This window comes from Stegostoma tigrinum, chromosome 8 (assembly GCF_030684315.1).
Source record: "Stegostoma tigrinum isolate sSteTig4 chromosome 8, sSteTig4.hap1, whole genome shotgun sequence".
Lineage (NCBI taxonomy): Eukaryota > Metazoa > Chordata > Chondrichthyes > Orectolobiformes > Stegostomatidae > Stegostoma > Stegostoma tigrinum.
Genome location: NC_081361.1, coordinates 70,350,789 through 70,927,504, shown reverse-complemented (window position 1 = coordinate 70,927,504; position 576,716 = coordinate 70,350,789). Strand labels below are relative to the sequence as shown.

General features: G+C 42.3%; 1 protein-coding gene across 3 annotated transcripts; it reads right to left on the bottom strand.

The window, feature by feature from the left end:
* Window positions 1-48,289: 48,289 nt before the first annotated feature.
* klf17 (Kruppel like factor 17) lies at window positions 48,290-52,115 on the bottom strand. 3 transcript variants are annotated; one of them, XM_048540042.2, is made up of 3 exons: window positions 51,817-52,115; window positions 49,913-50,948; window positions 48,290-49,426 (listed from the first exon to the last, which is right to left on the bottom strand). In XM_048540042.2, exons 1-3 carry the CDS (start codon window positions 51,901-51,903, stop codon window positions 49,251-49,253), a joined length of 1,299 nt encoding a protein of 432 aa, XP_048395999.1. In that variant the 5' UTR covers window positions 51,904-52,115; the 3' UTR covers window positions 48,290-49,250. The 3 variants fall into 3 exon arrangements, with proteins under 3 accessions (XP_048395999.1, XP_048396002.1, XP_048396000.1); XM_048540045.2 differs by lacking the exon at window positions 51,817-52,115 and adding an exon at window positions 51,184-51,757 and having other exon boundaries at window positions 49,913-50,945; XM_048540043.1 differs by having other exon boundaries at window positions 48,292-49,426; window positions 49,913-50,945; window positions 51,817-52,111.
* Window positions 52,116-576,716: the final 524,601 nt, after the last annotated feature.

Genomic DNA, 576,716 nt, shown 5'->3' with positions numbered 1-576,716 from the left:
AGGTAAGCTGTGTGGCCTGTGGAACCATATAAAAGAGGACATGTCGGCCATACCACCTATGTGTCATAAGCATTTCATATTTGTGGATGCTGTACCAAAATGTTGACGCTGGAGAGAAACACTTGAGTGACAACGTTTTGCCAGGGTGAGAAGAAAGCATCAGCATTGGGCATGTTGGTTTATTGTGAGATATTCAGGCAGTGGCGAGCTAGATGAGCTAGAAATGGGCCAGCTTTGGATGAGACAGGCAACGTGGGGAGGAATAGGTACTTAGCAAGGCAACACAGTGTAATGCTGAAGGAACACTGCAGGTCAGGCAGCAGAGGAACAGAAAAATCAATGTTTTGGGTTTACACCCTCCAAGTTTAGGATGGTAGTGAAATAATGCGTTATGCCTCACAGAGAGAAATCCTCCTTTAAACCAAATGAAGTTGATACTTAACCAAGAAAAAGTACTTTCTAAGTCTTGCTCTGATTATCTTTCTTCAACTCAGAGATGTAGGATTGAATTATTACTGCATGGAAAGAACCTTTTCTTGCTTCTCTCATGCCCTTCTATATAATTCCCTCAAGAGGTCTTTGGTTGCCTTGATGATCTGATGGCCTTTTGGATACTCATATAATTTAATGCTTCCTTAGTTATAAGCACTTCTCTTTTTCTTTGTATCTTTCTGTTATTAATTGAAATGTTTAAGAGCCTCTCTGATGAAGGGTCTAGGCCCGAAACATCAGCGTTTGTGCTCCTGAGATGCTGCTTGGCCTGCTGTGTTCATCCAGCTCCACACTTTGTTATCTTAGATTCTCCAGCATCTGCAGTTCCCTTTATCTCTGGGACATTGTTGTATTCAGTTTCTTATGCCCATCAGGGTTTGCAGCTGGATTGTGAAAGCAGAATCATTGTCCACCTTACACAAAACTAGTACTGATGAAGGTTAAGCAAGTGATCCCCATGCTGAGAGTCCACCTTTCTTGAGCTGGGGAGTGGCCAGCACATTCCTGAGGGCCATAAGACCATAAGGCCATAAGACATAGGAGTGGAAGTAAGGCCATTCGGCCCATCAAGTGCACTCCGCCATTTAAATCATGGCTGAGGTGTGGGACCCAAAATTGGACACAGTATTCTAAATGGGGCCTAACTAGAGCTTTATAAAGCCTCAGAAGCACATCGCTGCTTTTATATTCCAACCCTCTTGAGATAAACAACAAGATTACATTGAAGCGTAGCACAGTTGGATGGATATAAGTGGGCCACATGAAGTGTCCACAGAGGAGCAAATTAACAAATTTAAAGCTTGCCTCTAGCTCCCTCATGGATGAGATTGCTTGTAGAGACACTGGCACTTGCTGACACCATATTACTTGAAGGATCAATGGGGACAATCCTATCAGAGCTGTTAGTGAACAGGCCTCCAGATTTTCATATTCTCTGTCTACTTCTCAGTTTATTATGTTTTCAGAACCAAAAGCAAAAATTACAAAATTTTGTCATTACTTTCCCTCTTTTTGGTGCACACCCAACCCTTCTATTTTCAAAGTTAACATAAGTTTAGCAGTTTACTAATATGAGTTTTTTTTGGATAATGAATTTAAACTTGGTCTTCCGGCATTTTTCTTGTAGTCACAATTGTAATGATGAAAATGATTAGCTGACTGAGTGGATCAGATGCTTCCTGGAAATGTAGATACACATCAAAGACTTAGATTACATGTTAAATGTTCAGTTGGGTTGATCTTTGTACTTTGTATGCGTAGAGTGAGCAATGGGCAGGGCTCACTGAAGTCAGTGATTGGTCTGCTCAATTTTCTTGTTGGGCCACACAGCCAGGTGAGCTGACATAAGCTGCTGAATGTTTGCGAAAGCGAGAAGTGACAGGGTCTATTTTCATGTAGAGACAGCCACTGCCTCAAAAAAGAAATACAATTTTCAAAGGTGGTCAGTGGAGAGCTCATTGTTGAAAGAGTACGTAGCATGATGTCATCCAGAATAATCTGACATACTGAAAATGCTTTTAAGATGCTCATAGAGCAAGTGAGAAATAGGCAGGAGGTCCTTTTTCCTTCTGGTGGATGATAGGTGCACTTTATAGTGCCAATAGCAGTAGAGAAAGATGGATGAGTAATTCAAATCAGCTGCACTGCTCCAAGCTCCTGGCTGTGATGCAAGAAGAAATTTAAGGACCATGGACCCAGCAAGGTCAAGGTATGATAATAAAATGTGAGGCTGGATGAACACAGCAGGCCCAGCAGCATCCCAGGAGCACAAAAGCTGATGTTTTGGGCCTAGACCCTTCATCTGATGGGCCTCTTGCCCATCCAGCTTTCATCCAGTGTTCATCCAGCTTCACATTTTATTATCTTGGATTCTCCAGCATCTGCAGTTCCCATTATCAAAGGTCAAGGTATGATTTTACTTCACATCTCTTTAGAATCATACAGCACAGGAACAGGCCCTTCAGACCTCAATATCAATGTAGAGCCTTGAAACATATGTAAATCCCCACATTAACAATATCTGGCTTCCTTTCTCCAATCATAGTCAATCAAATCACCTCATTACACCACGTTTTTCTCGTACTAAGACATTCATCACCTTCTTCTATTGTACAACACAATGATTCTATAACTCTGGTCATATCTGCTGCGGCACCTTCCTCTCCATGGAATGGATGCAAGACTAAGCTACTTCGGACATCTAACATCATTTCACTTCTACCCTGCTAACAGGAGAGTTTCAGGTCTGGCTGAAGAGACAAATCAAGAACAATGATAAAAGTCCCAACCTATTTAGCCACTCCTCATATCTTAAATTGCCTATTCTAATTCTCTTTTGAATCCTCTCCAGCTTAAAAATATATCACTCCTGTCTTTACTTAACTACCTGATGCAGATTTTATCATGGAATAGGATCATGCCACGTAAGGTAAATAAAAACCAAAAGAACTGCGGATCCTGTAAATCAGGAACTAAAACAAAGTTGCTGGAAAAGCTCAGCAGGTCTGGCAGCATCTGTGGAGGAGATAGGGTTCCCCTTATCCTCACCTACCATCCCACCAGCATCCATATCCAGAAGATCATCAGACGCCATTTCCAAAACCTCCAGCAAGATGCCACCACCAGACACATATTTCCCTCCCCTCCCTTGTCCGCCTTCCGCAGGGACCATTTTCTCTGGGACACTCTGGTCCACACTTCCTTCACCAGCAACACCTACCCACAGCCCTACATCGCCTTTCACTGTCACTGGCGAAGGTGCAAGCCCTGCCCATTTACCTCCTAAGTCCCCAGTATCCAATGACCCAAACATACCTTCCAGGTGAAGCAACACTTCACCTGCACTTCTAAGAATCCAGTCTACTGCATTTGCTGCTCACAGTATGGTCTCCTCTACATTGGGGAAACGAAGCGTAGACTTGGTGACCACTTCGCAGAACACCTATGTCCTGCTCGCCAAAAAGACCCTGAACTACTGTTGCCTGCCACTTCAATGTACCAACTTGTTCTCTGACCAACATCTCTGTCTCTAGCATGCTATGGTGTTCCAGTGAAGCCCAATGCAAGCTGGAGGAACAACACCTCATTTTCCACTTGAGGACCCTATAGCCCTCCGCACACAATATTGAGTTCAATAATTTTAGGGCCTAAACTCTCCCATGTCCCTGCCCCCCCATCCCACACACCAGGCCTTGTTACCACATAGCCTGCCACTTCACACCCATTATTGTTAGTCACTAACAGTCCCCATTAACAATTATTCACCCTCCCAGCCTGATCGTTAGCAACTCCTTTATCTATCCAACTGTCTCTCTCTCTCGTTGGGCTCTATCCTATCGTTTACACACTACCACACGCACCTCCCTATTTTCTATATATAAACTGATGTTTTCCCAGCCACCATCAGTTCTGAGGAAGGGTCACTGGATCCGAAACATTAACTCTGTTTTCTTCTCCACAGATGCTGCCAGACTTGTTGAGCTTTTCCAGTAACTTTGTTTTTATGCTATATAAGGTGTTTGATCAAGCAGTAAGTTTGATTTCAATTTTCAGGTGTCATTATCACATCCAGGCCCCACCTCCCACCTTTAATAGCAGAGATCGCTGCTTGCTCATGCATCAGAGTGAAAATCTAATTAGTTGGATGTCACTGCCAGGGATCAATGATTGTCCTGAGCAGCCATGTAAATGGGGCAGGACATTGGCATGTTCAATCAGAGAGGTGAGGCACTCATGTTATTACTAGCCCACAAGGAAACATAAAAGGATTTACCTTTCTGAGGATGTAGCCTTAAGTCCCATTTGTTGCTGTGTTAATACAGCTTAAACAACAAGATCTTACTATACCATTATAAAAGAAAAAGAAAGGGAATTTAAGAACATTATGGAGTCGGAAATCCATGCGGAATCCACTTTGCATTTTCAGGAATTTTCTCTTCGCCTTTGAATGAGCCGTCTGTCCACCCTTTAAAAACCCAGCGATGAGGATCGGATGAAGTAGAGGTGGGGAGTCCCCTTAGGCACTCCTCTGTCTGAGTGAACCCCACCTCCTTTCCCCACGTCTCACTTCCCTTACTTGCCAGAGAGCCAATGCTCAGATGCCTGTCAACCAATCCTCCTCACTGGAAAACTGCCTCCCGCCATGTGCAGATTGCTGGCTAAGAAGAAACAGGACGTGTGGTCCAAAATTGAGTGTGCCTTGCCTAGCTCTAAACTGCAAATAAAAGTCAAATATAGCTACATATTTGTCACATTTATTTCTTTTACACTAGTATCACTCATGGCCATCTTGATTCGTTCAACAACATTTCATTGTTATTCGTTTCAACTAAGTTGTTACACTGTGTAAAGTGATCAAATAAGCAGCTAGAATAATTGTGTGGGACTAAATCCATGTATGGCAGTTCAACATCACTGTTATTCTTATGATACTGAATTCTTTATATGAACAAATCTGTTCAATTGGAAAGCCATTATTTTGCCTGATTGAAGATAATTTCATAGATCCAGCACCTACCTTAATTATTTCATCATAACTCAGAAATAACACTCTTGCCTTTGAGTCACGAGGTTTTGAGTTCTGATGCCATTCCAGCCTGCACTCTCAAAAGTAAATTTTAAATTTAAATTATGTTTTAAAATGAGCTCCTCTCAGATGGTTAAAAGATTTCACTGTAATTTTTCAAAGAAGAGCAAGGGAGTTCTCCTGATTATGTCTCAACTCACTTCACTAAAACAGATTATCTGATGATTATCGCAATGCTGATTGTGGAATCTTGCTTTGTGCGAATTGACTGCTGTTCTCTGATATTACAACAATAATTACACTTGATAGTTGACATGGCTGTAACTTGAGATGGGCTAAGATTTCTAAAGGTGTTATGTTAACTTTATCTGTGATAAACTACTTTCAGAAAAAAGATATTTGCATTTGATGAATAAAAATTGAGACCATGATAGCACAGAGTTGCAATATATTACAACATGAACAGTCAAAAATATATTTTATGGATCAATCCTTCCATTACAGAGTTTGATGTTTCAGGACATACGGTAGGATTTGATATTTAAAACCACCCACTCTGTCAAAAAAAGATAATGTCTAAAAACAGTTAGTTTCATTAAAGTAGTACTTCATGGTATATCCCAGGTTGGTACTCCGACTAGAAGTGTAGCATTTAGGCTAGTTCCCATTTCACTTTTCCTGGTTGCCTGTACTGTTATTCAATCATACTGAACTTTATAAAATTGAAAAATTTGATATGCTACATATCAGCCTAATATGTAGCCCCCTCATTAAAGTCATTGATGTAGGTTCTAAACAGCCGAGAGCCCAGTACTGATGCTTCCAACAACCATGAGAGATACTGCCTGCCAATCCAAAAATGGCCTATTTATTTCTCCTCTTTTTCTTTTTAACTAATAATCAATTCACACTAATTTATTACCCATAATTTCATGAGATTTAATTTTGAGTAATAATTTTGTAGAGCATCTCCTTTGATATTCTTTGAAAATTTAAGTGCCTTGTATTCCCTGGCTCCTTTTTATCTACGCCTAGTTACAATTGCAAAAACAAAATTTCAAAAACAATTCTCCTTTCATAAATCAGTATTGTCTTTGCTTAATAATTTTTTCTTTTCTACATGCTCTCCCACCACATCCCTGGTAATTGGTTTAATTTTCCCTAAGGTTGATCCAAGATCAATGGGCCTACGGCCCTTCATTTCCCTATCCAAACTTTTTTGAATTGTGAGGTTGTCTTTGAGACCTTCTGGTTCATGAGGATAGTTCTAAAAGCTAGGGAGTTCTACATGTGTAGTTGTTTCTTTTAAAGCACTAGATGTAGACTATCAGTTCCAGAGCATTTGTTGCTTATTAGTTCTATTAACTTATCCATTAGTGATTTTTCCTAGTGGTTTTGCATTTCTCTGTCTCAACAAAATGTTGATTCTTCATACTTTATGAACTTTTTTTGTGTTTTTCACTGGGAGGACAGAAAGAAAGTGTCTAGCTAATGCCCATGCTATTCCATTCACTTTACAAGCTATGGAAACTTTTACAAGCTCATTTTACCAGGTTAATTTTATATTCTATTTCTTTATTAACTTCTTAGTCATCATATGCCAAATTCTGAAATCCTCACAATTCTTTTGCTTCCTATACCTTTTGAAAATATTTTAAGCTTGTTCTTTTAATTTCATATTATCTTCAATTTCTCTTGTTTGCCCTTGATGGACTGCTTTTCCTAATGTCTTTGGTTCAACACAGGGATGCATATATTTGTTGCAAGTTATTATAACGTGTGTCATTTTTTACCTAGAATAGAATCCTTACAGTGTGGAAACAGGCCCTTCGGCCCAGCAAGTCTACACTGAACCTCAGAGCACCCACCCAAACCCATCCCCCTTTAACCCACCAAATCTACAATTCCCTGGACACTATGGGCAATTTAAACATGGTCAATCCACCTACCTGCACACCTTTGGACTGTGGGAAGAAATCAGAGTACCTGAAGGAAACCCGCGCAGATGTGGGGAGAATGTGCAAACTCCACACAGATGGTTGCCCAAGGCTGGAATTGAACCCAGGTCCCTGGTGCTATGAGGTAGCAGTACTAACCACTGAGCCACCGTGCCACCCTACTATTGGGGAATGGATATTGACCTAGTAGTATTATTGCTGGACTGTTAATCTGGAGACCTAGGTAAAGTTGTGGGGACCTGCATTCAAGTCTCACCAAAGTAGATGGTAGAAATTGAATCCAATGAAACATGTGGAGTTAATACAAATTGATTGTCAGGGGAAAAACCCATCTGGTTCACAAATGTCCTTTAGGGAAGGAAACTGCCACCTATGCCTGACCTACATTTGATTTGATGTAGTAAAATGAATTTTAAAAAATTCAATATCTGGATTTGAATTTATCTTCCATAGCTCACTCCTTATACCTACATAGTTACTGTTCATCAGATTAAAGAATCTACTTTCAGATATATTTAAATTACTTTCAAACTGAATGTAAAATGTCATCATGTTATGATGATTCTTCACCCGAAGCTCCTTTACTGCAAGATTATAAATTAAGCCTTTCTCATCGCACAGTATCTAAATTAGCTTGTTCCTTATTTGTCCTCTCACCTTACTGAACAAAATAGTTGTCAGATGTACATCCCATTAATTTGTTCATCATGCTACCACTGCAAAAGTAAAATACTGCTGTTGTTAGAAACCAGAAATAAAAGCAAAAAATGCTCGATGTAAGCAGTTCTGACAGAATCTGTGGGCTGACGATTATTGGTGCAAATTTGGTTTTCCCAGTTTTGTGAATTTTAAAGTCCTTCATGATAACTGCACGACATTTGTTGCATGCACCTCTAATTATTTGATTTATACCATGTTTGCCAATGCAATTATTATTGGGAGGCCTACAAACTATGCCCATTAATGTTTTCTGTCCTTGCTGTTTTTTAAACCACTCCAAATGATTTGACTTCTTTGATGTTAATAAGCTAAAATGTTTTCCCTCCATGTATTGATCTCACTCTTTATTATCAGGGATACCCCTACCATACCATTCTATACTGTCCATTTCTTCTGGAAATAAAACACTCAGGAATATCTTGGTCCAGACATAATTAATTTGTAACCATACCTCTGTAATAGTTATTAGCTCAAACCCATTCATTTGTGCTATCAATTCATAAATTTTATTGTGAGTTCTTTGTGCATGTAAATATAATGCCATTAGCTTTGGCTTTTCCTGTTTTTCTCATATATCATTTTAGTTACTGACGTCCTTTTATCATTTTCATGCCCAGTCTTCCTTTCTGTTTGTTTTTACCCAAATTCCCACTCTGCTCCACAACCATCTTGTTTACTGCTTTTGAAATTACACTTTTCTGATTCCTCCCCTGTACACCAGCCCCGGACACTCATAAAACTTAAAGACCTGCCTACCTGCCTACCAGCCTTATTTTCAATTCACCTGGATACTGCTCCTAGTCCACCTTAACTGGAGTCAATCCCATTGGAACAGTGATGCTAGTCTCCTATAGATCAAAATCTCTGTCTTTTATGTCATTCTTCCGTCCACACCTTTAACCTTCTAATCTGCGTGTCCCTTTGTCAACTACATGTCATTCATGTCACAATCTGGAGATTATACCATTTAGGTTCTGCTTTTTAACTTTGATCCTCGTTATTTAAACTTCCCAAACATCTATTTTCATTATCACCAAAATGAGTGACTACTTCCTTGATCAAATACCTAGGTTTTTAATGGAAAAGACATGGTAGTTAAGATAAACTATTTCCACTAGTTGGGGTTTCTAAACAATGGGGCATAGTCTGAAAATTGGGGTTAGACTGTTCAGGAGAGATGGTAGGAAACATTTCTATACATAGAGGGTAGTAAATATTTGGAACTTTCTTCCATAAATGGCAGTGGATGCAGGATCAGCTGTTAATTTTGTTAAGCAAAAGTATTAACAAATATGGGCCAAAAGCAAGTATATGGAGTTAAGGCACAGATCAGCCATGATAATGAAGCATGGAAAATCTGGAGCGGTTGGATGGCCTATTCCCGTTCCCATGTTCCTTTAATTTGGTCAGTGGCAGTGTTCATTTGCTTATTTGTTTGTAGTGTTTGCCCTCATCCAGACACACTGCAAGAAGCTTGTAACTGGTAGGGATTTTTCTCATACTCCATCTGGAATCTCACTAACTTTCTGATTTGTGGTCACATCCTCCTTGAACACTAAACAAGCATACACCATATCCTAACTTAAAATGTGTGACTACCTGCTGGATCAAAATGCTCAGGTTATGCTTCTTTTACCTGACTTGGACCCTAGTTCAGCAACTCTCAGATGAAACTCTTTGAGAGTCAGGCATTTCCTGCAGCTTTGGTTCTCTGGGAACACTCTCCAAAAATTGCTACATGCTGTAGTTCAACTATTGCAAAAGATTATGTTTTATTTATTTAGTTAATTAATCTATGCCTTTCAAAACGTTAACTTATAGTGCTCGTTCATTTGCTTTACTACTTAATCCAGTCTAAAAATTGTAAGTGGCTTACATTGCCTCTAACTCTTACTAATTACTTTTAGCATAGCCACAACAGAAGTTCAAAGAAAAACAGCACTCCCTTTACCTACACACCCCCCTCCCCCCACTGCAACAAATTTTCATGTGGCCCAGATTCTCAACATTAACATTCTGTGACGTGGTCCGCAGTACAAACCACTGTATCAACTTCTGTGCATCAATTGGATCATCCCTTAATCTTCCACAAACAAGGGAATACAAGTTTAATCATTGCAACTATCTTTCATAATTTACTTGTTTTAGCATCAGTTATCATTGTAATCAAAATGTATATTTGCAAATGTCAGGAATTTTTATCAGAATGGAAGGAAAATTTGTCATAATCTTACCAGACTATAGGGTTGCTCTTTCATTAGCATCCTGAGACTAATTAATGTATACGCCCTGTCGTTAAAATGTGAGTAGCTGGCCATCCTGCAGCAGCTCCCACAGTTGCTGACCATCATCAATGTGGATGGAATTCAAGAGGCTGGCAGCGAACCAAATGCCACAGCTAGATTCCTGATGGAAATGGTTAAGGTTGCCAAGCTGCATGATGTCTTCAGTGCCTCTACAGGCAGAGTGCAGTATTGATACATCTGGTCGCAGCCAGGCAGATCTATCCACTCAAGGAGAGATTTCCTGTGTGCATCCCACACATTCTTGGTCAGAACCAACCAACATCAAGCTGGTATTCTTCTCTGACCACTGCCTCCTGCTGGTCGACTGTCACCTACAGGACGATCAGTGAGTCAGCGAGGGAAGCTGAACATGAAACTATTGATCCCAGAAAACATTCAGGATCTCAAGAGGGATGACACAGGCTCAAGAACTGTGAAATCCTCTTTGAGTCCCCAGTGGACTGGTGAGAAAGAGTCAAAGGGGGCATCAAGAAGTTCTTTATCCTCAAAGATGTTGAGAAGGTGGGAGAGAGATGGGGCAGACTGTCCAAACTCCAAAAAAGTATGCAGAACCTACTCCTGCTGCGGAAGATGGGGATCGCTGTCACAAAAGATCTCAAAGAGGTGAAGAACCAGCAAGCTTCATTCTTTGCTTCAGAGGCCTCCAAGGTAATCTCTTGGTCCAGAGTGTGCACCATGGAGGAGGATGAGATGTGGTCATGTATCTTCTTCCAGAAGACATGCAGGGAGTGTTCTGTGCTCATCAATCTGAAGAAAGAAGATGGCTCAGTAATGACATCCTGAGGATCAGCAAATCCTTTTATGCCCATTTTTATGGCCAGAAGTTTGCAATCAGTGCATTGTCCCAGTCGTTCCTGTCCTCTATAATGGAGGTCTTAGACAACAGCATGCGGCAGAGGGTGGACCAATCAATATCTCTGGATGAACTGACCAAGGCCCTCAAGTCCTTAGAAAAGAATAAAACTCCCAGAAGTGACACCTTACCAGTCTGGTTGTATTCTGCTCTGTGGGACTTGATCTGCCAGGACCTGCTGGAGGTGTACAACAATATGTTCTGGGAGGTATCATGTGCTAAATCATGAGGAAAGGCATCCTCACCCTCATCGACAACAGGAAGGTGGAGAGGGACAAAATTAGGAATTGGCAACTAGTTTCACCGCTTTATGCCGATTACAAAGTCCTGGCTAAGGTCATCGCCAGTCAGGTCAGGTCTGTTCTGGGATTTGTGAGCAGGCCTGACAAACAGTACAGGATGAGCACTGATACCCTTGCACAGCTTGCAGAAACGATCATCAACATGAAAGACAGTGGGGTGGACACCTGCCTCATCAGCCTAGACCAGGGGAAAGTCTTTGACGCAATATTGCATACCTGCAGGTGGGATGGGCTTTGGGAAGAGAATTCACAATTGGATCTGACTGCTCCACAGCAACCTCGTTAGTGCAGTGTAAAGCAATGAGTGGGAATAGGAAGGCTTCACGATCAGATCTGAAGTCAGGCAGGGCTGCCCACTCTCTCCTGCCTTGTTTATATGTTGCATAAAGCCTTTTGTTGAGTCCATCAGGAAGGATGTGAGCCTGAGAGGGGTAACTATTCCAGGCAGAGGAGCCCTGCAGGTCAAAGCCTCCCCATGCATGGATGAGGCCAACACTTTCTGCTCGCATCTGCTGTCGTTGTGCAGACACTCTGCAACCAGTTTGAACTGGGCCCGGGAGCCGGGTAAATCATGGCTCGAGTGAGGTTATGTTCTTTGCAAACCAGACTGATCAATCATTTGTCCCCTTCATTGCCAGGACAGACTACCTGAAGATGCTGGGAATATGGTTTGGAGAGGCTGGGGCATGTGCGCAAACTTGGAAGGAGCATATTGCCAAGGTGAAGCAGAAACTGGGCTTTTGGGAGCACAGCCCCTTCTCCATTGCAGGTAAAAACTTGTTCATCGGGTGTGAGACACTCACTCTGTTGTTGTACATGATGCAGGTGTGGCCCATTCCCCAAAACTGTGCCATTGCAGACACCCGAGACATCTTTCACTTCATCTGGAAGTCTAACATGGACCCTGTCCACAGGGAGACAATGCACAAAACCCTGGAAAAGGGGGAGAAGAATGTACCCAATGCCACCCTCATCATAATGGCCACCTTTTTGTGCGGCTGCATCAAGCTACTCGTGGACCCTTGGTACACAAACACCAAGTGTCACTATATACTGAGGTTCTACCTGTCCCCCGGTGTTGCAAAGGATTGAACTATCCTAGTTGCTGGAGAATGCTCCGAATAGTCGAACAATTCCATATCACCTGTCCTCCGTGGGGAAATTTGCAAAGAGAAACACCTTTGAACACAAGTCCATCAGGAAATGATCGGAGCATAGAGTCCTTGCGACCCTGTGGGAAAATCAGAGGGTAGATCCTGTCAGGTGGTTCCCTGAGCAGGCTGTCAAAGCCATTTGGCAGGATGCCCCATCATCAGAACTTTCTAACAAGCACCAAGACATCTCTTGACTGGTGGTGAGAAGGGCACTATCTGTCGGATCCTTCAGGCACGCCCAGACTCTGTGCCACCACATGCTGCCCTCGAAACAGCTGCAAGGAGGTCAAGACTGTTACATATCTCCTTCGGGAATGTGCCTTTGTAAGGGAAGACTGGAAGAGGATGCACTGGTTTTTGCTGAGGTTTGTTTTGAGCAGCTCTGTGACATAGGACTCTGCGCTCTACAGTCTGTATCCCAGGGATGCACACCAAGACAAACATCGAGTGCACCTGGAGGACCATCAATTCAACGAAAGATGCTCTTTGGCCTGCCCGAAGCTTGTTGGTCTTCCAGAGCAAGGAGACGACCTTGAATGAGGGTTGCCGACTGGCACATTCCAAGATTCAGGACTACGTGCTGAGGGGCACACTAAAGCTTGGGGCAACTGCCGCCAAGGTGCAGTTGCGAAAGATCACTCTCTGAGGTCTTTCTGCTGAAGTTAAATGGGGGCCTGTTCAGTTACCAAATCCTTCAGATTCCTCAAATATACATGACTATCGTCTTGCAGAAGTGAGAAATGCCTTTTGGTTTGTTTTGGTGGGTAGAGTCAAACTCCAATGCTTGTTTCAACAACAACAACAACAAAAACAGTAATGTTGCTGGAAAAGCTCAGCAGGTCCGGCAGCATCTGTGAAGGAAAAAACAGAGTTAACGTTTCAGGTCTGGTGACCCTTCCTCAGAACGCAAGGTATTCTCAGATGCTGCTTGATTGCTGAGCTTTTCCAGCAACTTTGTTTTTGTTTCTGACTTACAGCATCTGCAGTTCTTTCAGTTTTTATCCAATATTTAGTTTTTACTCCACATGCCGCTGCTTTAGTGACTATATATGTAGATAGAGATATTTTCATGAATAAAGTATACTTTTGAAATAGAGAGAAATGATGGGTGGTGGTTTAATCTGAGGGTCACCATGCCTCAGGCAAGGGAAAAGGTTGAGAAAGAGAATTCTTCATGGTAACATCAGCTGACGCAGGAATTAAAGTCATGCTGTTGTCGTCAGTCTGCATTGTAAAGCAAACATCTAAACTACAGACCCCCTTTCAAAACGATACATAGTCTTGGCTCAGTATCACAAACTTGGATTGGTTTCCTTCTAATCCTAAATCCATGTCATTATGTATAAAACTAAAGCTTGAAACCCCCACTTAACTACTCTTAGTTGAATTATTTACCAGGAGTCACCGAGTTAGATGAAACTCATTAAGTCATCTGTAATGACTCCTCTGGTCATAAACAGGATAAAAGTCTTTTCCATTCCCAACAGTGTTCCCAACAAAGAACTGGATTAATGTTTTAAACAAGTGGAACTGTTGCTGTAAAAGATGTAGAGTTTCAGTGCTCCTTTGTTTACTGATGGATTGCTTTACTTGTAGGAACCCAAATCTGGCAGCATTTTCCTTTCCCTTTTTGCATCAGAGTGGACACAGGGAGACTGCTCTTTCAATGGCATAGAGACAAAATTCAGTGAAGTTACAAGCATTTAATATGTTCATACTATATTCCTGTTAAACCTTTACATTCATGTGAACCTTATCTCAACTGAAAACAGCACGCATTGGAATGGTATATTCTCACTGAAGATTCTGGTACAGGCATTCACTGATCAAAATTTCTACCCCACTGTGGCCTTGTGTAAAAATTACCCATTAACTACACTCATTTCCACTTTGTAACAACCATGTGTATTGTTCAAAAAAAAAATCCCAGGGTCGGTCAAAGGTCTATGCTGAGTTACAGATAAGGCAACAATGGGTGTGATACAGTTGGCCTCAGCGTTCTCTGATCAAAGTGGAGGGAGGGACTGGGTGGGAACCATAGCCAAATTCCCATTTGTTGAAAAGGATTGACTTTGGTCTTAATATATTGACATTTACTAAGATTCATTGACCAGTCAAAATATGAAGGGGGTGAAATTGGTGTTCAGTGATAACAGCGGTTGGATTTTCTGGCCATCCTGAGGCCAGGACTGAAAACCCCAGAGCAAGTTGCCTACTCAGACAGGAATGCTTCTAATCCACCTCTGGGCCATTTGGGGAGAGGGGAGCAGGGCTGTCAGGCTATCTGCCCCCACACAGCAGCAAGACAATTAAACTTAATTAGACACCAAATAATGGGGGCCCAGTGGTATTTTTTAAGGCATTTTCAAATCAACCAGCTCAGAGATGGAGGCACACATTATGGGAGTAAGTGAGACTTGAACCCAGGCCTTCTGGAGGAGAGATAGCAACACTACTATTGTGTCACAAGAACCCCAGAGTTATTTTGTAATCAGCCTCCAGCTCCATATATCAGCAGAGACCAGTTTGAGTGTCTAGAGGCAGCCTCGAGCTAAGACACACTGGAGAGTTAATACCCCAGGCAGGCCAGTCCAAGTGGCCCTCTCTACTGTCCTGGTGCAAATCCAACTCCAGAACATGCTGTAAAGTGGTTCAAATCCATCTCCTACTGCCCCTACATTAGTGATCTGGCTGCTATAATTATTCTAATTAAAGTGGCAAAAAAGTTGGAGGTAGAGTGCCTCCAAAGTGAAGGATCTTCAGTTGGAGATAATGATAGTTCAGATACAGCATGTTCTTGTTAGAGTAAACGACAAGCATGGCGGGAGTCAGTAACACCGGATGACTCGCGATATTGAGGCTCTGAGCAGGAAAAAGAAGGAGGCATACGTTAGGAATAAGCAGCTGGGATGAAGTGAATCCCTTGAGGATTATAAAGGGGGTGTAGGAGTACACTTCAGAGGGAGACCAGGAAGGTAAGGAGAGATGAGATAGCTTTGGCAAATACCGTTAAAGAGATTCTACAAGCATATTGAAGGCAAAAGAGTAACTAGGGACAGAAGAGGGTCCCTTAAAGATCAGTGAGGTCATCTAGTTGCAGAGCCACAGGAGATGGGTGAGATCCTAAATGAATATTTCTTTTCAGTATTTACAGTGAAGAAAGACATAGAAGCTAGAGAATGCTGGGAAATAAATAGTGATGTCCTGAAGAGTACACATTACAGAAGTGGAAGTGCTAGAAGTCTTACAAACACAGAAAGGTAGATAAACCTCTACGATCTGATGAAGTGTATCCAAGGACATTGTGGAAAGCTAGGGAAGAAATTGTAGGGCCCATGATGGAGATATTTGTATCATCAACAGCTGTGGAGAAGTACTGGAAGACTGGAGGGTAGCTAATGTGACATTATTTAAGAAAGCATGCCAGGGAACAAGCGCCAATTAGCCTAACATCAGTGATAATGGGAACTGCGGATGCTGGAGAATCCAAGATAACAAAGTGTGAAGCTGGATGAACACAGCAGGCCAAGCAGCATCTCAGGAGCATGACATCAGTGGTGGATAAGCTGTTGGAGGAGATTCTGAGAGACAGGATCCAAATGTAATTGGAAATGTAATTGGGGACCAGATGTAGGGTGTCAAAGTTTGCAGATGACACTAAGATGAGTGGCAGAGCAAAGTGTGCAGAGGACTGTGAAACTTTGCAGAGAAAGATAGATACATTGAGTGAATGGGCAAAGGCCTGGCAGATGGAATACAATGTAAATAAATGTGAAATCATTCATTTTGGCAGGAGTAATAGTAAAAGGGATTATTACTTGAATGGTTAAAAAGTTGCAGCATGCTGCTATGCAGAGGGACCTGGGTGTTCTTGTCCATGAATCACAGAAGGTTGGTCTGCAGGTACAACAAGTAATTAGGAAGGTAAATGGAACTTTGTCCTTCATTGCTAAAGGGATTGAGTTTAAATGCAGACAGGTTATGTTGCAACTGTACAAGGCACTGGTGAGACCACACCTGGAATACTGTATGCAGTTTTGAGCTCCTTACTTGAGGAAAGATGTACTGGCACTGGAGGGGGTGCAGGGGAGGTTCACCAGGTTGATTCCAGAGTTAAGGGTGTTGGTTTATGAGGAGAGACTGAGTAGATTGGGATTATATTCATTGGAATTCAGAAGTTTGTGGGGGGATCTTATAGATACATATAAAATTATGAAGGGAATAGATAAGATTGAAGTAGAGAGGATGTTCCCACTGGCAGGTGAAGCTAGGACAAGAGGACATAGCCTCAGGATTAGGGGGAGCAGATTTAGGACTGAAATGAGAAGGAACTTCTTCACTCAGAGGGTTGTTAATCTATGGAATTCCTTGCCCAGTGAAGTAGTTGATGCTACTTCTGTAAACTTTTTTAATGCTAAGGTAGATAGCTAAGGATACTGTGAGAACGTGGGTAAGTGGATCTGAGTCAATGAAAAGATCAGCCATGATCTTATTGAATGGTGGAGCAGGCTCGAAGGGCCGAAGAGCCTACTCCTGCTCCTAGTTCTTATGTTCTTATGAAAGGCAAGGACTCATTAGGAAGAGTCAGCATGGCTTTGCACATGGGAAATCATGAAGCACAAATTTGATTGAGTTTTTTGAAGAGGTGACCAAGAAGATAGATGAGGGCACAGCTGTCAATATGGGCTTTAGCAAAGCCTTCAGCAAGATACTGCATGGTAGACTGGTTAGTAAGGTTAGATCAAGTGGGATCCAGGGAGAACTAGCTAACTGGATGCAAAATTGACTGGGTAGAGACAAAAGATGGTGGTGGAGGGTTGTTTTTCAGACTGGAGACCTGGGACCAGCGGTGTGCTTCAAGGATTGGTGCTGGGTCCACTGTTGTTTGTCATTTATATAAATGAGTTGAATGAGAATGTAGGAAGCATGGTTAGTATGTTTGCAGATGACACAAAAATTGGTGATAAAGTAGACAGTACAGAAGGTTACCTAAGAGATCCTGATCAAATGAGCCAGTGGACTGAGGAGTGGCAGATGGAGGTTAATGCAGATAAATGCGAGGTGTTGCACTTTGGTAAGGCAAGTCAGAGCAGGACACAGTTAACAGTAGGGGCCTGGGGAGTGTTGTTGAACAGACAGACCTTGGGGGTTCAGGTGTATTATTCCTTGAAACTGGCATCAAAGTTAGACAGGATGGTAAAGAAAGCATTTGGCACAATTATCTTCATTGATCAGAGCATTGAGTACAGGGGTTGGGGCGTTATGATACGATGATACAAGACACTGGTAAGGCCACATTTGGAGTACAGTGTACAATTCTGGATGATCTGCTATAGGATGGATGCTATTAACTGGAAATGATGTGAAAAAGATTTACAAAGATGTTCCAGACACAGGAAAGTTTGAGTTATAAGGAGAGGCTGGGCAGGCAGGACTTTTATCCCTGAAACACAGAATGCTGAGAGTTAACTTTTCGAAGTGAATAAAATCAAGAGGGCCACAGATAAGGCAAATAGCCATGGTGTTTTCCCCAGGAAAGGGGAGTTCAAAACTAGACAGCTTAATGTTAAGGAGAGAAGAGAAAGATTTAGAAGTGACCTGAAGGGCATCTTTTTCACACAGAGTGTGGTGCATGTATGGAATGAGCTGCCGGAGGAAGTGGTGGATGCTGGTAGATTTACAACATTTAAAAGACGTTTCGACAGGTAGATGAATAGGAAAAGTTCAGAGGGATATGTGGCCAAATGCAGCCAAATGGGACAGCTCAGTTTAAGAAACCTATTTGGCATGACGGGTTAGGCTAAAGGATCTATTTGCATGTTATATGACTCTATGATTGTGCTCCTCTTAAACTGGGCGGACTTGAATCGAACAACCAAGTCTGGGAGAGGACATATCCACATGCCAATGAGGGCAGCACCGCCATTAAATTCCCAGTGACTGACAGTTTCCCTCAGGAGCAGGTTCTTAATGCAGAAACGTGTTTCCCTGGTCCAAAGGGAAAATCTTGCCCGTGTAACCGAGAATGGTCAGTTCATTTTAAACTGTGCCCAATTCTTTGACTTACATGGCAGTTATAATGTAGGATAATAAAGTGTGAAGCTGGATGAACACAGCAGGCCAAGCAGCATCTCAGGAGCACAAAAGCTGACGTTTCGGGCCTAGACCCTTCATCAGAGAGGGGGATGGGGTGGGGGCTCTGGAATAAATAGGGAGAGAGGGGGAAGCGGACCGAAGATGGAGAGAAGAGAAGATAGGTGGAGAGGAGAGTATAGGTGGGGAAGTAGGGAGGGGATAAGTCAGTCCAGGGAAGATGGACAGGTCAAGGAGGTGGGATGAGGTTAGTAGGTAGGAAATGAAGGTGCGGCTTGGGGTGGGAGGAAGGGATGGGTGAGAGGAAGAACAGGTTAGGGAGGCAGAGACAGGCTAGACTGGTTTTGGGATGCAGTGGGGGGAGGGGAAGAGCTGGGCTGGTTGTGTGGTGCGGTGGGGGGAGGGGACGAACTGGGCTGGTTTTGGGATGCGGTGGGGGAAGGGGAGATTTTGAAACTGGTGAAGTCAACATTGATACCATTGGGCTGCAGGGTTCCCAAGCGGAATATGAGTTGCTGTTCCTGCAACCTTCGGGTGGCATCATTGTGGCACTGCAGGAGGCCCATGATGGACATGTCATCTGAGGAATGGGAAGGGCAACCAAAATGGTTTGCGACTGGGAGGTGCAGTTGTTTATTGCAAACCGAGCGGAGGTGTTCTGCAAAGCGGTCCCCAAGCCTCCGCTTGGTTTCCTCAATGTAGAGGAAGCCACATCGGGTACAATGGATACAGTCTACCACATTGGCAGATGTGCAGGTGAACCTCTGCTTGATATGGAAAGTCATCTTGGGGCCTGGGATGGGGGTGAGGGAGGAGGTGTGGGGGCAAGTGTAGCACTTCCTGCAGTTGCCGGGGAAGGTGCCGGGTGTGGTGGGGTTGGAGGGCAGTGTGGAGCGAACAAGGGAGACACGGCGAGAGTGGTCTCTCCGGAAGGCAGACAAGGGTGGGGATGGAAAAATGTCTTGGGTGGTGGGGTCGGATTGTAGATGGCGGAAGTGTCGGAGGATGATGCGTTGTATCTGGAGGGTGGTAGGGTGGTGTGTGAGAACCAGGGGGATCCTCTTGGGGTGGTTGTGGCGGGGGCGGGGTGTGAGGGATGTGTTGCGGGAAATGCGGGAGACGCGGTCAAGGGCGTTCTTGACCACTGTGGGGGGAAAGTTGTGGTCCTTGAAGAACTTGGACATCTGGGATGTGCGGGAGTGGAATGCCTCATCGTGGGAGCAGATGCGGCGGAGGCGGAGGAATTGGGAATAGGGGATGGAATTTTTGCAGGAGGGTGGGTGGGAGGAGGTGTATTCTAGGTGGCTGTGGGAGTCGGTGGGCTTGAAATGGACATCAGTTACAAGCTGGTTGCCTGAGATGGAGATAATGGGAACTGCAGATGCTGGAGAATTCCAAGATAATAAAATGTGAGGCTAGATGAACACAGCAGGCCAAGCAGCATCTCAGGAGTGCTCCTGAGATGCTGCTTGGCCTGCTGTGTTCATCCAGCCTCACATTTTATTATCTTGCCTGAGATGGAGACTGAGAGGTCCAGGAAGGTGAGGGATGTGTTGGAGATGGCCCAGGTGAACTTGAGGTTGGGGTGGAAGGTGTTGGTGAAGTGGATGAACTGTTATAATGTAGCGCTGGTTCACTATAGTCCATTCTGTGTTCACATTGAAGGTAATGGCATTCTGTGAAACTGCATTCACTGCCTTGTGACTAGATTTACCTTCCACTGTGAATCATCACCGTCAGGACTTGACAGAGAGAAAGGAATAGAAATGTATGTCCAACTGGGTTAAATGTTAACAGTAGGTCTCGTCAGAATGTGGACTTATGAATTACTATAAGAAACCTCATTTCAAATTGCTACAATCACATTTCCAGCAACATGAGGTGGGTTTACATTTTGGCTCCCTTAAGGGATACAACATAGCTTATAAAAATCCTCATACTGCACATTTTTGATTACCGTGACAGGTATTAAAATAACAAAGGAAGAGTTATTTATATGTAAGCTCCACTTTGATGTGCAAATCATCAAGACCATGTAACAGTCGTTGCTGCTTGGCCTGCTGTGTTCATCCAGCCTCACATTTTATTATCTTGCATCAGCGTCTCCTGATTGTGTTGCGCCACATTCTGGTGAAACACTGCAATAACAGCCTTTCAAAGCCATTCCAATTCAAGAGATTTCGTTCCCAGGATTGGTTCCTGTATCGCCTTTGCTAGACATTTGCCTTTCACTTACAGGTTTCGAACTTTGTTCAAGCTGTAAGTGTTCAATGCAAAATGAGTCTGGGCAATTTCAACCACAGCCAATACATGGAAAGATTCTATCTAATTTGACATGACATTTGTCAATCTTCGTCACTGGAGCTCTCCACCATGATTAGGTCACAGTATGCTTCTGTTGATCCTGGCTGCCTCATATGGAAAGTGCTCTATTTCCCAGAACTAACATCTTGATGAACACTAGACTTCATGCAGGGGGCCAATTAACTCAGATGACTGCACATTTAACATGTCGATCAGAACTGTGCCAACAGTGCAGGATTTACTCCTGGCTCTGGATGAGGTAGGCAGACAGCCTGCTTCCTGACTAATGTGTAGTTAAAAGAAAATGCCATGGCTTAAAGGAAAAATTGCCAAAGACCAGCCTTCAGACAAAGAACTGAAGGTGAAATGTCACAAACTTTTAAAAAAAAGTCTAAGAGAAGGCTGCAGTCCATGAAAAAAGGCAGCTACATTGCTGTGTAAAATAAACCACATTGGTTCAGTATTAAATAGCATCTGTAGCTTACCTATTTTCACAGCCTGGTAAAGGGTCTCACTTGAAATGTCAGTGTTTATTTCCCTTTCTGACGTGGAGCAACTTGCCTGCCAAAGACAATATATTCAAAAGAGCCTGGTTTTCCCAGCAGAGGAATGATTCGATTTATTTATTGTCACATGTGTCTTGTTACAAAATACAGTGAAAGGTGTTGTATAGACTGTGGCACCAAGTTAAAACTTGGAATAGTAAACCAAAACATAGAATATAAAGGCAGAAAAATGAAGAAACGTACAGTCCTGTTTGCTAACGGCTCTGTCATGGGCCATGGACCACGGGCCTAGTGGCCAGACCTGAGTCACTTTGCTGTGCCACTGCTGCTGGAATGAAGGTTGCCACTCTACAGTGCCATCTTGCATCCACCGATACCATTGTCACTATGAGTCCTTGATAGACCTCACCAATGCAGATGCTACCAATGATGCCAGGTACGGAAGCAACCTAAACTGAGCTCTATGGCTGCCATGAGGCCACTTTGGGCCAACCTCGCCAATATAGCCGCTGCTGATTCCACTAGGTCTTGTACTGGGCCCAAGCTCGCCTCCTTCGCTGCCTCCATGAATTTGCGCCAGACGCACACGCTGCCAGAAACACAAACTTACCGATGCAGCAGCAACCATGATTCAGCGCTAGGTCTGCCTCATCGATGCCCAATCCACTGGAAACCCAAATGAACCCAGTGGATTGATCATGAAGGAATGAAGTTTGCCATGGGACTAAAGACAATGGGTTCACCCTTTACCATACACAGAATGGGGGGAAATTGCAGCTTATCCATGACTAGATGTCAGACTATAAGGCAGAATATGGAGGCAATGGTGGGGTTGAGAGGTGTAATCATGAGACATTGCTGGGTGCCATAATTGTACACGTGGAACTTGATGTCAGTGGATAACTTGTGGATGAGGATTAAAAGGAGCCCTAAAATAGATCATTGTGGTACTCTGGAGATAATAATGTCAGGACAGCAGGAGGAGTCAATGAATTGACTATGATTGGAAATAGAAAATTTAGAATTTAACACATTGCCATCCTCTATATGGATTTCAACAAGGCGTTCGATAAGGTTCGCCACGGTAGGCTATTGTAAAAATGCGGAGGAATGGAATTGTGGGAGATATAGCAGTTTGGATTGGAAATTGGCTTGCTGAAAGAAGACAGAGGGTGGTAGTTGATTGGAAATGTTCATCCTGGAGACCAGTTACTAGTGGTGTACCGCAAGGGTCGGTGTTGGGTCCGCTGCTGTTTGTCATTTTTATAAATGACCTGGATGAGGGCGTAGAAGGATGGCTTAGTAAATTTGCAGACGACACTAAGGTCGGTGGAGTTGTGGATTGTGACGAAGGATGCTGTAGGTTGCAGAGAGACATAGATAAGCTGCAGAGCTGGGCTGAGAGGTGGCAAATGGAGTTTAATGCGGACAAGCGTGAGGTGATGCACTTTGGTAGGAGTAACCGGAAGGCAAAGTACTGGGCTAATGGTAAGATTCTTGGTAGTGTAGATGAGCAGAGAGATCTCGGTGTCCATGTACACAGATCCTTGAAAGTTGCCACCCAGGTTGACAGAGCTGTTAAGAAGGCATACAGTGTTTTAGCTTTTATTAATAGAGGGATCGAGTTCCGGAACCAAGAGGTTATGGTGAAGCTGTACAAAACTCTGGTGCGGCCGCACTTGGAGTATTGCATACAGTTCTGGTCACCACATTATAAGAAGGATGTGGAAGCTTTGGAAAGGGTGCAGAGGAGATTTACTAGGATGTTGCCTGGTATGGAGGGAAGGTCTTACGAGGAAAGGCTGAGGGACTTGAGGGTGTTTTCATTAGAGAGAAGAAGGTTGAGAGGTGACTTAATTGAAACATATAAAATAATCAGAGGGTTAGATATGGTGGATAGGGAGAGCCTTTTTCCTAGGATGGTGACGGCGAGCACGAGGGGGCATAGCTTTAAATTGAGGGGTGAAAGATATAGGACAGATGTCAGAGGTAGTTTCTTTACTCAGATAGTAGTAAGGGAATGGAACGCTTTGTCTGCAACGGTAGTAGATTTGCCAACTTTAGGTACATTTAAGTCATCATTGGATAAGCATATGGACGTACATGGAATAGTGTAGGTTAGATGGGCTTGAGATCGGTATGACAGGTCAGCACAACATCGAGGGCCGAAGGGCCTGTACTGTGCTGTAATGTTCTATGTTCTATGTTCTATGAAGGCCAAAGGCCTGATTGTGAGAAAACTACTCCTCTCTGCCCCTCTCTGCTAACCTTATTTGTCAGTTTTGACATGTGTCTAGAGAAATGGAGCTGTGCTGAGGATGACTGCTCATCAGTATTGGTTTCAGGCAAACCAGACCTTTTTAAAGTGGTATCTACATGCTCAATACTGTCACAATGCCTGCCGCTACAACAACCCTGAACTGAGCATTGCCAATGTATGCAGATACTGTTTGTTACATTTTGACAAGTGAAGCCAAGCAGGCTAATTTGGTCCTTTGTTGAATCATTTTATGACATACCACTGAAATTGTTACCACTTTAACTAGAATGCTGTTTCACAACTACTCAGTATCACAGGTAATGAAATGTGAGGCTGGATGAACACAGCAGGCCCAGCAGCATCTCAGGAGCACAAAAGCTGACGTTTCGGGCCTAGACCCTTCATCAGAGAGGGGGATGGGGTGAGGGTTCTGGAAGAAATATGGAGAGAGGGGGAGGCGGACCGAAGATGGAGAGAAAAGAAGATAGGTGGAGAGGAGAGTATAGGTGGGGAGGTAGGGAGGGAATAGGTCAGTCCAGGGAAGACGGACAGGCCAAGGAGGCGGGATGAGGTTAGTAGGTAGGAAATGGAGGAGTGGCTTGGGGTGGGAGGAAGGGATGGGTGAGAGGAAGAACAGGTTAGGGAGGCAGAGACAGGCTGGACTGGTTTTGGGATGCAGTGGGTGGGGGGGAAGAGCTGGGCTGGTTGTGTGCTGCAGTCGGGGGAGGGGACATACTGGGCTGATGTTGGCATGCGGTGGGGGAAGGGGAGATTTTGAAGCTGGTGAAGTCCATATTGATACCATTGGGCTGCAGGGTTCCCAAGCGGAATATGAGTTGCTGTTCCTGCAACCTTCGGGTGGCATCATTGTGGCACTGCAGGAGGCCCATGATGGACATGTTATCTAAAGAATGGGAAGGGGAGTGGAAATGGTTTGCGACTGGGAAGTGCAGTTGTTTATTGCGAACCGAGCGGAGGTGTTCTGCAAAGCGGTCCCCAAGCCTCCGCTTGGTTTCCCCAATGTACAGGAAGCCACACCGGTTACAGTGGATGCAGTATACCACATTGTCAGATGTGCAGGTGAACTTCTGCTTAATGTGGAAAGTCATCTTGGGTCCTGGGATAGGGGTGAGGGAGGAGGTGTGGGGGCAAGTGTAGCATTTCCTGTGGTTGCAGGGGAAGTTGCTGGGTGTGGTGGGGTTGGAGGGCAGTGTGGAGCGAACAAGGGAGTCACGGAGAGAGTGGTCTCTCCGGAAAGCAGACAGGGGTGGGGATGGAAAAATGTCTTGGGTGGTGGGGTCGGATTGTAGATGGCGGAAGTGTCGGAGGATGATGCGTTGTATCCGGAGGTTGGTGGGGTGGTGTGTGAGAACGAGGGGGATCCTCTTTGGGTGGTTGTGGCGGGGGCGGGGTGTGAGGGATGTGTTGCGGGAAATGCGGGAGACGCGGTCAAGGGCATTCTCGACCACTCTGGGGGGAAAGTTGCGGCCCTTGAAGAACTTGGACATCTGGGATGTGCGGGAGTGGAATGCCTCATCGTGGGAGCAGATGCGGCGGAGGCGGAGGAATTGGGAATAGGAGATGGAATTTTTGCAGGAGGGTGGGTGGGAGGAGGTGTATTCTAGGTAGCTGTGGGAGTTGGTGGGCTTGAAATGGACATCAGTTACAAGCTGGTTGCCTGAGATGGAGACTGAGAAGTCCAGGAAAGTGAGGGATGTGCTGGAGATGGCCCTGGTGAACTGAAGGTTGGGGTGGAAGGTGTTGGTGAAGTGGATGAACTGTTCGAGCTCCTCTGGGGAGCAAGAGGCGGCGCCGATACAGTCATCAATGTAACGGAGGAAGAGGTGTGGTTTGGGGCCTGTGTAGGTGCGGAAGAGGGACTGTTCCATTTCATTATCTTGGATTCTCCAGCATCTGCAGTTCCCATTGTCACTACTCAGTATCACAGTTGATCAAGCCCTAATCACACGATAAGTGATAACAACAGTTATGAGATAGTGCAGATGCATATTGTAGATTTTACATTGGATATTTTATTGCTACCTATGTTGGAAATGATTTGAATTTTATATGGTTGTTTGGGGATGGTGTGGAAGTAGTGATTTTGAACTTAAAGCCCATTGCAGACCATGTCTATGTTTTCCTTCCATGCTTACACCTCCGACTATTACTTTCATGATATGCATTGCATTTAGAACACATTAAAAGTACTAGAAATAACACGAACATGATATGATGGCACATCCAACATCATAGCTGCTAAAAATTCCATATAAGACGCGTTCCTAACCTCAATGATGTCACCTTAGAGAAACACTCAAAGAGAATAGAAATGTGGAGGGAGATTCATTTATGAGTCATTCTTTTAAAGCACATCCCAAAAAGCTGATTATATCATTGCATTTACAAAGGCTGGGGTACTTACTCAAGGAAATAATACAGAAAGCAATTTAAAAAAAATCAAATAATGTTTATCAAAACCCGTGAAAGATTTTTGTTACCTTTATCCATTGAGTGACTATGCTAGTTATTTCCCTTCCAGTCTGTCAATGTAAAAGGCTACAGTTTGGAGACAGAATTGCTCTTGCATGAGGAGACAGTGGTGTAATGGAATCAGAGATAATGGAAACTGCAGATGCTGGAGAATTCCAAGATAATAAAATGTGAGGCTGGATGAACACAGCAGGCCAAGCAGCATCTCAGGAGCACAAAAGCTGACGTTTCGGGCCTAGACCCTTCATCAGAGAGGGGGATGGGGAGAGGGAACTGGAATAAATAGGGAGAGAGGGGGAGGCGGACCGAAGATGGAGAGTAAAGAAGATAGGTGGAGAGAGTGTAGGTGGGGAGGTAGGGAGGGGATAGGTCAGTCCAGGGAAGACGGACAGGTCAAGGAGGTGGGATGAGGTTAGTAGGTAGCTGGGGGTGCGGCTTGGGGTGGGAGGAAGGGATGGGTGAGAGGAACAACCGGTTAGGGAGGCAGAGACAGGTTGGACTGGTTTTGGGATGCAGTGGGTGGGGGGGAAGAGCTGGGCTGGTTGTGTGGTGCAGTCGGGGGAGGGGACGAACTGGGCTGGTTTAGGGATGCAGTAGGGGAAGGGGAGATTTTGAAACTGGTGAAGTCCACATTGATACCATATGGCTGCAGGGTTCCCAGGCGGAATATGAGTTGCTGTTCCTGCAACCTTCGGGTGGCATCATTGTGGCACTGCAGGAGGCCCATGATGGACATGTCATCTAGAGAATGGGAAGGGGAGTGGAAATGGTTTGCGACTGGGAGGTGCAGTTGTTTGTTGCGAACCGAGCGGAGGTGTTCTGCAAAGCCGTCCCCAAGCCTCCGCTTGGTTTCCCCAATGTAGAGGAAGCCGCACCGGGTACAGTGGATGCAGTATACCACATTGGCAGATGTGCAGGTGAACCTCTGCTTAATGTGGAATGTCATCTTGGGGCCTGGGATAGGGGTGAGGGAGGAGGTGTGGGGACAGGTGTAGCATTTCCTGTGGTTGCAGGGGAAGGTGCCGGGTGTGGTGGGGTTGGAGGGCAGTGTGGAGCGAACAAGGGAGTCACGGAGAGAGTGGTCTCTCCGGAAAGCAGACAGGGGAGGGGATGGAAAAATGTCTTGGGTGGTGGGGTTGGATTGTAGATGGCGGAAGTGTCGGAGGATCACCCCGCCCACGGCCGATGACCTAATCGCTCCGCCCACAACCTCCACAGCCAGCAACCCCAGAGGAGACAGCCACACTGAGCCCTGCCGCATCTTCACCATCCCCCCAGACCTCCCACTGACTGAGGACGAACGGTCAGTCCTTAGCAAGGGGCTCACCTTTGTCCCCCTACAACCACACATCAACGAATACCAGTCATGGTTGGATATAGAGCAGTTTTTCCGCCGTCTTCGCCTCCATGCCTACTTCTTCAACCGGGAACCCAACCCTCCTTCCACTGACCCCTTCACCCGCTTCCAACACAAGTCCTCCTCCTGGACACCACCGCCAGGCCTCCTACCCTTCCTCGACCTCTTCATCTCCAACTGCCGTCGAGACATTAACCGCCTCAACCTCTCCACCCCTCTCACCCACTCCAACCTCTCCCCCGCAGAACGGGCAGCCCTCCGCTCCCTCCGGTCCAACCCCAACCTCACCATCAAACCCGCAGACAAGGGTGGCGCAGTGGTAGTATGGCGCACTGACCTCTACATCGCCGAGGCCAGACGCCAACTCTCCGACACCACCTCCTACCGCCTCCTCGATCATGACCCCACACCCGAGCACCAAACCATCATCTCCAACACCATTCACGACCTCATCACCACAGGGGACCTCCCACCCACAGCCTCCAACCTCATTGTTCCCCAACCCCGCACGGCCCGTTTCTATCTCCTTCCCAAAATCCACAAACCTGCCTGCCCTGGTCGACCCATCGTCTCAGCCTGCTCCTGCCCCACCGAACTCATCTCCACCTGTCTGGACTCCTTTTTCTCCCCTTTGGTCCAGGAACTCCCCACCTACGTCCGTGACACCACCCACGCCCTCCACCTCCTCCAGGACTTCCAATTCCCTGGCCCCCAACACCTCATATTCACCATGGACGTCCAGTCCCTGTACACCTGCATTCCGCATGGAGATGGCCTCAAGGCCCTCCGCTTCTTCCTATCCCGCAGGCCCGACCAGTCCCCCTCCACCGACACTCTCATCCGCCTAGCTGAACTCGTCCTCACACTCAACAACTTCTCTTTTGACTCCTCCCACTTCCTACAGACTAAGGGGGTGGCCATGGGCACCCGCATGGGCCCCAGCTATGCCTGCCTCTTTGTAGGTTACGTGGAACAGTCCCTCTTCCGCACCTACACAGGCCCCAAACCCCACCTCTTCCTCCGGTACATTGATGACTGTATCGGCGCCGCCTCTTGCTCCCCAGAGGAGCTCGAACAGTTCATCCACTTCACCAACACCTTCCACCCCAACCTTCAGTTCACCTGGGCCATCTCCAGCACATCCCTCACCTTCCTAGACCTCTCAGTCTCCATCTCAGGCAACCAGCTTGTAACTGATGTCCATTTCAAGCCCACCGACTCCCACAGCTACCTAGAATACACCTCCTCCCACCCACCCTCCTGCAAAAATTCCATCCCCTATTCCCAATTCCTCCACCTCTGCCGCATCTGCTCCCACGATAAGACATTCCACTCCCGCACATCCCAGATGTCCAAGTTCTTTAAGGGCCGCAACTTTCCCCCCACAGTGATCGAGAACACCCTTGACCGCGTCTCCCGTATTTCCCGCAACACATCCCTCACACCCCGCCCCCGCCACAACCGCCCCAAGAGGATCCCCCTCGTTCTCACACACTACCCTACCAACCTCCGGATACAACGCATTATCCTCCGACACTTCCGCCATTTACAATCCGACCCCACCACCCAAGACATTTTTCCATCCCCTGTCAGCTTTCCGGAGAGACCACTCTCTCCGTGACTCCCTTGTTCGCTCCACACTGCCCTCCAACCCCACCACACCCGGCACCTTCCCCTGCAACGGCAGGAAATGCTACACCTGTCCCCACACCTCCTCCCTCACCCCCATCCCAGGCCCCAAGATGACATTCCACATTAAGCAGAGGTTCACCTGCACATCTGCCAATGTGGTATACTGCATCCACTGTACCCGGTGCGGCTTCCTCTACATTGGGGAAACCAAGCGGAGGCTTGGGGACCGCTTTGCAGAACACCTCCGCTCAGTTCGCAACAAACAACTGCACCTCCCAGTCGCAAACCATTTCCACTCCCCCTCCCATTCTCTAGATGACATGTCCATCATGGGCCTCCTGCAGTGCCACAATGATGCCACCCGAAGGTTGCAGGAGCAGCAACTCATATTCCGCCTGGGAACCCTGCAGCCATATGGTATCAATGTGGACTTCACCAGTTTCAAAATCTCCCCTTCCCCTACTGCATCCCTAAACCAGCCCAGTTCGTCCCCTCCCCCGACTGCACCACACAACCAGCCCAGCTCTTCCCCCCCACCCACCGCATCCCAAAACCAGTCCAACCTGTCTCTGCCTCCCTAACCGGTTGTTCCTCTCACCCATCCCTTCCTCCCACCCCAAGCCGCACCCCCAGCTACCTACTAACCTCACCCCACCTCCTTGACCTGTCCGTCTTCCCTGGACCGACCTATCCCCTCCCTACCTCCCCACCTACACTCTCTCCACCTATCTTCTTTACTCTCCATCTTCGGTCCGCCTCCCCCTCTCTCCCTATTTATTCCAGTTCCCTCTCCCCATCCCCCTCTCTGATGAAGGGTCTAGGCCCGAAACGTCAGCTTTTGTGCTCCTGAGATGCTGCTTGGCCTGCTGTGTTCATCCAGCCTCACAATTTATTATCGTGGTGTAATGGTAATGTCATTAAACTTGTCATCCAAAGATTATGACCAGCAGCCCGCCAGCTGATGGAATTTAAGTTGAATTAATAATTTAGTGATTGAAAACTGGTCTCAGTAAAGGTACCGATGACAATTAACGTTTGTCATAATAATATACAATAATATAATAATCAATGATTAAAAACCAAAAGAACTGTGGATGCTGTAAATCAGGAACAAAAACAAAGTTGCTGGAAAAGCTCAGCAGGTCTGGCAGCATCTGTGGAGGCGAAAACAGAGTTAACATTTCGGGTCCGGTGACTCTTCCTTCGAACTCCTAAATAATGATTGTCATTTCTCAAGAAGGGTCCTGGCCTGAAATGTCAACTTTCCTGCTCCTCCGATGCTGCCTGGCCTACTGTGTTCCTCCAGCTCCACACTGTGTTATCTCTGATTCCAGCATCATCAGTTCCTGCTATCTCCGTCATAATAATCCATCTGATCTGCTAATGTCCTTTCGGAAGGATGTGTTCATAAGGAGAAATATCTGTCGTCCTTGCCTGGCCTTGCCCACATGTAAGTGCAGGTTGGCAATGATGTCGTTCGTTCTGAATTGCCATCTGACAAGGCCTGGCAAGCCATTTGGTTGAAGGGCCATTTGGGATGGGCAACAAATGCTAGTCTCACATCCCATGTTAATGTGATTTTGAAGCAGATGGAGATACAAGGGAGAGAATGAGGGAAAGGAAAACAGTCACAGGAGAAAAGGAGAAAGAAGAGAGAATCATTTTCTATGCACCATACCACACTGCCCGTTAAGAAATATAATGTGACACATAACTAGCTGTGGCATACTATGTTTGGAATGAAAAAGAATGAGATGAACAAGGCAGGACTTTTATGTCACTCATTGTATCAGATGGAATCACAAGGGAAGGTACTAACAAAATATACGGCAAATGGGGCTCAGAAATTATGTACTTCATAATTATTGTTTTTTTCACTTGTAATGCAATACAGTTGTAGATCCAAGGAGGAGATGTAAATGAAGCCATAATTAATGTGGCCTTTTTGAAGTGAAATATAGGCACAGACTTTGAACAATTATGTTGTCAAATGAAAGGAAAACAGAATTACAGTTGAAAAGACAAAATTTCTTTTTTGAACAAATCTCAACCTTCTAGAACTTCATAGAAATTGTTTTAAGACCAAGCATCTGTGAAGGGTCCCGTTACAGTTTTAAAGAAGCACAAAGGTTGGAATAATATGTTGAAACTGGGTGGGTGGGGGAATGAAGAAAACCTTTGAAGACTGATATTTTGTTGGTAAATTATTCAATAATAACTCCAAATAAGTTCAAGAACTCCAAAGCGTGACCAGATCAAACTAAAGCAGCCAACAACATTATACTAGTAACATCAGGGGTACAGTCTCCCTTTGATGGAAATGAGTACTGAAAAGGCCAGCAGAAATAAAATAAAAACTCTCTGGTCTTATCTGTCGATAGTGTAACATCTGCTCAAAAATAACTTGGATAAGTATCTGCTTTATTTTTCCTTAAAAAATGTAACTGTAAATATATTTAACCAAATAGTTAATGGGACTCATACAAATGAGAATAAAGTATTTATCATTTCTCACAATTTGGCTGAAAATCATGAGTTGTTCCTTAATTTTCACTAATTCAAATAATCCAGCTTTGTTTGTGTGAGTGAAAGAAACTACACGCACAAACTAAAGAAACACTTTTGACCATGCCCAGTTGGTGGGTCATTAAAATTGGCCAGGAAACTACCTGCCAACTGCCATCATGCAGTTTTCAAAGTCAAACTGCTTGTTTGAGGTGGCAAAGTCACCCAAACGAAACGGGGGTACCTTCTTTGGAGATGAGACTAATGCGTCAGATCAAAAACACAACAACCAAAAGAGAATAATGCATCTTTGATTTTATTGAAACAGCATGCCATAACATTAACATCAACATCACATTTTGTTATTGTATTCATCCAGATATGGCCCACAGCAGGACTCTCAGACAATACGTGATAATATACTTTAAGTTAGCTTTTGGCCAAATCTGACAAACAAAAACAACCTCCTGCAGATTTCCAGTACCATCATCAATGTTCCATCACAACAGGCAGCATGATGGCATGCTGGTTAGCACTGTTGCCTTACAGTACCAGGGACCCAGGTTTTGATTCCAGCCTTGGGTGACTGCCTGTGCAGACTTTGCAAGTTCTCCCTGTGTTTGCATGGGTTTCTGCTGAGTGTAGTTTGGTAGATTGGCTGTGTTAAATTATCCTGTAGTGTTCGAGGATGTGTAGGCTAGTTAGATTAACCATGGCAAAAATGCAGGGTGTTTGCATGTGGGCCTGGGTGGGATGCGCTTCAGAGGGTCAGTGCAGGCTTGTTGGACCAAATGGCCTCCTTCTGAAATGGAGGGATTCAAATACCATATTGAGAATTTCCATTCCACAATCATACAAATAAATACATGGGTAGGGGGTTTGTTAGCTCAGTTGTCTGGATGGCTGATGTCACCAGTACAGGTTCAATACTACTGAGGTCACCATGAAGGCGACCCTCAGGCTAAACCACTGCCAGTTGTCTCTCTCTCTAATAAAAGAGTGCCCTCTTGTGATTTCGCTCAACCTTAAAACTACGTATATAACCCACATAAACCCATACAAAGGAACCTGTCCTCTGCAGGGAAAAAGGTCTGGACCTTCTTTGAATAAAAGAGACAAGCAGGAGACAATTTCCCTTGTCCTTTTTCCACAGTAACCCCTCAATCAGTCAGAATTGATTTGCCAACCCTTTTCTCTTGCTCTATAAATTGCTGTTCAGTAGTTTTACACTTCTGCCCTGATGAGGGCTTCAACATGTTCAGCAATGCTCAAATTCTGTACGTTGAGCAACTGTTCCAAACTTTGTTTCAACTGCTCTTTCTTCGAAATGGCTTGAACACCATCACCACAAAGATGGCAAGTGACTCTAAGTCTGCTACCACCTGCACAGGGGATGGATAGTACATTGACACTTGCCAATGTCATCTACATGCAAAGAACAAATTATACGACAGTAGAAAATGTTGTCACTGTGTAAGATTTCTAATTTAACACTAATTTGTTTGCATTTGCTTGTAATCTTCATTGTGCCCATCAGAAACTGGATTGCAATTTCTGCAACGAAAACAGAAATTTCTGGAGAAACTCAGCAGGTCAGGAGGCATCTGTGAGAAGAAAGCAGAGTTAATGTTTCGAGTCCGGTGAGTCTTCATCAGAATTTCTGAAATGTGGTTTATGTATCATTCATACAGCCAGGAAACAGAGGAGCATTTTAATTCCACATGTTTGAAATATATTGCAATTCTATTCTTTTTCATTCACAGGATACAGACGATACTTGTTGTCCAAAGCTAATTACCATTAAAAGGTTGTGTGAGCTCCATTCTTGTAGTGCTGCAGTCCACCTGGTAAAGCTGCTGTTAGCGAGACAGTTCTAAGATCTAACAGTGAAGGAAAAGTGATATTATTCTAAGTTAGGATGGTGTCTTGCTTGCTGGGAAACTTGTATGTGATGACCAATTAATCTGCTGCTCTTGTCTTTCTAGGTAGTAGATGTTAGTGAGTTTGGAAGATGCTGTTGAAGGAGCCTTGGTGAGTTGCTCCATTGTATCCTATAGAGGTACACACTACTGGTAGTGAACTTCGGTTGGTGGAGAGAGTGCTGACTAACTGGACTGCTTTGTTCTTGGGTTGTCAGGAAGGTATAGTGTGTTAAATCATTGTAACATACATCAGTTCTTCAATAACATTTAGCCAGAAGCTTCCTTAGTTTATCACAATATCCCCCAGTTCTTGTTCGTTCTGGACAAAAGACTTGGCTAAGTTACTGAGGCAATTATTAGGAACTGCTGTGGCTGAATGGAGTTGGCGAGAACCTCTCATTTTTCAGCCTCGTCAGTCAGTGATAATTGTTGTTATATTGTGCCTAGAGAATAAGAAATGACTAGCAGTGAGTTACAGTGCAATATTTTAGTTGCATGGCTCTTATGAACATCAACAGAACTCTAAGACTAAATTATTGCCTTATCTTGTTGCCAGCTACCAGCCAAATGCATAATTCATTCTTTTTAAAGTTGCTTATTTTAGTGATGGTTACTTAACAGGCACACATAATCTGATAAAGGCTGGATGACCTATATCAAAGAGTAGTAAAGACGATGGAGATTTATGACTTGAATACGTATAGAATCACATGCTTTAAACTAAAACATTACAAATTCTTTATTTATGATAATATATGACCAGCCAATAATCAATGGAATATATATTCTAAATCAACCACAGTACTTGTACCTTTAACGTATCATAAAGCTTTGGATTTTACATCATGCTCACAAAATGTTCCTTTTTGTCACAATTATAATCCACACATTTACGTCAGGATTTGTCAATGAATATTGTTTTGTTGTAATGACAAAATTGCTTTTGAGAACCTTAACATTTCCAACCTGTTGTGACACATTTGGAATTGCTCGCCCATAGATGGCGCTGTGTAGGCACTTGTCCAAAGTTGCTGTTTGAATTACTTTCATGTTGCTCTTTTTTAGGAAAGTATTTTCAATAAACCTTTTTAGACATCATTTAGATATTGATCTTTTCCACTGTTTCAGTTTTGGGATTGCCTTTCTCATTTTGCACTGATCCAGTCTCTCTGACTTTTCTCCCAGGTCAGCCACTTCAGTTCCACCCCTGCGACTTTTTCCTCTTTCTCTTTGCCAACTCTCATGGGCAACTGTAATCCACACATTATAAGTTATAACTCTTCTCATTTCACTTTGCAGTCCAGGCTGTTCAATCTTTCTACTAAGAGCTTCAAAAATCTTCTTTGTACTTTTTTTCTGCTAATTCAATGTCTTCACACAACATGGAGACCAGAACTTCATGCTGCGCAAAAAGCTGGTCTAAGTATGGATTTAAATCAATTTTGCTTGACTTTGCAACTGTTGTCTTTTGTGCCCCTTTGGGAATGAACCCCAGTGCCTTGTTTGCCTGACAGAAGATTGGAATTGGAAAAGAAAACTTAATATATGGCTCAGATTTCTCAGCCAGAAGCAGCTTTGACCAGTGGCCATTGGACCAAATACAGGGATTGTAATAACTTCAGGGTACTTTGAGTGTGAATACTAATATGGGTGAGTGAAGTACACAGATGCCGCTAGAACTGCTTAGGAAATGTTTAGTGGGATTTGGGCTAAATGCAGTTAAATGGGACTATCCAATTTAGGAAGCCTGGTTGGCATGGATGAGTTAGGCCAGAGATCTGTTTCTTTGTGTGACTCTGACTGTAACTACTCTTAGGCAGTCTGGAGAACTGCATTCATTTAAAATTTCAGACAATGTGTTCTTATTCTGTTGGTGTGCATTGTTGGTGCTGATTCAAATTCTGTCCTGGTTCTCGCCTCCTTTTCTTCCTGCACTGAACTTATTTGCTGAAATTTTTGGAAGTGTGAATTGACCTGTTGTCATAGTGAGGGTCTGCAGAACAAAGTGGATGGAGGTAATCTTTGCAATTTCATTGACTCCTAATTCATTCAACATTGGAACCCTCATTGCAATATTCCTATACTATGCTCTTGGAAAGTTTGGAGGGAATTATGAGCTTTATTGTCCTTTGCTTTTTACCTTGATGTGGGGCTTCTGTACTGCTCTTGTTGATTGTTTGTCAGCTGTGCAGTTTTTCTGCTTCTTCAAAGAAATCTTCAAAAGAGCGCTTTTATGAGAAATTAAATGCAGCATCAAAATTTCTGCAGTTAGTCAGTCGGAGAGATCTAAGAACATTTGGACATTGATGGAATTAATTTTTTGTGATTTACGTATGCCAATAGAATTGTTACTTGCCAATCAAAAACAACTTGATGCCCTAATTGATAAACTGTACTCTGTGAAACCCAGCGGCTGGGTGGCGGCAAGAGGGTTGCTTTTAGAACATGCACCAGATGAGTTCTGAAGTGAAATAACAATAGAACATGCGTTCAAAGTTCAATAACTGAGACGGAACATAACTTTCAGAATAGCTGACAGTTCAGAGAGCTGACACAGGCATGACAGGTTCCTTTAGATCTCCAATAGTTCTGTGATTCTGTTCAATTGTCAATAATACCTCTCTTTAAATGATTGGTAATTGATTGATAACTAGGATATGAATGAATAACAAGCAAACATCCCAGTATGCACTCAATAATTCAAGGGCTACATTGCAAAAGTAGGGGATTCTACAAGGGAGGGATTAACATACATACATGTATTTGTCTAGTCACTAATAGAGGTCTACAGCATGGAAACAGACCCTTTGGCTCAACTTGTCCATGCCACCCAGTAATAAGGCACTGTACCACAGAGGTGCTGCCACAGAAGATGCTAAACAAATTCAACAGAAGCAAAATTATTGTCTAGTACATGGAGACATCATTTACCTGCACTTGTGCAGATGGGCACTGTGACAAACATTACTGAACAGAATCAGTCATACTACATAAATATAATGAAACGTGTATTAGTATAAAATTAATACATTATATAACAGAAATGACTAACATTACATCCACCAGATAAAATACATAACTATAAATTGCACTTGAATCCTCTATAAAAAGAGCAGCCAGGAATGATAACAAAATGATATTCTCATATTAGAGTTCAGACTAAGCCAAATCATAAGAAGAAAGGCAAAATTGTATAACCACCAATTATTACAGTCACTCTAGAATATTTGCTGTCTATTAAATAATACATTATAATGTATTCAATAAAGTTCACAAAGTTGCATTTCTTTGCATAAATATTTTCTGTGCTGGTTGATCCAGCAGGAGTATATAAGTGCCTGATGCAAATTGTGGCATTGATGTTTGACAACCTCCAAGGGTACAGCAAGTAGATGAACTCCGTTACTTCTGTTCTGAAGGTGGTCACTGGACCCGAACTGATTTCTCTCCACAGATGCTACCAGACCTGCTGACTTTTTCCAGCAACTTCTGATTTGGTTTCTAATTTCCAGTATCTGCAGTTCTTTATTTTTTTCAATTACACTGATGTCAGTGCTAGTGTTAGAATTCTGTTACTGGTGAATTCTTGCCTTCTGTAATTCCCCTTGTTTCCAGCAGTTCATGCATTGAAAGTCCTGTTTCTGAAGGATGGAATTCTGAACATTCTGTCAAAACATCTGATCTGTACTTCAGGAACGTAGCCTTAAGGAGGTGCCCTTGCACTGTATTCAAAACAAAGTGTTAAGTACTGCTACCTGGTGACAGATGTATAATATATTTTCAAGCGTTGCATCTTCTATGAATGAGCTCACAAATCCATATCTAGACTAGAATATTTAACGTTAGATGGTGAGCTATGACAAATTTACGTGATAGAAGTAAATTGTCACTATTTAACAAAAAAACACACTTTTTGAAATTGACCTAGTTTGTTTTCACAATGTAATTAGAGAATAGATTATTAAATTTGCTTAAGTTATTAATTTACAGAAGAAAAAAAATGATTCTTTTCCTCCATGCAACCAACGTTATACTCCATTTGAAAGCACTTAATAGTGTTACAGAGTTGCATAAATTAACATGCTACAAGCAAGCCTGCACTGCAGTTTTCCTTCCGATTCTGATTAGGCATGTTTCAGCATCTAGATTCAGAAAAAAACACATAAAGGCAACTTGATGAAAGGATGACACACTAAATTAAAAATTCTTTTTAAAAAATCAGGACATTTATAAAATGAATATTTCTGGGAGCTGTTTAAAAATTAAAAACAGTCCAATTAGAAATCCAGAGCCCCAGTATAATGTTCTAGGGGGTGTGAATTTGAATCCCATCATGGATTCAGATTGCAATGTGACAGCTAACGGAATTTAAACTCAATTAATAAATCTGGAATTTAAAAAAGAGATAGTTTCAATGAAACCATTGTTGATTGATGTAAGGCACCATCTCAATCACAAATGCACTCTAGGGAAGAAAATCCACCATTCTTACCTGGACTGGCCTAAAAATGACTCCAGACCCACAGCAATGTGGTTGACTCTTACACAGCTTAACATGCCACTTAGATGTATCAATGATGGGTGGACAACTTGACATCAACGCTAAGTGGTGGAAATGACAGCAGCAGCCCAGTCTTCCTTACAAAGTCCTTCAGGTAGTTTAGGGATAGTGCCAAAATTGGGAAAGCTATCCCACAGGCTAATCAAGCAACAGCCTGACAGTGAGTTATACCTTACAGACACCGCCATTGCCAGACTTTCCAGTCATGGCCTACTGCAACACAGGCCTGCCAGAGGTGGCAGCAAATGGTCTGCAGTTACGGCTGAATTGTCCTGGAAGTCCTCAACATTGACTTTGGGTCCCAAGTCAAACATAGAGAAGGAAACTGAAATATCTCCACAGAAGTTGGTATCTCGTCACCGAGTCACCCTTTTTGTTTCTTCTGCGTCGTACTTGACATTGGTCTGGCTTCTTAGAACCAGCTCTCCGAGTGAACAGACCCAGCCCATTTCTGAAGAAGGATCCCGACCCAAAACACCACCTTTCCTGCTCCTCTGATGCTGCCTGGCCTGCTGTGTTCCTCCAGCTCCCCACTGTGTTATCTCTGAAATGCCTGGGTGTTTTTTTGCTTCAAATACCTTGTGTAGATTTAACTTTAAAGGTAAAACAAGTTTTATTTAAATCTTTCCAAACATGTTCAAGGATATTCTCATCATTTAGATGCAGACAATAAAAAAGCTGGATAACGACTTGCTCTATGTTATTGGGCTGTAGATCATCTTTTGCTCCAAGGACTGCTTTTTTGTTTCAGAAATAACTGCTCAGAGGCCCAAATCCCGTCACCAGACGTTTTTGCATCCACAGTCTGGGACTGTCAGCCATGACCTGAGTGATGTTCACTAAGATTAAAACCAGAATGGATGCCTCCAGTAGCAGTACCACTGTTGGTGTATCTGCCAATGGGACGTGGCTCAAGGCATTTACATTTGCTGTTTGACCTCCCAAATGGTGGTCCAACTCATAACTGTTATCCACCGTTGAATTCAACCTGAAGCTATGGGCAGCATGGTCCTGTTCTCTTTAAAGGACTTGCGGTCTGTTACTGTTACAAATTTATGTCAGTAAAGGTATTCCAAAATGACTGCCAGACATTCCTTCTCTATCTGAGCATCAGCCAAAGTCTAGGAAGCATATACTATTGGACATTCCTCTCCATCAGGCTACCTTCGAGTCAGCACTAACCTGATACCGTATGGGGAGGCATTGAATGTGAGCACTGTATCTAACTTGGGCTCATAGTGTGCCAACTCCTTAGATGATGATAATTGCTTCTTCACTTCCCCAAAGGCTATGCCTTCCTACAAGACTACTTTCAAGGCTGACCCTTATTCAATTGTAGGTGTAAGGATGTCAGGATGGAGGCTAAGTTATGTATGAACTTTCCATAATAGTTCATCAATCCAAAAAATGGCCGAAGCCCCAGGACAGACTTTGATCACCATTGATCACCCTCCCCTTATCCTCCAATGGTTGTAACTCGGTTTTGTTCACTCTGTAGACAAGTAGATCACTGAGGTACCTGTTGGACATGGTTTCCCTTCTAAGGCCTTGGAGAAACATGTAAGGACTGTGGTCAAGTGCACTGAATGCTCCTTATTGGTCTTCACTGTTATTAGCACATCATCTAGATAATGGCAACCTGGGTAGACCTTGTAAGAGGTTGTCCATCATCTTTTGAAAAAGGGTACAGGCTGATGATACTGCAAATGGACATCTAATATATTGAGTTACAATTACTTATAGGTATTAATTGTAACATACTTCTGGAAATCCTCATCTAACTGCAATTACAGGTATGCATGGTTCCTATCCAACTTTGTGAAGGAAAGAAATGGTTTACCATTTGGTTAAAATACCCATAAAAGTGAACCGACCTTTCGGGTTTTGCAGTTGGAAGGCCCAGCGCTGCTCATTTCACAAACCGGACTGGTTTGATGATTCTTTCACTTTTCACTCTCCTGATTCCTGCCTCTCCTTTTGTCCGTAAGGCAAATGGCACTAGGCAGACCTTGCAGAATTGTAGAATTGTTTTCTGCTCAACATGCAATTTGGCCTTGTCTCCTTTGGCAGTCCCTAGACCTTCCGTGTATTTAATTAGGTGTTCACTCAGGCAGCCGTTTTCCAATCGGAAAACATTAAGCCAATCAAGGTAAATCTTTCTCAATCGACGCCACGTCATCAGGCTTAGGCCCGAACCTTTTACTGCAGTCAGTGGTAACTGAACCAGCTGCTTCTCATAAGAGACTGGAACTAAAATTGTACCCTAATCTGTAATGGTTCCCTGGTACAGGCTCACAGTGTAACGTAGAACTCACGCAAATTTAAGAGTTGGTGTCAAGTGCAAATTTTGTTAAGGGCTGGGTCTGTGACCACTGAAATGGCTGCGTAGGTATCAACCTCCATTAGAACTGGATGACCATTTAACCATATGTTTATTTTGATTGGTTCTGATTTGGATATTGCGAAGCAATTTTAACTGTTCCAAGACAGATGTACGAGGATTTTCCAGGGTGTGCACTCTCCTGGATACCAGCCTGAGAGTTCTCTTACTCAACTCAGGCCCAGTGCGACTGTGTTTTTATCTTGGGTCTGCTTACCAGTAGCAACTACGAGGACTTGCCAGCCCGAATTCTGAAGAAAATGTTAGCCGTTTAGCTGAGACTTGGTATTGTTTTGGGGTTTTGCTGTGGGCTGACCTAGAGTTCCTCCGTTCAGAATACAGTGTGAGTCAGGCTGTGCAATTACCTTCACTCAGTTGGTATCCCTGAAGCTCAGTTGGCCTGGCAAGGGCATCCACTTTCATCAGCATACCCTGTAGCTCCCATGCTCCACATTTTCTAATGAAAAAGCTGGTTGTAGTACCTCTCAGCATCTTGATCAGGGTTAAACCAAAGTCACATGCTTCTGCCAGTCACTTTACCCTTGCCAAAAATCTCTCACCACTGAAATAACTCCACAGAGGCCAGCCACCAAGTCACCTTTTATTTACATGTGGAAAGTCCCTGACACCAGTCCAACTCCCTCAGAGCCAGATCTCAGAGTGAACAGAACCTCTGATGCTCTGGGTTTATTTCTGTCAGCCAGGACAGTAGGTTTAACGTATGATGAATGGCTAAGGATCCTGGGATTGTACTCATTAGAGTTTAGAAGGTTGAGGGGAGATCTAATAGAAACTGACAAGATAATGTATGGTTTTGAAGGGGTGTACGGTAGGAAGTTGTTTTCGTTAGGCAGGGAGACTAGGACACGTGGGCACAGCCTTAAAATTAGAGGGGGTAAATTTAAAGCTGAAATGAGACGACATTTCTTCAGCCAGAGAGTGGTGGGCTTGTGAATTCATTGCCACAGAGTGCAGTGGAGGCCGGGATGTTGGATGCCTTCAAGGCAGAGATCGACAAATTCTTGATCTCAGAAGGAATCAAGGACTACGGGGAGAGTGCAGGGAAGTGGTGTTGAAATGCCCATCAGCCATGATTTAAATGGCAGAGTGGACTTGATGGGCCAAATGGCCTTACTTCCACTCCTATGTCTTATGGTCTTCTGGACTCCCTGATTGGACCAGTTTAACAATGCCAATCATGAAACTCTTATTCTGTGAGGTCCACCTGGCTGACTTCATTACAATGACTACAGCTCCCTACCCCACCTCCACCCCCCTCCCTCCTGCCCCCTGCCCAAACTGAGTCTGGGGACATAGACAGGTTCTATTTTTGTAGCTCTTCCAGAATTAAGAGCTCGTCTTGGTAATGGTGACCATGAAACTATCATTGATTGTTGCAAAAGCCCCTGTGATTCACAAATGAACTTTAAGGAATGAAATCTGCCATTTTTACCCAGTCTGGCCTACATGTGGCTCCACATCCACAGCAACATAGTTGAGTCTTAACTACCCTCTGAAACGGTCCTAGCAAGCCACTCATTTTAAATCCCAATAGTGATGGGAAATGAATGCTGGCCTTGGCAGAAATGCCCATGTGACATCAAAGAATGATGAAAAAATGAACTGCCATCAAGCTGGGGGATCAGTCCTGGTACAATGAAGAGTGCAGGAGGTCATGCCAGGAGTGCCATCAGACATACTTAAAAATGAAATGTCAACCCGGTGAAGCTACAACACAGGACTACTGCATGCTAAACTGAGGAAGCAGTATATCACAGAGAGTGTTTCCGCACAGGTCATCCAGTTATAAATACTGGTGGACAATTAAACAACTAACGGAAGGAGGAGGCTCCACTGCTATCACCATCTTCAATGATGGAGGAGCCCAGTACATCACTGCAAAAATCAAGGTTGAAGTATCTGCGACTGTCTTCAACCAGAAGTACTAAGTGACTTTTTTCTCCCTTCCTGAGATCCTCAGCATCACTAATGCTACTCTTCAGCAAATTGGATTCACTCCAAGTGATATCATGCAACAACAGAAAGCATTGAATGCTGCAATGCAGACTCTGGCAATATTCCAGCAATTACACTGAAGTGTGAGCTCGAGAACTTGCTTCACCCCTAACCAAGCTGTTTCAGTACAGTTCTAATACAGTCATCCACCTAGCAATATAGAAAATTGCTGTATACTCTGTACCCAAAAAATGGAAGTCAAATCCAATCCAGCCAAAAGTATACCTAACAGTGTCCTTTTAATGATCTGCAAAGTGAAGGAAAGGAGAGTTGTCAGTGCTATGAAGTGACTTATAATGGGCAATAACTTGCTCACTGGTGCTCAGATTGGACTCTGCCAGAGCCAACCAGCTCCTGACCTCAATTATAGCTTGGTCCACATCTGGACAAAACAGTTGAAATCCTGAGTGAGTTGAGAGTGTTTGCCCTTGACATCAAGGCTCCATTTGACCAAGTTTGGCACTGAGGAACTCTAGAGTCTCTCAAGAATCAGGAGGAAAGCATTCCACAAGTTGAAGTCATGCCTCGTTGAAAGGAAAATTGTTGTGGTTGTTGGAAATCAGTAATTTAAACTTATGGACATTACTGCAGGAGTTCCTCCGGGTAGTGTCTCAAGCTTAGTTACCTTCGGCTGCCCCACCTACGATCTCCTAGAACATAGAACAGTACAGCACAGAACAGGCCCTTCAGCCCACAATGTTGTGCCGACCATTGATCCTCATGTATGCACCCTCAAATTTCTGTGACCATATACATGTCCAGCAGTCTCTTAAATGACCCCAATGACCTTGCTTCCACAACTGCTGCTGGCAACGCATTCCATGCTCTCACAACTCTCTCCTCTCCATCATAAAGACAAAAGTAGAAAATTCACTGATGATTGCACAATGCTCAACATAATTCATGACTATTCAGACATTAACTTTAAAGTTTTTGCAAAGATCTGTAGCTCGGGTTGTGGGTGAGGTTGTTGACTTGCTTGCTGAGCTGGCTTGTTCTCGTACAGACGTTTCATCACCATGCTGGGTGACATCTGGATGTTTGTCTGTTTATTGGTGCACTCAGGCAAGCATCCCCTTTTTAGTTATACCCGGGTGGGGAAAGGCTAACATTCTTGGTTTAAACTTTGGATGCATACCTCAATAAACCAGCAAAGTGTCACATTCACATCAAATGGAATATTTGGATTATTAGTAGAGAGTAAACTACAAAGAGTGGAAATATGAGTATATTCCGTTTCACATTTTGTGTGCTTTCGTTATCAAATCATGGGATAGCACCAACTATCATCAGTTTGTTTAAAAAATGTGATTAATCTAAGATGATTTGTTATAATAGGATGAAACTAAAAGTGAAATGCCAAATCTAAACAAATGTTCTGAGGAAGGGTCACTGGAACTAAAACGTCACTCTGATTTTTTCTTCACAGATGCTGACAGACCTGCTGATCTTTAACAGCAATCTGTTTTTCTTCCTGATTTAGAGCATCTGCAGTTCTTCCAGTTTTTATTCATTATTTAACTCACTGCCATGTCTCTTCTAGGCATACCCAGCGTGAAGAAGTTCTGCTCCTCTCTCTGACAGGCTTTCTGCTCCAATCTTTCTGCTTGTCCACCATTTCTGAGGAGATTCACCAGGCATGAAAGATTGACGTATATGGTTGTGATGTATGGTAGATTGGGTTAATCTATATCTTAACTCAATTTATATGCCATAGTTGCTTATCCCTTCATGTCATTGCCATGCAAAAATCTAACATCTCCATTCTGAAATTTTCAACCAATCTATCCTCAACAGCTTTTTTGGAGACAATATTGCAGATTTCCATAACCTCACTATGTGAAGATTGAAGAAGCTGTTGAATGAATTGCCGACACTCACATTTGGGCGAAGTATTTGGAGAAAACCTGCACCAGTGGAACTATGCTCCAGCAAGGGACCATCATCAAGAGCGAAGGCAATTAGAAATAATTAGTGAAGGCAAATTGGAAAGGAAGTAAACATATATGAACATTTTGAAAAAAAACTTAAGAGAGTGACTTAAGATAAAACTAAGCACACTCACACAATAGAGATAACAAGGTGTAGAGCTGGAGGAACAGAGCAGGCCAAGCAACATCTTAGGAGCAGGAAAGCCGTCGTTTTGGTCCTAGACCCTTCATCATATTGGACTATTTTTAATGATCACATTAGTGTCAAATTTCATTTTACTCCTGTCCAATTGACACAAATCATTAGAGTTTGCTTATGTCATTAAATATGGAAAACCAGAAATTGCTATTTTTGATTGTGCATTCCTCCGCAAAGTGCCCTGTTGAAATCCCTGCAACCAAAATTAAAAACAAGGGGAAATCACAAACTAATGTAAACTTACCCCCATATCCTATTAATGTTGCTGAATAAACCTTGAAAATATTACTCTTCACTGAGGTAATAACTGAATGTTTAACAGCGTACTAAATTCATAACCATAACTAAGCAGATAAATTGACCTTAAAGTTTAAATTTGTGAAATTCTTACATTTTGATATATGATTTTAAAAAAATTCTGATATTTTAATTTTCACCTAAGTGCAGTCTATATATTGCTGTGTAAAATGTTAATTACAAGTGAAAATTGTACTGCATTTTACTTTCTTTTGTCTGCAATGCTACTTTAATGTATTTGCTGCTTAGCCTGCTTGACAACATCACTGAAAACAAAAATGCTGGAAATCTCAATGGGCCAGGCAGCATCTGTGGGGAGAGAGAGCAAGCTAATGTTTTGAGTCTAGATGACTCTCTATCAGAGCTGGCAATATCACTGTTTCTGTAAGCCTGGAGATCCTTTAACTTGGTGCCAGATTCAAAGCAACATTAATGAGGAGGAAATCCATGCCATAAAGCTTGATGGACCTTTGTGGCACCTTCCTCCAAAGTACACTCCTGACAGCAAAATCTGTTTTGGTGAAGTTCTGTAACAAATACCTATAGAAATGATTGTGGCACTGGAAGAGTTATTGGGAAATTGTATGTTTAAATACTTATTGAAAATTATTTATATTGTGAATGATGTAAATGATAGAATACACTTTTACTTTACTGTGGTTAGAAATTATACTATAAAATTGTACTTCGGTCACCTATTATTGTTGAGTTTGCTATTTACTATGTCCTTGATTGTCTGTCGCATACATCTTGTATAAATTATCTCAAACTTGCATGTTTTTTACAACAAAACTTGTTATAAATTAAAAATATAATAGGTCACAATTCTTCATTTATTTGCATCTAATCCTATACGCAAAATGGGCACACATGAATAAAACAAAGAACTGCAGATGCTAGAAATCTGAAACAAAATCAGGAGGTGCTGGAGAAACTCAGCACATCTGGCAGCAGTTGTCATCTGTTGTCAAAGTGTGGGGCTGGACGAACACAGCAATCCAAGCAGCATCTTTGGAGCACAAAAGCTGACGTTTCAGGCCTAGACCTTTTCTGAGGATGGGTCTAGGCCCGAAACATCAGCTTTTGTGCTCCTAAGATGCTGCTTGGCCTGCTGTGTTCATCCAGCCCCACATTTTGTTATCTTGGATTCTCCAGCATCTGCAGTTCCCATTATCTCTGCAATCTGTTATCAGACCTGTTATGATAAAGGGTCATTGAACTCGAAATGTTACTCTACTTCTCTCTCTATGGTCCTGTCAGACCTGCTGAGTTTCTACAGCATCCTCTGTGTTTGTTTCATGAGCACACTTGAAACCAGTACCAGGTGCACCAAGTAACAGAGCTGTTCAAACCCTGATCCTCATTCTGATGAACAGAAATTGAACTGTCACTTGTAAACGGTGGTTTCTAAAATGGGTCTTAAAGTTATATAGTTCTTTTTTTCCTCTATTTAATCCTTAAATGTATCATTTTTACATTCAAACCATTTTAAATACAAGTCGATGTATTCTCTTTTAATTAATTATTAATTTAAAAATTGGTTTGATGTGTACATTCATTACCTATTGATAGCAATAATACTCAATTATAATCAGCAATGAACTATATGGCAGTGTTAGTGGAGCTCCCTCAGTTACTGCGCTGCGGTCGGTTATATTCGTACCCTGTGAGTCGATATTCATAACCTTCTGACAAAAGAGGTGAGAAACAAAAAAAAATTCGCCACAGGAGTTGGAATAGGTCACTCAGCCCCTCAAGTCTGTTCAGCCAATATTGATCAGATCATGGCTTGATCTGTAGCTTAACTCCATCTACTTGCCTTTGACTATTCCTTCGTACCGTAATCTAATGAAAACAAATCTGCTTCAGATTTAAAATAACAAAGTGTAGAGCTGGATGAACACAGCAGGCCAAGCAGCATCTCAGGAGCCTGCTGTGTTCATCTAGCTCCACACTTTGTTATCTCGGATTCTCCAGCATCTGCAGTTCCCATTATCTCTGATTTAAAATATCTGCCTTTGACCCGTATTCCTTCCTACCGTAGCTTAACGAAAACAAAATCTGCTTCAGATTTAAAAATAACTGATCCAGCATCCAAATGACCCTGAATTGAGCAAAATGTGATTATTTTTAGCCTTATGGCCTTTTGTGCCCATTGCAGACATTCGCACTGTGATTCATGGAAAACTGCATGTGGACGCCGAGGAATATTATGTTGGAAAAACTTTCAGTGTGCCTTGCAGCCGTTAATTTCATTTCTTTCGCTCAAGTAACGATCTGCTAACAAAATCACGAAAGCGGAAGCCTTGTTTTTTTTTGTTTGTTAATGGTTTCTTATTTCTGAAGGGAAGAAACGTGAATTTATTACTTTCTTTAGGAGAATATCTCTGTAGCTAGGACAGCAGTTTTGTTCTTTCGGCACCCCAGCACTCTCAAAACTTATCAACAATCCCATTCTCGCTGAAACCTTTAAATAGCAGTATGGTTAGTCCAGGACAGATTTATTAAATACCACACAATGTTTCGCAGGATATCTGAATTATACTGTCAGTTTAAAGGCATTTAATCATTGAATTATTTGTAGACGGTGTTGTCTAACTGTTGAACTTCACCCGAGCTAAATCTGCCCACAAGCAGATACTACACGTGAGATTATTTCCGCCAGAAGTCAAAGATATTCACACCATCAATCTGCACTGCATTCAATGGGAGGAATTTTCAGCCGAAAGACATTGGTGCGTTCACTCGCTGTCTCGCCATATTTCTTTATTCATTACAGGTATACATCTGCTTTTGTGAGCAAGGTTTATTGGAAATCTGTTCAGGCCCGTTGCACTCAAGGTCAGAGGCGCATCAATTTTATTCCTCCACAAACCTCAAACAGGATATTGAGACCTAACTCCCTGTCTAGCCTCTTCTGAGAAACAATTACCGCTGAAGCGAAAACCAAAAACGGATTTGGAACAGCATTACGGCCCTAGCAAAAGGGTGTCATTTCTAACTTAAAGCATTTCTGTCTGCCTCTTACACCTCCTAACGAACCAATTAAACTAATCCGATTAAAGGCTGGGAAGGAATGCATGTAAATCACCTCTCAGTAGCATATTTGAAATCGGCGATATTATGACAGTATTATTCTCTCAAAATATTGAGCGCCCAACCGTTTTGATTTCCACTGATAATGGTCAATTTGGGACAAGCAGTGCGGCTAGGAGTCACTGAAATTCGCAGTGGTCAGAAATTTTTGGTGGTTTGACAGAGACAGTTAATTCAATTCATAAGCGTGGGCTTAATTTTGTCTTCTGTTCGAAATGTGTCCAAAAACAGTCCACATCCTTTAATATCTTGGGAGCTAGCGGTGGCAGGAGTCGTTTGTGTTGCTATCAAGCTGGAATAAAATGCAAGAGATTGTAAATGAACCCCAGAAAGATCGAACCTTTGTGAAACTTGCTTCCTTCATCAAAACAACTTATTACTTATGCGAAAAACAAAACGCATAACAAATGTGTTTTACACTTTATTCATTATATATATATATATATATATAAAATCAAAACACGAATACAATGAATGCATTGGAGGTTTTGGGTGATGGTGTCTTAAACACTGCCATTAGATCACCGAAAACCTTCCATCAATAAAACAGCAGTTAGTTCCAGTGTTTTAGATAATTCGGTGTCAACAATAGAACCCCGATTATAAAAGGAAACAAAACTAATATTGCACTTCTGAACACTTCTTTCAACACCATCTGCATAGAACATGTTCTCTTCAGTTTATGTCGAGACAATGAAGTGAGTTACTTTTTGAGAACTTTTTTTCTGACTATATTTACAATAGAACATTTTTCAAGTATATCTTTTTTTTAAAAAAAGAGCTGCTGCGTTCTTTGTACAATGCAAACTAAACAAACACAAATAAGATAGGAAGAAAAAAAAGAGATTAACAACTTCATCCAAGGCAGTACCTGGTCTGTTTTGTTATGAAAACCTTCGTGCCAGTTAAAACCAACGCCCTCCACTTCCAAATAAACTGGTGTGTTTTCATTTAGCTTGTCTCCTGTTAAGTGAGCGTTCCTAAAGCAAATATGCTCTTGTACAAGCGATTTTTAACATAACAGGTTGGATTTTAAGTATAACTTTATTTTATGTAGTTCTTCTTGCGAATTCAGCTTTAACCAAAACAATATATGCTATATATACATTTAATGTACAACCGGGTCCGGCCCTGTTTCTTCAGAATAAAGGCTCCCCCACCCAATTCCCCTCCAGCTGAGTTTCTCGTCTTCAGTTGTAATACTTTTTTCTTCTCTGGAAGACATAGCAGGGTGAGTTTCTCTCGCTTTAAATACTGAGTAATAATTTAGTGCTTTTTTTCTTTTAAAACGTTCCTTTATATACATAAATTAGTCATTACCCAGTATGAAAAAAACTGTAAATAATTTGATCCGTATAAATATTGCGTCCGAGTTCGGTCCTCGCGGTTTACATGTGGCGCTTCATGTGTAAGGCGAGGTGGTCAGACCTGGAGAACGCCCTCTCACAGAGATGGCACTGGAAGGGTCGGTGACCGGTGTGTTTGCGATAATGGCGAGTTAATTCGTCGGATCGGGCGAATTTCCAGCCACAACCTTCCCAGTTGCAATGATAAGGCTTTTCACCTGGAAACACAGAGAGGGGGTGGGGAATAAAGCGAGGAAGTTAGTTGCGTGGGGGGAGAACAGCTTCAAAACGCCGACCGCATGTTTATTTTTTCAAAGACGTATGTACATGGTCTGCCAAGTTTCAGTTCAATTCCTTCGTCAGGTAATGTGTCACATTTTGTCTCCGCCCAGTCAATACAATTCCCCACCCTATTTCTTTACCACAGCACAACACATTTGTTTGTTTCTTGTTTCCAGCATTTGCGGACCTTTATTACTTTTGTTTCGCCCTTGTTCGATAGCATTTTCTATTAGAGAGGACAACCCTCTTGGTCTGATAACATTCCACTGTGCATGCATGACTTAAGTACTTTTTAAAATAAAAAGTTATCTCAAAAAAAAAGCCTGATTTTGGTTTGTTCCAGCAGTTACATTGCCACTAAGCCGTGATCTTTCTAGGAGGCCGGATTGGGCAGGGGTGGATGCAGTTACAAAGCTGCTTACCTGTGTGAGTCCTCATGTGTGCCTTCAGATGGGAGCTCTTGGTGTACATTTTGCCGCAGCCGGGAAACTCGCAGTTGTGGGTGGCCGTTCGTTTCCTGGCCCAGGAACGGCGGCCTCTCTTGGGTTTGCTGTCATCGGGGGCCCCCACGGCGGGGAAGAAGTCGAGGAGAGGGGACGACGGGGGAGTCAGCATCCTCCCGTGTATGCCCGGGTGTCCCTTCAGAGGGTCTCGGTAGACATTGAACTGTCCGTGGAAGTGGCTCTGGCTGTGTTGGCCATAGTGGGGCTGCGGGTAGGCGAGCTGGTAATGCTGGGCTACTGAGAGGTGCGGGCGGCGATGCAGGTCCGGCGCTGCCTGGCAGTCCTTGCTGGGCATCATTTGGCCCGATACCACCCGCTGATGCCCGAAGGCGTGGCGGCTCATTGGCTGGTGGCGTGTCGCAGTCAGGCTGGGTTTCTGCTCCATCATTGGACCCATGCATTCCGAGGGAGAGGCGGCCAACATACAGGACTGGCCGGACTGAGATTCCCTCTTGATTTTCGGTGTCATATGCTGAACATGATCCATTGGCATGGCCCTGGGGAGAGAGTGTCCCATGCTGGGCGATCTCAGCTCCGTGTACTCCGTGCTCTCCATGGCAGCTTTGATGCTGAAGTCCTGGCCGAGCTCACAGGCACCAGGGAAGCTGCTGGGCAGGTCCGGGGTGAGTAACTCGGCCACTAAGCTTTGGTTAGGGCTGCCCGCAAAGTTCTGACTGCCGTAGTTAGCGGATGGAGGGTACGGCCCGTCGCTGTCATACACAGTGCTGCAGCTTTCCGGGGTCTCCGGGAGAGGGTATGTGGAATGGTGACCCCCTGCGCTCCTGGCCTCCGAACCCATCGTATTGGACAGAATAAAGTCCAAGTCCACGAACTTTCCCAGCTCGTCGTCTTCCTTTTTGACAGAAGGGGCTTCGAGCGAGTTAAAGGCAGCGCTGTTGACTGGTCTTATCTGGTAGCCACACTTGGAGACGGAGTCGTCAACCTTCCACCTCTGCTGGAAGCAAAGCGAGAGCAGAGTGAGTGGATTAGTGAGGTGTTTAAAAACACACACACACACACATAAAACGCACGGCTGTGTTGTAAGGGTGCCCCTCTCCCAACCAATGTGGAGTCATTTGATGCAGCAGCTTACCAAAACCCGCCCAACCAGTTTGCACTTCTTCAAAGTGCCGTTTTTATTTGTACAGTCAATTGACAGGAGTTGGAGATACATGACTGTCAGAGCTCACCTGATTCATCCTCCTCCTCCCACTTGATCAACGACATTCCTTATGTTAATTCCCTTCAACACACGGATATATCCAGCAGAGATTGAGGACGAAAATGGTTCGTTCACGTTTAAATTCATTACTGACTTTGTTTTTAGCTTTCTGAAATCCTACTCCATATCAGTCACCCTCAAAGTTTCGTTTTTAAACGTGGATTTCAGAACTTGCTTTCCAACATCTCATTACTGACAGTGGGAGATGCTAACAACATACAAGAGCTGCGTGTGAGTCTAAAATTAAAGCTCTAGAGATTACAACGCATTTAGAAGTTACAGACAGGTTCACACTGCTTTGATCGTGAAAGATCTCCCACTAATGATGTATAAAACTGTCCACAGCAGTGATATTTAACTTAGCTGTAACTTTATTGCAACACGGCTGTGCATGAACTACCAGTTGGTATAAATTGACGGGTTGGCAGCTTGTTAGCGATTAAAGCAGCCCCATTTTAGCACGGCATGTAACTAACGCGACCGGCGGAATAAACACAGTTTCAGAAACGAGATGCAGCTAAAATAAAGCTAAGACGCACCAGAGGAACGTAAAACTATCTTTACACAGAGACAAATAAGGCGTCAGATTTGTATCACTTACATTGATGATCTCCGTTTGTTTTTGCACCAATGCTTCATGACTGGCAAAAGTAGCAAATGAAGGAAGCATGGTGTCTGCCAGGGCCATTGCTACCTCCTTGACTGAAGAATACCTTCACAACAAGGAGGCAAGTAGAAGATAACCAGATTCTGGTTTTTAGTTCCAGCGGGTAAAGCTGCTTCAGCTTGTGGAATGTGTGAAAAGAAGGTTCTGTCTCGAATAATCAGTTCACAACTGTTTGCCTAACTGTGGGAGTGGGACTTGTTAAAACTCAATCCTCCATCTGATTGGCCGTGAAGTTGATCAATATTAATAAGGGTGATGAAGAGCGTATCAGGAACTATCCAACCCCCAGCGGCCAGCTCCAATTAAAAAAAGGCCTCTGCCATCCAATTGGAGGAATTCTGTTTCATGAATATGCAGCCCCTGATATAGTGGGTGGGGCAGGAGATTCGCGATTGGCTGCTCATTCCCCGCAGCCTGCCATTGGTGCAGGAAGAGTTTAGGCTTTTTGTTTTGAGAAACCTATAACTTTGTCCAATGGTGTCGCTAATGTCACAGAAAGAGAAGGCAAGCAGTGGCGCACGAACGTGATCTAAATTTAGTGTTGGTATAAAAGGGGCTTTGGGGGAACGGAGAGTGAGTCCACCCAGAAGTGCTGCTGGCTTGACGAGGGTCGTTGTAATCGCTGGAACACTCCACCACCGCCAAATGCAAGCTACATGCACCATTCAGGCAGCTTCGCTTTGTAGTTTGCAGCTGAAGTTCCGAGAACTTTTCCTGACATACCTTTCGAATACATTGACATTTACATCATCACACACAGATTTCAGAAACCATGTATCTTGCTATAAACGCCAGTGCATTTAGTTATGTAACATTAGCTTTGCGATTCAAGCTTTTGTTTTTGGTATATTTTAATTCCTCTCCCCGCCAGCCAGGCGCAGACAGTCAAATGAGTGGCATTGTATAACTTTCTAAAAACAATGCTGTACCTGAAACATCTGTATTCGCGTTGGAACAGGTCATATGCAATTTACCAAACCAAGTCTTTAGCTTCTGAGGAAGCCGGAGCCGAAACGTTAACTCCGACTTCTCTTCACAGATGATTCCAGACTTGCCGAGCTTTTCCAGCAACTTCTGTTTTTGTTTCTTTAGCTTTTACGGTCGGCCTGATTTCAATTGAGTCAGAAAGGTGTTGCCCTGCTGTGGAACGCATTCCCCTACGGATTCACACGCACGCACCTGTAACATTCTCGCCTACACATTCACACACACACTCACCTGTAACACATTCCCTTAAACACACACGCTCACCTGTAACATTCTCCCCTACACACACTCACCTATAACATTCTCCTCTACACATTCACACACACACTCACCAATAACATTCTCCTCTACACATTCACACACACACTCACCTATAACATTCTCCCCTACACATTCACACACACTCACCTATAACATTCTCCTGTACGCATTCACACACACCCTCACCTGGAACACTTTCCCTACACATTCACACACACCTGTAACACATTCCCCTCCACATTCACACACACGCCTGTAACATGAAGGCAGCACAGTTTGCTTTTCGACAGTGTTAACAGTCTTCTCATCATCACGCTCATCCCGGTTACGTGGTAAATATTTAAGAAGTTTTCTAAGGCCAATTATGTTTTTGCCTTCAATACCCCTGAATCGAGTGCGTTTCGTTATTAGATACTGAAAACTTGAGGTGGAAGCGGACCAGTCAAGTGGTTTCTGATTTTATGGCCGGCTTTATGTTTAATTATATCGAACGAACAACACACACCAATTTGTTGCATTAAATAACACATTTTGTTTCCTTGTGCTGTCGGCGTAACAAGGAAATGCATTTATATATCTTGCGTTATTATAATCAATCAAAATAATAATTTATAGCAACGATTTCATCAAATTCATTTTGGGGAATGCCTTGGGACAATTTGAAGTTATACTTATTATTCTCAGGATCCTCAAGATAGAGAAAAACGGAGCGAGGCTGGAGACGCGCTCAAGTTGAACTTCCGGGAAGAACGATAATGTCTCTTTGGCATTTATTTTTATGTAATTACTATGCAAACGGATGGACATAATGCACAATATCAGAACACACTGAGATCAAGAAGCAAAAGGAAACAAACAATATCCACTGTAGGTGTATAAGTCCTTCTCAGTTGACAACAGTGCAACATAGGAGGGTGCGTGACAATCTGCTAGTGACAGCTTGCATCCGACCACAGAACAATGCTTCACAAAGTTCGCAGGCTGCACTCACGTGCTGAAGAAGTCAAATGCATTCGCAAGGCAGTCTTAGAAACAGATGCAATGTTTGGACTTTCCGCAGCCTTCTCCTTTATTGTGGGTTAAGTCTCACCGTAAGGAATACAAAGGTCTTAACGGCTTCAATTAAAACTGGTTGCGCCCAGTTCCCACCGTAATTTTTAAAGCACCCTAATAATTAGGTTTCAAAATTTTAACATCTTCCCTTCTCGCCAATCCACTTGCTTTAAACAGAAATGTTTTCAGAAGAAGCCCATGAATTGTTGCAATAAAAAAGTTTCTTCTGCGGTGAAAAGAATGCTCCAAATCGATTAGCAACAAATGTGTTTGGTTTACATGTGTTGGTAACAACTAGTGCAAAGCATTTCAGCACTCGGTGCCGTTTGCGCTTGCTGGGTTTTGAGGTGCCACCTATTTCATTGTGTGAGCAATTAGGTGTTATCTAAAGCTTTCCTTCCACATCTCTTCCCATACTGCAATTTGTAGCAAGCCTAACAATCTGTAATGACATACTTAGTGCGGAATCTATTCTTTTTAATGACTTCCAATTTCATTTCAAGGCAAATAAGATGATCCGTGCGTTAGAAAAAAACAAATAACATTACTTTTATTTAATATGTTGAGAAGTTTTCGCCTGAGCTAATCTCGAAACAAAGTTCAGGTTGCACCTTGCTTACAAAATGGAAACCGTGGAAAACCTTGAAGAGGGGGAAACAGACATAAGGCATTAAGATGTTCATTTCAAATAGAAATCGTGAATCTTTTAATGACATCTCCCTGGCCCTCTGTATTTGAAAAATTAACATTTTCGTTCACAGTGTGAGAAAATCTTTTAGCGCAACTTAATACCAGACAGGCTTGTGGCAAAACAAGTAAACGTAAATTATATGGTGCACATTAAAGCAGTTCGGTGTATATATCATTTTAAGGGAAGCAATTCTATCTCTAACATTTGAAACAGTCATTAAAGATTCTGTAGGCCATTAGATCAGCAACTCACATATTGATCATTCAAATAAATCATGTAGAACATGAACCAGGACAATTTTTCCAACAACTGTCAGATTTGGTACAGTAATTAATCTTTAATCGTGACATAACAAAGGCAATTGAGACTTACGACATTGCAGAAACGGGACCAGACTCCTTAGTTGTACAGAACACCTGAACAAAGGCACACACAGAATCACAAACAGCACAGACCCCAACTCTTAGAAAACACACGGAGAACACGAGCATACAAACACACACACACACTTCAAACAAACATACACAGAAACATGTATCCAACGAACGCACACAAAATACAGAAATGCACAAACTCCAATTTACGTACTTTCAACAAACATACATAAGTAAACACATACCTCAACAAAAAAATACAAAGACACATACGCATTCAGCCCCCAATGGATGTGTACACATAGACAAATAAAAACACTTCCTCCAACAAGTGCAAGTATGCAGAAACACGCACAGAGAAACACGTGCATACCAAATACACAGAAAAACACACGCAATCCCTAAACACAAAATATACCGGCAAAAAACACAGACCCCAAACACACACCTGAACAACACAGAACCCGCAACACTCACACACATAAACATACATAACCGCCCAAAGAACACGCACTCAGATATACACGAGCACCAAAACCAACACAACTCCCAACCAACAGACACAACCCCCAAAGAACACAAACTGAAAGAGACTCAACTTCTTACACATTACACACATATCGGACACCAATGCACATGCACAGAAACACACATAACTCGCAAACACGAACATAAACACGCGCTGGAACTAACACGCACACACACACAACTCCCAAAAAACGTATATAACCAGCAACAAACATCGTTAATAGGTGTGAAATAGGAAAAGCACAGCAGGTCAGACAGCATCCATGGAGCAGGAAAGTCAATGTTTCGGCCTGAAACCCTTCGACAGGTTTCACCCGAAATGTTGACTTTACCGCTACTCGGATGCTGTCTGACCGGCTGAGCTGTTCCGGCTTCACATCTATTGACTCTGGCTTCCAGCATCTGCAGTCATCACTACGCCCAACAAATTAGACAGATACCAAAACGATACACACACTTCCCATACACAAGCACAGTATACAAAGTAACACACACAACCCCAACAAACACACACAAACTCAGAACACCTCCCCTCAACACACATAGGCCTAACACACACACCAAATCACAGTAAAACACACAGGCAAACACTTACACACTGACCCACCAACGTGCGCGGAAAAAAAACATACACGCAGACTCTGCCCAGAAGTCAACGTTTGCTCACACAAACAATTGCACTAGACCACTGGTTGATGGAGTGGGGGAAGAAACGACATTGTAGGCTGCTTTTTTCAGTTTGGGAATGGTAGTAGTTATTGGTATTGGAAAGTGGGACTAGCAGAATGTTGTGGGGTGCGGATTGTTGGCTAAACTGGTGTTCGCATTGGCGCCCGTTTATTGTACATATGATAAGCCGAGTAACTGCAAATATTAGACCAATTTGAAATTCTACCTTTGGTCCTTGAAGCAACCGAACGTCAATCCGTTATAAAGGTGTTTTTCTAATGTGATTGTTGTTATTGTTATTACTTAATATATTATTCAATCTGATTTGCTCCAGGGATAAGTTCAGTCCTGTTGATATGGAGAAATCGAAAATACAAAGTAGTGACTCTTAACCTTGAGTTAATTTCTCCTTATCTAGCATTTGACAATTCCCCAAGTGGACTCAAAGAATCTTATCAGGGCAAGAGTTGAAGATTACAGCTCGCTGTTTGTTAGCATGAAAAAAACTCCGTGAATTATATGGGAAATTCCATTGCAAAGCTAAAATGAATGCTTTTTTTTCAAATTAAACTTGACAGGATTGTGGTAATTCAAATTCCCTGCGAAACCTCGAATATATTTATTTTAGAAAACAGAAACATTTCTTGTCAACTTTCAGATATATCAAACTTAATTTAGTATCATAACTTTCACCCATGTTAAGGTAACTAGAATGGTCGAAGTTTTATGCTCATACGCTGATGTCGTTTGGATGTGGAATTGTGAATAGGAGAGCAGGACAATATTACTCAACTAGGCCCATATGTGTATTGACCAAAAGCCGTTTTAGTGCGGATTGTACAGTAAATCTGTAAAACGTGACGAATTTAAAAGTATATTAAAACGCTATTTTTGAATAAACTTTTAAGGAGACTGTAATCATGCGCACCACTTATCCTCAGCCGCACATACTTAAATCCACGAAACCTCAAGGCAATGTACACATTTAATATATTAGCGAGAATGTGTCATCGTCCTCAGTGTGGTCAGCACCGACAGGACAGCTTACTATTTGATGCTCATTTCAATCATTTTAGTTGTTGTTTGAATAACTAATAGATCCCATTTACAAGAGCAAAAACGAAGTCTCGGTTATGGGAAAGCAAATATCACTGGTTTAAAATACAGATGAAGTGTTCAGTTCTATACTAAGCTTCATGGAGAATTGCAGGCATTAGATTATTGTGCACATTTTATAAATTTACAACAATTCACAACCAATGCCTTTTATTTTTGGTTGGAGATTGCGGAGAAAAAGAAAAACGCATTCGTTTTTGTGAACGTGTGAGAAGCAGTTTCGAGAGCCGAATCCAAAGCTCTGTTGTGGTCGGAGTTCCTCGCGTTCTCTTCTCCTTATATACCCCTGTTATTTTTAACCTAACTACGCAAATCATAATCAGAATGTGGCATTGTTTTCTTCGGGACCAGAAGGAAATGGGAATGTTGCGAGTTTCCTGATGGAGTTTAGGCTCCGGCGTGTGACAGAGACAGTGACAGAATGAGGGAAACTGGCTTAAATCCAGCTTTCAACTTTCACTAGTAAAAAAAACCGAACCACCGAGCGATAGGGCCAGCATGCTTCTGTTAACGCTATTTGAAATGGAATGGCAACAGCAAGATCATTTTTAATTATCTATTCATAAAACGCCATTAAACGGGACCTGAAAACATTAAAAGATTCGGGGATGTTGAGGCGCTCATTTATAGAGACGGCATTCCTTTTGTAACAAAATTAACCATTTTGAACAGAAATTGTAGGAGTCAATCTAGGCATTTTCGAGGCAGCACTTGCATGTTCTCGACCATTGAACGAGATCAAACATTTTTAAATTGTACTTTGGGACCCTCGGTTTAAAAAGCTGTTGGTCGACCCTTCTGGCCATAGAACTCGACTGTTTTGGCTGACTTTACCGATATCCAATCTGGTGGTGTTAGTTTTGGATAAGTGGTCTTATCTCATCAGGAGATCCATCTGATCCTATCTCTTCTTGGCATGTGAATTCCGGTGTAAGTACTTCTGTGCTTCTGGTAAATGCTGTAGCTGAGCAAAATAATCTCAAGACTATCAGCTTTGGCTTTGCCTTTAGACGAAGTGCCGCTGATTTCACATTCCTTTTTAATATTGACCTTTGTCATCAATGGAGAATGCTCTCCCCAATCACATGAAAAGTTAGTCCAGATATCAGCACTTTCAAAAAGAAAATTTATTCTTATATTTTTGGAAGAACATGATGTAACATGGAGCAAAGGAGGTTGTCCAAAGGAATGTCATCCTTTCAATGCACTTTTTGTGGATCACAGCCTGGTTGGGCACTCTATTAATAGCAATGACTCTGTGCATCATTACAATGGCCAATCAATGCACCATCACGGTGAATTGGTCATCTACAAGATGCCAACAGAGTCTTGGTTCTCTGCACCAGACCAACAATGTTAGTAAAGAGGAGTCATATTGCACTTGAAACAGTAACTCTGTTTCTCTCCCCACAGTGGCTTCCAGATATTTTGAGTTTCTATAGCACCTCGTGTATTTATTTTAGTTAAGAGGAGCATTGGAATAGTCAATTCTGCAGGTAGCAAACATACAGATGAGGTTTTCAGTAGAACATGGGCTGAGGCAGTGACAGAGACAGGCGACATGCAAAGGTGGAAAGAAAAGATCCTAGCTGTCATTGAGGTAAGTAATGTCTACTGGTGTTAACATGTGGTTGGATATATATCTGCCACAGTATTCCTTTCAGTGGTCATTCTACAGGGCAAAATGGTGTAAAGTGTTATAGGAAAACCATTAGGTAGTTTAAAAGAACAGGTTCTTCTCTTAAATAAGTTATTATATATTACATGATGACATCAGGTACAGACTACATTAATAAGATAGACATTGTTACTAAGTCTATTGGGTGACTTATGAGAGAAGGTCAGCTCCTTTCAATATCTTAAGATGTTCTGCCTTTCCCTATCCAGTTCTTATGACATCTTCAGATTTGGTGGAGTTTATTTCAGACTTCAATATTAATTCAATCAGAGTCATAACTTTATACAATACTGGTAATGGAGAAGATATGGCATCAGAAGTTCATCTCAGGTCAAAAAAGGTCCTAAGCTTGTGATTTATTTGGTGTAACATCAGACTGATACTTAGGTGGGTTAGGGAACAATATGTATGACAGGAACTGAAGGCAATAGATATAGATTTTCAAATAGTTAATTAGAGTCATAGAGTCATTGAGATATACAGCATGAAAACAGACCCTTCCATCCAATACATCCATACTGACCAGATATTCTAAATAAATTTAGTCCCATTTGCCAACATTTGGCCCATATCTCTCTGAACCCTTCCTATTCATATACCCATCCAGATGCCTTTTAAATGTTGTAATCATACCAGCCTCTAGCAATTCCTCTGGCAGTTCATTCCATACCTGCACCACCCTCTACATGAAAAAGGTGCTACCTAGGCCCCTTTTATATCTTTTCCCTCTCACCTTAAATTTATGACCTCTTGTTTTGGACTCTCCAACCTTGGGGAAAATATCTTGTCTATTTAACCTATCCATGCCCTTCATGATTTTATAAACCCCTATAAGGTCCCCCCCAGTCTCCGACGTGCCGGGGAAAATAGCCCCAGTCTATTCAGCCTTTCTCTACAGCTCAAACTCTCCAACACTGGTAACATCCTTTTAAACGTTTTTTGAACACTTTCAAGTTTCACAAAATCCTTCCTATTGCAAGGAGACCAGAATTGCATGCAGTATTGGAAGAAGATTCTGCTTGTTCAATACCAGATGGTGGTTAAACACCAGGACAAGCCATCTAGTAGAATGAGGTAGTGGTGGTGGGGAGATGGGTGTTGTTAATGAAATGTGACATGGAATTTTCAGATACTGACATTAATGGGCATGTGTTGATGTGCAGTGGGCCAAGTGTAGATCTTTGGGCTGGACATCAATTCCAGAAGTTAAAGTATGGAAGTGGGAAGAGAAAGCCATTGCAGAAGATTCTTTAGCAACAACTGGATGAATGAGAATGAGACCAGGCGAGGGCAGTTCCTCCCAGCTGGATGATGGAGGAGAGGCTTTGGCTGCATATGACATGTCAAACGCTGCACAGAGGTCGAGAAGGAATTGTGAGCAAAGAAACAATACAAAACCAATATTGGTCCTTTGAGGCAGTGGAATGCAGAAAGTTCTCATGATTTTTGTTTCAGCTATGATACAGATATTTGCTAAATTAACCGAATGAGACACTAATCATTCTTTATTCAATGCAATGTCATTTAAATTGCAATGAAAGAATGAAAATAACACATCGCTTCTTTTCTTGTTGTTCCCAAGTAACTAACATTTAATGAAGAGGAAGTTATACGGCAATGGGAATAGTAATTAGTGAAATGTTTGTTTGTGAGGCAGACGCACACAGAACAACAGTCAGGCTATCACCTCCATCAGTCTCCTGCCTTCCAAACACATTAAAGCAGCTCTATAGTTTAGTTAGACTGATAACAACAAAGAGTTGGTAAATCATGCTAAAACATCTTAGGATTTCGTATGATGTGGTAAAACTTTAAAACATTTTTTGTAAACAGAAAAAAATGACTACAAGTATTATTTACAAGAAAATATTACAAGGCATCCTAACAGCAGCATAAAAACATGGAAGAATTCGATCTGAATCTTCGATTTGTTGTTGAATAAACAGTAAATGTATAATTACGCTGATATTAAATTATAGATTCAACTCGATTACATGGAACCGGTGCCTAGGGATTTCAATTGATTCTTTCCCTCTGTAGTTTAGCCTGAACATTGTGTACTATTTGTTTATTTATTTATGCATGTACTGACTTCACAAACGTTGTATCTGTCTTCTCCCTTCCCACAAGCATAGTTTGTTCATCAGTTTGCCTTTGGGCCAGGGTACATTTTAATGCCTCAAGAAGCAGAAATCTTTGCAGTTGTTGCTTTTATGGTGTTTTGGTTTTTTAGATACTGATTCTTTTGCACCAAGACTTACCCATGCCCTTTCCCTCTTCCATTTATCAAATGTCTTTACTAGGAATGGAGAAGGAATGGAGTTTTATAGGTAAAATTATATCTTGTGTCAAGAGAAATTTGGCATGATTATAACACAAGAAGGAGGTCTTGTGTTACAGTGGCAGTGTGCTCTGGGCCAGTAGCTCCAGATTGAGTCACATGCCAGGACTTGTTAACCATGAAAATTATGACAAGTGGCTAGAAAGCCGCTCAAATTGTTTGGGATTGATACTTTTTCCTCACGGCTTGGCAGAAAAAGCTCCTTATCTCTTCCCCCTCCAAACCAGGTTATTTTAGTAATTATTTAGAATTTGTTACTAATCATCATCCGACTGGAAGGAGTTTGCTGCCTCTTTACGGTGTCAAAAATTTCCATAACTTTGAACATCTGTAACGAATTTTCCTTAACCTTCCCTCTCTATTCCTTTTTCTCTATTTTCTCCATGTAACTGAAGCATTGCATTCCACACATCTTTATGGTGAGTTTCCTCTTCCCTTTTCAAAGACTATGATGACCATCCTAAAGGGGAATCTCCAGAACTGCTCTAATTGAGGCCTGATCAGTGACTGATAAAGATTGTCCAACTTTCTCACTACAACACTATGCCAATATTTATAAAGCCAAATATCTCATTCTCTTTATGAGATATAAAGAGAACCCATTTATCAAACAGTTTCTGCCACCTTCAAGGTCAAAAAATCCCTATTCTTGCACCTCCTTTGAAACTTCACCTCATTTTCTTACCAAAATGCATCACTTCACATCTCTCTGCAATTTAGTTTCAACTGTCATGTTTCTATCTGCTTTATGATCTTAACCATGCCCTTATGAAGTCTCCTATGGATCTTTTTATTGTTTACTGCAATTCCATGTTTTATGTCATCTTCAAATTTTGAAATTTTGCTCTTAATCCTGAACCAAGAGAAATAATATGTATCAAATGGAATAGCAGACTTAATACTAAACCCTTGTGGTATGCTTTTGTCCAATCTAAAACAGAACTGTTCACTACTATCTCTACCTCTTGTCTTTTAGCAACTTGCATATCTGTGTTGCCACTACCCTTTCATCCCAATGTTTGAAAAATTATTATTTTTCTTCTAGCAGTCAAGTTTAATCTTTGCACGACTGGTACAATTTGTTTATGTATGTATTTTATTGATAATAAATGAAAAGCTGAAAGGACAAGATGCAAACATACTACAAATGTCTATTTCTGCTTAATGTTACATCAGAAACACATTTTAAAAACTGATCTTCAATTCCTGGAAACTGTTTATTGGTAAACGACTTATCTCTTATAGTGAGATAGAACACACCCAGGCAGTCAACTAACACTGTAGAAATTTAACTGGAGTTTTCAACTCCAAGAGTTAAAAAAAACTAAATAATACATTACGCTCAAGATGAAAATGAAGGGGCCAATAAAGATCAAATTTAGCAATGCAGTGAAGGAGTTTCCTCCTGGCTAAATTCTTAAAAAGTTATAAGCAACAAATTTAGGTGTCATCTCATGAAGGAGCAGAAGTGAATTTCAGCATGTGATGGTTTGACACCGAAGTCACAGATTGCAGTTTCAAGTATAAATGCAAACCTGCAATTTTCTGTAAGACAAGATCAATGGACACCCTAAGTTTCACCACTGTGGACCATAATCCTTCTAGAGGCAAACTGACTCTCAATTTGCTGGGAAAGTAAGAGTGTGTTTAATGTGCACAACCTTGTGGTGGATATAATTTAAAACAAAACCCATTTGTGACAAGATAAAGATGTACCATGAGTTATGAATCTCCACAACTGCTGGAATATTTGTGATTCTATGCTGTTTGCCTCATAGAAATGTCAGATTGCGATCCACCTCCTAGGTATATGTCAAGGAATTACCGTATTTGTACTGTACCACAAAATCAATGTGTTGCAGAGCAACATTCACTCTGAACAACACCAACTTACATTAAAATAGCACTTTTGATGGAACCATGGAATCATCGAAAATAGGTGCAGGAGTAAGTCATTCGGCCCTTTAAGCCTACACCACCATTCAATATGATAATGTCTGATCATGAAATTTCAGTATCTTGTGCCCGCTTTCTCTCCATAACCACTCCTTTAGCCACAAGGGCCACATCCTGCTCCCTCTTGAATATATCAAATGAACAGGCCCCAACAGCTTCCTGTGGGAGAGAATTCTACAGGTTCACAACTCTCTGAGTGAAGAAATTCTTCCTCATCTCAGTCCTGAATGGCTTACCCCTTATTCTTAGACTGTAATCCCTAGTTCTGCGCCTCCCCAGCAGTGGGAACATTCTTCCTGCTTCTGGCCTGTCCAGTCTCATCAAGATTTTGTATGTTTCAATGACAGCCCCTCTCATTCTTCTAAATTTCAGGAAGAACAAGCCCAGTTGATCTGATCTTTCTTCATATGTCAGTCAAATGATACAGTAAATCATGTCACAACAGTATATATGGATTACTATCAAGCAAAATATATACCTTGCCTTCAAGGTGATATTTGGAAAGAGAACTGAAAGCAATTTAAGAGATAGTGGGTACAGCCGACGCTGGAGAATCTGAGATAACAAGGTGTAGAGCTAGATGAACACAGTAGGCCAACCAACATTAGAGGAGCAGGAAAGCTAACATTTTGAGTTCTACCCTTTTTTTGGAGAAGCTTCCAGACCCAAAACGTCAGATTTCCTGCTCCGCTGATGCTGCTTGGCCTGCTGTGTTCATCCAGTGCTACACCTTGTTATCTCTGAAAGCAATTTAAGGAGTGTTGTAAAGGAGGAAAGAGTTGGAGAGAGACAGAGTGGTATAGGGAGGGAATTTCAGAATTTAGCGTATCCTACTGCATTCAAGATAATCTCCTCCGGAAACTGATTGTGTATTATCTTTTAAATAGTTACCAATATGGCTCTATCACTATCTTGTCTTCCCACATAACTGTAAGAGTCATGGCTGCACTATTAGCCATATGCATTTGTGGAAATACAAAATATGTATTTACTGTAATACAAGCTGTATTGCCTGTGCCAATGGTAAAAAACTGAAAATTAATGTCAAAAAACTATCTGCCAGAAGGTGTTTCATGAAACACAAATTTAAAGATGTAGTTTTTAATAGCACATTGACTGGTGAATGTCTTGATTTTAGATGGGGATAGAGTAGGCAAAAAGTCTTGATTGTATCAGAAGAGCATCCAGAGATTTGTGGTAATCATTACTAGAAAAGTCATCAAGGATACCTGAAAGACAAAGAATTGCAGAAAACATACATATAAATTAAATGAAAAGACAAATCTGAATTTAAAGTAGCATACCCACAAATGAAAAAGTGGCATGAAGAAAATAAATTATTGTTTAGTCTGTAAAATTTTCCACTTTTCCAAATGTGAAGGAATCATTTTTGTTATCAATGTAAGGTAGCGAGATCAGAAGCAACAGGAAAAAATAGGAAATAATAGTAAAAAAAAACATTCACCAGTGATTCACGATTCACTCCATTGTGGATTCTATCCAACCCATTTAATTTCCTAAGGAAGAGTTTTACAAAGTTCATCCCTGTCCTCTAAGGAGAAATCAGGCTGAGTCCAGATATCTATCAAACCTATATCCTGTGTTACACACCCTAGAACAGGTGTCTTCCCTGACATGACATTTTCCATAGTCCCAACAGCCATCCTAACATGTTCCATACATCATTCAAAATTAGCATGTCTTAATAATCTTTATGAGCACTGTATCTACTATTTTAAAAAGTTAGTCATTAATAAGAAACAGCAATGTTCAGAAAGTCTGTATTATTAACAGCAGAATATTTTTCTATGCACAATATTATGCATAACAATATCAGAAACATGTTCCCCAAGTTTGTTACTTGTAACGCAAATTCTTGATCAGAATTAGTAATATATTATGTGCAGGAAATTTTTGATTCTTTAACATCTGCAGCTGCTCAACTTTAAAAATTTGTAGTTGGTTTACAATCCATTGTTAGCTATTTAAAATAATTTTGCTTCAATTGATGTTTCATTTGTATATGTTTCCTTTATGTAGTAGTCAGCACCATTTGAAAGGAGGGGAAGTATTGGGTCAGTGGCTAAGAGGGATTGTATATCAGCTCAAGCGGACAAGAGCCAGAAGCAAGACCATTGTGGCAGTTATTTGGGCAGGATTCTCTTTGTGGCCATACAATCTTGAGGGAAAAAGGCTTAAGAAAGCATCAACCACAGTTGACTGATTGTAGTATTTTATTGCTCCACTATAACCTTGCAATATGGTCGAGAAGGGTATTCAGTCAAATATTCTAGATGCTTGCAGGGTGAGGAGTACCAGGTATCTTTGTTGTTACACTTTCAGTTAAGATTACAGTACCAATTTGTTTGTGGACTATCTCTGATGTGGGAGGTGGTGACATAATGGTAATACTGCACGACTAGTAATCCAGATCCAGTTTTGAGGAAGTGTCACTGGATCTGAAATGTTAACTGTGACTTCTCTCCACAGATGCTGCCAGACCTGCTGAACATTTCCAGCTACTTCTGTTTTTGCTAATCATCCAGATACCACAGGTCAATGTTTCGGGGATAGGAGTTCAAATCTCAGAGGGTGAAATTGAATGCAATTACAAAATTTGGAATAAAAAGCTCACCTTCAAGCATAAGCCCGACTGATAACCTTAAATTGGATTTTGCCATAATTTTGAGAATGACAGATTATTTAACAAATGTTGTCCAACAGTAGAATCACATCGACTGTTGTGCACTGGGTTCTGAGTTTTCCAAGCAAAAGCTGATTGAACACAATGGGTGTGCTGCCCTTTGCAAGTGGTCAAGGGACGTGCTGTTTGATATGCTCCACCAGTTGTTAAGACATACTTTATTTGGCATCACACTGGCACTGAACCTTACATCACATTAATCATTTGTGTGGACAGTAAAATGTCTTTTTGGCTTGAATGACTGCATCCTGTTAGTGGAGAAAACCTCACAGGGTTTTACTGTACAATAGCAGCTTGAGACTGCTGTTCAAGTGTTTGGCTGCTGTTCAAATTTTTGAGACATCTTCCTTGTAGAGGATTATCTGAGGCGGACTGGGCATCGTTCAGGGCCAAAAATGGTGGCCGTAAGCCCTTTCATGAGAATTATTGATTGATTGACTGATCCATTTACTGTCACATGTATTAAAATACAGTAAAAACTTTGTTTACAAGCAGTACAGGCAGATCATAGTAAGCAGAGGATGTACAGATCAAAAAGACTTAGGAGCATACAGGTTAACATTGCAAGAGCATGGACTAGGCAAGAGCAATGCTAACAAGATCAGCATTATTTGAAGCTAAAGAGTCCATTCATCAGTCTGAGAACAGCCAGGAAGAAGCTGTTGTTGAGCCTGCTTGTGTGTGTATCTTCTGTATCTTCTGCCTGACAGAAAAGGTTGTAGGAGATCATTACTAGGGTGTGATGGGTCTTTGATAATGTTGGCAGCCTTTCCGCTGCAGCGAACCATACAAGCAGAGTCCCTGGATGGAAGGTTGGTGTCTGTAATGGTCTGGACTATGCAAGCTGCCTTCTGTAGTTTCTTACAGTCCTGGGCAGAACAATTGCCATACCAGGCTGTTACGCACCCAGACAGTATGATTTCTGTAGAAATTGGTGAGGGACCTTACGGACATGCTAAATTTCCTGAGCAACCTGAGGAAGAAGAGGCATTGTTGTGCCTTCTTGACTGTCACATCTATGTGGGAAGTCGTTATCTTGTGACAATTTGGTCAGGATAACTGTTATCACACAAGATAGATTTGATATGTCTAACCCCATCATTAAGGATACAAGGTCAGTAGATAAGTAAGGCCTGTTCACAAGGCTGCCAATAATATTGACCTTACAGCTGATGGAATTATAGAAATTTCAATACACATATTGACAAGTGAACGTTGGCTTTTGGTAGTTAGTAGAAGAGAACATAACAGCAGATTTCTCAACTAAAACATCGAGGAAAAAGAGCTCATTTGATCATGCCATTTCAATGGTAAATCTCAGCGTAGTGGTTAAGATGCAGTGTATACGTCTAACTGTGCAAAGAAATTCTTTGATACAGCTGCAGTTTCAGAAAACACAAAGGCATCATCTGAGTGTCAGAAGCTTGAAATTGGTAGGAGATAAGTGGTCATTTCCTTGAAGACATGTGCTTCATTATATTCAGTAAGAGCTGGTCCGAGATGAGATCCCATGGAAATTCCATCTATTTGGGCATATCTGTGTGTGTCCTAATCTTTGCATATTTCCAATAGGTAGATGACGTATTTGTGGTATTTTAATTTGTAGCTACATCAATGAGCATAACATTGAAGTGAAACAATCAAACTCAATCCTTCTCCTTGATGTATTACTTGAGAAATCTACCAATCTATAGAAAACCTACCATCACTGCTCCTCCCACCCACCCTTCTGCAAAAATTCCATCCCCTATTCCCAACTCCCTCATCTTCTTCTGCATCTGCTCCCAGGATGAGGCATTCCACTCCTGTACATCCAGATGTCCTCGTTTTTCAAGGACCGCAACTTTCCCCCGCAGTGGTCGAGAATGTCCTCGACCATGTCTTCCGCATCTCCCACAACTCATTCCTCGCATCCCGCCCCTGCAATAACAACCAAAAGAGAATCCCCCTAGTCCTAACATACCACCCCACCAACCTCCGGATACAACACATCACCCTCCAACACTTCCGCCATCTTCAATCTGACCCTACCACTAAAGACATTTTCCCATCCCACACCCTTGTCTGCCTTCCAGAGAGACCACTCTCTCCGTGTCTCCCTTGTCTGCTCCACACTCTCTCCAACCCCACGACACCTGGCGCTTTCCCCTGCAAACGCAGGAAGAGCTACACTTGCCCCCACACCTCCTCCCTCACCCACATCCCAGGCCCAAGATGACTTTCCATATCAAGCAGATGATCACCTGCACATCCGCCAATGTGGTATACTGCATCCGCTGCACCCGGTGTGGCTTCCTCTACATTACGGAAACAAAACGAAGGTTTGGGGACTGCTTTGCAGAACACCTTCACTCGGTTCACAATAAACAGCTGCACCTCCCAGATGCGAACCATTTCAACGCCCCCTCCCATTCCTTAGACGACATGTCCATCCTGGGCCTCTTGCAGTGCCATAATGATGCCACCTGAATGATGCCACCCATAGATTGCAGGAGCAGCATCTCATATTCCGCTTGGGAATCCTGCAGCCCAATGGTATCAATGTGGATTTCACCAGCTTCAAAATCTCCCCTCCCCCCACTGCATCCCAAAACCAGCCCAGCTCATCCCCCACTCCCTAACCTGTTCTTCCTCTCACCTATCTCCTCCTCCCACCTCAAGCCGCACCTCCATTTCCTACCTACTAACCTCATCCTGCCCCCCTTGACCTTCTATCCTCCTTGGATTGACCTATCCCCTCCCTACCTCCCCACCCGCACTCTCCTCTCCACCAATCTTCTCCTCTATTCATCTTCGGTCCACCTCTCCCTCTCTCCTTATCTTTTTCAGAATCCTCTCCCCATGTCCCTTTTCTGCTGAAGGGTCTAGAAACATCAGCTTTTGTGCTCCTGAGATGCTGATTGGCCTGCTGTGTTCATCCAGCCCTACACTTTGTCATCACTGCTCGCTTTATGTGCTGAGATGCCTTCACTTGCATAGGTTGCAAAGTCAGGGTTGTTGGCAACCTCATGAACAGAGCCCTTGCCATTTGATCATTGTGTTAACTTCATGAGAGTTAGGGCATATCAAAACAATCCTATGTGATAATGGCCACTCTGATCAAATTACTACTCAGTGTATACTGTGCGAATACTTGAAAGGGCCTATCTACCCCTTTTTGCCCCTGAATCTTGTCTAATCTACCTCAGATTACTTGGAAGGGAAAGTTTGAACAAGAGGTTCAACCTTTGTCTCATGCTGCTACATTGCATTAAACTCATAAGTGGTTTATTCCACTAACAGGTCACAAGTGGTTTACTCTACTAACAGGATGCTGCCTTCAAACTTAAAGGAGATTTTGTTTATCATACACATGTATATTATGATATAGGAATTCCAGTGCCCGTGTGAAGATGCCTATGTAGCCACATGCTCCAATACCTGGCAGGCCAAATCGAACAACATTCATAATGGAAGAAAATATTCATGATCCTCAATTAGCTCATGCTTATGAGCCTTAGAATAGTGTTAGATGTGGTTCTACAGTTGGACAGCATCTATGAAGTAATCACGATAATCCTAAGAATTGCACAGAAAACCATTTCCAGATGACTAGCCGTGCTCACAGTATGATGCATTTGGACAGACTGCAAACCATTATTTGTGTGTGTGTGTGTGTGTGTGTGTGTGTACACACACACAAAATCCTGTTTATGTAGCCAAAAGAATTTTCTCTTGCATTGCACTTTTCTCAATTAGAGAAAAAAGAGCAACAGAGACAGTCAATATCTGCTGCATTACCTTGGCAACATTCTGACCAGTCAGGGCCTATTTGCCTCGTCTGGGAACTAAGATTGACAGTTAACTGACCCTGTTGTATTTACATGCCAGTAATGGTCCAACCAAGCAACATTCTTTTCTCACCCTATATAAATTAGACTCTTTTTTCAAGTCCAGTTCTTTCACCCTTGTCCTCATGAGTGCAAGGTGAAAGGTTTTGACCTCCTGCCTTCTTTTAGTAATATTTAAGTTCTATACTACCAAATAATTATTTAACTAATTACTTTTTGGAAACATCAGAAACTTTCATAGTTAGTATAAAACATAGAATCTGAGAGAAAGAAAGAACTTGAAATTTCATTTCAGAGTAAATAGTTCAGTTTCTGCTGTTGTCCATTTAATACTGGAAATCTTCAGAAGCATCCCCAGTGCAAATTTCTTGGAGATGACCTGCTTAGATCTCCCAACTTTTCCTCCATGCTGCATAAAAGTTCACTTTTGACTTTGTAGGTATCAGGATCAACAGTTGTAGCATTCTCTTTCCCAGATCAGATTTGACAGCATCTCAAGCAACTTGCCAATTTTAAATAGCTACAAAAAGAACTCAAATTGTACTTTATGTAATTAAATATATCAAACAGATCTCACCACATACCAAAAGAGGAAATGTACATTTTTGTTTATGGAATTATAAACACAGCTCATGTATCCAAATCTTCACAATAGAAAAAAAATCAGATTTTTTTGATCAAAGGAACCATCTGTTAATTAAATCAATGAACCAATCTGATCTGAGATCAAAGGTCTCTTTGAACATTAAGGTCAAACAATATGGACTTTGTTTCAGACACTATTATCCAATGGGGATGCTTCATGCTCTGTTTCTTTGGTTTGTGAGTTTGATGAAAACTTGAGATTTTGTAAAATGGTGTATTGTTGTGAACTTAAAGTAAATTTTTCAAAAAACAATCTAATGAGCAGAATCATCCCCATTCAAACTAAGATGTCTACATATCTTATAACTAGAACAACTGTCATTTAGTGGTCAAGAGGTACATAATTCAAAATGCTCGTATGGTCCAACTAATTAAATATTAAACACACAGTATAAACTGGAAATAATTCCATTAGAGTTTAGCATTTAGCTGCAACAGAAGGGAATTGTAACTTTGGAGCTTTTCACACTCTTAAAAGTGGCATGGTCAAACATAATTTAGCTTCATGTAATAAATTGATTGTCATTACAGTTAATTTTTCTACCTTTGGCTAGAATTCAGGCTGTGTCAAAGGGCTTGTCTTCGGTCTAATCTGATTTCATTTTGTTAAGGGTAAAATCTTCACAATTATTAGAGAAGTGACAAGCAAAATGAGCCTCAACATATATGCACTTGTCATTTTCTGTAAGTTGCAGCTAGTATCTGACTCTTAACTGCTGAGTACACATACTCTGCTCTTGTTTTAATAACAGGTGTGGTTGTAATGAAAGTGCCAAAGCTAACAGTCATATTCAGGAAAAGCCTGGAGTTCAGGGATGGACTTAGAGAAACTTCTAAATAATGTCTAATTGTAAGAGACTTGAACAAATGTGTAATAGTATTGTGATTACACACAGATTAAGGGATGGGCCAAGGTCAATTACAGACGCCTATGAAGACCAGAGTTAGTGTTAAACCAGGAGGTATGTAAGCTCTAAAATCACTCTCACACGTTTAAGCCAAAACTAATTTTGCCCAGCTCCCAGTACAGTCTCTAATTAATCCCCTTACTGGATATAACTTGTATTAATGATTACAATATTTGAATATTGTGTTTTAATGGGCTCAATGCTGTTGAATTGTGTTTTGCTAAAAACTTGACAACAGTGATACTGAATGAGGTAAAGAAATGGATACAAGTTAGATTAATAGCTCTGTGTTGTGCCGTATTCGGGATTTAGAAAGATCTATGCATAAAGTACCAAAAATATAGTAAATCTTGTGAAGGTGCATCTGTTTTTCTAGAGATTTTGAAACAATGTAATGGAGTTTGGTTTTGGATTCTCACAAAATTCACTGGATTCTGGGGCAGTTCCAGTAGATTGGAAAACAGCCAATATGATGCCACTGTTCAAAAAAGGAAGGAGACAAAAGATGGGGAATTATAAGCTGATTATCTTAAATTCTGTAGTGGGGAAAATGCTTGAATCCATCGTGAAGAAAGAAATAGCAAGACATCTAGATAGAAATTGTCCTATTGGGTGGGCACAGCATGGGCTCATGAAAAGCAGGCCATGCTTGAATAATTTGCTGGAATTCTACTAAGGCATTATCAGAGCAGTGGACAATGGGGATCCATTAGATGTGGTGTATTGGAATTTCCAAAAGGCAGGTGACAAGATGCTGCACAAAAGGCTGCTGCATAAGATACAGTTGCATGATGGCAATGTTTTAGCATGGATTGAGGATTGGTTAACTAACTGGAAGCAAAGAGTGGGGATAAATGAGTTCTTTTTCTGGTTGGCAGACAGTGACTGGTGGGTGTGCCTCAGGGATCAGTGCTGGGACTGAAATTGTTTACAATTTATATAGATGATTTGGAGTTGGGGACCACGTGTAGTGTGTCAAAGCCCATGGATAACACCAAGATCAGTGGTAGAGCAAAGTGTGCAGAGGACTCTGGAAGTTTACAGAGGGTTGCAGATAGGTTAAATGAGTGGGCGAAGGCCTGGCAGATGGAATTCAGTGCTGATAAATGTGAAGTCATCCATTTTTGTAGGAATAACAGCAATAGGGACTAATACTTGAACAGTAAAACATTGCAGGATGTCACTGTGCAGACCTGTGATCTGGGTGTCCTTGCGCATGAATTGCAGAAGGTTGGTTTGCAGGTACAACAGGTAATTAAGAGAGCAAATGGAATTTTGTCCTTCAATGCTAGAGGGATTGAGTTTAGAAGCAAGGAGACTATGTTGTATAGGGTACTGAGGGCATACCTGGAGTACTGCGTGCAGTTTTGTTCTTACTTGAGAAAGCATGTACTGGCACTGGCGGGGATGCAGAGGAGATTCACTAGGTTGGTTCAAGAGTTAAGAAGGTTGACTTATGAGGAGAGACTGAGGAGACTGGGATTATATTCATTGGAATTTAGAAGAATGGGTGGGGGGTCTTATATAAAACTTATAAAATTATGAAGGCAATAGATAAGATAGAAGCAGGGAGGCTGTTTTCACTGGTGGGTGAAACTAGAACAAGAGGGGAAAGCCTCAAAATTAGGGGGAGCAGATTTAGGACAGAATTGAGCAGTAACTTCTTTACCAAAGAGTTGTGAATCTGTGGAATTCCCTGCCCAGTGAAGTAGATGAGGCTTCCCCATTGAATGTTTTTAAAGCTAAGATAGGTATTTTTTTGAATAGTAGAGGAAGGGTGGGTAAGTGGAACCGAGATCATGAAAAGATCAGCCATGATCTTAGTGAATGGTGGAGCAGCCTTGAAAGGCCAGATGTTTTTTCATTTATTTGTTAATGGGATGAGGATGACACTGTCTAGGCAACACTTATTGCCCACCCTGAAGTTAAGAGTCAACGTTGCTGTGGGCCTGGAGTCACATGTAGGCCAGGCCAGGTACGTATGGCAGTTACCTTCCTTAAAGGACGCTAGTGAACTGGATGGGCCTTTCCCCAACAATTGGCAATGGATTCATGGTCATCATTAGATTCTTAATTCCAGATATTTTGCTGAATTCAGATTCTACCATCTGCCATGAGACAATGGGAACTGCAGATGCTGGAGAATTGGTGATACCAAAGTGTGGAGCTGGATGAACACTGTAGGCCAAGCAGCATCTGAGGAGCACAAAAGCTGATGTTTCGGGCCTAGACCCTTCATCAGAAAAGGGGGAGGGGGACAGGGTTCTGAAATAAATAGGGAGAGAGGGGGATCAAAGGTGGATAGAGGAGAAGATAGGTGGAGAGGAGACAGACAAGTTAAAGGGGCGGAGATGGAGCCTGTAGAGGTGAGTATAGGTAGGGAACGGATAGGTCTGTCTGTGGAGGACAGACAAGTCAAGCGGGCAGGATGAGGTTAGGAGGTAGGAAATGGAGGTGCGGCTTGAGGTGGGAGGAGGGGATAGTTGAGAGGAAGAACAGGTTAGGGAGGGGGGGATGAGCTGGGCTGGTTTTGGGATGCAGTGGGGGGAGGGGAGATTTTGAAGCTTGTGAAATCCACATTGATACCATTGGGTTGCAGGGTTCCCAAGCGGAATATGAGTTGCTGTTCCTGCAACCTTCAGGTGGTATCATTGTGGCACTACAGGAGGCCCAGGATGGACATTCCCTATTCCCAATTCCATCGTCTCCGCCGCATCTGCTCCCAGCATGACGCATCCCGTACATCCCAGACGTCCTCGTTCTTCAAGGACCGCAACTTCCCCCCTGCAGTGGTGGAGAATGCCCTCGGCCGTGTCTCCTGCATTTTCCATAACTCATCCCTCACACCCTGTCCCTGCAATAGCCACCAAAAGAGAATCCCCCTAGTCCTCACATACCACCCCACCAACGTCCGGATACAATGCATCATCCACTGACACGTCTGCCATCTACAATCCGACCCCACCACCAAAGACATTTTTCCATCCCACACCCTTGTCTGCCTTCTGGAAAGACCACTCTCTCCGGGACTCCCTTGTCCACTCCACACTCCCATCCAACCCCACCACACCCGGCACTTTCCCCTGCAACTGCAGGAAGTGCTACGTTTGCCCCCACACCTCCTCCCTCACCCACATCCTAGGCCTCAAGATGGCTTTCCACATCAAGCAGATGTTCACCTGCACATCTGCCAATGTGGTATATTGCATGCACTGTAACCGGTGTGGCTTCCTCTACGTTGGGGAAACCAAGCGGAGGCTGCGGAGCCGCTTTGCAGACCACCCACGCTTGGTTCCCAACAAACAACTGCACCTCCCAGTCGCAAACCATTTCAACTCCCCTTCCCATTCCTTAGACGACATGTCCGTGCTGGGCCTCCTGCAGTGTCATAATGATGCCACCTGAAGGTTTCAGGAACAGCAACTCATATTCCGCTTGGGAACCCTGCAGCCCAATGGCATCAATGTGGATTTCACAAGCTTCAAAATCTCCCCTCCCCCCACTGCATCCCAAAATTAGCCCAGGTCATCCCCCCCTCCCTAACCTGTTCTTCCTCTCAACTATCCCCTCCTCCCACCTCAAGCCGCACCTCCATTTCCTACCTTCTAACCTCATCCTGTCCCCTTGACCTGTCTGTCCTCCCTGGACTGACCTATCCCCTCCCTACCTATACTCACCTCTACAGGCTCCATCCCTGCCCCTTTAACTTGTCTGTCTCCTCTCCACCTATCTTCTCTTCTATCCACCTTCGATCCATCTCCCCTCTCTCCCTATTTATTTCAGAACCCTGTCCCCATCCCCCTTTTCTGATGCTCCTAAGATGCTGCTTGGCCTGCTGTGTTCATCCAGCTCCACACTTTGTTACTCCCATCTGCCATGGCAGGATTTGAACCTCGGTCCCCAGAATGTTATCTGGGTCCCTGGTTTAACAGTCCAGCAATAATACCACTAAGCCATTTCCTCCCCACCAGACGGCCTACTCCTGTTCCTGGTTCTTATACTCTAAAAGTCATACTGCAATTGGCCCATCAACTTGTTCGAGGATGATTAATACATCACATAGGATACTTTTATGATATACTGCAGCACCTGCTGGAGTATCAATCAAGAACATTCCCTTCTGCACATTGGAATCAATGGAAATTTGTCCCAGTTTGGGCATGTGCAAGGAATATTGAATATTAATATTAAACCCAAACCAAGAGCAAGATACAGGCTGAACCAACATCAATTCATGCTGAAGCGTGTCCTTAGTGTTTATGCCGTTAAATAAAAGTCTGGGGCAGCATGCTATTTGTCACTACTCCACCTTCTCAAGTACTGTTTTCTGCCCTAAGTTGGACTTGTTGGTCAGTTCAAAATGGGAGCCGGCTCATTTCTTACCATCTCACAGGTATCTGTAGAAGTCTCAACGTAAAGAACTCTCTTTTTGTGCAGATGCTGTTCTTTTCTCGGTGTAAGCATTGGATTCAGAAGTATTTTTTCCTGTTTGACAATTTCTGGCAACTAGGAAAACAAATAGTTCTCCTACAACTTTTAGTGTTCCTGTCCATAATTGAAGGTGCAGGTATTTTTGTTGTAAGGATGAAAGATATAGTTGAAAGTGGCAGATGCTTGGAGCATTTGGATTATTGTTTGTGATTCTAACTGTTGCAAGGAAATATGAACTCAGAAATACAGTCATTCTAGAAGACTAGGAAGATTGCACCTCAATTGGCCACCACATTTAGTCCTCCAACTCGTGGTACATTTTAGCACAGTTTAAGATCAAGTATTGAGTACAAAACGCAGACAGAAGTAAGGGAAATCAAAGGACTACTTGAATGTGAAATATTCCTCCACACTAAATAAGGTGTTTGTATTTTAATTCTGTCAGACTATATTGTTTGGAGAGAAAGGAAGCTTTGCAGCTGCAGGTGTGGAATAAATGTGGAATTTGTGAACCCTCCACTCTGTGGAATATTAAAGATTCAAGGATATTCAAAAAGATTTAAGCATATTGAAGAATGGCGTGCCCATTCACTAGAAGTAGTTCTCAATCAGGTCTTCGGGCTAGTCACCCTGTTTGAACAGATTGTCTTCAGTATCTTTGGATCTGATTTGTCAGGAGGTGCTGCTCCTCATGTAGACTACCAGGAGCCACTTTCATCTCAGAAAAATTGCTGGAATATGTGTAGAGAGAACTCAGAGTTAATGTTTCAGGTTGAGTGATCCTTTCTCAGGACCCTACTGAGGTTTTCCAGCAATTTCTGTTTTTGTTTCTGATTTGTAGGCTCTGCAGTTCTTTAAGATTTTACTTAGCCATTTTCATCTATCTAATTTACAAAATGAAATACCTGCTTGCCATTTTAAAATGTAAATGTCATACTACAAAAGTGATGGCTGTTGAAAAAAAGGAAGTCAACATAAATCAATACTGAAAATAAAAGCGAAGAACTGTGAATACTGAGGTTTAGAAAAAAAATTCAGAAAATGCTGGAGAAGCTCAGCAGGTCTGCCAGCATGTGTGGAGAGAGAACACAATTATTGTTTTGAGTTTGAAGAATTCTGTTTCTCTCTCGACAGATGCTGCCACACTGGCTGAGTCTCTCCAGCACTTCCTGTTTTAATTTCTAAACTAGCAATGATCTGCCTTTGTGAAGCAGCATTGCACTGAATATTCAAACACTCAGCTTTTATAGGAGCATTAATTGGCTGGAGGCAGGATTTCTGCCCCATACTACAAGCTAGAGCACACAGAACCAGGTAGGCATGGGGAAGGGAGATTAGGAATCTTGCGAGAGGTGGTGGTGATCACGATGGCAATGCCATGCCAGGAAGGAACATCTGAATTGGAAAAGGAGCGAGTCATGAATGGTGCACTCATCACCTTCCCTCTGAGGCTTGAGCAGGATGATCGGGGGATTTTCAACCTCACCCACCGACCTGAATTGCACTCATTAGCTGAAATTCTTTTTCCAGGAAGACATGGCCTCTTAATGACCTGAATTGAGTTGAAGGCTGAACACATTTGGGTTTTAAGTAAATTCTGTGCCAGGTGGAGCGTAGCACCCTTTTCCTCCTCCTAATACTGCTGCCCCAGAGGTCTGACAGGATTGGAATGAACAGTTAGAGTTTTCTCTGAAATATGCTTTGGGCCCTGGTGGACTTTCCCATACTTATTTTTGTTATTGTGCATGACTCAGAGACACTAAGAAAGGGTTGGAATCAAAGTAATTGACATATTAAATCAAAGGTTCTGATTTCATTCAACAATTAGTTTAAAAAGTATGATCTTCCCTTTTTTAAGATAGTTTCCATACTTTCTGTTTCCTACCTTTGACATGAACTCTGTTTTCCTTTGTCTTCAGACCCTTATTCTTTGTTTTTGTGAAGCAGGGTCTCGACCCAAAACGTTAACTTTCCTGGTTCTCTGATGCTGCCTGGCCTGCTGTGTTCCTCTAGCTCCACGCTGTGTGATCTCTATTCTTCTCTTTGCTGTTCCAGTGTTGACTAATTTGCATCTAGTTAGAGGTCCGCACATTTTTAGTCTGCACAGTTCAAACTGGGGGACTATTGCTACAAGTTTGGGAAACAACAAAAGAGCCTATTGTGTTTCTACAATCTTATTTCTAGAATAGTGTTTTTGGTTGAGATTTTTAAGTTGTTAGTTCTAAATTTGAATGTTGTTTTGAAGTTTCAGTGGTTATTTATAATGCACCACAGGAAAATAGCTGTGGTTTGCTGTTTTCCTGCTCTGAGGAGCATCAGGACCCGATTTTCTTTGTGAGTACTGAAATTCCTACAGACTGCTGAATTCTGTTTGAGGAGTCGAGATAACAAAGTGTGGAGCTGGATGAACACAGCAGGCCAAGCAGCATCTCAGGAGCACAAAAGCTGACGTTTCGGGCCTAGACCCTTCATCAGAAAAGGGTGATGGGGAGAGGGTTCTGGAATAAATAGGGAGAGAGGGGGAGGCGGATCGAAGATGGATGGAGGAGAAGATAGGTGGAGAGGAGAGTATAGGTGGGGAGGTAGGGAGGGGATAGGTCAGTCTGGGGAGGATGGACAGGTCAAGGGGGCTGGATGAGGTTAGTAGGTAGGAAATGGAGGTGCGGCTTGTTTATTGCGAACCGAGCATAGGTGTTCTGCAAAGCGGTCCCCAAGCCTCTGCTTGGTTTCCCCAATGAACTACACCGCTTTGCAGAACTACATTGGGGAAACCAAGTGGAGGCTTGGGGACCGCTTTGCAGATCACCTCCGCTCGATTCGCAATAAACAACTGTACCTCCCAGTCGCAAATTATTTGAACTCCCCCTCCCATTCCTTAGATGACATGTCCATTCTGGGCCTCCTGCAGTGCCATAATGATGCCACCATAGGTTGCAGGAACAGTAACTCATATTCTGCTTGGGAACCCTGCAGCCCAGTGGTATCAATGTGGATTTCACAAGCTTCAAAATCTCCCTCATCCCACTGCATCCCAAAACCAGCCCAGCTTGTCTCCGCCTCCCTAACCTGTTCTTCCTCTCACCTATCGCCTCTTCCCAACTCAAGCCACACCTCCATTTCCTACCTCCTAACCTCATCCTGCCCCCTTGACCTGTCTAACCTCCCCGGACTATCCCCTCCCTACCTCCCCACCTATACTCTCCTCTCCACTTACCTTCTCCTCTATCCATCTTCACTCTGCCTCCCCCTCTCTCCCTATTTATTTCAGCACTGTCTCCCCATCCACCTTTTCTGATGAAGGGACTCGGCCCGGAACGTCAGTTTTGTGCTCCTAAGATGCTGCTTTGGCCTGCTGTGTTCATCCAGCTCCACACTTTGTTATCTCGGATTCTCCAGCATCTGCAGTTCCCATTATCTCTGTTTGAGGAGTTCTCACTGTCACCTTCCAACATCCTGGAAATTGCAAGAGCGCAATGGGAAAGTCCTGCAAACACCTAGTGTGGCTGGGCTAAGTGCCTGGGCAGGTGAGAGGCAGGGCTATAAATTCCAGCCATGTGAGGCTCTTCAAGGGCTGGCAGCACTACACATAGACCCAGTCACTGCAAAGGACACACACATGCCACCTGAACCCTAGTGACGCTTATGCGTTGGCTCATGGTGTTAAACACCTCCCAAACCCAAACATTGCTGCCCATTTCATGCAAATCCAATAAGTTTGAAAACTGAAACCAGTGATAATATACAATGTCTGTGCACATGGATGAATGGTGCCTAGTTTCCCGAGGTTCCTTTGTTACAGTGTGGCCCATTTAATTGCTCAGACAGCAGATATGGCACTCAAATCTGCAAGGCACAAAAGTGAGAAGGTGTCATGACCAAAGGTTATCAGTTTTGTGCAATGAATAACATTGACAGTTGGGTTAATATAAGAGCTACATTACAATGAAGAATGCCACTCACCTGGCTAGTAGAGTATTGATACATTGGCATCCCCATGGGACTAAACCTGATCTTCTTCTGTGAGATTCTCTTTTTGTGGTGTATGAGGAGCATAATGTCATGTACTCCACCATTTGCCCTTATTGCCCTGTTCTAGGCTGTTCTCTACTGAAATGAGTGCAAGAATGTTATTGAGTGAGAGGAAGATAGACAGACATCAGTCAGTGCTGTTGCAGACAGGGTAAAAGTGGTGAGGTAGCCTGAGCAAGTGAGTTGGCATACAAGGTTAGTAGTGGGTCAGTAAATTTGCAGATGACACTAAGGTCGGTGGAGTTGTGGATAGTGACTAAGGATGCTGTAGGTTACAGAGAGACAGAGAAAAGCTGCAGAGCTGGGCTGAGAGGTGGCAACTGGAGTTTAATGCAGACTAATGTGAGGTGATGCACTTTGGTACGAGTAACCGGAATGCAAAATACTGGGCTAATGGTAAGATTCTTGGTAGTGTAGATGGGCAGAGAGATCTTGGTGTCCATGTACACAGATCCTTGAAAGTTGCCACCCAGGTTGACAGGGTTGTTAAGAAGCCATACAGTGTTTTAGCTTTTATCAATAGAGGGATCGAGTTCAGGAACCATGAGGTTATGCTGCAGCTGTACAAAACTCTGGTGCGGCTGCACTTGGAGTATTGCGTACAGTTCTGGTCACCGCATTATAAGAAGGATGTGGAAGCTTTGGAAAGGGTGCAGAGGAGATTTACTAGGATGTTGCCTGGTATGGAGGGAAGGTCTTACGGGGAAAGGCTGAGGGACTTGAGGCTGTTTTCATCAGAGAGAAGAAGGTTGAGAGGTGACTTAATTGAGACATATAAAATAATCAGAGGGTTAGATATGGTGGATAGGGAGAGCCTTTTTCCTAGGATGGTGACGGCGAGCATGAGGGGACATAGCTTTAAATTGAGGGGTGAAAGATATAGGACAGATGTCAGAGGTAGTTTCTTTACTCAGAGAGTAGTAAGGGTGTGGAACGCTTTGCCTTCAACGGTAGTAGATTCGCCAACTTTAAGTACATTTAAGTCGTCATTGGACAAGCATATGGACATACATGGAATAGTGTAGGTTAGATGGGCTTCAGATTGGTATGACAGGTCGGCGCAACATCGAGGGCCGAAGGGCCTGTACTGTGCTGTAATGTTCTAAGTCCTATGTTCTATGCTCTATGTTCTATGTAGTGTAGGAGGTTGCTGGAGGGAGAGGAGTGTTGAAAATATGCAACAGAGAATTTGGTAGAGGATTAGCCTTGATGGATGGTGGTACAATAGCAGGGACACAGTGAGTGTGAGGTAGAAGAGAGAAGATGGTGGCTGTCACCCTGACAGAGTGGAGAAAGACATTGACCTTCTTTTAGCATTGTTGTGCATTTCTCTTTACTGTAGAAACCGCACTGACCCTGCTGTCAATCATGGACCAGGCAGGCAACATGTTATGGCATGACCCATCCTTGTCAGCCCTGACAGAAGAGGAAGTCCTTCCTCAGCACTTCTCCAATGACTGGGACATCCAGGTCCTGGCTTGTAAAGTAGGGTGCCAATTTTCCCTTGTGGGCAATGTGCAGGGTAAAGGTGATGAACAGTGTTCAATGAGTGCAGGTCCAACAACATTCAAGGAGCTTGACATCATCTTGGACAACGCAGCTCATTTGATTGGCATGACGTCTACAACCATTCACTCCCTCCACCACTGATGCTCAGTCGCAATAGTGTATACTATCTAGAAGATGTTCTGCAGAAATTCATCCAGGATTCATACATAACACCTTCCAAACAAACAACCACTTCATCTAGAAGGGCAAGGGTAGCAGATACATGGGAATACCACCAACTACAAGACTCCTAAGGCCCGAAACGTCAGCTTTTGTGCTCCTGAGATGCTGCTTGGCCTGCTGTGTTCATCCAGCTTCACACTTTGTTATCTTGGATTCTCCAGCATCTGCAGTTCCCATTATCTCTAAGAAACTCACCATCCTGGCTTGGAAATACACCATCGTTCATTCATTGTCGGTGGGTCAAAAGCCTGATTCCCTACCAAATAACATTGTGGGCCAATCCACAGTAGTTTTACTGCAGCAGTTCGAGAAGGCAGCTCACCATCACCTTCTCATGGGCAACTCGGGATGGGCAATAAATGTCGGCCAGCCAGCAATACTGTAAGAGAATAGACTGCTGGTGATTGATTGGGAGTGCAATAATGTTTTAAAGATGGTGCTGGCAAAGGATATAGGTCTATTCTAGGATATCTGGTGAGTGGTAGATTTGAGTTTGCATTGGACAAGAGGTACTACATTGGGGGAGATGGTGCATTTTGTTAATGTGGCACATTTGGGATGATATATTGAAAAATCTCAGTAGGCCTCACAGAGAGAAACACTTCATGAAACTCAATGAAGTTGACACCATAAGATTCAGCCCTAAGAGTCCATAAAATATTTCGATAGTTTAAATGAATGGGCAAAATTTGGGAAATGGTATATAACCTAGAAATATGTGAACTTATCTACTTTAGACATAGACAGAGACATAGAACAATACAGCGCACAACAGGCCCTTCCACCCTCGATGTTGCGCCGACCTGCGAACTAATCTAAGCCCCTCCCCCTACACTATCCCATCATCATCCATATGCTTATCCAAGGACTGTTTAAATGCCCCTAATGTGGCTGAGTTAACTACATTGGCAGGTAGGGCATTCCACGCCCTTACCACTCTCTGAGTAAAGAACCTGCCTCTGACATCTGTCTTAAATCTATCACCCCTCAATTTGTAGCTCTGTCCCCTTGTACAAGCTGAAGTCATCATCCTCGGAAAAAGACTCTCATTGTCCACCCTATCTAATCCTCTGATCATCTTGAATGCCTCTATTAAATCCCCTCTTAGTCTCCTTCTCTCCAATGAGAACAGACCCAAGTCCCTTAGGCTTTCTTCACAAGGCCTGCACTTCAGACCAGGCAACATCCTGGTAAATCTCCTCTGCACCTTTTCCAATGCTTCCACATCCTTCCTGCAATGCGGCGACCAGAACTGCACGCAATATTCCAAATGAGGCCGCACTAGCGTTTTGTACAGTTGCAGCATGACATCACGGCTCCGGAACTCAATCCCTCTACCAATAAAACCTAACACACTGTAAGCCTTTTTAACAGGACTATTCACCTGGGTGGCAACTTTCAGGGATCTATGTACACGGACACCAAGATCCCTCTGCACATCCACACTACCAAGAATCTTTCCATTGACCCAGTATTCTGCCTTCCTATTATTCTTCCCAAAGTGAATCACCTCGCATTCATCCGTATTAAACTCCATTTGCGACCTTTCAGCCCAATTCTGCAGTTTATCCAAGTCTCCCTGCAAGCTGCAACATTCTTTCACACTGTCCACCACTCCACCAACTTTAGTGTCATCTGCAAACTTACTAACCCATCCACCTAATACAAACAGCAGTGGTCCCAAAACAGATCCTTGAGGCACACCACTAGTAACCAGACTCCAGGCTGAATATTTTCCATCAACCACCACTCGTTGCCTTCTTACAGAAAGACAGTTTCTAATCTAAACTGCTAAATCTCCCTCAATCCCGTGCCTCTGTATTTTCTCTAAAAAGTCTACCACGTGGAACCTTATCAAAGGCTTTACTGATGTCCATACTTTATCAAGAAGAATTTAAAGAATCCTCAATAAAAAGGACAGAGCTTGCAGAACTTGGTGGCAGAGGGACCTCGGGGGCTCTCTTGATACGAATAACTAAAAATAATTATGTGGGCACTGCAAGGCACTGGAGCTGTACTGAACTTTGGTTAGGCCACAGCAGGTGTGCTGTGTGCAGTTCTGCTTGCCACACTACAGGAAGAAAGTGTTAGCGCTGGAGTGGGTGTGGAGCAGATTGACCAGGACGTTGGCTGCGATTGAGCATTTTAGCTTTGGAGAGAGGCTGGATAAACTCGATTTGTTTTCTTTGGAGCAGAGAAGATAAAGGGGAGGACCTGACTGACGTGTTATAGAAACAGTTCAGAAAATGTTTATTTCATTCATTTCTGAAATGAAGAGATGATATTATGAAGAATGGTTGAATGGGTTGGGTCCTGACCCATTGGAGTTTAGAAGAATGAGAGATGATAATATTGAAAGATGTACTGTCCTGTGAGGAATTGATAGGGTGTATATTGGAAGGATGTTTCCTGATTTAGGGGAGTGTTGTACGAGTGGACACAGTTTATGAGGAAAAAAAATTCTCTCTTTTAGGACAGCGAATGAGGACAACATTTTTCTTGCAAAGGTTTGTCAGTCTGTGGAATTCTCTTCCTTAGAAAACAGCAGATGCTGGGTCATTGCATTTATTCAAGTCTGTGTTCGATAGATTTTTGATAGACGAGGGAGTCAGGGTGAGACTAGAACCGAGACCACATCTAAATCAGCCAGGTCTCATGGAGTTGCAAAACAGACTCAAAGGACCAATTGACCTAATCCTGCTCTTAAATCCTATGCTTCTGAAACGAATGTCAATGGTAATCAATGATGAACTCGCCACTAGCTGGAGCCATATCTCGCACAAATGCAGATGCACGTGGTTGTTGGAGGCAATGGTCTCAGCTGACATCATCACAGGCTTTTCTTGGGGCAGTGTCCGAGGTCAGCTCACCTTTATGAATGCTTTATGAATGACCTTCCCTCCAACATACAATCAGAAGAGGAGATGTTCACTGAATTCAAAGTGAGCTAACAGATAAATCTTTCCACCGGACAAAATACCAAAAGAACTGTGGATGCTGGAATCTGGTGCAGAAACAGAAGTTGCTGGAAAATCTCAGCAGACCTGGCAGCTTCTATGGATAGAAAACAGAGTTAACATTTTGGGCCTTGTGACTGTTCTTCAGAACTGAGTTCTGTTTTTGTTTCAGATGAATCCTACTCCCTCCTTTATGGTAGGAAAGGATAATTGCATGGTAAAATAACAGAATTGAACAACACAATCTCAACCTGCTACATTTGCAGTTGTTATCATTTTCAATGTGGTAGACTCTGTGTCGTTGGCATATTCCACCTCAAAAAGGCTGCATAGCTTATTGTAGCGTTTCGGTTATGTTCTTAGAATGTAACCGGGGACCTGATTTAAATTTATCAATTAGCTGTTGGGCTCAGGAAATTCAGCAGCCAATAGGAAGTGGAAGAAGCTGGATCCATCAGCTAGATTCTGTTTAAAGCACTGTTTGTGACTTGTCAAGCAAATAATAACCCTGCAATTTCTCCCTGTTACATTTCAAGTAGACCCAGGAGCTGACGTGTTAAACAGCAGAAGGAACTTCGAAAAAAAAATATTCTGCAGGCAATAAGATTAGAATAAAATTTTCTCATCTGAAACTGCCAATGCTATCATCATGACACCACATGATTGGACTCTTAAAGTGACAGTCCACCTTGCTTGCCAAATTCACAACAATCTTAGCCCAACTTCCCTCTTGATTGCTGTTTAAACCTTCAACTTCCATCCTATGATCTTGGTCTTTTCCAGTCCACTTGCTGGCTTGAGCCCTCCCCACCCACTAACCTCCCTACCAACAGCGGCCTCCCCATAGATCAACCCCCAATCTTTCCTATTGATAAAACTATCTTTTCACCTGACAACGATTAGGAGGCCGGAATATTAATTCTGGCAAGGCCTGCACTTTCATGAGATTTCCAGTTCGCTTCTCACCATCCAACATTTTTTCCACTTCTCCAAATATATTGGGATGAGCATTGATACTCACTATTTTTCTCAAACTATTGCAAAAATTTCAGCAATGAAAATAACCTTAACTGTTAAAATGTGGTATTGATGCATGGCCCACTGATTCTAAAAGATTTATCAGTTGTGAGCCTGTGACAATTTGGATGAAAAAAGTGCATCCATATTGTGAAACTAATGTGGTTTTATCACATTCTACTCTGCTGCATTTGGGTTGTTGTAACCTTTCAGCTTATACTTATAAGAAAGTACTTTTTGGGAAGGGTCAAAACAAATGTGTCTTGCACTATGTTACAATCCAGTGCAACCTTCTCATAGCAGACGTGTGGATAAAACATTTGTGGGTCTCTTACCCAACTCTGGAGCAGGTGCAACTTTATTCAGGCCTTCTAGTCCAGAGGTAGGGACACTACTACTGTTCCACAAGTGTCACATTCACTACTCAGTCTTATCTTTCTGTTTTTCGCTTTTCCTCGGTTTTTATTACACTCACTCTTACAGCTACTTCCACACATCAGCCCCAACTGTTTCCTTTTACATCTACCCAATCATTAATTAATCAATTAATTCACTTCACCATCTTACCATCTTGCGTTATTAGCAATTTGAAGGCTCTTCTTGTAAATCTGACACCAGCCCTGAATCACTCAAACACATAGGAATGGCTACCAAGTGTGGTCATAGAGTCAAACAGCACGTAAGAGGCCCTTCGGCCCATCAAATCCGTGCCAATCTATCTGCACTAATTCTAATTCCTGGCACTTTGGCCCATAGACTTGAAGCTTATGACATTACAAATGCTCATCCACATACCTTTTAAAGGTTGTGAGGTTTCTCAATTCAACTACTTCCCAGGCAATGCATTTCAAATTCTCACGGCCCAATGGGTGAAAAAAAATCCTCGAGTCCCCCTGCCTTTCACCTTTAAATTATGCTTGCTATTGATCCTTTAACTAAAGGGAATAGCTGCACTTGTCCACCTTATCCATGCCCCTTGTAAGCTTATACACCTCAATCAGATCATAGCTCAGACTTTTCTGATTTAAAGAAAACAACCCGAGCTCATCCAACCTCTCTTCATAACTAAATTGTTCCATCTGGGCAACATCCTGGTGAAGTAGTATCAGAGATAATGGGAACTGCAGATGCTGGAGAATTCCAAGATAATAAAATGTGAGGCTGGATGAACACAGCAGGCCAAGCAGCATCTCAGGAGCACAAAAGCTGACGTTTCGCGCCTAGACCCTTCATCAGAGAGGGGGATGGGGAGAGGGAACTGGAATAGTTGTTTGTTGCGAACTAAGCGGAGGTATTCTGCAAAGCGGTCTCCAAGCCTCCGCTTGGTTTCCCCAATGTAGAGAAAGCCACACCGGGTACAGTGGATGCAGTATAGCACATTGGCAGATGTGCAGGTGAACCTCTGCTTAATGTGGGATGTCATCATGGGGCCTGGGATAGGGGTGAGGGAAGAGGTGTGGGGGCAAGTGTAGCATTTCCTGCGGTTGCAGGGGAAGGTGCCGGGTGTGGTGGGGTTGGAGGGCAGTTTGGAGCGAACAAGGGATTCACGGAGAGAGTGGTCTCTCCGGAAAGCAGACAGGGGTGGGGATAGAAAAATGCACCTCCCAGTCGCAAACCATTTCCACTCCCCCTCCCATTCTTTAGATGACATGTCCATCATGGGCCTCCTGCAGTGCCACAATGATGCCACCCGAAGGTTGCAGGAACAGCAACTCATATTCCGCCTGGGAACCCTGCAGCCTAATGGCATCAATGTGGACTTCTTCAGTTTCAAAATCTCCCCTTCCCCAACTGCATCCCTAAACCAGCCCAGTTCGTCCCCTCCCCCCACTGCACCACTCAACCAGCCCAGCTCTTCCCCCCCACCCACTGCATCCCAAAACCAGTCCAACCTGTCTCTGCCTCCCTAACCGGTTCTTCCTCTCACCCATCCCTTCCTCCCACCCCAAGCCGCACCCCCAACTACCTACTAACCTCATCCCACCTCCTTGACCTGTCCGACTTCCCTGGACTGACCTATCCCCTCCCTACCTCCCCACCTATACTCTCTCCACCTATCTTCTTTACTCTCCATCTTCGGTCCACCTCCCCCTCTCTCCCTATTTATTCGAGTTCCCTCTCCCCATCCCCCTCTCTGATGAAGGGTCTAGGCCCAAAACGTCAGCTTTTGTGCTCCTGAGATGCTGCTTGGCCTGCTGTGTTCATCCAGCCTCACGTTTTATTATCCTGGTGAAGTACTTGTTTTACACCCTGCCACTGTCCTCTTGGTCCCAACTGGGCCAACTCTTTCCCTGAATATTTTCTTCCTCTTAATATAATGGTATATTTATAGTTATGGTTAGGCAGCTGTTTACAAGGTTCAATAGAAAAACATGGGCAGATTCTTTCATACAGCTTCTACTTAACATATAACCATTGTCAGCTGAAACCTACTGTCCTGATAGCTGGAGTTGCATGCAAAATGTGGCATAGAATCTGAATCAGGGAATAACATTTAAAAAAAACTTATCAGATATAGTACAAATACAAAGGGAAATACAAACAGAGGAAAACAGTTTTAAACATTTGGAGAAAAATGTATAAAACCACGCTCACTGTTCAATGGAAAACCTGGCCCTGGAGAGGATGCACCACCTATGCCAGGGACATCAACATCAAACCACACGGGAGGTCATTATTATTATTACCCTCAGATTCTGATCTAATAATTATATATTTTTATGGAAAAGTGCAAAATCTGTTTCCACCGGAGCAATCTATTAACTTGGCAAAGTCAGCATATGAAAGTTGTTTGTTTCTATATATAGTGTACTTTCCATTGATTGCGCCACTGCATCAGGAACACACCTTTTATATATATCGTGGTTTTAAAAATATGATTGAAGTTGAATACATAGGAGTGAAATAGCAATATTTATTTGCATTCAAGTTATTTTTCATGGGACCTTTTGCTGCCACTTAAGAAATTCATTATCGATCATATGCTCTTTCTGGGAGATTTGTCAAACAGAGAGCCTGGGTTGCACCAGAGATTAAAAAATAGCCAGAATGTTCCTTCATTAGGATGTTGGTCTGTTTGGTTTGTGAGCATAAATGTAGCATTCACTGAGACGTCATAAAACATTCCACAGCCACAAATAGGTATCATATTGGGAGTTGAATTGCTACCAGGCATTTCTCTACATGTAGTGTCCAATATCCTTGTGTAAATTTGTTGGTAGATTCACCTTCAGTATATCAGAATTTTGCACAAATATGTTAATAAATACCCTGAATATTACACTTAATGCAGTTTTCACCCTCCTTTTCTAATGTCTTCTTTCATCAGAACATAAGAACTAGGAGCAGGAGTAGGCCATCCGACCCCTCAAACCTGCCCCGCCATTCAATAAGATCATGACTGATGTTTATGAGACTCAGCTCCACTTACCCACTCACACACCATGACCCTTAATTCCTATACTGTTCAAAAATTTATCTAGCCTTTCCTTAAATACATGCAACAAGGTGGCTTCAACCACTTCGCTGGGCAGGGAATTCCACAGGCTCACAACACTTTGGGTGAAGAAGTTCCTCCTGACCTCAGTCATACATCTGCTTCCCTTTATTTTGAGGCTCTGCTCCTTAGTCCTAGTTTCACCTGCTAGTGCAAACAACCTGCCAGCCTCCACCTTATCTATTCCCTTCATAATCTTATATGTTTCTATAAGATCTCCCCTCATTCTTCTGAATTCCAATGAGTATAATCCCAGCCTACTCAGTCTCTCCTCATAATCCACCCCTCTCAACTCTGGAATAAAATGAGTGAATCTCCTCTGCACCCCATCCAATGCGAGTATATCCCTTCTCAAGTAAGGAGGCCAAAACTGCACTCAGTACTCCAGGTGTGACCTCACCAGGACCCTATACAGCTGCAGCATAGCCTCCCGGTTTTTAAACTCCATCCCTCTAACAATGGCAGACAAAATTCCGTTTGCCTTTTTAATTACCTGCTGCACCTGCAATCCCACCTTCAGCGATTCATGCACAAGGACACAGCAGTGTGCTGCAATTTTTTACCATTTAAAACATAGTCCGTTTTGCTGTTATTCCTACCAAAATGGATGACCTCACACTTATCAACATTGTACTCCATCTGCCAGACCTTTGCCCACTAACTGAGACTGTTTATATCCCTTTGCCTGCTTTCATTGTGTTCTACAACCATTGCTCTACCACTCACCTTAGTGCCATCTGCAAATTTTGACACACCACACTTAGTCCCCAACTCCAAATCATCTATGTAAATTGTAAACAATTGAGGTTCCAACAATGATCCCAGAGGCACACCACTAGCCACTGATCACCAACCAGAAAAACACCCATTTACCCCTATTCTTTGCTTTCCTCTGGTCAACCAATCCTCTATCCATGCCAACACATTACCTATAATACCGCATCTGAGTTAATGGGAAGTGTAGATGCTGGAGAATCTGAGATAACAGATCATGAAATAAACAACTGCACCTCCCAGTCGCGAGCCATTTCAACTCCCACTCCCATTCCTTAGACAACATGTCAATCCTGGGCCTTCTGCAGTGCCATAATGATGCCACCCGAAGGTTGCAGGAACAGCAACTCATATTCTGCTTGGGAACCCTGCAGCCCAATGGTATCACTGTGGATTTCAACAAGCTTCAAAATCTCCCCTCCCCCCACTGCATCCCAAAACCAGCCCAGCTCGTCCCCGCCTCCCTAACCTGTTTTTCTTCTTACCTTTCCTCTCGTCCCACCTCAAACCGCACCTCCATTTCTTACCTACTAACCTCATCCCGCCCCCCCTTGACCTGTCCATCCTCCCTGGACTGGCCTATCCCCTTCCCACCTCCCCACCCATACTCTCCTCTCCACCTATCTTCTCCTCTATCCACTTTTGATCTGCCTGCACGATATTACAGGTAACTTGTTACCTGTAATACCGTGCAACTTTATCTTATGTAGCAGCCTTTGGTGTAGCACCTTGTCAAATGCCTTCTGGAAATCCAGATACACCACATCCACAGGTTCCCCACTGTCCACCATGCAAGTAATGTCCTCAAAGAATTCCACCAAATTAGTTAAACATGCCCTACCCTTCATGAACCCATTTCCTTGGCTTATCGTCATCCATTGATTAGATGATGTCTTTGTCAAGTACTTTAGGATTTTTTAAAATGTTAAAAGTGTATCATAAATCAAATTTGTTATGTCTATAGAAGGGATTAGGCTACCAACTGTCCCAGGTGAGAATGTAGCCATGTGAGTAAGGTAGCCTGTGTCATCGGCAAGTCTTCAGTGAATTAGCATTGGGAATTTTGTTTCATTGAGTTTTTGATGGGAGTTTTTCCAGGCAAAAGCAGGTTGGTAGGAATGAGTGGGAGGAGTTAAATCCCTAAAAATGATGTTTAGGGTGGGAATCTGACATCATTTCATCCACTCAGGGTGTTGAAAGCAAATGGTGAACCTTCATCCAGCTGTCAAGTAATGTATTTAAATACAATAATAAACAATTAAGTTATGTTTATTATATTTAAATTTACATTTAACATCTAAACTATGTGTAACTCACCATTGTCAACAAGATCAGTACAGACCAGAGAGTGCTATGTAACAGAAAGGCTGGTAAGCCTTTGATGATTAAAGTTAAGGAGCTACAGCCATGATCAGGTAACAGGGTGCTGCTCATGGCACTCCTTCTCAAAGTGCTTGATATAGAATTGTTAACTTACCTTGTATTTGGCTCACCTTCTGCTGCAATTTCTTGCTGTTTGCCTACAGTGTGGCATGGAAACAGCTTCTGCAACTCTACTTTGCACCCGTGATAAAGAATAAAGGGAATAGCAACACAAGAACTGACAGCACTAGTGATAATGGGAACTGCAGATGCTGGAGTATCCAAGATTACAAAGTGTGGAGCTGGATGAACACAGCAGGCCAAGCAGCATCTCAGGAGCACAAAAGCTGACGTTTCGGGCCTAGACCCTTCATCAGAGAGCCAGCACTGACAGCACTAGTTGGCTTATCCTCAAGGACATGCCACTCTCCGCAGGTCACAGGTGATGGATATAGATGCCCAACCCCCAAAACTGGATCTATAGATAGAGGATCAACTCTGGTGAAAAGTATAGCCACTGCCTCAGTTTTATAGCAGCTTATTGTTGACATCTGAAGCATCCTGGGACAGGAGTCCCTGCCAGCAGACCACCTGGGTTTGTATGGTACAATCTGTTGAGGTGGCTTCTGGTGGAGGTCTGCTCCATCCTTCCTTCTAACCTTCTCTGTAACCATTTACGCTCCATTCTGCACGGTGAGAAAACTGTGACTATTAATAATAGCTTCCGTTGGGTGACAGTAAGAGCCTTAGTGAAGAAGACTGTTAAGACATATGTGCAACAAAGCAATAAGATGAGAGTGAATGGAATATTGGCTGTTCAAATGAGTTGGTAAAGTGCTTGAAGAGAGATGGGGTCTCTGGTACTGTAAGACAGCAGCGCTAACCACTGAGCCACCATGCCACCCCAGAAGTTATGAACTGCACTCAAGCCAGGCAGGAGCTGAACCTACAATCTCCTGATCTGTATACAGACCTGCTATTGATTTTACCACTGGCCCTGTGATGCTGAGAACAAAACACCAGGGGGATTGTAAATTATGCCTGTGAAGAACGGGGACCTGTGTATTAACTTATATGACTTCCGATGCACTGACAAACTTCACTGGTTAAAATATGCATTGGGATTCCTGCATTTCCATGAGCTATAAGATTGACTTCATCAGAAATCTATAAATTCAAGCCATTTGTTCATTGTGCAAGCTTGATGCAGAAATACGGCACAACGAAGTCTTTCTGCAGTGTAATGGCAGCCCTAAACACATAATTTCTTCTTGTTTTATATTTTGCAAAGTCATGACTGAATTTAAGTTTTTCATGTTTGGTCCTGGAAGGTTAAAGTATATTGAAGGTTTGAGCAACTGGTGACACTAGCTGTTTCACACTCCGACTATGACATGGCAAGAAAAGTGGAATTTTCCACTAACAGGATGCTGCTGTCAAGCCAAACAGATGTTCTGCCTGTGGATCAGTGCTTTGAGTATAAGAGTTGGGATGTCATGTTGCAGCTGTACAGGACAGTGGTTAGGCCACTTTTAGAATTCTGCATTCAATTCTGGTCTGCCTGCGGTAGGAAAGATGTTAAACTTGAAGAGGTTCAGAAAAGATTGATACTGGGATTGGTGAGTTTGAGCTATAGGGAGGGGCTGAATAGGCTGGGGCTATTTTTCCTGGGGCATCAGAGGCTGAGGGGTGACCTTATAGATGTTTATAAAATCATGAGGGTATAGATAGGGTGAATAATTAGGTCTTTTCCCAGAGGTGGAGAGTCCAAAATTAGAGGACATAGGTTTAAGGTGAGAGGTGAAAGATTTAAAAGGGATCTGAGGGGCAGCATTTTCAAACAGAGGGTGTTGTGTGCATGGGATGAACTGTCAGAGGAATTGATAGAGGCTGGTATAATTACAACATTGAAAAGCCATCTGGATGGGCATATGAGTAGGATGTGTTAAGAGGGATATGGGCTAAATGCTGGCAAATGGGACCAGATTACTTGGGATAGCTTGTTAGCATGGACCAGTTGGACCGAAGGTGTGCTTTTGTACTATAACTCTCTACGATTCCATGACACAAATGAGAAATGTGGTACATGATTTTCAACACAGTGTGATGTCAGGTATGTAGGCTGTACACCCAAAAGACTAATGGATCATATCCCTTTGGCTGTTTGCAACAAGCAAGACAATGTGACAATACCCAACTATCCCATGCTTGCAAAACTCGACAGTGTCCAGCATAACTTGCGATTCTGCAACTGGACAAAATCTGCTGGCTGAATTAAATGACAACCTATTGAGTACTGTCAACTTGGCTAGCAGAGTCGTGTACTTGGATGTGCTGGAAAGTCCATATATTAGCACAAAGTACATATATACACACTGCATCTGTTTCAACTCATCAAAACAGGTGACAGCCATTCTCTGTTTCATATCTTAGGCCAATGCCTTGACTAATCAGAATTTACTTGCTCATTTATGACTTAAACAAAGCTTGGCAGTTTACAGTCAGAAATTGTTGACTAATATTCTTTATGGCAACATGTTTACTGACTGGTGCCCGCTTGCTTAACAATCAATGCGCTGCTCTCATATTGTATAAATGTTGGTTTTCCTTTACATTGACATCCTTACGAATTGTCTTGATAGGTGCAAGATGGAAAGCTTTCATGAAGTGTGTTCTTTCTCAAAAATATTCAAAAGGCACTTCATTACCTGTCAAATGCTTTAGATGTCCTGGGATTTTGAATGATGCTATATGAAAGCAAACCTTTATTGTTTAATTTTAAGTTCAACAGCCTCTTTTTCAGATGCTGTCTCATTATCAGTGCATCATATTAAATATGCCAGATCACATTTTTCTGACATGCAGGTACTACTTTTTACTGGGCTAACTTATCAGTTGCAACTTTAAGGAATAATGTATCTGCCTGTCGATGTGAACCACTATGTCCGCAGCTAGCAGTTTGATACCTACATCTGTGCAATCATCGAACTTTGGACATTCAGAAGCCTGCCACATTGGACAAACATAACAGCCTTTCGATATAATCTTCCAAATTCTTAATTAATGGATGTCGACATGAAAGTTTGTATCTGGTCATCCAGGGATAAATTTCCCTCTTTGCTGCTCCTAGGGATTTGACAATTCTCAGGTGTAAACAGATGAAAGGTTGAGAACCAGTGACATCAGGTCCTAGAGATAATGGGAATTGCAGATGCTGGAGAATTCCAAGATAATAAAATGTGAGGTTGGATGAACACAGCAGGCCAAGCAGCATCTCAGGAGCACAAAAGCTGACGTTTCGGGCCTAGACCCTTCTTCAGAGAGGTCTAGGCCCGAAACGTCAGCTTTTGTGCTCCTGAGATGCTGCTTGGCCTGCTGTGTTCATCCAGCCTCACATTTTATTATCTTGACATCAGGTCCTACCCTGCCCCATTTCTTCTTTGAATTTCAAGTCATGCAAAACCCAGCTGCCGGTGATCTCTCTGGTACAAGCTCGTTCCCACCTATCATCCTGGCCTATGGTAATCAACACTGTCAGCTGGACTCTCAATGCTTCTTTGTGATGTTTAAATCCCTCCATGACTTTTCACATCCCAAGCTCTGCAACGTGATCCAAAGTTACAAACCTCCCCACATTTTATCCACTCGTTTGTGCACCACATTCTCCTTTTGCTCCACCATGAGTGGCATTCGCTTCAGATATTTACGTCTCAATTTCTGAAATTCACATAAACTGATTCTGCCTGTCCACCTTCCTGTTTTCTTTTAAGAACTGTTTTCAAGGCCACCTACATAGCCAAGAATTTTGGACAGTCGTCAGTGTCCATTCTCTATTTTTTGTCATGCCTCAGGTTATTTTTCATTCTATTGTTTCTATATTAATGCAAAGTCATTGCTGTTACTTTACAACAGAGTATTCTTTTATCGTATCAACTGATACAGAGAATTCAAAAGGTGTGATGTGAGAAGAATGATGATAATTAAAATTAATTGGAAACTGGGTTATTCTTATTTCTAGGTGATTTCCTCACATTTGTAGAATTTTGAGTAAACAATTAAAGAGGCAGAAATATATTATTGAAGGGTTCGGTCACCCTTCAATAATGTCTGGAATGTACATTATTCATAGAAACAATTGCTGTTTTCAAGAGAAACGGCTATTCATGTTCAAACAGAGTTTAAACTGTACATAATCCATCAAGGTACACACACAATATCTAAGGTTAGGGTGCTTGCTATGGTGAGATACAAATGATCACCCAACTGTCATTTTAAACTCGATCCCCATTCAAAGCCTCATGCTATTCAAACTAAATTCTTGTTTGATGGAGCTGGAATGCAAAATGAAATGCACAAAATTCTATATCCAAAAATTTTTGAGTGATTCGCCAGATATCCCACTATAATTTCAGCAGGAAGCCCCAGTGGAATGGTATATATTGATGACGAAGGTTTATATCATTTCTCTGGGACTCTGCTGATCTCCCCTGAAATAATAACTGGTTGTTGGTTAATTTTGTTATGGCATTTCTGCAGGGAGCACATACACATGGTAACTCATTAGTCAGACAACTCAATCATCGCCTGCTTTCAAAATCAATGACTCACACAAAGTATGGGGTGTAACATGTAATGTTATTGAATGTACTCAATGACCCACCACTCCACAACTGCATACACTGCATGTGAACATTTTATTTAATTGGAAGAACTGCATTCAAGCGCAGTGTGTGAAATAGAACTTTGTTGCATTCATGGAAATAAGAAAACTTACAATTTCAAGTCCCAGTTTTGTAAATCAAATACCCACATGAGTAAAAGAAACTTCATGATGTGAATTCCTGATTTACAGATGGAGTTATCCTCAAAAGCTGCAATAATTTGCCTGCCATACAATATGGTCAGATTTGAAAGATCACATAGTTTGGCACAGTTCTTTCAGTTAAACTGAATAGTTTTTAATAAGGCAAGCTGTAAGTTTCAAGTCATAGATCTTACCTTCTCGTGTAGCCAGTTGGCAAAAGCCACTGATAAGACTATACATTGCTGACAGCCAAGTATGAGAAATTGTTGAGGATTCAAGAAGACCATTGCTAAGGGCCCTGTATTTCTTAGTGGTCTGAAGCTTACCTCCGGTTTGAAACGGGCTGGGAGTGCAATGCAATGAAAGAAAACACCAAGGCATGTATTTTCATGGTTGCAAACTTGACCACTGCATGTATTCTGGATTCCATCTCCACTCTACATCGGTGACACAACATTGTTTTAAAACACAAAGGACCTATCTGGCCCACTGGAAAATTTGCTGAGTATTGGGAGACTGTTTCTGTTTCAGATCTCATTCCTAATGTTTTCAGTGGTGATAGAACTCTTCAGACCTGTGTGGAGATCTTTCTGTCTTTGCTGGAATGTGAGGTAGTGAGATGAGAGATGTTTAAGTGTAACACCAACAAATTAGATTTATTCTTGTAAGCATGCAAGCCTGCAAATTGATGTGAGATATGGGATGGCCTCAGTACTCCTCTTCCAATCCCTGGACACAAGGTTTCTTTAAAGTGCCCTCTCCAACTTAATCCTTCTCTGAGGAGGAATTGCAAATGCACGTCTTTGTCTCTCTCTCCAGACCTCATTGCATAGAATCATAGAATCCCTACAGTGTGGAAACAGGTCCTTTGGCCCAACGAGTCCACACCAACCCTCAGAGCATCCTACCCAGACCCTTCCCTCATAACCCACCTAATCTACACATCCTTGAACACTATGGGCAATTCAGCATGGCCAATTCACCATTGGACATTGGGAGGAAACCGGAGCACCTGGAGAAAACCCATGCAGATACAGGGAGAACAAACAAACTCCACACAGTCACCTGAGGGTAGAATCAAACATGGGTCCCTAGCACTGTGAGGCAGTAGTGCTAACCACTGAGCCACCACGCCACCCCTTTTTTATACAAGGAGCAAATCCTCTTCTGCTCTCAACTGCAGCCAGCAGGATTCGAACCTACACAGGGACACCCCAATGGATTTCAAGTCCGTCGCCTAAAACACTCAGCCACACAACATGTAATACACAACCACAAAATGGGACACCTTAGCTGGTTTGTACTGGAGGAGATCACTGATGAAGCCCAGACAATGTAAGTGCATCTTCCAGATTTTAATGGTCCACACAATTGATGTTTATATTAGTAGTTCGCTCTAATAAAACAAAAATTCTCTACATGCGTTTGGGTTCAGGATGGGTCCCAGAGGCCACATGCTCGGATGATAACTTTTATTCCCCAGAAGCAGCAATGGAGATACTGTGGACATTAAGGGAGTTCTAACATTGGCGGACAAGAACTAATACTAGGATATAGAACGGCATCATAGTCTACCCATTTTCCAAGGCACTAAAGCGATCAGAGAAGATTACTTCCCCTTATCTATGTCAGGACAAATGCATCATTTCCTAAGAATTATATAATGTTATACTGTTCAAAATAATCTTGTTTGATTCAACGTCTTTTTCAATAAAGTAACAGAAAGTGCCCATTCTATGTGCTATATTTTGGTTAATTTTTCTGTGTATAAAGTATTTGTATCCAAGCATGTACCACCATGCCTCACAGGGTAATTTTGCAGTGTATAATTTCATGTGGGTTTTAGATTGTGCAGTGTAATGCAATAGTGAATTTGACAGAGTCCTTGGGCTGGATATCAACATACAGTGATGAGCGACATAGGAAATGATTGTTACCTTTGGTTTAAGCTGGCAGCCGTTAAGGATGACATTTGTTTATGAAAAATTGTAAGGCCGATATGTGAATAGGAAGCTTTGTTTTATCATATTGACTCAAAATTGAACAGGACTGTGCTTGATTTTACTCACAGTGCACAATCGCAAAAAGAGAATACACACATTGTAATAAATTTATTTTTCAAAATACTCTTTAATGTTACCATGTGATCAACTAACTATGGCAAGCAATAAGCATCAAGTACATTGCCAACACATGGTATCTAGAAAATGTTCGCTTATATGCTCAAGTGAAAGTAGCTGTTGACACACATTTTCTCCCACACTACTGTTTGCAATGTAAGTTCCCTCTCAACTTTATTGCAAAAGAAAGCACCAATTAACTTCACATAAGTGAATTCACTTATAGGAACGTGCTCACCTATTCTTGATTTCTAAGGGAGATGTGAACAGGATGAAATCAAAGGCCTCCCACCAACCTGTTACGAACACCTTTTGCATTTTGGGCTCAAAAGTTCTTTTATTCACTTTGGTTCACAGGATGACACTAAATTATTGTTACTTAAAACATGGCAGTATCTTCCTATGTAAAATTCTGTTTCAAGTGGTGTCTTAAATGGGACGAGGTTAATTTAGTCTCTTTGATTGGGATGGTCAAGTTGGATGGAAAGGTCTGTTTCCATGCTGTACCGCTCCATGACTCCCTAATCTCCCCTGCATTGGCAAGCACCATTGCAGATAAATCCACTGTGGGTTGCATTCCGTTCCAATAAGCAAGGAGGAATATTTGCTGATAAGCTCAATACAGATGGATTTACAGGAAATTCACACTGCTGACTGGGAAGCCATCTGCTTCAGTTGTAAAATATAAAGGCATTTTTTATTCAAAGTCAGAAATCACCTGACACCAGGTTATAGTCCAACAGATTTATTTGAAAACACAATTTTTCGGAGCATCTGTCCTTCTTTAGGTATTCGTGAGAGAGATGGAATCAGACAAAGAATTTATAAGTAAAAGATCAAAGTTTTACACCATTGATGAAGAGGCACTAAACAAATCTAAGGTGCTGTTAAATCCCTAATCAGTTGGAAGGTTTTAATTGATTAATATGTATATGTAAATCCCCAAAACTTTTCTACTCATGGACCAGAGAGAACTGAAGGTTTTTTCACTGTAAAGAAGAGGTGACATTTTAGGTCAGACAATGCATGTTAGGTGTGAGACCTGATTTAGAATCCGTTAGTGTTTTAGTGTGGAGTCAGACTAGTTTTATTTCTAAAGTAGGAATATATAAAACACCATATTGACTGACTGTCTATAAATTGTGTGCTTTTTGAACCATGTAAAATTTGCAAATATAAGTGTGTGTATGTGTGTGTGTGTCTGTGTGTGTGTGTGTGTGTGTGTGTGTGTGTGTGTGTGTGTGTGTGTGTGAGAGAAAGAGAGTGAGTGGGATGTGAGAGTGTGTGTGTGCATGTGTGTGAGGGTTTTATTCATTCCTTGGACTTCAGAATCACTGGATTAAATCAGCATTTATCACCCATCCCTAATTGCTTAGAGAGCAGGTTAAGTCAACCACACTGCTGTCGATCCAGGATCACATTGACCAGACCAGGTAAGGATGACATTAGTGAAGCAGACAGTTTATCTAAAAATGGTCATCAATAAATCCTTAATTCCAGATTTTTAAAAAATTAAATTCAAATTATTCCGTCTGCTATGACAGGATTTGAACCTATACGTCCAGAACATTACCTGGTTCACTGGATTTAAAGTTGAGCAATAACACCAGTAGGCTATCACTTCCACATCATTTACTTACCAGTGTATTTTGGTAACTCAATAGCAAAATTTCAAAGACTCACTTGTGGGTAGCACCAAGCAACAGAAACAGTTTACTGGCAGTCAAGCAGGGAATTCATAAGCAATGCATCTTGATGGACCGCCTAAATCTTAGTGTAAGATTCCAAATCTTAACTTAAGATTTTGAGAAATATGAGGTTCTTTTGCAGAGTACCTTGGAATACGACATGTTACTGGAACGTACACATATTTGTGGCATGGTACCACGAATTCTCCTCCTCCACAATACTAAATAGCTATGTTTATTGCAATGCTCATAACTTCTCTCAAGGGAACACTGTGCTCTGGAGTTTGTGCAATTTGTATGATCTCAGTGAAACCAACATAAAGACTTGAAAAATTTTAAGTACAGGTTACGAAAACTGTAAATTGAGTTCTGCAAATTTTCATTCTGTTTTTAAAAACACCGCACTATAAACTGCCCCAACACACAAAACCAGCTGCTCCCTAGATTGGAATAATATGCCCAGCAAATTTCCATCAATTGAGACCATTTGTGAGAGTCTAAACATGTTCATCATATGACCCTGTTATTTTGGGTGTAAAGGTTTTTAATGTAAAATCATTCCATTTACAAAGGAAGTTAGCAGTATAGAACAATGAAACTTGTGAATTGCTCATCCTAATTTTGTTTTAAATTTCTTTAGTTATTTGAAATCATGATGCTTAGGAAGAAAGGAACATCAGTGTAGAAGTTGTCCATCTCATCCTTGAGCATATTAGACCATTCTAGATCAAGATTGATCCGTTACCTCAATACCATATCTCTGCACTATACCCATATCCCTTGATGCCATTAGTAGCTAAAAACCTACCAATCTCTGTGGGCAGCACAGTGGTTATCACTGCTGCAACATAGTGCCAGGGACCTGGGTTTGATTCCATCCTCAGGTGACTGTGGATGTGGAGTTTGCATGTTCTCCCTGTGTCAGGGTGTGTTTCGTCTGGGTGCCCAGGCTTCCTCCCACTGTCCAAAGGTGTGCAGGCTATGTGGATTGGCTGTGCTAAATCGTCTGTAGCATTCAGGGATGTGTAGAGTAGGTGGGTTATAAGGGGGTAGGTCTGGTTGGGATGCTCTGAGGGTTGGTGTGGACTTGTTGGGCCACTGGTTTGAGTTTCCTTAATGACTGAGCTGTCACATCCCTCTGAGGTGCTTCATTTCATACGTTCCTCTTCATCTCTCTTGAAGAAGGGTAATACCTGAAATGTTGACTAGTCTTTTCCTCCAGGTGCTGCCTGGTTTTCTGTGTTCTTCCAGCCGCCTGTTTGTCTATCCTCTTCATCTCAGTCCTTATTCTGAAATTCTAGATCAAGTGGGAAACGTTTCCACAAAAACTCTGTCCATCCCTTTACCCCTTTGAGTCTTTCTCCTTGCATTTTCTTTTCATCGCCTCATAATTCACATTCCCTTGATGTTCTGCATCAGCTACAAATTTAGAAATATGACAACTGTCCAAATTATATGGACAGCACTGATCCTTCCAGTTACTCCCAACAACGGACTCCACCTGCCTGCTGGTGACAACTAGACCATCTCAGAATGAAAACCAAAAGAACTGCTGATGCTGTAAATCAGGAGCAAAAACAAAGTTGCTGGAAAAGCTCATCAGGCCTGGCAGCATCTGTGAAGCAGAAAACAGAGTTAACGTTTCAAGTTCGATGACCCTTCCTCAGAATTCTTGCTCTTTCCTTTCAGACTATTAGCCATTTTCAAGACATGCTAGATCCCGTGTTCTTTACTGTTATTTAATAATCTCTGGTATGGGACTTTATCAAAAACTTTCTGAAAATCCTAATGCACCCATTCACTGCTCCATCCTTACTGACGTGGAAAGTAACTTCAAAAAAATTCTGCCATGTTTGTCAAACATGATTTTTCCATCGTAAATCTGTGTTGACACTGTCTACTTCAGAATTTATTTCTAAATATCCACTATACTCATCATTTAAAATAGTTTCTAATATTTTCCTACTCCTGACATCAAGGTGTATAGTTCCTTGTTTTCTCTCTCCCTCCTTCAGTTAACATTTCAAGTTCGATGACCCTACCTCAGAATTCTTGCTCTTTCCTTTCAGACTATTAGCCATTTTCAAGACATGCTAGATCCCTTGTTCTTTACTGTTATTTAATAATCTCTGGTATGGGACTTTATCAAAAACTTTCTGAAAATCCTAATGCACCCATTCATTGCTCCATCCTTACTGACGTGGAAAGTAACTTCAAAAAAATTCTGCCATGTTTGTCAAACATGATTTTTCCATCGTAAATCTGGGTTGACACTGTCTACTTCAGATTTTATTTCTAAATATCCACTATACTCATCATTTAAAATAGTTTCTAATATTTTCCTACTCCTGACATCAGGGTGTATAGTTCCTTGTTTTCTCTCTCCCTCCTTCACAGCAGTCCAGCTGCTGTGGGTTGACCCACAAAGCCATTAGGGATAGAATTTCAGGATTTTGGTCCAGTGAGAGTGAAGGAACGGTGATATATTTCCAAGTTAGGATGGTGAGTGGCTTGGAGGGGAACTTGCGGATGGTGGTGTTCCCATATATCTGCTGACCTTGTCCTTCTCGCTGGAAATGTTCATGAGTTGGAAGGTGCTGTCTGAGGATCTTTGATGAATTTCTGAAGTGCATCTTGTAGACAGTACACACTGCTGCTACTGAGCATCAGTGGTGGATGGAGTGGATGCTTGTGGATGTGGTGTCAATCAAGAAAGATGTCAAGCTTTTTAGGTGTTGTTGGAGTTGCACCTCTCCAGGCAAGTGGGGTGTATTTCATCACAGTGCTGATTTGTACCTTCTAGGTGATGGACAGGCTTTGGGGAGTCAGGATGTGAATTACTTGCTACAGTCTTCTTAGACTCTTGCCCGCTCTTGTGGCTGCTGTGATTATGTGGTTAGTCCAGTCGAGTTTCTGGTCAATGGTAACCCTCAGAATGTTGATAGTGGGAGATTCAGTGATGGTAAGAACATTGACAGTCAAGGGGTAGTGGTTAGATTGTCTCTTATTGGAGATATTCATAGCCTGGCATTTGGGCGGTACAAATTTTCTTGTCTCTTGTCAGCCCAAGCCTAGATATTGTCTAGATCTTGTTGCATTTGAACATGGACAGCTTTAGTCTCAATCTGTCAAATGTCCCAATCTGCCGACAATGCTACAGAATGAATAGAACTTTGAAAGATGATTGCCAATCCATCCATTATCTCCATAGCCATCTCATTCCACACTCTTGGGTGAAGGGTACTTGGATGCTGGGGGTTTGTCAACCTTCAATCCCATTAATTGATCCGGTACTACTTTTTTTGACTAATTCAGCACTAACTTCTTTCACTTCCACATTCTCATTTGATCTTTGGATCTTAATTATTTTGGGAAGGCATCTTGTTTCCTCCTCTGAGAAGACAGGCACAAATAAAAATTTAGCTGCTGTGCCATTGCCTTATTTCCTTACCTTCTGACTGACTTTGACGATTAGTTGGTATGTTCCTTGCAATTTTTTGTCTATAATCTGTTCATGGTCAATCAATTTCTTAGAGCATCTTGTTGAAACCTAAAAACCTTCCAAATGTTAAGTTTACAAATTTTTTGAAAACTTTTTAAGCCATCTCCTTTGATCTAACACCATCTTTAACTTACCTGTTGTCACAATTCTCTTGCTTTTCTTGTTGGGGAGTTTTGCTTTAAGAAATTTTTTTTGGAAACCAAGCATTAAGTCGTTCAATATGTGTAATTGCTATTCTGCTGACGGATGTATTTTGCATTTATACAATTCACCTACTGCCAACTTCTACTTCATACCTTCATAATTGCTATTGTTAAAATTTAATATCTTAGTTTCAGGTTGAACTAGATTTTTTTGTCAAACATGGAAACTTCTGTCATTCTTGTATTTAGATGTGGTCCAAATGCTGGCAAATAGGTGTAGGTCAGATGGGGACACTTGGTTGGCGCGGATGAATTGGATCAAAGGGTCTGTTTCTCATATGACACTATGGCTGGGTGACTATTAAGGTCCAGTTGCAACAAAATTATTAACTAATGATTTCTCATTGCGTCATACTAGTTCTACAATATGTGAACATTCTCATTAAAAATGCCTCTTTTTGATGACATAGCTGCATTAATGAAATGAGACAAGTAATACTCTTCAATACCACAATACTTATTTTCACTGCAAGGGAAGAAGGCAGGTTATTTTGGTTTGCTGCCCAATTGTGATGGGTTATGCAAGGTTTTAACTTTGATTATGTGGATAGGTGAGAAAGGAATCTTCAAACCTTACGTTCAAAAAAGAAAGTCACCATTGCAATGGCGATATGCATCCAGATTTAGCAATTCCACCCACAGTGAAACCTCTACCCCAAGAGACATGATTTACGTGACAAAGATGCATGCCTGACACACTTGACGGATGAAGTACATAAAAAAACTACAAAATATTTCTCAGCTTTCATTTGTCCAACATCGGCAGAACAGAGTAATCGTTACCACCATCAAGCTCAACAATATGCCTTTAAGATCAAGGGGCCAGCGAAAGAGAACACAGTGGCTTTTATATATCAGCAAAAACCTATGAATGTTAACCAAGGTCTATTCATGCCAAGTTCTTTCAAATTTGCCTAGAGCACAAATATTACGTATAGTTTTATTCCTTTAAGAGCTGCGTTGCTTTAAGAGCTTAATGCATTAAGGAACCAAGGATCAGCATAAAGCCACATGACGAACTGCCACGTGTAATCCAGCAGAAGTATGCATCATGGAAGAAACCAACAAAATTATCTGTAATGGAGATCTATAATCTGTAATGTCTGAACCTTTATAACAATTTGAACTAAACTGAATCCATGCTACTACTTCTGTGTTGCTCATCAATAAGACAAGAAAAACAACAGTATACAGATTCCAATGACTTTCAACATATCTAGGTTGTTTGCACATGTGTCTTCATTGGCTTTGTGTCCCTAAACATAGGAAGACAATATCTAATGCATAAAAATGCATCAGAGGTCACATTATTCCTTTGTCTTTGCATGTCATGAGAAAAACAACACATGAAATTAATTAGGGAGAGATCCATATATTTAGGGGAGGGTTTGTCCATTAATTAGCTCCTGCCAATGATGTTACATTCAAGCTGATGATCTTTGACATCAACAACTGGTTACAAGTGCACAAACCAAGCAGCCATTTGTTGCTAGTCAAATTTCAGTCTACCCACACTCCCTGGAGCCATATCGTTTTATTACACCTCCCCTACTGTTTGCAAAAGAACAGTGTGAACACACACTCACAATGAGTTCCAGTAACTTGTTTACAAAAGTGCAGCAACTGGTTCCCCAATCTTTGGTTTAAAAAAGCTTATTTTCTCATGTTAGTCCACAACCAAAAATAAAAAGATATCAACTTTATGGCATTCACAGGACAAGATTATACAGGATCTAAGCCACTTTTGCAAGACACTAACTGGAAAATGAAGGTTACACATGGGATGGAATACTCCACTCCTTGGACTAGTGATGGCAACGGCAAGAAAAGTAGGATAACACAGAGAGAATGAAAGAAAAAAAAACAGACTCTCCATATCGAAAAAGGTTTTCCTGATCTTCCCATTTCTGTCTCATTCAATCCCTAACTCACCCTATTTATACATCACAGAAAAATCTCTTCTCTTCCACCAAGGAATGAGATGGTACAACTACTAACAGGTAATTCACTGTGGGCACTCGGTCACTGCAGCTTGACAAATGGTTGTCCAGGCCATCATGCAATTATTGCTCTGAACTATGTCCCTAGTTCATGGCCACTATGCTCCTCTAACCTTCAACCACACAAGGCAGCATTGGCAAACCATTATATCATCAAGCCTATCTCAGGCCACCTTGAACACCATACCTGTCCTTCAGTTCTAAAATTTAGAGGTCAGTGATTCCTATACCTTGCATACTGCAGCCAGGTCACTTTTCACACAGGGACAGGCACACATCACTTCAATTTTTACAGGATGCTTTTGCGTTGAAGTCAAGATATGCATCTTATGGCTGTTAGCTTGTTTCCTAGCACTCACTCTCTTTAGCACTTACTTGGCAGTTGCCACTCTCTGCCATAAGACCGTAAGATCATAAGACATAGGAGTGGAAGTAAGGCCATTCGGCCCATCAAGTCCACTCCGCCATTTAAACCATGGCTGATGGTCATTTCAACACCACTTCCCTGCACTCTCCCAATAGCCCTTGATTCCTTTTGAGATCAAGAATTTGTCGATCTCTGCCTTGAAGGCACCCAACGTCCCGGCCTCCACTGCACTCCGCAGCAATGAATTCACAAGCCCACCACTCTCTGGCTGAAGAAATGTCGTCTCATTTCACTTTTAAATTTACTCCCTCTACTTTTAAGGCTGTGCCCACGGGTCCTAGTCTCCCGACCTAAAGGAAACAACTTCCTAGTGTCCACCCCTTCTAAACCATACATTATCTTGTAAGTTTCTATTAGATCTCCCCTAAACCTTCTAAACTCTAATGAGTACAATCCCAGGATCCTCAGCCGTTCCTTACACGCTAAATCTACCATTCCAGGGATCATCCGTGTGAATCTCTGCTGGACACGCTCCAGGGCTAGTATGTCCTTCCTGAGGTGTGGGGCCCAAAATTGGAGATAGTATTCTAAATGGGGCCTAACTAGAGCCTTATAAAGCCTCAGAAGCACATCGCTGCTTTTATATTCCAACCCTCTTGAGATAAACGACAACATTACATTTGCTTTCTGAATTACGGACTCTACCTGCAAGTTAGCCTTTAGAGAATCCTGGACCAACACTCCCAGATCCCTTTGCACTTCTGATTTGCAAATTTTCTCATCGTTTAGAAAATAGTCCATGCCTGTATTCTTTTTTCCAAAGTGCAAAACCTCACATGTACTCACATTGAATTTCATCAGCCATTTCCTGGACCACTCTTCTAAACTGTCTAAATCTTTCTGCAGCCTCCCCACCTCCTCAGTATGGCCTACCTGTCCACCTATCTTCGTTTCATTGGCAAACTTCACCAGAATTCCCCCAATCCCTTTATCCAGATCATTAATATATAAGGTGAACAGCTGTGGCCCCAACACTGAACCCTGCGCGACACCACTCATCACCGGTTGCCATTCCGAAAAAGAGCCTTTTATCCCAACTCTCTGCCTTCTGTCAGACAGCCAATCCTCAATCCAAGTCAGTAGCTCACCTCGAACACCATGGGCCCTCACCTTGCTCAGCAGCCTCCCGTGAAGCACTGTATCAAAGGCCTTTTGGAAGTCTAGATAGATAACATCTACTAGGTTTCCCTGGTCTAACATACTTGTTACCTCTTCAAAGAATTCTGACAGGTTTGTCAGGCACGACCCGCCCTTACTAAAGCCATGCTGACTTGTTTTAATCTGACCCTGCGCTTCCAGGAATTTAGAAATCTCATCCTTGACAATGGATTCTAGAATTTTACCAACTACCGAGGTTAGGCTAATCAGCCTATAATTTTCCATCTTTTGCCTTGATCCTTTCTTAAACAAGGGAGCTACAACAGCAATTTTCCAATCATCTGTGACTTTCCCTGACTCCAGTGACTTTTGAAAGATCACGACCAAAGCCTCCGCTATTTCCTCAGCCACCTCCCTCAGAACTCTAGGATGTAGCCTATCGTGGCCAGGAGATTTATGAATTTTTAGACCCTTTAGCTTTTCTAGCACTTTCTCTTTTGTAATGCCTACCATACTCAACTCTGCCCCCTGGCTCTCCTTAATTGTTGGCATACTACTCATGTCTTCCACTGTGAAAACTGACGCAATGTACTTATGAAGTTCTTCAGCTATTTCCTTATCTCCCATCACTAGCCTTCCAGCATCAATTTGGAGCGGCCCAATGTCTACTTTTGTCTCTCGTTTGTTTCTTATGTATTGAAAGAAGCTTTTACTATCATTTCTAATATTACTAGCTAGCCTACCTTCATAGTTGATCCTCTCCTTCCTTATTGCTCTCTTTGTTATCCTCTGTCTGTGTTTGTAGCTTTCCCAATCTTCTGATTTCCCAGCGCTCTTGGCCACTTTATAGGCTGTCTCTTTTTCTTTGATATATTTCCTGACTTCTTTTGTCAGCCATGGCTGTCTAATCCCACCTCAGATAATCTTTCTTTTCTTTGGGATGAACCTCTGTACTGTGTCCTCAATTACAGCCAGAAACTCCTGCCATTGTTGCTCTACTGTCTTCCCCGCTAGGCTCTGCTTCCAGTCGATTTTCGTCAATTCCTCTCTCATGCCCCTGTAATTACCTTTATTTAACTGTAACACCATTATATCCGATTTTGCCTTCTCTCTTTCAAACTGCAGACTGAACTGTACCATATTATGATTGGTGTCTCCTAAGTGTTCCCTTACTTTAAGGTCTTTTATAAAATCAGGCTCATTACATAGCACTAAGTCCAGAGTAGCCTGGTCCCTTGTGGGCTCCATCACAAGCTGTTCCAAAAAGCCATCCTGCAAACATTCCATGAATTCCCTTCCTTTGGATCCACCGGCAACATTATTCACCCAATCCACCTGCATATTGAAGTCCCCCATGATCACCGTGACCTTGCCTTTCTGACATGCTCTATCTATTTCCAGGCACATCTTGCGCCCCTGGTCCTGATCACTGTTAGGAGGTCTGTACATAACTCCCATTATAGTTTTTTTGCCTTTGTGGTTCCTCAACACCACCCACACAGACTCCACATCTTCTGAACCTATGTCATTTAGGGTTGTAGATTTAATTCCATTCTTAACTAACAAGGCAACCCCACCCCCTCTGCCCACCTCCCTGTCTTTTCGATAAGTTGTAAATCCTTGGATGTTTAACTGCCAGTCCTGAGCTCCCTGCAACCATGTCTCTGTGATGCCTACCACATCATAATCATTCAAGATGATTTGTGCTGTTAATTTATCTACTTTGTTGCGAATACTACAAGCATTTAGATAAAATGTCTTAACGCTAGCTTTCTTATCATTATTAGAGAGGTTGGAAATCCCAAGATGTCTTAAGCTATCCTTCCTTTTTGCTGTATTCCTAGTCTGCCTTGAGCTTAAATCCACCTGTACACATGCTATCCTGTTGCTTATCTTTCCATTTAACTCCTTACTCCCTGTCTCTTTCACTTTCCCTTTTCCCCCGACTCACTAGTTTAAAGTCCTACTGACCACCCTATTTATCCTTTTCGCTAGAACACTGGTTCCAGATCAGTTCAGGTGGTGACCGTCCCAACAGTAAGATCCCCCCCGGTTCCAAAACTGATGCTAATGCCCCATGAAATGGAATCCTTCTTTCTCACACCAATCCCTTAGCCACGTGTTTACTTCCCTAACTTTCTTATCCCTCTGCCAACTGGCACGTGGGTCAGGCAGTAATCCGGAGATTATGACCCTTGAGGACCTGTACTTCAATTTCTTTCCTAGTGCTTGATAATCCCTGAACAGGTCCTCTACCCTAGCTTTGCTGATGTTGTTAGTCCCAATGTGGACCACATCAACTAGTTCCTCCCCCTCCCGCTCCAATATCCTTTCAAGCCAGTTGGAGGAGTCCTGCACCCTGGCACCGGGCAGGCAACACACCATGCGGGACTCCCAAACCGGCTTGCAAAGGATACTATCTGTCCCTCTAATTATAGAATCCCCTATAACAACCACCTGTCTTTTTGCTCCCCCCTCTTGAATGACCTTCTGTGCCATGGTGCCGTGGTCAGCTGGCTCATCCTGTCCACAGTCCTTTTCCTCAACCGTATAGGGAGCAAGAATCTCATACCTGTAGCTCAAGGTCAAGGGCTGAGGCTCCTGCCCTCCTGAACTCAGAATCCCCCTACCCGCCTCACTTACAGTCACACCTTGTCCCTGAACACTTTCTGAATTTGAGTTATTTAATCTACCGGGTGTGACTGCCTCCTGAAACAAAGTGTCCAGGTAACTCTGCCCCTCCCGGATGTGCCGCAGAGTTTGAAGCTCAGATTCCAGGTCATTTACTCTGATCCGGAGTTCTTTCAAGCCTACTTGACACTTCATTCTTAATACATGCTCACTGACTTCAGCACTGACTTACTGGCTGCCAGCCTCCATGCACCCAGCAAAGTTTTTTTTTAGTGCACGAAAGTTTTCAATTACTGGCTGCCAATGTCTGTGGCTCACATCACTTTTTAGCGCAGTGAGAAGCAAGCAGTTTGTGTTGCTGGGGAGACACTATTTGCCATAAACCATTGCCTCTAACCAGTGACTGCCAAAACAAGTATTTAAACTATATATGACATGCATCTTCAGCAAAGAACGTGGAAGGAAGGAGATTGGAGAAATAAAGGTCTTGGGAAGGAAAATTAAGATCTCATCGAAGCCTATGGACTGGTACTACTGGACAGTGATTCCCCATAATTTCCTCTCTTCCACCCATAACACCTATTTTATGTTTGTCTGGCAGTTTGTGTGTTCAGGGATTTTAAAGAGGTTAGAGTCTCATCTAACGGAACAACGTATTACTAGTCTATGGGTTTGTTTACTTGTAACAATAACTTATTTATTTATAATAAACTGTAGTTCTTGTTCACTTCAGGAAATTGATCAGTGTCTTCCAATAACTTGAGGGACTCTGTGCACTTTGAGTGAGTTATTAACTCTTGTGGTGATGCCAGGAGCAAAGGTTCAAAAGCAGAAATTGCTGGAAAAGCTTAGCAGGTCTGGCGGCATCTGTGAAGAAAAAAAATCAGAGTTAACGCTTCAGGTCCAGCGACCCTTTCTCAAAACTGATGATAGCGAGAAAGATATCAGTTTATATGCAGAAAATAGGGAGGGGTTTGGTGTTGGGAGTAAACAATGGGATAAAGGATAGAGCCCAAAGAGAGAGAAGAATGATTGGATAGACAAAGGAGTTGATTACGCTCTGACTAGGAAGGTGAATAGCTGTTAATCGGGACTGTTAGTGACTAGCAATGTGTAGTATGCATTTGAAGCTTATGTGATAACAAGGCCTGGTGTGTGGGGTAGGGGTTAGGACATGGGAGAGTTTAGATCCTAAAATTATTGAGCTCGATATTGAGTCCGGAGGGTTGCAGGGTCCCAAGTGGAAATGAGGTGTTGTTCTTCCAGCTTATGTTGAGCTTCACTGGAACACTACAGCAAGCCAGAGACAGAGAATTTGGCCAGCGAGCAGGATAGTGTGTTAAAGTGGCAGAGAACTGGAAGCTCAGGGTCTTTTTTACAAGCAGAACATAGATGATCTTCTGAGTGGTCACCCAGTGTACGCTTTGTTTCCCCATTATAGAGGAGACCACATTGTGAGCAGCAAATGCAGGAGACAAGATTCTGGAAAGTGCAGGTGCAGTTTTGCTTCACCTGGAACGTATGTTTAGGTCCTTGGATGTAGGGAGGGAGAAAATAAATGGTTGCCGGTTACAGGAGAAAGTGCCGTGGGGTTATGGGGAGGTGTTGGGAGTGATGGAAGTGTGGACCAGAGTGTCCCAGAGGGAACAGTCCCTGCGGAAGGTGGACAAAGGAGGGGAGGGGAATATGTGTCTGGTGGTGGCACCTTGCTGGAGGTGGTGGAAATGGTGTCTGATGATTTTCTGGATGTGAATGTTGGTGGGAAGGTAGGTAAGGACTAGGGGAACTTTATTGCTGTTACAGATGGGAATAGGAGGGTGAGGCCAGAAGTGCGGGAGATGGGTTGGACCTGGTTGATGTCCCTGTTGACAATGATGCAGGGGAATCCTTGGTTGAGGAAGAAGGTGGACATGTCAGTTGCTCCCTGGTCAAAGTTGGCCTCATCTGAACATATATGACGGAGACAGAGGAACTGAGAGAATAGGATGGAGTCTTTGCAGGAAGTGGGGTGTAAGGATGTAGCTGTGGGAGTCAGTGGGTTTGGAGTGGATATTAGTGGCTGGTCTATCCCCAGAAATTAATACAGTGATGTTGAGGAAGGGGAGTGAGAAGTCAGAGATAGACCAGGTAGAAGTGAGGCAGGGTGAAATTTGGAAGCGAAATGATTAACTTTTCCAATTCCAGATGAGAGGGAAGCAGCACTGATGATATCATCGATATTTTAGAGAAAGTGCTGTGGATCAAGTCTGGAATAGGACTGGAACAAGGAATGTCCCACCTATCCCGCAAAGGGACAGGCATAACTGCTGCCCATGCTGGTACCCATGGGCACCCCTGTGGCCTGAAGAAAATGAAAGGAGTTAAAAGAGAAGTTGTCGAGAGTGAGGATGAGCTCGGCCAAGTCGAGGAGGACGGTAGTGGGAGGGAATGGCTCAGGCCTTTGCTCCTGGAAGAAGCAGAGAGCCCTGAGAGTCTCCTGGTGGGAATTGTAAATCCCACGTAAATGGATTGTAGATAATAAAGTGTGAAGCTGGATGAACACAGCAGGCCAAGCAGCATCTCAGGAGCACAAAAGCTGACGTTTCGGGCCTGGACCCTTCATCAGAGAGGGGGATGGGGTGAGGGTTCTGGAATAAATAGGGAGAGAGGGGGAGGCGGACCGAAGATGGAGAGAAAAGAAGATAGGTGGAGAGGAGCATATAGCTGGGGAGATAGGGAGGGGATAGGTCAGTCCAGGGAAGACGGACAGGTCAAGGAGGTGGGATGAGGTTAGTAGGTAGGAGATGGAGGTGCGGCTTGGGGTGGGAGGAAGGGATGGGTGAGAGGAAGAACAGGTTAGGGAGGCAGAGACAGGCTGGGCGGGTTTTGGGATGCAGTGGGTGGAGGGGAAGAGCTGGGCTGGTTGTGTAGTCCAGTGGGGGGAGGGGACGAACTGGGCTGGTTTTGCGATGCAGTGGGGGAAGGGGAGATTTTGAAGCTGGTGAAGTCCACATTGATACCATTGGGTTGCAGGCTTCCCAAGCGGAATATGAGTTGCTGTTCCTGCAACCTTCGGGTGGCATCATTGTGGCACTGCAGGAGGCCCATGATGGACATGTCATCTAAAGAATGGGAGGGGGAGTTGAAATGGTTCGCGACTGGGAGGTGCAGTTGTTTATCGCGAACCGAGCGGAGGTGTTCTGCAAAGCGGTCCCCAAGCCTGCGCTTGGTTTCCCCAATGTAGAGGAGGCCACACCAGGTACAATGGATACAGTATACCACATTGGCAGATGTGCAGGTGAACCTCTGCTTAATATGGAAAGTCATCTTGGGGCCTGGGATAGGGGTGAACGAGGAGGTGTGGGGGCAAGTGTAGCACTTCCTGTGGTTGCAGGAGGAGGTGCCGGGTGTGGTGGGGTTGGAGGGCATTGTGGAGTGAACAAGGGAGTCACGGAGAGAGTGGTCTCTCCAGAAAGCAGACAAGGGTGGGGATGGAAAAATGTCTTGGGTGGTGGGGTCGGATTGTAGATGGCGGAAGTGTCGAAGGGTGATGCGTGTATCCGGAGGTGGTGGGGTGGTATGTGAGAATGAGGGGGATCCTCTTTGGGCGGTTGTGGCGGGGGCAGGGTGTGAGGGATGTGTTGTTGGAAATGCGGGAGACGCGGTCAGAAGTACTTGTTCATCTGAGATGTGTGGGAGTAGAATGCCTCATCGTGGGAGCAGATGCGGCAGAGGCGGAGGAATTGGGAATAGGGGATGGAATTTTTGCAGGAGGGTGGGTGGGAGGAGGTGTATTCTAGGTAGCTGTGGGAGTCGGTGGGCTTGAAATGGACATCAGTTACAAGCTGGTTGCCTGAGATGGAGACTGAGAGGTCCAGGAAGGTGAGGGATGTGTTGGAGATGGCCCAGGTGAACTGAAGGTTGGGGTGGAAGGTGTTCGTGAAGTGGTGAATGGATTGTAGATGTGCTTGAGAATCAATGCACTTTGCCAAGTGGGTAACAACAATTGTGTGAAATACAGGATGTTAGCTCAACTACTGCGATGGAATGGTGATTTATGTGCACGTTAGCATTGTGTGCCTGACATGGAGGGGAATTTGGAGATGTTACAGTCCATTCAATATTGCTGCTCTTGTCCTTTGCAGTGAGATATTTGGCATATTTGGCACGCCAAATGCAACATTGAAGTATAAGTGACTAACAGCTGAGATTTAAGAGTGCGCTATTGAGAATAACAATAAGCTAATGAAGGGATGAAGCCAATCAGGTTTAATTAATCAGTGATTTAAAGTGATTAAAATATCCCTTTAAAGACTTTCTGCTCTTCCTTGAACGATGAGCTTCTCAAATGCAAGGATTTTAATATACTGTTTTTGCAAACAAACCACACAACCATTATTATTTGTCATTGGGATTGCTAGCAACTTTGGTTTCAGAGTACGTTTTTGATTAATCAATATAACTCATTGGGTTTAATATTGCTTCCACTTCATTATCAATTGCTTTATTTCATCTTCATATTCTTTTGTGCAATCATGCTTTATTTTCTTTACATTTGTGTAGTTGAAGTGCAAGCTCACCTTTAACAATTGGGAGGGGAGCTCATGGTGATTAGAATTAGAATTAGATTTGCTCGGTTTATTGTCACATATACTCAAGCACAGGGATATAACAGTACTGTGAAAAATGTGAGCTTGATTATGCATTCTTAAAAAAAAATTGCCTTTTTATGTAGGCAATTATAAACATCACATTTCCTACGGGAATGCAACGTGATCAACTCAAAATGTTTGTCTTGTTTTAGTGATCAAAAGTGTACCTTTGTAGTTCTTTTGCTTTTTTAAAAATAGAAAATTAGATGTGCGTAGTAAAATAAGCTCAAGTTGTGATGTACACTTTCACATTGTTAGCGTTGGTTCAAAGATCAGAATTCAAATCACAAAAGCTGGAAACTACATTTACAAAACAGAATGAAGCTGGCAAATTTGCTTAAAGACAAACAAACCAAAGTTTGACCTTTTATCTTTGATTGCAATTGCTCAGTTATGCAAAACAAATCATATCTATGTGATTAAAAGCTTTAAATTTGGCCATGATCCCATCACGCAGCAAGTGTCCATGGGACAAAAAATTAATTCTTTTGGCTGGAGTTAGGAATGGCTTAATATCCCTTGATTAAAAATAAACTAAAATCGTAATGTGTTAAACGGTATATAAAAACCAATTAATCTAAACTCACCTTGACAAAAAAATTAGAACTCTGATGCCACTCTGCCAGTGGATGTGTGGCACCATGAGACCTAAATTGGTGGATGTACCATGCTGGTTTGAAGAGATTAACGTATGGGACATTCTGAATAGCAGCTTTAATTGTGATGATGCTAGTTTTCACATGATAGAGAAACTTGAGAAAAGAACCAGCAAGGCTTTGACAGAGTAGGACATACTTCTGTAAAGCTGTACATATATGTACTCAATATGTAGTAAGTTGTTATTGTTTAAGAATATATATGGACATATGAACTAGGGGTAGAGGTAAGCCTTTCAAGCCTTTTCCACCATTCAATAAGATCATGGCTGGTTCAGTTGTGTGTCAAAATACACATCTCATCTAGATCCCAACACTTTGAATCCCACAGCAAACAAAAATCTACCTACTTTCACCTTGCAAATATTCACTTGCATTGCCTACATTGTTTTCTGAGACAGAAAGTTTCAAAATCATCCAGCCCTCTGTGAGAAGAAAGTTCTCATCATCTCTCCTAAAAGGCTAGTCCCTAATTTGAAAACAATGTCCCTAATCAAAAGATGAAACATCCTTTCCACATCCACCTTGAAATGCCGATATTAGAAACTCCAATCAAATCACCCTCACTCTTTCAAAATAAGCCTAGTCTGTCCAATCTTTCCTCACAAGGTAATTTGCTCAATCCAGGTATCAATCTGGGTAAACCTGCTCTAACCCACATTTAGATCTTTTGTTAAATAAGGAAGCCAAAACATGTTCATAGTATTCAGGTGTGATCTCATCGATGCCCTGTTTAACTAAAACATAATCCCTTTACTTCTATGCTCAATTTCTCTCTTAGTAAGGAATCGCTTTCAATTGACCTTCTTGATTACTTCTTATACCTGCATAGTATTATTTAGATCTAGATCTTCTCGAATCCTCTCATCCTTGGAACTCTGCATTCATTCTACAATTTTAAGAGTACTTTGCTTTTTCATATGAAAGTGAAGAAATTCACATTTCCTCACTGCACTTTCCAGATTTATGCCCACTCACTGACCTATCCATTTTGGCTTTCATCCTTATTATATTATCTTCACAGCATAGATTCCTACCTATCTTTTTCAGCTGCAAATTTAGATATCATGCCTTTGGTTCCCTCATTTAAATCATTCAGATACATTGTAGAAAAATGGAGAGAACTGGCCCCTGCAGAGCTGCACTCAATCCTGCCAGTCTTAAAAATATCCGTTTGTGCATATTTCCTATTTTCTGCAGCCAGCCAATCTTCTATCCATACTGATACTTTACCCCTACACCATGAGCTCCCACGTAGCACAAAAAATATTCCTGTAGCATACTGTCAAATGCCATTTAGAAATCAAAGTACAGTACATCAGTGGGTTCTCCTTTATCCACATACATGTGACTCTTTCAAATAATTCCAAACATTGGTTAAAAGCCATTTCTCTTTCACAAAACCATGTTGACTCTTTATCTCAAGTGTTTTTAAGTGCTTAGTTAAAACCTCTTTAATGATCTGTTTCACAATTTTTCTGCCATAGACATCAAACTAAAATTGGCTTGTAGTTTCCCGTTTATTAGCTCCCTGTCTTCTTGAGAGGAGGAGTTACACTTGTTGTATTCCAGTATTATGAAACCCTTCCAGAATCTGATGAATCTCAGAAAATGAACACACAGCCTACTGAAGGTTTCTGTGAACATATCTATAATTTCACATTTTCTGTATTATATTCCATCTGCACCCTCTTCCACTCCTTTTGCCTGCCTGTCTATATCGCTTACAGTCTCCTTCGCACAGCTTATGTTCTCACACGGCTTTGTATTGTCAGCAAACCTGAATATGTTACAGACAGTTCCATCATCTAAGTCATTGATTTTGTTGTGAATAGTTAAGGCCCAAGTACTGATTCCTGCAACATTATATTAGTTAAACTCTGCTATCGCAAAAGTGACCTGTCTATTTTTCTTCATGATTCTTTGCCTGTTAACAAATTCATAACCCATGCTAATATATTACACTCAATGCCATGAGCCTAAGTCTTTGGAATTTTTGAAGATCTTTTTGAAAATTTGAAAAACAACCTTTGGAGAAAGCCAAATTTACTACACCTATTGATACCCCACGTATTCTGCTCTTTGCATTCTCAAAAACACCAATTTGTGAAACATAACAACCTTTTCAAAAAATTGTGTTGACTGTGTTGCATCATTTAGTTACTTTGCAGCATGTGTGTTAGATTTTTCTTAATAATAGTTTCCAGCATTTTTCCAACCACTAACATCAATCTACCTGATGTATATTGTTTCTGAATACCTAGCTCATTCATTTCTTGAATAGTGGGATCATATTCATTACCTTTTAATCCAGGGACTGATTGAGGATCTAGGAAATTTTGTAAGATTAATCCAAGGCATCCATTATTTCTCTAGTCACCACTTTTAAAATCTGAATGAGTATACCATCAGGTTCAGGAGATTTATTTGTTTTACTAATGTTATTTTTGCAGTACATTTTCTTTACGTATATAATTACTTTGGTTTCCTACATTTCAGATTTTGTTCTTTCAGTTTTCTACAGTGAAGAAAAGCATGGAATATTTGTTTAACATCTTTGTCAATTCCTTACTACCCTTTCTTATTCAATGTTTGCTCTTCTTTGTCCTTGTTTTCAGAGCAGTTTTTATTTCTCAAAGAATTGTATATTAATTAAAGAGTGTGAATTATTTGTTACAATTGACATTGGAATTCAGTCCAGCGTGAACTGGGTGCTGGGATTGCAAATAATCTGCTTTAACCTGGAACATCGGCCTGGGAAGGATCAATACTCAAAGGATCAATGGCATTTTGTAGCCATTGATAGGTTCATTACAAAATGCACACTTGTTTCAATCAGATATTGCTGGGTCTATCCAATGCTGTACACATATTCATTTTCCACAGACATCCAGCAACTTTCAGAAACATACCCAATTGCTACAGTGGATTGAATAAGAGATTTTCTGCACTCCTTAAGGAACAGCATCTCGACACAAACATATCCAAACCTCCTTTGCCGCGCTCCACGAGTATTTGCTTGGTAATAAAAGATTCACAATCTTATTTCAGGATTCTATCGTTGACTCTACAGAAGACAGTGATGGGGATACATTGCTCCAGTGATGATTGTGCCACGTGCTAGTGAGGCGAGGAATAGGGAGAGAGAGGAGTTGAACACGTGGCTACAGGGATGGTGCAGGAAGGGGGGTTTTGGATTCTTGGATAATTGGGGCTCTTTCTGGGGTAGGTGGGACCTCTACAAGCAAGATGATCTTCACCTGAACCAGAGGGGTACCGATATCCTGGGGGGGAAATTTGCTAAGGCTATTCGGGTAGGCTTAAACTAATTCAGCAGGGGGATGGGCACCAAAATTGTAGTTCGACTATAGAAAAGGTTGAGAATAGGGTGGTCCGAAATAAAGTTTCAGGGAAGCAAGATGGCACCGGCAAGCAAGAAGTTGGTTTGAAGTGTGTCTACCTCAATGCCAGGAGCGTCCGGAATAAGGTGGGTGAACTTGCAGCATGGGTTAGTACCTGGGACTTCGATGTTGTGGCCATTTCGGAGACATGGATAGAGCAGGGACAGGAATGGTTGTTGCAGGTTCCGGGATTTAGGTGTTTCAGTAAGAACAGAGAGGATGGTAAAAGGGGCGGAGGTGTGGCATTATTGGTCAAGGACAGTATTACAGTTGCAGAAAGGATGTTTGGGGGCTCATCAACTGAGGTAGTATGGGCTGAGGTTAGAGACAGGAAAGGAGAGGTCACCCTGTTGGGAGTTTTCTATAGGCCTCCGAATACTTCCAGAGATGTAGAGGAAAGGATAGCAAAGATGATTCTCGATAGGAGTGAGAGAGACAGGGTAGTTGTCATGGGGGACTTCAACTTTCCAAATATTGACTGGGAACACTATAGTTCGAGTACTATAGATGTGTCAGTTTTCGTCCAGTGTGTGCAGGAGGGCTTCCTGACACAGTATGTAGATAGGCCAACAAGGGGCGAAGCCACATTAGATTTGGTACTGGATAATGAGCCTGGCCAGGTGTTAGATTTGGAAGTAGGTGAGCACTTGAGTGATGGCGATCACAATTCTGTTATGTTTACTTTAGTGTTGGATAGGGATAGGTGTATACCACTGGGCAAGAGTTATAGCTAAGGGAAAGGCAATTACGATGAGATTAGGCAAGATTTAGGGAGATAGGATGGGGAAGGAAACTGCTGGGGATGGGCACATTAGAAATGTGGAGCTTATTCAAGGAAAAGCTCCTGTGTGTCCTAGATAAGTATGTACCTGTCAGGCAGGGAGGAAGCTGTAGAGAGCGGGAGCCGTAGTTTACGAAGGAGGTGGAATCTCTGGTCAAGAGGAAGAAGAAGGCTTATGTTAGGACGAGATGTGAAGGCTCAGTTAGTGCACTTGACGGCTACGTGGTAGCCAGGAAAGACCTAAAGAGAGAGCTCAGAAGAGCCAGGAGGAGACATGAGAAGTTGTTGGATCAGGGTAAAACCTAAGGCTTTCTATAGGTATTTAAGGAATAATAGAATGACGAAAGAAAGATTAGGCCCAATCAAGGATAGTAGTGGTAAGTTGTGTGTGGAGTCAGATGAGATAGGGGAAGCGCTAAATGAATATTTTTCAACAGTATTCGCTCTAGAAAACGACAATATTGTCGAGGAGAATACTGAGATACAGGCTCCTAGGCTAGGTGGGATTGAGGTTCACAAGGAAGAGGTATTAGAAATCCTTCAGAGGGTGAAGTAGATAAGTCCCCTGGGCTGGATGGGATTTATCTTAGGATCCTCTGGGAAGCCAGGGAGGAGATTGCCGAGCCTTTGGCATTGATCTTTAACTCGTCATTGTCTACAGGAATAGTGCCAGATGACTGGAGGGTAGCAAATGTGGTTCCCCTGTTCAAGAAGGGGAGTAGAGACAACCCTGGTAATTATAGACCAGTGAGCCTCACCTCAGTTGTTGGTAAAGTGTTGGAAAAGGTTATAAAGGATAGGATTTATAATCATCTAGAAAAGGATAAATTGATCAGGGATAGTCAGCACGGTTTTGTGAAGGGAAGGTCGTGCCTCACAAACCTTATTGAGTTCTTTGAGAAGGTGATCAAACAGGTAGATGAGAGTAAACCGGTTGATGTGGTGTATATGGATTTCAGCAAGGTGTTCGATAAGGTTCCCCACAATAGGCTATTGTACAAAATGCGGAGGAATGGAATTGTGAGAGATACAGCAGTTTGGATTGGAAATTGGCTTGCTGAAAGAAGACAGAGGGTGGTAGTTGATGGGAAATGTTCATCCTGGAGACCAGTTACTAGTGGTGTACCTCAAGGGTCGGTGTTGGGTCCACTGCTGTTTGTCATTTTTATAACTGACCTGGATGAGGGCGTAGAAGGATGGGTTAGTAAATTTGCAGACGACACTAAGGTCGGTGGAGTTGTGGAAAGTGACGAAGGATGCTGTAGGTTGCAGAGAGACATAGATAAGCTGCAGAGCTGGGCTGAGAGGTGGCAAATGGAGTTTAATGCAGACAAGTGTGAGGTGATGCACTTTGGTAGGAGTAACCAAAAGGCAAAGTACTGGGCTAATGGTAAGATTCTTGGTAGTGTAGATGAGCAGAGAGATCTCGGTGTCCATGTACACAGATCCTTGAAAGTTGCCACCCAGGTTGACAGGGCTGTTAAGAAGGTATACAGTGTTTTAGCTTTTATTAATAGAGGAATCAGGTTCCGGAACCAAGAGGTTATGGTGAAGCTGTACAAAACTCTGGTGTGGCCGCACTTGGAGTATTGCATACAGCTCTGGTCACTGCATTATAAGAAGGATGTGGAAGCTTTGGAAAGGGTGCAGAGGAGATTTACTAGGATGTTGCCTGGTCTGGAGGGAAGGTTTTACGAGGAAGGGCTGAGGGACTTGAGGCTGTTTTCATCAGAGAGAAGAAGGTTGAGAGGTGACTTAATTGAGACATATAAAATAATCAGAGGGTTAGATAGGGTGGACAGGGAGAGCATTTTTCCTAGGATGGTGACGGCGAGCATGAGGGGGCATAGCTTTATATTGAGGGGTGAAAGATATAGGACAGATGTCAGAGGTAGTTTCTTTACTCAGAGAGAAGTAAGGGAATGGAACGCTTTGCCTGCAACGGTAGTAGATTCGCCAATTTTAGGTACGTTTAAATCGTCATTGGACAAGCATATGGACGTACATGGAATAGTGTAGGTTAGATGGGCTTGAGATCGGTATGACAGGTCGGCACAACATCAAGGGCCGAAGGGCCTGTACTGTGCTGTAATGTTCTATGTTCTATTACCCAGTAATTCATAGTGTTTCTTTAATGGAATATAAAAATAATTTCAGGTGACAAATGTACAAAATCAAAACAGAACGAAAAAGAATACATATTTGGCAGATATTAAAGCCATAAATTATTCTGTGTTTGAGTATATTAGATTATCTAACTATTAATCACATGTAGTGTGTGTTACTAGTCATGAATTAATGCCAATAGTTCAATGATGCCAAAAAAATGGTGTTGCATTCAATTTTTTTCCCTGAACTTGCTATCTTCCACATTGGAAAAAAAGATTATTGGGGGGGATATAGAACCAGGAAATAGAAAGGCAATATTTTAGAACCCTCATGACACTGTGTCACCAGAGTGGGGATACATGCATGTACACACTGTAAAGTTTTGACCAGTTTGTGGTCCATTGGAATATATCAAATTTGTCATGATGTGGAGGTGCCTGTGTTGCACTCGGGTGGACAAGGTCAGAAATCACACTACGCCAGGCTACAGCCCAACAGGTTTATGTGAAAGTACAAGCTTTCAGAGTCTCATTTCCTCTTCACATATTAGTGACAGAAGCAGTATCAAAGAATTTATAAGTGAAAGTTCAAAGAGTCATTGATGAGGACATACTAGACAAGCTAAGATGCTGTTAAATCTTTAATCGGGTTGAAGGTTTTAATTGAGTAATACGTATATGTAAGTCTCTGAATTCTTTCAAAGTCACTGACCTGAGAGAACCAAAGATTTTATCAGCGTAAACAAGTGGTGACAATTTAGGGCAACAATGCATGTTAGGTGTGAGGCCTTGTTTAGAATCTTCAGAGACAGGAAGAAAAGCTGATGCTGGAGACATGGATAGCACAGTGTGGAGCTGAAGGAACACAGCAGGCCACGCAGCATCACAGGAGCAGAAAAGTTGATGTTTTGGGCCGGGACCCTTCCTCCTGCTCCTCTGATGCTGCCTGGCCTGCTGGGCTCCTCCAGGTCCGCACTATTTTATCTCTTGTTTAGAATCTTTTTGTGTTTTGGTTTGGAGTCTGAATGATTTTGTTTCTAAAGTAGGAATTTATAAAATGCCACATTGGCTGTCTGTCTACATGTTGTATTCTTTTTGAACAAAATAGAATGTATCTGCAATACAAATTCACCCCACAGATTCATGTGTGTGTGTGTGTGTGCGTGTGTGTGTGTGTGTGTGTGTGTGTGTGCGTGTGTGTGTGTGTGTGTGTGTGTGTGTGTGTGTTTGTGAGAGAGAGAGAGAGAGAGTGGGAAAGAGAAAGTGTGGGTGTGTGAGAGAGGAGAAAGAGAGAGAGAGTGACTTCAGAGGAATTTGGGGATTTACAAATACATATTACTCAATTAAAACCTTCTAAATGATTAAAGATTTAACAGCATCTTAGGTTTGTCTAGTACATCTTCATCAGTAAGTGTGAGCCTTTGATCTTTTCCTTATAAATCCTGTGTCTGATACTTCCTCTCTCACTGACACCTGAAGAAGGACTGAGGCTCCGAAAGCTCGTGTTTTCAAAGAAACCTGTTGGATCATAACATGGTGTTGAGCAATTTCTGTCTATGCCAAGTTGGAACAAATTACTCTTATGTCCACAGGTTATAATCAACCAACACTTAAAAAGGGACAAGCGGGATAAGGAAAAATAAAAATAAATAAAATGACATGACTGAAGCAAACGTCAGCACTGTTAAACTTGGATATAAGTTTTACGCAGGAAATGTAGGACACACTGCCAATTTGAAGGAGCAGCATGTTCACTTCATTTTTAGCACTAATTTAATTCCAAATGAAATATTCCATTTTCTAAATATTAAAGAAGGAATTTCTACTGGTTGAGTCATTTGGATATTAAGCCCTGATTCAGCATGCCCTTCCTTCCTCCACCTAGTCTTCAGGCATCCAGAGCAAGAAACATAATTCTGCGTCTCATGTGAGATCACGACAGGACAGTGGGATAGAGAATGTTCTGTATAAATGGGGCATGTATTGCCTGTTCAGACCAGTGCACATGCAAATTGACAGCTTTGGAGCTCTACTCTTCCATACATTCGCTTCCGCCTCCACGCCTACTTCTCTAACTATGAGCCTCCACGTCACCGCCTCCCTAACCTGTTCTTCCTCTCACCTATCCCCTCCTCCCACCTCAAGCTGCACCTCCATTTCCTACCTACTAACCTCATCCCACCCCCTTGACCTGTCCATCCGCCCTGGACTGACCTAACCCCTCCCTATCTCCCCATCTATACTCTCCTCTCCACCGATCTTCTCCTCTATCCATCTTCAGTCCGCCACCCCTCTCTCCCTATTTATTTCAGAATCCTCTCCCCATCCCCCTTTTCTGATGAAGGGTCTAGGCCCAAAACGTCAGCTTTTGTGCTCCTAAGATGCTGCTTGGCCAGCTGTGTTCATCCAGCTCCACACTTTGTTATCTCGGATTTTCCAGCATCTGCAGTTCCCATTATCTCTGATCATTGTTAGCGTAAGCTTGGATTTCTCTAGAATTGTTTTCCTTTTGTGTTTCATGTTCCTGGAAACTGAAACCATAAGGAGCATTGGTATTGTACTTTGCCTTGGGGTTCTGTGTTGACGCAGCAATTTTATGTATTTAACACAGAGTTTGATGTGGATGAGAATGTGGTAGAGAACTAAGTACACAGCTGACTTATAGGAATATTTAGCCCCAAGTGCGAGTTTTGCTAATTTCATGGAGGGGCTCTTTCTTTCCTTCTCCAGCAAATTTTCTTGCACAATATTATATTCCTCACCTTATAAGCAATGCCTCTTGTCAGCAGCAATATTGCTCACCACTGCCAGGATCTTCAAAGTTTCACACTACCAATATCATGTTTGAAGTCCAATTGTGCATGAGTTCAAATGCTGCAAGTCAGGAATTACCTTTCATTGTTCTAATGTAGGAAGAATTACCCAGAGATGACCACAGAGGTGATTTGCCAGCCTGATTTGCTGACAAGTACTTGGAAGTCCTGATTGACAGAATGTTGAACAACAGGGGAGTCCTCTTTTCTCAGGGTTATCTGAGGAGAGCATAGCACAAATTCCCTACCAGCATGGTCTGATATTGCCAGTTTTATCAGTGCAGTGCCCAATATCCAAAAGAATATTAGCAACACTGCAAGAAGGTTAATAATCTTCTGTACTCTGTAAAGAGGACTAACACCGTCTTTTCTCTGCTACCTCACACTCACTCCAATTATGCCATTGCACACATCTTCCACCAAGACTTCTGGTCAACCACTCTCACTAATATATGTAACATCTTCCCTCAATATCTGTCACCCAGTCTATTCTCCTAGACTACTATCGCTGCAAGACCTATGTGCTGCCTACTCACTCCCTTGGGAAACGTCAACACATTTTTCCCACTTATACTAGCACTAACAGATGCACCACCAAATTCCATTGCTCAATCCCTCCTTTTCTTTCATTCCAGAAGAAAACAGCGTACATTAAGGCAGAAAGAGTCAAGATGGTTGGTGGGATGTTTACCATTTAGCTCCTCACCATCTAGGATTCTAGGAACCTGACCCTGACTTCCCTGAGCAGCTGAATGACAGTATTCAAGCCCCTGGGCTGAAACCAGAGACACCTCTTGATGTACTGTGTCAAGATTGTCTAACTGTAAAGATATATTGGTGGACTTCAACAAGGACCACACTCCTTGGATTTTGAGACGTGGCTGTTTGCTTTCTGCATGGAGTGTGTTTGCTGTGAAAGCTGCTGGAACATAGTTCAGGTGCGAGGTTAGCCAGCAATGTGTTACACAGTAAAATATCCACCCCCTGAGCTAATAACCACTGACCAGCATGACAAGCTGCCTGTTTAATGTCTGTGCTGAACAAAAAGGCAAACAGCTGTATTGTGAGCCATTAAATTGTAGTTGAGGCGTCAAAATACACAAATGTAAGGCATGTAAGGGATGCCATGAGCACCTAATGGGTACTAAGTGATTGAGTGTTAAGAGAGTGAGTGATAAGTCCTAAAATGCATGCTGGGCCAGTCTGTGAACTGGGTGCCCAAAGAGCCAGACTATGTTCTTGGATCCAAGGAGGACTGATCTAGTGATTGCAATGATTTCAGCCAGGTCGACCTCATAGAAGATAATAAAATGTGAGGCTGGATGAACACAGCAGTCCCAGCAGCATCTCAGGAGCACAAAAGCTGATGTTTCAGGCCTAGACCCTTCATCAGAGAGGGCGATGGGGTGAGGGTTCTAGAATAAATAGGGAGAGAGGGGGAGGCGGACTGAAGATGGAGAGAAAAGAAGATAGGTGGAGAGGAGCGTATAGATGGGGAGGTAGGGAGGGGATAGGTCAGTCCAGTTAAGACGGACAGGTCAAGGAGGTGGGATGAGGTTAGTAGGTAGGAGATGGAGATGCAGCTTGGGGTGGGAGGAAGGGATGGGTGAGAGGAAGAACAGATTAGGGAGGCAGAGACAGGTTGGACTGGTTTTGTGATACAGTGGGTGGAGGGGACGAACTGGGGTGGTTTTGGGATGCGGTGGGGGAAGGAGAGATTTTGAAGCTGGTGAAGCCCACATTGATACCATTGGGCTGCAGGGTTCCCAGGCGAAATATGAGTTGCTGTTCCTGCAACCTTCGGGTGGCATCATTGTGGCACTGCAGGAGGCCCATGATGGACATGTCATCTAAAGAATGGGAGGGGGAGTGGAAATGGTTTGCGACTGGGAGGTGTAGTTGATTATTGCGAACTGAGCGGAGGTGTTCTGCAAAGCGGTTCCCAAGCCTCCGCTTGGTTTCCCCAATGTAGAGGCAGCCACACCGTGTACAATGGATGCAGTATACCACATTGGCAGATGTGCAGGTGAACCTCTGCTTAATATGGAAAGTCATCGTGGGGCCTGGGATAGGGGTGAGGGAGGAGGTGTGGTGGCAAGTGTAGCACTTCCTGCGGTTGCAGGGGAAGGTGCCGGATGTGGTGGGGTTGGAGGGCAGTGTGGAGTGAACAAGGGAGTCATGGAGAGAGTGGTCTCTCCGGAAAGCAGACAAGGGTGGGGATGGAAAAAAGTCTTGGGTGGTGGGGTCGGATTGTAGATGGCGGAAGTGTCGGAGGATGATGTGTTGTATCTGGAGGTTGTTGGGGTGGTGTGTGAGAACGAGGGGGATCCTCTTTGGGCGGTTGTGGCGGGGGCAGGGTGTGAGGGATGTGTTGCGGGAAATGCGGGAGACGCGGTCAAGGGCGTTCTCGACCACTGTGGGGAGAAAGTTGCGGTCTTTGAAGTACTTGTTCATCTGAGATGTGCGGGAGTAGAATGCCTCATCGTGGGAGCAGATGCAGTAGAGGTGGAGGAATTGGGAATAGGGGATGGAATTTTTGCAGGAGGGTGGGTGGGAGGAGGTGTATTCTAGGTAGCTGTGGGAATCGGTGGGCTTGAAATGGACATCAGTTACAAGCTGGTTGCCTGAGATGGAGACTGAGAGGTCCAGGAAGGTGAGGGATGTGCTGGAGATGGCCCAGGTGAACTGAAGGTTGGGTTGGAAGGTGTTGGTGAAGTGGATGAACTGTTCGAGCTCCTCTGGCGAGCAAGAGGCGGTGCCGATACAGTCATCAATGTAATGGAGGAAGAGGTGGGGTTTGGGGCCTGTGTAGGTGCGGAAGAGGGACTGTTCCACCTAACCTACAGAGGCAGGCATAGCTGGGGCCCATGCAGGTGCCCATGGCCACCCCCTTTGTCTGTAGGAAGTGGGAGGAATCAAAAGAGAAGTTGTTGAGGGTGAGGACGAGTTCGGCTAAGCGGATGAGGGTGTTGGTGGAGGGTGACTGGTCGGGCCTGGGGGACAAGAAGAAGCGGAGGGCCTTGAGGTCATCTGCATGTGGAATACAGGTGTATAATCGCACATCCCAGATGTCCAAGTATATCAAGGACTGCAACATTCCCCCCACAGTGGTCGAGAATGCCCTTGACCGCGTCTCCCGCATTTCCCGCAACACATCCCTCACACCCCGCCCCTGCCCCAACCACCCAAAGAGGACCCCCTCATTCTCATACACCACCCCACCAACCTCTGGATACACCGCATCATCCTCCGACACTTCCGCCATCTACAATCCGACCCCACCACCCAAGACATTTTTCCATCCCCACCCTTGTCTGCTTTCCGGAGAGACCACTCTCTCCGTGACTCCCTTGTTCACTCCACACTGCCCTCCAACCCCACCACACCCGGCACCTTCCCCTGCAACCGCAGGAAATGCTACACTTGCCCCCACACCTCTTCCCTCACCCCTATCCCAGGCCCCACGATGACTTTCCATATTAAGCAGAGGTTCACCTGCACATCTGCCAATGTGGTATACTGCATCCATTGTACCTGGTGTGGCTTCCTCTACATTGGGGAAACCAAGCGGAGGCTTGGGGACCGCTTTGCAGAACACCTCCGCTCGGTTCGCAATAAACAACTACACCTCCCAGTCGCAAACCATTTCCACTCCCCCTCCCATTCTTTAGATGACATGTCCGTCATGGGCCTCCTGCAGTGCCACAATGATGCCACCCGAAGGTTGCAGGAACAGCAACTCATATTCCGCCTGGGAACCCTGCAGCCCAATGGTATCAATGTGGACTTCACCAGCTTCAAAATCTCTCCTTCCCCCCCGCATCCCAAAACCAGCCCAGTTCATCCCCTCCCCCACTGCACCACACAACCAGCCCAGCTCTTCCCCTCCACCCACTGCATCCCAAAACCAGTCCAACCCGTCTCTGCCTCCCTAACCTGTTCTTCCTCTCACCCTTCCCTTCCTCCCACCACAAGCCGCACCTCCATCTCCTACCTACTAACCTCATCCCACCTCCTTGACCTGTCTGTCTTCCCTGGACTGACCTATCCCCTCCCTACCTCCCCACCTATACTCTCCTCTCCACCTATCTTCTCTTCTCTCCATCTTCGGTCCGCCTCCCCCTCTCTCCCTGTTTATTCCAGAACCCTCACCCCATCCCCATCTCTGATGAAGGGTCTAGGCCCGAAATGTCAGCTTTTGTGCTCCTGAGATGCTGCTGGGCCTGCTGTGTTCATCCAGCCTCACATTTTATTATCTTGGATTCTCCGGCATCTGCAGTTCCCATTATCACTCGAACTCATAGAATATGAGTTTCCTGATTGACGCTGTTAATCTGGTCCAATCAAGGAGCCCTGGTTGACAGATGAGGAAAGGGGTATCAGACATCCAATCATTCTGAGAGCTAGCTCTGAGGTAGCTGGATCAGTGTTCAGTAAATTGCACATGTAAGTAAAGGGTGACTTGGTGAAGGGAAGCCAGCTTCTGTGGAGTTATTTCAATTGAGATTATATAAACATTGGAGGATACATGTAAACATATAAACAAAGAAACATTGGAGGATCCCTATAAACACTGCAACTCTAACAACATTTTTGAAGAAGCTTGACTCCCTCCACCACTGGTGCAGTAGATTGAAGTTTGGCCATATCGCAGAAGGATCGGAGCTGGGATTGATGGGCAGACTAAGGGACTGTCATTCCTTTCCTACTATCATGGCTTTCTGTCAATGGTAGGGAAATTGCAGCCAGAGGTCCAAGGCAGTGTTTGTTGAGGGGAGAGAGTAGTCTTCTCCACACTTCGAGGATTACTGGCAAATGTTGACAGCTTTTCTACAGGTTCGGCTAGATTGGATAAAGTGGATCGCCTAATCTGGCACTCTGTGGTTCTGGTGATAATGGCTATCTGTATGTTCATAAATTGCTTTCTCCATTCTGTGGGTACTCACCTTATTGGCCTGTGATCCCTGGCACTCCTCTGCTTACATCGGCAGAGCAGTGGCTGTCTGAGCTGAGTACAGTCCTAGCAGCTAGGATTCCCTCCTGTGGCACTACTGGCACTGAAGAACTACTGGAGCTTTAATTATCAGGTAGTTCTTGGAGGTAGACTCTCATTAAGGTATATAAATCATGTCAAAAGTTCCTGGCTGCAAGGCGGACCTGAAATCCAACTGGTGCATCCTGGATAGTTAAAGTTTGCCCTTTCTTAGAGTATTACTGGGGCCATCACCATTGTTGCCTGTGCTTTGGACACTTCAACCATTTTAGGTCCAAAAAGCTCTTTGCCCAAGTGCTCTTGTTGGTGAGGAGGACAAAGGGACACAATTTTGATTTGTGGTTCAACTCAATTTTATTAACAAAATATTCCTCAAAAACACCATGTGAGCATTTCCCAAAATCCAACAATGTTTACTTTTGATCTAGTTTTATCCATCAGAAGATATTACTACAATGATCCACATGTTCGAGCTGGGTCATTGTAATCACCTTCCTCTCTGACATAGGGCTGACTCTCTTCCACAAAGGTGGGTCTCACAGGTCAGGGCAGATCTCCTCTTTAACTCCAGGTCAATGGGGCGCCACTGCTGGGCCAAGTCAAGTCTTTGCTGTGAGCCTCCAGAATTTTCTGTGACCTTTGGCTAGTGGGGTCAATGAATTGCGCTCAAGTCATCCAATGGAGTCACACCAGAATCCTTCAGTGTCGCTATGCCGCAAGGTGTAGAGTATGCATACTCAGGCAGTCAAGGTACCAGAACGTCTTATCAACACAACCTTCCGGGTAGTTGTATCTGGTTACCCTTGAACATTTGTGACTTCTTTGACCTTGGTTTTCATTATTCTCTGCGCCTGAGACTGCTAGCTGTTGTTTAATTTAGATTGACCAATTTTCCTTCAGGCCCAGTTTCTCCAGTTGTGGGTCAATTTAGAATGTACAACTTTGGACCTGTGTTCACTCAACTACCCCACGCTGGAAACTTCCAGCATTCTATATCTACATTATGTACCATCTACTACATGCTCCATAGCACATTTCCAGAAGTTCCCACGCATGACCTCTACCATCTAGAGCGGCAGCAGCATAGACACTTTGGAATGCTAGTGAGCTCCCCTCCAAACCTGTTACTGTACCGATTTGGAAATATATTGCCTTTCCTTCATCATCATTCGCTCCGTAATATTGGAATTTTCTACCTAACAATATTGAGAGCGTACCTTTACAACACAGACTGCAGTGGTTTGACGACAAGGTGGTTTACCACTACAATCTGGATGGCAATTAAGGATGGGCATTAGTCATTGGCTTCCCAGTGATACCCACTTCTCATAAAGGAGTGTTTCATCAATTTTTATTAATGTATCACGGCTATATGGTAGTGAACTCTGGTTTTAAATCTTCCAACTTTAGTACATTTTGACTGAATTACATGTAAGACATTGCTTGCTAAAACTCAAAGCAACTGTTATGGAATTTGCCAACATTGCGTCTTTCATACACATTGATGAAAACGAAAGAGAAAGCTTACTATAATTTGCAATTCAAGCTGTTATAAATGTGTAATGTATTTATTCAGCAAGGAAGTGGAATTTGTATGCAAATTTGCTTTCATTCTAGGCAAACACATTCTATTTAATTTGCAAATATTCTCCTATAAAATAGATGGCAGAGCGCATGTAACTTTTAGAAATCATACAATACCATGTTGACAGTGATTCATTTCCTGTTTTCACCAGCATCAGTACCTCCAAAAGCAAAAAAAAATTGTCGCCCAATAATTTGCCCGTCTGAGATAATGACTTAAAGGAGTTTTACATTCTGTTGGGTTTTGAGTTACAGCAATGTTGTCTATTTATGAGGCTCTCCTGTATTGCTTTATTGAAAAGGACCAGTTAGAGGCTGCTTTTTAAGTTAGAGGTAGATAGATTCTTGATAAGCAAAGGATGAAAAGTTATTGAAAATAGGAAGGATTATGAGTAATTATATCAGCCTCGTTCTCAGTAAAAGGTGGAGCAGGCTCAAGCGGCCAAAGGACCCACTTACAGTCCTACTTCATATATTGAAATGGCAGATGTAATTGATAAATATTTTGTTTCTATCTTCACTATATGGGATAAAAGAAGTCCGAGCCATAGCTGTAAATAAGAACAATGAAGGAAAAGAGCAAATGGGTAAAATTATAATTATAAAACTTATAGCAATTATTGCTCTTTTATTCAAGAAGGAATGAAAGCAGAAAATAGAAAACTGTAGACTAAGCAAGGGAGCCATACCTATATATCAGAGCTGGGGTTGTATTCTTTAGAGTACAGGAAGTTGAAGGGTAGGGTGTATTGAAGTGCACAAAGGTCTGATGGGCATTGGCAGAGTAGGTAAGGATAAACAGTTCAACCTAGCAGAGATGTCAATTGCTAGTGGTATCACTTTAAGTTAAGAAGTAGGAATTATGGAGAGGACTTGAGGAGATTTTTTTTCAGCCAGAGGTTTGCGGATATCAGGAACTCACTCCCTGAAAGAATGCCAGATATTTTAGATATGTAAGAATTGTGATCAGTTGAAATTGTATTTGCCCAATTTTTTGGGGTCCGCTTTAGACGGTGGCCACATGTGCTGTGGATAAACAGGGGCCCATTAATGGAATGTATTTGGATTTCCAGAAAGCATTAGATAAGGTTCCATACAAGAAAGGATAATATGAATTAGGAGCTCATGAATTATGAAGGAAGGGTACTGGCATGCATAGTAAGTTGTCTGGCTGGTAGAAAACAAATTATGCAAAATGGCTCTCTTTCAAATTGATAGGATACAGTAAGCAAGGTCCCATTGAGCTTTTTGCATGGCTGTTAATATTTTACATTTTAAGTCAATGGTTTAGATGTGTTCATCAAAGGCATGTATACTAAATATGCAGATGACACAAAGATAGGTTGGAAAGTATGCTATGAAGATGACATAACAAGGAAGCAGGCCAATATAGATAGGTTAAGTGAATGACAGATGGAGTATATAGTGAGAACATGTGAAGTTATTTACTTATGCAGAAAGAAAGAAACAGCGAGATATTACTTAAATGGAGAACAATTGTGGAATTCCAAAGTGCAAAGGGATCTAGCTGTTCTCATGCATCGAAAATGTTAGTACAAAGGTACAACATGTAATCAGGAAGGGTAATGGATGCTAGTCTTCATTGTGAGAAGAACTGGACAGATGCATGAAGATGCTGATCTTTAGTTTATTCAGGGCATCGATGAGGCCACACCTTGAATACGGCGTACAGTTTTGGTGTCTTCATTTATAGAAGGATGTAAACACATTGGAGGCAGCTCAGAGGTTTGATTGATTGCTTGGTACCCAGGTTGATATGTGAATGAGCAGATTGTCTTATGATGAAAGGTTGTACTGGCAAGACTTGGAGTTCAGTAGAGTGACAGGTGATATATTGGAGTTTTTAATATCATGAATGGTCTTTGTAGGGTGGGTGTGGAAGGGATTTTTACTCTTGTGGGCAAGTTCAGATCTAGGGAACGCTCCTAAAATTAGATGTCACCTTCTTAGGACAGAAATGAGGGGAAATATTTTGTCTTCAGGGCTGTGTGACCTTGGAACTCTCTGCCACAGAAGTTTTGTTGTTGGTGGTGGAATCATTGACCATTTTAAGGCAGAGGCAAATACATACTTGTTGGTCAGGAGATTCAAGAGTTAACAGGAGTGGATAGTAGTTCTGGAATTCAGAACATAGACAAATCAACCATGATCTTCTTCAGTGGTGGAGCAGACTTCAAAGGCCAAATGGTCTACTTCTGGATCTATTTCATACATTCATACTTCTTAAGGTGACATTTACAAAAGAACTTCCGTAAAGTCAATTTTAAAACAAATTTTAATTTTAGATGTACAGAATTAAGATGATTTTATTTGGCTATTGAGTCTTAAATGGAAGACTAGCTTCTAATAGGGAAATAATTATCATCTTAACAGCATTTAAAACAAAACTACTGCAGCCACAATCATAAACCTATTTCTTGACAAAGCAGAAAACCAGAATTTTTGGAGAAATTCAACTAGTCTGACAGCATCTGTGGTGAGAAAACAGAACTAACATTTTCTGAAGAAGGGTCCAGACCCGAAACATCAGCTTTTCTGCTCCTCTGATGCTGCCTGGCCTGCTGCGTTCAGCCAGCTCTACACCTTGTTATCTAACATTTCAAGTATTGTGATTCTTCTTCAGAACCTTGAAATAAAGGCCTTATCCGCCACCATGGTATGACCATACCTGAATTAAGCAGGATAATGTTTACAGTGCATAATAAAATAGCATAAAGTGCTCCGTAATGATTAGCCTTTCATTATTACAATCATTTTCTTGGCTTAATATCTTTTAGACATTTTTTTATTTTCATGCAATCCAGAGTTTGTGAGTGGCAAATGAGATATTAAGGAACCAAAGGATATAAACTTTGGCCTCTTTGGTTGAAAGGCCAGCTGATTAATGACTTTTTGAAAATAGTAATTGTTACTCAGGCAAACACAACATCCAAATCACATACTACTAAATGCTGCTAAGAAAAATGAACTGGATGGTTGCACAAAACAGACTTGCTGTGGTCCCTTGGAGAAGTCACATAACCAAATTTACTAAGTGACACCCAAAAAAGGAAATTACCAGAAGAGCAAATTACCAGCAAAATGTTAGCTTTTGTAACCGATGTAAATTAAACATGACTTAACAAGCAAATTGCACTTCAAAGAAAATTTAAATTTCACTTTAAGTAGTTAATTAACAAAAATGTATCTTACACAGTCACAAACACTCACCAAAGCACTATAGCACTATGGAGCTACATACAATACATGCTATCTTTTATTCAAGCAGGGTATGTTAACAACATTTTTCACCTCTATGCTTAAGGTTATCATCATCAAAGCCCACTTCTATGAATCCTTGACAGTTGAGTCAAGGAAGTCCTGGAATGGAGCTTTCCAGTATACTTCTTAAACTGATCAGCCAATTACATTTTGGTTCATGATTGGTTTCTTCTGGGAAGATACCCAGCTACTTACTGTCTCTGAGCTGTTTACACGGTTTTCCATGTTTCAGGCTTTTTTTTCGCCGAGCTCACACATGCCTTTGAAACCTCAAGTCTCCCTTTTTGCCAAACGGAATATTGGACATTTTTCTGACAGAAAATTGTTACCTGTCAGCATAATTATTCACCTTCTTTCCCTGGCTCTCCCATCCTCTTTACCGTAATAGCTTCATTTTCTGTCTTCTGTGTCTCATAACATGGGCTTTTTGTTTTAAATTCCTTCCTGTTGCTTTCAGGTCGTGGGCCACCGGCTCACTTGGACCAATATCGTTAATTATTCAATAAAATTAATGATTATGCACTAAAATAGATATTGGGATGTGTGACCCCGGACTGGGAGTTGAAAACACAATGTGTGATACAGATGAATTGTAAGCTTCCAAGTCACCCAAACCACCTCAAGGCCTGCACACAATCCCCATGCCCATCATACATTTTATGCCTGCCTTTGTCCTGTGTCTATCATGATGGCTCTTTCAATCCCCATGCGAACTTAATACCAACTCACGACAACCCATGCCTCCCTCTATTCTTTGCTCATGTACCCACCATGCCAACTCTCCAAATATTGATCATAAACAGACTTCAGAATCCACACAGAAAAGAGATAAAATCAAGTTCTATAAAACAAAGCTCTACACATCTATTGAAGACTTCACTATATTGAAAAGAATATTATCTTTCATAAAAAAAATGCATTTACACTTCTTCAACTACATAATACCCTAGAAGAGTAATCAGTTGATTTAAGTATACTATCCTTTACAGCAAGCATTGAATTCATAGTCATATTTGGAACAGTCTATAGCCATTAACTGAGTAGAGGTGTTGGCCTAGTAGTACTATCAATAGACTGTTAACCCAGAGTCTCTTGTAATGATTTGGGGTTCCAGGTTCAAATCATATCCCTGACAGATGGTGGAATTTGGATTTGATTGAAAATCTGGAATTAAGAGTCTAAGGATGACCATGAAACTGGTGTTGGAGATATGTTGAGAGACATAACCAGTAACATGGTGAGTTAAAGGGGGAGATCATGTTGCATTTAAAATATATAAAAAGTTATTGCTATTGGAGGACAAAGAGTGAGGATCCTTACTTAAAAGGCCAGATAAGGAAGATTTGGTTTTGAAGTGAGATCTGTTTGACAATATAGCATTGCACAATACAGAACAATTGAAGCAAAGAGTAAAACCTTATTTAAGAAGAAATGGGATAAGTGCTTATAAAAGGGAAATACAAAAGGACTTTTGGAAATTGGGTTTGTGGAGAGGGTGTCAGTGCCAGCACTGTTAATTGAATCTGATCCATTGTGAAAAATTGACCTTGAGTGAAGTTGATGTGCCCTCAGAGAAGTAACTAATGCTGATGCTTACTGTCTTTTGAGAAATCTCTCGTTGAGTTCAGGCCAGTGAATATTAGCTGGTTTTGATGTACAAGTTCAAGTTCAGATAAGCTGTGACAGTGTTGTCACTGTTGCACTAATCCCAAACCCAAACTAAACCCCAAGGATAAGGGGAAAAAATAGTATGTATTAGAAGTGTCAACAATTAAGAGTATGACAGCACCTTGTGCAGTGGAAGAAAAATCTGATGGTGGTTACAGGTTGAATATCAGAGGGCCATTGTATTACAAACAAAAACAGAAGTTGCTGGAAAAGCTCAGCAGGTCTGGCAGTATCTGTGAAGACAAATCAGAGTTAATGTTTCAGATCTGCTGACCCTATTTAAAGCAAACTATCAATATTATCAACTATTCCCAGTTACATAAAGACAATCAGTGGTTAAACATGTTACTGTCAGCTTTGGATCAGCTGTAAGACTTACTTTTTTGTGTCTGGAGGTTCTTTACTCAAGTTCCACTCCCGAGATCTGTGCATAAAATGTAGGCTAACATTTCAGTGCAGTACTGATGGAGTGCTGTAGTGTAAAGTTGGTGCCTTTCAGATGAACTATTGGATTGAAGCCACATCCACTCTCTCAGATAAAAGATCCTGTGTTACTTATATTTGGAGCAAAGCAGATGAATGCTCCTTGGTATCTCAGCCAATGTTTATCCGTCATTGAACATCACTAAAACAAATTACCTGATCATGATCAAAGTGTTGTTTATTGAGGCTTTGGTGTCTGCAAATTGGCTACCATGCATCCCATATTACAACAGTGACCACACTTCAAAAGTGCTGGCTGTGAAATTTTCAGGTATCTTTTGAGGCAGTCCTTCATTAAATACTGTAAGATGATCCAGAGCGTTATCAGTATTACTATTAATTATCAGGATAATTTCAGTGAGTTAATTAAGTTACTGGTGAAATTAAAATTCTTTTTCATGTCTCATCACCATCACCCGCACCCTGCAAATGCCTCCTCACATTTGATTTTCTTTGTGTCTAACAGCTGTCGGTCTTAAAACTTTTGCAAAACCACAAATTAAAGGCACTGAACTTGAGGGACCCCAGCCAATTTAAAGTAAATGTGAGACCATTTGCAAATGGATCATGGCCAGCACTCATGTGATTAAACTTCTAGAAATATCAAAGTTGGCAATTTGCTTCACTCAAATCCTAACAGTCAACCCCAAGTGCCAGGAAGTATCCTCTTGTCTTCACTCACTGAAAATACCATTGTGGCTTCCTGCACAGTCTGTTCATTTAAAATTATATTTGAGATCTGATGATAGTTTTGGGACATTGCGTGGTAATATTGCACAGCATCATTCTTAGGCTATAATGCCTCAGCCTTTCTATTAACAGAAGTAATAGATTCTAATTTCAGATTAGATTCTCTGTTCAGTATTTATGCATAAATTTACATCTGATCTGGATAATGCAAAACAGCTTGGAGAAATTTGTGTATACAACCCTCTTGGTGGTATTGATACTTCTAACCAAGATAAAAAGGATAATAACTACAATTGCAACATGTCTTTTGCTAGTCAGATGTGCTATTTATTAAATTGGTAAAGCTTACCACAATTGTCACAATGATGGTTAGGAGCATAAGTTCAAAATTTAATCCATCGTCTGAACAACAGCATATTTTTAGTTTGCTTTACTGTTTCCTGAGTTACCAGTTCCCAGCAAATCCACACATGAAACATGTGATTCAGGATGAAAATACAGAACTTACAAGGCAGTAGTGAAATAAGATGTCGGTATAATTGGCAATGAGGTAGTGTCGAATGTTAGAGATTGTCAGGACTGGTATTACAGTATAAATATCCTGATTAACAAAGTATGAGTTTCAGTGTCTTTGGTTGTTAGGTTTGAGTCTTGGGTTGCTAGATCTATTCAGAGTCAATTGCTTTTAACACAGTGATAATGCCACACAATATGATCAAGGATATCCCCATGTGAAGATGAGACTTCATCTCCATAAGGACTGTGTGGTGTAACCCCTTACTTCTTACTTTTATGTGGAGATTCTATTGTGGTAAGCAAATTGATGAAGATGTGGTCAAGTCTGCTTTTCCCTCTTGTTGATAGATAATAAAATGTGAGGCTGGATGAACACAGCAGGCCCAGCAGCATCTCAGGAGCACAAAAGCTGACATTTCAGGCCTAGACCCTTCATCAGAGAGGGGGATGGGGTGAGGGTTCTGGAATAAATAGGGAGAGAGGGGGAGGCAGGCCGAAGATGGAGAGAAAAGAAGATAGGTGGAGAGGAAAGTATGGTTGGAGAGGTAGGGAGGGGATAGATCAGTCCAGGGAAGATGGACAGGTCAAGGAGGTGGGATGAGGCTTGGAGTGGGAGGAAGGGATGGGTGAGAGGAAGAACAGGTTAGGGAGGCAGAGACAGGCTGGACTGGTTTTGGGATGCAGTGGGTGGAGGGGAAGAGCTGGGCTGGTTGTGTAGTGCAGTGGGGGGAGGGGACAAACTGGGCGGGTTTTGGGATGCGGTGGGGGAAGGGGAGATTTTGAAACTGGTGAAGTCCACATTGATACCATTGGGATGCAGGGTTCCTGAGCGGAATATGAGTTGCTGTTCCTGCAAGCTTCGGGTGGCATCATTGTGGCACTGCAGGAGGCCCATGATGGACATGTCATCTAAAGAATGGGGGGGGGAGTTGAAATGGTTCGCGACTGGGAGGTGCAGTTGTTTATTGCAAACCGAGCGAAGGTGTTCTGCAAAACGGTCCCCAAACCTCCGCTTGGTTTCCCCAATGTAGAGGAAGTCACACCGTGTACAATGGATACAGTATACCACATTGGCAGATGTGCAGGTGAACCTCTGCTTAATATGGAAAGTCATCTTGGGGCCTGGGATAGGGGTGAGGGAGGAGGTGTGGGGGCAGGTGTAGCATTTCCTGCGGTTGCGGGGGAAGGTGCCGGGTGTGCAAGTCATTCTTTAGATGACATGTCCATCATGGGCCTCCTGCAGTGCCACAATGATGCCACCCAAAGGTTGCAGGAACAGCAACTCATATTCAACTTGGGAACCCTGCAGCCCAATGGTATCAATGTGGACTTCACCAGCTTCAAAGTCTCCCCTTCCCCCACCGCATCCCAAAACCAGCCCAGTTCGTCCCCTCCCCCCACTGCACCACACAACCAGCCCAGCTCTTCCCCTCCACCCACTGCATCCCAAAACCAGTCCAGCCTGTCTCTGCCTCCCTAACCTGTTCTTCCTCTCACCCATCCCTTCCTCCCACCCCAAGCTGCACCTCCATCTCCTACCTACTAACCTCATCCCACCTCCTTGACCTTTCCGTCTTCCCTGGACTGACCTATCCCATCCCTACCTCCCCACCTATACTCTCCTCTCCACCTATCTTCTTCTCTCTCCATCTTCAGTCCGCCTCCCCCTCTCTCCCTATTTATTCCAGAACCCTCACCCCATCCCCCTCTCTAATGAAGGGTCTAGGCCTGAAACGTCAGCTTTTGTACTCCTGAGATGCTGCTGGGCCTGCTGTGTTCATCCAGCCTCACATTTTATTAACTTGGATTCTCCAGCATCTGCAGTTCCCATTATCACTGATACAATTTTCCTCTTGTTGGTTCCCTCAACACCTGTCACAGACCCAGACTAGCCATTATGTGCTGTAGGACTTGACCAGCTCAGTCGGTAGTAGTGTTGCTGAATTGCTTATTGTGATGGACAATAACGTCACACACTGAGTATAGTCTGCACCCTTGTCACTCTCAGTGGTTCCTCCTAATTGTGTTGGAAGAAGAGTACTACTTTTTGTTCAGCTGAGGCAGAGACACCATGTGGAAATCACCAGGAGGTTTCCTTGTCCATGCTGGACATGATGTCATGAGACTTCGTGGGGTCCAGAGTCAAATTTGAAGACTCCAATGGCAATTCTCTTCTGACAGTATATTACGGTTCCAACACTTCTGATGGGGCCTACTCAGGAGCAGTGATGTCTGGGACATTGTGTGTAAGGTATGGTTCTATGAGTATATCAGGCTGTTGTTTGACTAATTTGTGACACAGCTCTTGTAGTCTTGGTACTAGCCCTCAGATTTTGCTAAGGAGGAATTTGAAAGTTTGACAGGGGCTGAGTTTGTCATTCTTGTTTCTGCTATCTCAGTTGATGTCTGATCATCCATCCAGTTTCCTTCCTTTTTAGGGGCTTTTTAGCATCTGATACAACTGAGTGGCTTGCTACCCATTTCAGAAAATAGTTAAGAGTAACCGCATTGCTAATGATCTGGAGACATATATAGACAAACCAGTTAAGGAAGCAGATTTACTTCCCTAAAGATTGGTTTCCACAAGCAATCTGCAATGGTTTCATTGTCACCATTAGAATTCTAATTTCAAATTTTAATGGATTGAAATTCCACAGTCTGCTGTGGTGGAGTACAAAATCAGGTCCCAAGAATATTATCTGGATTTCTGGATTACTAATACAGTGACAATATAACTATTCCAGTGCCTCCCATCATGTACATTTGCTGTAAATTGTTTTAAGTTTCAAAATGTAATCTATTGCTTATTTGTCATTATATATGTTAAAGTAGTTTTACCAATTTATCATCGCAGGGAAGAGTAATAATCCTTAAAAGTATTTAAAAGATTTTCATGCAACTGAAATGGAATTTGACAAGTTATTCTCCCCAATAGAAGTGGTTGGTGTTAATGGGTGAGCAAATCAGTAGACATCTTTGGAACACCTCTGAACTTCTAACACTGTTTCAGCGAAGTTCAGAGAAAAAAGACATGAGTTAAATGAAATGATAGCTATTTTCTTTCCATTGCCCTCCTGAAAATCATTTGTTGCATCAAGTATAGGAAGATACTTTGAAGAAAGCAACATCTTAAGTTAAACACAGTGTAAAAGACATATTTGACTCATGTTTGTGATCACTGCACGATATAGCTCGGACAAATCCATGCAACCCTACTGGTAGTGAAGTGTTACAACCAGACATATTTAATTATGTACAAGTACCAATTGACAAAGATCAGAAAATAGAATATTGTGGATGCTGAAAATTTGAAATAAAAACAGAAACCTGGATTCTCACCATGACAGCAAGTCTCTGCAAAATGGTGAAAATTGCAGATGAGCCTGGGAAACACAAGCCCATCCTTGAACACTCCTCATTTCCAAAGAGGCAGAATTTTGATTGGATCAGGATTTGAGCATGTGCAATTTACAGGGCATCAGGCCAATTAAAACATCAGCTGCCTCAATGGAAGTGGCAGTTTGGTAGTTCAGGTGAGTGGACCGTGAAATGTGTAGAATAAACTTGGTCAAAGTGGGTATGACCTCTGTTCATTTCTTTGAATAGCTAGAGTGCTCCTTCGGAAAATTAAGGTATCAAATTAGATCTGCATTTGGAAACCTTCGGCAGAGTTAACATGTCCTTTAGAGGGAGTCAGGTGCCCTTTGGAATAGTTAAAAATAGGCAAAACTGTGTGTAAAATGTGCATAAATATATCTCTGACAAACTCATTGGGACTGTCAATAGACCTGTCAAAATAAATCATCAAAATTATCAAAAGCACTGTCAAGAAATTGTCAAGACATTTAGAAATCTTGTTCTTTAAATCTTTGAAAAAATTGTTTGTAGTGTTCAAAAGAAGATTGATGGCTAATTCACTGTACTTGTTGTAATTAATGCTAAGGGGTTTCCATTACTTGATAACTTGATGCTATGGTATGACTACTTTCACAACCATCCATTATCATTGTATCACACCTGCCATTTCAGTTTGACAGCCAGAAGTGGTTACAGACTCTTTGAAGTGGGACTATGTGTTCCAACAATCATGCACTTCAACAAAATGTTTGTGTTATAACTTTTTATTCAGTTGAAATTATGTAAATATAGCAAATGTGCATTAATTAATGGATTCAAATTCGACATTTGGTGTGGTGGAATCCAAAGCCAGGCCCCAAGAACCTTATCCAGATAATAAAGTGTAGAGCTGGATGAAAACAGTGGGCCAAGCACATTGGAGGAGCAGGAAAGCTGACATTTTGTGCCTAGACCTAAGTGTTTAGGCCTGAAATGTTGGTTTTCCTGCTCTTCCAATGCTGCTTGGCCTGCTGTATTCATCCAGCTCTACATTTTGTTATCTCAGATTCTCCAGCATCTGCAGTTCCTACTATCACTGAAACATTAACTGGATTTCTGGATTACTTATCCAGCAACAGTATGATTACTCCAGTCTGTCTCTTCATTTATGCTTGCTGCAAATTGTGTACATTTTAAAATGTAATCCATTGCTTGCTTACCTTTATACATTTTCCACACAATGGAGTTTACAACGGATTCTTAAATATTTATTTTATCTCATCTCTGCCATGTGTTGAATAGCTTGGATTTATACTTTCTGGAGTTCAGAAGAATAAAGGTGGGGGGGTGAGGTGGGAACTTGATTGCGGTAAATGAAGTGCTAAAGAGAATTGACAAGGTAGACATTGAACAGATGTTCCCTCTCATGGGGCAGTCTTGAACAAGAGGTCATGGATATAGAGTGAGAGGAGGATGGTTTGAGGTTCGAATTGAAGAGAAACTACTTTGCTCGGAGGTTTGTGAGTCTGTGGAACTCACTGCTCCAGAGTGCAGTGGAGGCAGAATCAATCAACAGATTTAAGAAAGAAATAGATATGTTTCTGATGAAAATGGGATAAAAGGTTATGGGGAGCAGCCAGGAAAGTGGAGTTGAGGCTGGGATAAGATCATCCATGATGATGTTAAAGGGTGGATCGAGTTTGAAGGGCTGAATTGCCTATTCCCACTCCTAATCCTCATGTTCCATTGGGCCTGTCCATTGTGAAAAACAGGTGAGTTGTCACAGTAGGTGTACAGACAAAGGGAGATGAGTTGAGTGCATGGTTTGCGTGATTTGGAACAAAGTTGACATCAGAGCTCTAAAGGGTCAGGGGTTTGGCTTGAGGTGCATCAATTGATATGGGAGGGTATGGATGAGATGAGGGACCAAAGGGATGTATATGGTGCCAAATATTAGCATAGCGGCATGAGGAGTTATTTTGGTACTTGACAAAGGACATAGGAGCCATGGGGGCAGGTAGGGAATGAGAAGGCATGAGTTAGTATAAATGGAATATACAGAATGCATAAGGAGTTGGTGAGGGATGGAGGGCTGTTTCACATATTTAATCTTTGTTTTCAAACTTCATCCAGTGGGCTGGAGTCTGGTGCAGGCTTTTCACGTCTACATCTGACATCCGGAACTAAGAAGTGTGTCAAAATCTCAACACTGAGAACACAGAAGCAGCATTTGAAGTAATAAACAGAAAGTATATGTTTCCTCCTGTATATGCAAAATTTGCAATTGGTGAATTGTAACTATGGAGCAATAATTATGGGTGACTTTAATCATCATATTAAGTGGAACAATCAAATTGGAAAGGGTAGTTATGACAACAAACTCATAGAATGCATTAGGGATAAGTTCCTAGAGTAATAATGTTATGGAGCCAACCAGGGAGCAGATTATCCTGGATTTGGTAATGGGTAATGATCAGTTTTAATAAGTGGCCTTAGATTAAAAGATCCTGCAGGAAGTAGTGATCTTAACATGACAGAATTTAATATTTCAAGAGTGAGAAACTGGGGTTGTGAACCACAATGTTCAAATTATGTAAAAGGGAATTACAATGAAATGAGGTTAGAGTTTGCTAAATTGAACTGGGCAGGTAGATTAGTCAGAATGACAGTAATCCAGCAGTGGCAGACATTTAAGGAGATTACAGCCTAGTAAGGAGGAAAGATTCTAAGAAAAGGGTAAATCAACCATGGCTAACAAAGGAAGTTAAGTGGTGTGTCAGAGATAATGGGAACTGCAGATGCTGGAGAATCCAAGATAATAAAGTGTGAAGCTAGATGAACACAGCAGGCCCAGCAGCATCTCAGGAGCACAAAAGCTGATGAAGGGTCTAGGCTCGAAACGTCAGCTTTTGTGCTCCTGAGATGCTGCTTGGCCTGCTGTGTTCATCTAGCTTCACACTTTATTATCTAAGTTAAGGGGTGTATTAATTTGAAAGAAAAAAAATCTAATGAGGAAAAAGTCAGAGACAGCTCCAGAGTGTGGAAAAAATTGAGAATCCAACACATAAGGAATGAAAAGATGTGAAAGACAGAGAAAATAAACCACAAGGGCAAACTAAGGAGGAATATAAAAACTAACATTAAAAGCGTCTTGAAATGTTTAATAAAGAAAGAGAGAGGTAAAAGTGAAGTTAGGCCCCGTACAAAATTAATCTAGGAAGACAGTTATGGGGAACAAGGAAATGGTGGAGGAATTAAACAGGTATTTTGCACCTTTATGGTGGAGGATACTTAAAACACCCCATTGATACTAAAGAATATGGGGGAGGAATTTAGGACCATCATCATCACTTAAAGCATAATATAAATAAATTAATGGGGCTAAAGACAGAGAAGTCCCCTGGCCCTGATGGCTTATATCCTACGATCCTAAAAGAGAAGGCTAAAAAGATAGTGGATACATTGTTTGTAATATTCCAAACATCCTTGAATTTTGTAGAAGTACTAGAGGATTGGAAAACTGCTAATGTGACACCCTTATTCAAGAAGGGGGGAGGCAAAATATGGGCTAGGCCAATTTGTCTAAGATCTATTGCTGGAAAAGTATTGCAATCAATTATTTAGGAAGTAATAGCAGAACATTTGGAAAATGATAATCTAATCGAGCAGAGTCAGCATGACCTCACAAAAGGGAGATCATGCCTGACTAATTTATTCAAGTTTTTCAAGGAAGTCTCAAACAGGCTGGATAGAGGGTAACCATTAAATGTGTTGCATTTGACTTCCAGGAGGCATTCAACAAGATACCTCACAAAAGATTATATCCTAAGACAGAAGCCCTTGGTGTTAGAGGTAGTAAATTGGTGTCGATAGAGAATTTGCTAATGGGCAGGAAACAGCGAGGTGGGAAAAGGCGTTATCTTTCAGGCCGGTGACCTGTGACCAGTGGGGTACCACATAGGTCAGTGCTGGGACTGCAACTGCTTGCCATATATATTAATGACATGGAGGAATGCAGCAAATGTACTGTAAGCAAAACATGCAGACAACACAAAAATAGGTTGAAAGGCAGGTTGCGAGAGGGATGTAAACATTTTACAGACAGGTGTTGATAAGCTAAGTAAGTTGACAAAAAGTGGCAAATGGAGTATAATGTGGGAAAATATGAAGCTGTTAATTTTGGAAGGGAGAACAAAAGAACATATTATTATTTAAATAAAGAAAAACTGCAGAAAGCTGCAACACAAAGGAATAGGGCACTTGTGCACAAAACACAGAGACCTAATACACAAGTGAAGCAGATAATCATGAGGGCCAATGCAACGTTGGCCCTTATTTCATGGGGTTTGGAGTATATAAATACGGAAGTCTTCCTGTAAGTGTACAAGGTTCCGGGGGAGACCACATGCGGACTATTGTGAACAATTTTAGTCTCCTAATTTAAGGAACAATATTGTTCCATCAGAGGCAGCTCAAAGAAGGTTCATGAGGATGATACCTGATATGGATGGATTGTCTATTGAACAAAGGTTAAACTGGTTGGGACTCCGCTCACTGGAGTTCAGAAGAATGAGAGGAGACCTAATTGAAACATGCAGAATTCTTAAGGGACTTAGCAGGGTAGATGTTGACCGGATTTTTCCCCTCATGAGAAGTGTAGAATGAGACGGCATAGTCTGAGGCTTAAAGGAGCACCATTTTCAGACTGAGATAAAGTGGAATTTGTTCTCTAAGAGGGCTGTGAGACTTTGGGACTCCATGCTACGGAGCTATGGAGGCAGATTCCTTGTGTATATTTAAGCCTGAGATAGTTGATTCTTGATCAGTACAGGAATCAAGGGGTACGGGGAAAACACAGGAAGGTAGACATGAATGTTACTCCTGTTCCTATTTCTCTTATGTAGCACAGTCTGTGATTTTGATCATAATGATGGAATATACAAATATTACTTTATTGTTTGAGTCGATTGATGTTTTGCTGTTGCGTCACACATATCGGTATATATATTAAGCCATATCCAAAATCAGGGAACTAATTACAGTTTCAGTGATATCATCCATCAACAGTGCAGTCTGAATCTGGTGGTGCAGTTGCTATTAAGGAGTTTTCCACCTTACAAAAGAAAGAATTGCAGCAATTTTTTCTGAAGAAGGGTCTCGACCTGAAACGTCAGCCTTCCTGCTCCTCTGATGCTGCTTGGCCTTTTGTGTTCATGCAGCTTCACACCGTTTTATCTCAGATTCTCCAGCATCGGCAGTTCCTACTATCTCTGCAGCAAGCCATCAGTTTTGTATATGTTGTGAAGAAGGGAACCTACGCAGACACAGGAAGAATGTGCAAACTCCACACAGATAGTCACCCTTAAAGTGGAATTAAACCCAGGTCTTGACTGCTGTGAGACAGCCACTGAACTAACGAGAGACAATAGGAACGGCAGATGCTGGAGAATCCGAGATAACAAGGTGTGGAGCTGGATGAACTAATGAGTTGTTTTGAAGTGAGAAATAATCTCAACGATGACCACTGGGCTAGAGATCTTGCTTCGCTTTAGCAATCCACAACACCACAGTTTGATTGTAATTTGGAGCACGAAGTACTGTAGATATCAGAATCAAACTATTTTCTGGAGGAGACCCTGTTCCGTCAAAGAGTTATAATAAGCAGTTTGATGTATACAAAAAATGCATTGAGAGCTGTGTGGGTGGAGAATGTTGACTGGTTATTGACAGTCTTCTGGAATGAACAGCGGGGAAAGTGGTTGAAAGTCTTCAGAAATAAGACTGCATAACAGTCAGTCATTAAATAATAATTACTGGAAGGAACGTGCTTAATTGCGGTTTTGATACACAGTGGACTGTTTTGACATGAGCTGATATTTGACTGATAACCTATGTGCCAATCATCCCACATTTTTAATTCAATAACCTGTAGGGTACATGACAGGTGAGATAAATACATAATTTATCAATGGTAAACTAAAGCAATATTTGAGTTTTCTAGGTTTTAGATATAAATCATCAGCCATTTAAAAATCAGATCAAACACTAGTTAAACTTGTATCCAAATATTTATATAATATACGAACCACTTGTATACTTTTAAAAGAATAATACTTTTAGCTAACCCAAAATGCGAAACTTATGAAAAGACTGAAACTGGAGGATGGCACATCATTCTGTTATTGTTTTCGTAACATTTTATTGTTTTCTTAACATGACTACTTCAGTAATAGAGATAGTAGGAACTGCGGATGCTGGAGAATCTGAGATAACAACATGTAGAACTGGATGAACGCAGCAGGCCAAGCAGCACCAGAGGAGCAGGGAAGCTGACATTTCGGGTCGAGACCCTTCTTCAGAAAAAGCATAACTACTTTTACAAATACAGTGAATTAGTCAGCAATCTTCTTTTGAACACTACAAACAACTTTTTCATAGATTTGAATAATTTTCTGAGGAAGGGTCTCGACCTGAAACGTCAGCTTTCCTGCTCCTAAGATGTTGCTTGGCCTGCTGTGTTCATCCAGCTTCACACCTTGTTATCCTCTATAAGTGAGATTTCATGGATGAACAAACCAAGTCTGGTAATTTACGCTTGTAATTGCGACCAATTGTCAGAGAACTACACACTTGTCATAAACTCTGGCATTTACTTCCAACCCAGCATTACTTTATTTGCCTCTCCACCTGTGCCAATAGCCCATTCAGGCAGGCATTTGCAGAATTCGCTGTTTGCAGAAAACGCCCAGAGGAACAGGATTGAAAGGTTAGAATGCTACCTCAGGAAACCAGTAGGGAAATAGTTAATTAACCAAATATTTTGTTCATCATGTGAAGCATCTGATGATTCATGCCTGAAGAGTTATGTGGTCTGAGTAACAACACGATAGCATCTGTATTAGTTGATAACTGCAGGTTTACACATGCAGAAAATTGCCATGAATAAGCAGTACAATTATGATCTCAGAAGATTTTATTATTGACATGGTTCCTAAAAATTATTCAAATAACTGAAACTTTGATCTCCCCTCCTTATCCAAGTCAACAGACCACTGCAGTGTCATGTCCCATGATCACATTTGAAATGATTATCCAAGCTGATTTTCCCAGAGAATCCAAGGTAGGAGAGGAGACTGTGAGGCCTGGCTGGTCTGTCGAGTGCTAAGTAAACGGGGACAGACAGCAGGCTGAGAGAAGGGGAAATAGGGTGAGAGAGTTTAAGAAGGGAAAAGAGCAAGAAAGTAAAAATAGGGAAAAGCAAATTAAACTCTGTGTCCTGAATCCAAAAGTCTTCTCACTTTTGGAAAGGGGCAACTTTCTGATCTCTAGCTTTTAAAAGAGAACAACACTCATTGCAAACAAATTTTGAGAAGTCATCGACACGAAGAGGAATTAATAGAGGAGAGCTTCCCAAAGTGGGGATTGGGAGTCCAAATGCAGTTATTATTTGGAAGCTTGGGTCATGAGCAATGTCCAGCAAAGAACTCTGACACAACAACTAAGGCTCCAGCCTTTCCAGGTCCAATAGGCTTCTCTTCTCACTGTTACCAGCCATTGGGTTCCCACTTTCCACACCACCGCCTTACATATATACTCCTCCCCTGCTTTTACTGCCTGGTTATAGCAATTTTCAAATCTTGAATGAGTTCACAGTGGGTAAAACTTTGGGAATCTCTGTAATTGAATATTGCAGGCTGAACGTGTGCAGAATGTCATAGAAGTTAGAAGAAGGAGTAGACTATATTCAAGCCAGGTCTGTCATTCAATAGAATCATGGCTGATACTGTATCAATGCCATATTTCTGCTGTTGCCTTATACCTCTCGAGGCCCTTAATGTATAGGAATTTATTTATCTCCTTCTTGAATACATTCAGTAACATGGCCTTGACAACCTTCTCTGGCAAAGTATTCCGTTGGTTGAATCTTTTCCTCATCTCAGTCATAAAAGGCCTATCCTGTATCCTGAGGCTGTTTCCACAAACAGGAAAAACATCCTTTTCCATTCTAATCGGATTTTATGCATTGCAATCAGATTACTTCTCATTTTTGAAATTCTAGTGAATACTGGCCCAGTTGACCCAGCATCGTCTCATAGGACAGCACTGCCATCCCCACCATCAGCATAGTGAACCTCTGCTGCACCGTCTACGGCAAGTAAATCTTTCCAGTTTAGGGAGACTACATGCAATATTTGAGGAGTGATTTCATCAAGGTCCCGTAAAACTGCAGTAAAATATTCCTACTTCTGACCTCAAATCCTCTTGCAATAGAGGACAATATGCCATTTGCCTTCCTAATTGTTTGCTGCACTTGCCTGTCTACTTTCATTGACTGGTGTACAAGAACACCCAGACCTCTTTGTACATCCATGTTTTCCAATATATTGTCATTTAAAAAAAATCTTGTCATAACTCACAATCCTGCCCAATTTTGTGACTTCAGTAAACTTGGCAATGTTGTATTTGGTTTCCCCATTCAGGTCATTTACACATATATCATGAATACCTGGAGCCAAGTACTGATTCTCCCAATAATCCACTAGTTAATGCCTGCCACTCAGAAAAAAAGCCCCATTTATTCCCAATCCCTGTTTCCTCTCTGTCAACTAATTCTTGATCCATGTTAATACATTTTTCCATATCCCACATGCATTAACTTTGCCCGCTAACCTCTTACTTGGGACCTCCACGAAAGTCTTCTGAAAATCCAATTACACCACATCCGCTATTTCAAAATGTCTTTGATTTCTACTCTTAGTTGGGAATGCTGAATTGCAGAATCACTATTTGCTTCCTTGCTTCTCATACATGCCCATTTTTGTACGCTTTGGAAGCTGAAAGGGATTCAGGGAAAAGCAGGCAAGAATTATTTTTTCAGTATTCATTCATAGGATGTGGGCATCCCTGCATGATCAACTTTTATTGCCCATCCCTAATTAACCACATTGCTGTGGATCTGGAGTCGCATGTAGGCCAAGAAAGGACAGTAGATTTCTTCTCCTAAAGGATATCAGTGAGGAAAATAGATTTTTAACAACAATTGACGATGTTTGCATAGTTGTCATCAGACTTTTAATTCTAATTTTATGGAAATTTCACCATCTGCCATGTGAGATTCAAACCCATGCCCCAGAATATTATCCTGGGACTCTAGTTCAGTGAGATTACTATTACACCACTGACTCCCCTATTGTGACTATTGATATTAACAAATAAACATTAATTTGTTCACACATCATTCTCTTGTCTGCCATTTTAATAGAGGCACTATAACTTAAAATCAATAGATCACTCCTGTAATAAAACAAGAACACTGTGAACATGTTAAGTGTGTATAAAATAATAACAGCCATTTATAGACTGTTGTGTGAATAAGGTGGTGTCATTGTTGTAAATAGGAAATATCTGATCAAGAACTAAAATAGAGTTTGAAGGAAAACTGAACTAAAGGAAGAAAATGTGACTGGGAATTATATACAACAACATGCAAGATTTTACTGTCACATTTGTGGCAATTTTCTAAATGAACACATCATTTTATGACTGAACTAAGTATACAAAATATTTTCCCATCATTGGCCTCGGCCTTTACAAGATGATTCATCAGGTTAAATATTAAGCAGAGGTGTATTTGGGATAGAAGAGGTTGAAGGGAGGGAGGACAGCATAATTTAAATCATTCAGGGCAGTCTTCTTTCTAAAACAAGTACATGTGATGTTGTGACCAAGAGCAGGAACAAATATGAGATTAGATATTCGAGAACTTTGAAGTTCAAAGAAAGTGTTTGTGACATCAGTTAGGCTGTGAGTTTGGCTTCTAATGGAGGATTGCCTTTCTGCTCCTCCTGGCCAACAAGGGATTCCTCAGGAAAAAAAATTTAAAGCACACTTTTATCCCTTCTCCTTGACTCTAACCACGGTTCTGGTATCATGGCTACCTCACAGAGGACTTGGGGAATTCGGAAATTAAAATTTTATCACAGTATCAATAAAATCATCGGGCTGTGGCCTTCCACTGTAAAGTAGGACCTTACCAGCCAGGTCACCTGACTTAAGAGAAGTAAAAATGGTGATGGGGAAGCAATGCATGGGAAATACAGCCCATACCTATTTCCATCATTTCAATCCCCACTCTAATTCCACCAGGTGGGGAGAATGTTAAAAGTATACTATCATCTTGCTGTTATATTTTGCAAATGGAGCACGTTGTTGGTGGTTTGTTGCATGACACTGTTTAATTATGGCATAATTAATAGAGCTGACTCATTAAAATGATTAATGCTTTCCAAACAGAACTCAAATCTCCACTCCACCCTGTTCCTAAACTGTAAAAACATAGAATAAAACAGTCTGTCAATCCAAAAGAACAAATAGAGACGGCGTCAACCAATAAAATTAAATCACTATTTTCTTTCCATATTTCTACCAAAGATATTCTGTAAGTGACTGCTATAAAATGAACAAGAACAGGAGACAGTTAAGCTCTGATTATGAGATAGCAAGAACTGCAGATGCTGGAGAGGTAACACAGTATGAAACTGGAGAAACAATGTAGACCAGCCAGCCTCAGAGGAGCAGGAAAGTTAACCTTTCAGATCAGGACCCTTCTTCAAAAATAGGGAGGGGGTAGGGAGCTGCGAAACAAATCGAGGGAGAGGTGGGGCTGGGGAAGGACGTTGGGATTGTGATAGGTGAGCGTAGTTAGGGAGTGGTGGGGATTGGTCAGTGGGATACCCACCACTGCCTAACTGTACTCACCTATCACCATCCCACCTGCCTTCCCCAGCCCCACCCCTCCTCCCTCTACTTATTTCCCAGCTCCCTTCCCCCTCCTCTGATGCTGCCTGGCCTGCTGTGATCCTCCATCTTCATACTGTTATCTCTAAGCTCTGATTATCCCTAATTCCCTATGAGGATGTTAGCCTGATTCCTCTGGGAAAACATTTGAGCAAACTCAGATTGAGAATGCTCTGTGTGGGGATTTGCAGAGAAAAATGTCACTGCAGTATAGAAATGTAGCTCATCAATTGTTAATTCTCCTTTGGCAGGTTTTTAAAGTGACAGAAAATGGCATGTTAAACATTGGTAAATACATGAACGTTGATTGTTTCCACATATTACTCGGTATGACATTGCTTTAAAATTGAGGTTGTAAAATATACTTTTATGTACTTCAAGCAATTGAAATCTTTACAATAATGCATAACATTTTTTGTTGATTCAGCAATTAAATCTTCCGAAAGAGTCAAAATCAAGTGTGCAATACTTCATGAATTTGCTCACAGAGGGAGAATTACCACACTAATTTATTCAAATTACTGTTTGATCCAATGAACGCAAATAAATAGTTTATAACACTGTCAAAAACAGTACAGAAAATCAAACACATCTTAGCAGATGCCAATATCGAAAACATTATGCAGAAGTTAAGCCTGCACATAGCATAAACTATTTCAATCACACAGCTGTAAGCTCCTTGTTGCCTGTTAGTATCAGAAATTGGTGGGTGAGTTTCCTACTACTTTTAATTTGTTTATGGGATGCTGACATTGCTGGCTCAGCCAGCATGTATTGCTTAACCCCAATTGCCCAGTTGTCAGTCAATCATAGTGTGTGCCTAGAGTCACATGTATGCCAGATATCCTTGCCTAAAGATTTTTTATAACAATCAACAGTGGCTACACAGTTGATATTAAATAAGCTTTTAAATTCCAGATTTTTATAATTAAATTCATTCAGTTCACAGTCTGCCGTGGTGGGATATGAACCTATCTCCCCAGAATATCAGCCTGAGGTTTATGGGTTGTCAATTTAGCAACACAACCACTACACCACTGCTTACCTAGGTATTAAGCAAGTTAGGCATTGGACAGAACAACTTTATAAGTGGTTCCTATGCTCAGGACCAATGTATCAGTACTTTTAATCAGCATTTTAAATTTTTCCAGTATGTGTCTTAGTCTGCTGTGGAGCAGCCAAATCAAGTATGATGGGCAGTACACTTATGGAATGGAATGAGAAATGTGCTCATCCACAGTCACATTATATACTTAGATGTCCATTTAGTATCTGTATGTTGGTTCCAATGGCTATTTAGTTCAGTGTCTTCAAATAATGTCATCCAGCATAGTACGTGTGTCTGGACAGAGTGCCCATTAGCTCAATGGTATCTTGACTTAGAAGTATTGCATTCTGTCCCCATGCTGAATCTCTGAATTCTGTATTAATGAACTTGCATCAACTGAGTTGAGTTGTAGAGGATTAGCAAGGCTCTTTAGGTTTGATTTTAGCACTATTCATTATTGAATGAGAAGAAGGTATTCCAAAGATAGAAATCATGAGGAAGAAAATAAGAAACCACCCCAGCTACTGTTCAGTAATATCCCAAGAATCTCATGTTTAAGACTTGAGTCCACTCAAATACAATTGTTAAATTAGGGCCAAAACAAGTTGATGTCTCCTTTTAATTCTCTTCTTGAACTTAAATATAATTATTTTCTTATGCACTAATAAATTGACAGATTACTTAGGGATAAATCTTTTGTGTCGATGTCATAAAGACGCTCTTAAAAGCTAGAATGCATGCTAGACAGCGGAGGACCTCTTGCCAAGACAATATCAAATTACTCAATTAATACAGCTATCCTCTTTGACATGATAAATATCAGCACGTCTTAGAAGTATATGCAGCTTACTTCATGCTTGAGCTGCACATTCTAATCTGGGACTCCATAAAAACAGCAGTAGAAGTTAGAGATAGACATCTTGGTGCCCAGTAGTCAGTTGTGTTTCATTCCATTGGATTATATGGGCCCATGCAACTAGGGCCTCTGTGTGCTCCCATCGACTGTGCTTATTAATAATGCAAGTAAAAATCATATTTCATCACATCTTCAATGAAACAATCCTATTTCATCTCATGTGCAATTTTTCCAGTGGTACACAAGCCCTCTACTATATCAAAGGCTCTTCCAAGGGAATGAGGAAGCTGCATGGTGGGAAAACATTGAGTGAAGCATCCGTATTTACTTTTTGATTAAGAGGAAGAAGAGGCAAAAAGGAGCCATCTCTAGAGTCAGACTTATCACTTAGGAAGTCAAGCTGCCATGCTGAGCTACTGAGTTCAGTGAGAGAGAGGGGATAAGGGGCATCATGTGGAGGCGTTGAACTTGTATGTAAACATGAAGATACCAGTTCTGCACATAGGAAACTCATATTTGTGCTTGTATGGGGACTTGGGAGCCACCAACTCCGAGGTGAGCTGGGATGAGTGAGGAGCAACAGCTTGTACAGCAGCCCAAAGAAAACCCTGGTTCAGAGGGATATGGAGCTGCTGTACAAAGGCAAGAGGGGCCAGAAAGTAATACGTGGGGAATTAAATATACCACAAAAAGATCCATTTCTTGAGCCTGTCACAGCAACTGTGTCACTGAGGCAAAAAACAGAAATGACAAGGCATAGAGCTGGATGAACACAGCAGGCCAAGCAGCATCAGAGGAGCAGGAAAGCTGACATTTCGGGCCTAGACCCTTCTTCAGAAAAAAGTCCAGCATCTGCGGTTCCGACTATCTCCAAAAAACATAAATTACTGGAAAAGCTCAGGAGGCCTGACAGCATCCGTGGAGAGAAATCAGAGTTAACGTTTCAGGTTCAGTGATCCCTCTTCAGAACTGTGTTGCTGAGGACTGTGTCACTGAGGACTGTGCTCGCCTGGGAGGCCTGGGGAGGACATTTCTTTCCTGCAGACATCAAGCTGACATTTTCACATCGGTCATTTGCTAAACTTGAAATGAGTTATTTCTCTGTGAATATCAGACCCCATACTGTTGCATAGAGATGTGGCCATTCAGGCACAGGAGGACCATGGGGTTAGCTCAATGGCAGGATTCCCTAAAGTATAGGGTGTGAGCAATTGCACCCATGTGGTCATCATAGCTCTGTTGTCTCAGACTGGATGATTCACGAACAGGAAGAGTTTTAACTGATTCAGCTTGCAGCTGCTGTGTGACTATCACAAACAGATCCTTCATGCGTGTGCAAGATATCCTTGCAGCTGTCATCATTCTCTCCTATGGAGACAGGAGCCCTTCATCCTGCCACTCAGCTTCTCTGAATGGATCATGGCAGACATATGGAAACTTGGCTCCTCACCCCAGTGTGAAACTCCACAACTGATGCACAGGTCACCTGAGCAAAAACTGTCAACTCCCTGCCCAACAGTACTGGGAGAGTACTTTCACTAGAGGAACTACAAAAATAGCTTAACGTCACCTCCTCAAAGAAAATTTAGAGACTGTCAATAAATGACAGGCTTACCTGTGATTCCTATACCTGTAAGAATGAGTTTAAAAAAGTAATCTGCTTCCCAAATTGTACAAGACTTACAGTAAGAATGTAAACATTAAGCAGATGGCTCCATTTATCAGCAGTTTGTATTACTCATAGATACATCTGCATTGTCTATTATTGAGAAGGCTGTAGGGATTTCTACACTACCCAGATTTGATGGGTCAGTTTTTCTCCTGCTCTTTCACTTTAATGCATACTTTAAATATTTGTCTTTTGAGAAGTTAGTCCATGAAATTCTACTCCATTGCTGCTGAAGACTGAAACCCTAAAAATGTTAGCTGGAATTCTTCTGGCTACTTCCAGCACAGCATATCTTGTTAGTAAGGGTGTTAATGTCAGCAGACATGCTACGCACACTGGAAAAAAATAGGATTGAGGATTATAGCATCAATGTTTTGCACACTTGTTTGTTAATGGGATGTGAGCATTGTTGGCTGGCCAGGCTTTATTGACATCCTTAATAGCACAGAGACCTATTAAGAGTCAACTTCATTGCTGTGGGTCTGAAGTCACATGTAGGCCAGACAAGATAAGATGGAAAATCTGCTTCTGTAAAGGTCATTAGTGAATCAGACAGGTTTTTACAACCATTAACAATGATTGCATTGTCACTATCTGACAAGCTTTTTATTCAAATCTCATCATCTGCCATGTGAGATTCCAACCCATGTTCATGGAGCATTAGCCTAGAGTTATGGATTATTATATAGAAGACAAAATACTACGGATGCTGGAAATTTAAAACAAGCACAGAGAATGTTGAAGGAAGTCAGCAGGTCTGGCAGTATCTGTGAAATGAGAAACAGAATTAATGTTTTCAAGAAGACAGTCACACTTGACTCAAAACACTAATGTTGTTTCTTTCTCTGTAGATGCTGCTTACCTGCTGAGTTTCTTCAGAAGTCTCTGCATTTCGTCTGGATTAATAGTGCAATGTCATTATTACCACAGCCTCTGCATCCCCCGTGGGTGGAAATACTGTATCAAGTGCCAGTGGAGGAGTTTAGAAAAGTTTTTGGACTCAAAAGGAAGTGGTGCTGGGTTTTAATAAGGTGTTTCCTCTCTCTTTTATGGGTTTTAACTTTACGGTCTTTTTTTTGCTTTCAGATACCACTGATTCTGCCATTCAAAGGACATAGCAAGAGCTGCAAATGCTGGAGTCAGAGTCAATACAGTACGGACCTGGAGGAACACAGCAGCTAAGGCAGCATCATAGGAGCAGGAAAGTCAATGTTTTGGGTTTATGCCCTTCCTCAGGACTGGGGAGGAGAAGGGAGCTCGGAAATAAATGGAGGAGTGGGACTGGGGAAGGTAGGTGGGATGGTGATAGGTGGAAGCAGGTAGGGGGTATTGGAGATTGGTCAGTGGGAAGAGTGGGGTGGTGAGAGGTGAGAAAGGAGATGGAGAAGTTGTGTCAGGTCAAAGAGGCGGTGACGAGAGGGAGGGTTGGACATGGGACGAGGCCAGAGGTGGGGAGATTTTAAAACTGGTGAATTCCATGTTGACACCATCGGGCTGTAGGATCCCGAGGTGGAATATGAAGTGTTATTCCTCCAGTTTGTGCGCGGTATCATTGTGATGTTGGAGGAGGCCCAGGATGGACATGTCACCCAGGGAGTGGGAGGGGGAGTTAAAATGTTTGGCAACTGGAAGGTGTCATTAGTCATATTGTAGAGAGCGCTGATGCTCCGTGAATTGGTCACTGACTCTGCGCTTGGTCTCACAGATGGAGAGGAGGCCACATCAGTAGCAATGGATACGGTAGACCAGGTTGAAGGACGTACATGTGACCCCCTGTTGGGTTTGGGAAATTTGCTTTGGTCTTTGAATGAAGATGAGGGGGTAGGTGTCGGGGCAGGTGTAGCACAGGTAGCAGGGAAAGGTGTCAGGCGTGATGGGGCAGGTGGGGAGTGTGGAGCAGACGAGGGAGTCGTGGAGTGAGTGGTCCTTACGAAAGTGAGATGGGGTAGGGAGGGAAATGCCTCTTTGGTGGTGGGGTCTGATTGTAGGTATAGGATGTGGTGGAGGATGATGTGCTGGATGCAGATTTTGGTGGAGTGGTACGTGAGGACCAGGAGAATGCTGTCTTTGTTTTTGCTAGGAGGTAGGGGGTTTGAGGGCAGAAGTGCAGGAAATGCAAGAGATGCAGTTGAGGGCATTATGAATCAATGGAGAGAGGAAAGTTGCAGTCTTTGAAGCAGGAGGATGTATGGGATGTCTGGGATTGGAACACTCCAGCTTGGAAGCAGATGTGGTGGAGGCGGAGGAACTGGGAGTAGGGGATCACATTCTTGCAGGAGGATGGGTGAGAGGATGTGTAGTCCAGGTAGCTATAGGAGTCAATGAGTTTGAAATAGAAGTCGGCGCTGAGACGGTTACCAGAGATGGAGATAGAGGTAGTCCGGGAGAATTTAAGGTTGGTGTGAAAGGTGTCAGTAAAGTTGATGAACTGTTCAAGTTCTTCATGGAAGCACGAGGCAGTACCAATATAGTCATCAATGTAGCAGAGGAAGAGGTGAGGGATGGTGCCAATGTAACAGCGGAAGAGGAACTGTTCCAAGTATCCTACGAAGAGATAGACATAGCTTGATCCATGCAGGTGCTCATAGCTACCCTTTAGTTTGTATGAAGTGGGAGGAGTTAAAGGAAACATTGTTGAGAGTAAGGACAAATTCTGTTAGGCAGATGAGGGTGTTGATGGAGGGTGGCTGCCAGGGCCTGCGGGAGAGGAAAAGGCGGAGAACTGGGTATCCATGGTACGATGTGTTGGGGGCTGGGGAATATAAAGTCTTGGAGGAGGTAGAGGGTGTGAATACTGTCCCGAACGTAGGTGGGGAGTTCCTGGACTGGGAGAATAAAATGGAATGCAGGTAAGCGGAAAGGAGTTCAGTGGTGCAGGATTAGGCAGAGACAATGGGTCAGCCAGGGCAATCAGGTTTGTGGATTTCGGGAATAAGATAGAAACGGGCAATGTGGGATTGGGAAACAATGAGATTGGAGGATGTGGGTGAGAGGTCTCCTGAGGAGATGTGGTCATTGATGGTCTGGGAGATAATGGTTTGGAGATCAGGGGTGCAGTCATCATTGAGGAGATGGTAGGAGGAGGTGTCGGAGATTTGGCACCTAGCCTCCAAAATGTAGAGGTCAGTATGCAATACCACCACCATGCTCCCCCCCCCAACTTTATCAGCAAGTTTGATAGTGAGGGCTTGTCGTTGGAGCAGAGGGAGTGGAGAGCTGTGCATTCCTTTGGGGACATACTTTTTTGTTTCTTTACTTGCCACACTCCCCTTCCATTTGGCTTTGCATCACTAGTCCTTTTGTCATGTAGTTTCTTCTGTCTTCCATCCTATCGTGGCCATTCCTTTTGTTCTTCTTCCCATCCTCCCCACTTTCGCCACCTTAAAATCTATTAGATTGCTGACTTAAACCAGGCCTGGTGAAAAATTGCCAACCTGCTTCTCTTTTTAAAAGATGCTGCCAGATCTGTGAGTTTTTTTTCAGTATTTTTTGTTTTCAATACTGTGCATCAGACTTGTAACTCTCTTCTGCCACTCAACCATGTTTGGACAGCGCACCTACAATATTTGCAGCTACTAGGAATATAATGGAGCAGCTGTTGACATCCTGGAGTAATGTTTCCATTTCCTGGAGCAGTGTGGAAATCCTCCAGGACTTGTTGGAATGTGTCTCTATGTTCTTTTGGTCACTGCATCTTCCAAAACCCTGTTCTCTTGAATGGGCAAGCCCTACCTTTGTGAGGTAGACGGGAGAACGAGGATGCGTGCTTTGTGGCTGCCAGGCCCTTTGTGGAAACATGGCACCGTTCCTACTTCTCTGCTCCATCACCCAGGCTTCCAGCAGCTGTTTTCTTTTTTTTGCGTCCTTTGTTTTCTGATTTACATGAAAGACTTCCTTAGTCCATTGGAGCTGTTTTCTTTTTATTTGCTCACGGGATGAGGGCATTGCTGGCTAGGCCAGCTCTTTTTGCCCACCCCTAATTGCCCAGAGGGCTGCTTAGAGTCAACCACATTGCTGTGGATCTGAAGTCACATGTAGGCCAGACCAGCTAAGGATGGTAGTTATGTTTCTGTTTCCTTCCCTAAAGGACATGAGTGAACAAGATGTAGTTTTTCCGAAGATCAACAACAGTATTATGGTCATCAATTGCAAGTTGCTTTTTTGGAGTTGCACAGCAAGCTAGTTTGCAGGTGTTGTAATCCAACTTTTGTTGAATACGTTCAGAAAGCGTGAAAAGACAAATTGCACGCTTCCATTGTAATCTATTCACCTGTTGAAAGGTGGAGAATTATTGTAGCCCTGTCCCAATTGGAATGACAAAGTATCTCAACGTCAAACAAAACAAAGCTGTGTAGGGATTGTCATTTATAGGGTTGAATTAAAGACTTGCAGTATGGGTGCAGTTGCTAATCAGATTTGTTTTGCTAAACTAAAAATGAAAGTAACAATTTTCATTTAAAATTGTTAGAGAGTCAAAGGATCTTCCTGATTTCTGTCAAATAATTAAAACTTGCAGCTGGTATTAATTTAGTTTGTCAATGCCTAAAGTGGTTCAAACCAAGGTTCACTTCGAGCCAAAGTGGAAATTCTAATGAAATAGTAAGAACTGCTGATGCTGGGATCAGAGATAACACAGGGTGGATCTGGAGGAACACAGCAGGCCAGGCAGCCTCAGAGGAGCAGGAAAGCTGACGTTTAGGGTCAGGAGATAATGGGAACTAGGATGCTGCTTGGCCTGCTGTTTTCATCCAGCTCCACACTTTGTTTTGGGTCAAGACACTTCTTCAGAAATGGGGGAGGGGAAGGGGGCTCTGAAATAAATTGTTGATTGGGGGGACTGGTGATAGCAGGTAGAAAGTTGAGTGGATAGGTGGGACAGGTCAAGGAGGCGGGGATGAAGTTAGTAAAGGTGAGTGTAGCTAGGGGTGATGGGCGTTGGTCAGTGAGGTTGGAGGAGTGGAAAGGTGCGAGAGAAGACGAACAGATCAATAAGGCAGGGATGAGGGGGTGCTGGTCTTGGGATGAGTTCGGGGGTGGAGAGATTTTGAAGCTAGAGCCAGCATTTATTACCCATCTCTAATTGCCAACAGGGCAGTTAAGAGTCAGCTACATTGCTGGGAGACAACAAGGTGAAGAGCTGGATGAACACAGCAGGCCAACCGGCATCAGAGGAGCAGGAAAGCTGATGAAAGCTTGGGGCTTGAGGTGGGAAGAGGGGATAGGTAGGAGGAAGGACAGGTTAGGGAGGCCGGTACAAGCTGGGCTGGTTTTGGGATACAGTGGGGGGTTGGCAGATTTTGAAGCTTGTGAAGTCCACATTGATACCATTGGGCTGAAGGGTTCCCAAGCGAAATATGAGGTGCTGTTCCTGCAACCTTGAGGTGGCATCGTTGTGACACTGCAGGAGGCCCAGGATAGACATGCCATTCAAGGAGTGGGAGGGAGAGTTGAAATGGTTCATGACTGGGAGGTGCAGTTGTTTGGTGCAAACTGAGTGTAGGTGTTCCGCAAGTGTGAGGGGGAGTTGAAATGGTTCGCGACTGGGAGGTGGGGGCGGGAATTGAAATGGTTCACTCCCCCCACCTCAAGACTCATCCCCGTCTCCTACCTACAAACCTCATCCAGCCTCCTTGACCTGTCCGTCCTCCCTGGTCCAACCTATCCCCTCCCTAACACCCCACCTACACTCACCTTTACTGGCTCCAACCTGCCTCCTTGCCCTGTTTGTCTCCTCTGCACCCATCTCTCCCTTTATCCATCGTCTATCCGCCTCCCACTTTCTACCTATTTATTTCAGAATCCACTTGCCCTCCCCCATTTCTGAAGAAGGGCCTAGACTCGAAACGTCAGCTTTCCTGCTTCTCTGATGCTGCTTGGCCTGCTGTGTTCATCCAGCTCTACACTTTGTTGTCTCAGATTCTCCAGCATCGACAGTTCCTACTATCTCTCCACATTGCTGGGAGTCTGGACTCACATGCATTTGGATTTTCTTTCTTAAAGAACATTAGTGAACCATTTGGGTTCTTCCAATAATCAATAATTGTTTCTATATTACCACTAGACTCTCAATTCCAGATTTTTACCGATTTCAAATTCCACCATCTGCCACAGTGGGATTCAAACCTGGGTCACTGGATTAATAGTCTGGTGACAATATCACTCAGCCATCACCTTCCTAATGCTTTTCAACCTTTTGTTCAGTTTATTTTGAAAACATAGAATAGATCTGAAGTTCAGAAAAAGATATGCTGGTAGTACTTTACTGTTAAATTAAATTCTAGTCCACAATAACTTTAATTTCAAATTCTCAACCTAACGCTTGGGAACCCTGCAGCCCAATGGTATCAATGTGGACTTCACAAGCTTCAAAATCTTCCCTTCCCCCACTGCATCACACAACCAGCCCAGCTCGTCCCCTTCCCCCACCGCATCCCAAAACCAGCCCAGCCTGTCTCTGCCTCCCTAACCTGTTCTTCCTCTCACCTATCCCCTCCTCCCACCTCAAGCCGCACCTCCATTCCCTATCTACTAACCTCATCCCATCTCCTTGACCTGTCCGTCTTCCCTGGACTGACCTATCCCCTCCCTACCTCCCCAACTATACTCTCCTCTCCACCTATCTTCTTTTCTCTCCATCTCCGGTCCGCCTCCCCCTCTCTCCCTATTTATTCCAGAACCCTCTCCCCATCCCCCTCTCTGATGAAGGGTCTAGGCCCGAAACGTCAGCTTTTGTGCTCCTGAGATGCTGCTTGGCCTGCTGTGTTCATCCAGCTCCACACTCGGTCAGCTTGGTGCCCTCATAACTATAATTGCACCACCTGCAAAGAATTTCTCCAGTACAGCCTCATGGGATACCCTTACTCTTTGATGCATTACTGAATGCCACATCTTTTCTAAACATCACTGCCTCACTTCCTCCCCCTTTTTTTTCAAGACCCTTTGATAAAATCAGACCCATGAATTTTGTACGTTGTACGAGTTTAAATGCAAAAGGAGTCGTGATCAAAAGAGTTAAATGCAAAAAAAGAGCAGGTCAGAATCCTCTCAAAGCAGACACTTGAGAAACTGGAGTTTCGACTTTTGTAAATGTCACCTGAATTATGCAAAGGGCAATGTAGTCTACAGATATCAGCTCCACGAGAACTAATCTCTCACTGCAGCGCCATGATATGTAGAGAATAGGACACAGCTTATTTTTATATGCATTAGCAAGAAAAGTAATGCTTAACTCATCCAAGAACTACAGGCACAAAACAATAGTTATTTTACTTATTGGCCAATACTTCATTACCATCTTAATATTCATGTAAAGAGACCTCATAACATTATAGAAGAAGGACAGCGGACACCATATGGGATTTAAAGGAATCACAGGTCAATATTTGTCAACTAAACAAGATGACCTCTTGTCCTGAATTGGGCCTGCAGTGATAACTCAGTAAAGGAATAAGTAAAGGGCAAGAAATCATATGTGATCAGCTCATAATGAACTACTTAGCTACTTTAAAGGTGTATGACCACTTAAAGATAAATGGGAAAATTATTCTTCAGAATATTTAAAGGCTATATGGGGCATTAAGAAATCAATGATGTAGATACAGAACAAAAAGGGAAGCTGAGGGCAAATAATGAAAATATTACTGCATGGGAAGCATTGGTGGTAATGAAACTATTACACTCACCTCACGTTTGCTTTCACAGCCTGTAGTCATGGGAGCTGTCTTTAACTTTTTCCTCCCCTACATTACGGATAGTTTGACAGGGCATTATGTTGTCTTAAAAGAGACTGTTATTTGTGTATCATGCTGTGCATATATAACACTGAGACTCTGCCTGACAGCTAGCCCAATCTGGGTCTATAAGCTCACAAGCACAGATACCTGTTAGTTGCTACAACATCAGTTTCATCACTTGGACTGTGCTTTACTGCTTTAAAGAACCCAGAAAGTTATTGTCCCAGATTATTGGGCCATTATCAATGAAAGGACGTGGTGAGCTGCGATTGTAAACATTGGTGCTGAAGAGACCTAGCATGTTTGAATAGCCAGCAAACAAATGAATCTACAAGTAGAATACATGTCAATATTATTAAATTAACATAAGCCTGACTACATGAGACAAACCTCAAAGTCTTTGTTTTAGTGTCAGAGAGTGTTGAAATCACAACTTGTTGGAAGGAGACAAATCTATTGATAACAAGCAAGGGAAAAGCAAAGGTGCATTGTGACATGTTCTTAAAGTGTCTAAGTTTTAATTAGGATACAGCAGATAGCCTAACAGAATTTAAAATGTTTAAGCTGCACTCAGCACCAAGATTTCTAGATTTGGGTGTACCTGATGAAAGAAAGTAAACCATTAAGATCTGGTTAGCCATTGTGAGTGAATGTCTATAAAATCTTAAAATGTCAGCCTTGATAGCCAAAGAGCTAAAATATCCTGAGAAGATATGGACTACATTAAAATATTAATTCAGGGTCGGAATAAACATTTGCACTCATAGAATAGAATGTATGTCATGGAAACTGAAGTCTACTAACTCCATAGACCACTTTCTGAGCAGATGCAGAGCTAGGATTTTCAGCTGGGCTGCTAGCAATTAAAATTGTTGCTTTGGTGGTCATATCCACCCCATGGATAAATCCAGGAAGGTTTGCTAGATCAGCTGAAGATTTATAGTGTCAAAGACTTACTGAATGATGGCGTAAGACAAAACAATCCACGCGAGTTGATGAATCTCACAGGTTCTAATACAACCTGGATGGTTGACACAACCACTAAAACACCCAAATATGTGAAAGGTACAGTTTTCCACATGAAGCAAGGCAATGGCCAGCTTTCATTCAATCTTGCAAGGCATCTAGCAATAAAAGGCCATTGGCAGGGCTACTGTATTCGAACAAAGACTAGCGCACCTACAAAAAAACCATGTGCCAACCTAAACAGACTGCTCAAAGGCCACAATAGAGACAATGTGAATCCTGGAGATGAGTCCCAGAGGTGAGTCTGGTCTGCAGGCCAATGCATGGAGGCTGCGAGGCCTGGTGTTCTGAAGCCTGGTAGGCACAGAATCAGTGAAAAGGACCGTAATTTGAGTACTTTTTAAAGATACTTTTATTCTTATTCTGGACTTTGAGTAAGTCAAGTACTTTTTATAGCTTTGTATTCCAATGCTAATCCTTTTTGTTAAGTCTTTCAATTACGTAACAAACACTTAAAGTATCTGTGCCTGGGTATCCAGTACCTAAGATGGCACCAAAGTAGCAACATTATAAACTTTTCATTGCACTCATTTAAGTGCATGTTACAATAAAGGTTATCCTATTCTAAATATGCTATTTCACTAGAGGTCTGTATATGAAACAATCAAAGATGCTGCTTGGCCTGCTGTGTTCATCCAGCTGTACACCTTGTTATCTCGGTGTACCCAATAAGGCAGAATTGTAACATTCTCATTCTCATGGAAAACAACAATGTAATCACACTTTCCGAAGTGTGTTAAAAAAGTTCAAATTAACTGTCCCCAGAAAGCTGGTGAAATCTATTGTTGCCTAAGATTGATATAAGAGCAAATGCCAATTTCCTACCTTTGCAAAGCTGAAAAACAAAATTACCCCATGGAAATGGGAAAGCATGACAAAAACTACAAAAGGTAAAATTTTCAAAATATAGCAGTTCATCAGCTCCATGTGGAGTATCAATTTTTCAAGTGCAATAAATTTGCCTGGATGTCACAGATGTTCGGCATCATGTTCTGCTGGTGCAGCAATGAATGTAGGCCAGCATGCCATGACCCTGCATTAGTTGCAATTCATAGAATCAGTCAAACATCAGAGACATGGCAGAAGCTGCAGCAGACTAATCAAGAAACTCTTGTAGAATTGAACATAAATGAAGAAAGGAACACATTACTTACTTATGAAATAGTGGAGCTAATATCACATCTCTGCTGTGGAAGTAAAAATGGAAATTCAGAGAAAACAGCTGAACTGCAGACTCAAGCTAAATTCAAAATTGAGAATGCCACCTGACATGATAATATCTTTAGAGTATATCTTCACTCAGCTCACAAAAATGACAGAAGAGATAAAAGAGCGGGAAAAAAAGGAAGCCAGGTCAACTAAAAGCCCTGTAACAATAATTTGATGAAGATATTGCTGGTTTACAGAAAAATCTGGATCAACTCATACACAAAGCTGATTAGGCTTAGCAGGAACAGCTACGGAAACATGGACTTGAGCTCAAAACAATGTTGGAGAAAGTAGCAGACCTACAAAAATAGGTCAAAATGCACCGTAAACACACTAAGAAGACGCAAATTACTCATGAGGCAATCATTTCAGAAATAAATGCCAAATATGATGCTCTTTAGAAAACAGTCAAACAGGACATAGGGGAATCCATTGAAGTAGCAAATGGAAGAGGTCCAGGCTACCAAGAAAACAAAAAGAAAAATTTGAAGGGGCTGCACAATTATTAAAGCAGGTGATGTGGAGAAAATATTTTGGGCTAAGAGTAGATTAAACTTTGATAGAATTATAGGAATCCAGGTAGTAAAGCCAGAAGCTTTAATATGAGCTGAAAGCTCTTTAACAATAAACCAATGGATGCCGAGAAAATTTGAACCACTTGAAACAGCTTGAGGAACCAGATTGTTTACTTGTTAACGTGGAACAAATGTTGTTTATAGTGTATCATGAAAAGCGAGTACTTTAACAGCAACTGCAGTCCAGGAAAACAAAACCTGACAACACAAATGGGAAGGATAGATAATACCATGAGACTGTGACAAATTGATGGCTCCTTAGATGAAGTCACCATCAAGAAATCTGGATGCATCAGCAAATTACCAACATGTTATACAAAATCAAAGGCGTAGTTGTCGTTATAAATAGTTTAAATTTCTTTTGGAAAGAAGAGAATGTTGTCTGTGTACCTTTAAGAAAAGTTACTTTTCAGGGGTCCAAATGCTGTTAAATACATGTTGTGTAATTCTGCCTGACAGTTACTTTGTTCTGTGTCTGCAAACTATATAGGCCACAGAAGTTCAGTTGCATGCTGCGATGTCTGCTACATAATTTATAATATGTTTTACTGTCTTAAATAAATTAACCCACAGAGTTAATCAATCCCAGAGGAACAATTGATCATTAAGCCATTAGCATGAACATGATGGAGATACTCTCCTTTGTTACAACATAGCACCTTCCACACAAACTTCACCCATCAGCCGAATCCTACAATCTCTTCATAAGTGCCAAAAGAAAACATTGACCTCAGCTTCAAATGCATTCATTGCCTGAATATGCAATCATGGGCCAGAGATTTCAAAAGATTCACAACCTTTTGTGTGAAGAAATCTTTCTTCATTTCAGTCCAAAATAATCAAACTTTATCTGAAACAATGGCTCTTGGTTCTTGGCTCTCTATTTCTCTGCGTTAATTCTAAATAAATAAAACATGTTTTACATTGCAGTTAGGTCACTGCTGTTTTGCCAAAACTCCTGAGAATGTATGAATATTCCACTCGATCTGATCTAATCAAAGAAACAATGTAGCAACGAAATCTGAATTTGCTGGAAAAAAACTTGGCAGGTCTGGCCACACCTGTGGAGAGAAACCAGAGTTAACATTTTAGATCTATTGGCCCTTCTTCAAAATTGATATTTTGCTGGGAAAATGCTGAAGGTGGTTTCGGAGGAGAGTGTGGAATAAATGATTGGTGGAGAAGCAGCTCAGAGAGAGACAGTGAGAGAGAACAGCAGTTGGATAGACAGAGGAATGGGTAAAGGTTAGCCTGGGAGAATCAATAGCTGCTAAAGGGGACCATTACTGGCTGACAATAGTTGTTTGTGGTACCAGCCCATGTGAAGATGAGGTCCAGGGTGTTTCAGTAAGGACATGGGAGAAGGTGTTCAGGTCCTAAAATTATTAAACTTGATATTGAATCCAGAAGGCTGTAGGTTCCCCAAGCAGAAAATGAGATGTTGTTCTTCCAGCTTTACTGGAGCACTACAGCAAGCCTGAGTTGGAGGTATTGGTCAAGGAACACAGTGGAGGCAACTGGAAGCTCAGGGCCTTCTATCCTGACAGAATGTAGGTGTTCGGCAAAGCGATCACTTAATTTTGTCCTTCATCTCCCCAGTGTAGAAGAGACCACATTGTGAGCAGTAAATACAGTAGACTGGGTTGAGTGAAGTGTAGGTAAATCGCTGCTTTACCTGAAAGATGTGTCAGAGGCCTTCGACAGTGAGAAGGGAGGAAGTAAATGAGCAGATGTTACATCTTCTATGATTGCAAGGGTAAATGTCATGGGAATGTGAGGAGATGATGGGAGTGGAGGAGGAGTGGATCAAAGTGTCCCAGAGGGAACAGTCCCTGTAAAAGTCTGACAAGGTCAAAAATCGCACGATACCAGGTTACAGTCCCACAGGTTTATTTGAAAACGCGAACTTTCATGGCTCAGCTGCTTCCTCAGGCGTACTGTGTGACAGAAAGGTTATAAGACAGAATTTATCAGCAGAAGGGTAACAACCCTAAAACTGGCCACATTTTGTTGAATCTTTAATCAGTTAGGAAGCAGGCTACTGATTAAAATGAAAAATCCATATTCCTTTCAAGTCATTGTCCTGAGATAATTAAAGGTCTAATCAATGCATACAAAAGATGATATCTCAGGCCAGACAATACATCTTAGCTTTGAGGTCTTGCTTATAAACTGCCTACATTTTAAAATTGGTTCAGGCTTTTATGTAGCAAATACCTTGGGTGAAATAATTTGTGTGTGTGTGTGTGTGTGTGTGTGTGTGTGTGTGTGTGTGTGTGTGTGTGTGTGTGTGTGTGTGTGTGTGTGTGTGAGAGAGAGAGAGAGAGAGACTATATGTATATGGCAGTATATAGTGTGGTGGGATCACCTGTAGTGTGACATGAATCCAAGATCATGATTGAGGCCAACATCATGGGTATGGAACTTGGCTCTCAGCCTCTGCTCCACAATTTTGTGTTGTTGTATATCTTAAAGTCCACCTTGGAGGACTCTTACCTGAAGATCGGAGTCTGAATGTCCTTGACCCCTGAAGTGCTCCTCACCCCCAGGAGAGAAAACTCCTGTCTGGGGATCATTGCTTGGTGTCCATTCATCCGTTGTCTGCATGATCTTGCTGATATACCATGCCTCGGGGCATCTTTGTCTGCATTGAAAGAAGTAGACAACACTGGCCGAGTCACATGAGTATCTGCCATGTACATGTTGGGTGGTGTTCACAGGAGTGAAAGTAGTACCCATGCCAATGATCTGACATGTCTTGCAGAGGTTGCCTTGGTAGGGCTGTGTCCTGAAGGCTGGCGAAAGATAGCCCATTTAAGGTTTGGCAGTTGTTTGAAGGTGAGAAATAGAGGTGTAAGGAAGATCGTGGTGATGTACTCATCATCATTGATAATATATTGAAGGCTGCAAAGAACATGGTTTAATTTCTCTGCTCTGGAGAAGGGGTGCCCCATTGGCCGTATCTCGTGTCGTTTTCTGAGGAGGTCATTACGGATTTTCTCTGTGGCACAACGGAATTGGCAATTGATGAGTTGAGAAACATGTCCTGCTCTAATGAGGGCACCCTTCAATACCTTCAGGTGTCCGTCGCGATCTCCCCCACCTGAATAGATCCTGTGTATGCGTGGGGCTTGTCTATAGGGGATGGCTTTTTTAATGCGTTTAGGGTGAAAGCTTGAGAAGTGCAGCATCATGAGATTGCCTGTGAGCTTGCGGTAGAGTGAGGTACTGAGGTTTCCGTCCTTGATGGAGATGCATGTGTCCAAGAATGAGACTGATTCTAAAGAGTATTCCATGTTAAGTCTGATGGTGATGTTGATATTACTATGTAGCTGTTTTAGTAACTCCTCGTCATGACACCAAAGGAGGGAATAGTCGTCAGTGTATTTGGTGCATAGTTATGGTTGGAGGTCCTGTGTAGCAAAGAAGTCTTGTTTGAACTTGTGCATGAAAATGTTGGCATATTGAGGTGCAAATTTGGCCCACATGGCTGTTCAATGTGTCTGAGTTAAGAGCCGATTGTCGAAGGTATAGACGTTGTGGTCAAGGATGAAGCAATGAGTTGCAGGACAGCATCTGGAAATGGGTGCTACTGAGTGCTGATGAAGTTGCAGCAATGCTGTTGTCATGGGGGATGCTGTTGTAGAGTGCCAAAATGTCCATTGTGATGAGGAGTGTTTCTGTTTCTACTGGTCCATGGGTGTTGAGTTTCTGTAGGAACTCTGTGGCGTCACGACAGAAGCTGGGGGTTCTTTGTGCAATGGGTTTCAAGATGCGCTTGACATAGCCAGAGAGGTTCTCACACAGGGTCCCATTGCCTGATGCAATGGGATGTCCAGGTGTGTTGGCTTTGTGAACCTCCGGAAGGTAGTGGAAGTCCCATATGTGAGAAGTACATGGGATGAGAGTGTGTAGGGTACTTGGAAGGGCTGGATCAAAAGTTTTGATCAGTCTGTTGAGTTCATGTGTGCTCCCTGTCAGATCGGCAGGTAGTTGTCTGTGGTGTTCTTGGTTGTTCAGTTGTTGGTACACTGGACGTGATGGAAATGTCTGCAAATGATCCTTTGGGTGTCAGTGCTCATGGAATGGTAAATGAGGACCAGTGGGACAACATCCCTCTTATTGGAGGGAAGAGAGGGGATTTGGACCAAAGTGTGGGAGTTGGGTTGGACATGGGCCGACAGTCTTGTCAACCACGGCGATGGGGCATTCTTGGTTGAGGAAGAAGGTGGATATTTTGGAAGCCCCTCCCTTATTAAAACTGGCATTGTCAGAAAGATGTGACAGAAGCTAAGCAACTGGGTGAATGGACTGGTGGCTTTACATGAAGCAGAGTTAGAGATTGTAAAGTTAGGGTAACTGTGGGAGTTGGTGAGCTTGTAGTGGATATTGGTGGTCAGCCTATCCCAAAAAAATGGAAACAGAGATGTTGGGGAAGGAAAGGAAAGAGTTGGAGATGGATCAGGGGAAGATGAGAAATAGGAGGCAAAATTGATATTCTTTTCCAATTCTGGATGAGAGAGTGAAGTGACACCAATGAGGATATTGATTTACTGGAGGAAGAGTTATGGGGAGGGGCCTGAGCAGGACTTGGGCAAGCAATATTTCACATATCCCAAAAAGAGACAGGTATAACAGGGGCCAGGGAATCCAAGATAACAAAATTTGGGGCTGGATGAACACAGTAGGCCAAGCGGCATCTTAGGAGCATAAAAGCTGACGTTTCAGGCCTAGACCCTTCATCAGCAAAGCTTTCCTGATGAAGGGTCTTGGCCCGAAACGTCTGCTTTTGTGCTCCTATGGTATAACTGGGGCCCCTGGGTGTCAAAGTTGTGGCCAAGAACATTCTCTGACTTTGCAGTTCTTTGTTTTTTTTAAATCAATGTAGCAAAATTCTGTTGCATCCCTTCTAAAGTACAGAGAGCAAAATATCATGTACATTTCAACATGGTCTCATAAAAGCTCTATATATTTGAAGCCAGACTTTGTTATTGTTGTACTCCAACACACTTTCATAAAAGGCTGTACCGTCTGCCTTCCTAATTACTTGCAATGCAAAAAGGTTGCACAAAGGAAAGATATAAATACCTTGTTAAATGATCTGCTGCATTTCCTATCTTGATGTTCAAATTTTCTGCTACTAAACTGTTTCCCTTTAGTTAACAGCTGTTCTTTAAGAATTAATCGGCCCTGCGCAGAAATGAGAGAAATATCACTTACAAAAATGAACATCAAAACAATTGGTCTGAGACAATGGGAACTGCAGATGCTGGAGAATCCAAGATAACTAAATGTGGAGCTGGATGAACACAGCAGGCCAAGCAGCATCTTACGAGCACAAAAGCTGACGTTTCAGTCCTAGAGATAATGGGAACTGCAGATGCTGGAGAATTCCAAGATAATAAAATGTGAGGCTAGATGAACACAGCAGGCCAAGCAGCATCTTACGAGCACAAAAGCTGACGTTTCAGTCCTAGAGATAATGGGAACTGCAGATGCTGGAGAATTCCAAGATAATAAAATGTGAGGCTGGATGAACACAGCAGGCCAAGCAGCATCTCAGGAGCACAAAAGCTGACGTTTCGGGCCTAGACCCTTCATCAGAGAGGGGGATGGGGAGAGGGAACTGGAATAAATAGGGAGAGAGGGGGAGGCGGACCGAAGATGGAGAGTAAAGAAGGTAGGTGGAGAGAGTGTAGGTGGGGAGGTAGGGAGGGGATAGGTCAGTCCAGGGAAGACGGACAGGTCAAGGAGGTGGGATGAGGTTAGTAGGTAGATGGGGGTGTGGCTTGGGGTGGGAGGAAGGGATGGGTGAGAGGAAGAACCGGTTAGGGAGGCAGAGGCAGGTTGGACTGGTTTTGGGATGCAGTGGGTGGGGGGGAAGAGCTGGGCTGGTTGTGTGGTGCAGTGGGGGGAGGGGGTGAACTGGGCTGGTTTAGGGATGCAGTAGGGGAAGGGGAGATTTTGAAACTGGTGAAGTCCACATTGATACCATTAGGCTGCAGGGTTCCCAGACGGAATATGAGTTGCTGTTCCTGCAACCTTCGGGTGGCATCATTGTGGCACTGCAGGAGGCCCATGATGGACATGTCATCTAGAGAATGGGAGGGGGAGTGGAAATGGTTTGCGACTGGGAGTTGCAGTTGTTTGTTGCGAACTGAGCGGAGGTGTTCTGCAAAGCGGTCCCCAAGCCTCCGCTTGGTTTCCCCAATGTAGGGGAAGCCGCACCGGGTACAGTGGATGCAGTATACCACATTGGCAGATGTGCAGGTGAACCTCTGCTTAATGTGGAATGTCATCTTGGGGCCTGGGATAGGGGTGAGGGAGGAGGTGTGGGGGCAAGTGTAGCATTTCCTGCGGTTGCAGGGGAAGGTGCCGGGTGTGGTGGGGTTGGAGGGCAGTGTGGAGCGAACAAGGGAGTCACGGAGAGAGTGGTCTCTCCGGAAAGCAGACAGGGGTGGGGATGGAAAAATGTCTTTGGTGGTGGGGTCGGATTGTAGATGGCGGAAGTGTCGGAGGATGATGCGTTGTATCCGGAGGTTGGTAGGGTGGTCTCTGATGAAGGGTCTAGGCCCGAAACGTCAGCTTTTGTGCTCCTAAGATGCTGCTTGGCCTGCTGTGTTCATCCAGCTCCACACTTTGTTATCAAATCAACTGGACTGCATTTATGTCAAAGCAGGGGATATTTGAATAAAAGTATTTCTATGTGATATTATGGCAATATAAATTATGCTGGAATTATGTCAGACAAGGCAAGTCCAAAGAGCAGCAGAATGTAGATGCACAAAATAATGCTTAAAATTGAATAAGTAGAATCATAAATGTTCAGACTATTATCCAGAAGGAGCCATGTCTCCTGAGACCTTACACACGCGCACTATGCACTTCTTAAATTCACCCACGTGATTTTACAGGAATAAGTGTAGGCACATTACAATGGGTTCAGCACTGAAATGGGTTTGGATGTGAAAGGTGGGGAGGCAACAGAAAGAGTGATTGCTATGAGAGGGGAAAGGATAGGAGAGGAGAGTAGCAAAATGGGGAAGTGTGGAGGAGAGGGGGCACTGTGAAGTCTCTGGGGGCAGAGCAGAGCATTGAGCTCTCTCACAATCCCCATCAGTGCCCCCCTCTGCACCCCCTCAATCATTACCCTCCCTCCACCCTCAGGCTTCCACCCCACTCTCACCATCCTCACTCCCCTGCTCCTTGCTGCTGAATTTCATTTCAATAGCAGACTTATTTTCTGTGCATATACTGTTATTTTGTATATGACGTCATTGGGATGCTACATAGTGACATAGCGAGTCTGGAGTTTTGTGCATGGTCTACTGATGGCTGATCCCAGCTAATGGCAATACTGGAGAGCTCAAATTAGTAGGATCATGTATGTCAATAACCTTCCTTTGCCAAATTATTGATTACACTAATATATGTAAATAATTAATTTATAGAATTGCAGATAGCTGTATGTTTTTCAGGATAAAATCGCTTTGTGAAAAATAAACATCGCTTGCTATCACCCTTCATTTTCAAGGAAAAAGTTTCTGAAAGTTGATTTACATCACACACTGGGCTTGGGTACTCTTTTCAATTTCCTCTGTTCTTATTACACAAGTATATCTTTGGAGGAAGTTTTGTGGACGCCTGATTATATGAAAAAGCACAGTGGTAGAACTCCTGAGGAGGTTTATCCTTTATACTTTAATGCCACTGCCACATAACTCATGGCTTCTGCACACCAAAGTAGAATGAGAACTGCGTTTTTGACGCTGCCTACAGCTTGTCCAGGAAAGGTAATTTTAAAACTGAAAGAAAAGTTATAAGATGTGTGATAATGAAGCGTGGGGCTGGATGAACACAGCAGGCCAAGCAGCATCTTAGGAGCACAAAAGCTGACATTTCGGGCCAATACCCTTCATCAGAAAAGGGGGATCGGGAGAGGATTCTGAAATAGAGAGGGAGAGAGGGGGAGGCAGTCTGAGGACGGATAGAGGAGAAGATAAGTGGAGAGGAGATTTGCATCACAAACTGGGCTTGGGTACTCTTTTCAATTTCCTCTGTTCTTATTACACAAGTATATCTTTGGAGGAAGTTTTGTGGACGCCTGATTATATGAAAAAGCACAGTGGTAGAACTCCTGAGGAGGTTTATCCTTTATACTTTAATGCCACTGCCACATAACTCATGGCTTCTGCACACCAAAGTAGAATGAGAACTGCGTTTTTGACGCTGCCTACAGCTTGTCCAGGAAAGGTAATTTTAAAACTGAAAGAAAAGTTATAAGATGTGTGATAATGAAGCGTGGGGCTGGATGAACACAGCAGGCCAAGCAGCATCTTAGGAGCACAAAAGCTGACATTTCGGGCCAATACCCTTCATCAGAAAAGGGGGATCGGGAGAGGATTCTGAAATAGAGAGGGAGAGAGGGGGAGGCAGTCTGAGGACGGATAGAGGAGAAGATAAGTGGAGAGGAGAGTATAGATGGGGAGGTAGGGAGGGGATAGGTCAGTCCAGGGAGGATGGACAGGTCAAGGGAGCGGGATGAGGTTAGTAGGTAGGAAACGGAGGTGCGGCTTGAGGTGGGAGGAGGGTATAGGTGAGAGGAAGAACAGGGCTGGTTTTGGGATGCAGTGGGGGGAGGGGAGATTTTGAAGCTGGTGAAATCCACATTGATACCATTAGGCTGCAGGGTTCCCAAGTGGAATATGAGTTGCTCTTCTGGATGTGAGTTTGCTCGCTGAGCTGGAAGGTTAGTTTTCAGACGTTTTGTCACAATTCTAGGTAACATCATCAGTGAGCCTCCGACGAAGCGCTGGTGTTATGTCCCGCTTTCTATTTATCTGGTTAGGTTTTCCTGCAACCTCGTATCACACCACACCCAAGCCTCCGACTCTCCCTCAACCTCTTCATCTCCAACTGCCGTCGAGACATTAACCGCCTCAACCTCTCCACCCGTCCCACCCACTCCAACCTCTCCCTGGCAGCCCTCCGTGCCCTCTGCTCCAAACCCAACCTCACCATCAAACCCGCAGACAAGGGAGGCGCAGTTGTAGTATGGCACACTGACCTTTACATTGCTGAGGCCAGACGCCAACTCTCCGACACCTCCTCCTACTGCCCCCTTGATCATGACCCCACCCCGAGCACCAAACCATCATCTTCCAAACCATCCACAACCTCATCACCTCAGGTGACTCCCCACCCACAGCCTCCAACCTCATTGTTCCCCAAACCTGCACCACCCACTTCTATCTCCTTCCCAAAATCCACAAACCCGCCTGCCCGGTCGACCTATTATCTCTGCCTGCTCCTGCCTCACCGAACTCATCTCCACCTATCTGGGCTCCATTTTCTCCCCTTTGGTCCAGGAACTCCCCACCTACGTCCGTGACACCACCCACACCCTCCAACTCCTCCAGAACTTCCAATTCCCTGGCCCCTAACACCTCATTTTCACCATGGACGTCCAGTCCCTATACACCTGTATTCCCCATGCAGATGGCCTTAAGGCCCTCTACTCCTTCCTATCCTGCAGACCTGACCAGTCCCCCTCCACCTACACCCTCAACCGCCTAGCCGAACTCATCCTGACCCTCAACAACTTCTCTTTTGATTCCTCCCACTTCCTACAGACCAAGGGGGTGGCCATGGGTACCTGCATGGGCCCAAGCTATGCCTGCCACTTTGTAGGTTATGTGGAACAGTCTCTCTTTCACAACTACACTGGCCCAAAACCCCACTTCTTCCTCCGTTACATTGATGACTGTATCGCGCCGCCTCATGCTCCCAAGAGGAGCTCAAACAGTTCATCCAATTCATCAACACCTCCCAACTCAACCTCAAGTTCACCTGGACTATCTCCAACATATCCCTTACCTTCCTGGACCTTTCTATCTCTATCTCAGGCAACCACCTACAAACCGATGTCCGTTTCAAGCCCACCAACTCCCACAGCTACCTGGACCTTCTCCCACCCACTTTCCCGCAAAAATTCCATCCCCTATTCCCAATTCCTTCGCCACCACCGCATCTGCTCCCAGGATGAGGCATTCCACTCCCGCACACCCCAGATGTCCTGGTTCTTCAAGGGCCACAACATCCACCTCCGGAGTGGTCGAGAATGCCCTCGACCGTGTCTCCTGCATGTCCTGCACCTCATCTCTCACACCCAGCCCTCGCAATAACCGCCAAAATCCCTCTAGTCCTCACATACCACCCCACCAACCTCCAGATACAACACATCATCCTCCAACACTTTCACCATCTGCAATCCGACCCCATTGCTAAAGACATTTTTCCCACCACACCCTTGTCTGCCTTCCGGAGAGACCACTCTCTCTGCGACTCCCATGTCCGCTCCACACTCCTCTCCAACCCCACCACACCCAGCGCTTTCCCCTGCAACTGCAGGAAGTGCTACACCTGCCCCCACACCTCCTCCCTCACCCCCATCCCAGGCCCCAAGATGACTTTCCACATCAAGCAGATGTTCACCTGCACATACTGACAATGTGGTATACTGCATCCACTGCACATGGTGTGGCTTCCTCTAGATTGGGGAAACCAAGCGGAGTCTTGGGACCACTTTACAAAACACCTATGCTCGGTTCACAGTAAACAACTGCACCTCCCAGTCGTGAACCATTTCAACGCCCCCTCCCATTCCTTAGACGACATGTCCATCATGGGCCTCCTGCAGTGCCATAATGATGCCACCCGTAGGTTGCAGGAGCATCATCTCATATTCCGCTTGGGAATCCTGCAGCCCAATTGTATCAATGTGGATTTCACCAGCTTCAAAATCTCCCCTCACCCCACTGCATCCCTAAACCAGCCCAACTCGTCCCCGCCTGCCTAACCTGTTCTTCCTCTCACCTATCCCCCCGCCCACCTCAAGCCGCACCTCCATTTCCTACCTACTAACTTCATTCCGCCCCCTTGACCTGTCCATCCTCCCTGGACTGACCTATCCCCTCCCTATCTCCCCACCTATACTCTGCTCTTTACCTATCTTCTCCTCTATCCATATTCGGTCCGCCTCCCCCTCTCTTCATATTTAATTCAGAACCCTCTCCCCATCCCCCATTTCTGATGAAGGGTCTAGGCTCGAAACGTCAGCTTTTGTGCTCCTGAGATGCTGCTTAGCCTGTTGTGTCCATCCAGCCCCACACTTTGTTATCTCGGATTCTCCAGCATCTGCAGTTCCCATTATCTTTGATTATAAGATGTGTGAACAGCTCTGAAAACATCGCACTCTGCTAAACAATCCTAAAGCTCAAGCTGCATGGAAACACTGAGAGAATAATGTATACTGTAGTTGAATCCAAGTAAGACTATATTTCTCTGGGTTAATATTTGAAACAACAAACTTTTCTGTTTCTTTGATGACAAATGCATAGAATCACACAAATGTTGGAAGCATTATCAAGGGTTGCAGACCTGCCATCCCAGTGAGTCAGGGAGTGTCCAGGGATAATGGGAACTGCAGATGCTGGGGAATCCAAGATAATAAAATGTGAGGCTGGATGAACACAGCAGGCCAAGCAGCATCTCAGGAGCCCCCCACTGCATCACAAAACCAGCCCAGCTCACCCCCTTCCCCCCACTGCATCCCAAAACCAGCCCAGCCTGTCTCTGCCTCCCTAACCTGTTCTTCCTCACACCCATTCCTTCCTCCCACCCCAAGCCTCACCTCCATTTCCTACCTACTAACCTCAACCCGCCTCCTTGACCTGTCCGTCTTCCCTGGACTGACGTATCCCCTCCCTACTTCCCCACCTATACTCTCCTCTCCACCTATCTTCTTTTCTCTCCATCTTCGGTCCGCCTCCCCCTCTCTCCCTATTTATTCCAGAAGCCTCACCCCATCCCCCTCTCTGATGAAGGGTCCAGGGTGTGTCCAGGGCTGTGTTTTGAATTACTAACTAGCAGTTTATATCTAAACTGGCAGTATGGTTTGAAAGGATCCTGTTTGGCCTGACATAACAATCAGTTTGTAGCATTAAAAAAACTCCTTACAGTTGTGCAAATATGCCTAGCAAGTAAATACATGTTGTACAAGCATTTTCTTGAAAGTATATCTTCTTTTGACGAGCATATTTGACTTTTCGATGGCTCAGTGGTCAACACTGCTGCCTCACAGTGCCAGGGACCTGTGTTCAATTGCGGCTTCAGACAACTGCCTCCCCGTGTCTGTCTGGGTTTCCTCCCACAGTCCAAAGATGTGCAGCTTAGGTCGAATGGCCATGCTAAATTGCCCATCGTGTTCGGGAATGTGTAAATCGGGTGGATTAGCCATGGGAAGTGATGGTTACAGGAACGGAGTCAGAGGATGAGTTTGTGGGATGCTGTTCGGAAAGCCAGTATAGGCTTGATGGGCCGAACTTCTAGTTTCCACACTGGAGGCATTCTATGATGAATACCTGTGTATTAAATTTGCATACTGTACTTAAGAGTTTTAAAGATGACTGAGAACAATGCTTTTAGAACTGAATTTCAAGTATATTAGAGCCCTAGAGTCATAGAGTTTATAGTATGGAAACAGAGCCTTTGGTCTAACTTGTCCATGGTGACCAGATATCCTTGACAAATCTAGTCTCATTTGCCAGCACCTGGCCCATATCCCTCTGAACCCTTCCTATTCATAAATTCATTTAGATGCCTTTTAAATTTTGCAATTGTACCAGCCTCCACCACTTCCACTGGCAGCTCATTCCATGTATGCACCATCACCCTCTACATGACAAAGTTGCCCCGTAGGTCCCTTTTAAATCTTTCCTTTCTCACTTTAAACCTTAGCCCTCTAGCTTTGGACTCCCTATTCTGGGAAATAGACCTTGACTAGCCACCCTATATATGTTCCTCATGATTTTATGAATCTCCCTGCTTCCAATGCTCCAGAGAAAATGGCCCCTGTCCATTTAGCCCACCTCTATAGTTCAAGCCTGGCAACATCTTGTAAATCTATTCTAAACTTTTTCAAGTTTCAGAACAGCTTTTCTATAGTAGGGAGATCAGAATTGAGTGCAGTATTCCAAAAGCGGCCTTACCAATGTCTTGCACAGCTGCAACATGGCTTTCCAACTGCTGTAGTCAATGCACTGACCAATGAAGGCAAGTCCACCAAATGTCTTCTTCTCTATCCTGTCTGTCTGTGACTCCATATAAGTCTGATTTACTTTTACCAAAGTGCAACATCTTACTTCTAACTAAATTAAACTCCATCTGCCGCTCCTCAGCCCATCGGCCCGTCTGATCAAGGTTGCATTGTACTCTGAGATAGCCTTCTTCACTGTCGACTACACCACCAATTTTGGTGTCCTCTGCAAACTTACTATTTCTCCTATATTCACATCCAAATCATTTATATAAATGACAAAAAGCAGTGAACCTTGCGACACAGGCCTCCATTCTGAAAAAAACCCTCCACCACCAACCTCTGTCTCCTACATTCAAGCCAGTTTTATAACCAAAAGCTAGTTTTCTCTGGATTGCATGTGATCTAAACTTGCTAACCAGTATACCATGCAGAACTTTGTCGAGCACCTTGCAGAAGTCCTAATAGACAACAGCCACCGTTTTACCTTCATCAATCTTCTTTGTCACTTCTTCAAAAACCTCAATTGAGTTATTGAGACATGATTTCCCATGCCCAAAGCCATAATGACTATCCCTAACCTGTCCTTTCCTTTCCAAATATAAATCTCTTAGAATCCTCTCCAAAAATGTACCCACCAGTAACATTAGACACACTAGCCTATTGTTCCCTAGCTTTTCCTTAGCATCTTTCTTAAATAATGGCACAACCTGAACTACCCTGCAGTCTTCCAATCCCTCACCTGTGATTACAGATGATACAAACGCCTCAGGAAGGGTCCCAGCAATCAGTTCCCTATCTTTTGACAAAGTTCTGGGATAACCTGATGAGGTCCTATTTATACATTTTAAGATTATGGACACTTTTCAAAATATTGTTATTTATTTCTGCAGGTTCTTTTGCTTCCATATCCTTCTCCAAAGCACATACTGATGTGAAATACTTGTCTCGCATCTCACCCAGGTCCTGTGGTTCCACACATAGATGGCCGAATTGATCTTTGATGGGCACTATTCTCTCTCTAGTTACTCTTTTGCCCTTAATGTATTTTTCTGAGGAACCCGTAAACGCTTTGTTGAGAATATTCCCTAAAAAATAATCTGCATTGCTAACACAAGTGACAGTCTTTTGAACATCTAATATGGGTCTCCTCATAATTTACGTTTCACCTTGAACAGCAATATGCATAGAGAAAAACTTTCAATTTTGTACAGCTCAAACAATTCTTAAGGTTATTGATTTGAGATTACAGCTTTAGGATATGACAATATTCGGACCAGGACTGGGCCATTCAGCCCCTGCGTCTGCTCTGCCATTCAATGGCAGATCTAAAACATACTTTAGTTTCTTTTGTTCATCGGCGTATATCTCTTGCTCAAAGAAAGATCTGTTATAATTTAATACAGTACATAATTCTGTCAATTCGAAAAGCCTGAAAATATGCACCTTAACAAGCAGGAGAAGGAAACTTCAATTTCAAGGAAAATAGGCATTGGCATTTAGGAAAATCAGATCACAACACTTTGTTCCTCCTTCCAACTTACGAGCAGGAACTGGAAAGGGAGGACCCTCCACAGAAAAAAGCGCATTGCTGGTCTGAGGCAATGGAAGAATTCAGTGCACAACCTAAATGAGTACACCACTACCGTCATTGAATTCATTCGCAAATTTGTAGAAGACTTTGTGTGCTAAAGAAGTCAATCCACGAGTTCCCCAACTGGGAACCTTGGATGAACTGGGAAATTCACTGCTTACTGAGGACCAGGCATGCAACATTCAAGTTGGATGGCCCAGACCTATACAGAAAATCCAGATATGAACTCCGCAAAGCCATCAGAGATGCCAAGAGGCAAAATCAGACCAAGTTAGAGGCCCAAACTAGCCACACAGACGCCTGTTACTGGTGGCAAGGCCTACACAAAATAGTGGGATACAAAATGAAGCAGAGCAAGACAGCAGACAAATGCACATCCCTCCCGGATACGCTCAATGCTTTCTATGCTCGGTTTGAGCAGAATACCAGTGGCACAGTGTCACCTGCCCCAACAGCCCTGGATGCACCCATTCCCTCTGTCACCACTGCAGACATCAGATCAGTCTTCTTGAGATAGCAGAGGTATTCGCTGAAATCTTCAGTCTCTTCTTGCTATAATTCTAACTGCCCACCTGCTTCAAGAAGCCCATCATCGTCCCAGTACCAAAGAAAACACATGCCTTAATGATGACCACCCAGTGGTTCTGACCTCAATAATCATGAAATGGTTCGAGAGGCAGGTCATGGCCCACATCAACTCTAGCCTCCTAGCCAGCTTGAACCCTTCCAATTTGCCTATCAGTGAAAGAGGTCCACAGTGGACCCATTTCTCTCGCCCTACTCTGATTCCTGGAACATCTGGATAACACGGACGCCTAAGTCAGGCTTCTACTCATTGACAACAGATCCATAATCCCTATAGACTAATCTCAAAACTCTGAGACCTAGGTCGTGGCGCCGTCCTCTATAACTGGATCCTCAGCTTCCTGACACACAGGCCACAATCAATGAAGACAGATGACAGCACCTCCTCCTGATATTCCTCAACACTGGCATTCTGCAAGAATGTGTTCACAGCCCCTTATTGTACTCCCTGTACACTGATGACTGAATAGCCAAATTCTGTATGAATGCCATCTACAAGTTTGTTGATGACCTCACCATGGTAGGATGGATATCAATCAGTGATGAGTTAGAACGCAGGAAGGTAACAGAGTGTTTGGTGTTGTGGTGCAGTGATAACAACCTCTACCTCAATGTAGGCGAAAGAAAAGAACTGATCATTGACTTCAGGAAGAAAGGAGACGGACACACCCCTATCTACATTAACGGAGTTAAGGTGGAGAGGGTCGAGAGCATCAAGTTCCTCGGAGTGATGATAACGAACAATCTGCCCTGGAATTCCCACATAGATATGACAGTCAAGAAGGCACAACAATGCCTCTTCTTCCTCAGGTGGCACAGGAAATTTGGCATGTCCATAAGTTTCCTCACTAACTTCTACAGATGTACCATTGAAAGCGTTGCATCTGCGGAAAGGCTGCCCACAAAATCAGAAACCCCTCCCACCCCAGTAATGCTCTCTGCCAACCTCTAATTTGTGTTACGGGTGTGTTATGGGGGATAGGTTTGGGGGGGATGCTGCAAGGGTCTGTGTAGACTTGTCGGGCCAAAGAACCTGTTCCAGGCTGTAGGGATTCTATGTGAATGTGAATGTCAGGCAGAAGGTACAGAAACTTGGACGCATGCACCAACAGGCTCAAGAACGGCTTCTTGCCTGCTGTCATTAGATTGCTCAATGGACCTCTCTAACTTCAAATAATGTTGATCTTGATAATGTTGATCTTGCTTTGTGCACCTCTTGCACAGGTATAATGTTGTATACCTCGTTCTGTACCCTATGGTCTGTATGTCCTTGTTTGCTACGATTTGCCTGTACTGCTCACAAAACGAAGTTTTTCACAGCACTGAGGTACATGTGACTACAATAAATCAAATCAAAGTGAAAAACATCACTAAGTTGCTATATTCTGTCAGACGCAAGCTCAGAGGAATACACTAGGCAAGAAAACACAAAATAACTTTGCCGCTACGAGTCCTTCAATATAAACAGCAAGCATTATTCATTCCTGAAAATTTTTTGACAACTCAGGCAGGTATGAACACTGGACATTTTTTAGCATGAACCCTACATTCAACAAACTCATCATCTAGTGGCTTAAGTGCAGGAACAGATATGCTTCATTAAACATCTTGTATCAATCTCCTAACAATCCAGAGAATTATGAATTGACCTATGCTAACTAAATAAAGTAAATGTTCAAATATTCAAGGGAAGCCTGACCACCTTCTGATTGTTGGTTATAGCAAATTCTTTCAGCTTTCACTTTACAAGTGAATCAGACCATCACAAAGCCATTTAGATCTGTATGGAACCTCAGGTAATTAGCAGCTGATGGGTTAAGTGCCTTCACATCACCTTATTTAGTACTAATGGCTTAGCACCATACAAGCTCATACTAAAGCACACAGTTGTCAGTTTATTTGCAAGATATAATTTGTTTGTTTAAAACTAGAAACAGTGAACGGGTTTTTCCAAGCTTGCCAGAGCAATTAGCTCTCATATTGGTGGAAGGTAAAGTTAAAGGGCCCCTGCTGCTCCTGCAGGTATTTATTGTAACACACTGAATTTAAAAAGACAATACAGAAGTCACAATGATAAGCTTATTTTGCTTATTTTTATAATGATACTTCCACAGTGTAAACTCATGCCTGCTAACATTACTTGTTTGCATTGGGCCTCAGGTTATTGAGTAATGATATTAATCTTTGCCATATTAATTTGCATACTTATTATTCAGGATAATTTCATTGGCAATTGTTTATTTCGCTGCAGCCGGTCTATTTTGACCTTTTGAAAACATTCTTTTGTAGCCTGGCAGTTTTGTGGTTATAGTTTGGCTTTCCCAAAGGGCAGTGCTGGTTTCAAATCCTAGGGTTGCCTGTCATACACATGAAAGCATTTCGGCCAAATGAATGTTTTTGGTTGGTAGACAAAGCAACTTAGCTTGCTTCCTTTTCTTTTCCTCCACAGATGCTGCCAGACCTGCTGATCTTTTGCAGCAACTTTGTTTTTGATCCTGATTTACAGCGTCTGCAGTTTTTTTGATTTTTATTTAACTTGCTTGCGTGCATGGAAGGTGACAACTTTTAAACACTGAAAAATACTTTCAATAAAACCAATGCAGAATAATTCTGGTAACAATTCTCCAGGTAGCAGTGGACATTTTACATCATGCTCTCCAACTCTTTCTGCATGTGTACTTTAGACAATGAAGAGTTGATATTTGTTAAAAGTTATTAATTTTCATGGAAGGAATGGTATCTCCGCAACCTCCTTATGGTTTTATGCAAATGAGAATGTCATTACTAGCGTCACGCTGCAAGTATTTTTGCTTCAATTGTTTGTTATCTGTCTGCTTCATCTCTGTAGAAGATTTATGACAAAGACTGACTTCACCTGCTTTCCATCAGCTGAAAGAATTAACGTGTGAACATGACTTTTGAGATATACCACATTTAAGTGCGAAACACAGTGACAAATCAGCAGCAGTGTGAGAAATTACCAGCAGCCCTGAACGCTTTGCTCAGAGGACAAAAGCACTCCTTGTACTTCATTCCTCAGAGGAAAAAAAATGTTTTTGAGCTTACTTCCTTAAAGGATAAGGTGCAAAAGATGAGTTTCTCCAGATTTTCTTTACATAGATGGTGACAATGTAGAGAGAACAATTTAGCTACACAGGCCCCAAACCCCACCTCTTCCTCCGGTACATTGATGAATGTATCGGCGCTGCCTCTTGCTCCCCAGAGGAGCTCGAACAGTTCATCCACTTCACCAACACCTTCCACCCCAACCTTCAGTTCACCTGGGCCATCTCCAGCACATCCCTCACCTTCCTGGACCTCTCAGTCTCCATCTCAGGCAACCAGCTTGTAACTGATGTCCATTTCAAGCCCACCGACTCCCACAGCTACCTAGAATACACCTCCTCCCGCCCACCCTCCTGCAAAATTTCCATCCCCTATTCCCAATTCCTCCGCCTCTGCCGCATCTGCTCCCACGATAAGACATTCCACTCCCGCACATCCCAGATGTCCAAGTTCTTTAAGGACCGCAACTTTCCCCCCACGGTGATCGAGAACGCCCTTGACCGCGTCTCCCGTATTTCCCGCGACACATCCCTCACACCCCGCCCCCGCCACAACCGCCCCAAGAGGATCCCCCTCGTTCTCACACACCACCCTACCAACCTCCGGATACAACGCATTATCCTCCGACACTTCCGCCATTTACAATCCGACCCCACCACCCAAGACATTTTTCCATCCCCTCCCCTGTCTGCTTTCCGGAGAGACCACTCTCTCCGTGACTCCCTTGTTCGCTCCACACTGCCCTCCAACCCCACCACACCCGGCACCTTCCCCTGCAACCGCAGGAAATGCTACACTTGTCCCCACACCTCCTCCCTCACCCCCATCCCAGGCCCCAAGATGACATTCCACATTAAGCAGAGGTTCACCTGCACATCTGCCAATGTGGTATACTGCATCCACTGTACCTGGTGCGGCTTCCTCTACATTGGGGAAACCAAGCGGAGGCTTGGGGACCGCTTTGCAGAACACCTCCGCTCAGTTCGCAACAAACAACTGCACCACCCAGTCGCAAACCATTTCCACTCCCCCTCCCATTCTCTTGATGACATGTCCATCATGGGCCTCCTGTACTGCCACAATGATGCCACCCGAAGGTTGCAGGAACAGCAACTCATATTCCGCCTGGGAACCCTGCAGCCATATGGTATCAATGTGGACTTCACCAGTTTCAAAATCTCCCCTTCCCCTACTGCATCCCTAAACCAGCCCAGTTCACCCCCTCCCCCCACTGCACCACACAACCAGCCCAGCTCTTCCCCCCCACCCACTGCATCCCAAAACCAGTCCAACCTGTCTCTGCCTCCCTAACCGGTTCTTCCTCTCACCCATCCCTTCCTCCCACCCCAAGCCGCACCCCCATCTACCTACTAACCTCATCCCACCTCCTTGACCTGTCCGTCTTCCCTGGACTGACCTATCCCCTCCCTACCTCCCCACCTACACTCTCTCCACCTATCTTCTTTACTCTCCATCTTCGGTCCGCCTCCCCCTCTCTCCCTATTTATTCCAGTTCCCTCCCCCCATCCCCCTCTCTGATGAAGGGTCTAGGCCCGAAACGTCAGCTTTTGTGCTCCTGAGATGCTGCTTGGCCTGCTGTGTTCATCCAGCCTCACATTTTATTATCTTGGAATCTCCAGCATCTGCAGTTCCCATTATCTCTGATACTATTTTAACCTCACTGCGAAGCCTCTTCCAGGGATGCCTAACCTGAAGAAGTTACCCTCCTCCCTCCGGACCAACCTCAGGGAATCTCTCTCCCATTGCAACTCTCTTGTAATCTCTTCGGCCTTGAAACTGCTCGACCATGTCCTGAAGCAAACCAGGTACCACAGCCACATCACCTTCCTCAGCACCTGCCTACGGAACCAGATCATCCCCAAGGGACTACAGTCCACATTTCAGCCTTCCCAATTTGGCCCCAACCGTGACCACCTCTACACCCAGAACATTCAGACCCTTCAGAAGCGGTTCTCCCTGCGAGTCCTGAAACAGACACTCGCAGCCATGCGCCGGCACCTCAAGGCACGGCAATCCAGCCTGCCCCAGCTCAGAGCCTCCCTCTCCCAGACCTGCAAAGGACCCCTGCTGTTTTTTATCCTCCGCAGGATCCACAGACTGAACACTCAGTTCCACTCAGCTTTACTGGACACCAAAAATCATAAGTACAACAAACTCACTGGCCCCTGCCACCCACAAGAGGATTCCTGCGCCTCCCAAATCCCGACTCTGTCCCTGTCCCTGCCCCTCCCCCACCATGCACCCGCCGCCATTGACCATGAGGACATGGCCGGAGACCCCACCGATGACGTCACATCCGCCTCCGCCGGCCACAGTACTTCTGGAACCGCTGCTGTAGTCTCCACCTCCACGTCCAGGTACTACAGCCCACACACCACCCTCACCTCAGCTGCTGCCGCCCACCCCGATCCTCCCACCGCCGATGCAACCCCGCCCACGGTCGACGCCGACGGAACCCCGCCCACGGCCGACGCCGACGGAACCCCGCCCACGGCCAGCGAAACCCCGCCCACGGCCGACGCCGACAGAACCCCGCCCACGGCCGACGGAACCCCGCCCACGGCCGACGACCTCATCGCTCCGCCCACAACCTCCACAGCCTGCAACCCCAGAGGAGACAGCCACACTGAGCCCTGCCGCATCTTCACCATCCCCCCAGACCTCCCACTGACTGAGGACGAACGGTCAGTCCTTAGCAAGGGGCTCACCTTTGTCCCCCTACAACCACACATCAACGAATACCAGTCACGGTCGGACATAGAGCAGTTTTTCCGCCGTCTTCGCCTCCATGGCTACTTCTTCAACCGGGAACCCAACCCTCCTTCCACTGACCCCTTCACCCGCTTCCAACACAAGTCCTCCTCCTGGACACCACCCCCAGGCCTCCTACCCTCCCTCGACCTCTTCATCTCCAACTGCCGTCGAGACATTAACCGCCTCAACCTCTCCACCCCTCTCACCCACTCCAACCTTTCCCCCGCAGAACGGGCAGCCCTCCGCTCCCTCCGCTCCAACCCCAACCTCACCATCAAACCCGCAGACAAGGGTGGCGCAGTGGTAGTATGGCGCACTGACCTCTACATCGCCGAGGCCAGACGCCAACTCTCCGACACCACCTCCTACCGCCTCCTCGATCATGACCCCACACCCGAGCACCAAACCATCATCTCCAACACCATTCACGACCTCATCACCTCAGGGGAACTCCCCCCACAGCCTCCAACCTCATTGTTCCCCAACCCCGCACGGCCCGTTTCTATCTCCTTCCCAAAATCCACAAACCTGCCTGCCCTGGTCAACCCATCGTCTCAGCCTGCTCCTGCCCCACCGAACTCATCTCCACCTATCTGGACTCCATTTTCTCCCCTTTGGTCCAGGAACTCCCCACCTACGTCCGTGACACCACCCACGCCCTCCACCTCCTCCAGGACTTCCAATTCCCTGGCCCCCAACACCTCATATTCACCATGGACGTCCAGTCCCTGTACACCTGCATTCCGCATGGAGATGGCCTCAAGGCCCTCCGCTTCTTCCTGTCCCGCAGGCCCGACCAGGCCCCCTCCACCGACACTCTCATCCGCCTAGCTGAACTCGTCCTCACACTCAACAACTTCTCTTTTGACTCCTCCCACTTCCTACAGACTAAGGGGGTGGCCATGGGCACCCGCATGGGCCCCAGCTATGCCTGCCTCTTTGTAGGTTACGTGGAACAGTCCCTCTTCTGCACCTACACAGGGCCCAAACCCCACCTCTTCCTCCGGTACATTGATGACTGTATCGGCGCCGCCTCTTGCTCCCCAGAGGAGCTCGAACAGTTCATCCACTTCACCAACACTTTCCACCCCAACCTTCAGTTCACCTGGGCCATCTCCAGCACATCCCTCACCTTCCTGGATCTCTCAGTCTCCATCTCAGGCAACCAGCTTGTAACTGATGTCCATTTCAAGCCCACCGACTCCCACAGCTACCTAGAATACACCTCCTCCCACCCACCCTCCTGCAAAAATTCCATCCCCTATTCCCAATTCCTCCGCCTCCACCGCATCTGCTCCCACGATAAGACATTCCACTCCTGCACATCCCAGATGTCCAAGTTCTTTAAGGACCGCAACTTTCCCCCCACGGTGATCGAGAACGCCCTTGACCGCGTCTCCCGCATTTCCCGCGACACATCCCTCACATCCCGCCCCCGCCACAACCGCCCCAAGAGGATCCCCCTCGTTCTCACACACCACCCTACCAACCTCCGGATACAACGCATTATCCTCCGACACTTCCGCCATTTACAATCTGACCCCACCACCCAGGACATTTTTCCATCCCCTCCCCTGTCTGCTTTCCGGAGAGACCACTCTCTCCGTGACTACCTTGTTCGCTCCACACTGCCCTCCAACCCCACCACACCCGGCACCTTCCCCTGCAACTGCAGGAAATGCTACACTTGTCCCCACACCTCCTCCCTCACCCCCATCCCAGGCCCCAAGATGACATTCCACATTAAGCAGAGGTTCACCTGCACATCTGCCAATGTGGTATACTGCATCCACTGTACCCGGTGCGGCTTCCTCTACATTGGGGAAACCAAGCGGAGGCTTGGGGGCCGCTTTGCAGAACACCTCCGCTCAGTTCGCAACAAACAACTGCACCTCCCAGTCGCAAACCATTTCCACTCCCCCTCCCATTCTCTTGATGACATGTCCATCATGGGCCTCCTGCACTGCCACAATGATGCCACCCGAAGGTTGCAGGAACAGCAACTCATATTCCGCCTGGGAACCCTGCAGCCATATGGTATCAATGTGGACTTCACCAGTTTCAAAATCTCCCCTTCCCCTACTGCATCCCTAAACCAGCCCAGTTCACCCCCTCCCCCCACTGCACCACACAACCAGCCCAGCTCTTCCCCCCCACCCACTGCATCCCAAAACCAGTCCAACCTGTCTCTGCCTCCCTAACCGGTTCTTCCTCTCACCCATCCCTTCCTCCCACCCCAAGCCGCACCCCCATCTACCTACTAACCTCATCCCACCTCCTTGACCTGTCCGTCTTCCCTGGACTGACCTATCCCCTCCCTACCTCCCCGCCTACACTCTCTCCACCTATCTTCTTTACTCTCCATCTTCGGTCCGCCTCCCCCTCTCTCCCTATTTATTCCAGTTCCCTCCCCCCATCCCCCTCTCTGATGAAGGATCTAGGCCCGAAACGTCAGCTTTTGTGCTCCTGAGATGCTGCTTGGCCTGCTGTGTTCATCCAGCCTCACATTTTATTATCTTGGAATCTCCAGCATCTGCAGTTCCCATTATCTCAGAACAATTTAGCTTGTTGTTTTGGGCCTAGACCCTTCTTCAGAATTTCTGAAGAAGGGTTTAGGCCCAAAACATCAGCCTTCCTGCCCCTCTGATGCTGCTTGGCCTGCTGTGTTCATCCAGCTCTACACTTTGTTATCTCAGATTCTCCAGCATCTGCAGTTCCCACTATCTCCAGAATAATTTAGCCATCCCTTTCCTATTTAGCAGTGACACAACATGGATTTCTCTTGTAGGATCATATGCTGTGTACTTGGTTGGCTCAGAAGCAAAGGAAAATATTTAACTCAGTTCCAATTTTATTTTGTATAGGTTTACTCATGTTTTATCTCTCTTGAGGACAGCAACTGTTCATTTTGTATTCACAACTCCTCTAAGCATATCTTTTGTTCCTTGTCCCTCTTCCACTTTCTTTGGTCTTGCATGACCAACTCTTTGATCTTTTAATCTTTTTTGCCTGTCACAATATTTATACCTATTCTTCATTGCCCCCCACTCTAGCTAAAACCTATTTCATTCACCCAGTCTTGATGAACGGCCACCAGTCTGAAATGCTAAATCTACATCTCTTTCCACAAATACCTGCCTGACCTACTGGGAATTTTCTGTATTTCCTTGTCACATTACATAAATTGGCATATATTGCTTGTTTATCCCCTGAATCAACATGTTCAGAAATAATATTAGAAACCTTTGGAGTGGATGGCTTGAACCCAGGGCCTTATGGCTCAGTGGTAAGGACAATACCACTATATCATACCACTTTTTTTTCACTCATCCAGCATTTGTGGCCAAAATGTCATGATTGACTGGCAACCACACTTTTGACATCAGCTGTAGATGTACTAAGGATATCCTGCTGAGATTTTCTCACTCATGATGAAGTATCAGCCAAACACCCATTCAATGTCAAGGCCCTCCATTGTCTTTCCCCTCCTAATGCCACTAATCTCTTCTGAACTCACACCCCTCTGAACATAGATCAGAGAACATAAAACATAGAACATTACAGCGCAATACAGACCCTTCGGCCGTCGATGTTGCGCCGACATTGAAACTAATCTGAAGCCCATCTAACCTACACTATTCCATTATCATACATATGTTTATCCAATGACCATTTAAATGCCCTTAAATTTGGCGAGTCTGCTACTTTTGCAGGCAGGGCATTCCACGCCCTTACTACTCTCTGAGTGAAGAACCTACCTCTGACTTCTGTCCTATATCTATCATCCCTCAGTTTAAAGCTATGTCCCCTCATGCTAGCCATCATCATCCGAGGAAAAAGGCTCTCACAGTCCACCCTACCTAATCCTCTGATCATCTTGTATGTCTCTGTTAAGTTGCCTCTTAACCTTCTTCACTCTCTCACAAAAACAGCCTCAAGTCCCTCAGCCTTTCCATACCAGACAACTTCTTGGTAAATCTCCTCTGCACTCTTTCCAATGCTTCCACATCCTTCCTACAATGCGGCGACCAGAGCTGTACGCAATACTCCAAGTGCGGCCACACAGTTTTGTACAGCTGCAACATGACTTCATGGCTCTGAAACTCAATCCTTCTACCAATAAAACCTAACACACCGTATGCCTTCTTAACAACCCCATCAACCGAGGTGGAAACTTTCAGGGATCTATGCACATGGACAATGAGATCCCTCTGCTTGTCCACACTACCAAGAATCTTACCATTAGCTCAGTACTCTATATTCCTGTTACTCCTTCCAAAGTGAGTCACCCCACACTTTTCCACATAAAACTCTATTTGCCACCTCTCAGCCCAGCTCTGCAGCTTAATTATGTCCTTCTGTAACCTGCAACATTCTTCTGCACTATCCACAACTCCACCGACTTTAGTGTCATCTGCAAATTTACTAACCCATCCTTCTAAGCCCTCATCCAGGTCATTTATAAAAATAACAAACAGCAGTGGCCCCAAAACAGATCCTTATGATACACCACTCATAACTGAACTCCAGGATAAACATTTTCCATCAATCACCATTTTCTGTCTTCTTGCAGCTTGCCAATTTCTGATTCAAACCGCTAAATCACGTTCAATCCCATGCCTCTGTATTTTCTGCAATAGCCTACCGTGGGGAACCTTATCAAATGCTTCACTGAAATCCATATACACCACATCAACCACTTTACCCTCATCCACATGTTTGGTCAACTTCTCAAAGAATTCAATAAGGTTTGTGAGGCACGAGCTACCCTTCAAAAACCATGTGGACTATCCCTGATCAAATTATTCCTTTCGAGATGATTACAAATCCTATCTCTTATAATCCTCTCCAACACTTTACCCACAACTGAAGTAAGGCTCACTGGTCTATAATTACCAGGGTTGTCTCTATTCCCCTTCTTGAACAAGGGGACAACACTTGTTATTCTCCAGTCTTCTGGCACTATTCCTGCAGACAACGATGACATAAAGATCAAAGCCAAAGGCTCTGCAATCTCCTTCCTAGCTTCCCTGAGAATCCTAGGATAAATCCCATCTGGTGCAGGGGAGTTATCTATTTTCACACTTTACAGAATTGCTAACACCTCCTCCTTATGTACCTCAATCCCATCTCGTCTCATAGCCTGTATCTCAGTATTCTCCTCGACAACATTTTCTTTTTCCTGTGTGAATACTGATGAAAAATATTCATTTAGTGCCTCTCCTATCGCTTCAGACTCCACGCACAACTTCCCACTACTGTCCTTGACTGGCCCTAATCTTATTCTAGTCATTCTTTTATTCCTGACATACCGATAGAAAGCTTTAGGGTTTTCCTTGATCCTACCTGTCTCATGTCCCCTCCTGACTCTTCTTAGTTCTCTCTTTAGGTCCTTCCTGGCTAACTTGTGACTTTCAAGCACCCTAACTCAGCCTTCACCCCTCATATTTACATAAGTATCCTTCTTCCTCTTGACAAGAGATTCTACTTCTTTAGTAAACCATGGTTCCCTTGCTTGACCACTTACTCCCTACCTGACAGGTACATACTTATCAAGGACACGCAGTAGCTGTTCCTTGAACAAGCTCCACATCTCAATTGTGCCCAGCCCCTGCAGTTTCCTTCCCCATCCTGTGCATTCTAAATCTTGCCTCATCGCCTTATAATTGCTTTTCCCCCAGCTATAACTCTTGCCCAGCAGTAAATACCTATCCCTTTCCATCGCTAAAGTAAATGTAACTGAACTTTGGTCACTATCACGAAGTATTCATCTACCACCAATTCTAACATCTGGCCTGGTTCATTACCCAGTACCAAATCCAATGTGGCTTCGCCTCTTGTTGGCCTATCTACATCCTGTGTCAGGAAGCCCTCCTGCACAAAATGGACAAAAACTGACTCATCTAAAGTCCTCGAACTTCAGCTTTTCCGGTCAATATTTGGAACGTTAAAGTCCCCCATAACAACTACCCTGTTACTTTCACTCCTATCCAGAATCATCTTTGCAATCCTTTCCTCGACATCTCTGGACCTTTTCAGAGGTCTATAGAAAACTCCCAACAGAGTGACCTCTCATCTCCTGTTTCTAACCTCAGCCTATACTACCTCAGTAGACGAGTCCTCATCAAATGTCCTTTCTGCCACCATAATACTGTCCTTGACTAACAATGCCACACCTCCCCCTCTGTTACCATCTTCCCTGATCTTACTAAAACATCTAACCCCCAGAACCTGAGACAACCATTCCTGTCCCTGCTCTATCCATGTCTCTGAAATGGCCACAATATCAAAGTCCCAGGTACCAACCCATCCTGCAAGTTCACCCTCCTGGTGTTGAAGTAGACACACTTTAAACCAACTTCCTGCCTGCCGGTACACCCCTGCGACCTTGAAACCTTATTCATGACCTCACTACTCTCAACCTCCTGTACACTGGACCTACAATTCAAGTGCCCATTCCCCTGCTGAATTAGTGTAAACCCTCCAGAAGAGCATTAGCAAATTTCGCCCCCAGGATATTTGTACCCCTCTGGTTCAGATGTAGACCACCCCATTTGTAGAGGTCCCACCTACCCCAGAATAAGCCCCAAATATCCAGATATCTGAATCCCTCCCTCCTGCACCATCCCTGTAGCCACATGTTCAACTGCTCTCTCTGAGGTTTCTGCAGTCTAACATCTCTGACTTTAGGCAGCCAAACCTTCACTGCCCTAGCGCCCTAAGATCCGGAAATCACTAGGTAGACCTCATCATTTCGCTAACTCTCTCAACTCTGAGATGCTTCTCAAAATCTCCCACTTTGATCAAGCTTTTGGCAACCAGCCATAATATTTCCTTTGGTAACTCAGTGCCAAATTTGTTTAAGAATGTTTTTGTGAAATATCTCGGTAAGGAGATCCAAGCTAAAGATGCCATAAAAATGTAAATACTGGTTAAAACTAGTAAAATACAAAGGAACAAATATAATCAAAGCATCTAAAATATGGATTTGTTTGGCTTACCTTGAGTGGAATGTCCTTTAAAAACAATTGCAAAAAGTAAAATTTGTGGGTTTTAATCTCCCATTTGTTGGCAACATGGCGGCTTACACAATTGTCTGGGAATGGCCTTTCAATTGGCCATCTCCATTACTAGAAGGCTGGCAGCCCCACTCCAGAAATGGGCACTGCCATTGCAAGATGGGGACTGAGGGCACTACCATCTTGAGGTACTTTCTGAAGAGGCTATCACATGTTTAAATTAAAACACACACTCAATTAGCTGATGTGACACACCCACAGAAGCTGAGCAAGTAGTTTCTGCTTTTAAAGATGCACCTCCAACATTATCAACTGGAGGCAGGTTTGCATTGAGCGACTGACCCAGATTTCCTTTTTGCTTTTCCCCCTTGACCCACCTTTAAACCCCATGTCTGCGGATCTAGAATTATTCCACTCATTGCTTTAAATAAAATGATGGCCAGTCCAATAATACTAATACCTGTTGGTTAATATTGCTCTTAAAATTCTGAGCCTATTCAGGGATCCATCCCAAACTGAAATGATAGAATGTCTTCATTTGTCTAAAGAAGACTGTATAGAGAAAAAGAATGATCAAGACCAGGATATGTACAATAGATGTGAGAATATTATCAACAGTACTTTTAATACAAGTAAGTGCTGCACAAAACTTCAGCACAGAACATAAATGCTACCAATAGGGACAGTTTTTTTCAAATATATAAAGGGTAAAAGAAAGGCAATAGTGGATATTAAGCTGCTGGAAAATGGCACTGGAGAAGTAGTAATGGGGAACGAAGAAATAGCTGAGGAACTGAACAAGTACTTTACGTCAGTCTTTATATGGATAACATGCGTAACATCCCGACAATTCAAGACAGTCAAGGGACAGGGGTGAGTATGGTGGCCATCACCAAGGAGAAGGTGCTAGAAAGACTGAAAAATCTGATAGCGGATAAATCACCAGGACCAGATGGACTACACCTTGGAGTCCTGAAGGAGATAGCTGAAGAGATAGTGTAGGCATTGGTGGTGATCTTTCAGGAATCGCTGGAGGTCAGAGAAGGTCCAAGAGGGTTGGAAAATCACTAACGTAATACTTTGGTTTGGCAAATGGTGGGAAATTATAGGACGATTACCCTAACCTCAGTCATTGGTAAGATTATAGAGTCTATTATGAAGAATGAGATTTCTGAATACTTGGAAGTGCATGTTAAAATGGCAGAGTCAGCATAGTTTCATGAAGGGAAGTCATGCCTGATAAATCTGTTAGAATTCTTTGAGGAGATAATGAGTAGTTTAGACCATAGAAAACCAATGGATGTTATCTACTTAGACTTCCAGAAGGCCTTTGACAAGGTGATGTACAGGAGGCTGCCGAGTAAAATCAGAGCCCATGGTGTTAGAGGCAAGGTACTAGCATGGACAGAGATTGGCTGTCTGGCAGAAAGCAGAGAGTGGGGATAAAATGGTCCTTCTCAGGATGGCAGCCAGTGACTAGTTGTGTTCTATAACAGTCAGTGTTGGGACCACAAAGTTTTCATTGTATACATTAATGATATAGATGAAGGAACTGAGGGCATTCTAGCCAAGTTTGCAGATGATACAAACATAGGTGGAGTGACAGGTATTGAGGAGGCAGAGAGGCTGCCAGAGACATTTCGACAGTTTAGGAGAGCAGACAAAAAAAAGTGGCAGATGGAGTACAATATGGAAAAGCGTGAGGTCATGCACTTTGGTAGGAAGAATAGAGGCATAGACTATTTTCTAAATGGGGAGAAAATTCAGAAATCTGTCGTGCAAAGGGACTTGGGAGTCCTAGCCCAGGATTCTCTTAAGGTAAACTTGCAGTTTGAGTCGATTATTAGGAAGGCAAATATAATGTTGGCATTTATTTCAAGAAGACTAAAATAGAAAAGCAGGGATGTGCTTCTGGGGCTTTAAATAGCCCTGATCAGGCCACATTTGGAGTATTATGTGCAGTTTTGGGCCCCATATCTCAGGAAGGATGTATTGGCCCTGGAGCAGGCCCAGAGGAGATTCACGAGAATGATTCCAACAATGAAAGCCTTAACGTATGGGCAACATTTGAGGATTCTGGGTCTATACTCAGTGGAACTTACAAGGATGGGGGTGGTGGATTTAATTGAAACTTACAGAATACTGAATCGCCTGAACAGAGTGGAAGTTGGGAAGATGTTTCCATTGGTAGGAAGGCAAAGCTTTAGAGTAAAGTGAAGACTCTTTAGAATGGAGATAAGGAGAAAATTCTTCAGGCAAAGAGTGGTGAATCTATGGAATTCACTGCCACAGAAGGCTATGGAGGCCAGGTCATTGAGTATATTTAAGTCTGAGATAGGTTCTTGATTGTCAAGAAGATCAAAGGCTATGGGGAGAAAGCAGGAGAAAGGGGCTGAGGAACTTATCAGCCATGATTGAATGGAACAGCCTAATTTCTGCTCCTATGTCTGATCATCTTATGGTCTAATTCCCACACAAAATATCTCACCACAAGAGCAAAATGCACAATTGCTTGCAAACTGGTTACTGAATCAGCTATTGATGACTTCAACATTTTTAAATATTAATCTGTGGACTAGAAGAGATGTCTAAACGATCCTTCCAGCAGCATCTTTTACATCTGTTGGAGAGAACATTCTTGCTTTCAGATCTGCTGCTCGAAAGCATCACTTAATGTTGGTAACAGTGGCTCTGGCCTCATCCTCACATCATTTATGTGACTACTGTATTTGCAGCAATGGGGTAGTTTCACTCTGCTCAGAACTGTTAAAACTATAAGAAAATCACGGAAATGGAAAATAAATATTTCCAATTGTAAATCAACAGGCTACTACTTGAAGTAAATACAGAGTGGAGCTGGAGGAACACAACAGGACAGGCAGTATTAGAGGAACAGGAAAGTTGACGTTCCAGGTTGGGACTCTTCTTCAGGACTAATACTTGAACAAGAGTTCAACTGAATCAAACAGGATGAAAGGAAAATACTGGGGTACTTGAATTCTGAAGCAAAATGGAGCTCTGGAAAAACTTAGCTGATCTGACAGCATCTGTGGAAGGAGAAACCAAGTTCACATTTCAAGTGACTTTTCTTCAGAACTGAAATATGTTGCTTTTATAATTTTGAAGGAGATGGAGAAGGAACAAAAGGGCAGGTGGTATAGAGATGCAATGCAAAAGACTATCAAAAATGTTGTTAATACTATAGAACGGAACAAAAACATGTAAAAGGGTGCAAGGGACAAGCAGGAGTCTCCTAAAATGTTTGTAAGTTTAGGGCCCATCACTACCACTGTCAAAAGATGTACTATGTACACTGTCAAAAGATCTGTACTAAAGCCTAAGGATTTATTTAAACTGTTCTCAGGTTTTACTCAGTAAAATAAGGAGGTATCTTGGATTATTAAGTTCTTCTGGGAGACCTTTCTGCAAACTACCATTAATTAAAAGCATTAATTAATTCAGACATGAGCCTGCATGTATTTGTTTGTAGATACATGGTGTTTAATCGTGTACACTAATGCAGGTTCTCCTTTCTCATGTTGGACGAAGCAAAGCAGTAAGAGTTCAGGATAGTAGGTGGGAAACCGTTCTGAAAAGCAATAAGAGAAAGAATTATCGATGTCTTTCAGGGTGCATGCAATATTAAGAATAACAGTATGTGGATAATGATATTATCATCAAAAAAGAAATAGTAGGAACTGCCAATACTGGAGAATCTGAGATAACAAGATATCGAGCTGAATGAACACAGCAGGCCAAGCAGCATCAGAGAAAAACTGTTAAGGTGAGAGAGGTTATTGCTCAGTTTCATATAAATCCTTGCTACAAAATCAAAATAGGACAGATCCTGAAAACCTAAAGGACAGAAAATTTGGAAACACTCAATAGATCAAGCAGCAGCATTGAAGAAAGAAGAATTATATTTTCTATACAATGAAATATGGAAGAAATAGTAGTCTTTGTTATGATATAAAGTCGTTGAATTCAATGTTAAAAACAGCAGCCGCTGGTAATGTTCCGATACTATCACTTCTGAGCATGTTATATCCTTAAATATTAAGTGCCCAGTTCTCATGACTTTTAAGGGTTGCTTCCGTTATTGCTGCTGTTTCATATTTCCATACTGTGATTTGTGCTTGTAGCTCACCAGCCTGATTTTTGCCTGTAATGCTACGTAATCAACTCCTGTTCGCTACTTTTCTCATCTGTTACTGCTTAACACTTTGACTTTATGCACTTTGTTTGCTTTACTATTTCCATATGCTGGTGTCTGTGCCTCTGATAACTTAGTTTAAACTCTCCTCATCAACATGATTGAACCTTCTTTTAAGGGCATTGGTCCCAGTTAAGGTGCAGTCCTTTCCATTTGATTAGGTACGCCCTGCTCTTCAATTGGCCTTAAGTACAAAGATTCTCAAACCATCTCAATTACCAAGAATCTCAAGCCTTCTACATACACCATGAGTCAAGCTAGGTATAAGCATCCTTATGTGGGCCCTTGTGGTGCAATGTTAGTATCCCAACCTCTGAGCCAGGGCACCCAGGTTGAAGTTCCACATTCACCAGAGGTGTGTAATAATATCTCTGGACAGATTGATTAGAAAATCTCCATATCTTCATCCTATCTTCTGGCTAGTGCATGGCACTGGGAGAAATCCAGAAATTGTTATATTCAAAGATAATGGGAACTGCAGATGCTGGAGAATTCCAAGATAATAAAATGTGAGGCTGCAAGAACACAGCAGGCCAAGCAGCATCTCAGGAGCACAAAAGCTGACGTTTCGGGCCTAGACCCTTCATCAGAGCGTTATATTCAAAGTTGTTTTTCTTTTAAACTACATTAATATTACAATGTTTCCTTTCAGAATATTCTGCGGCCTTTACATGATGTCTTTTTGCAACTAGGGAGGCATTTCACCAAGCAGGACTCATGGTAGCAGTTACAGAAATACCTGTCAGTCCCCTTGACTTTAGAATCACCTATAACAATTGCTTTTCTACTGTTTTTGATGTTCTTCCTGTGCAGTGCTATGTCTAATGGTCCCATATTCTGGAATGTATTACTTCAGGGTAACACTGCTGTCAGCTGTCTCCAACACTGGATACATCTTTGAGAATGGCATGCACCCTGAAAGACATCAATGATTCTTTCTCTTATTGCTTTTCAGGAGGGTTTTCCACCTACTACTTGAACTCTCACTAATAACAAGGCAACTAACTCCTAGAACATACCATTGGAGAGTTATTCATTCTCTCTGCTGCTGTACTATGACTCCAGCTGTACCTTGAGCTCAGGAATCCTGAAATTGAATTGGATCGTTTGGAAATACATTTGGGACACAGGATTCCCAAGAGACATGACATGTCCTGAAGTTCTCATATGGTGCAGCAATTGAAGCAAGGTTCCAAATTCTCATTCATAAAGTAAAAAAAAAATCATGTGGTACCTTTAAAAACTAGTTATTAGTTTGTTTTAATGTATCAATTTGTGTTTATAAGGTCCAGGCTTGTTTTATGATAACAAGGTGTAGAGCTGGATGAACACAACAGGCCAAGCAGCATCAGAGGAGCAGGAAGGCTGATGTTTCAGCCTAGACCCTTCTTCAGAAAAGGTCTAGGCCAAAGCATCAGCCTTCCTGCTCCTCTGATGCTGCTCGGCCTGTTGTGTACATCCATCTCTACACCTTGTTATCTCAGATTCTCCAGCATCTACAGTTCCTACTATCTCTTGTTTTATGGTAATATCATTATCCACATACTCTGATGATAAATGAAATTCATGATTTCCCACCTCTAAGTTTGAAAAGCTGCCCTAGTTTGGAATGACTTAAGAGAAAAATATTCACCAACCACTTACTTAGTTTGTGAGGCCAAACATTTGATTCCCTTTTGAATGCTGTAGCTTCACCGTTTCAGATTGCCACTGCTGTGTGAACCTGCTCTTAACACTGCCACCACTCTGTTACACTAGCATCTTCCTGCTCTTAACATTGTCACCATCTCTGTTTTCATGTTCTTCGCACTTCCACTACTTAGTGATCATTCTCTTTACACCGTCACTGTCCCATGTTCCCATTCTTCATACTGCCACCCCTTTTTGTTTTCACTCTATACATCACTGCAGTTATGTTGTCCTCCTCTTTATACGTCACTGATCTGTGTTCTTGCTCTTTACTCTGTCATCACCCAGTGTTAGTTCTCTTTACTTAGACCCCTCTGCCAGACATATGAGGCTTGTATTATTATTCTCTTGTCCTGCCGTTTAGCACAGACCCAAAGGCAGGAAGCTTGCCCAGCTATGAACATGCCTCAATCTGGTTAAGGGGGATAGTCTTCACTCAGGGGATCCTGCACGTTGGCCTCCACTACCCATCCTGGCCCTGTTTGGGTTGGTCAGGGACAGGTTGGTTTGCTCAAAAGGGGTAAGGAGCCAAGAGACAGGTAGCATGCCACCTTCTTACTGCCCTTTTGCAGGCGGTTTTGCTTCTGGAATGAGAGATAGGTAGGTATTATAGAAGTGGAATGTACGTGGTACATCTTATTAATGCTGCTACAGGTGGGGAAATATCCCGAGCAAGGCCGTATGTGGCGCAGAGGGCATTTGGGTTTAGTAGTGGTGCAGTAGGTTGGAGGTGATGACAGCGAGTGGGGAAGGTGACCTTAGATATTTATAAAATCATGAGGGGCATGGATATGGTGAATAGCCAAGGTCTTTTCCCCCAGGATAGGGAAGTCCAAAAGTTGAGGACATAGGTTTAAGGTGAGGGGGAAAGATTTAAAAGGGACCGAGGGGCAATTTTTTTCATGCAAAGGCTGGTGTGTGTATGGGAATGTGCTGCCAGAGGACATGGTGGAGGCTGCTACAATTATAACATTTAAGAGTCATCTGGATGGGTATATGAATAGGAAGGGTTTAGAGGGATATGAGCGAAATGCAATTTTTTTCATGCAGATGCTGGTGTGTGTACGGGAATGTGCTGCCAGAGGATATGGTGAAGGCTGCTACAATTATAACATTTAAGAGTCATCTGGATGGGTATATGAATAGGAAGGGTTTAGAGGGATATGAACGAAATGCTGGAAAATGGGACTAAACCTGTTAGAAGGAAAGATGTGGATGCTTTGGAGAGGGTTCAGAGGAGGTTTACCAGGATGCTGCCTGGACTGGAGGGCTTATCTTATGAAGAGAGGTTGACTGAGCTCGGTCTCTTTTCATTGGAGAAAAGGAGGAGGAGAGGGGACCTAATTGAGGTATACAAGATAATGAGAGGCATAGATAGAGTCGATAGCCAGAGACTATTTCCCAGGGCAGAAATGGCTAGCACGAGGGGTCATAGTTTTAAGCTGGTTGGTGGAAAGTATAGAGGGGATGTCAGAGGCAGGTTCTTTACGCAGAGAGTTGTGAGAGCATGGAATGCGTTGCCAGCAGCAGTTGTGGAAGCAAGGTCATTGGGGTCATTTAAGAGACTGCTGGACATGCATATGGTCACAGAAATTTGAGGGTGCATCCATGAGGATCAATGGTCGGCACAACATTGTGGGCTGAAGGGCCTGTTCTGTGCTGTACTGTTCTATGTTCTATGTTCTAGAAGTATCTGATCAGCATGGATGAGTTGGACTCAAGGGTCTGCATCTGTATGGTGTAACTCTATGACTCGATGTTGCAGACTTTCGGGAGAATGGTGGGGGCATGACGCTTGGTGAGAGGTGACTGTTGTTGCAGAGAGAGACTGAGTGTAAGTATCAGAGGGAAACTGGTGGCACTGACTCTGATGGAGTGATAAAAAACATTGACCTGCTTATAGTGCTGGATCTTCCTTCAGATGGTTGAGACTGGTCCAACATGGGGTGGCAACCTCAGAGCAGCTGACACTTGGCCTGGTGTTGTGGCCTTCACTGATGGTCCTGGAGGAAGAGGTGGTACGGTGGCTCAGTGGTTAGCACTGCAGTCTCACAGCACCAGGGACCCGGGTTCGATTCCAGCATCGGGCTGGAATCTGTTTGTGTGGAGTTTGCACATTCTCCCCGTGTCTGCGTGTGTTTCCTCAGGTGCTCCGGTTTCCTCCCACAGTCCAAAGATGTGCAGTCTAGGTGGATTGGCCATGCTAAATTCCCCGTAGTGTTCAGGGGTGTGTGGGTTACAGGGGGATGGGTCTGGGTGGGATGCTTGGAAGGGCGGTGTGGACTTGTTGGGACGAAGGGCCTGTTTCCACACTGTAGGGAATCTAATCTAATCTAGTCTAATCACGCATTGGCACCACCCCATCCATCAGGAGCTCTACTGACTTGGCCACAAACTAGGGCACGGATAGCCCCCTTTTGCCGAATTTGAGTGAAGTGTTGGGGACTGAGTGGGACAGCTGCAGATTGACAGTGCTTGTCCAGGCCTACGACAGCCTTTTAAGTACAGCACTAGCTCCAGGAGCTGGTCAATTTCGGGACTTCTGAGTAGCAACAAAAACAAAGTTGCTAGAAAAGCTCAGCAGTCTGGTAGCATCTGTGAAGAAAAAGTCAGAGTTAACATTTCAGGTCTGGTAACTCTTCCTCTTTCAGTTCTGAGACCCGAAATGTTAACTCTGACTTTTTCTTTACAGATGCTGCCAGACCTGCTGAGCTTTTCCAGCAACTTTGCTTTTGTTCCTGATTTATGGCATCTGCAGTTCTTTTGGTTTTTTTTCTGAGCAACATGTTGTTCTGCAAATGGTGTATGGTTAGGTGGGATGTAAATCAGGCGTGACAGTTATCACAGAGATTGAAATGGCAATTAATGTGGTGAGTTTGGTCAGATAGAAGAAAACTTGCTAGGCGAGGATCACTCCTCATGTACTTGGCCATATCTAGGATTAGTTGGGACATCATGGCTGTCAAAGGGGAAAACACATCGAAGGAAATACTTGTAGGGCTACAGGAAAGGTTGGGGAAGGGGAACTAATGGAGTTGATCTTAAGACAGCCATCTCACACTCATGATTGGCTGAATTGCTCCTTCTTTGCTACAACTATTCCTTGCTTTTATTACAGCAAACATTTATCTCCATTTTTATTAAACTGCTAAAAATGCTGCTATTTTATTCCTAACTTGAGCAATTCCCACTCATTCAAGAGCCTGTTTAAACAATGTTACAATTTTAAAATGATCATTCTTGTTCTTAAATTCCCCCAATATCTGACCTCTCTCCATCTCTGTAATCTCCTCCAATCCTCCAGCACTGTAAGTTATCTAAGCACCAATATTTCTCTCTAACCCACTTTTAGTTGCAGCTTTCATGGTGGATGTGCCTTCAGATGGCCTGAACATTAGATTCTTGAAATCTCTCCCTAAAGCATTCAGCTTTTCCATCTAATTTTCCTGCTTTTAGACTCTTCTCCAACACTACCTCTTTGACAAAATTTTTAGTCGTCCGTCTTAATATCTCTGTACACGGCTTAGTGCCATATTTTGTTTTTCATGCTGCTATGAAGCATTTAAACCATAAGATAGAAACAGAAATGGGCCATTCTGCAGGTTGAATCCATTCCACCATTCAACATCTTCCTCAGCTCCACTTTCCTGTCCTCTCCTCATAACCCCTGATTTCCTTATTGACTAAAAATCTGCCTAACTCAGCCTTGAACATATTTAATAACCCAACCTCAACTGACCTCTGTGGTAAAGAATTTCATAGATTCAAAACCTACAGAAGAAATTCTTTTTGAGTATAGAAGTTGGGATGTTACATTGAAGCTGTACATGACATTGGTGAGGCCTCTTCTGGGGTACTGTGTCCAGTTGTGTTCCATTGGTGAGGAATTTATATTATTAAGCTGATGAGGGTTCAGATGAAGTTTACCAGGAGGTTGCTGGGAATGGAGGATTTGAGTTATAAGGATAGGCTGGATAGGCTTGGGATTTTTTCACTGGAGTGTAGGGGGTAGAGGGGTGACCTAATAGAAGTTATAAAATCATAACAGATATAGATTAGGTGGATGGCAGGGGTCTTTTCCTTAGGGTGAGAGGAAATTTTTTTTACATAGAGAATGTTTCTTGTGTGGAATGATCTTCCAGAGAAAGTGGTGGATGTGGGTACAGTTACACTGCCTAAAAGATAATTAGGTAAGAACAAGAATAAGAAAAGTTTGGAGGGATATGGGCCAAGTGCAGGCAGGTGGGACTAACTTAGTTTGGGATTATTATTGATGTGGACTGGTTGGACCGAAGAGTTTGTTTCCGTGCTGTATGACTCGATAAGAAATTCCTCCTCATCTCTTTCTTAATCACATGACCCTTATTCTGACATTAAGCCCTCTGGTCCTGCACACTCTCACAAAGGGAAACAACGTTTCTGCACCTATCTTTCTAAGGGTCTTGTATGCTTCAATAAGGTCATTCTTTCATATTCCAACAAATACAGGCCCAATTTACTCAATGTCTCCTCAGAAGACAATGTTTCCATACCTGGTGTTTGGGGCATTTCATTACGACCAAGGTTATTATATAAATGCAAGTTGTTGAAATCAGAGATAATTGAAATCATTCAAGATGAGGTAACTATTTGTGGATCAAGAGCAAACCTTACCTGCAAACAATTAATAATACTTAAAAAAAGTGGGAATTCTCCATAAAATGAATTGTAAAACTCTCAGCTCTAAAAATTATTTAATGTGAGATGTTTTAACCTTTACCACTTGCCAAAAATCAGCATTAAAATTGGCTGTGATTGCTTTCTTATTCTGGAACTGCCAAGAGCTAACTTGTTCCAAATTCATTCTACTCCACTGAGCAGATGGTGTGACTGTGCATTAAATGATGGGGTCATTGTTTACTCAGGCACATTGACTCCCGAGTGAGAGGAGAATGCCACAGTCAGTATCTGTGTACTCCCTTTGTGAATTCAGAAGGAGCATTTCTCTGGGCACCAGAAGGAGGGTCTAGGCACTCCCTTCTGCAAAACCATTCTGGTAGCTAGTTTTAACAATTAGCTGATTCACAGCTGCTAAAACCTGTCAACTAAAATGGGCAGAATGTTTCTCAAGTCAATCCAGTCAAGTTTAACCACTTCTACTCTCCAAATTTCACAGATGTTTTCAATTATATTTCCTGTAAAACCACACAGGCCAGTTTAGTTTCCATGGCACAACAATAACCTTGAAATGGAACTCTTCTTTTAGCATTAAGAGCTGAGATCCACAGCCAGTCATATTAACTAGATTTTCATCCCATGGATAAAGGTCTTAGCTGCAAGAAAGCTGATCTTCCTTTTAAATGTGTTGCAGTGATAGTGAACCTGGTCGTTTCACCTTTTGTCTCCCTGGGAAAAGTTCTCCTCAGATAATCAGCTGATAGAACTTCACCATTTGTTCCTTTATAATAAGAGATCTTTTCTCTGAAATGATTCAATCTGCAAATAAAAACATTAAGCATCATTTTCAGTTTAATAAATGTCGACACAGAATGCAGTAACAGTGATCAATTTTATGAATCAATTATTTAGTGTATAGGTCAGGGACTGCTATAGTTTCAGTCTTTCATTACAGCAAAAGACATTAAAACTATTAAAACCACTCACCATGTTGATACCAGATATCGCAAATAATATTTTATGAAAGGGATATGATATGCCAGAGTTATTTTCACAGAATGTTAAAAGGAGACTTCTTTTTAAAAATGTGCGGTTTTAATAGGTCGATTTAAGGAATGGCGATTTCCACAGGTTAATGAGTGATGTGTTAAGATGGTCAATTTAAAATTGTCATTGAAAGGGCGAAAAGAGAGATCTGAATTTTTTTTATGCAGAAAACTTTGAGAATAGAATATATAGTCACAGGGAATAGCTAGGATGGAGGCTATTATGCGTTAAGTGAATGTTGGCTAAATGTTTCAAACACACAAGATACAGGGCTTTGTGAAGGAAATGAATCAGTGAGTTGTTTTAATATTATAAACATTGACATTGGAGATCGTGTAGTCTGTTTCTTTGCTGACAACTACGATGATTCTCTTCTAGATGGATCTAAAGTCTTCTCTTTGACTATAGGGTACATGTTTCAATTCTGAAATTTTGAAGCTATTATTTTTTTCTCATAGGCCAACACAGCTAAACCTTAACATTGTATGTTTCAAAAGTTGTGTATTTTGTTTTTATATTTTGCCTTTCAATTGTGCATACCTAAGAGACCAATAATTATTCCACATGCAGTAACCTGCCAAGGGAATTAAAACAATTGTAACAAGATAAATATTGTCAGGAAATGGAACATCTCATCAGAAAGAGTAATGGATGCAGGATCCAACATGGCTTTAAAAAGTCTTTACAAAACAAGCATGGCTGTCTGCAATTTGCACACCTTCACAAGGAAAGGTTCAGTAAGCACAATGTTGCGAAATACATTGAGCAAACAAATGAAATTTATTTTTGATAAAAGATATTTTAACAAGTCCAAGAAAAATGTCAAGGAAACAACACCAGGAACTCCTATTTGTATTAATGGACCTAACCAGAAAATGTGACTCAGGAAATCATGTGGCTCCGTGGATTGTAATCCTAAGATTTGGATGTCAAAAGAATTTCCTTACAATCCTTCAATTGCTTCAAGATGACATGATTGCAAAAGTCTTGAGTGGAAGCTCTGACAAATGTATGTTCAAAGTCTGGGTTGTTGTCAGGCAAGGCCATGTGACAGCTCTCATGCAATTTACAGTCTACGTGACAATAGCTGTGTAGTGATTGTAATGAGGTCAACCAGGTGAACATCATAAAATATGTGTTCCTTGACTCGGGCTATTAACCGGATCTAATCAGGAGCCCTGGTAGACAGATATAAATAGGAGGGCCAGATGTTCTGTTCACTCTGACAGCTGGCTCTGAGGAAGCTTCCTCAATGTCAAGGACTCTCCACATGTAAATGAAGGATAACTTGGTGATGGGATACTGGCCTCTTGGGGTTATTTCAGCTGATCACTTCAAAAATCAAATGCCCACTGTTATCAATGTTAAATATCACCTAGATAGAAACCTCTTTAAACCCTAGTTGTCGCCATTAACATATGGAATTCACAGTTTGTTTATTGACCACAATGTCATTGCCCACTTTACAACGGATTCAGTTTAAGTGTTAGTGATGACAACTGCTGTGTATTTTGTTGGCTTGAGAAGACCTTTAATGTCAAACACCCACTGTTGTAGAAGGCTGAGTGGTACGGCTGATCCAATGTTAGATTTCCTCATCAATGTTGGCCTTTTGAGACAGGTAGCTGATAAGCCATGAGACATGCTCCACAGGTTCAGAATGTCATTGCCCACTTTACAACGGATTCATATTGCACCCTTGATCTCTTCAATTCTGTGTAATAGAAGCTTGGCTTTGAATATTTTCAAAACAAAATTCATATATCAACTGAGATAACAAGGTGTAGACCTGGATGAACATAGCAGGCCAAGCAACATCAGAGGAGCAGGAAGGCTGACGTTTCGGGCATAGACACTTCTTCAGAAATCTTTCTGCTCCTCTGATGCTGCTACGCCTGCTGTGCCCATCCAGCACCACACCTTGTTATCTCGGATTCTCCAGCACCTGAAGTTCGTACCACCCCTTCAAATATCAACTCACATCTGGTCAGCCAAACGTTGTACCTTCCACAAATGTTGAAGGAGACACTCTGCAACCTGTGGAGCATGTCTCATGGCTTATCAACTACCTGTCTCAAAAGGCCAACATTGATGAGGAAATCTAACATTGGATCAGCCGTACCACTCAGTCTTCTACAACAGTGAGTGTTTGACATTAAAGATCTTCTCAAGCCAACAAAATACACAGCAGTTGTCATCACTAACACTTAAACTGCAGGAGACTGGACCATGTATTAGTAACACAAAAAGGTACTAGAATAATTCCAACAGTAAGCCTCTGCAAAATCTAGATTTGAGTGGACAACATCAAAAAAAATGCCAGTGGAACACAGCGGGACAGGCAGCATCAGTGGAGCAGAAAAGTTGACGTTTTGGTTTGGGACTCTCTAAGAAAATGCTACTATTCTTTTTGAAGCCATATCTATGAGCATTCTGCAAAACCCTTACAAACTCAACTGAGACTGAATGCTTAGAGATAGCAAGAACTGCAGATGCTGGAGTCAGAGATAACAGTATGGAGCTGGACGAACACAGCAGGTCAGGCAGCATCAGAGGAGCAGGGAAGTCAACGTTTTGAGTTGGGACCCTATATCTGAAGACCTAAAAAGAAGCTATGAGTGGTGGCAATCAATGAAATTGGTGAATTTATATAATACAATTATACATAATTATAATTTATAAATTTATGAATTTATGCATTGAAACCAGATGTTCACTCAAATTCTACTGGAATGTTCATCCTGCAGACTTCTGACTGACAGCTTTTGGCTCTGTCTGGAGATGGACAATGGCTTGTATGGCCACAGAGTCAGGATGAATATTCAATTTTCTTCTCCTTCATTGTCCCAAATAGCAAGTGACATCCCTTAGTTTGAGCATGATGTTGTCGGGCTCACACTATTTCTTGAACAGTAACACCACCTCCTCTATTTCTGGGAGAATCTATGACAACTTGGAACGTCTAGATAAATGTGGAGGGTGGGAATTTGGTTAAAGAAGTGGCTTTAAAAAAAACCTTGTAAGACATTTCCACCAGCAAGGAGCAAAAGTGGAATAGTTAGGTTCCAGAAATGTTGAGGCAAAATCTTAGTTTGCTTACTTCCTGGTGCAATGGCAAGATGATCTTTATATTTAGAATTCATTGCTCTACAACTTGACCGTCAGATGGTATTTACCAGAGCAAAACAATTGTCATCTCATCTTTTTGACTCTTTGCGCAGTTAGGAAGGAAAGGTGGAAACTGATGTCCATTTCTGTCAGAGGAATGATATCTAACTAAAGGAATCATAGGCATGTGTCAAAAAGCTCACCAGCAATTGGGTTTTTCAGGCTGAAGTACCTCAGGAATTGGGAGGAGACCTGAGAAGCCTGTTCCTTGTTTCCCTCACTCTTCCCTGGAGATGCTGTTGCAGGATCTGATGGGCTGTACTGAAATGATGTCTACCATGGGTGGGAGGAATAGGATGGCCCTTCCATTCAAGAAAACAGAGATGGAAGTAGCTGAGAAAGTCAGTGGAAGGAATGTGATCATTCAAGCTTGGACAGTATGGAAGCATAAGAGGGTGCAATGGTTAAGTGACATAACGCATGTTTTTTGAAGCCCTACATTCTGATTTGCCTCTTGTTGACCTGTACAGCAAACTTCAGGTCAATGTACCTTTTTAGCTATGTTCATTCCTCCATCTGTCAGCATCTCTGGTCCGCATTTTACAGCTAATACTCACATTTATCTCCAGTCTGACACCATCTCAAAAACAGTTCTCACAGTCATCATCTATAATGGTGTCCACCATGCTGTCCACACAAGGCATTACAAACTTATTGCTTTGCTGCTTTTTCTCCTTGGAGGAGGAGAAGGAAGTTCGCAACTCGACCAGACAGCCCGGTGCAATGGGTGGGGGACTTGCTGTCATGCACCTTGTTGGCTACTAGTTATACATACCCACCTGCTCCACTGGTAAGGAGGTCTTTGTCTTGTTCCAGAATGCTGAAAATGTTAGCATTGACTCCCTGAGAGAGTCTGGGCGTTCTGACACATTGATGCTCAGAAAATTCAAAAGCGCTCATCATCAGCCTGTAAACTATTATGGGAGTTTTGCCTTCTTTCAGCTGGATCATAGCACCCATTCTATCTGACTTGAAGGAAATATTACTAAGGAGGAGGTTGTTGATGCAGTTCCTGTTATTAGAGCAGTTGGCATTAGTGTGGCCTTTGTTTCTGACAGCAGTGCGAGGTGGAGCATCCATGTCACAGTGAAAGCTAACAGCAGAAGAAGATAAGGTCTGCATTGAACAGATCCAGATCACAAATCAACTGTGTAATATAATGTCAATTTCTGGTTTTGGTTTGGAAAGAGATGTGTTTAACAACTATTACTAAGGAGAAGGTGCTGGGGAAGCTATAACGTCTGAATGTGGATAAATCAGCTAGACCAGATTTCTTTAGGGGATAGCTGAAGAGATTGTAGAGACATTGGTAGTGATCTTTCAGGAGTCACTGGTCACTCTCAGGGAGAGTGCCAGGCAACTTGAAAATAGTTAATGTAACACCCCTGCTTTAAGAAGGGACGAAGGCAGAAAACAGGAAATTATAGGTAAGTGCTTGGTAAGATTCTATAATCCATTATTAAGGATGAGATTGCGGAGTATTTGAAACGCATGGTTAAATAGGGTTGAACAGCACAGCCTGAATAAGGGAAGGGCATGTCTGGCACATCTGCGAGAATGTTTTGAGGAGGTAATGAGCAAGTTAGACAAAGGACAGCCAATGGATGTGATCTATTTGGATTTCCAAAAGGCTTTTGATAAGGTATTACCCAGGATGATTCTATATAAGAGTTCACTGGGGCAAGGGGCAGACATTGATAGAGGATTGGCTGACTGGCAGGGGCAGAGAGTGGAGATAAAGGAGTCTTTTTCAGGATTGCGGTGGTACCTAATGGAGTTCCAAAAGGTTCCGCATTGGGAACACAACTATTCACATTATACATTACCCTCAGTTCCTTCACAAGATTGTTAATGTTGCGAAGTTTGCAGATGACACAAAGATAGGCAGAGGGACAGGTAGATTTGAGGGAGGGAGGAGGCTGCAGAAGAACTTGGATAGGCTAGGATAGTGGGCACAGAAGTGGTAGTGGTGATTGAATGCAATATGGGAAAGTGGTGAGATTATACTTTGACAGGGAGAATAGAGGTATAGATTATTTCTAAATGCAGAATACTTCCGAATTCTGAAGCACATAGGGGACTTGGGAGTCCTAGTGCAGGTTCTCTTAAGGCTAACATGCAGGTTCAGTTCACAGTTAAGAATGTAAATACAATGTGGAGGCTTAGGTAGATAGGATAGTGAGGAAGGCATTTGGTATGCTTGTCTTTATTGGTCAGTGCATTGAGTATAACAGTTGGGAGGTCATGTTGCAGCTGTACAGGACACTAGTTTGGCCACTTTGGAGTATTGCATGCAATTCTGGTCTTCCACTAGTTGGAAGGATATTGTTAAACTTGAAAGAGTTCAGAAAAGATTTACAAGGATGTTGCCAGGGTTGGAGGGTTTGAGCTGTAGGGAAAGGCTGAATAGGCTAGGGATAGCTTCCCTGGAGCATTGTAAGCTGTGGGGTGATGTTATAGAGGTTTATAAAATCATGTGGGACACGGATGGGGTAAGTAGACAAGGTCTTTTCCCTTTGTGGGGGGGGGGAGGAGTGTCCAAAACTAGAGGACATAGGTTTAAGGAGAAGGGGGAAAAGTAGCAACATTTTCATGCAGAGGGTGGTGCGTGTATGGAATGAGCTGCCAGAGGAAATGGTGGAGGATGGTACAGTTACACAATTTAAAAGGCATCTGGATGGGGATATGAATAGGCAGAGTTTAGAGGGATATGGGCCATATGTTAGCCAATGGGAATAGATTTATATGGAGTATCTGGTTGGCATGGATGTGTTAATTTGAGAGATATTCCACATTTAGAAATAGTCTATACCCCTATTCCCCCTATCAGAGTCTGTTTCCGTGCTGTAAATCTCTCTGACTCTCATGTTAGCATTCATTTCAAGGCTCCGGTCAGTCTACATTTGGAATATTGTGAGCAGATTTAGGCCCCGTATCTAATGAAGAATATATTGGCTTTGGAGACGATCCAAAGGAAGTTTAGAAGAATGATCCTGGGGATGAAGATCTTTTTATATAAGGAGAGGTTGAGAACTCTAGCTTTGTACTTGATGGATTTTAGAAGATTGATGGAGGGTAGGATTTGATTGACATTTATGGAACACTGAAAGGCCTGAATATAGCAGACATGTTGAATATGTTTCCATTAGTAGGGGAGACTGGGATCCGAGGGTGTAGCCTGAGAGTGAAGGGATGATTGTTTGGAACTGAGAGGAGGAGAAATTTCTTCAGCTAGAGGGTAGTGAATCTGTGGAAATCAATGCTGCAGAATGCTTTGGAGGCTATGTTATTGAGTGTATTTCAGGCTGAGATGGATAGATTCTTGCTTTCAAGAGAGATGCCATCTCTTTGAAAATTTTGGGGCAGCACGGTGGCTCAGTGGTTAGCTCTGCAACCTCACAGCACCAGAGACCCGGGTTCAATCCCACTGTCGGGTGACTGGCTGTCTGTGTGGAGTTTGCACATTCTCCCTGTGTCTGCGTGGGTTTCCTCTGGGGGCTCCAGTTTCCTCCCACAGTCCAAAACTGTGCAGCTTAGGTGGATTGGCCAAGCTAAATTGCCCGTAGTGTCCAGGGGTGTGTAGATTAGGTGGGTTATAGGGGGATGGGTCTGGGTGGCATGCTTCAAGGGTCAGTGTGGGCTTTTTGGGCTGAAGGGCCTGTTCCCACACTGTAGGGATTCTATGATCTTATAATTTTATGGTCTTTAGGAAACATAAGAGAGTCTACATTACTTGAACTGTATCCAAATTGAATTTCCTTTTTCAAGTATAATAAGTGCTCAATAATCTTATTTGATCTCCTGTAATGACAATTATTTGCAGCTTCCCCATTAATAAAGAATCCATACAAAACCATATGGTCTCAGAGGCACACTTCCAATTGCAGCAGTGACATACTGTGACCTGTGACTTAATAGCCATAACACATGGCTTCCAACACAATAAGAAAGACATTATCAAAGATTCTCCTTACCTGATCATAGCACGCACAGTGCATGATTCATGATTTACATCCATGATTTACATGAAAATATCTTTCTAATCCAAAAGAATTTTACGCAGCTTTTTGTTTGCCTTCCAAAGCAAGACAGAAGAATAAAGGAGAAAGGCATACTGTATTCTATGGGAGAGTATACAATGATTAAGGGGCAACATTAGTTGTCGGAGCTTTGTCTTTCTTGAATACTAGTGCCTTTTCAGCAAAAGGTGAGTAGTATGATCCCAAACTATCATGATCTGAAGGTATTATGGGATACTGAGGTTTTTAGTTGCGAAAAGCAGTGAGAGAGAAAGAGGGCGGTAATCCATAAATAACCTTTCACAAAGGAGCTTCCGAGCTGGAGTCTGTTTTTAATACACTTTAATGAAGCCCACAGACAATGCAAGTCATTCACCCTCAGGCTGCTAGTGCCTTTTAAACTCTCAGAGCTTTAAATGGCTATTTTATCCGCTGGCGAACAATAACAACCAGGACAGCATGTCTCTTTGAACACTAGATGTTATAAAGCTTCCCCTAGACCCAGACAATAGTAAGTCTGCAATTTAAAAAGTGGCTCACCAACTACTGTGGATTTACTTGAGAATACGTGCTTCAGATTTGTCAAAATAAATCATTACAATGGAAAAAACTTATCTAAATAAAATAATTCAGCTAACAAATTCATAAAATAACTCAATACTTAACACTAGGATGGTGGTTAGGAGTATGTAAGTACAAGAATCCTTCATTATTATTGCCTTGCAAGAATTTTGAGGGGTATGCTGCAGAATGTATTTAGAACGATAATGATATTTTGTACGAGCAAGTGCCTGTAGCAATGGATTGAGGATGTGGCACCATTTACTATGTGGGTCAGTACGTGCCAACAGAGACATGTGATTGAAATTGAGTGAGAGGTAAGGTCATGGATTTGGAAATAGGGCTCTGTCCTGTGCTTCGATGACCCATGTGGGAATTCATCACCACTTAGATTGTGTGGAACTTCTTAATTGAGGAAATTTACCAAACTTGAACTGGCAGTGGCAAAGTCAGAGGGTACCATGAAACATGGCTTCCAAAGAATTGATTCTATTGAGGTTATGTTGATCCCCATGCCGGTACATCAAGGACATTTTATTCAATAGTGTGAGTGGTTTAAAATAGTCATGGCTTCATTGAAATAGCCTTTTTGTCAGACTTTGAGCTATTACAATTTAACTATAATTAGACAGTAGAGAGGTAGCACCTTTTGCACGATATGATAAGATTAACATATAATTTTGGAAGAACTAATAGTGACATCATCATCAGAATGTTTAATGTCGTGCCTGATCTTACTGAAACCACAGCCATGAAGTTACGTCAATTGTTAATTTGCTCGGTTTCCAACAACTGTGGCTGGGCACCACTTTTATATGTTTAATTAATGTATATTGGGAAAAAAAATCCACTTGCTATCAATTGCTATTATGTGCTCTGATATGAAATTATGAGTTCTATAGTAATGTGAGTAATTGTTTGGGTAGTATGGCAAAATGGGCCATGTAGCTTAATCTCTATTTGAATGGTAAACTATATGAATCTAGTGAGCACATGTTAACATTGTTCCCAATTACATTTGGCATATGGAGTATAATTGCCGAAAATATAAGCTTGTCCACTTTGGTGGGAAAAGTAGAAAAGCAGATTTTTTTTAAACAGAAAGATTCAGCAAAATACTATAGAGATAAAGTGTGATATAATAAAGTCTCCCATTTAAAATGGAAAATGGGAGGAATTTCTTCTCAGAGGGTTTTGATTTATCTAATGAGTAATGGACACTGAATCATTGAATATATTTAAAGCTGAGTTAGAGTTTTGATTGACATGGAGTTAAGTGTTAAGGTATATGCAGTTCAGGCCACAGTCATATTGGCCATGATCTGATTGAAAGGCCAAACAGCTCACTCCTAGTCCTATCTATATTTTATCTCCTTATGTGATGTTGTATGAGGGCTTCTGTTCTCAGTATTGATTTGAGAGGATTTACTCTCCTTTAGCAACTACAGGTAATTCTGTGGAAGGCTGCAGTCTTGAGCTCTGCCATGGAGATGTGCAATAGATGAACATTTTAGAAAGTGGTGCTCTATTACCTTCTGTCAGATTAAGTCACCTTAGTTTTATCGGGCCATAGAGCTGTTCTCTCATTGGAGAGAGATGCTTGGTGGTGCTTTTACTAGAGGGTCACTATACCTCAGGTGAGCAGAGAGGTTGAGAAAGTAAGACCTTTATGGGGACCTTAGCTGGTGTGGAAATTGAACTTATGCTGTTGGCATTATTCTGCTTTGCAATCCAGCCAAAAATCAGCTGCCACTTGTTCATCCAAACACTTTAGCAGTGGTGGGATGTGAACCCATGTCAGTGCTCCTAAGATGCTTCTTGGCCTGCTGTGTTCATTCAGCTCCACACGTTGTTATCTCTTCAAATAAACTGAAGTTTTAATCCAGCACCTTAGACCACTGGGCCACACTACCTAAGAAGTCATAAATCAATTTGGCAGAAATTACTCATGAAACTAAATGGGCAGAATCAATAGGCAGATTTGACACGGTGAAGAAGAGCAAGCTTGGTTGGCTAATAGAGACAGTAGGAACTGCAGATGCTGGAGAATCTGAGGTAACAAGGTGTAGAGCTGGATGAACACAGCAGGCCAAGCAGCATCAGAGGAGCAGGAAAGCTGACGTTTCGGGTCTAGGCCCTTCTTCAGAAATGGGGGAGGGGAAGAGGATTCTGAAATAAATGGGGAGAGACGGGGAGGTGGATAGAAGATGGATAGAGGAGAAGATAGGTGGAGAGGAGACAGATAGGTCAAAGAAGTGGGGAAAGTGGCCAGTAAAGGTGAGTGTAGGTGGGGAGTTAGGGAGGGGATAGGTCAGTCCAGGGAGGATGGACAGGTCAAGGGAGTGGGATGAGGTTGGTAGGTAGGAGATGGGCTTGGGCCTTGAGGTGGGAGGAGAAGATAGGTGGGAGGAAGGAGAGGTTAGGGAGGCAGGGTCAAGCTGGGCTGGTTTTGGGATGTGGTGGGGGGAGGGGAGATTTTGAAGCTGGTGAAGTTTGCGGAACACCTACGCTCAGTTTGCACTAAACAACTGCACCTCTCAGTCACGAACCATTTCAACTCCCCCTCCCACTCCTTACATGACATGTCCATCCTGGGCCTCCTACAGTGCCGCAACGATGCCACCTCAAGGTTGCAGGAACAGCATCTCATATTTCACTTGGGAACCCTGCAGCCCAATGGTATCAATGTGTACTTCACAAGCTTCAAAATCTCCCCTCCCCCTACTGCATCACAAAACCAGCCCAGCTTGTTCCCACCTCCCTAAACTGTCCTTCCTCCCACCTATCCCCTCCTCCTACCTTAAGCCCCACCCCCATCTCCTACTTACTAGCCTCATCCCACCCCCTTGACCTGTTAGTCCTCCCTGGACTGACCTATCCTCTCCCTAACTCCCCACTTCCACTCACCCTTACTGGCTCCACCCCTGCCTCCTTGACCTGTCTGTCTTCTCTCCACCTATCTTCTACTTTATCCATCATGTATCCACCTCTCGCTCATTCCCTATTTATTTCAGAACACCCTTCCCCTCCTCCATTTCTGCAGAAGGGTCTAAGCCCGAAACATCAGCTTTCCTGCTCCTCTGATGCTGCTTGGCCTGCTGTATTCATCTAGCTCTACACCTTGTTATCTCGGTTGGCTAATAGCCTTGTCTCTTCCTAAGCTTTTATGACTTAGAAACTTGGTAGCTATAATATACCAGCTATCATTTGAATATCTGAACACTTTTCCTTGCTGTTTTTCAATCTGCTGGCAAATATTTACTTTTATTTTTGCTTTTAAAGGATGAATCAGTACCAGACACACTAACCACAACAATCCTCTAAACAAATTAACTGAGGCGATTATTTTTTGTAAAAACTTGGATAATAATGGTCTGTTTTGTACAGCAACTGTGAGTCAGTCAAATATTGGCAGGGGCTCTTTCACGTGTGTTTATCCAACAACCCCAATTTGTTACAAAAACAGAAATTGCTGAAAAACCTCAGATGGTCATAATTTGTTTACTGTTACAGCCATCTAGAAAAAGTGTCGTAGATCTTGATCTCTACGAGATCATTGCTACTTTTATTTTCAGCACCGGGAAGTCTGAGATCCACACAACAATTTACATTTACATAGCATCGTTATTCTGAAACGCATCCCAAATATTACCTCGAGATTTAACGAAACACAAATGGATGCTGAGAAGATGTTTCAGGAGGTGTCACAAAAATGTTGGTTTAAAAGGAGCTGGAGACACAAAAGGATTGAAGGAGGAAGTTCCGGAGTTTGAGGCTGATACAATTGAAGGCACTCATGGTGGGCTATAGGAAAGATGGAACCCATGAAGCCAAAATCAGAAGATCAAAACTTAGAGTTGGGGGTTACTGCAGGATTCAATGATGCTAAGAGGTCGGAAGGACCAAGGCAATAGAAGGTTGAATACGGTCTGATGAGAATTTTAATTTGAAGGTACTGAGGGACTAGGTGTCAATGAGGACATGACTTGGGAATAGAAATTAGGTACCAACATTTTGGATGAACTGAAGTGTACGGTATGTCAAATATGGGAAGTTTGTGAAAAGGACATGAGAATAGTCAAGAAGCTAGCTGGGCAACAAAAGCAGAGATGATCAGAGAGATCAGCTTCAAAATCTCCCCTTCCCCCACTGCATCCCAAAACCAGCCCAGTTCGTCCCCTCCCCCGACTGCACCACACAACCAGCCCAGCTCTTCCCCTCCACCCACTGCATCCCAAAACCAGTCCAGCCTGTCTCTGCCTCCCTAACCTGTTCTTCCTCTCACCCATCCCTTCCTCCCACCCCAAGCCGCACCTCCATCTCCTAACTACTAACCTCATCCCACCTCCTTGACCTGTCCATCTTCCCTGGACTGACATATCCCCTCCCTACCTCCCCACCTATACTCTCCTCTCCACCTATCTTCTTTTCTCTCCATCTTCGGTCCGCCTCCCCCTCTCTCCCTATTTATTCCAGAACCCTCTCCCCATCCCTTCTCTGAATGAAGGGTCTAGGCCTGAAACGTCAGCTTTTGTGCCCCTGAGATGCTGCCGGGTCTGCTGTGTTCATCCAGCCTCACATTTTATTATCATCGATGATCATCATGTGTTCACTGGCTATTAACAATGTGTGAGTGCGGCATCCATATATGGGAGGCCCAAATTCATCCCCCATTGAGTGCTACCTCATAATATCAGATCTTTAACCTCCCTTACAATTGTGTAATCCTAGCAAAAGTTAAAAAAGGAGAACATGTATAATGCAATTCATGACCTCAGGACATCACAAAGTAGTTAATTGTATTTGAAGTACAAGCACTTTTGTAATGTAGGAAAAACAGCAGTCAATTTGTGCACAAAAAGCTTCCAATGAGATAACATTCACATAACCTGAGATTTTTTTGGTAATGTTGCAGCGTAAGAACTTTGTAGAACATTGGGAGAACTCTGTTCCTCATGTAGGGCAATGGGATCTTTTATCATTATCTGAGAAAGCAGACAGGCTCAGACTCTCTGTGCCTCCCACTAGAATGCAGTTGGATGCTCCTTGTCTTATGCTGATAAGACTTGCCTGGCGTGAGCTGTTTCTTGTGCTTAGTTTTTTTCTGGAGACTAGGAGAGGTCATTCCAATTGAACTCATAACAATCTTCAATCTGCATAAATGTTATTGGTGCTTCAATGAGGCTGAAGTCTCTTGTTTTCATTTGTGATACATGCCATTTGAACAGATGGCCAATAAACAGTGAGCAAGAAAGTAAAGCACAAACCACAATCAAAAGGTACTCAAATGCTGCAGTTTATCTTCCCACCTTTACCAACACACAAAAATGTGCATTGCAAAAATGAGTATTGAGATAATATACCCAATGGCAATGTCCATTTGTCAAATTTTATTTACCCATCAAAATTTGTTAGTGGTCACATTTGGATTTGGAGTTAGCCACATAAGTCATGAGGCTAGTCGCAAACATGTTGGGCAATGCTATTCTACTTCTAGGAGGTGGATCGGCATTGCAGGTATGATTTGGTTACCTGAAACCACATTGCATCTCACCCAAAACTCTCCTATGTTCTCAATATTTATTTAATTTTAGCATCCTTTATACACTTTGTATTTCTGAACTGGGCTCAATCATCTTCAAATTTTCCAGATATAGCCTTCATCTCTTTTGAATAAAAGGAGCTCATTTTTTTCCCCATTTTAACACAACCCCACTTTTATAAGTATGTCAAAAAGCCACACGATACATCTGCTATTTTCTTCGGCTCTCAGTGTAACATTGTCTGCTTCTGCTTTAAATCCATGTACATTGCACCTAACGATCTGCAAAGATCTGATTGGGGTTTACTCCTGATTTCTAGAGTCAAAGAGGTTTATAACCTTTGACCTATTAGGTATGCCCCCGTCAAAAATAACTACTTAACTATCCTAATCCCTTAATCCTGCCCTTGGCCCATAATCTTTTATGCCTTGGCATTGCAAGTCTACTGCTTAAATGTTACGAGGCAAGGAGCAAATCCACTCGTCTCGTTGATTTTCCTTTTTGGACATCAGTTTAATAGTTCATGGGGCTGGGACTAGATTTTTAATCTTCTAACATTTCCTGAGTGACTATCAGTGTAACAGAAGTGGAACGCTCCAAATTTCCCATGTAACTAAATGCCTGGACTAACACACTACAGGGATGGAAGAACACAGCAGGCCAGGCAGCACCGGAGGAGCAGGAAAGTTGACGCTTCAGATTGGGACCCTTCTTCAGAAATAGGGAGGGGGAAGGGAGCTCAGAAATAGAGAGAGGAGTGGTGGGACTAGGGAAGGTATGTAGGATGCGAGTGCAGGTAGGGAGTGGTGGTGATAGGTCAGGGGAATGGGAGGGGTGGATCGGCGGGAGAGAAGATGGACAGGTTGTGTCAGGTCAAGGACAATGCGTGAGAGGGAGGGTTGGACATTGGATGAGGCTGGAGGTTGGGGAGATTTTGAAACTGTTGAATTCCATCATGGTATAGGCTCCCAAGGAAGAATATGTGGTGCTGCTCCTCCAGTTTGCGGGTGATGTCATTGGGAAACTGGAGAAGGCCCAGGGTGGACATGGCACCCAGGGAGTGGGAGTGGTGGTTAAAATGGTTGACGACCAGAAGGTGCTGTCACTTGTTGCGTACAGAGAGTAGATGCCGTATGTGACGGTCTCCAAGTCTACGTTTGGGCTCACCAACGTAGAGCAGGCCACATCGGGAGCTATGGATACTGTAGACCAAGTTGACAGATGCGCAGGTAAATCCCTGACTGATATGGAAGATTTGTTGTTTGCCTTGAATGGAGATGAGGCCGAGGTGTAGGGGCAAGTGTAGCACTTCCTGCAATTGAAGGGAAAGGAGCCAGGAGTAGTGGGGTTAGTGGGGAGTGTGGAGCCGATGAGGAAGTCACAGAGAGAGCGGTCCCTCGGAAATGCAGATAGGGTGGGAAGGAAATAAATCTTTGTGGGGTCGGATTTGTAGGTGTGGGAAGTGGTGGAGAATGATATGCTGGATGCAGAGGTTGGTGGGGTGATATGTGAGGATAAGGGGGATTCTATCTTTATTTTTGTTGGAGGGAGGCAATGTGAAGGCAGAAGTGAAGGAAATACAAGAGATGTGGTTGAGGGTATTTTCAATCACCTGAGGGCTGATGTATTGGCCCTTGAAATAGGAGGACAACTGGGATGTGTGGGAGTGGTGATTGAAAATGCCCTGTAACGCAGCCTCTGGTGATTGAAAATACTCTTAACCATATCTCTTGCATTTCCTGCACTTCTGCCTTCCCATCGCCTCTCCCCAACAAAAATAAAGACAGAATCCCCCTTGTCCTCACATCACCCCACCAACCTCCACATCCAATGTATCATTCTCTGCCACTTCCTCCACCCACAGTCCGCCCCCACAATCAGAGATATTTCCCTTCCCACCTCTACCTGCCTTTCGCAGGAACCATCCTCTCTGCAACCTTTCCCTGATACTGCAGGAAGTGCTACACCTGCCCCTACACCTCCCCCCTTCATCTCTATTCAAGGCACAAAACAAACCTTCCATATCAGACAGATGTTCACCTGCACATCTGTTAATGTGGTCTATTGTATTTGCTGTTCTCAATGTGGCCTCCTCTACATTGGTGAGACCAAGTGTAGCCTTGGAGACCGTTTTGTAGAGCATCTGCAGTCTGCACACAACAAATGACTACCCCTTCTAATCACCAACCATTTCAACTCCCCCTCCCACTCCCTGGGTGACATGTCCATCCTGGGCCTCCTCCAGTGTCACAATGACACCACTTGCAAACTGAAGGGGCAGCACTACATATTCCACCTTGGGAGCCTACAGCCTGATGGCCTAAATACGCAATTCACTAGTTTTAAGGTCTTCCCACCGTCTCCCCAGCCTCTTCCCATGTCCAACCCTCCCCTCTGATCCCTGCCTCCTTGACTTGACACAATCTGTCCAGCTTCTCTCCCACCTATCCATCTCTCCCATCCCACTGATCTATCCCCAACACTCCCTACCTGCACTTACCTATCACCATCCCACCTACCTTCCCCAGCCCCATCCCTTCCTCTGTCTATTTATGTCTGAGCTCCATTTTCCCTCCCCTCTTTCTGAAGAAGAGCCCCTATCTGCAACATCAATTTTCTTGCTCCTCTGATGCTGCCTGGCCTGCTGTGTTCTTCCAGTACCATACTGTGTTACCTCTGGCTCCAGCATCTGCAGTTCTTGCTATCTCTAAATGCCTGGAGCCTGTGTGCAGTTTTGGCCATAAAGGGTTGTGGGGACATGTGTGTAAAAGGCAGCAAAGTATTCAATCAGCTACCTAATGGCAAAGGAGGCTTCGCAAGCTGAATGGCCCACTTTTGTTCCTATGTTCCCATACTTTCTTTGGAGCCTGCTATGTTGGGGATTCTGCTGGGACCCAACGTGCAACTCCCATTTATGCTGCAGAAAAGACTATCTGGCCATTTGGAAAATCCTGCCCTATGAGTCTGTCTGTGCAGAGGAAGAAACAAGAATATTCCCTAAAACAATTAAGATCCAAGGATCCAGGAGAATGTGGAATTGAAAGATTTGCGAAAAAGCAGCATTGGAAAAATTAGTGAGGCATAATGTTGACAGAACGCTTGAAACCAATGACCTTCACCCGACAGCATTCAAAGAGGTGGCTACAGTGATAGCCTTACTGATTAATATCGTGTTGAGGTAGATGATCAGACATTATGTAGAATGGTGAAGCAGGCTCAAGAGGCGGAAATGGCCTAGTCCTTTTCCTAGGTTCCCAGAATAGCCATTAACATTCCAAATCACTGGAATTATCTTAACGTGTTTTCATTTTTGGCTTTTGTGATGTTCACAAACCTGATTATGTATAGGGGACATCACCTGGCGAGAATTAGTTCCTGTAATTAAAAACTGAAAGAACCGCGGATGCTGCAAATCAGGAACAAAAACAAAGTTGCTGTAAAAGCTCAGCAGGTCTGGCAGCATCTGTGAAGTTCTTGGAGTTCTGAGGAAGCATCACTGGACTCGAATCATTAATTCCTGTAAGCTCTGTTGAGTACAAATGTCTTCTGCCTTGATTCCTTCATGAGCAATTGATTTCTTTGTACAAGGGGAAGCAGTGGTATTATCACTAGACTACTAATTCAGAGACCCAGATAATCTGATGAAGGGCCTAGGCCCAAAACATCAGCTTCCCTGCTCCTAAGATGCTGCTTGGCCTGCTATGTTCATCCAGCTCCACACTTTGTTATCTCGGATTCTCCAGCATCTGCAGTTCCCATTATCTCTAACATTCTGGGGACCTGGGTTTGAATCCCACCATGGCAAACAGTGGAATTTGAATTCAATAAAATTTCTGGAATTAAGAATCTAATGATAACCATAAATCCATTGTCAATTGTCAGGGGAAAAACCCATCTGGTTCACTAATGTTCTTTTAGGGAAGGAAACAGCCATCCTTACCTGGTTTGGCCTCCAGGCTCACAGCAATGTGGTTGACTCTCAATTGCCCTCTGGGCAATTAGGGGTGGGTAATAAATGCTGCCTGGCCAGTGACACCCTCATCCCGTAAATGAATAAAGAAAAAAAAAACAAACACTTGTAGAGCTGAAGCTTTCCCCACCAACTGAAACACAAGAGTTCTCAGTCATTGGCAGTCTATCTTCCTGTTGTTAAATGTTTCCAGAATGAGGATGAAGGCAGACTGGGCCATTGTCCAGCCTGGGCTGGAGCAAGGCAGGCAAGTGGACTTATCTTGAAAGAGGGAACAACTTAAAAGGATATCACCTAAAAAGGGATATATGTGAAAGGGGGATTAACAGAAAATATGAAACAGAAAGGTTGGCTGGTTGGAAAGGAAAGCCAGAGAATCATTTGCAATGTAAAGAATGTGGCTATCAGATACATTAGAAGGATTAGCAAAGTAGCGGGAGCAAACTGGGATGCAGAAGAGTGAGGGATAGCAATAGAGGCAAAGGGGACAATAAAGGATGAGAGCTAATATTAAGGGTGGAAACCTGTGATGTGGAGGTAGAGAGAAAAGAGGACTAAATAGGGTTTTGGGATGTAGGCATGAGGCTAGCTATAGGTCAGTTACCCATTCCAATAACAAAATGGGAAATTGTGGGGTTCTTGGTAGTGTGAAGTTTCTACCAAACATTTGTCCCAAACATTAGGGCAGTAGTTGTGCTGCTGACAGACCTACTTTGGATAAAAACAAAGGTATGGTTAGGTGAGAAATGTCAAACTGCTTTTGAAAATATGAAGACCATTTTAACAAGTGAATATGCACTTGCAGCTCCAAATTTTAACCAAAACTTACAGTAGACATTTGCCGTCAGTGACCTAGGGAAGGGCTATCCTCCTTCAGGAATAGAGGGACCAACTGGGTATTTTTATAAAAACAAAACTATCCAAACATCTGAGATGGTACTCCGAAGTATAGAGGAAATCCTTAGGTTATTCCTAGCTCTCAAACACTTTGAGACGAATGTCTGGATGGGTGCGGAGAGAACACCAGCAATATGCTGGCAACCTGTTAATTGCCTGAAAGTCAGAAGTGATTGCAGGTGCTCTGTCCAGAGCTTAAAGAAGCCTATTAAACTGAAAAGATGACACTGACTAACGCTAGGAAAATGAATGTAATGTTTGAGCGTGTTAATTGTGCCTATATATAACAATTATTTGCTCTTTGTAATGAGAAAAACACACCCCCTGGGGGAAAATGTCATGATGATGGATACGATTCCTAAGTTTCTTACAGACATATTAAACCTTTAATTCCAACATGCAATTTTGAAAGAGGACTGTGACAGCCAGAAGATGCCTTCAGATGTAAATTCAGTGATTGTTTGGTGGATTGCTGTGTCGACCACTGGAACATCATATGTATATGGAATCAGTGAAATACCAATAGAAAAACTAAAATGGAATCGATAACCCTGTCAAGCAGAAACTACCTCTTGCACGTATTTGTATTTACCCTTTGAGGAATGTGCATGTAATGAATTTAAAACCTGACTCCAACCCTGGTCTATCTGTATCAGTGGTCTGATATAACAGTGTTTGGAGCAGTGTGTTGTAATGGTTGCATCTTGGAAACAACCATTAATCATCCCTGTGCTACAGGTGAACAAAAGGAAAGATTATTTCTGCACTGGGAGAAAGTTCTCCACAAGGAAAGTGATCCTTTCGTATTACCTGTTTGCGACAACTGTAGGGGCTGATGAGTAAAGACAGAAAGGCAGTTTACCCCCCTTCACATGGGAGCTCTAATTTGGAATAGCACATCTGGAACTGTAATGAATTGGAGACCTTTATCTGCAGACTGCTCATAACACATTTAATGGTGTTTTGAGCTTCCTAAATATCATCAGACCAAAGTATGAGATCAGATGATGACACCATGAGTAGAGCTATAATTCTGAATTAAGAAGAATCATTAAGGTTTGACAATATTGAAAGTAAATAACCATCACTCTTTTAGGATTACTGTTACTCCAGTAAGGTAACTTTGAAGTGACCTTGTCAAGTTATTGATCATAGAAGCAATACAAAATATTCTTTTCAACATTATTTGCAGCACAATGTTCCCACTTTCCTGAGAAAATCAGCTCTGAAGCAATTGAACCAAACTGTCCCAGGTATCTAGTCTGCTTGAAAATGCCCCAAAACCATGATCATGCCCTTCTAATTGTAGTGAAGAATCCATTATTTGTCTGAATTTTAAAAGTTTACTGCTGATAATTAAAGGCTGGTGATTTACTTTAAAACAGGACAATTATCTCTGGCAATCATTCGCTGGGTTGAAGCCCCTGGCTTGGTTCAGGGATTATCAAATTAAACACATCAAGAGGTGGGTTGGTTGGGAGAAATCACAAATCATTTGTGCCTGCAATGATTACAGAATCCAGGTTTTAGCTGTTTGGAGATTTACAAAGGCTGTAGCATTCACAGAATCTGATTTGAACACCAGGTTAAACAGGCAAAAATGGTGATTTAGGTGACAACATAACACTGTGATGGTGCCAGCTATGTTCACATTGCTACAAAAGAAAACATGTCAGTGCTATATATCATTCATAGACACTGGTATCTCTCTCTAAGCTTGTATTTAACAGGCTGACATGGTGGCTCAGTGGTTAGCACTGCTGCCTCACAGTGCCAGGCACCTGGATTTGATTCCACCCTGGGGTGACCGTCTGTCTGGAGTTTACGCACTCTTCCCATGTCTCCGAGGGTTTCCTTTGGGAGCTCCGGTTTCCTCCCACAGTCCAAAGATGTGTGGGTTAGGTGGATTGGCCATGCTAAATTGTCTATAGTGTTCAGGGATGTGTAGATTAGGTGGGTGATGCAGAATGGGTCTGGGGTGGAGTTGTTGGACCAAAGGGCCTGTTTCCACACTATAGGGATTCGATGATAACTCTTCATTCATGTTGGATGTTTTGTTTTTGTCGGCAGCTGGCTGTCTGTGTTACTTTGAGGGCTTGCAACACAAATGAAAACAAGGCTTTTGGATAGCCTGCCTTCGAATCTGAGGACCGAGCCAATCCTTGCAGAGTAAATTATAGTCAAAGTTGCTGGAGATTCCTAAGGAGGGAGATCTGCTTTCACTCTGAGCTTTCTGTCCTTGGCTTGCTATAGTGTTCCAGTGAAGCACAATGCAAACTTGAGCCATGGTACCTCGTCTTTTGACTCAACACTCTACAGCCTTCTGGACTCAGCATTAATTTCAACAATATTAAATCATAACTCACACTTCCATTTTGCCTTATTTCTTTTACTCATTCACTTTGCATTCAAATGACTGCTTTCCAGCCATTCATATCACATCTGGACCCCTCTTTTTGTGTCTTTACCCATTATCACAGCATCTTTTGTCAGTTAACCTCTTCTGCCCAATTCCTTTTCACAGACCTTCTGTTTGATTCTTCCCCGAATTTCAGTACCTAGTACCTTCTGATCTGCCCTCAGTTCTGATGAAGAATCATTATTTAAGGTTCTTGCAAAGCATCATTACCACACATTGTTATTATGTTAACCCTTTCTGTCCACAGATGCCATCTGACCTGTTGACTACTTTCTGTTTTTCTTCCCAATTTCCAGCAATTTGGTTTTCCCCTCGGGAGGGGTCCAAAAATATTTTGGTTATGACATGCATTTTCACGATTTCTATGGCATAACATTTATCAGTAAATTAAAAATGGCACAAGTGTGTGTCAAACAAAAAAAGCCTGTGTTCAGAAAGATGTGCCAGCCTCAATATAACCCAATCAGCTGGAATTAATTGGTAGTCTAACTGGTGCTAATTGTTTGAGTGGTCTCCACCCAGCACCATCTCACCCAATTAAATTGCTCTTCTCTGTAACCTGACCTCAGAGAAGGACATTAAATTCCATCATGATGATCATTCAGAATGCTGGTCTAAAATATGTGTATCTGAACTGGTTGATAGTGCCTGCAAGTCCTGTGATGATACTTTCTAAAAAGTGAGTGACCTGTACTGAGGAATCTTCATCTTTCTCCTGCAGGATGTTTGCTGAGCACGTGGGAGCTGGAAGACATGATAAGAAGCTGCCAAATCATCATTGTGCAAATGATCCTCTTACACTGGTTTCTGTTATCAAGTCAACATGACTGAATGGTGTATGCCATGTTACCATGTATGGTTGAAGATTCCCATCTTTCCAGTTTGGCATCACTAGTGGAGACACTTATCAGCACTTAGCCTCCTTCTCTACAGCTGTCAATATGCAGATAGCTGGAAGGAAAGCAGAGACCGTTAGGCTGGAGTTCCTCACCAGGATTGAGCTGGCAGCTTTTTCACGGGCTCGGAGACCACTTCAACATCTGTATAATGCCATTGCTGTATCAAAATGATCCATACGTAATGGCCTAATTGGATTGCCAACATCTGTGGAGCAGGCAGTGAACCTGATACCCAGCTCAGCCTTGCAGAAGATCCCATGCATAAGCAGGTGGCACTAATGAAGTTCCCTGAAACTTTCCCAGTCATCCCACCTCCAATCCTGTGAGTGAAAGTACAAAGAGATAATAGGAACTGCAGATGCTGGAGAATCCAAGATAACAAAGTGAGGAGCTGGATGAACACAGAAGGCCAAGCAGCATCTTTCCTGCTTTCTTTCCTGCTCCTAAAGATGCTGCTTGGCCTGCTATGTTCATCCAGCTCCACACCTTGTTATCTGAGAGAAATTACAAAAGTGTGTTCCGAGGATGGATGTACAATATTTGTGAGGGTCACTTTTAGGGATGGATATGACATTGCATTAAGATGATATTGAGTGTCAGTTGCATATGACGGACAAATAGGGACGTGACTAGGTGCCTAGACAGGAAGATGGATACAATGCAAAGTAAACTGGCATGAGGAATGATGTGTAGAATAGGCTTTGGAAGATATATGAGGAATGGAGTTAGTTACACGTCAGGATATACTTGAATATTGCTTGCCACTCACCTTTCCAGATCTGAGTCAATTGTGTGAAATTACTCAATTCATTTTCATTATCTCTATTCGAAGGCAATGATAAGCAACAACATTCCATAAACTGGCTTGACTGCTTTACTACACATTATTACTGACTGCAGTCTATGGTTTTTCTTATAGCTTTGCCAATTCATTTTTCTTTAATCACACCACTAAATATAATTTATTTCCTAAATCATTTCCGTAAAGAAAACGGTTATCAAAAATTTAAACTTGCCAACAACATTCCCTCTTTGTGTGGAAATCGATTAACAAAGAGATAAGAACAACTAACTTTCTCTCAAAAGCGAGAGCATAGTTTAACAAGACTTGGCTCTTAAATTGGATTTTCCACAGTGTTGGGTAGCTGGTGAGCTCTTGGGATAATGGGACCTTGAGATAATACTTTAGTAGGATGTAGGGACAATGGGTTGAGGGATGGTGGGAAGGAAGTTTGATGGAAAGGTGGACTGCTTAGCCTTATTTTTAAGTCATTAGAAGTTAGGCTTGAGGAATTAATATTGGGAAATGAAGAAATGTCAGAGGCCTGAACACACATTTGTATCCTCTTCCACAGGAGAAAACACTAAAAGCATCCTCCTGAGATAGCAAGGTGTAGAGCTGGATGAACACAGCAGGCCAAGCAGCATCAGAGGAGCAGGAAAGCTGACATTTCGGGTCTAGACTCTTCTTCAGAATGAATAGAATCCTCCTTTCTTGAATTAGAGGTGTTACCTTTGGAGGTTTACAACATGCTGCCACCTTTCAAACATATAGGACATTCTGAAAGATTACAAAGCGAAGCATCCATTAGCACTGCAGCCACTTTCTTTAAGACTCTGGATGTCAGGCCATCAGGCTCAGGGCACTTGTTAATAATTCAGTACATTGAAATTCGATTTGATTGCAACAAAGGCCATACAAAAGAGTACGATTTACCTGTTTTTGATATCTTGCCTTTATTACATGTCCCGTTAATCCTCTCAACACTTTGACCTCTAGTGATTGTAACTGCTCAAAATTCTTCTCTCCCCTATACCTTGGCCCTGATTTTCTATTATTGTTCTTCTAAAAGAGAAAAAGACCAGTCAACGTAACATCTGTTGGAGACAAAAAAACTGCAAATGCTGGAAATCTAAGGTAGACAAACAGGAGGCTGGGAGAACACTGCAAGCCAGGCAGCATCTGGAGGAAAGGAGCAGTCAACATTTCAGATATCACCCTTCTTCAGGGCTCAAAGGGTAATAGGTCTGAAGAAAGGTAATATGCAAAACGTTGACTGCTGCGTTCCTCCGGATGCTGCCTGGCCTGCTGTGTTCTTCCAGCCTCCTGTTTGTCTGCCTAATATCACTGGGAAAAGTCCTACTAAATATTATTAAAGAAACAATAGTAGGACATTTAGAAAATCACAAGAAAACAGACACAGTCAACATAGTTTTGTGAAAGGGAAATAGTGTTTGGCAAATTTTGAGAATTTAGCAAATAGGGTGGATTAAAGGGAACCAAAAGGTGCAGCATATTTGGATTTCCATATAAAAAAATTCAATTACACATCAGAACAAGAAAAAATAGGTTGCTGCATAAGGTAAGACCTTATGGTGTTAGAAGTGATATTAGTTTGGATAGAGGATTGGCTAACTAACAGGAAACAGGAAGTTGGGATAAATGTTTCAGAGATGGTAGAAACTGCAGATACTGGAGAATCTGAGATAACAAGGTGTAGAGCTGGATGAGCACAGCAGGCCAAGCAGCATCAGAGGAGCAGGAAAGTTGATGTTTCGCGTCTAGACCCTTCTTCAGAAATGAAGGGTTTTCTGAAGAAGCGTGTAAGCCGAAAACATCAACCTTCCTGCTCCTCTGATGCTGCTTGGCCTGCTGTGCTCATCCAGCTCTACACCTTGTTATCTCACGTTGGGATAAATGTGTCATTTTCATGTTAGCAAACTCTAGGTAGAGTGCCACAGGAATCAATGCATAGCTCTCAGTTATTTACGATCTAGATTATTGATTTGGATGTAAGGTATAGCTGCACTCTAGGCAAATCTCTAGTTAGACCCCATTTAGAATACTGTGTCCAATTTTGGGCCCCACACCTCAGGAAGGGCATACTGGCACTGGAGCAGGTCCAGCGGAGATTCACACGGATGATTCCTGGAATTGGAGGCCTAACATACGATGAATGGCTGAGGATCCTTCGATTGTATTCATTAGAGTTTAGAAGGTTGAGGGGAGATCTAATAGAAACTTACAAGATAATGCATGTATTAGAAAGGGTAGACACTGGGAGGTTGTTTCTGTTAGGCAGGGAGACTAGGACCCGTGGGCACAGCCTTAGAATTAGATGGGCTAAATTTAGAATGGAAATGAGGAGACATTTCTTCAGCCAGAGAATGGTGAGCCTGTGGAATTCATTGCCACTGAGCGCAGTGGAGGCCGGGATGTTAAATGTCTTCAAGGCAGAGACTGATAATTTCTTGATCTCGCAAGGAGTTAAGGGCTATGGGGAGAGTGAGGGTAAGTGGAGTTGAAATGCCCATCAGCCATGATTAAATGGCGGAGTGGACTCATTGGGCCGAATGGCCTTACTTTCACTCCTATGTCTTATGGTCTTAATTTTGCTGATGATACAAAAATAGATAGGAATGCAAGTTGTTTGGAGGATCTAACAAGTCTGCAAACAGACGCAGGTAGATTAATGTGCAAAAAAACAATTGGCAAAAGGAAAATGGTTGGGAAGACGTGAATTTGTCAGTTTTGCCAAGATTATTGTAAATGCAGAGTAATTTTCAAATGAAAAGAGACTGCAGAATGCTGTAGTACAGAGGTTTCTGGATATCTTTGTACTTGAATCACAAAGGTGAGCAGGCAGGAACAGGTTCTCCAGAAAAACCAGGACTGTGGCATTGAGATAGATGATCAGCCATGACCATAGTGACTGGCAGTGCAGACATACTCTTGCTCCTAGTTTCTATGTTTATGTTTCAATGTTCACAGCAAGTAAATAAGGCAAATAAAATATTAATCAATGATTGCAAGGTGATGGAGTATATCAGTAGAAATGTCTTGCTAAAGTTAAACAGGAAATTGCTGACACTGCACGCAGGCTTTTGTGTGCAAGTCTGATCTCCTCACGTGGGGAAAGCTATACTTGTATTGGAAGCAATTCAAAGATGATTAGCAGGTCTGATTTCTGGGATGAAGGGGTTGTTTTAGGAGGAAAGGTTGAACAGAGTGGTCCTATACTCATTGCAAGATAATGAACTGTGAAGCTGGATGAACACAACAGGCCCAGCAGCATCAGCAGTTTGGAAGGATGAGAGGTGATCTTATTGAAATGTTTTAAATTAGGAAGGGAATTGACGAGCTGATGCTGGGAGGATGTTTCACCTAGTCAAATAATCTAAGATTCATGGGGCATAATTTCAAATTAAGGGGTCTCCTATATGGGATGAGGAGAAACTTCTTCTTCTCTCAGATGTTTTTAGTGTTTAGAATTATTTTCCCCACAGTAGACAGACGTGGCTCGATCTTTGAATATATTCAAGTCTGAGTTAAAGAGCTTTCTGTTCCACAAGCAAGTTAGGGCCTATGAGGGATAAGCAAAGAAGGGAAGTTAAGGCCATAGCAGATCAGCCATGATCACACTGATTGGTGGAGCAGGTTCAAGGGCCCGAATAGCCTCCTCCTGCTTCTATTTATTATCTTCTTATATCACAGTTTAACTGCCAACAACTGGCCCCCTAATCATAGTCTACTGGCGATCACAGTAAATTCCACTGTCCCATTTTGGGCCATTAGTAAGTTCAAAAGTAAGAAAGAAAGAGATTTAAAGTTATTATATTGAGCCAATATAAAAAAAAACAAAATACTGTGGAAGCTGAAGCAAAATCAAATAATTTCCGAGCTTTTGTGTGATGCCGCCTTTGTTGCAGTTGTCTGCAGCTTCAATGAGTTATCATGGCAATATAATATATAAAATTGCACCATATGATTCTTTAATTATACTGTGATTAAATTAACAATAATGAGTTTTTCTTCCCCAAACAGCTTACTGAGTTTATCTATGAATGAGAGGCTCTACATTGCAGAAGTGGAGAAGTGTGGCCCTTTCATTGGGATTTACCTCTCCTGTGCCAAAGATAACAGTGTTTACATTTTACTTTGAAACTGCTTGTGAAAATAAAATTGAGCAAACAATAGAACAAACTCTATGTCTTATAGTCACGAATAGACAGTTCACAAACAGATAACTGACTCCACATGAGGAAAGCAGGCTGTGAAGAAAGGAAGAATAATGGTTCCTGAAATAGAGCAAAGCAAAAGGTTAATGATTAGTTAAGAGTCCTACAGTGCAGCTCTTAACGTTATCTGATAATTGAACATTTCTATTAACTGAATAAAAATGCCTTTCTCCTCAGAAATTGAATTATTTTCTAACAATCCCTGCTGCTTTCACTGCTGTTAGTTGAATAGTTATAGCTTCCAATGAACTAAATTTTCTTGCTCAGATCACACAAAGCACTCTGGTCATTAACTGTTCATGTGACATAGAGATCTATGCATGTTCCTCTGAGGTTCTGACCAGGTAAGCGCTGGAACTGTGTGATGTAAGTTATGAAACAAAACCTGCTTATGCTTTTGGAGCGTCTGAGGAATAGGGTTAGGTAATGTGAATTGGCACTCACGGATAAATATGTTAGGATTTAGAATAGCAAATTTAGTGAATAACCTCAATGTAGTGCTTCTATTCTGAGATATTTGTAATGAGCTAGGTAACATTGTTTGATCTGTCTTTTCTGTAAATTCCAAAGAAGTAGTGTGAACATATGAAATAAACAAAAACAGAAGTTGGTGGAAAGGCTCAGCAGGTCTGTTTGCATCTGTGAAGAAAAATCAAAGTTAACATTTCAAGTCTGGTGACCCTTCCTCAGAACTGACCAGCTGAACTTTTCCAGCAGCTTCTATTTTTGTTTCTGATTTACAGCATCTGCAGTTCTTTCTTTTTTTTTAAAGTTTGTTACTGACCTGAGGCTGAAATTTTGGTCAAAGTTGGAACTATGTGAATCAATATTCAAGAATGTTCAAAGATGAGGCCTCCTGTTGATTTCTCATTAGTGTAGCAGGCCAGCTGTTCAATGTGCATCTAGCCATTAGTACCTTGTAATGGTATGCATATGTTTACCAGAACATGTTCTTTCATGCAGCAGGTTGTTCAGTTCGAGCATCCTCTAGTTGTTAGGTTATGATAGGGTCCTGCTTGTGTCTCTAAGTTTCTGCACTTGTGTCAGTGTTTGTGCCAATGCCTGTGTTTGTGACAGAGGTCCTATGTTTAAAGCAGCTTGAGCTTGTGAGAATACTTACTAATGACAGTGTTTGTAGTGGTGCCAGTATTTGTGCCACTTCTGGCTCCAGTGCCAGCCACAGTCCTGGTGTTATGTCAATAATGAGCACATGGGGTTGATTTGTGCAGGTAATCAAAACACTCGTGCTGGAACTAATCTATAATAATACAAACTTTGTTCAATGGTACTCTTTGAATGTCTGAAATAGTCTTCATAATTTATTGTTATTTTAAATATGGTTCTATCTGTATTTCTATTGCAATCCTGTTTACACTTGTCAAGTTTTCTTCAAAACAACATTTAAAATTTCTTGCATTTCTAAATAATAACTGGCCTTTCTAAATATGCTATATTGTCCCCCAGCACAAATTATGTAGAATGGGTGAAATGGCTTTTTGCTGCAAAAATAATTTTTGTCTTCAAAAATCAGATATCAGATGGAAAAAAATTTGCTGCATTTGTTCTTCTTTAGTCATCTCACATGTCCATTTCTATTAATTTTCAAATTTGCACATTTTTTACATAAGTTAGGAAATTCAGTTGAATGGCCAAATGTGACAGGTTTGTGCATGGCCAACTAACAAACTGGTAGTGATGAGAAAATTGCATGCAAAATGCTGCTGTAAGTGGCTCTGCAGCTTACCACATTTTGAAGTTATAGACGTGCCCACCAAATGCCATAGGAAAATATCAATTGCTATTGATCGTACGAAGTATTAACCGTTAAGATAACCAAATGGATAGAAGTGCGATGGAGTTAACATGATCTTTTGTCATTTCATTTCAAGTGGTGTGACAAAGCTCCTGCATAAAAGTTGAAAATAAAGCTGGATCTCACAATCTACTGTAGGTGAACAGATCTTATTAACTAATGATGAGTCACTTTCTGTAATGTCAAAGAAAAAGAAGCCTCAGTTTCAGGGAAGAAAAAAATCATCAAAAGCTACGAGTGTATTAAATGGAATAGAAAAAATGAATTGTGTAGAAGATATTATGTTAGTAACTCTGTAAAAACTCTGCCTAACTATATAAAATCCTAAACTTGTGTATCTATCTGATTTTTGTTCAAATTTGTTTTTTTTTCCCTTCCCATGTTTTCATACCACAAATAGGCAAGTGATTAAGGTCATGCACTGGGAGCAGCTTCTAAACTGCACTGAGATCAGTGTTTGTGCACACATCTTCAGTAAAACCTGTTCTAAATGAAAACTTCTACAAGTTGAGTTTGCTTAGTATTTGTTATCACTGTGTTTCTCCTAAGTCGCTTTGAAAATATAAGTAGAAAATTCTGCTATCTTTTAGGACCCCAGTCAATGTCAGTAAATTGTTAAGCTCACTAGTATCCTTAATCAGACCATTCTGATGGATGATTATGCCTGAAGCATTAATCTGTCTTTTTTGTTTGCCGATAATGACCAGGTTTGCTGTTTATTTCTGGCATTTACAGACTTCTTTCCTGGTTGGCTTCCAAATTATTCAATGTAGTTTAGAATTGGTAGCAGAATTTGTAGCCATTCAAGTAGACTCCCATAATTCACACGATATATGTGATAGGATCCCAACTGACTTTCAAAAAGAGCATCATTGCCTGAAACAGGTTAAATCGTCAGCCGCTCAGTGCAATCCAAGTCAAAATGAACCATAGAATCCCTATAGTGTGGAAGCAGGCCTTTCGGCACATCAACCCTCCAACCAGCCTCCCATCCACCTACCCTATCCCTGCATTTCCACCTAGCCTGCACCCTGTTGCCAATTTAGCATGGCCAAACCACCCAGCCTACACCATCTTTGGACTGTGGGAGGAAACCCACACTGACACAGAGAGAATGTGCAAACTCCACACTGACAGTCATCTGAGGCTGGAAGTGAACCCAGGTCCCTGGCATTGTAAGGCAGCACTCCTATCCACTGAGCTACCATGCTGCCCTGGTTATGATTTCTTTGGGAAAAAAGAGCTCTAAGTACTGCACCATCATTTTAACATTATTTTCAACCTGGTTACACAGGTAAAGATAGAACCATATCCCATGGAGTCTTGAATTGCAGCAGTAGCATTGCTATCTCTGGGTCAGAAGGTCTGGATTCAAGCCCCATCTTCGTTGGATGTGTGTTATAACATGTTAATTTAAAATAACTGCTGCACATCTCTGCTTCGTAAATCTACCTGATATGTAAATTCAACCTGATACATTTTGCATACCACCATCTTACTATGTATAATTCTATTTTTATAAAAGTGAGAGACAAATAGGTAAATCATAATTTTGGTTAATCATGCTTTTCATAGAAAAATGGACATTTGCTGAATGTGAATTGGCTCAGTTGGTAAACAACTGAGAACAGCATGTGATTTAAACAGCATATGATATATTGTATAATGAATTTTGATATGCAATGACTAGAAATTAGAGGGCCTGATAATGAATTGTGCAGGAACTCAGAATCATGAGCAATAACAAAGGGCATCCATTAGTAACATTGCTTGTTGGAAAGGGCAGAATTCTAGCCATTGGAAAAAGATTGTGCTCTGCTGTGTCAAAGAAGCCTGGAGATTTCTGGGATATCATAGCAATTCTACTCAATTTACCTCTTTTTACAGGTGACATGAATTCTTTGAGACCCTTGCAATTAACATCCCTGAATAAACATATTGCCAGAAGTATTCAGTTCCAAAAAAGACGGATTAGCCTCAGTTAAATATTTTGTGTGTATAAAACTAAAACAGAAATTGCTCGAAAATCTCAGCTGTTGCAGCAGCATCTGTGAAGAGAAATCAGAGTTAATGTTTCAGATGCCAAATGTCCAGTGACCCAGAACTGGACCCAAAACATTAACTCAGATTTCTCTCCACAGATGCTGCCAGACATATTGAAATTTTCTAGCAATTTCTGTTTTGGTTTCTGATTTCCAGCATCTGTAGTTCTCTTGGTTTTTAAAATATTTTATGGATCTCTTAGGAATGGGAAAGAAAATAGCCATTTAGTTTTTTTTAGCCTGACAAGGTCTTCTGGAGTGCAGGTCAGTCATATTCACAAGTAATTAGAGCTTGCGCTGCACATGTGCTTTTATATGTGTGTACTGCCTACCTTAGCTCTGCAAAATTCTCCATGTTCCTACAGTTTGGAAAAACTGTTCCTGCATTTTGTGCTGTGAGCATAACTTCTTGATATGCTTGCAATGGAGTGCTTGAATTTCCATTCTCTTTCTTTTAGAAAAGTAGTATTTTCCTTTTGGCCTTACTGGGTCTAATATCACACACTAGCAGTTGCTGAGATAGAATAATAGAATAGATCTAGCGCAGAGGAGGCTATTCAGCACATCCATGACAGTTCTCTACCAGGATAACCATTGTCACCCAACTTTAAACATTTGCCTATAGTTTCTTTCCATTTACTTTGTTTGGACCCCTCACATTTTTTTTAGGATTTTTGACAAGTTATATTGTTCTTTGCAATGCCTCCATTATTAACCTGTTGCCGCATTAATTATGGAAAACTCAACGGTGCTGCTCCTGTGACTGAGTTTTTATGATATGATTGGGGAAGAATGAATTAAGGTTGCATTCTTCCATTTATACATGGTATTTTAGATATTGTTATAGTACAGGTACTTTTTTTTAATTAACACAGAGAAGACCATAAAAAACTCATACGCGTAGCAGTTTGTAAAATGTCACGTGACTGTAATGGAGATGGCACCATACAAGGGAGGAGCTAATTTCAATTACCTGTGTAATGAATACAACCCTGTATTAAAAACAAGATATTTTATGAGCATATCCCATTCTTCAAAGTAAAAATGTTGTTCGCCCTGATTTTTTTTTGGGCCATGTTTATGTTAGCCTGTCATATATAATTGCAGACAACAATAGATCCTTTTCCATTTTAAGTATCATCTTTATGATATAGGTGTGTCACAGTTTAGGTGAAATAAAGCAGATGAGTATATGTGCCATGAACAACATGACATATAATCTAGTCATTCAACCTTTTAACTAGTGCCAAATACATGTTGGAATCAAGATCAACCAACAATGATTTTTAAATGTTGATTGGATCAAGATAACTATTTTTTAAACAAAATTTGTAAAATATTGAAAATATCAATCAGCAATTTAAAAGAGAAAAGTCAGATTAACTGGAAAGCCTTTGTCTGTATAAAGTGAATTATTCTTAAAATATAAATTATCTTTATAAATCTTTCTTTTTTGTGATAGTGCTATGGCCAAGATAGAATGGAGACCAAAGACTTAAAATGCACAGTCAATATGTCAAATTGTTCCTAATGATATATTTAGTGTTTGTAAATGGTCTTATTTTTAAGCTAAACTTAATTCCACATATTATCTTTGAGGCTAAGATGACCCTAGTAAGTGTTAAAGCATTTGAAAAGGTTGATCTCAACCTACAGGCAAATCTCTTAAAGTGGTGACATTTGTAAATTGAGGGAATTATCATATTTTGAAAAGATGTAAAAATAAAGACCTGGAGATAGAAGTCAGCTACAGCTACAAAACTGGGTACGCCTCACATTTAAAATAATCAACACGGTGTGCAAGACCATAAAATAATTTTAAATATTACTTCTTTCTGGATTACCTCTTCGTAGGCTGGAAGGAAACTAATGGTGGCTGGCAAGTACATGCAGGCAAATCTTTGATTAAAAGTGATCTGTAGATTCTTTCCAAATAGTTTCTAGAGTCACTACCTTGTATCAACATGAAGTTCTCTCCTTGTTTTCTTCAACTAATATGTGTCGGTTGTTTGTCAGTTCTCAAAGGTTGTCTTTTACATAGCTAAACATTCATTTCTAAAAGTAAGATCAATCTAAGTTATCTTAGAAGTATGTGGGTGGCTTTAAACTTGTCAAAATTATTGTTTACTGAATGGTGAAAATAATCAAAATGATGTTGAAGACATACTGGCTCATTAGTAGTGACAATCAATGTATTGCTACTTTCAAGGTGCCTATTCCATTGATGAGAAAATGCTTGTCTGCCTCAGTTCAAAGGTTCCTTTTCCAATGGACAGCCTCTGATGTATGTAAGATCCAAATGATCATTTTGGGATAGAACTGATTGGATTATGTACAGTGCATACTCCGAATTGTTTTATTAGTAGATTAATTTGATGCAGTTCTCGAGATATGTTTAAATTACATTTTAAAATATTAAATTATCCTTGGGCTCCTCAAAAATAATTTGGAATGCTGTTGCATCAGGTTCCCCTTCCTAGCGAAGTAGGGAAGGCCTGCCTGCTCATAACGGAGCCATGTCTATGCTTACAGAAGAGAAAGAGGGGAAACTGTATGGGTCAAGAGTTATTATTTTCACAGTGTACTGGTAAATCTTCTGGGGTAAGGCATGCTACAGAGGTTGCTGCAGAGTTTTAATTTTTGATTACTTGCTTCTTACTTGAAAAACAGTTGGTAAATGGCATCATATGGGTGGTGGACACTGTAATGTGGGGGTCTAAAAGGGTTAGTACTAAGGAGTGCCTGGGCATTATCCATTATGATGATGTTATGTAGACCTGGTAGTGGACTAGCTTAGGATCTTGAAGCAGTAAGATCTAACAACCAGATCTTACTCAGTTTCTGCAACAATATCTATCACATCAAAATGTAATAAAAACATCTGGTTTAAGGCAAGAACATTTGCGACTGGTAAATGCTTTTACTATGGATCTATATCCTAAATTAAGATAGTGGCAGCAAACTTACCCAATGATAAACGATAGTGCAGATAGCCACATACAAGTTGGTGATCTGTGGGATTGCTCATACAACATGGTGAGCAGCATTGTGGATTCTATATGCTGGCAAATTGGATATCTGAACATTTCAGCTTTAAGCATCCTGTTTATGCAGTCAACAGCAGCATGACTTGAATAAATAAGAACCCTACAGAAGAAAACTCATTCGGAAACAATAAGAACTGCTGGTTCTAGAGTCAGAGAAGACTGAAATCTGAAGAAGGGTTCCAACCCAAAACATCAACTTTCCTGCTCCTCTGGTACTGTGTTTCTCCAGCTCCACACTGTGTTACCTACAGGAGAAAACCTTGTGGCAAGATGCTTAAGGGTCAAATCTACAATCAGTGCTAAGAGCACCTGACAAGAGGTATGCTAAAGTTTGCACCTGGTACCCTGGGAGTTGCCATGATGCCTATATTTGTGAATCATATTCTTGTTGCAAGGCACCAGATGCCTTACAAAGCTGGCTATTGGGAACAAGGACTAGCCTCTGTGAGCATGGTTGATGATCTGTCACATAGCTGCTTGACTGAGACAGTGTGCAGATACTAAGCAGCCCATTCCTTGACTAGGATGATAGTAAGAGAACTATGGGCCTGCTGAAGGTGTGGTTCTGGATGAAATCAAACAGGGATTGCCTCACAATACATGATTCTGGGCAGAGTGTGCCTCATAATCAACAAAACGGAATTAGGCAATGAGGGTGTGTGATGGATAATCATGAAATGGAAGAACAGGAACAGTGATCCAAGGAGGGAGATGAGAATATTGAGTAGGAGAAACATCATTATCTTCTATAAAGCAGAGCACTGCAGCTATGCGCATTACAAGTCAGACAGGACTTAAATGACAGCTGCTTCTGGAACATGAAAACTTAAGGCAGTGATCATAAATTGACTGTAAAAATATTCAATGCTCAACATGCAAGGAATTTGCTTCTGTTCCGAGAGGCAATGTAGCTTCTGTTTGTTTGATTTTTGTCCACTTTTCATAGTGGTGAGTAGAGATAAATGTTTGAAACTATTTGAAGAGCTTCCCTACACAGAATGGTTCCATATTAAACAATAATAAGATGCTAGAATACTGTGGATATTGGGAGAAAACTGGCATGTCTCAGAGAGAGTTGGAAGGTAAGATGTGGCTAAGGGCAGGTAAGCTATGTGCCTGGGTACTTAAAAGCAATTGTGGTTGGAATAAACTGCTGTATGTGCAAGGAAGTGTCAGTTATGCCACCTGTGTGCTATGAGAGACATTAGCTTGTGGCTGCTGTTTGACAGCGAAGGGCAACTGTGGTCTGTGAACGGTTGAGTAGATGCACAGATGGGGTTCAAAGATAGCACCGGTGCCAGGAATCCCGGAAAGAACATAGGCCTACAGTGAGTGGGAGGGGACCATTAACTCCCTACACATTGCTTAGAATCAATGTATTCTACAGTGATAGTAGAATGTGAAGAAACCTCCACCAGTAGTCAATCCTTCATTATTTTCCACCATGTTAAGAAAGTATTTTGCGACAAGACAATATTTCAATCATTTAGATGCTAAGCTTTAAACATTCGTTATCTCTTAACCCTGTGAAATAGACATTATATAACTGACAGTGTAGTTCAGATAGCCAAAGCTGTCAATCAAACAATGTTTTCCCTGGAGTCTATTATTTCAACAGACTAATGGATGTTTGGGTGCTTAGTCAAGAATGCCTCAGGGAGGTTTGGGGAGCGGTCTGTGATATTGTGGTAGTGTTGTTGCATAAGTGTTCTGGAACCCCAGGCTAATGTTTTGGGGACATCGTTCAATACCAAAGCAGATGGTGAAGTTTGAATTCAATAAAAATCTGAAAATAAATAATCAAGCCTCATGGCACTCATATAACCATTGTCAATTGTTGTAAAGACCCATTTGCTTCATTAAAGCTCTTGACAGAAGGAAATCTGCCATCCTTATCTGGCCTACATGTGACTGCAGACCCACAGCAATGTGGTTGACTCTGGATACCCGGGTTGCATAATAAATGTGACTTGACCAGTGATAACAATGTCACATGAAAGAATAATAAAAATGTAAGTTGAAGCTGTCTAAAATCTTCCACTCTAACTCTGATTTGGAGGCTTTTATCAGATGATGCCAGCAAACAGAGGAATTACCTATTGCAAGCTCAAACCTTTGGGGCAATTGGCACAGAGTTAATCCATTGGGATTCCTGTAGGGTCCTAACACACATTTTGATGGGTACGTCTGATCTCCTACTATTTGGGGATTGGGAGGTCTGAGTCAATAAACGGATGCTTGAAATTGTGAAGCCTTTAGTATTTCCCTGAATGACCGCTCTTACTTTGTGCCATTTGTTACCTCTACCAGGCTGTTACTAGGTATGGGTTGCTTGACCTAGTTTGCTGCCACCAATTCTCATTTGCCTTTGCTTTGTATTAGGCCTTTTGACTGATCAGTAGTAAAAGATACTCTTCTGTAAAGTATCTGCAAAAGGGGCACTGTTCTTGGATAACAAGATGGTTTATGGTATGATAACACTAAGTACAGCAATATTTGGTCAGATGTAATTACTCAGACCACAGGGAACTGGCACTAATACATCTCTCCCTCTGAAAGCTAAAGTAGAACTCCTTGTACCTTTTTTTCTACTTTTGTTCATTTACAGGATCAGTGGTTAGGCCAGCATTTATTGCCCATCCCTAATTGCCTACAGGGCAATTATGAGTCAACCACATTGCTGTGGGTCTGGAGTCACATGTAGAACAAACCAGGTAAGGATGGCGGTCCCCTTCCCTAAAGGACATTAGTGAACTAGATAAGTATTTCTGACAATTAGCAATTGATTCATGGTCATTATTAGACTCTTAATTCCAGATATATATTGAATTCAAATTCTACCAGTTGCTGTGGCGGGATTTGAACTCAGGACCCCAGAATATTACTTGGGTCTCTGGATTAACAGTCCAGCAATAATGCCACTAGGCTATTGGTTCCACATATACCCACTGTAGTATATCACTAGCATGAGTGGAGTCAATGTAAAATGAACATTAATCTCTTCCGAATCACTATGTTAAAAACTGATGCCTTATGACCTGGGACAACGATAATTTAATCCTCTATTTCAGTATGACAATATAATCTCCTCATGAATTGAACTGGGCAGTGTAGCTTTCGCATATGCCCTTCTTGGGCTTCTCATGTCTGGTTTGATGATTAACTGAGGTTGGAGGATGAAACAAAGTGTAAATCATTAGTCTGGGTGCTGACAGCAAATAACCACGAAGTTCTGCCCATTTACTTCATACAGCCATTTGACTGAGCTGGATTTCATAACAAGTTTACATATTTAGAAATTACAGGTTGTTCTGCTATAATGCATGTTTCATTGATGCAAATTGGCTGCATTGATGAATAATGGACTCTGTTTGAATAAGCCAACATTCTGCTATACAGGTATAGTGATTTCCCTACAACGTGATTTTCTATAGTGTGAGGGCACACAATAACACGACTGTTGCATTATTGGAGAACTAGCTGTTTTGTATGTCGTGTTTAAGTATTCATGCTATTAATATGCGCAGCCACACGAACCTGCTTTGCGAATCCACAACTGGAGTCTGGTATGAAAGAATTTCATGAGTGTAAAATCAGTTAAATGTGATAGAATCCCTGGATTCCAACTCATTTGTTTTTAAACTGACATTGCAAAAGAAAATCTATTGAAGTTAATTTTATTTAAGGATTTGCATATCAAAATTGACACACAACAGAGAGCACAAGACAAGAATTCATCAGACAGACCAAGTCATGGAATGGGAGTGATATGTAGAACAATAACATGGAAATTGATTTTAACAATAATTTGAAATATAGAAAGAAAATACATTCTCTGCTGATCGGCCCAAAGCCATGGCTGCTTTGAACAAAAAGGAAAAACACCAGTGGTCAGTGCCGAAAGAAAAACTTGCTTCTTTTTCACTGAGATAAAAGTCTGTTGAGAAGTGCCCCTGAACTTTAGCTTAATGGAATACTTTTACAGTTTATTTGATTATGGCTGACTGTGAGGTTTGAGCGTATTTTCATAACGGTCGCACAATCAGACTTATTGCACTCTGTGAATCTGCACTAACTGCAGGGACAAATGTCCCAGGTAGCTTTCATTTAATTATAGACATTGGGCCAGCAGGTTTGAAGAGCAGCTAAGATGTGTGGGAAGGTGCTCAAAGTTGGTCCGCATTCAATAAACACAACCCGGAAAGCATTCAATGTGCTTAAGATACAAAAGGAGGGGAGAAAAACAATCAGGTCAGTATATACAGGCAGAATATATTAGGAAATTAAAGACACATAAAAATATTGAACATAGCAGCAGGAGTAGCTTAATCAGCCTTGCAAGATTGCTCTGCTTCAGTATGATCATAGCCCATCATCCAAATCAGTACCCTTTTTAGATTTTTTCCCTGTGCCATTTTATCACTTTAGCCCTAATAGCTATGTTTAAATCCCCCTGGAATATTCAATATTTTGACCTGAACCACTTTCTTTGGTAGAGAATTCTGCACACTCTGAGTAAAGAAGTTTCTGCTTATGTCAACCCTAAACAGCCTATCTATATCCTTAAACTGTTACCCTTGGTTGTTAGTCCTTGATAAGGAGCTCCAAAACAATGATCTATACTGTACTGAAAATAAAGGCTTGAGGCTGCTACTAAAATAGTCATGCAGCCAGCAAAAATCCGCTCATTTTGGTCTTACGTTAGTTGTTAGCTAAGCTTAAATATTTCTTTAGAATGTTGATGCCTCAGTGTAATGGAGAATTTTGTTGATATGTTGCTGCAAAGGATTGTTGGCAAGTTAACTGATCGCACGTTACTAAGTCTGGTGTCTTCAACACATTTGACATCATCAAGCACCTCAGGGTCCAACATTCCATGCAAGTAAAAAGCTAACCAAGTTATTTTCATTATCAAAAGCAAAGTAATTTCTGATGTTAAGGCTTCCCTTTTTAACCATGAAGGTTGTTGTGCACTGAAAATGCAAAATACTTTTGCCATTTTAAATGAAGAAACAAATTTTGTTTAAAACATGTAAACTTTACTTTCCATGTTTGAATTGATTTAAAACCTACCTTGCCTGGTTGTTTTTACTACCTAACAGCAATACCTAATTTATTTTAAGTCAATTTGCTAATCTGTGGTGAAGAAAGTTTTAACAGCATGTGTGGAGACAGAAACAGAGTTCAGAAAAAGGGTCATACCGGACCCAAAACACTAACTGCTTCTTTCTCGTCAGATGCTGCCAAATCTGCTAAATTTCTCCAGTGTTTTATTTTAAAGCTCCAACATCCACTGCATTTTTCCTTTATTATTTGTATGGAGGAAGTTTTACTTCTTTGGGAGTAATTGCTATGTTTACCTCAATGAAATCTGTTTATGTGTTAAGACTATGGCTATGAAATTAATTACTGCATTGATAGAGATGATTTTTAACAGAAGATTTTAAAAAATAGAAGCAGGAGTGGACCATTTGACCCTTCAATCTTGCTCTTCCATTCAGCAGTGGCTGATATGATAAATTCACTTTCCTGCCTGCTCCCTTAATTCTTGACACTCTTGCCAATCCAAAATCTGGCTGAATCAACCTTCCCTGTTCTCCAGGAAAAATGTATTCCAAAGTTGAATTATTTCTTGATAGAAAAAAATGTCTTTATTTAGGTCTTAGATGAAAGATGCTTTATTTCGTAGTTGTGTACCTAGTTTTGGATTCCACACCCTTTCAGCATCTACCGTGTCGAGCCATTTCAGAATTTTCCATGTCATGTTACCTTTTAATGCCACTGTTAAAGTATAATATTATGTTCCCATTTATTAGTGATTATTTCTAACCTCCTTTTGTTTTACACAGATAACCTTTTGAGATTTTCCTGCAACTGGATTCCAAAGATAACTGAATCTGAAAATTCATTTATATGAATACGTAAAGTATTGATAACATTATGACTTTGGGAATTTGATGTTAGAAATACCAGTGCTGATGAGTGAATTATTTTTATTCTTTTCGTACCCTGCGTCAGCATCAATCACCCTCTGTTGACGTAAAACTCACTCTCTCTCTACAATAGTCCAACAAGGAAGGGTGATTTACTGTGGTTGCCATACACTAGTGACACTGTAAAATCATAAAATCTTTGAAAAAAAGGGCTTCATGTTTTTCCTGGAAATAGACATCAGTGAAAATATTTTGAAAGCATTTATTAGCATCCTTAAAAAATGATGACAAGAGTTAATGAAAGGTCATTGAACAGAAACTTTGGTCAGAATGTCATGTACTCTCCCCAGTAGCAGTGGGCTTACAGACCAGAATGGGAATGAGGGGGAATGGGACTGCTGGTGGTGATCAAGTGGTAATGTTATGATCCCAGCTGATGTTATTACTGGACTAGACACCGCATAAAATTTGGCTTGATAGATGGCATCTCTTTTGACATTGAAATCTTTCACTGAAACATGAACACACGGCACTGCAATTTTAGATTTTACAATAAAACATAAACTTAGTATACAAAAGAAGTAAAAAGAAAATGAAATAAAACTAACCAAGCTGCCTAAATATAGCAGTGAATACACAATGAAACAAGTTCCCATCCACTCCTCAAAATCATCAATTTACAGTTAATTAAAGTCCAGAAATATTTTCCTTCTCTGTTCAATCCATGGATTTGACTTTACTCCTGTAGCCACCAAGTTTTCTCACCAGAATACTCCCATAACTGAGAATTTAGGCATTTTCAGTGTTTTAATAATCTTCAGAGTTCCAAATGTACACTCCTTATCTAGAATATTCACAAACTACCTCTTTCGTTAGGGTAGTATGTTCCCTTTATACTCTGAACAATCTCATTTTCCTAGGAGAGATTATATTGCTTCGGACCCCAGCCAGGGTCTTCTAATAAACTCAAAAGCTTTTGAGCTAACTGTTCATCCTAGATTCTGCTCTAGCTAATGGCTCAATGTTTTCTCTTTTCTATAAAAAATCCTCACATTATAAACAAGCTTCCATTAACACTTCAGGAGACTTACAGTCACCTGCTCCCTGAGACAAACTGGCTTACAATCATCATGTTTTATATGCATATATATAAAATACACACACATCTCAGCAGAATAAGATCAAATGGCAAGCGGATGGCTTTATATCCATCACCTTCCTATTCTTGTTGGAAAATTTGCCAGTAACCAGAGCAGGTGTTAAGTGGTCTTCATACCCATTTGCCACTTGAGATGTTTAAGTGACCAATTAGTGCCCCCATAAGGATCTCTTTCTGCCTATGTTAAGTTCTTAACAGAGCCTGGAATTCCACTGATGCATGATGACACTGCCAAGTAAGTTTTGTGGAAACAGAATAGTGGGGAGGGCCTCGTTTACAGACAAAATTGCCCAGTGCAGCACCCGACAACAATCATGACCCTTGTTTCCACTTGAATCCCCATCCCATCCATCTCGTCATGAGAACTCACCCCTTCACTGATGCCTACCTCTTTGGCTGAGGTGAAGTTGCGCTGCTTACCTTGGTGTCTGGACTGTAGTGTCAATCCTTGTAGGGAACTGACTGCATTTCAGAGCAGTGCCCATAAGATGGTGATTGTGCTGCTGATATTGGAAAGCTGACAGGGGATCTGGTTATTGTGCACCTCTTGGAGGTAAGACTTCTCCCAGATGAGGATGGAAGCCACAAGCCAAGTCAGTTAGCAGGTCAACAACATAAGATCAGGTCAATGCTTCCCAGCTGTGGGAAGTTGGCTCGTTCCTGATATTTTAACTGGGCTGAGTAGACAGGGCTGTCACTTCTTGCATTCACATAAATGACATGATCTCAGTTTACTGGCTCATCTGTAACACTGCCTTCCCAATAGTGGAGCAACCCATTAATATTGCATTTAAGTGTTCTGTTAATGGCCTAAAATTACTGAACCAGAGCTATACTGCTCTCAGTCAAGCTCACAACTTAGCAAAGCTGAAAGCTTCCATTTTTAGAGATAATCAAATGTGAAGCTGGATGAACACAGCAGGCCAAGCAGCATCTCAGGAGCACAAAAGCTGACGTTTCGGGCCTAGACCCTTCATCAGAGCTTCCATTTTTACCCATTTTCTGCTTCCAGAGCCTCAGTAATGAACTAAAAACCCTTACGACTGATCTTAAGTGATTATTAGGGAAAGGTCACTCCAGTCACATAGAAATTGAGTTCTGAGTAGGTCCTCTTCTGGTGGAAGTGGTTGTGTTCCTACCCCTGGGCTAAGAGGCTTGTGTCCAAGTCCCAGCTGTTTTAGTTGTGTGTAGTAACATCTGTGGGCAGGTTGATGAGAAAAGTAGATTAACTAAAATAAACAGATTTGTGTTTGGGGTTTTGGATGAGGAAAGATGTGACCAGCAATCAGATTTGTACATGAAAAATTCCAGTCTGAGGATCATATGATCCCGATTCACAAATCCTGTGTTAATTTGCATGCCTTTTCTGGGAATAGTTGATCCTTTCCCTGTTGTTTCACAAGCCCTCTACTTTTAGGATATCTGAAAATCTCACAGTTGTGTTCCTAATACCCAAGGTTAAGTCATCTGTAAATACCAGGAATAAAAATGGACCAACGACTGACTCCTGAAGTACATTACTCCAAGACTCTTTTATTTGTTTCTTTAACACTCCAAGTCCTCTTCAGTCTAAACTACAGTTGTCTACTCACTAACCCTGCTTTTCTGTCTGTTAGTTAACGTTCAATTCATATTGCTAAATTTCTGCTCACACTATGTTCTTGCATTTTTCTAGCAATGGTCTTTCTTGTAATTTGCCTCATGCATCTTCTAAGATTCCTGTTACACCACACCTAACTGCACTTTCTTTATCAGTCCAATCAATTACTTCTTCAAACAACTCTAATAAATTGGTCAAATAAGTCTGGCTTTCTTTGATGTTCTGGCAAGGGCAAGCAAGGTTAGATTAATGGCAAGGCTACTATCTGGATTATCTCTGGTTCAATTGAATGTTTACCGAACTCCTCAACTTTCATTTTATTTGTTCTTCCATCTGAAGAGTCACCAGGACACGTATCAATCATGCTTGATTACAGTTCAAAAATGAATATCACACTGCATTGTCTATGAAGTATATTCATATCCCTCTTTACTGCTGTATCACACACACCTCCTTTGTACAGTGGATTAGACCCTGTGAATCCTTTAACTTTAATGCACTTCATAGATGAAGGAAACTTTAGATACTATGGTAACTCCTATTAATCTCTTTCAGTGCATATTTTATGTTTTAATATCTGTATAAATACTCCAGTTAATCCTTGGATTTAAACGTAGAAGGCTGTAGCATTAGCCAGGTGGTGTGCTTTAAAGACAGAGTAACTTTACACTATTATTTTATCTTGCCGCAACTATGTGATCTCATAGTGTCGTGAATTTTTGTGTGGAAATATTATTTCATGTATGGTAACATTCCATGAAAAGTGTTAGACAGTCGTAATACAGGTGTAGGTAGATATACTTTTCTCAATGGTTTTGCTTGACCAGTTTTGTCTCTTATCCCTAAAGCAATATCTAAGCCATAAAGGTGAACATTCAAATAATTCTAAAGGATTGAAGAAAAGGAAAGCACTTATCTGGTCAACTTGAACAGTTGCATTCTAAAGCTCTCATGTAATATATGAGTGTTAAAAGCTCCTTTGGTTGTAAAATAGCACCAGTAAGTAAATGGTTTTACACTCCAGGGATTAAGATGAAACAGATTTATAGAACCAGTTTATGACGACATATTCTAAAAAAGGCCACACAGAAAATGAAACGGTAGAAGCACAAAGGTTTAAGACTGCAGAAAGCATCTTTTCTTCCTGCCCTGCTTTTTCAAATCACTACTCTTGCAATTCCATTTTGAGTTATCTAAATTGGATATATAAACACACATTTTCCTTTTCCACAGTTTTCTTGGTGTAGGACTTAGAGATGCACTCATTTTCTGCTATATTTTTCCAGGCCCAGAATCCTAGGAATTTCTGTGTTTAGATACTAATGTGGTCCAATGAGAACTTTCAGCACAATCCTGACTCCAACAGGATCCATCTCCAATTTTAGGTCATGAATTCAGGGAAAACAGCAAACTTAATTTCTTTTGTTTGCAGCTTAATATCTGGTCTTGGCTGACAGGACCTAATGTTTGGTAATGGAAATAAGAAGCCCAAAGGCCCTAATTCAACATGATGATGTCGGGTATACATGTTGAAGTGGAATGGGGAAAGGAATATTGTATAAAGTACAATTTCTACGATCTATTGATTTTCTCTTTGTCTGGTCCCTAGTCCACCAGCAATCTAGGTCTTCAGGTTTTCCTGACCTTTGTTTTATGCCAACTGAACATTGCCCGGGGGAAATTTTCAGGAAAGTCCATCCCCTACATTTGACGTTGGCCAAAGAGAAAACTTCCCTGCTGTGAACTGATTTGCAATCCTGCTTAATTTGGAATGAATAAGAAGTGCACAAAGGGAAATAAATAGGACAGTATCATTCCCAGCAAACTCACAATATAATAAAATGTGAGGCTGGATGAACACAGCAGACCAAGCAGCATCTCAGGAGCACAAAAGCTGACGTTTCGGGCCTAGACCCTTCATCAGAGAGGGGGATGGGGTGAGGGTTCTGGAATAAATAGGGAGAGAGGGGGAGGCGGACTGAAGATGGAGAGAAAAGAAGATAGGTGGAGAGAGTATAGGTGGGGAGGTAGGGAGGGGATAGGTCAGTCCAGGGAAGACGGACAGGTCAAGGAGGTGGGATGAGGTTAGTAGGTAGGAGATGGGGGTGCGGCTTGGGGTGGGAAGAGGGATGGGTGAGAGGAAGAACAGGTTAGGGAGGCAGAGACAGGTTGGACTGGTTTTGGGATGCAGTGGGTGGAGGGGAAGAGCTGGGCTGGTTGTGTGGTGCAGTGGGGGGGAGGGGACGAACTGGGCTGGTTTAGGGATGAGGTGGGGGAAGGGCCTCCTGCAGTGCCACAACGATGCCACCCGAAGGATGCAGGAACAGCAACTCATATTCCGCCTGGGAACCCTGCAGCCTAATGGTATCAATGTGGACTTCACCAGTTTCAAAATCTCCCCTCCCCCCACTGCATCCCTAAACCAGCCCAGTTCGTTCCCTCCCCCCACTGCACCACACAACCAGCCCAGCTCTTCCCCTCCACCCACTGCATCCCAAAACCAGACCTATCCCCTCCCTACCTCCCCACCTATACTCACCTCTCCACCTATCTTCTTTTCTCTCCATCTTCGGTCCGCCTCCCCCTCTCTCCCTATTTATTCCAGAAGCCTCACCCCATCCCCCTCTCTGATGAAGGGTCTAGGCCCGAAACGTCAGCTTTTGTGCTCCTGAGATGCTGCTTGGCCTGCTGTGTTCATCCAGCCTCACATTTTATTATCTTGGATTCTCCAGCATCTGCAGTTCCCATTATCTCAAATTCTCAACATAAGCAGTCTGTAAAGTACAAATGGGATATAAAATGTCCCTGCAGAAGAAATCAATTTTCCTTTGTTAGCGTGAAGCATTGGAATTAAAGCATGCCCCATGTACCAAAAGGGTGTATTTTTCTTTGTTAGCTAAGTTTAGCATAAAAGCACAAAATAGGAAACACACTTTATTTATTTTTGGCATCTCAGAAGTTATCAGAAGTACGATCGGAGTAAATCTGCCAAGTCTGAACATTATCATTACCAAATCTGGTGCACTGGATGAAATTTTTTTGCTGGCAATTTTCGTGATGTATTAATGAACAAACAATTTAACTGCAGTACTCAGATAGGAAGCAAAGTACTATTGATGTTGAGTGCTGTTTAGAGGTATTACAATGGTACATTTTTAGGCTGTTATTCTCATAAGTTATAATGGAAGTACATCCAGTACCTATAACTATTGAAGTAGAAATAGTTAGTTACCAAGGTAGATGAGTTAGTTCTACCAGAAACAGTAGACTCAAATGTTTGGAATGTGTAAGATGTTGAAATAGTGTACATTGTTTTATTAATCAACTATTTAACTGAACGGGTTATAAATAAGATCAAATTAAGTTGGATGTTTGACAAATCTTCTATACACAGGGAATAGCGAACCAATGGAGCATGTTCCTATTTCATACATTGATTCCGAATTCGCTCAGCTTCTTCAAGAAAGAATTGAATCTGTTGTGCCGAACAAAATGTAGTACAAGGTTTGGTTACTCTATTAGCACTAACATGATTTCCTAGACTAGTTTTGAAAGCAAAAACGTGATTTGGAGAGCAATTTTCCATTTGTTATTTTCTCTGGATTTCATCTGGTTTTATGCATCTTCTAGGATGCTTCTGGATGAATGGCTAGTTTAGTTTTATTCATTCATGAGATATGACCATCACTTCATAGAATCCCCACAATGTGGAAGTAGGCCATGTGGCCCATCAAGTCTACACCAACCTTCCAAAGTGCATTCCATCCAAACACACTCCTCTACCTGTAATCCTGCATTTCCCGTGGCTAATCCATCTAGCCTGCACATTCCTGGACACTATGAGCTATTTAGCATGGCCAATCCACCTAATCGGCACATCAAACCTTGTTCCCTGGCGTTGTGAGGCAGCAGTTCTAACCACTGAGTCTGTGTTACACCAAGGCCAACATTTACTACCCATTACTCATCACCATTGAGAAGGTGGCACTGAGCTAACTTCTTGGACTACTGCAGATCACCAGACTTTTTGGAGGGTGGTTTTATGATTTTAAACCAGTGATGATGAGGGAATAATGATCTATTTCCAGAATGATGTGTAGCTTTGAGGGAATAGGGGATGATGTATCCATGCATTTGCTTGTTCTTCTCTGTAGTAGCTTGTGGCTGTCATAGATGCAGTTAGAGTCATACAGAACTACAGCACAGAAAAATACAGCCCGTTGACCCATCAGCCTGTGCTGATCTGAAACAACTGTGTAACTATTCTAATCCCATTTCTGCCACTTTGCCTATAGCCTTGCATGCCTTCAGATTACAAAGGCACACCTAAATACTTCTGAAATGTTATGCGGGTTTCTGTCTCTACCATCCTAACAGGCAGTGAGTTCCATATTCCTACCAAAATCTGGGTGAAAGAATTTTCTTCACATCATTTTCAAAGTATTTTTCAGAATTCCAGTATCTGTAGGATTTTGTTTTTATTTGGCAATCAGCATGAAGTTTCTTTGCCTATTTTTCACCTGTCACCATGAGACTTTTTGTGATACACAGTCAAATGTTGACTCTTGAGATAATTCCCATCTGACTATATATCATTCTGCTGTCACCTCTGGTTGGTCTGCCTTTCTAGTGGCATCAGACATAGTTAGGTATGGTGATGATGGTATGTGCGAATAGCCACATTCATGAATTGTAGCTTCCGGACAATGTCCGTCTTGCTTGCCAAGTCTGTGGAAAAGCATTCCCAATTTTAATGCAAGCCACCAGGTGTTTGCAAGGAAGACTGCATGGTGATCATGGGGCTGGGTATGCTATGTGGTTTCTAGTAAGGCTGCATTTAAGTGGAGTGTTGCAGGGCAAATTTCCCTGATAATCAATTCTGTTTTTGGGTTGAAATCGGGGATTCTTTTTCCAGAATTGAGATTTTAATTTGACATTTCAACAAATTATTTTACTTTTCTGTGCCTCACTCAGGAAGTATGCAAGATGTGTGACTACAGGATGGCATGGTGGTTTAGTAGTTAGCGCTGCTGCCTGACAGTGTCAGGTGCCTGAGTTTGATTCCAGCCTCGGGTGGCTGTGTGGAGTTTGCACATTCTCTCCGTATCTGCGTAGGTTTCCCCTGGCTACTCCAGTTTCACAGCTCAAAGATTTGCAGGTTGGGTGGATTGGCAATGATAAATTGTCTGTATAGCCCAGGGATGTGCAGGCTAGGCAGAACAGCCATGGGAAATGCAGGGTTAGGAGGTTAGGGGTCTGTGTCTGGGTGGGAAGGTCTCTTCAGAAGGATAGTTTAAACTCAATAGGCTGAATGGCCTCTTCCTGCTCTGTAGGGATTCTATGAATTTATCATGTCAAAACCTACCATCCCTTACCTTAAACCTCTGCCACTGATCCTCCCATCAATGGGATAGGTCTCTTCCCATGTATCCTATCTATGCCCTCATAGCTTTATACATCTCAGTCACGTACCCTCTCAAATCTCCTCTGCTTTCAGGAAAAGAACCCCAGTCTATTAGTCTCTATTCATAACTGAAACGGTTCAGCACAGACAATATCTGTGTAGATTCTCTCTGCACCCTCTCCAGTGTTATCACATACCTTCTATAATATGGATTTCAGAACTGCATACAATGTGTTGTCTAACTAATGTTTTATACAGTCCAGCTTAACCACCCTGCTCTTAAACCCTATACCTCATTTAACAAAGACAGGCATACCATATGTCTTCTTAACCACTTTATCTACCACTTCATCTGTTAAAGGAGCATTGGTGAGTTGTTGTAGCGCGTGTTGTATATGGTGTTGCCGCTATGCATTAATGGTGGAGGGAGAGAATGTTGAATTTGGCGAATGAGGTGCCATCAAACAGAATGCTTTTTCTGACTGAAGAGCTCCTGGAGCTGTGTTCTAGAACTGTGCTGGTTGACCTCAAATAATTTCAACCATCTTACTTGGTGGTGCTTATGGCTCCAAGTAGTGCATACTGTCATTCTGGTTCTTCTTGCCTTGACTTCCATTCTGATAGGGCTCCTGCAACACACTGGTCTCCATCACTGTTTTAGTGCAATTGTATATAAAGAAATACTTATGGGATCAGAAGGTTGTTGGACAAGTGTCAATAATTACTGTTTTAACTTTTGATTTCAAATGTAACTGTTTGTCAACAGGCATCCCTTGCTTCATGGAAGTCATTGGTAAAATCAAGGTGAGAGAACAGCTGGATTTAAATGACTGTAAAAGTGACCAGGAAAACATCTTGGGTCTACTTCCTAGCCTAAAGGAAAGGCAATTTTTCACAATACTTGTTCTGACAGTGTTCTTTCACTGCTTTAAAGGAAATTTCCACTACACTCTCTAATCATTGCTATTAGTTTGGAATTCAATGCATTTGATCAAGCTTTCCATTGTCAAACATCAGTATATGATCAAGTTTTGCAGTTCTATCATGCACCTCAGACATGAAATAAGAAAAGTAGCTGGAGCAATTGTTTGATCATGTGGACAGACTGTTAGAACAGAAGGCAAAGGCAATAACTGTCTTGAAGCTTAGACCTCAAAGTAACACAATTTGTTATATATTATTGTTAAATACTGATACATATGGTGATCATAGATGTACTAAGTTCTGATTTATAGCTGTATTACGTCAGGACTTAACTATATTCTTTGTGTTCGCTCCACACTGCCCTCCAACCCCACCACACCCGGCACCTTCCCCTGCAACCGCAGGAAATGCTACACTTGTCCCCACACCTCCTCCCTCACCCCCATCCCAGGCCCCAAGATGACATTCCACATTAAGCAGAGGTTCACCTGCACATCTGCCAATGTGGTATACTGCATCCACTGTACCCGGTGCGGCTTTCTCTACATTGGGGAAACCAAGCGGAGGCATGGGGACCGCTTTGCAGAACACCTCCGCTCAGTTCGCAACAAACAACTGCACCTCCCAGTCGCAAACCATTTCCACTCCCCCTCCCATTCTCTTGATGACATGTCCATCATGGGCCTCCTGCACTGCCACAATGATGCCACCCGAAGGTTGCAGGAACAGCAACTCATATTCCGCCTGGGAACCCTGCAGCCATATGGTATCAATGTGGACTTCACCAGTTTCAAAATCTCCCCTTCCCCCACTGCATCCCTAAACCAGCCCAGTTCATCCCCTCCCCCCACTGCACCACACAACCAGCCCAGCTCTTCCCCCCCACCCACTGCATCCCAAAACCAGTCCAACCTGTCTCTGCCTCCCTAACCGGTTCTTCCTCTCACCCATCCCTTCCTCCCACCCCCAGCCGCACCCCCAGCTACCTACTAACCTCATCCCACCTCCTTGACCTGTCCGTCTTCCCTGGACTGACCTATCCCCTCCCTACCTCCCCACCTACACCCTCTCCACCTATCTTCTTTGCTCTCCATCTTCGGTCCACCTCCCCCTCTCTCCCTATTTATTCCAGTTCCCTCCCCCCATCCCCCTCTCTGATGAAGGGTCTAGGCCCGAAACGTCAGCTTTTGTGCTCCTGAGATGCTGCTTGGCCTGCTGTGTTCATCCAGCCTCACATTTTATTATCTTGGAATCTCCAGCATCTGCAGTTCCCATTATCTCTCATCTCTATATTCTTTGTGTGTTATGTCTATGTTCTCATGTGACTCTTTCAGAGAGAGATTAGTCAAGTCTAGTTTTTGTTTAGCATAGAGTTCTTAAAGCTGCCCATTTGGAGTTATACATGCACAGTGATGTTCGGCTCCTTGACATTGTCACATGTATCCGGCAGGGTCCTAAACCTCTTACACAACAGCTATAATGAGCAGGAGCAGAAATGATGTTCTCCCCACCACCTGCCACCTCACAGTGCCGAAGGGATGAGCATGGAGGAGCAGCTTGCAGGAAGTGATACCCTCAATTAGGGTTTATAGGCAGCGGTCAACTTCCTGGATATTTTGTAGCTCAAGTACCTCAGGAGGATCAGGCTGTTGTATGAGCTTGTCACTGACAATGGTAGCCTCTTGGAAGAAGATGTGCTGACAAAAGGCCCGTAAACGGCTGTCAAATTCACAATTTTGCCCTTGGTTCATAAAACCTGAGAATGATTTACAGCTTGCTCTTTGTAAGAGTAATTTTGCTCCCTCCAGCACCTACTCTTTCCTCATCTTCCTGCACATTCTGTCTATTCTGGTCTTATCTAATTTCCTTTTGAAAGCCATGATTGAATCTGTCTCCACAAATGTCACAGGCAGCACTTTCCAGATCATAACCAATCTTGGTTTCTCCCCAGGATATCTTTAGGCTTTTTTGGAGAATCACCATAAATTTGTTACCCCTGATTCAATAACCACTCACTAACTCTCACTCCCGCTTTCTACAATTGTTGGGAGTTATGGGTAGCAATCAGACGTTGCATTGCAAATAATTAATTGCCAAATTTGCAGCAAAAAACTGGGGATAAACCCGTCTGAAATCTATAAGTAAAACCCCAGAAGTAAGGGAGCTGAAACTTAAAGCAATGTGATTTCCTCATCAATACATCAAAAACATTGGGAGAAATGTGGAAATAGACCACATGCTGCTGGGATTCTAAAACTATGAGAAAATATATATTTGTTGTGAGGACATTGGAATGGAAAAAAAGATTCATGCACATATCACAGAATTGCACAATTGTTTTTGGTCAGAAGAAGACCATTTGGCCCATTAAGTCAGTACTAGCTCTGCCCCACAAGGAACTCAAACTCAAATTTGTTCAGGGTTTGTATACACTCCGTCTCCCCAGTCCCAATGCCCCAGACATTTGAAGGCCTTCTTCCTGGACCATAGTTTCAGCCGTGCAATTCCACCTATTTCTTCACTTTGTGGTGAGTGAGACTGGGGGTAATCTACAGATGAATTTGCACTTGTCTTGCTCACACTCTTTGATTTTCTTGTCAGACGTAACCCTCATGCACCTTTTAAACTCATGATCTCAGGGAGGCAGATAAAGGTAGAGAATAAAGAAGAAAAAAGCTCTCCTTTTCTCACTGAACTCCCTTACTCACCAAACTCACAGTGGTTCCACACTGTCCCATTGCACTACAAATAAACAAATAATTATATTTTTTGGATATGTCTTTATTGAGTGTCTAAAAATGGCTTTTTAGATATTTGTATTGTCTAATGAAGAGGAGTTATGAAGAAGAGTCACATTAAACTTGAAACATTAATTCTTTCTCTCTCTATAGATGCTACCAAATCTATTGAGTTTCTCCGGCACTTTCTGATTTTGTTGCATTTTATATCTGTTTAGTAAAACAATTCTAAATTTATGACTAAAATTAATTCTGTCTTTAGAAGGCTGAGTGTGCAATATGATTAGTTCATAGGCTAATGGCGAAAAATATAATCCTGTAGATCTCTATTATCCATTGGAAATATTTTAATCTGTTAATTGTATTTTTGCAGTCTCATAAAGTTCAGACAATGTAAATACCTCACTCTCAACTCTAATTCCTAAATGATTCAATTATTGTGTTCTACCATTTAAAAAAAAATGGATTGAATGCATTCCATTCCTTCTCAAAGAGGAACTTCTGGATTTAATTCCGTGAATATGGTAATTGCATGTAGAAGAAAACTCTTCAGTGTAAAATTAGTCTTACATATTTGGGTAAGTTCACCAAAGTGAAAATTAATCCAGTTGAAACTGACCTTGTCAGAAACCCTGCTTTCAGCTAGTTTTAATAATGGTGGCAGTAGAAGGGCAGGAATCTTAGCAGCAGAAGGTCAGTATACTGCAGAAGTTCAAACAATGCAGGATGGAATGACGTAAGAGCAAAACTTCCATACTTAACATGTTGCATGCATGGATGGTTTAAAAGACTCAAACCAGGCAACTGAAATACTCATACAAAAGAAGGGCAAAGGTGACCATTTACTGTCACAAGCTAGCACTAAGCTGCTGATGGTCTAATTCAGAGAATGGAGAGAACCTATAGTTGGAGCAGCAGGGAAGAAGCCATCATGTATAGCAGCACCGGCCGTTTCAATGGAAGCAGGACCTCCTATATTCAAAAAGCCCTCTCAAGTGTCAAAAGAGCTTTTTACTAACTGTCTGCAAGAAAATGAACAAGAGGGAGTCAACTCCCTCTTGTTCAAGTGGCATTCTCAGTACACAAATGCCAGGCTACGAACATCACCATTAAGAGACAATCTAACCACTGTCCTTTGACAATCAATGGTGTTACCATCACTGAGTCCCCCACTATCAACATCCTGGGGGTTACCATTGACCAGAAACTCAACTGGACTCACCACATTAGAGGCTACAAGAGCAGGCCAGAAGCTAGGAATACTGTGGCGAGTAACTCAAATCCTGACTCCTCAAAGTCTGTTCGTGATCTACAAGGCACAAGTCAGGAGTGTGATGGAATACTCCCCACTTGCCTGGATGAGTGCAGCGCCAACAACACTCAAGAAGCTTGATGCCATCCAGGACAAACCAGCCCTCTTGATTGGCCCTACATCCACAAGCATTCACTCCCTCCACCACCATCGTTCAGTAGTAGCAGTCTGTACCATCTACAAGATGCAATGCAGAAATACACCAAAGATCCTCAGACAGCACCTTCCAAACCCGTTACCACTTCCATCTAGAAGGACAAGAGCAGCAGACATATGGGAACACCATTAACTCCAAATTCCTCTCCAAGTGACTCACCACCTTGGCTTGAAAATATATCACTGTTCCTTCACTGTCGCCCGGTCAAAATCCTGGAATTCCCTCCCTGAGGGCATTGTGGGTAACCTGCAGGAGGAGGACTGCAGCGGTTCAAGAAGGCAGCTCATGACCAACTCCTCAAGGGCAACTAGTGATGGGCAATAGATGCTGGCCAGCCAGTGACAGCCAGGTCCCACAAATGAATAGAAAAACAACTCACCATTTTAAGTTTTAGAGTCTCTTTATTGGAAGTTTCATTATTGCTAAGTTTGCTTCTTGTGTTGGCAATAAGACTGATTCTGATCACAGTACTATATACTAGACTCTTCAGGAGTAATAATTGTTTGGAAACCTCTGCCAATTTATAACTGGAGGTCTGTCCATTCCAATTTTGGACTGACATTTGTTTAGTTAAGGTGCGAGGGGAAAGATATAAAAGGTTCCTAATGGGCAACTTTTTCATGCAAAGGGTGGTACATGTATGGAATGAGTTGCCAGAGGAAGTGGTGGAGGCGGGTATGATTACAATATTTAAAAAGCATTTGGATGGTTTTACAAAAGGAAGGGTTTAGAGGGATATGGGCCAAATGCTGGCCATTGGGACTAGACTTAGATAAGATATCTGGTAGGCATGGATGAATTGGACCAAAGTGTCTGTTTCCTGTATATCTTTATGTCTCTATGATTCTAAGCAGCCACATCTTCCAGGAGTGATCTGAGGAACACTCTCCCCTTCTCATTTCAAAAGCGATAAAGATTATGGAGGCTTTTTTCCTATGACAAAACTATCCAACCTGGTTGAACATTAAGCAGGGTATTAAGATACCAAAAAGCATTCGGTTACATGGGTACATTCTGTGAATTCCTGAGGAATGGTTTGAATTCTTTTGTCTCGTATGAAAGATTCCATTTGAAACCACCAATAGATGAGGGCTTTCAATGTTATTTTATTCTCTTGTGAGATGTGAGCATCATTAGCAAATGTGCATATTTTTGCCCATTCTATATTGCTGGGAGCCAAGAGTTGCCTAAAATGCAATCAAGAGCTCACCACAAATCTATGGATCTAGAGTCCCACTTAGGCCAGACTGGGTAACGATGGCAGATTTCCTCACCTTTTCATTGATAAACCAGTTGGGATTTTATGACAATTATGATTGTTGTCATACTTACCATTACTGAGACAAGAGTTAAGACCATAATACCATAAGACATAGGAGTGGAATTAAGGCCATTCGGCCCATCGAGTCCACTCCACCATTTAATCATGTCTGATGGGCATTTCAACTCCACTTACCCGTACTCTCCCCATAGCCCTTAATTACCTGTGAGATCAAGAATTTATCAATCTCTGCCTTGAAGACATTTAATGTCCCGGCCTCCACTGTGCTCCGTTATACCATATTCGCGATTATTTTATTTTTTGAATTCAAATTTCAACTTTTGCCATGATGGATTTGAACCCTTGTCCTCCAGAACTTTGGCCTGGGTTTTTGGCAGGTGAGACAGTTTACTTGAAAGAGTTTGCCAGCAGCAAAACAGCTCTTGGGCTGAACGATTCCAACTCATTGCGCGCCAAGTCCAATATCTACCTATTTTGTATATTTATTTCCCCATACCATGAGAGCAATCGTATTCTCCGTTTCTCATAAATGGATTTTCAACCTGTTCATACTAGACATATGAGATCGAGAAAGGCAATTTTGTTTCTTTCAAGTTATTCCGCACTGCTGATTTGGTGTCACATCATTGCTTTTGACCTCTACTCTTGCAGCAAATACCATTTTATAGAAAATTCATACTTTAGTTTAAAAGTGCAAGAGATGGCTGGATTTTGGCAACAGTAGTGCTAAAATTCTACTGTGGGCTGTGTTTTCCTGAAATTCTTCATTTCAAATACAAATATCGGTTTATTGAGATCATATAAACTCAGTGATAACGAACATGCTGGTGCAGTTTATGTTGTTAGGATTTCTTTGAGGTGGCGTTAAAACAAAATCCGTAGCGGAATACAACTTATTTTGTATGTTTGACACTACCCTTGTGAATCTCACACATACAAAGGCAGATAGATTTTTAAAAAAACACCAGAGAGCCACCAACAATGAACAAAAGGTAAGCACAGAACTAACAGAGGCTTCTTGTTAGGTTTCTTTGATATTTAAGTTCACAGGGTCCTTATCCAGTTTTGTACTTTTTAATATTACCCACCTTTTCATTCGAATCAATGTGCCAAATTTTACATGCCAGTAATAGCAAAAACAAATTGGTATTGTCTCCATCGAGTATCGGGGGATTTATGGATCTAAAAGATGTATTCTTAAGCTGGATATGTGATATGATTAATGCTAATCTCAACAAACAGAAAATAAAAGAAAATGTTGCACCATCTAATGAAAGAGTTGAAACTTTCCCAATGTACTGAGTCAAGTCAGCACATGTGTGTACCTGGGAAATGTATACTATGTCAGCTCTCAGATCCTCTCTGAACATGTGACTTGGAAGGTGGAGCTGCTCACATTTTTAGTCTTATGAATCATAAGCTTCAATTTGAATTATTGCAGATGGAGAAGCTGTCTTTTTTTAAAAACTGGGTTAAATTCTTAAAATAGATCTGCAATTATATGCAATTATCCACAGTGTAGCAAATCTTTTAAGGTTGAAAAGTACTTTGTTACCTTGTGAGGCAGGTGACTAAAGCTTTGAAACGACAATGCATGAAGCTTAAACTGTAGCTTAGTGCATTATTTTTCTTCAGTCATTTTGTCTACTATTGTAATTGAGGTATTAGCAATTTAAATGGAGTGCACTAAGATCTGGTTGGAATACAGGCAAATGGTTATGAATAGAGTGAGTGTTCCTAGGTTAACTGCCACATTGTTATTTCAGTCTTAAAATGTGCTGTTTGCAGTAATACCGCGAATCATTTTGGTTGCACCTCTCTCTGATGTTTTAAATTATCATATGTCTCATTTAAATGTTTAAATATTGATTGTAGTGACATCTTGCCTGATCAAATAAAAAGCTGGCAAGGTTTCAAGCAAGAAAGACTGGCAACACTCAACAGGTCTAGCAGCATCATTGGAGAGAGGAGCAAAATCAACAGCCTAAATTTTCCCACATGCATTTGAAATTTGGTGTCATTCATGCTTTGTCCACCTAATGGCACAGTGATTATTTTCACACATACTGTTGTTTTCACCTTATTAATTACGTTTCCAATCTCGACAATGTCATCCTTAGGCAATTGTGCAGAATGATAACTCAAAATCTTAATCACTACCTTTTCGTGTTCATGCTGCTGTGCCATTGTTAAAGCACAGCTGACTGCTGATTCTAATGCTGCAAGCCAGGAATTGCCCCTCACCTGCTCCCCCGTGTTGAAAATTAAGGCGAGTCTTAGACACTGCAAGTGCAAATTAAGTGAGCACAAGGAAAGCAAACCAAGAGCCAAATGATGCATTCTGTATCAATACCTGAGACGCATGTGTGTCCCTGCACACAAACTGATTTGGCATGCAAGTTGTGGGTGTCTCTCTGCTCCATAATGAAGTGTTGAAAGGCCGAAATGGTAAATAATTTGGTCCAAGAGGAGGCATGGTGATTTGGCATGGTTGGTTGTTTTCCATTGCTGACATGCATGGAAGAAATTTCAGGGAGGTTGGTGACCATGAGGCGTGCAGGGACAATGTGCTGATGATGCAGTTTGAATGATCGCTAAGACAAACAGTCAGAAAGCTTCTGCAACCAGGTACCCAGTTTGACTTGAATGTTGGGGATTTGCACGATCTGTTTTCTCAGGCAAGGAGAGGAGAACAATAAGTGGTGGAAATAAGGCAAGTTGGACGAATAATAAGGTATAAAAACATGGAAGTAAGGTAGTTGTGATAATGGGAACTGCAGATGCTGGAGAATTCAAGATAATAAAGTGTGAAGCTGGATAAATACAGCAGGCCAAGCAGCATCTCAGGAGCACAAGAGCTCTCTGATGAAGGGTCTAGGCCCGAAACGTCAGCTTTTGTGCTCCTGAGATGCTGCTTGGCCTGCTGTATTTATCCAGCTTCACACTTTATTATCTTGAAGTAAGGTAGTTGTTTCTCAATAGCAAGATTCTGAAGTGGAAAAATGGGATAAAAAGGTCTCAGTGTTGAGATTCTGATTTTTTTCAATCTTGCCATACTTTCTAAACTTTCCTGCCATTGCCCATGCCATACCAAGAAGGAGAAAATTTGAATTAAAGTTTCAGATCAATACCTATCAGCAAGAAGCAATTTTTAGCCAGACCTTGCTTGGTTGTTCCTACAACTCTGTTTTATTGGAGATCAAAGTGACAGTGCACTCTCCCTCTGTATAAAAGACTTAAAAGGAGAACTAACATTTACATAAGGCTTTTCATGACCACCAGATGTCTCAAACAGCTTCACGTTTGTAAAGAGTACTTTGTCTAGAAGTGTAGATATTGTTCTAATGTAGGACATTTATTCAGCAAAATACTGTCAGCAAACTCCCACAAACATCTGATAATGATCAGATAATGTGCTTCTCTGATGATAATTGAGTGATAAATATTGGCCAGAAACTGAGGGAAAGTTTTTGGTCTTCTTTGCGCTGCTGGATCCCATACATCCACCTCAGCAAGCCAATGAACCCTCAGTTTAAAGGTCAGTTTAAATGCTCAGTCCAAACAGAACCTCCAACAGTGCAGCATTCCATAAATACTCAAGTGTCAGCCTTGATTTTTGTGTTCAACCCTGGAACGGGCTTGAACACAACTTTCTGATTTAAGGGTAAGAATGTTAGCAACACGGCCACAGTTGTCTCTTGAAGTTCCGACATGCCCGTCCTGCCTTCTATCAATCTTAGAATCATAATTCATAGAACACTGACATGCACCTGTTAATAGAGTCATAGGCACAGGGTCATTGAGGACTACAGCACAGAAAAGGGCCCTTTGGACCAAAACGTTTGCACTGGTCAAAAACAACTACTTAACTATTCTAATCCCATTTTCCAGCACTTGGCCATTGCCTTGGCATCACAAATGCACATCTAAATACTTCTTAAATGTTGTGTGGATTTCTAACCTTATGACCTTGACATAAATTGAGTTTTGGATTCCTTTTGGCCCATGCCTTAAATCTATGATGCCTGATCAATGGTTCACCTACTGGGGGTAAAGGTTTCTTCCAGTCTATGCTCCTCATAGTTTTACACATTTCATTCCTATCCCCCCTCTGTCTTCTCTTCTTGAAGGAAGACAACCCCAGTCTGTCTAAGATAATAAAATGTAAGGCTGGATGAACACAGCAGGCCAAGCAGCATCTCAGGAGCACAAAAGCTGACGTTTCGGGCCTAGACCCTTCATCAGAGAGGGGGATGGGGTGAGGGTTCTGGAATAAATAGGGAGAGAGGGGGAGGCGGACCGAAGATGGAGAGAAAAGAAGATAGGTGGAGAGAGTATAGGTGGGGAGGTAGGGAGGGGATAGGTCAGTCCAGGGAAGACGGACAGGTCAAGGAGGTGGGATGAGGTTAGTAGGTAGGAGATGGGGGTGCGGCTTGGGTGGGAGGAAGGGATGGGTGAGAGGAAGAACAGGTTAGGGAGGCAGAGGCAGGTTGGACTGGTTTTGGGATGCAGTGGGTGGAGGGGAAGAGCTGGGCTGGTTGAGTGGTGCAGTCGGGGGAGGGGACGAACTGGGCTGGTTTAGGGATGCGGTGGGGGAAGGGGAGATTTTGAAACTGGTGAAGTCCACATTGATACCATTAGGCTGCAGGGTTCCCAAGCGGAATATGAGTTGCTGTTCCTGCAACCTTCGGGTGGCATCATTGTGGCACTGCAGGAGGCCCATGATGGACATGTCATCTAAAGAATGGGAGGGGGAGTGGAAATGGTTTGCGACTGGGAGGTGCAGTTGTTTGTTGCGAACCGAGCGGAGGTGTTCTGCAAAGCAGTCCCCAAGCCTCCGCTTGGTTTCCCCAATGTAGAGGAAGCCACTCCGGGTGCAGTGGATGCAGTATACCACATTGTCAGATGTGCAGGTGAACCTCTGCTTAATGTGGAATGTCATCTTGGGGCCTGGGATAAGGGTGAGGGAGGAGGTGTGGGGGCAAGTGTAACATTTCCTGCGGTTACAGGGGAAGGTGCCGGGTGTGGTGGGGTTGGAGGGCAGTGTGGAGCGAACAAGGGAGTCACGGAGAGAGTGGTCTCTCCGGAAAGCAGACAGGGGTGGGGATGGAAAAATGTCTTGGGTGGTGGGGTCGGATTGTAGATGGCAGAAGTGTCGGAGGATGATGCGTTGTATCCGGAGGTTGGTGGGGTGGTGTGTGAGAACGAGGGGGATCCTCTTTGGGCGGTGGTGGCGGGGGCGGGGTGTGAGGGATGTGTTGCGGGAAATACGGGAGACGCGGTCAAGGGCGTTCTCGATCACTGTGGGGTGAAAGTTGCGGTCCTTGAATAACTTGGACATCTGGGATGTGCGGGAGTGGAATGTCTTATCGTGGGAGCAGATGCAGCGGAGGCGGAGGAATTGGGAATAGGGGATGGAATTTTTGCAGGAGGGTGGGTGGGAGGAGGTGTATTCTAGGTAGCTGTGGGAGTCGGTGGGCTTGAAATGGACATCAGTTACAAGCTGTTTGCCTGAGATGGAGACTGAGAGATCCAGGAAGGTGAGGGATGTGCTGGAGATGGCCCAGGTGAACTGAAGGTTGGGGTGGAAGGTGTTGGTGAAGTGGATGAACTGTTCGAGCTCCTCTGGGGAGCAAGAGGTGGCGTCGATACAGTCATCAATGTACCGGAGAAAGAGGTGGGGTTTGGGGCCCGTGTAGGTGCGGAAGAGGGACTGTTCCACGTAACCTACAAAGAGGCAGGCATAGCTAGGGCCCATGCGGGTGCCCATGGCCACCCACTTAGTCTGTAGGAAGTGGGAGGAGTCAAAGGAGAATTTGTTGAGGGTGAGGACGAGTTCGGCTAGGCGGATGAGAATGTCGGTGGCTGGGGACTGGTCGGGCCTGCGGGTCAGGAAGAAGCGGAGGGCCTTGAGGCCATCTGCATGTGGAATGCAGGTGTATAGGGACTGGACGTCCATGGTGAAGATGAGGTGTTGGGGGCCAGGGAATTGGAAGTCCTAGAGGAGGTGGAATGCGTGGGTGGTGTCATGGTCGTAGGTAGGGAGTTCCTGGACCAAAGGGGAGAAAATGGAGTCCAGATAGGTGGAGATGAGTTCGGTGGGGTAGGGGCAGGTTCTCACACACCACCCCACCAACCTCCGGATACAACGCATCATCCTCCGACACTTCCGCCATCTATAATCCGACCCCACCACCCAAGACATTTTTCCATCCCCACCCCTGTCTGCTTTCTGGAGAGACCACTCTCTCCGTGACTCCCTTGTTCGCTCCACACTGCCCTCCAACCCCACCACACCCGGCACCTTCCCCTGCAACCGCAGGAAGTGCTACACTTGCCCCCACACCACCTCCGTCACCCTTATCCCAGGCCCCAAGATGACATTCCACATTAAGCAGAGGTTCACCTGCACATCTGACAATGTGGTATACTGCATCCACTGCACCCAGTGTGGCTTCCTCTACATTGGGGAAACCAAGCGGAGGCTTGGGGACTGCTTTGCAGAACGCCTCCGCTCGGTTCGCAACAAACAACTGCACCTCCCAGTCGCAAACCATTTCCACTCCCCCTCCCATTCTTTAGATGACATGTCCATCATGGGCCTCCTGCAGTGCCACAATGATGCCACCCGAAGGTTGCAGGAACAGCAACTCATGTTCCGCTTGGGAACCCTGCAGCCTAATGGTATCAATGTGGACTTCACCAGTTTCAAAATCTCCCCTTCCCCCACCGCATCCCTAAACCAGCCCAGTTCGTCCCCTCCCCCGACTGCACCACTCAACCAGCCCAGCTCTTCCCCTCCACCCACTGCATCCCAAAACCAGTCCAACCTGTCTCTGCCTCCCTAACCTGTTCTTCCTCTCACCCATCCCTTCCTCCCACCCAAGCCGCACCCCCATCTCCTACCTACTAACCTCATCCCACCTCCTTGACCTGTCCGTCTTCCCTGGACTGACCTATCCCCTCCCTACCTCCCCACCTATACTCTCTCCACCTATCTTCTTTTCTCTCCATCTTCGGTCCGCCTCCCCCTCTCTCCCTATTTATTCCAGAACCCTCACCCCATCCCCCTCTCTGATGAAGGGTCTAGGCCCGAAACGTCAGCTTTTGTGCTCCTGAGATGCTGCTTGGCCTGCTGTGTTCATCCAGCCTCACATTTTATTATCTTTGATTCTCCAGCATCTGCAGTTCCCATTACCCGAGTCTGTCTAATCTCTCTTCTTAACTAAAATTCTCCAGCTTAGGAAACATCTTAGTAAATTTCTTCCTCAACCAAAAAGTAGGAAACATACAAGCCTGTTAGCTACTGCAACATTAGTCTTTTCTCAATCGCCAGTGATGAAAGGGGTCTTTAACAGCACCATCAATAACAGATAACATAGCTTTACAATAGCCTGTGAGGCTTAATTCATGTTCCAACAAAGCCACTCAGTTCCTCACCTCATTCTAGCCTGTGTTCAAAGCTAACTGGATATGGCATTAAAGAGCTCCAGCAAAATTTGAGTCAACGGGAATAGGGGGAATTGTCTCCACCAGTTGGAGTCATTTCAGCAATAAGTAAACTGATTATGATTGATGGAAATCAGTCATCCCAACTCCAGGCCATCCCTGCAGGTATTCTGCAGGGCAGTGTCCTAGGCCCAACCTTCACCACTAACATTTCTTCCATCCTAAGGCCAGATGTGGGGATGTTCATTGTGCAATTACTAATGTTCAGCATCTTTTACAACTCCTCAGGTACTGAAGTAGTCCAATATCCAGAAATGGGCTGAATAGCAGGTAACATTCACACCCTACAAATACCAGGTAATTTACTATTTCTAACAAGACAGAATTTAACCACCACTACTTGACGATCAATGGCATTACCATCCTTGAATCTTGAACTATCATAAACTTGGGGGTTGCCATTGACCAGAAATGGATCTATTCTAGTCATATAAATACTGTTGCTACAAGAGAAGTTCAGAAGCTAGGCATCCTGCTCTGGGTAACTTCCCTCCCTACTCCCCAAAGCCTGTCCACCATCTATAAGGTACAAGTCAGGAGTGACATGGAATACTTCCCACTTACTTGGGTGAATGTAGTTCCAACAATGCTCATGGAGCTTGACACTATTCAGGAAAATGCAACTTTTTTGGCACTATGTCAGCATATATTCACCAGCCCCCAACACAAATGTAAAGTAGCAGCAGTATGTACTACCTACAAGATGCATTGCAGAGATTCACCAAGATTTCTTCTTTCCTTTTGTGTTTTACTGATGAACTTAAATCAGTGTCCTTTGGTTACCCTCCAGTTAAATGGTTTGTGCGAATGGAGCCTAACATAACCAGGCATTAGATAATTTGTTCCAATGTGAAGACTGAAGGGATTATTTCTTGGCTGCGAATTTGTTCTGAACAGAGAATGGGTATTGTCATAGATCCTGCATCAAATATGTAAATTCCAATCCTGCAGGAACTTGGTGGCTTGAGAACAAAAAGAAGGAATGAGCTAAACAGATAATGCTTTTGCTTTCACACCCTTTGTAGAATCTGTATTGCTGAGGTTGCTCCTCAATCAATTTGATGATTTAAATACAAGAGGTAAAGTTTTCAAGAAAATTTATCATTCACTCCCTGAGCAGTATTTAGGCAGCGTTAAGTCAACAGATTACCAGTAAAATTTCTTTTACCTTCATGATAATATGCCCTCAGTAAATTAGATGGGAAATTTAACACCCATTTCAGATCCTGCTAATCCATCTCCTCCTAATCCATCTCCTCCCCACTCTGCATCCACCCCATGTTCAAACCTATGTTTCTCATTATGAGGAGAAACTATGGGACGAGAATGGAGGCAGTGAGATTTGTTTGTGACTGTACTAAGAAAGAGCTGGCACAGATATATTGTGCCTTGTGATGGGCCTTGTGATGGGCCCATTTCTGAAGAAGGGTCTAGGCCTGAAACATCAGCCTTCCTGCTCCTCTGATGCTGCTTGGCCTCCTGTGTTCATCCAGCTCTGCACCCTGTTATCTCTGTATTTTTGTGATGTATGTTTCTAGTCAACTGAACAAAGCCATTGCCTTTTCACAAATCCTCAGAAGATGCCCAGATATAATGATAGGTTTTACTTATGTAGAAATCATCCACAAATATACAGGTGAATGCCCACTGCTCTAACAATGGGGTTTCTAGATCAGACTTGAATGCAATGAGGTGCAAAACAGGCCACTTGGAAAAAGATCAATAAAGGATCAATTTACCCTGCATTGGTTCTGACAATTTTTCAGGCATTTTTGTTTCAGTTTTAACCTGGCCATAACTTATTGAGGTTTGATGCCTTTCTGAAACTGGGCTGCTCCTGCATATAGGCTTCAGGCCCACTCTATTTATGTTGTCGCCCAAAGTAATTGGTTTTACAAATGGTATCCAAGAAAGCTACATTCTTAAAAGAAATAAAGAGTTTATGTGGAGCCAAGAGCTACTGGAGAAAGGTGCTGATCTTCTGATTGTACAAGCTGCAGCCCTGCTCAGGACTGTTTCCCATTCTCCCACCATCCCACCCTCAGAGTGTGCCACAAGGTCCCTGCTGGTAATGCAGGCAGTTTATATTAAATAGCTTGAAACGGGTGGCTTTCTGTGGTGCAGCAGCTACCAATACTCCTCACCTCCAAATTATTACAATTACATCCAAGGTCTAATTTCAGGTAAACCTCAGGCCTGCAGATAATGGGTAATCAGGCTTAATTCTACAGTCCAGAACAACTTCTACCCGATTTCCTCAAAAATTAAAATAGTTGCAAAATACTGGAGTTGAAGTGGCGTATATATTGGTATGTGGTTGTACTCATAATGGTTTGCTTATAAATTAAATGTTTATTCTGAATAGAGATATGATGTGGAGATGAGAGTGTTGGACTGGGATGGATGAAGTCAGAAGTCACATGATGTCAGGTTATCGTCCAACAGATTTATTTGAAATCACAAGCTTTTTGAACCCTGCTCCCTTCACCTGATGAAGAAGCAGTTCTCAAAGCTTGCGATTTTAAATATGCTTGTAGGAGTATCACCTGGTGTAGTGTGACTTCTGGCTATTTTACAAATATTCAACAGGCAGAGGTTCTTGTGACACAGTGGTAGTGTCTCCACCTCCAAGACAGGAGATGGTACTGCACACCTCTGGAGAAGTCCTATCCCTGAATAAGGTGATTAATAATATCTACAACAGGCGGAAAAATATTGCAGACCGAAACAAATTTTGTCAGTGATACAGTGATTTGCTGCAATGTTACAGCTGTAATACTTGAGAAAACAAGTTGGTATCAGAAAAACAAACTTGTGGTAAGCTTAATTCACAATTGGAGATATAGGTTAGAAATGCCTCAAGGCAGGCTCTGAGCATGTGGTCATTTTACCAAGATTAGTCTAATGCCTTACTTAGATCACAGGCTGTCCCATATCTGCAAGATTCATCAATGTTTACTGATACAAAGGGTAAGTGTGAAAATAAGGATGGTCAGTAATGTCAAAGGATGATTGAACAAAAGAATGTATGTTCACTGAGTATGGTTTATTTGCCAAATTAAGTACAATGGGGCTGCTTATCCCTTAAACTGGGGTAGCTGGTTTATATAATTATGTTTGTGTGTGTTTGTTTCTCAATTAGTGGCCAGTTCACTGCTGAGGTCAGATGGTTGCAGTGTTGACCTTCTACCAGGACTTTGAACTCATAAATTCCCCCTATATTGTACTTTATATGAGCTATGAACTTGCAGACTGTTCCTGTGTATCTGGTATAACAAAAAGCTCATGTCTTGGTATTGGAACGATCCCTGAAATTAGGCATTGTACTTCATTAGAATGGAACCAGATTAACACAATGAGTCCGCACTTTCATGCCCTGGCAAATGCAGAGAAAAACCAGGGGTGCAATTTTCTCTTCTTTTTGCTATGCAAGAAGGCACCTTTCACAGGCTTTGAAATTTGATGCCCTAGGTCAATAAGATTTCAGCCAATCAGAAACCAGCAGCATTTGCATCCTGAGATAATGGGAACTGCAGATGCTGGAGAATCCAAGATAACAAAATGTGAAGCTGGATGAACACAGCAGGCCCAGCAGCATCTCAGGAGCACAAGAGCTGACGTTTCGGGCCTAGACCCTTCATCAGAGAGGGGGATGGGGTGAGGCTTCTGGAACAAATAGGGAGAGAGGGGAAGGCGGACCGAAGATGGAGAAAAAAGAAGATAGGTGGAAAGCAGAGTATAGGTGGGGAGGTGGGGAGGGGATAGGTCAGTCCAGGGAAGACAGACAGGTCAAGGAGGTGGGATGAGGTTAGTAGGTAGGAGATGGAGGTGCGGCTTGGGGTGGGAGGAAGGGATGGGTGAGAGGAAGAACAGGTTAGGGAGGCAGAGATAGGCTGGACTGGTTTTGGGATGCAGTGGGTGGAGGGGAAGAGCTGGGCTGGTTGTGTGGTGCAGTCGGGGGAGGGGACGAATTGGGCTGGTTTAGGGATGCGGTGGGGGAAGGGGAGATTTTGAAACTGGTGAAGTCCACATTGATACCATTGGGCTGCAGGGTTCCCAAGCGGAATATGAGTTGCTGTTCCTGCAACCTTCGGGTGGCATCATTGTGGCACTGCAGGAGGCCCATGATGGACATGTCATCTAAAAAATGGGAGGGGGAGTGGAAATGGTTTGCGACTGGGAGGTGCAGTTGTTTATTGCGAACCGAGCGGAGGTGTTCTGCAAAGCAGTCCCCAAGCCTCCGCTTGGTTTCCCCAATGTAGAGGACGCCACACCGGGTACAGTGGATGCAGTATACTACATTGGCAGATGTGCAGGTGAACCTCTGCTTAATATGGAAAGTCATCTTGGGGCCTGGGATAGGGGTGAGGGAGGAGGTGTTGGGGGCAAGTGTAGCACTTCCTGCGGTTGCAGGGGAAGGTGCCGGGTGTGGTGGGGTTAGAGGGCAGTGTGGAGCGAACAAGGGAGTCACGGAGAGAATGGTCTCTCCGGAAAGCAGACAAGGGTGGGGATGGAAAAATGTCTTGGGTGGTGGGGTCGGATTGTAGATGGCGGAAGTGTCGGAGGATGATGCGTTGTATCCGGAGGTTGGTGGGGTGGTGTGTGAGAACGAGGGGGATCCTCTTGGGGCAGTTGTGGCGGGCGCGGGGTGTGAGGGATGTGTTGTGGGAAATGCGGGAGACGCGGTCAAGGGTGTTCTCGACCACTGTGGGGGGAAAGTTGCGGTCCTTGAAGAACTTGGACATCTGGGATGCGCATGAGTGGATTGCCTCATCGTAGGAGCAGATACGGCAGAGGCGGAGGAATTGGGAGTAGGGGATGGAATTTTTGCAGGAGGGTGGGTGGGAGGAGGTGTATTCTAGGTAGGTGTGGGAGTCGGTGGGCTTGAAATGGACATCAGTTACAAGCTGGTTTCCTGAGATGGAGACTGAGATGTCAGGGAAGGTGAGGGATGTGCTGGAGATGGCCCAGGTGAACTGAAGGTTGGGGTGGAAGGTGTTGGTGAAGTGGATGAACTGTTCGAGCTCCTCTGGGGAGCAAGAGGCGGCGCCGATACAGTCATCAATGTAATGGAGGAAGAGGTGGGTTTTGGGGCTGTGTAGGTGCGGAAGAGGGACTGTTCCACATAACCTACAAAGAGGCAGGCATAGCTGGGGCCCATGTGGGTGCCCATGGCCACCCCCTTTGTCTGTAGGAAGTGGGAGGAATCGAAAGAGAAGTTGTTGAGGGTGAGGACGAGTTCGGCTAGGCGGATGAGGGTGTTGGTGGAGGGGGACTGGTCGGGCCTGCGGGACAGGAAGAAGCGGAGGGCCTTGAGGCCATCTGCATGCGGAATACAGGTGTATAGGGACTGGACGTCATGCATCCTGATGTTTGCCTGTCAAGGCCTACACCATGGTGGGGTTCCAACAATGAGAAGTAAGTCTTCTCATGGGATGGAAGCTGTGGCAAGAGGGGGATTAGGGTGGGAATTGGAGGCAAAAGAAAATCTGTAGCTTTCAGAGACCACGCCATCTTTCACCCACCTGTGCCACTGACTGCCCCAGGCCTCCTGGCAGGCAGGGCTCTCTGGTTTCCCACTCAAGAAATGAGTCACCTTTCTCAAGAAACCAAACATCCGCAGATGCTGGGAATCAGAAACAAAATCAGAAAGTGCTGAAAAAACTTATCAGATGTGGCAGAGTTAACATTTTGGGTTGATTAACCCTTCTTCAGAACTGATCACCTTTCTCACCTGTTGGGGAGGCAGGTAACTGGGGAGTTTGTGAGTTGAGGCCCTGAAGTGACCTTAATTGACCATCAATGAGCCTTTATTCCCAGCAAGTCAAGAAAATTCACAATGCAGTTTCTCATCAGAACCGAACTGCAAGGATGGTGGGAAGTGGGTGAGTTTCTCTCCAGGGTACATTAGCCCAATCGTTTTTCCTTTCTCACCGTGTCTCTCACCACCTCACAGAGGGAAGGAACATGTGGTATATTCAGGGCTGACATTAATCATTTAGGTGATCATCCATTTCTTATTTCTCAGTTCCACCCAAATAACGTCCCTGATTGCATTTTCAGGAATACCCTCCCTATGCACAACCGTAATGTGATCCTTAGCCAAAAACATCACTTCTCTACTCTCTTGCCCCCCTCTCTATCGTTTCTATAGTATCTATACCCTGGAACATTTAGCTGCCAATCCTGTCCATCCTGGAGCCGTGTCTCTGAATTTGCTATGTTACCACAGTACCAAGTTCCCAACCATGCCCTGAGTTCATCTGCCTTACCAGTTAGGCCTCTTGCATTGAAATAAATGCAATTTAATTTCTCAGTCTTACCTCGTTCTCTGCTTTGTTCCTGCTTGCCCTAACTGTTAGACTTGCTCCTTTTCCCAAGTGCATCAGTGTCAGACTGCTCTCTTTTCTCACTATCTCCCTGGATCCCACCCCCTCCCCTCTTAATAGTTTAAATTTTCCCGAACAACGTTACCTAAATGATTAATGTCAGCCCTGAATATACCACATGTTCCTTCCCTCTGTGAGGTGGTGAGAGATTCTTCTGATCAGAGACCTTTGTGATGGAGAGTTTCAAATGTGCCTGAACTGACTTTCCAGTGCTCGAATTTAAGTGTTAGAGATGGTTGAATTAATCAAAGCACTGAACTACCAAATATCTCTGAGGAAAGCTCGTTCCTTCATGAATAACTGACTAAGATTTTTCATTCAGTGGCGAAGAAATAGCACTCCTACAGAACTCAAAAATTTTTTGGCAAAGACAGAGTGCTCTGCACAGCTTTGCATCGTCCCTTTCAGTTTAAATCTGGCACCAAATCAAGGGCATGTTTTGGTGTGAAGTAGTCATGATCCCAATAAGCAAGTGCCCAATCAAACATATTGAACTAATCACACACCGTAAACCAGGAAGTTACACACATTTGTTATTCTTAATTTTTCGTTAAGATTGACAGAGATAATTTATTATAAGAGAATTAATATAAAGTTAAATTAAGGCAAACTTTACTATTTTCAGATGTATGTGGAACATTTTATTGTTGCAGAGAAACTTAACATTTCACAAATATAAAACTAGCTAATCAAGATCAATGGTGTTTCATAGTAAATAGCACATTGTTTCCACCCAATTTTACTGCACTCTAACAGGGCATAGCTTTACCATGGGATTTTACAGACAGACCAGTGTAAGTTGTCGTCAATTCATAATATTTTTCATTGATTTGGGTAAACCCTGACAAAACTCTGTTGGAGAAATGTAGAATCATTGACAGAACCTCTCCACCTCCTCATTTAACTATGCATGTGCGGACCCCATGTTACCATTGAAAGTTTTGTCATCATTACCACTGTAACCTCATCAAATTTGAAAGCACAGGAGAAAACTGTTTGATCCATTGTGCCTGTGCTGTGTCTTTAAGAGAATCAGCTATCTCATTTGGTTCCACACTCCAGCTTTTTCTCCATAATTGTAAATTATTCTGCTTTTGATTGCCTAATGAGAGTTACTGTAAAATCTGATTCAATCACACTTTCTGGAAATATACTGCAGATCTGAACAATCTCCTGTGTGAAAAATTTCTCATTTCCTTCCTAGTTCTTCTCACAATTATTTTGAATCTATGAACTTACCAATGCACTTGCCGGAGGAAATCATTTCTTACTGGCTATATCAAAACACAATCATAATTTTTGAATAACTCACTTTGGTTTCTCCTTGGCCTCTCTGATTGAAGGAGAATAATACAAACTTCTTGCGCCTCTCTATATAACTGAGTTCATTCATTCCTAGATTCATCTGGGGTAAACTTTTTCTGTACTATCTGACATAATCCTAAGGCCCAGAATTGTGCATATTATGCCAGTTGAACAATTTGTAAAAGTTTAGTGTATCATCTTTGTTTCTGGAAAAGGAAAAAATCTGATCAAAATAAGGATCAACGAGGTCATCTTTGTGCTGAGCCTCAGATGACGGGAGAGATACTAAATGAATAATTTGCGTCACTTTTTTACTGTGGAGAAAGAAATGGGGGCTACAGAATCGGGGTGGGGGGGAATGGAAATTGATATTTTGGAAACAGTTCACATTACAGGAGAGGAAGTGCTGGGGGTCCTTGAAAACACACAAGTGTATAAATCTCTGGAACCTACCACATATATCCCTGGATGTTGTGGGAAGTTAAGGAAGAAATTTTGGGGGCCCTAGCATAAATATTTGTATCAATCTAAAACCATGGGTGAGGTGCTGCAGGGCTGGAAGGTGGCTAATGTTGTGCCTTTGTTTAAGAAGACTGTAAGGAGAAGCCTAGGAACTGTAGATCTGTGAGCCTGACATTGGTGTTGGTAAGTTGGTAAGTTGAGGTGATTCTGAAAGGTATGACTTGCGTGTGTTTGGAGTGGCAAAATCTGGTTAGGGACAGTCAGCATGGTTTTGTGTGAGGACAATCATGTCTCACAAACTTGATTGTATTTTTTGAGGAAGTAGCCAAAAAGATTGATGAGTGCAGAACTATAGTTAGTGTTTACATAGACTTTAGTAAAGCCTTTGACAAAATTTTGCACGGTAGGTTAAATAGTAAAGTGAGATGACATGGGATTCAGGGTGAGCTTGCCAATTGGATACAAAATTGGATTGATGGAAGGACACAGAGGGTGGTGGTGAAAGGTTATTTTTAGAACTGAAGGCCTGTGACCAGAAGTGTTCCACAGGGATTGGTTCTAGGTCCACTTTTGTTTGTCATTTATATAAATGACTGGGATGATAATATAGGAGGCATGGTTCGTAAATTTGCGAATGCCAACAAAATTGGTGGTATAATGGACAGTGAAGAAGGTTATCTAAGATTACGAACAGATCTTGATCAATTGGGTCAATGGGCTGAGGAGTGCAGATACAATTTAATTTGGATACCTGCAAGATATTTCATTTTGGTAAATAAAACAAGGACGGGACATAAACAATTTATGATAGGGCCCTGGGTACTATTCTAGGCCAAAGAGGCCTAGTGGCTCAGGTACATAATTCTTTTGAAATTTGCATCATAGGGAGACAGGGTGATTATATATGGTTTTAGCATGTTTGCCTTCAATGCTCAGTCCTTTGAGTATAGGAGTTGGGGCTTTATGGTGTGGTTTTACAGGACATTGACGAAGCCTCTTCTGGAGCACTGTGTGCAGTTCTGGTTACCCTGTAATATAAAGGTTATTATTAAGTTGCAGAAGTTTCGGACAAAATGTACCAGGATGTTACTGGGAATGGAGGGTTTGAGTTATAAAAATTGGCTGGAGAGACTGGGATGTTTTTACTGGAGCACAGGAGGTAGAGGGGTGACCTTACAGAGGGTTATAAAATCGTAGGGGCATAGCGAAGGTGACTAGGGACACAGTTAGGGTCTTTTTCTTGGTGGGTGTGGGGGGGGAGGTGTTAGTTCACAACCAGGCAATCTGTTTTTAAGATGAGAAAATAAAGTTTTAAAAAGGACATGAGGGGCAACATTTTTACGCAGAGACTGGTTCTTAAGTGGAATGAACTGTCAGAGGTGGATGTAGGTATAAATACATCATTTAAAAGACTTTTGGATAAGTACATGAATGGGAAGGGTTTTGAGGAATATGGGCCAAACACAGGCAAGTGGGACTAATGCTGGTAAATGGGACTTGATTAATTTAGGATATCTGGTAGGCATGGACGTGTTGGGCCGAATGGTCTGTTTCCGTGCTGTATGCCTCTATGACTATAACCATGATAACCAAAGGCTACAAACCTTTACTGAAACACTGAGTATTCTACTTCACTTCCTTCTTCAACAAAAAGGAAATTTACAAGAAGCCTAGGAAAGTTCCTATTTTTTATAAAAATGACAGTTTAGAAGAGCTAAAGGATAGGACTGACCTAAGTAAGTGCTCCTGGAACAAAGTAGAGAAAACAAGCAAGAAAAAAAAATGTTTTGTACAGCAAAGAAAACAACTTTGATCAATTTCACCATTTACATTTCTGCAAATTAGTGCAAAACTTTAAGAAAAATGCCAGCGATATCATCATTGCTTGTTTTGGTGCAAATGCTACCTGAAGGCACAAAACCATATCTTTTAATATTGAACAACGCGTAAAGAACAACAATAGGAAAGAAGAGAGAAGGCAGTAAGGAAACAGAAAAATCATTACACTGCAATACAGAAAGTTACACAGCCATGTTAGAGAGCAGAAATCCACATAAGAAAGAAAATGAGTCATAAACTAATCATTGACATTTTGTCTGAACTTCAGTTTCTTAAAGAAAAAGTCAATCTTTGACTACTGGGCCAGAAGATAACTGACTAAAAATAACAGGCCATCAAATTTCTTCTGACTTGGACAATGAAGCGTTAAGAAGAATAAACTCTATTTCTGACAATGTCTGTAGTGTAGTCATTGTGTCATGGAGAAAATGCACACATCAAGTTAACAGAGCTATGTAATGGTGAGATGTTGATCAAGAGCTTAATATTGGCCAGAACTTTCAAGAGATTTACCCTGATCTTGAAAAATAATGATGGAATCTTTTACATCCCAATGGAAAAGGCAGAAGGGTCCTTGACTTAACTTCTCATCAAAAAATAACACCTCCTCCTGATCAGCACTACACTGAGGAGTCAACCTAGAAAATGTGCTCAAAAACCTGGACTGGGATTTGAACCTACTAACTGTAGTGTCATAGAAATGAATGCCACTGCTGAGCTGCAAGAGGTAATAACTTTAACTATATGTAGCATTGCCAGATGACAAATAGACAATGATTAGATTAGATTAAGTGAGATTTTATTGACGCTTACATGTGAGTGCAGGAGTACAGTGCAAAGTGTACAGAGTCACCATTCTCTGGTGCCATCCTAGAATACAATAGCTACAATTAAAAACAAAAGCTGAAAATAAAGAAACAGAAACAAAAGGAAAAGAAAATGTCCAGATAACCCTTGCCACCGCTGCCATGAGTCTTGAACCAGACTCCCCAATGCTGCGGTGCTGCCAAATTTGCTGCCACCACTACACGTCCTGTTCTTTGCTGCTGCCTGTGCCAGACTCTCTAACGTGAAAGTCACCACTCCTCATTGGGCCCACCTCACTGACGCCATTGCCATCTAGGAATCATTTGAAGCATCAGAGCACACAACCTTCCTGGACAAATGCAAGAACGTAATCCTTTGAACAAGCGCTGACATCCATGCCACCGTCCAAACTGATGCTGCTGCCACCGTCTCAAATCCTGTGCTGAGCCCCATGTCAAAGTCACCACGCTCTGGTGCCATCTCTTGTCGCTGGGCCCTTACTCGTTGCCATTGCCGAGGCCATCGGTTCCACCACGGCTGAGCTCCCCAAGGGGCAAAAGGTAAGAGAGAGAAAAAGAAAAATACAAAGAAAAGGGGAAAAAAAAGGAAAAGTGAAATGGATGGAAGAAAGCAGTGGACAAGCAGGATCGCAGATGCTGCTGGTCCATTATCTCCATCTTGAGAAAGGTACATATCAGGAAAAAAAAATTAATAAAAATTTTAATAAAATATTTGGTCTCCATTTAAAGTTGAGAACATATTTGTCATTTCAGGGTTGGAAAATTCAGCTGCTTTTCGCTGAGTTCAAAATTTATGCATTTCCTCAGGTCATATTGCTACATGTTACATTGCAGATTATGTGACAGATCATGCATAATGGTTCTGACATTCACTTGGATGGTATGATTTGCTGACAAGGCGAAAGCCATTTCCTGGCAGAGACTTAAGCAAAATTATTAACTTTTTACATGAGAGCATACAACATCTTTCTGCAAAGGCATTGTGATCTATTGTAAAAATTGGAGAAATAATAAAACAGAAGAAAAATACAAAATCCTTGAAGTAAACACATTGTGTCAGTAGTTGCTGACAAGTATTTTACTGTTTTCTCTATAGCTTTAATAGAGAAGTCTCACTACCACAATAAATTCTGGGATAACCATGGTGTCATAATCATTACACTCTAATGAGGGAAAGAGCATTCATAAATCCCAGAGGCTGTAAAGAGAGTCAGATAAATGTAAGTGAAATAAAAGAGAAAAACAGGATAAGGAGAGGTACATATATTAACGTAATATAGTTACCTTGCCATATAATATTGAACAAAACTTTCTGTACTTCTTTTCGTATTTATATCTTTGATCTTATGCCTTATGCATGAAATTGTTCAAGATTGATGGTTCTTTCTTCATGGAACCAGAAGTGGGTTAAAGCATTCACATTGCTCTGATGAAGATTTGTAGAGTCATAGATCTGTTAACAAAGAAACAGATCTTTCAGTCCAACCCACCCATACCAACCAGGTATCATAAATTAATCGAGTCCCATTTGCCAGCTTTTGGTCCATCTAAATCCTTCCTGTTCCCATACCCATACAGATGTCTTTTAAATGTTGTAATTGTACAGCCTCCACCACTTCCTCTGGCAGCTCATTCCATACAGGCACCACCCTCTGTATTAAAACATTGCCCCTTGGGTCCCTTTAAAATCTGTCCTTTTGTACTCTCCCACCCTGGGGAAAAGGCCTTGGCTATTCACCTATCCATGCCCCTCAGCCTCTAACTTTCCAGGGAAAATAGCCCAAGCCTATTTAGCCTCTCCCTGTGGCTCAAATCCTCCAACCCTAGCAACATCCTTGGAAATTTTTCTGGATCCTTTCAAGTTTCACAATATCCTTCCTATAGCCAGGAGAGCAGAATTGAATGCAGTATTCTAAAAGTGGCCTTACCATATCCTGTACAGCCACAACATGACCTCCCAACTCCTATACTCAAAGCACTGACAAATAAAGGCAAGCATACTAAACCCATCTAGACGTCAAATGTTAGCTGATTTCTCTCCATGGATGCTGCCTGACCCAATGTGATCTCCAGGACTTTTTATTTTCAGTACAAATTCCAGCATCTACAATAATTTGCTCCTACAAACCATTGACTTTACAGTGGAATCATTTGTCACTGTAGTAATGTAGAAAGACAATAATTCATTGGTTATTACTGGACTAATGTAATCTATTACCTCACTGAAATCTCTCAGCTGTTCTAAAATCTAACACACCCTTAATTAATGTGGGAAAAGCATCTGTTTTGCTTGTTTTGTTTTGCCAGCCAGACCAACTGATAATGAGATTTTGTGCAGAGTTGAAAAACAGCAGTTTGTGTAATTTCATGCTATCTCACATCATTCAATCAGTCTCTCCAATGGCTCCCTGACTTGGTCAAGGGGTCTTTTTTTCATAAGCAGAAACAGAAATTCTGGGAAAGCTCAGCAGGTCTCGCAGTATCAGTGGAGAGAAATCAGAGCATGTTTTGGGTCCAGTGACCCTTCCTCAGAATTGAGTCTTTTTGATTTACAGTCATTTTTCACATTTAATAACCAATATTTGTAAAGGTTTTGGTCAGCATTTTTACTTTGGACGAATGAGCTATTTTCAATTTCCTAAATTGCAGCAGCGATTTTGACATAGCAATTACGAGTCTTCTCAAGTACTTAATTATCCGTTAAAGCGCCTAGGGTGAGGTCAAAAAGGGCACCATACAAATGCAAAGTTATTTTTCTTTTAAATTCTATACCATGATACAGTTGTTATTTTGATTTCCTCCCTTACTTCCTCAATTATAAAAGCAATGACAGATTCCATAACAATTTCATGAATTAATGTTTCTCTTCTGTGTGCTTGAATGAGGTATATACATAGCCCTATTCAATTCCCAAAATGTTTCTTCTTCAGTTGCTCCATCACTGTTGTAATTGACAGTGCTTAACACAAATTGCAGTCAATTTCATGTTGTTTTGATTGTTTTAACAATGGAAAGTGAATATTGGAAATACAGTCTTGTTTAAATTAAGGAAAGGGAGGCACCGCTGGTGAAATTTGAGACTTTGGAGGAATTCTCTTGAAACATAATCATGGCGCGTAGCTGCTTTGGTTGCCAAAACAATTTATTTACATGCACATGATAAAACAGAAATCATGTATAGAATTCATTATTTATTTACAACAGCTGGGTCAGTGAATGAGTCAGAAACACAATCACTCCAATTTGAGATGGAATTTAAGTTCTTGATTTCCAGACTTTCATAAACTTTATACATTAACTTTTCTTGTTATCAGGTATTCAGTTTCGATTCTCACAGAAGTGTGTCCTGGGCAAGTTAAGCTGAAGATTTGCTCCTGGGTTCTGGAGCAGTACCTGGAAAGCAAAATAGACTTACCTGTCAGGCATTCATTGCATTCGAATCTTCTTCTGCCTGGTTTCAGCCTCGCAGGAATGCTACAGTGGTTTTCCCATGACAAATGAAACTGAAATTACAATAGAATTCCTGCAGTGTCACCAGATTTCAATCTATGTATTTAAAGACTGACCCCATTTGCTTCTGGCACTTCTTGACTGCTTGTCACGAAACGCAGATTTAAATCACATTGAGGAAAAGCAGACACAAGAACAGCAGATAGGACATCTCTTGCATTTTAACTGCTGACCCATTTGGTTTCTGAAAAGCTCAAATCACCCCCCAGATATCCAACTGAGGAGGCAGACAGTGCAAGGATGAGCCTCATGAAAATTCTCTCTGCGATAGTTTCTCACTAACGTTAGAAATCTAAGCACCTGCAGTTATCCCTGAGCTCCTAGCAGGTGTCCCTCCATTGCCAAGTGCCACTTGAACAATGGAGAATCTATGAGAACAATTGAAGCACGGTTGATTCCAGAATATCTTGAATGTCTAGACGAAAGTTTCCCAAAAGGAATCAGGAATAAGTTAAACAGAATTCCTACCTGTTAAGGTGCTCTACAGACTTTCTGAACATTTGAATATGGTGACGTGTGTGTCACCGATCAGGCTTTGCACGTTCAGACACATTATGACACACCTCCATTGTAGGCAAGGCTTGAATGCAGACCCAGGTCAGAGACAGAGACGTTACCACTGTGTTACAAGAACTAAAGTACTTAGCTCACTTTTAAAAATTTTACAAATCCAACATTAAAACACCCAATTAATCAAAATACAAAATACAACCTCTATGAGTGTAGCAATAGTACAAAGTCAAAAAAGGGGACTAAATAAAAATGGAGTTGGTAGGGGCATTAATGCACCTCAACTCTTGTGGTACCCACAAGGCTTTACCTCTTCTTTTTATTTTAGATATTCATCATCAAATTGACAAAACACTCAATTAATCAAATTATAGACATGCTGTAGTGTCGCTGTAACAAAAAATCACAGCAGGATAGGGACAGAGGAAGAGGCTAAATCACAATAGAGTCAGTGGTACTCACCTCCTTCTGAAAACTTTGAAGGTATTGGTGAGGATTCAGAAAAACCCACAACCAAATCACACGACTAAATAACTAAACAAATAATAAATAATAATCACTGGATGATTCAACTCTTTTAACAATAACAAATCACCACCAAACACCCACATAAACAGCTAAACAAATAGATAGGAGTCAGCTCTTTATTTTAAATTATCCATTGGAAAAAGACTCAGTTTTTTTTTGAAGACGCACCATCAAGCTACCCAAGTAAACAAGTACACAAGTAACAATTTCCAACACTGCCCGTCAGGAGCAGTGCAATGAAGAGAAAAGGGGGGGTCTCTTGTGGTGTACCTGTAGAGTCCCTACTTGTGAATCACAAGGCCCCAGTCCAATCCCACCCTGCTCCAGAGGTGTGTAATAACATCTCCAAACAGATTGATTAGAGGAAAAATAAGCAAAGGAAGGGTAGGAAAAGAGGGAGTGGCTAGATCATAATTTTGCTGGAGAAGGGGGAGATAATGCAGTGTTCTAAAAAGGTCAGGCAATGTTGAATTGTAATATTCAACAAATTTATGACACTATCCTGACAAACCTGTTCTTATAAAACTTATATACTGTCCTCAACAGTTCCTTCAATAATTTTAATTTCTTTGCTTGAGATGAACACCTACAGAGTAAGGCTATTATTGTGGACTGCACAATTTTGGCTTTCATAACCACTCTGTCACCACTTAACACAACAGTAACAATCCTGTGCTTCATGCTCCTCGAGCTGTCTTAACACTACATCAAAAGGGAAGAATATTGAACAGATCCAGTGCTCGATTACTTTGTTGGTCTTGGGCTTAAGGAAACCTGAACTTAAAAATTTTTGGTGCAACACAAAAGAGTTTGTTTCTTTTGTAATTTCCAGATGCTTAACAGTTAAATGTTGGAAAGGTATCAATATATGAAACCTGCAACAGTCTGCTGGTCTTCCTTGCATTCAGGACAAATTATTCTTTGTTTGGTGTAGTAAGAGTTTGTACAGTTCTGTGGAGTTTTGAACTGTGCTTTATGTGTTCAATTCCCTGAATTGTTTTCTCAGTGATCAAATGGTGATACTTGCCAGATAAAAGGTCATAGACATCCCATGACAGATTATAATGATATTGTGTCCACGGGGACTTTGATAAAGGCACTCATTTTACCACTGTACTTGGAAATTATAGTCCGGGAAGGACAGCAATGCCAACAACCATGCATATTAAGAAGAAACGATCTGGCATTAATCCAGTGCCTTTGTTTTATTAGTTTTATTTAAAACAACTCAATACTTTTGTGCCTTGCGTCATAACATATAATATTCATCTGGTATAACTCTCTCCAACTATTTAAATCTGCATTTAGGATCCACGCAGATCAGTTACACGTTGCTTGTGTCTTAGTGTCCTCTTTACTTTTCTCTCTACCAAAACAACAACAATAGATTCTTGGCATACTCTCTAACTGTAGGTTCAGCGTCAATTTTTTGGATCAGTTGAACTTACCACCAACTTAACTTTGAAAGTAAAGTCACTCTTTTCAGCTCCCGTTATCATCATTATAAAAAAAGTGTTTTCTCTTTTAGCCCCTTGTTGTCTTCTCTGACTAAATCAGACCAAGTCTTTTACCAGAGATAATGGGAACTGCAGATGCTGGAGAATCCAAGATAATAAAATGTGAGGCTGGATGAACACAGCAGGCCAAGCAGCATCTCAGGAGCACAAAAGCTGACGTTTCGGGCCTAGACCCTTCATCAGAGAGGGGGATGGGGAGAGGGAACTGGATAAATAGGGAGAGAGGGGGAGGTGGACCGAAGATGGATAGAAAAGAAGATAGGTGGAGAGGAGAGTATAGGTGGGGAGGTAGGGAGGGGATAGGTCAATCCAGGGAAGACGGACAGGTCAAGGAGGTGGGATGAGGTTAGTGGGTAGGAAATGGAGGTGCGCTTGAGGTGGGATGAAGGGATGGGTGGGAGGAAGAACAGGTTAGGGAGGCGGAGACAGGCTGGGCTGGTTTTGGGATGCAGTGGGTGGAGGGGAAGAGCTGGGCTGGTTGTGTGGTGCAGTGGGGGGAGGGGACGAACTGGGCTGATTTTGGGATGTGGTGGGGGAAGGGGAGATTATGAAACTGGTGAAGTCCACATTGATACCATTGGGCTGCAGGGTTCCCAAGCGGAATATGAGTTGCTGTTCCTGCAACCTTCGGGTGGCATCATTGTGGCACTGCAGGAGGCCCATGATGGACATGTCGTCTAAAAAATGGGAGGGGGAGTTAAAATGGTTCGCGACTGGGAGGTGCAGTTGTTTGTTGCGAACCGAGTGGAGGTGTTCTGCAAAGCGGTCCTCAAGCCTCCACTTGGTTTCCCTAATGTAGAGGGAGCCACACCAGGTACAATGGATGCAGTATCAGAGATAATGGGAACTGCAGATGCTGGAGAATTCCAAGATAATAAAATGTGAGGCTGGATGATCACAGCAGGCCAAGCAGCATCTCAGGAGCACAAAAGCTGATGTTTCGGGCCTAGACCCTTCATCAGAGACCTCTTTAATTAAAATTAAAATTTCCTCTTCCCTGACGTTACCATCCCTTTACTCATTTTGTCATTTCTGAATTCCACCAGCATAGACCTCCATTTTGTTCCATCATTCACTTCCTCTTCTCCACTACCACTGTGCTTGCTTACAAACTGTGTAACATCTTCTAACAGTAACTTCTTCAAGTCATCGACCTGAAGCACTTATCTGTTTCTTTGTACACAGACTTTGGAGTGCATTGTTGCGTTTATGAATACTTTATTAACAATATAGGGCTTTATCAACAATAAAAACTCCCAGGGGGCTTGATAGAAATTTTAGAAAACAAATTTTTATCACAAGATATCTTAGAACAGATGACAGAAGTTCAGTCAAAGAAATTGATTTTAATGGATGTTTTAAAGTAGGAAAGCAAAATATAGAGTCACTTGATTCCCTTGTGCCCTTTTGAGAATGAAATCTGCCATGCTCACCTGCTCTAGCATTATGTATAACTCTTAACTGCCCTCTGAAATAGTCCAGCAAACCACACAATTCAAAATTAAAGGAAAAAAAACTACCATAAAATAATTAAAGAAACCTGATGCTTTTAACAAGAACTTCTCCATCATGTTACAATAATATTTTGCTTTTCTTTTAAAAGAGCTATTTTTCGATTGTTTCTTGTTCTGCTATTGTCTCAGATATCCATTGATGCACTTCAGTAAAAATTAAGTGAAAGAGGTTCAATTATGCCCATTCAATATATTTAAAACAAGCAATGGATGCAGTATACCACATTGGCAGATGTGCAGGTGAACCTCTGCTTACCTTCCTGGCTGATTTTACAAAAAACTAAAATTATTCACATTAAACTTTGCCGCTTCTTGTTTTAAATATATTGAATGGGCATAATTGAACCTCTTTCACTTAATTTTTACTGAAGTGCATCAATGGATATCTGAGACAATAGCAGAACAAGAAACAATCGAAAAATAGCTCTTTTAAAAGAAAAGCAAAATATTATTGTAACATGATGGAGAAGTTCTTGTTAAAAGCATCAGGTTTCTTTAATTATTTTATGGTAGTTTTTTTCCTTTAATTTTGAATTGTGTGGTTTGCTGGACTATTTCAGAGGGCAGTTAAGAGTTATACATGATGCTAGAGCAGGTGAGCATGGCAGATTTCATTCTCAAAAGGGCACAAGGGAATCAAATGACTCTATATTTTGCTTTCCTACTTTAAAACATCCATTAAAATCAATTTCTTTGACTGAACTTCTGTCATCTGTTCTAAGATATCTTGTGATAAAAATTTGTTTTCTAAAATTTCTATCAAGCCCCCTGGGAGTTTTTATTGTTGATAAAGCCCTATATTGTTAATAAAGTATTCATAAACGCAACAATGCACTCCAAAGTCTGTGTACAAAGAAACAGATAAGTGCTTCAGGTCGATGACTTGAAGAAGTTACTGTTAGAAGATGTTACACAGTTTGTAAGCAAGCACAGTGGTAGTGGAGAAGAGGAAGTGAATGATGGAACAAAATGGAGGTCTATGCTGGTGGAATTCAGAAATGACAAAATGAGTAAAGGGATGGTAACGTCAGGGAAGAGGAAATTTTAATGGGGAAAGTAAAGAAACAAAATATCATTCTAAAGGAGCTGACAATGGCAACAGCAAACCTATTAACAGCACCTTCTATCTGAAAAATGAGAGCATTTGTTATGATCTGAATTTATCAGAATTCAATTTTGAGTGCAAAAGTGCTTAGTAGAAAGATGAGGTGATGTTCCTTGAAATTCCATTGAGTTTTGTTGGAGGACACTAACAAAGGTAAGAGAGGATGGATAATTAAAATGGCAAGCAAGTCAAAGCTCAAGAGTCAGACCTGCAGATTGAATTGATATGTACAGTAAAGCTATGTGCAATATGCATTTCGAGCAACTTGCAGGAAAGTACATGTGAGCACCAAATACTGCATATTACTAACATAAATGTGTGCAAGGAAATATCTGTGCACTTATGGTATACTGGTTGCCAGTATATTCCCAAGATATAAAAAGGAAGAGAAGAGCCAGAGCTGGACCATATAAGGGTGACAGTGGATGGAAATTAGAAGCCAAGTTGATTAGCCCTAGTTCAGGTCCAGGTCAAAAAATGTTAGTGATAACTCTAATCCTAATTATCGATATACCAGAAAAAACAATATGAGAAAGGGGACCTGACCAAGAAAACAAGGAGTGGAGGAAAGAATGTTCCACACATCCCAATAAAAAAGCAAGCACAGTTTGGACCCATGGGGTACCCATGGTGACACTTTATATTTGGATGAGGTAAATGGAATCAATGGCGACTGGCTTAAATTCCATGAGACAGAAAAGAGTGTGATAGAGAGGTATTAGCTGGACCTCTGACCAAAGAAGAAATGGAGATCACCCAGCTAAGGGATAGATGTACAGATGGATTAAATATGCCTGGCAATACAAAGACAGCTAGGGTCTGGAAACTGGAAGCTGGCGAAGTTGTGGAGGGTATTGGAAGAGTCATGGTTGCTTGATGGAAGACAATAAACCAAGGACAAAAATAAAATTAAGATAGGAAGAAATAAAATCTGTAAGTCAAGAACAAGCTGAAAGGATGGGCCTATTGGGGTAGGCCATTTGTCCTGATCCGCGACAGCAAGCTGACTTTGTAGCTCTGAGGGATAATAAGGTTGGGGAACAAGCTAAAGGTGACAATGAGTGACAGTATGGAGAAATTGAGATGGTCAACATCATGGTATCAATGGCAAATGAAAAGATCGATAGGATACAATTCAGCTTTTTTTTGACTCCTCTAAGGGCCCTTTAAGGTTCTGAAATGTTATCTGCTACACATGTGTGCTTGTGACACAAAGAATGGTGAATTCTATGTTGATAAATGTCCGTGTGCTTGATGCTCCCAGAAACACCAAGAGAAAGCAGATCAGTGTGTAAAGTTGATGTGACACCAGAGCTGCCATTACGAAGCGCCTTAGTTCTAAGTTCACACAGTTAAACACACGCCTGGCAGTATAACGGATTCTCCCAACAACTCTAATGAAAACGACTATCTTTATAGGTAGAACATTTATTGGATAAGATGTTGCAGGAGTGTTGCAAGGGCTTGGAAACTCCATTCCACGCTGGTGTCCAGAACCATTTTAACAGGAGCCAATAGTCCATGGCAGCAAGTTGAGATTTCATGCAGCAATCTGGGCTTCTAACATAATACCCTGATATTGGATGGAAGCTGTTTATGCTGAAATGGAGGCTGAGATGTCAGCCATCAGGCCCGACAACATGGTTGGCTCTTCTAACAAACTGAAGTCTTTTTCTAAACTTATCTGTCGATGGAGAGGGTCTGGAACATCTGATACTTTTGAAGTGACCTTTCTCAAAAGGTTACCGTTGATGAAGAGATCTAACACTTGAGGAGCTGCACAATTTCAACCTTCTACAAATTGTGGTAGGAAGTATTTGACAACAAAGGCAGCTTCACATCAACAGGAGTCTCAAAGCAGTGCACATGGCCACAAGCGTGCTGTGAGACTTGCTTTGTATATAACTGACTCCCAAAATCGCGACATAAATTTCACTAGCAATACTTCTGCTGCATCTTCCAGACTAAAAAAAAGAACTGTGAAACTATTATTGTATCCTTCTTGAAGCTACATACAGTAGTATTCCAGTGAAACTCCAGAAAAATAATTTCAATGGACTGGGAACTGTGCCTGTTTGGTCAAAATGTCAGCCCAACCAATGTCTAGACCTGTCAGAATTTTATCTGTTTCTAAGAGATCGCACCCCCCCCCCATCTCTTTATTATAAGCTCCATTGGATACAATCCTAAATAACTCAATCTCTCCTCATATGTCAGTTCTGCCAATCCAAGTATCAATGTGATAAACTTTCACTGAGGTCTCTCTAGAATATGAACATCCTTCCTCAGATAAGTAGGCCAGTCCTGTGTTCTCAATTCTTAAATTGCTAATGTTCCGTGAAAGACAAAGCAATGCTTTATCGACATTCTGAAATTCTCCTTGAAGCGCAGGAATATTAGCATTAATGGCTGGGAGGAGCCTGCCACCAAAATGATGACAACCTGCCCATCAGGTTGTCTCAAGCGTTGAATCACAACTTTTTAATGATGAGGCAGTGCTGCTGTAGGAAAAGAAATAAAGGTAGAAAATCCTGTACAATTGATTCCACTATCTCATGGGACATCCTGTGTTTTGTGGCCACACACCTGGGGGGTCAAGAATTAGTCTGTTCAGTCACATGCAGACCCATAACAGAAACTTAGGCCCTAAGCTGATGCCAGAATAGAATCAAGAGACGATAGATAACAATGAAGACTAGTTTACCTGCACCACAAGGCATGTTTTATAAAATTCAGGCAAATTGTCAGGCCCTATCCTTTGGCTTGCAGAGACCAGAAAATTCCTTGTTTGTCTGTTCCCAGGAAAGTTGGATATAGAAACATAGAAGATAAGAATAGGAGCAAGCCATTCAACCCCTTGGGAACTGTTTGACTTACAAAATAATTATGGTTGATAATTGAGCTCAATATCTTAAACCTGCCCTCCCCCCATATCCCATGATCCATTTAGCCATAAAAGTTCTATCTTGAAACACAATGTTTTGGCTTCAACCACTTTCTCTAGTGGTGAATTCCACAGGTTCACCAATCTCTGGGTCAAGAAGTTTCTTCTCATCTCAGTCCTAAAATGTTTATCCCTTACCCCTAAACTATGATTGCTGGTCCTGGACTTCCCCACCACTGGGTACGGCCTTCCTGTACATAACCTGTTTTGTCCTGTTAGAATTTTATACATTTCTATGAGATTTTCCCTCATCCCTATAAGGTCCAATGGATACAATCCTAATCAATTCAATCGCTCCTCATTTGTCAATCCTGCCAATCCAGGAATCAATTTGGTAAACCTTCATTGCATCCCATCTATATCATGGACATCATTCCTCAGATAATTAGGCTATAACTGCACACAATATTGCAGATGTGGCCGCACCAGTGCCCTGTATAGTTGCAGCAAGCTATCCTTGTTCAGTTCAGAACATTGACTCTTCTATGACCTCCATCTCAATGCTGCTCTTTGCTGGAACTTCATGTGGTTCTTCCCTCCAGTACCTCCTGTGGCGAAATGTCCAACATTCTATTCTGAACAGTGTCATCTTAGCAATGCAGCCTTTCTCCAGGTGTCTCTGATGATAGGGATATGAGGATAGATTTCCTTTTTAGGTGATGAGCGATTTTGAACAGCTTCTGGCAGCATTTGTCTTACCTTCCTAAAGTTGCAGAGTTTTCTTGCATCACACAGTTATGGTGCTCCTTGATATTATATTATGCACCATTATGTGATGAAAGAAATCATTAGATTGAAAGCTCAGCCAGAAGCGTGGCAGATACATATAGTGCTAATGTTCTATCACCCTGCTTTACATTATTGATTCTCAGAACTCACCAACCAAAAGTAACCCGGCCCTTTGATCTCAAATTTAACATAATTTAACTTACAATTCAGAGAATAAATAGGTTTAAGTAAACTCTGTAAAGTTTTACCCAACCTGCTTGCTTCAGTGGGCCACACAATTTGCCAATATTATCCATGTGTTAAATGCTGTGAAACATATTAAGTGTCTGCTCAACCACTATTGATAACATCTCTCAAAAACACATGATGAAAGTGAATTTACCACCAATTATGCAATTAGAGTCAAAATAATTCAGATAAAAAAGTCTAGATATATGGTAACAGACAACAATGCGAACAGGAAAAAGAACTTTTTTTTCAGTCGGTACAAGCAAAGCATTTGGAAATTTTTATATTTTCTCCTAACTCTCCAAGGTCTGTGGCTGTGTTTATTCAACATGATCAAATGTGGGAAGACCAGAGTTCTTAGAGACTATTACAGTTTAAAGGGAAAGGGAAGGAAATCCGAAGAAATGGTCTGGAAATGGCATACTGTTTGGTCAATTATCATTTCTTAAGTTAGAATCCTTTGTTGTGCATTTTGCGGTTTGTGAATATTGGGAATGAAGCTTGGGATGACAAGGGCAGTGATGACAATTCCAAAGGAATTAGCAATGGCTGCTGTTTCCCTGCTTCTTTTTTACAAACATTGGCTAGGAGAGGAGCTACAACACTCAATTGTACTCACTATATTTGTTAATCATGTGGTTTAATCTGCTGCTCATTATCTTTTCTCCTTACTTTGAAATATCCATGGCTTGTTTTGACAGGCTCTTTCATATTTGAAAAGCAATGGCCACACATGCAGTGTTCCTTTTTAGTCTTGCCTTGTCCTTGTTTCTTTTTCCAATCACCCATTCAGACCACTAATTTAGATTTTAATTGGATAAATGAGAAATCAGTGCTGTGTGTTTCTTCAGCTGATGAGATGTGCTAGAGGTAAGATTTGCAGAACAGTCGCATTATTTATTTGCATTATATTTAAGGAATAATTTTACAGATTTAGACTACTGATGGAGACTCACTCAGAAAATCATAGCGACAAGTGCCTGAAGTCTGATATATGTTTCCAGTGGATGAGACCACCCCAACAGCGGCACAAACTCACAGAATAATCCCTCAATCTTTTTTAAGTCGGTGAACGTCATTACTGATTTTGTGGTTGGGCAGTTGGGGATTAGTTGATTTCGTCATGATTCAAAACAGATTTTGGTCCACAAAAAGTGGCAAGGTAATTAAGGGGTTAGATGTCAATCTTATTCTTGAGTCTACTGGGAATGCACACTCCTTCGAGCAGTTTCTTCTTAGGCTCCTCTGTTGCTGTTGTCACAGTATCCAATTGCCAGCACTGGTGTGTAGAAATTTCACCCACTGAAGAAAATTCAAAGTAATTATCATTAATCACCACCACAAAGTTTGTTCCCTTGTCATTGATTCCATCCCTACCACTGGCCTGTGTTTCAAGTTGAAGTGGACAGTTAACAACCTTGCCATGTTTCCAACTCTGAATCCTCACCAACACCAAATCTGCCTACTTCCATTCCAAATCACCTCTCTCCACCAGAAATTCAGCTTTTACATTCCTGAAAACTTTGCATATGAATTTGTTACTTCCAACACTGTCCTGACTACCATACTCTCCAACTCCTTTAAATTTGAACTCGTGCAAAAGTCTGCTACCTGCATCCAAACTTGCAGAAAGTCCATTTATCCATTGTTTCTGTACTGGCCTCACTGATCCACCCTGTCTCCTTGTTTAGCAAGGATTTGTTTTAAAGTTATTAATCCTTTGTTCTAGTTCTTCCATGGCCTTACTCCTCCATACTGTTAAAATGTTGTTCAGCCTTACGACCCTTTGTAATCTCGGTGCTCCTCTAGTTTTCACTGTGCTGCTGACTTACCTTAAGATGCCCTGGCCCTAACTCTGGGATTCCCTCCCTAGACTATTCTGCCACTCTACATCTCCCTTCTTCTTCAAGTCACTCCTTGCAACTTCCTGTTTTGACCTAGCCTTTGGTTAGCTGTCCTAATGTTTTTTCGGTGTCCATTTTTATCTGATTATGCTTCTGTGAAGTTCCTTGGAAGCTGGTCACTCGATGTTAAAGGCACGAGACAATGCAAATTGTCTGAGCAACAAATAACAATCATAATGGCACTAATATCAACCACAACCTGCAGAATAAGAGTGCCCCAAAGGCAACTGGGGAAGCTGTAGTATTTAAAAACAGAGAGAACTGCAGATGCTGTAAATCAGGATCATAATCAGAAGTTGCTGGAAAAACTCAGCAGGTCTTGCAGCATCTGTGAAGAAAAAGAAAATTAGAGTTGACGTTTCGGGTCTGGTAACTCTTCCTCGGAGGAAGGGTCAGCAAACCTGAAACATTAACTCTGATTTTCTCTTCACAGATGCTGCCTGGTCTGCTGAGCTTTTCCAGCAACTTCTGTTTTTGAAACTGTAGTGTTAATCTGCCTCTCAAAATTTTCAATGTGATCGTGCTTGTGGAATTATAATTCAGAGACTTGGACCAACAATCCAGAGGCCTGAATTCAAATCTCACTGTGCTGCAGAATTTAAATTTAGCTGATAAATAAAACTGAAATAAAACTAGTGTTGGTAATGATGACCATGTAACAAATGGATTGTGGTGAATACTCACCTAGTTCACTAGTATCTTTAAGGCAAGCAATTTGCAGTCCTGCATGGTTATTTATGACTCCAGGTCTATTAAAATGGGGTAACTTGCTGAAAGGTTTGCTAAAATGATCAAGCAATTTGTTATGGACGACTGGGAAAATAACTTCCCTTGCTTTTAAGCCATGCAAAAAACTTTGCCTCATTTTTCACCCAAGAGCTTACCAAAAGAAATGACCTCAGTGGAAGTAATCAAGAGGAATATTACAAGTGTTAAGATAGAAATAAATAAATTATTAGATGGACCAACCAAACACGAGGTAAGTGGCCAGATCCAGAAGGATTGTACCCTTAAATAAGTTGGAAAAGAAAATGTCGAGATACTTGCACTCATAATTATAAATATCAATGAATAGGGAGTAGTTGGAGAACAGCAAATTGTTATCTTCAAAATTCCAGATGTGTAGAGCAGTGAGATTCAAGCCAGTGGTAGAAAGAATGGGGTATTTGCTAAGAATCCCATAAGAGTGCACGCTTACCTTACGCTTTCGTGCAGGATATCGAAATTTTCAAATAGTACTAATTTAAACGGTGCAGATAAAGAGCTGTACTCTAAATATGTGAAATATATGCGTATTTATCTCTGTAGTGCCAAAAGAGAAGTTGACCTCCCTCCCAGTCTTGGGGAGAATGCTATGCTGAACAGGGAGTATGCAGAAGTGGCTTCTGTGTGCACTGTGTTGTTGAAGGTGTTACAATAAGTTTCTGAATTTCACAGGGAATATTGTGCCATCCTTACAGGGATGCAGATATTTAAGTAGCCTGTCCACAGAAAGACTGCATCGTGTTTATGGCAGCATTTTTAAAGCTTCTGAATCTGCAGCGTAACAGTAAGATGAAACAGAGGCTTTGAATAGAGCAAACTCTGTGTGATGCCCTCTGCCAAGCTAGAGCTGCACTTCTCCATAATAATAATAGGAGGCTGTCTGGCAGGCCAGCCAAAGCACTTAGTGTGCATGCCCAACAATACTCTGTTATATATCAATCTATCGAGATCCTCATCTGTGTTCTTATAGTAGAATTAGTTGGCAACTACACTTTTCAGAAAGTTGACAAACAAAGCATCTTTTACTCCTGGTCTGGTTATGGTTGCAACCATGCTCAGTTGTTCACTATGTACAGATCCTAAATTTATAAGGGCCTCCGAGACGCTTACAGTACCTGTATGGAAATTTAAAGTGGAAACATTTGCAAGTTTATAGGGAGCACCAAGGTACTGTGCACTGTTTGGTCTCCGTACTGAAGGAAGGATTAACCTGCCTCAGAGTGGAAGCAACAAAGCTTCACTGCGTTGGTTACTGGAATGTGGGCTTTGTTTTATGGGGAGATATTGTTTAGGATGGGCCTATGCTCTCTGGTATTTAGAAAAACGAGAGGTAATCTCATTGAAATATCAAAGATACTGAGAGAGTTGTGAGAGGGGAGCTACTGAGAGGCTGTTTTTGCTGACTGGAGGATGTAGAACTAGAAAGCATACTTTCAGGGCAAGAGATTGGTCATTTACAGTTCTGAGAAATTTCTTCATTGTGAGGGTTATGAATTTTGGGAATTTTCTAACCTAGAGAAATATCGAATTTTAGTCTTTGACTATACACAAGACTGAGATCAACAAACCTTCAACTCTAACGGAAGGGTTTAAGAATCAGCTATGATCATTACTCCTGCTCATATTTCTTATGTTTCTTATGTGAAAGGGCAGGGAAGTGGGATGAAGAGCTGACACTGGCATAGGCAGCTTAACGTTCTCATTTTATACCATTTATGCTGAATTGCTCAGTTCATGCTGTACGTTCTCAAAAGAACATTATCAAGAAAATTTACAGTTCATTGATATGTATCAAAAAACAACTTCATGGCTAAGCTACTGATGAAAGAAAGAATAAGCGACAGCCTAGAAATGAATAACAGAATATTATCTGAGCAAGAATAGTATTTTTAACCTCCACTTATCTATTCTGTCTAACTCCATAGATAATAATGAATCACTGTGGCATCAAGTCCCCTCCCCCAATTTCCTTTCAGCCATTTCTTCACCTTGACCAGGTACCGACTCCGAATGACAAAAGACAAACAGTTTCGTAGCATGCCATGTAGGGATGGAAATTTACATAAATATCTCTGACCATTTGTGAGTGGGACCCTGACAAGCCTAGAGGCATTCCTGACTGGCGAGGGTAATGACATGCAGGAATGTGTGCTCAAAAGCAGGTAGACGAAACCGTGCCAGTTATGATGGAGGATTCATCAAGGCCTGATCACTACATTGTAAGAAAATTCAATCAGCTAACAAGTGAATCACCTTTGCCCTACACCTATGACCCTGCCTTTAGAACAAAACATACTCAACATTCACAAGGCAATAGCTTTGCTCATTGAGGATCAAATGCATATCTTGATGAATGAGAATGCTAAATTGAATATTATAAAATAAACTCAACCATTGAGGTAAATAAACTTAGCAGTTATGAAAAATATGATCTTGTGGACCAACTGGACAATTTTAGAGGCCAAATGCTAGCTGAACTGAATTATATATTGTACAGAATTAAAAGGCATTTCACAGAGCTGTGAGGAAATAGGCACATCTGGCTTTTAAAGAGTTTCATCATGTCATTTGGTACAAGCAGAATTAAGTTTGATTAATGCAGCCTACAATTCATTAAAAGCAAATCATTGCTGATAAATTTGATTGTATTATTTACATAGAACATTACAGCACAGTACGGGCCCTTCGGCCCTCGATGTTGTGCTGACCTGTCATACCGATCTCAAGCCCATCTAACCTACACTATTCCATGTACGTCCATATGCTTGTCCAATGATGACTTAAATGTACCTAAAGTTGGCGAATCTACTACCGTTGCAGGCAAAGCGTTCCATTCCATTCCATTCCATTCCATTTGATGCAATAGCAGAGAAAGTTTATGAGGATTGAAAAGGTAATGTTGTTTATACTAAAGGAGTTTTCAAAAGGCAATTGGTAAAATGTTACATCATTAAATTATTGGCAAAATTGAAGCCCACTGAGGATTAAAAGGGAATGGCTACAAAATTGCCTCAGAGGCAGGAAGCAGAGAGTCGCAAACAGTTGTTGAAAGTGACATGAAATCCCTAGTGTGTCCCCCAGGGGTAGATATTCAGTAGTTTGGTTCTTTTGATAAATATTCACGATCTGGACTTGGTTATAAAGGGTATTATTTCAAAGTGTCCAGATGAAACTGTATATCAAAATGTGCTAAATGATGAAGGGTTAGTAAAGGAAACGAACTGACAGCAGAAATGGCCAGGCATGTAGGTTAAATTTGATACAGAGAAATATGTGGTGATTCATATCAGATAGTAATGTACGGGGAGACAATGTAAACTGCAGTTCCAAAACATATTTATAAATCAAGAGTTAACAAGTAACGTACAGGTACCACTGATCATCCTACATTCCCAAGGACCAGCCTTCAATGTTTCAGAGATAGTAGGAATTGCAGATGCTGGAGAGTCTGAGATAACAAGCTGTAGAGCTGGATGAACACAGCAGGCTTCAATGTTTCCTCTTTTTAGATTCCTTACCTACTCACATGCAATGCGTGTCCATTGCCTGCAGCATGACCGGTGGTTGCTGTTGATGGAAACTGCAATCGACTTTGCAAGATCATCTCAAGCAGATTTGCATAGCCCAGCTTTGAAATGCACCATTACATTATGGGTGACAGAGATGTGCGCTCACTGAACAGCAGGTAATGGCTTCAGAGGAGTTACAGTCATGAGAGGATCTATGCTGTCACTCTGAATGACGAACACGTTCATGCACCACAAAGCCCATTTCTACTCCAATCCCTTAGAAATTGTTGTAACCTGCTGGAGGACAGATTTCTGGACTGCTGTGATATCCTGGAACTCTCTTCAAATGGTGCACCTGCAGTCATAATTGCAGCAGTCTGAATCTGTGCGGAAGCAAGCTGAGCTCACGTGACTGCAGACTGGATATCCACTGCAGTACATAGATGTTCAGAGATAGTAGGAACTGCCGATCCTGGAGTCTGAGATAACAAGGTGGATGAACACAGCTGGCCAGGCAGCATCAGAGGAGCAGGAAAGCTGACATTTCGGGTCTGGCCTCTTCTTCAGAAAATTTCCTGCGATGTTCATCTATCTCTACACCTAGTACATAGATGTTGTCTGGTTTCTGTTGGCCCTAGTGTTGTGGAAATGCTGGTATTAGACTGAGATGGACAAAGTCAGAAGTCACACAACACCAGCTTATACTCCAATGGAGTTATTTGAAATTGCACAAGTTTTTGGAGCATAGCCCATTTTGTCAAGTGCAGTGAGAGAGCAGATCACACAGACACAGAGTTTATAGGCTGAGAGATCAAGGTCAGAGAGATCAAACAATCATACAACTGGTGTGAGTGGAGTGTCAGATGATAAGTCTGTGCAGGTGAACAAGAATATTAGATGGTGAGTTAAGTGTCAACAGCTGAATAGCCAGTGAAGGGATGACCTATAATATGATTAAGTGAGGCAGAGAGATAATTAAAAAAAAGATGATGCTGAACACAAACTAAATGACTGGAATTGCATGCCAAATTCAAAACTATACAAACTAAATACCTTGTACCTATTGCGAGTATGCAGTAAACTACATCTTGTTATTAAGACAAATGCCTCCTCTTGTTAAGACTCACACTATGATCCAAGCTTATGGTATTACTGGACAATTTAGATCCCTGAATGAAGTCTGGCTGAATAGATCATTCTTCAAAATTTTAGTTAATGTCATCATTGTCTGAAACATAATCCATGAGCCATGAGCAGATTATTTAACAGAAGAGCAGGAGCTTATTACACAAAAGACAAAAATGAAATCCTAAAAAACAAGCTCTCCAGATGTAAAACATAGCTAGAAAGATCTTAAAACTGCCAGCACTGAAAACTATATGTGCTTCTTACCTGAACATCCTCCAATATGACCTAACAACTTTCAATCTTCAGATTTTCTAAGCTATGAATGAATCCTTGATTGCTTTAAACTGAAAACAAAATAATGCCCCTCAATGTTTACTCCACCTGTCTTTAAGCCACCCTAATGTAAATGACTTCCCATTAACACTCCAGGCGTTCTCAGCTCTCTGACACATGCAGGATAAGGTCAATGTTTCAGAAGGATTCTCTGACCTAGTAAGTTTCTAAAACAACGTTCTCAAAAGTGGCCAAAATCCATTGGTCATTATTTTAAAATTCAAAATCCAGAAAATGCATGATAAATGAGACACCTTTCGTACTCTGAAGAGTAGTTCATCCTGTGCCACCATTAACTGAGCAGACCTTTGGACTCAACATAGAAAAGAAGATTGGTTACACTCCCTAACAAACCTCAAGCTGTCAGTAGATAGCAAGGTGTGGAGCTGGATGAACACAGCAGGCCAAGCAGCATCAGAGGAGCAGGAAAGCTGATGTTTTGGGTCTGGACCCTTCATCAGAAAACTGAAATCAGTAGTTGTTCCCATATGCGTATGAAAATCATTCACATCCTTGATTAGTTGCTTCGATCATTGATCAGCCTTGTCCAACTCTTTCCATCGTTATAGAAACTTCACTAAAAACATTTAGCAAGCTCTTGGGTACTGCTAATAATCTTTCCTCCTTTGATTCAGCATCTTTTCAATGTTAATCTCTCTGATATGCTCCAGTCAAAGGTGTACGTTGTTATTACTGATTATACCTTTGCTATATTATATTATTAGAGGTTTCAGTTATTACATTTATAACATATTGCTGGGCTCAATGAGCTGAATTATGAACATGATGTTACTTTGGCACAGTATTGGTCTTCAGGACACAGATGTCAGTTTGAGCTGTGATATTCACAAATTCTAAATATGTGCACAAACTGCTATTATTTAGTTGTTCACCTCTGGAATAAACAGATTAAACTGAACTTGATTTCATTGAGGTATGTGGAAATGTTTATAAATAAGATCCACAATCTGTGCTGTTGTCGTCAAAGGATGCAAATGTAATGTACGTTTTACCTGACAACATAGGGATTACGTATAGCAATGTGAATAGACTTGCCAGTTCCTTAAATCTTGTTCCAGTAAGTTTCCAGTAAGTTTTCCCTTCCTCATTGATATTGCTCAGCAAACACTGAGGAGAAATATTCATTTAAAAATCTTTCCCATCTCCTGTGGCTCCACACATAGACGGCCATGCTGATCTTTAAGGGGACCTAGTCTCTCCTAGCTGCCCTTTTATGTTTAATATAGCTATAGGACCTCTTGGGATTATCTTTAATCTTATCTGCCAGATCCATCTCATACCCTCCTTTTGCTCTTCTGATTTCCCTCATAAGTGTACTCCTACACTTTTTACAGTCATCTGGGGATTCACTTGAGCCTGATGCCTTCTTCTTTTTCCTGACCAGAGCCTCAATATCCCTCGTCAGCCAGGGATCCTTAAACCCTCCCTCCACCCTGACGTGGACATCCTGTCCTGGGACTCTTGATATCACATTTTTAAAAGACTCCCATTTGTCAGTCATTCCTTTTTTTTCAAACAGTAGTACCCTCTACATATTGTTTTAGGAAATATTCTTGGACATATTTGCCAAGTTCCACCCCATCTGGGTTTTTTATACCTTTCAGTTGAAGTAACGCTTCACCTGTATTTCCCCGAATCTAGTCTACTGCATTTGCTGCTCACAGTGTGGTCCCTTGCACATTGGGGAAACAAAGCACAGACTTGGCGACTGGGGTATCCAGGCCCGAAACGTCAGCTTTTGTGCTCCTGAGATGCTGCTTGGCCTGCTGTGTTCATCCAGCTCCACACTTCGTTATCATAGACTTGGCGACTGCTTTGCAGAACATCTGTGTTCTGCTTGCAAAAAAGACCCTGAACTACTTGTTGCCTGCCACTTCAATACACTACCTTGCTCCCTGGCCATCATCTATGTCTCTGGCTTGCTGCAGTGTTCCAGTGAAGCCCAACGCAAGCTGGAGGAACAACACCTCATTTTCCGGTTAGGGCCCCTACAGCCCACTGGACTCAATATTGAGTTCAATAATTTTAGAGCCTAAACTCCTGCATGTCCCAGCTCCCCACCCCACACACCAAGGCTTGTTACGACATAGCCTGCCACTACACACATCCTGTTGTTAGTCACTAACAGTCCCCATTAATAACTATTCACCCTCCCAGCCTGATCGTTAGCAACTCCTTTGTCTGTCCAACTGTCTTTCTCTCTCTTTGGGCTCTATCCTATTGTTTACACACTACTGCACGCACCTCCCTATTATCTGCATATAAACTGACGTTTTTCCAGCCACCAGCAGTTCTGAGGAAGGTTCACTGGGCCTGAAACATTAACTCTGTTTTCTCCTGCACAGATGCTGCCAGACCTGCTGAACTTTTCCAGCAACTTTGTTTTTGTTGGGCCTTTTATGCCCTGGGTGGTCCAGTCAATACAGGGGAAATTAAAATCTCCAACCAATACTACCGTATTATTCCTACAGGTATCTCCAATCTCTCAACACATCTGCTCCTCTAGTACTCGCTGGCTACTTGTGGGTCTATAACACAGCCCCAACAGAATGACCATCCCCTTCTTGTTTTTAAATTCTAACTATATGGTCTCATTTGATAACCCCTTAAGAATATCCTTGTTGTTATCCGCTGTTGTTATGCCCTTCCTCATCAAAACGGAAACTCCCCCTCCTCGCTTACTTGTATTTCTGTTACACCTGTAAGCTTCTGTACCCTGAAACATTTACCTGCCAATCCTGCCCTCCTCTAAGCCATATTTCTGTTATGGCTATAATATCCCAGTCCCCAGAGCCAATCCATGCTCTCAGCTCATCTGTCTTACCAGTCAGGCCTTGTGCATTGAAATAAATTCACTTTAAACCAGAAGTCTTTTTAACTGCTTACCTAACTGTCCATACTCATTTTGCAGGACCCCCATCCCTTTGTGCACATTGGTACAAATGACATAGGTGGACAATGAGTTCTGGCTGTTCACCCTCCCCTTCAGAATGTTCTGCAACTGCTCAAGCACATCCTTGACCCTGGCACCCAGGCCATCCTGGTGTCTCTTCTGTGGCCACAGAATCTCCTGACTGTTCCCCTCACAACTGAGCCTCCTTTCGTTATTGTTCTGTCTGACTGCACCCTTGCCCTCTGAGCCTCAGAGCCGGTCAAATTTCCACTGACCTAGCTGCTGCTTCTAACCCCCAAAAGGTCATCCCCCTCAACAGTATCCAAAGTTACTGAAGGGATTGGCCGCAGGGGTACCCCCCCCCCCCCCCACTTTACCTTTTCTGGTTGTCACCCAGCTTCCTGCAGCCTGCACCTTAGGAGTGACCAGTTCATTGTAGCTCTTATCAATGATGTTCTGTACACCCTGGATGATCCCAAATGGATTCAGCCCCAGTCCCATTTCCCTAATGAAGTCTGTCAGGAGCTGCCACTAGGTGCATTTCTTACACGTGTAGCCACCAGGGACTCTGGGAGTCTCTCTGATCTCCCAGATCCAGCCAGGGGAGCATGCCACTGCCCTAACTGCCATTCCTACTGCCTTCAGACTAGACCAAAAGAAAGTAGAGTTAAAGAGTCCTTACCTGCTCTTGTCCATCCCCTGCCGAAACCTCTCCAGCAAAGGCCTCAGCACTCCCACTTTAACTCTGACCCACAATTCTAATGGTTGTTCCCTTGTATGCCTTTATTTTGCCAGGCATCCTCCTCACAGAGCCCTTTATCTTTTGGTCAGAGGAGAAGGGAAGATGGGAATCACCAATGTAGTTTTTCAGGTTAAACCACACCTTGACATCAGATTCTCTCCAACCTGGACAGTTGCAATGTCTGTGGTGATCTCTCCCCGAATTCGTTGTGATGATTGTCAGTCACCCCCGGATTTGATTATGGGGTTAAACTTGAGAGTGGGTGGGAAGGTGAGAAGCGGTAGTCTGTACACCTACCCTATTTTCCATGCTCTCCCATCAAAAACACACATAGCAGAGGCTTGCAATATCCAGCTCCTAGTCATTTGTAACTTGAAAGGAAGACATTCTGCCTTTGAGTCCATACTCCCTCAGCATGGAGCAATCCACCTGTCCCATTACCCCACACTATTCCCATCACTTTGCAATTTTACTTCTTTATTTCTTTCAAGTTGCCATGTTAGTAATGTGTTATATTCTTGGGATTTTGTATTTATGTGGGTTTATGAGTTTGAGTGAGAGAAATAGCAATGATTTTATGCAGTTCGTTGGTGCAATTTACAAGATTTATTTAACTCATGTAATTTGCTATCTCAAGCTCCGAAACAAATTATGACCTGTTGCAAATTTTCACTCAAGAAGAGTAAATAAATAGAGTATCCCTGGGGATTTCCTGAATCTGGCCAAACAGTGGCAACAACATTAAAAAAATGTGTTGATGAAAACAAACTGGCAAAATCCACTGATGTTTAGCCTACTTGAATACAATGCATTCCCAGATCAGAACTCGTACCAAAGAGTGTGAACAGGATTGTGATGAGGGATGGAGTTTGCTTGAATTCTAACGACAGTGAGTCAGGAAATATTTCCTGTGAACTACTGCTGTAGAAGTCAGAAAGTCCAAACATTTTACAGAAGAATTTTATACTGGAGTGCATTAATATATCAATGCTTTAAAAGAAAAAAATATTTTTGCACACTTTCTCGTAAAAAATATTGGTCCTATTTTGTCAGCTTCAAGCACTCACAATGAACATTGGAATGGCCTTCCCTGAAAATAAAATTGGTACTGCTCAGGTGCTTCAAATATGCAGTTTGAAATGCCCTCAAAAGACATTCAAGTAACAATAAAGTTGTCTGGATGGTCTTTATTTTTGCTCAGGGCAACTCATGTTGCTTCACCTCCTGTAATTCAGACTCTAAAGATTAAAGCCACCATTGTTATCTTCTGTAATGTATCTTAACAATAAAACTTAGAATAGCACACTCAACTATAACTAACTCAACCCTCCTCGTAACTTTAATGAGTAAGATTGTGAGCCCAAAATTCCAATCTCTGCAAAAGCACAATCAAAGCATATTTGGGTGGCACATATTTCTGATTTTGTCTTGACTTTTTAATTAAATGAAAAAGAAATATTACTACAATTGGGATAGGGCACTTCCCATATGTGCAATATGAAATGTTGATGTCAAAAGACTGGGCAAGGCTGACAGGACACTTAGCTATCAGGAGAAGTTGGACAAATTGGATTGTTTTCACTTGAGCAGTGGTGGCTGAGGGCCAACCTGATAGAAGTACGTAAAATTATGAGAGGCCTGGAGACAGTGGATAGTCAGAGTCTTTTTTTCTCCAGGTGAAAATGTCAACTCTCATATGTTTATGCAAAGCAGAGATAAGGGATAAAGGGGTCTTTCTCAGGATGGCAGCTGGTGACAAGTGGTGTTCCACAAGGGTCAGTGCAGGGACAACAGTTTTTCACTTTGTACATTAATTATCTAGATGAAGGAACTGTGAGCATTCTGGCTAAGTTTGCAGATGATACAAAGATAGGTAGAGGGACAGGTGGTGTTGAGGAGGTGGCAAGGCTGTAGAAGGACTTGGACAGGTTAGAAGAGTGGGCAAAGAAGTGGCAGATGGAATACAACATGGGAAAGTGTGAGGTCATGCACTTTGGTCAGAAGAAAAAAGGTATGGACTATTTTCTAAATGGGGAGAAAATTCAAAAGTCTGAAGTGCAAAGCGACTTGAGAATTCCAGTCCAGGATTCTCTCAAGGTAAACTTGCAGGTTGAGTCAGTAGTCAGGAGGGCAAATGGTAGCTGGGGAAATGTACTTTTTATGCAGAAAAAAGGAAGTGGATGTTTTCTCAGAGATAATGGGAACTGCAGATGCTAGAGAATCCAAGATAACCAAGTGTGAAGCTGGATGAACACAGCAGGCCAGACAGCATCTCAGGAGCACAAAAGCTGACGTTTCGGGCCTAGACCCTTCATCAGAGAGGGGGGTGGGGAGAGGGTTCTGGAATAAATAGGGAAAGGGGGGAGGCGGACAGAAGATGGAGACAAAAGAAGATAGGTGGAGAGGAGAGTATAGGTGGGGAGGTACGGAGGGGATAGGCCAGTCCAGGGAAGACGGACATGTCAGGGAGGTGGGATGAGGTTAGTAGGTAGGAAATTGAGGTGTGGTTTGAGATGGGAGGAAGGGATAGGTGAGAGGAAGAACAGGTTAGGGAGGTGGGGACAAGTTGGGCTGGTTTTGGGATGCAGTGGGGGGACGGGACGAGCTGGGCTGGTTTTGGGATGCAGTGGGGGAAGGGGAGATTCATCTCTTTTAAACTTCTCCCCTTGCACTTTGAACCTTTGTTCCCTAACAATTGCCACTTTAACGCACCACCCTGCTCCCTGTTACTGTGGATTTGTTGGGCCGATGGGCCCGTCTCCATACTGTAGGGATCCTATGAAATGAAATCTCTGTCTCTGGCTTGCTGCAGTGTTCCAGTGAAGTTCAATGCAAGCTGGAAGAATAGCACCTTATTTTCTGCTTGGTGACTCTGCAGCTCTCCAGGCTCAATATCGAATTCAATAATTTTTGTGCCTGAACTCTCCCATGTCCCAGGCCCCCAGCCAACACACCAGGCCTTATTGCCACATAGTCTGCCATTACATACCCCCTGTTGTTAGTCTCTAACAGTCCCAATAAACAACTATTTACCCTCCCAGCCTGATCGTTATCAACTCCTTTGTCTGTCCAACTGTTCTCTCTCCCTCTCTCTTTAGGCTCTATCCTATCGTTTACTCCCTACCCCATCCCTTCTCTTTTTTCTGCATAAAAAGTACATTTTCCCAGCTACCTTCACTTCTGAGGAAGGGTCACCGGACCCCAAACGTTAACTCTGTTTTTTCTTTCGCATATGCTGCCAGACCTGCTGAGCTTTAGTTTCATCACTAATAATTGACCTCTCTACCCTGGGAAATAGCCTCATATTTTCCACTCTATCCATGCCACGCATAATCTTATAAACTTCTATTAGGTTGCCTCTCAACCCTCTGCATTTCAGTGAAAACAAACCCAGTCCATCCAACCTTTCTTCATAGCTTAAACCCCCATACCAGGCAACATCTTGGTTGACCCTTTCTATACCGTCTCCAAAGCATTCACATCCTTCTGGTAGTTTGGCGACCAGAACTGTACACAAATTTCCAAGTGTGGCCTAAATGAAGTTCTATAAAGCTGCAGCATAACTTGTCTATCCTTCTACTCAGTGCCCCTTTCAATGAAGCCAAGCAAATTATAGGCATTTTTTACCACCTTATCTACCTGTGTTGCCACCTTAAGTGATCTGCGGACCTGCACACCCAGATCCCTCTGCATATCAATACTTCTAAGGGTTCTGCCATTCACTGTATAGTTTCCACCTGTAGTTGACCTTACAAAATGCATCACCTCACATTTGTCCAGATTAAACTCCATCTGCCATTTATCATGTCTCCAAATGATTGATGTCCTGCTGTATCATCTGACAATCCTCCTCACCATCCGCAACTTCATCAATCTCTGTATCTTCTGCAAACTTACTAATTAGACCAGCTACGTTTTCCTCTAACCCATTTATGTAGACCACAAACAGCAGACATCTTAGCACAGTTCGCTGTGGAACACCACTAGTCACAACCCTCCAACCTGAAAAGTATCTTTCCACCACTTTTAATCATTAAATTTCCATATACATGGTCTGTCCTTTAGGAACACCATGCACAATGTACTAATACGATAATCCCCTCATTTTAGTAAGGTTTCTCGGAAATCTTCCAGGAAAACTGGACAAAGAAGTCAAACTGGATGAAGACTTGAAAAGAGATGTACTTGGACACCCTGTATTTTCATTCTATCCTTAGTAGTAGTGATGCTTTGACCTGATTCTGCCAGTATTTAATCCTAATTATCAGTCTTTCAGACACATGTTTGATGTGCTGGTAGCATATCTCTGTTATTCGCCTTAAGGGGCCTGATTTAAACCTTTACTTTACTCTTTTATCTTTTTGTATTATCTTACCCAAGAGATGATGTAATCTTACAAGACTGGCTGTTGCTGCAATTGTTTACCCATGTACTTATAGTCTTCCTCTTAGAAGATCATCACTCAATGACTATTTTTCAGCTACAGTAACATGGTTAACATGTTTTGCTATTCTTGTACATTTTATACTCATCATTATTCAGTATTTTCTAAATTATTGCATATTTTTTGATAGTTTATGCATTTGAAGTCTTCAACTAAAGTACTTTATATCATGACCTGTTTGAAGGATGGAGGAACATTTTTCATTACAATGTATACCTTGTAATTTTACTGACCCAACACTAAATATATTCAGCAACAATCATGGCTGGTGATAATAAGACAGGCTTTAGCCGATAACCAAGTAGACCACTTATTGTACAAAAGGAAAATCGAATGAAAGTGGAGGAACACCTCCAAATTCCTGAGAAAATAAAAAATTGTGGCAACGTGACAATACACAGAAGACAGTTGGTCTGTAACAATATGAAACAGTCTGGATTTTTTACCTGTCTCTTGCCTGCCCTACTTCTGATTCTGAGACATTCAACTCCTCTTTGTTTACCAAACAGGTGATTTAATCTATTTTATTGTGGAGGTCTTCAGAATGAAAATGGGGCCCAGCAGGAAATCCCATGGCCTGGTTAAGTGTCCCCTGGGGTTCCTTTATTCAGCAACCATGGTGCCATTAAAATGGAAATGTCACCCTATCCCTGAATAACATGTATTTTATTTTATTAACTGAATTCAATGCCTGAAACTAAATATTGCTTCAAAGGCCTTTTCTCTTTTTTTAAAAAAAATGTTATTTGGCTGTCACAAAGGTTTTGAATTGGTAACAGTATCTTGCATTGCTCTCTACAACAGAGGATAATATGCTTCAGAGATACTCACCTTTAATGAACAGGACTGAGCCTGCAGTGTAGTTCAGGAGAAAAGTTAATGCCTTGTCAGATGCCTCTCTGAGAAAAATGCTGAAATGAAGCTGTTTGCCAGGATTTTGGTCCTGGGGATAAAAGAATGCTGTCCTTGGCAATCGTAGTGGATTATTTTCAAAACTTGAATGTTGAACCTATTTTACACCTTGAACAATGAAGATTGTAACTCTGGTCACCTGGTGAGATTGCACTTTTCAAAACTCCAACCAGGTCCTTTGAACTTTGTCACAATTGTAATATGGTTGAAGTAACTTCAGTGATCTGTTCTGAAAAAGAGTCGTATCGGACTTGAAGCATTAACTCTGTTTCTCACTCCACAGATGCTGCCATACCTGCTTGGCTTCTCCAGCACTTTCTGTTATTGTTTCAAAGATGACATATTGGCTATGAACCTGTCACTCTACCATGAAAGAACTGAAAGTTTCAATCTGAGGCTACAAAAACAGAGTTAATGTTTTGGGTTCAGTGGCCCTTCTTCAGAACACCAGTGACCTGATGAGGGCCCACTGGACCCAACATGTTAATTTAGAGTGGGGGCATGCGCCCTCATCTGGGAAGAATTCCAAACCCAAGGCAGTTGCTAGACAATTCGCCCGAGCAGTATGCGGATTAAGAAATGGACATTGATTAAAGGGTGGGGGGAAGGTATGATCGTGTGGGTACACCTCTAATGGGCATAGGGGACTCCTAAAGATGGTAGTCTTCTTTCTGCTTGGCAACAGCCTATGCAGTGAAAGCTGTGAGCATCGCTTGCTTTGCTTTTGCCTTCAGCTGTAGAATGAGATCCTCAAGTGATCACTTAAGTGCCGTAACAGGCTCAAAGTCAAATGGGCTACCTGACTCCTTATTTGCCCATTGGAGTCGTGGAGTTCAGTTGAGATGTGGGGCGGGGGGGTGTCGGAGGAGTGGCAGGAGGGGGTACCAGGGAGATGGGGGTGCGGGGCAGAAACGTGATGGGCAAGAGACACATTTTATACATGCGTGGCCCATGGTCTCCAATACATTAATATGGACTATAAGATTTATCCCAAATACGTATACTCATACTTACAGCTCAGCTTTTACAGATGTTTAGTCAAGCTTTGAGCCAACGTCAGGTTTAATCAATCAAGCACAGACAGTATGGGTCAGTTACCAGGAGCTCTTGGGGAATGTTGGAAGTGTCCCTATCTCTGACCCAGGTGAGCTTGGGCTCAAGTTCCAACTGCTCCAAAGGTGTATTATAACATCTCTTCACAGGCTGATTCAAAATAAGTAGATCAGTTACCGGGTATATCAAAGACAGAACAATTGACCATGCCAATAACATTGTCAATGTTTTGGTACTAGGAAATTATAGCAGTGTTAGTCTATGAGTTCCAGCAATTTGCTTTCACAAAGTGAGTCATGGCAGATGTGAATGGTGGCAGGTTCAATTCTGCAGTGCAGAATTTGACTACAGGCAATCCCAGTCAGTGAATAAACATCATTATGTGCTTTTGTGAAAAGGCATATTTGACTACATTGTGAAGAAATTACTGGCAAACATCAATTCTATGCATATGCTCTGAGAGGAAAAAATCATCTGCCAAAAGCCTGCAGTTTGCATATATGTTTTTCATTGGCAGCCAGACTTGTTTATTTGACCAAAATAAAAGATTACAAAGCTTGTTTTAGCATGTCTGTGGTTGAAATTCAGGGAGCAATTTATTCATTTCCAACGCTGCGCAGACATATACATAATCAAAGGAAATAATATTGCCTTGGAGCACCTGAGGATCTCTGCTTTCATTCAGAGTACAGTTTAGGTTTTCTTGAGAGCAGAAAGGCCTTAAGTTAACAATCATCTCTGTTGGGTGTCTGCATCTTTCTCACAACACAAGCAACTTCGGAGAGATGAAAGAACATGTATTTATTCGACCCATGCCAACTCCTATTCCAAAGTAACGTTTGGGGATATTTATCATGACTGCAAGTGTTCCCAAAATGATTCCGCTGAAGCTTGCTGTATGGCCTGCTTTGTGTATGGAACCAACCATAAATGTCAGCTGGAAAATTTTATGAGTTCTACTGATAGCATTCAAATGACATTTGAATGGGATTGACTGCTATTCAAATACTTGGCCTACCAACATGGTGACTGCAAGAAGTGATTGCAAATCATCTTCAGCCAGCTTGACCTGTAGTGCTGTTTTAGAGAATGGCAACAATATGGTGAAGATTGGTGGGAAATCATAGGATTAGGAAGCCTTCAAAAATCAGCAGAGTATAAATTAAAAACAAAAGCAATAAGGGGGCAGAAGATGAAAAATGTGAATAACCTGGCTAGGATTATTAATTATGAAAGTTATGATATATGAAAGTTAAAAGAGAGCAAGATTGGACATTAGACCACTGGAACTTGTGGTTGGAGGAATAGTAATGGGAACAAAGAAATTTCAGAGGATGTGAATCTGCACTTTGCATTCATCTTCCCCGTGGAAGACACGAGTAGCGTACCAAAGCTTCAATGCAGCCAGGGGGCAGAGGTCAGTGTCGTGGCCATCACTAAGGAAAAAGTGCTGGGGAAATTGAAATTCTGAAGGTGAACAAATTGCCCAGAACAGATGGGTGGCATCCGACAGCTCCAAAGGAAACACCTGAGGAGACCTTGAGGCATTGGTGGTGATCTTTCAGGAATCACTTTAGTCAAGGAAGTTCCCAGAAGAATGGAAATGGCTGACGTAAGCTAATTTTCATTTAAGAAGGAAAGGAGGCAGAAGACTGTAAATTAAAGATCAGGTAGCCATATCTTGGTAATTGGTAAGATTTTAGATTTAATCATTAAAGATGAGATTGCAAAGTACTTGGAAGTGCATGGTAAAATATAACCGAGTCGGATATGGCTTCATCAAGGGAAGGTCATGCCTGACAAATCTTTACATATCTTTTGAGGCGGTAACAAGCAAGTTAGACAAGTGAGAGCAAGTGGAAATGATTGATTTGGATTTAGAAAATGTCTAGGACAAGGTGCCGCACGGAAGACTGCAAAGTTAGGTAAGGGCCCGTGGCATTAGGGACAAGGTGTTGGCATGGATAGAGGATTTGTTGACGGGTGGTAGGCAGAGTGTAAGGATAAAGGGATCGTTTTCAGGCTGGAAGCTTGTGACCAGGGGAATTGTGAGCAGGTTAATCTTGGGACCACAACTATACGTGCTGTACGTTAATGAACTGGATGAAAGAATTGAGGACATTTTTGTTAATTTTGCAGATGACACAAACGTAGGTGGAGGGATATACTGTGTTGAGGAAGGAGGGAGACTGTAGAAGGACTTGGATAGGCTAGAAGGGCAGGCAAAAAGTGAGAGATGGAATATAATGTTGAAATTTCGGAGGTTATGCGCTTTGGTTGGAAGATTAGAGACATATGCTGTTTTCTAAATGGAGAAAGGGTTCTGAAATCTGAAGCTTAAAGGGACATAGGAGTCTTAGTCCTGGACTCTCTTAAGTTAACACACAAATTTAGTTGACAGTTAGGCAGACAAATGTAATGTTAACATTGATTCCAAGAGGGCTAGAATTTAAGAGCATGGATGTGTTACTGAGGCGGTTTTTGCTCTGGTCAGGCAGCATTTGGAATACTGTGAGCAATTTTAGTACCCATATCTAAAGAAGAATGTATTGACATTGGAATGATTCCAGGAATGAAAAGCTTGTCATGTGAGGAGCAGTTGAGTTGCTTGGATTTCTACTTTCCACTTTGAAGAATGTACGGGTAATCTCATTGAAACTGAGGCCTGGATAGAGTGGATGTGGAGAAGATGTTTCCACTAATAGGAGATACCAGGACCCGACTGCACAGAGTCAGAGTGAAGGGACAACACTTCAGAACTGAGATGGGGAGGGATTCCCTCAGCCAATGAGTGGGGATTCTGTGGAATTCCTTGCTGCAGAAGGCGGTGGAGACCATGTCATTGAGTGTATTTGAGACAGAGATAGATAGGTTCTTGATTAATAAGGAGATCAAGGATTTTGAGGAAAAGGCAGGAGAATGGTTTTGAGAAACGTATCAGTCTTGAACAAATGATGGAGAAGACTCAATGGGCTGAATGTCCTAATTCTGCTCCTATATATTATGGTCTTATAGCATAGACCTCCTCTAAAATACTGCAAGGGCACTGTAGCATATTTACAGATCTTTTTACCAGTGTGGGTCTTCCTAGTCTCATATCTGGCTGTACTTTTGACTAATTAATAGAAATATATTACCATGTTTAGACATCCAGTCCATTATCATTGTACCAAGCAAATATCAAGACATAAGTGCAACCACTGCATTTTTGGCAACGTAATTGTGCCACTGAAATTTCCACATTTAAATGGTTAGTCTGCTAAATAAGCACTTTCAAGGACTAGATTAAGCAAATGTTATTGATGATGTATTCATACTTTGTCTGGTGTTACACATTGCACAATCTGTATTCTGCCATGCATTGAAATAACAAAGAAAGGACTCATTTCCAGATTACTCACGAAGGTGAGAACCCTGTCGGCATGCATTTGCAGACTGAGATGGACAGGAAGAGTATTATGTGCGCTGTAGTCTGGCTGCTGACTTTAAATTGAGAAGTTGATTTATGTGCCACCACCAAGTGTTAATCAATGCAACACTTACTGCCTTTTTTTATGCTAGCTTTGTAGCTTCCACCATCTTGGATAGGGTCTTGAGATTGGGAGGCACAGCTACTTCCAATTCAGGAGCAAGGCTTGTTGAAACATACAAATCGTTTCCCTATGATGAAACCAGCTGTAATTTGGATGTGGAACTCACAAGGAATCAAGGGTTACCGGGAGAGTGCAGGGAAGTGGAGTTGAAATGCCCATCAGCCGTGATTAAATGGCGGAGTGGACTCGATGGGGCAAATGGCCTTACTTCCGCTCCTATGTTTTATGGTCTTATGGTCTTATGGAAATAACAAGTCCAGTCAATGGCCCACCCAGTCAGCATGGAGTAACTATTAGATCTTAAATGCACTGCTGGGTGTTGCTTAAAAGCAGGCAATAAATTTTTGAATTCTTACCTTTGTAGGGCCAGGAAGACCAGCAGTGTTGAGGCTACCTGCATGAGCTGCTGAAGTCCCAACCTCACCAACTGATGATCTGCCTTGAATGACCAACAATGGCGACTTCCCTGTGTTCTGCTCCATTGGTCCCCTGCAGCAGTTCGGGGCAGTTTTTCTCTCAAGTGGATTAAAGGCATTGATTAGCTTGTCAAAATATTCTTTCACACTTGATTGCAGTCTTTCAGGTGTACTACTAATCCTGCTTGGGACTTATACAGAGCATTGATTCACTTCAGATGCGGTCAGAATAATTCACAAAATCACTGCTGCATCAATGTTGCCAGAATCAATGGAGATAGTCTTGGTCACTCCTCATCATATACAACTTTGGGGTAGCTCAAAGAGATTGCCAGCAGCTATAATTATATGGGCATTGTGTATCATAGAATTACTGTAGTGTAGAAAGAGATCATTTGGCACATGGAGACTTCCCTGACCTTCAAAACAGTCTCCTACACAGAAACCCATATATTTACCATGGTTAACACACCTCACCTGCATATCGCTGGGCACGACAGACAATTTATTGTGACCAATCCATGGAACCTGCACCCCCTTCGACAGTGGGAGGAAACCAGAGCACCCGATTGATGTCCACACAGACACAGGGACAATGAGTAAACTTCACACAAACAGTCACCTGAGAGTGGAATTAAACCTAGGTCCTTGGCGTGTGAGGCAGCAGAGCTAACGACTGAGCCACCATACCAATCAAAACAAAACTGAACTCCAAGATAACAAAGTGTGGAGCTGGATGAACACAGCAGGCCAAGCAGCATCTTGAGATGCTGCTTGGCCTGCTGTGTTCATCCAGCTTCACACTTTGATATCGTGGATTCTCCAGCATCTGCAGTTCCCATTATCTCTGATCACAAAACTGAACTCCATTCACTTTTACCATAAACTGGGGACAACACATCAAAATAAGGCAACAAAGCTGTTTCTGCCCAGTTTTGGGCGTGGGAGCCTTTGGTGTGTGAGATAAACATGATAACCATTACATTACAGGAACACAGTGCAAAAGCTAAAGCCCACTTCATGGTGGTGCATAGCAATATTTCTGTACTTTTGGACAGAGCATATTTCAATGTTTGGCTCATAGGTCTTAGACCTTCTATTCTCCAAAATACACCAACTATACAAGCATCTTATTTAATGGTTCTGCCATTACCAATGTTTCTGAATCATGCTACTTCATTTACTGTAGGCATTAAAAATTCATGTCAATCGGCATGAAATTGATTTTCAAAATTATCCATCAAAGTTTTATGTGTCGGTGTTGTAAGCTACCAGGCATAACTTAATTTTAGATGTAATTAACTGATGGAAATGTAAAGTAAAATGTCAAAGGCTTTAAGACCAAAGCAAATTTTAATCATGGACAGCCATAACAAAGTTAGGTTAATATCATGGTTGGTCATTTTTGGGCTTAAAAACAACTAATTTAAACTTTAGTGATAATGGGAACTGTAGATGCTGGAGAATCCAAGATAATAAAATGTGAGGCTGGATGAACACAGCAGGCCCAGCAGCATCTCAGGAGCACAAAAGCTGACATTTCGGGCCTAGACCCTTCATCAGAGAAGGGATGGGGTGAGGATGCTGGAATAAATAGGGAGAGGGGGGAGGCGGACCGAAGATGGAGAGAAAAGAAGATAGGTGGAGAGGAGAGTATAGATGAGGAGGTCAGGAGGGGATAGGTCAGTCCAGGGAAGACGGACAGGTCAAGGAGGTGGGATGAGGTTAGTAGGTAGGAGATAGAGGTGCGGCTTGGGGTGGGAGGAAGGGATGGGTGAGAGGAAGAACAGGTTAGGGAGGCAGAGACAGGATGGACAGGTTTTGGGATGCAGTGGTTGGAGGGGAAGAGCTGGGCTGGTTGTGTGGTGCGGGGGGGGAAGGGACGAACTGGGCTGGTTTAGGGATGCGTCGGGGGAAGGGGAGATTTTGAAGCTGGTGAAGTCCACATTGATACCATTGGGCTGCAGGATTCCCAAGCGGAATATGAGTTGCTGTTCCTGCAACCTTCGGGTGGCATCATTGTGGCACTGCAGGAGGCCCATGATGAAAATGTCATCTAAAGAATGGGAGGGGGAGTGGAAATGGTTTGCGACTGGGAGGTGCAGTTGTTTATTGCGAACCGAGCGGAGGTGTTCTGCAAAGCGGTCCCCAAGCCTCCACTTGGTTTCCCCAATGTAGAGGAAGCCACACCAGGTCCATCTCAGGCAACCAGCTTGTAACTAATGTCCATTTCAAGCCCACCGACTCCCACAGCTACCTAGAATACACCTCCTCCCACCCACCCTCCTGCAAAAATTCCATCCCCTATTCCCAATTCCTCCGCCTCCGCCGCATCTGCTCCCACCATGAGGCATTCCACTCCCGCACATCCCAGATATCCAAGTTCTTCAAAGACCGCAACTTGCCCCCCACAGTGATCGAGAACGCCCTTGACCACTTTGCCCGTATTTCCCGCCACACATCCCTCACACCCCACCCCCGCCACAACCGCCCAAAGAGGATCCCCCTCGTTCTCACACACCACCCTACCAACCTCCGGATACAACGCATCATCCTCCGAAACTTCCGTCATCTACAATCTGACCCCACCACCCAAGACATTTTTCCATCCCCACCCTTGTTTGCTTTCCGGAGAGACCACTCTCTCCGTGACTCCCTTGTTCGCTCCACACTGCCGTCCAGCCCCACTACACCCGGCACCTTCCCCTGCACCACAGGAAATGCTACACTTACCCCGACACCTCCTCCCTCACCCCATCCCAGGCTCCAAGATGACTTTCCATATTAAGCAGAGGCTCACCTGCACATCTGCCAATGTGGTATACTGTATCCATTGCACCTGGAGTGGCTTCCTCTACATTGGGGAAGCCGAGCGGAGGCTTGCGGACCGCTTTGCAGAACACCTCCGCTCGGTTTGCAATAAACAACTGCACCTCCCAGTCGCAAACCATTTCCACTCCCCCTCCCATTCTTTAGATGACATGTTCATCATGAGCCTCCTGCAGTGCCACAATGATGCCACCCGAAGGTTGCAGGAACAGCAACTCATATTCCGCTTGGGAATCCTGCAGCCTAATGGTATCAATGTGGACTTCACCAGCTTCAAAATCTCCCCTTCCCCCACTGCATCCTGAAACCAGCCCAGTTCATCCCCTCCCCCCACTGCACCACACAACCAGCCCAGCTCTTCCCCTCCACCCACTGCATCCCAAAACTAGTCCAGCTTGTCTCTGCCTCCCTAACCTGTTCTTCCTCTCACCCATCCCTTCCTCCACCCCAAGCCGCACCTCCATCTCCTACTTGCTAACCTCATCCCACCTCCCTGACCTGTCCATCTTCCCTGGACTGACCTATCCCCTCCCGACCTCCCCATCTATACTCTCCTCTCCACCTATCTTCTTTACTCTCCATCTTCGGTCCGCCTCCCCCTCTCTCCCTATTTATTCCAGAACCCTCTCCCCATCCCCCTCTCTGATGAAGGGTCTAGGCCCGAAACATCAGCTTTTGTGCTCCTGAGCTGCTGCTGGGCCTGCTGTGTTCATCCAGCCTCACATTTTACTAATTTAAACTTTAAGTCACTGGCTGTTACTCGTTAAATGAAAATTAAAATCCAACTTAGTCATGAAGTTTCCTTCCAGATGATTGACCAGAATGTAAAATATGATATAGAATTAGGTTAATCAAGAGGAAGAGATTAGAGTATGAGGGAAGCTAGCTACGAATAGCAAGACGGTTAGCAAGAGTCTGTACAGGTATTTCAAAAGGAGAAGGATAAGTAACGTCAGTGTTGGTCCTCCAAGAGAGTGAATGTGTGGAGTTAATAGTAAGTATTAAAGAAACAGCAGACAAACTGAACGTTTTTTTTTCCTGCCTTTACTGTAGGGAATAAAAAACAAATTCCAGTATGGCTGTAAATCAGGAGGTGGAAGAGAAAGAGAAACCTATCAAAATTACAATCAAGAACAAAGTGGTGCTGAGTAAATTGTTGAAGCTCAGGGCTCACAAGTCTCCAGATGCAGATGGACTTCATCCCAGGGCCTTAGAAGAGCTGGCTATTGATGTAGGAGATGCATTCGAAAAATTCCGAGATTCAGGAAAAGTTCCATCTTTCTAGAAAGCAGGAAATGAAAGCCACTATTCAAGAACCGAGGGAGGCAGAAAGCAGGAAACTATGAACCTGCAACCCACGGTTTCTTTATTTTGCAACACTCTCCTGCACCCTACCATAAAGTGTATAAGTCCTGCCCTGATATGCCTTTTCAAAATGCAAACAGCATAATCTACTCCCTTTCGGTAACACCATTAAAAGTGCATATAATGTTACCATTCTTGACCTTTTCAATTTTTTTTCCTTTTTATTCATTCACAGGATGATGCCATCACTGGCTAGATCAGCAATTATCGCCCATTCCAGAGGGCAGTTCAGAGTTAACTACATTGTTGTGGGTCTGGAGTAACATGTAGTTCAGACCAGGTAATAATGACATTTCCCTTCCCTAAAGGACATTAGTGAATCATGTGGGCTTTTCCAAAAATCAGCAATGGATTCACAGTCAACATTACACTCATAATTCCAGATATTTACAGAATTTAAATTCCACCATCTGCTGCGGCGGAATTTAAACCTACGTTCCCAGAACTCTATCAGAGATAATGGGAACTGCAGATACTTGTGAATCCGAGATAACAAAATGAGGAGCTCGATGAACACAGCAGGCCAAGCAGCATCTGAAGAGCACAAAAGCTGAAGTTTCGGGCTTAGACGCTTCTGCAGAAAAAGGGGATGGGGAGAGGGTTCTGAAATAAATAAGGAGAGGGGGGAGTCGGATCAAAGATGGATAGAGGAAAAGATAGGTGGAGAGGAGACAGACAAGTTAAAGGGGCGGGGATGGAGCCTGTAGAGGTGAGTGTAGATGGGGAGGTAGGGAGGAGACAGGTCAGTCTGGGGAGGACGGACATGTCAAGGGGGCGGGATGAGGTTAGAAGGTGGGAAATGCAGGTGCGGCTTGAGGTGGGAGGTGGGAATAGGTGAGAGGAAGAACAGGTTAGGGAGGCGGGGACGAGCTGGGCCGGTTTTGAGATGCAGTGGGGGAAGGGGAGATTTTGAAGCTGGTGAAGTCCACATTGATACCATTGGGCTGCAGGATTCCCAAGCGCAATATGTGTTGCTGTTGCTCCAACCTTCGGGTGGCATCGTTGTGGCACTGCAGGATGCCCAGGATGGACATGTCATCTAAGGAGTGCGAGGGGGAGTTGAAATGGTTCGCGACTTGAAGGTGCAGTTTTTTATTGCAAATCAAGCATAGGTGTTCTGCAAAGTGGTCCCCAAGCCTCTGCTTGGTTTCCCCAATGTACAGGAAGCCACAATGGATACAGCAGATGCAATATACCACATTGACAGATGTGGAAAGTCATCTTGGGGCCTGGGATGGGGGTGAAGGAGGAGGTGTGGGGGCAAGTATAGCACTTCCTGCAGTTGCAGGGGAAAGTGCCAGGTGTGGTGGGGTTGGAGGGGAGTGTGGAGTGGACAAGGGGGCCACGGAGAGAGTGGTCTCTCCGGAAAGATATCAAGGGTCGGGATGGAAAAATGTCTTTGGTGGTGGGGTTGGATTGTAGATGGTGGAAGTGTCAGAGGATGATGCGTTGTATCTGGATGTTGGTGGGGTGATGTGTGAGGATGAGGGGGATTCTTTTTTGGTGGTATTTGTGGGGAAGGGGTGTGAGGGATGAGTGGCAGGAAATGCGGGAGACACAGTCGAGGGCGTTCTCAACCACTGCGAGGGGGAAGTTGTGGTCCATGAAGAATGTGGACATCTGAGATGTATGGGATTGGAATGCCTCTTCCTGGGAGCAGATGAGGCATAGGCGAAGGAATTGGGAATAGAGGATGGAATTTTTCCAGGAAGGTGGGTGGGCGGAGGTGTATTCTAGGTAGCTGTGGGAGTCGGTGGGCTTGAAATGGATGTCGGTTTCTAGATGGTTGCCTGAGATAGGGACAGAGGGGCCCAGGAAGGTGAGGGATGTGGTGAAGATGGCGCAGGTGAACTTGAGGTTGGGGTGGAAGGTGTTGGTGAAGTGGATGAACTGTTCGAGCTCCTCTTGAGGGCACAAGGCGGCGCCAATACAGTCATCAATGTAATGGAGGAAGAGGTGGGGTTTGGGGCCAATGTAGGTGCAGAAGAGGGACTGTTCCACGTAACCTACAAAGAGGCAGGCATAGCTGGGGCCCATGTGGGTACCCATGGCCACCCCCTTTGTCTGTAGGAAGTGGGAGGAATTGAAAGAGAAGTTGTTGAGGGTGAGGACGAATTCGGCTAGGCGGATGAGGGTGTCGGTGGAGGGGAACTGGTCGGGCCTAGGGGACAAGAAGTGGAACTCTACCTGGGTCTCTGGATTAACAATCCAGTGATAATACCACTAGGCCACCACACCTGACAATGGTAAAGGTCCTACAGTATGTTCTATTTATGAAAGCCAATTGATAAATAAAGTGACCACCAATATTTACACACTTTTTCATTCTTTTACAGGTTACGCATTACAAATACATTTCTTCTAACTCCAACAACCATGTTTTTGTGCCTAAATTTGCAGAGATTGGTTGAATCTTCTGATGATTCCCAAATCTTGCATACAATGAAATACAGTTGATACACAATTTACAATTCTCTCATCTTTCTTTAAATAAAAGAATAGAATTAATGTGCACAATCAAAACTTTATAAATTAAAATAAAATTCTCTGCATAGTTTCCAAATAACAATTGTCTCCAAATTGGAAGACACCCCTCCCATAGGATCCTTGACAATTTCTTTAAACATTCATTTATTCTGGTAGAACACTCATACTTAACCTACAAACCCTCATTTAATTTTGGAGATTTCCTTTTTATCCAGAATGCATTCCAAACCAACAAGTATTTTTAAAAACTGGTTAATTATTTTTCACACATTTTTCATCAAGTGTAATTATCTCACTATGAACTATTATCTATAAGACATTACAAGTATGTCCAATGTTTACCACTTCCCTTATGTATTAAACCTCACTTTAAGTATTTGACAAATGGACTGTCATATTTGTAGGGATCAGGAAAATCTCCTGACAAAACCCACTGCCTTCATACAATTAAGTACAATTTTGTGTATAACTAACATTTGTGAGTTGCTACCCAAGTTTGTGAATTGCTGTATGATGTCATGTAGACTGTACATATTATAGCCATTGTAAATCAGAGATTTGAGAATGAAGGTGAAGTGTTTAAAATCAACAGATATAGTAACTTCAGTATTTGCATAGCCAAGGCTGTTCCAGCTTTCAGATAGTTAAGAGATGGTGAAGTCCCTAAATCTTTAGCCAAGGCATTAATATATTTTCCCTTATTAAAACCACTAGACCTGCTTTAAACTTCTAATACATTTTTAAAACTTATCCTTTTGTCCTATTCTATGAAATTTTATTGTCCAAGCTGAACACAGTTGATCCAGAGGGAGCTTGGAAAGTTGCTGAGAACTGACTGGAGTTCTGGCAGTTGCACAGTTTAATGCCACTCTTGGTTGTTTCACCGAGGTGCATATATCATACTACATCTTGTGAACTTGAAAGATGTAAGTTTCAATAGCTGCTAATTATCCACCTAGGTGCATATATCATACTACATCTTGTGAACTTGAAAGATGTAAGTTTCAATAGCTGCTAATTATCCTCTTCTTGCTGGAAGTTGGGCAAACTAGTCCTCCTCTGATATGTAAATTGTTAAATGGTATTGCGTGTCTTTTGAAAAAAACAGCAAAACAAGTGCAGATGCTGGAAATCAGAAAAGAAAACAGTAATTGCTGGAAAAGCTCAGCAGGTCTGGCAGCATCTGTGGAGAGGACTCAGAGTAAACGTTTCTGGCCTCTCTTTGGGCTCAATCCCCACCTATCATTTACTCTTTAACCCCTCCCTCCACCCTTTATTCTGCATAAAAAAACAACTTTTTTTCCTGGCTACCATCGGTTCTGAGGAAGGGCCACTGGACCTGAAACGTTAACTCTGATTTCTCATCACAGATGCTGCCAACCCTGCTGAGTTTTCCAGCAATTTCTGTTTGTTGTTGAGTATCTCTTGTTCTGTTTTCTTATGGCTCATAACCAGTCAGTATTTTGTTTTAAAATAAAAGCAATTGAGTGAGAACTTATGCAGAAGTCCTCCAAGGTTTCGCAAGCTTCTCAAATTGAGTACGATGAAAAAAAAATCTAACAGAACTTTTTGCCCGCTTCATTTTGTCTCCATTTGATGAATTGCTTATGACTATGTATAGATTTCCCTGTGCTGTGGCTAGGAAAGATAATATATATAGATGATGTGAGAGTGACGTATAAGCATTCTTTTGAAAATGGCAGAAGTCCAAAGTTTAAGAGTGCTGCAGGCACTGAGTATGAGGAAGAGAATGAACAATGAAAGAACAGGATAATTTTCATTGTCAACAGTTGAATATTCTATTTATGCTATATGTGTGCCAAATCACAAAATTACTTATGGAATGTTGCATTTATGCTATTTAACTATTCATTAAGGTGGGGGCAGGGATAATGTGTTGATTTGTCCATATTGAAAGCATGGTGATACCATATTTTGTTATAATAAAACCATCAAATGAGAGAGTACAAGTTTATTCATTCAGATACTCTTTTGTGTTGACCATGTGAGCCCAAGGTATTACTTCAAGGTAAATCCTGCAAATGGGATCAAAGAGCTCTCTTTCATGTTATGAGAAGTAAACAGAAAGTTGATGTTAAAAGTATTTCAAATAATAGGCTGAGAAAGTTTGGAATAATATTGGAGGTTGGAGATATTGAAGTATGTAATGTTGTCGCTTATCTCAAGAGGGTTGGAATATAAAAGCAGCGATGTGCTTCTGAGGTTTTATAAGGCTCTAGTTAGGCCCCATTTAGAATACTGTGTCCAATTTTGGGCCCCACACCTCAGGAAGGACATACTAGCCCTGGAGCGTGTCCAGCAGAGATTCACACGGATGATCCCTGGAATGGTAGGTTTAACGTATGATGAACGGCTAAGGATCCTGGGATTGTACTCATTAGAGTTTAGAAGGTTGAGGGGAGATCTAATAGAAACTTACAAGATAATGTATGGTTTAGAAGAGGTGGACGCTAGGAAGTTGTTTCCGTTAGGCGGGGAGACTAGGACCTGTGGGCACAGCCTTAAAATTAGAGGGGGTAAATTTAAAACTGAAATGAGCCGACATTTCTTCAGCCAGAGAGTGGTGGGCTTGTGAATTCATTGCCACGGAGTGCAGTGGAGGCCAGGACGTTGGATGCCTTCAAGGCAGAGATCGACAAATTCTTGATCTCAAAAGGAATCAAGGGCTACGGGGAGTGTGCAGGGAAGTGGTGTTGAAATGTCCATCAGCCATGGTTTAAATGGCGGAGTGGACTTGATGGGCCGAATGGCCTTACTTCGAATCCTATGTCTTATTGTTTTATGGTCTATGTATCAGAGGTATAGAATCATAGATTGCCTACAGTGTGGGAGCAGGCTGTTCAGACCATCAAGTCTACACCGAACCTTCAAAGAGCATCCCACTCAGACCCACCCATCCACTGTATCTTGTATTTCCCATGGCTAATTTACACAGCTACACATCTGTGGACACTATGGGCAATTTAGATTGCCAATCCACGTAACCTGCAAACTTTTGACTGCAGGATGAAACTCATGCAGACATAGGGAGAATGGGGAAGCTCCACCAAAGCAGTCACACAAGGCTGGAATCAAACGGGGTCTCTGACACTGTGAAGTAGCAGTGCTAACTGCCAAGCCACCATGCCACCCTATTGGTTTTAATGGGCTGAAAACCTTTTCTTATCTTTTAAATGTCTTATGTTTTTAGGCTTGCTACCTCTGTTATTCAGAGCTTCCTGAGATGCACAACTTTGGGAAAGAACAAACAGTTGGATCAAGCAGTAGCTGTCACTGGAGTGCTTTGAAAGGTATAGAGTCATAAAGCACAGAACTAGCCCTACAGTCTAACTCGTCCATGCTGACCAAGTTTCCCAAACTAAATATAATTCCAGAGATAATGGGAACTGCAGATGCTGGAGATTCCAAGATAATAAAATGTGAGGCTGGATGAACACAGCAGGCCAAGCAGCATCTCAGGAGCACAAAAGCTGACGTTTCGGGCCTGATGAAGGGTCTAGGCCCGAAACGTCAGCTTTTGTGCTCCTGAGATGCTGCTTGGCCTGCTGTGTTCATCCAGCCTCACATTTTATTAAATATAATTCCATTTGCCTGCATTTGGCCAATATCCCTCTAAGCCTTTCCTATTCACATGTCTGAACAAATGTCTCTTAAATGTTGTAAGTGTACCTGCACTTATTACATCCTCTGGAAGTTCATTCCCATACGAACTGCCCTCTGTTTGAAAAAGTTGCCCTCAGGATGCTTTTAAATCTTTTTCCTCTCACCTTAAAATTATGCCCTCTAGTTTTGAACTCCCCAACACCAGGAAAAAGATCTCTTAATTCACCTTATCTATGCTCCTCATGATTTTATAAAACTCTATAAGGTCCATCTGCGATTCTCCTACTGTTGTTAACTTCCATTCCCTAATGACATCTGTCCTACTGATAAAATTACATACATTTAAACAAAAACTGATATTTCAATAAATTTATTTTGTCATAAGGTTGTTGAAAAATTACTTTGCTATTCTTTTGTTTAGTTGCCAAATGAAAGCACCAAGGTCCAAACGGTCACATTCGCCATACAGGCTGACCTAAAATGGAATGTATCCAACACAGGTTAAATGGAAAACTGGACTTTAAATCAGTTTTGCAACTATTTAGATACAAACTTGATAAGAAAGAAATCCCAGACTCTGACTAGGCAGTTGATTGGTGAAGCTCAAATACATTCTTGAGGTTTTCCAAAAATTTGCACTTTAAAACAAATTAAGATGAAATATTAGGTTTACAGCATATCTTAATGGATAACACTAATTAAAAGCTAAAATTTAGGGTAAAGAGAAGCAGACAGAATAAATGTAACAATGCATAAATATTGTACATAGCGATTTTTAACAGATGCATCTTTCCAGGAATATTACTATACTGAGGAGATTTATTGCATGTCAGTAGCATAATATCAGAAGATTCAGCATGAGAGGCAAATGGTATAATTGGCCTACCCCGATTATACAACATTTCCTGTAATGTAACAGAGGGGAATAATTAATAATACAATAATACAAAGGAAAGACAAAGCCAGTATTGTGTTTGGTATTATTATAGCGCTTGTTTAGTTTGTTTATTGACTGGTTTTAGACAAACAGACTAAACAATATATGTTAATATTTTAAATACAATGAATTAATCCACATAGAAAGAATCCAGGAGACAACATGATCTGTTTGAAATGGCCTGCAAGGAAAAGTTGAACAAAATCCACCAGAGTTCTTCTCCCTTGAGGTAAAGCACATTAATGACTTCCACCTCTGACCTTTTGACAACAGTGATGCTCTTGTTAAGGAAAGTAATTTGTCATATGTTTAAGATCACAAGATGGTATCTGTTTACATTGCATTCTCTGTGTTTCCCTGAAACTTTGATCAGAAATAATGTCCTGTTGACACTTTTCTGAAAGCTCTCTAAGATTCATTTGCAATCTGATTAAAGTCTTCTCCTATTTGGCAGTGTCTGATTTCTGCCACAATGTCGCAGATTTTCATTTCCTCTCGTGCATGTGGTTTATGAATTGTGTTCTTAGGCAGAAATGCAAGGTTCATGCAAACTACAATCAAACTCGAACTTTCACCCTTAGGGCAACATGCAGAATGAGGAACGTTTTGAGGATGAGAAAAGATGTTTGTTATTTATTAAATCCAAACACATATTTCCTAGAACAATCTGATTGAATCTAGGATTTCTGTCCCATCCACAGCCCACAGGTCCAAAACAACTTGTATCAAGGTCATAAGTAACTCCAAAGTGGCAGTGACAAAGTTAATTCCTCCCCCTTCTTGGTCTGTCCCCAATACTGACATGGTTAGTCACACCATCCTTCTTCAACATCTGTCTTCTGTTGAAAAGGGCTGCCCTCATATCCTTTCTTATCAATATAATTATAGCAGGAGAATCACTTGCAATGGTATCTCATTCCTTACTCATCCTATTATCTTTGGTTCAGCCCTGGGCCTATCCTTGGCCCTATCCTATTTTTCATTGACATGTTCCCCCCTGGTGTCATCATGAAATTTGTGGCATTACTTTTCACATGCATGTTGACAACACTCAGCTCCAATACTATAGCACCTCATGACTCCTCCACTGCTGCTAAATTAAAAGATTGCTTGGGCCAAACATTATGGGGGAGGTGGGACAAAAAACGTGGTGGCAGAGTCCTCACTGCTGGACATGTAACATCCATTACATGTAACATGTAAAATCTGACATCCTAAGTCACATTTTCACCACTGAGCTGGGTATCTCTAACTGGGATTTTTCCAGGTTCAGCAGAACTGCCTCAATTTAAAGTGACTTCTCACAGCAATTTTGCTTTGGTGAGAGCTGATGTGGTATGGGGTAAGGCCCTCTTCTCTGAAAGCAGATTTTAGATGCCAGAGGGACAATGCCAACATGGGACTTTGATCAATTTGACAGAGGGTGGCACGGTGGCTCAGTGCTGCCTCACAGTGCCAGGGACATGAGTTCAATTCCAGCTCAGGCCACAGTCTGTATGAAGTTTGCACATTCTTCCTGTGTCTGCCTGGGTTTTTGACGGGTGCTTTGTCTCCTCCCACAGTCCAAAGATGTGCATGTTGGGTGGATTGGCCATGCTAAATTGCCCATAGTGCCTAGGGATATGCAAGTTGGGTGGATTGGCTGTGGGTCTAGATGGGATGTTCTTTGGAGATTCAGTATGGACTTACTGGGCTGAATGGCCTGTTTCCGCATTGCGGAGATTCTGTGAAAAGCCACAAGGCTCTGTAGTCCTTGCCCCTAACAGCACTTAACAGGCCCCACCAATCCATATCATGTCCACTTCACCACTTCCTGTGTCATCTCCATGCCAAATCATGGCCCCTAACTACACCCCACAGACTCCATATTTTTCATGCCCATTAATGCCTTTCATCCAGTCTGCCCTATTAAATAAACAGTAAACTGCATAGTAACAATGGCAAGCAGAGAACAGAAATGCCAATTTAGAAAAATTCTTTGAAAAAACTCTTACAATCCTATGAAAGTATTCAACAGACAATCCTTAAAGTATCAACAACAAATCTCAATTCTTAATCTTGTTCCAATAAACATTGAGATATTGACAAAAAAAATCACAGAAATAACAATGTGTTGCAACCACTTAAAGACGTCAGTCAAGAACAGTCAACAATTCACTTGCCTCATCAAAACAGATTGCCCTGTTCAGCTAATGTTTTTAGTGTAATGTTTTTAGTATCAGCCAAGTGTGGAAAACAAGAAGAGGTGAACTATCTCCTTTTTAACATTCAATCTACTTATTTAGATCTAGTTTCTGGGTCTCTGCTAGATTTTATTCATTCTATACTGAACTATTCCTGGTGGTTATTTTTTTTTATTCATTCATAGGACGTGTGAGTCACTGGCTGGGCCAGCATTTATCACTCATCCTTAGTTGCCTCTGAGAAAGGGACGGTGAGCTGCCTTCTTGAACCACTGCAGTTTACTTGGTATAGTGTAATCCACAACACTGGTGGGGAGGCACTTCCAGGATTTTAACCTGGTTTAACCGAAAGGAACAGCAATATGTTTCCAAGTCTAGATGGTGAGGGGCTTGGAAGGAAATTTGCAAGTATTGATGTTCCCATGTATCTGCTGCATTTGTCCTTCTGGAGGTTGTGTGTTTGGAGCATGCAATATAAAGACTCTTGTAAATTTTTGCAGAGCATCTTGTGGATGGGACAAAATGCAGCTCCTGTGCAGTGATGGTGGAGGGACTGAATATCTGTAGATGTTGTGCCTACCAAGTGAGTTGCTTTGTCCTGGATGATGTCAGGCTCCTTCAGGGTTGCTGTCAAGCTTCTTCAGTGTTACTGGAGTTGCACTCAATGCATGTGTAGCACATTCTGTCGTACTTCTTAGCTGTGACTTAGTTGCAGAGTCAGAAGGTGAGTAACCTACTGCAGGATTCCAAACCTCTGACCTACACTTGTAACCACAGCGTTTATGTGTCTAGTCAATTTCTGATCAATGATAACCCCAAGATATTGATAATGATAGCAATGCTACTGAATGTCAAGGGTCAATGGTTAGATTTTGTCTTGTTGGAACTATTCATTGCCTGGCATTTGTCGGCCATGAATGTTACTTGCCATTTGTCAGCTCAAACCTATTTTGCTGCATTTGGAGCTAAAATGCTTCCTAACTCACTCTACATTCCATTTTCTTGTGACAGAATGATCATTGACTCCACTCGTCCCTCCAAAACATGGTCAATATTCTCAAGTACTGTAGACTAACTTTCTCATTTGCCCTGATCATGTGAATTTTCTAACACTTCCACTGATTCTTTATTTCCTTGCTGAATAGCAACCATGACTCTGTTGGTAATGGTATAGAGCTGGATGAACACAGCAGGCCAGGCAGCATTAGAGGAGCAGGAAAGCTGATGTTTCGGGTCTGGTCAGCTTTCCTGCTCCTCTGATGGTGCCTGGCCTGCTGTGTTCATCCAGCTCTACTTCTTGTTATCTTGGATTCTCTGGCATTGGCACTTCCTACTATCTATAACCCTGTTGGTAACACTCTCACCTGAGTCAGACGGCTATGGTCATTCTGCAGGATAAAGTTATCGCTGATATATCTGAGCTGCATTGTGGAAGATACCATCTTTGAAAGGAAACATGAAACTGCTATTTTGGATTGAAGCAAAAGATTCTATGACATAACTCCTCTGCTTTTCTAAGAGATTATTGTCTCTGTCCTACACAACATTTATCCCTCCATCAATATTACAAAAACAGGTTATTGCTGTTTGTGGGAGTCTACTATGAACAATTTTGATGATGAGCTGCCAAAATTTTTAAAAAGTGGCTGCACTTCAAGAGTAATTAATTCTTCATAACACTCTGTGTTTGGTGTTTATGGAAGGTGCAATGTAAATAAAAGTTTCTCTTTCTTTATCCCTGTCCCTTGGATTTCACTTTCACTACTCTTCATGGCTCTGCTTGTGCCCAACTGGACCACTCTGTACCTCTGCTAGATTTCCTCACTTACTGATAATCAACCACACTCCTCCTTTGCTTTTTATTTTTCACTTGGCAACTGTGCTGAACAACTTTGGGATTTCCACCCAACGTATGTCCAAAATTGACAGAATACAAACAGGAAGGGCTGGAGAAATAGAACAGATCTGGCAATGTCTGAGGACAGCAAAACAAAATTAACATTTTGAGTCTGATATAACTCTTTGTCAGAACTGAAAACATCTTGGCACCCGGCAATTGGTTCAACTGTGCCTGCAGCTGATTATTCCCTGTCTGTAATTTCATCTCATTATGGGCTGTCTTAGACTTCTCTTTTTATTCCACTTCCCTGTCCTCTGCTTATGATCAATACACATATCTTATAAACTTTGCTATCTCTATGTGCCCTGAATGCCCTCTGTGCACTTTTGGCAGCTTTCCAAGTTAAAACCTGTTAATTCTATCCCCAGTGCACTGTTATCTCATGGCCCTTCCCCTAGCCCAGTCATACTATTTCACATTCCACTTGTCTCAAATTCATGGCAGAGGCCAGTTTTAGGGATGGGGGGAGAGAAAGATTGGCAGTTGGATGACGATGGTTCAGATCTTGTCCTCAAGAAGAAGCAGAGAACCATAATGTTATCCCAATAAGGGGCTGATTTGTTAAGGGATTTCATGTGTATGGAGAAGACGAGATGGCCAGAGCCTGTGAACTGGAGACTCTGACGCTGCATAAAAGAATCAGAAGAATTGTGGATGTAAATAGGAAGGGGCTAGATGGGAGGAGGATAAAAACTGAATCAAGATAGGAAGAGATCCACTACCAACCACCTCTGCTTGGCTGAGTTTGTTGTTGTTCTGAACAACTTCTACTTTAACTCCTCTCACTTTCTTCAGATAAAAGATTTGACCATGAGTACCCACATGGGGCCCAGTTATCACTGTCCCTTTGAGGGGTACATGGAACATTCTTTGTTTCAGGCCTAGTCAGGCCCTTCCCCACAATTCTTTCTCCAGTATATCAATGTCATTGTTAGTTTTGTTTCCCTGTCTGATCTGGAATTGGAAAGAGTTATCAATTTCGCTTCCAATTTTCACTCTTCCTTCACCTGTACCCAATCCATCTCAAACTCCTCAATATCTGTTTCAATTTCTGAGGATAGACTAGCCACCAATACCCATTACAAATCCATCGACTTCCGCAGTTACCTGAACAATACATCCACACACCCTGTTTCCTGTATTCCATTCTCCCAGTTTCTATGTCTCCACCGCATCTGTTCTAATGATGTTAGCTTCAATTCTTAAAAAATTCATTCATGGGATGTAGGCCAACATTTATCGCCTATCCCAAAAGCCCAGAGGGCAGTTAGGAGATAGCCATATTGGTGTAAATCTGGAGTTTTTTTGGCTAGACCAGGCCCACGTGTTCCATCACAGGGGGGATCATTTCCCTCGCTACATTCAGATCGAAACAGGGGTCACTGGGCTCAAAACATTCACTCTGCTTTCTCTCCACATTTGCTGCCAGACCTGTTGAGTTTTCCTCGCAATTTCTGGTTTAATTTCTGATTTCCAACATCCCAGGTTCTTTGTTGGTTTGTTTTTGTTTGAGGTGGGGCAGGCAAGAACATTCGAGTATTCGAGGAAGTGCTAGCTAGACTGCAACAGAAAGGAGGGTGGTGTTGGCAGAAAGCTTGTTTGAGGGGCCTGGGTGTACTTCTGCTCTTCCTCACTCATAAGCTGCACTCCAAAAAGAACTTGCCCTCTGTGGCTCCCACTTCTGGTTATCTGCTGGGCTTCTAAGTGCCGGGCAAATCTTCTGGCAACTGTTAAACATTTCCAAATACGCTGATTTAAATATTAGAATGAAATGTTTCACCTCTCTGTGATGGAATGCATGGGTGCGTCACAACCTGCTGCTGTCAAACAGTGTCAAGTTGGGAGCAGGTATTGGAGTGAACAGTAGGTGGAGAGTGAGTCACGAGAGAAAACAGTGATTGGCAGACAAAGGAATGGGTAAAGGTCAGCCTGGGAGAATGGTTAGCTGCTTAGGAGGACCATAAGTGGCTGTTAATGAGTTATGTGTTGTAGTAACCCATGTGATGATAAGGCTTGGTGTATGGGGGTTGGCGTAAGGACATGGGAGAAGGTGCTCAGGCCTTAAAATTATTGAACTTGGTATTATTGAGTCTTGAAGACTACAGGGTCTTCAAGTGAAAAGTGAGATTCTATTCTTCCAGCTTGCGCTGAGCTTTATTGGAGGACTGTGGCAAGTCCAAGAGAGAAATGTTGGCCAGGGAACAAGGTGGTATAGTGAAGTGGCAGGCAACAGGAAGCTCAGGGTCACTTTTGCAGAAAGAATGTAAGTGTTCCGCTAAGCGATCACCTATTCTGTGCTTCATCTCCCCAATGTGGAAGAGACCACATTGTGAGCAGCAAGTGAACTACACAGCAACATGGGGTCTTGTTTCTTGATTTTTAAATTCCCAACCTGCTTACAAGGGCCTTTACTCCATAGTTTCAGCTTCTCCCAAATAGTTTGGAATTTACAGCTTTATCACTACCATCTGTCTTGTTCACTAATCTGCCTCTATGTTAAATATTGCTAAGACTGAAATATGGGGCTAAATTTTATCAGCTGCTTGGAGAGGGGGCATCAGGAGGGAGCAGGGCATATTACCGATATCAGAAACTTAGATGAGTGTTCACGTACGACAGCATAAATCTAGGAGAACGTGGGAGGGAAGATTTTTGATGCTTTGGAGCCAGTTCTGGGGCAGTGGGATCTATACAAGATGGACAAACTTCAGCTTAGCATGACTGGAGCTAACATTTTAGGGGGATACCCTAGAGCTGTTGGGGAGGGTTTAAGCTAGATTTGCAGAGTTGGTTGGAAACCTGAGAGTGTGCTCAGTTTTCAGGGAAGCAAAACTAGTAAATTAGGAAATGAAAACAGAAGACAGAAAAATAGCAGCAAATAGGATGACAGCAGAGAATTATATTAAGGAAAATGTTTTTGACCAGTATGGATGTGATAGGCCAAAGAGCCTTTTTCTATGCTGTAGATCTCTTATGATTCTAAACAATGCTAAAAGCATTTAATGTGAATGCAAATAGCATTTGTGAAAAATTTGAACATTTTAATGTGAAGGTTGAGGTAAATGCATATGATTTCATTACCATTATGAAGATGTGGCTACAGGGTAACCCAGATTGGGAACTGAATATAAAAGCTTATTTGGCATTTTAGAGGGATAGGCAAAAAAGAAAAGCAGGTGCGGTAAGACGCTGAATAAAGGACTAGATCAGTTCGTTAATCAGAGAGGATCACAGATTGAAGGATCAAGATATAGAATGAGAGATAATGGGAACTGCAGATGCTGGAGAATCCAAGATAACAAAGTGTGGAGCTGGATGAACACAGCAGGCCAAGCAGCATCTCAGGAGCACAAAAGCTGACGTTTCGGGCCCGAAATGTCAGCTTTTGTGCTCCTGAGATGCTGCTTGGCCTGCTGTGTTCATCCAGCTCCACAAGATACAGAATTAGTTTGGGTAGAACTAAGAAACAGCAAGGAGCAGGAAACATGGTGGGAGTTCTTTATGGACTACCAAACTGTGGTAGAAATGTTGAGCACAGTATCACTCAGGAAATTAGAGATGAATGTAATATGGGTGATTTAGCCATAATGAGTGACTGCAATTTGCTGATTGACTGGATTGCAGTGACCGATGAATTCCTAGAAGCTGTGCAAGATGGATTTTTGGAATAGTATGTCCATGAACCAAACAGGAATTGAGCTAGTTTGGATTTAGTATTGTGCAGTGAGAAAGGGCTAATTAATAATCTTGTTGTAAAGGAATCTTTGGGAAATAGTGACTGTAACATGATAGAATTAGGTGTTAAGTTCGAATTGGACTTTCTACCGTAATTTAAAGAAATATGACATGATCATTAACAGATTTACATTACTCTAAAGAACAAATATCTGAAGCAAAACATAAATCAATTGTAACTGACAAAGAAGTTAAATAAAAAGGAAAGACTGTCAATGCTGGAAACCTGAAATAAAATCAGAAAATGTTGGAGAAACTTCACAGGTTTGGCAGCGGCTGTAGAGAGAGAAACAGAGTTAATTTTCTAAGACAGATATAAGTCTTCTTCAAGTCCGAAGAAGTGTCATATCAATACAAGTTAAAGATTGCATTAGATTAAAGGAAATGACTTAGAAGCTCAATCCATATTCAAAACAGAAATTGATTGATTCTAGAGAACAATGACATCGAGGGATATGGAGATAATGTGGTAAGTGGCATTACAGTAGATGATCCAACATGACCAGCTGGATGGGTATATCAGTAGGAAGGTTTTTGAGGGATATGGGCCAAATGCTGGCAAATGGGACAAGATTAATTTAGGATATCTTGTTGGCATGGATGATTTGGACTGAAGAGTCTGTTTCCATGCTGTACAGCTGTATGTTTCTATGACTCTGATCTGATTTTGAACTGATGGGCTGAATGGCATACTCCCTTTCCTAGGGTTTCCATCACATTGCTGGTAAACATGCTTTGATTCCCCCTCAGTGACTTCTTCAAGCTAGGGTAGAATTTATTAATGGCTGTTCTGCAGCCTACAGAATTTTACTGTAATAACTTTTCTCATCCACCACATCAAAATGATCCCATCTTAGTTGGTCCAAAATGACAAGATACACGTAGATATTAACAACCCATACTGATTAGAATTATAGAATTTCACAACATGGAGTGAGTTATTAGGACTGCTTCTGTCTCTCCTGCCTTGCCCTGTTCTCTGGAAAAGAAAGCTACCTGATGCTATTCAAATACCATTTTAGATTTCTTTCCTGCAAATATTTTTGTGACCTTTGCAATGATTTCTGCCAATCAAAAACTACTTCTGTCTCTTTGTTACACCCGTTAGTTTTCAATTTTCTCTTCATGTCTGGGCCACCTGAGCTCAAAAGGAACAAAGCTGTTGAACAGAATAGTTTTAACTGTTAATGGAACAGGAGTGGGTTATGGTACAGGTTCAATCACAGTTAACCTCTTGAATGGTCTGGGCTAATAGGTCAGCTGAATGCAATAGAGATTCAAAAAATAAATTCAATTAGATTTGAAAAACTTATCTGCAGTTATAATTGAAATGTTTCCTTTGAATAGTCGATGTCAAATAAACAAGGAAAGAGGTTTTTCATAATCATTTAACTTAAGTGATGACATTCTAACATTAATTTGTATGGTTTCTGAATATTTACTTGCAATTCAGAAAATTGTATGTTCGTTATTAATTGTATTTTTAAACAATGTTACATCAAACCCATGCTAGATTGTTACAATGTTAGAAATTGAATTTGGCAAATGGACTTGCATGGCATTACATAATGAAATGATTCACGTTTTAGCAATTGTATGTTTTCTTTCAGTGCATTGGGATTGTTAACATTTCAAGTACCTTATCCTTGTGTAAGGTCTGTATAGTGTACCAACTTTTATCGCAGCTGTTCTAGTAGCTCTGTGATTAATTCTCTTCAAGTAATTATCCAACTGATTGAACGTCCACTGCTTAGTAACAGACAGTTAATTGTGTACAGGGTACAAGTGTATTTTTACCTCAAAGCTTTTTTTAATGTTTGACCTGTTTTTAATTGCCCATTTAATTAAGCAAGAACAGGCTTTTTAGAGAAGAGATTAATTTAATACATTCTCAAAAATAGTCCCAATTTTCAATTGTTGTTAATTACCGAAATCAGAGAAAAGGCTTTTGTTACACTGGTCTTGCAACTTAGCACGTGTGTGTGTGTGTGTGTGTGTGTGTGTGTGTGTGTGTGTGTGTGTGTGTGTGTGTGTGTGTGTGTGTGTGTGTGTGTGTGTGTGTGTGTGTGTGTTTTAGTTCATCTTCAACGATACCTTTGCCTATAACTTGTAGCATTATGAGGGGGATGGGATGGCATGTGCATAGCGGGGAAAGAGGTTCCAAAAGGAAAACTCTTTGTTACTCTTCCTTGCTTGTATGCTTGTACACAGTTGTTGTTATCCTAATTACAAAGACATGTCGCGGCTCAGGGAGTTATCTCGATAATGACAGTTATCCTTCTTCGTTCAGGTTACTGACAACACTTACAACATTCAGAAGAGACGCTGCTCTCCAACAGTCGAAATATTTATGAGGTCACAAATTTTACTATTTAATTGAAAAGATAGTTCATGCTTTAACTGAGCTAGGAATGGAAAGGGTAACTAACAACTTTTTTTCGTTGTACTGCTTATCAGACTGTTGACTAGCAATCTTGGAAGAATCACAATCTCTTCCTATTTCAGCTCCATATTGGGCAGATCAAAATAATTGTTTTCGTTCTTTGCTAAAAGGTCTGTGTCCTTGCTTTCAATTCCATCTCTTTCCCTGGCCACTGGAGAACTGGATTGTTTGTAACCTCAATATTCTATCTGTTCCTGAGTTGCGTTTTGCTCCCATATCCTCTTCCTCACAAGGACCATCTTTGTAGCATCACATGCTCTTGGCTCTACCTCAGCAGTCTAATATAGAACATTTTCTTGCCAACTTCCAGTTTGTCAACTTCCATAAACATCAAGTCATCCAAACATCTGCTTCCTGTAACCTATCACATATCAACCTGGCCCGGAACACCTATCCCTTGCCGGCTTGCATTAGCTCCAGTTTGCCTAGCCCGCCAAATTAAAATTCTCTCTCTCATGTTCATGTACTTCATTGCCTTATTCTTGCAACACCTTTCATTTGTTCAACTTCCAATCTATAACCCCTCAAGAATCTCCGTTAACTTGACTTTATCCTTTAATGGTAAAGTGGAACAATCCAAGGTGCAGTTTAATGCTGCACTTCAGGCTGCTCCAGCAACTGCTGCAAGGACGCTGCGCTCAGGAACATGCGCACTCTGGATTGGACCAGGCTGCACGTCTGGCTTATACAATTCCTGCCATAGCACTTACTCATTCTGAGCCCACATTATATTGCCATGCCTTGTCTTTCTGCACTTTGTTTCCTCAATCGGAGATACCAGGTTCACAGTACTGCAGCAATGCTGTGCTGTTTAATGTGCACACACAGCCAGGAAGATTGTCATCTTTGAGATAACAAGGTGTGGAACTGGGTGACCGCAGCAGGCCAAGCAGCATCAGAGGAGCAGGAAGGCTGATGTTTCAGGCCTAGAACCTTCTTCAGAATTATTTGTCAGTCATATTTATCAGCAGGCCTCAGTCAAGTGAAGAGGATAACACTTGCTCAGGAGTTGTCAGCACAGAAAGTCAAGAGTGGCCTTCGATACCAGTCAAAGTCCTGCTCTGGGTGATCAGGCAGGATATTTTTCTCATAAGGAGTGAGAAGCTGAACTGCTGACAGTACCCATCCCGTCTTGTCTTTTCTGCCCTATTGTGGGCTGTTTTCCTCCTGGAATGAGAGAGAGAGACAGGTATAGTAGAAGATGAAAATAGGTGGTGCATCAATTACTACAGATGCAGGTGAAGAAGTGTTCTGAGTGATTCAGTGGGCCGTGCAGACGGCATGCAGGCTTAGTGGTGTCATGGGTTGGGGTGAGTGAGAGTGAGTGGGCAAAATGTTGTACACAATAGTCAGGGTGGTAGAGTATGAGGCTTGGGTACAGTGGCAGAGATAGATTGAGTGTGAGGTATTGGAGAGATGATGATGATACTTATCTTGGAAAAATGGAGAAGGATAGTGACGTTTTTTCCTGCATTCCTCCTCAGAATACTGCTGTCAAAAAAGGGGAAAGAACTGTAGATCGAGTCATAGAGATATACATCTTGAAAACAGACACTTTGGTCCAGCCCGTCCATGCCAACCAGATATCTTATATAAATCTGGTCCCATTTGTCAGCATTTGGCCCATATCCCTATTCATGGACCCATCCAGATGCTTTTTATATGTTGTAGTTGTACCAGCCTCCACCACTTCCTCTGGCAGCTCATTCCATACACGCATCACCCTTTGCATAAAAAGTTGCCCCTTTAGTCCCTTTTATATATTTTCTCTCTCACCTTAAACCTATGGTCTCTAGTTTTGGACTCTGTTACTCTGTGGAAAATACCTTACCTACTTGCCCTATTCATTCTCATCACGATTTTATAAATCTCCACAAAGCCACCCCTCAGTCTCTGATGCTCCAGGGAAAATTACCCCAGATTATTCAGCCTCTCCCTATTGCTCAAACCCTCCAACCCTGGCATGAAATGCTGGAAATCTGACATAAAAACAGAAATGGCTGGAAAGTCACAGGAGGCGTGGAACATCTGTGAACTGAAATCAGAGTTCATGTTTCAGGTCCAATGGCTCTCCTTCAGATTACTGCTGAGACTGTTTCCACTGGGTGACATCCTGATACAGGATGGCATGGCCTGGTGTCATGGCTTCACTGCAGGCCCTGGGGATGAGGAGGTCCTTGACTGACATCATCCCCTCCAGCAGGACGTGTAGGACCCTGCCCCAAATCAGGATAATGACATCCCATAAAAACCCACAGAACTGCAGATGTTGTAAATCAGAAGCAAAAACAGAAGTTGCTGGAAAAGCTCAGCAGGCCTGGCAGCATCTGTGAAGAGAAATCAGAGTTAATGTTTCAGGTCTGGTGAACCTTCCTCAAAGCTGATATCCCATGTCTGCCACGTTCAAGGAAAATCTCACATATCTCATTGTGGCCAACATGCTTTTAAAGATGGTGTGGGTGCAAGACATGTCAGTGAGTTTCAGGATATTAAAAAGCACTCTGAGTGTTGAGTTATTCTGGGAATGGCACATGGCAACATGGAGCAACATTTGGATGTGAGGGAGACATAAGGCCATGGTCGGTACACAGAAAGATGAACAAAAAAAGAACTGCAGATGCTATAAATCAGGAACCAAAACAAAGTTGCTGGAAAAATTCAGCAGGTCTGGCAGCATCTGTGGTGGAGAAAACAGAGCCCACACATATAAACAGAAAGATGAGTTTGTTTAGAGATGGTGAAAAAAACTTGTTAGGTTTTTTAGCGAGTCTTGCTTCACACAAATCAATGCAACTCAAAAAATATTAACAATAAAAGCAGAAGTTGCTGGAAAAACTCAGCAGGTCTGGCAGCAATCTGTGAAGAAAAAATCAGAGTTAATATTTCAGGTCTGGTGACTCTCTTCGTCAGGAACATTAAGCTCAACCTATTGTTTTTATATTGAGCTTTGAGAGATGTCAATACTGAGAGAAAAATTTCCAATGCTACTGTGATATATTCTTAGAGCAATTATGATACCCACTAACACAATTTGTTCAAACAAACTCTTCACCCCAGTTCCATCAGAAAATCCTCAAACGCAGAATTGTGACATAGAATCCAGAGAGGTCATTCAGCCCATTGAAGCATATTTCTCCCACTACCACCTCATTCCCCATAACCCCACATTTACCATGGCCAATCTATCTAACCTGAATATCCTTTTGGGAGGAAACCTACACAGACATGGGGAGAACATGCAAACTCCACTCAGGCAGTCACCCAAGGCAGGAACTGAACCTTGGGCCCTGCTGCTGTGAGGCAGCAAGCTGAGCCACCATGGAAGCAAGAACAAATATAGTTTTCAGAAGGGAACTGAGTCAGTACCTGAGGAGAATGGCAAATCTCATGGTTACATTAATATCCAGCAGTATATACCTTGGCTCCTCACTGAATGGAACTTGACAATTTAAAACCAACATGTAATTTTCAATTATGGACTGTACAGTAAATATAGATATAGAGAATTACATTGTGATTGCCCCAGTTTCACTTGGATGAGGACTACTACAGTTAGAAAGAGCAAATTTCTCGTTCCCAATTCTTCATATACAAGTCGGTGTAATCTCAGATTACTAACTGGGGAAATTTAGAGGTATTTATGATGCTCTGGCATGAATAATGTATATGTAATCCCTATGAAGCCTTCCTTTCAGTACAATTTTTAAAATTCTAGAATGGTAATCTTGTTAAATGGAAATAAAAAGATATAAAACAAGATTTTAAAAAGTACATTTAAACAGAAGGATTTGCATTGGTAGAATTGGGAACATGGCAAATGCAGAGAATTGGTAAAGTAAAAAGCAGCTGATGTGTTGGGGTGCAAGAGAAAATTGAAATTAGTGTATAGTAATGAGGTGGTTGGGAACAGAAGAATGGGAACCAAAAAATGTGTAACTGTGCAGCAGAGAAAATGCACGCAAATGGAAGGACAATAAAATGAAGTAGGTGGAAAGGAAATAAATGATAGATATATAACATGTTGCTGATTTTATATATTGTATTATACCACCTGTGTAAGGCACTGCAAACATGCCTACATCAGATGAACTATCCAGAACGCAGTTTGCCAGCAACCTTTGAAGTGCAATCAAGGATGAGTAACAAATAATGATCTTACTATGGATGCTCACATTCCATGAAGGAATTAAAAAAAAATCTTTTCTTATAGAGGATTGACAAGCCAAAATTAAAACCAGAGCAAAGTTTTTTTTTAAAAACATACATTTTGACACAGTGCTACTGAAGTGCATTTAAAAATTTAATTCTACTACACTTTACCTAGAAATCAACAGTATGCAATCTGCTCCCATTGTAGATTAGACAAAACAGTAGATCAAAGACAATGCTTCTTTATTGTTTTTGCAGCAATTATTGACCTCCAGAAGGAAAGAATGTCCATTTAATGGTTTTACAATCAGAATCATTAAACAGTAATGGTGTCTCTGCGATCTGAGTGAAAAGCCTGAAAACTCTTTATCCAATAAAATCAGTCAAATGCATTCTTATGGAATTTTACCGTGGTCAACAGCCATAAATACATTGTTTGTGTATAAGTTTATGTCAGGTTTTATAAAGCTTAATTAACCCTAATAGATACTGGGCAGTTGGAACTATGACTTCAATAGCAGTGTACAAGGAATGCAGATAGATGCATAATATTTCATTCGTGCCATTTACAGATATCCTGAGGAGAAGGTGTGTTTTCAATGCCTGAGCTATTTTGTAAAGTAAGGGAGGGCATAAAGTGAAATTCTATTTCACCCGATCAGTGGTTAATAATAAACAATTTGGAACAGTATTGTATTAAGTGGTATATGTTGAAGTTAAATTATAGATATCAAATGGTATAAAGTTAAACATTTATTTAATGTATGGATATCTACCATTTCAAATATTTGATATATAGCAAAAACAGTTGAAGGGTTTGAAAGATGTCTCATGAAATGGTGAGAGTCATGGTGGGATTCCAATAACTAGTGGGAACTGAGTATTTTTCCTCTACAATTTATTTTCATGACTTTAGGATGATTGAACAAGCTGCAAAGTTCTGGAAAAGTAGGACTGAAACAGTGAGACAACTGCACATGTGCAACTGCTCCCTCAGTAATGCACAAGAGAAATGGACACCAGTCAAACCTCCACATTGTATGCTTCATACTGGTAAAGATAAATAATGTGATTCTCAAATTGATTTATCAGAATCAGATCGGTAATCATGGTTGGTCATGGTGAGTGTGTATAGGACATTGTTAAGGGAGGGAACAAGTTATACTATACTGCACTAGAAGAAAGACCTCTGTTGTCCAGTACAAGACACTCGACATAAGTGTTAAGTATATATAATGTATTCTATCAGTCTCAATGTTATAGAATAACAATTTAAGATGTCACAATTTCAATGGTTAACTGGAAAATTAAACATTAACCTGTTCATTGCTGAACAAGAAATAAGACAGAATTTTATTTGAATGCTCCAAATTTGTCAAGTAGGTCAAGTGACAAGTATGTCAGAAAAATAAATTTGTGATTGGTTTGAGCATTATTCCCAAGAAAGTCTATCACTTGGAACAACAGCCAGGATCTTCACAACATGGCAATTAGAAGAAAAATGTCAGGAACAGAAACATGACTATCATCAACCTAACTAAGGCATTTGACACAGTTACCTACCAGGCACTCTGATGGATACTGTCACAATGTGACTGCCCTGATAAGTTCATCAGGATGCTGAGGCTGCTGCGTGATGACAGTGCTTAGCAACTGTGGATTGGAGTCTGAACCTTTCCCCGTGGATGCAGGGGTCAAGCAGGGCTGCATCATTGCATTCAACCCATTCACTATCTTCATTGCTGCCATCCTCCATCTCACTAGCCAAAACCTGCCCAAGGGAATTCAAATCATTGACCATATCTATAGTAAGCTGTTCAGCCTTAAACGGTTCAAGGCCAAGAGCAAGTATTTCACCATCTCCATCTTGGAACCTCACCATACTGATGACATGCCATCCCAGCAAACTCTGCAGGGCATCTTGGATGGCTTTGCCAAGGCATATAGGTTTCAAGGCCTTAGCCTTAACATTAAAAAAATGAAATGTGAATTACAACCCATACCTTGGCAGCCTTTTATCTTCCAAGGCCAAAGTCGTGATTTACACCACTGCAAACACACTAGAGACAAATTCCCTCAGTCCCTATTCATTGTGGCCAGGGACTTCAATCAAGCCAACCTCAAGCAGGTGATGCCACAATACCACCAACACATCTCCTGCCCCACCAGGGGATCGAACATTCTGGACCGCTGCTACACAACCATCAAAGCGCTGACTGCTCAAACCACCGCTCACAAATCCAACCGCAGCGCTGTGTTCCTCCTCCCAGCTTACAAGCAGAAGCTGAAACAGGAGAATCTTTCATAAAAAGAAGTACGGTTCTGGGCCAAGGCAGTGGAAGACCGTTTCGGGATTGCTTCGAATCAGTGGACTGGATCGCGTTCAAGTGGAAAACGTAGACAAGCACACCACCATCATCACAGACTTCATTAGGAAATGTGTGAAGGACTGTGTACCAAAGAAGTCAATTTGAGCATTCCTGAACCATAAACTTTGGATGAACCAGGAAATTCACTCCCCATCAAAGACCAAATGTGCAACATTCAAATTTGGTGCTTGGACCGATACAGAAAATTCAGATATGACCTCTACCAGCCATTAGGGAGGCCAAGATACAGGAGCGGACCAAGTTAGAGGCCCAGACCTACCAAAGAGACTCCTGCTGTCTATGCCAAGGCCTAAGTGACATTACAGGATACAAAGTGAAACTATGTAAGACAACAGGCAAAGACAAATGCCTCCCTGAGTGCTCTCTATGCTCAGTTTGAGCAGAATAGGTATGTGGCACCTGCCCTGACAGCCCAGGCACAACTGTTCTCTCTGTCACCGCTTCAGAAGTTAGATCAGTCTTCCTGCAACTCAACCCAAGGAAAGAGACAGGTCTGGATGGTTTCCCCAGCCGAGCACTCAGGTTCCGGTGGAGATATTCACCGACATCTTCAACCTCTCCCTCCTGCAAGCCGATGTGCCCACCTGCTTCAAGAAGACCACCATCAACCTCATTACCAAGAAAACACATTCAACGTGCCTTAAAGACTACCGCCCAGTGGCTCTGACCTCCATAATCATGAAGTGCTTTGAGACGCTGGTCATGGCGTACATCAACTCTAGTTTCCCGATCTGCCTCAATCCTCTAAACTTTGCTTAGATTAGATTAGACTCCCTACAGTGTGGAAATAGGCCCTTTGGCCCAACAAGTCCACACCGCCCCTTGAAGCATCCCACCTAGACCCATCTCCCTATAACCCACACACCCCTGAACACTACGGGCAATTTAGCATGGCCGATCCACTTAGCCTGCACATCTTTGGACTGTAGGAGGAAACCTGAGCACCTGGAGGAAACCCACGCAGACACGGGGAGAATGTGCAAACTCTGCATAGACAGCTACCCGAGGCTGGAATCGAACCCGGGTCCCTGGCGCTGTGAGGCTGCAGTGCTAACCACTGAGCCACTTTGCCTAACAACGTGGAGGATGTCATATCCCTTGCCCTGCACTTATCCCTGGAACATCTGGATAACAAAAACACCTACGTCAGACTCCAGCTCAACAACTACAGCTCCGCCATCAACACCATTATCCTGTCCAGGCTGATCTCAAAATGCTGTGACCTTGGTCTCAGGTCTGCCCTCTGCAACTTTGTCTGCTTTCTGACCTACAGACCACAATCAGTTGAGATAGGTAGCTGCACCTTCTCCACCGAAACACTCAACACTATAGGCCCCAAGATTGTGTCCTCCGCCCCTACTGCACTTCCTGTACAACTGCAATTGTGCTGCCAAATTCTAAACAATTGTTGTCTAAAAGCTCACTGGTATCACTATCATAGTGGTGCCCAACAACACTGAGTCAAAATACAGAAGGGAGATAGAGGGCTTAGTAATGTGGTGCAATGAAAACAACCTGTCTCTCAATGTTGACAAAGGTAAAGAGCTGATCATCGACTTCAGAAAAAGAAGGAGAACATGGCCCCGTCTACATCAACAGAATTGAGGCTGACAGAGTAAAGAGCTTCAAGTTCCTCAGAGTGACGATAACCGATGAGTTACTCTGGAGTTCCCATGTAAATGTGACAGTCAAGAAGGCACAAAGCACCTCTTCTTCCTGAGGCGACTCAAGAAATTTGGCATGTCCATAAGGTCCCTCACCAACTTCTACAGATGCACCATTAAAAGCATACTGTCCAGGCTGATGCAGAGATGAAGTCACATGGCATTTCTGGTGAGCTGGTAAGATGGATGCCAAACTGGCTTGATCAAAGGCGACAGAGAGTAACGGTGGAAAAGTGTTTTTCTGAGTGGATGTCTGTGACTAGTGATGTTCTGCTGGAACTTCTGTTGATTGTAATATATACTAACACTTTGGAGGAAAATGTAGGCACTCTGATTATTAAGTTTGTGGACGAAGACTCGGGGAGATGCAAATAGTGAGGAGAATTGCCAGTGAATATGGGAAGGATATAGGCTAGGTGGAGATTTGCGTCATGAAAGGCAGAAGGAATTTAATCCAGGCAAATGCAAGGAAGGTCTAACGCAGGAGGGAAGTATTCAGTAAATGGCAGAACCCTTAGGATCATTAATATATAGGTAGATCAAGAATTACAAGTCCACAGTACCCTAAAAGTGGTAACACAAGTGGATAAGTTATCAAGAAGGTTTATGGTATGCTTGTTTTCATCATTTGGGACAAGTATTTTGCAGCTGTACAGAACTTTAGTTAGGTTACATCTGGAATATTGCACACTGCTTTTGTTGCCAAACTACCAGAAGAATGTACCTGCATATGAGATGGTACAGAAAAGGTTAAACAGGATGTTGCCTGATTTGGAGGGTCTTCCCTATGAGGACAGATTGGACAAACTTAGTTTATTTTCAGTTGAAACTCAGAAGTTGAGGGATGACATGATAGGAATTCACAAAATTATGAGAGCTATGGATAGAATGAAGAATAGGAGTGTTTTTCTAGGGTAGAAATTACTAGAGAGCATAGGTTTAACATAAAAGGGGCAAATTTAAAGATGTTAGAGGCAAGTTTTTTTTACAGAGGGTGGTAAGTGCCTGGAATGGACTACCAGATGAGATGGTACAAGCAGATAAAATATCAACATTTAAGAAGCATCTTGACGGATACATGAATAGGCAGGGATTGAGGAATACTGGTCATTTAGAGGCAAAATGTTTTCAGTTTAGAAGGCTGGCATGGTGGCTCCGCGGTTGACATGGCTGCCTCACGGTGCCAGGGACCTGGATTTAATCCCAGCCCTTGGGTGACTGTCTGTATGGAGTTTGTACGTTCTCCCCATGGTGCGTGGGTTTCCTTCGGGAACTCCAATTTCCTCCACAGCTCAAAGATCTGCACATTAAGTGGATTGGCTGTGCCAAATTGTCCACAGTTTCCAGGGATATGCAAGCCAGGTGGATTAGCCATTGGGATCGTAAGATTATAGGGTCGGCGGTGCTGGGTCTGGGTGGGAAGCCCTTTGGATGGTCAGCGTGGACTTGATGGGCTGAATGGCCTGATTCCACGCTGCAGAGATTCTGTGATTCTATGAAAGGCATCATATGTCAGCACAGGCTTGGTGGACTGAATGGCCTGTTTGTGTGCTGCAGTGTCTTTGTTTGTTCTTAAGAGCTTTAGCAAAAAAAAGATTTTAATTGAACGAATTGTTGTTTTTCACTTGGTCAGCAGAATCAGTTCTGATCCTTGAACAGTGACTGAACACTAAATTAAAATTAATTGGCATAGTAACTCTACAATGGTATTTCAGCAATCAAATAGTTATTTTGAATGTACGACACCACTAGTTCTTCCAATCTACTCAAATCTCCTCTCAGACAGTACCGCATCCCAACATAGTAAATATCTCACATTATGTATCAAACCCTAGCATGGTTACAGTTCAGGCTTGTGAGAACATTAGAGCTTAGAAGGTTAAATAACATAGACAAGATTGATAAATTTGACTTCTAATTTTTTGAGGAATGAGTTCGATTAATGTAAGCACTTTTGCCGACCATCGCTTTGCTAATTTTCTAGACAGTTCCTCCCCTAATCTTTAGACACAGAAGAGCATAGTTTCATAGGTACTAGTGCTCTCATTAATATATTGCAACTGATTATTAATATGTAAATCAAGACAATGAAACAGCCAGGAGATTTGATTGTGGTAGCATCATAACTTCCATAATATCTGTATGTATTTTCAGCAGGAATTGTGGGAAAATAAATCAATGAATTATTTTCCTTATTTCTGGGCTAAGGATAACTGTAGCCCATGTAATGACACAAATGCTGGAATCAGCTGATGCAGCACAAGGCATCATTGAATATTTTTTTCGTAGAATAGGATCCTCACAATGTGGAAACAGGCCCTTTTGCCCAACAAGTGCACAGCAACGCTTGGAGCATCCCACCCAAACCCATCCCCTTATAACCCACCTAATATGTATATCCCTGAACACTATGGGGCAATTTAGCATGGCCACCCACCTAACCTACACATCTTTGGGTTATGGGAGGAAACCCATGCAGGCATGGGGAGATGTGCAAACTCCACACAAACAGTCACCTGAGGTGGGAATTGAACCCAGGTCCCTGGTGCTGTGAGGATACAGTGCTACCCATTGAGCCACTGTGCCACTCCAAATTGAATTGTTTCAGTTTTTCAGTCACAGAAGGAACAACCCTCATTCATTTACCTTCTCGCTTCTCATTGTTCAAGGCTCCAAACACACCTTTCAAGTGAAGCAGTGATTTATCGGCACTTCACTCAATCTAGTCCGCTGTAATCATAGCTCACAATATGGCCTCCTCTACGTGTGTGTGTTTAGTTGTAAGAGGAGTATGTCAGAAGTTTGAGTGGGGAGTTTTGGGATTTCGGCTCGCCTCAACCTTAGGAATGTGGTAACCAGTGAAAAATAATTGCTTCAAATGAAGTCAGGGGTCACTGAAGATTTGCGAAGAGGCAGAAGCAACATCTTAGGAGCACAAAAGCTGACATTTCAGGCCTAGACCCCGACTACAAATTGTGTGTTTTTGAACAAAGTAGAATGTATTTGCAAATAAACAAGCATCTTGGAAGAAATTATACATCCCATAGTGTGTGTGTGTGTGTGTGTGTGTGTGTGTGTGTGTGTGTGTGAGCATGTGCATGCATGAGGGAGTGTGTGCATGTATGTGTACTTGTGTGTGAGAGTGTGTGTGTGAGTGTAATAAGTACTTCAAAACAGTACAAGCCAACAGGAGAGTAAGGAAGATTTTACAGATGCAGAAGTGTGGTACAGTCACCTGTAGTGTGATGTGAACCCAGATCATACACAGGATCTTCTCAGATGAGGAGGAGCACGAAGGACACCTGAAGGCTTTGAAAGATGTCCCTCATAAGAACATGATACAATGCTCAACTCATTGATCACCAGTTCTGATGTGCCATAGCAAAAAATTATCAATGACCTCCTCAGAAGACAGACTCAGGATAAGACATAAAGAGTAGCCTTCATCCTCCAGTATGTCCCCAGTGTGGAGAGACTACACCATGCTCTTTGGAGCCTTAAAATGACATTGATGACAATAAGTATCTTGCCAAGATCTTCCATACGGCTCCACTTCTCACCTTCAAACCACAGCCAAACCTCAAACAGACCATTGTTCGCAGCAAAGTACCCAGCCTTGAGGACAGCACCACACAACCCTGCCATGGAAGTCTCTACAAGACATGTCATATCACCGACATGGATACTACTGTCAGAAGTGGGAACGTCACCCACCACGTACATGGCAGATACTCATGTGACTCAACCAATGTTGTCTACTTCATTCGATGCAGGCAAGGATGCATGGTATATTGGCAAGACTATGCAGATGCTACGATAACAAATGAATGGACGCCATGCAATGATCCCCAGACAGGGATTTTCCCTCCTAGGGTGGGGAACACTTCAGAGATCAAGGACGTTCAGTCTCCAATCTTCTGGTAAGTGTCCTTCAAGGTGGCATTCAAGGTACACAACAATGCAAAATCACCGAGCAGAGACTGATAGCCACATTTTGTACCCATGAAGATGGCCTCACCTGTGATCTTGGGTTCATGTCACACTATAGGTAGCCCCACCACACTTTTCTGCATCTGTAAAATACTCCTTACTTTCCTGTTTTGGCATCATCACCTTGATAAATTGTTATGATCCCTCCACCTTAATTAGTTTGTACATTTTTGAATTATTACAATCTGTCCCCAGTCTTCTAAAGCACAGGTCTGGCCGGGTTGTTGTGGAACATCCTGCTCAATTATATCAGTTTTGTGCCGTGTGTTCTTTACAAAAGGTTTTGTGCAGAAAACCAACATTGGCGATGAATCCATAAGACAAAGATCCACATGAAATATCCTCGAGGGCCTGTGGGAAATCAAGATGGTGCATTGGTGCATCCTATTGGATGGTTCCCTGAGGAGACCATCAAAGTCATTTGTTAGAACAGGTCATTGCCACAATTTTTAAATAAACACAAAATCTAGGTTGACAGTGAGAAGCAGTAAACCCCCCCCAAACCAGTTGATTTCTCAGTGCACACCCGAGATCTCACCACATACTGTCCTTGAGGTAGCTCGAGTGTGGAACAGACTGCTGCCCACTTCCTTTTGAAATATGTCTTTGCAAAGAATGTCAAAGAAGAGATACGGCATTATAGAGAAGGATCACAGGATTTGAAAAATTAACTCTGATTTCTCTCCACAGATGCTGCCAGACCTGCTGACATTTTCCAGTAATTTCTGCTTTTGTTTCAGATCTTCAGTGCCCACAGTTCTTTGTCTTATTTAAGTGATACAATGGCTTTTATTGTGGTTCATCCTGAAGACTTACATAGCACAGGACTCTGTATTCCCTCGGCTCTTCCCACATATGCCCACCTGGGGCGGACATCAGTATCTGTAAATGTCCGACTGGAAAAGCACAGCATGTCAGACAGCACCTGAAGATCAGGTAAGTCAATGGTTTGGGCTGAAACCCTTTGTCAGGACAGGTTTCACACAACACAGTGACTTACCTGCTCCTCTGATGCTCTCTGACCTACTGTGTCTTTTCAGCCTCACACCTATGGACTCTGGCTTCCAGCATCTGCAGTTTTTATTGTCCCTTAGGTAGATATCAGCTCAGTGGAAGATGCCCTTTGGTTTGTCAAAGCTTATTGTTCCTCCAGTGTAAACAGTTGCTTGTGACTTAGTTGCAGAAGGTTGCAGGAACAGCATCTCATATTTCACTTGGGAACCCTGAGGCCAATGATATCAATGTGGACTTCAAAAGCTTCAAAATCTTCCCACCCCCGACTCCATCCCAAGACCAACCCTGCTCATACCTGCCTCCCTAACCTGCCTTCCCACCTATCTACCCCTTCTGCCTCAAGACCCACCCCCATCTCCTGCCTACCAGCCTCTCCGGCCTCCTTGACCTGTCTGTCCTCCTTCGACCAACCTACCCGCTCCCTAACTCACCATCTACACTCAACTTTACTGGCTCCAACCCCGCGTTCTTGACCTATTGGTCTCCTCACCACCTATTTTCTCCTTTATCCATCTTCTGTCCACCTCCCCCTCTGTCCCTATTTATTTCAGAATCCCTTTCCCCTCCGCCATTTCTGAAAAAGGGTCTAGACCCGAAACATCAGCTTTCCTGCTCCTTTGATGCTGCTTGGCCTGTGGTGTTCATCCAGCTCTACATCTTGGTATCTCAGATTCTCCAGCATCGGCAGTTCCTACTATCTTTGTGATTTAGTGTTGTGGACTGGTACATGCAAAGGTCCAGGATGGTGTGCAGACGAATGTAGTAAAGTTCATAACAATATGAAGTTGTAGACTTGCTTGCCGAGTTGGTGTGCTTGATTGTAGACGTTTCATCACCCTCCTGGGTAACATCTTCAGTGCGCCTCCAGTGAAGGGTTGGTGTTCTGCCCCACTTGTTATTTATATGCCTCGGTTTGCTGGGGTGGTCGGCATCACTTCTGGTCCTGTTTCTCAGTGGTTTGTATATTGGGTCCAGTTCAATATGTTTGTTGATGGAGTTCCAGTTGGATTGCCGACCCTCCTGGAATTCCCTGGTAGGTCTCTGTTTGGCCAAACCCGATATACAAACGTCTAAAGAACAGAACTGGAAGTAATGCCAACTGCCCCGGAAAACTGAGGCATATACATAACAAACGGGACAGAACACCAATGCTTCTCAGAAGGCTCATTGATGATGTTACCCAGCAGGGTGCTGAAAAGTCTGCAACCAAATACACTGGTTCGGTGAGCAAGTCTATAACCTCATTCATAATCCAAGCTACAAATCTTCTCAAAAACTTTAACTGGATAACAACAATTGAGAAGGCTCAGTTAGGAAAATTTTCAGGTTAAGATCGTCTTGACATTGTACACTGAAGGGTTCTATGAAATCACTTGGGTTGAATGAATCCAAGAATGTTTGACATGAATCGTAAATACGACCTGTAACTGTATAATGTCCTAAGGCACCTAAGTGCTACATTCCCAACTGAAGTAAAGTAATCTGTGATGTTCTTAATGTAATGTCATATTTGTAAACTAAGTGTAATACAGTTTTACAAATTTTAAGAATGCAGTACATGATGCCACGCATTTTGTATTTTGGAAACAACATATTCTATGATGCTTGTTGTCATTTTAGTTTGTAACTGGTGGGCAGTGGAGCCAAGGTACATGACAAATGATCTGTTGAACCAAAAGGACGAGTTGGGTACTTACAGGACTCCCAAAAATAATTTGAGTCCCTGTTGCTCTGTGGTTTACGCTTTCTCTCATTATGACCAGCCTGCCCTGACATCCATCTCCAAATTGGCCTTACTTTTGGTAACTCAAGCCTGGTTTGGAAATTTCAATCTAATGAGCCAACTCAGCATATCTGTTTGATGGAGGCCTTAAAACTGTGGTGGCCACGATAGACAGCTAGTCAGTACCTACTTCGATTGGTTGACCAAATGTTAACTGAGGCAACGTTCTTTGGGATCCCACTCTCTGTTCAATACTTTACTCAAATGATCCACCTTCATGAGCGTTAAATGACCATTACAGCCAAGCCTAATCCTGTCCTCTTGCCTGAAATTCACACACCTATATTCTATTAGTAAACTGCTGTAAGAATTCAGAGCGTGCAAGGCAAGTGTTGAAGAGAACTGAAGCATCTCAGTCGTAAATGCCACAATTGAGCATTTCGCACTTTTGGTAACATTCCTAGTTAACAACACCTGGAGCAGTTTAGCAATCTGTAATATTGCCTCTCTTCAAACAGCTATTACTACCTACAACTGGGTTTTGTTCAGCCTTTATTCACTCTCCCCAGGAGTTGATTATAGTGTTCAGTGCTGCCCTTCCCTGTTTGTTCAGCTACAACAGTGCAAAGTGGGCAGGCACTTTGTGTGACCTAGCAGGACAGCATTGCAGACCAGCCCTAGCCTTTGGCTCCCTCAGCTGGGGTTCACTAGCTGTCAGCAGGGGATCCACCATTGGATTGGCTCGCATCTCAGCTAGAAGTGAGTTTCTAAACAACTTTTACCTTTGTGTAGAGTAGACACAGGGGCTGCAGCACAAAATCAACCTGTAATCTTTCAACAGGTATTTTATTTAGCTGCTCAGTTATTTTCAATTTTCTCCGGTTCACTTTATTGCCTTCAAAGTTCCTCGTGCCCTAAGGCATGGATGCAATGAAATGGATTCGAAAGGAAAATGTGCACTGATAGTTCAATTCTTACTTCATTTGTTTCATTTGTGTTTTTACCATATATCCAGCGTAAACAACAATGAAAATCTGAGGTAGACAAACAGGAGGCTGGAAGAACACTGCAAGCCAGGCAGCATCTGGAGGAAAGGAAAAGTCAACATTTCGAATATTACCTTTCACCAGTCCTGAAGATGGGTATTACCTGAAATGTTGACTTCTCCTTTCCTCCAGATGCTGCCTGGCTTGCAAGGTTCTTCCAGCCTCCTGTTTGTCTACCTCAGATTCCAGCATCTGTGGTTTTTTGTCTCTATTAGAAAAGTCACTTCCCTTACATGGTTACTTTCTAGTATGTATATTGCATATGCTTGCATATGAATATGCTGGCATATCTTTTATCTACAGTTATGTGTGCCAATGATTCTGCTGTCAGGATAGGAAACCAATTTTGGTCATCTAAAAATAAGGATCATGTTCGAAGACCTATCATGCTATGGCTTCAAGTACTAAATATATGAACATTGTTCAGTCAGTGAATGAGCATGTCACACAGATAAAGAAAACTGCATTTGACAGAGAACAAGTGTACAACAACTAGGATTATTACAGCGTTATCACAGGCAACAAACATGAATCTTGAAATTTTCCTTTACCTCCAAAAGAGTTTACAGCTTTGAAAACATTCAGATATCTCTATTTAATTTTGCACCAGTGCCAATTCATAGCACATAAAATAACTCTCACAGCATCCCATTAGGTTGATGTTTGATGCTATTCACAAATGATTAACAGTCTTTATTCCTAAATTTAAAACAATGATCATAATTTCAAATATTGCTATCCAGTAAATTATATCAACCAAGGCTATTTCTTTAACACTGAGTTTCCCGTAGTATATAGTCAGATGTGATGTTGCTTGCTGAAAATTCCAGTGTTCAGCTTCATTTACAACTACAATGATATAAAACTATTTGTCTAAGTTTGTGCTGTTGGTTAACAATCAGACAACATAATTGAAAGGTAATATCACCTTGGACAAGACAAAACCAAAGAGAGCTCCATCACCTTCAATGGGGTCATTAGCACTTTGTCATTCACCCTTCAGTATCTTATTCAACACCATTGACAAACTCATCAACACCACAGATGCTTGGGTAAAATAAATATTAAGACAAAATATATTAAGTGATGAGTAGGTTGCCTCTTAACACCTCAAAGCTTCTCAACCAGTTACAAGCCCCAAGCAAGGAGTGTAATGGAATATTTGCCACATGCCTGGATGTGTGCAGCCACTTCAACACCAAGCAGATGTGAGCAGACAGCTTGATAGATCATCCTGTCAATGGACTCAATATCAAATCACTCTATCAGTTGCAGTTACAGTCTTCATGATTTACAAGATACAGAAAGAAACACTGTGCAATTTTCTGGGACTTGAATATGCTGCAAACATTTCAGTTCAGCAGCAAAAGAGTACACGCTGAAGAACAGTGATTCTAACTGCCAGGGCTTGCCTGCATGCTACCAATCAACTACATGCTCTGAACCAGTGGAAATTAGCAGCCAACTGTCCAAAATCTAGCAACAGATGTTTGGGTGGTGGGGCCCCAGCAGCTGCCATGTGGAATTCAACTCATAGAATCCCGACAGTATGGAACAGGCCCGACAGCCCAACGTGTCCACGTTTAACCTAAGAGCATCCCACCCCGACCCATCCCCCTAAACTACACATCCCTGGACACTATGGGCAATTTAGCATGGCCAATCCACCTAAGCTGCACAGCTTTGGACTGTGGGAGGAAACCGGAGTACCCAGAGGAAACCCACACAGACATGGGGAGAATGTGCAAACTCCACACAGACAGTCACCCCAGGGTGGAATCAAACCCGGGTCCCTGGCACTGTGAGGCAGCAATGCTAACCACTGAGCAACCATGCCACCAGTTCTTTGGCAATTGGGTAAGACAAGGAGTAGGATGTAGTGATTATTTGACAGTGGAGGAAATCTAAACATTCCAACATTCAAAGTTGTCATTTTGTTCCTCCCGGTCGCACAAGGAAAGTTAAAACAACTTACCTTAAAAATCTTTTCTTCTTTTGATTTCTTGCTACCTTCCCATCATGGAATTGTCAATACTGACAGACATGCTCAGACCATAGTTAAAATTATAGATGGGTAATCAAAAGGGTGAATTAAAAACTGAAGATAGTAGGATCCATACAAGATGTTGGCAAGTCTAACTTCATGCCAGTTTTAACTAACCCACCTATTTTCTGCCAGGCAGGTAGGATTAAAACTTTATATATTGTTCAGCTATATCATAGGAGGTCATAATGGAAATTATGCCTCTATGAACTAGCTGAGGACAGCTGTAGTTAGCTTGAAATATAATCCATACCATAGACCAAGTGAATAGTTAAACAGAAATACATACAATAACATTGGAATCAGAGCAAAGAAGGCATTAAACACTGGCATTGAAACAAACTGAAGGATTTAGAGATAGTAGGAACTGCAAATGCTGGAGAATCTGACATAACAAGGTATAGAGCTGGATGAGCACAGCAGGCCAAGCAGCATCAGAGGAGCAGGAAAGCTGACATTTCGGGTCTAGATAATGAAATGTGAGGCTGGATGAACACAGCAGGCCCAGCAGCATCTCAGGAGCACAAAAGCTGATGTTTCGGGCCTAGACCCTTCATCAGAGAGGGGGATGGGGTGGGGGCTCTGGAATAAATAGGGAGAGAGGGGGAGGCGGACCGAAGATGGAGAGAAAAGAAGATAGGTGGAGAGGAGAGTATAGGTGGGGATGTAGGGAGGGTATAGGTCAGTCCAGGGAAGACGGACAGGTCAAGGAGGTGGGATGAGTTTAATAGGTAGGAGATGGAGGTGCGGCTTGAGGTGGGAGGAAGGGATGGGTGAGAGGAAGAACCAGTTAGGGAGGCAGAAACAGGTTGGACAGGTTTTGGGATGCAGTGGTTGGAGGGGAAGAGCTGGACTGGTTGTGTGGTGCAGTAAGGGGAGGGGACGAACTGGGCTGGTTTTGGGATGCGGTGGGGGAAGGGGAGATTTTGAAGCTGGTGAAGTCCACATTGATACCATTGGGCTGCAGGGTTCCTAAGTGGAATATGAGTTGCTGTTCCTGCAACCTTCGGGCGGCATCATTGTGGCACTGCAGGAGGCCCATGATGGACATGTCAGCTAAAGAATGGGAGGGGGAGTGGAAATGGTTTGCGACTGGGAGGTGCAGTTGTTTATTGCGAACCAAGCGGAGGTGTTCTGCAAAGCGGTCACCAAGCCTCCGCTTGGTTTCCCCAATGTAGAGGAAGCCACACCGGGTACAGTGGATGCAGTATACCACATTGGCAGATGTGCAGGTGAACCTCTGCTTAATGTGGAAAGTCATCTTGGGGCCTGGGATGGGGTGAGGGAGGAGGTGTGGGGGCAAGTGTAGCATTTCCTGCGGTTGCAGGGGAAGGTGCCGGGTGTGTTGGGGTTGGAGGGCAGTGTGGAGCGAACAAGGGAGTCACGGAGAGAGTGGTCTCTCTGGAAAGCAGACAGGGGTGGGGATGGAAAAATGTCTTGGGTGGTGGGGTCGGATTGTAGATGGCGGAAGTGTCGGAGGATGATGCGTTGTATCCGAAGGTTGGTGGGGTGGTGTGTGAGAACGAGATGGATCCTCTTTGGGCGGTTGTGGCGGGGGTGGGGTGTGAGGGATGTATTGCGGGAAATGCGGGAGACGTGGTCAAGGGCGTTCTCGACCACTGTGGGGGGAAAGTTGCGGTGCTTGAAGAACTTGGACATCTGGGATGTGCGGGAGTGGAATGCCTCATGGTGGGAGCAGATGCGGCGGAGGCGGAGGAATTGGGAATAGGGGATGGAATTTTTGCAGGAGGGTGGGTGGGAGGAGGTGTATTCTAGGTAGCTGTGGGAGTCGGTAGGCTTGAAATGGACATCAGTTACAAGCTGGTTGCCTGAGATGGAGACTGAGAGGTCCAGGAAGGTGAGGGATGTGCTGGAGATGGCCCAGGTGAACTGAAGGTTGAGGTGGAAGGTGTTGGTGAAGTGGATGAACTGTTCAAGCTCTGCTGGGGAGCAAGAGGCGGCGCCGATACAGTCATCAATGTACCGGAGGAAGAGGTGGGGTTTGGGGCCTGTGTAGGTGCGGAAGACGGACTGTTCCACGTAACCTACAAAGAAGCAGGCATAGTTGGGGCCCATGAGGGTGCCCATGGCCACCCCCTTAGGGCTTGGCTGGGGCCTATGCAGGTGCCCATGGCCACCCCCTTAGGGCATAGCTGGGGACCATGGGTCTAGACCCTTCTTCGGAAAGGATGTAGGATTATGAGGCACGGTTTAGAACACATTGTAGCAAGAGACAATAACATACTAGTTAGACCACACCTGGAATATTGTGACTTATTTTAGTTCCCATATCGAAGGAAAGATGTACTGACATTGGAGCCAGGCAAAAAAGAGGCCCACTGAATTGAATGTGGGTGCAGAGGAGCTGTCGTATGAGGAGAGGTTGAGTAGGTTCTGCCTGTATTCATTAGAATTTAGAAGATTGAGAGGTGACCTTCTCTAAATGTACAGAGGATTTGACAGGGTAAATGCAGAGAGGTTGTTTCCACTTGTAGGACAGTTTTGGGCCAGATGACATAATCTGGGAGCAAGGGTCACCTTTCTTCTCTTAGAGGGTGTTGAATCTGTGGAATTCTTTACTATAGAGGACTGTATAGGCTGGGTCATTAGGTGTATTTAAACCTGAGATAGACAGGTTTTTAATCAGTAAGAGAATGGAGATAAAGCAGGAAAGTGGAAATGAGGACTATCAGAAACAGAAATTGCCGGAAAAACTCAACAGATGTAGCAGCAGAAGTTAACATTTAAGGCCCAGTGACCCTTCTGTGAAGTTCTGAACGTTGACTCTGATTTCTACCTGCAGATGCTGCCAGACTTGCTACATTTTTCCAGCATTTTCTGTTTTTACTTTTCTTCTGGTTTCCAGCTTCAGCAGTTCTTTGTGTTTTTTAGAGCAGTGTCAGATCAGACATGAGCTCATTGCACTGTTGAGCAGATTAGATGGGCTGAATGACCTATTTCTACTATGACCTAATGTACACTATAAAATGGAAGCACTGTATATTTCATAGATCAGAAATGTACAGTGCTTTGTACAGAAACCTAAAAAATGAAATGTAACATACAAGCACACTGCATCTCCTCCGGGCAGACAGGAAGAAAGTTGTCAATATTACATTAATGATCCTAAGGATGGAAGAGCACCTGACAGAGGTGTATTTTAAGTGATAGAGGGCATGTTGCTCAGTTTCCTAAAACAGAATTTCTGAGACAGTATGATCAATTTAATCCATCAGCGTCACTGAAAATTCCTTTGAGAATATTAGTGACTGTAGATTTCTCAGCTTCTAAATGAATAAAATCAGGCTTCTTTTAGACAATGTGACAGACAAAAAGATTATAACTCTACATAATAATGACTGAAGAAGACAAGTTAGTGACTTGAGAGAGGTCTTGCAGTGCTTATCTCCTAAAATTTTAATTATGTTAATTACAAAAAGACAATAAAAGCAAATTAGTTTGAAAATATCACTTAAGAGGGCCTGAAAAGACACAGGTTTTACACCCCTGGTGAGCTCACAAGTTAACCATAATTTGGAGACTGAATACTCAAAGGGACCTTTGACTCTCTTTGAATCCTATTAATTTTAAGCATGGATAATTGAAAATTATTCCTGTGACAAAGGGAATCACAAGAATTCTATATGCTGAGCTATTTTCTGACATTCTTTTGAAGGTTTGAGAGTTTAGAAATTGTGACTAAAGGATTTCCAAAGTAAGTAATATTCATTTATGGCTGCAGGTGGTTTCTGGAGTAGCATGAAGAACTAGCAGAAATGCTTGTTGACAGGAAAACAGGAGGATTTGTTAGAAATACGCAAGCTGCTCTCCCTTTGGCAATGCTTAGGTCGTTGGATGAAGGGTCTTACCTGATGTTTATCAGGCACTGGAGTCTCTTCAAACACACAGTCTTTTCAATACAGTACCTGTTAACTCAGTCAGATGTAAAATTCATTATCAGTTCTTTTGTTACAGTTCTGTCTCTCTACACCCCCCTGACCCAACAAACCTCTTGTGGATGAAAATGCCTGAGGAGGTACATGTCTGGTTGTGATAGCTTTGCTCCAAGGTTCAGCTCTTATCTGGTGCATGGCTAAGGGATAGTTGTGGCCCATGTACAAAGGATATGTAGAATAAATGGGCTTTGTTCTTGGGCTCCATAAGCTATGCCATTTAAAGCATAATTGTTCGAATGCAATTTTTGTGTAGATAGAAGTTTTCTCAGCAGCTGACTGAAGAAAATCTGGAATTTACTTTGATCCTTCCCTGTGACAGTTCTGTACGCCAGGAACCAGTGACAATAGTGTGGTTAATTCAGTGTAAAAACAATTTTAACCATCATCCAAACAATTGGTGTCATGTCTCATACATTTGCTGGTGATGGCCATCTCTAATTCTGTACAACAGTTCATGACCCCTCTAGTATCTGTGTGGAGGCTGGTTGCCTTTTTGATGTTCAGCCCTACTTGAGCAGTATTTTTTTCCCAGTTGAATATTGTGAAGGCTGGAGCCCTATTGTTATCATATATTAACAGCATGTTTGAATGTAATCAGGGGATTCACTGGAAATTCACTGTTTTTATGGGAACAGACTGAATCAATGACAAAAACAGAAATTGTCAGAAAAACTCAGCAGGTCTGACAGCATCAATGGAGAGAAATTAGTTAATGTTTAGGTTCCAGTAATTCTTCTTCAGAACTTCTTCAGTGTCTTCAAAACTGACACACCTATAAAGGTCAGGTTCCAGTTCCATACTTCACCAACTGGCTCTTTGCATTAAAACAAGGAGGGGAGGTGAAGGCTGAGTGGTATTATCGCTGGACCGTTAATCCAGAGACCTAAATAGTGTTCTGGGGAACTGGGTTCGAATCTCTTCATGGCAGCTGGTGGAATTTGAATTCAACAAAATACCTGGAATTCAGAATCTAATATGACCGTTAATCCATTGTCGATTGTTGGAAAAACCCATCTGCTTCACCAATGACCTTTAGGGAGGGAAACCGCCATCCTTACCTGGTCTGCCCTACATGCAACTCCAGACCAACAGCAATGTGATTGACTCTTTACTGCCCTCTGGGCAATTAGGAGTGGGCAATAAATGCTGCCTAGCCAGCAACACCCTCATCCTGTGAATGAATGAAAAAAAAAGACCACCTTTCACTACTATTAAACGGCCTTGCTCACCACCCAATCAATCCCTTCCTTGGAGTTTGTCTAAAGGTAAAGCCAACTGTTCATTACATTGATATTATTTAGTGTAAAGCTGCTCGGATTATGATCTTTTGTCTTGAAACCAAGCTGCCCATTCTACTTCTTCTCCACTTTAACAAACTCCTAATTGTACTTTGTTAACTGTACCTCCCTCAGGCCCTGCCTCAGTCTATAATTTGCCAAAATTCTCACAGCTCATTATGTTATTTTCAGGCTACATTATTGCAATACATTTGTTGTCAACCTCCATCCTGCAAATATTTCAGCCAATCTAACTATTCAGACATCTGGACACACACTTCAGTGAAACCTGGGGGATTTGAAATGCAAGCAATAAATCTGAAATAAGCTGTGGGTTCAATTAATAATGAGCATAAAACTATAGGAAACTCATCTGATTCACTGATGTCCTTAAGGGGAGAAACTCCAGTATCCTTCCTTGGTTTGGCCTTCACATGATTCTAGAATCTACAAGAAGAATGCCCAATCCGTGACTAACTAAGGAAATTAAGGATGGCATTTTGCTGTTAGCATTTTGGAATGATGGCAGTTTGATAGCTCGACAGGCAAATGGGACATGCACCTAGATGTTATCACATGACCACAGGGCACAGGTTCTCCACAAAGTAGCGCTCGAGGCGAAGGATGTGTCTGGAGATTGCCCTGCACTGCACACATCACTTTAGCTATAAATAAACCCACCGGAGAGCTTCACTGAAATGAAATTCACTTACCACATGTATGGTACATTGAAATAACATGAGAACATTATTACAGTGTCAAAGTGAAAGAAAATGTTAAAACACAGCAAAGATTAGTGATAGCCCAGAAGGTTGTTAAAATTTTAGAAATGTGTAAAGAATCACTTAAAAGAGGAACAAAAACAGAAGTTGCTGGAAAAGCTCAGCAGGTCTGTGTTCCTTCTAAGGAAGGGTCACCAGACCCAAAACATTACCTCTGATTTTTCTTCACAGATGCTGCCGACCTCCTGAGCTTTTCTAGCTACTTCCGTTTTTGTTCCTGATTTAGATCATCTGCAGCTCTTTTGGTATTTCAAAAGAGGAAGAAATTGACATTAGGCAAAAAAAACAGCCGGGGGAAGGAGGGCTTGCCTGCTGCTGGACGGATGCACCTTCCCTCCTTTTGGGAAGGCATGCCATATTAGGTACTAACCAATTTCTTAAGAGGACAGTGGTGGTCCTTCCCCGGGATCAAGGACCTCCACGGGAGGGCAAAGATGGAAGTCTGGTGTAGCAACAGCTGTCAACCAATTAGAGGCAAGAAATGCCTAATTGCTTGATGGCTTTGCTTGGGAGGATATGGCTGTTACCAGCAATGCATTCCCCAGAAGCTTAGGATCAGCACGAACATAGGCAAGAATGAATGATGACAGGAACAAACGGTGGTAGGTTGTAGCTGCCGGGGAGGGGGACAAGTTGCAAGGGCACAAGTTGATTATGAGTAGTCCCACATCCCAGATTCTGGACTAATTGATTAGGCACTGAATGTCTGACAATAACAGACCATCCCAGAAGACACAGGCAAACGTGTCACATTCAAGTGGCAGATGGAATTCAACCCAGGAAAGTGTGAAGTGATTCATTTTGGAAGGTCAAATTTGAATGCAGAATACAGGGTTAATGGCAGGATTCTCGGCAGTGTGGGGGAACAGAGGGATCTTGGGGCCCACGTCCATAGATCCCTCAAAGTTGCTACCCAAGTTGAAAGAGTTCTTAAGAAGGCATATGGTGTGTTGGCTTTCATTGGCAGGCAGATTGAGTTTAAGAGCCGCAAGGTTATGCTGCAGCTCTATAAAGTCCTGGTTAGATCACAAGGTGGAATATTATGTTCAGTTCTCATCACCTCTTTATGGAAGCATGTGGAAGCTTTAGAGCAGGTGCAAAGGAGGTTCATTAGGATGCTGCCTAGACTGGAGGGCAGGTCTTATGAGGAAAGGTTGAGGGACCTAGGGCTTTTCTCATTGGAGCGAAGAAGGATGAGGGGTGACTTGATAGAGGTGTACAAGATGATGAGAGGCATAGATAGAGTGGACAGTCAGAGACTTTTTCCCAGGGCGGAAATGACTATTACGAGAGGGCATAATTTTAAGGTGATTGGAGGAAGGAATGGGGAGATGTCAGAGGTAGGTTCTTTACACAGAGAGTGATGGGTCTGTGGAATGCACTGCCGGCGATAGTATTGGAGTCAGATATATCAGGGACATTCAAGTGACTCTTAGATAGGCGCATGGATGATAGTAAAATGTAGGCTAAGCAGGGTAATCTGACCTTAGCGTAGGATAATAGGTTGGCACAACATTGTGGGCCAAATGGCCTGAACTGTGTTGTACTGTTCTATGTTCTATTTTCGGCAACATTTGTGGAGAGAAAACAGTCACTCGACCAAAAGACTGACTCTGCTTTCTCTCCACAAATATGGCCAGACCTTTCGAGTTCGCTCCAGCGATTTCTGTTTTGCTTCAGATTTCCAGTACCTGCAGTTCTTTGTTATTTGTACCATAGTTTGCTTTCCTGGCTTCCCAGGAATGGTGAGTTTGTTGCCTGTCACTGAATGATTACCAGAGTAGACGTGGGTGGCCTCATTAAGGCTTGAATTAGCAGTGAGCTGGAAGACCTTCCTTCCATGTGCTAAATTGGTGCAATGGCAGAATGGAAACAGGCTCTCCACCCATCACATTCTACTCAGCCCAAAACAAAATTTGCACCAGATGAGTGCATCGAATTTTACCCATAAAAGCAAATGATAAAATCCTCAAAAAGTACAAAAAAAACCAAAGGAACAATTACTGGATGAGACAGAGGGATTAATAATGGAAAACAAGAAAAGGATAGAGACTTTGGATCACCATATTGTATGTCTCTTCACAGCAGAAAACAAAAGAGAAATCAATCCAAGAATACCAGAAAAGCAGGGGACAAAACGGAGTGCAAGATTTAAAACATTCGCTATAGAAGACATACTGCAAAAGCTGATAGGTCTCAAGGCTGAAAGGTCCTCTGGACCAGATGACCTGCATTCTAAGATCATAAAAGAAGTACTTGCAGAGCTTGTGGATGCATTGCTTATAATCTTTGTAAATTCCATAGTTTATGGAAAGTTCTCAAAAGTGTTGTGATTGTTCGAGAGAAGAGGAGACAAAAAGTAGGAATTATAAGGACATTTAAACTACTGTATGTTATTGTAAAAATGTGAGATTTTATTATTCAGGAGGTGGTATCAGGGCAATTAGAATATCATGACACAACCAGGCAGAGTCAACATATGTTGTGAAAAATTGGTTAGAGTTCTTTAATAGCAGATGATAGAAATTTGATGGACGTGACTTGTGCATGAACAGGATTATACTGAGAAAGCATTGTACATCAAAAGTCTCACTTATCTCAGTCCAGTGGCAAAGACAGACTAGACAGCAGGAGATGGATCCAGATGCCATGCATGACCCCAGGATGTCTTTTGTGTCTTATCAAGATCTGGGCATCCCACAACATTGTGATGGCCCACCTTCAAGATCACTGAGCCTTAGAGTGTGTCCTGCTTTCCCAGAATCAGTCTTTGGTAGCCAGGGTAAACAATTCTCTAAGCTGTCAAGCATTGGAGACCTGACAGTTGCCCGTACCTGATTTGGTATTCAAAGACATTTACCAGGATGTGACAGCTGTCCCAATTCAACAACTACCTGGATTCAGAGTTAAGAGCTGGGCAATGGTGAGTAATAATAAAAAATGAGTGACTCTAAAGAATGCAGTGAATTGCTTGTGAGAAATGCTACCCGTCCTCTACACCCTTTGAAATCTATTTTTCGGGTGCATGATGGCACACTGGTGAGCATTTCTGCCTCACAGTGCCAGGGACCTGTGTTCGATCCCACACTGGGGTGACTGCCTGTGTGGAGTTTGCACATTCTCCCTGTGTCTGTGTGGGTTTCCTTCAGGTGCTCTGTTTTCCTCCCACAGTCCAAAGATGTGCAGAATAAGTGGATTGGCCATGCTAAATTTCTCATAGTGTTCAGGGATGTGTAGATTAGTTGGGTTATAAGGTGATGGTTCTGGGTGGGATGCCCTGAGGATCAGTGTTGACTTGTTGGGCCAAAGGGCCTGTTTCCACACTGTAGGGATTCTATGATCTATGACTCCAACTTCAATTAAATGACTTTCAGAAACTTTTGAAGATCAAATATCAGAACAAAATACTAGTCAGTGAAATGACTTGATAGAGGTGTACAAAATCATCAGAGGTATAGATAGAGTGGACAGCGAGAGTCTTTTTCCTAGGGTGGAGGTAGCTATTACAAGGAAGCATAGTTTTAAAGTGAGTGGAGGTAGATATAGGGGAGACGTCAGAGGTAGGTGCTTCACTCAGAGAGTGGTAGGGGTGTGGAATGCATTGCCAGAGAGGGTGGTGGAGTTGGCCTCATTAGGGGCATTCAAGCAGCTATTAGATAGGCATATGGATGATAGTATAAGGTAGGGGTGGAGGTTAGATGGACCTTAGGTTTCGGGTAAAACTTCGGCACAACATCGTGGGCCGAAGGGCCTGTACTATTCTATGTTCCATATTCTAAAATGCTCATCCAACCATCTTCATCATAGAATTCAACTAACATTTGTGTTGAGGTGGGTCTTTTAGCCAGAATGCCTGCTTTATATTTTTATGTTATTGTATTGCTGCCAGTTTGGCTAATGATGTAAAGGCAGGTAGGAATAAAATGTGGAGAATAAAACAAGCCTGCAAAGGGATGGAGATGGGTTGGGAGAGTGGGCAAAAGTTTGGCAGATGGAGTATAATGTAGGAAACTCTGAGTTTTTCCATTTTAGGAGGAAGAATAGAAAAACATTTAAATGTAGAGAAACCATAAACTGTTGCAGTATAAAAGGATCTGGGTATCCTTTTGTATGAATCAGAATAAAAATGCAGGAAGGGCAGTAAACAAACTGGAAGAAAAGTAGAATGTGAACTCTAATTTCATAAGTACAGTGCATAAAAATGGAGAAGTCTTACTACAATTGCAGGCAGTATTGGTATGACTGCAGCTGGCATGCGGCTTACAATTTAGGTCTCGTTATGTATGGAGGGATATTTTTGCATTGGAAGCAGTTCAGAGATGGTTCAATAGGCTTATTCATGAGATTAAGGCGTTGTCTAACATGGAAAAGTTGATCTTGTTCGACTGTTGAAGAATGAGAGGTGATATTATTGAAACATATAATATCTTGAGGAGATTGGTGGGTAGTTGCTGAGACCATGTTTTTTTTTCTCATGGTGTAATTTAGAATTGGGGGCACCAATGAAAAATGAAAGGTCTCTCGGTTAAGGCGGGGAAATGGAGGAATTTCTCTCAGAAGGTGCTTCGCTAAGGACCCACTAGAGGTTGGTCATTGAATATTCTCAATGCTGATTATTGATCTACAAGAAAGTCAAGTTTTATGTGGCAAGAGTGGAGGCAGGATGTAAAGTGGAGTTAATGTTGCTATCAGATCAGTCATGACCATATTAAATAACGCAGGGGCACAATGGCCTATGATCCTATGGGAGCCACCACAATGTGGTGCATTCTGAATTGCCCTCCGAAGTGGCCAAGCAAGCCACTGGGTTATATAAAAACATGGCAGAAAAATGCACCCCTGGATGGATCCATGCTACACAGTCTGCAGCGGTTCATGGAGATGATCATCACCAACGTCAATGACAATGCAGTATGTAATATATGTTGGCCTTTCAGCAATGCTCACAATTCAAACACAAATAAAAAACAAGAGCAGCCATGATAAGCAAAACCACACACTTTGCAGCATTGAAAAGACAGAAAGCTGTTAAAGACAAATTGAATTCAGCATTTTGAGTTTGTAGACTTCTTGGAAATTTGCAGTCCCAATACTGTAGCAACAAAATAAAAATGTGAGCATATAAGAGACTTGTCGAAACCTGTGTTATGCAAGATTCTTCTGTGGTCTTTAAAATTTCAAAGAAAGAGTGATTCTGGTGAAGGCACCCACTGACAACTTAGACAGTAATGAGCTTTTGCATTTACATGCAAAACACAAGTTGGGAAATAATGGATACTTGGAAGTGATTACAGGGCAGAAGTATAATTGGGAGATTCAGATAATGCCATTCTTCTCCACAGCAGCCATGTGAACCTCTTTATTACATTGCAGTTTACAATCTCTCCCAGGTGTTTATTACTCTTTTTAGGAACCATCAGATCCTATGGTTAAACATTTAGGTAATGATCACTCTCAGGTTTCTATTATGGTGTTTGTAAACAGGCAGAATAATTAGGCAGAGATAATGGGAACTGCAGATGCTGGAGAATTCCAAGATAATAAAATGTGAGGCTGGATGAACACAGCAGGCCAAGCAGCATCTCAGGAGCACAAAAGCTTTTGTGCTCCTGAGATGCTGCTTGGCCTGCTGTGTTCATCCAACCTCACAGAATAATTAGGCAACAAAATAATCTATTTCAATCACTTAAATGTGAAAAAAGCCACTTGGCGTTAAAGGACTGGGGTGTTGCAAAAATTAAAAAAGGAAAAAAAAAATCAATAGAAAATAAATCTTTTGATGGTATGCCATTAGTTACCAACGAAGCTATTATTTAGGGACTAATCTAAATGATTGAAAATCTCCGAATAATTTGCTATGGACTTAAGCTATCGTACTTACTTTAAAGATTTCCACACTTATGTTTCATTCATTCATTCAGTAAATACAAACATGGTAGAGATTTGAATGTGTGGAGTCATGGCCCAAATGTTCCAATGGACAGACAGTCATTAATCCAGTGTAAACAGGAGGTGTGCACAGGGACCCTGTGGAATCACCAATATTGTTCACCCCGGAGGAATTGACAGGGAAACGGAAGATTCTGCCGGCCAATCTTCTATGCTTGGAACTTTTTGAAAGTTTCTATTTATTTGAGAGATTTTGGAGGGTGCTGACAAAAGCAAGTAAAATAGCACTCAGGAAAAGTTAGGCTTCTAAATACATGGTCTAACCCATGTGTAACTATTTAATACCCCGACACTTGTCACACACATATCCAGCTATGGTCTCCCCACACTGTTGATATCTGTACCTGCATTATTCTTTTCCATTGCAAAGTCTGACACAAAGCACTGAGGTGCTGATCTTCCAGCTTGCCCTGAGCTTTGCTGGATCACTGCAGCAAGCCAAAGACAGAGATGTTGGTCAGGGAACAGGTTGGTGCGTTAAAGTGACAGCCCTGGTGTATGGGGTAGGGTAGGCATATAAGCTGATGTTTTCCCAGCTGCCATCAGTTCTAAGGAAGAGTCACCGGACCCAAAACATTAACTCTGATCTTTTCATCATGGTTGTTTCAGCAGTGGGAGTCCGGGAGAAAGCGCGAGGGCAGCCTGGCAAGGTAAGCTTCCACCTGATAAATTTGGGAGCTAACTAATACCTGAGACACTGCACGAGTAGTATCTCGCACCCTTCCACCTCCACTAACCCAATAATAACAACTAAGTGTGGTGAGCAGGTAAGCCTTTTGCATTTTTTTCCTCATCTCTTTGTTATCTTTCGGAGTGGTCACCCAGATGCCAAATCCTCTGGGAGCGGGTCGGAAGGCAAAGCCGGAGTCTGAGTACATAACAGAGTAAACTTACTGGTGCAGAGAACCCTTGAAGAGAGAACACCGCGAAACTTAAAAAAACTAATTAATTTTAAATAATTAACTAAGTAGAGATGGCAGGCTAGGTGAGGTGTTGTAGTTGTATGATGTGGGAACAAGCTGATCCCATTGAGAACGGCAGTGACCACATCTGCAGCAAGTGGTGGCTGCTTGAGGAGGTCCAGCTCAAAGTTGAAGAGCTGGAATCCAAACTCCATACACTGCGGCACATCCGGGAGAGGGAGAAATACCTGGAAGCTGTGTGCCAGGAGGCAGTCCCCCCTGGTAGACTAACTAATGTTAATTCGATCGGCGGGCAGGGACAGCAGCATGTGACTGCGAGTGAGGCAGGTAGAGGGACTCTGCAGACAGGAACACAGGAGCTGCAGCCCTTGACAGGGTCCCACAGGTACGAAGCACTTGCTCCCTGCGTGGATGAAGAACAGGATGAGCCAACTGACCATAGCACCATGGTCCAGGAGGCCATTCAAGAGGGGTGAGTAAAAAGACAGATTGTGGTTGTAGAGGATTCCACCATCAGGGGGAGAGACAGTATCCTTTGTGAGCAGGCTAGAGAATCCTACATGGTGTGTTGCCTGCCCAGTGCCGGGGTGCGAGACATCTCTGACTGGCTTGAGAGGGTACGAGAGAGGGAGGAGGAGGATCCAGTTGTTCTGGCCCACGTAGGTACCAATAACTTAGGCAGGACTGGGAAAAAAGACCTGTTTCAGGATTATGAAAAGCTAGGAACAAAATTGATAAAAACAGGTCTTCAAGGGTCATAATCTCTGGATTGCTGCCCGAGCCATGTGCAAATTGGCATAGGGAGGTGAGGATCAGGGAAGTAAACACGTGACTAAAAGACCGGTGTGGTAAAGAGGGTTTCCTTTTCATGGGGCACTGGCATCAGTTCTGGGACAGGAGGGATCTACACCGCTGGGATGGACTCCACCTGAACAGGGCTGGGTCCAGTGTTCTAGCAAAAAACGTAATTAGGGTGGTTAATAGGACTTTAAACTAGTAAGTGGGGGGAAGGGAGGAGTGAGTGTAGAGGGAGAATAACAATTAATCTAAGGCAAAGCAGCAGATTAGCAGGCGAAGAGGTCGATTCAACTCCATTGCAAATTAGGAAAAAAGTTAAAAGGAAGGAGACCTCAAGAGCTGTTAGTAATGGAGGTAATAGGACTCAAAAAGAAGGTGCAAAAACTGGCATAAGGGCACTTTATCTGAATGCTCAGAGCATTCGAAACAAGGTGGATGTGTTGACGGTGTGAATCATGGCAAACCGATATGATTTAGTGGCCGTTACACAGACATGGTTACAGGTTGGTCATGACTGGGTGTTAAATAACCAGGGGTATCCAACTGTTCGGAAGGACAGACAGCAAGGTAAGGGAGGTGGTGTTGCTCTGATTTTTAAGGATGATATCAGGGTGGTAGGGAGAGGTGATATAGGTTCTACTGAACAAAATGTTGAATCCATTTGGGTGGAAATTAGGAATAGCAGGGAGAAGAAGTCACTGATAGGTGTGATCTTTAGGCCACCAAATAATGACACCGTGTTGGGGTGGGCAATAAGAATAGAAATAGCTAATGCTTGTATAAATGGTACAGCAATTATCATGGGGGATTTTAATCTACATAATGATTGGTCAAATGAGGTCGGTCACGTCAGCCTTGAGGAGGGGTTCATAGAATGTATCCACAATAATTTCCTTGAACAATATGTAATGGAACCTATGAAGGAGCAAGCTATCTGAGATCTAGTCTTAATGAGTAATGAGGCAGGAATAATCGATGACCTCACGGTTAGAGATCCTATCGGAAGGAGTGATCACAGTATGGTCGAATTTAAAATACAGATGGAGTGAGAAGGCTAAACCCAGTAGCTATGTCCTGTGCTTAAACAAAGGACATGATGAAGGAATGAGGGAGGAGTTAGCTAAGGTAGAATGGGTGCAAATAACTTTATGGTGGGTCAACTGAGGAACAGTGAAGAACTTTCAAAGTGATTTTTTAACAGTGCTCAGCAGAAGTATATTCCAGTGATGAGGAAGAACTGTAGGAAAAGAGAGCCAGCCATGGATGTCTAAAGAAATAAAGGAAAGTATCAAATTGAAAAAAAAACACATACAAAAAAGCAAAGAGTAGTCAGAAACTAGTAGACTGGGAAATCTTTAAAGGCCAGCAGAAAGCCACAAAAAAGTTATAAAGGAAAGTAAGATAGATTGTGACAGGAAACTAGCTCAGAATATTAAAACAAGCAGCAAAAGTTTCTATAAATATGTAAATTGTAAAAGAGTGGTGAAGGTAAACATTGGTCCTTTAGAGGATTAGAAGGCCAATTTAATAACTGGGAATGAGGAAATAGCCGACACATTAAACTGTTATTTCGTGTCGGTCTTCACAGTGGATGCCAATATCATTGCAAAAACTAATGGCAAGAAGGTTATGGCATGTGAGGACCTAGAAACTATCAGTATCACTAAGGAGGCAGTGCTGGGCATGCTAATGGGGTTAAAGGTAGACAAGTCTCCTGGCCTTGATGAAATGCATCCCAGGGTACTAAAAGAGGTGATGGGGTGAATAACAAATGCATTAGTAATTATTTACCAAAATCCATTGGACTCTGGGGTGGTTCCTGAAGATCGGAAAACAGCCAGCGTAACACCACTGTTTAAAAAAGCAAGTAGACAAAAAGCAGGTAACTGTAGACCAGTTAGCTTAACTTCAATAGTGGGGAGAATGCTTGACTCTGTCATTAAGGAAGAAATAGCAAGACATCTGGATGTAAATTGTCCCATTGGGAACACCCAGCATGGGTTCATGAAGGGTAGGTCATGTTTAACTAATTTGGTGGAATTCTTTAAGGACATTACTTGCATGGTGGACAATGGGGAACCTGTGGATGTGGTGTATCTGGATTTCCAGAAGGCATTTGACAAAGTGCAACACCAAAGGCTGCTATATAAGGTAAAGTTGCACGGTATTACAGGTAATGTATGGGCATGCATAGAGAATTGGCTGACCAGTAGAACGCAAAGAGTAGGGGTAAATGGGTGTTTTTCTGGTTGGCGATCAGTGGCTAGTGGTGTGCCTCGGGTCAGTGTTGGACCGCAATTATTTACAATTTACATTGATGATTTGGAGTTGGGAAGTGTGGTGTGTCAAAATTTGCATATGACACTAAGGTGAGTGGTACAGCAATGGTTGCAGAACACAATGAAAGTCTGCAGAGGGATATAGATAGTCTAAGTGAGTGGGCAAAGGTCTGGCAGATGGAGTACAATGTTGATAAGTGTGAGGTCATCCATTTTGGTAGGAATAACAGCCAGATGGACTATGTTTTAAATGGTAAAAAATTGCAGCACGCTGCTGTGCAGAGGGACTTGGGTATCCTTGTGCATGAATCGCTGAAGGTGGGATTGCAGGTGCAGCAGGTGATTAAAAAGGCAAATGGAATTTTGTCTGTCACTGCTAGAGAGATGGAGTTTAAAAACAGGGAGACTGTGTGCAGTTTTGGCCTCCTTACTTGAGAAAAGATATACTCGCACTGAATAGGGTGCAGAGGAGATTCACTCAGTTGATTTCAGAGTTGAGAGGGGTGGATTATGAGGAGAGACTGAGTTGAATGGGATTATACTCATTGGAATTCAGAAGAATGAAGGGAGATCTTATAGAAACATATAAGATTATGAAGGGAACAGATAAAGTGGAGACAGGGAGGTTGTTTCCGCTAGCAGGTGAAACTAGGACTAGAGGGTATCGCCTCAAAACAAAGAGAAGCAGATGTAGGACTGAGGTCAGGAGGAACTTCTTCACCCAAAGTGTTGTGAATCTGTGGAACTCCCTGCCCAATGAAGCGGTTGAAGTTACCCCACTGTTTTTAAGGCAAGGCGAGATAAATTTGTGTACAGTAAAAGAATTAAGGGGTATGGTGAGTGGGCAGGTAAGCGGAGCTGAGTCTCATATCAATCAGCCGGTATCTTATCAAATGCCAGGTCAGGCTTGAGGGGCTGGATGGCCAATTCCTGCTCCTAGTTTTTATGTTCTTATGTTCACAGATGCTGCCAGACCTGCTGAGCTTTTCCAGAAACTCCTGTTTTTGTTCCTGATTTACAGAATCTGCAGTTCTTTGACTTTACAAATGTTAACGCCTTAGAGTCATAGAGTCATACAGCATGGGAACAGACCCTTCAGTCCAACCAGTCCATGCCAAACATAATCCCAAACTAAACTATTCTCACCTGCCTGTCCCTGGCCCATATCCCTCCAAACCTTTCCTATTTGTGTATCATTCCAAATGTCTTTTGAACATTCTAATTGTACCCATATCCCCCACTTTCTTAGGAAGCTCATTCCACACGTGAACCACCTTCTGTGTAAAAAAATTGCTTCTTATGTCTGTTCCTAGTCTCTCTCCTCTCACCTTAAAAATGCGTCCCTTTCGTCTTGAAATCCCCAATCATAGGGAAAAGACAACTACCATTAAATCAATTATTGCTCTGTACATTTTTTATATGCTTTTATCAGGTTGCCTCTCAAACTCCTCTGCGCCAGTGAGAAAAGTCTCAGCCTATCCAACCTTTCTTTATGGCTCTAACCTGCCATATTCAGCAACACCCTGGCAAATTTATTCTGAACACTCTCCAGCTTAATCATACCCTTCCTCTAATTGGGCAGCCAGAACTGGACACAGTATTGCAGAAATGTCCTCACCAATGTCCCGTACAACCAAGACATGACTTGCCAACTCCTATATACAAAGGACTGAGCAATGAAGGCAAGTGTGCCAAATGCCTTTTTAACCACCCTGTCTATATGTGATGCAAAATTCAAAGAATTACGTACCTGCACCCTACTTCAAAATTCCCCAAAATGCCTTTCAGTTTAGATCCAGGTTGGCAGAAAGCATGGACATGGTCTCTTTACATAACAAGAATTATTTACTACTGTTAAATAAGTTCTAGTTACAGATAAACAACTACAAACTGCTTACATATGACTCTACTAGTGTAAACTCTAATCCCCTTACAAAACTCCCTGTACATGCACATAGTGACAGAAATAAAACAGTGTTATGGATTGGGGAAAAACCTGGGAAAGGTTAAGATGTTAAGATGTTCCATTTACTTGTCAGGATTTGTTCTTCAATTTCTCTTCTCCAGGTATTTTCACTTCCTTGCTGGAGTCACATAGGCACTGGCTCACAAATTATAAAATCTGTGATTTTTATGGTTAAAAGCCACAGCTTACAGCAACTGGCAGCAGAAATAAACTTGATTTGTTCAGGATAACAAGGTGTGGAGCTGGATGAACACAGCAGGCCACACAGCATCTTAGGAGGAGGAAAGCAAATGTTTCGGGCCTAGGTTTTTCTGATGAAGGGTCTAAGCCCGAAACATCAGCTCTCCTGCTCCTAAGACACTACTTGGTCTGCTGTGTTCATCCAGGTCCACTCGTTGTTATGTCGGATTCTCCAGTATCTGCAGTTCCTGTTATCTTTGATTCCTTCAGGGTTTAGAGGTAACACGGTGTGGAGCTGGAGGAACACAGCAGACCAGGCAGCATCAGAGGAGCAGAAAAGTTGATGTTTCAGGTTGGGGCATTTTTCAAGGCAGAGAAAAATACTCTTCTCTCCGACTGGAAGCCTGAAAGTTTCTTCCAACATAGTTCATACCCAGAAGCTGTTCAGCTACCTGAGCGCCAATCACAAAAGCTGTTGGTGGAAAGAATGCCCAGATTGACAACTGGTTAATCAATCAGAACAATCAGAAAATTGTTAACAAAGTGTGGAGCTGGATGAACACAGCAGGCCAAGCAGCATCTTAGGAGCACAAAAGCTGCCATTTCAGGCCTAGACCCTTTATCAGAGATCTCCCCTTCCCCCACTGCATCCCAAAACCAACCCAACTCGTCCCCTCCCCCCCCCCCCCCCCACTGCATCCTAATACCAACCCAGCTCGTCCCCGTCTCCCTAACCTGTTCTTCCTCTCACCTATCCCCTCCTCCCACCTCAAGCCTGACCTCCATTTCCTACCTACTAACCTCATCCCGCCTCCTTGACCTGTCTGTCCTCCCCAGACTGACCTATCCCCTCCCTACCTCCCCACCTATACTCTCCTCTCCACCTATCTTCTTTTCTCATCATCTTCGGTCCGCCTCCCCCTCTCTCCCTATTTATTCCAGAACCCTCACCCCCTCCCCCTCTCTGATGAAGGGTCTAGGCCCGAAACATCAGCTTTTGTGCTCCTGAGATGCTGTTTATGAGACCTATTGGAAAGTCAATTACCAATTAATCAGTAGGGCCTTTCAGAAGTGAGATTCTGTTGTAAACATACCCTCACATAGCAAAAAGGTGGTACTGCTAAATCTAGAGTTTTCTGGTTAACCAGAAGTATACAGGGTTAGAAAAATTAGAAAAACAGAGCTGATGAAAATCTCAAAAAAACAATGCTTTGGGAGCCCTAGAGGAATTTTTCAAGTAGAGGGATGAAATGAAAATGAATGAAATGGGATCAACTGTTACTTGGCAAGGCACAGATTGATCAGAGATAGTCAGTATGGTTTTGTTAAGGAAAGGTTACTAACTTAATTGAACGTTTTAAGGGAGTAACAAGGAGGGTTGAGGTTAGTGTAGTGAATGTTGTCCATGTAGATTTTAGTTAGACATTTGACAAGGTCCTATATGGCAAATTGGTCTGAAAAATGACAGCCAATGCGATATAAGGGAATTTGGTAAATTGGGCCCAAAATTGACTCAGTGACAGGAAACACAGGGTAATAGTCCATAGCATTTTTGATTAATGGAATGTGGTTTCCAGAGGTGCTCCACAGGAATCAGTTTTGGGTCGCTTGCTGTTCGTAGTATAAATTAATGACTTAATCTTAAGTGTAGGAGGAATGATTAGGAAGTTTGCAGATGACACAAAAATTGACTGGGTAGTTGATAGTGTAGAGGGTGGACATTTAAATTTGGAAGATTTCAATGGTTTGTTTGAGTGGACAGAAAAGTGGCAAATGGCAAATGCATTTGGGAGAAGAAGCAAAGCAAGAGAATAGACAATAATGGGAGGATATTGACAGAGGTGGAGGAAGTGAGAGACTGGAATGCAAGTTAACAGGTCACTGAAGGTGACATGATAGGTAGATAAGGTGGTAAACAAGGCATACGGAATGTTTTCCATCATTAGGCAAAGAATTGAAAACAACAGCACAGAATGTAGTACTATTTGCTCTAGAGAGAATAGAGAGGAGATTTGCAAGTATTCTGCCAGGGCAGAGGATGCTGAGGAGTAGCTTAATTGAGACTGACAAAATAACAAGGGCCTTGGATAGAGAAGATAGGGAAGACTTGTTATTCCCAGCATAGAGGACAATTTCCAGAATGCACGGATTTAAGGTGATTGTTAAGTGATTAGAAGTAACTTGTGGAAAGAAATGTTCACCCAGAATGTGATAGGTATCTGAAATTTGTTGCCCAGCTTGTTCATTATTTAAGATGAATCTGGATTTATACCTTAAGTTCTGCAACCTCAAAGGCTACAGATGAGGTATTGGGAAGCAGGATCAGAATGAATAGCTAGTTTATTCAGTCAGCACAGACAGAATGTGCTACATGGCCTCTTCTGTGCTATAACTTGTCAATGATTCAAAGTACAAGTTGTTGCAATCTTCCTTAATGAATATAGTTATAGAGTCACAGGAGGAGACCCAGTATGGACATGTCAGCCAGGGAGTGGGAAGGGGAATTGAATTGGTTCGTGACTGGAAGGTGTTGGCGTTTGTCGTGTACAGAGCTCAGGTGCTGTACAAAACGGTCTCCGAGGCTCTGCTTGGTCTCACCGACATAGAGGAGGCCACATCAGGGGATGGATGCAATAGACCGCGTTGATGGATGTGCAGGTGAACCACTGTCTAATGTGGAAGGTTTGTTTGGTGCCCCGAATTGAGGTGAGGGTTGAGGTGTCAGGGCAGGTGTAGCACTTCCTGCGATTGCAAAGAAGGTGCCAGAGATGGTGGGACTAGTGGGGAGTGTAGAGCAGACGAGGGAGTCACGGAGAGAGTAGTCCCTACAAAAGGTAGATAAGGATGGGGATTGGATGTGGGGTTGGATTGTAGGTGTTGGAAGTGGGGGAGAAGGATACATTGGATACAATGGCTGGTGGGGTAATATGTGAGGACAAAACGGATTCTGCCTTTATTTTTGTTAGTCGGGGGGGGGTTGTGAGAGCAGAGGTATGGGAAACGCAAGAGATGCAGTTGAGTTTTCCAACAGAAGAGGCCCTTTGTACGTCCGGGAAAGGAATTCCATGATGGTCTGGACAGGGTACACCGCCTTCTGTAGTTTCTTACAGTCCTGAGCAGAGCAGTTGCCGTACCAGGCTGTTATGCACCAAGTTGGCTTTCAATGGTGCATCTGTCGAAGTTGGTGAAGGTCCTTATGGACATGCCAAATTTCCTGACCTGCCTGAGTAATAAGAGGTTTTGTTGCGCTTTCTTGATCATCGTATCTATGTGGGAAGTCCAGGACAGGTTGTCAGTTATTGTCACTCTGAGGAACTTGATGTTCTCTGCCCTGTCAACCTCAGTTCTGTTGGTGTAAATAGGGACTTGTTCTCCTCCTTTCTTCCTGAAGTCAACAATCAGCTCTTTAGTCTTGAATACTTTTAACAAAACTCGATTGGTTGTGAACTGGACTCGGGTTGAAATCTGGCCTTGCTCACCCAATCTTTCACTGGCTATGGATCATGAAGAGAGAGGAGGAGACTACAGTGAATCTGTGCTGCACTCCCGCACACATTGCTACACCACAATGCTAGCACCTTTCAGGCTGTTGGCAACAGAAACAGCCCAACACCACCCCGCCCTCCTGCTTTCAGCTGGTGGCGATGATATCAGTTTCTCTCTGAGATAATTATTGAATTCTTAGTACACATCTGAATTGCAAATAATTAGCAGTTTGTGTAGTTCTTTACATAATGACACATCAGATTGTAGCCTGTTAGGCTCAATGCCCTGGAGGAATTGTACTTGTTCTCCCTTACTACTGCTGTTTTTTGACATCTTTCCGACCTGTATTGCTCTTTTTGAATTTGCAGCTTCTATCCTTGCTTCATCTTCTCAGTTCTCAATTGCACTGTTATCTATGGAGATCCAAATTGCCTTGAATTATACTATACAAGGTAGATCAGGGCTACAGTACATTCTCACTTTTCACCCAACTGCAGTTATTGCTACCTTAACTTACAGCCAAAGGGGTGAATGGGCTGATGCATTCCTACATTTAATCATATGAATATTCAACATTAAGACCGTAAAATTTTTAAATAAAGCCAGCAAGGCTATAGATTGAAAATAATGGTAGATCACTGGCCCTGTTCTGAAGACTTTTTTTATGTACAAATATATTATGGAGATCAGTGATAAAAAAAGTTAATAATATGATCACTGATTGCATTAATGAGAAATACGTGCTATTGTAGAGGCTCTTATGAAAAATATTGACTTGAAATGTTAATTTACGCAGCATCTGGGGTACTGATGAAAGGTAATCAACCTGAACCATCTTAATTTTCTTCTCCCCATGGAAACTCTGACTTGCTCAGCACATTCCCGCACTCTTTGCTTTCTACTTCCAAAGCCATGATTGTGACTGCAGAAAAAAACCATGAAAATGAAGAATAAAATCTGATTCAGCTAAAATTGAGCAAGCACTACACAGGATCATTTTTTCAGGTAGTTATAACTTCATTAGTACTGAAACTGGCCCCTTTCAAATTAAATTGTATTAAAATATATTCTTAAAAAAACATAAGGTGGTATGGTGGCTCAGTGGTTAGCACTGCAGCTTCACAGCACCAAGGACCCAGGTTCAATTCCACCCTTGGACAACTGTCTGTGTGGATTTTGCACATTCTCCTTGTGTCTGTGCGCTCTGGTTTCCTCCCACAATCCAAAGATGTGCAGACTAGGTGAATTGGCCATGCTAAATTGCCCATAGTGTCCAGGGATGTGTAGGTTAGGCAAATTAGACATGGGGAATGCAGGGATGGGGTGATGCTGGATGGGATGCTCTTCGGAGGGTTGGTGTGGGCCTGATGGGCTGATTGGCCTGCTTCCACACTCCAGGGATTCTATGATTTGGAGATTACATGAGCAACCTTCCCAGAAATAAACCATACTACCTTTTTGAAGTTCAATGAACATTTCCAATGGTAAAGAAACTCCTCAGCAATGATTCCCCAGAAACATTCAGGTTCTTTGAGTTGTGAATGGCTCCTATCATTCTGCAACCTGTCAATGAGAGTCAGATTAGTGAATGGATTGGGTTGGTGCCCCAGGCCGAGGTAACAAATACGTGATTTGGACATATGACTTGTCAATTTTTGATAGTAGCCATTTGATTTTAAAAAGCTGGAAGCAGAATCAAGACAGAAGTTTTTAACAGGAAGATGATGAAAGGCACACCAGCTAAAGAGATGCTGTACTGAACAAGGCAATGAAAGGCTGCAGCCTGCCTTGCTATAAAATGAAATAAAAGAATATTCACTCCATCCCTGTTCTGTTCAGTCCACCTCTGAGAAAACCTTATGGTTCTAGTTTGACTGTAAAAGCTATGGCAGCTGTTGAATCTGACTCAAATTTTGTGAACCACTTTATAAAGTCAGAGTGTCACACAGAGGTATAGCATGGAAACATACCTTTTGGTTCACTCATCCATGACAGCCAGATATCCTATAATAAACCCATCCCCATGTGCTAGCATTTGGCCTTTAACCTTCTAAACCCTTCCTATTCATGTACCCATCCAGCTGCCTTTTAGAACATAGAACAGTACAGCACAGTACAGGCCTTTCGACCCAAGATGTTGTGCCAAACTTTTACCCTAATCCTCAGGTCTATCTAACCTCCACCCCTACCTTATACTATCATCCATACGCCTATCTAATAGCTGCTTAAATGCCCCTAATGAGGCCAACTCCATTACCCTCTCCGGCAATTTATTCCACACCCCTACCACTCTCTGAGTAAAGAACCTATCTCTGATGTCTCCCCTATATCTATCTCGTTCACTTTAAAACTATGCCCCCTCATAATAGCTACCTCCACCCGAGGAAAAAGTCTCTGGCTGTCCACACTATCTATACCTCTTATCATTTTATACACCTCCATCAAGTCACCTCTCATCCTTCGTCGTTCTAAAGAGAAAAGCCCTAGCTCTCTCAACCTTTCCTCATAAGACCTTCCCTCCACTCCGGGCAACTTCCTGGTAAATCTCCTCTACACCTTTTCCAATGCTTCCACATCTTTCCTGTGCTGAGGCGACTTTGTAAATGTTGAAATTGTACCAGTCTCCACCACTTCCTCTGGCAGCTCATTCCGTATACATACCAGCTTCCACATGAAAAAGTTGCCTCTTTGGTCCCTTTCAAATCTTTCTCCTTTCACCTTAAACTTATGCCCTCTAGTTTTGGACTCCCCTAGCCTAGGGAAGAGACCTTGTCTATTTACCCTGTCTATGCCCCTTATGATTTTATAAACCTCTACAAGGTCACCCTTCACTCTCCAAAGCACCAGAGAAAATATCCCCAGCCTATTCAGCCATTCCCAATAGTTCAATCACTCCAACACTGGCAATATCCTTGTAATATTTTGTGAGCCCTTTCAAGTTTCACAACATCCCTCCTAAAGCAGGGAGACCAGAATTGCACGCAGCATTCCAAATGGGGCCTAGACAATGTTCTGTACAGCTGCAACATGAACTCCCAACTCCTATTTTCAATGCACTGACCAATAAAGGCTAGCATACGAAAGCCTTCTTCACTATCGTGTTTACCTAGGACCTCACTTTCAAAGGACTATGAATTTTTGGAATGAAAATCTTTAAACAAGTAACCAGGCTACAACAATCTTTGAGGCTGATCTTTCTTGCATAATTATATGCAATTTTATCCATACCTAGTTTTAAACTTTTGTATATTTTGATTTGTGATAATAATCTTATTGCTTTTATTTGAATAACGACAGCAATTTTGAAATAAAATAAAATTGTCTTGTTTAAAACAGGTTTGCTGCTGTTTTTAGTTTTAATTTAAAAAACAGGAGAACTAAATGACCTATAAAAATTTGTCATCCATAGACTGTTAGATGAGGATGTCCCTGGTACCTTTGTGACAAATATAAGAAAAGCAAATATTTTTCTAATTTCTTGCTATATGCCAATTTTGGAATGTGTGTAAAATTCATATGTCAGTAGATGATGCTAAATCTTTAGCATCTTAAGAAAAGATTTCAAAATAATACTGCAATGTCCCAAATGTCCAATTTGTGTCATTAGAACTTGTAAAATTAAAGAAAATGTTGCAAGTAAGTAATGAATCAACCCACTACTAATTGGTTACATCTTTAATCCAAGTTCATGGTATCAAAAAATAGGTGCTCTTTCCATTAATGTGATGTGACATATTTAAGCTATTTCATGACTTTGCAGGCCTTTGGTAAACCCACATTAAAAGTAAGATATGGATCTAGACTAGAAAGTGCTTGAGCTTCAAGGACACAATGATACTTGTGTCCAAGCAAGGAAGTTATGGAGGTTTGGCCCCTTATATTCCTCTTGTATATAACCTGGATTTATAACCCAATACAAAATAATCACATAGATATATGTGGTCCTGAGCCCAAAATTCCTCAAACCACAGTTACTCTTCATAGTTGTTTCCAGAATGGGAGGGGTCAAAACACATTTTTTTGATGGCCTGCCTTGAGATTTTCACCAGGGATACTTTTGGTTTTCAGGGTTCGTTCTATCATTTTCTGTCCTTCATTTGGTGATGCAGTGACCATAGTAACATCTTGTCTCCAAACATATTTGTTCTTGTGATGTGTGTGTTGCCAGACTAATTTGTGTTTTTGTATGGGGTATTTGGGCTCTCAAAGAAACAGACTTAGAGTCGATCAAAATTCTCAATCACCAACCTTACATTAAAGCATCAACACACAAGGATAGTAATGTTTACTCCCTATGTTACTATGAATCTATATTATTTAATTGGATGAGGGAAGTGAATATGCAATTGCCAAATTTGTGGATGATCTCAAAATAGGTGGAACGGCAAGTGGTTTTGTGACTTGGAGTCTACAGGGATATAAACAGGTTATGTAAGTTGATGGATGGAATATAGTGTAGGGAAGTGGGAGGTTAGACACTTTAGGAGGAGGTGAATATTAATTAAATGGAGAAAGGCAGAAGGATTTCAGGGTCTTCATGCATGATTCCAAATTAGCATTCACGTTCAGTGGGTAGCAGCAAAGACAAATGGAATGCAGATTTTTATTTCAAAAGCATTGGAATAATGAAATGGAAGCTTTGCTAAAACTGTACAAAGCACTGGTTAGACTACATCTCTAATACTGTGAATAGCTTAGGTCCCCTTATCTAAGCAAGACCAACCGACACTGGGGCAGTCCAGAGAAGTTTCTCTAGGCTGATTCTGGGTATGGAGGGACTTTCAAAGGAGGGGAAGTTGAGTAGGTTTAAAAGAACGAGCGGCTATCTTATTGAAACAAATATGATTCTTGAACTTGACAGGATAGATGCTGACAGGCTGTTTCCCCTTGTGGGAGAGTCTAGGTCCAGATCCAGAAGATCATCAGATGCCATTTCTGCCTCCTCCAGTAAAATGCCACCACCAGACACATATTTCCCTCCACTCCCTAGTCTGCTTTCTGCAGGAACCACTCCCTCTAGGACACCCTGGTCCACTTTTCCTTCACTGCCAACATCCCCCACAGCCCCACGGCACATGCTCCTGTGACCGCTGAAGGTGTAACACCTGGCTATTTACCTCCTCCCTCTATGGGCCTCATCATATCTTCCAAGTGAGGTAACTCTTCACATGCACTTCCTAGCATCTAGTCTCCTGCATTCGCTGCTCACAATACCATCTCCTCTAGATTGGGGAAACGAAGCATAGACTGGGTGACACTTTGCAGAACATCTACATTCTACTCACAAAAAAGAGTCTGAGTCTTGTGTTGCTTGCCACTTTAACACACCATCCTGCTCCCTGGCCAACATCTCTGTCTCTGACTTGCTGCAGTGTTCTAGAGAAACTCAGCGCAAGCTGGAAGAACAATACCCCATTTTCCTCTTGGGAACCCTGTGGCCCTCCAGACACAATATTGAGTTCAAAATTTTAGGCCCTGCTTTCTCCCATGTCCTAACTCTCTGCCCCACACATCAGGCCTTGTTATCAAGATAACAAAGTGTGAAGCTGGATGAACACAGCAGGCCAAGCAGCATCTCAGGAGCACAAAAGCTGACGTTTTGGGCCTAGACCCTTCACATAGTCTGCCATTACACACCACCATTGTTTGTCAGTAATAGTCCCCATTAACAACTATTCACCCTCCCAGCCTAACTGTTATCAACTCATTTGTCTAAAAACTGCTCTTCTCTCTCTTTGGGCTCTATTTCTACCTATCGTTTACTCCTTACCCTCTCCCCCCACCCTATCTTCTGCAATATAAACCAACATTTTCCTCGCTACCATCAGTTCTGAGGAAGGGTCACCCGACATGAAATGTTAACTCTGATTTTTCTGCCCAGATGCTGCCAGGCCTGCTGAGCTTTTCCAGCAACTTCTATTTTTGTTCCTCATTTAGAAGATTGGCAGTTCTTTCATTTTTCTCGTTACAATATTTAAAATGGCATTTGACAACCAGAATAGGTTAACAACAAAATGTTTAAAATGTTTTTAGGAAAACAGTTTTGTGTACAAGAATAAAATTGCTTAAGCCTGCTTTCCATGGACTATTGACCCATATCTGAACAGCTACGTGTTTTCTCCCTACCAGACACTAAACAGTGAATACTTCATAATATGTGAGAAGTTCTGTGACATAATGACACAAATTCTATACTCTACAAATGATTCTATAAATGCAAATCTTAATGGAGTAAAACTGCTCAGTTTTAAATTATCGAATTTTCAGTGTTTATTCGAATATCATCTACTACATTTTTCACAATTGTAGCTCCTGAACTTCAGCAGATTTAAGCTAGACATGCCATGTTCATTTGGAAGGAATTCATTATATCAGCAATGTCGGGTTTTCCTGAATTTGAATTCATTGTTGCTGTATTCCTTTGTTGACAGTTTTAAACTTGCTCTCGCCCTATTGTAGCTTCCCTTTCCCTCTATTCCTTGTCTGCAGCCCTTTTCTCCTCTTCCTAGCTTCTCTTAGTGCTGTATTCTCCAGCACCATGACATTGGCAGCCTTGGTCACTGCTGCCACTCACCTTCTCTATGCTGCTATGGTCATGTTCTCATGTTTAGTAGGAACTGCAGATGCTGGGGAATCTGAGATAACAAGGTGTGCAGCTGGATGAACACAGCAGGCCAAGCTGTATCAGAGGAGCAGGAAGGCTGATGCTTCGGGCCTAGGCTTGAAACGTCAGCCTTCCTGCTCCTCTGATGCTGCTTGGCCTGCTGTGTTCATCCAGCTCCACACCTTGTTATCTCTCATTCTCATGTTTGTTGCATAACAGGACAGAAACGGATTCTAATTCGAGGAGCAGCATTTCAGATATTCTGAATGTTCAACATAAGGAGGATGAAGTTTCTCGAGTTGTTGCCGTGATTAAAATTCTCAGACATTTTGAGGATTTTGGGGGCAAATTGCCCACCAGCCCTCTGAATTTAAAATACCTTCAGGGTATCTTTAGCATTTTCTGTTCAAAATATCTGTTATTTCTGATTAATTCTATGCAATAAGCAACGAGAACAGACAACGAGTCTGAGATAGTAGGAACTGCAGATGCTGGAGAATCCAAGATAACGAAGTGTAGAGCTGGATGAACACAGCAGGCCAAGCAGCATCTTACGAGCACAAAAGCCGACTCTTCGTGCTTAGACCCTTCATCTGTTCAGCTTTTCACTAACTTAATAAAATTTACAAAGAGTGATGTTTCTACAACATATATTTGATCCCCACAGTTGTGTGATGTGAGAGGTCTGAGGAAGTTAATGCTGCGTAGGCTCCACTCATTCCATTGATGTTATACCCAATCTGTGGATGGAGACGAGGCATTTTACTCATGCTCACAGAAAGAACAGATGGTTCTGTATGAACTTCCAAAGTTTCTAGTAATATTGCTTGACTAAGTGTAATTGTACTTAATGTTATCATACAGTTAACCTTCTTGTTGTCTATGATCAGTGCCCCTTCTGTAATTACTTTATGTTGGTGCGTCTTCAACCAATACTCACCAAATTTCCCAACACAACAGATGATTTGGCAACAAACTACCCTCAACCAACTTTTAAATAGTACCACATACTAGTAGAAGTGATGAATACCACACGGTATCAGCAGTGGTCACCTGGGAATAGATCAGAGTTGATCTTTGAAATTCAGTGTAGCATGTACTTTTAATCTATTTGGAACTCCTTCTCAGTGAGGTCAGCAATAGATCCTTTGTCGGTGTTATTATAAGGATTCCTTCTGGGTTATGATTTGATGGCCAAAGCGCTCACTCCGTGCAGTGACTTCACCATCGGGCGATCATGCAAGTTCTGGTCTTATGAGTCATGGCTGGTTATGCAAGTGGACAAGGTAAATCCCAGTTGCATCCTCAAACATTCTCACCCTAGTCTCCATCCAGCATCAATTGACTATTAGAACAAGAAGATAGCAAGAACTGTGATGCTGGAGTTGGGAGTCAATACAGTGTGGAGCTGGAGGAACACAGCAGGTCAGGCAGCATCACAGGAACAGGAACGTCAATGTTTCAGGCCAGGACCTTTCATTAGGTCTAGGGAGGGAAGGGAGCTCAGAAATAAATAGAGAGAGAAAGGGTGGGGCTGAGGGAAGGTAGGTGGGATGGTAATGGGTGGATGCAGGTAGGAGTGGGTAATAGGGATTGGTCAGTGGGAAGGGTGGAGTGGTGATAAGTGGGAAAGAAGATGGGCAAGTGGTATCAGGTCAAGGAGGCAGGTATGAGAGGGAGGATTGGACATGAGGCCTGAGGTGGAGAGATTTTAAAACTGGTGAATTCTATGTGAGGTAATAAAATGTGAGGCTGGATGAACACAGCAGGCCAAGCAGCATCTCAGGAGCACAAAAGCTGACGTTTCGGGCCTAGATCCTTCATCTGATGAAGGGTCTAGGCCCGAAACGTCAGCTTTTGTGCTCCTGAGATGCTGCTTGGCCTGCTGTGTTCATCCAGCCTCACATTTTATTATCTTGGAATCTCCAGCATCTGCAGTTCCCATTATCTCTAATTCTATGTGAGGTCACTGGGCTATAGGCTCCCGAGGTGGAATATCAGGTGTTGCTCCTCTAGTTTGCATGTGGCATCATTGTGACACTGGAGGACGCCCAGGATGGACATGTCACCCATGGACTGAGAAGTGGAGTTAAAATGGTTGGCAACCAGAAGGTGTTGTTGATTATACCAGATGCTCTGCAAATCGGTCACTGAGTCTGCGCTTGGTCTCACCAATGTAGAGGATGCCACATCGGGAGCAAAGAATACAGTAGACCAGGTTAGAGAATGTACGGGTGAATGCCTGTTGGATTTGGGAAGTTTGTCTTGAGCCTTGGATGGAGGTAGAGAGGGCAGGTGTCAGGGCAGGAGTACCACCGCCTGCAGTTGCAGGGAAGGCCCAGGGCAAACTTTCCGAATCTGATAGGGAGCCATCTGTAAATCCTCCAACCTGGTCTACTCTATCCATTGCTCCTGATGTGGCCTCCTCTCCATCGGTGAGACCAAGTCCAGGCTCAGTGACCAATTCACGGAGCAGCTGCGTTCTGTAGGCTATAATCAACAACGCCTTCCGGCTGCCAACCATTTTAACTCCCCCTCCCCCTCCCTTTTGGTGACATGGGCCTCCTCCAGTGCCACAATGATGCCACCCACAAACTGGAGGATCAACGCCTCATATTCTGGCTCGGGAACCTACATCCAATGGCCTAAACATGAATTTTGCCAGTTTTTAAATCTCCCCAACCCTGGCTTCATCTCATGTCCAAACCTCTCTCTCATCCCCGCCTCCTTGACTAACATAACCTGTCCATCTTCTTTCCCACCTATTTGCCCCACCCTTCCCACTGACCAATCCCTACCACTCCCTACGTGGATCCACCTTTTGTCATCCCACCTACCTTCCCCCATCTACAACCCCTCTTCTGTCTATTTATTTTTGAGCTCCCTTCCCCCTTCCCAGCCCTAATGAAGAGCCCTGATCTGAAATATCAACTTTTCTGCTCTTCTGATGATACTTGACCTGCTGTGCTCCTCCAGCTCCAAACTGTATGAGAACAAGGATTTTATTAACATTTCTATCCCCTCCTCTACAATTTAACATTCTACTCATCCTGCCTGAGATCTTCCAACTGAACATTGAAAACTTGTTTTTCAAGGAACGAGGGTACATCATTTAGCCTTTTCAGCCTGTCCTGACATATAAAGACACCAGGGTATATAAACACTACATCAATGACTGAAAGTTTTGTCAAAGAAGTAGGCTTTAGGAAGCGTTTCAACGAAGGAAAGTGATGTAGTGAGGATATTGAAGAACTTGAGGCCTGGGCAGCTTGAAAGTACAGGACAATTATGATTGAGACTATGCAAGATATTAGAACTAGACAAGCACAAATATCATGGCAGTTAGAAGGTTCATTGCATGACAGATTGATGCCCCATCTAACATCATCCAGTTTCACTTCCTCCACCACTGATGCACAGTGGCAGCAGTGTGGATCATCTACAAGATGCACTGCAGCAAATCACTAACAGCCTTTCTATCCAAACTCCACCTTACCAGTAGAAGGACAAGAGGTGCAGACACTGAACACACCAGCAATGTTCTGTGTAATGCTTATTGCTGTTTCATGAACCTCCACAGTTCATGCATGGAAGCAGTTTCTGGAATCAGAAGCAATGTATTGCCACACCATTTGTTATATAGAACATAGAACATAGAACATAGAACAGTACAGCACAGAACAGGCCCTTCAGCCCACAATGTTGTGCCGACCATTGATCCTCATGTATGCACCCTCAAATTTCTGTGACCATATACATGTCCAGCAGTCTCTTAAATGACCCCAATGACCTTGCTTCCACAACTGCTGCTAGCAACGCATTCCATGCTCTCACAACTCTCTGCGTAAAGAACCTGCCTCTGACATCCCCTCTATACTTTCCACCAACCAGCTTAAAACTATGACCCCTCGTGCTAGCCATTTCTGCCCTGTCGAGCTTACTCATGGTTGTCCAGCTTAGAGGACACAATGAACATGACCACTTGCAAGTTCTCCTCCAGTACCACACACCATCCAGACTTGGGCCAATATTATCTTTCCTTTCCTGTCAGTTGGTCAAAATGCTGGAAGCATTCTCCCCGTGTCTGCGTGGGTTTTCTCCGCGTGCTCCGGTTTCCTCCCACAGTTCAAAGATGTGCCAGCTAGGTAGATTGGCCATACTAAATTGCCGGTAGTGTTCAGGGGTGTGTGGGTTATAGGGGAATGGGTGTGGGTGGTCCAAGAGGTGGTGTGGACTTGTTGGGCTGAAGGGCCTGTTTCCACACTGTAGGGAATCTAATCTAATCTAGCCCATCCTCCAGTTCCAGTGCTCTATATATACCCACACTATATGGACCACAGTGGTCAGGAAGACCGCTCCAACCATCTGCTCTAGGGCAGTTAGGGATAGACAATAAAAGCTGATCTAGCAATTGACACCCACATACTGGGAATGAATAAAAAGTAAACTTTGCAAATATAACCTGTTTGACAAAAACATGGTCGTAATAAAGCTTCTAACACTTAACTTCTATAATACATATTCATACATTTTGTTATTCTATATTACTAGCCTTTGGGGAATTTCCTACACTGAAATAGGTGCTGAGCACAGGAGGTTCAGAAAGGAAGTGAGAAAGCAAATGTCAGAAACAAAAAGGGATTAGATTTGAAACTAACATAAAATGAAATGTCAATTCTCTGGAAGTACATCAATAGTAAAAGTGAAGTAATAAAAGGAGAATTAGTGCCAATTAGGGGCCAAAAAGAGGCTCTTAGTGTCCCATTTAGAGGTAGGAGCATAGTCAAGGTGTTAAATGAATGCTTGGCAAAAGTTGGCCAGATTGATGTGAGAGAAGAGGGAACACAGTTACTAAATATTCAGTTCTGAGGAAGGGTCACTGGGTCCAAAACATTAATTCTGTTTTCTCCTTCGCAGATGCTGCCAGACCTGCTGGGCTTTTCCAGCAACTTTGTTTTTGTCACTGAATAGCCAGGATGGAGAGATCACACCCAGAGTGAAACACAGCCCGAGTGAATATATAGTTCAGGGAATTTGAAAGCAGTATGGGCCTGTTTCTAAAGAATGATGTGCTGCCTTTGGAAGGTCTTCAGAGGAGGTTTAGAATGATCCTGGGGTTAAAGGGCTTGTTCCATGAGGAGCGCTTGAGAACTCCGTGTCTTTCTTTGGTGCAGTCTAGAAGGATGACAGATGATTTAATTGAAACTTACAGAACAATGACAAGCCTGGATAGTGGATATGGAGAAGATGTTCCCACTAGTAATGGAGACTAGGAGCGAGGCACAAACTCAGAATGAAGGGATGACCCTTTATAACTGAGATGTGAAATAACTTTTTCGGCCAGAAGGTGGTGATTCTGTGGAACTCATTGCCTTGGGGTGGTGGGGACAGAGGGGTGGGGAAGCACTGTGGAGGTGAAGCCATAGCGTGTATTTAAGACAGAGATAGATAGGTTCTTGATTAGTGAGGGGATCTAGTGTTACAGGGCAAAGGCAGGAAATGAAGTTGAGAAACATATCAACATGGTCAAATGGCAGAGCAGACATGACAGGCTGAATGGCCGAATTGTGCTCTTGTATGTTTTGGACTATGGCCTCATCTGAAATTGTTTAAGGGGAGGTTTTGAAAAAAATATTGTTAATTAAAGTTGATACAATTTTGGTATTGGACAAGATTGCATCCAAGATCTTGAACTAAGGATGAGTGAAAACTGCAGAGGCACTGGCATTACCTTCCCATCTTCCCTGGATTCAGGGCCGGTGCTAAAGGATTGGCAAAACGTAAACATTACATACTTGTTCAAAAATGTTTGTAAAGGTTGGCGTGGCAATTACAAACCAAGTTAACTTCAGTGGTGGCGATACTTCCAGATATATTATTTGGGATGCAGTTAATAGTAACATGGAAACATATGGGGGATTGGTTTTGAATTAGCATGGATTTATTAAAGTGAAATCACATCAAACCTTTTGAAGATAATTGATGAGCGGAAGGCTATCAATGTGGCTTATGTGGACTTCCAAAAGACATTCTGTCTGAAGAAAACCTTTATAAAGCACAGATAGTTTTTTTGTAAAGCTTCTTTATCGAACTTATTTCTGTTTCCAGATAATACTAAAATAAATTAGCATCTTTCATTATAGCATGGATCTTTAAGACAACATTCCTTCCCAAGAAAATGCTTATGAATGTTGAATAGGCATACTGAGTGACAATCTGTTCTAATCAAGGGATGGATAATTTATTCACGCAATTATTTTTAAATTATGGCTTTTTTGGAAAGACAGAGGAAACAGTACACATCTGGGGGATAACTGTCTAATCCATTCCTTCCAGTATCAACAGCAAGACTCATTGATTAAATAGGATGACTTGATTAACTGAGAATGAACTTGGTAAATCTTATAATTGTACAGCACAATAAGTAATGAGAGCAAGGCTTAAACCGTAAAGTAACTATCATCTGAACACTGTAATAAAATCCCTTTCTTAATTGCATTCTGATGTATTTCCTCAGCTAATACATCCGTGAGGATGGTGGAGCAGTTTAATTCTGCTCTTGCTCCAATATATTTGCTGTTGATAAATTGTTCCTTGCTATGCAATGTGAGTTTGAAGAGCTTACTGATTCCAAATATTTTCATGTCAGGGAAATGCATGAAAACAATAGATGTAATAGCCTACTCTTTGTCATCCCAATTTGTCTTATCTTCTGGCTGACATGTTATGAGCAGATATGACTTGGTAAGGTGACTAGTTTTTTTTTCAGTAGTCTGTTTGGGAATCCAGAACAGTGGGAATGGATGTTAGGGCAGTTACATGCTCCTTCCGTAGAATGTAGGAGGTAAGGGTCACCACTAGTGTCCCCACTGACTTCATCTGTGAGAAGTGCACCCAACTCCAGCTCCTCGGAACCCACATTAGGGAACTGGAGCTGTAACTGGATGAACTTCAGATCATTCGGGAGGCTGAGGGGGTAATTGGGAGGAGTTACAGGGAAGTAGTCACACCTCAGGTACAGGGAAAAGTCAGGGGAGGGAAAGGGAACAGGCAGACAGTGCAGGGATCCCCTGTGGCTGTTCCCCTCAATAACAAGTATACCATTTTGGATACTGTTGGTGGGGGGGGGGGGGGATGACTTACTAGCGGTAAGTCATGTTTTCACGATTCTTAAGGGGGAGGGAGAGCAGCCCCAAGTCATGGTCCACATAGGCACCAACTACATAGGAAAGAAAAGGGATGGGGATGTAAGGCAGAAATTCAACGAGCTAGGGCGGAAGCTTAGAGCAAGAACAAACAGAGTTGTTATCTCTGGTTTGCTACCCGTGCCACGTGCTAGCGAGGCGAGGAATAGGGAGAAAGAGCAGTTAAACACGTGGCTACAGGGATGGTGCAGGAGGGAGGGATTCAGATACCTGGATAATTGGGTCTCATTCCGGAGTACGTGGGACCTCTATAAACAGGATGGTTTACACCCGAACTAGAATGGTACCAATATCCTTGGCGGGGGCGGGGGCGCGGAATTTGCTAATGCTCTTCTGGAGGGTTTAAACTAATTCAGCAGGGGGATGGGAACCTGAATTGTAGCTCCAATGAACAGGAGGTCGAGAGTAGTGAGGTCATGAAGATCAAGGTCGCAGGAGTGTACCGGCAGGCAGGTAGGAGGTTTGAAGTGTGCCTACTTCAATGCCAGGAGCATCTGGAATAAGGTGGGTGAACTTGCAGCATGGGTTAGTACCTGGAACTTTGATGTTGTGGCCATTTCGGAGAAATGGATAGAGCAGGAGCTGGAAAGGTTGTTGCAGGTTCCGGGTTTTAGATGTTTTAGTAAAATCAGGGAAGGTGGTAAAAGAGGGGGAGGTGTGGCACTGTTAGTCAAGGACAGTATTATGGTGGCAGAAAGGACGTTTGATGAGGACTCGCCTACTGAGGTAGTATAGGCTGAGGTTAGAAACAGGAGAGGAAAGGTCACCCTGTTGGGAGTTTTCTACAGGCCTCTGAAAAGTTCCAGAGATGTAGAGGAAAAAGTTTGCAAATATGATTCTGGATAGGAGTGAAAGTAACAGGTTAGTTGTTATGGGGGACTTTAACGTTCCAAATATTGACTGGAAAAGCTGTAGTTCGAGGACTTTAGATGGGTCAGCTTTTGTCCAATTTGTGCAGAAGGGTTTCCTGACACAGGATGTAGATAGGCCAACAAGAGGAGAGGCCACATTGGATTTGGTACTGGGTAATGAACCAGGCCAGGTGTTGGATTTGGAGGTAGGTGAACATTTTGGTGATAGCCACAAGAATTCAGTTACTTTTACTTTAGCGATGGAAAGGGATAGGCATATACCGCAGGGCAAGGTTTATAGCTGGGAGAAAGGCAATTATGAGGTGATTAGGCAAGATTTAGAATGCACAGGATGGGGAAGGAAACTGCAGGGGCTGGGCACAATTGAAATGTGGAGCTTGTTCAAGGAACAGCTACTGCGTGTCTTTGATAAGTATGTGCCTGTCAGGCAGGGAGGAATTGGTCGAGCAGGGAATCGTGGTTTACTAAAGAAGTTGAATCTCATGTCAAGAGGAGTAAGGAGGCTTATGTAAAGATGAGGCATGAAGGTACAGTTGGGGCGCTTGAGAGTTACATGTTAGCCAGGAAGGATCTAAAGAGAAAGCTAAGAAGAGCCAGGAGGGGACATGAGACGTCTTTGGCAGGTAGGATCAAGGAAAACCCTAAAGCTTTCTATCGGTTTGGAAGGAATAAACGAATGACAAGAATAAGATTAGGGCCAGTCAAGGAGAGTAGTGAGAAGTTGTGCGTTGTGTCTGAAGAGATAGGAGAGGCGCTAAATGAATATTTTTCATCAGTATTCACCCAGGAAAAAGACAATGTTGGTGAGGAGAATACTGAGGTACAGGCTATTAGACTAGATGGGATTGAGGTCCATAAGGATTAGGTGTTAGCAATTCTGGAAAGTGTGAAAATAGATAAGTCCCTTGGGCTGGATGGGATTTATTTTAGGATTCTCTGGGAAGCTGGGAGGAGATTGCAGAGCCTTTGGCTTTGATCTTTATGTCATTGTTGTCTTCAGGAATAGTGCCAGAAGACTGGAGGATAGCAAATGCTGTCCCCTTGTTCAAGAAGGGGAGTAGAGACAACCCTGGTAACTATAGACCGGTGAGCTTTTCTTCGGTTGTGGGTAAAGTGCTGGAGAGGATTATAACAGATAGGATTTACATTCATCTACAAAGGAATAATTTGATGAGGGATAGTCGGCATGGTTTTGTGAAGGGCAGGTCATGCCTCACAAACCTTATTGAGTTCTTTGAGAAGGTGACCAAACAGCTGGATGAGAATAAAGCCATTGATGTGGTGTATATGGATTTCAGTTAGGCGTTTGATAAGTTTCCCCATGGTAGGCTATTGCATAAAATATGGAGGCATGGGATTGAGGGTGATTTATTGGTTTGGATCAGAAATTGGCCAGCTGGAAGAAGACAGAGAATGATGGTTGATGGAAAATGTCCATCCTGGTGTTCAGTAACTAGTGGTGTACCGCAAGGATCTGTTTTGGGACCACTGCTGTTTGTCATTTTTATAAATGACCTGGATGAGGATGGGTTAGTAAATTTGCAGATGACACTAAAGTCGGTGGAGTTGTGGATAATATGGAAGCATGTTGTAGGTTACAGAGGGACATAGATAAACTGCAGAGCTGGGCTGAGAAGTGGCAAATGGAGTTTAATGCAGAAAAGCATGAGGTGATTCACTTTTGAAGGAGTAACAGGAATACGGAGTACTGGGCAAATGGTAAGATTCTTGGCAGTGTGGGTGAGCCGAGGGATCTCGTTGTCCATGTGCATAGATCCCTGAAAGTAGCAACCCAGGTTGGTAGGATTGTTAAGAAGGCATACGGTGTGTTAGGTTTTACTGGTAGAGGGATTGAGTTTCAGAGCCATGAGGTCATGGTGCAACTGTGCAAAACTCTGGTGCGGCCGCGCTTGGAGTATTGTGTACAGTTCTGGTCGCCGCATTGTAGGAATGATGTGGAAGCATTGGAAAGGGTGCAGAGGAGATTTACCAGGATGTTGCCTGGAATGGAAGAAAGATCTTATGAGGAAAAGCTGAGAGACTTGAGCCTGTTTTTGTTAGAGAGAAGAAGGTTAAGAGGTGACTTAATAGAGACATACAAGATGATCAGATGATTAGGTAGGGTTGACAGTGAGAGCCTTTTTCCTCAGATGGTGATGGCTCACATGAGGCGACATAGCTTTAAATTGAGGGGTGATAGATATAGGACAGATGTCAGAGGTGGGTTCTTTACTCAGAGAGTAGTAAGGGCGTGGAATGCCCTGCCTGCAACAGTAGTAGACTCGCCAAATTTAAGGGCATTTAAATGGTCATTGGATAAACATATGGATGATAATGGAATAGTATAGTTTAGATGGACTTCAGATTGGTTTCACAGGTGGGCGCAACATCAAGGGCCGAAGGGCCTGTCCTGTGCTGTAATGTTCTATGTTCTATGTTCTATGAGCATATTCTGCAATGATCCACCTCCCATATCCACCTCTTGCTCACTAACCGGAGGTAATTTCCAGTGTTATAGGATATGTGAGCAGCCACTAACAAAATGTGCTAATTTCAACTGCCACGTTATTTCTAACACTTACCCAATTTGAATATTTGGTGCAGGGCTGCATGTGGGACACAATTTCTGGTGCTCAAAGGTCAACACAAGGATGAAGAAAATATTGTCTTCAGTGATGATCAATCCAATATTGCATGTTACATGTATCGCAAAAAAAAAGAAAGAAAGCTTCATCTTCCTTTCCCTTTTTGCCTCTAACTTGCCAGTGCACTCATCCTGCTTTTATAAATCCCATCCTAACAAAACAGGGCCACGAGACTGGCTGAGTTGCAGGTAGCATTAAGGGATGCACCTCAATCAACAAGACTAGACCAATCACTGCTGTCTGGACAGAAGGATCAGTGGTTAGGAGTACAATTAGTGCAAGAATATTAAATGACAATCAAGAGTTGATTCAATGAAATCCTTGTCCTAATTTTTTTTAGGTTCATTCTTGCTTATGAATGCCCCTACCAATAAGACCAAGATTTATTGCCCGTCATTAATTACCCTTGAGAAAATAATTAATTTAAGGCAGAGTAGAACTTCAAAGTGAAATTGACTTGTTGCTGGAGTGGGCAGATGGGTGGCAGATGATATTGAGTGCAGAGAAGTCCGGTTGATGCACCAGAGTGCAAAGAAACCAGAGAGATAGTATAAAGCATGCTATTCTAAAGGGTGTGCAGGAGCAGGTAAGTAAATTTCATTTTAAAACAGAGTAATCTCATTGATAATTCTTTATAAGTGGAAGAAGAAAAAGATATTCAGCCTGAAATATAAACAGTTTGTGCTCAGATTGTAAAGTTGAATTGCTATGCTTGTATTTAGATACTGATGTTATGCATTTTACCATGACCTAATCAAAATTTATTAGGATGTGGCACTCAAATGTGGGCTAACTGATACAGTAATCTATGACCATTGATGCTTCCGGTATTTCATTAAGACTTTAAGCTTTGAAAAACATTCTCAATCAGTCAATCTCAGATTGTAAGATAAATAACTGTGCAATCAGTGTAAAACCAATTGCAGCCTAGCAGATCATGCATCAAATGGTAGGAGAATTTTTACAGCTGATTCAAAGATCTTGGTTCAGTGTTCCCACACAAATACACTTTGATGAGCAGATTTTGCAGATGAAGGTAATGTGCATGCAGTACTTCCTCAGATTTCTGAGACCTCACAGAAGGCCTTTAAGGAAAAAAGGTTTCTTTATTAGTTACTTGAACTGATTTTTTTTGTCAAGAGAATTAACTTTAAATTGTATAATGACCTCCAAAGTAGGACATTTTCCATCAAATAATTCACTTAATCTCCCAGGGTCTTTTACTTCCAACAGTTCTCAGCTTGTTTTCACTTGCTGTGCTGAAAAATGTGCAAGAGTGTTGACAGCAAAGTTAAAGCAAGCACCTACCATGATTATTATTGGACAGGTTATAGTTATGAGAAAATTCAGTTAATAATTGGGGAATATTTTCAGAGATTCTTGCCAGAATTTTCAGGTATATCATGCCTGATGCAAGTTGTACACCTTTATTAAATTGATTTCTTTTGTGGATGATAGAGTGTGTGGGGTGTGTGGTTGGAGACTGGTAGGTATTTCCTGAACTACAGCGATGTGAGTGTAAGAACTCCATTTGTCAACACCAGGAAAATGTAGGTAAGGAAGATGTCCCATGCACCAGTTAAAATGATTATTGATAGTTAACTGACAAACTTTGTTTGAATTTAAATGAGCAGTTTCTCTGGTCTATGCATTGACATGAGGAGTGAACCAGAGATGTCCTATTGCCTATGATATTAAGTTGAAACAGGAACAGTATATGCATATGCATTCTTTCTGTCTGCAAAGATTTCTTTCTAGAAAATAAACCTAAACCATTCCATATGTACAATGGAAAGTTTGGATGTGTATATGAGTGTTCGTTCCCATATTCATGTGAATGTTATACGCATTGTTATCAGGAACCTTAATTGGATAATTCGTAGTCACAATGACAAAGAAAAAAATAGTTTTGCTAGCATTGAAATGACCTTGTCCATCCCCATCTCTTTGACCTGGCTGTCTCCTATCCACCTACCTTCTCCTCTATCCATTATCTATTCGCCTCCCCCCTCTCCCTATTTATTTTAGAACCTCATTCCCCTCTCCCATTTCTGAAGAAGGGTCTAGGCCCGAAATGTCAGCTTTCCTGCTCCTCTGATGCTGCTTGGCCTGCTGTGTTCATCCAGCTCTACACCTTGTAGTCCCAAAAATGTTTGGTTCTGTTTTACATGCGGGAACATTTTGACCTGTAATAGGAATTCCTAATGCTGACCCCCTTAAAAGTGAACGAATTTAAAACAAAATATTGCATATCCATATTCATCAATGAATTACTTGATCTCAGGCCAGGAACAGTGCTAGAGAGTACTACAATTGTTCTCAATATCGAAAAGCTTGATCAATAGCCAAGCTTCTCATTTGCTGATCCTTGTTCAATGTCGCCTGCTGGCTAGTGTCTACCAATGAGGACAAAATGTCGTACACCACCTAATTAAATCATGTAACAATACTCATGGCAATCTTGTTCCCAACTCTTCCACTTCAGCATGGCCCAATAGCAGGCATTTATATTGCTTCTTCGGGTGTTCCACTGAACCTTTTGCTGATGTTAATGGCGGATAATCAGAAAAATGCCAACAGCATTTAAGCTTAAATTAAAACAAAGAACTGCATACACTGATCTGAAACAAAACAGAAATTGCTGGAGAAATTCAGCAGGTCTGATAGCATCTCTGTTGGGAGTTAATACCTTGAGATAGGTGACCCTTCTTGGGAATTATTGCATGTTAAGCTTGTCTCATAAATGACGAATAAATATTTGGGCAGGTTATAGAGGGTTTTCAAAGTCTTGGAAACTAATAATAGCGGGGGAAGCAGATGCACCCTACCCTCCATTTTTGGCTGGTAACCACACCTGGTGAGTGCCCATTCCTTATTGTTTGAGATCCGCTCTAGGTAAGTCCCTTCGTTATTCACCAAATAAGTAATAACTGCAATGATATTTACACTTTATTAAGCCATTGATTTTTGGAATCAGCTTTCCAATTACAGGGTGGTGCGTTAACACTTCTGTGAAATTCTCCTTGTTACCTGTGAAAAAAAGGTTTTAGAAGATATCATATATTGCAAAATGATGAGACCATAGCTCAAAAACTATTGCTTGAAACTGTCATTCACTGACTGATCTGGGGTATTTTCACTTTGCAGCATTCCACTGTCAGCTGATGGACATGTTAAATCTTTCCAGCATTTTCATTTGTTATTTTCATTAAAATATGGGATTTGGGATGTTGTTTGCACAAATTAATGCTTTGTTATTTATTGAACATCTTCTTTTGTTACTACTTTCTTTCTTGGAGTACAGGAGATTATTTATCATGACGTTAATAGTTTGTATGCCCAAATTAACACAAGCACAGTAACACACTTGCCCCCACCCCATCACCCATTTCTTAATTTGATCTATTTTGAAGCCTCTGCACAGCTGACTAACTCACTGGGGACATCTCACCAACAATTTATCACCCCCCACCTGCACCCGATCATTCAATTCCTCCTTTTGTCTCTTTCCAGGAGAAATTGGGCCACAATAAGGCAGAAAAAGCAAAGATAAAGGATTGGAGATGACCAATATTTAATAAATAATTTGTGTCAAAGAGCGAGTCATATAATGGAAATAATAAAATAGCAAAGTCTGAATTTTACCTGAAATCTTCTAAGTGTCAATTTTGCCAAGTATCCGGGAGCAGATAATCATATTTTCCCACCTGTTGTAGGCAGAACTATTTGCCACTATGGGGATATCCTAGGTTTCTGGTGCTGTGCCATATTTAAAATACAGTTACACACTAGATCAAATGCTTGTAGTCCAGACTTTTCAATTCATATTATTTGCCCTGGATATGTCAGACATGTCTCATTCCCAAGGGAAATGGCTCAAAATAGCATGGAGAGAGCTAGGACAGATGGTAGGCACACCCAACATGAGGCTCCTCAAGCCCAATGAGGAGAGATACGCCTGGTGCTGTTCATGATATAACCTTCTGCACTTTCAATTGAGCCAGATGCGGTCCCATGGCTTGATGATGATGTTAGAGTGGAGGATATGCCAGATCATAAGATTACAGATTGTGGTTGAATATAATTCTTCTGCTGATGGCCCAAAATGTCTCATGGATGCCCAGTTGAGTTGCTAGATCTATTCAAATTCTCTCTCGTTCAAGATGCTAATAATAACACATAACAGAATGAAAGGCATCCTTAATGTGTAGGTGGTCTTTTTCTCCAAAATAACTGTGCAGTGGTTGCTCCTGTCAATATTGTTATGGACAAAGGAGTCCGTTACTGGTAGAGTGATGGCAGTGTGATCAAGTACCTTGTTTTGTTTCCCTCACCACCTAATATAGACACAGTCAAGCAGTTAAGTCCCTTATGACACAACCGGATCAAGTAGAACTATCCTACTGGGGAGACAGACATAGCCAGAAATGGTGATGGTGATGCCTGGGGATGTTATCTGAAAATGACAATCACTGGCTTTGCTTAATTAGTCTATGGGGCTGCTCTTCCAATTTTGACGCAAGTCTCCAGATGGTAGCAAGGAGGACTTTACAGGATCAATGGGTCTGTGTGTGCTGTTATTGTTTTTGGTTTTGGTTTTGTTTTCATGTTGGTTGATTTCCGGTTGCTCCATCTGGTTTCTTCCTTTTTAGCAGACTTTATAATTGTCAGATACAACTAAGTAGCTGACTCAGCCATTTTAGAGTCAATTACATTACCATGGTTCTGGAGTCATATGTAAGTAAATCAGGTAGGAACAGCAGACTTTCCTTGCGTACAGGATGTTGTTGAACCAGATGGATTTTTACAACAGTTGACAATGGTTTCATGGTCACTGTTGGATGAGATATAGTTTTATTAGTTAAATTCAAATTTCACTATCTGCTATTTTGGAATTCAAACGCAAGTCTCGGGGTCATTAACATTAGCCTGAGTCTCTCAATTACTGATTAATTGACTCCATTACCACCCTTCCTCCAGTTGTAAAATCATCAAATGTCTTTATTAAGAGAAGGGCTAGGAACTAAAGCATATTGTCTGGTAAGTAGATATTAATTATTAACCTCAGACTAAAAGACCAATTTTAGCGTGCATTCACAAAAATAGAATATATTTATTTGTGAGAAATTCAATTTGGCAAAAGTATTTGTCATATGGTCCACTGGAAATATGACATTAGTATTGTCCTATATGCTACACATCAATGCTTTTACTGTTCTAGTAAGCCAAAGCTCTTCAAGATATTGCATGCATATTAGAGTTCATTCTTGTAGTGACACCATACAAAAATGTGTAGTTAAAATATATGCCTCATGACAGCCTTGTAAAAATTTTAGTTGTGCATGTAGCCTTACATTGATGAGGTTACCTGCTTAATGTAATGATGGACTGTTTTTCTTTTTGAATTGAGTATGTTTGGTGCAGCATACCGAGTTAATTTTGAGATAAAATCTATTGATTTGTTTGTTGTGGTTATTATTGTATCCTAGCATGCCAGACGAGTTAATCATCACTCTTTGAGGAGGCAATATGTGGAAAAAAGGGCTAACTGTGATTCATTTGTCTAGCATTTCAGACAGATACATAAGCCACACAAACAAATTATAATAAATTGCAGTTTAATTTTACTGCTGTACATTTACAAAACACTGCAGAACACACTCACAGGAACAATAATTTATAATTGCAACATCAATTTCATCACTTACATTAAATATGAGCAAATATTAAGGAAGTATGTATTTACTTCAACGTATATTTAAAATTTATATTTTGGGCCAGTTACTGTTGAGAAAAATGCTTTTGGATGAAGTACAAAGATAACTGGATTCGGATTTTATTGACTTGGGAGCAAATTACTGCAGATGCTGGAATCTGTACTGAAAACAAAAAATGATGGAGATCACAAAGGGTTAGCCAGCATCTTTGGAGAAAAAACAGGTGAACATTTATGACTCTTTTCATCAGAGTTGATGTGAGGTGTGGAGGGGCAGCATTTATGCAATTGTTGGTGGTTGGGAGGGTCTGCAGTGCTGGGAGAAACAAGACATTGATAGTTCAGATTGAGTGATTGGAATGTGAAAACGGCAGAATGATGGTGTGTCTCACTGCCAGGTTGGTGATGATATGGCTTCCTTCTTCCATAACTGTGGTTTCTTACCCTCTGTGGTTGACAGGTCCCTCAACTGAATCTGACCTATCACCCATGCTTTCACCCTTACCCTTTCACATCACTCACTATGGCGTGATCGGATCACTCTTGTCCTCATTTTTCATCCCACCAGCCTCGACATTCAAAGGATCATATTCCGCCATTTCAGACAACTCTAGCAGAATGTCACCACCAAACGTCAAAGCTTTCTCTCCAAGGATGCTGCCTGACCCCCTATGATCTCCAGCAGTTTTTGTTTTCAGTTTTGATTATGCATGTTTGAGAAGCTGACAAGAATGTTAAGCTTGTTTACATTTTATTACAAAACTTTATGGAATAACGTACCATGCCAGAATATCACCCAATTGGAAAATGAAATAAAGCTTTTTAGATGATCAATCAACAGAATTTGGAAGAACAGCCACTCAATTACAGCCTGTAGATTTTAGCTGATTATTTACAAAATCTTACCATATATAAACCATTGTTCCAGCATTTACTTGTTCATTTCTGACAAAACATTACCATGATGGCCTTTTCACAAAATTTTGCAGTAGCGAAGATATTTTCTTAAATGTCCAAGCAAAGCACAGTGAAGGGTAAAGGAAAAACACATTGAAAACTTTAATTAAAGTTTTCAATGTGTAATTAAACAAAGCCAGTTATTCATACTTTTGGGATAATCCTATCTTTTTAATAAAGACTTGGGATATATCACTTAATTTGAAACCCTCTATTCACAAGTAATCAAATCAGTACGACAACCTGCTTTAAAGATAAATATACATTTGTAGCTGTCAAAACAAGCCAAACTATTTTAATTTGTGAAATTTCTGAAATTCAACATCAATAATTTTGATTTCTAATGGCAATATTTCTGTAGCTTTTGAATGTAATCCTATTGATAATTGCATGTTAGCAGAAGAGAAAGATTATTTTGTTGTTAGAAGATGAACACTAAACACAGTGTGGTACTTTGGTTTGGTCCTGAGGGAGACCTATGCTGTCAGAAAGTCTAAGCTTTGAGGTGAGATTATGAACCAAGGTCCTGTCTGTCTTCTGAGCTGGATGTAAAAAAAATCACACAGCAGTGTTTCAAAGAAAAGCAGGGAAACCCCAGATATTATTTACACCTTAGCTGATTAACAATTGTTTATAATCACATATTATTTTTTGGGATCTTAGACTCTCAAATTTGCTGCTTTGTTTACAATATTTCAAGAAAGACCACACTTTAAAAGAATTTCATAACATTTTGGGGCATTGAGATTTTATGAAGGGCCTTTCTTTCGTTTATATTCTGATTATTACATCAAAATTCTTGACTTGTTTACAATAAGCTAATTGTATTCTATGTCAGAAATTGTGTCTGCTTTCCTTTGAAAAAAAGAACAAATTTTCCAATATTGCTACATGCAGGTTACACCCTCGTCTAATGTGACGATAATCTTGTGGAAACCACATTTCTGTCATGAGACTGCACTTAATTGTGACATGGGGAGACCTATTTAACCTATTGCAGGATGGTAGGGCGATGCCTCATTGCCCTGGGGCTGCAGTTTTTATACAAAAGGCCAGTTAATGGTATATGGAATAGTGTACCTCCTCTGTGACAGGATTAATAATAAAGTTTTGTTCTTTTTCACTGGATTCCTGATGGTTAATAGCAGAGAATTGCCATGCAAACGGAGGGCAGAGATTAAAGAAAACTTCACTTAAAATTATGGGGAGCCAAATTCAGACTTGCAGCACCCCTGGAAATGACATCATAAAACCGAATGTTGACCAAGAGACATGCAGTACATCATATCTGCTTCGGGCATGTCCAAGTGGTGCATCATCTTGAGAGGGCATGCAGGGAACAGTTGCCTGAAAGAAATGAAACAACTTAATGGCTGAAGTTAAGAAGTCACATAACCACTAGCTCAAAGTCACAAGGTCACACAGCACTGTAGAGGCCCTTCAGCCCATCAAGTCAACACTGGCCCATCTCACTATTCCCCCTTTCCAGCATTTGGTTCATAGCTTTGAATGATATGGCATTTCAGATGTTCATTCAAGTGCATTTTAAAGACAGTAACTACCCTTCAAGGCAGTGCATTCTAGATTCTTAACAAAAAATGAGTGATGAACATTTTCTGCAAATCTCCTCTAAATCTCTGCCTTTCACCTTAAAGTTTTGTAGCTTCTTTACTGATCATTAACTAAGGGGAGCAGTTGCTTTCTATTCACCCTGTCCACGCCCCTCATATTTGTGTATTCCTTAATCAGATCTCACTTTAGCCTTCTCTGTGCTAAACAAATCTACCAAACCTATCCAGATTTTCTTTATAGCTCCATCCGAGGCAACATCCTGGTGAATCTCCTCAGCAATCTCTCCAGTGTGACCAAATCCTTCCTTTGGTGCAGTGACCAGAACTACACACAATACTGCAGCTGTGGCAAAACAGAAGGTTTGTACAGCTCCAACATGCCCTGTCTGCCTTTGGAATCTAAGCACCCCATGCCTGATATAGGCAAGTGTCCTGTATGGCTTCTTGGCTACCCTATTATCCTGCCCTGCCCTCTTCAGGAATCTGTGGACAAGCACCCCAATATCTCCTTGTTCTTATGAGCTTCAGTGTCCTGCCATTCATTGAATACTCCCTTGTCTTGTTACTTGTTTCAAAGCTCACAACCACACATTTTTCAGGATTAAATACTGTCACTGATCTGACTTTCTGACCAACCTGCCTTTATCTTCTCTAACCTAAGGCCTTCCTCTCTACTGTTAACCACCTGGCCAGTCTTCATGCTATCCACCAACTTACTTATCATCTTTCCCCACTTTCTCATTGATATTGTTTTATATATATATCACAAACAGTAAGGGACACAGCACTGATTCCTATGGTACGCCACTAGGCACCAGACTCCAGCCACAAACGGCTTTATACTACCAACCCGTGTTCCTCACCATGCCCACCAGTTTGAATCCAACTTGCTACATTACCCTGTCAACGATATACTATTATGGTCTTCATCACACTCCCATGTGTGTTCTTCTCAATGCCTTTGCTGAAATTCCTATAAACTACATTAATTTCATGATTCACATCTGCACACCTGACCACCCGTTCAAAATTTAATCAAATTTGTCAGGTTTGACCTTTCTCTGACAAAGTCATGCCAACTACCTCTGATCAAACCTTGCCTTTTTCAAGTGGAGATTACTTCTCTCCTTCAGACTTTTCTGTAATGTTTTCCGTACCACTGATGTTAGACTCACTGGACTGTAATTCCATGATTTATTTCTACCACCATCCTTGAAAAGTGGAACCACATTTGCTGTCCTCCAGTCCTCTGCCACCTTGCCTATGACCAGAGTGGAGTTAAAAATTTGTGTTAAAGCACCTGTAATTTCCTCCCTCATCTCCCACAGCAGCTAGGATACAATTCATCTGGACCTGGGGATTTGCTTATATTTGCGCCTGGCAAAACCTTCAATACTTCTTCATTTCCTTTGTCAATCTGTCCAAGAACCTCATATTCTCTCTTCCTGAAACCTGTATGTACATCCTCCTTCTCTTGAATGAAGACAGATGTGAAGTATTCATTTAACACCCTGTCAATGTCCTCCAGTTCCAAGCAAATATTTCACCCTTGTTCCCTAATGAGTCCGACTCTTTCTCTGGTCATCCTCTTGCCCTTAATATACTTTATGAAATATCTTGGAATTCTCCCTAATTTTTTAGGTCACCTCTTTATTTTCCTAATTGCTTTCCGAAGATCTCCCTCCTACACTATCTATACTGTACTTAGCTGTTTGTTGATTTGTTCCCTTTATATCTTATAAAAGCCCCTTGTTTCCTTCATTTCCAGTTCTGAATACTCCAAGGTGTCCAGGGTTCTTTAACACAGAAACATGGAAAATTAGGATTAGGAGGAGGTCATAGGAGCATAGAGATATATAGCACGGAAACTGACCCATTGATCCAATATGTCCATGCTGACCACGTATCCTAAATTAATGTAGTCCCTTTGCCAGCATTTGGCCCATATCCATCTAAATGCTTGTATTCATATACCCATCCAGATGCCTTTTAAAATGTCATAGTTGAACTAGCCTCCACCACTTCCTGTGGCAGCTCATTCCATACACACATCACCATATGCGTGAAAATGTTGCCCCTTAAGACCTTTTTAAATCTTACCGGCCTCACTGTAAACCTACGTCCTCTGGTTTTGGACTCTGCTGCCTCGTGGGGGGGACCTGTATTTTTACCCTATCTGTGCCCCTTGTGGTTTTATAAATCTCAACTTCCGACGCTCCAGGAAAAATAGTATCAGCCTACTCAGCCTCTCCCTATAGCTCAAGCCCTCCAACCCTGTCACCATCCTTGTAAATATTTTCTGAATGCTTTCAAGTTTAACAACATCTCTCCTATAGCTGAGAAACCAGAATTGAATGCAATATTCCATAAGTGGCTGAACCAATGAGCTGTACTCCTGCAGCATGACCTCCCAACTCCTACATTCAACACACTGACCAATAAAGTCAAGCTTATCAAATACCTTCTTCACTCCATTTGCCCTTTGAGCCTGGTCCAGCATTCATATGATCATGGCTGATCTTCCAATTCAGTGGCATGTTGTCGCTTTTCACCTTTATCCTTTAGCTCTAAGTGCGATATCCAACTCGTTATTGAAGCCAGACAGTGTTTTGGCCATGACTACTTCCTGTGGTAATGAATTCTACAGGACCTCTACTCTCTGGGTGAAGAAGGATCACTGAACCTGAAACATTAACTCTGAATTCCCTTCACAGATTCCACCAGACCTGCTGAGCTTTTTCAGCAACTTCTGGTTTTGTTTCCAACATACTATTTTCCTTCTGAACCTGCATATTTACCTTAAGCGGCTGGTATACAAGGCAATCCAGGTCTCATTACACATTTCCATCTCTTAATTTGTAGTCATTCAGATTCTAGAACGCCTTCCAGATTTTGCTTGCAAAATGGATGATTTCACCTTTATCCACATTATACTGCATTTGTCGACTCATTCAACTTGTTCAAATAACAACGAAACATCTTTGCATCCTCCTTACAATTTACCTTCCAACATAGCTTTGTGCCCTCTGCAAATTTGGAGATATTGCATCTGGTTCCCTCATCTAAATCATCAATGTACATTGTAAATAATTGAGTCCCTAGCACTGATTCCTGTGGCACCCCATTAGCCTGTCATTCAGTAAAATTCCTGTTAATTTCTAGCTTATGTTTCCTTTCTGTCAACTAATTTTCTATTCACCTCAATACACTACTCCCAATCCCATGCATTTTAGTTTACATGCTAATCTTTTATATGGGACTTTGGAGACAGTCCAAATAATCATAAAACCATAATGCAGAGGCGCAGAATTAGGCCATTCATCCAACTGAGTTTGCTCCACATGTGCCATTCTCCCACCTTCTCCCTGTACCCCTTGATCCCATTACTATTCATTAATCTATCCATCTCTGTCTTAAATATACTCAATGACTTGACCTCCACAGCCTTCTGCAACAATGAGCTCCACAGATGACTCATTCTCTGGCAGATGAATTCCTCGTCATTTCAGTTCTAAAGGGTTGTCCTTTCATTTTGAGGCTGTGCTCTTGGGTCCTACTTTCTCCGACTAGTGGAAACATCTTCTCCACACCCACTCTATCCAGGCCTCTCAGTATTCTGTAAATTTCAATCAGATTCTTGTGGTTGGTTGGTTTGCTGAGCTGATTCATTGTTCTGCAGACGTTTCATTACCCTGCTGCGTAACATCATTAGTGCAGCCTCGATGAACCGCCATTGTGTTTTCCGGCCTGGTTTTTAAACCTCTGGCAGGGAAGCACAAGAGCGCTTCATCGGAGGCTGCACTAATGATGTTACCCTGCATGTCGGTGGAACAACAAACTAGTTCAGCAAGCCAACCAACCACAACACCCACAACCCGAGCCACAACTCTACTCAAAAAAACCCTTCGATCCTATTCCATCATATCCTTCTAAACTCCATCTAGTACAGATCCAGAGTCCTCAAATGCCTCTCATATGGCAAGTCCTTCATCCTGGGATTATTCCTGTAAATCTCCTCTGGACTCCCTCCAATGACAGCAGATCCTTCCTTACAATATTCCAAATAAGGTCTGACCAGACCTGACCATTATATATACATCTCCGCTCTAGTATTCTAACGTTCTTGAAATGAATGTTACCGCTGCATTTGCCTTCCTAATTACCAACTAAACCTGCATATTAGCCTTAAGAGAATCCTGAACTAGGATTTCCAAGTCTTTTTGTGCTTCAGGTTTCCAATGCCTTTCTCCATTTCGATCACCACTGGCTCATCTCATCAACTCTACCAATTATATACTTGAAGAATTTCAGTAGATTTGCCAAGCGTAATTTCCCTTTTGTAAATCCATGCTGACTCTGTGTGATCCTGTCACTGTTTTTTGCTGTTAAATCTTTTACAATGCATGCAAGTGTTTTCCCTATTGCTGACATCAGGCTGACTGGTCTACAGTTTGCAGTTTTCTCTCTACCTCCCTTTTAAAATAGAGAGTATATGTTTACCACTATCCAAGCTGTACGAACTGTTCCAGGAACTGAAGAATCTTGGAAGATGACCACTACCGCATTCATTATTTCTAGGGCCACTTCCTGAAGTACTCTGGGATGTATATTATCAGGCCCAGGGGATTTATTGGCCTTCAATTTCATTAATTTGCACAAAACCATTTCCTTATTAATACTGATTTCCTTCAGCTCCTCCCTCACACTATACTTCTAGTATGTTATTTTTGTCTTTCTTTGCAAATCCAGAACTAAAGTATGTATTTAGTTGGTCAACCATTTCTTCATTGCCCATTAAGAATCCCCCTGTTTTTGACTGTTCGGGACCTATATTTACCTTAATCCTTTTTCTCTTCACATATCCATAGAAACTTTTAAAGTTTGCTTTACTGATCTTCACAAGCTTGCTCTATTTTCCCTTTCTTAATCAATTCCTCTCTCCTCCTTGCTGGATTCTAAACTGATCTTACTTCTTATGTCTGTATCTTTTTCTGGCTAATTTGTCTGCCCCATCCTTGGAGCTAATACTATCTTCAACTTCCCTTGTAATCCATTCTTGACAGATATACGAATAAACAGGGAATGAAGAGATATGGATGGCATTGAGGCAAAAAGTTTTTAGATTGGAAAGGTATCATATGTTGACACAGTCTGGTGGGCTGTAGGGCCTGTTCCTCTGCTGTGCTGTACTTTGAGTCTTTGAGTCATGGTTTGGTCAACTTTCCAATTTTACTTTTGCATGAGACTTGAGTGAATAATTGTTGCAGTTCACTCACGCTCTCTCTGAATGTTTGCCGTTCAACTGTCATTCAGCTGTCAATCTTTTAGGTAACATGTCTCAATTTATCAAACCCAGCTAACATCACATATCAACGTAGTTTCCTAGATTCAGGACCCTAGACACAGAATCAACTACTTCTGTGTTTCTCAGCTCTATCCATACAGATTCCACAATGGCATTACTATTATTACCTCTTTATTGCATTAATTCCCTTTATAACCAGCGACACAAATCTGTTGCCTTTTCCTTTTTGTCCATCTGCCCGAAATCCTCCTGGACGTTGAATTCCAATTCCTGGTCACCTGCAACCATGTCTCTCTAATCCCAATTATATCATTCATGTTTTCATCTGTTTAATACATCCACTCTGAGCTTAAGATCACAAGATATAGCAGCAGAATTAGGCCATTTGGCCTAATGAGTCAGCTTCATCAGTTGATCATGACTGAAAGATTTTTTTTAAGCATCCTCCTCCCTTCCCCCATAACATTTTATCCCCATATTAAGCAGGAATCTGCCTGTCTCTGTTTTAAATACATGACTGGATTACCACAGCCTTTTCTGACAATGAGTTCCAAAGATTCACCATCCTCTGGCTGAAGAAATTCCACCTCTTCTTGTCCAAAGGGTTGTCCCTTCAATCTAAGGATGTGTCCTTGATTCTTAGCCTCACAGTTTATTCGTCAGCAGGATGAAGGTGTCTCTGGCTAGGGCAGCATTTATTGCCTATCCCCAATTGCTCAGAGGGTAGTTACGAGTCAATCACATTGCTGTGGGCCTGGGGTCACATGTAGGCCAGACGAGGCAAGGATGGCAGATTCCTTCTCTAAAGGACATTAGCAAACCAGATTGGTTTTTCCTTACAATTGACAATGGGCTCAAGGTCATCATAAGATTGTTTATTGTAGATTTTTATTGAACTTAACTTCTACCATCTGCTGTGGCAGCATTTGAATCTGGGTCCTCAGAACATTAGCTGGGTCTTTGGGTTAACAGTCCAACATACCACTAGGCCATCACCTCCCTTTCTACTAGTAGAAACATCTTCTCTGTGTGCACTCTATAGAGGCCTCTCAATATTCTGTAAGTTTCAATCGGAAATTCCGTCATCCTTCTAAACTCCCTTCAGTAGTCAACTGCTCCTCGTACTACAAGTGCTTCAGTGCAGGATCATTTTTATGAATCTCCTCTGGACTTCCTCCAGTGCCAGCACATCCTTCCTTAGATACAGGGCACAAAGATGCTCACAATATTCCAAATGTGGACTGACTGGAGATTTATGCAGCCTCAGCAGTTCTTGCTTTCCAGCCCTCTTGAAATTAATACGAACATTACATTTGCCTTTCTAACTGCTAATTGAACCTGCATGTTAACCTAACGAGAATTCTGAACTATGACTCCTAAGTGTGCTTCAGATTTGTGAAACCTTTCCTCATTTAGAAAATAGTCTACCCCTCTATTCTCCTTAGCAAAGTGCATTACTTCACATATTCCCACATTGCTTTCCATCTGCCACTTCTTTGCTGATTCTCCCAGTCTGACGAAGTCCTTCTGCAGCCTTCCCACTTCCTCAACACTACCTGTCCCTGCACCTATCTTTGTGCCATCTGCAAACTTTAGCAACAATGCCCTCAGTTCCTTTGTCCAAATCATAAATGTATAACTTGAATATTTGTGGTCCCAACACTGACCTCTATGGAACTCCAGTAGCCACCAGCTGCCATTCTAAAGAAGAGCCCTTTATTCATACTCACTGCCTTCTTCCAGTCAGCCAAGCATCTATCCATGCCAGCAACTCGCCTCTAATAACCATAGGCTCTTTTCTTATTTTGAAGCCTCCTGTGCAACACATTGTTAAAGGCCTTCTGAAAATTTAAACAGATCAGGTGCACTGGCACTCCTTTGTCTAAATTATTCATGCGCTCCCCAAATAATTCCTCCAGTGCTGTCAAGTATGACATTATCCCCTTGATGAAGTCATGCTGACTCAACCCTATTTTACCACGCACTTCCAAGCACTCTGCCGTCTCATTCTTAATAATAGACTCTAAAATCTTACAAACAACTGAGGTTGGTTGAATCAGCCAACAATTTCCCATTTTGTGACTATTACCCTTCTTAAACAGGTGTGTTGTATTAACTATTTTCCAGTCTCTGGGATTCTCCTTTACTCCAATGGTTCCGGCAAAATCACCATCAATGCCTCTGTAATCTCCTCAGCTATCATCTTCAGAACTCTGAAACATAAATCAGCTGGTCTGGGTGATTTATCCACCTTCAGACCTTTCAGCCTCCCCCGTACCCTCCACTTAATGATGACCACTGCAGTCACTTCTGCCCTGTTACTCTCTTGAAGTTCTGTTATACTGTTGTATGCTTTCCACTGTGAAACTGATACCTATTCAGTTGCTCCATCATTTGTTTGTTCCCCATTACTTCTGATGAAGGGTCTAGGCCAGAAACGTCAGCTTCCCTGCTCTTAAGATGCTGTTTGGCCTGCTGTGTTCATCCAGCTCCACACCTTGTTATCTCGTATTCTCCAGCATCTCTGATACTATTTCTGCAACCTCATTTTCCAGGAGTCCAATGCCCATTCCGGTCTTTCTTTTACCATTTATCTCTCTTAAAAAAAACTTTTGCGAACTTCTCTTTAATAACTAGCTTATCCATATATTTCATTTATTAATTGTCCTTTGCTGGTATTGAAAGGCTTCCCAAACCTCTGGCTTCCCACTTAACTTCACCACATCATATGCTTTTACTTTTGCTTTTATGCTGTCCTCAACTTCTCTTGTTAGTCATGGTTGCCTCATTGTCCCTTCATATGTTTCATCTCCTTTAGGATGAATTGCTGCTGTGCTTCTTGAATTAATCCCAGAAATCCCTGCCATTGCTGCTCCACTGTCTTCTCTGCCAGCGTCCATTTCCAATCAACTTTGAATGGCTCCTCCCTCATGTCTTTTAGATTAGATTACATTACCTTACCTACAGTGTGGAAACAGGCCCTTCGGCCCAACAAGGCCACACTGCCCCTTGAAGAATCCCACTCAGACCCATCCCCCTATAACCCACACACCCCTGAACACTACGGGCAACTTGGCATGGCTGATCCACCTAGCCTGCACATCTTTGGACTGTGGGAGAAAACTGGAGCACCTGGAGGAAACCCACGCAGACGCGGGGAGAATGTGCAAACTCCGCACAGACAGCCGCCCGAGGCTGGAATTGAACCCAGGTCCCTGGCGCTGTGCGGCTGCAGTGCTAACCACTGAGCCACTGCACCGCCCAGTCACTTTTACTCAACTGTAATGCCATTACGTCTGTTTCCAACATCTCCCTCCCAAGCTGCAGGGTAAATTCTACCATATTATTGTCTCTGCCCCCTGAGTTACTCCTTCACATTAAATTGCCTGATCAAGTCTGCCTCATTATACATCAACAAATTGCCTGTTGCCTAAAGGGCTGGCACGAGTATCTCCAAAAAAACTATCTCGTAGACATTTCACAGATTCCTTTTCTTGGTTCTGCAATGAATGAACCTGATACTTCCAGCCCACCTGCATATTGAAGACCCCCATGATTTTTATAATATTGTTTTTCTTAAATGCCTTTCTGTCTCCTGACTGGTTTCTGCCCACATCTGACTACTGCTGGAAGGTCTAAACATGACTCCCATCAGGTCTTTCTTCTTTCGCGATTCCTCAACATTACCATCACAGATTGTACATCTTCTGACCTTATGTTACTTTTTGCTATCAATTTAATTTAATTTCTTCCTTATAAGGCAGTCCTGACCTCCCGCTGCCTGTCCTTTCAATAGGACATGTATCCTTGGATATTGAGTTACCAGCCCTGATCCCCTTGCAGACACACTTCTGTGATGCGCAAAATATCACACTCGCCAATTTCAATCTGCGCTACAAGTTCATTTACTTGGTCTTGTGTACTGCATGCATTTAACTACCATACCGTCAGTACTGTGTTGACCACCCCTCGTCTCATAGTTGTCCCCTTATTTGCTGTGCCCGTACTTAGACTCGTGACTCTTTACTTACTCCCTATCCTATTACTTGTTCTGGAAACTTTAATAACCTCTCCTGAGCCCTTCTCCCCTTTTAACTTTTTCCATAATTTTCCACACAGCTGAACCTACTGCTCACTATTTATTTTAAAGTCTGAACCAACAATGTAAGATTTTTCCCTTTATATCTGTCCTTCCAAAATACTGACAACTCCTGGTGATTCAGCTCCCAACCCTGGTCATCCTGTAGCCATGTAATCCTGGCTATTTCATTCCTTTTTTCGTCTATTTGCATTATTAACACATCCACTCTGAGCTTATTGCTCCTACATTTCACCCTAAAGGGAACATGTTGCTCCTGTGCTCACGTTATTTCCTTTTTGAATGCTCCCATTGTTCTGCTGTAGATTTTCCCACAAGAAGCAGTTTCCACTCTACTCTAGCTATATCCTGCCTTATTTTAATAAAATCTGCTTTCCTCCAATCCAAAACCTTTTTTTGGCAGACTATCTTTTTCTTTTTCGTAACAGAGTTAAATTGTACTGTGTTGTGGTTGCTATCACTAAAATGCTCCCTCACTGCTATCACAAGCACTTCTCCAGCTTCGTTCCCCAGAATTAGGCCCAGCACTGTACCTTTTGTTGGGCCTTTTACTTGCTGACATTAAATCCAAGCTAACGTGACACCTATTTTTAAATTGGACAATACAGATCCATTGAACAAATTCACTGGTCCCTCAATAGTCAGTTTCAAGAGGAATTTGGAACCAATGCTCTTCAAAATCCAAATCAGCAAGTTGCAGATGAAGTATTTTTGACCTGTATGTTTAGGCTGAGTTTGTGGAAATGTTATTCTTTATCTTTGAATTGCTTATTGGGAGTTAATACAGAAGACGACACAATGAAGAGTCTTGGATTGCATATCTGCAATACTTTTAGGGATTGGGCCAGACGATACACAAAGGAAAGGGGAAAGAAAACTATTGGCAGAATGATCTATCTACAAAGAATTTGTTGAGAATAATTCACATAATTAAACCTGACCAAACAGCAATGCCTGAAGTAACAAGACTCTCCAAAGCAGTGATCACTGAATACGTCTTTCCTTTCTATCTAATCTGGATCTCTCAGCAGGTCAACCAAAACCCCACCAGTGACTGTAGAAGTCATTGCTACTCACAAATTGTATGACTTGGAGTGCTTTCAGGCAGCAGTGGAAAACTTTGTCAACGTTTCCCAATAGACTGTTTCTCACAACATCTAGATGGCCATAAAGACACTTCAATATCTTTTTAATTCAGAGGTAAAAGTGGGTAAAATGTTTCAGGATATGGTGTTCGAATAGTGCAGCCATGCTACTTTGTGACTAAAACACTTCCTCCCATATACTTTATGATTTTGGAACAAGATTTAGGAAAATCAAGGGCTTCCCTTTTACAGAGTGTATTTAGTGTATGACTCTGCCAAGATCATCATTTTGACAAATGTCCTCTGTCCTGGCAGCTGTTATATTTTGTTCATTCTGCATTAGTTCATGGTCTTCAAGGAACCAGAAGTAGGATCCTGTACATAACTGATGATTTCATGTACAAACTCACCCCACAATAGATAGGCCTAAAGAGTCACTCAGAAAATTATCAAGAAGGCAATTAGTTTCCTCAACTGACTGTTTGGCTGCTTTTACCACTCAGACAGCGATATAGGCCCGATTTGATCCAACAATACAATCATCTCAATAAAGAAACAGCAGCAAGTTTATATGCTGCCTACATTAATGGTTATATTGCAAACTAACTCTCCATGGCCTAAAGTTGTTTTTTTAAACAAATATTTATTCCTTAGTCTCACTGTAAAAGCCCTTGAGAAAGTTATGCTTTGTTGAATGGGTGTATCTAGGTTTTTAACGGCGTTATATGTTTATAGTAATGATTAATCTATCTCACTAACCCTGAAATAATTCATATGTATGAAATGGCAGAATTCTCCATTTTGGGAAAAACAATGGTGCATTTTTAAAATAACTTTTAAACAATGGTTGATTTAAGGTATTTTATCTCCTGCCTTAACCGTGTTTATATCTCAAACATTTATCTCCTTAATTGAATAAAATGAAATTCTGATAAAAAATTTCTTTAAAATCACTGTAAATGCTTGGTCCCTGGAAAACACTTAACAAGACTGAGGTTTTGGAGCAGACTTTCGGGCATCTGAAACCATCTGGTTGAGATCATTACACCCCCGTAAATTAATTAATTGCTTCAACGCAAAGTTTTAACCAACCCCACAAAATACATAGGTTGAGTAATACCCAAATAAAACAACTAAGGGCTCGGGTTTCATATATTGACTAGCTGCTCTGGAAATTTGCTTTGCAGCTTACAACCAGACTTGTAAGGACAAGCTCTACAGATCTCAACCAAATGAAACAATTTGGCAATAGTTCTCTCTGTTCCTACCTGCTTTTAATATATGTAATCAGCTTCATTACTACTCAAACAATTTCTTGTACATGTGCCAACATTTGAAAATTTCATGTGAAGAGATTCCAAGTGCACTGAGTTCAAGCTGTAATTATTATTACAATACCCTAATGAACTTTTTCATTAATTTTGTTAATGATTGCAGCAAAATTTATCTCACATTCTTTTGCAAATAAAAATGAGAAGCTGCTTGTTGTTGTTAGTATCCATACTGGATATAAAAACTGATCATATGGTTATCTGGACAAAAGTGTTATGTATTTGTGTGGAAGGCAATATAAGTATATTGACAAAAAAGTGCCTACTGGCCTATCCAATCTGTTCCAAGTAGCTGTATCACAATGCCTGCATTCCTTTCAAGGTACTTTCCACAAGCATGATCTCTACAAACTAGAATTACGAAGGCAACAGATACAAGGGAAGGCCAGCATCTGCAACTTCCCCTCCAAGTCACACAGCATCCAAGTTTGAAACTATACTGCCATTTCTTCACTATTGCTCAGTTTAGATTCTGGAATTCCCTTCCTGAAAGCACCTTGGGTGTTCCATCATACTTAGCACTGCTGGGTTCAAGATGGAAGATCACCACCTGTAAGGCAAATAGAGACAGTTAATAAATACTGGCCTAGTCAGTGATCCCCACATGCCATGAATAAATAAAATAATCCCTAACCACCTGTGTATAAATGTTGCTTCTCAATAAATCCTCTAATTTATCACACCTAAATATAATCCAGCAGCTTATTTCACTCCTGTGCGCTGTCCCAAGATGGTGAACATTACAAGTAAATCTAATGACAAATAAAAAAATGTTATATTGTTGCTAGTAATTCAGTAACATAATGAAGAAAAACAACTGTACATTTGACAATTAACTTTATGCATCATAGAAATTATTAATTCACTACAACCTTACATTCTTTTGAATTCTTTAACCTGTGCTAGATGTTTATTTAATAAGAATATGAATAAAATTAAAACTCTGTCTTTAAACTCTGATATGGAAATTGTGTGCACCTTGTGATATTTTGCTAAGTGAAAAGTGTTATCTAAAAGTTAGGTGCTATTGTTTCTGCCAAATAATTAAAATACATTTTTGTTTTTGTATCTCGGCTCCAGGAATCTGCAGGAATTTCAACAGACACACAGCGTAACATCAACAGGAGTTTGCTAGAATATTTTGAAGCAAAGTCCCAGCCACGTTGCCAAACTGGAAACATAGAAAAATAAGAGTGAAAGTGGGCAATTCAGCCCTTCAAACCTGCTCCACTATTCAATATGATCATGGATGATCATCCTAACCAGTACCCTGTTCCAGCTTTCTCCCCATTTCCTTTGATCCTAATTGGAAGGAATATTAAATAATCTCAAAGCAGTGCTTCCCAAACTTTTTTCCCCACTGTCACCCAACTTCAAGCCTTGAAAATTATTACAACTCCTCAGTGAGCAATGGGCAAGAGGAGAAGACTGATTAAAGAAGGAGGAAGGATGTTGACCATTGGTGTTGTGCGCTCCAAGGTACCAAAATTTCAGCTCCTAAGGTTGACCCCCCACCTCAGGAAGTTCTATTTTAAGGAAAGGACCTGAGGTGTGTTTGGGACAGTTATGACCAACATGCTGAGTTCATATGGAGACCCAGATTGAAGTCAAGATCTGCATGGATATTCTGGTCAATAAGTGCATGAAGTGGAATTCTTTGTTGCGCAGTATTGAGATATAAGCAGCAAAGAACAAAGATTTGCTCATGCAAAATTTTAGTTGTAGTAGCTGTCCAAATTATTGCTGTAGTTTAATGAAATGTGAATGATTGCATCCACTTAAATGCATCCTCCTATTAATTGCACCTCCTTCTGCATAGCCCAAGTCTAAAAAATAGCAGTGTTATCATTAAGCATCCTCTGCTATATCAAGCATCAATGCTTTACTGATGACAAAATCATAATGCACACAACTTGCTACTATAACTCAAGCTGGTGCTGAGCATTTGTGCAAGGTGCCTTTGGCCCGATCAGACGTTAGAACTTTCTTTTCCAATGGTTTGCTGAAATATTATCCTATTCCTATTTGCATTCCTCTCATTATTGGCCAATGTACAAAAGGTAACCACCAAGAAAATAGTAAATTTCCCATGTAACCTAGCTGCTTTCCTGTGCTTGACCTCTCCTGTTAGATTGAGTTCAACCACTGAATTGACGAAGGATAAAGCTCATGACAGCCCTTGGCATATCATCAACTCACTTGCATGCTTCTGTGCCATTTATTGAAACTGAACTGAACATTTCATAGAAAGATGAGGGTTGAGATTTGGCACAGGTAATGTTTGAGGGGACAGTCAAAACCCTGAAGTATATTTTTTTTAAGATTTAGATTTAGATTTCATTGTCAAGTGTTCTCAAGTTTGGGGTACAAGAGTAGAGTGAAAAGTGTACAATGCTGCCACGCACGGTGCGACCTTAGGTATGAAGTACCTAGGTACAAAATCTTAGTTACAGAAGTAGAAAAATTAAGATGTGAGTTAAAATGTTTGGCTCTACAGTCTTCTCAGTTCAAAAGTGGAAAATTAAGAAATAAAGCTTAAAAAGCCAACATTACAGTCCTCTCTTAAGCGATGTGCTTGCAGATGCTCCAAGCTGGGCTTTCCCCAGATAACAAAGCGTGGAGCTGGATGAACACAGCAGGCCAAGCAGCATCTCAGGAGCACAAAAGCTGACGTTTCGGGCCTAGATCCTTCATCAGAGAGGGGGATGGGGAGAGGGAACTGGAATAAATAGGGAGAGAGGGGGAGGTGGACCGAAGATGGAGAGTAAAGAAGATAGGTGGAGAGGAGAGTATAGGTGGGGAAGTAGGGAGGGGATAGGTCAGTCCAGGGAAGACGGACAGGTCAGGAGGCGGGATGAGGTTAGTAGGTAGGAAATGGAGGTGCGGCTTGAGGTGGGAGGAAGGGATGGGTGAGAGGAAGAACAGGTTAGGGAGGCGGCTACAGGCTGGGCTGGTTTTGGGATGCAGTGGGGGGAGGGGACGAGCTGGGCTGGTTTTCGGATGCAGTGGGGGAAGGGGAGATTTTGAAGCTTGAGAAGTCCACATTGATGCCACTGGGCTGCAGGGTTCCCAAGCGGAATATGAGTTGCTGTTCCTGTAACCTTCGGATGGCAGCATTGTGGCACTGCAGGAGGCCCATGATGGACATGTCGTCTGAGGAATGGGAGGGGGAGTTGAAATGGTTTGCGACTGGGAGGTGAGACAGCTTGCTCTCACTGCGCTGGCCATACTTTCCCATGCTGTACTAGTACCTGCCTGTGTTTGCTAGCCACTCTTGCTGCTGACTGCCGCTGTCGACCACCATCGGGCATGCCAGGCTTTGCTGCCTCTTGGAAGGCCAACTGTGGCTTCGCTGCTGACCACTCCTGCCACCATCCTTGGTGACCATCTGCCACTGCTGCCATCTTTTGCTGCTGACCTCTGTCGCCTTATCCCTGACCACTGCTGCCATCATTATTTGCCATCGGCCGCTGCCGCCACCATCCAGGCCCCAGGCGCAGTCATACTCTGTTGCTGCGTCAGCTGCCTTGCTGCAGCATCCTGCTGTGGCCCTGCTCTGGATGAGTTCTTCCAAGACAGAGGACCAAAGACCAAAGAGCCCAAAAAAGAAAAAAGGGAAAAGGGAGGGAAGAAGAAAGAAGAAAAAAGAAACGAAAAATATTTGGAGTGGATGAGCTCTGGTAAAGACCCCTACTCTGCTGCCATCTTGGATTTTGGGGAATCCAGTGATTCTATTTTTCTAGTTACTTTATAGACATGCTCGCTCTCTGTGGTGCATAAGCTGCTCTCATGACGAGTGTTGCGCCCACTGTCCTTTTTAAATGTATGAAATGATAGCACCTGTCCATTGTAAAGTTGTAGAGGAAAACAAACAATTTAATTGTAAGTTGAAACTTCTACTGAAGTTTAAATAGACTCTGAGTTAAAATGTGCTTAATTAGCATTCCCTAAAAGTGCCAATTTACTGAGAAATTTACAGACTGTAACTGTTGCTACTTTTACCCAGGACTTACAACTAGTTTCAACCGAAATGTTTTGCTGTTTCCTCAAGGTGTGCAAGACAGATCATGGCAGCAATTTTTGCATTCGGAACTGACCCTCTGAAAGTGTATTCCATGACATCAGCTTTTCAGTGTTTATTCAGGAGATGTGGGCTTTGCTGCCTGGGTCAACATTTATTGCCCATCTCTAATTGCCCTTGAGAACGTGATCATGATCTGCCTTCCTCAACCACTGCAGTCCACTTAGAGAAGTACTCTTGAAATGCTGTTAAGGTGGACGTTCCAGGATTTTGACTCAGAGACAGTGATGGTGAGTGGCTCGGAGAGGAACTCCCATGTATCTGAGGCCCATGTCCTTCTAGAGTGTAGTGGTTGTGGTCTTGAAAAGGTGCTGTCTAAGGAATCTTGGTGAATTTCTGCAGTGCATCTTGCAGGTGGTACATTGCTACTATCGATTGTCAGTGGTGAAGGCAGGGGATGCCTGTGGATGTGGTGTTAATCAAGCAGGCTGCAAAGGTGTCAAGCCTCTTGAATGTTGTTGGAGCTGCACTCCGCCAAACAAATCGGGAATATTCCGTCATACTCCTGACTTGTGGTTGTAGATGGTGTTCGAGCTTTGGTGAGTTACTCACTGCATGAAGCTGCAGGGGTTTAGGCCTTTGTGGTGGTGGTTAAGATTTCCTTAGAATTTTCTGGAATAACCTCCAATGTTTCTTGAAACTGGTGCAAGCAGTTATACACCAGAAAATTACCATTGTTCATGGAATGTCAATCTGCATGTAAGTAAACAACGTTTTGATTGTGCATTTGTTTTGAAATCATAGTAGACAAACATTGTGCATCAAAAAACAAATAAAATGTTTTTCAATACCCTTCTTCGTAATTAGTCCACTCCATCACCAATCACTAAGAATAGCAATTCACTGCACAAGGATAAGGGATGTGTTTGGACATTAGGAACAAGGTATCATACCACATCTTGCTTTAAACAGGGTTGAAATTTTAATGAACACAGCAGGCCAAGCAGCATCCCAGGAGCACAAAAGCTGGCGTTTCGGGCCGAGACCCTTCATCAGAGAGGGGGATGGGGTGAGGGAACTGGAATAAATAGGGAGAGAGGGGGAGGCAGACCGATGATGGAGAGAGAAGAAGATAGGTGGAGAGAGTATAGGTGGGGAGGTAGGGAGGGGATAGGTCAGTCCAGGGAAGACGGACAGGTCAAGGAGGTGGGATGAGGTTAGTAGGTAGGAAATGGAGGTGCGGCTTGGGGTGGGAGGAAGGGATGGGTGAGAGGAAAAACAGGTTAGGGAGGCAGAGACAGGTTGGACTGGTTTTGGGATGCAGTGGGTGGAGGGGAAGAGCTGGGCTGGTTGTGTGGCGCAGTCGGGGGAGGGGATGAACTGGGCTGGTTTTTGGATGCGGTGGGGGAAGGGGAGATTTTGAAGCTGGTGAAGTCCACATTGATACCATTGGGCTTCAGGGTTTCCAAGCGGAATATGAGTTGCTGTTCCTGCAACCTTCGGGTGGCATCATTGTGGCACTGCAGGAGGCCCATGATGGACATGTCATCTAAAGAATGGGAGGGGGAGTGGAAATGGTTTGCGACTGGGAGGTGCAGTTGTTTATTGCGAACCGAGCGGAGGTGTTCTGCAAAGCGGTCCCCAAGCCTCCGGTAGGTTTCCCCAATGTAGAGGTAGCCACACCGGGTACAGTGGATGCAGTATACCACATTGGCAGATGTGCAGGTGAACCTCTGTTTAATGTGGAATGTCATCTTGGGGCCTGGGATAGGGGTGAGGGAGGAGGTGTGGGGCAAGTGTAGCATTTCCTGCAGCTGCAGGGGAAGGTGCCGGGTGTGGTGGGGTTGGAGGGCAGTGTGGAGTGAATAAGGGAGTCACGGAGAGAGTGGTCTCTCCGGAAAGCAGACAAGGGTGGGGATGGAAAAATGTCTTGGGTGGTGGGGTCGGATTGCAGATGGCGGAAGTGTCGGAGGATGATGCTTCGTATCCAGGGGTTGGTGGGGTGGTGTGTGAGAACGAGGGGGATCCTCTTTGGGCGGTTGTGGCAGGGGTGGGGTGTGAGGGATGTGTTGCGGGAAATGCGGGAGACACGGTCAAGGGCGTTCTCGACCACTGTGGGGGGAAAGTTGAGGTCCTTGAAGAACTTGGACATCTGGGATGTGCGGGAGTGGAATGGCTCATCGTGGGGGCAGATGCGGTGGAGGCGGAGGAATTGGGAATAGGGGATGGAATTTTTGCAGGACCTCTTCATCTCGACCTCTTCATCTCTAACTGCTGTCGAGACATTAACCGCCTCAACCTCTCCTCCCGTCTCACCCACTCCAACCTCTCCCCTGCAGAACGGGCAGCCCTCCGCTCCCTCCGCTCCAACCCCAACCTCACCATCAAACCCGCAGACAAGGGCAGCGCAATGGTAGTATGGCACACTGACCTCTACAACGTCGAGGCCAAACGCCAACTCTCCGACGGCACATCCTACCGCCCACCTATCATGACCCCACACCCGAGCACCAAACCATCATCTCCAACGCCATTCATGACCTCATCACCTCAGGGGACTTCCCATCCACAGCCTCCAACCTCATTGTTCCCCAACCCCGCACGGCCCGTTTCTATCTCCTTCCCAAAATCCACAAACCTGCCTGCCCTGGTCGACCCATTGTCTCAGCTTGTTCCTGCCCCACCGAACTCATCTCCACCTATCTGGACTCCATTTTCTCCCCTTTGGTCCAGGAACACCCTACCTACGTCCGTGACACCACCCACGCCCTCCACCTCCTCCAGGACTTCCAATTCCCTGGCCCCCAACACCTCATTTTCACCATGGATGTCCAGTCCCTATACACTTGTATTCCGCATGCAGATGGCCTCAAGGCCCTCAGCTTCTTCCTGTCCCACAGGCCCGACCAATCCCCCTCCACCGACACCCTCATCCGCCTAGCCAAACTCGTCCTCACCCTCAACAACTTCTCTTTTGATTCCTCCCACTTCCTACAGACAAAGTGGGTGGTCATGGGCACACTCATGGGCCCCAGCTATGCCTGCCTCTTTGTAGGTTACGTGGAACAGTCCCTCTTCCGCACCTACACAGGCCCCAAACCCCACCTCTTCCTCCGTTACATTGATGACTGTATCGGCGCTGCCTCTTGCTCCCCAGAGGAGCTCGAACAGTTCATCCACTTCACCATCACCTTCCACCCCAACCTTCAGTTAACCTGGGCCATCTCCAGCACATCCCTCACCTTCCTGGACCTCTCAGTCTCCATCTCAGGCAACCAGCTTGTAACTGATGTCCATTTCAAGCACACCGACTCCCACAGCTACCTAGAATACACTTCCTCCCACCCACCCTCCTGCAAAAATTCCATCCCCATTCCCAATTCCTCCGCCTCTGCCGCCTCTGCTCCCACCATGAGGCATTCCACTCCCGCACATCGCAGATGTCCAAGTTCTTCAAGGACCGCAACTTTCCCCCCACAGTGGTCGAGAACACCCTTGACCGCGTCTCCCGCATTTCCCGCAACACATCCCTCACACCCCGTCCCTGCCACAACCGCCCAAAGAGGATCCCCCTCGTTCTCACACACCACCCCACCAACCTCCGGACACAACGCATCATCCTCCGACACTTCCGCCATCTACAATCCGACCCCACCACCCAAGACATTTTTCCATCCCCACCCTTGTCTGCTTTCCGGAGAGACCACTCTCTCCGTGACTCCCTTGTTCGCTCCACACTGCCCTCCAACCCCACCACACCTGGCATCTTGCCCTGCAACCGCAGGAAATGCTACACTTGCTCCCACACCACCTCCCTCACCCCATCCCAGGCCCCAAGATGACTTTCCATATTAAGCAGAGGTTCACCTGCACATCTGCCAATGTGGTATATTGCATCCACAATATCCGGTGTGGCTACCTCTACATTGGGGAAACCAATCGGAGGCTTGGGGACTGCTTTGCAGAACACCTCCGCTCGGTTCGCAATAAACAACTGCACCTCCCAGTCGCAAACCATTTCCACTCCCCCTCCCATTCTTTAGATGACATGTCCATCATGGGCCTCCTGCAGTGCCACAATGATGCCACCCGAAGGTTGCAGGAACAGCAACTCATATTCCGCTTGGGAACCCTGCAGCCCAATGGTATCAATGTGGACGTCACCAGCTTCAAAATCTCCCCTTCCCCCACCGCATCCAAAAACCAGCCCAGTTCGTCCCCTCCCCCCACTGCAGCACACAACCAGCCCAGCTCTTCCCCTCCACCCACTGCATCCCAAAACCAGTCCAATCTGTCTCTGACTCCCTAACCTGTTCTTCCTCTCACCCATCCCTTCCTCCCACCCCAAGCTGCACCTCCATCTCCTACCTACTAACCTCATCCCACCTCCTTGACCTGTCCGTCTTCCCTGGACTGACCTATCCCCTCCCTACCTCCCCATCTAAACTCTCCTCTCCACCTATCTTCTTTTCTCTCCATCTTCGGTCCGCCTCCCCCTCTCTCCCTATTTATTCCAGTTCCCTCCCCCCATCCCCCTCTCTGATGAAGGGTCTAGGCCCGAAACGTCAGCTTTTGTGCTCCTGAGATGCTGCTTGGCCTGCTGTGTTCATCCAGCTTCACATTTTAATTATCTTGGATTCTGCAGTTCCCATTATCGTTGAAATTTTAATGCCCCAGATTCCATCAATATTCATTTAAAAATGTAATAGCAGTTTTAGATTAGATTTCCTACAGTGTGGAAACAGGCCCTTCAGCCCAACAAGTCCACACCACCACTTGAAGCACCCCACCCAGGCCCATCCCCCTATAACTCACACACCCCTGAACACTACAGGCAATTTAGCATGGCCAATCCACCTCGCCTGCACATCTTTGTGCAGTGGGAGGAAACCAGAGCATCCGGAGGAAACCCATGCAGACACGGGGAGAATGTACAAACTGCACACAGACAGTCGCCAGAGGCTGGAATCGAACCCGGGTCCCTGGCGCTGTGAAGCTGCAGTGCTAACCACTGAGCCACCGTGCTGCCCTATTGTTGTGGTGGTGGGCCATCATTAGTTGAATTGAATCTGTGCAGGTTACAACTTATACACTGGTGATTTTTTAACAGCTATGACAGCTTTCCAGACTGAAATGGTAAAGTCCTCATAACTTCTAGAAGACCACAGCTCTGAAACCCAATATGAATGCTAAATTGGCAATTCGAGCAGGCAAATTGAACCATTAGAAATGAAGATTAATATGAAACCATTTATTTTATTGAAAATGTTTAGCCAGTCTTCTTTTCCTCTCTATCCATTACCTTCCTCACAGCTTATCTCTCCTTTTGACATCCTCTGACTTCCTACCATTCTTCTCTGCTTTCCAACTCTCAGAAAGGTTTAATTTAACTTTGGCTGCTGGTTCCATGGCTTTCAAGTGTTCAATACTAACATGCAGCTTTGAAAATGAGAAAAGGAAAGTGCAATTTACAAATGTATAGGATATCAAGTCCTTAGTATGTTGCAAACTAGTTACTACCAACAGGTTTCTCCTGATGTGTAATTGCCCTTGTTAATGGCTTAAACATAGCAACACTTGGTACACCATTTTCGTTTAACAGAAGGGCCCAAATGTTTGCTTTAGGGTTTTAACGGGGGAACAGGAAGGTTGCCTAGGTTTTTGAAATAAATCCAGAAAATGCTAAAGAAACACAACAAGGCTGGCAGTATCTGTTCTTTGAGATTCAAAGTTAGCATCTTGAGTCCAATATGATTCTTCCTTGAACTTTAAGGAGCTAGAAATTGATGAGTTTTATGCTTTAGAAAAAGAAAGGGGAGGTGGAACAATTGGAACAGATAATGAAGGTATCCCACAGCAAAAAATAAAGGGTTTATTCACAGTAGTAGAGAACAGATAAAAATTTAGAGTTAAAGCGTTTGTTAATAACAGACTCTAGGCCACTGGGTCACGCCCTGAATTTAATTGAGTTGCAAGACCTTATACATCCATTTGAAAATGGCAAATTTGGTCTTATTTTAACATTACAACTGAAAAACTAATATTACAATGAGCAAAAATCATCAGTACTTCATTGAAGTATCAGCCAAGATGGAGAACTCAAGTCCGTAGGGAGACTTGAATATCCCGTTCAGAGGCAACAGTATGGATAAGCACACACAATTGTCTGAATGTGCATTTTGGGGAGGGCTGAACAGTGGAGAACTACTCTTGAGTCATGCAATATTCACATGTGTACTTTCAACAGGAGCTGTTTAGAATCCAGAGAGCCCTGACTCACCGTATAGTCATGATCAAACCTAGGCCTGGTCTGAACTGGAAAGCCCATTGCTCAGTAAATAAATTTCTTGTCCCAATAGGAGATATAAAATGCCATCTAACGGCCTTGTGCTATTTTTGACTCTCATCAAAATCCTCCTTTTGAATAGTGTTGTATAGGTACAAATCTACAGTTTAAAGAACCCTTTATTGATGTATGGTTAATGGATAGTTAACAAGTCTTTACATGTTTACAGAACGTCTGAAACAGTGTATTTTTACCAGAATTAATTTGCTTACTAATCTTTGGTGTGATCAGAGACAATAAATGAATGGTCTCTGAGTATGATCAACCTAAAAAAACCTTTGCATGCTAGGAGGAGGAAACAGAGCATATTCCTGATAGAAGGCATTAGACACCATTGCAAAGTAAAGTAACAGCTGACAACATGAAATGCCAAAGCCATTGAGAATTAGCAAACAACATGCTTCAGGCATCATGCTAATTCAAATTCTGTTTCGTACTGGGTGCTGGTATACCTGGGCTTTAGTACGATTATACTTTCTTGTGCAGATCAATGGTTTACTGTGACAACAAGTCGTGTATTCTCCTGATGAATACTTCATATACATTCTTTCCTGTTATCAGTAGTTTTGAATAATCCCATAAATTTACCTGCTGAAATGGAGAACAAAATGTGCTGAGAATTGCTTGCTTTTTCTATTTTAGCACAAATGACTCCTTTTTTTAAAAAAGTATGGTTAAGCTTCAACAATGCAAGATACTCCAACTCATGCATAAATACAAAATACTGGAATTACTCAGATAATGTGAAAAGAGTAACAGAGTTGATGGGCTGAATCTTCTGAGGAGTGGCATTCACAGATGAACTGCCAATCTGCATCCACATTTTTTAAATAGTAAGATGGAGCTCCTCATTTCTGATTGATGTTATTTAAATTTGTTAGTACCTGAAAGATTAAACTGACACCACCAGATAAGTTCCACTCATCTGGATGTAACGGACTATTACTAAGAGGAGCTAAACAATTTAGCTCTGAGTGCTAAGCTTGATGTAGTTAAAAAGTAATGTGCATTTATTCTTAAATCTGTCCCACAAGAGACTATCAGATAAGTCAGATGTAATGCAACTAGCTAACTGTTACATCACTATTGTGTTCCACAAATCTGAACTTCTCTTGTGTCAAAACACTCAATCAGTAACTTAGGCCAATATCAATAAAAAGGATTGTTGGTAATGAATTGACACAATCATCTAGGATGACTCTAGTGGACACAGGCTAACATACACTGTAGCAGCGTTAAGTGGGCACTATTGTCTCATATCATATGCTATCAAGTGGTAGCTTTCTGTAGAAATCTACAACCATCACAGCCAGCCGAGGAGAAAGTGTAGGATGAATGTGATGAATGAATTTTTAAAATATTCAGCAGCTTTAGAGCACGCCGTAACATTTGTACCACACAAATGCCAGGTAATGACCATCTCCATTAAGGCAATCTAGTCACCACCCTTGACATTCAATGGTATTACCATCACTGAATCCCATACAAACAACATCCTGAGAATTACTATTGAGCAGAAACTGAACTGGACTCCCCACATTAAACACAGTAGCTACAAGAGCAGATTGGAGGCTAGGAATACTGTGGCAGGTTGCTCACCTCCTGACTCCCTGTTCACCATCTACAAAACACTAGTCAGGGGTGTGGTGGAATATTACCTAATTGCCTTGATAAGTATAGCTCCAATAACACTAACGAGGCTTGACACCATTCAGGACAAAGTAGACACTTGATTGGCAGCACATCCTTAAGCATCTACCATAGATGCTCAGCAGCAGCAGTGTGCACTATTTACAAGATCATTAGACACACACTTGCAACTCAGAATTACTTCCAGCTAGAAGGGCAAGGGCAGCAGATACATGGGAATATCACCACCTACAAGTTCTCCTTCCCTGGCTTGGAAATATGTTACTATTCCTTCTCTGTTGCTGGTTCAAAATCCTGGAATTCTCTCCCTAAGGGCATTGTGGGTCAACCTACAGCTCACGGATTGCACTGGTTCAAGATGGCAACTCACCACTACCTTCTCAAGGGCAGTTAGGGATGGGTTAAAAATACATGCTAGCCAGCAATGGCCACATCCAATGAGTGAAAGAAAAGAGAACAGAGACTATCAACTTCTGTGAAAGCAACGGCCTATAATGAAAATTCTGCAGTGGCAATAGCAGTACTAACACTGCCTGTGGAAGCTCAAAACAGCAGAAATAGTGAAACAAACTGAAAAACCTTGTATACACCATAAAGAATCATACCAAAAATGCAAGGGTAAAAATTGAAACCACAAAATTGGATAAAGTGCTTGTTATCTGACACCCAAAGTAAGTTAAGACCCTAAGAAGAAAGGAAATAGTTGTTACATTAAAGAAGGAATTTGAGGTTGAGAATCTAATGATAGCTTGAATCAGAGTCAACATTTAATACAAACACATCAGTTAGGAGTAAGAGTAGATCATTTAGCCTTTAAGCCTGCTCTACTATTTAAAAAGATCATTGCTGACCTGGTTATAACCTCAACTCTACAATGCCACCTCTACCCCTCATAGCCTTCCACTTTGCTTCCGAAGAATTTACTGACATCTAACTTAAAAATATTTCATGGGCAAAATCTTCACAAGTCTGTGAATAGTTTGGGCAATGATGAACCATTTAGGAAAATATGGTGAGGTTGGCAGAAATAAGACTCTTCAAGTTGATACCAGAAGTCCAATTCTGAAACCAGATTTTGAACAGTGAGATGAAAATTTCAACAGTGAACAGGGGGAGCTCTATGTGCATATACTTGCATGCTATTAGTACCTAAGCTTGTCTCATTGAGAAGCATTTTCCTATCCTCCCACTTGTTTGATGTAAACTAGACAGTGACAATTCCTGTCATGAAAGTCAGAGTCGGTTACCTGAGACTCCAGCTCACCATTCACTCATCTAGGCCTTCAATCTTGGATAACAGTCGCCAACATCTCAGGACACACCCCAGGGACAGCAACCACCAGCACTGCACCCCCATCCACAAACGTTGGCATCAGGCAGATAGATATCTGCCTTTCTGTCTCCTCACGGCGCATCTCCAACCTACAGTATAAATCTCCACTTCAATGATGCACTTTGGAATACACTTTCACCTTTCATTGTCATGTTGCTGACAATGCAGTTTGTGCCCAGGCACAAGCTGCCAACTCCATGGATTGGAGCAGAGTGGTTCTGAGTGTTCTTTGCTTGTTCTTTTACTGCTCACTCACTTTGCATCTACTTGCTAGCTCTTATTATCTCTGTCTTACCGTATCTTTTTGTACTTTGCTGGCTCATTCAAAATTTAGCAGCTCACAGTCAATCTGAATTGACTTGGCTTTTAGCACAGACACAAAGCCAGACGTTTTTCATTGGGACTAATCAGCCAAGGGAGTGGGCATGTTGTTGTATTTCACCATACTATGTCAATGCTACACCTACACTATGTTCCAGCAATTTATGTGGCAAAATAAAGTGCGTGTGCTTCAACCAAATAGCCTTGTATCAAAATCTAAGGGGCATAATCAGACAGGTCAAGGGTGATACACTTCACTCAGGGGTTACTAGCACAATAAGCCAAGGGCATTGTCTGATGTCAGGCTAGGGGCTTGGGCATGATCAGTCAGTTGCTTGAGTTATCCAGTTGCAATGGGTATACGTCTCCAAATGCTGTGTGACACTACGCAGATGCCTGGTCTCTAGCAGTCCTGAGTGCCAGTGACCTGGGACATTTCTTCTATGACAGTCCCTGGATATTTGACAGTGATGTGCTCACCAGAACGTATTCCAATCTAGCCTAGTTAATGCACTCACTGAGGTGTCAGTGTCAGAGCTGGTGGGGCTACAGGGGTGCATCTTCTGAAGGATCTGAGGTTTCTTCTCTGAGATTGAGTAGAGGATATCTGGAAGGGCCACTTATTTGATGTTGGAGATTATGCAGATGCAGCTGCTATCTGCAGGAGACAAAAGAGAGAATAAATTAGCCCAAAGGAGTAGATGTTTGATCATGTTGAGCACAATTTCACAATAATGGTACTGGGAAAGCAAAACAGCAATGGACAACAATTCTTACTTGGTTTCTGGGACATGGAGGTTTTAACATCAGCTCATGAGTGGTCTTTATTCTCTCCACTAAGTCAAGGGTTTTTTTCATTGGAGGCAAGGAGATGAATATCAGGCACCCCACTACCCACCTCTCTTCACCCTACTGTAGACTGTTTGCTCCAGGAATGAGGCAGAGGGAAGTGTGATGAAAGTGGCTGGTACATTTTTTAGTGCCGGAACAGATAGAAGAAAGGTGGTGAGGTGCTCTAAGTTAGTGACTAGACAGCACAGAGGGTATGCCAGGTCAGCAGTGCGGGGGCAATGAAGTGAATGAGAACTAGGGAGAGAAGATGTTGCCTGAAAAAGAGAGAGTAGTAGGCCATGAGCTTTGGAGGATGGTGGGTGCAGCAATAGTTAGTGTGAGATGCAGAGAGAAGATGGTAACACTTATCCTCATGGAGCACAAAGGTTATTAACCTTCTGAAGGTATTGCTAAGCACTTCTCCAGACTGGAAATTACACTGAATCAGGCCAGGCTGGCAGGATCTGCTGCTGTGTTGTCCACTCATGATCCTGAAGAAAGAAATGGCCTTCCTCTGCACCACCCTATTGCCTGAGATCTGTTGGATTCTGCTGGGAGTGGGGAACAAACGTACCTCTGGTGCTATCTGTATGGCAATTCTGTACACGCAGGAATTGTGTTGGGCAGCTCAAGATTGAAATCACTTGACTTGATGCAAAACTGCTCTTTGAATATGGTGCCAGGAACCCAGTGTGACCACTTTGCCAATGGCAAGTAAAAATTATGTGAGCTTGGCACCATAGAAGCATGGTGAATTGGTAATGAGGTGTATTGCAGTGAGTAGAGTGAAAAGCGCTAGGGCTCATAGAAGGAAAATATCCATGAAACTTCCTGGAGTTGATACTGACCTAATTTCTGCTAAAATTCAGACTAACAACTCTGCTACCATTGACTTTTACAAGCAGATAACATAAAAAAAAATAGCAGGAGTAGGCCATTCAGCCCCTTGAACCTGCTCCACCATTCAACAAGTTCATGACTGATCTGATTGTAACCTTCAATCCACAATCCTGCATACCCTAGGTAATCCTTCATCTTTCACTTCTAGATTCTCTCACAAGAAGAAGTAATATTTTCTATATCCATCCTGAGCAGTTGCTTCAGAATCAACGATTAAATTAAGCCTTCACTTCCCACAGATATTAGGTGACTCATCTGAACCAGATATGACAGAAAGCATATCATTTAATGGTCATCTAACTCATTCAAATTTAAGCTGGGAAAAATGTTATTGTATTATTTGAAAGCATCCTTTTGAAGTTGAAGAGAATGAAACTACAACATTTTGACAGAGAATTGCATGGTGTAGGCAGAACACTATTCAGAATCAAAGAAACACTAAGAGAAGGCTGAAAATGAGTAAACCAACACTTCTCACTGAGGAGCAGAAAAGCAAACGAAAGGAAAGAAAAGGAAGAGCTTCAACCAGCTCAGAAAGCCATGCAGCTGTAGTCAACACAACTTGATTCAACAGGAGGAAGACTTCTTAGATCTCAGAAGAAAGTTTGCTGAACTCATGAGAAAATATGTCCCGTTTGAGATGAACTACATTGATGTGTGACGGCAATTCCTCTTGATTGAGAGATCAGAAAATGCCACTGATTTCAAAGGAATTGAAGAATCATTCTATCATCTTTCAAACACAAACATATCTTCAAATTCTAAATAGCAGACATTATAGACACAACAAACTCTAGAAAATAGTTGTAGACTCTTGATACAGTCACTTATTTAGAAGATGCGGTACCAAGTCAGCACAGTTGGCTTTCCTGTCTATGATTGAACCTAATTAAACAGCTTTGTTGTCCAAGTTATGTATTACATGTTACTCATAAATCTTTTTGCAGTAAATAGTATTACTGGTATAATGAGATTCCTGTAAATCGTGATGATGAAACTGATCACATGACTTCAATGGTAGTAAGAGAGAAGGCACAGTGAAGAAGGCATTAGTATGCTTGCTTTCATCAGTCAGAAGCATTGAGTATAGGAGTTGGGATGTCATGTTATGGCTGTATTTGAAATACTGCACAGAATTCAGGTTGCATTGCAACAAGAAGGATGTTGTTAAACTAGAAGGGGTGCAAAAATCTTTTTACAAGCTAATTGCCATGACTGAAGGTTTTGAGTTATAAGGACAGGTTAAATAGGCTGGGTCGTTTTTCCCTGGAGTGTCGGAGGCTGAGGGGTGAACTTATAGAGGTTGTAAAATCATGAGGGCATAGATAAAGTGAACACCCAAGGTCTTTTTCCATGGTTAGGGGAGTCCAAAACTAGAGGACGTAGGTTTAAGGTGACAGGATAAAGTTTTAAAAGGAGCCGATATGTAACTTTTTCACACAGAGGGTGGTGCGTATATGGAATGAACTGCCAGAGTATGCAGTAGAGGTGGGTGCAATGACAACATTTGAAAGACAGGTACATGAATTTGAAAGATTTCGCGGGATATGGACCAAGTGCAAGCAAATGTGATGACTTAAGTTTAGGATACCTGATCGACATGGACGATTTGGCCAAAAGATTCTGTTTCCATGCTGTATAACTCTAAGACTAAATGACTCTATACATTGGTACAGAATGAACATATAGAAACATTGAAGATAGGAGCAGGAGGAGACCATTCAGCCCTTTGAACTTGCTGTGCCATTCTTTGCGATCATGGCTGATTGTCCAACTCAATAGCCTAATCCTGCCTTCTCCCCATAACCTTTGATCCCATTCACCCCAAGTGCTATATCTAGTTGCGTCTTGAACACATTCAATGTTTTGGAATCAACTACTTTGTGGTAATAAATTCCATAGCCTCACCACATTTTGGGTGAAGAATTGTCTCCTTATCTCCTCCTAAATGGTCTACCCTGATTCCTCACACTGTGACCCCTGGTTCTGGACACACCCACCATTGGGAACATCTTCACTACATCTACCCTGTTTAGTCCTGTTAGAATTTTATAAGTCACAATGAGATTCCCCACATTCATCTGAACTCTAGCAGAAGCAATCCCAATCTAGTCAATCTCTCCTCATACATCAGTCCCGCCATCCCCAGAATCAGCCTGCTAAACCTTCACTGCACTCCCTCAAGAGAAAGAGTATCCTTCCTCAGAAAAGGAGGTCAAAACTGCACATAATATTCTAGGAATGACCTCACCAAGGCCCTGTATAACTGCAACACATCCCTGATCCAGAACTCAAAACCTTTCACAATGAAAACCCATATGCAATGTGCCTTCTTTACTGCCTGCTGCACCTGCATGATTACCTTCAGTGACTAGTGCACAAGGATCCCAGGTCCCGCTGCACATTCCCCTCTCCCAATTTACAGCCATTCAGGCAGTAATCTGCCTTCTTGTTTTTGCTTCCAAAGTGAATAATCTCACATTTAACCAAATTATACTGCATCTGCCATTGATTTGCCAACTCACCCAACCTGTCAAGAACATGCTGAAGGATCTCTGCATGCTCATCACAGTTCACCCTCCCACCCAACTTGGTATCATTTGTGATGTTATGTTTTGTTTCCTCATCCAAATTATAAATATATATTGTGAATAGCCTGGGTCCCAGCAACAATCCCTGTGACACTCCACTTGTTACTGCCGGCCAATTTGAAAAAGACCAATTAATTCCTACTCTTTGTTTTGTCTACATCAACCAGGTTTCTGTCCATCTCAATACACTTCCCCAAATCCCATGTGCTTCAATCTTGCACATTTGTCTCTTATGAGTGACTTTGTCAAATACTTTCTGAAAGTCTAAATATACTACATCGTCTGGCTCCCCCTTGTCAACTCTATGAGTTACACCATCATAAAATTCCTACAGATTTGTCAATCATCTTTTTCCCTTCATAAATGCATGCTGACTTTGTCTGATCCTGTCACTGCTTTCTAAATGCTCTGCTATAAGATCCTTGACAATGGATTTAAGCATTTTCCCCACAACCGATATTAGGCTTACCAATCTATAATTCCCTGCTTTCTCTCTGCCTCCCTTTTCTGAATATTGGACTGCATTAGCTATCGTCCGATCTGCAGGGTCTTTTCCAGAGCCTAGAGAATTCTAGAAGATTCTATTTCCACTATTTCTAGAGCTACTTCCTTAAGGACTCTGGGATGTGGATTATCAGGCCCTGGGAATTTATCAGCCTTCAGTCCCAACAATTTTTCCAGCACCACTTCCTTACAAGTATTGATCTCCCTCAGTTCTTCTCTCTCACTAAGTCTTGCATCCTCCGACATTTCTGGTATCTGATTTGTGCCCTCTTTTGAGAAGGCAGAACCAAAGTATGTATTCAGTTCCTCAGCAATTTCTTTGTCCCCTATTATACATGTCTTTACCAAACTCTTTCTCTTCACTTATCAATAGAAACTTTTAGCATCAGTCTTTATGATCCCTGCAAGCTTACTTTCGTACTCAATTTTCCCCTTCTTAATCAAGCCCTTGACCTCTCTTTGCCACATTCTAAACTACTCCCAACCCTCAGATTTATTATTTTTCTTGGCCAATCTGTATGCTTCTTCCTTGGATCAAATACAATCTCTTACTTCCTTTTTAAGTCATGGATTGGCCCTCTTACCCATTTTGCTTTTGTGACAGACAGGAATAAACAGTTGTTGAAGTTCCCCATGCGTTCCTTGAATGTTTGCCATTGCCTATCCACTGTCATCCCTTTAAATAACTGTCCCTAATCTATCAAGACCAACTCACTCCTCATAGTTTCCTTTATTAAATTTCAGCACCCTGGTCTCCAAATCAACAAACTCACTCTCCATGTTGATAAAAAATTCTATGTTATGGTTGCTTTTCCCCAAGGGTCCTCAGACAGATAGACTGTCAATATTTCCCTTCGCACCCAGTCTAAGATGGCTTGCTCTCTAGTTGGTTCCTCCACTTACTGGTCAAGAAAAAAATCCCATATACGCTCCAGGACAGGAATTACATGATACACAGAGAGTAATGTTTGATAACTTACTATGTACAGATATAAATAAAGGAGTGTTACAGTACATAAGGAGTTGAAGAACCTTTGTTAGTCATGAGCAAGCCGCCTCAGGATTGTTAATGTGCAGACATCCACAGCTTTTGACACATCAGACCAGTATCTTAATGTGCATGCAGCAGTATTGTTTCTAAGCACAAGATAAAGCAGGAATGTTCTGCCACCGATTTAGAAACCCACAAAGACTTTGTCCCACAGTCAGTGCCAAGTAGGTAGGGCAATGCATTTTGGTGACACCTTGGTCAATTAAACATTACTGGCTGATAATCATTCTGATATGCTTACCATCACACAGTGTCATAGGAGGCTTGGCTTGTTATGATTCAACTCCTTCCAAAGAGTAATTTAGCAAGATGTTACAAAAACAAAGTTTCCAGAAAAGCTCAGCATCTGAACATCTGTGAAGAAAAAAAAGCAGAGTTAACATTTCAGGTCCAGTGACCCTTCCTCAGAATTGTTAGCTTTGTTCAATGGTACAGCGTTATGTCTTGAGTCTTAGAGTCATCAACTCAACTGCCGACCAAAGGTTTTAAAAGCAAGTGATCTAGGATGACATTTCACTGCTGTATTGCGTAAGTTCTGCATTATCATAGGTGATATGATTTGATTTATTATTGTCACATGTATCTAGGTAGTGTAAAGTTTTGTTTTGCATGCAGTACAGGCAGAATATACCATACAAAGTATATAAGGACAATAGGACAGAGCAAAGGATACAATGTTATGGCTACGGAGAAGGTGCACATGCGTGAGATTAACATTAAATATAAAATTTGAGAAGTCCATTCAGGAGAAGAAGATGTTCTTGAGTCTATTTAGATGTGTATAAAAATTCTGATATCTTTTGCCTGACAGAAGGGGATGGAAGAGACTATAACCGGGATGAGAGGGATAAAAACAAAAACAGAATTTGCTGGAAAAGTTCATCAGGTCTGGCAGCATCTGTGAAGAAAAAATGAGAGTTAATGTTTTGGATCTGGTAACCCTTCTTAAGAACTGAGAGAGGTCTTTGATTAAGTTGATTACTTTCCCAAGGCAGCAGGAAATTTAGATGGAGTCAATGGATGGAAAGCGAGTTTTTGTGTTGGACTGGGCCATGTGTCATGACTCTCAATAGTTTCTTGCAGTCTTGGGAAGAGCAGTTGCCAGACAGAATGCTTTCTATGGTGCATCTATAAAAATTGGTAAGTGTTCGTATGGACATGCCTAAGTTCCTTCATCTCTGAGGAAGTAGAGGTGCTGTCATGCCTTCTTGGCTGTTGTCTCAACATGGGTGGACCAGGTTGCCATTCATTATGTGAGATGTTAAACCAAGATCCAACCTGTTTGCCTTTTCAGTTGTTCAGGTGGAAATGAAAGACCCCATGATGTTAGGTAAAGACCAGCAAAAGGACTGTCCTGGCATTCCTCTCAAACAACACTGCCAAAAACCAGTCACGTGGTAATTTATTCTTTTTTAAATCATTTTATTGGGGATGCCTCATTGTGCAGAAATGGCCATTTTAGTTTTCTATACTTCACAAGTGTCTACACTTTGACAAGTGTCTACCGGTTATAGTACTTCTTCAAAACACTTCAGGATATATTGAGTACATGAAGGACATTTTATAAATAGAAGTTGTTTTTTGCTTTAATGATTAATCAAATGAATCTGTTCCAACAGGCTTGCCGTCACAACTTGCTTTGAGTCTCGGCATGACTAACCCCCTACTAAAATGACACACATTCAATCTGTCTGAAGATGTAGGTGTGTAAATGCCGGTAGGTGACACGCACATTACTATCAACAGTTCCAGCAATGGCGTTACTCTTCTTTCAAGCACAATCCAACAGTGACAAGCATTTGCGTCAGTCTAGATACTAGGAGCCAAAAGAAAAAGCACAAGATTCATGATTCTGAATGCAACAGAGCAAAAAAAACAAAAATGTTTAAAAATAGGCCCCAGGTAGACTAGGAAGTGTTGAATGAATCTTCTTTATGGCCTCTTAAATAAAGCCAAGTACCTAACATTCCTAAATAGCCATTTATCAAGGTTTGATCGAGAAGCATTATGGACCTGATGCAAAGGTTGCGTAAGATATCATTGGAATATTTTTTCATCACTTAAACACTAACTATTGTTTTAATTCAAAGTACCTGTAACTTCATTTCAAAGGTAATTCATTCAAACAACGCATAGTGTACACCATATAATATGTACAATTCATATATGTAATAACCCCACTTGTCCAAATACAGTACACTATCTGAAATTATTCCTTAATGGAGTTACCATCTGATGACCTAAGTGCATTCTTTTCAGTCAGTAGCCCACTGTATTACTACAATATGATGTTTCACAACCCACTCCTTCATTTGTCCTGCCACATCTTATAATACACCAGGATAACAGATTCAAATTTTCAGTATGTTTATTGAACTTTTAAACAGCAATACAAATTTTCCAAATGTGATGAGTAGAAAATAAATAATTTCCTTAAAAATAAAACAGGCATTATTCCCTGTCTCTGAGACAGGAGGAAGCCCATTCCAGGGTTTGTTGGCTACAGCCAGCTCTGAAGAAGAGTCCTATCAAATTGGAAATGTAAACGGTTTCTCTCTCCACTGAAGCTGTAGATCTGCTGAGTTTCACCAGCATTTTCTGTGTTTGCTTGAGAGTTTAGATTGGCCAGAGGCTCCCAGCGTAACATTGACTTAAGGGGCTCATATGGTGCAGTGGCTGAGTTCTGATCACTGGGTCAGGAAAGTCCTGGCTCACGTCCCACTTGGCCCAGATATGTGTTATAACATGACTGAACAAGTTGATTTAAAACATCTAAAATTCACTCATTTCAGGTGAGCCTCGATATTGCTACCTAGCCAATTAGCCCAAATCCAGAAGGAAGCTGATTCCATTCCCAAACTGGGAAGATGCATTGACTTAGGACCAGATTAAATAGACGGGCACACACCACCAACTACCCTTCTCCCACCCCGACTATCCCGCACCGCCTACTTGTTATATGTTGAGTATGATTAACAAGTATTGCTGAAAACCAGTCCAAAAATGACCTGGAGTAATTTTAGGGAATGCTCTACATGACCTGAAGACCTGAGGGCTACGGAGTATGCCCACCCATTCTGTCCTTCCTCTTTTGGCGCATCCCTCCATCTTTGTCTGGTGGACTTTCAGTTGAGTCTATCTGTGGACCTGCCAGAATTTTGACAAACCACCTATAAGATGATCAGATATAGGAGCAGAGTTAAATTGTTTGGCCCATTGAGTCTGCCTTGCCATTCAATCACGGCTAATGTGTTTCTTAAGTCCATTATCCTGCCTTCCCCCAACCTAAGGACATTCCTTACAATAAGCTCTAACCATGTTAACACTATATATATATATATATATATATATATGTATGAAACTACACGGTCACCGGACCCGAAACATTAACTCTGATTTTTTTCTTCACAGATGCTGCCAGACCTGCTGAACTTTTCCAGTAACTTTTGTTTTTGTTCCTGAATTACAGCATCCACAGTTATTTTTCGGTTTTTATTTAAGAGCGAGGTTCTGTTGTGTGTAAGTGGGAGTCTGTCATTTAGAGTGGGCATGCAACTGTTATAATGCAATTATAGCCCGACAACAGCTACTGCTACCTTGGAACTTGCAATCTCAAAATTTCAGCTAGCCACTCCACTGGCAGTCTAGACCCCTACTTTGAAAACCCCAGCCATATTCTGTCTCTACCTCTGTACTCCAACGTCTGATTCTTTCTGAATGCCACTGCAATTCTTCAACTGTTTGCATGGTCCCTTTAAAAACTTTGGCTGAAAGTTATCATTGAACACCATTAGTCCTGCTTGCTCCAACATGCAAATCAGATGTAAAACTTGGGTTGTATTAACAAACCACTGAAACACGCTGCTTAATGATAAAAATCAGTCCACTCCTATTTAAATAGCATCACCTGGAGACTAATCAATCCCCTCAAGAACTCTGAGTTTATTCAAGCACCCTTTTCCATATTCACATCCATCTCCAAACATTACTGGAGCTTTCCACCTATTGGGTGGAATTTGATGCCCTTCCCTAGTGAGTTTGGTAGCAGAGTGTGGCTGTGGGTTGTCATTATGGATAGTGAGTGCGGGCTTCCAGCTACCTTCCTGTCTCTAACCCAATCAAACCCTCAAGCCTTCCTGCCAAGGTTAACATTTTACAAGGTCTACCCTACTTATCTGGGTGACATGCTAATAACTGGGAAGACCAATAAAGAGCATTTAGAGAACTTGGAAATTATGCTTAAACGTTTCTCCGAGGCAAGTGTAAGCCTCAGGATGGAAAAAATACCTTCCAGGCACCCCAAATGACCTACTTGGGCTACCATGTTGACAAGACCAGGTTACTCCCATTGGAAGATAAAGTCAGGGCAATCAAACATGCCCCGGATACCCACATCTGTATCAGAGTTTGTGTTTCCTTGTGTTGTATCAGTACAGTGTTGGTTCACAGATGGCCCAATACATAAAAATGCCCAACAATGTATGCTTCCCAGACTTTAGCTGAAGCTGAATGAAGATAGAGAAGAAAGATTTGGCCATCATCTTTGGGCTCAGGATGTTCCATCAAAACCTTTATGGACATATTATCCATAATCAAAATGGACCACAAATCCCTGCTAGGGCCATTTAATAAGGATAGGGCCATGCTGTCCATAGCTTCAGGTTGAATTCAGCGGTGGACTCTTATTCTGAGTGCATACAATTACAAGTTGGAATACTGTCCAGGAGACCAAATGCAAATACAAATACTTGAGTCACCTCCCACTGGAGGATATACCACTTGGTGATGCTGTCACTAGGAAAGTCTGTTCTGGTTTTAAACTTTCTGGAAACCTTTCTGGTCACCGCTGACAATATCAGACTGTGGACACACAAAGATCCTATCCTGGCTAAACTAAAACAGCCAGTTCTGATGGGGTCAACAAAAAGGCCATCTCAACCAGAATTGAAACCCTTCTGGACCCAGTGAGACTAGATCACAATAGACAATGACATAGTATTATGGGAGCAAGAGTGATTGTCCCAAGCAAAGGTCGCTGAAGGATGACCTCCACCAGGGTCATCCAGAGGTTTCCAAAATGGAGATGTTGGTGAGAAGTTACATGTGGTGACCAGGATTGGTTGCCAACATAGCTGCATTAACGGGGCAGTGCTCAGAATGCCAACAAGGACAAAATTACCTCCAGCTGCTCTCCACATTCGTGGGAATGGATGGTAAACCCTGGACTCAGTTACACAATGATAATGCTGGTCCTTTCATTGACTCTATGTTCTTAGTCATTGTGGATGTCCAGTCAAAGAGGTTGGAAGTGCACAGGATTCATTCGTTAATAATGAGGATGATGATTGAAAAGCACTAACAGAGTTCCCAATCGGAAAAAGTCTCTGCATGAGGGTAAACCTGATCTTGCTGCACCTTGGGAGGAGGATGAAATGTCATCAGGAACACCAATGCCGGACACAAGACACAATTGAGCGAGAGAATTGGTTACTTCAGGGGATTAAGTTTGGTGTTGAAATGGCCCTGTGTGGGTAAAAGGTATGGTTGAAACAAGGTCAGTTCCCATGACATACAAAGTTCGAGTGGATAAGGTGGCCCTGAACAAGCACATGGAGCACACGAAAGCTGCAACCTTGCAACTTGGGCAGGAGAAAAACATACCCAACCCCTCAGAACACCCAGCAAGGCTGTTAGAATCCATGGGCTCACCCCGTCCACGTAGTGTTGAGGAAACCTCTGAGGATGAGATGGACATGGCAGATGTCACAGCCTCAATACCATTGCTGCCTGATGAAGAAGATGAATTTCTTCCGAGATGCTCCGGGTGCAGGAGGTGAGCTAAGGTCCAGTATACACCACCAGTGTCTGAGGCAGAGTCAGAGGAACCAGACCTGGTGCAAAAATTCCCCAGGAGAAGCGATATGAAAAGGACAGGCCTATATTCCTGCACTTAGAGAGAGGGGGATGGATGCAGTGATTGGAACAAGGTCAAGCCAATAGAATTTAATTTTCCTGATTTGGGTCTGTTAATCTGGTCCAATCAGGGAGTCCTCAGAGATCCAGCTCTGAGCCGGCTGGATTAATGTCATGTATTATGCACGTTTATATAAAGGGTGACTTGGTGATTCATGGAGTTATTTCAATGCTGAAACCATCTTTTGGTTGTAGTGAGTCTCTAATTATAAGCTTCATTAAGTTTTAAGGTGAGCTTTTTAGTAGGTTATTGTAACTATTGGAGTTAGTTTCACATGGGAGGAGCTGGATCCCAGGCCCACTCCCTACAATAAAGAACGTTGGAGCTATACTGCTGCTACCCTAGGCCGACCAGGTAATCCCAGAGATTAGCAGAGATGCCATGGCTCGCATTTGCTGGGGTGGCACTGGCTGACATCATTCTGCAGCACAGAGGCAATTTGAGGCAAATAGAGGTGGGATCCTTGAAACGGGATGGTAGACCACCTGATATTTGTCTCTTTTCTTCCACCTCCTGTCTGAATTCTTAAGTATAAACAAATCAGTACAAATTATTTCTCCTGAACTACTACTTGAAGTCTATTGGCAACAAAGCTGAACCATTACATTCTTGTGAATCGTTGACTGTTTACGTAAATACAAAGAGCCTTATCAATGCCCACTGTCCAACACTTACTTAATTTAACAGGCAGCTTGTTCTGCCCTTTTGCTGCTGGTCACTGAAAGGTGCATGGCATCAGCCCAAATGGGCCTAGCATGCTCTGTGGCACGTATTGAGGAAATCCCCAAGGTCTGAATGCAAGTGGCATGAAAATTGGAAAAGGAAATTCAGTAGTGCATTCAGACTTCAGAGAATTTAATTAAAACTAATTGCCACTGGTTATTTTCCATTTACATGCCATTTTCTTTGCGCTGGCACCAGGCTTTTACTTATCTTACAATTACACATTTTAAAATTTAATTTTATCAGAATGTCTATGTTTCCACCTCCGCTCCCCCCCCCTCCCCCCCCCCCCCCCCCCCCCCCCCCCCCACAGCTTGGCAGGAATTCAATTTCTGAAAAAGAACGGGTAAGCTAATTTGTATTTCTCTTTACCCTATTTTCAGGGCTCTCTCTCTGCTATGTGTCATTTCCCAATTTCTGTTATCCAACAGTGTCTTCTGCCCAACACCACTGTCCTTCTACACCCCCTCCACCAAAAGGAAATGTAATGCCAGTGAACTGTTCCAAACTTTCATTTTGAGTCCTCTTCCCTTGTGATATTGAAACAAAAGGCTTGCCTCTTTACACATACACTGCATATCGCATCATTCAATGTCTAAAATAGCAATGTCAGCAAGCTGCCCTGAAGCGTCTGATAGCAGAACATATTATTACGCACAAGTGTTGTACTTTAGAAGCACGCATGGCATTATTCTAAAAAGAAAGATCTACATATGCATAGTACCTTTCACAATCTCAAGGCATCCTAAAGCACTTGGCAGGAGTTGAACTTTTTTTTGTTGAAATTGGGCCATTAATTATAACACATGAGATGCAACAAGTTTTCCAAAGTAGTTGTGCTCTAATGGCTGGATAATATATTTTGGTGATGCTCACTAAGGAGTAAACATTGGACAGAATACCAGGAAGATCTCTGGTGTTTACCATAATTGCTTTTTTCCTCCTTCCTAGGCCAGTGAAATTGGGGGCATGGGGAAGGGGATGATTATTTCAAAATTGAGAAGGGGCTGGTGCAATGGGCAAAGGAGATGAGAAGTTGCACTGTCCTCTTCAATGCAAGAGTCAAAATGCCTGGACGTTGTCTATATAACTAGAAAGAGTCTCCAATTGGAGTCAGGCCTATGTCGTCAGTGGGCAAAAGCTAAACTTTGGGCAGTCAAACTGTTACTGGCTGACTAGTTACATGGAGCTTCACTGCATTTGATACAGCATTTATATATTTGGGTTGGAGGGAGGCAATTATTTATCTGTAATGATTAGAGTATTAATCTAACTGTAGGCATGCAGAGCTGACTTAGCACTTTTTTGCATTTCTGGGATACATAAAGTATATAAGGAATAAACCAAAATAGTGTGGTATAGTAACTTATTGTTGCATTTATTTATGGAAATACAGTAAAAAGTATGTATAGGTCACCATGCTTCTTGAACTGTTTTAACTGCCCTTGACACAAATATGAAATATGTCTGCAACAGATAGCTGTGATAAATAGAAACTAAAAGAAGCTTTCGCATTTGTAAGCAATGCCTGATATTTTAGACATTGGCAGCCACACTCACTTTGTGGGGCACTTCACCTCCTACCAGGAATTTTGGAAATTGTGAAAACACTACTGCTGATTTTCCAATTTCCTGTGGTCTCTCAATTGAATGTATAAGAGATTTAAAGGAATATTAAATGTTTAATGCAACTTACAATTGTGCTCATTTATCTTTTATATATTGTACTTTAGATTTAATGCAAACTACATTGATAAAAGATATACAAATGAGTTTGTAGGTTGTTTGTGAGGCGTAGATAGTGGTATGTTGCAGCTTTACACTCGGTGGCACTGGTAGCAATGATATTGGTAGGTAAGCTCAGAACTCAGTTCTAAGGAAGGGCCACCTGACCCGAAATGTTAAATCTGATATTTTCAGCACAGATGTCAGGCCTGTTGTTAAAAGCTGGTTTCAACCCTGCTGTTTGTATGTTTTTGGATTAGTGTGCTGTGAAGGTCACAGCTTGAGGACAGCCATTAAACACCCCTGTGCTGCAGGTATGAAGAGAAAGGATTGTTTCCCACTTTTTGCTGAAGCCGGAAAGCAAGAGAAGCAGCTGCTGAAAATAAAGAGGGCCAGATCTGCAAAGGCATGCACCTCAAAATCACATGTATTGCACTTCTACATTCTGTGGTAGCTATGATATGAAGGTGCCAGTGTTGGACTGGGGTGGACAAAGTCAGAAGTCACATGACACCAAATTATAGTCCAACAGGTTTATTTAAAATCACAAGATTTTGAAGCACTACTCCTTTGTTACGTCCTTTACTTGGCTCCGAATGCTTATGGTTTTAATTAAACCTGTTTCGACTATAACCTAGAGTCATATCGCTTCTAACATTCTGTGGTGTTTTAATACATAAAATACTGTTTGTTCCACAGAAGATCCAACACATTTGTCAAATTGCTTTAGAAAGTGACAATACTGTGTTGCCTTTCTGATTATCATTTTATCTTTAATTGGTAACTGGCCTTCCAACATTGAAGAAAAGCTGCCAGCATGAAGTTGTACTGTAAATTAGCCTTTTGTATGAAACATATTGAGAAGAACATAAGAAATTAACAGTGATATTTTACTGAAGCAGAAGAAGAGATTGTGGCTACCTTCAATACTTGAGCCAGTATTTGAAGCTAAATTTTGGAAAAGACAGAGCTCCTGTACTGCAGAGCAAGCCACAGTGACCCTAAATTATTGTCAAGTTAGCTATCAGAGATTATTATAGGTTATTGACATCTGGATTATGCAGCCCAGATATTAGATGTCAGGTGAGTTTTACTAATGCTGCAGGCTGAGTTACATTATGAAAATATTGTTAAAAATCTGATTGAATCAATGGGATCACAAAAGCATTTTGGGGGCCTACGCTATATTTTGTGATATTTAAAGAAACAACTCTTGATCTGTGCATGTGATATGCTGATTCATGTTTTCCAGCTGTAAATACAAATGATTCGTTTACTAGAAAATCCTGCATGTGAGGTGACACCCAACATTTTTCTTTTCTTAATTATTTTATGCTGCTTTGTGTTGGATAACATTCTAAGTATCAGTTGTATCTACTCTTCCTCTATTACCAATTTCTCCTCTGCTTTCCTTCTCCTTAGCCAAAACAATGGTGAGTTTTAATGAATGAATCAGCCATGGGTGGCACATGGATGAGTCATTTTGAAGGTATAAGAATACTTTTGAAATATTGACCTTGACTTGCTAAAAACTCAAGTGTTTAACAAATTTTTTTGTGTATTATTTGTGGATATTTGTGGAATAGAAACGTGAAAGTGGTAATTTGCTATCACAAAAGGCAACTTTTCAGTACATTTGTTGTGTAATTCACTAATGGCATCATTGACATTTGTCACCACTGCTTACTATTTTTATATGGGAGATTTAACACACTCCCAGTCTATCATTTGACTCAGTATAGTAATAATCTGCTGACATTGCACTGCTATTGGTTGCCTCACACAGAATTCTAAGAAAATTACATTCTGTTTGTGGCATAATCAAATTGCAAGATATCTGGGACTTCTCTATTGAGTTTTGAGGTGACATTTTAAATAATGATTGCTTGAGACAACTGGAGAGGGCAGGGCAGTAGGCATAGTCTATATGAATTTCTGTAAAGCCTTTGATAAGGTTTCATATGGCAGGCTGCTCTGAAAGGTTAGATCGCATGGACTCCCGGGAGAGTCGGCAAATTGGATACCCAATTGGCTTTATGGTAGGAAGTAGACAGTTCTCGTGGAAGGATGCTTGTTGGAGGCCTGTGACGAATCGTGTGCTCAGGGTTGGGGCTGGGCCCATTGCTGTTTGTTATCTATATCAATGAATTGGATGAGAATATACAAGGCATGACTAGTAAGTTTGCGGATGACACTAAAATAGGCGGTATCATTGACAGTGAGGAAGGTTATCAGAAATTGCAGTAGGATCTTGATGAGCTAGGAATGTAGGCCGAGTAATGGCAAATGGAGTTTAATATAGATGCTTGAAGTGTTGCATTTTGGAAATTCAAATCAAGGCAAGAGTTTCATGGTGAGTGGCACCTTAAGGAGTGTAATGGAACAGAGGAGCCTTAGAGTTCAGGTGCATGGTTCTCTGAAAGTGAAGTCATAGGCAGACAGGACAGTGAAGAAGGTTTTTGGCACACTGGCCTTCATCAGTCAGGGCGTTGAGTATAGAATTTGGGAAGTTATATTGCTGTTGTACAGGACATTGCTGAGGCCATGCTTGGAGTATTGTATTTAGTTTTGGTCAGCTTGCTATAGGAAGGATGTTTTTAAACTGGAAAGAGACAGGAAAAATTTACAAGGATGTTGCCAGACTCAAGGGAATGAGTTATTGGGGTAGGTTGGACAAGCTAGGACTTTGTCCTTTAGAACATGGGACACTGAAGGGGGATTCTAATAAAACTGTATAAGATCATGAGAGGCATGGATAGGGTGAATGCACTCAGCCTTTTACCCAGTGTTGGAGAATTACAGACTAGAGGACATTTGATTAACGTAAGAGGGAAGAGGATACATGGGAATCTGACGGGCAACTTTTTTACACAAAGGGTGCCATGAATATGGAATGAGCTGCCAGTGGAAGTGGTTGAGGTGGGTATGTTAACAATATTTAAAAAGCATTTGGATGAATACATGGACAGGAAAGATTTTGAAGGATATGGGCCAAGTTCAGGGAACTGGGGTGAGTGTGGATGGACGTGTTGGTCGGCATGGCCAGTTTGGGCTGAAGGGCCTGTCTCTGTGCAGTAGGTTATGACTCTTAAGCGAGACAAAGCAAGAACTGCAGATGTTGGAGTCAGAGACAATATAATGTGGAGCTGAAGAAACACAGCAGGCCAGTCAGAATCGTTGAAATTTCGGGTCACAACCTTTGTCCCAGAACGTCAACTTTCCTGTTCCTCTGATGCTGCCTGGCCTGCTACGTTCCTCCAGCTCCACACAGAACAATTAAGTGGATGTTTTTTGACCGGTGCAGGCTTAATGAGCCAAAAAATCTTTTCCTGTGCTGTAGATGTCTATGATTCTATGACAATGACTCTAAAGAGAATGTACCATACAACTTGCTCCAGTGGCTGCCTTCCTTCCCTTTGCAGTATGATTGGCTGTGAGATAGGTTGCCTTGAGGTCGAAATAAGACCAGTTGTGAACACTAGTAAACTCCTAGGTTAGTCTTTCACTGCATTAATACGCAGCTTGTGTATGATTACTATTGAAAGATCTTGCAAGTTTGTGCCATGTTCTCAACAACAATATTATATATTATGTAGACATCATAAACGAGTCAACTTTGTCAACCTATGGGAATGATCAGGATGGCTCCATGGATACTTGCACTATCTTCTAACATCTTTTTGCTTTGGATGGCAAAGTTTCGTTAGATGGAGCAGGAAGAGGTTCTCCTTCATCACTGTGACCTACTGCATTTGTTACAGTGACTTGTAACACATGTTAATAAATACCACTACAGGAAGGGCAATGGATAAATTCAAAGTTGGTGGAAAAGCTCAGCAGATCTGGCAGCATCTGTGGGGGAGGAAAAAAAGAGTTAATGTTTCAGGTCCTGTGACACTTCATGTTAACTCTTTTTTTCTCCTCCACAGATGCTGCCAGACCTGCTGAGCTTTTCCAGCAACTTTGTTTTTGTTCCTGATTTACGGCATCCACAGTTCTTTTGGTTCTTATTTAGTATTTAACTCACTGCCACATCTCTTCCACCCATGCCCGCCTTGAAGAAGTTCTCCTCTCGCCGATGGGATTTTGATTCCGATCTCTCTTCTTGCCCACCGACTTTAATTTCACTGTCACTCCTGGTGTTTGACCGGTATTTGTTAAGACTTATTTCCACAGCCATATCACATTCCTCAGTGACTGCCTCCGGCTCAGAATCACCCCACGTGGATTCCAAATCAAGTTTCATCCCTCATGTTTTGAATCCTCCCAGGATCATAGATGCCACCATGATGTTCAAAGGTCCACGGACTGCTGCTCTCGCCACATCCTGAGATCCCCTCTCAGTGCCATGTGGTGGCACATGCATACTCTCAACCTATCTCTCCAACAGCATCGTAACACACTGGCTCAGGGCAGTACCACTCCGCAGTTCCACTTCATTCCCTGGCTCATTCGTCAAGCTAACAAGAAGCTTTTTCTTTTTTTTTCAGACATCAAGGCCCACAAGATGCATCAACTCAAAAATACCAGTGATAATGGGAACTACAGATGCTAGAGAATCCAAGATAATAAAGTGTGAAGCTGGATGAACACAGCAGGCCAAGCAGCATCTCAGGAGCACAAAAGCTGACGTTTCGGGCCTTGACCCTTCATCAGAGAGGGGGATGGGGAGAGGCTTCTGGAATAAATAGGGAGAGAGGGGGAGGCGGACCGAAGATGGAGAGAGGAGAAGATAGGTGGAGAGGAGAGTATAGGTGGGGAGGTAGGAAGGGGATAGGTCAGTCCAGGGAAGACAGACAGGTCAAGGAGGTGGGATGAGGTTAGTAGGTAGGAAATGGAGGTGCGGTTTGGGGTGGGAGGAAGGGATGGGTGAGAGGAAGAACAGGTTAGGGAGGCAGAGACAGGCTGGGCTGGTTTTGGGATGCGGTGGGGGAAGGGGAGATTTTGAAGCTTGTGAAGTCCACACTGATACCACTGGACTGCAGGGTTCCCAAGAGGAATATGAGTTGCTGTTCCTGCAACCTTCGGGTGGTATCATTGTGGCACTGCAGGAGGCCCATGACGGACATGTCATCTAAAGAATGGGAGGGGGAGTGGAAATGGTTCGCGACTGGGAGGTGCAGTTGTTTGTTGCGAACCGAGCGGAGGTGTTCTGCAAAGCGGTCCCCAAGCCTCCGCTTGGTTTCCCCAATGTAGAGGAAGCCACACCGGGTACAATGGATACAGTATACCACATTGGCAGATGTGCGGGTGAACCCCTGCTTAATATGGAAAGTCATCTTGGGTCCTGGGATAGGGGTGAGGGAGGAGGTGTGGGGGCAAGTGTAGCACTTCCTGTGGTTGCAGGGGAAGGTGCCGGGAGTGGTGGGGTTGGAGAGCAGTGTGGAGCGAACAAGGGAGTCACGGAGAGAGTGATCTCTCTGGAAAGCAGACAACGGTGGGGATGGAAAAATGTCTTGGGTGGTAGGGTCGGATTGTAGATGGCGGAAGTGTTGGAGGATGATGCTTTGTATCCGGAGGTTGGTAGGGTGGTGTGTGAGAACGAGGGGGGTCCTCTTGGGGCGGTTGTGGCGGGGGCGGGGTGTGAGGGATGTGTTGCGGGAAATGCGGGAGACGCGGTCAAGGGCGTTCTCGACCACTGTGGGGGGAAAGTTGCGGTCCTTGAAGAACTTGGACATCTGGGATGTGCGGGAGTGGAATGCCTCATCCTGGGAACAGATGCGGCCACGAGGAGGAATTGGGAATAGGGGATGGAATTTTTGCAGGTGGGTGGGGGGGAGGAGGTGTATTCTAGGTAGCTGTGAGAGTCGGTGGGCTTGAAATGGACATCAGTTACAAGCTGGTTGCCTGAGATGGAGACTAAGAGGTCCAGGAAGGTGATGAATGTGCTGGAGATGGCCCAGGTGAACTGAAGCTTGGGGTGGAAGGTGTTAACTGAAGGTTGGGGTGCAATGGTATCAATGTGGACTTCACAAGCTTCAAAATCTCCCCTCCCCCCACTACATCCCAAAGCCAGTCCAGCCTGTTTCTGCCTCCCTAAGCTGTTCTTCCTCTCACCCATCCCTTCCTCCCACCCCAAGCCGCACTTCCGTTTCCTACCTACTAACCTCATCCCGCCTCCTTGACCTGTCCATCTTCCCTGGACTGACCTACCCGTCCCTACCTCCCCACCTATACTCTCCTCTCCAACTACCTTCTTTTCTCTCCATCTTCAGACCGCCTCCCCCTCTCTCCCTATTTATTCCAGAATCCTCTGCCCATCCCCCTTTTCTGATGAAGGGTCTAGGCCCAAAACCTTTTTTGGACCCAGCTTTTGTGCTCCTCGGATGCTGCTTGGCCTGCTGTGTTCATCCAGATTCACACTTTATTATCTCAAAAATACCCATGGCTTTCTGGAACCCACCTCTCCTCCCCTTCCCTCTGACTCTATCCCATCCCCAAACTACCCCCCATCTCCCTGTCGTGTATTCACCATCCCTCCTAACCTTCCGCTCTCCGATGCTGAACACTCTGTACTCAGCGAAGACCTCAGCTTTATCCCTCTGCATCCCCACCTTAACAAATCTTGGGCACAACATGACTCTGACCTGCTCTTCCACCGTCTTTGCCTCTGTGCTCATTTCTTTGGGCAAGATTCCTCTCCCCAGCCCACAGACCCCTTTGTCCAACTCCAACACTCTCCCTCCACCTGGACCCCTCTCTCCAACCTTTTACCTGCACTTGATCTTTTCATTGAGAACTGTCGGCGTGGCATCAGTCACCTCAATATCACTGCCCCTCTTAACCAATCCAATCTATCTCCCTCCGAGCTGACTGCACTCAGATCTAACCCTAACTTTGTCATCAAGACTGCCGATAAGGAAGGTGCTGTTGTTGTCTGGTGTACTGACCTCTACCTTGCAGAGGTTAAGCGCCAGCTCTCAGATACCTCCTCCTACCTTCTCCTGGACAATGACCCCACCATGGCACATCAGGCCATTATATCCACTATGGTTATGGATCTCATTTCATCCAGTGATCTCCCCGCCATCTGCTTCCAAGCTAATAGTCCCCTAGCACCACACAGCTCGTTTCTACCTCCTGCCAAAAATCCACGAACAGGACTGTCCAGGTAGATCCATTGTTTCAGCCTGCTCATGCCCCACAGAACTCACCTCTTCCTATCTTGACTAAGGGTCACCGGACTCAAAACGTTAACTCTTTTTTCTCCTCCACAGATGCTGCCAGACCTGCTGAGCTTTTCCAGCAATTTTGTTTTTGTTCCTGATTTACAGCATCCGCAGTTCTTTTGGTTCTTAGATAAATTTAAAGCTCTAGGAATCTATTTTCCTGTATGGAGGAAGGTTTTACAGTTTGTTTAATTATTAGAATGTCAACATCATACCCATTATGCAAATTACTTTTTATTTTTTCTTTTTCCTGTTTCAGATGGATATCCCATTTATTTTGTGAATTTCTTTTTCATATCTGTCAATATTTGACATGGATGTGTTAGAACCACTTATCAGGTTGTACCTAATAAGATATTTTCTGTGTGACTAATCACACATGCAGAAAGGTCACTGGATTTAAAAGCAAGACCAAATTACTCCTTCCTTATAACTCTGTTGCAGCTATTTGTTAACTTTACCAGTTTATCCAGTTTTATACTCTGAGGGGACTCACTCACTCATGAGAAGACTAGAAAATGATTGCATCTGCTTTAATGTATGCAAAGGTAGATTAAAAACAATTCCATGTAGCAAATTGATAAACAACAGAATCTTGATGTGCAGAAATGCTCCTAATTGTTGAGAGCTTAAAATTTAGCACAACTAAGGAGATACTTGCTGCAAAGTAACATATTTATTTCTTAACATAATTAAGAATGTTCCAAACAGGACTCACATTGGAATGTAAATGTTGGGTAGATATTTTAGGACATATTTAGAGGTTTAGAAATGTCAATGGAGGAGCTTAATTGGGTGGGAGGAAAAGTCTCTGCTTCCTGACATTTTGATATTGAATTCTCAGAAACCTGCAGTCGGTCAGCCCTCTTGATCTTCTGGAATTGTGTCAGTCAAAAATGGCAAAAGGGTTCACCATCCCAGTTATATTTACAAGATGAAATATCTAGTGGTGTGTGCAGCTTCCTCTTAGCTTGTTTGAGTAAACCATTATTCCATTACTTGCCATCTTTAGAAACAAATCATTTCATTCTACAAACACTTTTGGACTTGCGACGTACAACTGATCATGAGAAGGCATGTTAATGCATCATCACTGAGAGGAGCAGGTGAAGTGAAGAAAGAAATCGTTGAGGTGAAGACAATTAGCATCGCTGAGAGGAGGAATTGAAGTGAGGGCCCCATTACAGGCAGTCAGCATCATTGAGAGGAGCGGGCAAAATGAGGAGCACATGACAAGGGTAAGGTAAGATCCCTGATGCATATTTAATCTTCTTTAAAGTAGACAAAGTAAATGGTAAAAGAATAATTTAAGAATTAATCATGGGAAGGTAGTACAGGCTTGGGGAATGCTGTTCTTGTGCAATGTTAGAAGTCCTGGGCAATTTCAGTGTCTGGGTGACCACGTGTGCAGAGAATGTGCTCAGGTGTAGCAAGTAGAAATCCATGTTTCAGATCTGGAGCAGTGGCTGGAATCACTGTTTAGTATCCATGAGTCTAGCCTGTTGGTTGTTAACATGTATAGTGAGATTGTCACACCACAGGTATGGGCAGAAAGAGTAAATGCACCAGCCTGTGGTACAGAACTTCCCAGTGGCTGTCTCTCACTAATGGACTTCCCATTTTTGAATACTACTGGTGAGACAGTTTGTCAGGGGAATGTAAGAGCTGACCATGGCACCAGATGTGCATGTGGAGAGAGAGAGTACAAGAGCAAAGTGATCAAGGATCCTATTATAAGGGAACAGATGTAGATTCCTCTGTTTCAGATGCTGAGGGGTGACCTTATAGAGCTTTATAAAACTATAAGGCATATGGATAGGTTGTACAGCCAAGGACTTTTTCCAACAGCCCAAAAACTCAGACCTTAAACCTAAACAAAGAAAACTACGAAGGTATGAAGGGCCAGTTGGTAGTGACAGGCTGTGTTTTTTGATGGAGTCATTTGCCAGGCCAACATTTATAGCCCATCGCTAAGTTAACCGTCAACTGCATTGCTGTATGTTTGAAGTCACATTTAGGCCAGACCAGGTAAAGATGGCAGAGCCCCCCCACAAATGGCATCAAAGAACTAGATGGGTTTTTTTTCCTGACAATTGACTCACAGCCATTATTAGACTCTTAATTCCAGATTTTTATTGAGTTCAAATTCCACCCTCTGCCATGGTAAGATTCAAACCCCGGTCCCCAGAACACTACCTGTGCTCTACATTAACAGTCCAGTGATAATATCAGTAGGCTATTGCTTCCCCATAAACTTCATTTAAAAAATAGCAGTGGATAGGCAATGGTTAATTTTTAAGGAATGAATTCTTGTCTTGTAGCAGTTATACATTCCTTTGAAGCAAAAGAACACACAGGAAAAGTGGTCCACCTGTGATTACTGAAACCAATTAAGAATAGTATCAAAAGAGGAGCCATACAAACTTGAAAAATAGCAAGCCTGAGGATAGGAACAGTTTAGAATTCAGCAAAGGGGGATGAAGAGATTGATTAAAAGAAGAAAGAGAGTATACTTCCAAGGATTGTAAAGGCAGACTCTAATAGCTTCTATAGTTGTGTAAAAAGATTAGTGAGGAAGTCTAGACCCTTAAAGTCTGTGGTGGGAATATTGATAATGGAGAACAAAGCACATAAACAATTAGGCCGAGCAGGAAGGCTGACGTTTCGGGTCTAGACCTTTTTTCAGAAAGGCTCATTTCTGAAGAAGGGTCGAGGCCCCAAACGTCAGCCTTCCTGCTCCTCTGATGCTGCTTGGCCTGCTGTGTTCATCGAGCTCTACACCTTGTTATCTCAGATTCTCCAGCATCTGCAGTTCCTACTATCTCTGAAATAAACAATTACTTTTGTTCTGTCTTTACAGAAGAAGACATGGAAATATTCTCAAAAGTGTCAGTAAAGCAAAGGTCTTGACAAATTCTGTAGGTTCTGACATAATCCCGATAGATTGGAGAGTGGCAAATATATTCCCACTGTTTAAAAAAGGAGAGAGGGAGCAAATCAGGAATTACAGACCACTGAGCATAACACTGATAGTGGGAAATGATCGAGGGCAGGATGAAAGGAAACTTAAAATACAAATGGAATTACACAAGGTAGACATGGATTTATGGAAGGGAAACATATATGATAAACTTACTAGAGTTTTTTGAGGGTGTTACTAATACAACAAATGATGAAGAAATAGTGGATCAGTTGTATTAGGATTTTCAAGAAGCTTTTTTTAAAAGGCACATGCAGTGTGAGAGTACTAGGAGTCAGGTGTTGTTTAACAGCAAACTGGCGCTGGTTAGAAGCAATTTTCTAGATGCATTGATTCCTGCAAATTAAAATTAGTCATCTCAAAATATGAAAGGTGTCAACAATGGCACAACAATAGGCCAATGCAAGCTGAAGAGGAGTCACTATTCATCTAGCTTCCAAGGGGAAGCATTGTCACATTATCTGTCATATAACTGTGATGACAGTCTGTACTGAATGCAGTGAGAAGTCGAGTTTTTCAGGTAGTTCTGGTTTGGTAGGTGTTGGTGAATTGTAGGTACTTCTTTGACATGACATTGGGCAGTCACTCAGCTGGAACTGCACCTTACCAACTTGCTGCACTTGCTCAGGTTGAATGTGGATGAATAATGGCTAAATATTCTTCATTCTCTGGTTGCAGCAAGTCTCACTGTGTGAGTAAGGTTCCTCAGGTCCCATCTGCAGGTATGACACCATTGAGTGTTCTGAGAGAGTCATAGGACCTGACACCAAAAAACATTGGTTACTGTGGCTACATACTGCAGAAGGCATAAACAAATGCAGGATGAGTAGGATGAATGCCAATCCCAGGAGCAGCAATGGGCTGGTGTGGAGGACAAGGAGTATCCAGCTCAGGTAGGGCAGTGAACCTATGGAATTCTCTAGCACAGAAAGCTTGAAGACAAAATCATTTCAAATGTGTAATAAAGAAGTAGATAGATTTCTGGAAGCTAAAGATATCAAGCAGTATGGGACAAGGTCAGAGATCACGCAACACCGCGTTATAGTCCAACAGGTTTATTTAAAATCACAAGCTTTTGAAGGTTCACTCCTTCTTCAGGTGTTAGAAAGAGTGAGGCTCCAAAACCTTGTGTTTTCAAATAAACCTGTTTGACCTAACCTGGTGTCGAGTGATTTCTGACCTCATTGACCCCAGTCTAATCCCAGCACCTCCACATCAAGGGATACGGGAGAATGTAAAATGTGTGTTTTTTACATCAGTGCTTTTTAAAGATTGTGACTGAAATGAGCAAGAACTGATTTGAAACTCAGCTGTTTACAAAGATAATTTTGAAAATGAGACATTTGATACCTATTGTGAGCTTTATTGGTATAGATGTGGATTTCAGTACTGTACAGGCAAACAGAAGCCAAAGGGTTATTTACAAGTGAAATTGATTAGTCCCTAGTCCATAAAACAATGATCAGTAATGACGTTCCTCTGCCTGCCAACACCAAGGTGATAGTTTACCAGTTGGCTGAATGGCTGAGTGTGCAAGGTAGAGAAAAGGTAAACAGACCTGAAGAGAAACCAGGACAGCAAAAGTACAAAAGATCCAAACGGAGTGCAATTTGTCAAATGTGTCCATGGAAGTTTCCAAAATCAATGTGTAGAGGGCCCTACTTGTGTGGGTGCAACACTGGACCTTCTCTTAGGAAACGAGTTTGGGCCAGTGACTGAAGTGCCTGTTGGAGAGCACTTTGGGTCTAGCGACCATAACTCTCTTAGTTTTAACATAGTTACGGAGAAAGGCAGGTTAAGGTGCTAAACTGGAGCAGGGCCAATTTTGGGGCCATTAGGCAGGATCTAGCATCAGTCGATTGGGTGAGTCTGTTTGAAGGAAAAGGAACAACTGCTAGTGGGAGGCTTTTAAAAGGTCGTATCAAGAGTCTATGGTCAATACATCCCTGTTAGGGTGAAGGGAAAAGCTGGCAGGTTCAGGGATCCCTGGCTGATGAGGGATATTGAGAGTGTGGTCAGGAAAATGAAGGGGGCATACATTTCAGCTATTGGGCTCACGGGAATCCCTAAACGACTATAAATAATGTATGAGCACACCAAAGAGGGAAATCAAAAGAGCCAAAAGAGGGTATGAGATGGCTCTGACTGATAAGGTTAAAGATAACCCTAAGCAGTCCTGTAGCTATGTTAAGAGTAAAAGGGCGGCTAGGAGGGAATAGGTCCCCTTAAAGATCAGCATGGCCATCTACGTGTGGAGCCACAGGAGGTGGGGAAGATTTTTAATGAATATTTCTCCCCAGTGCTTGCTGAGGAGAGAATCATGGATGCTAAGGAAGAAAGGGTAGAAAGTGGGGATGTTTTAGACCGCATACATATTACCAGAGAGGAGGTGTCTGCAGCCTGAGATCACATTAAGATGGATAAATCCCCTGGCCCTGATCAAGTCCATCCTTGGATGTTGTGGGATGCTGGGGAAGAATTTGCAGAGTCTCTTGCAGAGATGTTCCTTTATCTTTAGCCATTGGTGAAGTTCCAGAAGACTGGAAGGTGACTAACGTTGTTCCATTGTTCAAGAAAGTTAGCAAGGACAAGCCAGGGAACTACAGGCCAGTGAGCTTGATATCGGTGGTAGGCAAGTTAATGGAGAGGATACTGAGGGACAGGATCAGCTAACAGTCGGATAGTCAAGGTCTGATTAGGGATAATCCACATGGTCTTGTGCACTGAAAATCATGTCTAACAAATCTTTTAGAGGTTTTTGAAGAGGTAACCAAGAGGATAGATGTGGGTAGGGCTGTGGATGTTGTCTATATGGATTTTAGTAAGGCCTTTGATAAGGCCCTGCCTGGCAGGCTAGTCATAAAAGTTAGGGTGCACGGGATCCAGGAGAGCTAGCTCATTGGATTCAAAATTGGCTTGTGTTCGGAAGCAGAGGATGATGTTGAAGGTTGTTTCTTAGATTGGAGGCCTGTGACTGGTGGTGTGCGACAGGGGTCAGTGTTGGCATCTTTGCTATTTGTTATTTACTTAAATTAATCTGCATGTGACCGTATAAGATATGAAGAGTAAGTTTGGAGATGATACAAAATTAGGAGACATTGTTGATAACAATGATTGTTATCAAAAATTACAGAGAGATCTTGATTAGATGGAGAAGTTGGCTGAGGATTGACAAATGCAATTCAACACAGATAAGTGTGAGGTGTTGCACTTTGGAAAGTCAAACCAAGGTAGGAATTACATAGTAAATGATAAGGTCCTGAGGAGTGTTATGGAACAGGGGGACCTATGATTACAAGGACATAGTTTGTTGAAAGCGGCATGACAAGTGGACAGAGTGGTGAAGAAGGCATTTGACATGCTGGTGTTCATTGGTTGAGGCATTGAGTACAGGAGTTAGGATGTTAGGTTACAGTTGTATAATCATTGGTGAGGCCGCACTTGGAGTATTGTGTTCAGTTTTGGTCACCATGTTGTTGGAAAGACGTAGTTAAACTGGAAAGTGTGCCACGAAGATTTACGAGGATGTTTCCAGGACAAGTAGGCCTTAGTTACAGAGAGAGGTTGGCCAAGATTGGACTTTATTCCTTGGTATATAGGAGAATGGTCACTTTCTTATGGTGTATAACAACATAAGGGGCATAGATAGGATGAATGCATATTGTCTTTTTACCAGGGATGGGGAATTGAAAACTGGAGGGCATAGATTTAAGGTGAAAGTGGATAGATTTAAGAAGGACCTGAGGGGCAATTTCTTCACGCAGAGAGTGGCATATATAGAACATGCTGCCAGAGAAAGTGGTTGAGGCAGGTACAATAGCAACATTTAAAAACATTTGGACAGGTACATGGATGAGAAGGTTTTAGAGGAATATGGGCCAAAATGCAAATAATTGGAACAAACTGAATGGGCACCATGGTCAGCATGGACCACCCTGGGCTGAAGGGCCTGTTTCCATGCTGTATTACTCTATGGCTCGATGAGTCTAAGACTCTCACTCTCAATACTCTAAGCCACATTTAAAACAGAAGGAAATGAATTTATCTTTCCTTCAGCTGATGCTGCAAGTTGTGATTCTGAATTGGATAAATCAGAGACCTTTAAGTCAAACAGCCACCCTCTGCCTCTTGCAAACCAGTGGAAGTACTTGGAGGAAGGAAGGTCAAGGATCAGCAAGAATCAACCCGACAAATCTTGTAAACAAAGGCTATCCACTATGTCTGCTCAGTTTTCCTTCTACCCATGTGTTTTCCCCCACTTATGTTTGTCTATATGTGCATGTGTAAGAGGGAATTAATAAGGAGTTTATTCAGAGTTTTAATTTGTCAAGTTGACTTAATTTAGTTTATTTGCTTATTTTGGAGCTAGAATTTAATTACCTTTAATAAGTAATGATTTCTCGTTAAGTACAGAAACCTAGCCCAGGCTTTCTATCAATCTAGATCTGAAAATGAGGTGATTTGGTAGTCTTAAATTTTGTCACAATTCCAGGAATAGCAGAACTTGATTTCCAACACATCAGCTTCCCTGGTCAAGCTGTTCTGGTACAGGCACAACACTAGCATATTTGACAACGAAGCAAATCTCCCAGATCTGTCCTATACACACAGAAACCTGACAATTACTGTCCCATCAGTCTACTCTCAATTATCAGTAGAGTAATGGAAAGTGTCGTCAACAGTGCTACCCAGCAGCACCTGCTCAACAATAACCTGCTCAATGACACCCAATTTTGGTTCCAACAGGGCCACTCAGCGCCTGATCTCATTTTAGCCTTTGTTCAAACATGAATAAAAGGGCTGAATTCCAGGAGTGAGGCAATAGACAATGCTCAGGGCATCAAGGTTGCATTTGGTGATCCTTGAAGTAGATGAGTAGACTTTTATCAGGCAAGCCTGGCTTTGTCTGCAGAGACCTGCACTCATTATGAATATTCTTCAGGACAATAGCATTCAGAGAAATAGCTATGTGAATACCTCGGCTGTACCGATAGATAGTTAGACAGATTTGAATCCCCACAACTGTGTTTGGCTGTGTGCATTATTAATGAGAAGAATGCAGCATGATAGAAGTTAAAAGTTAGGTGAAGTGTTATTCAATGTGGCCAAAGAGTTGGAAGTTGATTGGAGTCAGTAAAGCTTTACAGGATGTGTCCTAAATGTTTATGTGAGATATTCATCCTGAAGCTACATTTCATGGTGATGTCATGCAAGCTTTTGGTGAGAAGTGATACAATGTGTGTAATCTCCTGATGAAAGGCCAATGGTGCATGAGCTGCTGAGTGTTGTCACTCCTTTTACGTTTTAAGTGTGAACCCTGGCAGATGGGATAAAGGCAGCATCACTGAGCTTCAAGTGGTACAGTCAAATGAAATGATAGAAATTTTTGCTGACTCATATCTATGGCTCATCACTGAATATAATTTGGCTCAAGTTACTGTGAATTGACAGTTTCATTCAGTAGGACCAATGGGATATCTTGGCTAGCAGAGGAAATGTTGCAGGTGTGGTGGTAGTGTGACTCAGTGGTTAGCACTGCTGCCTCACAGCGCCAGGGGCCTGTATTTTATTTGAGCCTTGGGAAACTGTCTGTGTCGACTCTATATCTGTTGTGGTCTCCTCCCGTGGTCCAAGGATGAGCAGGTTAGGTGGATTGGCAATGCTAAATTGCCCATAAGGTCCAGGGATGTGCAGGCTGGATGGATTGGCAATGACAAATGCAATGGCACAGGGAGAGGTTGGGGATAAGTGCTGTTCGGAAGATTGGTGTGGACTCGTTGGCTGAATGGTCTGCTTCCACACTGTAGGATTAATTTGATTCTCAGATCATATTCACGTCTAGGGAATGATGTGCTACTTTGTATCTATGTCAACCTACACTTTAACTGGGAGAGCATGATGTTGCAGAAAATCAAGATCGTTCTCAAATTCCCACAATTACTTCTACAGCCAATCGTTGATAATCCACGGTTAAAATGGAACAAGCTGAAGGAGGAAACATGGCAAGAGACCAGCAGACATCTGTGTGACATTTGCGCCACTTGCTATTGTTTTCAATAACCAAATAAGGAATTATTTTCACCCTCCACAGCCCTTTAAATGGGAAGAACTATCAAGCAATAATTTAATGTGAATGTAGCTATATTTTTCTAAGAGCAACGCCCTCAAAAGGGTCATTTGGTGATATAACTGTATTCTGTTATCACTTAATTGTCCAAATTAATTGATTTTAAGTGCAGCCAAAAATGTCTAATTCTACTTACATAACAAGACAATTTCTGAATTACCTACCTTTGGTTTTTCAGGATCTGGCAGAAGAAGACTGCCTTGTTCCCTGGATTTTGTCTTGGGATTCCAGTGCCTGTGTCCATTGGCATTCTGAGCCCAAACTATGGGAGAACAATAACCTGGCAGTGACCTTCTCTGAATTGGCTATAAATGGCACAAAGAAGCCCCTCAGATGAGAAAAAGCAGCAACCTGCTGCTTCAAGTAATGCAGAAAGAGGACATTTTGACCTTGCGATGCCTTCTCAGGAACTTTAAAAAACATTAAATAAAAATTGGCAGCATCAGCCAACCACTAGAAGTGAAGCCTATGATTGTTTAATATACTGATGTCTATACGCTGAATTAGGCATCAAAATACCCTGATTTATAAAGGTTTCGTTGTAAATTTATAGTATAATATGAACATCAATTTCCACCTTTCCCTTTTGGACCCTTTCCTTGTCCAGTGGTCTCCCATGGTGGGGGAGGTGTGGGGTGTGGTTGGTGGTGGCGCTGGCTAATATTCCACTCTAGCTTCGAGGCTCACCCATTTGTTCATATCAGAACAGGCCAGCCAATAACTCAGCTCCTTTTGCTTTGAAAGAGCCATTGCCAAAGCACCCATTTGACTAACTAAACAAAGAATAAATTATAAGTACTACCTATAAGGGGTAGTCTAACAATAATTAAATGAGAGAAGGATACTTCAGGTCTTAGATATTTTCTATTAACCTGTTCTGAGATGTTATTACACACCTCTGGATCAACTGGGACTTGAACTAAGGCTGATCTATGACAGTAATATTGTGCCACAGGAGCCTTGGACACTCATCCCTCCGATATTTTAAATCAACCTCTTCAGCAATGTTATGACACACCTCTGGAACTGGTGGGGCTTGAACCCAGGTCTTAAAATCCATTGAGCATGGCCTATTCTGAATCAACTCTGGGCCTGATATATTCAGGCCTGAAAGGGACTCGCACTTCTAACTATGACATAGACTGCCTATGGCTGGGCAAGTGTGTGGGCCTCAAAGCCTGGCTGGATATTAGCCACCCCTCCATTCTGCTGGTGGTCTGGTAGAGTGAACCTTCAAGCTGACTGGAAAATTTCAGCTGGCCTCAGTTAATTGGCTACCTACTGCATGTAGCCTCTGTTGTGAATTCCTGCCTTCAGAAAATTGTCTGTGGATGAAATGGTGCCCGGAAACCAATATTTTACTTTGACGTTGACTGTGCTTGTTTGACGTTGACATAATATGAATAGAACTCAAATTAGTGTTTTGATTGTTAGCTAGGAGAAGTGCTGGCCTTCACCTAACCCTCAATGACACAAAAGATTTTGAAATAAAGAAAACTAAATTCCTAAACTAAATAGATTTTCACGTGAATAGAGCTCATTTTTTGTGGTGATCAGCTTGTGCATTCATGTTAAGTACACGAGTTGACAGGCGTAAATAAATGCAGGAGAAAAGGAAATCAGAAATTGAATTGATGATATAATACCTGACATATGCAGATTATTGTCTGTACATAATTTATATCTTGCACACACTCAAGCATATTTTACCTCTTTCAGCCCAGCCCCGTACAGAATGACAGGAGCACAATACTTCGCTATGTAAGTTAGTACTCATACTCATTTTAAACTGCAGTATTTTAAAGTTCTCTATAATTACACCTTCATCTTGGAAACATTCTGAAGTATATAAATTGCTTTGGAAACTGAGAAGCCTCAAATACCTAGTCAAGAGATAATTCAATTATGAATTCCAAAACTGGATTTATCACAAGTGGGAAGAGATAACCTCAAATAGAATCACCTACGTAATGGCTTAATGGATTTCATAAACTTGCCGATATTTGACTGTCCTTACCTTGATTATTTAGGCAATGACCTAAAGGTTTTGTAGTTTGTAAGCAGGTGCTGTTTTAATAATCCTACGTTTTGAAAATTCTAAAGGTGTCATCTGCATCAGTGATGAAACATGGATTTTGTTTGATCTTCTCACTTTGAATTTTTATCTTATTTTAATATTCTTGATGACCACATAAAACAAATTTTGGCATTTCTCGAAAAGTAAACAAATGTTAAAAAAGACATTCAATGAAATGTTAAACTAATCAAATGAATGGAAATGATAGAAAGAATAAATAACGAATAAAATGTAAGATAAATCATCTTAATATCAGAAACATGAAACATACATTCAAAATAGATAGTGTCTGTTCAGAAATATGAATTTAAGTCATAGTTATGTTATTATTTTAACCCATTCCAGGGATATAGGCATTGCCAGGTAGGCCAGCATTTATTACCTGTCTGAAATTCCTCCCAAGAAGGTGGTAGTGAGTTGCCATCTTGAATTACTGCAGTCCTTGGGTAGAAAAACTCGGTGCTGTTTTGATACCGAGATCTTGACCCAACAATGGTGAAGGAATGGCAATGTTGTCCCAAGTCAGGATGACGAGTCGCTTGGAGGGGAATTTGCAAGAGGTGGCGTTCAAATCTCCTGCTCTTGGCATTCTAAACGGTGGAGGTCACAGGTTTGCAAGGTATTGTCAAAGCAGACTGCGTGAGTTGCTGCAGTACATCTTGAGAATGCCGAACACTGCTACCAGTCTGTGTCAGTGGTGGAGGAGTGCATGTTCGAAGACATGAATGCGATGCCAGTCAAGTAGGCTGCTTTGTCCTAAATAGTGTTGAGTTATTCAAGTGTAGTTAGAGCTGTTCCTATCAGGCAAGTGTACAGTTTTCTGTCACAAATCTGGCTTGTACCTTGTTGGTGGTAGATAGACTTGGGAGACAGGAGGTGAATTATTTGCGCAGAATTCCTAGCCTCCTCTCTTCTCTTGTAGCCATGGTATTTGGTCTGGTTCAGTTTCTGGCCATTGGTAACATTCAGGGTGTTAATAGTGAGGGATTCAGTAATGGTAATGCCATTGAATGAAAGGGGCAATAGTTCGACTTTCTCTTGTTGGAAATGATCATTGTCTGGACTGTGTGTGGCACAAAAAGAGTCATAGAGTCATACAGCACAGAAACAGATCCTTCAGTGCAACCAGTCCATGCCGACCATAATCACAAACTAAACTCGTATAACCTGCTTGCATTTGGCCTAAATTCCTCCAAATATTTCTTATTCATGAATCTATCCAAATGTCTTTTAAACATTTTAACTGTACCCACATTCACCACTTCCCCTGGAAGTTCATTCCACACGTGAACAACTCTGTCTAAAAAAGTTGACCCTTGCATCTTTTTTAAATCTTTCTCCTTTCGCCTTAAAAATACGGCCCCTGGTTTAGAAATTCCCTACCCTAGTGAAAATACACGTGCCATTCACCTTAGCTGTACATGCTATGATTTTATAAACTCCTATAATACACTCCTATAATTACAGCCACCCATCAACCACCTATGCTCCAGTAAGAACAGTCCCAAAAAATGTTACCCAATTTTATTCAGCTGTAAACTAATCAAGGAATGAAGGAATTTCAATAGTATTAGCAACAGGTTGTGTTAACAATGTACAATTGATGTGTAAGGCCAGATATGAAATTTTGAGATAAATTGTATGAATTAATTCTTCGTTCACAAAACTGTAAATGACAGGATTGTACATTAGGACTTCATTTTAAAGTGCTCAATCCAATGATGTCTTTCTGTAAGACAATAAAAGTACAAGCCAACGTTGACATACATGAAAAACAGTTCTCTGACATAGCTTCTGGGGCTCAATGCTGAGATCGACAATTTCAGAGAATGATCCTAACTCAATTTTTCTAATATTGCACATCTTCCTGACTCTCTTTTTTGTGCTTCGTTGGCTTTGCTGACAGCAGAGTGGACCATTTTCTCCTTTTCACAGCTCACATTTATATCTATTTTAAAAACCTAAATGTTTTTTACCATCATTTTCACTGCCATTGTCTTTTGCCCTGGGAACATTCAAAATCTGTTCCACTTGCCTCTCCTCCCCATCTGTCAACAGCATTAAAAAACACCATTTTGTAGCTCCCTTCAGATCTGAAAAAAAGTCATATTGGACTTGAATTTCTCCAGCACTTTCTGGTTTAGATCTTTGGAATCAACAAGCCTGAATTATTCATCAATTTTTCATCCGTTTTCAGGAAGTTTCAGAGAGAAATGGGTAAACCGAGGAAATAGAACCAGGATACAACTTGCTAGATTCATCAACTTCTGAAACGTCAACTTTCCTGCTCCTCTGATGCTGCCTGGCCTGCTGTGTTCCTTCAGCTCCATACTGTGTTATCTCTGACTCCAGCATCGGCAGTTCTTACTATCTCCAAAGGAAATGTAACGATTGGCAAAATCTTCCAAGAGGTGACACATTGAACATAATTAGCACCTCTTAACTGGAATGTCCACATCACCATGCTCTTGCCCGATTTAAGTTCAAGGTGGAAAAGCTCAAGTGCTGGTTTCCTCCCCTCGCTGCCAACTAAGATCCTTGAATGAGCATTTGATGGCTTCTAAGTCCTCAGCCTGCCTGGACTGCAATTATTTCAGGTCCATGTGGGGGAAGAAAGAGTCAGCCAATTCAGGTAATTAATTGTTGTGAGTAGCCTGTTAGTTTTGAGGGGAAAGTCTCTTGATCTGCACTAATCCGTAGATAACCGAGGGATTGGGCGAAAGGTGGCTATTGACACCCACAACATTGTTTTTGCACATGATTGCCCTGTAGGTCTGCCTGTAGTACCCACTGAAAATGAATGCCCCCACCCCGCTGTGAACAACGCTTACCTTTCCTGTGGGTAATCCTTCTTCCTGGACATCGAAGGGTTGTTGAGCTGGTAGCAGCCTTGGCATCTACTGCCAAACTCTGATTGGCCAGAAGCCGTTGATAGCTTAGATTTTATTCTCCTGGGACCTAATTCTGCCAGAAGGCCCAACAGCCACCAAAAACCTGCCTGATTACCGGCAGATCCAATTGGATTTTCTCATCTTCATCTGCCACGGACTTCCCTCCTGGGAACACTCCTAACTTCAGGTTTAATTCAGGTAAAGTTTCATTTAAACTCAAAAACAACTGGCTGTCAAACAGATAAAGAAATAAATTCCAGAAAAAAAGAAACATATTGAACTGAGCATTTTGGTACTTTTCTGATATGTTGAGTAGGCCTGAGTATGTCAGGACAATGCTATTTTCTGTGTGTTTGCCCAGTTTTAATATAATGTGCAGGAAGAAGAAATTTAAAAATAAACAACCTCATAGAGAAAACTACGCGCTTGTCATTTTTCTTTAATTTGCCCATCGAGAAATATTGACTACCTAATAGCAGTTTAACATGTGCTTGGCCAATCCATGGTCGAATACTTCACCTCAATGGTTACCATTCATAGTTTATATGTGCATATCTTAGTGGGCCAGCAAAGGATTTATCAACTGAGCCTCATCCTGTCCTTGCCTATGACCCACACAAGTGATGTTCTCACAAATGGCATGATAGAGAACTAGATTGAGAATCCTGGCCAAGATTCCATTCCCAATTGTTTGGTATGAAGGAAAAAAGTACATATTTAATACCACCTTAGCTGAGATGAACTTAATCTGAAGTCTGGTTACTTCTTGGTCTGTAGTCTGGGTCAGCTCTGTTATACAACTTTCTCTCTTTTTAACTGTTGTCTCAAATTTTCAAATCATTCCTTAGTTCATGTGTTTTACCTGCTTTTTCTGTGCAATAGCTTTCGTGAGAATTTCAGAAGCAATTTGAAAACCTACTAAAAGCACAAATATTATCCAACATGTTGTAAAGTTAGAAAATTCTGGACATACGTAGTAAGGTGTCAGAATATGGTGGAGGAAGTCAAGTTAGTGTTTTGATGCATCCTTTCTAGGTATTGAATTGAAGCACCCTGGGATTACTCAAGAGAATGTAACATGCAGTAATGCAGTATCATTTGCTGATGGAAAGCTAAGTCACATTAACTGAATGGGCTCACTTATCTGTACTTAACTTTGCAAACTCTCTGAAGGTTCTGAGAAAGACCCAAACTGAACTGATAATCTTTGTGTCTTAGTTGTTGAATCATATTACAGATTTCTTTTTAGCTTTCAGTGAAGAAAATGTGCTAGTTGTGTTTTTAAAGCTTTCAACATTTTACAGTTACATTAACTGGGAGATTTTACGGCACTGAATCTTTAGAAATAATCCGCCACACAGTAATCCTGCTAAATAATAATTAAATGAATGCCAGTGGCAGACATGGCAATCCCCAAAGATACAGTAAGAACATATGGATAAAGTTTTTACTTTTGTTTCTTGTCCTTGCAGTTAAACAGACCTAAGATCACTTGTTTTGGGTGGGAGCTACAGGTGGGATATAAAAGAAATAATGTAATCTCATCATCATTCTTTTAAGCCCAGAGTTACTTATGAAGCCTAAAGCATAGCAACAGGATACATAGCAACAAAATTGTTATATTATCATATTAAGTAGGGATTATATCAGCAATCCATAACAGTATCTTGTTACGAGATTTCACTACCTCATTGCTGCATTCTCTGAAAATCTCAAACTGACATTGGTTTGATTAATTTTCTGAAGATTTCATATTGTTTAGAAAACTTGCATGAATTGATTTCACCACATATTAAGGTGAAGTAGCCATTATAGTCTAACTAGGCAGTAGGGCTGCTCTCTCATTAGAGAGAGATGTCTGATGGCACGCCAACCGGAGGATCACCATGCTGCAGGAGAAGGAAGAGGCTGAGAAGGAGAATACTTCACGTTAGCCTCAGCCGGTACTGGGATTGAACTTGTGTTATCACTGAAACTGAAAAAACTGCGGATGGTGTAATTGCAAACAAAAACTAAAATTGCTGGAAAAGCTCGTCAGGTTTGACAGCTTCTGTGGAAAGAAATCAGAGTTAATGCTTCAGGTTGAGTGACCCTTCTTTGAAACAATTCTGAGGGAAAGTCACTCAACCCGAAATGTTAACTTTGATTTCTCGCCTCAGATGCTGCCAGACCTGTTGAGCTTTTCCAGCAATTTCTGTTTTTGTGATGTTGTTGGTTGGCTCAGTTGGCTATAGAGCTGGCTCATAATCTAAAGGCATGCAACTGCATGGGTTCAATTCCTGCACCATCTGAGGTAAAGGGCTCTCTGCCCCAATGTCTGAGTTGTTGAGTCCCTTGGATTAAATCACCACCGGCTGCCTCTCTCTAATGACAGCAGCCCTATGGCTAATAATTAGTAATGCTGGGTAATTAGAATATTAAATGGAACTAAGAATAACAAGCTGTGTTTTTATGGCAGCTTTAATATGGTAAAACATCCCAACATGCTTCTCTGATGCATTATTGAACAGATTTGACACCAGGCCACATACGTATTAGGGAAGATGAAAACGTTCTCTTTAGCTTTAGGTGGAGCATTTAAGGGATATCTAAAAGAAAGACAGAGTAATACAGAAGGGGTGAGGCCCAGGGCTCAGGCTTAAGAACTAATGGTGCAGCATTAAAACTTGGGGATGCTCAACCAGAATTTGAGGAACATAGATATCTTAGATGATTATCGCTAAATCAGGAGTGCAAACATGGAAAGATTCAGAATAAGGATGAGTTTGACAATCTGCCTTGCTTAAATGGGAGCTAATGAAACAAGCACAAAGATCTTGGATAAATGAGACTTGGTACAAGGCAGACAATGACCAGCAGCGATGGTAAGAACCACAGACGCTGGAGAATCTGAGATAACAAGAGTTGGAGGAACACAGCAGGACAAGCAGCATCAGAGGAGCAGGAAGACTGATGCTTCGGGCCTAGACCCTTCTCCTTTCTGAAGAAGGGCCTAGGCCCGAAATAGCAGCTTTCCTGTTCCTCTGATGCTGCTTGGCCTGTTGTGTTCATCCAACTCTACACCTTATTATCAATGATCAGAGAGGTTATGTTAATGAAGGATGAAAATTGAGAGATCAGCCAGGAGTTTGCTGGCATAGTCAGGTCTGAAGACAAGAAAGACGTGTTTAAAGCATTAGGGATTAGGTTCTTTTATAATGTAAAGATCAGATGAGAATAAATATATAAAGAACATATAGAATAAAAATATGAATAAACAAGAAAATCCTACTCTTCTGTTTCATTGGCCACTTCTGGTTTGCACTATCATGGTCACAAGGCAGGTTTTGTTTGTTAAGTTTCTTGCTAAATTGAATTGACTTTGAATTATAAAAAGGTGACATGTCGCAAATTTAAGCTGCTTAATTAAGAGGTTTGGAATAGCGAAAGAAAAGTACTAGTCTGGGCAAAGTTTCATCCTGATGACACTATATAAACAATTTAATACCATTCATGTACTTGCTGCTTCGCCTGTCAATCTGAAGAGGCAGTTGTAAGTATTAAAAACATAGGGCAGAGTCTAAGAGAGGTCTGAGCAACAAGGGCTATGATGGGAATTTTGCCAGAATCAGGTGAAAAGTCTGGTAAAGCCCATCTCATTTTCTGGAGCAATCCTATCCATTGTTAATGCTTTTCACAAACAGCGTGACAAGCTTCTCGCTAGTCATTGGCAAGTACCCAAATAAGGGGGATTATTGGTTATTAAGCACCTTGTTAGTGGCCCAGCTCAACTCATTAATTCAGTTTCCTAATTTACCGAGCTCACCAAATAAGCTAGGCACTGAGAAAACTCAACATAGAAACTAGGGTGAGTACCTGGTGAATCTGTGATGAATGATTCCCAACTGTGTACTCATGGATGCTGATCTCGCTAATGGACTGGGCTAGGTGAGATCTGCAGCCTCTTCATTATACGCACTCTATCTAAGCCTACCTGGATAATTAAAGCATCTCTGCCTTGCAATGCCTTGCTTTTGTGCACTTTAGGAACTTGTCTTGGATGTTAGCAGACTTCAGTCAAGTCAAGGATGAGCTTTCGGTCAGGAGGTCCCATTAATGCCAGTCATTACATGACAATCATCTATCGCAGTCCAGAAGCTTGGAAATGATCACTCAGATGCTCAGGATTGACTGACTGAGGATACTGTCCACTTAAAGGCTGAGGAGCTGAATACTAGCAGCCTGTCCTGGATCTTTCTACTCTATTTCAAGGTTGTTTTCCTTGTAGTATGTGACAGAGGCAGGTATTAAGGGAGATGAAAGTTGAAGGCACGGTTTATTTTTGCTGTACTTGAGGTGAACCAAGTGAGTAAATGGACAGCATCAAGGGCACGCAGGGTTAATGGTTTCAGGGGTTGGTGTTGGTGACAACGTGAGGAAAGATGTTGCGGGCAATAGTGAGAGTGGTAGAGCATGAACCTTAATGTGAAGTCGATACAGTAGCAATGATAGAGTGTGTGTGGTATCAGAAAGAATGCGGTGGCTCATACTCTGGCAGAGTGGAGAAGGCTATTGACCATCTTCCAACAGCATTCCTCCCCGACACAGTGGCAACCATGGATAGGGTAGTGGGCTGAGTTTGGGTGGGAGAGTTGATACGGATTTGATGGGCCAAACTGCCTCTTTCTGCACTATAAGGATTCATTTATTCTTTGAAGCAGCACAGGGGTTAGCATTGCTACCCCACTGTGCCAGGAATCTGGGTTCAATTCCAGCCTTGGGCAACTGTCTGTGTGGAGTTTGTACATTCTCCTTGTGTTTGTGTGGGTTTCCTCTGGGTAATGCAGTTTCCCCCCACAGTCCAAAGATGTGCAGGATAGAACCACTGGCTAAGCTAAATTATCTGTAGTGCCCAGGGGTGAGCAGGCTAGGTGGGTCAGCCATGGGAAATGCAGGGCTAGGGAGATAGGATAGATTTGTGTGGGATGTTCTTTGGAAGGGTGAGTGTAGACTCAATAGGCCAAATGCCCTGCTTCTACAGTGTAGGGATTCTATGAATGTACATGTAAATTGGGGCCAGATTCAGACATGAGTGATACCATGGGGATGGGGTAAGCCATTTACAAGGTGAATTAGGTATGATAGGTTGAGAAAATTGGTTAGAAGTGAAGTAGAAATCCTTCTAAAAATCCCAACGTACTTTGGAATTCACTAATAACAGTTAAGATTCAACCCATTACCTTCACTTTTGAAGCATCCCTCATTTGCACCTCTGATAAGTGGAAACACAAGAAAATGTGGTAGGAGAGGTTTTGAGAATAACAATCTGAGTGGGCATAGCCAACATGGATTTGCAAATGGGAAGCTGTGTTTGACAAATTTGTTGGAGTCTTTTAAAGATATTTCTTGTGAAATTGATAAAGGAATGATGATGAACACAGTTGTCTTTTCCTGAGTGGAATGTTAAAATCTGCCCCCCGTGCTAAAAGCCATCACTGGTAAATATAACCTATCATGTGCTCTCTGTCTGGGACATTGTAGGACTTTGCTCAAGCCAAGCAGCTTGCGGAGACTATATATCACTGAAAGACCCTTCACCTTTCCTCATGCTGTCAGTCTAAGTTTTACGAATCCAGCAACAGCATTCAGCCAGTAAGTTAGATTGCAGTTTCAGTGCGAACTTGTATAGAATACCTTTCTGCGGAAAAGCTCTTTGTTTCAATTTGGCAATGCTGTGTGATGCTGAAACACATAGAAATCCTGGATCCTTCCCAATCTAAGCGAGATCCTGATTAACTTTGATCACTGTGGGCCTGCAACATTCTTTGATGTTGTTCCATTTCTCAGGGGTTTTGAAAATTAATTGCTTAATACTCCTACACCTGTGGGAGACAAACTGGAGGCTTATGGAAAGTGACAGTTTTCAAAAAAAAGAAGTTACCAATGTCTCAGTTTTCATTGCAGCACAAAGAGAAGTAACCCAGTGTCTGATCCATAGGATCATTATAACAAAGGATCATTAGATCATGTAAATGCTCATGAAAGATGGGCAATAAAGATATGATGGCATCCTGACTTTTCTATCAAAGATTGAATGGTTTGATTTATTAATTAAATTTGGAATGTTTGTTTGGTAACACCCTTTATTAAGTGCTCTCTGTGATGTTTGGTGATTGAGCCAGCCCCTCTTGACCACAGTTAATAGCTTTGATTGGCCACTGATGGCAAACTGTGGTCCTAGGTTCCACCTTTCCTGCTAAAGTAGGATTGCCTCCCGCTTTCAGTTCAAACCCAGGCTTCTGCCAGCTCAGAAAAGCTCCAGGCTAGTGTGGGAAAAAGACAGGTAATTTCATTTCATAAAGCCCCAAGTTTGATGGATAGCAGCATACACATACTGCTACATGGAGTTGGTTCATGGAGACTTGATGAATAAGCTTACTTTCTCCAGAGGACAATAGCATATTTTGTCTATCAAGAGATCATAAAGGATTAGTAGGCTGGGCAGTGCCTCTGCTTTTTGCCTTCGTTGGGATCTTGGGAACCTAAGTACTAAAGAAATATGTGAACTCAGAGTGTTTCCTTTCTACAATGAAAAGAATGAAATATTTTCTACCTTGCTGGATTCTTCTGCTAACATCTGAATGATGCTGAATACTTACAAAGCTACTGGTGACAGTTTGCAAAGATTTCATGGGGCCATGTTTAATATACACCTATGCGAAAAATTGCATCTCTCTTCCTTTCTGAGGGTCAGACATCAAAACAAAGAAAGCATAGGTTTGTCAAATTGCTTAGTAAGTTAACTATGCCAAGCAGAGGGATGGAGTACTGTGTAATGCAGAAAATGCATGTGTTAAAGTGAAAATAGGTATAAACAAAGTATGTGAGATACAATTGTCTTCCAATTGCCTGCAGGAGCTGTTGTCCTGTGTTCATGGTTAGAAGCAGCATTGCACTTACCTAAGAAATCCTAGCTACAGGCAAAACAGCAGGATTGTAGGATTTGAATATAAACATGCATAATTTAAAAAAAAACAGATTTAAACAGAGGTGAAAGTGAATACATTAAAAATAATGCAAAAGGTAATAAATCATCAATGAAAATGCCATGTTTATAACATAATAAAAAGTCTTGGGGCTGCAGTTTAGATTTCTACTGCTGGTTTGTTTGTGGTTGCAGCGGTATGTAAAGGACGATGATTACACAAGCCACCGACTTCCCACACAGCCCCTCTCTGACAGTCATTGTGTAGGTGTGGATAAATGGGCAGGCGCTCAAATCCGCTGCTTTCCTGCCACATTGAAATAAATTATTAAGGGTCATTGAACTTGTTTCTGGCTTAAGTGAACCAGACAACACCCTGCCCACCTAATCATATCGTTGGTGTTGACAGATGGATGGCTGTGGATAGCCTGATTTTAAAAAAGGGTGAGAAGGAAGAGAGGGTGCTATCTTTGAGCAGGGGGGTTGCTTTATAGACTGGAGGCCTGTGACCAGTGGTGTGCCACAGGGATCTGTGCTGGGTCCATTGCTTTTTGTCATTTATATAAATGATTTGGATGTGAACATAGGAAGTATTGTTAGTTAGTTTGCTGATCACACCAGATGGACAGCGAAGAAGACTATCACAGAGTACAAGGGGACGTTGATCAGATGGGCCAATAGGCTTGGGAGTAACAGATAGAGTTTAATTTAGATAAATATGAGATGCTGCATTTTGGGAAGGCAAATCAGGGCACAACTTATACACTTAATGGTAAGGTCCTGGGGACCATTGCTGAACAAAGTCACCTTGGAGTGCAGGCTCATAGTTTATTGAAAGTGGAGTCCCAAGTAGACAGGATAGTGAAGAAGGTGTTTGGTATGCTTGCCAGTGCTTTGAATATAGGTGTTGGGAGGTCATGCTGCGGTTGTACAGGACATTGGTTAGGCCACTTTTGGAATACTGTGTGTAATTCTAGTCTCCCTGCTATAGGAAGACTGTTGTGAAACTTGAAATGGTTCAGAAAAGATTTACAGGAATGTTGCCAGGATTGGAGGCTTTGAGCTGTAGAGAGAGACTGAATTGGCTGGAGCTATTTTCCCTGGATTATCGGAGGCTAAGGGGTGACGTTATAGAGGTTTATAAAACCATGAGGGGTACAGATAGGGTGAACAACCAAGGTCTTTTCCCTGAGGTGGGGGAATCCAAAACTAGAGGGCATAGGTTTAAGGTGAGAGGTGAAAGATTTAAAAGGGACATAAGAGGCAACATTTTCACACAGAGAGTAGTGTGTACATGGAATGAGCTGCCAGAGGATGTGTTGGAGGCAGGTCCAATTATAACATTTAAAAGGCATCTGAACAAACAGAGGAGTTTAGAGAGATTTGGGCCAATGCTGGTGAATGGGACTAGATTAATTTAGGATATCTGGTTGGCATGGATGAGTGAGATCGAGAGGTCTGTTTCCATGATATACATCTCTATGATTCTGTGACGCTATGGCACCATTTGCTCATGGGGCCTTCTCCATAAATGATCATAACCCCCTTCCTTTCTCCTCAACTGAAGTTTAAAACCTACAACTCCACCTCCCTTGCATCTTTTCCTAAGATCTTTAAACTGTTCCCCCACTCCCCAACCTGGCCCCCCATGCTGCAACTTTCCTAGGTCCAGAAATCTGTTAGGGTCTTTCTTTTAGGGCAGGTTGCAGCCACAAGTGCATCCACTTCTAAGCTCTGGTGTTGCCAGGGTTCTTTGAGTTGCCAATCTGATTGAGTGGCAACTCCAGAGGTTGGGAATTGCTCTATAGTGAGGGGTGGAAGTCCGTCTCTGCATGAGCAAATCCATCTACAGCATGTTATTGACTTCTTCAGAGCCTTTCAGCTGTCCACTGGCTTTAATTCTGCTGATATTTTCCTTCAAGTATATTCCTGAAGATTAAACCAGTTGCATCCTTCAATGAAAATTTGAGTGGCAAGTTGTAATGCCAGGGCAACATACAACCAGGACCAAGTTGGACTCACGCAGTTTGATTCGATTTCCAGTCATCTGTGATCAAAGGTTTCTGCATTCTGCAGCCTCAGAGGTTTTTCAGTTCTACCTGACTCAGCTGTTGTTAGTGACCTTTATTTGCCTTGTTCTAAATTATCTATGTCACATTTTGAACACCATTTCCAAACTTATGTCTGTCTCATGTTAGTAAATGTTGTTGATCTTTGAGTGGTTTTGGTTAGAGACCCCATGGTATTGATAGTATACCACATTTAACAGGGGCCGGAAAACCACCAGTTTACAGGCCTTAAGAACTGACAACTCCCAATTAGATGCCATACCAAAAACAGGTAAAGATTTTTCCCCTTTTCAGATTACATATGAGTTAAATCTAAAGTCAATTTACCAAGTTGCTGCTGTGCTATGCAAATTTCTTATTACTCCCTCTTTAGTCATTTCTGTTTTAGTCTTGTTATCATCTTTGTTTCATCAATTTTTAATGATTCTTCAGGATGAGAAAAGTGGCCTTTAACTGAAACTCGAATTAATTTGTTGAAACAGTTGTTACTGAAAAATCCACCAGTTGTGAAGTAGTGTGTTCCAGCATTGTACAGGTAATAATAGGGAGAAGGAATAAAATGTGCCAGAGTTTGATATGATCACCTTCAGTAGGAAAAAGAAAAATAATTTTTTTGAAAGGTAAAAGACTTGGAAATGTTTGCATGCAGAAGGACCTAAGTGCCCTTTAATATAAAACACCGGAAGTGAATGTGTAGATACAACAACAGACACACAGGATATTATTGGGGCTGAACCTGAACTGTTGTGTGCACTTTGCCTCCTTATGGAGGAATAAGAGTTTTATGTGATTGACAGGAAAGATTCAAATGCTAAAGTGATCACCACTTCCTTGTCCTTAAACTGCTTCTACCAGGCAGGACTTTCACAGTAACTTCCATTCACAAGTTCCAATTAAAATAAAATTGAAATGTGTTGATAAAGTATGGTCCCGAATGGCAAAGCTTCATCAGGCTTTGCAGATTGAAATTAGAAATGGCCAGAATAAATTGGGTTTAAAGCTAATAGAGTCCAGTTTCTGCCCGCAAGTCAATTTTAAACTGATTCCCCATAACTCATGAGGCAGGAGAGATTTTTAGCCAAGAAGGTTTTATGAACATCATGTGCTAACATGTTACATAATGTATTTGCATGTTCTCATCTGGTAGAAATACACTTGTTTCATTTTCCATGGTGCTTATAAGCTTTGAATGTCTCCTTGTGCCTTTAGATAGTTACCAAAATTGATAATTCCCTTAAGAAATGTTTGTATGTACCATTCAAAGATATAATGAGCTGAAAGTATGAATATAACAAAGAAATACTTGCCCTGGAAATTCAGTACATGATGGAGCTTAGTTATGCAGGCAGAACATAGAATGGTTGTTTTTAGCTTGCATGTTCATAAACAATGCTCCATAATCCTAGCTCTGAGGAGGGTTCCAAAAATGTTGCAACATCAGTACGATCAGTGAAAATAATTAGTTCCCAATGCTGCAGGTGATGTAGGAACACACCCACTAATGTTATATTTGGCATATTCCCTCAATTCCATTATGCTTTAATATTCATTAATCCATCAAGAGTACTATGACTAACATATCTGTCAGTTAAGTTTAGTAAAAACATCAACTATCTTTGATGACTGGAACTTGTCTTTCTGGCTCATAAGCTTCAGAACTAAGGCCAATATCAGCAAATAAATAAGCTGTGTTTTTACTGTCTTTCTAAGTCTTAACAGGAAAAAAAACCTCTTCTTATTTACATAAACTGTAAAGTATGCTAAAAAAAAATAAAGACTGGAACTTTACCAGTGTGCACTAGTATAGCATTGCTTCTTATGTGTATATTTTAGTGGCTATGCACAATTCCAGCTGCAAAACACTACACAAAATGTTTAAGAACACAAGAAACCACAGACAACACCTTTGTTAAAAATTCATCTTTGGCATGTGGACATATCAACGACAATAGCATTTATTGCTCATCCATCAGACTGCAGTGGCAAACTGTCTTCTTGATCGACAGCAGTCCATTTGGTCTGGGTACACCCACAGTGATGATAGAGAGGGAATTCCAGGAATTTCACGCGACAACAAAAAAGAAATGACTATATATTTTCAAGTCAGAAACATGTGATTTGAAAGTAAACTTGCAGATGATGCTGTTCTCCTGCACCTGCTATCCTAATTTTTCTAGGTTTTAGAGTCAAGCATTTGAAAAGAGCTTTTGGAGAAAACATGCTGACTCCCTGCTGCGTATTTTATACGTGGTATGCACTGCAGTCATAATGTACTGGAGATGAACGAATTAATGTATAAGCTGTTAGAGCTGATAACAAATAAGTGTACTGCTTCCTGGATGGTGCCCAGCCTCTTGACTGTTGTTGGAAACAGATTACCAATATTTGTGGGGTGTATTCTACCTCATCTCTGTTTTTTTTTCTTTTCATTGTAGATGGCAAATAGATTTTGGGGGGTCAGGAGGTGAGTCATCTATTACAGATCATCTTCTCTATGACCTATGCATGTAGTCACAGTATTTTATGTGCTTAGTCCAATTAAGTTTTTGGTCAATGGTGGTCCTCAATATCCAACAATTCCATTATTGTTGAAGGTCAAGGGGAAGTGGGTCTCTCATGTTGGACATGATTTTTGCCTGGCACTTGCCTGGTACAAATATTACTTGGTCCTTAACAGGTCAAACCTGAATATTGTTCATGCCTTGTTGACTGTGGTGTGGACGATCTGAAAAGTTGTTGTGTTAGGAGCAGGAAACTATGCATTGAGCAGCAAACATTCTCATTTCTGATTTTATGATGGAAGAAAGCTGATTAAGGTAAAACTGCTGAAAATGGTTGGGTGTGGGCTATTACCCTCAGCTACTCCTGTAGAAATACCTGGGTTTGAGATGATTAGCTTCTGATAACTGCAAATGCCTTCACTTGTATTAAGCATTTCTCCAGTCAGTGGACACTTTTTAAAAAATTTTATTAAGGTTGATTGATGCAACATTCAGTCAATTGTTATGTTGGTGTTAAATGCAGTCACTGTCTTCAAATCTAGATTTCAGTCTTTTTCCATTTTTTAAAATCAAAGACTGCAATGATTTCTGGAGTTAACATGTCCTGACAGAATCCAAACTAAGCTTCACTGAGCACATTACTGGTAAATGCAAGTGCAGGTGTACCTTCATAATCCAGCAAGCTTGGGCCGGATCTTCATCAGGTCAAGGACTTGCCAGACCACAGAAGATTCCCTAAGGAAAAACCAAAAGAGGTTCAGTTGCTGTAAATCAGGAACAAAAACAGAAGTTGCTGAAAATGCTCAGCAGGTGAAGAGAAAACAGAGTTAAACATGTTAAAATAGCACTGTGCGACATAAAATGAGTTGATAAGCAGTTATTTTAGAGAATATAGATTATCCCTTCATGGTCCAGTCAATTTTTGAAATCAGCAAACTCTGCAGGCTCTTTGGAAAACTGGAATTCAGCTGAATTCTTGCTAGCTGAATATGTCAGATCAGAAATTACAGGACGAGAGAGTGCTGGAATCTAGAGGAACAGCCAGTACAATGTGAAAACAGTATCAATGACACTTTTCATCACTTTGTTGATGCTTGAGGGTGGAATAATGTGGTGGTAATTAGTCAAATTGGATTTGTCTTTTTTTTTCTGGACGGACAAACTGAAAATTGTATATCAGTGGACTGTTTAGTTATATTCATATAAATAATTGAGTACTCACGTGTTCCTATATGTAAGAACAGATTAAAACTGTGGTGACAAAGTGTGGGGCTGGATGAACACAGCAGGCCAGCAGCATCTTAGTAGCACAAAAGCTGACGTTTCGGGCCTAGACCCTTCATCAGAAAAGCTTTTCTGATGAAGGGTCTAGGCCCGAAACATCAGCTTTTGTGCTCCTGAGATGCTGCTTGGCCTGCTGTATTCATCCAGCTCCACACTTTGTTATCTTGGATTCTCCAGCATCTGCAGTTCCCATTATCTCTAAAACTGTGGTGTTTGGGTTTGGAGATATTTGTAAAATCTGGCTCTGTAAATGAAACCTTATAAGTATAGAAATCAAACTCCAGTTCTATCCTTTAGAACCTAGCTATTTTAAATAGAACACATGCCTGCATAATTTTCCAGACTGTTAAGTAGATAGTAATGCTATAGATACTACCATGCTGTTCGTTACATGTTGACATGGAATTTGAGCAAATTTTTAAAGCAAATTTACATTACCTTTGGTACAATTTAAAGATAAAAACAACTTAAGATAAGACAAAAATGCAATTACCTCAGAAGCTATGAACTTTACTGTTTATTTCTCTGTCAATTGTTGTGCAAAAAAACTTTTTCTAATGGTGACTCAAAATGCAAAGAAGAAGTTAATTTTATTTTTTATAACAGGAAAAAAAAATGAACCTTGTGGGCACTCACTCAAACGTAAATATAGCCTGCACTTTACAGATTCATAGATTTCTCAAAATAAACCAGCACTGCTGTTCTGCTATATAAATGGGTTTACTACAAAATAGACACAATTTTCATCTTTGTTTCATATGAGCAGCGTCCATGGTAATGGAGCCATTTCCTCTGAAACTCTCTCTTCAGATCCTTGCTCATGATCTTGTTAGAACGTGCACAAGCAAGCTGCTCACCCTTATTATTTATGTTTTTAATCTTTCTAAAACATTTAATAATGTTATTGGCATGTTGGAAAGAATGTATGAAAATCCTAGAAATGTGCAATATTTTAAAAAATGACAAACCAGTGGATATTACTAACTCACAGCTTTAGTGTCCCTTGTTATTGGTGCCTATTTTATGGGTTATAAAAGATGTTTTACTCATCCTGTTTATGTAGTACCTATTTGTACAAGTATCTTTATTTTAATGTAAATGATTAGAAATTACTAATATGATAAATGCTATGAATAATACTCAGGATGGAGCAATTGCAGTCCCAAGATCTCCAATTATTTTGTATGTTATACTTATCAAACAGGTCCACGAGAGTCTGAAATAAAAGAAGCAATTACATTTCCACAACAACCTTAGTGTTTATGACAAATAAGAATCCTGAATTAAATGCAGATTCTGTATCATCCGGAAGCTTCCTACCGTAGGTGACACATCACCACAAGTTTTTCAGCAGTTTAAAAAAGCCTGTTACCACACTTATAGGGAAAATAGGACAGGGCAATAGAAGTGGCCCCATCACTGATTCCTACATTCTGAGGACATCTGTTCAAATATCACTCCTTTTGATTGACAGGACAGAACATGGGGTGTGACTGAACTGGAAGTTTTACCCCATTTCACTCTGTTATTCTGGGAAAACTGCATTTTCAACTTCATAACTTAATTAACAGAGTTTGTAAAATATTTGTCAAGACTTCAGGGACGTCGTGGTCAGAAAATATGCTAATTTGCATAAAAGCAAAGCAGTATGATCAATGCAATAGTGAACAAAGTGCTAACTATGTGAAAAGAAACTGCACTTTAACTGAAAATAAAAGCCATGCTTGCGTTTTATTAATTAGACACAAGTAGCCTGATCTACAACATGTACGAACCCATTGTAGGTGCATCAGAAACTTTGGAGGAAATATCTTGTCCTAAGATGTGAAATTCAGCAAGAAAAGTTTTATTTTAATCCATCTCCCACAGCAGAAATGGTGCAAAAGGTGATCCTGTCAAGTTCCCCTGAGCAGTTTAACTTAAAATAATCTTTGCGATTTTACTTGAATAATTTGGCTCCTTCTTTCCCTTAAAAAAATCTTGAGCCTCTCAAAATTTGACATGTTGCAAGTGAGATGACCTTAACTGGAAAAAGTACCTCATGGCGTTACCATTCACTCATTATGTGGAGTTTCACCGCAAACCTTTTATGTTTCCAGTATTATTTCAGCAAATAGCCTTTGAGACCGTTTTAAAAACAATTACTAGAATGATTTAGAAAAATAGTGTTACTTGCGTGGGAAGGCCAGCTGCACCTAACGATATGGAATGGATTTACATCTGACAAGCATGTAATCAAGAAGAAAGAGATTTCCCATTAATTTATGAATTTGGTAAACCAGTTTTTTGTAACCCTGAGGCAAGTCACTGTTTATAGAGTTTTAAAACTGTAAATTTATGGGAAACATGTCAGATGCTGAGAATACACCGAGCAGAAGAAAAGAAAATCACTTTAACACACCTCTTATAAATGTCTGGTAATTTGAAAGCTCTGGCACTCCTAAGGTTTGAAACCCACTGCACAACTGGGTCAATTAGAGCAGAAAGATCCAATCCAGTTCTGAGTCAGCTGATTTTGTGCAAGGTGAGTTGATGACACTGTAATTATCCTCAGCGCCCCTGAGCTATGGAGTGCAAAACTTAAATTTGGTTCCTACTCTTGATGTCTCTCAGTTCTGGAGTTCTCTCCTTAAAACTAAGCATATCTATTTCTGCTTTTAAATACTTTTATAAATTTTGATCAAACTTATGACTATCTGCTGTAAAGTCTCCCTATGTGATTAGGTGTCAATCTTCTCTTGATGGCGTAATTACGAATTGTCTTGAGATATTTTATCATGTTTAAAATGCTACTTAAATGCAAGTTTGTAGTAGGAAATTATTTCCCTTCAAGTATTTATCTAATTCCATTCATAAAGTGCTTTCAGGCAGTGGATTCCTAAATATTACTGTTTAAAAATATATATTACATTTTTGTCCTGTTTCCTTTGTCAAACATCTGTGATCACTGTATTTTTTGTATTCATTTAAGTGATATGAACATTACTTGCTGGGTCAGCATTTATTTCCCATTCCTAATTACCTATAGGTCAGTTAAGATTCAACCATATTGCTGTGGCTCTGCGTCACATCGTGGACAGACCAGATAACGATAGCAGTTTCCTTTCCTAAAGCGTAACATCAATTGGGAACAGATCCTGTCAGGGAAGAGCACTATTGAAATGTAGAGTTGGATGAACACAGCAGGCCAAGCAGCATCTTAGGAGCACAGAAGCTGATGTTTCGGGCCTAGACCCTTCATCAGAAAAGGGGGATGGGGGGAGGATTCTGAAATAGATAGGGAGAGGGGGAGGCGGACCGAAGATGGACAGAGGAAAAGATAGGTGGAGACAAGAGTGCAGGTGGGGAGGTAGGGAGGGGATAGGTCAGTCTGGGGAGGATGGACAGGTGAAGGGGGCGGGATGAGGTTAGTAGGTAGGAAATGGAGGGCGGCTTGAGGTGGGAGGAGAGGATAGGTGAGAGGAAGAACAGGTTGGGGAGGCGGGGATGAGCTGGGCTGGTTTTGGGATGCAGTGTGGGGAGGGGAGATTTTGAAGCTGGTGAAATCCACATTGATATCATTGGGCTGCAGCATTCCCAAGTGGAATATGAGTTGCTGTTCCTGCAACCTATATGAAACCAATAATCCCTTATGCACTTAACTACCTTCCAAAATTGTCCTGACATCTCCAAATGTTTGTTTACATGCACTCTACAGGATTTTTGGCACTGCAAAGTCAGGAGTCGAAGTGGGCATTGTCCAAAAATACCAACAGCAACTGTTGTCCTGACTCTGTTCTTCTGATTGGCCTTCAACTTTGAGAACACACTTGTCATTGTCATTTTGACATGAATTCGTTTCCATGTCAATTAAGACAACACCCAAGTCAAAATCCCAAAGAGTGACTACTTTCCCTGGGTAAGAGCTGCAAGACCCGTGTATGCTGTAAATCAGAAACAGGAACTGAAATTGCTGGAAAAGTTCAACAGGTCTGGCAGCATCTGTGGAGAAGAATCAGAGTTAACATTTGAGTGACCTTTCCTCAGAACTGATGAAAGATAGGAAAGTGTCAATTTATATGCAGAAGATAGGGTGGGGGGAGGGGCTTAAGGAATAAACGATAGGTGGGAATAGAGCCCAAAGACTGAGAAGAACAGTTAGATAGACAAAGGAATAGATAATGATCTGGCTAGGAGGGTGAATAGCCATTAATGGGACTGTTAGTGGCTAACAATGGGCGGTGTATAGTAGCCGGTTTTGTGATAACATGGCCTGACTTGTGGGAGTTGGGGTAAAGACATGGTAGAGCTCAAGTCCTGAAGTTATTGAACTTGATATTGAGTCCAAAGGACTGCAGGATCCCCAAGTGGGAAATAAGGTGTTGTTCTTCCACCTTGCGCTGAACTTTCATGGAGCACACCAGCAAGTCAGAGACAGAGATATTGGCCAGAGAACAGGGTGGCACTGCTGCAATAGGTCTAGGCTAATTCATAGCCCAAATTACTACCGTCGGAAAGGGTGCTATCTAAAAGGCATCCTAAATGAGCTTCTGTGATTCTTCTGCTAATTGGAGATACCAATAGGCAGGGTTTGTATTTAATCTTGAAAATAATCTAACTCCAGAAAATGTAGCATTCAATTCTTCCAGCTTTGGTATTTTATATGAACACTCTTTATGTGAAAAGTTGAGGATCATTAGATTAAGACATACTCTTTTATGCCAGCTTTCATTAAAACACATATGATGGAACTACATCGATCTGAATGGCGATCCATCCTCCATATTATGTCATTTCACTCCATCTCTTTGAGTACCACAGGAAATCTATCCTGAGTGGGCATGCTGTACTTCCTTAGATGATCAATAAGTAGGGTTTTTTCATCCTTGAGATGTAATGTTGCTTTACTCTTAAAAATGCCAATCGCATTGAATCAATTTGGTTTGTGAGTTCGTTGATTGATTCAGTTTTATCTCATGTGGTTCATACCATGTTGGAGGGTACAGTTTGAATTTTATGCATCGTGACTGCCCTGAGATCTGTTCATACTGGGAGTCCTGCTACCAGACAGAAGAATTTGGGAAGTCAAGTATCCAGTTGCCTGTCACTTTAACACATCACCCTGTCCCCTAACCAACATCTCTGTCTCTGGCTTACTGCAGTGCCCCAGCAAAGCTCATTTTTCACTTGAGGAACCTTGCAGCCTTTTGGACTCAATGTCGTGTTCAATAACTTCAGGGCATGAGCTCTACCATGTCCTGACCCAAGCCCCCAAAAGCCAGACTTTGCACACATAACCCATTGTTAACCACCTACAGTCCCTTTAACAGGTATTCACCCTCCTAGCCAGATCATTACCCACTCTTTTTTCTGTCCAACTGTCCTTCTCTCTCTTTGGGCTCTATCCCTACCTATCATTTTCTCCTTAGCCTTTACCCCCGAACCTATCTTCTGCATATGAACTGACATTTTCCTAGCTACCATCAGTTGTGAGGAAAGGTCACTTGACCCGAAACATTAAGTCTGATTTCTCTCTACAGATGATGCCAGACCTGCTGAACTTATCCAGCAATTTCTGTTCTACTTTCCCCTGGGGATGGCCTCAGAATATATACATTGTTCCAGCTCTTGTTTCTTGACCCAAAAGTAAAAACAAAATCAGCCCACTGTCTCTCAGCTATTTCAGCTTGTTTAGGACTGTATGAATGGTTTACTTGGTTGCTCCTCATTCTTCCCACTGAAATGTGTCATCTCACATTTTTAATTTGTTCAATATCATCTGATATGTTTCCAAGCATTCCACCTGTGTTTTAGTGACAATTTTTTTCACGGAATAAGAGTGTCACTGGCTAAGCTAGCATTTACTAACCTCCTCTTTTGGTGGTAGTGAGCTGTCTTCCTGAATTACTATAGTTTATGTGCTGTAGCCACACATAATGCTGTTGGGAAGGGACTTGCAGGATTTTCTTCAATCAACAGTGACCAAATGGCAATTTAGTACCAAGTCAGGATGGTGTGCAAACCTGAGATTTCTAATGTCGCTGTGATATTCAATACATTTCCAAGTTCCAAGATGATGTACAATTTACTTCCAACAGGGTTTTGCTACCTGAAGAGGCAATTCTTATGATATCCTTAGTAAAATCAGATTCTAGGCATAGATAATGTAGTGCAGAAAGATTCACCAGACATTTATTTCACTGCAGTAATATATACAATATTACATTCAGAAGCACATTAATATTGGGTTAAAATTAAATTGTCAAGATTCTATAGAAAAACATGCTTCCATTAGAATGCCATCCTTCAAGTGACCTGGATTAAGATGCTAATGAGACTTTTATACCCTCAAGTCAAATGATCTGTTGTGACTGCTTTTTAAAAGATACTGATGCACTGTGTATTTTACAGATAAGTGATAGTCACCATAGCACTACTCACTCATTACAATGGGATGATCATGATCTTTTAACCTGAAGGCCATCATTCTTCATGCAAGAGGTGAGCCTGAGAAGGCAGGACCTTCATGGTGACCCCAGCTACTACATGAATTGATCCTTCTGAGGAAGGGTCACCGGACCCGAAACGTTAACTCTTTTTTGTCCTCCACAGATGCCGCCAAGCCTGCTGAGCTTTTCCAGCAACTTTGTTGTAACTATGGGAATTGAACTGTTGCGTCACTCTGCATTGCCAATCAGCCTGCCAGTCAACTGACCCCCGATTGTGATGACATATTGATAAACTGACCATGAGACACAATAAAACATTCTCTTTTATCCAAAAATGAAAAACATATCTCATACAAGTATAAACAATTGTACTTAGGCCCTCTTTTTCAATTGGATAATTATACAGACAGAAAAAATGGTGTTTCCAAGATTAACAACTAAAAGTTCAATATAACAAGACCATTGGGCATCTGACAGTTTGTCCTGATCAGGTGATCATATGCCCATCTGAAGATTTACTTATTATTCTCTATTGCATATGTTTGACAATTTAGTTATCTTGCTGTTGGTTGCTGTCACTTAGCATCTCCAGGCAGCGTCTGCACTGCAATACTCGTTATCAGTTTCTTTATGCATTATTGGTGCATTGGACATTGTGAAGCGAGAGAAGCCAGCTTAGGACAATGAAGCACCATCACTAATGATCTGAGCTGGTTACATATTGTAGAAACTTTTTATTGTTTCCAAGCATTTGTATTTGCATTTCTAAATTTCACTCTGTCAAGTGTGCAGTTTTGATAGTTCTCTACCTGCTCATTTACTACATATTTCTTTCATTCTCTTCTGACTTCGAAGAAGAATGTCCTTCATTAAGAATAGTTAGCCAATTGATTGCTGGGCAAAGTAATTCACACTTGCCTTCTGAGTATAAATTGTGTTGGGAATGACAATACCTTCCTTAATGCTTTTGCATACAACGCAGCAATGTAATGTGCAAATTAATAGATTTTATTAGATTAGATTCCCTACAGTGTGGAAACAGGACCTTCGGCCCAACAAGTCCACACTGCCACTTGAAGCATCCCACCCAGACCCATCCCTCTATAAACCACACACTCCTGAACACTATGGGCAATTTAACATGGCCAATCCACCTAGCCTGCACATCTTTGGACTGTGGGAGGAAACCGGAGCATCCGGAGGAAACCCACGCAGACATGGGGAGAATGTGCAAACTCCACACAAACAGTCGCCCAAGGCTGGAATTGAACCCGGGTCCCTGGTGCTGTGAGACTGCAGCGCTAACCACTGTGCCACCGTGCCGCCCATCTTGATTGTTATTCAACAATTAATGATCACTAATTTGATAGTACATTCATCTAGGTACAGTCTCAAAAATCCAATCCATCTGCTTCCGAAATAGGCCTTGGCTAATTCATAGCCCAGATTATTACCACCAGAACTATCCAAAAAGCATTCTAAATGGGCTTCTGTGATTCTTCTGCGAAATGGACATACCAGTAGTCTGGCTTTGTCTCTCATCTTGAAAATAATTTTACTGCAGAAAATGTAACATTTAATTCTTCCAGCATTGTTATTTTATACGAACACTCTTTATGAGAAAGGTTGAGGATCATTGGATCAAATCATATGCTTTATGCTAGTTTTCATTAAAATGTATGTGATGGAGCTACACTGATCTGAGCAGAGATCTATTTTCCTTGTTATGTCAATTCACTCCATCTCATTTAGCTCAACAGGAAACATTTCCTGAGTGGGCATGCTGCACTTTCTTAGAAGATTAATAAATGGGATTTCATCATTCTCAAGATGCAAGATTATATCACACTTATAATTGTCAATTGCTTTGAATCAATTGGCTTTTGAGTTTGTCGATTTGACTGTATCCCACATGGTGTGTACTGCCATAGTGGGTGCGGTTTGAATCTTATAAACTGTGACTGTAATAAGATCTGTGCATACTAGTAGTCTTGTTACCAGACAGAAGAATTTGGGAAGCCAGGTTGAGCTTGCATGTTGGCACTGCAGTGTGATTCTAACAATTTAAGGACTTGTTGAAATATTGTGAATACAGTCTCTTATAGGTAGTAGTTTGAAATGTCGCTTTCTGAGGTGTCTGCTCTTCAGGATATGCCATGGGAATATGTTCCCACCAGCTTCACTGTCAATTTTAGTTATCTTTTACATGTGTCAAGACATATGATGTTAAAGGCTGGAAAAAAATTTGATCTTCTTATACCATCAACATAATGTATGAAATTAACAATACAGAAAACTTGGTCATCTTCTGAAATTTGTCTTTCACTTGCTTGACTCTGAACCTCATTGATGTGCTTGCATTTGAGCACCTTCTTATCACTTTCCTTATTGCTAGTGTTGTGGTTTGTACCATTTCATTGGTTACCTGTATTTTATTCTGAGGTCCTGCTTGGTGTTTGGAATCAGAGCTTCTGCCTGTATATGACACTTCCCATGTATCAAGAAAAGCTGGCCAGCTTTTGAGTAGTTATGATAAACTTCATCTGTTACAGGTTTTGTTGCTTTGGTAAAATAGTGTTAGTTGCACCTATAGCATGTAATTGCTAACAGCCTGCCACTAATGCTGCACATTTGCACCTACCTTTGTACAATTTGCCCAATGCTTTAGCCCTGGTTCTTGCCCAGAAGAACCAAAAATAGGAATTGACTTATTCACCAAGTATCAAAGTAAACCACCACTGTGGTGGCATATAGCTATTGGCCATTTTCACTGTTTTCTGGGTGGATCTGCTCTGGATAGATGCTGTTTCTTAGAACTTCCTAGCATCTTTACAACATTGCCCATATCACTTGCTTGATCCTTCACTCAAAGTTATAAGATAATGCTAAATATAACATCAATTTGTAGAAGTAAAAAAGTTGAGACAATGAATGTGCATGTAACATTTTGGTACTGATATTTCAACCAAGTAAATGCAGAAACATGATTTTTGGGGTTGCAGTATTGTTAGATGCCAATGCAATTTGTCTGCCACAGTTCACATGACCTTACAAAACATCTTTAAAAATTCCATATAAACATATTGAAAGTCGATATATGCATGCAGCATTTTCAACTCTTTATCTTGTCTCATCAAATAACTCAATGAAGTTAACAAAACATGATCTGATTTTCAATTAAATTTTCTTTTGGCATGTTTTCTCTAAATTGCAAATAAATCGATGAGTCTGCATTTGTTAAGGTGATCTCTCTCTGTCCCATTTTTAAGTGCAGTGTAGTTTTACAATCCTTAAGTCCTCTAGCACCATTCTGTGAGGGTGTCTTTTCTACTTTGAGGCGGAGGCAACCTGCAACTTGGGTAGACATGTGGGTACTAGGTATTATACAATCAATGGACACCTCTGTAAAGTCAAAAACAACATTGTCAAAAGAGAAGCTTACAGAATTTAAGATTTTAAGACCATAACAGCCAATATGGAAAAATAGGAATGTTAACAAGGTTAATTCAGATCAAAAATGATTATATTTAAATCAACTAGTCCAGATATATCTACAAGGAAGTACACTAAACATATCTAAAAATACAAGACAATCTGATGAATCAAATGTTTACCTCATTAACAATTAGATAAACTGATTAGTAAATCCTAGACACTTTCTTAATAGGGGACTGAAATTAAAGTACTAATGATTTCTCAGGTGACTTTAGTTTGGTCTGATGAATGTTCTCTCTGTGCCATTGGACTTAATTTCTGTTCAAATTATTTGCACTGCAACTGTATAAGCATTGCAAGTATTGTAATTCATTTGTCTGCTTCAATCCCCAAAGTTAATTTCTTCATGCTAATATTACAGCCTGTAACAATGTTATAATACATCTCTTTCTTAATAGTGGATTGACATTTTAAAGCATTAATACATTTAAAAAGGTTACACAGTTGCTATCTGTTGATATTTATTCAAAACTTCCATTTAAACCCCTAGCCATTTAGCCATCTGTGCTATGTGGTTAATAAGTACCAGTTGGTATATAGATATTTGAGTCGTTAAATAGTTCAACAACTACATCTACCACTGGTTTCAAAGTGCTACAGTGTTATGCTCATATTGTTTGTTTGATTCTTTTTTAACTGCATTTATGTTTACTCTGCTTACAGTTATGACTTTGTTTCTTAAATGTAATGACACCTCATGCTTTCCACCTGTATTAAAGCAAATAGGAAACTTAACCCAAAGACACACCGTGGCGGTGCAGCTGACAACTGTTGGAGAAGTGAATGGTTTCCATTACTTTGTTTGTCTAATGAGTGCAGACAAAATACACAGAAGATACAATAAGTAAAACAAGCCACTTAGCCTATGTTGGCCATTCGAGGCATCCTTCTGATCACATTTTCTCATCCAGTTCCTATATCCCTTGAATCTTTATTTATTCATTCAACTGGAATCTAACTTGAACATGAGGCTGGGTTTTATGGGAGACAGGACAGCTGGGCTCATTTAATGATGGAGAAGTCCCACATCAGTCCCCAAGTGGCAGTAAATTTTGGCTGATTAATTCGAAGGAGACTGATGTGGGATTCCCTGTTGTCATCTCTGGTTATCAATTCAGTTTATTAATAAGTGTGCTGCAACGTAATGGTGGTTATACTACAGAGGGGAGGCAATGGCCTAGTGGTATTATAGCTGGACTGTTAATCCAGAGACCCAGGGAATGTCCTGGCAACCTGGGTTCAAATCCCGCCTGAGCAGGTGGTGGAATTTGAATTCAATAAATATCTGGAATTAAGAATCTAATGATGACTGTGAATCCATTGCTGATTTTTGGGGAAAAAAAAAATCTGGTTCATTAATGGCCTTTAGGGAAGGAAACTGCCATCCTTACCTGGTCTGGCCTACATGGGATTCCAGACCCACAGTAATGTCGTTGACTCTGAACTGCCATCTGGGCAATTAGGGGTGGGTAATAAATGCCACCTAGCCAGCAATGCCCTCATCCTGTGAATGAATAAATGAAATAAAAAAGCCAAATGGATCACATCCCCTTCCAGAAAAGGCTGCCCAGAAACACCTTTCTGGGTTTGGCAATGGTTAGGTCCTTTGTCAGGCACTTTATGTCAAGTGAGGGAGTGATGCTGAAAGTTAGTTGCTGTTGAAGACACACCTCAGCCCAATTCAATATTTTGATCCTCACTTCCCCCCAGTTCCCTGGGTGAGTCGCAATGGAACATAATTGGCTGCCATTGAGCCTCTCCTGAGATGTTAAACCCCTGGTGACAAAAGTCTCACCTGCAAAGAGCTGCCAATCCCTCAGGTATCATCAGCCCATCACTGCCACTGATGGGAGCAGTTGTTGCTGTCAATGCATGAGACCCATCATCATGGAGGAACCCCAGGCCACGGGTGAAGGTGGGATGCAGGGAAACAGTGTGGGGATTGTGGGGTGTGTTGGCTTTCACTGGGCACCCCTCATCCCTGATGCCAGGTCCCTTGATTAATCAAATATAACAAATAGCCAACTCCCTCAGGTAGCCAATGGCCAAGCTGACAGTCTTGCCTTGGGTGGTCTTCTGAAGGTGTAGGTCAAGAATATGGCCTCCTTTTAATCTCCGAGCCCCTGTGAGATTACAGTGCCTCACTGACCTCCACAATTGTTGGAAAAACCCATCTGGTTCACTAATGTCCTTTTAGGGAAGGAAACTACTAACATTACCTGGTGTAGCAATGGCACATCATCCCCTTCCATCATCCCACTTAGTTGTAGATGTTATCCCATCACCAGGAGACTGGCAGCATTCACTCAACTGAGTGGGCTCAGTTATCATTGTTTGAACAAACAATATTAAAGGCAGACAATAGTTAATATCTCTGTCATTAATCTCTGGAAGTGAATTCCACAGCCTCACAACTTTCTGTTGGAAGATATTTCCCCTGAACTCCACTCTAACTCTCTTATAGCCATTCTTGTAACTATGTTTCTCTCATTCTCAGCTGCCAACTATCTGCACTTTCTTTTCATGTCTTTTAATGTTTTCAATTGTAATGCTCCATAATCTGCATTCTTTAAAGGAAACTTTTTCAGGGATGACAAGGTGTAGAGCTGGATGAACACCGTGGGCCAAGCAGCATCAGAGGGGCAGGAAGGCTGACATTTCAGACCTAGACCCTTCTTCAGAAATTATTTATCAAAATTCACTGGACTCTGGGGTGGTTCTCGCAGATTGAAAAACGGCAGATGTGACGCCACTGTTTAAAAAAGCAAGTAGACAAAAAGCAGGTAACTACAGGCCAGTTAACTTAACTTCAGTAGTGGGGAAAATGCTTGAATCTATCATTTAAGGAAGAAATAGCAAGACATCTGGGGCGGCACAGTGGCTCCATGGTTAGCACTGCAGCCTCACAGCACCAGGGACCCGGGTTCAATTCCAGCCGCGGGCGACTGTCAGTGTGGAGTTTGCATATTCTTCCCGTGTCTGCGAGGGTTTCCTCCAGGTGGTCCAGTTTCCTCCCACAGTCCAAAGATGTGTAGGCTAGGTGGATTGATCATGCTAAATTGCCTGTAGTGTTCAGGGGTGTGTCGGTTATAGGGGGATGGGTCTGGGTGAGATGTTTCAAGGGGCAGTGTGGACTTGTTGGGCCAAAGGGCCTGTTTCTACACTGCAAGGAATCTAATCTAATCTAAAAAAAATCTAAATTGTCCAATTGGGAACACTCAGCATGGGTTCATGGAGGGTAGGTCATGTAGATGAGTGTGAGGTCATCCATTTTGGTAGGAATAACAGCAAAATTGACTATGTTTTAAATGGCAAAAAATTGCACCATGCTGCTGTGCAGAGGGACTTGGGCGTCTTGTACGTGAATCGCTGAAGGTGGGATTGCAGGTGCAGCAGGTGATTAAAAAGGCAAATGGAATTTTGTTTGCCATTGCTTGAGGGATGGAGTTTAAAAACATGGAGGCTATGCTGCAGGTGTATAGGTTCCTGGTGAGGCCACGCCTGCAGTACTGTGTGCAGTTTTGGTCTCCTTACTGGGGAAGAGATATACTAGCATTGGAGGGGGTGCAGTGGAGATTCGCTCAGTTGATTCCAGACTTGAGAGGGTAGGATTATGAGGAGAGACTGAGTAGACTGGGCTTATACTCACCATAATTCAGAAGAATGAGGGGAGTTCTTATAGAAGCATATAAGATTATGAAGGGAATAGATAAAGTGGAGGCAGGGAGGTTGTTTCCACTAGCAGGTGAAACTAGGACTAGAAGGCATCGCCTTAAAATAAAGGAAAGCAGATGTAGGACTGAGGTCAGGAGGAACTTCTTCACCCAAAGTGTTGTGAATCTGTGGAATTCCCTGCCCAGTGAAGCTGTTGAAGCTACCTCACTGACTGTTTTTAAGGCAAGTCTAGATAAATTTTTGAACAGCAAAGGAATTAAGGGTTATGGTGAGTGGGTGGGTAAGTGGAGCTGAGTCTCAAAGATCAGCCATGATCTTATTAAATGGCAGGGCAGGCTCGAGGGGCCAGATGGCCTACTGTTGCTCATAGTTCTTATGTTCTTATGTCTAGGCCCGAAACGTCAGCTTTCCTGCCCCTCTGATGCTGCTTGTCCTGCTGTGTTCATCCAGCTCTACACCTTGTTATCTCAGATTCTCCAGCATCGGCAGTTCCTACTATCTCTGAAACTTTTCTCAGGTCTTCCTTTGTATTTGTAATTTCACATTGCAGGCATCAACCTAATGCATACTCCCCGTTGTCCAATTTCCTTCTTTGCAGCATGTAGTCCACTATTGTGCACTGTGATCTAATTGAGGTCATATTCAAATTTGTATGGTTTGCAAAGGCATATAGGTAAAGTGAATTCGCAAAACATTGGGAGAAAGGATTAAATGTCAGGCTGTCCATTTTTCTGGAAAGAATTGAAATGCAGAACATTACTTCAATGGAGATGACTGCAGAACATATGAATCACTGAGGCTAGCTTGTTAATTAAGAAGGTATATGGAACATTGAGATAACAAAAAATGTATTCTGAAGAAGGACCTAAGCCCGAAACGCCAGCTTTCCTGCTCCTCTGATGCTGCTTGGCCTGCTCTGTTCATCCAGTTCTACATCTTGTTGTCTCGGATTGTCCAGCATCTGCAGTTCCTACTATCTCTGAAACATATGGAACATTGGCCTTGATTGCATGAAGATCGGATCACAAAAGCAAGGAAATATAGCTACAGCTGTACAGAGCACTGAATAGGACTTCAACCAAAGTACTGTACACAGCCCTGATTTCCTCACGGAAGGAGGGATCTCATTGGAAACAGTTCAGAGATAGTTCACGAGATTGATTTCTGGAGTGAAGAAATTGTCTTATCAGAAAAGATGGAGCAAGTAAAGTATACAATCATTGGAGTTTAGAAGAATGAAAGAAACTCTAAATGAAACATATAAGATTCTGAGAGGGCTTGAAGGATAGAATCTGAGAGGGTGCTTCCACTTGTTTCCAAATAAGGTGCCTTCCATTTAAGATAGAGATAGGGAGGAAATTCTTCTTGATTGTTGTCTTTGAAATTCTCTCCCCTTGTGTGTAGTTGAGGTTGGATTATTGAATATATGTAAGGATGAGTGAGACAGCTTCTTGATCAACAAGTGAGTCACGAGTTTTGGCTGCCAGGCAGGAAAGTGGAGTTTAGGCCGTAATCAGATCAGCTAGGATCTTATTAAAGAGGGAAGCAGGCTCAAGGTTCATGAATGAGCTACTCCTGTGCCTGTTTTCTTGTGTCTCAGAATTACCTCTTGAATTCATAATCAATACCACAAAAACCTAAATACAAAACCTAGAATTCAATTAGCTTTTCTGTAGCCAGATCAACTTGCAGTTCCATCTTTAATAGTCTGTGAACTTGTACCTTCAAGTCCCTTGGTCCATTGAAGAGGGAAGGCCTGTTGTCCTGACTCCTGCCCACCCGACACTGCTCAGAGCTTAAATTTTGCTGACTCTTTTTCACCGGTTCTTTCATAATATTTTAAATATGTATTACAAATTAAGATAAGAAATTTTATCACTACGGCTATAATTAATAATCAGTATCTGCACAATTGGATTGTGAGGCCATTTGTGAGATTTTCTCAGCCCGTATCATCTTCAGGATTTTGTTACACTCTGAGTGAGAGCTTGCAAATTCTTAAACCTGAATTTTCTGTAGCTGAAATTATTGTGCTGTTCCTGTTATGGCTAATTGTCCTTTACTTGGTCAACTTTGTGTAAATAGCCATGATCATATATGTTGACACTCTTGAACAGATCAGCTAACTGTCAACATACATCTCTCTCATGCACACGTGGCAATTTAACTAACCATAGGGCGTGCCTTAACTCTCACATTCATCTTTATGAGTCACATTACAGCAAAAAGCAATACTTATTACAGCTTCTCCCATATTATTGATACTGATGATTCAAACCTAAGCCTCAACATTTATATGATGACTTATTTCTCAGATGCAAAATGCATGGTCTGCAAGATTTGACAGATACATTAGAGGCCACACAATAAGAGCAATGAACTATACAGGAAGGAATGGCATGAGATATTTATGCGGTTAGGAGCTTATCTGCTGAATTCAACATTCGAAGTTATTCATGTGTAGAAATGAAATTTTATCATACAGAACAAAAGGTGTTTCACAAGCAATTTGAACTTAAATCTGTTCTGGCTCCCAAGTTTAGAAGGAAAATGGCACTGGGTTTGAGAGGGTGAAGGGATTATAATAGCAGACATGTGCTAATCACTATAGAGGGTAGTGGTTTCATGGAGAAAAATGCTGTTGATGCCCAGTAATGCAGGAACTTTTGCAATATTTTCTACAAATTTAATTTGTAACTGGTGTCACTCAATCATCGGTATCAATAATATGGGAGAAGCTGTAATAGGTATTGCTTTTTGCTGTAATGTGACTCATAAAGATGAATGTGTGAGTGTGATATTTTCCCTCTCTCTGACGTGTTGAGGATGGTTTATATTCTGTGGTGTTTAAAGCTGGAGGTGGTAAACTAGCATCTTCCTTTCTTGTCAGTCAGGTCTGTTGTGGAATTGATTTGTCTACTCTTGCTGAAGAACTGACATATGTTTTTATTCATTCTCTGGCTTAAATGTGTAATAATTTCAACAAATTTTGTTCATTTTTGTTATTGAAATCATTGTTTGACAGCCTAAGTCGATTGTTAGCAATCACTACTTTCACACAAACATAATCGCAACTTGTCAGAATTTGCAGTTCTCTGCATTTTGAAAAGATGTTATTGCCATGACAAGTGCACTTAATTTCACATGCGAGGCTTTTAAAAAGCTGTGTTAACATTAACAGGATAAAAGCAAATTTTGATCAGTGAGTTGCAGTCTTGCATGAAATTATCTCAATGCCCTGTCAAAATTGCAATGAACCATTTTCAGCAGAAGCATACTACACAATATGCAACAGATCAGGGTGAATGTTAATATGCTTGTTAGATACTGCAGAGCTCCACTTGAGCAGTCCAGACAGCAAAATCTCTGCTTTGTCTACTCTCACAAATTAATTGTAGTGTGCTTCTTATACATACATGTGCACGGGGCACAAGGGTAGTGAACTGAAGTCATGAAGCCAGCCATTACCAAACAGATAATGATGTATCCCACATGGAAAATACCGTCACTGGAGACACTGCAGAAAGAAATAGTGATTATAATGTAACCTGCAAGCCCAGCAAGAGCAGTAACCTCCTGTAACTCCTGCACAGCTTCCAAAGGGAGAATCAGGAGGTGAAATTCTACCAGTGAGGAGAAGGGTGTGACCCCATAAATACACACCTTGCTGTCATTATCTTCAACTCACTAAAGTCATGGACAAATTGGACCGAGGGGTGGGTTTCCATGCTGTATGACTCTATTATGTATGATACATTTTTAACATCTCGTTCTTATTTCATGCTTTGAGGAGGAAGTATCCTAACGAAAGCAAACAATTCACAAACTAGTCTGATATATGGAAGAAGGGTCTAGACCCAAAACGTCAGTTTTCCCGCTCCTCTTGTGCTGCTTGGCCTGCTGTGTTCATCCAGCTCTACACCGTGTTATCTCCGATTCTCCAGCATCGGCAGTTCCTGCTATGTCTGAAATATGGAAAGCTTGTTTTATGTAAATACTTGCCAGTTATTGATCGGGATGGTGGGATTCCATACCTTCCCAAACTGATGTTCATTTCAACTTGATGTAAGTTCTCCTAAGGAATATAAATGCTAATATGCCTCATTTGAGGTGAAGTACTTTCAGTCATGAAAAGGAGACCTTCTCAATACATCAAATCAAAATGAAACTTAGTAACTTAATCAGTTACGTGCCCCTGACAAAAATAACATACTCCATATACAAGCTAGGTAAGCACACGTAAATTGTTTAATGCATTCTTTGGAGTCACAAATTAGCTACTTGTCTGCTGGAATTTCCTGTTAAAGATTACTTATCTCTGATGAAACCACATTAACCATATCATCCATTCTCACCTCATAATTTAGTCACTGCTCAGGGTAACAGAAATGTCAGTACTTTAATGGCATTTAATATGCTGACCATTAACAATTAGATTAGACTAGATTCCCTACTGTGTAGAAACAGGCCCTTTGGCCCAACAAGTCCACACCGCCCCTTGATATATCCCACCCAGACCCATTCCCCCTATAACCCACACACCCCTGAACACTATGGGCAATCTAGCATGGCCAATCCACATAGCTGGCACATTTTTGGACTGTAGGAGGAAACTGGAGCACCCAGAGGAAACCCATGCAAACACAGGGAGAACGTGCAAACTCTGCACAGACAGTCGCCCGAGGCTGGAATCGAACCTGGGTCAATGGTGCTGTGAGGCTGCAGTGCTAACCACTGAGCCACTGTGCCGCCCCACTGTGCATCTTGTGAACATACTTTGAAAGGTACTTGTAATAGTTTTATTTTGCATACATTAGCTGTGTAGAATGCATATGAGAAATTACATATTGCAAATGACAGAAAATTAAAGTTTATATATGTATCAAAACCAAAGGACTGTGGATGCTGTAAATCAGAAACAAAAACAGAAATTGCTGGAAAAGCTCAGCGGGTCTGGCAGCATCAAAAGAGAAAAATCAGAGTTATCATATCAGGTCAAGTGGTACTTCTTCAGTTCTGAACTTCCTGCTGAGCTTTTCCAGCAGTTTCTGTTTTTGTTTCTGATTTACAGCATCCACAGTTCTTTGGTTTTGATACATATATAAACTTTAATTTTCTGTCATTTGCAATATGTAATTTCTCATTTGCATTCTACACAGCTAATGTGATGCAAAATAAAACTATTACAAGTACCTTTCAAAGTATGTTCACAAGATGCACAGTGGGGCGGCACAGTGGCTCAGTGATTAGCACTGCAGCCTCACAGCACCATTGACCCAGGTTCGATTCCAGCCTCGGGTGACTGTCTATGTGGAGTTTGCACATTCTCCCAGTGTCTGCGTGGGTTTCCTCCCACAGCCCAAAGATGTGCAGGCTAGGTGGATTGGCCATGCTAAATTCCCCATAGTGTTCCGGGGTGTGTGTGTTATAGGGGAATGGGTCTGGATGAGATGCTTCAAAGGGCGGCGTGGACTTGTTGGGCCGAAGTTATCATATCAGGTCAAGTGATACTTCTTCAGTTCTGAACTTCCTGCTGAGCTTTTCCAGCAATTTCTGTTTTTGTTTATATATGTATACCTTAAAATATTTAATTCTTTGCTCAGATGTGACATTTCTCTGTAACCCTTTGAATTTCTTGTTCTGATATAATTAATCTTCAGAACCAAGTGATAGGATTAGTTAAGCATTGATTATTTACATACAAGATTCAAATTGGTTCACTAATGTCTGTCAGGGAAGGAAATCTGTCACCCTCACCTGGTCTGGCCTACATGTGACTCCAGACCCACAACAATGTGGCTGATCCTCAATTAGCCTCTGAAATGGCCCAACAAGCCACTCAGTTGGATCAATCACTACGAAGTCTCAAAGACACAAAACCAGATGGACCACATGGCATTGAACTACGTGCCAGAAAAGACAGCGACAGAAACAGCCCTGTTGATCCTGCAACGTCCTCCTTACTAACATCTATGGGCTAGAGCCAAAATTGGAGAGCTGTCTGACAGACTAGTCAAGCAACAGCCTGACATAGTCATGCACACGGAGTCATACCTTACAGACAATGTTCCAGACTCCACCGACACCATCCCTGGATATGTCCTGTCTCACTGGCAGGGCAGACCTGGCAGAGATGATGGCACAGAGTTATACAGTCAGGAGAGAGTTGTTCTGGGGGTTCTCAACATTGAATCTGTATACCATGAAGTCTCACAGTTTCAGATTAAACATGGGCAAGGAAATCTCCTAGATAATAAAGTGTGAAGCTGGATGAACACAGCAGGCCAAGCAGCATCTCAGAAGCACAAAAGCTGACATTTCTGGCCTAGACCCTTCATCAGAGAGCAGTTCCCATTATCTCTCTCAAGGAAATCTCCTGCTGGTTAGCATGTACTGCCCTCCTTCCACTGAAGAATGAGAACTCCTCCATGTTGAACAACACTTGGAGGAAGCACTCAGAAAGACGAGTGCAGAAAATGTACTAAATTGGGGGATTTCACTGCCGCCAAGAGTCACTCAATTGCAGCACTATTGCTTGAACTGGCCAGGTCCTAAAGGACATAGCTGCTAGACTGGGTCTGCAGCAGGTAGTGAGAGGACCAACAAGAGAGAAAAACATTCTAGACCTCATCCTTACCAATCTGCTGGCTGCAGATGAATCAGTGCATGACAGTATCAATAAGAGGACCACTGCAGTCATTGTGTTGTTTGGCACGATCACTGTGCTAAACAGGACAGTCTTTGAACAGAGCTAGCAACTCACAACAGAGCATCCATGAGGTGCTGTGAGTCATCAACAGCAGTAGAATTGCACTCCAGCACAATCTGCAACCTCATGGCATGGGATATCACCTACTCAACCATTAATATCAAGCCAGTGGAGAGTGCGGGAAGTCATGCCAGGAGCAGTGCCAGGCATACCTGAAAATGAGGTGTCAACCTGGTGAACCTATCTAATAGGGCTACTTGTATGCCAAACAGCATAAGCAAGAAGTAAAAGTCAGACCAAGTGAGGTCTGTAGTCCTGCCAATCCAGTCGTGAACAGTGGTGAACAAATAAACAACTCATTGGAGAAGGAGGCTCCACAAATATCATCATTTTCAATGATAGAAGAGCCCAGCACAACAGTGCAAAAGACAAGGCTGAAGCATTCATAGCTATCTTTAGCCAGAAATGTCAAGTGGATGGTCCATTTCAGCCTCCTCCAGTGGTCCGCAGCATCACAGATACCAGTCTTCAGCCAATTGGAATCATTCCGTGTGATATCAAGAAAAGGTTGGAAACACTGCATACTGCAAAGGCTATGGGCCTTGACAACATTCTAGCAACAGTGCTGATGACCTGTGCTCCAGAACTTGCCATTTCCTTGCCAGCTCTTCCAGTACAGTTACTTGACAATGTGGAAAATTGCCCAGCTATGTCCTGGACGCAAAAATCAGGACAAATCCAAACCAGCCAATTACATTACTCTCCTCTTAATCATCAGTAAAGTTATGGAAGTGTCATAACAGCACTATCAAGCAGCACCTGCTCAGCAATAAGCTGCTTAGTGATGTTCAGTTTGGGTTCTGTCAGGTCCACTCAGCTCCTGACCTCATTACAGCCTTGGTTTAAACATGGACGAAAGTGCTCTCTCCTCCAGGTGAGGTGACATGGGAATGATAGCCCTTGACATCAAGGCCACAGTCAACTGAGTAAAAAAACTGCAATGGTTATCCAGGATAAATTCTCCGGTGGTTGGAGTCATACCTGACACTTAGGAAGGTGGTTGTGCCCTTTGGAAGTCAGTCATCTCAGCGCCAAGACATCTCTGCAGGAATTCCTCAGGCTAGTGAGCTAGGCCCAACCATTTTCAGCCTCTTCATAAATGACCTTAGATTCCCTACAGTGTGGAAACGGGACCTTCGGCCAACAAGTCCACACCGCCCCTTGGAGCATCCCACCCAGACCCATTTCCCTAGAACCCACACATCCCTGAATACTACGGGCAATTTAGCATGGCCGATCCACTTAGCCTGCACATCCTTGGACTGTGGGAGGAAACAGGAGCACCCGGAGGAAACCCACGCAGACACAGGGAGAATGTGCAAACTCCACACAGACAGTTACCCAAGGCTGGAATTGAACCCGGGCCCCTGGCACCGTGAGGCTGCAGTGCTAACCACTGAGTCACGGTGCCGCCCTAAAACCCAGTGCTTTTACACCATGGAACCGACTGCACTCCATCATAAGGTCAGAAGTACGGATGTTCACTGATAACTGCACAATTGTCCACCACCATTCACGACTCCTCAGATATTGATGCAGTCCATGTTCAAATGCAACAATATCTGGGCTTGGGCTGATAATTGGCAAGTAACATCTGTGCCGCACAACAGCCAGGCTATGGCCATCACCAATAAGAGACTGCCCCTTAACATTCAAAGGTGTTACCATCACTGAATCCCCCACTACCAACATCCCAGGGGTTACCATTGACCAGATACACGACTGGACTTGCCACATCAACACAGTGTCTACAAGAGCAGGTCAAAGCTGAGTAACTCACCTCCTGACACTCTAAAACCTGTCCATCATCTACGAGTCACAAGTCAGGAGTGTGATGGAATACTCCTCACGTGTCTGGGTGGGTGCAGCTCCGACAACACTCCAGAAGCTTGATACCATCCAGGACAAAGCAGTCCCCACTTGACTGGCACTACATCTACAAGCATCCGCTCCCTCCACCACTGATGCTCGGTAGCAGCAGTGTGTACTATCTACAAGATGCACTGCAGAAATTCATCAAAGATCCTCGGACAGCACCTTTCAAATCCATGGCCACTATCATTTAGAAGGACAAGGACAGCAGATACATGGGAACACCACCATCGGCAAGTTCGCCTCAAAGCCATTCACCATCCTGACTTGGAAATATATCCAGGTGGACTGCAACTGTTTAAGAAGACAGCTTACCACCACTTCTCAAGAGTAACTTGAGACAGGCAATAAATACTGCCCAGTCAGTGATGCCCACAAATGACAAATGAATAGAAAAAAATTACTTCCTACATGCAAGGTATTAACACAAATGACATGTTAATTTATATTCGCTGCAGTGAAATACAGTGTGGCATGGTTACTTTAGGAGTTGAATGAGTTTTTCTTTGAAGTTGAGAGGCAGCACAAGATGTATCCTTACATTTTGTGACTGTAGATATTCTTTATGATATTCAAATCTATCTTTTGGGAACAGAAGCTTTTTAGTCAGAGGCTCATAGAATTCCTACAGTGTGGAAACAGGCCATTTGGCCCAACAAGTTTGCACCGCCCCTCCGAAGAGCATCCCACCCAGACCCATTCCCCTACTCCTGTATTCTCCATGTCTAACTCCCCTAACCTAAACATCCCTGGGCACTATGGGCAATTTAGCATGGCCAATCTACCTACCCTGCACATCTTTGGACTGTGGGTGGAAACTGGAGTAACTGGAAGAAACCCACGCAGACACAGGGAGAATGTACAAACTCCACACAGACAGTCGCCCGAGGCTGGAATCGAACCCGGGTCCCTGGCGCTGTGAGGCAGCAGTGCTAACTACTGAGCCACTGTGCCACCCAAGTTGTTGCATAAAGTTACAGTAGACATTCACAGAAAATCTGGATGTTGAAAGGAAATAAAGGTAGAGTAAATTCCAAACTTGGGTAGCTACCAGGAACCTAAAAATAGATGAATAATTATTAGAAACAGACAGAATATTGAAAAATTAAACATATTACAAACATTATCAATGCAGTATATATCGGGAAAGGAACAATAAATGACAGGGAACATTATATTCTTCAAAAGTTGTAGCAACACTGCTATCAGGGTTTACCCACTGACTCTAATTGTGACAGCAGTGAGTGTTAAAACCGGCACTGCATTAACCATTGGTCTGCCATTTGAACAGGCTGTGAAATGAAGAACTGTCAACTGACCCCAACATTTCTCATTCAGGTTTCTGGTGTCTTATCGACACAATACCATCACTCTACATATCTGCTGATCTTCGGTGTCAGAAATAAAGGATATCATCTAAAGCCACATCATCCAAATCACCGTCATGAACATGTTGACATCAGATTGAGGGCAATTCTTTTCAGCGCTAGTATTAGAAATGATTGTTTGTTCAGATGTCTCCTCCTTCCAAACAATGCACCTGAGCTTTGCTAAAATAGATAGATTGCAAAAATTACTTATTAAGTATTCAATTATTTAATTAAAATATTTAATGCACAAACACCTTCTACTTCTATTTCCAGAAATCCCCCTAAAACAGCCACGAAGAATTAAAGTCACATTGAAAGAAATAAACAATATAGGCTGTCCATTAACACGGTAGATGTAGGCCTTGATGGGATATAAAAAAGTGATAGTAAGTCAGCATCTTGCTTTACATTATTCCCGATCCTTATTGTCATTGCAGATCCAGTATAAGGTTATGGTTCTGAAAGTGTTAATGTTGGGCACTGCATTAGGCTCCAATTAATCTGATGGTGTCATAAGAAGTTGGGTGGAGTAAGGCAAGCAGTTTAGGATCTCATGAAGGACAGACTGTTGGTCTCCTAATGATCTTAGTATCAACATCCAATATCCTGGTGCAACTTGTACCTGATTACTAACATGCAACAAATTATATCTTGTTTAAAACAATAGCCTCTTTTGGTTAAGACTCAGAATTGGTTTTCCGTCACCACTGAAAACAAACTGGGCCCTTAGAAGAAATCAAGGAAAAAGCATGGTGGTAACAAACAATCCCAACCACAGTTTGTCCTGAGTTATAGATTCACCATCATACAAAGTTAAAACTGATCCTGGCATATCAAGTCAGTACCAATAAGCAGACAAAACAGAATAATCAATACAAACAAGCTAGTAGCGTTTTTCCTGAGATTACACTGTGATCTGGCCTTGCTATGGTCACTAACATACAAAACGCACATTTAGGTCTGAGATAATAGGAACTGCAGATGCTGGAGAATCTGAGATAACAACGTGTGGAGCTGGATGAACACAGCAGGCCAAGCAGCATCAGAGGAGCAGGAAAGTTGACTTTCGGGCCTAGACACTTCATCAGAAATGGTCCAGGCCTGAAAAGTCAGCTTTCGTGCTCTTAAGATGCTGCTTGGTCTGCTGTGTTCAACCAGCTCCACACCTTGTTATCACACATTTAGGTCTGACAGCCAGTTCAGAAAGATGAGGCCACAGTCAAAATGATATGTAAGCCATGGCATCAAAACAGAAATATTAAGTTTGGTTAGCCTTGAAAGTTTCATGGGTGTAAATGTACAAAATGATATAGAAAAGATAAACTCCAGAGAATTATAAACATAAGACAAATGCTACAAATACAGAAAGACAAAAATCACTGTAGGGAAAAATACATTCTCATAAAATGTTACCAATACATGAAAAAGATAATGATGATTAATGAGTTCAATGTTGGATGAAAAAAATCTATAATTCTTTTCACAGTATTGATGCACTAAAACGTGTCAAGAAGCCTTCCTCATCAGTATTGAAAAAGGTGATCTTGATCAATGACTGAACTTCAGTAACCCTGTGAGTACAGGATTCCAAAGTTTCACAGGCCTCTGAGGAAAGAGATTTCTCATCATTGCAGTCTTAAAAGGTCAGTTCCTTATTCTGAGACTGGGTAATAGTTTCTCACTATTGACATGCTGAATATTTGCTCTCTGGTTGGGACCACAGGGTTTGGTCATTTCCTAACTCCATAAAACCCATGGACCAAGTGTCCCAAAAGCTCGAGCTTGCATTCCTGGATGCCAGCGTTATCTGGCAAAAGGTCGTGTCACCTTGAAGGGAGTGCAAAGGCTGCCAGGGCCTGAGTGTTTGGGGGACAAAATCTGCCTCTATGTATTGGCACTGTCAAATTCCCACAAGAAAGCAATGAACCATAAAAGATAACAAAGTGTGGAGCTGGATGAACACAGCAGGCCAAGCAGCATCTCAGGAGCACAAAAGCTGACGTTTTGGGCCTAGACCCTTCATCTGCAGTTCCCATTATCACTGATACAATGAACCATAAAACATCCTTTCAGGTTTCATTCCCCTTAATCCATCACACCATGCCAACCTTGTCACACCATGCCAACCTTGCCACACTAAATCAACCACACACCCAACTGGCCCTCATGCGTTCCATGCCAATTTATCCCCTCTTCCCATTTCCCGTGACTCTTTATACATTATTTGACAATGAAGTATCAATGCCTGCCTACCCACATGTTCCCCACTGCCATCATTGCACCAATACTCACCCAGTATTTACCATGGATAGATCTCAGGACCAATGCAGAAAGGAAGTAAGATAAAGTAAATTTTGTGTTGCAGATTTCCAAGCCATACATTATCACGACAATCGATCATAACCCGAAATCACCTATGGGCATATCCGACTGTAAAAAACCACATATAAAAAAGAAACGCAACTAAATGCTTATGTGCAGTGTAACTTCAATGACTGCCCTGAGAGATCCTCTGGTATGTCATACCTGATAAACCTTCAAAGATGCTTCCAAAGGAGAAAATGCTCTACAAACGTAATTTATAATATCCTGAGAATATCACAAATGACAGCAGACTGAGCAAGGGGCATAGCTGTATATTTCCCCCCATCAGCAATACATAGGGACAATGATTAAAAAAGGAAAATCAACCTAGCTGTGCATGTATGTTAATGGCCTGATGTCCTAATGTGTTGACTAGTGGGCCATGAGAGACACAGTTCTGAGAGCAGCCATTTAAACATCCTAGCCCTGTGAGTCTGACACTCAGTTAATGCTGAATGGACAAGAGTTTCAACCCACTTACAAAGCCCATGTATCTTAAAATTGACCAATCTCAATTCTTCTGGTAACATTCACTGCAATGGCCGCAATGATGAACTGTCCATTCTTGATGAATAATTCATCGACTGATCTGTACATTTTCTTTTAACATTTATCCTTTTGGGCTTACCTCTTATTTTTAATCTGTGCATGTGTGTGGAATTACAATGTCTTCATGTTTATGTATGAACATAAGCAACAGAAAATAGTTGGCAAAAAGCCTAGGGAAGTGAACACTCGTGACTGAGACCTCAGATCAAGGAAAAAAGCTAAAGCACTGTGCTGTTAATGCAACAATGTAGTACCCCCATTGAGAAGGGGACTAGCAAGTAATGGTTTGTCCCACTGTCACCAACCCTAGCAAACAAAGGGAGCAGTGGGATTGAATTGGACCAAGATGGGACCAAGTGAGACCAAAATTAAAGCCCCTACCCTCTGACTAGCCAATACAGAAATACTAGCAAACTGAAACTCCTTATTCAGTCACCTAGGTGTAGTGAAAAATGAGCAGACTTAACAAAGCTGCTTGCTGTATAAAAGATTTATGTAGACATAAACCAGTCTGCTTCACTCAGGCTCTAACTGTGTATATGTAGGAGGGACAACTCCTATGAGGCAACAACCTTATCACTTTGGCACAGAAAAGCTGGCCCATGTCTAGGATGAGATTAAGTATATGCCAGAACATCGATTAATAGAGCCAAGCAACAGTAGCTGGAACTCCCAACTTAAGTTCATGCCCAAGTCAGATGATTGCACAAGGCTCTGCATTAATGACTGTAAAGTTAATATAGTGACCAGGCCCAACTCCTACCCAATATCCCAGCTGGAATATTTGCATAGATAAATGTAAAGCAGCCTATATTATTAAGAGATAAAAGGAACTGCAAATACTGGAGAATCCGAGATATCAAAGTGTGGAGCTGGATGAATACAGCAGGCCAAGCAGCATCTTAGGAGCAGGAAAGCTGACGTTTCGGGCCTAGACCCCAGAATATATTATTAAGATGGAGTTACTCAAGGGGTTCTGGCAGGTTCCCCTGACTTCCCACACAAAGCAAATTGCTGTTTTTTGTAAATCTGGGTTATACCAGTGTTGATTTGTGACATTCAGGCTCCAAAATACCCCAGCTACCTTTTAAAAGCTGGTAACTCTGATGGCTACAAGCTCATCTAAGATTGTTTTGTATCGAGTGTACAGTAACATTCGAGAAACACACAAACCAAATGGCAAGACTCTTCTGCAAAGTACAGTCAGCTGATCTAGTGGTCAAAAAGTAAGTTTGCTGAGTGCCAAGTGACCTATCCAGGACAAGCAGTGGGTCAAGGATGGGTTTTGCACAGGGCTGCAAATTTACAGGAGTAACACAGTTCCCCATTCTTACAACAGAATGTAAAATCATGAAGTTCTTGGGAATGTGTGGGTTCAATCAAAATGTCATCCCAAACATCCAAGTAATTGTCCACTTAAATAATTGCTTTCTGATACAAAGATAATTTACGTCTGGAAAAAAGGTTTCCACAACTGAGGAGATACTTTGTTGTGACCAACAAAGGCAGCGGATGAATTACCAAGAGAAGCCGATTTGCTTCCTCTTCCGTCAGAAGCTTAACGGTTTGAGTATCTGATCTAGAACCATAATAAATTGGGTAATCATGTTCAGGAATGTGTCATGAAAATATTGAAATAATTGTATCATTCTTAAAATTCCATTTACTGCATTTGAGTTTCTTCAACCACATTGTGCATTGTAACAACAAACATTTAATTCAAGTTCATAATCCTTTACAAGCAGCAAGCACTGGACTTTATCATCCTGCCTCAAAGTGCCTATAACAACTGGCGCTCAAACAGCCAAATGTTCAATACCCTACAGTGATAACGTATGGTTCTGAAATCAGTCTTGAAGTGCAAATCTAGTAACAAAGGCCTTCAGACTTACGGCAACAGACATGACAAAATAGGATGCTTTTTTTTAATTTGCAGAGCCTGTTTCTAAATATTTAAAGGGAAATACTTTTATTGGACGGCTTAACAGCTTGTCCTGACAATTGATTGTGAAATTTCGTCTTATCCCTGTCACCTGTTAATATAAGAATTCAGGGCTACATGTCAAACCAGTGATGAATTTTATATTTTTTCAACTATATCACTCCTCATTCATGTAAACTTGAGGCACTATTGTCTCCAATCATCTTGTTGCCATTATTGGGATCAAAGTTTGTTCAAAATGTTTGCTTTTATGTCTACATAACATCAAGAACTGACCTTAAAACATCCAGTGTATGTGTGGTGTGATGACGTAGTGTATAATGAAAGTTCTTTATTTCTGTTGTAATTATAAACGTATTTTCTCCACACTGTTCCAGTTAGTTGTCCAAGTGCCTACAAATAGTTAACCTTCCAAAGGACTTTACACAACACTGAAAATGTCACAGCCGTGAAACTAAAGCCAGACTCCTGCAAACAATATGTGTGTCTCAGCCTTCCCAGTTCCTGAATAAATTGGAATATTCAGATTTTATTGCACAGGGATCATTGTGTTTGAATATTCTCAACAAAGAAGCTACCTGCCCATCCTAAGGATGTTCTCATAGAATAACGAGAAAAACAGGTTTCACTATTGTAGGGATGGACTTTAATTTGAAAAGTTGAAGTTAAACAATGTACTTGCTGAAAATAGGGTAGTTTGCTGAAGTGGGATCTGAGAGGACTTACTAATTGTTATAAGACAATCAATTGTGTGAGTGTGAGTGTCTGATATTTTCTTTCAATGTAGAGTGCCAACCCCTTGAATTCTCCCTGTTGCAATCAGCTGAGGATCCTGTTTGATCAATTTATTTGTTTGGGAATACAGTATTACCATTAGTCAATAAGGCCTTAAGATATAGGAACATAATTAGGCCATTTTGCCCATCAATTCTGTCCGTGATTTGGTCATGGCTGATATGTTTCTCACCCCCATTCTCCTAAATTGTCCCCATAACTCTTGATCCCCTTACCAAACTAGAACCTATCTATTTCAATGACTTGGCCTCCATCGTCATCTGTGCCAATGAGTTCCATAGATTCACATCCCTCTAGCTGAAGAAATTCCTCCTCATTTCAGTTTTAAAGAGCTGTCCCTTTACTCAAAGGCTGTGCCTCTGTGTCTTAGTGTCTCCTACAAGTGGAAACATCTTCTCCATGTTCACTCTGTCCAGGCTTTTCAATATTCTGAAAGTTTCAATCAAATCCTCCCTCATCCTTGTAAACTCCTTTGAGTACTGACTCCATACTGTCCTTCATCCCCAGAAATCATTTTTGTAATTGCCCTCAGGATCCCCAAGGCCAGCAAGTCCTAACTTAGATATGGGACCCAAAATCGCTCACAATATTCTAAATGATGTCTGACCAGAGCCTAATACAGCCTCAGTGGTGCATCCATCCTCTTAAATTCTAGCCCTCTAGAAATGAATACAAACATCAAATTTACCTTCTTAACTGCCAACTGAGCCTGCAAGTTTACCTTGAGAGAAGCATAAGCTAGGACTCCTAAGTCTGCTTGTGCTTCAGCTTTATGAAGCCCCTTCCTGTTTAGAAAATAGTCTATGCCTCTATTCTTCTCACTGAAGCACATAACTTTACACTTTCCCACATTGCATTCCAGCTGCCACTTCTTTGCCCACTCTCTTAGCCTGTCTCAGTCTTTCTGTATATTCCCTGCTTTTTCAACACCGCCTACTAATCCATCTACCTTTGTGTTGTCTACAAACTTAGCAACAATGCCCTTAGTTCCTTCATCCAAACCAATAGTGTATAATGTGAATAATTATGGTTCCAACAGGCACCCCTCTGGAACTCTACTAGTCACCATCTTCCATCCTGAAAAAATTAGCAGCCTCCTTTCTGGCACCTTGTCAAAGGCTTTCTGGGAATCCAAATAGATCATATCTGCAGGCTCTCCTGTGTCTAACTTATTCATTGCTTCTTCAAAGAATTCTAGCAGATTTTTCAGGCATGACACGCCCTCGACAAAACAGTGCTGACATGCCATATTTTAACATGCAACCGAACTCCACCCCATCCCTCTCTCCTGTTATGGTCAAAGCTCTATTCAAAGCCCTACTTATGCATTTCACCAGCATGACTCAGGTGGAACCTGTCCCATCAGAAAGCTCCCTCCTTCCCCAGTACTGGTGCCCATGTGCCATGAATTTGAACTCATTTCTCCCACACCAATCATTGAGCCATGTTTTTACCTCTTTAATCTTGTGACCTTGTGCCAATTTGCTCATGGCACAGCTGATAATACAGAGATGATTACCTTTTTGATTCCACATTTTAATTTAGCATCAACTCCCTCAGCAGCACTTCTTTCCTCTTTGTATCGATATCATTGATACCTAAGTGGACCAACAGGATCTTTTCCCTCTACCCAAGTTCTTCTGCAGCCCAGATGAGAAATCCTGAGCCTGGGCCCAGCCAGGCAACATATTCTTTGGAATTTACAGACCTGGCCACATACAACAGCTTCTACTCTGTTACTGTTCTATCCACGATTGCAATTACATTTTTTCTTTCTCCCCACTCTTGAATTTCTCCCTGAATAATGGTGCTGTTGTCAGTTTGCTCTTCTTCCCCATAGCCCAACTCTCGTCTATACAGGGAGGAAGAATCTCAAACCTGTTAGACACACTCAAGAGCTGAGACTCATTTGGCACTACCTCCATGATCCCTCCACCTGCCTCGCTTGTAGTCACATCCCTGCCTCTGAACACTGACTGAATTCAAGGTAGTTAATCTAAGAAGTGTGACTGTCCCCTGAAACACTGTGTCCGGTTAATTCTCTGTCTCCCTGATGTGTCATAGAGTTTGAAGCTCAGACTCGAGCTCATCAACTCTGAGCCAGAGTTCCTCAAAAAACCAACAACTGCTGCTACAGATGTGGTCACTATGAATCACAGTGGGGTCCAGCAGATTCCACATCATTGCTTTAATGCACAGTAAACTTTGTTTTAACTGGCACCTCATGAACTGGTGCTCTTAATATATCAGCCAAAATTATGTACCTCAAATATTGCAAAATTTACTGGATTATTCTGTCCGGTTATTATAATTTTAAAATTTCATTTACTTCAGTGTAAATATACTTGTTGTTCAATAGATTGGCCACATGAAATATCAACAGTTGATTGAATTTCAAGTCAATTTCTCCTCAAATGTACTGCAATGTCCAAGTGAGAAGTTCCATTTAAGGCAAGGTTGCATTATTATTTAAGTGATTTATGCTGTAAATAACATATAACAGTGTTGTGTATAGCCGCTGTATTACTTTTCTATTACTTAGTGTGTATTTCTACATTGATTGTGTGGACCTTCTGATTTTCTGGAACATTTGATCAACCAGTACACTCCTGGCCAAATAAGTGCCAGATGATAAAAAGTTTACGGAACATTAAAAACTGGATATTACAGTTACGGAGTTCTATGGTGATGCAGAACATCTAGCTTCATGGTAAATTCATACACGAGATGTGGATGTTGTTGGCTAGGCCAGCATTCATTATCCATTCGAATTGTCCTTAAGAAGGTGGTGGTGTGCTGCCTTTTATAGAAGCACTTGAACTAGATTTAGTTATACCCATATGCTGTTACGAAGGGAGCTGCAGGGTTTTGGCCCTGCAGCAGCAAAAGAACGTTAATAGAGTTGCCAAGCCAGGATGGTATGTGGTTTGGAGCAAGTTTCTTCGGAGGCGTCACTGATGATGTCACCTAGAACATAGAACATACAACATAGAAAAGTACAGCACAGTACAGGCCCTTTGGCCCACGATGTTGTGCCATGGAATAATCCTAATCCAAAATTAAAATAATTTAACATACACTCCCCTCAATTCACTGCTGTCCATGTGCATGTCCAGCAGTCACTTAAATGTCACTAATGACTCTGCTTCCACGACTACCACTGGCAAACTATTCCATGCGCTCACAACTCTCTGGGTGAAGAACCTCCCTCTGACGTCTCCTCTATACCTTCCACCTAACACCTTAAAACTATGAACCCTCGTGGCAGTCAATCCTGCCCTGGGGAAAAGTCTCTGGCTATCGACCCTATCCATGCCTCTCATTACCTTGTACACCTCGATCAGGTCACCTCTCTTCCTCCTTCTCTCCAGAGAGAAAAGTCTGAGCTCAGTCAACCTCTCCTCGTAAGACAAGCCCTCCAGTCCAGGCAGCATCGTGGTAAACCTCCTTTGCACCCTCTCCAAAGCCTCCACAACTTTCCTATAATAGGGCGACCAGAACCGGACACAATATTCCAAGTGTAGTCTCACCAGGGTTTTGTAGAGCTGCAGCAGAACCTCGCGGCTCTTAAACTCGATCCCCCTGTTAATGAAAGCCAAAACACCATATGCTTTCTTAACAACCTTATCCACCTGGGTGGCAACTTTGAGGGAGCTATGCACTTGAACACCAAGATCCTGCTGTTCCTCCACACTGCCGAGAATCCTGCCTTTAATCCTATATTCAGCATTTAAGTTCGACCTTCCAAAATGCATCACTTCGCATTTATCCAGGTTGAACTCCATCTGCCATTTCTCAGCCCAGCTTTGCATTCTGTCAATGTCTCGCTGAAGCCTGCAATAGCCCTTGATATTATCAATGGCATGTCCAACCTTTGTGTCATCAGCAAACATACTAACCCACCTCTCAACCTCCTCATCCAAGTCATTTATAAAAACTACAAAGAGCAGAGGCCCAAGAACAGAGCCCTGCGGGACACCACTCAGCACTGACCTCCAGGCAGAATACTTACCATCTACAACCACTCTCTGCCTCCTGTCAGCCAACCAATTCTGAATCCAGACAGACAAATCACCCTGTATCCCATACCTGCTGACTTTATGAATGAGCCTGCCATGGGGAACCTTATCAATTGCCTTGCTGAAGTCCATGTACACCACATCCACTGCTCGACCCTCGTCGACCTGTCTTGTGACCTCCTCAAAGAACTCAATAAGATTTGTAAGGCATGACCTGCCCCTCACAAAGCCATGCTGACTCCCTTTAATCACGCTATTCTTTCCCAAATAGTCATAAATCCTATCCCTCAGAATTCTTTCCAAAACCTTGCTGACCACAGACGTAAGACTGACAAGTCTGTAATTTCCAGGGATTTCCCTATTCCCTTTCTTGAAAAGAGGAACAACATTTGCCTCCCTCCAATCATCCAGTATGTCTCCCGTGGAGAGTGAGGAAGCAAAGATCTTCACCAGCGGCTTAGCAACCTCCGTTCTCGCTTCCTGGAGCAACCTAGGATAAATCTGGTCTGACCCGGGGGATTTATCAATCTTAATGTTTGCCAAAATTTCCAGCACATCAACTTCCTCAATCTTGATCTGTTCGAGCCTGTTTTCCTGCTCCTCAAAGTTCTCATTCACAACAAGGTCCCTTTCCTTAGTGAAAACCGAAGCAAAAAACTCATTTAGGGCGTCCCCTATCTGCTCAGACTCCACGCACAAGTTCCCTACGCTATCCCTATCGGCCCTACCTTCTCCCTGATCATTCTCTTATTCCTAGCACGGTGACGAACCATCTGAACAAAAACAAGCCATCTCGGCATGCAAATCAACTACCTCAGTTTCTCATGTATCCTGGAAAACGTATATCTGTTGACCTTGGCATTCCAGGTGTTAGGTGTCACAGGTTTGGAAGGTGTTGCTGCTGTGCGATGCTATTACTATTCATTGGTGGTGAAGGGAATGAGTGTTGAAGTAATGAATCAAGGTTAATCAAGTCCTGGATGATGACAAGCTTCTTGACTTTTGGTTGGAGTTGCACCTGTCCAGGAAAATTGAGAGCATTCCACATTCTCCTAATTTCTTTCTTGAAGATGGTAGACACACACGGGAAAAACAAGAGGTAACTTACTCACTACAAATTCTCTAGGCTCTGATCTGCACTTGTTGCTATAGTATTTACATAGCCTGCTCAGTTCAGTTTCTGACAGATGCTCACCACCAGGATGTTTAATGGGGGATTCAACAATGCTGATGCTTTTGAATGTCAAGAGGTGATTAGAATACAGCTCTTCAAGATTATTCAGGATTTTATAAACTTAAATCAATCACCCTTACTGTTCTAAATGCCAGTGAAAACAAGTCACCTTGTGCAATATTTTCTCTTAAGAATCAATCTTGAAAGAACATTTACATTAACACAATCAGCCAATTCACAAAATGTGAAGTGATGGGCCATGAAAATCAATAGCCGTCCCTGAGGCTGTGTTACTGCTCAGAATGGTATTTCTTCTCTCACTTAAGTATATCATAAGTGCCTGGTTGTCATTTAATAATGAGATGGAATACTTTACAGGTAGATAACGGAACTTAGTAACACCATTCCTGATGGTTAATTTTTCTCAGAGTCATTTTACTAGTGACAAATAGCTTCATTTACATACATGAAGCATATGACCCAGACTAACCACACAGACAGCCGTCACTTGTGGCAAGGCATACACAACAAAATGGGCTACAAAGTGAAGTCAAACAGAATTATGGCTAGCAACGCATCCTTCCCCAATGAACTCAATGCATCCTGAGAATGCTTTGACGGGAAGGTCAACGAAACAAAGTCACCCACCCCTACAGCCTTGGATACAGACATTAGGTCGGCCTTCTTGAGCATGAATCCGCAGAAAGTAACTGAGACCCAGCCATGCACTCAGATCCTGTGTGGGCCAACTGCCAGGAGTATTCGCTGACATCTTTAAGCTCTCCTTACTTTGATCTGAAGTCGCCTCATGCTTCAAGAAAACCTCCATCATCCTAGTGCCAAAGAAAAATCATGCAGGATGCTTCAATGATTCCCAGCTGGTGGCTCTGATCTCCATAATTATGAAGTCCTTCAAAAGATTAGCAGTTGGAAACAAGATGGTGGCAGAGTAGGGCTGCTAAACTGGAGCTCATCTGCTCCAACCTCTTTTCTTTTCTTTTTATTCTATCTTTTCATACTTTGTCTCCGCAATCTCGGTACATTTACTTACCTCTTGTATTGAGCTTGGATGGCATTGGCAATGTTAAGTCTACTGCAGACCTTGAGTGGTTCCAGGATATGAGCCACAAGTGACCCCAGTGGAGAGGACGGTGGGGCCAGCGCAGCCCTTGAGGGAGCTCAGTGCATGGACGTCAAGCAAGCCTAATGTGGACCCCATAGAATCCCTACAGTATGGAAACAAGCCATTCAGCCCAACAGGTCCACACCAACTCTATGAGAGTATACCAGCCAGACTCATCCCCCTACCCAATTCCTATACTCCTGCATTTCCTATGGCTAATCCAGCTACCCTATACCTCCCTGGATAATGTTGGCAAATTTGCTTGGCCAATCCGCCAAACCTGCACTTCTTTGGATTGTGGGATGAAACTGGAGCAGGGTGGAAACCCACACAGAAATGGGAAGAATGTGCAAACTCCACACAGACAGTCGCCTGAGGGTGGAATTGAACCTGGGTCCCTGGCGCTGTGAGGCAGCAGTGCTAACCATTGAGCCACCATGCTGTTTGATTTTGATCAAGCCCACCACAAAGCAAGTTTATCGAGGCAAGCACAGGATGTAGCATTAGAGTTGGCCGCTGCTGTATCAGCAAAGGAGACATTGGTGAGGTAGGTCCAGTGGTGAAAGATGGTGCCTGAGGACTGGCAACTTTGTCATAGCTCAAGTCTGGTGCTGGAGGCAGTGAAGCAGTGGTAGAAGAGCATCATAGTGACATTGAGAAGGTGGGTCCAGCAGTGAGAGATTTAACTCTGGTGTTGGTTGGTTCAGTATTGGCCAAGTAGTAAAAGATGGCACCTGAGGATCAGCAATTTTGATATTGTTTGTGTCCAGAGTAGATGATGGCAAAGTGGTGGCAGAGGGATGTTGGCACAGGCATCATTGATGGTGGTAAGCTGAATCAGAACTGACGGTCTCTCTTTAAGCTATATTTTTATTTTTCTGATTCTTAAATTATTAAAAATGGCACTGAATCATGGTGACAACTGAAAGCTTTTCACTGTTTTGTTGTACTCCTACTGTAAAATACACATGACAATAAAATCATTCATTCATTCATTCTTTCGTGGCTCAAATTAACTGCAGCCTACCAGATCATACTGATTATTTCCAATTCACATAGTGGTGCGACAGAACCACAGCAGAAGCCATTTCCTTGGCCCTACACTTATCTCTGGAACATGTGGTTAACAAGAATACCTACGTTAGGTTCATACTTATTGGCTACAGCTCCATGTTTAACACCATAATTACAAACAAATTAATCTCCAAACTCCAGACCTAAGTCTCAGCTCCCACCTCTGTCAACTTCCTAACTCATAGACCACATTCAGTAAGAAAAGGGGACAACAGCTCCTCCATCATAACCCGCAACCCTGGCGACCTGCATGCCTGCCTATTCAGCCCCCTACTGTACCCCTTACACTGCCACGGCCGTGTGGCCAAATTCCTGCACAACTCCATTTACAGGTTTGCTGACGACATGATCGCTGTAGGTCAGATCTCAAACAATGATGAGACAGAATCCAGGAACGAGATTGAGTGCTTATCACATGGTGTAAACACAACAAACTCTCCACCAATGTCAGCAAAATGTAGGAGCTGGTCCTTGACTTTAGGAAACAGAATGGAGGGCACCCCTCCATCTGCATCAATGGTACTGAGGTGAAGATGGTCAGGAGCATCAAGTTCCTGGGAGTGATGATCACCAACAATTTGCATGGTATACACACACCGTCACAACTGTCAAGAAAGCACAACAACGCCCCTATGTGTTCAGGAGGCCAAGGAAATTCTGCACATCCACAAAGGCTTTTTCCAATTATTTTGGAATCACCATAGAAAGCATCCTATCTGGATACATCACAGCATGGTATGGTATCTGCTGTTCCCAAGACTGTAAGGAACTACAGAGTTGTGAACACAGCCCAGCCCATCAGCAAACCAGCCTTCCATCCATGACTCCATCTATACTTCCCACTGCCTCGGGAAAGCAACCAACATAATCAAAGATCTCTCTTATCCTAGTTATACTCTCTTCCACCCTCTTCCGTGAGCAGAAGATATGAAAGTTTAAGTACATATACACACAGATTCAAGAACAGCCTCTTCCCAGCTGTTATCAGACCTCTGAACAGACCTGTCAAACTTTGACGTTGATCTCTCTGTCTGCACCTCCTCTATGGCTATAACGTTGTCTTCTACACACTGTTCTGCTGCCCTGATGCACTTTTATGGTGTGATCTGCCTATATAGCACACAAAACCACACTTTTTATGTATCCCAGTACATGTGACAACATTAATTCTAATAAAATCAAATCAAGCATGCTACAGGTCTTGCTTCACTACTTTCCATACTGTGAGATAACAACACATCCAAAGCTTGTGGCAAAGCATCATATAATGAAACAAATTGGTTCTTGGGATCCTAGTAGGCAGAATAGTGTCACTAATCAGTACTTTATTTGCTCATCAAAATGTTTTCTGGTATTTCCAAACTATTTCATCTTTGACACTTGATTCTGTGGGTGAAGTTGTTACATAAGTCAAGGAATGTATTCAGGTTCATAATGATTAGTGAGCATTATTCACAATTCTTTGTTTTCTGGTCTTTTGTTTTCAAATCTCTTTATCCTTCTGCACTGGGTGGATTTTCTTTTTATTAATTCATTTGTCAGATTTGGGTGTCGCTGTTAGGTCAGCATTTATTGCCCATACTTTATTGCCCACAGGCCAGTTAACAGTCAGCCACACTGGTGTGGATCTGGAATCACAGGTAGGCCAGACAGGGTAAGGACAGTAGTTTTCCTTCCCTGAAGAACATCAGTGAAGCAGATAGGTCTTTGTAACAATGTGGCTCTCACACACTGAGATCCACACTCAGCACCATGTGTCACCATATGCACACTCTCGACCTCTTTCCATCAGCATCGCCTCATGTTGGGTCAGAGCTGTCGTGCTCTCCAGTTCCTCTTCATCCTTTGGCTCTTTTGATGTTCTAACAAGAAACTTTTTTGTTTACTTTCAGATGTTAAAGATCACAACATGTAACAATTTTATGATACCCACACCCCTCTGGAACCTTTCTTCCCTCCCCTTCACACTCAGTTCATCCCTTCTCCTAATCCCATTTCCTGGCATTCAATTACTGACCCTTCTGATCTTTCGTTGTCTGATGCTGAAAGTTCTGTACTTAGTTTTACCCTCTGCACCCTGACCTCAATGAGTTTTGGGCACAAACTCTTCTTCTGTCACATGCCCATTTGGACAGGAGTCCTCTCCCCATCCCACAGACCTCTTCACCTGCCTCCAACACATTCCTTCCACCTGGACCTCACCTTCTGATCTTTTACTTGCACTTGACTTGTTAATTGAGAACTGTCAATGTGACATTGGTCATCTCAATTTCTCTGCCGTCTTTACTCATTCAAACGTATCTCCTTCTGTACTGACTGCACTCCATGCTCTCAGATCCAATCCTGACTTTGTCATCAAGCCTGCCAACAAGGGTGGTACTGTTGTTGTCTGGGATACTGACTCTACATTGCAGAGGCCGAGAGCCAGCTCTCTTAGGTGTACAAGGTAATGAGAGGCATTGACAGAGTCGATAGCCAGAGACTTTTCCCCAGCGCAGGATTGACTGCCATGAGGGGTCATAGTTTTAAGGTGTTAGGAGGAAGGTATAGAGGAGACGTCAGAGGGAGGTTCTTCACCCAGAGAGTTGTGAGCGCATGGAATAGTTTACCAGTGGTAGTCGTGGAAGCGGAGTCATTAGTGACATTTAAGCGACTGCTCGACATGCACATGGACAGCAGTGAATTGAGGGGAATGTAGGTTAGGTTATTTTATTTTTGGATTAGAATTATTCCACAGCACAACATCGTGGGCCAAAGGGCCTGTACTGTGCTGTACTTTTCTATGTTAATCCTACGTTAAGGCACCACTTCTTTTCTCCTCCGGACCATGGCTCCATCATAGAATATCAGACTATTGGTACCCACAATGATCACTAATCTCATTTCATTTAGCGACCTCCTCCCAACTGTCTCCAAGCTCATTGGCCCCCAACCCCACGCAGCTTGCTACTACACCCTTCCCAAAATCTACAAACTGTCCCAGGCAAACCAATGTTTCTGTCTGCTCCTGTCCCACAGAACTCATCTCTTCTTACCTCAACTCAATTTTTAAATTAAAAGAAGCATCAAATAGTTCAGGCTGAATTCAAAATTTATACATTGCCGAATATACATAAAAGAGCGTACAAGTTTTATTTATTCCTCATATGCTATCATCACCGTACATATTACGTTAATTCACTTATTTCTCATCACTTAAAAGAATAGTTGTTGCAAAACTGGAGTAAAGCATTTCAGTGAGGAAAGTATCCGTTACACATGTGCATTTGAGGTGGCAATATCCACATCTTAAATGAAAAAAAATGTGCAGCTCTGGTTAGCTAGTAGGATCATTGACATTGCACACTATCCAAGTCTGATTCAGTTATGCCATTGGGAGATAATGCTGTCGTGGTGATGTCATTTGAATACAAATTCAGAGGAAACTGGATATATCGGTCAAAATCCCCAGCGGCAACAAATAAAATTTAAAATTAATTAATTAACCTGCTTGTCTCAGTGATAATAACCATAAAACAGCCACTGATTGTTGTAAAAACCCATCTGATCCACTAATGCCTTTTAGAGAAGGATACCTGTGTTGTCCAGTTCATATGCAACTCCAGAGCCACAGCAATGTATTTAACCCTGAAGTTCACTTTGTAAAAACCTAGTAAACCACTTAGTTCAAGGACACTTAGAGATGGGCATCAAATGCTGGTCTTACAGTTATATTCACATCCAATGAGAGAACAAAAAAGGGAAATATTATAAAAAAATTATAACTGAGACAACTGCTGATGCTGATATTCCATACCAGCCTTACTCCACCCCATCATGTTACATCCTTTTAACCTTCTGACTACACCACAAAATTGCTTTAGGAGTGACTTTTCTATTCATACTAGCCAAGATCATCTGGAGCCAGTTTTATTACAGACTGAACTGGACAGGTTTGAAAGGTAGAATCAGCAAAAGTTAAAAGGTGCAGAATGTCAGAAATATAGTTGGGAGTGCATTGAACAAAATTAGGCAGGCATTGCCTGTGGCCAAAGCATAACATATTGAAATTTGAAAATTATCAGGGACGTTTTTTCTCTCAAAGCTATAGTGCTAAAAAGTGAGCCCAGCTGTTGAATGGCTGAATATTTCCAGCTAAACTGATTAATGTGTGTAAGTATTGATACTGTTGTTACTGAATAGCATTTTCAGTGCTGCAAGCAAGCCAGCTGCTAAGGACTTGCCTTGCTTATCAAACACAAACAAATTAATGTACACAGTAATAAAAAGGAGTCAAAGGAACATAATTTAGAAGTATTTGCTGCCACACAAGCACATATTGCTTTAAAATTCCATTTAACATTTACACCATTCTTCTGTTTTACGTTTGAGGTGGAGTGGAGGGATTGAGTGCATCAAATTCTTTGATCAACAGTTATTCTTTCTCTTAATAAATTAACCCTCTGCTTAACAACAATTGGAATGATACCATTAACTCTCAATAGGTATTAAATGTACTCAGTCAGAAAGGCAAATTTTCTTTTAATCACGTCACAACATTTATGTCCAGTAATTTATTACAGCATTTGTGTTTGTTTCATAGTGACTAATTTGTGTTGAGATAAGAAAAGAATGTAGCAAAACTACTGCTGTCTGGCAATAAAAGGAATGAGGATAAGCAGCTGCCATCTAGTTACTTCACCCTTTGGAAAAGGGAAAGATGTTTTACCTAAGCATTTAAGAAAAATTAGTACACTTGTTTTGTTTTTAATATTTTTAACTGGGAGATTGCTATGGTGGTTTTGGAGGAGTTGTCCTTGATCTGTGGCAGCGAGTTCGGAGGCGGCCATACTTACAAGCAGAAACTCTAACATGGCACTGTCTCACAGCTTGATTCCTGGCATGGGTCAATCATTGGGATCAGCCACTCATTCACCAGAGATGGGCAGGCAATCAAACTATGGAAGGGCTCAATTAGTGGCTATCTTTGGAGATGACAGCACATTGGCCAGCATCAGACAGCCCTATATTGTGTCTGAGTTTGATGGCTGGAAAAATAAAATTGTAGACTGATGCAGAAGCATGTATCTCAAAGGCTGAAAGTGTAGTACAGTGGTGGTCAAATGAATTCATGGGGAAACGCTTCCCCGCCAAAGTCATTACCCTGCAGTTCTGGACCATCTACATCCTTTCACAACAGCCTCCATTTTGAAGCATCTTCTAAATCTCCCTCTCCCCAATCCGCTCTCACATCTACTTCTCAGGCTGCTTATAGAACATAGAACAGTACAGGCCAGGCCCATAGGCCCACGGTGTTGTGCCAAACTTTTACACTAATCCTAAGGTCTCTCTAGTCTCCACCCCTACATTATACCATCATCCATATGCCTATCTAATAGCTGCTTAAATGCCCCTAATAAGGCCGACTCCACTACCCTCTCCAGCAATGCATTCCACGCCCCGACCACTCTCTGAGTAAAGAATACTAACATTGTCAGCAAAGTCCTCTAAAAGAAGGGTCTAGGCCCGAAACACCAGCTTTTGTGCTCCTAAAATGCTGCTTGGCCTGCTGTGTTCATCCAGCCTCACACTTTGTTATCTAATAGTCCCTATGTTTGACTGTCCAAGGCCATTGACTGTCCAATGTCAAAGAGCCATTCACTTAGCTAAATTGGCTAATGAAACAGAAAGGGCCTATTCATTGGGCAGCTGCTGTAACAAAATGTAGCAGTGGTGGGTGGAGGGAAAAGGGCTTCAAAACTTTATGAAATCTAGAAATCATTGAATGTTCATGGATTTTATAAATTCAGATGATTCTCAGTTGCAACGGCTCCAGTTCTAATTGAGCACCACTATCTGCAAGTTCTCCTCCAAGCCAGTCACCATCTTGACTTGGAAATTGTCACCATTCCTTCACTGTCACCGGGTCAAAATTCTAGAACTCCCTCCCTCAGGGTATTGTGGGTCAACATACAGCACATCAACCGTCGTGATTCAAGAAGACAACTCACCACCACCTTCTCAAGGACAACTAGGCATGAGCAATAAACACTGGCCCAGCTAGTGATGTCCATATCCCACGAGTGCATTAAAAAGCTTATACTCCTCGTTTAAACATGGTCTGAAAAGGGCTGGTGTAAAGTACGTATCCTATCCAGGTAACTATTGCTACAATTTATTTTTACAGAAAAATGCTAGGTGACCTGGAGCAAGTTGACTCCATATAAATTAAATTGCTGTATTTACCATTGAAACAAATGGCAAGCCTGTGACTGTGAATTGTACTAATCTTGCCATAATACCAGCAATCCAACGGCCACATTTTTTGGCACCAATCCAAGATGCAGCAAACTTAGAGCAAACTCACTTTCTTTTTATAAAATGATTTACTGGTGTCACTCTTTACACTGGGCAACAAAGAATGAAAACAGCATAAAATATGTCACGCATGGTGAATTAACAAGTAACCCCTCTTTAACTCAGAAAGACAGAAAGAGCTTTATATTAAAAGACTTAGAATATTTCTCTCACTCCTTTCTTGTTACAGACATAGGTAGGCAGGATTGACTGAGATTAAAAGAATAAAAGGTTCTGAAATAATATTCTTTTTCTTGGTGTAGGTTCCTTAACCAAATGTATACACTCTCACTGCTTCTCACTTTAATCAACCTGTTCAGTCATGCTGTGATACAGCTCTGGTTCTGATGAAATGTAAACCCAGACCACTAGCTCAAAAGGACACAACTACTGCATCATAAGACCCCGTTACATATTGCTTCTTGTCTCTAAAATTCATGTTGTGGTGAAGAAGTGGTGCTTCAAATAAAAAAAAGATTTAAAACAGTGATGCAGTATGTCACTTTTGTCCCTATCAAACATCTATGTATGTGCATATCAGTTACTTTCACTTGAGCAGAATTGTGGCACATAGCTATAACTAATGGTTGCAAGGATTAAATTTTGTGGAGTATCAATATTCTCTTAACAGCACAAATTACTTCACAGTGAAGAAGGCCATTTAACCCATCTTAATTCAGTCATCCAGAACATTCCAACAACTAATTGCTTTTTGAATGATTAGAGGATGGTTACTCACACAAGGACTGTTTGAATTGAGAGGTTAAATGGTGATCATTCTTCTCATGAAGTAGTCAGCTCTGATATTAATCCTAACGTTTCCCTTTTATTGCTGTGCATCTGTATGTCACTGAGTTATTCCAGTTCTCCATTTTAAAGTAGTATTCTCAATTATTCTTTTCCAAATCATTTACTGTATAACATGCCTCTATTTGATCCTATCCTTTTGAACATTAAATGCCAAGAGATCGGAAAGCTGTTAAGTGAATCTCCTCAATCTCTTAAAATCACCTTGAGCTAATTTCACTGCTTTGGACATCTAATCTGACAACCTTTGTGAATAGAAGTTGCCACCAACTGAAATAACATTTAGATGTCATCAACAGTTATGAAAACATATTGCAAAAGCTTCAATTAAACACATTGGCACTAAGATTTGTTGGTATCACACCTGCCTATATGGCTTAAAGAAGTGTGAGTGACTGCCCATGTCAACAAGACAGCATTTAGTGAAATGCAGTATTGAGGAGTCCCTTCTAAGTTGAAGTCAATGGTAATCAAGGGGGAAATCTCCACTGGTTGGGTTCATACTTGGAATAAAGGAAGATGGTCTTGGTTGTTGGATGCCAGTGCTCTCAGCCCCAGGACATTACTGCAGGACTTCTTCAGGACCATGTCTTAGGCCCAACCAGTTCTCAATTGCTTCATCAATGGCCTTTTGTCCATCATAAGGAAAGAGATGGCGACATTTGCAGGATCATAAAGGATGTTTACTATTTTTGCAAATCATCAGCAACAAGATCTGGGTAACATCCAAATTTGGGCTGATAAGTGGCAGGTAATATTCATGTCATACAAGTGCCAGGCGATGACTATTTCCAACAAGTGAGAATTTAACTATTATCCCTTGACATTAATTTACATTAATTGATAATTAATTTACATAACTTGACATGAATTGCTGAATTCCTAATATTCAACATTCTGGAGCTTAAGTCCATAGATGTGAGGTTGGAAAAAAACAGCAGGTCAGACAGCATCTGAGGAACAGAAAAGTCAACATTTTGGATCGAAACCCTTCATCAGGACTTAGGGTGGGGTGGGGGGAAGGGAAGCCCAGAAGTAAATAGAGGGAGGTGAGGCTGGGGGAAGGATAGAAGAGATGGTGACAGGTGTTATTGTGATTCGTCCATGGAAAGGGTGGAGTGGATTGATGAGTAGGAAGATGGACAGTTTAGGTCAGGTCAGGGTGGGTGAGGGCTGAATATGGGCTAAGGCTTGGGTGGAGGGATTTTGAAGCTGTGAAGTCACCTGCAATCAGACCCACCCACCAAAAATATATTTTCCTCCCAGACCTCTCTGCTTTCGACAAGAACCACCCATTCTGTGACTCCCTTTTCAGCTCTACACTCCACACCAATTTCTCCACCATACTGACACCTTTCCCTGCAACCACTAGAGGTGCAACACCTGACTGCACCTTCCCTCTCACCTCCTCCGTAGTCCACGCTCTGCATGCACAAACCAATCCTATCTTCCAGTTACTATCCACTTGAATTCTCCCTCCCACTTCCCTGATGACATGCCCATCAATGGGCCTCCTCCACTGTCAGAATGAGGCCAAATGTAAACTGAAGGAACAACACCTGAAATTTGCCTTGGGAGCTTATAGCCCAATGGCCTCAACATTGACTTCACCAGCTTCAAAATCTCTCCAACCCCCAGCCTTATCCCACATCAAGCCCTCCCACTCCTTGTCACCCACCCTCCCTGACCTAACCTGTCCATCTTCTTACTCACCTATCTGCTCCACCCTTCCCACAGACCAATCACAATAACCTACATCCACCAATCACCATTTCTCCTACTATTGCCCCTGCCCTAGCACCTGCCCCAGCCGCACACACACCCTCTATTTATTTCTGGACTCCCCTCCTCCTCCCCAGTCCTGATGAAGGGTTTCTGCTAGAAACATTGACTTTCCTCCCCCTCAATGCTGTTTGACATCTATGGATTCTGGCTTCCAGCATCTGCAAGCCTTATTGTCACCAAATCCTGGAGGTTAAGTTTGACCAGAAACTGAACTGAACCAGCCATATACAAGAACGGAGCAGAGGTTAGGAATGCAGCACACATCATTTGATGTACATATCATGTCTGTATAATATAACAAAGATATATTACAAATCTGCATGCCTCTATACATCACTATTCAGGAGTGTGAACAAATGGTCTCCATTTAGCTGAATGACATTAGCTTTAATAACATTCAAGAGGTTCAATACAATGGAAAATAAAGCAATCCTCTTGGTCACTGCCCCATCTACCAACTTAAACATTTACTGCCTTCAGTACTTCCGCATCGTCACAGCAGTATGTAACATATGCAAGATGTGCTGTAGCATCTCACCAAGGGTCTTTCAACAGCGCTTTCTACATCAGTAACCTCTATAACCAAGATAGATGAGGGCAACAGATACATTGGAACAAGACCATCAACATGTTCCCCTCCAAGCCACATGCCACCCCGACTGTTATCTGTATTGGAATTCAGCACTGAAGAATGTTGCTGGTTCAAAATCTTGGGATACCCTTCCTGACAGAACAGTAAATGTACCTGTGCCACATGGACTGTAGCCCCTCAAGAAGACAGCTCATCACAAAGGGCAATTATGAATGCCAACAACACTCATACAATGCACACAGAAATTGAATAAAAGTGCTTATTGGTCAACGTAAGCATTGCTAATCAGAGTGTCTATCTAACCATTCCGAACACCATGGAAAAAAAAACTATCTATGCTTTGGAGCGAAAGTAAATAAAAAATATTGCTGAGCATAAAAGAGATGATACAGGAGGAATGGTTAGAAAAATAGAAGCTCCAAAATCTAGAAATGAAAGTGAGCTCACCAAGTAAGCTTTTGAAACTTAATTTTAGTTTTACAACAAGTCAAATTCAAATATGCCTATAATTTACTTTTATTTCCTCATGGCATGAGATGTGAGCACACAGGCAAAGCAGCATTTATTGCTGATATATGGATTCCATTGAGAGTATTAACAGTTAACAAGTAGTGTGATAGTGGAGTTATTAGTACACCAGCTAAGATCTGGGTAACAAGTTTTCTTCCCCAAGGGAAAGTAGTAATCATGCTAGCTTTCCTTATGAAAAACCTGCAGTGTTTATGGTTATAAATTAAACTCAACGATTCAACACAGAACATAAATTTAGACCAATAGAGGTAATTATAAAATTGACAGCACAAAGAATGTGTTCCTCCTGAAAGTTTGCATTTGGATGTGGACTGGTAAAAAATTGAAATAATTAAGCATTCTGGATTGTGGAGACTAACAGATGAATGCTCAAAATGCTGCAATGAAAATGTGAGCTTCAACAGGCCGTTTTTTTTATAGTTACAGTATACAGGCCCTTCAGCCCACAATGCAGATTCTCCCTGGCTTGCTGTGCAGTCATGGTGACTGTGGCAATGTCTCCCAGAATTCCACTGTGATGACTTTTAGCTGCCCTCTGATTCACTCCATTATACTTGATAATATATTTTAAAAAGAAACAGTTGGTTGATACATTCTCACAGCTTTTATTATCCCAACATTCACATGTCTTCGAGTCATTCTATTACACAATTAATGCCTGCACCTTCAATATAACAGGCAATTGAAAAATTGCATTTTTCAAAGTCTTCAGTCTGAAATTTAAATGAGAATGCAACATTAAGTGAAAGATAAAGATTATATCCTAATGAGTTACTTTGAGTCATAGATAAGTCTTCACTGTACGGTGTTGTTGCACTTAAACATGTTAGCTTGGAACTTTTTAAAACATTAAAACGTGCAGAGCCGACAGCCTCAACTTGTGGCTCCTCTGGAGTTGAATTGGCCCTTCAGTCAGAAAGTCATGCTCAGCATTAGGATTTCATACCCAAGCTGACTTAATTGAGAGATGCAAGCTAAGTTAGTGAGCAAGTGTTAATTAACACATAATAAAATGACAACAACATTTGTTCAGTTTTCTGTAATATATTTCTTTCCCCACGCATGTAAACTGGGTGTTCGGCTTCCTTCAGCACTGACATTCAAGCTGAATGTGAAAATCAGTTTAAAGAGATCAATAATGAGATTGTATTATTGCCAGGTCATTGCTGAAGTGTTTATCCTATTTTCCTATTGAAACAAATAGTTTTGAAGAGCCCTTGTATCTGCTATTGTGCTGTTGTATTTCTATGTGTGATACCACAGTTAGATATTGTTAATATCTCTGTTTTCGAGGATGAAGCAGAGAAGCAACAGTCAGGTCAGGTTGTACCATTATCCATTTCTTTTTCCATGGAGAACACAAGTGTTAAAAGGCCCTACAAAGTTACAAAAAGGAGCATTTGTGAGACAGTATTCTATAGAATAAAGGCTAAATTTGTCGAATCTCTCTGTGTAACTTAATCCCTGAAGTGCAAGTGTCATCCTTGAAAATGTGTGTTGAACTCCAAGGCCAAAACATCTTTCCTAAAGTAAACTGCCCAGATATGATCACAGTACTCTCAGTGGGATCTAACTAGGGGTTTGTATAACTTTTTTTATTCATTCATGGGATGTGGGCATCCTGGGCCTAGCCAGCATTTATTGTTAATCTCTAATTGCCCAGAGTGCAGTTAAGTATCAACCACATTGCTGTGAGACTGGAGTCACATGTAGGCCAGACCAGGTAAGGATGGCAGGTTTCTTTCATCAAGGACACTAGTGAACCAGATAGGTTTATCCCTGACAATCAAAAATGGTTTCATGGTCATCATTAGACTCCGAATTCCAGTTATTTATTGAATTCAAATTCCACGATCTGCCACGACAGGATTTGAATTTGTGTCCCCAGAACATTACTTGGGTCTCTAGATTAATAGCCTAGTGATAATACTACTAGCCCATAGCCTCCCTAACTGTGGCAAAGCATCTGCATCTTTATACCCTGCCCTTTAGATATGAAGGTCAGTATTCAGTTAGCCCTCTTGACTATTTACTGTAGCTAACGGTGGCATTTTAAAAAGCTACATATCTGATAATGAGGGACCTTTTCCAACGCTTCACCATGAATCTCAATTGAAGGCTTTAGTATGTCGAAAGTAAAGTGAGAGTGATGCTGTGTGCTTTTCAATGGCAATGCGATGAATGCAATAAAACCTGGTACATCTAGACAGAAAGACAGCAGAAATGTAAATTGTAATGGCCTTCAATTAAAGCTTCAGGAACAAAGAATACTACAGCAAGGGACTTCTGTATGAGGTTAGCAGGAACATATGTGATAACAACCAGGCTAGGGAGAGCAACAGAATCATGAGCTTCAAACTGCTGCCTCAGCCCTGATCCTAGTTAATGATGTGTCCAGAATTAATTCTGAAGGTTTTTTTGAAATGAATTTGAATTAAGACAATTGAAGTTTATAAGCACAAGATTTTTAATAAATTTAAGCTGGTTTATTTATTTATTAAAGAAGGGTACAGGAAATGATGGGTCTTAGCTGTCAGAATAGCAGGCAGTATGGGAATGACATCCAATTCATTACAGGCATGGTCATAAATACACTGTTATGAATCATTTTGATAAAGGATTCTTACGGGCTGAATGCACTTACGGATTTGATTAATACATCCGATTGAACGTGATACTTTGGAATTTTAAAATTTCCAGTGTTCTGCCTTTTTTAGGCAGCCTCTCAATGAATTGACTCAACTAGTCCCACCTTGGGATCCATCTGGTGTCAGCTTACCAAGAGCTTCCAGTTGGTGTCATACCTCTTAAAGAAACTGTGGGCTGTTGGCTTCTCATTAAAATATAATGTGTCCAACCATAATAATAGTATCTTCCAAAAACATCTGAAATTTGCAAATTCATAGTCAGTAATTAATCACACAAAGACTTATCATATACTTTAGCAACTGCCCTTGTGTCTCAACAGGGGTCATTTGGCATCACTCTCGCCCTTCAAATTGGACAGTGTGGGCTCTGGAGGAGGTGGAGGGCGTGGGTGGTGTCACGGACGTAGGTAGGGAGTTCCTGGACCAAAGGGGAGAAGATGGAGTCCAGATAGGTGGAGATGAGTTCGGTGGGGCAAGAGCAGGCTGAGACGATTGGTCGACCAGGGCAGGCAGGTTTGTGGGTTTTGGGAAGGAGATAGAAACGGGCCGTGCGGGGTTGGGGAACAATGAGGTTGGAGGCAGTGGGTGGGAGGTCCCCTGAGGTGATGAGGTCATGAATGGTGTTGGAGATGATGGTTTGGTGCTCGGGTGTGGGGTCATGATCGAGGGGGCGGTAGGAGATGGTGTCGGAGAGTTGGCGTCTGGCCTCGGCGATGTAGGGGTCAATGCGCCATACTACCACTGCGCCACCCTTGTCTGCAGGTTTGATGGTGAGGTTGGGGTTGGACCGGAGGGAGCGGAGGGCTGCCCGTTCAGTGGGGGAGAGGTTGGAGTGGGTGAGAGGGGTGGAGAGGTTGAGGCGGTTAATGTCTCGACGGCAGTTGGAGATGAAGAGGTCGAGGGAGGGTAGGTAACTCCCCACCTACGTCCGCGACACCACCCACACCCTCCACCTCCTCCAGGACTTCCAATTCCCTGGCCCCCAACACCTCATCTTCACCATGGACGTCCAGTCCCTATACACCTGCATTCCGCATGCAGATGGCCTCAAGGCCCTCAGCTTCTTCCTGTCCTGCAGGCCCGACCAGTCCCCCTCCACCGACACCCTCATCCGCCTAGCCGAACTCGTCCTCACCCTCAACAACTTCTCTTTTGACTCCTCCCACTTCCTACAGACTAAGGGGGTGGCCATGGGCACCCGCATGGGCCCCAGCTATGCCTGCCTCTTTGTAGGTTACGTGGAACAGTCCCTCTTCTGCACCTACTCAGGCCCCAAACCCCACCTCTTCCTCTGTTACATTGATGACTGTATCGGCGCCGCCTCTTGCTCCCCAGAGGAGCTCGAACAGTTCATCCACTTCACCAACACCTTCCGCCCCAACCTTCAGTTCACCTGGGCCATCTCCAGCACATCCCTCACCTTCCTAGACCTCTCAGTCTCCATCTCAGGCAACCAGCTTGTAACTGATGTCCATTTCAAGCCCACCGACTCCCACAGCTACCTAGAGTACACCTCCTCCCACCCACCCTCCTGCAAAAATTCCATCCCCTATTCCCAATTCCTCCGCCTCCGCCGCATCTGCTCCCACGATAAGACATTCCACTCCCGCACATCCCAGATGTCCAAGTTCTTCCAGGACCGCAACTTTCCCCCCACAGTGATTGAGAACGCCCTTCACCGCGTCTCCCGTATTTCCCGCAACATGTCCCTCACACCCCGCCCCCGCCACAACCGCCCAAAGAGGATCCCCCTCGTTCTCACACACCACCCCACCAACCTCCGGATACAACGCATCATCCTCCGACACTTCCGCCATCTACAATCTGACCCCACCACCCAAGACATTTTTCCATCCCCACCCCTGTCTGCTTTCCGGAGAGACCACTCTCTCCGTGACTCCCTTGTTCGCTCCACACTGCCCTCCAACCCCACCACACCCGGCACCTTCCCCTGCAACAGCAGGAAATGCTACACTTGCCCCCACACCTCCCCCCTCACCCCCATCCCAGGCCCCAAGATGACATTTCACATTAAGCAGAGGTTCACCTGCACATCTGCCAACGTGGTATACTGCATCCACTGTACCCGGTGTGGCTTCCTCTACATTGGGGAAACCAAGCGGAGGCTTGGAGACGGCTTTGCAGAACACCTCTGCTCAGTTCGCAACAAACAACTGCACCTCCCAGTCGCAAACCATTTCCACTCCCCCTCCCATTCTTTAGATGGCATGTCCATCATGAGCCTCCTGCACTGCCACAATGATGCCACCCGAAGGTTGCAGGAACAGCAACTCATATTCCGCCTGGGAACCCTGCAGCCTAATGGTATCAACGTGGACTTCACCAGTTTCAAAATCTCCCCTTCCCCAACTGCATCCCTAAACCAGCCCAGTTCGTCCCCTCCCCTCACTGCACCACACAACCAGCCCAGCTCTTCCCCTCCACCCACTGCATCCCAAAACCAGTCCAACCTGTCTCTGCCTCCCTAACCTGTTCTTCCTCTCACCCATCCCTTCCTCCCACCTCAAGCCGCACCCCCATCTACCTACTAACCTCATCCCACCTCCTTGACCTGTCCGTCTTCCCTGGACTGACCTATCCCCTCCCTACCTCCCCACCTATACTCTCTCCACCTGTCTTCTTTTCTCTCCGTCTTCGGTCCGCCTCCCCCTCACTCCCTATTTATTCCAGAACCCTCACCCCATCCCCCTCTCTGATGAAGGGTCTAGGCCCGAAACGTCAGCTTTTGTGCTCCTGAGAAGCTGCTTGGCCTGCTGTGTTCATCCAGCCTCACATTTTGTTGTCTTGGATTCTCCAGCATCTGCAGTTCCCATTATCTCTATTGCCTGGAATGGCTGGGTTGTCTTAAAAGGAAAGGTTGAATAGGCAGTGCTTGCATCTGCTGGAGTTTAGGCTAGTAAGAGGCGATTCAATCAAAAACATATAAGATCCTGAGGGTCTTGACAGGATGGATGTGACGAGGATGTTTCCTCTTATAGGAGAATCGAGGATTATAGTTTAAAAATTGGATGTCTCGCATACAAGATAGAAATAAAGGCAAAGAAAAATTCTGACAAAGGGTGATGAGATTCTGGATCTTTTTCTCTAAAACTATGATGGAAGTAAAACCTTGAATATTTTCATGACAAACGTGGACAGATTCTTGGTTAGCAAGTGGGTGAAAGCTTATGGCCGGTAGGCGGGAGTGTGGATTTCAGGTTACAATCAGATCAGCCATGATCTTAATAAATGGAAAACTCAAGAGCTTGAATGGCTACTCCTACTCCTTGCCTGGATGTTCATCTGTTTCTCACTGCACAGAGGCTGTAGATTTGCACAGTATTCTGCAAGTAGCAGCATCTGTAGTATATTGTTTTTGATTTACTGGCTAACTCTAGTTGAAAATATGATGGTGGGTTTCCTTCTCACACAGATTGTGGCTGTTTAAGGGTGCCTTAAAATGTTTTGAGGTGTTGTGGGAGGAAAGAAGGGGGTGCAGGTCAATGTTTTTGATGCAGCAATAATGAAGAAACAAACTTGGTGGGAACGTATAAACTTTGTCCTCCCATGAACCTGCTTCCTTTGTCCTTTGGATAGTAATAAGTAATACAAAGGAAGTCTAAGTCCTGTGGGTAGAATACTGTGTAGCCAAGATGTGCTGGTAATGGAAGGGGTGAATTTTTAAGGTGATTGGTGGGAGTCCATTAAGTGGACTACGGGAACTATAGTCTGATGTTGAGTTTCCCTCATCTAGACACATAAAAAGTATTCCATCACACTTCTGATTTGACTTTTATAGGTTGAAGAGAGTCATAGGATGAGCCATAAAATGCAGTATGCACAGCCTCTCACCCAAGCCAGTAGCCGTGGCTTTTATATGGCTGGTCAATTGGCCACTAGTAAACATTGCTGATGCTGGGGAACCCGTAATGGTCAAGCCAATGAAAGGCAAGGTAAAGGCTGTCTTTCATTACAATCAGTCGTTGCCTGGCAACTTTGCAGTGTGAATCTTATTAATGACTTTTGAGGCCAAGCCTAGATGTTGCCAGGTCTTCATGAACACAGAATACTTAATTGTTCGAGGAATTACAAAATACAAAGGTTTAAATTGTAATTTAAATATTTCAAATAATCCTAAACATTGATAGTTTTAAAGGTAGAAATAGAAACAATTTCTTTAACCAAATTTCTTGACATCCCTCTTATAATTGCCATCTTTTATTCCATGCTAATTTAGGGTTACAGCCCGCTAAATCTATTTGGGATGTTTGTCTGTTGGTGTTACATAAACACAACGTGCTATTGCTTCTTTTGTCCATTTCACTAGGACTTCCATAGTTACACTTTCTGTCTACAGAGGTAATTTTTAAATGCATAACTGTTAACTTCTGAGGTGGCAATCTTTCACAGTTGGTACGACACTTACTGGCCTGCATTCAATCTAACAGTTGTGCAGAGCCATTTTTACAAGTCTACTACACATCTCCCTGTGACTTCTTACAGAGTGAAGTGATTCTGTGAACGTTTCCACAGAAACACACTGAGCTTCTTCAGTCCTTTGATTCTGTAGTCATGATGCAAAATAGTATCACCCATGCTGATGGAAAAGAGTACATCAGTGACATATATTGAAGTAGGACAATTTGCCCATGTGCAAAGTGCACGGAAGCTGAAATTCCCACAGCAGGATCTACACATGGACAAAGCAAAGTTTCAATGGTCAAATCATGCGAAGGCTAATTCTCCTAACGTACATGAAGATGGAGCTGTGAATTTGATAGGCAGTGGTTCTGAGAAACAACCTGAAACAAATGAACAGATAGTAAGAACTGTCGATTAACTCAGCTTTGGTCTTCCCTTGCCTCTTTGATTTTAACTGTTCGACTTCTTGGCTTCGCTAAAGGTTAAACCATCTTATTTTTGGATATTGATGACCTGGGTTTCTAATCCAAGTATTTTCCATTTTTGCATAAAAATTGATGGTATATCTTTAATAAAAATTACAACAGCTGTAAGGTCTCTGAAGTAAATCATTCCTGATGGTGGACAATATTGCAGCTAAACTTCCCGTTCATATTAGGAGTTTAACATATGAAGTCAGATGTGCTCAGAACTCCTTTGTATAAAAGTTGAGTGATTAAGCTGGGCATAGAAGATTTAAAAAGTAGAAGCAATAGTGAAACTGGTAATACTGAGGTATAAGTCAGACTGTGAGTAAATCAGTTAACTGTGTCATTGTTATGCTTCTGAGATCAATGCAAATACATGAGTATAATCTTCAAGGATTTGCAATAATGACATTCCACCTTTCATTGAATTTTTAAAGAACTTCGCTCATGCAGCTAAACATAGCTTTTCGTATTTCAAACAAAACTTGGCACCAATACAAAGTAATGAAAAGTTTTCTTCTTTAAACATATTCACATCAACATGCAGAGAAGGGGCCATTCTTTGAAGATTAATACCCTTAATGCCATGAGATGGGGAAACTGAGTCAATAACGACGTAGAGGGCTGCACAGGTAAATGAACCCAGGTTAAAAAGATACCTTCGATATGTCTATTCACCTACTTGTTCACACTGTAGCATTCACAAAAGACATAAATGAAGCAAACACATAGGTTTAGTTAACCGGAGCAGGCTTTGTGAGCTAAATCACCTGCATTCAGCATTATGTACTATGTCTCCCACAACTTTGTACTGCAGGCTTCATGCCCATTGACAGATTTAAGTCTGACTTACAATTGTGAGGGTATTTGCACAGGTGATTTCTTTAAACTCAAAAGGTAAAATGCTAGATCATTTTCTCTTGTTCCTCAGCAGTTGTACAAGAATTAAGTTATAACTCTAGTTTCACTTTTTGTTCTGATATTTTCCATATAAATTATTAAAAGTGGAAGTTTTCACTTTCCTTTTGCTACTTAGTCAAGTTGAAAAATATCACAGGATCTATTTGTTGGAAGAACTTAACTCATGGCCCTTAATCAGGTAGGAACAGATTAACCCCACAAATGCTGATCAAAATCAGGCATAAGTATGTGATGAGAATATTGGGGTAGAGAGAGAAATGGATTGTGAAGGGAATGGGTGTGTGTTTCATATTGCAGTTCGTGAATAGCTGGCTGTAGAACAGATTTATAAATGTGTGACCACTCACCATAGCAGCTAGCTAGTGGTAAAAATTGATATTAAAGGCTTAAAAGCTGACATCAATTCAGTAGTTGTGAAAATACTTTATTTATCTGTCTGAGTTCAGAGATTAAGCTACAACTATGACCAAAACTAATGTGCCACAAAGCTAAAGGCTATAAACCAAAATAAGATCTCAAAGAGTCAAAAACAGAAATTACTACAGAAATTCTGCTGGTCTGGCAGCTTTGGTGTTGAGAGAAACAGAGTTAACAAACAAGTCCAGTGATTCTGAAGAAAGAACTATAAGTAGCTGACAAAGAATAGCACAGAGTCATGCTTTGTACCCATCTATGGCCTGATTACAAGTGCCTTAACTTTCAGGCGTGTTGATTAGATTAGATTAGATTCTCTATGGTGTGGAAACAGGCCCTTCGGCCCAACAAGTCCATGCCGCCCCTTGGAGATTCCCATCCCCCTATAACCTTCACACCACTGAACACTGCGGGCAATTTAGCATGGCCGATCCACCTAGCTTGCACATCTTTGGACGGTGGGAGGAAACTGGAGCACCCAGAGGAAACCCACGCAGACACGGGGAGAATGTGCAAACTCCACACAGACAGTTACCCGAGGCTGGAATCGAACCCGGGTCCCTGGCGCTGTGAGGCCACAGTGCTAATCACTGAGCCACTGTGCTGCCTTTCTACTCCTCAAATAGGGAAGTGAAGGGCTAAGAAGAATTTCTGATGAAATTCAACAAAGATTCTGTGAAGACTTTTTGAAAGTTTACAAGAAGAAATTAAATTTTGAACCTTTTTCATGATACACAGGCTTGAACTCATGCCAGATCAGTAACAGCCAGATGATACAATCAACCAATTCATAGACAAGTGTCAATGCAAGTTATGGAGTGTGATTTCACCAAACCTAACGTAGCTAAAAGGCTAATGCAGCTGGTCATTGTCTGTTCACATATCGCAGCTTTCCAAAAGGCACTTTTTGACAATATACCAGTGACAATCGATTTGAAGAAAGTCACAGCTACAAAACAGTTGTAGGAGACTGGTGGTATCTGCAAGTCTTTGACTCTGGAACACTTATTGCAGCCATGAACGGATACAGTGGAACGTTTAAATTCTATTCATGAGGTGTGACTTGTCTCAATCACCAAAACAGTGTCCAATATTTTGTGACATATATGAGTTAAGTTCTACAAGAGAACATTAGGCTAAAATGTGTAAGAAATTCAATCATTCAGAAAAACCAAAATACAGCACAATGCTCCACAGTAGCCTGCAAAGAAGTGCCACCCGAGGAACGATGTCAAAGAAGTTGCCAAATTTCCATCCATAGCACACAAGCATGTCAACAAAACCCAAGAGGTAGCCACAACAACACAGCTCACGCACCTTTGTCAGATAGTTTTTGTGGTCACTTTGGCACCCCACACAGAAGCCATCAGAAAAGCTGAAGCCTTTAGGTCTGTACGAATGATATTCTCCAAAAAGAATATGTAACATACATTATACGCCAAGAGTGCCAGTACAAGTGAACTTCTTACAACGGGTCTGACACACCATGCTTTGGTACCATCCATCTTAATGTCACTATCACTCCTTAGGATGGACACCTGGCACTTTTTACATTGTTGAAAGCAACACCAATTGCAGATCTGTTAGTGAGCCTAGCCCCACATATTCTCATAATCCAAAATCTAAGAAAACCATTTGGTTAGAGACAAGAAATACTGCAGTGAATAACACCCCAAAGTTTACCCAGATCACAAGTCAGGACTATGAAGAAATAATCCCCACTTCCCTGCAGAAGTGCAGCTCCAACATCATTCAAGAAACTTGGCAACATCCAGGACAAAGCAGCCAGCGTTATTAGTGCTGGCAGGATCGGGGCACTACAGTACATTCCTCAATTTCTGCTACCCAGAGGTAAATGGTGCAGGCCCTTGTCAAAAGCAAGCCCATATTGCATACCACATTGGATACCACGCACACTTCTAATTTGGCAGTGATTTTCTCATGTCACACTAACACATTCTCCAAATGGGGGCAAAATCTCCTTTATCATAGACACACCAGAATTAAATGCATTATTTAACCACAGGCACTTGTCAGATTCTCAGAGAAATGATAATCGGGTAACCTCCACACAATCAGTTGTTAGCTCCTTCCAAGGCTCCATAAACAAATTTGCAACTACTGCTGATGTGGCACAAGAACTGGTGTATCCATAGACTCACATCATCTGACACTGATCAGGAACAAAGTGTCACGTTTTTGAACATTTCAGCAACTGGCATCCCAATGAAAATTCAACATTTATCAGTAAAAATGTTTACAAGTGTGCTTCATCTCTCCAGTAAATAGATAACTATTGCACCTTTGTACTGTTAGAACCTCTTAATCCTGGTTTCCTACCACCAAGCCTTTTATTTAACTAGTAACATCCCAAATTTTCTCTGAGCCCCAGCTTACCTCATTATTGCAAGCAACAAACATCTCACTATCGCAGTACTTCATGCCTTTCTATGCCATAATGCCTCCCACCCTTACATCTAGAGCTGCACTCTTCAGTAATTTTCCCCTTTGCATCTTAGCCTGCTCCCTCCAAACCCCACAAGTGAGTTTCCACTTGCAGCAACACAGAGCTGTCCCCTGATAACCTCTCTTAACATTTACTGTCCAAACTCCCACGGCTGAATATAGCCCATCCAGAAGATGGACTTAGGAGAGCAGCCTCAACTGAAGATATCCCACCTGACTCAGTTCTATGCAGCTCCCTGACTGACTTACCGGTAACCCTTACTTTGGACCTCACCTGCAGAACTATCCATTGCTCGACCGTGGACTGGAGAAACACAACATCCTGGAACCTGATTTCACCATGTAGCCAACTGACCGTATTAACTCTCTGAACTGAGATTAGATGATTCCCTTGACTGACTGTGGCCTCACTCCTGGATTGGTCATAGTCTCCCTTGACTTGACCAAGGACAACTCCTGTGAGACTTTCAGGCATGGCTATTTGATTGAAACACATTCAGTGTGCTCGCCATGTAAGTGGCTGGTATATGCTGCAGGTGTGACACTGATGTAGCCTGGTGCCACATCACAACATGCCCACCTCCTTGACTGTTCAGCACTGGCAGCCATGCCACGCTGCCTAGTTTTCTGTCTGTGCTAAAAGGCAAAACAGGACAGAGTTACTGTGAACCTGTAAGTTCTTAATGAAGCGGCAATGCACAAATGGGCAGGGCAAAGCAGAGATGCTGTGAGCGGCCAAGTGTAAAATGAATGAGTGCTAAGAAAGCAACCTAAAAGCCCAGAAGTGTATCCTGTTCAGATTCCCATGTTTCCCTGGGACAAAAACCAGTCTGGCAGGAACAGTATGATGTAAACTATCAGTGAGCTCCAAAGCACAACATCGAAGTGGTGAACTGTATCATCAGTTAGTCTGAGAGCAGCCATGATGATGTGGTGAGGCTTACATTTTGCTGACTACAAACTCCATGGTTGGAGAATGCAGGTGATTACTCCAACTGAGAGGTTGGAGAACAATGATCAACATGGCAGCCTGGAGAAGATATGGCAAATTACAGCTGCCAGTAAAAGTTTCTGACTTCCACTGCTGAATAAGGGTCATACCAGGCTTGAGATGTTTCTTACACCACACATGCTGCCATACCTGCTGAGCTTCTCAAGCACTTTCTGTTTTTATTTCAGATTTCCAGCAGCCACAGTATTTTTTTGAATTTTATTGCTTTGGTTTTTTAAGTTGGGTTTAAAGAGGAAAAATTCCAAATTTTAAAATTTGCTTGGAATATTTATAAGATTTTAGCTTAATCTTGGACAAGTTTCCTAATTAATTATTTCATTTTCTGTAAAATTGAACCAAAACAAAAAAGACATTAATGCATTTTACTTCCTGGTTCACTATTTGTCAGAATGTGTCAATATGTTTGTCTGCTTAACCAGCTTGATGCCATCAGTGTTGATGCTTCAAGATCTTCATGACCTGGTGCCAGATTAACGTAGACATTAGGATCCTTAAGTGACCAATTAATGACCATGTAAAAGCCTCATCCCAACTGGCTGAGATTACATCAGCTCCAGAAAAGTCGAGAAGAAGCCCTTCTGCCTGAATGACATTAGGAAAGGGGAAAATCTCATGCCAAAGAGATCCCTAGATCTTTTGTGGGTAGCCATCTGCTTTCATTCCAAACATGATTACAAAATCCAGGCCATTACCTCTCCTTCAAAAAAAGCTTTTCTATTGCTACAAATCTCTCTAATCTTTGGAGTGATGTATCAGCTATTACAGAGTTTATAAACAAGTTCAGTTCTTTGTAGTCAACTCAATTCTAACTATATGTGAATTACTTCCTCTTGTTATCTCGTTTTACTAATGTGCAACAGCATTTTTAATCACTAAGTCTACAACCCTTCTCTTGAAGATCTGCGGATGTACCTACACAAATATACTGCAATAGTTGAAGGCATCTCAGCACTACCTCAAGAACAATTAGAATGGAGAATAAATTCTGTCAAGGATAGTAATCGAACATTGAATGAAGAAGAAATGGGGTGGCGCAGTGTTGCAAATGAAACATTGCCATTTATCACTAAAGGAATGGTCTATAAAGCTTGAGAAGTGTTGTTGTAACTGTAGTAGATGTTGTTGAGACTGCAGCTGACATACTGTGTATAGTTTTGGTCACCTTCCTTGAGAGAGAAGAGAGTCATCGAGAGAGTCATACAGCATAGAAAAAGGACCTTTCACCCACCATGTCTACGCTGATCAACAAAGACCAAACTATACTAATTCCATTTACCTGCAATTGGATCATAGCCTATTGTGCCCAGGCATTTTAAGTGCTCATCCATGTGCTTCTTAAATATTGCATTTCTTGAATGTAATTGCATTGGAGACAGTTCAGAGAAGGTTCACTTGATTAATTTCAGAGATGAAAGGCTTGTCTTATAAGGAGAGGTTCAATAGTTTAGGTCTATACTTATTAGACTTTAGAAGAATGAGAAGAGATCTAATTGAGGCGCATAAGATGCTTAAGAAGATGGGCTAAGTATATTTAGGACAATCTAAATAAGAGGTGTAGGTTTAGGGTAAGGTGTGGCCGATTTAAAACAAAGATGAGGAGGAATTACTTCTCTCAAAGGACCATGGTTCTTTGCAATTCATTTCTCCAGTTGTGGTGAACACCAGAACACTAAATAAGTTGAAGGAGGAGATAGACAGATTTTTTAATTAGTAGCAGGTTGAAGCGTCGTGCAGCTAAGGCAGAAAAGTAGAATTGAGGCCATAATCAGCCATTATGGTATTGAACAGTGGAGCAGGCTCAAGAGGCTGAATTGACTACTACTGTCTTTAGTTCTTCTGTTTTATCAACGAATTCTGAATGCTTATTGAAGAAGACTCTGTTGTCTGGTCTAATCCTAATACTGCACAAATAAAGATACAAGTTTATGTTCATAATGGATTTGTTTTCCTTAAAGAAGTCATGGAGTGTCCCGAGAAATGTAAGCAAGATTTGAAACTGAGCCCATACTGTAACACATCACTGCAAATATGACTGACTGTTTAAGCACTTTATTTGAACTCCCACAGAATGGAATTCCAGTTACGGTGGGTTAAAAAAGCATGATTTGGGTAATTTAGTTTTGAAATGGTCTCATTATCAAGCAAAGAAGGTCACGGAAAGGGTATCATCAAAATGAGCATCCCTTTGGGAGAATATCTTTTATATTGAAACTGCTAATGTTTATCTATCAGATGTGTACGAAACATTCACAGTCTGCAGAGAGCTGGAGTTGAGAATTCCTGTGTGTACTACTTCTGACAACATTTGAAATATTGCTTAAGCAAAAATCGTAGCACTTCCCTTCTCCCAAGTTAATGCTATGGAAACAAGTGTCAGTCATCCTAGATTGCATGCACACCATTTGCTTCCAAACATAATGCACCAGCAGTGTTTTGCAAGATCTGCTTTGAAAGGATCTCCTGAGAACTGCTCATATCATCCCCAAGGCAGTGAAACAAATGAAGTCAAGCCTATTTAGTGACAGGCTTAGTTCGGCTGCTTTAATTTCCTTCTGGTTAACACATACGGGAAAAGAACAAAATGAAGGCCAAAGTGAAACTTAGTCATCCTGAAACTTTGCAAGCTTTTTTAAAAAATCTTCACCCTCCCTAAGTTTGGTGCTGTCCAAAGACAAGGATACCACTCAGCAGGTAATAAGGAAATAGGAGTGTTTACAAACAACTCTGTAACTAAGGAGCTTTTCAAAATGTTTCAAAAGGCTTCTTCAACAGTGCCTTCCAAATGCACAACCTCTACCAACTAAAACCACAAGGCCAGCATGGGAGCTCCACCATCTGTAAGGGGAGGTGATAGCCTAGTGGTATTAACACTGGGCTGTTAATCCAGAAATCCGGATAACATTCCAGGGGCCTGGGTTCAAATCCTGCCATGGTGGATGGTGGAATTTGAATTCAATTAAAAATATGTGGAATTAAGAATCTAATGATGACCATGAATCCATTGTCACGGGGGGGACCCCACCTGATTCACTAATGTCCCTTAGGGATGGATACTGCCATCCTTACCTTGTCTGGCCTACATGTGACTCCAGATCCACAGTGATGTGGTTGATTCTGAACTGCCCTCTGGGCAACTAGGGAGAGACAAAAAACGCTGCCTAGCCAGTGACATCCACATTCCGTTAATGAATAAAGGGGAAAAATTCTCTGTAAGTTCCCTTGCAAGCTCCTACACCACTTGACTGGAAAAGCTCAGCAGGTCTGGCAGCCAATGTGAAGAAAAGAAATCAGAGTTTCGGGTCCGGTGACCCTTTCTCAGAAGCGTTATTCTGAATTTCACAGATGCTGCCAAACCTGTTGAGCTTTTCCAGCAACTTCTGTCTTTGTTCCTGAATTGCAGCATTTTACAGTTCTTTTGGTTTTCATTTGATTTGGAAATTTGAACCCTCGTTCATTGTCGCTGGGACAAAATCCTGTCATTACCTTCCTTACAGCACTGTGAGTGAACTATACAATACAGACTTGAGGTAATTAGGAATGGGCAAAAGACTCTGTCTTCGCCAGCAATGCCCATATTCCATGAAAGAAGAATAAAAAGTGCATGTAAATATGACAATCACAGCAGTTGTTGCCTCATTAAGCCTTAAGAATGAGTTGTACATATAAAGATCTCACAGACTGAAATTAACAAATGAGTAGTGGGAAATTGTGCATGGCAATACTGGTTGAAGTATGAATTACGGTCATCATGTCAGGAAATCACCTCACTCTTCTTTAAATTGTCTGTGAAATCTTTAATATGCAGCATCAGTATCGGAAGAGGCAGATGGGATCTCATGACTCATCTAAAGGCCAGCATCCCTGAAAAAGCAGCCTTGCCCACATCACAGAACCAGAAAATTGTTACAGTGCAGGAGAAGGCCATTTTGACTGTTACGTTTGTGCCAGCTCTTGAAATGAGCATTTCAGCTCGTGCCATTCCCTCGCTTTCTTGTGTTATTTTTTAAACAAAAACAGTCTGATTCCCTTTCGAGTGTTTTCCTCTCAACATTCTCTTTTGCAAGGAAAGGAGTTACAACTTTCCAGGCTATTTTTATAAGTGGAATTCCTTAGCACTGAGTGTAATCTCGTAAACCTTTTCTGCATGCTCTCCAATGCCTTCACATCCTTCCTAAAGTGCAGGACTCAGAACTAGACATGATTGCACTGAAATGCCAAGTTCCCAAGTTTTCGAAAATGGCAATTGTGTCTTTTGGATAACATGATAGCAATTGATTCATTGAGTCATATGGTCATACAGCATGGAAACAGACCCTTTGGTTCAACATGTCCATGCTGACCATAATCTTAAACTAAACTAGTCCCACCTTCCTGCACTTGGCCTATATCCCTCCAAACCTCTTTTATTTATGTACTTACCCAAATGTCTTTTAAACATTGTAACAGTACTCACGTTTACCACTTTGCTTGTAAGCTAATTCTGTGCACAAACCATTCTCTGTGTAAGAAAATTGCCATTCATGCTTTTTTTTAATCTTTCTCCTCTCACCTTAAAAATATGCCGTCTAATCTTGAAATCCCCCACCCTACGGAAAGGACACCTGCTATTAACCTTAATTATACCCCTCACAATTTTATAAACCTCTATAAACCTCACACCCTCCTACAGTCTAATGAAAAATGACCCATCTTATCTAGCCTCTTCTCATAACTCAAACGCTCCATTCCTGGCAACATCTTGGTAAATCTTTCCTGAACCATCTGCAGCTCAGTAATATCCTTCCTATAGCAGGACGGCCAGAGCTGGACGCAGTGCTCTAGAAGAGGCCTCGCCAATGCCCTGTACAATCTCAACATGACATTCCAACTCCTATACTTAAGGGTTTGAGCAATGATGGCAAGCATGCTAAATGCTTCTGAAGCCACCATGTCTGCATGTGATGCAAGCTTAAAAAATATACATACCGCCTTAAGATCTCTCTTTTCCACAGCACTACCAAGACCCTACTTTTAAGTGCATGATTCCTAATTCAAACTGAGAGTTGTGCTCGATTTGATCATTTCACAGCTACAGTTTTTTTTTGGAAAGCAGCAATGCATTGGTAAGAGATAGTAGGAACTGCCGATGCTGGAGTATCCGAGATAACAAGGTGTAGAGCTGGATGAACACAGCAGGCCAAGCAGCATCAGAGGAGCAGGAAGGCTGAGGCTTTGGGCCTAGACCCTTCCTCAGAAATGTTAAGTGTGCATTGGCTCTGCAATGCGCCTATTGTAGAATGGTAGAACGCGGACCCCTGAAATGGTAAGTTAAGAAAGGGAAAGTCATTGGCTGAGAATTGCATACCTTGAAGTATTTAAGGCAAATGCAGTTTTTTCATTTGCTCCTGGACTGTGGGTGATGCTGACAAGTTGATATTTATTGCCCAGTTGAGATGAGGAGATGGTAATGGATCACTTCCTTGAATCATTATACTGAAAATTTGCAACTCACCCCTTTAAACAAATTGCTCAGTCAAATTTAAATAAGAGAGAACAAAGGAGAACAAAGAAAATTACAGCACAGGAACAGGCCCTTCAGCCCTCCAAGCCTGCGCCGATTGAGATCCTCTGTCTAAACCTGTCATCTACTTTCTGAGGGTCTGTATCCCTTTGCTCCCTGTCCATCCATGTACCTGTCTAGATACATCTTAAATGACACTATCATGTCTGTGTCCACCAACTCTGCTGGCAACGCATTACAGGTACCCACCACCCTCTGCGTAAAGAACTTTCCACGCATATCTCCCATAAACTTTCCTCCTCTCACTTTGAACTCATGATCCCTTGTAATTGAGTCCCCCACTCTGGTAAAAAACTTTTAGCTATCCACCCTGTCTATACCCCTCATGATTTTGTAGACTTCAATCAGGTCTCCCCTCAATCTCCGTCTTTCTAATGAAAATAATCCTAATATACTCAACCTTTCTGCATAGCTAGCACCCTCCATACCAGGCAACACTCTGGTGAACCTCCTTTGCACCCTCTCTAAAGCATCCACATCCTTTTGGTAATGTGGTGATCAGAACTGTACACAGTACTCTAAATGTGGCTGAACCAAAGTCCTATACAACTGCAACATGACCTGCCAACTCTTGTACTCAATACCCCGCCCAATGAAGGAAAGCATGCCATATGCCTTCTTGATCACCATTTTGACGTGTGTTACCACCTTCAGGGAACAATGGACCTGAACACCCAGATCTCTCTGAACATCAATTTTCCCGAGGACTTTTCCACTTACTGTATAGTTTGCTCATGAATTAGACCTTCCAAAATGCATCACCTCGCATTTGGCCGGATTGAACTCCATCTGCCATTTATCTGCCCAACTCTCCAGTCTATCTATATTCTGCTGTAATCACTGACAGTCCCCTTCACTATCTGCTACTCCACCAATCTTAGTGTCATCAGCAAACTTGCTAATCAGACCACCTACACCTTCCTCCAGATCATTTACATATATCACAAACAACAGTGGTCCCAGCACAGATCCCTGTGGAACACCACAGGTCACAGGTCTCCAATTTGAGAAATCCCCTTCCACGACTACTCTGTCTCCTGTTGCCTAGTCAGTTTTTTTATCCATCTAGCTAGCACACCCTGGACCCCATGTGACTTCACTTTCTCCATCAGCCTGCCATGGGGAACCTTATCAAATGCCTTACTGAAGTCCATGTATGTGACATCTACAGCCTTTCCCTCATCAATCAACTTTGTCACGTCCTCAAAGAATTCTGTTAAGTTGGTAAGACGTGACCTTCCCTGCACAAAACCATGTTGCCTATCACTGATAAGCCCATTTTCCTCCAAATGGGAATAGATCCTTTCCCTCAGTGTCTTCTCCAGCAGCTTCCCTACCACTGACATCAGCCTCACCGGCCAATAATTACCTGGATTATCCCTGTTATGTTTCTTAAACAAGGGGGCAACATTAGCAATTCTCCAGTCCTCCGGGACCTCACCCGTGTTTAACAAAATTTTAAAAATTCAAAATTGTGATGGATCAAATATGGGTTTGAGAGCTCCTCACTTGCTCTGTTGGCACTTACTCGGTATGAGGATCTTACAGATGCAAACTATTTCTCTCTTGCCTTACCTTGAATTTTTGTGTTTTTCTGCTTAATTCAGATCTTAAAAGCTTAGGCTACTTCTTTCTTGCTGTACTATTTAGCACAGCCACAAAGTCAGGCAGCTTGACATGGTTGTCAGCAGTGGTCAGTCAAAGGGGTGGACATGGTGCTGTATGGCACCATGTTACACTATGTCACTGTTAGACCGACACCAAAGGCCAGCAGGAAAGTGGCAACATGCCTCCGTTGCTTCAGCCTAAAGGCCATGACTCAAAGTTTAAATAGACTTAGTCTGGTCAAGAGAGACAGGTTGCAGCCAAGGGATTTCAGCACAGTAAATCTAGGGTAGTGTCTGATATCAGTCTAAAGTAGATTGGACGTGGTCAGTTGGCCACTTGGTGTGGACAGAGTCAGGGTTCTGTATCACTACAGCTTGGGAATGGCCACAGTCAGTCAGTGCTGCAGATCCAGTTCAGTCAGGCCAGGAAATCATGGTAGGTCAGTCAGAGAGATTAGTCAATGGCCAGGTCACCCAACTGTTGTACTCCGTTCAAGTAGGTCAAGGAGCTGGGCCACCACTTAGTCCTGGGGGGGCCACTCAATGAACTTCAAAAGGGACTGTCATGGGCCACTGCTGTGGTCAGAAGGTTGGGAAAGTCAATTGTGGGGATTGGAGGTAGCATATTGGGATGCAGCAGGGCAAATAATTGTGAAAGGAGGCAAGTCAACGCATGGGAGGAAGATGGTAGTGTATCAGACGATATAGGATTTTGTGGGAGCAGGGGTCGGGGGAGATTGGAGTGGTATATCATAGTCACAACCACCCTGGCTTTGATGGGGGAACAATGGCATGGCAAAGCTGTAGAACTAGGGTGCAGCAATAACGTTGGGAGATGAAGGAATGGGTGGAAGCTCAACACTAATGGGATCGATGTGGAGTGCAAGGAAGAAAAGAACATGCAAGTTGAGGGGGGAGCCACATGACTACCAGGGTGAGCCTGCAACTCACTTTGCCAAGTGTGGCCTGCATTTTCCTGCCATCCTTATGTCAATAATAAACATGCAATGGGAATGGAAAATGGCTGCAACCACACCAGAGTCATGTGAGTATTTCTTTCTCTGGCTGAGCAATGTGAGGCCCTTCAAGGGCCAATTGCAGTAATCAAGCACTTTCACAGTACAAGTTGAAGTCATCCATAATTACAGTAAGATACATGTGAATTGTATACAGTGTCCAACTGTGTGGGATACAAATCAGCGGCCGTTGTGGGACACTGGTGGTGTTCCTAACTCTGAGCCCAAAGACCCGGGTTCAAGTCTCACCTGCTGTAGAGGTGTATAGTAACATCTTCTGAAACAGGTCTTCTGACACAAATCATGTTCACAAACAATCATTATTGTTGTAAAATGATCATAGAGCTGATTTCCGCTTACCCTGACAGCTATGTATTAAATGCAATGCTGCCTTTCCTTGGTGATCTGGGGGACAAAGTATCAGTGATCGTACTGTATTTTCAATTGCCTTCTGTATTTTGTGCCATGTGGCTTATGCTGCATACTTTAAAATAAGGTTCCTATGTTGAAATTCCACATAGAAATATTCTATTGGTCCTCCATGTCCTACTCTGTGGAGGACAATGATGAACCGTGATTTGTGTGTGATGTGGATGCTGACTGCTCACATTATGAAGGACCTGTTTTGCTTCTCCAGGAACCCCAGGAGCAGCTATGATGCCTATATTTTTGAAGTCCCCTGTTCTAGTTTCAAAGGTCAAAATATTATGAGAAGCATTAAAAGCGGCAAGAGCTATTCTGTACAAATTATGGCTGATGACTTCATGATGAAAACTCCTGACTGAGGTCAAGCATAGATACAGTGCAGTCCATTCTTCAACCAGGGTTACCACAGAGCGGACAGTAGACTTGCTTAACTCAGTCTGCAACGGGGATCAGGCAGTACAAAGCCACTTCATCCAAGTGTGCTGTGCATTGCAAAACCAAAGCAGGTAGCAAGGAGATGAGATGGAATCTGTGAAGTTGGAAGAGCAACAGCAGTCAATTAGAAAGGAAGATGAAGAAATTAAGTAGGAGTAACAGAACCTTCAGCATGATCGAACAGTGTAGTATCAGGCATAACACAGCCAGACAGGACTGAGCCCTGGCCCCCAACACCTCATTTTCACCATGGACGTCCAGTACCTACACACCTATATTCCTCATGCAGATGGCCTCAAGGCCCTCCGCTTCTTCCTGTCCCACAGGCCCGACCAATCCCCCTCCACCGACACCCTCATCCGCCTAGCCGAACTCGTCCTCACCCTCAACAACTTCTCTTTTGATACCTCCCACTTCCTACAGACAAAAGGGGTGGCCATGGGTGCCCGCATGGGCCCCAGCTATGCCTGCCTCTTTGTGGGTTACATGGAACCGTCCCTCTTCCGCACCCACACAGGCTCTAAACCCCACCTCTTCCTCCGTTACATTGATGGCTGTATTGGCGCCGCCTCTCGCTCCCCAGAGGAGCTCGAACAGTTCATCCACTTCACCAACACCTTCCACCCCAACCTCAAGTTCACCTGGGTCATCTCCAACACATCCCTCACCTTCCTGGACCTCTCAGTCTCCATCTCAAGTAGCCAGCTAGAAACTGATGTCCATTTCAAGCCCACTGACTCCCATAGCTACCTAGAATACACCTCCTCCCACCCACCCTCCTGCAAAACTTCCATCCCCTGTTCCTAATTTCTCCGCCTCTGCCGCATCTGCTCCCACGATGAGGCATTCCACTCACGCACATCCCAGATGTCCACATTCTTCAAGGACTGCAACTTTCCCCCCCGCAGTGGTTGAGAACACCCTTGACGGCGTCTCCCGCATTTCCTGCAACACATCCCTCACACCCTGCCCCCGCCACAAACGCCCAAAGAGGATCCCCTCGTTCTCACATACCACCCCACCAACCTCCGGATAGAACGCATCATCCTCCCACACTTCCGCCATCTACAATCCGACCCCACCACCCAAGACATTTTTCCATCCCCACCCTTGCCTGCCTTCCGGAGAGACCACTCTCTCCGTGGCTCCCTTGTCTGCTGCACACTCCCCTCCAACCCCACCACACCCGGCACCTTCCCCTGCAACCGCAGGAAGTGCTACACTTGCCCCCACACTTCCTCCCTCACCCCCATCCCAGGCCCCAAGATGACCTTCCATATTAAGCTGATGTTCACCTGCACATCTGCCAATTGGTATACTGTATCCATTGTACCCGGTGTGGCTTCCTCTACATTGGGGAAACCAAGCGGAGGCTTGGGGACCGCTTTGCAGAACACCCCCGCTCGGTTCGCAATAAACAACTGCACCTCCCAGTCGCGAACCATTTTAACTCCCACTCCCATTCCTCAGATGGCATGTCCATCATGGGCCTCCTGCAGTGCCACAATGATGCCATCCGAAGGTTGCAATAACAGCAACTCATATTCCGCTTGGGAACCCTGCAACCCAAGGCTATCAATGTGGACTTCACCAGCTTCAAAATCTCTCCTTCCCCCACTGCTTCCCTAAACCAGCCCAGTTCTTCCTCTCCCCCCACCGCATCACACAACCAGCCCAGCTCGTCCCCTCCCCCCACTGCATCCCAAAACCAGCCCAGCCTGTCTCCGCTTCCCTAACCTGTTCTTCCTCTCACCCATCCCTTCCTCCACCTCAAGCCGCACATCAATTTCCTACCTACTACCTCATCCCGCCTCCTTGACCTGTCCATCTTTCTTGGACTGACCTATCCCCTCCCTACCTCCCCACCTATACTCTCCTCTCCACCTATCTTCTTTTCTCTCCATCTTCGGTCCACCTCCCCCTCTCTCCCTATTTATTCCAGAATCCTCACCCCATCCCCCTCTCTGATGAAGGGTCTAGGCCGGAAACGTCAGCTTTTGTGCTCCTGAGAAGCTGCTTGGCCTGCTGTGTTCATCCAGCCTCACGTTTTATTATCTTAGACTGAATTGGCATTCTGTTCCAATAGATGCAAGTTGGGTGAAACCACTATTCATTTGTTTTCAATAAAAGGCAAACAGTCCCTGTCTGTTCACAAAACCAGCTGAAGGTTTACTTTTTGTGCTTTTGTGCTCCTGCAATGCTGCTTGGCCTGCTGTGTTCATCCAGCTTCACACTTTGTTATCTCGGATTCTCCAACATCGGCAGTTCCCATTATCTCTGTAGCTTTTCTTTGTTTTTTATGTGCTTTGCTATTGTTGAATGAAAGTAAACATTTTCAATCATTGCAGGTTTTACAGTATGTGCTGCTCCCGCACTGAACAATGAGAATAGGTTATGTTATGCTCGGCATTGGGAAAGAATAACATTACCCTAGACAGCATTTTAAGATGCTATGGCACAAAGGATGGGTAATCAATTTAGGTTTGTTTTTATACATGCAGTTGCAATACATGTTGATCATAGAGATGATCTTGTAAAACAACAATACTGTTACGAAAACTGATCGAACTGGAAATACTGTGAATCAGAAACAAAAACAGAAATTGCTGGCAAAGCTCAGCAGGTCTGGCAGCGTCTGTGGAGAGAAATCAGAGTTAACGTTTTGGGGCAAATGGCCCTTTCTCAGAACTCAATGATATGAATGTGAACTTGCGTTTGCAATGAAGTGTTGGCTATACTACTGATGTTCCCTCAGAACCATTCCTTTTTTGTTCCTCTCACACTATATGGACAGTGAAGTGCAACTTCTGGCTGGCAGTGCTTGACATAGTGCATGTCTTAGCTTTAAAAATGATGCCAATGTTGAGAACCCCAGGCAGCCCCAGCATTATGAGTACTTATGTCATTGCCAAGCAACAGATGGGGCAACATAGAGGTGTGAGGCACAGCTAATGAGGCGAGCTGTGGAGAATGGCATGGACAAGCTCGCTGAAAGCCATGGTGAACACCCTTCCATGAAACTCCCTGAAATTGATGCTTAGCCAATTTCTGGAAAATTCAGCTGCGTGTGTTTTCTGTTAAATTGTTGTTCTCATCTCGTTAGAAATTAAAGTGATTGGTTTGGCACACTCTTCTGAAGCTTGATGATCTTTGTCATGCCCTGTATATTGTACATACTATACCAACTGTGCACTCATGATCCATCACCGTCATCCTTCCAACGATGGAAAATGATTACAACGCAGCAAATCAAATTTACCAGGGATGCAATAACTTCAAATGGCACATTTCTGGCTAAAAAGACAAATTAGCTGAGTGGCAAGTTCTGCTGTATGTACTGTCTATGAACTGATTATCAGGTATTGCTGTGGTCTCTTGTTTTTAGTGTGGGCACTTGTTGCCAATCAAAGTAGCCATTGGCTGTCTTGGTGACACACACACCCACAGGTGAGACTGCCACTTTCCTGAGTCATCTAGTACCTCCAAGAGGCAAAATTCCCTTCATGTCACAGTGCACACATTTTCAATGCAAAGCTTTGAGCAGCCTACTGGTCATCTTGCTCCAGTTATCTTATTATGGAAAAGAATCCTTTCCATTTATGCCTGTCTTCCATCTTGTAGACGTATGTAAGCCAATAAAGGTTGCCTGTGCTTGATGAGCATCAAAGTGCTTTGGAGCTTGCCTTCATTTGTGGTTTGATCCTTCCAACAGATACCCAGAATGCCACAACAATGAAGGTGCCCCAAATTATGGGAACCTTCTGTTGTGATCATTTATCCAGACAACGAGAAAATCCAGAAAGGCAAGTTTAAGAAGCAACAAGGCAGAAGCACACATTCAGATGCCATGCCTCTGACTGCAGCTAAAAATTAACGCAGTTTCAAAGCAATTCTTTTCTTGGAAACAAACACAAATAATAGGTTTTCATGAAGCAGCACCATATTTTGTGCTCCTTTCAAAGAGATCTTTTATCCCGAAACTGTGAACACTGTTTCTGGAACCTCCAGTCAGGGAATTGGCCTCTCAGTGACCTGACATTAACCCTCCCTGTCAAGCCCTTTAGAATTTTATATATTGCAAGTGCAATAAGAGATAATGTAAATTAGCTGTCAATTTGCAGTCTCCTGTTTTTCATGATCACCAGAGACAACATTAATATCTACTTATCTACTCCAACCAGCACTACAACTTTATGCTTTGTAAGAAGGAGTCACCTGTAAGTCAGTATATGTACACCAGAGATAATCCTAGATAAAATGATAAATTTTACAGTCTGAGGGTATATACGTACGTGATTGCCCCGACTAAAGAAATGCCCATCTCAACAGTAACCTAATGTACCCAGAGTTCTGAGGAAGGGTCACTGGATCCGAAACGTTAACTCTGTTTTCTCCTCCACAGATGCTGCTAGGCCTGCTGAGCTTTTCCAACAACTTTGTTTTTGTAACCTAATGGCTTTCTATAGCGCCTATGTTCTTGTGATCAATACAGTTGCATAGAAACTATAATTTATTTGATTATTCTGTGTTTGTTAGCGAAGAAGATGGTGAGCCCAGATGGCAGTCAGTGGTGAGGGTCTCAGCCCAGCGAAGGGACATATCTATCCTCGTGGGGCGTGCGGGCCCAGTGCAGTGGGAGAGTGGGCCCTTGTGGGGAAAGACCAGCATGGAGCGACTGTGGGCCCAGGGCTTAAGAAGGAATTTAAAGTTGAATTTTTAACTGTATTTCTTTATTTTTATACTTTTTACTAGGAAGAACTATAATGTTGAACTTTTAACTTATTTCTTTATTTTCCTATTTTGTACCTCAGATTTTTTCACCTACGTACCTTTGTACCTATGATAGCCCCAGGAATGGCGGCATTGTATCCTTTTCACTGTACTCCTGTACTTCTGAGTGCCTGAGTACATGCGACATTAAATTTTAATTCTAATTCTAACTAAATGAGAAACTTCAGTCAATTAATTCAGGCCTGTTTAATCGGTTTTAAGTTGTGGGTAAACTTGCCGAACCTGAGTGGGTTTAATGTTCCATCAAGTTGTTTACAAATGTAACTTGGCTAAACAGCATTCAGTCTGTATAGATGTGATGCATCACCTCTCTGTCAACAGACTGAGTAAACTTAAGCATTTGAAACTTCTCAAAATGCTCAAAGGGGAAAATAAAACGGCAGCTTTTTCATAAAGCTTCCTTTTTCTGACTCAACTATACTATTGTAACTTCAGTCTAATAGATAAAATATATGTGTGTGTGGCAGATGGCTATTCAGCGCCCCCTGTTGATAATTTAATAGCCTTACTGAAGGAGATCTTTCACTTTGATGGTACTGTTTTTGACTTTGCTGCAAGGGAATAATATTTCAGCAGCATTGTTATTTTTCTCTCTGTTTCAATATTTGATTACCTCCAAATCTCATTTCTCGTAAGTGCAAAAAAGAGATCTATCTCCTCAAACTTCTGCAAAAACCTATGTCAATAGCCCTTGGATACTCTCATTCTTTCACCTTCCCTTTGGGAAGGGAGTCACCTTCATTGAGCAAGGATTAGAAACCTCTATGACAATCCTTTGCCAGATCTTCTACATACAACCACTAGTCAGATGAACAAACATCTTGTATTGTCAATCACAAACAATCCAAAGATGTACAGGTTAGGTGGATTGGCCATACTAAATTGCCCATGGTGTCCAGGAATGTCCAGCTGGGTGGATTAGCCATGGTAAATGCAGTGTGACAGGGATAGGGTAGGGAAATGGGTCTGGGTGAGCTGATGTTTGGAGAGTCGGTGTGGACTCAATGGGCCGAATGGCCTACTTCCACACAGCAGGGATTCTGTGATTCTATGCAAACCATTGATACATCAGTTTGGCTGCTTGGCTGCTGCCACAAATTTATGGATGAATATTAGAAGGGAGCTGGCAAAGCTGGAGGTTTTTGCATATTTTATCTGTACATGTCCTCAGGCACATGACCATTGGCTCAATTATTTTTTTACAAAAGTGCAATACTCTATTACATTTTAATTTCATCCTCTCCCCTCAACAGCGAATTTGGGAGGGCCATTTATTTAGGTTAGGTAGGGAGTTCCTCATCATAGGGAGTTCATTCAAGGGAGGATGGCTGAAGCTGGACATCCTGTCCCTTGACAACTTGAAGCTCATCAGTTGCAAATGTAGGCATATTTAAGGGGGTCATTTTGCCCTGGTGGGCTGACCTGTGGCCATGGGTGGGGGTTGCTGATCCTCAGATCCCAGCGTCCCGTGCCGCATTCAAAGACCTGGCTAGAGACAAGTGCAGACCAGCCAGAAGAGTCCCTTCTATCCTCCAGACTGAAACTCTGCCCTTCCCACCATACCAGGGCCCACTAGACTGGCCACAAATGAGGCCACCTCACTGACCTAGGCTCCAGAGCCTGCATTGTTGCACCCAACCTTGGGTTTCATGCCATTCCAGCATGGGCTCCTAAAAATGGCCATGCCAAGGTTGTCAATGGCTCTTGAGATGGTGGATGAGGCATCACCACAGCTGTTGAATTTAGTACAGTGTACTGTAGATCAATTTGGGTAAATACAGTACTCAACATCCAGGGGTGTCTCCCTCGACCTACAAATGTAGCTTTTTCACATTAAACATACAGCCTTAGAGGTATTACATTGGTTCGTAGCAACAAGGCTCAAAACAGTGTCTTTGCCCATATTGGACTAGTTATGCCCAGATTAGGGTATGCTTAAACTCATGTCTATACCCAATCTATCTTATCATGATTTATAGTTATTAATGTAAAAGCCATATCCTTTTATCTTTTTTTCTGATTTTGATTGCAGACTGAAATAGGAAAAAGATTGTTTTTGAAATGAAAGATTGGAGAAGAGATGCTGCGCTCCTTAAAAGCAATTTACTGAAATTTGTCGTATGTGGTGTTTAGATTACTGCTTAGTCACTGCAAGCAAAAGGGTCATCTCAGCCAACTGATGGACAGAGGTTACTGAACTGACTTTCCGATTTTGTACACCTCCACCCATAACTTCAGTTTATTTTATAAAAATTTGTCTGTATTTGCATATGTAAGGCTTTTTTTAAAAAGAGGATTAGAGTTTTAACTGGTAGAGCTTTATGTCAACAGTTCATAATTGTTTACCTATAATTGGAATCTATTTCTTCATAATGAACTGTTAGGTTCAGAAACTTGGTCTCATGTTTCTGTTCACCTGGGTCTAAATAGACAAATAAATTGGGGAACTTTTGAATGCCTTGATAAAATGTTTAAATTTTGTGATGACTCCCAGATTAGTGGGACTTGATTTCCTGCAAATACTACCCCAATGAAGTGTAGCAACACAAATCCCTTTCAATTCAAAGATAGTCACTTGATGAGCTTCATCCTAGCCAGTCCTTTGCATTTTAAAACCAACTCGATAGGATCAGGTTTTCACTCCATTCATAGAAACTTACAATACGGAAACTAGACACTTGGCCAAACCAGTCCGTGTCAGTGTTTACACTACATGGAAGCAAATAATCCTAATCATGTTTGCCCATCCTGTTTTCAAATGTCTTCCCTAACACCATTTTCTTTCATTACTTATCCAATCTGGTTTTTAATGTTGACATAGGTCCTGCCCTAACCACTAACACCGTCAGTAATTCTCTTCAATTTTCTTTTGCATGAAGCAGTTTCGCCTAGCATCTGTTTGAATGTTTTACTTATTGACTTGGATATTAACACGAGTGGATTAAGTAGGCATAGCGTTATGTTTTGGGTGGTAGACATGGTCTGAATATCACCACATTTTTAACTCTTGAGCAATTGTCATGCCCATGCCCTGAATGAAATAACATTTGATATAAAAAGCAATATGAAATAACATTTCATACGGGCACAGAGGTCACTGCTGTCGCATGTTACAAGAGCAAATAGACCCAATATATTATGACAGCCTGATCTGGCAAAGTAGAGTGTGATTTCCAACCCATTCCAGGGATCCAATTCCAGGATAGATCCAACCCAGTGTCCAATGTTGTGGGGTGGGAGGGGTTGTGGGGGGTGCTGGTGGACCTTGGTGGACGGGAACATTTCTCCTGGGCCCTCAAAAAGTGCTGGAAAGGCACTTACTTTATCTCCAAAGTATTTCTCACCTTCTTTCTACTGTTGTGATTCCTGAGACCTGAAATCTCATACAGCTTTTGTAAAACCTGTAAAGCAGGTTAAATCAGAGGCAACTAATCTCACTAAAATTTTTAAGTTGCAACCGGGGACAGGATTGGTGCCTGATCTTTATCCCTCATTCATTAAACACTGAAGTGGACAAGTTGGAAGGTGGTTTGGTTGGAATTCAGACATTTAAATTTGAAGATTTTCAAAATCCGATCTGATCTCAATGCACCCATTTATGTTTGTGGCCAATCAGCTCACAGATTTCTTCTCCTGTGTCAGTCTGTTATTCTCTTTCTCTCTTTCTACCCTCATAAGCAGTACTTAGTTATAGATTTTCTTTCTGTATTTTTACTATTGGTGATGAACTTCCTGTTTCCACAATAATAGATATTGGTCAAGTGTTTTTTTTATTCTGAGATCAGTTTACAGCAACAGCTTGCTATACTCAGTTGTCATGGTATTTCCCATTCATCCAGCATAGACCAAATTGATTTGATGGGTATTTCAGCCACTTGTGCAGTACAGAATCATTATGGGGAATTATTGCAAAGGAGGAAAGGTGTTGGTGGCTGGAATTTCAAAATTCATGACACATTTTGTAATATTGTTACTTTGGTTGAACTCAGATGAGTAGCAGAAAAGACTGATTGATTTGTGGTGGCTTTAAGGAGATTCTAAGTAAAAATAAGTTGCTATGTTTGTTGACAACTGTTGGGTTCAAGTTAAATAAAATGCATGGGCTCGTGGGTGTGAACCTCATAGCCAGGATTTTCTGGAGACTTGTGCCACCTACAGTCTAGAGTTTAAATTGCACCATTAAAGTGTCAGGAAATTACAGCAGAAGTTTGTGCTGTTATTCACATCAAGGCTAATTTCACTGGGCGTTTTGTGGCATTTCCTTTCTCACAACAGTGATTTCTAATAAATGACAATCCAATTAAAATCCATGCTGGTTGCAATTTTGCTGTATGGCCATGGCCTTTGGCTTTGCTGTGACTTAATTTCTTAAATAAAACCACTGATGTGTTCAGTGAGTTTGGTGACTTTATGTTAAGTACCACCGAAGTTCCTCTTTAAGGTATGGCTGATCCTAAAGTAAATTCCCATAGAATATAAATTTGCTTGGTTATGCCTTTTTGTCACTTAGGCACGGACTTTCAGATTATTGAGCAGTTTAAGACTTGTTGATACGCAATCCTGATGAATACGAGGTCTGGATCCTGGTAATAAATCTTTGGCGGTTGATCTACACAAGTTCTGGGTTTGCTGCCAAGACAAATATTTCAACTTGATTAATTGAACATGTGCTTTGTAAGAGACAAGCAGAACTCCTTCCCAATTACCATTACCCTTTCTGAACAAATGACTGATACTTGACATGTCCAAGGAGGACTGAATCAGATCTTTTGAGATCTCTTTTGAGTTGGGGGATGCTAAGCTCATATTAATCAACCAATTGCAGCTCCTAAAGGGGCAGCTTCATTCATTAGTAGCAGACAAGCCTTCTCTCTATCTAGAATACATAAAGGCCACAAATGCCTAACTGCACATGGAATACTGGGCACGTTCCCTCAGAAACAGCTTTGATTCTCTGCTCACTGTGCCATTTTCTAAATTGAAATGCAGTAATGTTTGGATTGAATTATCAACATCTCACTATACAGTCAGAGTTGTTGAGCATGCCACTGATTTCAGATCTAGGAAAACTTGGGCCAATGCTTTTTTTCGTAAGTCTGATAATTGTCTCAGTCAATGGTTAGTGATGGTGATTTACCTTTGAAAAGAGCACAAAATATGCATTGTGTCGTACCAACAAAAGGAGCATCTACATCTCAAAGAGTCAAAAATCAGGAATAATAATTAACTGCTTACTTTGAAACAGCAAGCCTCTTTGACCATGGGTGAAATTAGGACCAAATTTTTATCTATGTATAAAATGGGACTGGTTTGTTCAGTTAGACAAATAGTGATTCAGTATAATGTTAAAAGCACAAGTTCAATTCCTGTTCCAGCTGAGGTAGCTTTGGAACTTGCATCCTTGCCCTGCCCCTGACAGTGGAAGACAATGGCAAAAATCCATTAACAGTTCAAAACTAACTAGACAATGGGTCAAGATGAAACCTGAGCAGATTATGAGCTAAGGACATGCCTTTGGCCAAATAAATGAATATGTATAAATTCCTGTAAAAATGAAAATAAAACAAAACAAGGTTCAATATTATGATCACAGAAATTGCTTGAGAAACTCAGCAGGTCTAGTAGCATTTGTGGAGAGAAAACAGTGTTAATGTTATGGGTCCAGTTACCCTTCTTCAGAACTGATTATATCTGGGAAAAGGTGGTATATATGCTGAAGATGGGTTGGTGGGAAGGGACAGGATTAAATGATAGGTGGAGCTGGACTCCAGAGAGAGAGAGAGAAAGAAACAGCTGGGCAGACAAAGGAGTGGGTAAAAGCTATTAGCCATGAGCATCCATTAGCAGCTATTGATTATTCCAGACTGACCTACTGAGTTTTCCAGTAATTTCTGTTTTTATTATAGATACCCGTCATCAGCAGTTCTTTGTCATTGTTTAAATGTTCTGATGATTCGCTGCTGTCATTTTGTTGTGCTTTGTTCTTGACATTCAACCTCATTTGACATGTTAGGTGACAGTATGAGGTGAAGAGAGTAGGGTAAGAAAAATTGTAATATGATGAGCAAAGATATCATTAGAAAACCCCCATCTCCAGAAATAGAGAGGGTGAATTTCGGGAAGTGGAGATCATCATATTATTTCTAACAAGGTCTCTTTCTAAAAATGAGTTCATGATGACTGTGTATTAGTTCTCCTGCAGACATGAGGACACCCTGCAGAAGAAAGTTAATGGGTAGGAGAAATGAAATATTTAGTATATTGGCAGACACCCACTTATCACAGGGCTTTGAGTAGTGCTGCAGCTCATCCTCTCCAACATGGGGAAGGGTGGACAATCCATGAGTAGACCTATGGGCCAACCATTGTGACCAATATCTCGGCTTCCATTGTAAAGCTAGCACTAGCCTGGCTGCAGCAATCAAATTTCAGGATTCCGTAATGCAATCTCAAAATGATATCAACACGGTTGCAGATTCCTTATTCAAAGGTGCTTGCCCAGCATATGTCACAACAATCCGCCAATCTATAATCCAAATTATGAAAAGGTTAGTTGATGCACTTCCTACTGCCCCGATTGCCGAGAGTGGCTGTTGCTCCACGGATGACAAATCAACTGTCCTCTCTCAGGGTGGCATCATCCTTGCTCCCACCAGAGCACCCTGCAAGTCCACTGTTGCTATCTGTTAACCAGCTAGCCCAGAGCACTGTTGCCTAACCCGAGATGGTGCAGTTCAAAACCTCTGGGCCCAGTGCTGCTCAAACTTATCCTCCCACACCATTTGCAGTTTTCCCATTAATATCCAGCCCCTTTCCACCAATCATGCTGTAGCCACTGAGATACCAGGATATGCAAATTCACATGGAAGTCAGGAATTAAAAGAATGCAAAAGGATAATTAGTTTATGCTTTTATGCACTACAGTTTTGGCTTAGAAATTGGTTTGGAATTGTTCATTTATTTTGATATCAGGGCTGTAAAGGCACTGAGATCATCAGTGATGGGGTTGGTAAAGTCTGAGACAGTTACTAAATGAGGAATTAGGATTGTGTTTATGGATACCAGAATTGGTGAGATATTCACACCAGCCGATCTATATAGGACTGAGATAACAAGGTGTAGAATTTCTGAAGAAGGGTCCAGACCCAAAACGTCAGCTTTCCTGCTCCTCTGATGCTGCCTGACCTGCTGTGTTCATCCAGCTCTACACCTTGTTATCTCAGATTCTCCAGCATCGGCAGTTTCTACTAGTTCCCATTATATCTGATCAATATAGGAATGTCTGGATTGCCTCCTTCCTTCCTTCTCCTTGTTCTTCTTCCTCTTCTCTTGATTTTCTTCTGTTGCTGTATCTAGTGGCAAGAGCTGTGTTCACATAGATAAGACTGTGCAGCAAATGGTAAGCCACGATAAATCCACACAGCTATTCTGTTGACTACTGCATCTTTCCTGTAGAGCAGTCCAGGAAATGAAACATTGTTTGACGTCAGTGGTCTTCTCTACCATAGTTTATTTAGTGATAGGGCTTTCATTGTTTACTTATGGTGCATTCAAGCATGGGCTGTGCTCCAGAAGATATCAGTCATGTCCTGAGTGGATAACCCTTGTTTGTTCACTTTCTACATTTTGTTTCATCGTGGTAGTTCAAATGCATAGTGACTGCTCCAAAAGAAGCTATTATTTCTGCTGCCAAGGAAGTATGCATTGATTTACATGACACGCTGCATTTTCTCACACACTCATTAGACATTGAAAAAGTCTAATCCTCATTGGTTGTGATACATTTCAGAGTTGACATTGGGCACCAAAAGAACAACATAAATGCAGTCAATGGTACCTCCATCCTAGAGAGGCCAACAATCCTCAATCCTCATTTACCCATTCTGCCTACTATTTTCTGACAAAAGACAATGAAATGCATTTGGCTCTCTTTGAATTGAGAGCATCTGTGACTTTCCTTGACAAACAGAGGGTTATTGCAAATGTCTCGAATTCCAGATTGGAAGAAGCCAAATGCATAATCGTTCATGGCCACAATTAATCCTACAGGGTCTGAAATTCCACTGCCACTCTGCTGTGATACTGCAATTATAACTGTAGCAGGTGACAGATTTTACTAAAGACTTTCTTTGTGAACCACAGATATTGGACATACTGTTCCTCACTGAGATTCTGGTGAGGGAATTGCTCTCCGAACAGTTTTGGAGCACATAGCTTCTAAACAAGGGAGCTGAATTTGCATGTCCAGCTGTGTTGCATGTAATTTAAGGGGAGTAACTAATACTGCAACTATGTTAGAGACCAAATGGGTTGTCCAGGCCTTGAATTCAGAACTAAATCTTTCAGCATCTGTCACACTCTTATCAATTTTAAAGAACTTGAAAATTCACCGTCACTTGTAGCAAGAGCCCATTGAAACCAATCAGCAGCTAACGCTAAAGTAGTTAATAATCCTTTTAAATAACATTGTTTTGGTGTCCTTCACATTGCTGAATGCTTGTTAAGTTATGTTTGATTAAAGAAAGGACCTTAGCTACAATGTTTAGCTCTAAAATTGCAATGTTTGTGGCAAATTAGCATAACAATTTAATTGATGTCACGTTTGGCTTGAACTGCATACTTCTGGAGAATTCTAACACCTTCACTAATACAGCACCTGTCACTCCTTGCAGCAGAGTTCAACACACATTTAAGATGCTATTTAAGGGCAAAAGTAGCATTCAAAAATAGATACTGCATATTTTGAATTTTCTACGCTTTTCCGATTGTCTTACTGATCTGCTTACTATTGTCTGCTTTACATTTAGATTAACAGCAAGAAAGATGGTGTTCCATAATGACCTAGTGAGAAGTTAGAATGAATTTATAATTTAAAAATTAGAAGTTATATATGACAGAAAAGTAATATAGCTGCTTCCTTCGTAGACTAATCCTATCGCTGGCCAACATACTCGATATTGTCATTGTTTAATTCCAACCACAGTAGAGGTACATGTGTATTTTGAAGTGTTGATAGATTCCAGATGGTATGAAATTCTTCTTTCACAAAACACCAGAAGAATTTTAATGTGTCCATCCTTTTTGTAATGTGTTTTAACTGTTGAGAAATACTTGGGAAGAAGAACTGTCAAAGAAACAGAAAGTGAAGGCATTTAGTTGCAAGAAGAATGTCATTGTGGTATATCGTAATCAGAAGCTAGATCTTCAGTTCACCATAGGCTTTGACTATCTTTCAAATACTTTGTATCTCTTCCTCACCCTCCCTGCCACACATAAAAATGCATGACCGATCAATTGCTATGCTAGCATGTGGGATTTTCATTGCTTTGCAGAAAAGTTGAAATCCAGACTAATATTATTTATCTACTGTATAACTATTTTTCAATGTTAGACGAGAGCGGCAAATGCAATGGTAGGGAATTTATGCTTTGTAAATGAAATGAAAGCGGTTCAATAGATTTTGCACGAATGTCGGGTTGATATTTTGTAATCCCTACATTTAGGCCACAATTTGTTATTGCTGTACAAGAAACAATTTTCTAACCTAATAAATTCACAATGGCTACTGCTTGGTTGATTACAGGAATAAAAATGGTTTTCCACTGATAACACCACATTAATCTTTGTTCAATATTGCAATTGGCTTTGTTCACCAATCTACAATTAATTGCCACTTTATGCTCTGTTACTTGGTTCGGGCAGGGCAAATGCTGGCGAGATAATTATAGAAGAAGTACAAGCGCACAAAACACTAAAACTTCAATTATAGCTTAAGTGTACCAGCAAAGCCTTCAGGTAAAAGGGACAGGTTGTTTATCCAACTGGACTATCTCAGGCTCTGTTGCACAGTAGAAATTGAGCTTTAGCTTTGGACTGTGGTAAAACAAGATTACAGAACAAACATACTTATACTTTAAGGTGCATTTCTTTATCAAGGTCAGTTATCTTCTTAAAACAGGTCACCTTCAATTTGTTACAGCAATGATGACGCAGGGGAGGCAATCACATTTTATTGTTGCTTCTTCTTAATGAGGAAGAGGCAGACAAAATAATGCTTATTAGCGTGCCCCTTACAATTTCAGTTCTTGTTTACATTACAGGAATTCCTATATAAAAAAAACTCTTAGATTTAAAAGTGTGGTGGCCAGGGATCATTTATCAAGTGCAGGTTAGAAGGCTAAGCAATCATTTAGAAATGGAGTTGATAGAGCAAAGTTCATTACAAATAGATGTTTCAGTGGTGCTCAGTAGGCATTCAAGGCACATGCCAGAACTGTTTAAATTTCTCATTAAACTGTACAAAACACAGTATTTTATGATATTGTGGTGCCTTAGCACCAGCGCACTAACATGCTAAGCTTTCTGAAAAGGTGCGGTGGCTGTTTATCCAGCTTTGTACTGGACAATCCAATTTTTAGGTGATCATGGAATCTTCTGATGCAGGATAGCTTTAATTTTGGTATTTTAAACTTTGGTACATTTACCACAGTGAAGTGCTGACAGTGTTCATTATCTCGTCTGCACAGCCTCCGAGCTACTGGGTCATGAGCACAGGTTTTTTTCAACATTTTTTCCCCGACTGTCACAAGCCTACCTGTGATCTTTCTTGTTTCAAACCAGTTTTATGGCAGTCATGAGTTGGCTAATAGAGCTTCCTCCAGGACTGGAGGATGAGGGGCAACAGCAAGCAGTACAAGGGAGACAAATAACAGCTTGTAGAGATGGAAAAATGTCATACCCACAGCCCATCTTCAGAAGCACTTTGTCCACCAGAACATCACTGAGTACCTCAGTACATCTGGTGCCAGTCTCTCAGTTGGTGCTTGCTAATGTCAGAGAAGGGTGGGTGAATAGAAAGCTGCAGGAGAAAAGAATGAGCACAGATTTAAGCTAAGAGATAGAAAGCTAATAAGAGAGATGAGGAGAACTTTTTTCACCCAAAGGTTGGTAGGTATAGTGATTGTAACGAGGTCAGCCAGGTGGACCCACAGAATATGAGTTCCCTGATTGGGGCTGTTAAACTAGTCCAAATATGGAGCAGAGATAACAAGGTGTTGAGCTTCTTCATTTCTGAAGAGGGGTCTAGGCGTGAAACATCAGCTTTCCTGCTCCTCTGATACTGTTTGGCCTGCTGTGTTCATCCAGCTCTATACCTTGTTATTCCAATCATGGAGCCCTGGATGACAGATATAAACAGGAGTGTCAGGGATCCTGCTCTCTCTAAGAGCCAGCTCTGAGCTAACTGTGTCAGTGTCATGTATTATGCACGTGTAAATAAAAGGTGATTTGGCGTCAGGATACGAGTCTTCATGGAGTTACATCAATAAGAGTCTAGAATTCACAGCCTGAAAAAGTGGTTAAGTGAGAAACTCAAATTTAAGCAGCACTTAAAAATTGACATGTTGACAACTTCCAAGGCCATGCAACAATGAGATTAGTACAGTCAGATTTTTGTTGACTGGAGTAGAAACAATGGGCCGAATAGCCTCCTTCTATGTTATAAACATCTATGAGTCTGTAAGAGTAAATTCTGCTGAAAACTGGGCTGCATATTCTCTAGCTTTACCAACCTTTCCTGCTCATAATCGCCAGCACTTTTTTCTTTTATAGGCAAGAGGGTATGCAAGTTCAAGACCTCAATACTACTTCACACTTCAAGCTGTCTATAATCTTCTCTGATAAAATTGAAGCAAGTGTGATTGTGACCACTTTTTAAAAATAATTTACAGAATCTGTTCAAATTACTGTAGACTCCTGTTCGCTTCTCAAGATTGATTTTTATTTTGTAAACAAACTCATCATGAAATTAACAAATCACCCAATTAAAAAGTTGCAAACACTCTATGAGCAGCAGTGTCACAGTTAGAAAAAGAGAAATAGAAGGAGTGGTGAGGGGAAATAAGGGAGGGGACTAAATCCAAACAGTGCTAGAGGACAAGATAATGCTCTCTGGCTTGCTACAGTGTCCACAGATCCCTATAGTCTTGAAGGCTATCCATTCCAGGGCCCGCTGCCTGAACCTGGTAGCAGATATGTCAGTTAGGCCTAAGAGCACGCACATGGAAAGGTCTCCCTACCTGCTCAACCTCTCCACAAGCTGTTTTTTCTAATATTAAAAGCCCACCACAAGATTAACTGATTAAGACAACTAAACAATGACAGTTAAGAGATAACAAGAATCAGATAAGAGGATGAGATTTCTGAAGAAGGGTCCTGACCTGAAATGTCAACTTTCCTGTTCCTGTGACGCTGCCTGGCCTGTTGTATTCTTCCAGCTCCACAATGTGTTATCTCTGACTCCAACATCAGCAGTTCTTACTATCTCTATAAACGCAACAATTCATTAGGTTTGCTGTGCCAGTGTGGTTCAACAATGACAAAAACCAAAAAGGTGGCAAAAACAAGGATCAGACTGGAGTAAAATGGTGTTGGAGGGTGTGATAATGCATTCCATCCCCTGTGGTCCCCACATCCATCTAAAAGCTTCGAGGATGTTGGTGGTCACTGCGTGCTCCCTGTACAAGGGTGAAGCCGTGGAGGAGAGACAGGCAGTCAGGAGCTTTGACCTGCTCTACGGTCCATCATTTATCCTTCTTAAAAAAAAATCCCCTGAGCCAGAGTGCAACTCCCACTGAAGAAATGTAAGCTGTCTTTAGTTTCTGATTTAGTTGCTAAATATTGGTCTCCCCAAACAAGCATGCAGGCAATGAATCACATGAATATCATTAAATTAGTATTTGAATCATTACGATAACCTGAAACACCAGTTTAGTACAGTCTCCAGATTTAACATGACCACTTGAATAGTTGTATACGGTGCACATCCTGTTGGAACAGCAAGGCCTTACTGTTTTGCTGAAGAAATGCAAGTTTAAAGCAGGTTAAAGTACTGTTTGCAGGAATGTTTGGACTGGGAGACTTATGATAGTATAACCTGTATAGAGTGTAATTTGGCAGCATTGCTAGGTTCTGTTTTGACTTCACTGATGCACAAAACAGATAGTTTAAGCAGGGATTTTGTTGGCTGATGCTTAAAGAACTTTTGTTACGATATTTTTGCTTGGGGGTGTCTATGTGAAATGTGATTGTTAGAATTGTTTGGAACAGAAAAGCTGTTGCCTTAGCTCTCATGTCTGCATACATCTCACAGGCAGTATTAGGAAGCCAAGTGCACAGCTACTTAGCACCAAAGCAGACTCATACAAGGTTATGTACATTTGAATATGATTCTGGCTTGTTTGCATACCTTCATGAAAATGTATCGGCAAGTAGCATGTTTGGCTTCCTACCCAAATATAACCAAAGATACCAAACCTTAAATGTTATGGATTTGAAATGTTGCCTTCAAAATGTAAGGCCAAGGTGGCCAAGTAATTCAGGCAAATATATTATAAGATAACAAAGTGTGAAGCTGGATGAACACAGCAGGCCAAGCAGCATCTCAGGAGCACAAAAGCTGATGTTTTGGGCCTAGACCCTTCATCACCCTCTCTGATGAAGGGTCTAGGCCCAAAATGTCAGCTTTTGTGCTCCTGAGATGCTGCTTGGCCTGCTGTGTTCTTCCAGCTTCACACTTTCTTATCTTGGATTCTCCAGCATCTGCAGTTCCCATTATCACAGGCAAATATATTACTCACCACTATTACTAATAGACACCCTTACAAGTTTTAACACTGAATATCAGCGTAACAAGTGTTTAACTATACATCCTATTTCAAATTTGTAACAACCTGTCTTTAGTTAGTTCTGTAGAAATATTAGCATTATATTTTACTGATAGTTTGCGCTAATTCTACTACCAACTTCTTGGTTGGTATTATTTAAGAGCGTAAAAATAGTACCCTCCTTTGGTGACCTGGTAAATTAAGACCTTTTCTGTATACTGAAATTTCTTTACCAGTATACCAAGCAGACACTTGGTGAGACAATGTGTAATGATTAAGCTTCTTTATTTCACAGCACAGTTATTACATAAATGATCAGAGACATTAAATTTAAATTGGCACTATTTATCTCTCCATTACAAATCAAATGTAATAAACTTCCTACAGTTGCACAAATATATTTCTGAGAGTATTCAGACTAAGCTAGAAGTCTCAGTATTAATAATGCAAATCTACCAACAACAATCAAGCGATTAAAAAGCCTTAAACTAAATAACATTTAAAAATCATGTCAAGCAAATAAACTCTCTTGTTTTGCAAAGAGATGCCTTTCTTGACTTGGTTCAGCCACCTACAATATAACCCTGCATCAAAGGCAGCATTTCACAGAGTAACAGGTTTGTCAGTCGGACTGTTTTACTGTCGCAGTAAATACTGTCAAGAAATTGGCTCCCAATAAAAATGCTAAGAGCTTAAAAGTGAATCACGCTGTATCTTTCATTTCCTCTAATGTTAAAAATAAAATCAATGGGAGATTAGAACTTCCCACATCTATACAATACATAGGCCCCTCTTCCTTTTGTTACCACTACTGCCCACAGTAATCCAACCCTTCAGTCTCCTCCCAAGCTCTTTGTACATTTCCAATTCCAGCTACTTGTTCATCCCTGGTGTTTCGATGCTCTACCTTTGTTGGTTGTGCTTTCAGTTGCCTGGACCTTAAGCCTCTCTAAACATCTCCACCTCTCTACCCCACCACATTGAAGATGTTTCTAGAAGTTTACCTCTTTGACTGAGCTCTTGGTTACATGTTTCAATAACTCCTTAATAGATATGGTGACAAAGTTTGTTTAATATTCCATCCTGAGATCCTTCCTTGGAATGCTTTATTATGCTAAAGACTCATGTAAGTCCAAATTGTTTCTGAAATGCAAGGTAGAATTACAGAATCCCTACAATGTGAAAGCAGGCCATTCAGCTCATCAGGTCTACACCAACCCTCTGAAGAGCATCCCACCCAGACCCAGCACCCCGCCACCCCCCACCCCTGCATTTCCCATATCTAATCCACCTAATCTGCACATATCTAGACCTTACGAGGAAATTTAGCATGGCCAATCCACCTGACCTGCACATCTTTGGACTGCGGGAGGAAGCTAGAATACCTGGAGGAAACCCATACACACACACACACACGCACACACACACACACATACACACACACACAGAATTTGCAAACTCCACACAGACAGTTGCCCGAGGGTGGAATCAAATCCAGGTCCCTGGCGCTGTGAGGTAGCAATGCTAACCATTGTGCCACTGTGGTAGAGGATGGAGTCACAGCAGTAGTTTCAAAGGGTCATGGAATAATAATCGAGATGAGGAATCTATACACAGAGTTCTATATAGAAAGGCAAGAACAGGCAATTGAATACTCAAAGATCTTGAGGAAACAGATAATAGCTCCCATGAAGAAAATGAGTCCAGTAAGATGTCAGGTGGGATTGGGAAGACCCGAGAACAATATGTAGCTCAGGGAAAAGTAGGATACAACAGGGATTGTATCACATTCTACCATTGAGATGAAAAATTCTATAATATCCTCAAACTTGGCATTTGAGGGCAGGAATGAGTTGAACAGTTGAGGGGTCAAAGGAGGTGAGGAGGGACAGCACTCAGGCATTGTCCTTATCCTTAATTATCACTGGAGTATTTGACTGTGGGAAAGATGGGGAGAATAGAAGAAGAGGGAAAATGATAGGTTTTCTCAAAATTGTGATTTTCAGATTTGGGAGCTTACTGTTAAGATTATACCAAGGGTTATAGTCATGAACAACATTAAAAGAAATGCACACCAAAAATAAAACCAAAGCCACTATTACGAATATCCAGCACAACAGCATTATCCCAACAGATAAACTGCAAATGGAATGAGGGCTTGAAGTCTCTCTTCAAGCGTGGAGGATGAGGGCAGCTCAGTCAGAGTTGTGAGAATATGTTTTAATGATTGAGAAATACATTATTCAGGAATTATTCTGACTTCATGTGACCCCTTCTTTTCCCCCATAAAACCTTGAAAAGATAAATAGTCATGCTTATTCATGACAAACAGAGATTACTGAACACCTTACACCTATCATCACTGACAAGAAAGAAGAGCACCATAATTATCCTGAGCACTGTCTGGAAAAATAGATGAACAAAAACTCAAGATGAAACTGGAGTCAAGAAAATTATATAGCAAATAATATTTCCAGAAATGGGATTTATTTTTATTCTACAGTGTGGACAAATGCTTCTCCTTTTACACCTTTTTCGTTTTCCTCCTTTTTGGTCTCCCACAAATTCATGGAAAATTACAGCACAATTTTCCTTTTTTGTGTCTAAGTGTAGGGACAAATGTGTTAGGTGTCAATTAACTTGTTATCCCAAGTGACCTATAGCCTCCCAAGCAGAATGCTAAGAGCTAATAGGCAAAGCTAGGATGGCTTTCTCAGACTATGACAGCTCCTGTCATTGGTGCCCTGGGTCACAAGAAGCTTGTGGTAAATTGGGCCATGTCTACTATGTCCTGAAGACCATTAATGAAAAGCACCTTCAGAAGCCATTCTTTGCTCATCATTTTTCCCAAAATGGGATAATTATACCCTGCCATTCCATCACCAGCAAATCAGCAGGTTTCACATTCTGGAAACTAGCTTTCTGACTTTCCAGAGAGGCAATCTCTTCTACGAGTGGAAACATCTTCTGCATGTCCACTCTAACCAGGCCTCTCAGTATTCTGGGAGTTTCATTCAGATTCCACATCCCAACTCCGTCCGTTTTTCTAAACTCCATCAAGTGCAGACTCAGGTCCTCAACCGCTCCTCTAACGACCACCACTTCAACCCCAGATCATTTTTGTCAACACCCTCTGAAACCACTTCGAGGCTTATCCTTGGAGGTGGTCCAGCACATCCTCTCTTAGATACAGGGCCTAAAACTACACATAATATTCCAAATGCAGTCTCTCTAGAGCCTTAGCGAACCATCGGATTTTGATAATAGTCTGACAGAATTGCGGTCAGTTTTGCTGCTCTCAGCTTTTTTGAGATATTGTGTCTTTTTTTTAATCCTGAATTCAAATTCAAAAGTTGCCATAAATATACTAGTTCAGCAATCCAGGTGTCCATCATTCCAAATGTGTGAATAGCTGTAACTGGTATGGAAACAATTTCCTCATCCAATTTCATGATATGAGACATAGCTTCAGATTTTGCACATACATTTTCATATATATTATACGTATAATTTATTGACTGTTGTAAAAATTAACATTTGAAGCAACTAGATGCCTTTTATACTAGCAATAACTGAGTTTTTGTATGAATGAAAATGCCAGTTATTTCCTTGTAAACTCTCTTTCACCTCCACCTGAATGATTAATTCATTAGTTCTTTTTTTCAGCCAGTACTTACTGACTCTTAATTTTAAAACAGTCTTGTGTGAATCCAATGCACTGAGGGCTGTTTAATTTGAAACTGTCTCAGTAATATAGAATTCCATCAAGAGAACAAGAACAAACTCTACTGTATGAAACTTGCCTCTATATAATTACAGTAGATCAGATCAAACGATTAAAGCAAACTGAGGTCATCACCATTTTCTTCCCAGTTGCACAGAACCTTTACTCTTTACCCATCTGATGAAAAACCTTTAGACCAATGTTGAAAGACGAATTGGCTAAATTGGTCTCGGTTCCCAAATAACTGATGTAAACTAGGCCATAAAAGAGAGTTGAACATTCAAGGTCCTTGTGTTGCAGGAGCACTTGTTGAATTGCTATGTTGGATCTTTTCCCATTTTAGATTAGATCAACCAGTTTTGAATAGTTATCTTTCAGAAGGGACATTACATCTCCTAAAATTGACCCCTTTGTACTCCGACCCTGTAATGCTCTCTCCATGTTAAACACTGCAGGAAGATGCTTCAATTATTGAGTTATCAGGACTATTACAGCACAGTACTGTTGACAGCACAGACAATTGCTCATCTGATTAAAAAAAGAACCTTTCTGAATTGTGTTTCTGATCATTTGAGCTAGGTCGGTTTGACTAAGAGGAAGACATTTCTTGAGACAATCTCCCCAAACACATGCAAAAGGCACATACACACTTAGGTCATTCATTGAACTTAAAGAGGAAACACATCAAATAACAGGATCTTTAGGATATTGTTTTAATAGAAAACTTCAGTTAAATGGTATAATTTTTCAGGTGTCTTGAAATAGACATTCGTTGAAGCTGACTTTGAATATGCATAGCTAGAGTATTTCATCACACTTCCTGACAAAATCAACGATATTAATAAACAAACATATAAAACATAAAGGAAAGTATCAATGAAGCACTTCTTGCCATAGATGTTATGGTTCTCCAGGGTTGGGTGGTTTGTGGATCACAGCTTTAAGATGCCTCATACACTGCTATAGTGCAACTATTTTGAATGCTATAGGAAAAACAAATTCTAACTTTTTCCAATTCACAAGAAAGCTTATAAGAAGAAACAGAGGGGAACAGGAGTAGGCTACTCAGACCCTCAAGCCTGCTCTGCTATTTGATAGGGTCATGGCTGATCTTCTTACGGCCTTAACTCCACTTTGCTGCCTACTCCCTGAAAACATCTTAAACCATTGCTGATCAAAAAACTATTCAACTTAAACTTGAGGAGATTCAATGACTCAGTCTTCACTGCTCTCGGATAAAGAATTCCAAACTAATGGCATAGAGAAAAGAAATTTCTCCTTAAATCCATTTTAAGTGGAAGGCCCATTCTTTAAAACTGTGTTCCTTAGTCCTTCAGAAGACAAAATATCCTGTTATAAGACCAATTCCTAGTGCAGTTCAACATACTGTATGAATTCTGTATTATTGGCCACTGTAAGGTAGATTTGTCACCATCTATTCTTTCAGGTTTGCTTTAGCTCAGTTGGCTGTACGGTTGGTCGGTGAGGCAGTGTGACACCAATAATGTAGGTTCAATCCACATGCTGGCTGATGCTACCATGAAGGAGTCTACTCCTCAATCTCTCCCCTTGCCTGAGATATAGTGGCCCTCAGGTTAAATCACCACCAGTCATCTCTCTCATGAGAGAGCAGCCCTATGGTCTGGAATGACTATGGTAACTCAGCAATGGCGTTAATGACAGTTTCTCCCCTAACGAATGCAAGAAGGTATTGTTGTGTGAACAGCTTGTGTCAACAATGAACAGCTAAAATGAATTCAAGAGACTGCATCCTGTGGCCTGGACAAAGGCTGTCGAACTGGGTTTCACTGAATTATTTTTGCTTACCATATTTAACATCCATGTCTTGCCTGTCTTTGTGTACCTATCTATTTAAGAAAGGGAAAATTTACAAAAAGATAAAAGTTTAACTTTTTACAAATTAGTCATTCATATTTCCTAAGTGGTTAAAGACAATTTGTGCATAATAAATAATTATTTTCTTGTTAAGTACAAAAGTCAAGTCAATCTTCTCCTTTAACTTGAGTTTGTCAATCAGCAAGTTTGAGACTTGGGGAGTGATTCCAATGCACCACTTGAGTGAATCATGACACAATCCTTCATTCCAGCAATCAACCATGACCCATCTCTGAACAGCTTCCAATGTCAATATGTTCCTCCTTTCATGACAAGAACAAAACTGTACACAGTACTCCACATGCGGCCTCATCAATGCCCTATGCAGTTGTAACATGCCTTCCCTGTTTTGTACTCCACCTCCCTTACAATGAATAGCAACATTCCTAAAGCTGTACTGTTTGTAACATTTCGAGACTCACAGACAAGGCCATAGAGAATCCCCTTCATTGAGTCCTGTAGTCTATTTCCAATGAATGTAAACTTCTACTTTTATATCGTTACTGCCAAGGTGATGTCCTCATATTTTCCACATTATATGCCATTTGCCAAGCCTTGCTCACTCATGTACCCAAGCTGTATCCCTTTTCACAATTGTTGGCCCAGACCTTCCAATCTCTAGGCAGTCAGAGATCAGACACACCATGAAAGATTCATGATAAAAAGTGTGGAGCTGGATGAATGCAGCAGGCCAAGCAGCATCTTAGGAGCACAAAAGCTAATGTTTTGGGCCCAGACCCTTCATCAGAAAAGGGGGATGGGGAGAGGATTCTGAAATAAATAGGGAGAGAGAGGGAGGCAGACCAAAGATAGATCGAGGAGAAGATAGGTGAAGAGGAGAGTATAGGTGGGGAGATAGGGAGTGGATAGGTCAGTCCGGGGAGGACGGACAGTTCAAGGGGGCAGGATGAGGTTAGTCGGTAGGAAATGGAGGTGGGGCTTGAGGTGGGAGGATGGGATAGGTGAGAGGAAAAACAGGTTAGGGAGGTGGGGACAAGTTGGGCTGGTTTTGGGATGCAGTGGTTGGAGGGGAGATTTTGAAGCTTGTGAAATCCACATTGATACCATTGGGCTGCAGGGTTCCCAAGCGCACTATGAGTTGCTCTTCCTGCAACCTTTGGGTGGCATCATTATGGCAATGCAGGAGGTCCAGGATGGACATGTCGTCTAATGAATGGGAGGGGGAGTTAAAATGGTTTGCGACTGGGAGGTGCAGTTGTTTATTGCGAACCGAGCGGAAGTGTTCTGCAAAGCGCCTCCACTTGGTTTCTCCAATGTAGAGGAAGCCACAACAGGTACAGCAGATGCAGTATACCACATTGGCAGATGTGCAGATGAACATCTGCTTGATGTGGAAAGTCATCTTGGGGCCTGGGATGGGGGTGAGGTAGGAGGTGTGGGGGCAAGTGTAGCACTTCCAGTGGTTGCAAGGGAAAGTGCTGGGTGTGGTGGGGTTGGAGGGGAGTGTGGTGCAGACAAGGGAGTCGCGGAGAGAGTGGTCTCTCTGGAAGGCAGACAAGGGTGGGGTTGGAAAAATGTCTTTGGTGGTGGGGTCAGATTGTAGACGGCGGAAGTGTGGGAGGATGATACTTTGTATCCGGAGTTTGGTGGGGTGGTATGTGAGGACTAGGGTGATTCTTTTTTTGGCGGTTATTGTGGGGGTGGGGTGTGAGGGATGAGTTGCGGGAAATGTGGGAGAAACGGTCAAGGGCATTCTTGACCACTGCTGGGGGCAAGTTGCGGTCCTTGAAGAATGAGAACATCTGGGATATACGGGAGTGGAATGCCTCATCCTGGGAGCAGATGTGGAGGGGGCAAAGGAATTGGGAATAGGGGAAAGATTTATGTCAGGACACCATTGGAGGTTCTAGTAATTGCTTGATTTGAAAATTTAAATGTTCAGTCAGCAATACGCAGAATCTGAAACACCTGAAAAAAGTTGTTGTCTCTTGATTCAGAGGTTTCAGAATGTTATAAATTAATGACTTACTTGGATAGGTACTCAGGAAACTTAAATTGATAACCGCTTCAACTTCTGGTCAACTACACAACTGCAGGTTTCCCCCACAGTCGCCCCACCCAACTTCTAATCAGAGAAAGTGAATGCCCACACTTAACTTGGCAACTCCTTCCAGCTGACTCCCTTCCCAGGCCAGATACAAATGCCCAAACCCTCTGACAGACTGCGACATCATAACCGGCCTTCCTGCTGATGTCTCTCGCCCATTTAGCAGCTATCCAGCAAACTCACTCATCACCACACTCACCTGCTGCATGACCATCTACAACGCTACCCAAGCAACCATTTACCTTACCCCATCCAAAAGCTCAACTTCAAACCTAGCACCCACCAAACCTTCTCTATCACCAGCTGCTCTATCCCTTACCAACTTACCCACCAATATATCCCCTCACAACACAGCATCTTACTTGCTTGCCATTCTAACTTCCTCAAACACTAAGCTGCACTCTGCCATCTCACTTATCTGCCACCCAGCCCAACTACCACCATTTCTCCTTACCCACCCAATGCCCTACCCATCTGCCACATTACCCACTTACCAAACTACTCTGCTTGCACCCTACCTGTTTCCCCACTTAACTACCATATTATGCCCCACCCAGGTGACAGCCTATAGCCTCACACCCTGAGCTAGCACCCTATCCCCGGACCCACCCACCTGTTACCATATTCTCAAAAACCTGTCACTCGACCCCCTTACCAATTACATACCAACTTACTCCCTCATCAACTGATCTGGTACCCTACACCCTAACACACCTTGTACTGTACCTCCTTACCCATCTGCCACATTATCCCTTCACTGACTTACTTGTCAATCTACACCCTCACCTTACTCTTAGCGTAAACTCCTGCCATTTCACAGTAGCTTGTCAAAAAGGCTCTGATAATATTTGAAAATTTTACTTTATAGAATGCAGCATCTATTTCTGCAAGAAGGGGATGTGGCTTCTGGAAAGATTCTCACTAATGCCACCTGAGTGGTTTTTCTGGATTGAGTCTGTTGGGATGAATCCCGAATGGGAAGATAACCTAAATTGTCCAATAAATGTAAAAAGGTTAACTTTTGTTTGAGTTGGTTCAGAAATAAGGATTCCAACCTAAATTAGAAGATTAGAGTTAATATATCTTCCTTGCAACTTGCTTTCCTTCCCACCTTTGTGTCATCAGCAAATCTGGCCACAATACAGAATGTCTCTACAACTAAATCACGAGCATAGAATACAAGTAATTTAAGCTGATTCCAGCATTAGTCCACTAGTTAGTTTGCCAACCTGCAAATAACTAATTGTCTGACATCTCTATTAGTTGTTGCTAAACCAAACCTTTACCCTGCTAATGTGGCAACCCCAACATGATGAGCTCATATAGTACCCTTTTATGTGACAACTGATCAAACATATTTGAAATACAAATACATTACATTCACTTGTTCTCTGTAATCAGCTTTAAAGGAAGGAAAAAGTATTATAAATCATGAAAATGTGAAATAAAAATGTAAAATGTGGGAAATAAACAGGAAGTGCAGGTCAATCATAATTTATAAACAAAAAGGACTGGTATAGAGAGTTTGCAAAGCATTCTTTGCCAATTTTGTCTCTCATCTAAAAATATTATAACCACAGGTTATTTAGTTGTATATTACTGAAAAGAGATATGGTGTTGAAGAATTCTGTCCTCCACTCATCAGGACAAAATCAAGAGTGCAATATTTGAAATGATCCGCAGCAATTAATATTACAGGAGAAAAGGATGATGATTTGGGAGGATGACTTTGATTAGCTAAGGCGCTGCAGTAGACAAAATTGTAGGGAATTATAGATCCTCAAAAGTCATGGGTAATCCACAAACTATGTTAAACTTATATATCCTTCTTTTAGCTTGCAAAGAACACGCTCTTGCAGAGCTGTCTCTGTCACTTTTTCGCAGGTATAAATGAGCCAGTTATGAGCTTGACTGATTATCCTAAATTAATTATTAGTACAGAATGTACAGGCTCATGATTTTCACCAAGCACTGCCCCATTGTAGTACAACATCTAAGAGTAGGTATTTTGGGATTTGCAAGTACAAACTGTTTGAGTATGGTCTGCTCTCTACCTATTACAAGTACCCAAAGCAACATGTTATTTAAATTGATCAGCTGTTCTCTGAGATATATGTCCCAAATGCTTGACATTGCATCATCCCCGAAATTCATACACAACATTATTCAGTTGTGCAGTAAGCAGAACATCCTAAAAGCTGAAAGAACTGCAGGTGGTGTAAATCAAAAACAAAAATGGGAATTGTGGAAAAATTCAGCAGGTCTGGCAGCATCTGTGGAGAGAAATTAGAGTTAGCATTTCATGTCGAGTGACCTTTCTTTAGAATTTACTGAGAGTTGTTGAAGCAGAACAACTTATTGGACTTTTGGCAACATCATATTTGTGGAAAATATCTCCTGCTTACCATAGTGTTGTTTAAATTTTTAGGATATTTTGCAGGGTAATTTGATATAGACGAGGTACTTCTCAAAGCGAAACATTTTGTCTTTTGACTGATTAATGAATTTGCTCACTAACTTTCTTCCTGCCCAACTAGTGGGGCTGGGAGGACGGTAGTTGCCATTTCGAAAGCCTCCAGCTTCTGGTAGCTCTGGTGCTGTAGAGGTAAAACCTTTTAGCCTACATTTTTATTTTTGTTGTGATGTCAGATATTCTGGACAGACAATATCAACTGCTCTTTTGTAGCTACTGCTAACAGTTGATTGTGGAGATGTCTGCAGTCTTTATATTCTCTCTGTGGTTGGTGTTGAGTAGGAAATTCAAAGTTTTTGGTCATGGATAGAGAAGAGACAGCCAAATGCAACTTTATCAGGATGGTATGAGAAGAACCAGTGTAGCAATGATGATTCTGTCTTCGTCCTTCTCATTGGTACAGGTCAGAGTTGTGAGGTACGTCCAAACATTTATGCAATCCATAGGCAGGACATAATCAGTAAAAACTTGGCTCGAAAAAATCTTTGGCTTCAAGAATGATAATACAACAAATGCTATAAACCAAAACATCCTGTTGCCTGGTTTGATTAAATTGAAAATAGATGTTCACTACTGCCAGAATAAGCTCTCACTGGCATATATTTTTCAGTTAATTAAAAAAATTATGAAAACGAAACAGACTGAAATCTAATACCAAGTGGCTTCTGCAATGTCTTCATTTTGACAAGTTTCTCGCTTTTCCACATCCCCTGCACATTGTTTAAAACAATTCAGTGTCAGACATTTTTACCAACGTAGATTCATACATAGGGTAATGTCAGTAATGTACCATTCACCTGTGCCCAATAAATGGAGTAAAACAAAAGGAAGCATCCAACCAGTTGTTTTTAATTGTCTTACTAGAAAATCCATGCATTACTCAGAACATACTCTCCAGATTTGTCACATTTCAATCAACATTGAAATATGAGCTGAATAGTAAAGGATGGTATTATCAGATTTCACCTGAAAAGAAAACTTATTGCACAGAGTGCTACATATCACATTTGTGCAAAATGAGTCGCTATGTGCAGTTGCCAAGCTACTAGTGTTTATGCTAGTCAGCTGCATATATCACAAGACTGCATGAATACAGAGGGCTTTAATATCTGTCAAATCGCAATTCAAGTTCGATTCCCGTAACTAAATATGCTACAATTGTGTTCTATTTTCAGAATTGACACCAATATTAGCCCCTCAGGACTTTGTATATACAGCATTTCATTTAAAGGAAGTATCAGGTAGACCAAAGTAAAATTCAATTCTCTACAACATGATTAAGTATAGGTGGCACGTTCGCAGCTAGTCCAACTGTCTAATGGCTTTGTTTTTGGCTGCTTATGAACTTGTGATCATTCAATGAATTTTTGCCACATTTGCACAACTTTGGGCATGAAGTGAACATTAACTTTCTGCAAGGGATCCATTATGCAAAATGAATTTGTGCCATTTCCTGCCTTTTCCTTACAGCTTTGCACATTGGCCCAGATGTTGCATTGGCCAGAAAGTAGTTATTCCAGCATAGATCAAAGGTGAACAAAGGAAACCTGCAGAATCCTTATCACAATGCATTCCCAGGAAATTGCTCAGGAAATTGAATGCTCCACCAGGCAATTCCTTTCAGCTGGAAACCTCCAAAAGATACCACTTAAATTGGAGACTTTCGTGGGTTCCAGTTACATCAAGCAAAATAGTTACTCAGGATATATTAAACTATTAAATGCGTTGTTTGACACCTGAGTAACTTCTCCCTCCAACTCGGGGACTCAACATACCCTACAAGTGGGATGCAGCACCATTCACCCTGGGGGAGGGCAGAACACACATCCCTCTCACCTGCTGCTATTAGACCCGAGTCAACTCAGTACCTCATCTCAGTACCTGTCCTGGACGTGAATCGTCAACACCTTCCCCAGCCTGGCCCAACCTAACTTAACCCAACCAACCCTAACCATGCCAGACATGGCACCCACCCTTCCTGCCATCCTGCTGGATTCAGTTTATCCCTCCCATCCCAACCTGTTCTAAATATGATATCACTTACCTTGCACCTTGGTATCCTATCCACTTGGAAACCTACACGCTTCCCTCTTGGCCTTCTACCCACCTGTGTCCTGCTTAACTGTGATGCGACCCAGCTGGCAGCCTGCAACTCTAACACCCTATCTTACATCCTACTCCTCACACCCTACCCTCCCCACAGCTGGCATCCTTCCCAGCTGGTATCCTACTTGCCTGGACGTGAACCATCCGCACCTTCCCCAGCCAGACTCAACCTAACTCAACCCAACCAACCCTAACCATGCCAGACATGGCACCCACCCTACCTGCCTTCCTGCTGGATTCAGCTTATCCCTCCCATCCCAACCTGTTCTACTCTGGCATCCTACTACTATCCCTCAAGACTCATTTGGCATCCCTATCTTACAGCATGCTAACAATCACATTTAGATTATGTACTTATGGTTTGACAGCAGCTGTCAAAGAAGTTACTACAATTGAGGCCCTGTTTGTTAGTTTTCAGCTCAGTTGCCTAAATAAATTACAAAGATTATGAGGAGGACTCAAACAATAGGTCGTACTCCTTTGAAATCCTAATCTGTTCTCTCATCAAAACCAAGTAACACCATCATAATATGTGATACTTAAGGCACCCCTCAACATTAACCTTTTACATCTGTAGATGTGAAAAAGGGGATCATCTAAGGAGAAACCACCCCAATGTTATCAGTTAGCAAGGGGGAGCAGGTTTCCCTCCACTGCCTTATTCGATCTATTGGTTTGTAGTGCTGATCCAGGCCACTCCGCAGCTCCACTGGATACCTTGACAAGCCTATGCAGGCCTATGACAGGTCTGCATGCCTTTTTAGCTCTCCATGTTATTCAGTAAAGCTTCTAGGTATAAATATTCTAACCCTCAAATAGTTCCAAAATCATTTTGCCCTCTATACATATCTCTGAATCTAGAGATTAGTTCATTCAGTGCAAAGAACATGGTGGCTAAGGGCATCTCAGCAAGAAAGTTATGTGCAGCTTCAGTGTGAAGCACAGAACAAATACTCAAGATGGAGATGCTAGAGGAGTAAGTAGAAAAAATAAAGTGAAATTTGGTAATGAGGATTTCACCGTCTCTACGATGGTTTGCGTGGGTCATCTGGTGGAAAATATAGCCAGGTCACAGACTTTTTGGTCAGGGAAAGATCACAGACCAAGTTTCTGTCAAGATCTGGATGTTAATGCAATCAACCACAATATCATAGATGGCAAGGGTTTTGTTTAGCAATGAAGTGATTCTGGAGGGACATTCTAGGAGGGGCAACAATTGTTGCTTCATTGGCTGATAACATGCATGGAATCAACAGTGGAAGAGATCAGAGGACTGTACAGGGGGATAGCAAGATTAACTTCCAGCAAACAAGCTGAAAAGGAAAGTTGCTGAGAATGCTGATGGGACAATTGGGACTGTGGCTCATTAAAAGGCAATGATAGGTGCCTTGGTGGGGACCCTTCAGAGATTGCTAAGCCAAAGAGGAAACTATTGGGCTGACAGGCAGTCAGGCTGTGGAGTAGGGGAAGGTAAAACAGCTAAAATGTGGGTTCGGTAGTAAGAGCTAGGGCGAAACATTCAAGGGAGAATGAATTAAAATAGGCCTTGGAGACAATGAAGGATGAGTTGAAAGCTAGAAAAGGTTTCTCTAAGACATACAGAGATTGATTAGCTGAGCAGAATCTCTGCAGCCAATAAAACCTGTTAGGGCAGCACAATTCTGATGAATGCAGAAGTTTCCAAGATTGACAAGTACAGTTAACACGCAAACAAATAACTGTGAGTACTGAGTAATGGGCAAGAACATGGCAAGTTAAACATCAAGCAGGTGAGCAATCACTCAAAAGACGAACTTGTTCTTATAATTTCAGCTAAACTGCATCCATTGCTGGAACTAAAACACCTTCAGCTTGAGAAAAATAGATGGTTAAGGGGGCAAAGAAGGGCAACTGTTATAACCAGAGGAAGAGCAAATTATGGCAGATGCTGGAATCTGTGCTGAAAACAAAAAATTGCTGGAATCACAGCAGGTCAGCAGCATCCACAGAGATGGAGGAAGCTAATGTTTCAAGACAAGATGACTCTTCATCACAGCGCTGATTAAGAGTCATCTTATACTTGACACGTTAGCTTGCTTGCTCTGCATGGTAGCTGCCTGACCTGCTGTGATTTCCAACATATTTTGTTATCACCAGAGCCCAGACAATGGTTCCCAAGTTATTATTGTTTGAGACAACATTCCTCAAATTGTCAATCTCCCCAGTGAGGAGGGGTGAATTGGTTCGCTTCTATATTGACTCACCTTCTCTGTTGATCAGAACATGGTTAATTGCAAAAGGATCCCTCCCCTGTGGAGACCTTTCTCCTTGACTGAATTAATTTTTGTTCTCGAAGGAGCCAATTAAGCTTGAGTTAAAGCAGGTAACTGGCTGTTAAAGGCAAGAAAAAATAGAAACACAACTGACATACATACATTAGAAATGAGAAATGAGTGAAAAAAAAATAAAAATTAAAAGATATATATGGACCAATGCCTGTGGGTCATTAGTGAAGTGTAGATGGTGGAACATTGATAGTCGAACAGCCAATCTCAGTATTTTTAACTTTTCAGGTTATTTGAATATTTTTGTTCCTGATTCCTTTCGAAAATCATTGTCCGACAGCACTCAGATCAAGAAAGCCCTCATTTTGTCATGTTTGCTCTTGACATAGCTTGTCAGTGAGCTGGATTTTAGTGCTTAGAGCAAGAAAATCTTTTATCTGCAACACAGGGGTGAATTAATAGCTGATCCTTTGACTCATGCTCAAACCCTGGCTAATGCACTTGGGTACCTCAGTTCAGTAGCACACCTGCTAACACAGACATAGCCACACAAGGAGTCTGTTAGTTTTTAACCCCTGTTCTTGTGAATTCTTGAACAGAAAAGTTCAAAACATTTCTCTCACCCAAACTGTTGCCTTTTCACCTGCAGTGTTCACAGTCTGGCACAATTCCTGAGACTACCACTCAATTTGTAGCGCATTTCCTCCCTTTGGAGCGTCTTTTATTCTTGAAGTTGTGGCATTCCAGAGTTCCTCTCTAGACAGATGTGGACTTACATTCACAGTCATTTTAGAACATTGAACATAGAACAATACAGCGCAGAACAGGCCTTTCGACCCTCGATATTGCGCCGACCTGTGAACTAATCTAAGCCCCTCCCCTTACACTATTCCATCTTGATTAAATGAGTTTTCTTTATTAAAGCAGAAGTTGGAATTTGAAAGGTTGATGCACGCTTGGGTAATCCTGGGCTCTGATCTGTGCTCATTGCCCAGTAGATAGTAAATTTTGAACAAAAACAAAGTTGTTGGAACAGTTCAGCAGGTCTGGCAGCATCTGAGAAGGAGAAAACTGAGTTAACGAATTGGGTTTTCTTTCTGAAGAAGGGTCTAGGCCCGAAACATCAGCTTTCCTGCTCCTTAAGATGCACAGACAAAGGAGTCACTAACGATCAGGCTGGGAGGGTGAATAGTTGTTAATGGGGACTGTTAGTGACCTACAGCAGTGGGTGTGTAATGGCAGTCTATGTGGTGACAAGGCCTGGTGTGTGGGGTGAGGGGCTGGGGCATGGGATAGTTTAGGCCCTAAAATTATTGAACTCAATAATGGGTTCCTAAGCGGAAAATGAGGTATTGTTCCTCCAGCTTGTGTTGGGCTTCACTGGAACGCTGTAGCAAGCCAGAGACAGAGATGTTGGTCAGACTGCAGGATGGTACATTGAAGTGGCAGGCAACAGGTAGTTCAGGGTTTTTTTTGCAAGCAGAACATAGCTGTTTTGTGAAGCAGTCGCCAAGTCTACGCTTCGTTTCCCCATTGTAGAGGAGGCTACATTGTGAGCGGCGAATGCAGTAGACTAGATTCTGGGAAGTGCAGGTGAAGTGTTGCTTCACCTGGAAGGTATGTTTGGGCCCTCGGATTCTGGGGAGCGAAGAGGTAAATGGGCAGGTGTTACACCTTCGCCGGTTACAGGGGAAGGTGCTGTAGGGCTGTGGGGAGGTGTTGGGGGTGATGGAAGTGCGACCAGCATGTCCCAGAGAGAATGGTCCCTGCGGAAGATGGACAATGGAGGGGGGGCGCGGGCAGAATATGTGTCTGGTGGTGGCATCTTGCTGGAGGTCGTGGAAATGACGTTTGATGATCTTCTGGATGTGGATGCTGGTGGGATGGTGGGTAAGGATAAGGGGAACCCTATTATATTGTGGGAGGGAAGAGAGGGAGTGAGGTTAGAAGTGTGGGAGATTGGTCGGACCTGGTTGAGGGCCTGTTGACAATGGAGCTGGGAAGTCCTCAGTTGAGGAAGAAGGTGGACGTTTCGGAGACTCCCTTGTCAAAGTTGGCCTCATCTGAACATATGCGACGGAGATGGAGGGCCTGAGAGAATGGGATGGAGTCTTAACAGGAAGTGGGGTGTGAAGATGTATCATCCAGGTAGCTGTGGGAGTCAGTGGGTTTGTAATGGATGTTAGTGGCCAATCTATCCCCAGAAATGGAAACAGAAATGCCGAGGAAGGGATGGGAGGAGTCAGAGATAGACCAGGTGGAAGTGAGGGCAGGGTGGAAATTGGAGGCGAAATTGATGAAGTTTTACTATTCCAAATAAGAGAGGGAAGCAGCACCAGTGACATCATTGATATATTGGAGAAAGAGTTGTGGGTGGGGTCTGGAACAAAGAATGTTCCACATACCCATCAAAGAGACAGGCATAACTAGGGCCTATGCAGGTACCCATGGAAACCCCTCTTACCTGAAGAAAATGAGAGGAGTTGAGAGTGAGGGCAAGCTCAGCCAAGCGGACGAGAGTGGTGGTAAGTGGGGATAGTTCAGGTCTTTGCTCCAGGAAGAAGCGGAGAGCCCTAAGATCCTCCTGGTGGGGAATGGATGTGTAAAGGGATTGCATATCCATGGTAAGGGGGAGATGGCTGGAGTCGGTAAACTGGAAGCTTTGAAACTGGCATAAGGCATCAGATGAACCATGGATGTATGTGGGTAGGGAGTGGACTGGGATGGGGGAGAAGACTGAGTCAAGGTAGGAAGAGATGGGTTCTGTGGGGCATGAGCAGGCTGAAACAATGGGTCTACCTGGACAGTCCTGTTTGTGTATTTTTGGCAGGAGGTAGATTTGGACAGTTTTGAACTGTTTGGACAGTAAATTTTTTAACTTTAATTTTTTTTGCAAAAATTAATTGTGCAACAACCGTCTTAAAGTTACTAAGAAACAGAAGCAGACATTGAAAGCACTGCAACATATTTTAAATGGCTTATTTATTTAATCAGAATTTTACCAGTTGGGTTTATTGCAATGCTATTATCAGTGTTGCTTTGTAAACAATAGGATTACTGATACCAATGATC

Bases quoted from the DNA above. Each gene is read 5' to 3' on its own strand.
- klf17 (XM_048540042.2), bottom strand. From the start codon at position 51,903: ATGGCCCTGGCAGACACCATGCTTCCTTCATTTGCTACTTTTGCCAGT. The intron at 50,949-51,816 runs GTAAGTGATACA...CTTTGCTTCCAG, and splicing joins AACAAACGGAGATCATCAAT to CAGAGGTGGAAGGTTGACGA. The intron at 49,427-49,912 runs GTAAGCAGCTTT...CTGTGTTTCCAG, and splicing joins ACACATGAGGACTCACACAG to GTGAAAAGCCTTATCATTGC.